This window comes from Phascolarctos cinereus, unplaced genomic scaffold, assembly GCF_003287225.1.
Source record: "Phascolarctos cinereus isolate Bilbo 61053 unplaced genomic scaffold, phaCin_HiC Scaffold_5;HRSCAF=322, whole genome shotgun sequence".
In the NCBI taxonomy this organism is placed as follows: Eukaryota; Metazoa; Chordata; class Mammalia; order Diprotodontia; family Phascolarctidae; genus Phascolarctos; species Phascolarctos cinereus.
In genome coordinates this window covers 124,195,116-124,709,066 of record NW_027555958.1, presented here as the reverse complement: position 1 = coordinate 124,709,066, position 513,951 = coordinate 124,195,116, and the positions used below count along the sequence as shown (strand labels likewise).

The window sequence follows — 513,951 nt, the reverse complement described above, 5'->3', positions numbered from 1 at the left end:
AATTTTGCAACATCATTCCTTTTTTGTTTTTTTTAATGGCTGTTCTTTCCATTTACATTGTTGTAGTCAATGTGTATATTTCCTAGCCTTCTTCCATTATTTTGCATCAGCTTATGTAATCTATTGACTCTTTAAAAAAAAAAAGGAGGTGGGAACATATATACTTCAGTAATGTTAGCTTTACATTTGGATTTAGTCCTGGAGAAAATTTGTTGTTGATGATGTTGCTTTTAAGGGTTGTTCCTTTAAAGAGTGAAACATAGGTCTCATCTATTAAAATCATATAACCAATTATCTCCCACATTAGAATTGTGAATATCCATGGCTTTGCTCTCTAGCACCAAGTTAAATTGTATTAAATTGATGAGGGGGTCTGGAAGGTATTTTGCAGAGGAATATGCTTATTCCACTTTCTCCAGTAAAAATGGTATTCTGCTTATTAGACCAGGTACCTTTTTGGTTAACTCCTATACCTACTTTGGTGACCCATCAATAATTTTTAAGTCATTTTATATATTTGTCTTACATAAATAATTTAATCAATAACTTATAGCCTTATGAAGTACAAAAGTTGGAAAGGGCTCTAGGATTCATCTAGTCCCAAGTCAAATGGATAAGCATTTATTAAGTACCTACTATGTGACAGGTATTGTGCTGTACATTGGGGATACAAAGAAAGTTAAAAAAATCCCTTTCCTCAATCTCTTTTCATGATTTAATGGAGGAGACAACACGCAAACAATAATGCACAAACAAGATATATGCAGGATGATCAACAGAGGAAAGGTGCTGACATTAAGGGAGACCAGGAAAGGTTCCTTGTAGAAGGTAAGATTTTAAACGGAGGCAATGATGAGAGAATTCCAGTCACTGGAGAAAGCAAATGAAAATATATAGTCAGGAGATGTAATGTTTTACATAACAAATGGTAAGGAAGATGATGTCATTGGATCACAGAGTAAGTCAAGGAGAGTAAGGCAAAGAACACTCTTACTTGTTACTCTTGAACCCAAGGTTTTTTGGCAATGAACTGTGAAGACAGCTGGTAAAATAAATCTTCAGTAAGAAGCAAAGTTCATTCTTGGTTCATTGAGCAAACAGCCCTTTCTGATCTGTGATCTCTGGCACACATTTTATGTGTACATTTTATTATACATTTAACCAGGCCACACCATTCCAACTGGCTTCACCTTACAAAATCATTTGTATATAGTCTCTCAGTGTCATGAATGCTTGCTTGCTTTACCTTTTGAACATGTAACAAGCAGGGAACATTAATCACAAAAAAAGAAACAAAATCAATATTTTCCAGGAAACCAAACTTCAAAATGAAATATTGATAAACAAGTCTCAGAAATTATATGATAAACAAGTCTCTGAAAAGTTATCAGAAATCTTAAAATCTCTATCACACACCTACAGTATATCCAAAAACAACTATATGAGCTCTAATCAACAACTATTAAATTTAACTTTTTCCCTCCAAAAGACTCAGTACTTAATTCTGGTGACATGCAGTTTTTAGTTCAAAACTAAAAATGCATGCTTTTTTGCCAGAGACCTAAGTTTTTAGTGTATTAGATAATAGACTGACAGAGCAAAAAGAAACTTTAATAATATAACTGGTCTATTCTGCTCCCAAGAGTAAGTCAACCAGGCCTATCCCCAAAAAAGTTAAAGGGAAGGTCCTATGTGTATAAAAATATTTACATTGGTTTTTAATTTTTTTTTATGGTGGCAAAGATATGAAGCTAAAGAGATGGCCATTAATTGAGGAATTGAATAGTCTGTGGTTTATGAATATAAGGGGAATGTTACCATGTAGCAAGAAATGAGGAACTAAATGATTTCAGAGATAATGTGAATAGACTTGTTTGCACTGATGTAGCATGAAATCAGCAGAGCCAGAACAATTTATACTGCAACATCAACATTATAAAAATGAAACATTTGAAAGATATTTATAAGTTGAAGAAGTGAGCAGAACCAGGAAAATAATTTGTGTAGTGACACCACTTCAAATACAACTCTGAAAGCTTAAGAACTGTGAGCAATACAATGATCATCCATGATTCCAGAGAGCCAGTGATGAAACATGTTATACAAGAGAGGTGATAAATTTATTTTGTACGTTGAGACATACATAATTTTGTATACAGTCAATGAAGGAATTTGTTTAGCTTGACCATTCAGATTTGTTACCAGGAATTGTTTTTCTTTTTTTCTCAATGGGGTCAGAGATAGGAGGGAAAGAAATCAGATTTTTGTTAATTAAAATGTTTTTTTTAAATAGAGAGGTGGGGACATACTAAAGATGTGAAATGTTGCATGCACTTTCAGATGAGATCACTTTATTGCTAGTTTTGCTTAACTGTTCCATTTTGTTACATGATACCTCTCAAGAGTGGGTGTAGTCTGTAAATGTTTATAATGTAAAAACGAATCATCAATAAAACTTAAAAAAATTGTCACACACTAAGGCAATAGAAAAAACAAGATGTTTATAAACAAAAAACATTCATACAGCTCTGTTTTTGTGGTGGCAAAAAAAATGGAAACTAAGAGGGTCCCCATCATTTGGGGAATGGTAGAACAAATTATGTTATTTGAAAATAATGGAATCCTGTTCTGTAAGAAATGACCTGTAAGAAACAAAAGAGATCATTTCAGAGAAACCTGGGAAGACTTAGACAAACTGGTAAGCAGAACTGGAAGAACAGTTTATACAATAACAACATTGTTAAGACAACTTTGAACAATTTAAGAGCTCTGATTAATCCAGAGGAACCACAATGAAATATACTACCCCCTTCCTGATAGAGAGCTGATACACTCAGGCTACAGAGTGAGGCATATATATTTTGAACATGGCCATGGACATGATTATGCAAATTTGTTACAAAGTTTTTACTTTTATTTTTTTCCTATGGGAGGGGGAAGTTGGCAGAAGAGAAAATAGATTTTTGTTCATTGAAAAAATTAAAAACAGTAAATTGTTTCATTCTTTTGAGCCTCTTTCCTCATCTGTAATGAGATTAATACTTGTCTTGTGGATCAAATGAGATAATGTATGTAAAAAACTTTGCAAACCTTAAAGTTCTATATAATTGTCACTTATTCATATTGAAAGTAATCTATTTTTAAAGATCTACAGCAAAGATTTCATAACATCCGTTGACAACAGATTGACACAGTAAAAGATAGTTTTCTTCATTACCAAATATTTAAAAAATTCACTTTTATCAGAGACACTCTATTAGTCATTGTATAAAAGGAAAAAAAAAACAACCTAGCCATAGTTCAGAACTACCAGGATATTTTTGCTAAAAACTTAGAGCTGGCTTTTAAAATATCTTAGAGGTTAATCTAGTCTTTCTGTCATTGTCTCAGCCCAATGGAAATACCTTGATTTGTAATAACTTTCCTTTTTCTTTTTCAGTTGGTACTTTTTGTCTTTGATCCTTTGCCCTTTTCTAAGCAATTATTTGTTAAAACTGATTTTGAGAGGAAATGCTCAAAGGTACATGCATCCCTTGCATGGATGGATATCTAAAAGAGGAAGCATATCAGGCCTCTTTGATGTAATTCTATGGTTTACTTTTTGGAGATATGGACACTGCAAACTTTTTTTAGATTACATTAATCTCCCTAAAATGCTGCTTTGATCACTCTCTAACTGAAAAGCTTTTATAGAGCTCCATTGCCAATAAGATGGAAATCATAACATTGACTTGGTTAGGCAAGATAAATAGCTTTTTAGGTGACAATATGCAGTTGGTGCAAATGAGAAAAATTCGATGTTTAAAGTATTTTTGCAAATCTATGCAAATGTCTGAAATTCTAGTTTCCAGAGCATTTAGGCATTGGTGACAAATCAAGTAATGTATGCAATAGTTAATTTTGATAATTGACATTCAGGAGGTAGTATGACTGAATGGATAGAGGACTGGCCTCAGCATCAGCAGGACTTGGGTTCATACTCTGCTTCTGATACATATTGGTTATGTCAAGCTGGGAAAGTCACTTATTTTCTCAGTGGCCAGGCAGCTTTCTTTAAGTTGGAGACAAGGTGATGATTTTCCTTGGGGATTAAAGTGCCTCACCAGGACCTCTCCACATTGATGAAGTCATAGAATTTTTGGGGAAAATGTGACATTTAAATAGTGCTTTAAAATTTGTAAAGCATTTCATGTATTTTCATTGAATTCTCAAGAAAACCAGGAAAACATATGGGATGTAATTTTCAACTCTTTCCTAGAATGCAGAAACGATTTGTTTTCATCTCCTTATGTGTCAATCCAGGTACTCCATAATTTGGCACTTCTGCTCTTCCTATAGGATAAAATCTCTCAATTCACCCCTCTACTCCTGAATACCCTTTTTATATTATTGCTGTTAATGATAATAATAGTAAAACATGCTACACTCATTACAAACCCTAGTCTGATACATATGCCCTTATCCTCCTGTCCAAAGGTCTAAATCTTATGAACAAGGCAGCTTCAATGACTAGAGCATCTGACTTGTAGTAAGAAAGACCTGAGTTTAAATCTCACCTCAGACACCTGTTAGCTGTTTGACTGTGGGTAAATAATTTAACTTTTGTCTGCCTTAGTTCCCTCATTTGTAAAATAGGGATAATAATGGCATCTACCTCCCAGGCTCATGAGGATAAAATGATAATTTTTATAAAGTGCTTTGCAAACCATAATATACTACATAAATGCTGGCTAGCTATTTTTACTTTCACACCTTGACAAGACTTATTATATGTCACTTTTAGGTTCATGCATGTAAAATTGGAAGGGATATTAGAATCATTGAATGCAATGGCCTCATTTGGGAGATAAGGAAACAGATGATCAGGGATCTTCCACCCAGGAAGAGGTTCAGAGACCTTCCACCAAAACTTCCAGTGTAGTTTGAAAAGCAGCTCCACTCTTGTGAGACATTCAGCATTAGCTTGCAGATCACTGGTAAAGAAATCCAGCTGCGGGGTAGGGATACTGGAATCCATTACTCATTACACCCTCCCTTATTCTTGAACAGTGTACGGTATTTTGGGTCTCCTAATATCTCCAATATATTCATGAGATAGGAGTTCATTCATAAATGTCTTGTTGCTCCATAGTCAAAGCTGGATCAAAACAAGAGAATGTCTTTTCAGGCTTGACACAATTGTTTCATTGACTCTATCCTGTGGAGAACTCAAAGCCTGCTGAGCTGACTTGGAAAGAATGAACTTTTCAGAATGTTGATATGTTAAATGGAGAACCTGATACAAAGCACCTACTGTTTCTCGTTATAGAAAGCTGACCTCCATTAGAATCATTTGCAAAGGTGAAAGTGGCCTGGGAATGGCCTTGGGTTCTCAACGCTGTTAGCTCAGACAGAACAGCCTTGGGGCATGGGTATGGGAATGGAGTATCTGGGAAGGATGCGAGCGATGAGACTGCAAGCAAACAGACAGCTGTCAGACACTTTATTCAGGAGAGGTAAAATTGCCCCTTAAACTCCTCTCTAACCCTAACAAACCAATACATTGAGAGACTGTGGCATATAGAGAAAAGGGATGGATTTGATGTTCGACGAAGTGGGTTTGAATCTAGTTCTGCCACTTGGTGCTTGTGTGATCATGGGCAAATCACTTGACTTCAATGGGCCTTGAATTCCAGGTCTGTAAAATGAAAGGGGCTAGACTAAACCATTCAACAACTGCCTGCTCTGATCTAGGTCCTGTGCTGGGCACTGGAGAAACAAAGACAGAAAAATGGTCCTTTCCTTTAAGGAATTTCTATCCCATGTCCTCCAAGATTCCTTGTATGTCTAAATTCACGATCCTATGAGAATCCCATCAATAATTCTATGACATGCTAAAATTAGGGCTAGTTTTGAAGTGACTTGATCCACATCAACACATTACTTAGAAGGCATATGATTTAAATGGTAAGAAATAGCCTAAATGTTAACAGTTCACATAGCCTTTCTCTTTAACTCTGGGTCCTCCATATTGGCAAGCAGCTAATACAGAGCATGATAATCTAAAGGACATTTAAACTTTTTTTCCCTTTTCTTTCCCTCCACAATATCGTCTTTGTGCACCACTCTCTTCTGAACTCCTATCTCAGAGAAAAAGATGTGCTTCCACCTTCTTAAGGTTAATTCCTCCACTTTCCCTTCAGAAGCTTAATTATTTTCTCTCTTGCCTGAATCTGTCCATCCTCTCCTGGTTTTTTGGTTTCCTATATCTTGAAACAAATGATCACTTGATCCTCACTCTCACTAATTCTTCTTCAGTCACTCCCCTTTCTTTCATTGCCAGATGTCTCTGAGTAGTCTACTAGCACTTCTGTTTACTAACCATCTATTCTCTTCTTTCTCTTTAGCCTTTTGAAATCCAGCCTCTTCTGTCACCACTTCATTGAAATTTCTCTCTCAAAGATGAAGAATAGTCTGCTAACTAGGTGAGTCAAAAGCTGTTAGTTTCTCATTCCTCATCCTCCCCAACCTCTCCAAAGCACTTGTAAATGTTGTTCAATCTTGTCCCACTCTTCGTGACCCCATTTGGGGTTTTCTTGGCAAAGATACTGGAGTGATTTGTCATTTCCTTCTCCAGCTCATTTTGCAGATGAGGAAACTGAGGCAAACAGAATGAAATGACTAGCCCAGGGTCACACAGCTAGTAAATGTCTGAGACTGGATTTAAACTCAGGAAGATGAGTCTTCCTGACTCCAGCCCTGGTACTCTATCCATTGTACCACCTAGCTGCTCTCAGTTTGCAAATGTTGCTGAGCCCTTTTCTTTTCTTCTTAATTAATTAATTAATTTTTAGTTTTCAACATTCACTTCCATAAGATTTTGAGTTCCAAATTTTCTCCCCCTCCTTTCTCTCACCTCAACACCAAGACAATGTGCAATCTGATATAGGCTGTACATATACATTCATATTAAACATATTTTCACATTAGTCATATTGTGAAGAAGAATTAGAACCAATGGGAGGAACCACAAGAAAGAAGAAGCAAAAAGAAAAAAGAGAGAGCAAATAGTAAGCTTCGATCTGCATTCAGATTCCACAGTTCTTTTTCTGGATGTGGATAGCATTTTCCATCTTTTTTCCAGTCTTTTGGAATTGTCTTAGATCCTTGCATTGCTAAGAAGAGGTAAGTCTATCAAAGTTAGTCATCGTACAACATTGCTGTTACTATATGTAACATTCTTCTGGTTCTGCTCACTTCACTCAGCATCAGTTCATGTAAGTCTTTTCGGGTTTATCTGAAGTCCACCTTGAGCGTCCATCTATTTCTGAAACTTGCCAGTCTCTTAGTTTCAGTAGCTCCACTAACCTGGTTATTCTCTTAGCTCTCTGACAACTCCTTCTCTCTCTCCTTTTCTGGCTCTTCTAATTATTCCAGCTCCCAAATATGAGATTTGGGCTCCAATATTCTCTTCTGTCACTTTTCTCTATTCCTTGAAAATGCCATCTCCCATAGTTTTAATTATTACCTCTACAGACTATATCATGGTGTATTAAATTAAATTTATTTAATGAAAGGAATATAACAGAACAAAAGGTTGATGAAAATGAGCTAAACAGAGCAGCAGGCACTCTCACCACCCATTTCCCAGAGCTAGTGCTTCTGCACATGTCTCCTAAGGAGAGTTCTAATGTTGGCTCCTAACTAACCACTCTGGGATTAATCTGCTACTCACTCAACAAATAGAAGCAACATAAATGTGGTCACATGGCAAAATATTGGGTGAGCAACAGTATCAGATACTCCAGGTTCTTGAGTTTCCTCATCTTTAAAATGGAAAGTTACCTCTAAGGTCCCTTCCATCTTTAAGTCTATGATCCCATTATCGTCTGGCAGAATCACTTAAAAAACTTAAGTGTAGGAGTTTACATTTATTTCTATTAAGTTTCATCAGTTCAACAGTTACTTATTACGTGATTTGGCTCACATATCTATTTATTACCTGTTTGACTCTGGGAAAATCAGTTAATGTCTCTGCACCTCATTTCTTCACCTATAAAGTTAGAGGATTGAACTCAATAGCCTCTGAGCTCCCTTCTGGTTTTAAAACTCTGAGTTTCTTATCCGATGACCTTTTAGGAGCCTTCCACATACTCAGAGATCCAACAATGCTGGTCTGTTTGCTGTTCCTTTTATAGGATGCCCCATCTCCTCACTCTGTGCCTTTTCACTGGATATCTCCTATACCTGGGATGCTTTTGCCTACTGTCTGCCTCTTGCTTCCTTTATGATTCGGTACAAGTCCCATTTTTTTTTCAGTAGGCCTTTCTTCTGTCTCCTTATGTTACCCATTACCAGTTTCTTCTCGCTGAGATTCCCTCTCATTTAACTGCGTATAATTTGTACATAGTTCTTCACAAGTTGTTTACCAAATTAGACTGAGTTCCCTGAGGGCAGGGACTGTTATTTCCTTACTTTTTATCTTTAGAACTTAGCACAGCACCTTAAGTAAGCACGCGCGCGCACGCGCACACACACACACACACACACACACACGTTAGTTGTCTAAAGAGCCAGCTGAATCACTGGATTCAGAGTCAGGAATACCTCGGTTCAAATCCTGAATCAAATCAGTCACTTCCTAGGTGTTCCCCTGGCAACTCTCTGCCTTCTGTAAAATGGGTGTGATAATAGCTATAGTATTTACCTCACAAGACTGCTAAAAGGTGCGAATTACATAAAGTATGTGAAGTGCTTTGTCAACCTTGAGATGCAATACACATATAAGCTATTACCATTAAAAAAGGTATTCCAATTTGGTATGAACGAAATAGACTTCCAAGCTGTGTTTTTACAGTGCACAGTGGAAATATAGATCAAGTCAGCATTTCAGCAAATGCAGGTGATTGTGTAAGGATTGGGTGTTTTGCATTAGCACTGCCATCTATCTCCTGACAATGGGGGGGGGAATAAACATTTATTTAGAGCCTACTATGTATCAGGAACTGTGTTAAACACTGCAAATATTTTGTCATTTGATTCTCATAGCACCCCTGGGAGGTAGATGCTATTATTACTCACATTTTAAAGTTGCAGAAACTGAAGCAGAAAGTTTAGGTGACTCTCATAGGACCACATTGCTGGTAAATGTTCCAGACTGAATTTGAACTCAAATCTTCCTGACTCCAGGCACTATCCCATTGTGCCATCTAGCTGCCAATAAGGGAAAAGGAAAGAAATAAGCATTTATTAAATGCTTAAATGCCAGGGGTGTATCGGGTGTCAAGGAGGACTAGTGCCTCTGGTGTGAGGGCTTGCCCAGTCTTTTTCAGGGCAGCTCATCCACATTTGGTGTCTACCTGGCACTCAGCTCTCACCTGTGGCTCCAACAAGCTGTAGCATGCACAGCAGCCGTACCCCAGTAAACCATTTTGGTAGATTTGCTAAACCAGGCTCAGGGGAACTGTCAGGCATCAAATCTGTTGGTGAGTTAGGGGGGTACCTTTCCCAAGTATGTGAACACTTTTTCCAATGGACTGGGTAGATGAGAACAATTTGTTCCAGTGGCCATGAAGGTAGCTGAAGCAGGCTCTGTGACATCTTAGAGCTTGTTCAGACGTCAAAGATGCTGAGGTCATCCACCGCATCCCAAACCATCACCAATCATCCTGACTTTTGTCTTGTCACTGGACTTTGATGACTCTGGAAGAGAGAGTGAGGTCAACAACTCTGTGCATTTCTGCCTCACAAATCCAATTCACTCATGAGTCAAGACATCATCTCATGATGTCTTTGGTCCTCTTTGAAAATGGAGGACAAACAAATATGTGCCAGGTAGTCTGCTAAGAGCTTTACAAATTCTATTCCATTTGATTGAATAAGAGAAAGTCATGAGGAAAAGGAGAGTTGGGTGTGAATTACTCTTACTTTCTCACTTCTTACCTTTGAACTTATGGATAATGGGAATACATAATGGCATAGTAACTCCTTTCTCCATATCAGATCTCCAATTTGTCTATATGTGTGAAGAGAGGAAAGGTAGCTGGGAAGCAGGGGTTATCCTAAAATATACAGCTATATTTTGGAATAATTAATAAAAATAATACATAATGTATCTGTTGCTTTATCACCTACAAATTTTTAGTTACTTGTTTCATCCTTATAATAATAAAGTGAGACAGGCATGGTAGCATTATTATCCCCATTTCATAATGAGGAAACTGGAGCTTAGAGAGATTAAATGGGTTTATTCAAGGGCAGAAAGGAACAGTCCTGAGATTCAAGCCTGGGACATCTGATTATAAATACAGACTTGTTTCCGTTGCATTCTAAAATTTGTTCTGAAGAAGAGTTCTGGTTTTCATTGCCATTAAATTAATTTCATTCCACGATGAAAGGCCTGGAGATCATGCCACATTAGGATTGTTTGAAACAGTAATGGATATTTTTAATTTAGGAGAGGACACAATAGCTGCTGGAAGAGGGGTTTTTATGGGTTCTGCTTGATCCTAGGAAGGAGCACCAGGAACTGTGGGTAGAAGTTGCAAGAAAACAGATTTCAGCTTGATGTTAGGACTTCCACACAGCCAAACCTATTCAAAAGAGGAATAAGATGCCTGGTGGAGGTGGTGAGTTTCCTTTTACTGAATGGGTTGAATTAAAAGTTGGATTTAATTCAATTCAATAAGCATTTAGCGAGCAAAGACAGAAATGAAATAATCTCTGCTCTCAAGAAGCTTAGTTCCAGCGTGTACACATATAAGGTTAATACCAAATCAGTATTTGGTAACTTCATGAATAACCACTTGCCTGGGTTGATTTCAGTCGAACTGCACTTAGATGATACTCCTTCCATTTCCAAGGGTCTGTGATTTTTCTACTTCAGAAAGCATGAACATTATCAATTCTCTCAGGTCTTTATACCTTCTACTTTCCCCTCTCCTAAACTCAGAAGTGAGAGACAGCATTGCATCGTGAACAGAGAACCTGCCTGGAGTCCGGGAGAACTGAGTTCAAATATGATCTTGGACATTTGTTAACTGTGTGACCCCAAGCACTTAACCCCTGTCTACCTCAGTTTCCTCATATTATCCCCATAAAATGAGGATGATAATAGCACCTGCCTCCTAGGATTGTTGTGAGGATAAAATGAGATAATTGTAAAGCACTTTGCAAGCCTTAAAAGGCTGTCTAAATGCAATATGTTATTATCCAGAAGACTTGGGTTCAAGTTTTTCCTCAGATTCAGACTAGCTGTGTGACCTAGAGAAAACTACTTAATGCCCCAGCCAACTTTTTTATGACTGTAAATTGCAAAGCAGGTGCTGATCCGAACTGGTAGAGAGAATCCCTTCTTTGAAATTTCCTTGCAACAATGGTCTGGACAAAAAGGAAAAAGAAACAGGGGAAGAGGGTAGTGGGGAGGGGCGTGCTGTGTACCAGGAGTGGTGTTGAGGAGAAAAGGGGAATTGTTTGAGGATGGTGTGGAGAAGAAAGGAATGCCTTTCAGTTTGTGGAAACTTTCTTTAACGTAAATTATTACTGGAACATTATAGCAATGAGAGGGGCCATCTTGGCTCCGCCTCCCTGGGATTAGATAATTCTTGAAAGCGATGCTTCACGGAGATGGGCAACTTCAGATTTTTGCAAGCAAGCCAGACCTTTCTGGCTGTGTTTAGCCAGGCTAGCATCCATATGCGGCTCATGCTGCCATGTGTGCTATGTCCAAAAGAATACTACAGCTTTGTATCCGGTAAATGTTAGTGACTTCTCAAGAGGAAATAGAGACATGCCCAAGGATCTGTTCTGGAGAACTCATTAGTTGTTACGTATTTAATTAAGCCTTAAACATTTTGGAAACAACTTGAGCAATGCTGTCAGAGTATAGACAGGAATTAACTAAAGTCTCCAGTGAACCACCCTCATAACAGAAGCTCTGAAATAGTGGAGAAGGATGCCCTCTGCTGACACATTTTGGGAAAATTCAGGCACAGGATAAAGTCAAAAAACAAACCATGAGAAACAGCCTGAGACTTTCCTAGGACAGGAATGTCTTTCCTAAACAATAAAAATAATTAAAAAAATAAAAAAATAATAAATATTCTATGTACAGCACACTTTTAAGTTTAATCTGCATTATTAACATTTTATCTATCACTTTCTTAAGTCTAGACAATCAACAAGCTAGTAAATGAAACCCTGATTTGTAGTTTTTGCTGATTAGAGAACAATTGAAGAGTAATTGGATATTCTGCTTAATTGAGAGATAAATCAACTACGTATATGAGGATCCTTGATTGTTTTTTAAATAATAAATGAAATATGTTTAACACTAAAATGATAAGGCACATGACTCAGGAGTGGGGAACCTGCAACCTCGAGGCCGCCTGTGGCCTTCAGTGCAGCCCTTTGACTGAATCCAAACTTCACAGAACAAATCCCCTTTAATAAAAAGATTTGCTCTATGAAATTTGGACTCTGTCAAAAGGCTGCATGAAAGGATCTAGAAGGCCACATGTGGCCTCAAGGCCACAGATTCATCACCTTTGGGACTTCAAGCTTTATTTGGTAACGCAGAAAGCAACTTATGCTATGGGGCCTTAGGTTGTCTATTCTAAATTCAGTGATGACAGCAGTTCTTCAAATCTTCAGCAGAGGGCATAGGAGATGCAGCAGAATCTGCTTGCCTTGGAATTAGCCATGGAAGTTCCTTTTTCCAAATAAAACTCTTGATTTGAGCTTCTTTGGGTCTCTCACAATTGTGAAAAAAAATGCAGAAAAAATTCTGTTTATTCGGGCTTTCTGGTTGTTGTTTTCCAGATAAATAAGAATATCTCGTTGAAATACTTTAAGCATTCCATGTACATCAGCTGTGATAGTCCTGTTTTCATTTACTTTATTCACCTCTTCAAAGAGAAGAGTTTGTGAATTACTCTTTGATTCATTTTTTAAATAAGTTTTTACTCATATCTTCTATTTTTTACATCAACATAGTTATCTGAATTCTTCTTTCCACTGAAAAGTGGAAAGCTGGCTCCTCCCCCAGCCATCCCGTACAACAAATAGTATTTTTTTTTGAAAGAAAAAAGTCAGCACACTTGGTCAACACATAGAAAAAGTCCCAAAATATTTGCCACATGCAACAACTGAGGGCCTCCCACTTTTAAGACAGGGTGAGTTGGAAGTTCAATCTAATCCAATAAACATTTATTTATATTTATATCCACTATGTGTCAGGCACTATGCTAAGTGCTAGAGATACAAATAATAAAAAGAAAGACAGTCCCTGCCTTCAAGGAGCTTACTATCTAAAGAGGGAGATGACATACAAAAAGAAGGCAGAAAAAAAAGGGGGTGGGGTAGGGGAATTACCAGGCAACATCTTGTTCTGTGGAGCTGAAACTGGGCAGAGGAGCAGGCAGAGTGGAATGAATAGAAATTCCAGTTTCTATCTTCTATAAAGGAAGGCATTGGAAAGAATTTGCTTCTCTGCCCTTCAGTCCTCCAAACCAGGTGAGCTGATGAGGATTTAGACTAAAATGGTGGTAGAGTGATGGAGAGGAAGAGGTGGGTGTGAAAAATACTTTGGAGATAAAATAATGGAACTTGGTAATGGGTTGAATTTAGGGGATTAGTGAAAGGGGAGAGTCAAAGATGGCTAATATTTTGAGCCTGAGTGATTCAGGGGATGGGAGCACCATCAATAAAAATAAGGAAGTCAGGAGAGGAGTCAAGTGTGAGGGAGAGGGTGATAAATATACTTCCTTTGAACCATTTTCCAGCCCCGAAATCCTTCTTCCTAGAAGAGGAAACAAGCAAAATAAGAGCTGAAAATTTCATTCAGCCAATTGCCTGTGTCATATCCAAGGGACACAGAGGCTACAAATCAAAGGTCTTCGTGTACTTTACTCAACAATAGAATTCTGGGAAATTACTAATCTCTTTCTCATTCTCTGGCTCTCTTCTCAGCGCGATACCTTTGGGGGCAGTAATGATCTGAATTTCCTTAGTTGAAGGATTGGGCATAGATTTATACAATCAGATCTCAACTAAGTGCTCACATCACTTAAGTTTCCCTCCCTCATTCTAAACCAGCTATGTTTCAAGAGGTTATTTACAAGGGCATAAGCATATGCCCTTTTAATTACAATATTTGTAATCAATTTGTAAGCCCTTCTGGTAAAACTTGGACTAAAGTTGCTAAGGACACTGAGGGTTGTATTTCTTCCTGATCTCTCTAGAAAGATACTTAAAACTCTTGCTGTAGCAATCCACCCTTCAGCCCTGATCAATCTTCCTTTCTTTCCAAGCTGGGGAGAAATCAACTCCCAACATCTTTAGCATCTTAGGCTCCCTCACAAACTTCAAACTTTGCCAGAAGGAAAATTACAGTAGGAATTAATAAAATCAAGTGTATCAATGTGCCTGATGTGACCAACTTCTCCCAGACCACATTTCCCTATTCAAATTTATTCCCCTTTGGTAATAAATCCAAATACCCAGGAGGTGGCTCTATCTTTGCATTGCAAAACCTTCCTTAAGGTTCAACCAAAGAAGGTCACTAAAGAACTCAAGGTTTCTCTCTCTCTCTCTCTCTCTCTCTCTCTCTCTCTCTCTCTCTCTCTCTCTCTGTCTCTGTCTCTGTCTCTCTCTCTCTCTGTCTCTCTCTCTCTGTCTCTCTCTCTGTCTCCCTCTGTCTCTCTCTCTCTCTCTGTCTCTCTCTCTCTCTGTTTCTCTGTCTCTCTCTTTCTGTCTCTGTCTGTCTGTCTCTCTTTCTGCCTCTGTCTCTTTATCTCTGTCTGTCTCTCTGTGTCTCTCTCTGTCTCTGTCTCTCTTTGTCTCTGCTTCTCTGTATCTCTTTTTGTCTCTCTCCCACTCCCTCTCCCACTCCCCCTCCCTCTCTCCCACACACACCCCTGTACTAAATTGCAGGTGGCACAGAATCACTTTCTCCAGCTGTCTGGGTCAGGTTGATGATTCCCTCATTGGACCCATCCCTTCTGCTTGATTCCCAGATTCCTTTCTCAGGTACTCATTTAGCTGCATTTCTAGATCTTTTGACACTGGTAAGTGTGAGAAAAAAAGGATTTCTGGAGGAATAAGTGACCTAAGTCTTTTAATCCTGTCCGAGTGTCCAAAGAGAAAGCTCATATAGCTCCCCTTAGTTGGAATCCATTGTTTTAAGCCTCTTTCAACTGTTTATTTCAGCATATCTTTTAAAAAATTCCTATCTTCATTTTTATTTTTTGTTATCCTAGCTACAAACATTTCTATGAAGAACTGACAGGATTAGTCCTGTTTAGTCTGTTGGAGCATAACTTTATCAGATAATTAGTATGCTCAGGTAAGTGACATTCTTCTCAGTGAAACGTGTATAGTCCCCATAAATTATATAGGTGTGGTACACTTAAACATCAGTAAATATACTTCATGCATTACAAAAAACATGACATAGTCGCCAATAATCATCCTGGTTTTCTATTACAATGTATATTCAGGTGCCTAAAACATGGTATTTAAATTAGTATTGCATACAATGTTAACATATGCAAAAAATGCATATCATATAATCAATGACTTTCTTGACAACAATGCCTAAATTTGACTAAAGATACAATTCTCATGCAATAGGAAGCAAATTTCAACACAAAATTATTTGCAAATAGTGACCAAATAGTGATCACATGCAGAAATGACATGTAGAAACACTAATATGATACACACAACATTGCATACTAGCATATAGGGCACAGACGCATGATATGGCAAGAGAAGCAGAGTGCATGAACCTCATAGGCCATATGTAATATATAAACTTATTTTCTCGTTCCATAAAAAGTGCATATTACATGAACTCTAACAATGGGTGTCATTGGAACTCATAAGCATCTATTTCTCCTATTTTTCCTAATGCCTTATAAATTAGCTTGGTCTAATGGAGCCTAGACTATCTACTGTGACCTCCTGAGCTTGTGACCAGACTTCCAGCTAAGAAATCAGGATACAAAGAAAGGGTAGCCTGTCAGTCTCTACTTTCTACAGGTACCTTCTGTTTCCTAGTATCCTCTACAAGTAGAGTTTTGGTAAGGAAAAAAGCTGCCCCTGCATTCAACTCTTCTGCTTTGTCTGAAAAGAGATCCTCTTGAGCCTTAGATAGACTGTTGAGTTGCCTGACTCTCTGATGGGAACCAACAGCGTAAATTTCTTTCTCATCTGCATCATCATGTTCTGAGATATTATCTAGCTCTGAGGGTCCATCTACAACTCAGATGTGGGCTTCTCTTCCTAGAGTCCAATCAGCTGACTTTCCATTACTTCATTGTGTCTTTATTTCTATTTCTCCTTTCTGACTACAGTCAGTCTTTTGGTAAGCACCTAGTATATTCTGGGCACTGTGTGACGCACCAGGGACACAAAGAGATGAAAATACACAAGTCTCTGTTTTCAAGTAGCTTATGTTCTCATGGGGGAGACATGAAAATAACTATGGATTTAAAGAAACATACAGTGTAAATAAAATAGATCGATTCTCATTTCCCGATAAGATACTATGTGAACCATTTACTTAACAGAGAACTATAGAGCTTCCAACTGGCTTCTTCTAGCTAACCTAAAATTTCCCTTAGTTTTTCCTCACATTCCTCCAAATTCTTCCCCAAGACAATGATATTTCAGTCCACTAAAACCACCATATCTTTTCAAAACAATTGTAGTCTATCCACATATCTCTGCCACCCCCACAATCTTATATTTGTCTACTTTACTTTTTGTACATAGGTGCCAGGCTTACATGTATTCTTATTGAATTTCATCTTACTAGATTCAGCCCAATACTCTACCTATAAAGATCCATTTGTATTCTGTCATCTACTGTATGAATTGGGCAACTTGGTGGCATAGTGGATAGAGTGCCAGACCTGAAGTTAGGAACACTCATCTTCCTGAGTTCAAATCTGGCCTCAGACACTTGTTAGCTGTGTGACTCTGGGCAAGTCATTTAACCCTATTTGCCTCAGTTTCCTCATCTGTAAAATGAGCCGGAGAAGGAAATGGCAAATCATTCCAGTATCTTTGCTAAGAAAACCCCAAATGGGGCCATGAAGAGTTGGACACAAATGAAATGATTGAACAACAACAACAACTGTGTGAATTATCCTTTCCACCTTTGCATCATTTGGAAATTTGATGAATACACCATTTATACCTTTATCTATGTGATTGATATACATGTTAAACAGCATAAGCCCAAGTGGAGATCATAGGGACATTCTCTTGGAGATCTCCTGTCATGTTCTAACCATTAACAACTATTCTGAATCTATCTGATTGTACTATCATCTAATCTATGTCTCTCCATCTCTTCCTAGAATACTAAGAGATATTTTATCAAAAATTTGGCTAAAATCTAGGTAAACTATATCCATAGCCTTCCCCCTCATCAACTAACTTAGTAATCTTGTCCAAAAAAGGAAAAGAGGTTAGTCTGGCATGATTTTTTTTTGAGGCAAATCGAGTTAAGTGACTTAAGGATCACATACATAGCTAGTGAGTGTCTGAGGCCAGACCTGTACTCAAGTTCTCCTGACTCCAGGGCCAGTGCTCTATCCACGGTATCACCTAGCTGCTCTGGCATGATCTGTTCTTGATGAAGACATGCTACCTTTTTGCAATGATCATTTCTCTTTCTAGATATTCACCTCAACTATCTCTACTAATACTCTGCTATTGGGATCTGATGTTCACTACATAAATACAATACTGAAATCCATTGCGTGGCGTCTTGAACTCATGGCCTGGTTCATATGAACACAGAAATAGTCAGAGTTCAACAGATTTAGTATTGATGAGATTATTTCCAAGTCTGTTCCTATCTAATATTCTTGTTATATGCAGAGAGATTACCTCTTTTCTCTTTTTATTTTCATTATTCCAAGTTAGTACCCTCCTATATCCCCCCAAAAAACCACCCCTCAACAAACAACTTAGAATCACAGAATCATAATATCTCAGCATTGGAAAGGACTTCAGAGTTCATCTAATCTAAACTGCACATTACAGATTTTCCTCCAACACTCCTAACAAATGTTAATTCACCTTCTGCTAAAAGATTCCCACTAATGAGGGATTCAGTACCTCCTGGGACAGCAATCTGCATTTTTGGACAACTTTAATTAGTTAAGACATTTTCTTTATGTTGAGACAATATTTGCTTTTCTGAAGCTTCTACTTTGTTGATTATACTCTCTGGGGACAAGCAAAACAAACATTCTTCCATATAACAACCATTCAGGTCTTTGAAATGAACAATCCTGTTTCCACTAAGTCTTCTCCTCTCCAGACTAAACAGATCCATTTACTTCAGTTCATCGTCTTATAGTAGATTTCTAGTTCCCTTTCCTTTACTGGATGATCTCTAGGCTAATAACGGGACTTTTGAAAACATGGCAATCAGGGTTAAACACAGTATTTCAGATGGTTTTTGATCAAGGGAGAGAATAGCAGGAAGATCATTCTTCTCTTAATGTAATTAGTATGAGTCATTGGTGTGACTTGGTACCCTGGTGATTGGTATTGTTGTTACAGTTCACTAAAATCAATTGAACAAACATTTATTAAGGGTCTACCATGTGAAAAACATCATGCTTGGTTCTCAAGATATTTTAAAAAAATGAAAAAAAATCCCTGCCCTCAAGGAACTTACATTCAATTGGAGGAAAGTGTACACATAAATGTAATGAAAGACAATTTAGAGAAGGAGAAGGATTAATAACTGAAAGGATCAGGAAAAACCTTAATGGAAGGAGTGATGGTGAAGGGAGGATCCTTGAAGGAAGATTAAGATTCTGAAAGGCAAAAATGGGACAGCTTGCACAAATTAATGAGTTAGCAAATGCTATATTAAGTTTATGGAACAACTTGTTTCCACTTCTGCTGGAATGAACTTGGCATGGATAAAGGAAAGTAATATGAAATAAGGCTAGAAAAGTAGATAGAGACCAGATTATCAAAGGCCTTGAATGCCAGGATATAAAGTTTACATTTTGTCTCAGAGGCAATTGTGAATGACTGAACAGTTTTCGTAAGAGAGTGACATTAGTTTGAAATGTGTCTTAGTTGTTATGGCAGTTCTGTGAAAGGCGACTTGGAGAGGGCAGAGATGGAAGTCAGAGAAACCAATTAGGAGGCTATTACAGTATTCAGATAAGAGGTGATGAGGGCCTAAACTAGAGTGGTGGCTATGTGGATATAGCTATGGGCAGCTAGGTGAATCAGTGGATCAAATGCCAGGCCTGGAGTCAGGAAGACATGCCTGAGTTCAAATCTGGCCTCTGACACTTGCCAGTCATGTGGCTCTGGACAAGAGACCCTGGAGTCTCTCGACCTCTATTTATCTCTGTTTCCTCATCTGAAAAATGGGGTTAATAGCAACACCTACCTTGCAGGGTTGTTAGATGGATCAAATGAGGTAATGATTGTAAAGCGTTTAGCACAGTATGAGGCACTTAGTAAAAATGAGATAAATGTGGCTTGTTATTATTATTACATAGTGAAGGGGACAGACATGAAAGGTATGGAAATCATGGCACTTGGCAACTGATTAAATAAGGAGGATGAGGGAAAAAGAATAGTCAAGGTTGTGACTTGGTTGACAACCCCTACAAATTTGAGCCTGCATCAATGGTGATGCCCTTAACAGAAAAACTAAAGTTTTGGGAAAGGCTATGGGGGCATGGGATTAGTTTGTGATTGAACTTGTTGGATTTAATGTGAAAACATGATATATAGAGAGATATCCAGCCAGAAATTAGAGCTGTGGGAATGAGGAGGGGGGATGGCTCAGGAAACATACTAGGGCTGGATAAGTAGATTTAGGAGATTTATTAATCATGTAGATAGTAATAATTGAAGCCCTAGGAGCTGAAGAGATTACCAAGTAAGAGAAGGTAGAGAGAATTGGCAGTATATTCACATGCTTAAAGGAAAAGAGATAATGAAATGATAAAGAAAACTGGTGAGATATACAGAGAAAGAATAAGAGAGTAAATGCCATGGAAGTCAAAGGAGAGAGTATAGGGGTAGGTGTTGGTATAAAGAATCCAGAAATATCAAAGATGAGAATCAAGAAGAGCCCATTAGATTAAGAAGTGAAGAGATCATGAAAAACTTTAAGAAAAGAATTTCTTTACAGTGATGACTTCAGAAGCCAGGTTGTGAGGGGCTGAGAAGGGAGTGGGTAATGAAAAAGTTGGGGCAGTAATTATAGAAAATTATCTTGGAGACTTGGCAATGAAAAGCAAGAAGAGATATAGGACAATATGGCAGGTGAAGGCAGATTGAAGATTTTTTTTTAATAGAGAATATGTTTTGGGAAAGCTTGTAAGAGACAGGAAGCAACTGAGAATGAAAGAGGGACCGACTGGACAAGCTCCTGAAGAAGATTAGAGGGAAGGGAGATCAAGGCCACAGGTAAATAAGTCAGCCTTGATGAGTAGCAGAACTACCTTTTCCCCAGAGACTAAAGCAAAGAAGAAAAGTTCAAGTGAAAGTAGAAAGTATTCTAGCTCTGTGTACCCATCCTTCATTTGTACAGTTATTTTTTTTTTTATTGCAAGGGTAAGATTTGATATTTATGCCTATAAATTTAATCTTCGTAGATTTGGAACATTGTTTGGAACATAGGTCTTTCTTGATCCTGAGTTCTATTCTTCAATATGGCAGCTATTCCTAACACCTTAACATTTTCCACAAATTTGATACACATGTCATTTGTACTATCATCCAGCCCACATCTTTTGATCTTGCCCACAAAGATATCATGAAATACTTTGCAAAATTCCCTCTGAAATGTCATTTCTCTGATTTGTACCAGCCAATGCTCCAATGAATCTGTGATCCCATTGATATGGGTATTCTCTATAGTACTTCAGATCATAATTCACCATGTGTAACTCTTCTCCACCTAACCATGAGTTTGTCCCAGGAGATCCCTCCAACATACTGGGGGACTTTCACGAGGGTTCATGACATTGTAAGAATATCAGTGTGCCTGTCTACTAGTCCTTTTCTTGGTGAACCTATACTGGCTTATGGGTTAATTGTTAAAAAGTTAGTAATAAGGGACAGCTAGTGGATAGAGCACCAGCCCTGGAGTCAGGAGGACCTGAGCTCAAATCTGGCTTCAGACACATAACACTCAGTAGTTGTATGACTTGGGGCAAGTCACTTAACTCTGATAGCCTCACCAAAAAAAAAAATAATGACATGTAATTAATTTATGATCAGCAGTCATTTTACTTATCTTGTCCCTTTGGTGGAATAATTTTAAATTACTTTTCTAACTCACCTTATAGCCTAGCCTAGCTTTTTGATAATAGCATCATTTAACTGTGCTTCCTGCTCCCATTTCAGCCACTTTCTCCTTGTTCTTGTGATTCTGCCACTCTGGTTTGATCATTCATTGGTTTCATTCATTAAATTGGCCTGCCAAGGTCTAAAATACTGTTAAAAGGGGAAACAGAAGTCAACCCACTATGACTGACTAGACCATAAATAGGAACATGAGAGTTCAGGAAGGGCAAGCCAAATGTCTCGCCAAAATCACTCCCTTGCCCAGACTAAGCTGTTGCATGCCAATGATGAATAGAGTTTTCGGATGTGGAGTGTCTTGGAGGGGATGAAGGTAAGACTGGTAGAAGTTGTGTCTATTTAAAGTGGTGATGTGTTTGATGAACACTCCCTGCAGTTGAAGAGAGCTGTTTGTGCACTAATACATATCAAAGGCACCATTAATATCACTACAGTTAAGGGTCTGTTAGCCTTTCTCATATAAACTGTTTTGAAAGATATCCCCAGTGACCAAATTTTGGTTTAGGGCCTGTGGAAAGTAACCCTGAAGCTTAATTGGGATGGAAGTGATATGCCAGTGAAAAAGGCAACAGTTTTGAAGTGGAAAATATCAGTGGGGAGTAAAAATAGCATTTAGGTGCCAAATGAGGAGGCTAAATTAAAAAAAAATGCTTTCATTCATTGACTTTCATCTGACCTAGTGATAGTCCCTCTGGAGATTCATGACTACCTTTGATGATTCTGATTGATTGGTGGACTTCAATAGGAAACAGTGGTTTAATGTAGAATAAGTAATACTTTGTTTCTGTGAAGTTGATTAAGAATTTAATTATCAAATATTTACTGTGTAATTATTATGCAGCTATGCTAGGTGCTAGGGGGATGTATAAGAGTTAAAAATGCAGACAATTGTTAAGAGTTCTAAATTCAGTGAATTTTAAAAAATATAGAATATTGAATTTTTTGTTTAGGTAATAATGTAACACTCCTCCCATTCTGCCCCGACCCCTCCTCCATGTCCTGCCTGAAAGGACCAAGAAAGTACTTGTGGTTGCACAAGCATGTGGAGGATTGGGTAAGACTGAAAGGGTGGGGGATAGGAAGGAGTCAAGAACACAGGATGCTCACCTAGGAAGGTATAAACCTGGGGGAGGATTGTGAATAGAACAGTTAGATTCCTCAATCTTTTGTCAAGGTCAAAGGGGAAGGATTTAGAAGAAAGTCTCCATCTCTCTGAGTAGACTTTCTGTGGGAGGAGAAACATGGATAATAGTCACATACAATAAAGAGGTGAGGTTGCCATCTATATGCCATTGAGGAGAGTACTCCTATGAGATCTATCAAAGTACTAAAGGTGTTTGAAAAAAACCAAAAGAAGGAATAAAGCTACAAAATTAAATACTGAGGAGGGAAACAAAAGAGAATAAAGGAAAATAAAACGGGAAAATCTAGAAAGGAGGAGATATGGGGTATGTTTTTGTATTTGTAATAATGAAAATAGCTAGCGTTTAGATCACACTTTAAAGTTTGCAAAGCATTTTACATATGTTGTCTCATTTGGTAGTCCTAACAACCCTATGCTATAGGTACTATTGCTATATGAGGAAACTGAGGCTGAAATGACTTAATAAGTTAATAGCTGGCTGCCTCAGTTTCCTCATGTACACAAATGCACATAGCATAGTTGGGAAAAGTGGACAAAAACTTAGAATATGCTGGTAGTGAGACATACACATGGAGAACACAAGTGGCCAAGGCAACTCATGCCTCTGATATTTCAGGGCCCCTAAATTCTTTCATTTTTCATGGTTTTCTCATGATATTCTGTCTCTGCGCCCTCCCCCCCTCCCAGATCTCTATGCCGGCTTCTTCCTGTAACTTAACTCCTGACTACTAAGGATAATTCTCTTCTGTCATGGCTCTCTTTCCTGCTGCCAGGGATCATACTCATTTGCTTTGCCTCCACTACTCGCCTTTATTTTACTCGCTTCTGGGTGCAGTGTGTCTTACTGCATGAGTAGCTCTACTTCAGTAAGCTCTTAACCCATTAAGGAGAGGAGAAGGCGGTGAGAGAAAACTCCTCTTCCCCTGCTGCCCTCTGGCATAAATAACAAGGATCATACTGCACAAAGCTTTTCCTTGCCTTGACTATCTCAGAGCTGGAAAGCTTGCTTTTTAAGGGCTAAGAGGTATGAGGCCCATCTTTGGCCAGTCAGCCAATGGCAAGCTGCTCCTCTAATTCCATCAGGGAGAACTATGTTACAGGGTATTGACTTATGTTTGCATGTTATCCATTACTATTTCATCATCTGTGCTCCTTCTGTGATTTCATCAATAGAGGTGATGGGGGCCTCTCCTCCACTATAACAAACAAAGAAACAAATGGAAACCAACTACTTTTGCACTGATATAATTTTATAGACCACATGATATGAAATTTCCTGCTTCTCCCAGACCAATATCCTATGATGTCTTCTAGACTATTCATACCAACAGTGCAGCTACCTACCATTGCACTTTGGGTGAACTGCAACTTCAATACTTTGGAGACACTGAGACTTCTTTCAGAAAATAAATTGATTGCCTACTGCGTATATGTATGTGTGTGTGTATGTGTGTGTAAATAAACATATTTACATATGTATGGGTGTGTGTATACATGTGTGTGAGTATAAACATACTTTAGAATTTGATTGAATTCCTGAAAACAGCAACTTAATTCTTCACATTAGCATGTGCCAGAATGAGTGGCTGAAGATTTAAAAACCTTCCTAAAACTCCATTTTCTTTTACCAGGCATGCCCCTGGGTGACCACAAGGCGTCAATGATTTCTAATGAGAAAAGAGCATTGCAATATTGCTAAGGAATCTATCAATAATTTAAAGCAATAAATTGTAAGTGGAAAGGAGTAGGCTACCCATCTGGTTTGTGTCGGTCAAAAGTGGAAATAAAAGTGAAGAATGGGGACACATAAAGTAGGATAGTTAGTGAATCTTTTGGCTGGAAAAATGTGAACTTGTAAGAAATGTAATTATCCAATAGAGTCGACTTGAAGAATTCGGGGATCATCAATGAGACAATGTATTTGGAGCTAAAGTGACACAAAGCAAAAATATGATTTTCCCTCCTATTTTCTTCCAATTTTTGCTCTTTCTTATTCTCATTTTGAATAGGTTTGTAATTTCATTTGTCTAGGGAGCTCCTGGTTAGGAAATTCCTCTACTAATACTGATCATTACCTTCTCCTCAGCTTAAAATTTTAGAGAGAAAGTAGCTTGGAGTATGGAGAAGTTAAGTCATTTGCTAGGGTCACATAGCCAGTATAACAAATAACAACAACAATAATAATAAGTATGTGTGTATATGTGTGCAAACATGTAAGCATACATTCATACATACATATCTTCTGAAGTAGATCATCCCACTTTGGGACAATTGTAATTGTTAGAAAGGTTTTACTTACATTGAACCTAAGTTTACTTCTGAAAATTCTACCCATTTCTCCTTGTCTTGTTCCTCTAGCAGATAGATCCTCACGTAACTTATCCTCCTTTTCCTTTGCCTGATCATCTCTTTTTGGATATGCTCCAGTCTAGAGGATAATTGGATTTAGAAATGGAAGGAATCTTAAAGGTTGGTGAGTCTAACCTCTTTATGGTACAGATGAGGAAACTGAGACACAGAAAGGTGAAGTGGCTTGTCCAACTCAATAGAGGTAATACTAATAAGAAGAACATAATAATAGTAGCTAGAATTTTTATAGCATTTTAAGGTTTATGAAATGACTTACAAACATTATCTTGTTTTTATTCTCACAACATCCTGGGGAGGTAGGTGCAATTATCACCCCCTTTTCATGAATGGACAAACAGCAGAAGAATACAACAAGAATTCAAACCTAGTTGCCCAGACTGTAAATCCAATGCTCTTTCTACTTATATCATGTTTTTCAATATCCTTAAAATGCATTATCCAGAACTGAACACATGCTCCAGATGGTCTCTTGCCAGGGCAGATTACAGTGGGACCATCACCTTGCTATTCTGCATACAAGTGGTCTCTCTCAAGACAGCCCAAGAGCACATTAGCATTCTGAGATTGTCACCTTTGACTACCTTAAATCTTTTTCACAATTGATTTTGTGTAGTCAGTCCTCACTGTACTTGTGAAGCTGACTTTTGAACTTCAAGATGAGGCTTTATGTATCCTTCTCAAATCCACATCTTATTGATTTCAATTCTTTCTTCTAGCTTGTTAAGATATTTTGGCATCCTGCCTGCCATTTAACTTGGTACATGTTACCTCTTTCCCACCTCCCTTTTATGTCATCTCCCAACAGGATAAGATGTCTTTTATTATAGGCGTTATATTCAATGACCCCATTTTAGTATACATGGAGGTATACAGGGCATTTATTTTACTTTAGTTACTGAAATTTGTTAAATGCATTTGTAGGAAAGGAAAAATGTGTGTGTGTGTATGTGAGAGAGAGAGAGAGAGAGAGAGAGAGAGAGAGAGAGAGCAAGAGACAGAGAGACAGAGACAGAGAGAGAGGAAGAGAGGGAGAGGGAAAGAGGGAGAGAGAGACGGAGACAGAGACAGAGAGAGAAGGAAAGAGGGGGAGAGAGAGTCAGAGACAGAGAGAGAGACAGAGACAGAGACAGAGACACAGAGAGACAGAGAGCAAGAGACTGAGAGACTGAAAGAGAGGAAGAGAGGGAGAGGGAAAGAGGGAGAGAGAGAGACAAAGACAGAGAGACAGAGACAGAGACAGAGAGAGAGGAAGAGAGGGAGAGGGAAAGAGGGAGAGACAAAGACAGAGAGACAGAGACAGAGAGAGAGCAAGAGACAGAGAGACAGAGACAGAGGGAGAGGGAAAGAGGGAGAGAGAGACAAAGACAGAGAGACAGAGAGACAGACAGAGAGAGAAGGAGAGGGGGGAGAGAGAGTCAGAGACAGATAGAGAGACAGAGACAGAGAGACAGACAGAGAGAGAAAGAGAGAGGGGGAGAGAGAGTCAGAGACAGAGAGGGAGACAGAGAGACAGAGAGACAGAGACAGAGAGAGAAAGAGAGGGAGAGAGAGAGAGAGACAGAGACAGAGAGACAGAGACAGAGAGACAGAGACAGAGAGACAGAGAGAGAGATGGAGAAGGGGGGAAGGAAAGGAAGAGAAGATGAGGTGGAGAGACACAAAATAATTATTTCTTCCAATTTTTGCTCCTGGTTAGGAAATAATATTAAGAATAACAATATTTATAGCCCACTTAAAGTGGTAGAAATCCAGATTTAATATAATCAACTCTGAAATAAAAAATTAAGACATTGTGAGTAGAATTTCCACATAAGAATCTATTTTGAGCCTTTATAGATCTGTTCTTCTATGAGACTTTAGATAAAAAAAAAAGTTCCACCAGGTTGTTTTGCAGAGGTTGCTTGGTAACACTGTGTACTTACTGAATGACTTAGTCAACTGCATGTAGTCACCTCCTAAAAATACCATTAGTGCTGTATAATAAACCCTATTAAAACTCTATGGACAACCTCAATGGGAAAAACACATCTAATGTGATTGGCCACATTTTGTCTATAGGAAAAAAATCCAGCCTTGACCTTACGTATAACATTGTCATTAAGGAACTGAAGTGAAGTTTTGGGGACCTTTGAATGGTTCTAGTTGCTCATTTTTTCCCCTAAAGATATCAGGCCTTCTGCCAACACAGAGTTACATACACAGTAAATTTTACTTAGGTTGAAGCTCAATATCTTTTAAAGATGGGCAGTTGATGGATCCTAGGTAGTTGAGACTTGGGTTTGACATGAAAAGAAGTTGAAAAATGTGTGTGTCTGTGTGTGCAGCATTATATACATTCTTGAGAGGCAATGTGGTATAGTGGGGAGAAGGTTCTTCTTTGGAATTTGAAAGAACTGAATTCAAGTGCAACCTCTGTCACATACTGGTTTTGTGGTCATGGGCAAGTGACTTACACATTCAGTGCCACAGGCAACTCTAAGGAGTTCCCAGTCTACTGGGTCCTAATCCCCCATCTGTTCCAAAAAAAAGTTTGTTAAATATTATTGTTGTAGCTTTGCCCCTAAAGTCTTACTATGGAACTTAATAGTGGCATAGAAGTCACCCAGAATTCTCAGTCTTCGTCAGCAGAGCAGAGGCTCAGACTACAGATGGTGCCACTTGTCATCTAAAGATCAGTCTAAGAGGTCTGTCCACTAGATGAGAAATTTTTTTTTGACCATAAAAAACACTGAGTTTAGTATAAAATGGCAGCAATCTGGGTCAGCCAAAACAATCATCACACTTACAAAATCATTTTTATTTTGAAGTGTACAAGTATTGATTTTAACTGGGATTTTTCAGTTATAGATATGAACATTTTTGGATTATGATATTTCAAGCAGATGATTGTGGAGTTAGTGGGTTTTTTCCAATGTGCTTCTTGTATTTCATTGAGAAACATCATATATTCTCTGTCCAACATTCATGCATTTGAGAAGCATAACATTAATTGTTTATTATTTACTCTTAAGGGCAGCTAGATGGTGCAGTAGATAGAGCACTGGACACAGAATCAGGAAAACTCATCTTCCTGAGTTCAAAACTGACTTCAGATACTTATTAGCTATGTGACTCTGGCTAAGTCACTTAACCCTGTTTGCCTCAGTTTCATCATCTCTAAAATAAGCTGGAGAAGGAAAGGCAAAGCACCTTAGTATCTTTGCTATGAAAACTCAAAATGGGGTAACAAAGAGTTGGACATGACTGAAAAATGACTTAACAATATTTATGCTTAACTTCATTAGTCCATGGGGATGATGAAACATGATTACTGACCTTGAGGAGTTTATACTGTAGTATGGAATATAACAGTAAGCACAAAGTAACTGCAAAGAACAGTTGAAAAAGTGTCACAGAAAGACAAAAAGTCACAGAAAGAGATTCAGGGAAATGAGGGGGGATCCAAAGTTTCACATAATGGCTGGGATTTGAGATGTTTCTTGGAGGGTGGGCACAGCAACAAACATGTATGAAGTTGCCATTCTTGAGCAGTCTGCTAGGTATTGATGGAGAGATAAAGCTTAAATAACTTTAATTCCCTTATGCCTGAGACTTATGGTAAGTTGAAAAGATATTAACATAGGAAACCACTGCACATAATTCAAAAGATCATATCTGCTGTCTGTCATTCTTTCCATCTTGGAGAGACAGAGCATTCTAGATCTGGTGTCAGACAATCTGAATTTAAAATCTGCTTCTACTACAAATTAAATGATCACCATTTGTAAATTACTTGGCCCTTTTGAGCCTCATTTTCTCATGTAAAATGGAGATAATAATGCAAGCATTACTAGGATAAATCTTGCAAATTAAATGTCATCGTCAATTCCTCACTCCCTCTCCCTTCCCCATATCCAATGTGTTACCAAGTCCTGTTGATTTTGCCTCTGTAACGTCTCTCCTATATACCCCATTCTTTCTTTTGGCACAGCCACCACTCTAGTAAAGGCCCTTATCTTACCCCTAGACTATGGCAATGGCCTGCCAATTGGCTTCCTTGGCTCAAGTCTCTTTCCACTGTAATTCATCCTCCACTCAGCTATCAAATGAATCTTCTTAAACTGTAGATCTTACCATGTCATCCCCTCATTCAATAAATTCCTACGGCCACCTATCATCTCCAGGATCAATTATAAAATCTTCTCTTTGGCTTTCAAAGCCTTCATAACTGGACCCTTTCCTACCTTTCCAGTCTTCTTGCACTTTACTTCATATACTCCATGATCGAGTGACAAATGGTCTCCTTAAAGCTCCTCACCCATGACACTCTATCTTCTCACTGGGCATTTTCACCAGCTGTCCCCCATTCCCGGAACTCTCTCCTTCCTCCCCTTCACCTAGATTCCTATAACTTGCTCGTCTATCACCTCATCAGCTCCTCTAGGACAGACAAACAACCAAAGAACCAGTATTCACCATGGCACCAATTGAATTAGAAAGCACGAGGTCAAAGCACAGTCAGCAAGACCACATTTTCTAATGTTGAGTGTTACAACGATCACCTATGATCATCCAAGACTGTGAAACAATGGAGACAGCAGGTGCGGGATGTAGGTGGGAGAAATTGCCACCTTGACTTAGTGTTGTACACACTGCGATTGAAAGAAATGAGGCTTCCTTCTCTATCTTTCCACTAGCTGGCAGGTCCCATGTTCCTGGCTTTGAAAGTCACAGATTGAGACACTAATTCAAGACCAACAGAACTTTAGTCTTTATATTAGTGACGTAATAGACTCATTTTGCCAAAGATGCTCATTTTGATAGTTTAAAATTGTCTCGCTTAATCAATTTATGCATTTGAATTCTTTAGCTGTTCTGAATTAGCTGTTGCACACTTGGCTCACTAGAGGTCAGTCTATGCCTACCCTTTGGAGGGAAGGCAATTCTCAAGGATGGACACATTTTTTTTTCCATGACCTTCCAAAAAAAAAAAGGATCATGATATACAAAGATACACCAAATAAGGTAATAAAGTAATACATGTAAAATGTTAGATACGATCTAGTTCAAGTCATTCACTTTTAGAATATAAAATGGGGACCTAGAGAGCAAAATGACTTACATGAGTGGGAGAACTGAGATTCCAGGTTTATATCTGCATACGCTAATGGATCTGTAGCATCAGCTATTATGGCTAACATACATGTGTCACTTTAAGATCTGTAAAGTGCTGTACATATACAATATCATTTAATTTTCGCAACAACTTTGTGAGGTAGGTGCTATTATTATCAACCCCATTTTACAAATAAAGAAACATTGGCTGAGACAGGTTAAATGACTTGCTCAGGGTCACAAGTCAACAAGATAGGATTCGAACTCAGGTCTTCCTGACTATAAGTCCACCATTTTACCCACTATGGCACTTGATATAGTTCACAGTACATTTTCACCTTCTCATTTTGTCTCTTATGCTTCTGAAATCCTCTGTAGGGTGGAACTTTGTGCTGTATTAAGTAAAAAGAGTGTTTAAGGAGGTCTGACAGATCACCATCTTTCAAGACTCTTTCACCAGAGCAAAAAATGTCTGTAAACAAGTAGTTACAATCTCAAGCAAAAGATAGCTGCCTCTATAGCCCAAAGACTTTGGTTCAAATTCTGCTTATCACTTACTACTTCTGTGATCTTGGGTAATCACTTCATCTTTCTGGGTATCAGTTCACACATGTAAAATGAGGAGGTTTGACTCAATGGCCTTTTAAGATCCCTTTTAGCTTTACCTTTATCTTCCTATGAAAACATATGTAGAAGAACATGAACGTACAAATACTACCACAGGATATACCAAGAAACAATACTACAGCTAGAGCATTGGTTTTAAAATAACCATATAGATACTTCCAAATGTTAACATGTAATCTGTGCTAGAACATGGTATTTTTGTTTGGTGTCAATACCATTCAAGGCCCACCGAACCTTGTTTACCTCCAGTTTTGCAAATAATATAAATAGTTTAAGGAACTGTAATAACTGATATAATAATTTAGAGTTGGCCTGGTGCTTTACATACTTAATCTCATTTGAGCTTTACGCTAACCTTGTGAGGTTGCTACTACAGGTATTTTTATCCCCATTTTACAGATGAGGAAACTAAGGCCCAGAACAATTGAGTGATTGTCCCATGGTCATACAGATGGTAAATATCATAGTGGAGACTTGAACCCAAGTTTCCCTGAGCGCAAGTCTAGAACTCTAGGCACTATGTAATTTTTCATAATCAAAAAAACCAATGCTACATGTCCTTTCTCTGAAATTCTGCTTCTACAAACAGGACTTAAGAGTTATAAAGCAATAAAACTAAAATTGACATATGTGTATTTCTGTAATGGCAGTAAACCATTACAACTTAATCAATGAACTTTCTTGCTTAAGAGTTTTAAGGTGAGAGCAGCACACATGCAATATATATGCATATATATGTGTAGATACTGCATCCTAGGCCATCTCCAGTTGTCCTGATCTATATCTGGCTCCTGGACCCAGATGGCTCTGGAGGAGAAAGTAAGGCTGGTGACTCCCTCACTTAAATCCAAATGACTTGCAAGTCATGGCACCACCTTCCTGATGTCATGGTCCTCTTTGAGAAGGAAGGACAAACCACACGATATACATATACAGCACAGCTAGGAGGTCTAGTAGATAGAATGCTGGGCCTAGAGTCAAAAAACCTCATCTTCATGAGTTCAAATCCAGCCTCAGACATTTACTAGCTGTATAACCATGGGCAAGTCACTTAACCTTGTTTGCCTCAGTTGTCTCATCCGTAAGATAAGCTGGAGAAGGAAATGACAAACTACTCCAGTATCTTTGTCAAAGGAAACCTCAAACACACACACACACACACACACACACACACACACACACACACTCCCAGAAAACTATTAGGGAATCATACAAATCATATAAATTTCCATGATTTTTGTGTTTTAAATCAATTAGTCAAGCAATAAGCATTTATTGAGATTCCACTACGTTCCAGAAACTGCCAAGTTTTGGGAAAGAAGAGTATTCGATCTAATGCTGTTTCCTGCTGTAAAATAGTCAGGCCTGTTCGTGTGTTGGTTATTGGATATGACAGGCAGTATGGTGCAGTTAAAAAGAAAAAAATATATATATATGTATATATATGTATGTATGTATTGGGCCTGAATTTAAAGTCTCATCTCTGATTCCTACAAGTTGTGTGACTTTGGACAAGTCATTTCACCTAACAATTAGAACTGTAGTTCTATGGCTGTCTCTGGAAGTACTGAATGCCCATTCATTGCAGGTCTTTAAGTAAAAGTTGTTTAAGTTATTGAAGAAGAGCTAGGGGGGATTCTTTATTAGTAACAAGCTGGGAAGAATGATTTCTGAACTTCTGTGACTCCACCCAGGACTCACTCTTCACCTTTGTTAAACATGGAGTATTAAGGTCCCAATTTCCTACTTCTTGGGGAATTGAACCTAGATCCCTTGACTCCAAAAAAAGTGCTCTTTCCATTGTTCCACACCACATACAAGAGAGGGAGTCAATAACTAGTTAATTTAAGAATATTTTCAAAACATTGTATTTCAGAAAGTTGAGCAAAAAAAAGTTTCCAATTTTATATGAAGAAAATTTGAATTCTGTGCAAAAATAATAATACACTTGAAGGTTTGCAAAGCAATTTGCCTATGTCATCTCATTTGATTCTCACCATAATCCTAAGAGGTAGATGCTGTCGTTATCCCCATTTTACAGATGAGGAAATTGAGGTATGTAGAAATTAAGTGACTTGCTCAGAGTCATATAGCTAGTTAAGTATCTGATACCAAGGCTCAATCTCAGGTCTTCCTAACTCCAAATCCTATGTTTTATCTACCTAGCAGCCTGGCAGTACTAAGGTACACATGGGCAAGTCACTTAGTGCTAATATTTATAAAACCTATCTCACAGGGTTGTTGAAATTGCTTTGCAAAAATTAATATGGCAATTTTTTATTGTTATAATTATGAATAATTATAAATTATAAATAAACACATTAATTATAAATGATGATTATTTGTCTGGACCTGTGATTTCATTTGGTTTAGGGAAGCCTGGATGAGGAAACGCTCTACCAAAACAGAAAAGCAACTATTCATATATATATATTCGTATATACATGCATATGTACACATACATACATATATATGTGTGTGTACATATGACAAAAGTCATACAGCTAGTAGGTATCTGAGGCCCAATTTGAACTAAGGTCCTGAGTCTGGGGCCATTGCTTCATCCACTGCCCCACCTAACTGCCCCCAATTTCCCAATTCATAGTTTAAGAGTTGCTAGGTACAACTGAGAAGTCAAATGGACTATCCAAAACTATTCTGTTATGTGTCAGAACTTGAACCCAGGACTTGAATCTTCCAGATTCCAGTGACTACCCCTGTTTCTCCTATACCACATTGCTTCTCAGTTTATTATGTTTGTGAAAACTTATTAATAGTCTCATCTAGTCAAACCACCATTGTTTTAGAGCCATAGTTAATTTGTTCCTAAGGTGATGTCCACTTCTTTCCTTTTCATGTAAGTCATTTTGATTTAGCTTTTCCCACACCCTAGAGCCATTCTCATTTTTCCTCACAGTTTTACATAGTTCCCTAATAGCGCTACCTACTCTTTATTTGGAAAACAAACAGACAAACTAGCTTCTACTTAATCCTCTCAAATCTATTTGTTCCATACTGGTTGTATTTAGTTTCTATTTGGGTTTTCTGTTAAGCCTTGGTCTTCATTAAGCCTTTCAAGTGAGTGTTTTTTATCCTTCTTCATCAACTTGGATTCTTCTGACCCTTCCTTTTTTTGTTCCCTAGCACTCTAACTTGATGAGACTTGGCAGTTGCTTTGCCATTGAGATGTAAATAGTAATTTTAGAGCCTGGGGCAAACAGCAAGCCAGAGTGAAGCAGAGTCCTCAAATCAACTTTGTAACTCATGATGTGAAAATATTACAAAAAGTAATTAGGACAAAATTGCTTGAGAAAGAATACGAATTACTTGCCAGAGTGACTCATGGATAGATGTCAGTTCTAGCTGCCCTGGTAGTTTCCCATCTAATTGTTCTTATTTTAATTAATTATTGAGTTAATTTTTGTAACTTCTAAATCTTGTCCTGAAATAAAGCCTTGATTGCCCCACCCTGGTTACAGATCTAGTTAGGGCTAACTTTAGCTCTGTGGCTAAAAAAGTGTGAAAAGCCCCATTCTCATTCTTCTGGAATATATATCTTTATTCCTCTCAACTCTGTGTATTCCATGCTTGTTGTGTTATGGTTTCTATTGGTGTCTTGTATGAGGCCTTTGGTTCATTCAGTTCTCCAACAGAATTTTGGAGGGGAACCTAGCAATTTCTGTGTCAAGAACTTAAAATGATTTGTCCAAATGAAGCCTCAAACTCTTTGAAGAATTATGAGTTATATGGGGAAATTTTCCAGTTGGAACCATGAATTCAAAGAACAGGAAAAGTTTGGAAAGTGGCAAATTAGGTTAAATGAACAAATTGTTCAAGGACAAAATAAAAGGCTATCCTGCTTTGGTGGAAAACATTCCTAATCCCTAATTTTTCAGTGTCCCATTCTGTATTTGATGCTTTTCCCCCAGGGAAGTCACAGAAAGTAGAGAATAAAGGTGGAGCTGATAAATGATAACAAAGGCTTGTTGTCACTTGAAAAGAAAATCCTTTGGAAATGACCGAAGAGAGGTGCATATAAGTGGCAATCATTTTTCTCTTATATTTAAGCATTACTCTAGGGTTCAATTACAAGGGCCAACTGTGCCAATCTTAGAGAGCTCTTTGGACAAGCAGAGAGGTTGAACCACATATGACAAGTAGTTTTTTGTTGTTGTTTAATTGTTTCCAACTCTTTGGGTTTTCTTGGCAAAGATGCTAGAGTGGTTTGCAATTTTCCTTTTCCAGCTCATTTTACAGATAAGGAAACTGAGGCAAAAAGGGTTAAGTGACTTGCCCAAGGTCACACAGCTAATAAGTATCTGAGGCAAGATTTGAACTCAGAAAGATAAGTCTTCAGGAGTCTAGGTCCAGTACTCTTTCCACTGTGCCACCTAGCTGCCTATTATAGTAAGCAGTAAGACAATGCCAAGTAAAGGAAACTCCCCTACAAATAGGCGCAGCCCTCCTCAAAGTGTCTAAAACCCAGACTCTTATCTTAGTCTTGTCAGCACTCAGGGTTTGTAGGAGATTTCTTCTATTTCCTCGATCTCAACGCAAAAGGTCCAGCACACCAGCATGCACAGTGAAGGATTAAAATTTTAATTTTTAAACAGGGACAATGACAGACTAGAGCAAGGGAGGGGAACCTGCAGCCTCAAGGCCACCTGTGGCCCTCCAGATCCTCAAGTGTGTCCCTTTGACTGAATCCAAACAAGATTTGTTTCATTCTGTGAAGTTTGGATTCAGTCAAAGGGCCTCACTTGAGGACCTAGAGGGCCACAGGTGGCCTTGAGGCTGCAGGTTCCCTACCCCTGGAGCAGAGATTGTTTGAAAATGGACAAGATGAGAGTAGGCTGCTTTTCAACTGAGGAAGTATACAGAAGCAGCTATACAGTGAAATAGTGGATAGAGCATTGGACTTCTAATAGAAAGGATCTCAGTTCAAATCCTAGCTCAGACCCAAGGGGAGTTATTTAACTTCTCTCAGCCTCAATTTACTCATTTGTAAAATAGGGCAGCTAAGTAGCCAGTGGATAGAGTTCAAATCTGGCCTCAGACACCTACTAGTCAAGTGACCGTGGGCAAGTCCTTAACCCTGTTTGACTCAGTTTCCTCATCTGTAAAATGAGCTGGAGAAGGAAATGGAAAACCACTCCAGTATCTGTCAAAAAAATCTCCAAATCGGGTCATGAAGAGCTAGACGTAACTGAAAAACAACTTAGCAAAAAAAAAAAAAAGGGAAAAACAACCTACCTCCAAGGGTTGTTGTGAGGATCAGGTGAGAGAACAGATTTTAAACTCTTTGCAAACCTTCCGGTGCCATAAAAATGCTGGTTATTATTAAACTGACCTGATGAGTCTAGTCCATCTTCACAAATATGTCTATGGTTGTAAATGTGCCTGTTGCTTTAATTACTAAAGTGCTTCCTTATTACCCATGCTTTGGCAGGGAAAGAAAGCAAATGGCCTACCTAGAGTGCATTAGGCCTATTTCCCTTTTTGAAAATCAGTCTCTGGAGAAATTTCAGCCTTGACACATTCTGAGTTAAACCACTGTATTGGGTTAAATGTTTTTTTTTCTTCCTATGTGAGTCCAGGTCATTAAATGCAATTCCTTCCTTCTCTTCTTCCACCCCTCACCCCAGGTTCACTAACTAGTTTCTCTGAGTCTTTTGTTAGTTAAAGGAAATCTGGATAAATTCCATCTGGAGGGGAGTCGTTTCTACTTCATATAAAGTTCAAAGTGATGTTCTCCATTTCTTTGGGTAGCTCTCATGCACTGGAACACAGAGGTGCCAGTCATAAAGGTGCTGGTAACCCTCATTAATGAACAGGGGTTTTCTAACACACATTGGAACATTATATGAATATAGGCCTCTGGAGCACACCAAGAATTCTTGTTGTGCTGTGTAATTGAGAGGTGTTTACTAGGACCTATTAAATGTATGTCATGTGTAGTTGTTATCCATTAGGTTAGTCTGGAGATGGTTTTAAATGAATAAATGTGCTTGCAGAAAAAGATAAACTCTACTGCAAAATTCTCATTCAGCAGAACACAGGAGGAAGAAAATAAAAAAGGCCGGATTTAAAATGGTGACTCAATGAAGGGTCATGATATTTAATGGATTGCTGTCTTTACTGTGACAAGGAGTTAGGGTGGAGGAGCTGGTGGTGAGATGAAGTTAAGACCTTCCATTCTCTGAGTCTTCTAAGTTACCCTTATCTCAATCAGTCAATCAATAAAACACTTATTAAGAGCTAACCACCTGCCAGGTACTATGCTGAGCAACAGAGATACAAAGACTGAAATGTAACAGTCCCTGCTCTCAAGAAGTTTACATTTTTTGGGGAAAACAAAACATATTTAGAGCCAGGGATTGGACCTATGATTTCAGTGTAGATTAGTACCCAAATTTGGATTTTAGAGAGTTGCCTAGAATATCGAGAGACTGACTCTCCTGGGAGTCACAGAGCCACTACCTGTCAGCGGAGGTACTTGAACCCAGGTCTTCCTGGCTTTGACGACTCTAGGACCATGCTGCCTCTCATACAAAACATGTAAAAGTAAATATTTACAAATGTATAAAAAGGAAATACAAAATACTTTAAAAGGGGAAGCACTAGCAACTAAGGAGGATAGGAAAGTAGGAAAGACATCATGTAGGAGCTGGTGTTTGAGATGAGATTTGAAGGAAAACTAGAAATTCCCGAAAAGAGGAGATGAAGGTGTGCATGTCCAGATGTTGGGGCAACCTGTACAAAGGCATGGAATTGAGAGAAACTATTATTTCTCTCTTATAGTTAATAACTTAATATTTTATTAGGACCAAGGTTTTTTTTCCCCTTTTCTACTTCCTCATCCAGAAATCACCTAGCATGGGAAATCTTGGGCAAAGACTTACCCAGGCTAACATCTAATCAAAGACAGTAAAGAAACTCTAAGTTTAGATGAATGGGTAGATTCCTGCTCATTGCTTTTTACTCAGACAGATCTGAAAAATGTAGATTCTCCCTTTTGTTAGATATGTGATGTAGAAATGGATAAGTCTCTGACCAAGATTTGGGTGCTCAGTGTCACGTACATCAAGAATAAGCCCACCTCTCATTATAATATTCATTCTTTTATTAATTATTAGCCAATCAGAGTTGATTGACACCCTAGGAACACCCACTCTTCCCAGGGCAACTGTGAGCCCACTGCCATCATTCATCTTTGGCATTCGAGAGTGTTACTGACCCTTTTATTAATAAAATGCTAGCATTATTAACAAAATGATTAATTACCAGCAAGAGTGTCTCCCCAACTTTTTAAATGTCACAGAACAGATAAACAGAATGTTGTATATGAGAAGCAGCTAGAACAAAAGTACAAAAGTTTGGTAATTTTTCTAAATAATAACATTTTAATTATTTCATTATTTTATCTAATAATTTTTTTTCATCATCAAATACACTTATCAAGTCTCTGTCTAAATTTGGTGGGAAGAGCATCATAGAGAAAGAAGAAGCTGAAGCTCAGATGTAATGACTTTCCCAAGGTCACAGGGTTAGTGTTAGTGTTAGACTTGTGTTTAGAATTCAGATCTCCTTGACTCCTCTATACTACTCCTTCAACTTCAGTCTTTTGGTCTCAGTTCCAAACCAAACATGTGTAACTTGGGAGCCAAGAGCAAAATCTGGAATATAGTTTAAATCCAAAGTTACAAACCACAGAAATATTCCTAAATATCTGTTTTAGGTGATGGGTGATTTATATATTTTTATAAAACATATATTTATATAAACATTTTGTATGATCTGGAGATGAAATTTTAGTTATGGAAGGAAAGAAGAAACCACAGTGGATTAATCATTTGAAACCTCTTAATTTATACTTCTAATGCAGAGATTAAATTTCTTCATGCCCATTGGTTTCAATTCTGGGATTCAAATTGGTCCCTAGATTGTTATTTTCACAAATTTATTTTCTTTTGTTTATATTATATAGATTTTTTTTTTAAATCAACAATTCAATTGGTTTTTTGAGTCAAGGGCAGAAGAGAAGTTACTGTAAATTCATGAAGGGAAACTCTCCAGTTTTATTTAGGGAAAGGAACAAGGGAGGAGGAAGGTCCAGTACTAAAATTCCCTGTGGGTTGTGCTTGTTTCTAGGCATCCTCCTGATAAAGTGAGAGGCCTAAGGCCTATGTCATCTGTCTATATAGGATAAACTCTAATGTTTGCCTAACACCCAAGCAAACAGAAAGTTAAAATAACCAGAATTTTTCTGAGTACTCCGTGATCTATTTTTATAAGAAAGAGACAAATGATAAGTTAACAAGCTAATGTTACTCTATATCAAGGAATTTGTTAAGCAGATAACTTCTTGGGTATGTCAGTAGTCAGTCAGTCAGGAAATAAGCATTTATCAAGTGCCTACAATATATTAGGCACTATATTAAGCTCTGGGGAAACAAAGAAAGGCAAAACAAATAAAAAATAGCTCTTGCTCTCAAGAAGAATATAGTCCACTTTAGCCCGATATCCTATGTGAATGTAATATTGCTTGATAAACGTGTGTATAAAGAAGACTCTTCTTCACATCAAGATGAAATTATGCATGCTATATATAATTTAGATTTCTTTTTACAATGAAACATACATGATTTCTTTTACATATGAAACTCCATAAATGACAAAACTCTTATCATTGAATGGGTGGCACCTTCTTGATAACTTTGAATCTCAGAACAGCACCAAGAGGCTGACTGACTAGCTGATGATCACACAGCCAGTAAATGTTATGAGTGGACCTTGAACCTGGATCTTCCTTGTTCTGAGGTCAACTCTCTATCTATTAATATCACATGGCCTCTCAGGCATATTTTATATCCTAGTAAAATTCTTTGAAAGTTAGTAACCCATGACTAGCATATAGGGCAAAAGGGGAAACTAGAATATTTGGCTACAAGAGCACTTGATTCTAAACCAGTGCAGTTAGATGTGAAAAAGAAATATCTGTACTTTACAAAGAAGTGTCAGTGCCATACTCTTATATCTTAGGCACTTTTCATTGAGCCCTTTATGTATGGCAGGCTCCTGTGACCAGGACAGGAAAGGAGAAGAGTTTTGAAGGCTTTGGAAAAGAGGCTAGCTTCTGTTTTATCATTCCACTGGGGTACACTTTTTTCATGAGTAAAGCAGAGAGAAAGGGTCAGATTGATATAAATGCAAGATAGGCAGTGGTCTAGGCTGGAGTGTGGAGCTTGGGTTGGATCCAAATAAAAGGCTTTTCTGGTCTTTCTAAAGGTTTAAGAACTCTCAGGAGCAGCTAGGTGACCCAGTGGGTAGAGCACTGGCCCTGGCATCAGGAGGACCTGAGTTCAAATCCAGATTCAGACACTTAGTAATTGTATGACCCCAGACAAGTCACCCCCAATTGCCTCCACAAAAATAAAAAGCTCTCCATCCCTGCCTCCATCCTAGTTACATTGCCCTGATTACTTTAGACATGTACTTAGTTATTAGGGCATTTATAGGAAAAACCAGTATATCTTCATTTAGTTTCCATTGCTTGAAATTAAAAAAGCAAAACAAAACAAAACAAAAAGGCCTCAAACAGTAGACAGGAAACAAGCATTTATTAAGTACTGTGTGCTAGGCACAGTGCTAAGTATGAATTAGGGATCACGGGCAACCACGAGGACAACAACAACAGAAGACAGTCCCTGCCCTCAGAAAGCTTGCATACTAATGGGGAAAGAAAAAGAGATCTGAAAAGGGAGGAAGGAAAGAAATAAACATTACTACTAGGCACTGTGCTAAGCTTTTTACAGATATTATCTCATTTGATCTTCACAACAGCTCAGGGAGGTAAGTGCTACCACTACTACTACTACTATTATTATTATTACTATAATTATCCCCATTTTACAGTGGAGTAAACTGAGGCAGGCAGAGGTTAAGTGACTCGAACAGGGTCACTCGGCTAGTGAGTGAGCCTTGAACCGCTTCCTCAATCCCAGACCTAGTTCTCTATCCTCTGCCTCAGGGGATGGAAAGATGAATAGTTGAATGGGTAGGAAGAAGATACTCTGGTCAGGGCATGGTGACAAAGATCCACATAGTCAGATAGTTTGGAATGGTGGGTTACCAAGAACAGAGACTGAACTTGGGACCTGAGTTCAAATTCTGGTTCTGCCATATTACCTGTTGGATGATTTGGGGCAAGTCCTGTAAACCTCTAGGGCCATTAGTTATCTGTAAGATGAGAGTGTTGGACTCCATGACTCTAATGTCCTTTTTAGTTCTGTAGTTATGATCTCATATAATACAACTACTTTAAATGGATTTTTATCCGATAAACAGCAAAAAAAAATTTTTTTTTTAAAAAGATAACACTTTCCATTTAGGAGAGAACCTCTATCTGTCATTGCTCTACTTTATCATTGCTCTTACGATTTTGGGTTTTACAACATTAAAAATGCAAGTAGTCAGTAAAGCTACAAGGCAGAATCATGAGAGTCGTTCAGAAGAGCAATCAAGACCAAGGTAGTGGAGCACCGAATTTGAGCCATCAGTCCTTCTATGTTAGGAAATGACAAACCCAGAGCTAAGAGCTGACACATACAGAACAAAAACAGCAGTTTCTGTCCTTAAGGAGTTTAGAACTTGGTCGCTTCCTTTAGTCGTGCTGCCATCCACATGTGTGGGTGTGTCTAAAAAGTCCAATGTTTTGACCAACCAACCTTTCCACATTTTGAACATGTGTTGGCTTTCCTCTTTGGTTTGTGGCACAGACGCTATTTGCAGACTTAGTCTGTTTTCCTGTGTGACTTTGTCTCTCAAAATGAGTCACAGCATCTCTGCCCCATGCCCAGTCTGTCTGTCTGCTGTTGTTTCCTAGTATTCCATAGCTATATTGCATTGTGAGCTCTCACGTGTTTCTCTGGAATCCCTGTTGCCCTCTCCTACTAGTGGTTACAACAGTTCAACTCACATTTTAGTGGGGTATCTACTCTTTAAGTCCAATCTTCACTTAGCCTCATTAGCCTCATTAGCCTCACTTATGAACCATAGCTCAATGAAATGGCAAAATGGGATCACTGATCTCTAGAATACTAGCTAATTCAAGTCAAAATAGATTGAAGTGAAAGTTTCCTACATAACTAAAAATAGATTTCTATTTCTGAATCAGCATTCATGGATGAGTTGTTCTAAAATCCATTTTTACTTACAGTAATGTATTGATTTCTAATGTTTTAATGCTCATTAAAATTAGAACCTAATTATGGCCTCAAAAGGTACTTTTCATAGGATCATACATTTAGAACTGGAAGAAGCCTTAGAGGCCATCTAGTTCAACTGGTTCATTTTACAGATGAGGAAACTGAGGCTAAGAGACTTACCTAGGATTACACAGTAAGTGTCAAAAGCAGGATTTGAACCTGGGTCTTCCTGGCTTCTAATCCAGCCTTCTTTTCATTACACTGCACTGTTTTTTTATAACAGCAATTTCATAGTACATTCAGTCATTTTGATAAATTTTTTTGGCTATAAAATTAAGTTACTTGAAAACATTCTAATTTAGTGAATAGTTTAGATTTGAGTCAAAACTCTACTTCTGACTCATGTTGCAGTATAAAATCTATTTTCACTGTCTACAGTATAAGGTTCTTCCTGAAGGAAGCATTGGGAAATAACCTTAAATTAAACCTTGGAAAATCACTTCCACTGAAGGATGCTTCCTGGAGGGAAAACTATAAAGGAATAAATGAGTAACCAAACCATTTGTACAAAAAATATAATACTTTATTTCCAACTAGAAAGGTGCAAACATGTAACTTTTGGTCACACTTCTCAACAAATAACAAACTGTTCAAAAACAGTCTTGGTCAAAGTCAGAAACAAATGCTCTTGGGTGGAAAGAATGGTCAGCTATCAAAGAGCCACTCATTTTGCCGGAGGTCATCTGTTCATTAAAGGTGAGGCCACTGCTTTCCAATATACAAGTCATGCTTTACAACAACAACATCTTTGTCTCACCTTTAGTAAACAATCTGTCTTGACCACTGGTCACTCTAACTGAGCAGAATTTCCATTGAGTATCTATTTCATGCTTTGAATGCATTGTCAAACAAGCCTTGCATCCTACCTATGGTGTTCAGAAAATGGAGGCTAACATTGAACAAATCCAAGCATTAACAACAAAAAAAGGCACAAACAACTTTAAATTAATTTAGATAACTGTACAAATATATATATACACAGTATTTACAATATTAATTAAAAAAATCTGGCTTGTTACAGGCAAATTAACTTGCCACAAGCTGTCCAGTCTAATAGACATGATTCTGACTCTTTTTGAGCATGGTCATTTGAATCAAAATGTCATAGCTGAAATACTGCTTGTTCCAGTGGAACAGAACAGTTTGACAGCCCCCTGCCAGCCAAGAAGGCACATCTCAGCTGTCACGGGAGCTAAGGGCAGGTCAGTGAGAATGCTAAAGGTCTCCTTCTCAATTGCATTACCAGGTAGAACACAGCATTACCACTTTAAGGGAACAGCCACTTGGAAGTGCAAACCTTTCCACGAGTGCTCTCTATTGACCCCTAAGCACCAACCTAGTACAAGTTCTGAAGTTGTGCTGTGATATGGTCCCACTGTCAAATCTTACTTTCTTCTCCAAACCAATATCTGGGGCCAGCAGTAGCTCATTTCTGTCTGAATGCCACATGGAGCCATGGGTTGAATTTTGTGGGATTTTTTTTTCTTAAATAAAACAGGTTTAAATAACGTGTGCTACTGAAATCATGTTTACAAAAAAATGAGATGCAAACTTTTCAAGTTGACAGTCTAGTTAGTCTCTCTTTTTCTCTCTTTCTGTCTCTCTCCATCTCTGTCTCCGGCTTTACGCCATGTCTCCATACATTTTCCTGTAGTACAGGGACTCAAAGATGTCATTGTCTCCAGGGCAGTTGTAATGGCATGCACAGGTCTTGATGAACATCATCTTCTTCTTCATGACTTCACCATCAGGACACTTGAACTCAACAGGGAGGGTGGCGGTTCTGTGGGGAGTGCAGCATCTACCATCTGTGCAGACCCCACAGAACTTAGCCCGGTAGGTCTTCACACTGGTGCATCCAGAAAGCTCAAACTTGACAGGCTTAGAGATTCTGGGAGTTCGGATACACTTTTTGCCTTTCTAAAGAAAGACAAAAATTTAAAAAAAACCCATCAACAGGTTGGTACAGACAGTGGTTTTGAACAATGTCCTATGTCCTATTCTTTGGGTTTTTCAATGTTTGCTATAAGAAAAGGAAATTTATGTTCTGCCAGTCAATTTTTCCATATTCAATATTGCCTCTCTTAGGTTGCCTTGCTGTGAGTACTTAATAGCGAAAGATACTGGTCATAAAGTTGAGACCTATTACTAAACATTTGGTTTTAGCAACCTAGTCCACTTAGACCTAGATATTTTAGGAAGGGTTGGGGAAATGAGTAGGAGGACTCACCCTAATGGTGACCAGTACTAATGTTTATCAATGCAGGTTAATTTATGGGGGTGTGTGTGTGTGTGTGTGTGTGTGTGTGTGTGTGTGTGTGTGTTGGGGAGGAAGTTTTACCTTGATATTCTCTTCCAGGGCAACTTCACAGGGTCTGACCATACACAGACGACTTTGCTTTTCCAGTCTGCAGAAGGCATTGTCGTTGGTGACTCTGGTAGAGATGCCCATACCACATGTTTTTGAACAGGCACTCCATTCTGTGGTCTGGACCAGGCAGTTGGCACGAATCATAGTTGGGTCAGGGCCATAAGTGTCTTCCAGTCTGAAAGCTGTGAAAGCATACAAACAGAAGGTTAGGCTCTAGGGGATAAAGTACCAGCTTTCCCTTCCCCTTCCCCACCCCAAGTTTAGGACAAGTAGTCTTTAGATATTTATTTTTTCTTTTTATGAGTGTTATATACATAGGAAAGAGATCAAAAGAGGTCAGATCACTGACATGCATGCCTTGGAAAACAGCCAACTCACCGGCTAGGGCTGGTCCAACTGCAGTCCGGTCTTTGTCCTTGGGTTCCTCACACACCCACTCCTCGCAGCATTTACCAGGAAGTTTCACCCTTCGGGGGAAGGGGCAATCTGGACTGGGCAGGCGGACATCCATACTGCAGAGGGGCACGCAGCCCACTGCTCCATCCAGGCACGTGCACTGGTATTTGCAACTGCTCTGAAAGGACTCTCCACTCCTATACACCATGCCTCCAAAGACACATGGGGCGCCGTCTTTTGCTGCAAGGAAGGGAAGGAATAAAAAATAGATTTGAGTACCCTCGAGAAACATTCTAATTTTGTTTTTTGAAATAGAGAATTGGTTATCAATTCTGTATCAGTGGCTAGCCTTTAACCTTCTGTGAAAGAAAAACCACATATCTAATTAAGGGAAACCTGGAGAGTAGGGGGTGGAGATGAAGGTTCAGACTTTCTTTCTGATACCTGAGGCAAATCTAGGATCTTTTGCCCAAAAAAGCACATTTTGGACATGCCAGTTCTCAGTCCCAGGAAGAGAAGCAATACAGACCCTGGAACAGAAGAGATTGAGCAGCCGACGACAACTAGTCCTTACCGGTGCACACTCCAATTTTGCGGTTGGCTGGAGAGCCAAAGTCACAGAAGAGGCCCTTGTGAGGGTCGCAGGGGTCCCGGTCGGTGCACAGCTCGCCCAATTGCTTGGCGCACACTCTACAGCAGCCGCAGCCGTCTGGCACCAGGCTCACGCCGGCTGGGCACTCTGGTGGCGGTCCAGCTCCACACTGACACTGCCCGCTGCAGTCCTGGCCGGCTATCTCCTAAGGGGAGGAGGGAAACGAGGAGAAAGTCAGTAGGAGACCGGGACAGGGAGGAAGCCGCGCACAGCCTCCTCACTTCCCAGTTCCCTCCCCTTACGCCCCAGAGCCAAAGCTTTCCCAGAGTCTCCGCTCAGCCCTGCGCTCTCTCGTTTTCTCAGGTATGCTAGACCGATGCTCCCGAGACCAGCCACCTCCAGCCCTAGAGATGGGGACTGCTGGGGCGGCAAGAGTGCGAAGGGGCAAACGGTCTCTCCACTTACCCGGTTGCAGAAGGTGAGCAGGAACACGAAGGCGAAGCTCATGGGTCCCATTCTCCCTGCGGACATCTTCAAGAGCTGCTCTCCGAGAATAGTGAAAGTTAATGGGCGACTGGACCAGCGATGCTCCGGGATGGGGAGAAACGAGCGAGCAGACAGCGCCTCCGGCTTGTCTATGCTCAGGTCTGATGTGCGAGTCTGATCTCAAGGATCTCGTTGAAGGTGAGTGGCAGAGGAGGTGAGTCGCGGTAGATAGGTTTCTCCTTCTTCTTCCTTTGTTTCTTTCCTGTCTTGCCTGGGGAGGCTGCTGTCGGACTAGCTGTCTGGCGGTTGGACTGGCTCTTTGCTCTTGGAGGCGTTAGCCTGTTGTTGAAGTTGCCTCGCTTTGCTTCTTCTCAGCTGCTAGGCAGAGTTGTTTTGTGAGTCTCAGACTGCCTGCCTCGCTCCTTTTATACGCTCCAGGCAGCAGGCGCTCGCCAATGGGATGAATGGAGTCCTACACAAACAGGGACATTCCGCACATTCCTCCCCACCTTCCTGCCTCATCAACTCGCACCGGATTGAGCCTGACCCCTTGACACTCAGCATTCCTCCTGTCTGAAAAAGCTGGCACACTCCAGCCCACAAAAAAGGCGCAGTATTTCCACCACCAAGGAGGATTTTTTTTTCAAAGCCCCCTCCCCTTTCCTCTTCCCACTGCCCCTGATTTATAAAATTTTGAAATAGTCAGGCTATTCTTTAAACTTACTTATTTTTGATACTACTCACCTCTATTTCCAGTTGCTATGTCTACCCCCTTTCCCCTTCCTTGCCATCCCCCCTAATCCTTTTAGTAGGTAGGCTGTTGGAAGAACCTATCCACAGGGAGTCAGTTTAAGTCTAAAAAGACAATTTAAAGACTTTATTTTATTATTATTATTTGATGTTGATGATTTGAGGTTTAGAGACAGACAGGATGCATTTAAAACACTTCAGGGAGCAAAGGGAAGAGTTGTTTTTCAGAAGAAACCTGCCTGCATTCTTTTCTTTCTGGGCCCTGAAAAGTTCCTCCCTGGAAATCTCTGAGCTTGATAACTCAGTTATCAGGAGGGAAAAAAAATGGAACAGCTGATTGATGGACATGTGAAATGAACAAATCTAGAGGTCTTCGGGCAGCAGAACGTAGTCTGAATCCCATTTTGATAAGATACTTCTCAGTACTCTACCTTTATTTTCCATTAAAAAAGTGCTATCATTTAAACTTTTTTTTTGGTCCATTAATGTGGCAGAATAAATAGACCTTTGTCATTATTCACAGAAAATAATTATTATTAGGAAAGAAGTATCCCTTTGTTTCATCAGAGATTATTGATATGGAAGTAAGCAGGCCCTCTCCTTAGGATGGGGCAAAATGCACAGGTAGGAAGAAATGAGACTGAAAAAGGGGATGCCTATCTACCTTGTGGACAATTATTATATGCCTCAAAATCACTGAAATATCAATTTATAAAAGATTCCCTAAGAAATGAGTGACACTCATTTCACTCAATTCATACTTTCCTTTTTGGTCCTATGAAAGGAAAGCTATGCCTTAACCTGATGGGTAATAGACTAGTACATCCCAAACTAAATGTTTGTGCCATGAAGCATATAGCATGGTTATTTGAGGTCAAACCTTAGGAGGAATAATATTATATTTCCCCCACTTGTGTGTGCAGCAGGCAAGCAAATTTGACCAATAATTCCTAGAACATCACCACTTTCTGATCTCTTTCATTATCCTTTCTAAGGATAAAAAAGGAACTAAACTAATTATATCTGCTCTCTTGGAACTACTGTCTTTTCAGTAGCCTGTTTGTAAACACTTCCACAAAGAGTGTAGCAATTATTATTTTAAGAAAAAGAAATTGCTCCAACAATATATCACTTTATCTGTTTCAATGCCACATCATTTGATTCTGGGGTCAACCAGTAGCTGCATTTTGACTTTTGACCTGTTTAAATATAGATAAGCATCATCAGACAGGTCAAATGGGGATATATTTGAGACAGATAAACATACTGTTTTTGGTGGGAAGACCACTTAAAAATAAGCCATAATGATGTATTTTATTTTATTTTATTTTAATTGGTTATCTCTAGATATGCCTCTTTACCATCAAATGAGAACAAAGAAAAACAGTGAGACAAAACCAACTAACACAATCATTACATCTGACAGTGATTGCAACATTCCATATCTAGAGTCTCCCACATCTGGTCTAAGAGGAGGGAATATATTTCACTTTATCTTCTCTGGAGAAGATTCGTTATTATTATTACCCAGCATTTATCATTATTTGGTTGTTCTTTTCATTATAATAATCACTGAATATATTATTTTCCTGTGAGAAGACTTTAAAAAAATATTGGTCTAATCTTCTATCAGTAGACTACTATAACCTTTTTTTTTGAAGTCAGCCTTTTGAAAGTTCCTCTTCTTTCTTCTGAAATACAGCCAAGAACAAATACCCAGTCCAACTCCTTCTTAGACCACATCATCTGTGCACAATTACCTTGTTAAGCAATCTGCATCTGTGACCAGTGTTGTACAGTAGAATGGCATGTAAATAGTGAGTATGGGAAGCAAAGGAGGTCTCCAAAGCTCACCAAGAATCCCCATAATTGTTATTCAGAGTGTTCCAGGTCTCAGGTTTCCTATTTAAAGATGGAACATTCCAAGCCATGTTAATAATCACATGTGTATTATAGACAACTTGGTCCCCAACTTGTTCTTCCCTTGTGGGTGATTTTGAAAGTTCAAAATATGTGGGGAACCACAGTGAAATCTTTCAAGACCTAAACCCCCAATTATAGCCACCACTAATGGGTAGGAAGGTGTGGCCGATGGGGAAGGGAGTGGTGGTCGGCTCCCATCTCACCTAAGCTGGGATGTGGCCTCTGTGGTGAACTCCTGTGGCTTTGTAGGGGTAGGTGGGTGGGAAATGGACTGGGGAATTTTTGAATTCTCAAGAGAATCTTGGAGACATCAATAGTTTCATGAGCTGCATTGGAGACACTCATTCATGAAGTGGATAAAGCAATAAATTTGGGGTGGTGTGACCTGGGCTGCATTTTTGGCCCTAAAATTGGCAAGTCTTGGGAAAGTCATGCAACTTTTGCCTACTGCATCAATCTAGAGCCAGAAGGAAGCTCAGAGGACACCTAACACATAGCCTCATTTTATAGATGAGTAAATCAAGGCCCAGGTAGGTTAATTAACTAGACTAGGCTATGGTGTTAATAATTGATGTGTCAGTGTTTGTGTCAGAGGTTACTATTTCACAAAGATGCTATGAAAACATATTAGATTAAGTCCCTTGGAAGGATATTTTCTCTATTCCCCCCCCCCCTTTTTCTGTTCTCTCTTTTGTTTTTCACACAAACACCAAGTATACTATCAGCACAGTTGATAAGATTGTCTACTTCTATTACAGAAAATGGCTGTGGTTTAATTATGAAGTTTCCTAATATTTTTTTCTTCAAAGTTTCTAAAAGCCCATAGTTAGCCAAAAGATGGATGAATAGATTCAATCTTAGCTGAGCTGAAATATGCATACTAAAATATACACAGCCTATGAAATCTCTGAGTAACCAGAAAAATATGTTGGGCATTATATGTGTTATGTTGAGATTCTATCCCTCTTTTATGACTTAGGATTTTTTGGAGGAATAGGAAGATGAGAGTTTTATTTTTAAAAATCCAAGACATTCACAGACCCAAAAGTATGTGTGGATAATGTTTATGTTGTGATGCAGAACATTCAAAGCCAGGAAATTCAAAAGGAAAGGCTGACACTCTGTCCTTAACTCTTGCCATGGGATTTTGAATTCTTGCAGTATTATAAGTGACTCAGCAAATGTTTGTGTGATCCTGGGAGGTAAGGGGAAATAGTGGCCTCTTACAACGGTGTCCAACTCTGACTTACCCCTTCGCATTGACAGAAGGTCATAATTTTAAGAAATAGAGCTTTGAATCTGTGTTCAAGATGGTCAAAATGCACTAATTTTGACTTGTATGCAAGTGTTTATACAGCAAATACTTTTTAGAGAGCACATTTTTTTCTTTCCTGGTAAAATGAGGAATTCAGTAGGTTGGCAGCACAGTCCTGTTTACACAGCTATATACGGTATGTGTGTGTCTACTTGGGCATCAGTTGCTACCATTCGTTTGGTTTAAGTCTTGTAAAATGTACAGGTGTGGATATACTACATTCCTTCCCTTATGTTTTTTTTCAACCCTCCTCACCCCCATCTCCCCCCAAAAAAGTCACTTGATCAGGTATCAGACATACTGAAAACCTGGCAGCTCTACAGGAAAGTGGCTAGACTTGGAGTGTTTGTATACTTAAAGAAGGATTCTTGCCCATTTTCAACTCTGAGTCGCAGACATTTTCTTATAAGAGCAATTGGAGGTTTGTGCCAACCCTCAAAGCGGAAATCAAAAGCTCCCAGAGAAACATACTGAAAGAATGTGACTTTGAGCCAAGAGCCATACGCAATGCCCCATAGAACTGTCAGCCTTATAGGAAGGCTGGCCGTATATGGACATCTGTACAGTGAACTATTTATCACCATGATGAGCTTGTCATTGACTGTGGATATTTCTAGCTTGCCTTAGACTTAATGATGTAAATTAATTCTATCAAAAAGTTTGCCAGAATATTAAAAAAATTGTAATAAATATTATCTTAGAATCCAAAGGGACCTGGCTTGGCTGACATTACCTTATATTTGCTTAAAATGAAGGGTTGAAAAAGGAAGCTTACTTACTATGGTACTACAAAAGAGGAAGCAAAATATAAATGTTTACTGTTTAAATTACACTTATTTCCCTTAGGTTTTTTTTGCTTATAATTAAATCTGCAACAATCATACTATCCACCAATGTGGAGTATAGTTTTCATAAGGTAGTTAAGTTTTTTTTTTCAATCTGACCATTTTCATGCTGGTGAATAGGGTTGGGGGAAGGAAAGAAAGAAAGTGTACTTTTTCCTAAGACATAACCTTATATTTTCCATTTACTGTACTTTTTTATTTATTAAATTTGAATCTTGTGGTTCTCATTTAACCAGTTAGTTTGATTTTGCCAATGGATATTCTGAGTTTGAGAATAAAGAAAAGATAAACTTAGTATCTGAGACTTACTTTTAACACTTTTGCTGCCAGGTCAAAGTCCCAAATCACATCCAAATTGGTAATGAGGAAAAATTGTATTCTTAATTTCATCATTCTGGGGTATGTATGTATATATGTACGTATATATGTGTTTCTATCTTGAGACTGGGTCACCTTCTCTCACCCAGATTAGAAGTATATCGGACACTCACAGGCCCAATCCCACTACTGATCAATATGGGAACTTTGATTGCTTCATTTCTCACCAGTGCTGATTCTGTCCTCTTAGGAAAACTGGTATTCCTCTTCCCCCAAATCTAGTCTCACCCTAACAACGCCAGACAGTGCAGAAACGCTATCATCTTAGCCCACTGCATTTCAGAACTCTCCAGCTCAAGCAATCTGCCAACTCCTGCTTCCCCAGTAGCAGGGATTATAGGTATGTGCCAGTCTGGGGTCTTTAAAGGCAGTTTGGAAATGTCCATGAAATGTCATGGATTTAGCCCATGAAGTTAGTGAAAGTAAAAGATAGAGGTACCCAAACTTTAAAAAGAAGTCTGATATTAGGTCCAGGTAAGTGGGAGGAGGGAAATGAATAAGCATTTGAATAGCATTTACTACAACTGTCCTAAGAGGGCTTTATAAATATTATCTCATTTAATCCTTAAAATAACATTAGGAGGTAGCTGTTGTTACCATCCTCATTTTATAGATGACAGAACTGAGGCAGACAAGGTAAGTGACTTGCCCAAGGTTACACAAATAGTAAGTATTTGAGGCTGGATTGGAACTCAAGTTTTCCTGACTTCAGGCCAGTATTCTTTCCATTGAATCACTTACCTGTCTCATAGAGAAGAGCATATTTCAAAGAATGAGAGTATACAATAGAAAGGAAGTTTATGGTGTAATTACAAAGAAGAGTCTGGGAATAAGAAGCAAGATATGTTTGCAGCTTTGTAGAATGCAGAAGAAAAAAAAAAGGAAGCAAATACACATACTATTGGAGAACTGATTGAAAAAACAAAATCTTACCTGTCTCTTTTGTTTTATTATTACTTGTCCCTAGTTCAGGTTTTTATCAGCTTTCTCTGAAAACTTATTTACTATACTCCAGTTCTCTTCCAAATAATTTTGAGCTCAGCAGAGCCAGAGTAAAATTAAAATAACCCTTTCATTGTGTTATTTCCTCTATCTAATGGCTCCTCATTGGTTACAGGAACAAGTTGAAACAGTTTTTGCTTTTAAGGTCCCACACAATCTGTCTCTAAGTTTGTCTCCTCACTGTCCCCCAATACATTAGATGCATTCCTACCTTTCCATCTTTGCTTATGCTTTTACTTTGCCTGGGATGCCCTTCACCTGCCTACAAGTGTCCAGGTTGCACATGTTCCTTAAGGTCCAAATCAGGTCTCAGCTTCTCTATGACGCCCTTCCCCAACTATTCTGACTCATACTGAACTTTTCCTTCTCAAACTTCTTGAAGCATATATTATCTGTATCACTCATTTTGTCCTTAATCACATACTGTTTTATGGGTGTATGCTTTGCCTTTCTGATGACACTCTAAATTCTTTGATGGTGAAAATGTGTCATATTTTCAATTCAACCAACATATTAAGCTACTGTTCTAGACAAAGTACTGTTGTAGGCACTTGACATATTTCTCTCTGTGTATTTCCTCCTCACAGCAGATATAGTCCTGAGAAAATACAGTACTCTGTACTTCGTGCTTATTGAATCAGTCTAGAAGTGTGAAAAAACCTTATTTGCTTGATGAACAATTTTATTTATTAAGTTGCAGTATAATTTGAAGACTTTTTTCCTCTCTAGGAATGTACTGAAAGTGTAAAACAAAATCTTTATTATTTTAATAGTTCTTACATGCCATCTGAATACCAGAACATGTTTTCCTTTTTCTGTAGGTGCCAAGAAATGTCAGACCTACCGCAATGCTAAGTAGTAGCAATCACTTGTTGTGGGTACCTGGAAACATCTATGTATTCTGTTTTCTTTAGATGTCTTCTTTCTGGTTTTTATACCAAACTGGATTCTTTTGATTCATGTGTGTTTGATTCCCCTTGAATGCTTTTAGAAAGCAGGCATAACACCTAAAGAAATAAATGGATGTTTCATGTCCTAATGTTTCAAAAGAAAATGTGTATTTTTTCTTTTCTACCTTTTCTCTTTATTTCTTTGTGCTTTTCAACTGTGAAATGGCATGTCATTAAAATGAGTAGTAGATTAACAAGTGAAACTCAAACTCTCCACTTCCTGGAATGCCTCATTCAAACTACATTGTACAAGTAAGCCATGTCTTTTAAAGCCAAAGAGTAGATTAAATAGTCTCCTGTTTGTGACTGCTTTAAAGAAATACACCCATCATAATCATCTATTAAAATATGAGCACTCATTCAAAACCTTCTGGACAAACATCTTGCCTTCAGGTTCAGATCTTAGGCTTCTTGTGGAAAAAAAAAGTGTTGTCTTAATGAAACTTTTGACATCATTAGACTTGCAGTGAAAGTGAGCTTATTAATGCAGTGTTTATTTTGACAGCTGAATGTACAATGCCTTCTTTGTCTGATCAATTTAACAGGAATGTCTGCTCCAGAGAACTCTATCTATGTGTGTGAAATGGATATCCAACTGTGGTTCACAAAGATTTTGTGTGTGTGTGTGTGTGTGTGTGTGTGTGTTTGCATATAGGCATGTGTGTATATTTTCATGATCAGCAGCCTTTAAGCATCACCAGAAACTCCTTCAGATAGTTATCCAAGACTTTCTTTATGATCTTAAAAACATGTAGATGCTACAAGCTGCTTTGCAGAGTCAGCATTACACAGTGGACTGAGATAAGCTTAAGGCAGAAAGAGGTTGTGTCCCAGCCTGTGCTGGGAAAACTCTTTGCTTAGCTAAAGATTCTCATCAGTGATTGAGAAGTAAGCTGTTTCTGAATTCTCTTACCTAAGTAGATGTGCTTCAGCAGTGACTTGTACCCAGAAAGAGTTGATTGACCAAGAAATTGAAAACCTAGCCAAGAATGCCAACATGGAAGCTAGTTGTGAAGGCATGGCAGCACTGTGACATAAAACCAGACCGCAAAGAAGTTTTTCAATGTCTAATCTTCTTTATGGCCATGTGACTTGGACATATTGCATATCACAAGGTGACTTCTTATATAATTTGATAAGTTTCTTTGAGAAAGTCAAGTTTATTAGATGGATAGAGAGAACATTTATTAAGTACTTATTATGTGCTAGATACTGCTAAGCACTTGGGATGCAAATATAAGAAAACAAGGTGGATCCTACTGTCCAGGGACTTAAATTCTAGAAGGGGAAGGCAAAATATAAAGAAGAACTTGAAAAGGGTAAGGTTTGGGGATCAGGATATAGAGCATACCAGAAAGTGAGAATTGGGAATGAAGTAAGCGTGGCTGGGTCGCCTCATGAAATGGTAATACCCACCTTGGATTCACCAATCAAACCCATGGGTGTTCTGTAAAACTGACAGATGTTGGAACTCGGTGTACAAGCATTGCTACCTAGTGTAACCCAAATACCTGCTGAAACACAGCATCCTTTCTTGGATGCCTGATTGTGACATGGAAGTGACACTAGTTTTTTTTAATGCCATTCCTGCAGAGTACAAGCTCTGGCAGGTCTATTGAGCTTGAGAACTTTCAAGGATGGGACTGATTTTGTCTGTAATCTGAAGACCAACCTCGCCAAATTCAGGGTTGGCTGCAGGTTTTTTTTTGGCCACAGCAACTATTTCCTAAGTCATTGGTGGTTTGTTGTTTGCATCGGGAGAGGAAGTATCCCTGCTGATGAAATCATAGATCCATGAAGTACTGAAGCATCCCTTAGTACATTTCAGTAAGTTTTTGACAGAGTCAGCATAGAATCATCAATTGCATGCTAGCTTCAGGGATAGGAAGACCTACGTCTTTCTTCTGTCCTTTACTAGATGTATGACCTTGGAGAAGCCTCTTAACTTCTTTGAGCTTCAGGCACCCTTCTGAGACTATAAATCATACCAACTCTAAGTTGTTGACATGTCATATATAAAATTCATGAACCTAATCAGAAGTAAAAAAAATCAGCATTCCTCAATGTGATTGCAAATCATTGGTTTGGGCTGAGGGTGAGATTTTTTGGGTTGTTGTTTATTAGAGTTGTGGTTTATTTTTCCCCCCTAGGAATGTCTCAAATTGGCACATGATTCATTGCTTCTATAGCATGTATTCAGTGGTATGTGAACTGTGTAAATATATTACTACGAGTGACGCAGATGGGAGATGTTGTCTAGCAATAGCAAGTGTATGCTTAGGGAATTTCCTTATTGACCTATGCATGTATGCAGAATTTAACAACTATAGGACCAGGTGTTATATAACCAGAATCTTGCCAATGTCGGGGATCTTTCAGTGTTTCTGTTCAGCTGTTTCTCACATACAGGTGATGAAAAGACAGTCCTGGAGAAATGAATTCTTAGTGGTGTTTTTGTTTAATTTTATTTTAAATTAATTAAATTTTAAATGAATTTAATTTTATTTAAACTTATTTAAAAAGTTACATTCTTAGAGAACTGATAATTTTTCTTGCATTTCCCCCTGAATAGCCAACTCTTAATTATCCCTGTTATGTATGATGTGTTAGCTTCTTCCTTCTGGATTTCAGCGGATAAACAGACTTCCTCTGACCTCCCATCTTCCCAATAGGGCTGCTGCACTGCCAACTTTATTCCTCTGTTCACTTTTGCCACTTCCTAGGCAGGCCCCACCTTCCTCTGTCAAGCAGAATTCCTCAGGCCAGCTTTGTTTCTTCTTAGGCAGTTACCCATCCTAGTTCTTCTAGCTGAGTTCATTCATTGCAAATATGCATACCCATTGTCTCTCATTAGGGGTCCAATTTTTCTCCTTAACCTATCTAGGAAGTACACCATAGTGGGGGATCTCAGCAGAGAAGCTTTGAATGCTAAAAAAGTATTCTCTTTCTTAGTTGCTAAGACACAGCCCTCATAAATAGTCCCCATCATACTCTGAGAATTTTCAGTAATGGATTATTTAAATTTAGAGAAAAGGAAGTTTGCCTTGCATCTGGGAGTATCAGGAAGCAATAGTTTAAAGACCAGAAGGCCATCTGTGTGGAATAAGCCCTCACATAGACTGGTTGAATTTCTTAGAACCTGAGAAGAATGAAAGTCATGACTGAGAAGTAAGGGGATAGCAAAGTAAAGCAGTCACTGTCTTATCCTCTGCCTGACCTCAGCTATACAGGATGGGTTAGTAAAAGTGCTTACCTCCCAAGTTTATTGTGAGGATCAAATGAGACAATATGTATGAAGTGCTTAGCACAGTGCTTGGCACATAGAAGATGCTTAACAAATGCTTCTTCCCTTTCTCCCATTGGAAATAAAGGATAAAAGACATCATAGGGGTAAAAACCTTGAGGAAATTTCTCCTTAATGGGATGGTTATATCACTGATGAACCTACAATTTGTGAAACAGAAAGGAAGAAAAACTGCAGCTTCTAGAGGCTCCATGGTTTTAAAATGCTGTGAATTGCACTATCAGAAATGAATGATTTTAGATTACCCACCACTTTACATTAGACATTCCCCTATTTGCCTTTCATTTTTACCTTAACTTCAAAAAAATCCATTATTTAATTGGCATAGGTGCTCTATTCAGTGAAAAAGGGAGCAAACCACTAATACCTTATCTGATTTATAATCATAATAGTATAATAAAATCAACAATCATAAATATAATAATAATAAAATCAATTCATTACCTGGTACCCAATTTTCCAGTACTTTCTAAGGCTCATCTCCACATGACAGACATCATAAGTACATTGCCAGACCTGTCCTTAACCTTCTTCTATCTTGATAGTAACTCCTGGAACTGGTATTCTAGCTTTTGAAGACACAAAGTCACCTCTCCATTGTAGAGTGGGTATTGAAGGACTGTCTTTTTCATTGCAAGAATATAGAAAGGATCTATGATTCATCAGTCTGGGGAATCACTGATGATTTAATCACCAAATCTCCACTAAAACCATCTGTAATTTACAATAAAGGCCTAGGAACTTGCCTGAGGCATGTAGAGATTAAATGACTTGTCCAGGGTCTTGTAGCCAGTAGGAGGCAAGATTTAAATAAAGGGTTTCCAGACTCTAGGCCCAAGATTCTATCCACAGTAGCCCTATTTTCCCTACTTCATCAATATATGTTATTAATGTGACTGACTGTAATTTTTTTTTAGTGAGGCAATTGGGGCTAAGTGACTTGCCCAGAGTCACACAGCTAGTTGGGGTTAAGTGACTTGTCCAGAGTCACATAACTAGTGAGTGTTATATGTCTGAAAGTGGATTTGAACTCAGGTCCTCCTGATGCCAGGGCTGGTGCTCTATCCAACTAGCTGCCCCTAATGTGACCAATTGAAAGTTGTCATTTTACCACCTTCAAATAAAACAATATATTGGTGACTTTATTCATATAGAATTTAAATTAATTTTACTACTTGATGGACCATATAATGGCCATTTTCTATAAACTTTGGAGGCATCCATTTCTTCTGTTGCAGATCTGTATTGTATAGTCTGTTTCACAAATGGAATCTCAAGAAGGAATGGCAGTGAAGACATGGAAGAAACACCATTCCCATTTCTGTGTGATATGTTGGCCTTAGCAATCCAATAATAAACATTAGCTCTTTGTCTTATAGAATTTGGGATCATAAATCATTGTTTGCTTTTGACTAATGATTTTATAGAAAGGGTGTTGTAATATGTAATTCCTATCAATAACTTTTTTTCTCTTCTAGTGAGTTGTAAAGCATTGCATATTTTCCCTTGTGAGTAACGTGAATTTTATGCTGTTCTTGGAGTTGTGTTTTCTGTTTTCCTTTATTATTATTCTTTTTTTTTTGTCATCATCAAATTGCCACAGGGAAGAGCATAACTTTAAGAACAACTGAGGAAGTGATTACTTACAAATTAGAAACAATGGTATAGTCAATTTCTTAGGGCAACTAATTAATCTTTGAGACCAAGCAGATGAATGATGACCCCGAAACTTCAGAAGCAGTGTCTCATGAACCATTACAGATAAGAAAGGTATAAATTTGTACAGAATCAATTTAAGTCAAATCATTTAAGAAAAATTGAAATTGATTATAACAGATAGGAAACAGCATATTACTGATATTGGACTGCCAAAGCCAGTTGGATAATTTGAATTTCCAAATCAACTGGCTGTAGAATGAGACTTCTGACTTGTTAGAATAAAGATAACAATTAATATACAATTAGAAGAAAGAATAAAAATGCGGAATGAACATTATTTACAATTAGAACAATTTTAAACAGGATTTAAAGAACTATAAATGACAATAAATGGAAAATGAATGGGGGAATAACAAAAGTACCAATTATAACAATTTCCTTAAAAAAAAAGTTTACACAGTGCATGTCATTTTCCTTAATGAGCAGATCAAAAAAGTCTACTGCTCTTCTTAAGCAGCCAAAGTGGAAAAATATGGCAGCCAAAGGCAATCAAAATTTAGAATATATATTTGTTTGCAAAAATTTTACAGGAAATTCTGGTGCAATTCTAGGAGTGGTATTGTCTCATAAAATAGCAAGAAACAGTGGAAAGAAAAAAACAAGTTTAAAGACAGCTTGGCCAGAAACTACCCTAAACAAAACCATCCTCAGCATTGAAACATAAAAGTGGAAGGTGGACAAAACACAAGAAAAACAATTGTGAAAGATCTACAAAGATCTGTGTAGCAAACTTTTTGTCCCATCAAATACAACAAAACTGTTAACACATTTTGACTTTAACAGCACAATCCTAGATATTCTATATGAGGAAGTAGAAATGACAGTGAAGGAAGAAAAAGGCAAAGGTGTAGGAAAAAACAACCTCAGACTATATTACCTGTCCACGTGATCGAGAAATATCAGTATTTAAATCTCCACATTTCTATTTTCCCATCTATAAACAAATGAGTATAACCTTCACCCACTGAGAGCATACTTGAAAGTAAAAGAAAGCTTTTATAGACAATATTGTATGTTGTGTAGAATCTTTAGTCATACAATTGGATGAAAAAATGTAGAGAACACTAGATGTGTCAATGTGCTTATTGGTAGACTCAAAAGGCATTTGGTTTGGTAAAGCAAAATACTGCATTGAAGACTCTCCTGTGAGGTGTTTCTAATAAGATCTTTTGAAAGATATAATAACAGTAATAATTTTGTTTGATGACTCTCTGACTATCCATCAATTTATCAGTTAATCAAAAGGAATTTATTAAGCACTTATTCTTTCCTAGACACTTGGCTAAGCATAAGGCATAAAAAGCAAAACTAAAAGCTGTCCCTGAAGTCAGAGAAGGCAGTTAATATCACATAAGACATAAAATGGCAGATGGCTAGTCATCAAAGGTATTTAGTTTGGTCATGGAGGAAATCCAGGAGAGAATACAGATTGCCAAGAGTTTCCCCATGTGGTGAGTGAAAGATTAAATGACTGAGGAAACAAAGGTTTGATCTTCTGAACATTCCAATTTATTAAGGCATGCCACTTGCCTAATGATTTGGGACCAGGCCTTTCCCTAGCTTAGAGCTAGACCCCAAATACAGGGGGAGATAGATTTTTATACATTAAAAACAATTAATCAAGTAAGACCAATTAATTAAAAGAAAATTAGGTAATCTGATTTCTGATTGGACAAAATATTAAGAACTTTCTAATTTGGAAGGGGGAGGGTGAATAGGCGCAATTCCCTGAATTCAGAAAAGGAGATGTCATGCTACCCCAAAGTAACTATAAACAATCAAAGGAACATGGAAACAATAATTGATTGATCAATATAGGGCCAGTTTTAGGATAAGACATATGAGTCTTATGTATAATTTTGAGAAAACTCCTTGCATCAATCTTTGGGTCTGACTCAGTTTCTAGTCAGAGTAACCTAGGTCTTTGGTTAAGGGTCTCTAAGCAGCAGGGAGAGATGGTCCAGTTTCCCAGCCACACAGGGATAAGTTCAAACAGTTTAGGTTATCTGCTCCTGCTTATAGCTGATACTGGGTTGATTGAATCAAGTCTGAGTACATTTCAAGAGTCTCTCAAACTGACTTACTCAAAAGAGTTACCCTAATTATTTGCAAAGAAAAAACTCAACAAAATTGATTGACAAGAATGCCTATTTTTCAATGTCATGCAGCTGGATGGAAAACTGATAAGATTTTATACCTCAGTATATGTATCTTATGCATGCTACAAAAAATTAGTGAGCTGGGCCTAGAATTGAGCAGGAGAATAAGAGCTGGTCTTTGGGAAATTGTACAGTTTGTTTAATTATTCAGAACTTATCTGAAACTAATATGTGTGTGTGTGTGTGTGTGTGTGTGTGTGTGTGTGTGTGTATCTGTGTGCATGTTGACCATATAGGTTATGTATCTGCATGGGCTAGCTAAATTCAACTTGCTAGGAGGCATGAATGAATCTTGACTATTCCTGTACAAGGGACAATTTGAATTCTCCCCTAAATTTTGCTAGTCTGCAGAAAATGATTTTTAGGTTCAAATTGTTTCCTTGGTAACTCTCCCTTTAAAAGGAAGGAGTTGTAGTTTGTATCTGAAGGCTTAGTTCCCACCACATGACAGTATCTATCTTCTCCTCCAGGTGGTACGGTGGATTCAGTGCTGGCCTTAGAATCTTCCTGAGTTCAAATATAGCCTCAGATACTTACTTGTTGTGTGAACTTGGGTAAATCACTTAAATCTTTTTGCCTTGGTTTCCTCATCTGTAAAATGACTCATAGAAGGAAAAGGCTAACCACTCTATCTTTCCTAAGAAAACCCTAAGTGGGGTCATGAAGAGTCAGATACAACTGAAGTGATTCAACAACATAATGAAAGGAAATTCTTTTTGATTTAAATTGTTTCCCTGGTCTTCCTTTTCTGAATCCCTTGTTTTTTTGATAGGCAGTGTTTATAAAACCACCACTTTTGCTCCTATGGTCTTTGATTTTTTGCCCAAGGTTGCAATTTTTAGCAATGCTTTTTGCATTCCTTTTGACACTTATCATTTGTGTCTACATGAATCACCAAAAATAGGGTCATAGTCCTTGAGAATGATGTGTTTTTGTTTCACAAAAAGTGTCATTTAGAACATGAAATCAGAATAATATAATTAACACTAAAATGATTAATATATTATTTATGTAAAAATAACACATTTCCTGATATAATAATATAGTTTTCTGTCGTAATTGTCTCATCTGCATCAAATTTAGTAAGGAAGGAGTAAAGAGAGAATGGAGTTTGAAAAATATAGATCATGGAGCCATATTCGATTATACTAAAAGAAAAAAGAATCGAAGGCCACACCCATCGAGTTGTCACTAAGGGTTCAACTTTAACTTGGAAGATCTCCAGCAGAGTGAACAAAGGATGTATCTTTGGGCCTGTGTTATTTCACATTTTTATCAATGATTTGGATAAAGCCATAGATGGTATACTTATCATGTTTACTAATGACACAAAACTGAGAAGGTTAGGTAGCATACTCGATGACCATCAGGGTTTAAAGAAATATTGACAGTGTACTGAATTGGATTAAAATGAAAAATCCATGATGGTACATTTAAAATCTTATATTAAACAACAGATGTGGTAACATCATTTTATTAAGGGGATTTGTTCTGTGAAGATTGAATTCAGTCAAAGGGCCACACTTGAGGGCCAAGTAGTATACTATTACCCCTGTATAGTGTGTTCATCTATAACATACTAAGGAGTTTCAGTGGACTGCTAGCTCCAACAGGAGTCAACAGTGGAATATGATAGAAAAAAATGCAATCCTGGGCTTTGAAGCATACTAAGATTAGGACTAGGGAGATGATAGTTCTTCATTACTCTATCCTGGTCAGCCTACACCTGCAGTATTACGTTTAGTTCTGGGAGCCATATACTCAGAAGGACATTGATAAACTGGACAGCATCCAGAGGAGGACAGCTAGAATGAAGAAGAGTCTTAATTCCATGCCATATGAGAATCGATGGAAAGAACTTGGAGTGTCTAGCCTAGAGAAGAGATCATTCACAATAAGTCCTCCATGAGAATTCTAATCTGTAGCTTCCTGCAATGGCCTGCTAAAAAGCTGCCTCCTACATGATGTCTTTCTTGATCTTCCTCAGATACTACAGCCTCCTCCCCCAATGCATAGTAGATAAAGTCTTGGGATGGGAGTCAGGAAGACCTGAGTTCAAACCTAGTCTCAGTTACTTACTAGTTGTGACCCTGGTCAAGTCATTTAACCTCTACTTGCCTCAGTTTCCTTAACTGCAAAATGTGGATTATAGTAGCATTTACCTTTCTGGGTTGTTGTGAGGTTCAAATAAGATAATATTTATAAAAAGCTCTTAGTATAGTTCCTATTGTAAGTGGTGATTATAAGCATTAAATAAATACACATTCCCTTCCTTTTTCCATCTTTTATTCATTTTGTATGGGCATACTTTGTTTCTCCTATAAAATGTATGCTCTTTGAGAGCAGAAAGTTTTCATATTTATGCCTGTATTTCTAGTGCAATACCTATCGTATACTAAGTGAATATTAAGTGCTTCGTACATGCTGGTAGATTGATTAATTGACCTGACACTTGTCTTCATGTATTTCAAGGGCTACATTAGTCTGTTTGATTTCAAAGGTAAGAATTCAGAACAGGAGGTTCCATTTGTGAAGAGGTAAATTTAGACTTGAGGCATCAGTTGTTCAAGCCAAAGCTGAATGACCATTGGATAGGGATATTGTGGTGAGAAATCTGAGTCTGGTTCAGGAGAGAATGGATAGGCTCTAAGTTCCTTCCCAATTCAGAAATTCTGTGATTCTGTTATGACTATGCAATCTGGAGACATTGGTGTCAACAAATTGCCTGAGTGGGAATTGATTGAGGTGATTTACTCACCATCAGGCATATCTTTTCTTTCTGTTCCCTACCTGCCCTCCATTCTATCTGTTCTAGTCTCCTACTCTATTCTTTATCTTCTCTTTTCCCCTTTTCTCATTGCCTGTGGCTTAGCCCCACTCATAGCATTGGCAAAAAATAGAGGAAGTTAGAGACAAAAGAGTTTGCCATCCATGGGCTGGCTAAGTATGTAGGGAAGAGGGACCACTGAAAAATTCATCTTCTTTACACAAATTCCTCTCAGTAAAAACTGTCCAAAAGTACAAGAACGAAATACACAGAACCTTTTTTAGTTTTAAGATGTTTAGGTCACCATGGGGGAGATGACAAGCAAGTTAATGTTACTTTAACTCAATTTAGTATCTAGGATGTCTAAGATATTTCTTGGAATTTTATTTCTGAGTATTTATGAATAAAGCTCTCACTTAGAATTAAAAACAAACACATCATTCAAACGTGAATTCCTTTTTTAATGTTTGGAAAGCATCACAAGCATTAAAAATTCTATGAACATTCTACATTTAGCTAAAACATTGCACTTGCCACATATTTAGATGTTAGGATGATTGATAGTATATATGTGTGTGTTTGTATTCTTAACTCCTCAGACACTTCAATACTTTGATTGATTTATGACCTTAGTGATCAAGCTCTTAGAAAAAAACTGACACTAATTGCTTCCACTTCCTCTCCTTTCATTTACTTCTCAATGCTTTTCAATTTAGTTCCAAGTCTTATCACTCAGCTAAAACTGCTCTCTCCAAAGTCACCAATGGTCTCTTTTTTTGGTAGAAAAAACTACATTTTTCATTGATTCTTTTTTTACACACGTACATTTTCCAAAACATCTCTCCCACACATATTTATAAAAATTAATAAGAAATGGAAAAAGAAATGTTCAGTAAAGTTAGCCAACAAATATAAAAGTGTCTGATATTATCTTTACTGTTTCATGTCCATTGTCTCCAACCTCTTCAATGAAGGGCACCTTCTCATTTGTCTTTTACAAATGATCTCCTAGGAGAAATGTTCAATTCTCATCATTCTTGACTTCTGTGCAGTATTGGACACTGTTGGACATCCTCTTACCCTGAATATTTCTCTTCTCTGCTTTGACTCGTGCAGCCCTCTCTTGGATCTCCTCTGATTAATCAGACTATCCCTTTTCAGTCTCTTTTGCTGGTTCATCACACTTATCATACCCCTTAACTGTGATTGTACTTTAAGGCTCTGTCTTGAGCTCTCTTCCACATGCCTTATCATCTTTGCTTCCTGGCTTCCCATGGCTTTCTTCAAGTCCCAACTAAAACCCTATCTTCCATAAGAAGCCTTTGCTAACCCGTCTCCCCCTTATGCTACTGCCTTCCCTCTATTATCTTCAATTTATCTTGTTATGTCTCTTGCTCGTATATGATTGTTTTAGTGTTGCCTCTCCCATTAGACTGTGAACTCCTTGAAAACTGGGACTCTCTTTTGCTTCTCTTAGCCCAACACTTAGCACAGTGCCTGGCCCATAGTAGGCACTTGATAAATGCCTATCAACTGACTTCTTTCTCGAAACTTGTTTTGAGATCTCATAAACTCTCATGAGACTATCATCTCTATGCAAATGACTTCCTGTTTACAGAACTTGTTTTGCACCTCTGTTGCTTATTTGCACTCCTGTCACTTCACTGTTTCTTTTAATGACCTTGCCTGGGATGGCATTAGGGCCGTCACTGTGGAGGACCGGCCTCCCTGGAGTCAGTTTATCTGCTTCTGCAGCCATTGCTGAAATCTCCTCCATCTTATCTGTAGGCCTGCCCAGCACCCTAAATACAAGGAGGCTATAGAGATGTGCACTAGACTAGTCCTTTAATGGATGGGAAGCTGTTTGACTACTTAGCCATCAACTAAGTGGGTATAGGTGTCAGAGAATGCACTTGTGCTCCTGTGGCCAGCAGCTAACACTTTTCTGAGCTTTGACATGATGATTGTGGAGATAGGTGTTTTATATCCTTTTATCTTTGAAATTTATTATTTTACTCTCTTGTTTGTAAAGATGCTTTATTTTCACTACGTGATCCATGAGTGCCTTATTGCATTTTAACACTAGAAACTGAATTAGTGGACTGATCTCTGTCAGGCCTAGACTAGAATAATCTCAGATCTATATGTCCAGCCCCAGTCTCTTTCCTGAGCTCTAGTCTAGCATATTGCATGTTTCAAACTGGGTGTTTCAGAGACATTTGGAAATGGACAAACTCACTAACAGAACTCTTTACCTTTCCCTTCAAAGCTACTTTCCCCCCAAACTTCCCTGTTCCTATCAAGATTAACTTTTTATTGTTGTTTTTCATTTGTTCAGTCATGTCAGACTCTTTATGAACCTGTGGCCATACTGACCATGGGTTTTTCTTGGCAAAGATACTGGTGTGGTTTGCCATTTTCTTCTCCAGTGCATTAAGGCAAACAGAAGTTAAATTTCTAGCCTAGGGTCACAGAGCTAGTGAGTATCTGAGGTCCAATTTGAACTCAGGTCTTCCTGACTCCAGGACCAGTACTCTATCCACTGAACCACCTATCTGCTTTCTAGGCAAATAGAAGTTAAGTGACTAGTCCAGGGTCACACAGATTGTAAGTGTCTGAGGTCTCCCTGTCTCCATGCCTGGCACTGTATCCACTGAACTGTCGAACTAGCACTATACTCCTAAATTTCTTGACTTGTCACTCTCTTTTAAACATCTTTAGCATATGACCACTTCTCTTTTCACATGGCTGTCACCCCATTTGAAGGCTCTCACAACTTCTCACCAGGACTGTTGCAATTGTTCTCCCTGCACCAATGTTTCTTTTGTCCAATCCACCCTTTAAACAGTGGCCAAAGTAATTTTTCTTAGGATCTTGTCATTCCTCTCCTCAATAAAATCTGGTACTTCTCGGCACTTACTATGATCCTAGACATTTCAAGCCCTTTAGAAGCTGACCCTCCAGCCTTATTATATGTTAATCCCCTTCATGCACTATACAGCCCAGCTGAACTGGCCGCCTTCTTCTTTCTTTGCACTGGTCATTCCCCCCGTCTGTAATGTGCTCCCTGCTCACCTCTGCCTCTTAGAAGTACTTGTTCTCTTCAAGACTCAGTTAAAATATGACCTTCTCCATGAAGACTTTAACGATCTCAGAGTTCCTAGTTCCTTTCCTCCAAAAGGCCGTACTCATCTTGTATGTATTGTATGTACGTAGAGTACACTTTATCTTTTTCAATAGGTCATAAGCTCCCTAAGGGCAGGGACAATTTCACTGTTGTATTCATATCTTTAGGACATAGCACAGTGCTTGGGTACATAGTAGTATTTCATAAATACTTGTTGGCTAGTTGATTAAGGTGGCTACTTCCTCTTGCAGTGAATATCACAACCCATCCATGCTTTCTCAACCCATATGATTCTTGTTCTTAGCTTCTGGTAAATCCTCAACAGAGGTCCAACCAATATGGAAGAGGCCTTCTTCTAATTTCCTTCACAGTATGTGGCTTTCTCAATGTAGCAGCCAGCCTGTAGATCAGTCTTGCTCTTGCTACACAACAATCTTCCTTCGTTTTTGGACACATACTTTGATGCAAATATCGTCTCTGCCACTTTTCTTGCATAGTTTTTCATTAGTAATGCATCTTACTCATGCTCCTCTCTGATGAGTTTTGGGTAGCCATAAATTTAAATTCTTTAGACATTGTGGTATTCTATAACTTACAATCATACATTGTCAAACTAATTTTTTTTTTTGCAGGCAGGGATTGGAACTGTGATTTCGTTGAGACACTGTGGTAGGCACCGGGGATAAAGGAAAGAGGAATGAAATAACCCTTACACATAATGCACTTACATTGTACACTTGTTCTCCAATTTATGGCTTTAGAAAGTTACCTGGAGGAACTTAGAGGTTAAATGACTTGCCCAAGGTCACATACCAAGCATGTGTCATACACAGAACTAAAACCCAGAATTTCTGGACCCTGAGGAGATACAGCTTTATTCATTATTTCATGCTACTCCACAGCGCATTGAAGTTTAAAGGCCAGACCTCTGTTTTGAAGAGAAGGATGTAATCACCCAAAACACCACACAATTTCCCAAAGGCAAATTAGCTTGTTTTCCCCTTCTTTTTCAATCGTGGACCAGATCCCTTCTTTATCCACATTTTTTGTGGGTTGTACATTGAAATGCACAACATAATCTGAAAAAGAGGTGTTCTTTATCCACTTTACTTTCCTGTGTGTATCCATAAGCCAAACGCCTTTGAAAGCTATAGCAACAGAGGAAACTTTGTTTGACAGTCCTCTGATTATCAGCATCAAGTGGAGCATAAAAAAAGTGACACATACTTTCTAAAGGTATTTGTTTTTGTCATTCAGGTTGCTCATTACAAAATCTATATCTGAGGGATTCCTTGTAGATAGTGAAGTCTTACAGGTGCTCCTGTTATAAGATGACATTTTGTTGATGGAATAACCTACAGGGCATTGCCAGAGCCCTTAATGAGTTCTATAGTCACTCAAAATCTTAGGGATCTAAGTTACCCTGAATGCATTGTTAGTTCATTTCCACATTTACAGACAAGTCATAATTTAGGCACAGGAAAAACTTACCTCAGTAACAGATGCATGACTGAGGACATCCAAATGGAAGCGTTAGTGCAGTCACAGTCATCTGAAGTATTCTGAAGTCATCTGAAATATTCAACAAATATTTATTGATCACCAAATATGTGTGTAGCACTATTTTGAGCACTGTTATGTAGAGTGATATATAATCCATTCCCTCAAGTAGCTTTCAGCCTATTTGGGGTTACCTGACACACTCCCATGAAAAGTTGAATCAATAGTATTCACAGTCACAAGGGGATGGTGGAGTAATGGCAGGGACTTGCCTGAGCCGTCCTCAGTTGTCCTCCAAACAATTGTTAAAATAATGCCTCAAAATGAATTTTGAAGTGGCAAAATCAGAAAAAGGATGGGGTGAAACAAACTGTTAGTTGTATTCTATGCCATAGCATACATTTCATTGCTCTCTCTTTTTATGATTTTTAAGAATGAACTCCAAGAAAATGTCCAAAGATGCGGTTCTGAAGGACCATTAGGGATTTTGTAGTGGCTATTGGTATGGGTAAATAAAGTACTTCAAGGATCATTCAAAGATAGTGAAATAGAATCAATCACACTGGAGCACAAAAAAAAAATGTGATCAGTAATGAAAAAACACACCAAAAACCCAATAAACTAATGCTGCATAACAGCGTAATTAATTTTTATAAAGCAATCAAAGACCTTGAAAGGGACCTAACAGTTGGACAGGTATTATTGATTTTGTTACAGAGCAGCATAGATGAAGATCAGGTTTTTTAAAAAAAACAAACAGCTGATAATTGTTGCTTTAAAAAATATGCTTGTCCATTGTCAAGATAATGAAAGAACTGGGGTATGAAAGGCTGAGAAAATATGTTTTTCTGATGAAATTCGCTTTTTCATTCAAGGCTATTCAAAAACCTTTATCAGAAGTAGTCTAGGACAATCCTATAAAACCTGGATGCTTTCATTAGATTATAAAATATTCACCCTCAAATATACTCAAGAGATTTTTTTTAACTTCTAGTGTTCCTAGAAGTCTTGAGACCAGTGAGGGAATGATGAATGCTGATAAATATGTTATATTGAGAAAATAGAATTGTTCCACAATTACAGAAATTCCTAAATGAAAATAGAATACAGCAACATGACTTTGTGCCATGTTATATGTTTTGAAATGTTAAGAAATTTATCCAAAAGATGAAGATAAATATGCTTCAGTGGCTATGGAACTTGCCTTATTTAAATCTTATTGAAAATCTGTGGGCTATAATCAAGGTTAGACTAAAAAAAAACTTGTTCATTAAAAATTCACTTAACATTTAATGTAATCAATGTGTTTTCATGATGAAGAATTTTATAATATGTGTAAAATCTTGTGATTTTAATACCAATAATGTAAAACAAGTGATTATAGCAAAAGGACCTATTGTATATTCTATTTTTATAAGATGTAGAATTATAAGGTTCGTTATATGTCTGCTAATCTTTTCATAACTTGCGCCCTTAGCTCTCTCCCATCTCCTACTCTGTGATCCAGTGACATTGGGCTCCTTGCTATTCCTTGAACAAGAATCTCCTAACTCCAGGCATTTTTATTGGCTTTCCCCAAATCCCAGAACACTCCCCCTCCTCACCTCTGCCTCCTGGCTTCCCTGGCTTTTCAAGTCCCAAATAAAAGTCCAACCTTCTACAGAAAAACTTTCCCAATTCCTTTTAATTCTAGCACCTTCTCTCTGAGACTATCTCCAATTCATCATATATGTGTGTGTGTGTGTGTGTGTGTGTGTGTGTGTGTGTGTGTGTGTGTGTGTGTGTATATATTATATATATATAATATATATATATATGCACATATATATACACATATATCTTAGATTTGCATATTTGTTTGCATGTTATGCACGTAATAGGCATTTAGCACTTTGATGGGATGAAAATGCCTGTGTATTGATGAATCCTGAACTACTGCTAAAGTCAATATTAAGCCAATCAATATTTCTATCATTCATTCATTCAGAACCTATTAAATGTAGGTCACTGAACTAAATGTTAAATGGATTTACCCAAAAGTAGCTTTTACCATAGTTCAGTTTAGCTTTAATCCCTTTTCCTATTTATTCAGGAGAGAGCTGCAAATGAAAAGTGGGAAGTGATATTCTATTGGACACATTTCTGATCAGCTGGAGTTAGCACCATTTCCTGGGGCAAGAGTAAAAGTTGACATAATCCTGATCGGATTTCTCCGTAATCTACAAGTTCCAATTGTAGTGGTAGGGCAAAACTTTAAGGATGAATATTTGCCACATGATATATCAAGAAGAGTAAAGTATGATCCTGTTTATGAGAATTAAACTGACCTTTCATGGGCTATAAATGAACTCTTCAGTGAGCAGACTTTAAAAAGGTTTGACTTCCTTGGCACACTGTAGAGTCAGGACCATTAAAATAAGTCAGCACTTCATAAAATTGTGGGGCACAGAAAGGCTAGGGGCTTAGGAATTTGTTTTGGAGTCCAGTCTCATTATCATTTTGAAAATATTTTTTGTCCATTCCAATATATTTTCATTGCAACAGTAAACCATATATTTTTATGTTTGGTTGCTCAATAGGAAAACCAAGAAGGGTCTGATTTTCTTGCTGGAAGCCTGTCAGATGAAACTTGTCAGAGATATGTTTCGTTAGTACCAATACAAACTTCTACATGCTCACCACCTCATAATTTTTTAGATTAAAAATATTTTAACATGTACAAAGAAAAAGCCAAATTAAAAAAAAATATATTCAGTCATATAAAGAGAGGCGTGGTATTTTCTTAAGGAGCCAAGTTACAAAAGAGTTATCCATTTAAATAGCCAAACTAAACAAGACTAAGTAAAAGCTTGCTTGACACTCCCAGAATTAATGAAGAAAGTGTTGGTACTCATGAATTAGATCTGGAGTAGGGAAGTTAAGACCAATTAGTTGTCAAAAGTAATTAAAAAACACTTCATTTCTGCTATTTGTAGAAAATATGATCAACTCTAATAACAATTCCTCATTCTTAAGACGAAAAGGCTTCAATAACCACAGGGACTTTTCTTAGTATGAACACATTACATGTAAGACAAATATAGTTCCTTGTTGAACAAATCCCATTATGCAGTTGTAAGGGATGGTGACATACTTACTCATATGTCTAGGAATTAGTGAATTGAAATAATATCCTAATTCCACCACCACCCCTCTTTGGAAAAAGTTAAAACAAATACAAGACAAAGAAAATAATTATTAAAACTGTCTAGAGATGTAAGACTAGTCATAGCAAAAATAGTATTTTAGGTTTTAGATTGAACTTAGTCAAATATGGCTGTCTTCATCACTAAAGGATCTAAATACTTTGATTAACCCAGATCTTAGGGCATGAAAGAGCTAATATTTTCTTTTTCAAAGAAATATGTAGGATCAGTTGCCTACTTTTAGATTGCTAGAGGAAGTTTTCAAAACCTACCAACAGCTGTCAATTATTTCTATGAAGACTTGTTATATTATATCATACTTGTTAGCTTTATATTCTCTTACTGACTTATTGACTTATTCTTACTCATATTTACACTAAATTAAAATACTGAATTAAAATAAATATGGACATTGGATAATATTTCTTTAAACTTTGTAGTACTAGAGTAGAATGTCACCTGAATAAATGAATGAAAAAAAGAGTTCATCGAGCCTTAATGTGTGCCAAGAGCTGTGCTAAGCACTAGGCACACAAATACAAAAGTAAAAATAGTTCCTGCCCTCCAGGAGTTTATATTCTAATAGGAGAGAGACATGTTAAGGGAAGTGGTACCCTGAGAGATGTATTTTGCTTCAAAAAGTTTGGGGGATAGATAGCAGAGCCATAGGGAAAGATATCGTCACATCCTTTCTTGTATCAATGACAGTATTGATTGTTACAATTCTAGAATGAGAAAATGTATGTGTGTGTGTGTGTGTGTGTGTGTTTGTGAAAAGGTCAGTGGAGGCTTTATAAATGACAAGGTGCCTGGTAAGCTATAGGAGTAACATATTTCCAGAGTCTGACTTCTTATAGTAGACCATGTGAGACACTCACCAATTTTTCACTTACACAAGCAGTTTCCATGGTATGTGGAATGTTTATATTAGAGAGAACTGGTAGAATCCTTTTTCATGGAAAGTATTGAAAAATCAAGTATTTAGCTGTTTCAGATTGTTACAAAAGGACCACTTACAAATGGATTATTTTACAGTTAAAAAACCCCAGTGTTTTTCAGATATCCCACTACATAAATTATCCTCCATAACTTCTATGTTCATTATAGCATTTTTGCATATCTACCTTTGCTCTCATTTTTTTTTCCTTTACCTAGTATTCATCCCCCTTCCATCTCTGCCTTTTGAAATCATATTCATTTTTCTAGATCCAGGTCAGATACTGCCTCCTCCAGGAAGTTTTCCATGATCATTTGCAGACAGCAAGGTAGTATAATGGATAGAGAAGTGGACCTGGAGTTAAGAACACAAATTCAAATTTAGTCCCAGACACTTATTAACCATGTGTGCGACCTTGGGAAAATCACTTAATGTCTGTCTGCTTCAGTTTCCTCAACTATAAAATGGAGATAATAATAGCACCTACGTCCCGGGGTTGTTGTGAGGATTAAATGAAATAATATTTGTAAAGCACACAATACCTGGCACATAGTAGGTGCTTAATAAATATTTGCTCCTACTTCTCTCCCTCCTCCTGATAAGAATTAATCTTTTCTTTCCCCAACCTTATGGAGCATATTGGAGTTCTATATTAGATTATAAACTATACCTCGACTAATACTATATACTTGTGTAAGTTGTATTCCTCTTCTAGATTGTAAGGTCCAAGAGGAAGCAGAACACATCTTTCCAGCTCTATGGTCCCTTATATCAGAGGTGTCAAAGACTGGCCTTGGTAGCTGGCAATACTCCTGAATGTTGGCTGAACTACATTAAAATGTAATTGGGAAATTTAAAAAAATAAATAAAAAATGATGGAACATTGATAATATTAATATGTGGTTTTCTAGGTCAATATGTGATCCACAGGGATCTGTATATATGGGTTAGTGTCTTTTGTTTCTGAGTTTGACACAACTGCTTTATGATTCTATGGTTTGATTTCAGTTATTAGTTTGCTAGAAATTTTGGCTGAATCTTAGAGCCACAGCTAAAATACAAGTTCAGAAATTCAAATATACTTAGGGAAATTTGAACATGACAGGTCCTGATGGCTGGGAAAGTCTGGGAAGGTTAGTTCAAACAAATAAATGATTAGAATTTCTGAGCATAAGCCTAACTTCCTAACAATATGGGCAGAGATTAAAAATGTCTGCTTCTATTTTCAACTTCTCCTTCAGAGAAAATTTATCTTCCCAGTAAAAGACATATGTAACAGTATGTGCTTATTACTGATTCTCACACATATAGTTTTCTTATAAAATTGCTTCATCAAATATTTCCACAAGAGTTGTAGTAAAATGATAGAGAAGAGTAGTGGGTCAGATATTTAGAAATTTCACCCCTATCTAACAGTACAAGTATAAAGAAATGCTTTCTTAACTCTTAAATTAGTTGTCTTAGAGCATTCTAAAATTGAGAACATTTGCCTATATCATAGTTTATTTTTAAATATCTTTTTGTTGATGTCTCATTTCTTTACCACAAAACTTTCCCCAGTATCCTTTCCCTTCCCATATCCCAAAAAGTCATCCCATACAATAATTTTTTAGGAAATAAAAGGAAAAGAAAAGAGAAAAAAATCAGCAAAACTGATAAATAGATCGAAAAAGCCTGAAAATATAAGTAATTAACATATGTGTGAACCTCCCATATCTACAAAGGAGTGGAGTGGAGGCATCTTCTCATATCTCTTCTCTGGAGTCATGCTTGCTCTTACAGAATTCACTTTTGATTGTTTTGTGATTGTTCTTCTCATTTACATTGTTGTAGTCATTGTATTGATTATTTTCTTGCCTCTGCTTACTTCCCTCTGGATCAGTTCATTTAAATCTTTTCATGCTTCTCTGTGCTCATCATTTCTTACCACTAAGTAATATTACATTATATCATGTATCATATTTATTTAGTCATTCCCAAGTGACGGGCATTTACTTTTGTATTTTCAATACTTCATTATCACAAAAAGTGCTGCTGTAAACATCTGAGTGTAATATGAGAACTTTCTTTTTATCAATGGCCTCCTTGGGGATATAACCCTAGTAGTGGAATATTTGGGTCAAGGGATATGGACATTGAAGTTACTTTATCAGTATCACAGTTTAAAACTATCTACTACATTATTGCTAAAGTATTGTGTTACTCTTCTTATTTCCTTTATGATTATAGCAACGATAATAATTAGTAAATAGCTCCTTCATTCTTGTGAATTCATAGATAGACCCTTTTTCCTAATGAAGTTATTATTCTCATACTTGAAAATACCTAAAACAAGAGGAGTAACATCAATCAACTTTAAATAGAATTAATTAGTTCTTGTATACAGAAAAAGATTCAAAATGGGAAATTATTCTAATTTCTGTTCTTTGTACTACTATTGTTTCTTGGAGCTTTTACAATTTATTAACTTATTTTACATAGAAGATTTTATATATATATATATATACATATATATATATATATACACACACACATACATATATATGAATAGTGTATAAGTGTTTACATTAGCCTTTAACTCTGTGCAATCAATAAACAAACATTTATTAAGCACCTATGATATGCAAGCATTATGCTTAACACTAAAGCAGAAATTGTTTTTTCCCCCTCTTTCATGTACTTTAATAGTTAGAAATGTAACATATTTCTTAGTGATAATAGAGTTGTTAAGAAAAGACAACGTAGTCACATCTTACCGGGGAGTTAGGTTCTAATGTCAGTATGTAACGTGAAAATTCTATAGAGACAAAATTCTCTGTCTCTCTCTGTCTCTGTCTGTCTCTCCCCATGTGTTTCTCTCTCCCTCTCTCTGTCAAGCACATACAATAGTTAAGTGTTTATGTATGCTATATTGTCAGTGAATCCCCTTTTTAACTAGAGGAGAGTTTAAGTGTCTTTAAATGATGTAGAATCAATTCTATAGCAGTCAATGGTCAAATCATTCCAGATCAATGCAATCTAGTCTGATCTCAGGATCTTATCATAAAGAACATTAATTAGAGGGAGGAGAATATATTTTTATCAGGTACAAAACCTCAAAAACAAGCTATCAGTGGAAACAGAAGACTTAGGGTTTGAATTTGTTGATGTGGAAATGCAACCTTTAAGAAAGCTTGTTGAGATTGGAGTTGAGGAGGGACCAAGCATTTATTTAGCACCTGTTATGAACAAAAACAACAACAATTATGTGCCAGGCCCTGTGATAAGTGCTTTACAAATGTTATCTCATTTAATTCTCACAACAACTCTTTGAGGTAGGTACTGTTATCCCCATTTTACACCTGAGGAAACTGAGGGAGACAAAAGTTAAGTGACTTGCCCAGGTCACATAGTTGGTAAGCATCTGAGCCAGATTTGAACCCAGGTCCTTCTGATTCTTTCTTTCTTTCTTTCTTTCTTTCTTTCTTTCTTTCTTTCTTTCTTTCTTTCTTTCTTTCTTTCTTTCTTTCTTTCTTTCTTTCTTTCTTTCTTTCTTTCTTTCTTTCTTTCTTTTCTTTCTTCCTTCCTTCCTTCCTTCCTTCCTTCCTTCCTTCCTTCCTTCCTTCCTTCCTTCCTTCCTTTCTTTCTTTCTTTCTTTCTTTCTTTCTTCTTTCTTTCTTTCTTTCTTTCTTTCTTTCTTTCTTTCTTTCTTTCTCCCTCTCTCTCTCTCTCTCTGTCTCTCTCATCTCTGACTATATATGTACATATGTATAGTAAAAAATCTAGTAATTGTCATGTTTTATTTTCTGTATTAGGAGATTATATATTATTGTATGTTTACATCTTCATGTGCAATTAAAACCTTTATTATACAGAATGCTTAGGGAATTATATATTTTGTTTCATGTGAGCAGCAAGCCACAGCAGAGGCAGAAGAGAATACGTACAAGACACTGAAGAAAGCAGAGATGCAAATAGTAGTTTGAATACAAAGTTTTAAAACAAAAAAAAATTCTGGCTAATGATCTTTTCCTTTTATATAAATGTCTATATGTATATGTGTATATGTGTATATATATATATGTATATGTGTATATATGTATATGTGTATATATATATATGTATATGTGTATATATATGTATATGTATATATATATATATATGTATATATATATATATATATATATGTATATATATATATTATATATATTTAAATCCGGATGTTGGGGTAGTCATTCTCTCAATGGATGTAGATAGCATTCTACCTTACGCCTATAATATTATAGGTTGCTTAGGGTACTGGGAGGTTAAGAGACTTGTCCATAGTTACACAGCTGATACAAGTTATACTAAAAGTCTTAGTGCTTATTAGTGCAATTAATTTAAAACTGCACTAAGACTTTTGGAACACCCTGTATATGTCAGAGGTAGAATTTGAGTACAAGTCTTTCTGACTTCAAGGTCAGACCTATATCTACAATGCTACATTACCTTTCATGTATTTAAAGAGCAATACACACACACACACACACACACACACACACACACACACACACACACACACTATATCCAAGATAACAGAGTCAGTAACTAGTACCACTGGAATTTGAACCCAAGTGCTCTGATTTCAGATCCAGCACTAATCATACTACTTTACATGTTGGCTTGATTACTTCAGAAACCCCCTAGAGTACTATGGCATTTGTAGCATTTTGAAATATTATCTTGCTTTTTTGATCATACTTTATTATTTTAAAATAGGATTAATTATAATATTAATGATTAGGGGAATCTACGTTCTAAAGTGTAAAAAAGTTCAAAATTTTATTCTTATTTTACCCTCTTTTTCATTTTTAACCAGGATATTGGAAAAGAAAAAAGTTAATTGTACTGATGAAACTGAAACAGGCCTAAGATGTGAGTATAATCTACTTTGTCCTATAATATTAAGGCATGTTTATAACTCAAGAGGTGACTTGGAGTAAAAGATACAGAGTCAGCCTTGAAGCCAGTAAGGCCAGCCTCTGACACATCCTGACTGTGTAACTTTCAGTTTCTTTTCTTCTTAGTGCTCCAGACAATTCCTTAAGACTATAAATTGCGGTGCTAATTTGCATGAGTAAGCAAGTTTCCTCACCTGAGAGTTTCACGATGTACAATCCCTATCCTATTACTCAAATGGGTTTAATAGTTTCTTGTACATAGTAGGCACTTACTTTATTGAGTTTTTGTTTGTTTTTTTCTCTAGGCTATAGACTTCTATTATATGAAAGAGAATTTGTTCCCAGACTATACCCTTGCATTCCAAATATTATTTTGCATAAATTATTAGAAGTGATAGGGAAATTGAATATGTAATACATGGGTAATCTGTCTATGTGTATGATTCCTCATTAATGGGAACTCCCTTGGGCAAACATTATTTCCTTATTTGTATTGTTAGGGAATTGGGTTAAATGACTACTGAGCTCTCTTCCAGCTCTAAATCTATAATCTTTTTGCAAAATATCATTCTGCCTGTAAATTGAGCTGCTTCTGGTATTGGAATTTTGTCTCCATAGACATTATTTCATGTCATCTTTGGTTCATATCTTGTTTATTTCCTTTCATATTCCATCCAGGATATATCTTGCTGATTCTTTCTCCAAAGTTTCTCATGGATCCAAGACTTTAAACAGGATTCAGGAGCATTGATCCTACTTCCTTCTTGCCCCAGAGGAGGTGTCAAGGGAGGCAGTAAACACCAGGCTGAAGAATCTGTAACATCTTTAGTCGCATTCCCATAGCAGCCAAGTGCATACTGTGCAAGCTCAGACTATTGCCTGGGCCTTTCTTTGTTTGTTAAACTAGTGGAGGGTGAGGAAAGAGATACACAAATGCACTAAGATTCCTAGATCTTTTCTCTTTTTGACAGGTTGAGCTGTCATTCATCATCAGACCTATTAGAGATAGAATGTAAACTCTATGACTGCAGGGATTTTCACTTTATTGTTTCATTAGCAGTGTGTGCTCTGATGCTGATTGATAGCTCAGCAAGCCATTGATATTGGGATAGCACAATTGTCATCTTATTTCAAACCTTTTTAATTCCGTATCTTGACTATTGGTATAGCCTACAAATTTATGTTACATAATGTCAACAGGATCCTCACTGCTCCAAGCCAATCCAATTGTACCGCCCTCATCAACTCACTATCCCATTCTGCACAGTGGCTCTTCTAAACTTTTCATTCCTCCTCTAACTTCCCATGGCTCCTCCTACCCCAACTCTATCAGCTGAGAACCTTGACTCATATTTCATAGAAAAAAATGAGACCATTAGCTAGGAACTCTCTCTTCTCCCCTCTTCCTTATTTCCTGTCACTGAGATTCTGTCTGCCACTATCTCCTCCACCGTTGTCCCACAGGATGAAGTGGCCTTACTCCTTACCAAAGCAAACACCTCTACTTACACAAGTGATCCCATTTCACCGGATCTTCTACCCTATTGCCTACAAATATGCCCATGTCTCATTTATCCTCAAAATACCTTCACTTGATCTTTCCAGCCTGCTATCATCTTGTATTGCTTTTGTTCTTTGTAGCTAAACTTGAAAAGGCCACCTACTTCCTCTCTTCTCACTCTCTTCTTAATCCCTTGTAATCTAGCTTCTGACCTTATTTTACTGAAATTGCTTTCTCCAAAGTTACTAACAATCTCTTAGTTGACAAATCTAATGTTCTTTTTTCAATCCTTATTCTCCTTGACACCTTTCATCACTGTCTCCTCCTTAATACTCTTTTCTTTCTAGGTTTTTGGGACACCACTCTCTCCTGGTTCTCATCATACCTATTTAACCATTTCTCTCCTTTGCCAAATTATTTCCTGGGCCTCTTCTCTTCTCCCTCTATACTAATTTACTTGGTGATCTCTTCAGCTCCCATGGATTTAATTACTATTCTGATGATTCTCAAATCTCTCTATCCTACTCCAAACTTGCTCCTGACCTCCAATCTCACATCCCCAAGTGACTTTCAGACATCTTTAACTGGATGTCCAATAAACATTTTAAACCCAACATGTCCAAATCAGAACTCATTATCTTTCTTTCCCTGTTCAGGGAAGACTAGTACCTCTGGTATGAGGGCTTCTGTGTCCTTTTCAGGGCTGCTTTCTACCTTTGGTCTCCACCCGATCCACCCAACTCTTACCTGTGGCTCCAAGAATCTATAGCATGTGCAGCATGATGGGCTAAACCAGGCTGAGGGTAACCAAAGGGTCTTAAACCCATCAGTGAATTAGGGGGCTGTCTATCTCAAGCATATGAAGATACCCTTTTCCCTTATGGAATGGGTAGATGAGAACAATTTGTTCCAGTGGCCATGAAGGTGGTTGAAACAGGTGCTGTGGACTGCTTAAAGCTTGGATGCCAAGTTGCCACTACATCTTGAGCCATTACCATTCACCTTGACTTTTGTCTTGCCACTGGACTTTGATTACTTTGGAAGAGAGAATAAGGCTGATGACTGTGCAACTCTGCCTCACTTAAATACAATTGACACTCAAATCAATAGACATCACCATAACATTTTGGCGTTTTTGCCTACCTCAGAGTCCTATGGCAGGCAAGTGACAAAGCAGAAGACATGGATACATTGGAATCTGCAGTCACAAGCCTGCACACAGACAGTCCAGGCCATAGATTTGTCTTCTCATTGAAGTGAAGCAGCAATGGGATTCCATGGGTATCTGAGCAGCCTTTTTGAAGGACTGCACTGCTCATCTTCTGGTGTGAGGAAGGGGCTAGAAAAGATACCTTAAAAATTGTCTGTTTCACTCAACCCTGGCTTGCTTACTGCAGTATCACACCTTGATGTTGAAACACAAAAAAATTTACAAAGATGATTCCACTCACCACTGGAATATGGAATATGCACATGCTATGAACAACACAAAATCCAATAGCTCTTGTTGTGAGAGAACTCAGCATATATCTCATTCAAATAACAGTCCTGAATGAAACAAGGCTGGCAAATGAAGGCCAGTTTTCCAAAGGCAGAGCTGGAGACACATTTTTCTGGAGTGGTTTTAGTGAAAGGGAGCACCTTGAAGCTGGCAAAGGTTTTGCCAACAAAATTAATCTAGCCAACAAGCTTGCATGCATACCAAAATGAGTGAATGGCAGGCTCATCACAATGAAATTGCCACTTGTAGGAAAGTGCCATACCACCACCATCCATGTGTATGCTTTCCACCATGATAAACCCTGGTGAGGTCAAAGAGAAATTTTATAAAAACCAGGAGACTGTCATCATTAATGGGCCAAAAGAGAACAGGTTTATAATTCTGGGTGACTTTAATGCAAGAGTAGGCACAGAGTACCAGACATGGCAGGAGGTCCTTGGGACAAACGGAGTCAGAAAGAGAAGTAGCAATGATCACTTACTAATGAAGATCTGTGCAACTCATGACCTTCTCATCACCTACACTGTCTTTCATTTACCTAAACTCAATAAAACTTCATGGGTGCACTCTCACAGCAAACATTGGCATTTAATAGACTATGTCGTTGCAAGGAAAAGAGACAGGATGTGAATGATGAAGGTGATGTGTGGTGTTTATAGTGCTGGACTGATCATAGACTTATTCTCTTTAAGCTAAATATCCAGGTTCAACAAAAGCAGTGCCCCCCAAAGCAAGATGACTACCAGAAGATGTAATGACAACAGATTAGAGTGCTTCTCTGAGGGGAAAATTTGTTATTAGCTTGAAGGAAAAGCTGAGCCAACACATGGTTGGCAGCAGTGGAGTAGAAAAGGAGCGGGCAGCTCTCAGAGGTTTGATGTACAGCACTTCATTTGCTCATCTGGGCCAGGACACTCAAAAACATCAAGAGTGGTTTGACGAAAATGGTGGGGAAATTCAGAATATTAAATGGAAAATGAGAACTCCACAGGGTTTATCAGCAGGATAATTCACCCATGTTTAAAGAGGTAACATTTAACTCCATCAAAATTAAAGTGAAAACAAAGCTTAGAGAGATGTGCAATTCTTGACTCAGTAAGAAGGTGGATGAAATTCAGTTTTGTGTTGATAGTAACAATCCACATTTATTAATGATAAGGATATGTTCCTGAACAGACGGGCTAAACACTTCCATAGGGTTCACAACAGACTAATGCTGCAGTCGTTGACTGTATACTTCAGGTCAAAGTCAATCCCTCTCTAGCTGAACTTCCTATTGAAGATGAAGTTTTGAATGCCATTTGATTCCTCTCATGTGGCAAAGCACCTGGTGCTGATTCTATGCCAGTTAAGATTTATGAGGCAGGGAGTCCACTCATACAAAAGTTGACCAAAATTTTCTCGATTATATGGCAAGAGGAGGTTTTCCCCAGAAGTTCAAGGATGCCCTTTTGTCCATCTCTACAGAGGCAAAGGAAATAGATTGTCCTGTGACAAGCACAGGGCGGCGGGATGTCTTTCTCTCAGTCACTGCTGGCAAGATTCTTGCCAGAATCTTCCTGATCCTTCGCTTGGAAGATGGCCATCTACCTTAGAGCCAGTGCAGCTTTAGAAAGGGCTGAGGAATAGTTGACATGGTGTTTGCTTTGCTGCAACTCCACAGGAAATGCCAGGAGCAGAACGGAGGTTTGCACACATTTGTTGATCTGACCAAGTACTTTGATACTGTCATACACAAGGGCATGTGGAAAACTATAGAAAAATTTGGGTGCCCAGAGAAGTTCGTTAGTATTGTGTGTCAGTTTCATGATAGCGTAATTGCATGGGTTTTGAATAATGGATAATGCTGTTGTGCTTTCTCAGTCACTAATGTGAAGCAGGGCTGTGTGCTTGCTCCATGCTTTTTAACATGATGTTTTCAGCAGTGTTGTCAGATACCTTCAAGGAGGTGAAAATGACATCAAGGTCAGCTACCACACTGATAGCAAATTATTTAAGTTGGAAAGGCTACATACAAGCCAAGATTAAAGTCGAGGGAGAGTTGGTGTGTGATTTTTTTGTTCTCAGATGATTCTGCACTCAATGCAGCCTCTGAGGATGAGATGCAACAAAGTATGGATCCATTCTCTGCTGCTTGTGCCAATTTTGGCCTAACAAGCAACACCAAGAAAATATACGTTCTCCACCAGTCAGCAGCACATCATCTATATGTGAAACCATATGTTACAGCAAATGGAGAAATATTGGATTCTGCAGATAAGTTCACTTACCTTGGCAGTATATTTTCCAAGGATGTACACACAGATGTTGCTAGGGCTAGCTCAGTGTTTGGGATGCTCTGAAACAGAGTGTAGGAGAGAAGAGGTATTAGACTGCCTATCAAACTGAAGGTCTGCAGAGCTCTTGTGCTGACCTCATTGTTGTAGGCTTGTGAAACCTAGACAGTATAGCAGTGCTGTGTCAGGAGATTGAATCGCTTGTCTTAGGAAGATTCTGAAGAGCAGCTGGCAAGATAAGGTACCAGACACTGATGTCCTTTCTCAAGCTAAACTGTCAAGCATTCAAACTCTAATGGAGAAAGAACAACTCCTATGTGCTTGCCACATTGTCCAAATGCCAAATATACATTTGCCTAAAAGACTATTTTATGGAGAACTCACACAGGGCAAATGCTCATACAGAGATTAGAAGAAGTGATGCAAGTATACTTAGAAGGTCTCTCTGAAGAACACTGGAACTGATTGCATGACATGGGAGATGCTGTCAAAGAAGTGTCTAGTATGGTTTGCCTATATCAAAGAAGGTTCTGTGCTCTATGAGCAAAGCAGAATTGCAGTAGCTCAAACGAAACATGAGATGTGCAAATTTGTATATATCTCTACTCCAGATTTTCATATAAATTATTTGTGCCTGACCTGTGATAGGGCCTTCCGAGCTCATATTGGTCTGATCAGTCATAGTCAGACACACTGTACCTTGACCCCACCATATTGATGTCATTTTGGTTTCCTTCAAGAACAAGGGAAAACAATAATTATCTTTCCCCCTAAAACATTCCTCCTCTACCTTCTCTATTTTTGGAGAGAGAATACCATCCTCCAAGTCCCTTAGTCTCACAATCTAGGAATCATCCTAAACTCCTCATTATTTCTCACCTCCTCCCCACACCCCACCCTTAACCAACCTGTGACCAAGGTCTCCTGATTTCATCTTTACAAGATCTCTTGAATATTATCCCTTCTCTCCTCTGACACTGCCACCTATGTGATAAAGACCCTCTTCACTTATTACCTATTGTAATAGCCTGCTGTTTGATCGGCTCATCAAGTCTCTTTCCACTCCAATCCATCCTCCATCCAGCTGTGAAAGTGCAAGTCTGATCATGTCATCTCCCTCCAAACCCTATCACCCCTACTACTCAGTAAACTCTAGTGGTTCTCTATTGTCTCCAGGATCAAATACAAAATGCTCTATCTGGCTTTAAACCATTCATAACGTAGCCTTCTCCCTCCTTTCTCCCTGACATGTACTCTTTCATTCACTGACACTGGCCACTTGGCTCTTCCCCAAACAAGATATTTTATCTCTCCACTCCAGGCATTTTTTTCAGACTGACCCATACCTGGAATGCTCTCCCTCCTCAGCTGTACCTACTGATTTCCCTGGCTTCCTCTAAGTCCCAAATAAAACCCCATCTTTTAGTGGAAGCCTTCCTTCTTAATTTCAGTGCTTTCCATCTGTTAATTTTTTCCTATTTATCCTGTATATAGTTTGTTTTATATGTATTTGTTTACATGTTGTCTCCTCCCATTAGATTGTAAGCTCCTTGAGGAATTGTCTTTGGCCTCTTTTTGTATCCCCAGCACTTAGCACCCTACCTGGCTTATAATAGGCACTTAATAAATGTTTATTGATTGATCCTACCTTTCAACCAAATTGAAATCCTCCCCACAACCAAACTCAAATCCACTGCTGCTATGTCTTTAAATACTATTTTATCATGTCTTTTCCTTATTTAGCATTCTATATTAGCTCTGTTTCTTATTGTGTCAAATGCAAACTCCCCTATTTTACTGTTAAGGTCTTTTATAAAACCAAAACTGCATTGCACATCTACAGGCAGCTAGGTGGTACAATGGATAGAGTACTGGACCTGGAGTGAGGAAGACCTAAGTTCAAATCCAGCCTTAGATACTTACTAACTCTATGCAGGTCACTTAGTCTCTGTCTGTTTCCTTAACTGTATAATAGAGAAAATATTAGCGCCTACCTTGCATAGTTGTTATGAGGATCAAATGATCTGTGTAACACTTAGTGCAAGGCCTAGCACATAGTATATACTTAATAACTGCTTATTCCCTCTTCTCATTTTACCTCATTTCTCTAGCCTGGATGCTTTGTACAGGTTGACTGGTCCGTGTGGCTGCTTGTTATTTCTTGGCTCAGCATACAAATGAATGTTTAGTAATTCAATGTGTTATTAATGCACTATTATGGATAATGATTTCGTGGGAAATGAGATCCAGAAAAAAATGAATCCCCTTGCTTTTTCAAAAGCAAAATAATTTTCAGAAACTCATTTGATTCATCTATAAAATGGGGAAAGTAATATCTATCTCACAGGGTTATTAGTAGGCTCACATGAGACAGACTATATCAAGCATTTTGCAAACCTCAAATCAATATATAAAACTAGCTGTTGTTATTGTTATTATTATTATTATTATTATTATTATTGTTATTGCTTTTTAAGGGAAATATTTTCTTTTTGAATTAAACTTGTTCTAAATATTTTTCATTCATTCAGTAACAATTTCTTAACTTCTCACTATTGAAAGGCACTAAAGATAATTAAGTTACCATGGCTGCAGTCCCAGAATCTACTAGAGCATCTTTGACAGTGTGACACCAACAGAAACATAAAATTGTGTTAGGATTCTGGGGAGCAGGAACATTCTAGAGTTAGTTTTAAATAATGCAAAGCCATGGGCATGTGTTCATTTTTCCATGTTTTAGTTATTTTCATATCCTGGTTTTCATTTTAAAAACTATTTGGATTGGGAACAGTGCCTCCCCATCCCCTTTTTTCTCCCGCTGCCTTTTTACTCTACCTCCTTTTTTTGATCTGTTACTACTTATTCTCTTAACCTTTTACTATATTAAAAGTCTATACGGTTGGTTTTCCATCAGGATTTTAGATCCAAGTCCTTGGAACTTGCAGCATGTGAATTAGTCTCACCAGCTGCAATGAATCTTTTATGGTTTTAAAGCTATTTTTCTTGAGAATGTCATGCATTGCATGTAGACTAAGCTTGTCATGGTAGGGAAAAATAACAGACTAACTACAGTGCTTTGGTGCCTGAATTTTTTTAAACTATTCAAGCCATAAATATGGAAGATACACTTTTGTATATCCTAACAAAAAGTGGAAGCCACATTTTATCCCTTTCCTAATGACTAATATTTCAAGTTAGTGACAGTTAGAAGAAGACCTGTATTTTAGTCCTGATTCTGTCTTTCCCTATCTGTGTGCCTTGGGCAGACCAGTTTCTTTATCTGTAAAAAAGGGGGATTGGCCTAGAGGAATTCTAAAATCTCTTTCACTCTTAACATTCTATTCTAATGAAGCCTGGCTGTCTCAAGTCCAGCCTTCCAGAATTCTCAGGCCTTAAGTATATATCTCTTCACCTAGAAGTTTGCAAGATAAAAACTCCAAAACCTCTTTCTGAAGGGCAAGGACCTGATCTTGCAGTGATGAAAGAGCATAGGGCAAAAAACAAAGAGCATAGAGATGGGAAGCTCAAAGATGACAGGCAGTACCCAACATGCTGTGATTGGTTGGTTTGTTATATGAAAAAAAATGTATGATCTGATTGATCATTCATGCATAAAAGACCAACCTTTGTGTGTGAAAACAAACATGAAGGGGGGGGCAGCAGGAGATGAAAAAAAAAGCAAGAAATAGAAAAGAGAACGGAGAAAGGTTAACAGAGCTATGGAGTTGAATAAAAGTGGGGATAGGGACAATGTTTAGCAGACTTGGAGAGCAAATAAGAAATTCAGTGATCAAAAGACAAAAGAGAGACTGCTTTGTTATTGAAGAGTTCAAATATTCATATGCTTCTAAATAGCCCTTGAAGGCCCAGGATGATGAATTTGTGTTTGTGTCTGTGTGTGCATATGACAAACAGTGGCATGAGCTTCCATCTCCCTACAAACATCAGAGTACAATCCAGCACTTGGAGGATGGTGGGGCAGGGTATAAATTTTAATGGGACAGTTACAAGCTAAGCTATAATAAGTATATAACTACAGTATGCTGCATTGTGGTATATATACAAGCAACAGAAAAAAGCTGTCATTTTATAGTAGAAGCCATCTGATTAGTGAGCACTGGGCCTTTTTCTAGAGACAGGAAAGAGGGGAATCTTCAAGCTCAGTTGATAAAATTCAGATATTCCTGCTTAGCCTGGATCTGACCTCACAGATTCATAATTACCTTCTTCTTCATTCTGGTACATGCTTTATGAGTATACTGGAGCAACCAAGTCATAACTCTGGATCAAAACAAACCCTTGTGCACATTCTTTACACACCATACTGACAACACAAGAGAAGTTGACCCAAGGTCAAACACCATAGGTAGCTGCTGTGGCAAGGAAACCCCAGTACACCACAGATCTCTCCCCCTCAAGCCTTCCTAATATTTACCACAAAGTTCATTGCCTCTTACCAAATACTCTATCACTACTATTCTTTCATCACTGTTCATAAACAGTACATCTTCCCACTCTCTGCTACCCCTGAATGACCCTGCCAAAAATACTGACATGGTCTTGCACTTTGACTCATCCTCCACTCCTACAGTGGCTAGCAGAGTCAATATTCAAGACCTGTTCTTTTGATTTCAAATCCAATGTTCTTTCCATTACACAGCATTGACTCTTGAGTCCCACCTTGGACGTGTTTTCTGTGAAACCTTGGCCAAATCACTATAATGTTCTGAAGCTTGGTTTCTTCATCTCTAAGATGGGGATAATAATACGTACACTACTTACCTCACAGAGTTGTTTCAAGGAAAGTTTTGTAAATAAAATTTTATGTAAATAGGAGTTACAAATAAATCCATGTTAATTATCTTTCCACAGTATTTTAAATAAAAAAAATACATACTTCATTAGGTCTATGATTTTACTGATGTGGGTACTCCTTTCAATGGTAAAGATTCTGACCCATCCATCCATGCCTTCTTATCAAACACTATTGTTGATCATTAAAAAGGGAATTGAGGCTGGACTTGCAGCATTAGTGATGAAAAGTTATTCTATTCCTTTGTTTTTTTGGAATAAGATGAGCCTGAATATGTTTGTAGGTGTTAGAGAAACTGTCAGTGGGTCAGATGAGACTAAAGATGGGAGAAATGAGATGGAAAGATTGAGAGGAGAGGTTCCTTGAGAGGATGAGAAGGGATATGATTGAGAGCAGGACTGAAAGGGTTGACCTTAACAAGGAGAAAGGACACTTCTTAAACAGGAATCACAACAAAGGAGGAGACAAGGGAGAGTGATAAAGAGGGAGTTTTGATAGAGGGCAGAAGAGAAGAGAGACTCAAGAATTGCCTCTATTCCCCCAGTGAAGCAGGGTGGAAGGTCTCCTATTAGGAGATAAGTAGAGGAAGTGATATAAGAAGTTTGAGGAAATAGGAAACAGTTAGGAATAGCTACTATGAAGATTATGATAATTATTCAAGAAGGAGTAAAAGGATTTCCTTACAGCCATGGCAGACCAGTTGAGCTTAGATAATGCTATTTGTTAGAGAACCTATTGGTCATGCTTGGTTGACTTTTCTTAGGGACATTCTATAGTACTCAGGTGAATGGAGACTGTGGTAGATGAGTTATATAAAGAGTAAGGGATTCAGGTAGCTGATAGTGTATATGCATCACCAGTCTTTGTTATTTAAGGTGTTATTGAGAACATCATGAGCTCATACTAGTTCCAGAGCTTCTCCAAAGATCTCCTACAGTGATGACTTCCAAATCTTTCTATAGAAGATTCTTTTTGCATTTTTATGCACATTTTTATGCATAATTTTTGAGTGACAGTTGCCATTGAGTAGCATTCTCATCTCTGTTTATTCATTCCACAATAGTTTAAGTCTACTGTGTGTAAAGCAAGTTTCTGTGATTGACTTGTATATGCTATGTTACTTTTCTAAACCATTTCCACGTCACCATCATTCTTGTTGTTATACTAATTATCTGCTAATTTTAATTTTCTTTTTTTTTTACTTTTAAGCAATTGGGGTTAAGTGACTTGCCCAGAATCACACAGCTAGTAAGTATCAAGTGTTTTGTCTGAAGCCGGATTTGAACTCAGGTCTTCCTGACTTCAGGGCCAGTGCTCTATGCACTATGCCACCTAGCTGCCCTATCTGCTAATTTAAAAAAAAATGAATCTACTTAATATATTTTGAGAGCAAGTACGGACTGCTACGGTGCAATAATTTTTATTTCTGACTACTTGATTATGTTTATTTGTTACAAGTATCATGTTTTTCCCTTTTTATTTGGGAGGAAGAGGATTTGAGGGAGAGGAACCTAATAATAGTATTGGCAAAAAAAGGAGAAAACAAAGAAAAGTGAGTCATAGAAGCATCTTTAAAAATATACAGAAGAGAAGAGAAAGAAGTTCAGAGGGAAACACAAACAACTAAGACAGCTTTGAAAGTAATGTTGAATTTATATATTTTTTTAAAAATTCTTAATAGAATTTAATGGTTTCACATACAAAAAATTAAAAAGAAAATTAGAATACAGATATCTTTATGGCATGATGAATCAGTATTAACACTTATTTCACCATAATGTGATTTGTAAATTAACTGAAAAATTCTATATGTATTAGCTATAATTTGCCTTGATGAAGTGTTAGTACTAGCCTAGCCATATTTTGGCATAGTAAAGAATTCATAGACACATCCTGCTTTCAACAACAACAACAGCTAATAATAGCTAACATTTATAAAGTGCTTATTATATGTCAGGTCCTGTGCTAAGAGCTTTACAATTATTTCCTTATTTGATCATTTAAATTATCTCATTTGAATAAGAGTAACTCACCCTTATATGGCACTTCACCATCACAAAGCCCTATATATATGCATCATCTAATTCAATTCTAACAGCAGCTACTATTTGAAATACGGGTACTAGTATCTCCATTTTACAACTGGTGCAACTGTGAATAAAAAATATTTGATGAATTACTCAGGGTCTTGCTAGTAAATGGTGAATTCAAGGTTGAAACCCAAGCAATACTTCCTGGGTTTATCATAATTTTATGTCATATGAAGACTCTGAGATGAAAGAAATACATTTTATATACAATGTCTCATCATCAACTTCATTAAGCTGATGTATCACTTGTTCATAGATCTAGAGATCATACAATCTCAGATGGCATCTAGGTAATTTTACAGAGGGGGAAACTGAGTCCCAGGGAGGTTAAGTGATTTGTTCAGTCATATATCTTCCAACTCCAGAGTCATGCTTCTTTCAGATGTATTATATTGCCCTTGCTGATGGCACAGAATTTAATTTACTTGGGCCTCTGTTTCCTTACCTTGAAAATAGTATGTTTGAGGACATGGTAGTTGGACTAGGTAGATGTCCCTAAACTTCATTTTTAGTCATCATTACAAAGGGAGTGATAATAGCATCTACTTCATGGGATGGTTGTGAGGAACAGTTGAGATAATGTGTGTATTATGCCTTGCAGATCTCAAAGTGCTATATAAATGTGAGCTATTATTATTAATAAATGTTTGTTGAATTGAAACTTAAATATCCCATAAACTTTTTCTGAATCACGTACTTCGTTAGTCAAAAAATCCAGAAATACCATAATCTCGATTTATTTTTATCACTGATATTGTCTAGTGAAAAAGTCTATATAGCTCCACAATTATATTTATTTTATTGAGTAAGTACCATATGTTAATTTATCTTTATAACATTTTAATTAATTTAATTTATAACACTTTATATATGTAGTTTCCTCTAAGTAGACTGGTTAAATGTTGTAATATGATTGGCCAAAGAACAGCCTAGTTGAGAGCCAGTGCAGGGCAGGGGAAAGAACTGGGTCCAACCTTACCTCTGATGCTTTCTACCTGTGTAATCTTGGGAAAGTCATTTAACTTTCCTGGATTTCAGTTTCTTCATCTGGAAAAGGAGAAGGTTTGGCTAAGTAGTTTCTGAGCTTCCTATTAGCTCAAGGATCTTAGATATTAGATATTTTGGAATTTTTTAATAAATGATTTTAGGAGATTAGAAATTGAGTGTCTATACTTGCATTTGTCATGGCAAACAAAAAGTGATGTAATACAGATGAAGGAGCACTAGGGTTAGAGACAAAGGATCTAGGTTCACATTTTGCTTTTGCTGCTTATTTTGGCAAATTCTCTTGTTTCTTCCTTTGTTAAATGAAGGGGTTGGACTGGTTTAAGCCCCCGGTCTTTTCCTGCTCTCTATCCTATGGTCCATTAAAGGCCAATCTTTCTTTTCTTCTTTCTATGTCTGTATTCAGTATGTCCTCTATCTATGTGCATATAGTTTTCTTTGTATGGTCAGCTGCCATCTAGTCTGTTGGTAGGAACAGATTTTTTGAACCAAAATTTGACGTGATGTTTGTGCTATCCCTCATTACTTAAAAACAGCAACAATACAATACCACCACCAACAACACTAAAACTACTCTGAAAAATAAAATAAATGTGTGCCTTTGGACCCAAGGGAAAATTGTTCTTGTTTATAACTCAATGTAAGATACAGTTTTCTTTCTGGAAATATCATTAACAATGTACTATACTGATCATCTGGCTTGAGAAATTCATGTGTTATTTTGGAACCAGTTTCTGGTGAGTCAGAGCACATTGGACATTCAAACTGTGGTTAAGTGGTAATCAGGTTAGGAAATTCTGTTCCCATTAACTCTCCCTTTCTTAGCTCCAAACTCCTCCCCACTAAACTGTTTTTTTGGTTAGTCATGCTTATGGTCTCTTCTGGGTTTTAGTGGGACCAGAAGTGGAAGCAGCGAAATACCCTAAAGAAGGACTGTTCTTGCTTTATTTCCAGCTCAGCTCAAAACAGGAAGTACTGGAAATTTCATGGAAAAGCCCACTTTTGTGATATTTCCAATCCAGAGAGGTTTGGATCAACTTTGGATGGCATCTGAACTTTTGGCCACTCACCTACAGCAAACCACCAAACCTTTAGCATTCTAGCACCTATGACAAGTCCTTCCTTAGGGGTGAAGACTGCCCAATTTAGATAATTGTGGTACTTAACACTCAATTTCCTTTTTGTAAAATAATTTTACTAAGAACTTGCATTCCAAAGATGCATGGGAAAATATAATCAAATAGTTCAGATCAAATGATGAGTTATTAACCATAGCACTAAGCATAAATCTAGCCAGTTCCCCATCTTAATTATTTCATGCATACTTCATAATTAACTTATGACTATCAGCATAAGACTTCGTGGCGAGTGTTTCTTGGAGGAATTTATGATTTAAAATAAAAACAGAACCAGAAATTCCTGGTAAGGGAAAATAGTCAGATAACTGGTTTATGCTAGGAAATGCTAAGCCATAGAAGTATGAATTGCAATCATGTTTTGAAGATCAATCAACTGAAATTCCGTTATTCCAGGAGGTTGAAGATGTCATGAGAGGACTTCGCAGAATTTTTTTTTTTAAAAAGCTCTTTCTTAGTCCCTTGGAATTAAAATCTAATTAATATTAAGGTTTGTGATCCTGGGTAACTCACTTAACTTCTCTGGGCTTCAGTTTCTGAATCTATAAAATGAGGGGTTGTTCTAGATGTCTTCTGAGGCCCCTTCTGACTCTGTATTTGTTATGCTTTGAGTACAGCTTGAGTGGTAGGGATGACAATTGTGTGCTTTTGCCGTATGGAATAGCCTAGCAGATGCCGAAAGAAATCAGATGGATAAAACCTTTTGATCGCTCTTTATCTTGCTGCTATTATACTTTTCTTGCGTGCAAATTTCGAACATTAATATTTGCACCATACAGATGTTTTGAAGAAAGTATTTGTAAGTACACTACAGCAGTGTCAGTAGGGTGCAATGAATAGTTAGCTGATCAGTTGGGAAAACCTGGGTTCAAATTTTGCTTCTAATATATATTGGGGTATATGGTCTGTTTAGGAGGACTAGCACCTCTGGTATGAGGGCTTGCCAAGCCCTTCTCAGGGCTCCTCATCTATGTTTGGTGTCCACCTGATTCATCAAACTCTTACCTGTGGCTCCAAGAAACTGTAGCATGTGCAGTGGTCACACCCCAGTAAACCATCTTGGCAAGTTGAGGGTAACTGACAGGCCTCAGACCTGTTGGTGAACTAGGGAGATGCCCACCCAACCATGTTAAGACTTCTCCTGGCCGAATGAGTGGATCAGAATAATTTGTTCCAATAGCCATGAAGATGGCTGAAGCAGACATTGTGGCGTGTTTAGAGTTTGGTCAGACATGAAGATGCCAAAGTCATCCACTGCAATCCAGGCCATTGCCAGTTGTCCTGACTTTTGTCTTGCCACTGGATTCAAATACTCAGGAAGAGAGAGTAAGAATGATGACTTGGTGCAATTTTGCCTCACTTAAATCTAATTCACGTGTAAGTTATCCCCTGTGATATCATTGGTCCATATTCATGTTGTTCATCCTTTGTTCTCAAAGAGGTCTACCCTCAGCCCAGATCTCTCTTTCTGAGTCATCAAAGTACAATAACAAGACAAAAGTCAGGATGACTGGTGATGGCTTGGTATACAATGGATAACTTTGGCATTTTTGATGTCTGACCACTCTCTAAGCACTCCACAGTGCCTGTGTCAGCCACCATCACAGTCATTGAAACAAATTGTTCTTATCTACCTATTTCACTAGGGAAAGTCTTCATATTCCCCTTGGAGTAGACATTCCCCTAACTCATCGACAAGTTTGAGACCTGTCAGTTAGCCCATATACTGAGATGGTTTACTGAGGTGTGGCCACTGCCCATGCTACAGCATCTTTGAGCCACAGGTAATCCTCTTCAAAAATGAAGGACAAACAACCAATACATATTGGATAAGTGACTCTGAGTAACTCATTTCAACTGTAAGACTTGTAGGCTACTGCTTAAGACTACTATTTGCCAAAAGCTGACCTGCATTGTAGAAGGAATTTCTTTCCTGGGAGTTTCCTATGCCAATGAAATCACAGGTCTTGGACAAAATTCCCCAAACCACATTATGTAAACATGAATAATAATGAGGATGATAATATAGAACCAGTAGTCAATAATTGTTATACAAGCCCCCAACTACAGTGAAATCACTATATTTAGTTATTAAATGTCTTTTGTATACTTTACAAAGATAAGGCATGTTACATACCTTCATTTCTTCCTTTGTATTATATTAAGGAAATTCTCCAATTAATCCAGGGGAAGAAGTCTGTGGTTGGTTGTTGAAAGTAAAAATAAAGTGAATTTGTTCAGGAAAAATCAGAATCCCCAACACTGACCCATGTTGAGAATTAAATTTATGATAAGTCTTGTTGGAGTTCTGATGTATAGGTGATTTTTTAAAACCTCCTATCTCCCTGATTCCGTTTGGATGGAATGAATTAGAAGGGATAAGGACAGGCTATTCTTTCTTGTTAAAATTTATTTAGTATTTTGTTTTCCCCCAATTACATGTAAAAACAATTTTTAACATTCATTTTTAAAATTTTGAGTTCCCAAATTCTCTCTTTTCCCTCTCCATCCCCTTCATTGAGAAGGCAAGCAATTGGATATAAGTTATACATGTGTAGTCATGCGAAACATATTTCTGTATTAATCATGTTGTGAAAGAAAACATAGACCAAAAAGAAAACCTCAAGAAAAATAAAGAAAAAAAAGTATGATTCAATCTGTATTCAGACATTATCGGTTCTTTGTCTGGGGATGGATAGCATTTTTCATCATAAGTTCTTCAGAGTCGTCTTGAATCATTGTATTGCTGAGAACAGCTAAATCATTCACGGCTAATCATCTTACAATATTGTTGTTACTTTGTATGCAGTACATTTCATTTTGCATCAGCTCATATAAATCTTTCCAGGTTTTTCTGAGAGCATCCTACTCATCATTTCTTATAGCATAATGGTATTCCATCAAAATCACATAGCACAATTTGTTTAGTCATTCCCCAGTTGATGGGCATCTTCCTAATTTCCAACTCCCTGACACCACAAAAAAAGCTTCTAGAAATATTTCCATACATATAGGTCCTTTTCCATTCTTTTTCCAAAATCTCTTTCTGATTACATGCCTAGTAGTGTCACTGCTAGGTCAAAGGGTATGCACAGTTTTATAGCCCTTTGGGCATAGTTCCAAATTGCTCTAAAGAATGGTTGAATCATTTCACAACTCCACCAACAGTGCATTAATGTCTCAATTTCTCACAACCCCTCTGACATTACCTATGCTGTCCTATTAGCCAATCTAATAGGTATGAGGTAGTATCTCATAACTCTTTCAATTTGCCTAGTTACAATCAATAGTGATTTAGAGCAGCTTCTCATATGGCTTTGATTACTTCATTTAAAAACTGTTCATATCTTTTGATCATTTATCAGTTAAGGAATGGCTCCTGTTTTTATGAATTTGACTCAATTCTCTGAGAAATGAGGCCTTATCAGAGAAACTTGCTTCAAATTTTTTCAGTTATGATTGCTAAATGTATTTCCCTCCATCCTATTTGCCCCTCTGTTCTTTCTATTCTCTCTCTCTCTTTTGTTTTGCTTCTGATTACTGCCTCTAGAAAACTTCCCTCCCTTCTATCATGCCCCCCTTCTTTTATCCCTTCCTTTCCTTTAAGGTAAGATAGATTTCTATACCCAATTGTGTACATTATTCCCTCTTTGAGTCAGTAAGGTTCATTCACTCCCCTTCTCCTCCCCCTTTCTTCCCCTTCACTGTAAAAGCTTTTTCTTGCTTCTTTTATGTGAGATAATTTATCCCATTGTACCCCTCCCTTTCCATTTCTCCTAGTGCATTCCTCTCTCTCACCCCTTAATTTTATTTTTTAGATATTATCCATTCATATATAACTCACTCCTGTGCCATCTCTAACTGCCCTAATAATAAGAACGTTTTTATGAGTTACAACTATCATCTTCCTGTGTTGGAATGTAAAGAGTTTAACTTTATTAAGTCCCTTATGATTTCCCTTTCCTGTTTACCTTTTTATGCTTCTCTTGTGCCTTGTATTTGAAAGTTAATTTTCTATTCAGCTCTGGTCTTTTCAACAAGAATGCTTGAAAGTTCTCTATTTCATTGAATATCCATTTTTCCTCTGAAGAATTATATTCAGTTTTGCTGGGTAGGTGATTCTTGGTTGTAATCCTAACACCTTTGCCCTGTGGAATATTATGTTCCATGTCCTGTGGTCTCTTAATGTAGAAACTGCTAAATCTTGTGTTATCCTGACTGTGGCTCCATAATACCTGAATTTATTTTTCTTTCTAGGCAATGGGGTTAAGTGACTTGTCTAGGGTCACACAGCTAGTAAGTGTCAAATGTCTGAGGACATATTTGAACTCAGGTCCTCCTGACTCCAAGGCCAGAGTTCTATCCACTGTGCCACCTCGCTGCCCACTCTGAATTGTTTCTTTCAGGCTGCTTGCAATATTATCTCCTTGACCTGGGCTACTCTGGAATTTGGTAATATTCCTGGGAGTTTTCATTTTGGGATCTCTTTCAGGAGGGTATTGGTGAATTTTTTTCAATTTCTATTTTACCTTCTGGTTCTGGAATATCAGGGCAGTTTTCTTTGATAATTTCTTAAAGATGATGTCTAGGCTCTTTTTCTGACCATGGCTTTCAGGTAGTCTAATAATTTTAAAATTATGTCTTCTGGATCTATTTTCCAGGTCAGTTGTTTTTTCCAATGAGATCTTTTTTAGATTGTCTTCTATTTTTTTTAATTCTTTTGGCTTTGTTTTATTATTTCTTGATTTATCATGAAGTCATTAACTTCCATTTGCTAAATTCTAATTTTTTATTCTTCATTATTTATTTATTTATTTTTAAAATATAAATTTATTTATTTTTAGTTTTCAACATTTACTTTCACAAGATTTTGAATTCCAAATTTCCACCCCATCTTGTCCCTCCCCCACCCCAAGATAGCATGCATTCTGAATACCCCTTCCCCTAATCTGCCCTCCCTTCTATCTCTCCCCTCTCTCCTCTTATCCCCTTCCCCTTCTATTTTCCTGTAGGGCAGGATAGATTTCTGTACCTCATTTCCTGTATTTGTTATTTCCCAGTTGCATGTGGAAACATTTTTTTAAACATGTTTTTTTAAAACTTTGGGTTCCAAATTTTCTCCCTTCCTCCCACTCCACCTACCCTCAACTAAAAGGCAAGCAAGTCAATACAGGCCATACATGTGCAGTTATGCAAAAGACTTCCATAGTAGACATGTTGTGAAAAACTAACTCTATTTCCCTTAATCCTAGCCTGCTCCCCCCATTTATTCTATTCTTTCTTTTGACCCTGTCCCTCCTCAGAAGTACTTCCTTCTGATTACCCCTTTCCCAATCTCCCTTCTTCTATCATCCCCTGCTCTCTTGTCCCCTTCCTCCCCTATTTTCCTATAGGGTAAGACAGATTTCCATACCCAATTGAGTGTGTATGTTATTCCCTCCTTAAGCCAGATCCTATGAGAATAAGATTCCCTCATTTCCTCTCACCTTCCACTGTAAGAACCTTTTCTCATCTGTTTTGTGTGAGATAATGTACCCCATTCTACCTCTCCCTTTTTTCTTCTCCTAGTATAATCCTCTCTCCCCTTAATTTTATTCTCCAGATATCCCCTTCATCTTCAACTCACCCTGTGCCATCTATCTATCTATCTATCTATCTATCTATCTATCTATCTATCTGTCTATCTATCTATCTATCTACTATCTACATACATATAATTTTTCCCCTCCACTACCCTAAGACTGACAAAGGTCTCATGAGTTATAAATATCATCTTTCCATGCAGGAATGTAAACAGTTCAGCCTTAATAAGTCTCTTATGATTTCTCTTTCCTGTTTACCTCTTCATGTTCCACTTGATTTTATTTGAAAGTCAAATTTTCTATTCAGCTCTGGTCTTTTCATCAAGAATGCTTGAAAGTCCTCTATTTCACTGAATGACCATTTTTCCCCTGAAGGATTATACTCAGTTTTGCTGGGTAGATTCTTGGTTGTAATCCTATCTCCTTTGCCCTCTGGAATATTATATTCCATGCCCTGCAGTCCCTTAATATAGAAGCTGCTAAATCTTGTGTTATCCTGATTGTGTTTCCACATACTTGAATTGTTTCTTTCTGGCTGCTTTAATATTTTCTCCTTGACCTGGGAACTGAATTTGGCTACAATATTCCTAGATTTTTTTGGGATCTCTTTCAGGAGATGTGGATTCTTTCAATTTCTATTTGCCCTCGTTCTAAAATATCAGGGCATTTCCTTGATAATTTTTGAAAGATGATGTCTAGGCTCTTTTTTTGTCTTTTCAGATAGTCCAATAATTTTTAAATTCTCTCTCCTGGATCTATTTTCCAGTCATTTTTCCAATGAATATTTCACATTTTCTAATTTTTCATTCTTTTGGATTTGTTCTACTGTGTCTGATTTCTCATAAAGTCACATCTTCCAATTGCTCTATTCTAATTTTTAAGGAAGTATTTTCTTCAGTAAGCTTTTGGACTTCCTTTCCATTTGGCCAATTTTGCTTTTAGGGCATTCTTCTCCTCATTTTTGGACCTCTTTTGCCATTTGGGTTAGGCTATTTTTAAGGTGTTATTTTCTTCAGTATTTTTTGGGTCTCCTTTAGCAAGCTGTTGACTTGTTTTTCATGATTTTCTTGCATCATTTCATTTCTCTTCCCAGTTTTTCCTCTACTCTCTACTTGCTTCTCAAAATCCTTTTGGCTCTTCCAAGGCCTGGAACAGATTCATATTTTTCTTGGAGGCTTTGGATGTGGAGCTTTGACTTTGTTGTCTTCTTCTGCTTGTATGTTTTGATCTTCTTTGTCACCAAAGTAAGATACTATAGTCTGACTCTTTTTGCGAGGTTTGCTCATGATCCCAGTCAACTAGTTGAGTTTTAAACTCTTTGTTAAGGTAAGAGTCTGCTTCCAATGTGGAGAATGTACTGTCCCAAGCTTTGGGGGTTTGTACATCTGTTTTTAGAGATACATGTAGGGACTGTAAATTTTCAGTTCTTCCAAGGTGGTATGATAAGGGTCAAGGTATTTACTCTTTTCCTGGCCTGTGCTCTGGTCTTTGAGTGACTGGCCACAAGCAGTCTTTTCTCTCTTGGAACTGTGAGGAGGGTTTCCTCTTCGCCACCACTACAAGCTCTGCCGTGCCTGCTTTCCTAATCCCAGGACCACCACCCAGAACTGTGACCCAGATCCAAGCACAGACAAAGCAAGAGATTCCTGCCTCAGCACCAGCAAAGAGATCCCTGCAGTCCCCCTCTGTTTAGCCACTTGATTCCCCCTCAATCTGTGGGCTGGAAGCTCAGGACGCAGCCACCGCCCTGGTTCCCACGCTCTTCGCTCTGTGCTATGGAACTGGCTCTAACCTAGCTCCTCTCTCACCACAAAAACAGACTTTTCCCACTGACCTTTTAGGTTGTCTTTGGCATTCATGGATTGAGGATTCTGGAAACTGCCACAGCTGCCTGTGATTCAGTCCTCTGAGGCCTGCTTCAGGTTTGCTGAGGCCTGCGTGCCCACGCTGAACTGCGCTTATCCCCCCACCCAGTCCGATATGCTTTCTGATCAACCATCCAGGGTGTCTTGGGCTGGAAATTTGTTTTACTCTGTCTTTTTGTGGGTTCTGTTGCTTTAGAATTTGTTTCAAGCCATTTTTTTTATGGGTATTTGGAGGGCTTTGGGGGAGAGCTCAAGCAAGTCACTGCTTTCACACCGCCATTTTGGCTCCGCTCCTAAATTCTAATTTTTAAGGAACTGTTTTCTTCAGTTAGCTTTTCTAACTCCCTTTCCCTTTGGCCAATTCTACTTTTAAAGGAATTTTTTCTTCAATGAATTTTTGTACCTCTTTTTCCATTTGTCCAATTCTGCTTTTCAAGGCATTCTTCTCATTGGCTTTTTGTATCTCTTTTACTGTTTGGCCTCTTCTGTTTTTTAAGGTATTATTTCAGTATTTTTTTGTGTGTTTTACCAAGCTGTTGAATTTTTCATGATTTTCTTGCATCACTCTCATTTCTCTTCCCAACTTTTCTTCTATTTCTTATTTGATTTTAAAAATCTTTTTGAGCTCTTTCATGGTATGTCATCATAGTAACTTTCTATAGTCAGAGTTTTTTTCTGTTGTTTGTTCATTTTCCAGTTTATTTTTTGACTTTTGATTCTTTGTTAAAGTGGGGCTCAGCTTCCAGGGTGGAAGGCTCACTGTCTCAAATTTCAGGGGTTTTGTGCAGCAGTTTTCAGAGATACTTCTAGGGACCTGTAAGTTTTCAGTTCTTCCAAGGTAGTGTGATCTAAGGGGAGGTTTTTTACTACTCTCCTGTCCTGTTCTCTGGTCTGTGAGTAACTACAAGCACTCTTTTTTACCATGGAACTGTGATGAAGGTCCCTGCTCCACTGCAGCTACAAGCTCTGGTGTACTAGTGCTCCTCCTTGCCCTGGGATTGTCACCCAGGACTGTGACTCAGATTTGAGTAGGGGCAAAGCAACAGAGTTCTGCCCTCAGTCAGTAAAGACACCCTTGTGATCTCCTTCTGATCAGTTGTTCAACCCCCTTACCATCTGTGGGCTGAGAGCTCTGGAAACAGCCACTGCTACTGCTGATTTAGTGTCTCCTATGGCCTGCTCCTGGTTTTCTGGGGCCTGGTCTGCATTGCCTTGGCTTGTGTTGGACTGTGCTCCACTCTCACCAAGTGTGATAGATCTTTCCTGCAGACTTTCTAAGTTGTCTTTGGCTGGAAAATTATTTCACCCTGTCCTTTTGTGGGTTCTTCCATTTTAGGAATTGTTTTATGGCATTGGAAGGGTTTTGGGGAGAGCTCAAGTGAGTCTCCACCTTTTCTCTGCCATCTTGACTCTGCCTCAGGGAATATTCCTTCAATATATCTGGCTTAGACTAGAAGAAAAGATGTCAGTTTCTTAAAAGTTTCTGTGAGATCTCTAAGCTGTATTGTAGACTTGGCCAGTATAAAAAGACATGGAGACTTCTGGCTACTCGTTAGCATGTTGTATACCAATATCATGCTTTCTGTATTTGATTTACCACTAGCTAATGGTCCTGCAGGGGCCATCTCCAATCATCCTGATTTACATCTTGCCACTGGACTCAGATGACTCTGGAGGAGAAGGAGACTTGTGACTTGGCACAGCCCTCCCTCACTGAAATCCAATTTACTTCCAAGTCATGCTATCATCTTTCCTTTTTGAGAACAAAGGACAAACAAACAACAACAGCTAATGGTCCTGCATCTTTAAATGTCAATTATGCATCTCTACCCAGATGTCCTATAAGGAGTACTTAATATGTCCAAAGCAGTACTTATCTTCTGCCTAGATCTACTCCTGCTCCTAACTTACCTATTTCTCTCAAGGAATCATTATTTTCCTAGTCACCCAGATTCACAACTTAGGAGTCCTCTTTTACTTTCATTCTCCATCTTCCAACCCAAGCAACAATTGCCTAATATTATTGATTCTGCCTCCTCAGCATCGCTCAGATTTGTCCCCTTTTTTCCAGTAAAAGCAGAACCCACCTAATTTAGTCTCTCATCACCATTTATCTGGTCTATTGCAATAGCCTACTAATCAGTCTTCCTGCAGCCATTCAATTCCTTCTCTAATCCATTCTCCATACAGCTGTGGTGTTGATTTTCTTGAAGTACAAGTCTGACCATGGCACTCTACTTCTCAAGAAGCTCCAATGACTCCCCCTTGTCTCTATGATCAAGTGTAAACTCCTCTATTTGACATTTAAAGTCATTCACAATTTGTTTCCAGCTTACTTTTCCAGTATGATTCAATATTATTCTCCTTCATACACTTTGCAATCTAGCAAATTGGTCCACTCTTTGCCCATCACACATTACATTCTAGCTTCTGCCCCTGTGTCTTTGTATAGGTTGCCTCCTGAATATTTCCCTTCTTTATCTCCAATGCCTGAAATGATCAACTCTCTTAAAGGCTAAGTTCAAGTGCCACATCATCCCCCAGATAATGCCTCCCCCCAATCTCCTTGTATTTGGCATATATATTTACACACATATACACATATACACACATGTTCATATGTACTATAATATATGAATATATGTATATCAATGTATACATGGTATTATACACACATATACACATATATTATACATATATGTACAATGTATTTACCTTGAAATACAGATATGTATATATAAACACACACATACAACACGCACATATATCCAACATTTACTTTTCTGTAAACATGTTGTATTCAACCAATACAATATAACCTTTAGGGCAGTTATTGTTTCCATTTATGTCTGCATAGTGTTTGCATCTTGGAAGGAAAGCTATGACAAATCTGGATGGCACACTAAAAATCAGAGACATCACCTAGCCAACAAAGTTCCATATAGTCGAAGCAATGTTTTTTCTAGTAGCATTGTATGCCTGTGAGAATTGGCTATCATTAAAGCCCAGCACCTTTGAATCAACACTTTAGAACTGTGGTGCTGCAAAAGACTTTTGAGAGTCCTTTGGACAACAAGGAGATCAAATAAGTCAATATTTACAGAAATTAATTCAGACTCTTCACTGGAAGGTCCAATATTGGGGCTGAAGCTTAAATAGTTGGGCCATATCATGAGAAGACAGGAGTCATTGGAAAAGAACCTGATGTTGGGAAAGATTGAAGACAAAAGAAAAAGGGATTGGAGAGAATGTGATGGATAGATAGCAGCAAACATGAGCTTGGACTGACTTCAGGAGATAGTGGAGGATAGAAGGGCTTGGGGTGCTATGGTCCATGGGGTCATGAAGAGTCAGACATGATTGAATGACTGAACAATAGCAGGTGCCTAACACAGTGCCTGACACATACACAATAGGTGATTTGTAATGTTTTTGTGTTGATTGAACAGTGAAATAAATAAAAGAAAGGGAAAAGAGAGTAGTGGTTTAAAAAAAACTACATGAATCAAAAAAAATCTATTATATTTTTTAACCAGGTGATATCCAAAACTTTTTTCTCTAATTCCTGGAAAAGCAATCCCTTGTGAACTACAATCTTATGTTCCAAATTTTAGCTCCAGCTGAATAACACTGGATGAGTTAGAAAGTCCACAAAATGGATTTATAATAAAAATGTCGACAAAACCTAGATTCTTGAAGACTCATGGGTGCTGGGATTATAATAATGGTCTCCTTTAATACTGTTCCATTCAATGTTCCAAACAGTGGAATTTGCAGTTTTTTCCTTTGGTGCAAAGATCAAAAACCTGGGCAATTTGACATTTCTGAGATTGGACACAGTTTGAATTTCCACAATTTCTGTGGGAATGCAATCCCCCTTTCTCAATTTTATTAAAAAACACCTTCTTGGCCATGGCTTATACCATTATAATAGATACTTCCATTATGTCTCATATCTCATTATAGGAAATAGAAGTCTACCTCATGTTCCAAGAGTTATGGTGCAGGGAATCTGGAGGACACCACAAAATTGAAGGATAATATGACTTCCTTTAATGACATCCTCTCTGAATGTTGTATTTTTTGATTTTCAAACTTAAAATAACTTTAGGTAGAGATGATTATTTGATGGTGAAGGTGAAGATAATGATGATGGTAATTGGTAAAAATATGAAAGAAAAACATTGTTAAAATTATTTACCTTAAAACAAAATTGATTTTGAAGCCATTTTTTGGCTTGGGAATCATTAATGGTACCTGGAAAATTCAATGTAAAAGTCAATACTGAATGCTGGCTAAAATTCATTTCTAATTTATATCTTGGAAAGTGATTCTAAATTTGTATTGAAGTAGAGATACATCATCTATATTTCTGTTTAAAATTCTATAGGTATATATACACATTTATATGCATGTATGTCTGCATGGATTAAAAAAAACCTGTGAAAATAAGATATCATTATTTCTTCGTTAGCATGGTCTATGTAGTTTAACTTCATGTGAAAAAGACATGTATTCATTAATTCATTCAGCAAACAACAAGCATCTCCTACTCTGTGCCAGGCATTGTGTTAGATATAGAAAGACAAAAATCAAGAATCCTTGCCCTCAGGGAACTTACAGTTGAGTCAGGAGGGGAGAACCAACATAAACACAAATAAGTAAATATAAAAAATGTACAAAATAAACATAAAACATTTTCATGAAAGGGATGGAACTAGTAACTGAAGGAGTGAGAGTCTCAATGGATATAATATGTAAAACTAATTCCTCATATTAAAACAAAGAACTAGCTGCTAAATTCTATTGGAAGCAATTTTTGTTTGTAATATTCCCAACAGAAAATGAAAAACCTGAGGAGGAAATTTGGTTCTAAGAGACAAATTTAAATTCAGAGTTCTATTTTCCGAAGAGTAGGAAATGTTATTTTTCTAAATGACAGAGTTGTATAGATACTTTAACAATTTTCCTTTCAGTTTTATTTGGAGTGTTTTAATTGATAACATTTGATTCAACATTAAAGTACTGAGGTTAGCTGTCATTGTTCAGTTGTTCTGTCATCTCTGATTCTTCATAACCCCATGGACCATATCGTGTCAGGCCCTTCTATCCTCCGCTATCTCTCAAAGTCTCCCACATTTATGTTTGTTATTTCCATGATATTACCTATCTGTCACATCCTCTGCTATCCCCTTTTCCTTTTGCCTTCAATCTTTTCCAACACCAGGGTCTTTTCCAATGACTCCTGCCTTCTCATTATGTGGCCAAAGTATTTAAGCTTTAGCTTCAGTATTTGACTTTCTGGTGAATAGTCTGAATTGATTTCTTTAAGGATTAACTGATTCAATCTTCTTGCTGTCAAAGGAATTCTCAAAAGTCTTCTCCAGTACCACAATTTAAAAGCATTGATTCTGCAGCACTTAATATTTCTTATAATCCAACTGTCACAGCCATACATTGCTACTGGAAAAACTATAGCTTTGATTATGTGGCAAGGTGATGTCTCTGATTTTTACTATGCTCTCCAGATTTGCCATGGATTTGCTTCCAAAAAGCAAGCATCTTTTAATTTCATGGTTGTAGTTGCTGTCTGCAGTGATCTTTGAGCCCAAGCATATAAAATCTGACACAGTTTCCATTTCTTTTACTTCTATTTGCTAGGAAGTGATGAGACTGGTTGCTAAGAGCTTAGGGTTTTGTTTTATTTTGTTTTTTTGGTTTTCTTTGATGTTGTTTCAAGTCAGCTTTTAGACTCTCTTCTTTCACCCTCATCAAGAGGCTTCTTAATTCATTACTTCTTGACATTAGAGTGGTATTATCTGTATATCTGAGATTGTGGATATTTCTCCCAGCAACCTTAAATCTGGCTTTTTATTCATCCAGTCTGGCATTTTGCATGGTGTACTCTGCCTGTAAGTTAAACAAATAAGACAAAAATATATAGCCTTGTCATACTCCTTTTCCAATCTTAAACCAATCGGTTGTTCCACGATTGGTTCTAACTGTTTTTTCTTGGCCTACAGGAGACAAATAAGATATCTCTTATCTCTTCTTATCTCTCCTTGCTATTCTCTGTAATTCTATATTCAGTTGGGTATATCTTTCCCTTTCTGTTTTCCCTTTAACTTTCCTTTTTGCTTCAACTATTTGTATAGCCTCATCAGACAACCATTTTGCTTTCTTGAACTTCTTTTTCTTTGGAATGTTTTTTTTTTTGCCTATAATATTGTGAATCTCTTTCCATAGTTCTTCAAATACCCTATCTACCAGATCTAATCCCTTTAATTTATTTATATTTATTTATCACCTCCACTTCATGTTCATAACGGATGTTATTTAGGTCATATGGTCTGATGGTTTTCCCTATTTTCTTCAATTTAAGTTTGAGTTTTGCAATAAGAAGTTCATGATCTGAGCCACACTCCACTCCATGTTTTGTTTTAACTGATTGTATAGAGCTTCTCCACCTGGGCTGCAGAGTATATAATCAATCTGATTTCTTTATTGACTGGTGATGAACGTGTGTAGAGTAGCCTTTGGGGATGTTGAAAAAGAGTGTTTGCTTTGACCAGTGAGTTATCCTGACAAAACTTATTAGTTTTGGCCCTGCTTCATGTTGTACTTCAAGGCCAAACTTGCCTGTTATTCCAATTATCTTTTGATTTGCTACTTTAGCATTTCAATCTCCTATGATGAACGTGATATCTTTTTTTGTTGTTATTTCTAGCAGATGCTGTAGATCTTCATAAAAATTATCAACTTTGGTCTCTTTGGCATCAGCGATTGGGGCATAGGCTTGTATTTCTGTGATGTTGAATGGTTTGCCTTAAATTTGAGTAGATACATTCTGTCATTTTTTAGATTATATTCCAGTACTACTTTTCTCAGGTCAGCTGTATTCAGTGCTATTCACCCCTTGGACTTTCACTAAACATTCATCATTGAATGGCTTTAAATGCTTTATTTTACATTGCAAAGCATACTTTTGTGTCTTTTGTTTTATTTACTTAGATAAACTATTGTTTCATTTAATGAGAAAAATTGAGTTTTTTGAACAAATGTTATTTACATGGTTCTACCTTACATTCATCCAAACTAAGCCAACTTTTGAGAGATTTTACTCACATATTTAAATATTCTACTATGTACAGAAACTTATAGTCTCCCACACTTTCACTAGACTAGGGTGGTAGAGTAGAGAGTGAATGCTTCATTTATCAGCACTATGGTAATCATGCTGGCATCATGGAAAAGACAATGCTGGGCTACTTTGTTTACCTACTTGCCTCTATGAAGGTGTTGTAGCAATGGCCTAATGGTAGCTTAGCTCAATACTGGAATAAAATGAAGCACTTTTATTCCATATGACAGTTAAGAAAAGAAATTTTATGTAGTCAGCAGAAGAAGGATTCAGTGAGAATACCATATTGATTCAGCTGAACACAGCTTTCTAGTGTTGGTCTTTATTGATTTTCCATGATCAGAAACCTTAGAAGGTTGGAGCTCCTCATCATCTCTTGTACTCAGTTGACCATGTGAAGCCATATCAACAACCTGAACCAGTTTCCTTAGCTAATCAAGTTTCAAAGAGAGTTTGAGTAACTCTTAAAAAGTATAACTAGTAGGAACTTCTAGGATCAGGGTCGATATGGTGGAGTAGAGGAAGCAATCAACTGAGCTCTCTCAATATTCTCCTCCAAACAACTTTAAGATAATGCCTCAAATCAAATTATGGAGTGTCAGAGCCAATAAAAGTCAGAGTGAGACATTCTTCCATCCCAAGACAACTTATGAGGTTGGAAAGAGAGATCTGTTTCATGGGAGTAAAGGTTGACCCAAAAACTACATGTATGAAATACCAGTGGTGGGACCAGGTTGTGAAGAAAGAAGCAGCAGCAGCTTCCAGAGTTCTCAAGCCAGAGACAGTATAGCAACCTGGCAACTGGTAAGAAAGAGATTGCAGGAGACCCCTGTGCCAGCACTGGATGCCGGACAAGATATTGCTTGGCAACTTCATTGCCTATACCCACTTTTGGGTCATAGTTCATAGATGGAGAAGAGCATTTGCAGTCAAAAGGGAGCAGAAGTCCTGAGGGGATGTATCACTTTTGGTGCCATCTTCCATCTCGTGGGCAAGTTCATCACATTTACATTTGTTGAAATTATTTATAGGTTTGTTTTCCCTCTCTATTATAACAGTTGAAGACATAACAGTCAATAAGATAACCAAAGGATAAGCATAAAGAGAAAAGAACAGAAAAAAACACACAAAACTTTGTGGGCAAATCCAGAATTAGGATAGTGGAGGAGGAAGAGGAGATATCAAAGACAAAAATACTAATCAGAGAAATAAGAAGATAACGAAGGAAATTGAATGTCATTGAAATCAAGACAAAAATTCATTTCTTCAATTCTTCAATAGTCAATCATGTCAAATGCAGAATTTAAGGGTAAAGAAGTTAAGAAAGAGTCATTTGGTTTGATAATTAGAAAAAGCATATTTGGTAGGGTGGAATGAGAGTTGAAGCTATGTTATAAGGAACTAAGAGGCAAACTGGTGTAACTAAGAAGGGAAATCAGTGGTTGTAGTTCATATATTTACAATGTTTGACTATGAACATAAAAAATAGAGTAGAGATTATAAAGAGTAGTAAGATAAATGAAGTAAAGAGGTAACTTTGGGGTTGATGCTAAGCAAGTAGAAATGATAGAATTTGGTAGTGTTCAAATAAATTCAATGAATATTTATTAAACAATTACTATACACTCAGTACCATGCTATTGCTAGAGAGGTAGAAAACATGTAAGATGTAGCTCTCTTAAATATCTCCTGTGACCAAAACAGTGTGCCAGGTAGCTCAGTTTACATAGTCAGGGCATACAAAGAAAAAGCATTGCTATTAAGGAGTGGACATTATGTTGACAGTCTTATAGTTTTGTTGGAGATAAAAGACATACATAAAAACAATGTCAATGAAGGTAAGCATGTGAAGTACTGAGACAAGGCCTGGGATTCCATTTTTAACTGTGGGCTGGGCAGGAAGCAGCTATCTTTCTTTTTTTGTGTTGATCACATATAATATACCACTCCTCAAAAACTCTGTATTCCAGACAAACTGGCTTACTAACTGATCACATATGTAAGAGTCCATCTTCTAGCTCCGTGTCTCTGTATTACCAGGGGTGTGCTGGAGCCAATTCAAACTGGAGAGAACTAATTGTTAAATTTTCAGGTTGAGCATTTACACCCATTTACATCAGCAAATGATACAAGTCAAGGCTTTGACTTATTGTCTTGTTGATTGTTTAGACTTAAGATGGAGACAATGTTATTAATGTTAATAATGCAGATTAAACTTAAAAGTGTGCTATGCACATTTGTTTCTTTAGAGACCTGGTTGTTAAGAAATCACCAGCACAAGAGGCCCAATCTCTGTATTTGGAATGCTCTTCCATATCATTTTCTCCTCTTGCTCCTCACCCTTGTTCCTCTCAGGACTCAGTTTATGTCACCTCCTTCAAGATTCCTAATTCATCCAGTTCTTAGTTGCAACCACCGCCAGAAATCACTTTCTGTTTATTTGTATACCTCCTGTATTTATATCCCAACATCCTCCCCCCCCCGACCCAGTTGAAAGTACACTTCTTGGTGGCAGAGACTATATTATCTATATCATCTTTTGTATTTGTATTTCCAGGGTTTATCATAATGGCTGGCCTACAGGTGGTTAATAAATTCTTTTTGATTGAACAATATAACAGGGTGTATAATTACATACCAAAGGGAGAAGTGCAGACAGAGTGTGAGTTCAGAGTTCATGGGCTGGAAGCCTTACACAAAGCTTCATGGAGGAAGTAGGACTTTATGCATTTTGGAATGTGGGAGAAAGGTGGGAGAAAGGCTAACGACATGGGTTAGAGGTGGAATTCTAATTCTTTTCTTCATGGATTTGCTCCTAGCTCAATGTAATCTGAATATTTGATGAGCATGCTCTTTTATTATTCAGGTTGCATTATATAAAGGTTAAATAGCCCAGAAACAGCACTCACTCATGTAGAATGCTGCTTTCTCTACTAATACAGTTTGCTATTGAATCACCCTTTGTGGATAACCTTCTAAATGAACAGTAAATTCTAGATAAGAGATGGGCAAAAGGGAGGTAGACCAATTTAAGTCTAACAAACTTTTTATCTTTCCATGGTCCACTGACTCAACTAACTGACAAATAAGTACTAAGTCTGGTGTCAAACTTAGACTGATGGTAAGACCAAAAGAAAGTAGAAGGCTGGGCTGGCATAGTTTTTGACCTAATCTATCTCTAAGATACATAGATAAAACATTTATGAAGTTTTTAATATGTTTCAGATATAGATAGTTCTGAGGGGCAGAAGAGGAGTGGAGAAAGTAGAAGTATAGAGAGAGTCAAGGGATGACAAATTTTCTTATTTTATATTAGTAATTTTTATTAAATTTGTAGAACTAGAAACTTTAAAAATAATATATACATTCTTATGTCAAGAATAAAAGCTAGGTGAATTTCTTATATTGTCAAGAACTTTTTTTGTGCAAAGTTTTTTTTTTCCTTCTTGGATTCAAAGCAAATAGAAAGCTTTGAATACTCTTAGGTAACTAAAAGTAATACAAGTCAGCATAGTATAGTGAAAAGAATACTAGACATGGATTTGAGTCTTGACTCTGACACTTACTGTATGATATTAGACAATTCTCTGGATTCCAGTTTCCTCATCTATAAAATGAAAATTATATTGTGATACATATAATACCTACTTCATAGGGTGAGGAAAGCACTGCTTAACTTACAAAGTACTATATAAATGAGGTTTAAAATTTCTTCAAAACATTTTGGGAGAACTTAGAGCTGTTGAAAATACCAGGATAGCAGCTTTAGACACTAAAATCTGTTTATTCTCAGAGTGGGCACCAAATGGTAATAGCTGTCACGATCCAGCTGGATCTCCTTTAGACTAGGGTGTGGGACTGAGTTTCTTGAGTCCAAGTCACAGTTTAGCTGGGAAGTTGCCTTTCAAGGATGATGGGAAGGAAAACATAAGAGAGTTTTTACCATGGAAGGATCTGAGTTGGCAAGATCTTTTGCCAGGATTCAGCCCATTCAACACAAGGGGGAAGACTGTTGTGATGTAACAAGAGAATCAGACCAGTACCATTTGCCAGGCAATGGTAAGGAAGCCAGAGGAGAGAAAACAGTCAGAAGGGAGTTTCTGAAGTGGAAGCAGCAGAGGTGTTCATATGCCCATAGATTTCAGGCAGGTACCTCTTTTTCTATGCTGCCTCATCCGTGCAATTCAATTCAATAAACGTTTATTAAGCATGTACTAGGTGCTAGGCACTGTTGTATACTAGGGATACAAATAACAAGAAAATAGTTCCCAACTTCAGCTTACAGTCTAATGGCTGTAATTGCAATCTAATGCAGATGATATTTGACTGGCAGTTTTGCTTTATTTCCCTCTCTAATACGCTGAAGCCATAACTAGAAAGGGCTTCTTGAAGAGATAAAAGATTGTTTTTGTAAATGCTATAATTTGAGGATTTTATCATTTAAACACTATACCAATCTTTGATATGGGGAGATGCTATCTACACTCTAAAACCCTTCAGACAGCTGATAATGAAGAAGGTAAAATATTGGACTTGGAGTTGGGAAGGCCTCACTTCAACTCTTACCTCAGATGTGTACTGACTCTGTGAACATGGACAAATCACTAAAACTCTCTCGGTTTCCCCATTTTTAGAATTAGAGGGTTGCATTCAATGGCCTTTAAAATCTCTTTCAGCTCTAAATCTATAAAGCCTGGCCTTTTCCACTAGGTTCATTTATACTTGGATTCATTCTACTGTATCATTTTGATGTTAACAGGAATTCATGAGAAGGGGAAAAAAAACTTTCCAACTTTGTCATTTGTGCATCTTTTAAAATACATTATAGCATGAATGCCATGTTAACTCACTGCCTTCTTGTAACAGAGGGGCTTGCCTGGCTCAGTGAAACTATGAGCTATGCCATGTAGCATTACCCAAAGTGATCGGGTCATAGTGGAGAGTTCTGACCAAAGGTGATCCACTGGACAAGGAAATGGCGGACCACTCCAGTATCTTTGCCAAGAGAACACCATGGACAGTACTAAAATGATAAAAGAGATGATATTGGAAGATGAGCTATACAGATTGGAAGGTAGCCAAGATACTACTAGGGAAGAGTCAGATGCCAGAGGATGGGATGGATAGTGCCACAGAAACAATTAACATGAACTTGGACAGGCTTTGAGAGGTAGTGGTTCATAGAAGGGCCTGATGTGCTGTGAGTCCATGAGGTCATGAAGAGCCAGACATGACTAAACAACAACAACATGGCATGAATGAAATAAATCCAGACCATCTTTCCAAAGTGTCCTCTTAGCATTCCTCTCAGATACTCAAATAGATTTGTGATCCATCAATTTGGTTGTTCCCTCCCCTCTATGTGATGTTCATTTTTCATTTCTTTAGAGATTATTTTTTTCCTTGTCTTGAAGTTACACAGCACTCTTTTTTTCTCCTTAATAATTGATCAGGGGTCTATTTGTTCAGTTGATCTAATCCAATAAATATTTCTTAAGTGCCTATGATGTGCCAGGCACTGTGCTAAGTGCTGGGAATGCAATTAATAAAAAGAAAGTCAATCTTTGCCCTAGACAAGCTTACAATCCAAAGGGAAAACAACACACAAAAAGGCAGAAAAATGGGGTATGGGGAGGGAGGGAAGAAACCAGGGAGTCCAAAGGCCAGGAGCAGCTTGTTACATGGAGTTGAAACAAAGGCAGGGTGGAAAATGCAGAGTAGAGTGGGTTCCTGCCCTCTAGAAAGGAAGACATTGAGAAGAGTTTGGTATTACTTCCTCTAGCCCTCCAATCAGAGGGAGACAAGACTGAGGGAAGTGGAGTCGATGGAGGCGTGAGTGAGCAGTATAGTGATGAGTTTGGAAGGGAGGGACATCTTATTTCCTTGAGTTGAAACCAGGCCAGGCAGCAAATGCCTGGGGGAGAGTATGTACAGTCAGTCTGTAAATAGAACTATGAGAGTGAGCTCAAAGAGTTTTTAAGCTTTTCTGGCCTCACCTGCGCAAGAAAACCCCAGGAGGAAGGCTAGGCAGATAGGAGAGACAGACATTGCCTCTTGGCCTTGGTTTTGTTATGCATCTCTGCTGCTCCCTAACTGACTCAAGAACAAGGAAAAAGAATTGAAAGGCAGAAAATAAATTGGAAAACTGGGGAAACCATAAATTGCAGAACTAGTTAGAAGTGATTGGATTAATAATTTCCACATATTTAATTTAGTTTTAAGAGATTAAAATATAAAAGTATGCAAAATGCTCACCATAAGCTAGCTTTAGATCACCCATGGAGACACCCAACGACCCAGAAGTGCACTCTAAAGAAAAGATTAAGCCTGAGGGCATTAGCTCTCTGTGTAATGTTCCCAGAAGGAGGACCCTGTTGTGTATATTAATAAGATTGGCACTTGGAGGAAAGAATGTATTGCTGGGGATTGAAAGTCCCTATAGAAGGCCTCTGGAAAGCAGCAGACAGGATACTCCTTAAATGGGAGGGAGAAGAGAATGAGAAGGATTTTCTCTTGGGTAGGGCTACTGCAACTCCTATGGCTATTTTTTCTAAAAGTCTCACAACAAAATCTTTTTTTTTTTAAACTAAATGAGCTTGGCATATCTCACTCTTCCCTTGAGGAAGAGGCAAGGAGAGGAAAATGCCACAATCACATGCCCTCTGACACCATCCAATAGAGACTATATGTTCAGCAAAGCAGCATTGAAATGAATAGTATCTGGTGGAGACCAGAGGAAGGAAGCCATAGGTAGGAGCAGTATGTTCAGACCTGTGGAATAGCATCTCTAGAGCATGTCAGAGTTGCCACATTATACATTTATTCTTCCACATATATGCCTTGGCCACATGTGATCTCTAGGCATGTTTCCCTACACATGTGCCTTTTCTACTTGTTCTCTTCATATGTGATTCTCTTCATGTTTTCCACATCTACTCTTTCCCACTGATGGTATGTATATTTGTTTAGAGTCTCTTGTCCTAGTTTTACAAAAAATGTTTTATTGGTAATTTTCATATTGTACCATTTCATCATGTGTCTGCTTTGCATTAATTAGGCTTTTATCAAAGGTAAACATATCACTTCATGCTTGTGAGCTGTGACTTTTATGGCTGCAGATCTACAGGGTTCTTTGAACTTTGAACTTAAGATAGTCTCTTCAGTGAACTTCCTTATGATTGGAAAGGCTTTAATAGCATTTCTTTTCTTCTGTTGTATGATATGAAGAGACATGAAAACAATAGTTCCTGCACTCACAGAGCTTAGAACACTGAACCTGAGGAAATCTGAATCAAGTTTAACCTTCACTTATTTCAAATTTTAGTCCTTAATCCTAAACTTGGAAACTGAATGATAACAGAGAAGTCTTTGACCTTCAGTTGTCTCATGTATAAAATGAGAATAAAAGAACAAATGACCCCTACAGAGAACCCCAGTCCTCCCTTAACAGTGGTTATGGCACTCAAGGAGCTTCACAGGCAGATGAGAAAAACCCAAATACCTAAAACAACAGTGGCACCATGGACAGGGCCATTGTCAATGAGGAAAGGCAACAAGCAGATAAATTGCTGGACTTCAGAGGTCTTTCAGGCTATGACAAAAGAAATGAAGTTGGTCACCAACTGTCCTGTGAAGAGGCTCCCTTCAGACTTGGCATTCAGTTTCCTGAGGTCTCTGATGAAATGGATCAAGCACCAGACTTGGATTCAGGGGTTTGAATCCTTTAAGTAGCTTTGTAGCCTTGGGGAAGTAACTTCACTGTCCTCAGCCTATTTTACTATCTGTAAAATGGGATAATAATCTGCCTCACAGGTTGTTGTGAAGATTAAATGAGAAAGATATTTATTTTTGAACTTTAAAGTCCAATGTAAGTGTTAGTGATTATTAATCTGCTTCATGTGGGATGTCTGGCTTTCACTTTCCTGTATACCAGGGCAGCTCCCTGAAGCAACAGAAGGCAATATGTTTTGCAGAGATGGGGCAGGTCCTCACTCAGCCACATTTTATTAGTTTCTTATCTCTGATGCCACAGGCTGATGCTAGCACATACTTAAATAGCAAGTATGAGCATGAACCATGAAAGTTTCCAAGAAATGGAGCAGTAGAAGATCTGTGAAAGAAAAATGGGGTTTTCAGCATTTAGAGTCAATGCAATTTGCTTCAAACAAGGCTTACAGATATCAAAGAGACCCAGAGGCTCCATGTTTTTGAACTATATTGTAGAATTACTATAAGGATAAAATAAGATCATTCATATAAAATATTTTATGAACTTTAATATATTGTATGAGTAATGGCTATATCTAAAAATGCATATTAAGTGCCTTTTATGTGCCGGGCACTATGTGAAATGCTTGTGATAAAAAATGTAGAGGCAGCTAAGAGGCGCAGTGGATAGAGCACTGGCCCTGGATTCAGGAGGACCTGAATTCAAATCCAGCCTCAGACACATAACACTTACTAGCTGTGTGACCCTGGGCAAGTCACTTAACCCCATTGCCTAGCCAAAAAAACAAAAACAAAAACAAAATGCAGAAATAATCCTTACTGGGGGCAGCTAGGTGGCGCAGTGGATAGAGCACCGGCCCTGGAGTCAGGAGGACCTGAGTTCAAATCTGGTCTCAGAAACATAATACTTCTTAGCTGTGTGACTCTGGCAAGTCACTTAACCCCAGTTGCCTCACACACAAAAAAAAATCCGTACCCTTAAGGTGTTCATACTTTTAGCAGAGGTGACAATATGCAAATGCCTTTGTACATTCATGATATATATACACAGTATAAATGGAAGGTAAATAAATAAAGAGAAGGGGCAACTAGGAGTGCAGTGGATATAACACTGGGCTTAGAATTAGGAAGACTCATCTTCATTAGTTCAAATCTGGCCTCAGACACTTATTAGTTGTGTAACCTTGGACAAGTCATTTAACACTGTTTGACTCAGTTTCCTCATCTGTAAAATGAGTTGGAGAAATAAAAGTTGAACTACTTCAGTATCTTTGTCAAGAAAACCCCTAAAATGAGGTCATGAAGAGTAAGACATGACTGAAATGACTGAATAATATCAACAACAATCACAAAGAAAAGGCAAAAACCTGTAGAATTCAGCAAATGACTTGAGTTTTGAAAGAAGCCAGAGATTATGAGATGTCAAGAGGTGAAGATAAAGGGGCAAAGTGTTCCAGGCATGATGCATCCCTGTAATAAAGGCATGGAAACAGGATATAGAGTGTTATGTGTGAAGAATGGAAAGTAGGTCATTGTAACTGATTCACAGAGGGTGATGAGGGAAGGAAAGTGATAGAAGCCTAGAAAATAGAAAAGGACCAAGTTGTAAAGAGTTTGAAATGTTAAATATAGGGATTTGTATCAGATTGTAAAGATAACATGGAACCATTGGAGTTTAGTGCGTATGAGAGGGACTTGGCTAGGCCTACGCTTTAGGAAAATAACTTTGGCAGCAGAGTGGAGCATGGACTGGACTGGGGAAAATGAGTCAGGGAAATGGAATAGAATGCTATTGTAATAGACCAAGTGTAAGAGTAGGAGATCCTGAACCAGCTTGGTGGCTGTGTGAGTGGAGAGCAGAGGATCTGTACAAGAGGTATTGTGCGGGTAGAAATAAGATTTAGCTCCTGATTTGATATAGGGGGTAAATGAATGAGAAATTGAGGATGGTTCTAGGGTTAAGAACCTTAGCAACACTGAAGGTAGATGAAGATATCAACACAAGCACCAATAGAATATTTGAGTAATTAGAAAGATCAGAATGAAGTTGGATTAATGGGAAAGAAAACTTTGTCAAACATGACTCTTCTTTTGGTTTTGTAGATATGACATTTACCTTCATAAATATATATAAATGATAGAGATGAATTCTTTATCTGATACAAACATTGACTTGATATAAACTGTGGTGAACTGATCATGACTTTTAAAAAAAGTTCACATTTTCTAAGGAAGCTCAAGAAAAGTAATCACTGTGTTCATAAATTCATTTGTCCTTCCATTGCTCAAGAGCTTTGTATCATCACCTAACTCTTCCTTAATTGCTTATTAACTTCCCAGATTGGACTTATTATAGTGTTCCTTATGTAAGTTTCATTCACCTTGTACAATCTTGCTTATGTAGGCCTTTATCATGCATGATAGAGTCCAATTTTAAAGTGTGATAAATGTACTGTTGGCATCTCTGAAGTTTATATATTGTCTCTCATACAGTGGTTGTTATATCATGGGCCACTAAATGTTGATTGATGATTAAGATGATAAAGGTGAATATAATTTGATGTTCAGCATATTGTAAGGTAGTATAAAGATTTTTTTCCTCCTAAAGAGTAGATTAAGTATAAATTTAAATATTTTAAAGTTTTGTCTATAAAATTGAATATTTTACTTGAAAATATCTATTGCTATTTTATTATAAAAGATTTTAAGTAAGAAACTTACTTTTTCAAGTCTGTACTTTTGTAAATAAGTAATCTCATCAAAATCCTTTACCAATATGGATCACAACTCATAAAGACTTTTTTATCCTGTATTATTCCAATCCACATCTTTGCACAAACCATCCATGGAGTATCTACTTAACACCTGACTGACACTTCTTTAGATCCTTTAAGACTTTTGGAATACCATGTACTTTCCTGATAAAGGCCTCATTTTTAAAATATGTGGAGAACTAAGTTAAATTTGTAAGAATGTAAGTCACTCCCCAATTGATAAATGGTCAAAGGGTATGAACAGGCAGTTGTCAGATGAAGAAATTAAAGCTATCAATAGTCATATGAAAAATGTTTTAAATCACTATTGATTAGAGAAATGCAAATCAAGATAGCTCTGAGGTACCACATCATACCTATCAGATTGGCTAACATGACAAAACAGGGAGATGATAAATGTTGGAGAAGATGTGGGAAAATTGTAATACTGCTGTGTTGTTGGTGGAGTTGTGAATATATCCAACCATTTTATTGATTTTGGTTTTTTTGGGCTAGGCGATGGGGTTAAGTGACTTGCTCAAGGTCACACAGCTAGTAAGTGTTATGTGTCTGAGGCTGTATTTGAACTCAGGTCCTCCTAACTCTGGGGCTGGTACTCTATCCACTGTGCCACTTAACTTCCCCCTGTATCCAACCATTCTAGAGAGCAATTTAGAACTATGCCCAGAGGGCTATAAAAATGTGCATACCCTTTAACCCAGCAATCCTAGTTCTAGAGCTGTATCCCAAAGAGATCATAAAAAAGGGGAAAAGACCCACACGCACAAAAATATTTATAACAGATCATTTTGTGGTAACAAAGAATTGGAAATTGGGGAGATGTCCATCAAATGGGGAATGGCTGAACAAGTTGTGGTATAATGGAATATTGTGCTGTAAGAAATGATGAGCTGGCAGATTTCAGAAAAACCTAGAAAGACTTACATGAACTGATGCTGAGTAAAGTGAACGGAACCAGGAGAACATTGTACATAGTAACAGCAACATAGTGTGATGACTAACTTTGATAGACTTACCTCTTCTTAGCAATGCAAGGATCTAAGACAACTCCAAAAGACTCATGATTGAAAATGCTATCCACATCCAAAAAAAGAATTATAGAGTCTGAATACAGAGCAAAGCATACTATTTGCGCTCTCTCTCTCTCTCTCTCTCTCTCTCTCTCTCTCTCTCTCTCTCTCTCTCTCTCTCTCTCTTTCTCTCTTGTTTCTTCTTTCTTGTGGTTCTTCCCCCTTGGTTCTAATTCCTTTTTACAACATGAGTGATGTGAAAATATGTTTAATATGAATATATATGTAGAGCCTATGTCAGATTGCATGCCATCTTGGGGTGTGGGGAGCAGAGGGAGGTGGAGAAAATTTGGAACTCAAAATCTTATGGAAATGAATGTTGAAAATAATAAATAAATAAATAAATATTTGTTAAGAAAAGAATACCTTGTACTTTATGTAACATTCCAGCCATACATCTGTTATCTTTCACTTTTGTTACATGACTAGTCAACCTCTTTTCCTGTCTACTCATGTCCTTATCAATATCTTTACTCCTATTTACATAGGAAAGTCACTACTATTTGAGCTATAACTGATTTAACCCACCATGTGTCTCCCCATTGCCCATTGGATCTTATGCAATTTTAATTCCTATTGACCATAATTTTACATGATTTACATGCATATGATCATCCACATGGTTGTAGAACATGAAAAATTATGACTACTAAAGAAGATGGGCTTTTTTTTTGTAGTGGAATAGCTTATTATTAGTGAAAGTGCTGTACAGTTTCCCAAATGCTATCAAACTTCCTCTCTCTTTATTCAACTTTGGGCCCAGTTTGTTGTCCAAGATACATGTACTGATGGACTCAATGGGTTGTCCATAAAAAAACTAGCATTGGTAATATGTATTTTTAGTCATTTTATTTTTTCTCCCCAGCATAGACTTTAAATGTGATCTCCTTTGAATGGCCAGGGTTTCACTGGGGAGGCTCTTTAATGTTCTTGAGTTTAATGTCATCAGCACAATGCCATCTATAAGGAGAAGCATCTGGAGGAACTCACCATCTGTACAGAATTTTCTTCCATTTGGATTCTGTACAGAACATTGTCTATGAAAATGGTGAATAACCTTGTGTAGCATATGTCTTTATACTTCTTCCCTTGATGTTTATAATCAAAGGATCATTAAAAACAGGTACTTCCTGTGGTTGAAGTGCTGGAGGAATAGCAAAAGAAGGCAATGATTTGCACACTTATGGAACATTTTAAGTTTTTACCAATTTTTCTTCAACATAACTCTGTGAAGTAGATCCTGCAAGCATTATTCCTGTTTTATAGATGACCCCCCACCCCAATCTTATACCATATATCTATTTTACAGCTTATTTGGAGGAATAGTATATTCCTGTACGTATAGTGGAGTTCTACTCTACTGAGTCAATTATTTGTTTATATTAAGCAAACAACAAATATAATGGAATTACGTATTTTTTATCTTGTACAGTCAGTTGTATGGCTGTGAATATGTGATTGGCTGTGAAAAATCAACTTCAAAATCCTGAGCATTTTACCAAGGGCATTTCAAATATGATCATAGACCATTCCCATAAAGATTTTATGAGAAATTAGGTATATGAGTAAGTAAATACTGAAATCTTCTCAGTGGCTTTTTTGGGGAGGGTAAGGAGAATGTCTATTGATGTAATATTATTCATTTTTTTAAAAAAATCTCTCTTCTTTGAGGCATCTTAAAAAGAGAGTGTCATTGATATTGTATCACCTCTATGACAAATTTCTTCTCTATATGTTTGTTCTTGCAGTCCAGAAACTTTTCTTAACTTCATTTTTTGGGTATCATTTTGCTTAATTTTGTAATACATTAGAGCAGAGGTGTTAGAATTTAAACATTGTGGTGTCAATGTTATCAATGATGAGAAAAACTTGCTATAAAATACTAATTAATATGTTCCATTTTATACCTATTTGTTTCCCCCCTTTCAGTTTCATGTATAAATACTTTTTTTAATTACAATATGGTTAATATGAAAATGTTTTGCATAACTTCACATGTATAACTGATACCATAGAGCTGCAGGGAGGGAGGCTCAAAATTTTTAAAAACAAATTTCTAAAAAATAACTAAATTAAAAAAATATTTCTGACCCAACTTCCTAAATTCTTCCATTTTGGGGAAAAGGTAGGGCCAGTATCACATTAGCACCATGTACCACATACCATGCTTTGAGTCAGTATAACACCAATACTATGCTTTAAGTGGCAGGAATCTTTTGATGACTTGACTAATATATCCTTGAATGTTTGGTCATCTTAGTTTTAAAATTTGTATATACTTGTTTGGCCCTGATGACATTCCTGACACATTCTGATACAATAGATACTCCTAAAGCAATTGATAAAAATTTATTTAATTTGTTCAGCACTGAAATACCATAATTATTGATCTCAAACCAAGCTATCTGTAGGTGTTTTCCTATTTAATGCTTCTTGCAGTTCTATGAAATTATATTCTTAAGAATAGTTCTAATAGTTTCCACATATATAGCATTATAAGGCTTGCAAAGGTAGTTAATATTATCTGTATCTATGTATATTATATTTATTCTTCATAGTCTTTTGTAGTTTTCCTGTATAACATTTTGCATATGAACTTGTACTTTAAATTGGTATGAGCCCTTGGTTCATTCTGATTCTTGGGAAGTTGATAAGGTATTTGGGGACTATTGTTTTTGTTTGTTTTTGAAGGGTGATCATTTTGGTTATTGCTTTACATTTGCTAAGAAATTTCAGCACTAATTCAATTGTTTAATTTTTATTTATTCCCAATTTGTCAGAGTCAACAGCTTGTTTATATAGGTCATGTTGAGTTGTTATTAATGCAACCAATATTTTCTTCTCATCTTTATACTCTTTCTTAACTAACTGGTCAACATTCTAATTATACACAGACAGTTGATTGTAAAATGACACCCACATCTGCAACTAGTCACTTCCAGTGTTTTAAGACTAGTAAGTTAATTTTGTTTGATTTGGTGTTTCTTATGTCCAGAATCTTTCAAGTTCTTTTCTTGAATAAAATATTCATAATATTATACATAAGATTTCCACATAATCCACATGCTTTTTACTTCTTTAATTTCTTGATCCTGAAACATGTTTTTCAGCATATTTTCTGTTGTCTGCCAACCTTTGCATTAAAGTCATTTTCAAGGTATAAATCAACTTAGTTTAGAAGCTCTTTCTCTGCATTATTTTTTGAGCCCTAGCTAAAATTATGTTCATGATGGACTTTTATTATTTATTTTTCATATGCCTCTGATAACCACTATAGAATCAGAGGTGAATGAAATAGTTATCAAAATATTATTTAAAAAAATTCACAGACCTTAGGTTAAGAACCTAGAACAATAGAGGAGGGAGTATTGTATAGGAAAGGACATCTGAACAAGAGTCCAAAGGCTTGCGTTGGAGTCCCATCTCTGCCACATACTAGTTGGGTGATCTTGGGCAAGGCATATTATCTTTCCATTCCTCAGTTTCCTTATCTGTAAAATGAGGAAGTTGGAATAGATGGTCAATTTTAGCTATTACAGTCCTTGTGAATAGTCCAGTTGTGAAATGGTGATGGATTTGATTCCAAGTGTTATCTATTAAGACTAAATAAATTGGCCTCCTATTCTGTGAGTTATGTTTCTCATTTTGTCCTTCATTCCTCTTTTGTTATGTTTCCAGGAAAGAAGGAAAAGGACCCACTGTATTTTTAAAAATTGTTTATAGTAAATGCAGTACTTCTTTTGAAACACTTTTTGCCTGAGGAATCAAGAATTTCCTTTTATACCAGAGATAAGAATCCAGATCTTTCTGCTCGTTAAGTAATAATAACATTCCACTGTTGTTTTAAGTGTGCCCCATATTTGAAAAGCACCATGATTTGGCAATGGTAGCACAACTGGGAGCATGGTGGTCTGTGGGTGTCATGGATTTTCTGTGCCTTCTATCTTTGTTAAACATATCAGGATTTTAAAATTAGCCAGGAGCAGCCTATAGACCCTCATTGTGGACACTATGTCTCTCTTAATTAAGTCCAAAATCACAATGACTCTTTTCACTGCTATGTCACATTTTTGGCCCAGAATTGAAATAATACTTGCTGGAAGAACACTGGATTTAGAATTAGTTTTGACTTCTGCTAATTAGCCAAATGAGCTTAGGCAAATCACTTCCTTTGTGAGTGGCTTAATTTTCTTATTTGCAAAATAATGGTGTTGCACTAGGATATTTTGATCACTATATTTCAGTATAATTGGTTTTCTTGGTAGTTCTATTTATTTTATGCATTTAAAAATATTCTTCTGGGTAGGATGAGTGGAGAGGTGTACAATTTAAGTAACAACCTAGAATTCATATTCAGGGGTCATGGCACAAGTGGAGTGAAAGTTGGAGAAATAAATATAACTGGGTAGCATGTGGCCATGGACCTTGAATGTTAGGCTAAGCATTTTGCATTTTCCTCTCTACAATTGTTAAATTTAAGAAGCTATTAAAAATTTTTGATGAGACCATAGAATCATACATGTAGAGCTGGAAAGAATATCAGAGGTCGTCTAGTCTCCCTTCTTCATTTTACAGATGAAGATGAGGCCGAAAGAAATTGAATGAGTTACCTAAAATTATGTAAGTATTAGCATAAGAATTTGGATTTGAACCTAGGTCCTCTGACATCAGGGTCAGTTAGTATTATTTCCACTGCACAGATGAACATGATGAAAACAGACTTTCAGAAAGAGTAATCTTCAGAGAGACTAGTAAGAGATACTTGCACAGGTACGAGGTAAAGAGGACTGGGGCTAGAGTGATAGTGGTAGAAAGGATGGAATGTTTGAATGAATGCAAAAGACATTTTAAAGGAGGAACTGACAAGTTTGGTGATTAGATATGGGAACAAAGGAAAATGAAGTATGAAAGATAATTTTAAGATTTCTAATCTGGGTAGCTGGGGAAATAATGACAAAATTTGTAGAAACTAGACTAGGCATTGGGAAGTGTTACACCCTCTGTCCCCCACCTTCACCCCCATTCAATTAACTCCAGTAGCTCCTTTCCATCTTCAGGATGTTTAGCATTCAAAGCTCTTCCAAACATGGCCCCCTCCTACCTTCTCAGTCTTATACTTTATTCCCCTCCATATACTCTGATCCAGTAGCATTGTCCTCCTTATTCTTCCTCAAAGAGGACCCTCCATTTACAGACTCTGGGCATTTTATGTCTCTGTTCCCCATATTTGGAATATTCTCCCACCTCATCTTTACTTCTTGCCTTCCCTGGCTTCATTCAAGTCTCAGCTAAAATCCCATCTTACATAGATGCCTTTGCTCATCCCCCTAAATGTTAATGCCTCATCTCCATTGTATCCTCTATATATTTGCATGTGGTTGTTTGCATGTTGTTTCCCCCGCTAGACTGTGAACTCCTTGAGAGAAGAGATTATCTATTGCCTTTCTTTGTACCTCCAGCACTTAGCACTGTGCCTGGCACATAGTATGTGCTTAATAAATGCTTATATGCTGACTGACTGGCTCAGAGACTTAAGTCGCTTGCCTATGGGTACACAGCTAATATCAGAACCAGGATTCAAACCTAGGCGTATTGACTGCACCTCTATAGTCATCTTATTGACATCATGGGCTAGAATGGGGAAGGTAATATACAGAATGAATAGAGACACAATCATCCAGGAAAATTTTAGTCTTTGAACAACAATATGCAGATTATTTAAAGGAAGGCATGGGCAGAAGTGAGCAATAAGTAAAATGAGGGAGAAGGGCAATAAGGAAAATTAGAGGAACTAGGATATATTAAAATCTGACAATTGCTCACCTCTATGTCATTTCAAGGTTTGCAAAGTGCTTTACATATGTTATCTCGTTTCAAATAAAATCAGTAGAGCAATTGCTTCCTGAAGGGAAATATCAATTGACTGCTCTTTGGGTCAACATCATATCTGTGACTTCCCAGAACAAACTTCCTTTCCTTGTCACCACTCCCCTATATGTATTGTCTTTCCCTACTAGAATGTAATCTTCTTGAGGGCAGCAAATACCTCTTTTTTTGTATTTGTATCTCCAGCACTTACCACAATGTGTACCTTTTGACAAATAGTTAATAGATGTATGTGTTTTCATTCACATATATTCATTCATTCATTCATTCATTTATACTTAACAACAACCTTTGGAAGTAGGTGCTATTGTTTATCCTCCTTTGGCAGAGGAGGAAAGAGAAGTTCAGAGAGGTTGTGACTTCCCTGGGTTCACAGTAAGTGTGATGCTTAAGTGCTGAAGTGGGATGCTAACCCAGACCTTCCTAATGCCTAATCCACTGCTCTACACACTATTCCAACACTACCAATTAGATTTATGTATGAAATTGTGGTAGGTTTAAGATATGATTTGAAATACACTACTGTGACTTCTTTCTGGTTAACTTACAGATGGCTCTGTTTTGATTCCTGGACTGACATTTTTAGGCTTTCTGCCTTTGTTCCTATGATTTACTTAAATGGACTTTTTCAGTCATGTGGAAGTGGCTTTTTAAGATATTTGTTCATTTGTTTATCTCTTTCTCTCTCATTAAATCACTCATTTTTTTCTTCCTATGAAGACTTGGTAGGCTGGAAGTGCAGGGGCAACTCAGTAGCCAAGTTCCATTATTGACCTGCTCCATTTCTGGTCTGTGCTGGTTCACCCCTCCATAGGCAAGCTAGTCACTCCCCACTCCTGGGGGAATTACCACATTAATGGTGAACTTAGTAAAGATACCCCCATTGGTCCCTGCAGCTCAGAACCCATGAGTTCAAGAGATCCATCGGTCTCAGCCTCCATGGCAGAAATGACTTTTTAGAAAATGGGGTATGAATTTTTTTTTCTTGTGTCTACACAGTTTGTCCACAACTGTTATATCTGCAGTCATGACCACTGCAGTTTTGTCTAATATGAAAAGTCTGAGGAATGAAAGAATGCAAGTTTGAAGGTTAGAACTTCATAGAGCCTTGAAACTGGAAGGAATCAACCTCCTAATTTTATAAATGAGACCCAGATAATGAAAGTAATTTGCCCAAAGGCACACAGCTAGTTAGTGATAGATCCAAGAAAAAATCAAGGTATCCCTGACGCCTAGTTCAGTGTGGTTTATTTTTTTTTCTACTATAACATAGCTTTGGTAGGTTTCAATGAGTAAACCTAACCCAGTACTACACACGTAGTAAGCACTTGATGCATATTTGTAGAATGAGCAAATGAATCAGTGAATTTCTAAGACTCACTGAATGGCTAGGACCATTCTGTGTAAATAGTCTACAAAACCTGATTCAGAGAGGAAGCTTTATGGGCACTATATTGCCGTCCTGGGAATAATTAAAATCCACACTCAGGCTTCTAAACTCTCTGTAGTCTGTTAAGCTATAGCCACAGAATGTCTCATAGTAGAATCCATGGGGAAAAGAAAGTTGATAGTAACTGGAAGGCAAAGGAAATGTCCTTAGAGTGAGTACCATTGACGCTCAGAGCATTAAAGTGTTACCTGAATAAAGAGAGAGAAAAATGTTGAAGTAATTGTACTTTTTTTGCTTTTCTTTTTCTGCCCCCCCATTACCCAAATATTGAAATGAGATTTGTGATGTCACAGTTGTGGAAATATTTTCAATGGTGCCGACTGCAATCCATCTATGCTTGCTTGTCCTATGTGACTCTTGCTCATCTTTTCTCATGTTTGCCACAGGGGATTTTCCCAATGAACTAGAAACAGCTTTAAAAAATCCATCATTTGTTTTTGACTATGACTTTCAGAATTGGCATCTCAAAATCAGTTCATGTAGAATATTAAACTGATAAAGTAATCAACCCTTGTGGTATCTTGCATAGAACAGGTATTTGAATGTTTGTTGGATTGCTTGATGGATAAGATGATGGAGCAAGAAAAGAGCTGCACTTTGTGGTTCAGTGGGTTTGATAATTACAAGTCTTGTATAACAGAAGCACCTTCACACGTGTCTACTTTCTTATACATGAGTAGAAGATGAAGAAGAGGGAGAGTTTTGATTCTGTCAAGTAGATCAGCTGACACCATTACCATAGGCTAAGGAAGTCAAAATTAGAAGCTCTTGCCAAGTTTAAAGAATAACAGGTGTTATTCTTAAATGGAAAGGACCCTGTAGTGAGTGACCGTGAAGTTGTGGATGTTGTCACTTAATGAATATGAGTCACAATCAGCCCCTAGATTATTGCACTAGGGAATAAACTAGACTCTGCATTATTTCAGATTCAGACTTGACTTTTTTTCTGTTAACCCCCCCCCCAAATAATGACTACAGGCAAACAATGCTACAGCAAACAATAATATCAAGTGTAGGTGTTTATAAGCCTTTCCACATACTTGTTATATTCAAGACCTGAGACTTTTATAAAAGAAAGTTTGTAAAATCTGTAACAACTTGGGCCCATAGGAAGGTGTGTAAGCTATATATTGATTAAAGCTAGGCAGCTAGGTGTCACAGTGGGTGTAGTCCTGGGCCTGAAGTCAGAAAGTTCAATCTGGCCTTAGATGCTTACTAGCTATGTGACCCTGGGCATATTACTTAACTTCTGTCTGCCCCTGTTTCCTCAACTGTAAAACAGACATAATAACAAAAAGCACCTACCTCCCAGGGTTGTTGTAAGGATCAGATGATATATCTTTATCTATATCTATATCTATATATATATCTCTCACTTTGAACAATGCCTGGCACATCATAAGTGCTAATAAATGTGTATTAAAAATAAAACTTATGTAAGTTAAGGTTTAGACTTGACTCTGGATTTGACTCTGGATTTGCACAGAAAGGATTCATTCTTGGGAGCATCTCTCATCAATTCTCTCTTTGATGTGTGGGTTTTCCTGGGCAACATTAAACATCAACATCTGATTTGCTATCTAGGTTTCTTCCCTGGCCACATTAGAATTTGGCTTATGGCTAGCTCTCTACAGGAAAGATAAAGAGTTTCATAGCTCCCTTGATTAGATCCCACTCAGGCTAACTCTACATTGAAGTGAATAATAAGATCACAGACTTAGAACTGGAAGAATCTTCCAAGGCTATCTAGTGCAACCCTCTCATTTTACAGATAAGGAACTTGAAGTCAGAGAGATGAAGTGATACCTAAGCTTATAGAATGAGTATATAGTAGAGCTGGTCTTTGACTCCAGGTCCTCCAATTTCAAGTGATGGCTCAGTTTCACAAAATACAAAGGGGTGGTGGAGGGTGGTCACTGGTTCTTATTTCTATGAATACATAGCAGACACTTCTAATAGTCTGATGTTACTATATTGCTGTCAGTTTGGGTAGAAATCAGGAAAATAACTAGGGAAAATAACACTCAATATACATATACACATATAATATACATACATAAGTGTATCTACACACACATATATACATATAACATAAATATATGTGTATACACACATATAATATACACATGTACATATATGTATATTTTGAATAATAACATAGTAACTTGGTTAGTGGTTAGGAAAATTACTCACAATCTGGTCTTCAATCCCATCTCTGACACATCCTAGCTGTGTGATCTTAGGAAAATAATAACCTCTCTGTGCCACAAACAACTCTCTAAGACTTTAAGTTACAGAACAGGTGCCTAGCTGTGTTGTTAGAGGAAGTTTTCTTATGGGGAAAAATTGTATGAAGGAAAGAATAGATCTAGTCTAAAAATGGGGAAGAAAAAGCATTCATTAAGCACCTACTATGTGCTAGGTACTTTAAAAATATCTCATTTGATTCTCACAATGAGCCTGGGGGACAGGCATTATTGTTGTTGTTGTTATTATTATTATTCTCATTTTACAGTTGAGGAAACTGACATAGACAGAAGTTAAATGGTTTACCCAGGGTCACGTAACTAATATGCATCTGATGCTGGATTTGAACTCAGTTCTTCCAGACCACTGTGCTACTTAGCTTTCATGTCATAAGTTTAGAAGCAGGAATAATTTATCCTTTATAGAATCAATAAGGGTTCTTATACAAATAATCTACAGAACTCTGTATAACTGAAAAAAAATTGAAGTCAGATTTGAAAATGTTATTTAGACCTTCCATGTGCAAGGTAAAGCCATGATATTAAAACAGATTGATTATACCAAGCAACTCAAATGACCCTTTCTTTACCATTCTGATTTCAAATACAGAAGTATCAAGATTCATGAAACATATTGTATTGTAATATCTCCTTCCTAGTATTTACAAATTGTTCTTTTTAATTGTGACCCAATCATTAACAAATATGAACATTTCAATAGGCAAAGAACAAGGAAGAAAATTGTAAAAGAATCATGAACTTCTGTCACATAGTTTTTAAGACATATGTACATATGATACAAATATAATTGAATATGGTAGCAACAAAATTGCTTTTTTTGTGTCCAGCTTCTTCAGAGCTGAGCTTTTGAGTCAAGTGGTCACCTAATATGTTGTTTAAACTGATGCCCATGTATAGTACTTTCCCAAATTGAAGCTGTTGCTATGAAAGCAAACTTTGTAAGAAGTAGAAAATTTATAATTAAAATGTACTAGGGTATGCTAAAATCGGATTCAATATACATTATCTGCTATATAAACAAAGATATGTATACAGATATTTTTAATTGATACCCCCTTCACCAGTTAGAGCCAATAAAGTTATTCCAGGATCAAGTTGTTTAATTCTATGTAGGAACACACATACATATATACATATATAAGTACATGTATGTGAATGTATATGTAAACATTTAATATGAATTTATTTTAGATGAATGACAAATTTCTCATAACTTTAAAATATTTTATAAGTTTAATATTGAAATATGCACAGAATTAACTGAAACATTAGATGAAACAGTCACAGTTTGAGAATATGGTTCATAGAATATCAGAGCTGAAAAATGATCTTAAAGACCATATGTTTTCCAACCCCATCATTATACAAATGAGGGACCCAAGATTCAAAATAGTGAAGTGATTTGCCTTCTATCACACACTGAGTTGAAGAGCTAGAAATATATGTAGCTGGTTTCCTAATTCTCCCTCAGTCCATGTCATTATCAATTACACCACATGGCCAATTCTTAGATGCATAGACTATGGGCTGCACTTTACCAAACAATTATTTGCTGTGCTGGGTCTGGAAGTTGATAACCTAAATTAAATTAGATTAAGGACAAGACACAAATCTCAGATATGAATAAATCCATGTGAAAATCACTTCCTTATTTTCTCCTTCCATTTATCAGATGAGTTATGTGTTCTCAGATTAATTTATCTCATTTTCAGACATTTTTAGGAAAACTTGAAAACCTTATGAAACATATAGGAATGTAAAGTAAAGAAGGTTTATCCTAAGGGAAAATATTTTTTAAAATATCTTTAGTTCTAGAAGGCAGTAGTATATGAGTATATCTACTCATCTCAAGTAAGACAGAATAAATCATTCATTTTTAATGAATCTATTAAAGTCTAATAGAATATTTAAAAATGAGAAACATAGAGACATACCTGGAGAAAAATAGGCATACAATTATTTATTTCCCCTACTGTATTTTTTTAAGTCTCAGAGTTGTTGCTGTTGTTTTAAAAACTATTTCCATTGTGATAGCCTCTACCTTCCTGTATGATTCGTGATTATTGCATGGGAAAATGCAGAGAACAGGTGTTTCCCTTAGGTCAAGGGAAGTGCACAGTATCCTAAGGTTTAGTCCCAAGTTGGAATTCTATAGATGAGAAAGAACTTTTTTATTACTAGGTAAACAGCAACATAGGTTTCTATCACCTGTTGGCTTTTGGATTTGTGAATGTAGAAGGCTAGGTATGAAGGGTTGCAGAAAGAGCTTGTATATGATTACAAAATCATGGAAATGATATGAAATAGAAAAAAATTAGGGGAATTGAATTGTTTTTGCATAAAGTCAGAGACATTATGATAAAGGAGACATAATACAACATTGACATATGAGAATGAGCAGTACAAAAAACACATCACTTATGCAGTTATCCTATCTAGACATTCATAAAACCCTTGAGCTAGAAGGCGCTTTGCAGACCACACAGTCTGTTTCTCACTTTACAGATGAAAACATTGGCTCAGGGTGACGGAGCAGTACCAAAGCTACCACTGTGTTCCTCTTGGGGACTATGTCTAAATAAGATCCCATAGCTTGGTAAGATCTACCAGAACCCCACTGGTAAAGCTTTTGAGATTACTGGGTCATCTCCATGTCACAGTGAAGCATTGACTGGGATAGGGCATTAGTGGAGAATGTTCACACACGTATACATGCACTTGCATGTACACATATATGCATATGTGTCTTTATATTTGTATGTAAAAACAGTGTCAAAAGTATATAATATGTAAAGACATGAATGTTTATGCATATATAGGCTCACATATAGCCTACTTTTATAAATTCATGTTTGCATATATCCATATATGTATATGTATGATGTAGATATATATACACATATATGTTCTCTACTAAAGTTGTGTGTGTGTGTGTGTGTGTGTGTGTGTGTGTGTGTGTGTGTGTGTGTATCAGAGAGGAAGCTATGGTTTAGTGAATAAGGAACTGACCACAAATGCAGGAAGTCCTCCACTAATTTCCACTAACTAGTTCCAGTTCTGTCCTCTGGACCCACATGGAATTAATCCTATCCATTTTTTTATATGACTGCCCTTCAAATATTTGAAGACCATAATCACATTTCCTCCAAGGTCAAGTGTTCTTAACCCAGTCTTCATAAATCTATGTTTTTTAAAAAATATTTTAATAACTGCATTTTGACATAATTTGTTTTCTTTGTAATTCAATGCATTTTATTTTATTTATTTTAAAAACATTCTGTGAAGAGTCTCGTAGGCTATATCAAACTGCCAAAGAGATCCATAACCCCCCAAAAGTTAGGAACTCCTCCTCCAAGTATTCTCTTGTCTGTATTAATCATTCCTTCTTGTTGACTTTTTTTTTTCCTTTCACTCCTTCTCTGGGATACTTTGGACATGCTCCAAGACATTTTTTCCCCTTCTTGTGACATCCCCCCCCCGCAACATTTTTTTTTTTACATTTCCTATGGAGCTTATCTTTCTTTTTATTGTAGTTATTTTTGGATTTGTCATCCTCCATGCTATATAATGCTGTGTGGGCAATGTCCATGCTACATTCATATTTATGTCTACATCCCTGCTAGTCTCTTATTTGGTGATACAGTAATAAGAGCTCAATAAATATTGAATGCTGAATGAGTAAGCAAATGCTTGAGAAATAGTATATTCTGACTCAGTGTTTTTTGACTGTCATTTCCAGCTGTAATGATCACATCATGTTCTCTAAGGCAGCATTTAGATTCTGATGAACGCATCATGGGAAGGCTAATCCATCAGGATTAGCATAAAGTCAGTCAAGCATAAAGTCAGGGGTTCTTGATCTTGACCTTAAATAACAAGCATTTCTGTGAATGACAAAGTGACAGATCAAAAAGAAAGCTTCCAAATCATAATCCACATATCACTGTCGACATGTCATATAAAAATAAAATAACAAAAGCAAAAACAGGTATTGTGTTTTGATTCCTAAAGCATAACCTTCATACATATATGCACACATACGAGTATATATGTGCATACCTACATGTCTCTCTGTCTGTCTGTCTGTCTACACTCAGAGTCAGGAGATGAAGAATCCTATTCAAAGAACAGCAAGGAAGCCAATTTCACTGGATCACAGAATACGTGGGGTGAGAGACGTAGAAGATTGGAAAGGGACAAACGGGTGAGATTATGAAAGGCTTTGAAAGCCAAACCGTGGATTCTGTATTTGATCCCAGATGTAACAGAGAGTCCCTAGAGTTTATTGACCAGAGGAATGATGTGGTTAGACCTGCATTTTGGAAGATCAGTTTGACAGCTGAGTGGAGGATGGGCTGGAGTAGGAAAAGATTTGTGTCAGGGATACAGATAGATATAGGCATATAAGTATTAGGGCTTTGTAGGTATAAGCATACATATGTACATGAACACACATATGTGTGTATGCATACATACATATATACCTGTGCAATATCTTTGTGTATTTCTGTTTGTCTAAGTTTTCCATTGCTGACAGGAGACATTTGTAAAGGCTTTGTTAGCTGAAAAGAGACTTTAGAGTAATTATTGAAAGGTATGTGTTTAAATAAGGGTTGAAGCAACTAAATGCCCATGAAGTTAAAGGATATATATTTTTTTAATATTATTTCCCAGCGTGGCGTACCCAGTCACTAGTGACTGTAAGGAGCCAGGAATGGTTCACAAGAGGCCTCTAAATACTAGGCTGCCTTAGGTTCTTGGCACTAAATTCAGACAACTTTGAAAAGCAGTTCAGATCTTCTGTTTTTTTCTTTCTTACTTTATATTTCTTTCCGTAAGAAAGCAGAGTCTGACCTATTTTTAGGCTTTGGCCTGTGGAGTTGAACTTGGTGGTTTTAGGTTCCCGGTTGTTGTTCTTCCTCCCTTAAGTTTTTTTTTAAAAAAAAGACACAGAAGTTCTGGCTGTCACGATCAGAGAGGCAAGAAAACTTTTCTTCCTTTTAATTACATACTCAAAGGTATTCTAGGGTGGAAAAGTTCTTTATACTTCCTGTAAAAAAGAGGGTCCTTGATTTCTTTAAATCTTTATAACCTTTTCCTGTAAATAACTCACTGATTTCAAATGGCCCTTAAAAGTCTGAAGGCATCAGCAATACACCTTAAAGTTAATCTATGTTAACATTGGCATTAATTTTATTTGAAGGAGTACCTTCTCCAAGGTACCTTCTCTATTTTTTCTGGTTTTATTCCCTATTCCATTCCATTTGCCATATCTTGTAGCTTTTCTAACCTCTTGATAACTAAAGAGAGCTGATCCAAGCCTACCAGTTAGTCAGTCAACTAGCATTTATTAAGTACTTACTATATTCTAAGTGCTGGGAATACCAAGAATGGAAAAACAAAACAAAACAAAACAAAACCCTGCTCTCAAAGAGTTCATGATTTAATGAGGGAAATGACATGTATAAACAAGATATGTACAGAGTAAATTGGAGGTAATCTCAGAGGGAAAGTGCTAAGGTGAAGGAAGATCAGGAAAGGCTTCCTAAAGAAGGTGAAACTTTAGCTAAGACTTAGAGGAAGCTGGGAAAGTTAGGAGGTGAAAGTAAGTGGTGTGAGGGAGTCAGCCAGTGAAAACACATGGAGTCAAGAGATGGAGTATCTTGTTCAAAGAACAGCAAAGAAGCCAATGTCACTAGATCACACAATACTTGGATGAGTGAAGTGTAAGAAGACTGGAAAGGGAGGAAGGGTGTAAAGTTATGAAAGGTTTTGAAAATTAACTGAGGATTCTATATTTGATTCTAGATATGATGGTCACTAGAGTCTGTTGAATAGAAGGCTGATGTGGTCAGATTTGCATGTTTGGAAGATCAATTTGAGAGCTGAGTGGAGGATGAACTGAAAAGGGATGAGATCTGTGGCAGGGTATTCTAATAATATAGGCATGAGATGTGAGAGCCTACAGCATGGTGGTGGAAGCATCAGGAGAGAAGAAGGGGCATAAACAAGAAATATTGCTAACAAAGAAATAATAGGATTTGACTTGATTGGGTATGGGGTAAGGAATTGAGGATGACAACTAAGATGCAAACCTGTGTAAATATAGGAAGATAGTGGTACCTTTAATTGTAATAAGAAAGTTAGGAAGAAGTGAGGATTTGGGGGGAAAATGAGTTCATTTTTTTAACATGTTGAATTTAAGATACATATGAGATCCAACAAAAGTCCAATAGGCAGCTAGAGATGCAAGACTGGAGGTTAGGAGAGAGGTTAAGGCTGGCCAAATAAATCTGAGACTCATCTGCGTAGAGATGATAGTTTAATCCAATGGAACTGATGAAATCACTAAGGGACGTAATGTAGATGGAGAAAAGAAGAAAGCCCTGTATAGCCTTGGGGGACAAACATAGTTAATTGACATATCCTAGATGAAGATCAAACAAAAATGACTGAGAAATAACTGTCAGACAAATAGGAGGAGAACAAGGATATGAAAACTTAGAAAGAAGACAGCATCAAAGAAGTTATCAACATAGGCTGGAGAGAGATGATAAGATACTTTATTTCTCTATCAGAACTAGGCTGTGCTATTTTTCTTTTTCTTTCTATCCAGAAGCTTGTCTTTCCAGTTAAGTAGTGTTTTATAGTTAAGTATCATTCTAACTTTTACAACAATTTTGTGAGGTTGGTATTATTAATCTGTGTCTTGACCAAGGTCCCAAAATAACAAAAGAAGGAGGCAAAGACTAGATCTTAAGTTTTTTAAATCTGAATCTAGATCATTGGAATCTGAATCTAGGTCTTCTGACTCCAATTCTAAGGTTCTTTTCACTATGTCACATCCTTGCTCATCAATCTGATTTGAGCTTTTGTTAGAATATGAGCTTAGTAGATTGTCACAAGATTGGCTGTTGAAACTTTCTACTGGGTATCTTGGACCTGTGATTTCATTGTCATGGGGAACCCTCAAGTGAGGAAACTCCCTCTAACCAATGCAGATCAGCATCCCTTCTGCGACTTGAATCCTTCAAGAATTTTCCAGAGCACTGATAAATTGACTTGCTCAGGGTAACAGAGCCAATATCTGTTTAGAGATATAACTCAAACCAAACTCTTCCTGGCTTATGATGCCAGTCATTTATCTACTGTACTTCATTGTTCCTTGTCATTTATAAGACCTTTTCCATAATAGCTTTGTATTTGCAAAGTTATTAATGATCTGATCATTTTGGGCTGTCTCTTCTTTTCACATTAAATTTTCGTTATAGTCCCTTCTGACAGCTGTGAAACATGAGTTGCAAGTCATAGGAAGCAGGATTATAGATATGAATGAAGCCCAGAGGTACCACAAATAATGGTTATAACAGTTATCAGGAGCAATTGATTCAGCTCAGATAAATTCAGAAGAAACACTACGTCACTGCTGCTCTTCAAGGAGTATCTCCCATCTCGTGCCAAGAAGTCACCACCGTGTGACTCTCAGCCCACTTCTTTATTCCAAAACTCAAACTTCAATAGCATCTAATGAACTTTTCTCCTGACTATCTCAACACACCTCTCTGACTTTGCAGAGTCTGGCCAAGATGGGAAGCAGAGGTGTGAAAGAACTGTGAGAGTGGCTGTTTTTGTAACATTTGGGGCCAGAATGGAAATAATCAGGAAACACTAAAGGGTCATGAAAAAAAAAAGCTTGTCTTCAGAAGAATTTTTGCCTGATTTTCCAGACTGGGATTCAGAAACTTGGAATAATACACAAACACTGGAAATTGTTGTTAAGAAAAACAAAAAACAACAATACTGTGTGTTTATATAGTACTTTATCATTTTTCAGAGTACTCTCATATGAGAGGCAGCTTGGCATAGTGGATACAGAGACAACCCTGGAGGCAGGAAGACCTGTATTCAAGTGTCACCTCTGATACATTCTTGCTATGAGACTCTGGGTATGTTACTCAATGTCTCAGGGGTACAAGACAACTAGTTGCAATAATGATACCAACATGTATTGGTAACTAAATTTCCTCCTTGGGATCTTCCTAAGTTAATGATATCACAAGTCAATATCTTATCATGACTTTCATATAGTATCATCTGATCTCCTCTACTATGCTGTCACATAGGTAGGGCATATGTTTTTTTATTCTCATTTTGCAGATGAAGAAGTTGAGCTATAAGGTTACACAGCAGTTCGATGTCAAGAGTCAAGATCAGAACTCAATATCATTCTCATCTTAAATCAAAATTATGCTAGAGTTCAGGGATGCTGGACTCTATTCCCAGTATCATGTCAACATATGACTTTTGCGAATGTGCTGAGTCTTCACACACACTTTGAGAATAGTAGTTAGGTGGTGGGCAGTGAGGTGGCACAATGGATAGAGTGGGCTTGGAGTCAGGAAGACCTGAGTTCAAACACAGCTTCAGATGTTCAGACATTTACTAGTGATAGAGCACTGGTCCCAGAGTCAGAACGACCAGAGTTCAAATCCAGCCACAGGCACATAACACTCATCAGCTATGTGACTCTGGGCAAGTCACTTAACCCCAAATGCCTCACAAAACAAAGCAAAAAAAACCCAATAGCTTTAAAAAAATTTGCTTTCATGTAATATTTTACCTCTCCCTCTTAGCTCATATGTGCAAATAAACCAGGATATTCTACAAAAAACAAACAAACAAACAAACAAGCAAAACAAAACAAAACAAAAAACCCCAAATGAGGTCATGGAGAGTTGGACATGACTGAAACAATTGAAACAACACTGAAAGTTAGGTGGTACACTGGATAGAACACTGGCATGGAGTCAGGACCCTTGGGTTCAAAACTTGCCTGCTAGTCGTTACTCTTAGGCAAATCACTCTACTAGTCAGACTCATTTTCCTGATCTATAGCATGGGGATAATAAGATTAGCCCATCTCTCACAGGGTTGTTTCCCAGAATCTCCACATGGGGAAGTTGCATTAGCAAAGCAAGCTGATGGGGGCTTTCATGCACCGCGCCCCCCCCCCCAATTACATATATAAAGTACTTTGCAAACCTTAAAGTATTGTATAAGCAGGATGGGGCAGCACAGGCTTGTTAATCTCTGAATATGGCAAGCCTGAACTTAATGCATTGCTTGAGTTCAGTAGTTCTGAATGGCAGTAGGGTTAAAGCTGATGACTCCATAGCAAGTTTGACACCAATGTAGTGAGTTGCTGGGAGTGGGGAACCACCAGGTTGACTAAGGAGGAATCAACTAGTTTAGATCACAAACAGAATAGGTTAAAGCTTTTGTGTTGTACATCAGTGGGGTCAGGCTATAAATGACTCCTGCACATGCAGTTTCAGTGAGAATGGAAGATGCAAAACAAACAAATGAACAAACAAAAACCCTTCAAAAAGCCTCTTGAAAACAAAAACAAGCCCTACTATATAAATGCTACCTATTATTATTATTTCCATGTTTATACTTCAGATTCATAATTGCAAAAATTATTAATAATAACTCAAGATAGGGCAGCTAGGTAGCTCAGTGGATAGAGCACTGGCCTTTGAGTCAGGAAGACCTGAGTTCAAATGTGGCCTCAGATATTTACTGTGTTCTATGACTCTGAGCAAATTGCTTAACTCTGATTGCCTAAAAAAAAAAATAACTCAAGCTATATAGCTTTTCCCCAACATCCCTTTTGAGAGGTAGTATAAATATTATCCTCATTTTACAGATAAGGAAAGTGAGGCACAGGTAGGTAATTATGTTACTTGTGGTTGGGAGGCTAATAAGTGCAATCACTTGAGCTCAAGTCTTTTGATTCCAACCCCAATGCTAATTCTGCACTGTGGCACACTGCCTGCCATTAGATGCCTAATGTTGCATGATGTTATGTTAAGCATTGTGTTGTTACCTCACTGAACCATATCATCAAAGTGTTCAAAAAGATGGAATAGTGAAAACAAGTTTAAAGTTGGCCCATTGTTCCAAACATCATAGCATGTTCTAAGATTTATTTGAAAGCTGAGAATAAGGAGCATGATAGGATGTCTGATAGTAATTTGAGAGCTGGATGATGCCTCAGAGGCAACTTTTTCATTGTATAGATGAAGAAAATGAGTGCAAGGAAGCTTAAGTGACTGGTCCATAATCCGTCAGGCAGAGGGATTGCTCTCCAGAGCAAGTGTTTTTTCCACTTGTTGCATTCTGATGCCTGCCCCAAAGTATACAGATATGCATTCACTTAAGAGGAGGAGAAAAGAAAGAACATTGTCTGCATTACTCTGCGTCCAAAAAGGAGAGGTAACTTGCATGCTGGATCCAGCTCCCTTTTCTTTTTATCTCACACTACTCTCTTTTGCATACCATACTCCCCAGCTAAGCAGTTCTACTCAGCATTCCCTCAACGTACTGTGTATTTTACCTGACTCCATGAATTTGGCCACATTGCTCACTATACCTGTAATTCCATCCTCCTACCAAAATCCTGCTCATTTTTAAAGGTCGCTCAAAGACTACCTTTACCAGGTTTTTTGTACAGTTGTTTTTCAGTCATGTCTAAATCTTTGTGACCTAATTTGGGGTTTTCTTGGTAGAGATTCTAGAGTGGTTTTCTTTTTCCTTCTCTAGCTCGTTTTGCAGATGAGGAAATTGAGGTAAACAGGGTTGAGTGACTTACCCAGATCACACAGCTCAGTGTCTGAGACCAGATTTGAACTCAGTGAGTCTTCCTGACTCCAGGCCCAGTACTTTTTTCACTGCACCATTTGGCTGCCCCAACCATTACCAGATAGCTTTTCTTTATTCTTTCAACTAGAGGCCATGTGATTCTTATAGATATGCACAGCACTTCCTTTGTTCTTCTTATGTACCATCATATTGTATTTTTTTGGTCTGTATTGTTTCACTCCTCTCTTTCACTCCTACCCCTTAGAGTAGGATTTAAGCCTTATTTATTTGTAAATCTCTTAGCATAGTGCCATGTATACAGTAGACATTAAATAAGTGTTTTCTTTTTTCCTGTTTAATTAGATAGTGACTGAACGAAAGCAATTTCTGAGATATATAGGTTCATTTTTTAAAATGACATCATTTCTCTAGAAGGAACAATGGATCACTGAAGAAGCTATAAGGAAAAGGACTGATGATTTCATTAGTGTCAGAACTATACTAATTAGTACAGTGATTTCATTTGTATAGTGAACACTCATGTAGTGATTCTGTCTCTGTCAGTGTAGGTAGTTACTTTCTCTGAAATTTATAGTCTGAGAAAGTTGCTTAGGGCACTTAAAGATTAAGTAGATTATCTAGGGTCTGCTGAAGGTCCTGAAGGTGAAGGAACAGATGCCACTATAATCACTACAGTTGACATAGTAATAAGCCATCATCTTCAAGAAACTAGTTTCACAAAAGAATCCTACAAAAAGTACGTCAAAGACTACGTGAAATCAATCAAAGGCAGAGTTGAAGAACACAAGCCAGATACAGTAAAACCTTTTATGATGAGAGCTGCAGAACAAATCAAATACATCCTTGCTAATTTTTAAAAAAACTATCGGTTCTTCATAGGTGAAAACATGAATCCAGATGGCCTGGTGGCTCTCTTGGACTTCCGTGAGGATGGTGTGACTCCATATATGATTTTCTTTAAAGATGGTTTGGAAGTGGAGAAATCTTAACAAAGTCAGCTGATTACTTTGAACCACCTGTCATCACAACCAGCTGCTGCTTTTTGTCATCTACATAATACCAGGACTTGGACAAACTTGGACTGATGCCATCTTGAGCTTTATTAATTTATTTTTGACCTTGATTTATTTGGAGTGGAGGCATTGTTTTTAAAAAGATATCATTTAAGATGCATAAAATAAAACACATTTAACCCCAGTCCCCCCACCAAAACAAAAGTGTATAAGAAAATAGAGGACAGAACAGGGCACTTGACTTCCTCAGGGTTGTGTAATTAGTTTGCTACAATCAAGACTACAATCCAAGCCTCACAAGTCCTAGGACGGGGCTCTAGCTTACTCTGTAGCGCTTATTTTTGAATTTGAAATGTATTTCATGTTCTTTCGTTCCTCTTAGCCTTCCTAAAAAGACATATTCACGAATTGCCTTAGTAACAATTAACAACAAGCATTAAATTCTTTTTGTGTGCCAGGTACTATTAGATGCTGGGAATACAAATTCATAAATAATTAAAATTAGCTTGTATATCCTTAGAATCAACTTTGTGAACGGTGCTACAAGGCGATCCTGGAGCTTGCTGGTTGCTGGGGAAAATTAGGTATAATGCCGAAATTATGTATTAGTGGAAGTATAGAAATAGTTATAGGGCATATAAAAAGTTTATGAAAATGAAGTTGAGAGAGACACTGAATGAATGAAGTTAAGAGAGAGACACTTTTGGCTGTGACCTGGATATCTTTGAATGGGGCAGGGATCTCCATATGGCTCAATATGTTTATTCAGCATGGGAAAGTTACAAATGAGAGTGAAAATCTGCTATAGACAATACTTAAGTTAGATACTTTGTGCATGGGAGGAAGCCATTATATGGTGGGGAAAATGACGATCAGTGAGTAGATCTGGATTCTTCTATAACCATGGAATTTCAGAAGAAATTGTGACCTCAAAAGTCATCTAGTCCAACCTGTACTTGATTGGGAATCCCTTCCAAAACATCTCTGACAAGTGGTCATCTAGCCTTTTCAGAATAGTCCTAGTAATGAGAAACTCATTATCTGTAAGACAGCTCATTTCACTTCTGGTCCACTTTAATTTTTATGAAGTTATTTCTTTTGCTGAACTGAAAGCTGCCTCTGTACCTTCCAAACCTGTTGTTTCCAGTTCTAAGATCTGAAGACAAACAAAACAAATCTAATCCTGTTCTACAAGACTTTCAAGTATTCTTCAAATACTTAAAAATAGCTATCATGTACTATTAATGTCTTCTCTTGTCTAGGATAAATATCCTCAGTTCTTTCAACTTGGCATGGATCCTAGTCCTATTACCACGCTGGTTGCCATCTGAATATGTTGTAGTTTCTCAATGTCTTTCCTAATTTGTGGTGCCTAAAACTACGCATAGTATGTGTGATCTTATGAGGATATCAAAGATAGGGTACAGTGGTATTATGATCTTCTTTGCTCTGACCATCATTTCTCTATTAATCTAACCTGAGAATTAGTCTTTTTTTTTTTACCATAAGCAGACAGATAAACAGATAGATTTTTTGTTCAGTTCAAAGCCACATAGATAGAAACATCACATAGAAGATTTAAACTTGGCTCTTCCTTATTCCAGAGTCCAGCATTCTGATCTATTCAGCCACGTTGCTCAAGTAGTGCAAACATTATTATCTAGGTCAATAAGACAAAGCTTAATGTCAAATGGTTGGTAAGGGCCCAAGCCTATGCATATTTTAAAAATTAGAAAATCACATTAATGTATGATATATAATTACATTACAAAATATGTATGGAGATGTAAGCATGATGCTTTTTTTGTATATATTATATTTATGAACTTAAACATATTGAAAGACAGCGTGGCAAAGCATAGTGAATAGGATTATTTCTTTTGAGTCAGGGATGCCTGGTTCAAATCCTGCCTCTGACACACTAACTACATCACTCTGGGCCACTAGGCAACTTTCTAAGACAAAAAGTTACAGATGAGTTGATGTGCATTGATAGAGAGAATTTATACACTGGAAAATCTATCACATAGCCAGGTATCCATAGGTCACAAGGCAACAACAATAACATCAACAACAACAACAACAAAACTTTTTTGCCATTAATTACTTGGACAATAACACAAGTATGGAGTAAGGAAAAATTATATATTATGTATAATGTAATATACAACATGGAATATATAATACATTTACTTTATTATAGATGAATAGATTAAGTTGAGAGAAAGAGAGATCCTGATTAGTGTGAATAATGAATTCCTTGAAGTGCTCACATGTATTCAAATTCATACTATTTAAAGTTATATGAAAATTGGCAATTGGCTCCAACTCAATGGAAATATGCAGTGTGAATTTGAATAATTGAATAAATTGAATAATCCTACTTTAGGGAATTCATTAGTTATCCTAATTGGGTCCTAGCTGTTGGGAGGTAGGAAGGTAGGGAGATTGGTAAAGATATAGAGAGGTAGCTGGGGGAAGCATTCCGGTATAGAGGATAGAGAACTGATCTTGGCAGCCAAGAGATTTGGGTTCCAGTCCTGCCTCTAATACATATTGGCTGTGTGACCCTAGGAGATTCTCTTAACCTCTTAGTGCCCACAGACAATCCTTTAAGATTATAAGTTGCAGAGTACATACTGGGAAACATTGGTAAATGGGAAATTCTTTGCTAAGTATAAAACATTATGCTCTAGAATTTTTTTTTATGTTTTCTAAAATGTCCATTTCAGTGAAAAGAACCAGTGAAGTAGACTATCTACTTGTTGACTTGTTATAATCTACATGGTTTCTGTAAAACATACCCAAATCTAACTTCACACCAGTGCTTGGAAATCAGCATGATCACTAATGTGACCTCACTTCGTATGGTTTTGGGTATGAAATTTCCTTCAATGATCTTCAAATGGGAGACGTCTGACCTTATTGCAACAGAAGATGAGTAGACAGTGAGTCAGTGTTAAAATGATTTGTAGGTGATGGTGGTGAGAAAGGGCTTTGGTCCTGTTTTCCAGGTACACAATTAGAATCAGATTTTTTGAGAACATGCAGTGTTTTACACATTTCAGACAATGCATGGTTATCGAAGAAGGCTAGATTAACATTGACTTATACTTTCCTGCAATAGATGGCAAGTCCAAATCAGTCTTGGGCAATGGATTCTTGTCTTTAAATCTGAGCCAGTGAAGAGGTGAGGCTTAGGTTGGATAAAAGATGGCCCTTGGGGAAGGCTGGAACAAGAGACCTGTGCATTGTGCCTTCCAGAATTGAAAAGGGAAGTCAAATTTTAATATCTTTGGCTTACAAAATTAATAGCCTCCAAAGAAAATCCACCTGCTGCCAATTCTGGTGCCAGGTTCTGGATGCTTACAGTTCCTCCAACACTCCTGTTTGTTTTCTTTACTTCTCTTTCTTCTTCCTGTAGAAGATGCCAGAGTCCCCTGGCCTCTATGACATAAACACCAGAAGGCTTCATAATCTGTCTTGTTGATGAGATACTTAATCATAGGCCTACACTGAAAACAGGCAAATGTTTCTGAAATTTCCATTCTTAAAAAGAATCTTTTTCATTTCTATAGATTGTCCTCCCTGAGCTCCCCACCCACATGTAAGCACATGGTTTGTTTGTGATTTTAATCTGGCTTATTTGAGACTGAAATCCAACCTAACTAAACGTTAAACATTCTTTTTTTAGTTAGGTGATGCAGTAAAGTAAGGGTTTTGCTAAACAGAGATTCTCTTGGTCTAAGAGTCCAAGTACTTCTCATTTTTGTTCCCTGAACTTTCATTTTTAGACAGTAGACTTTCCATCCACATAGGCAGTGGACACTTTTCTCTGTTTCACCCTAGTACTCACCCTTCCCACACTCTGACAACTTAAGATTCACTCACTTACTCTGAACACAGAATCAGTTCTAGTGTTCAGTCCCCAGACATCCTTTCTTCCTGACATTCAACCCTAGCATTCTACTCTGTCTCTTCACACACACTCAATAATTGCTCCATTTTCTATTCTGTAGCTTTCTCTCTCTCAACATCCTTTCATATTTTACTCACTTCATTACTGCTTCATGCTTTTAACTATAGTCTCACAAACATCTAGGACATGAGTCTTGATGATTGATCTTCAAGAAAGCCTTTTTATAGCACAGGAAATAATGAAGAGTTGTAGATGTACAAGATATCTGGTATGCTGGCCAGAAAATAGCATATAACCAACTTTTATTTATTGATTCATTCATTTTCTTTTTTATTTATTTATTTACTCATTTGTTTGTGATTGGCAAAGATACATAATAAAGACAGGAAGCTGAGCCAGGAAAGTGGGAGGTAATGACCTTGTCTTCTTCACGTGGCTTTTGTTCTGGATCTGCCCTGAAATTTCATTTGCCTAGCAGTTGAAAAGGATTTTGGAAGTAAAGTGTGCTACCTAGTTATGCCTCCACAAAACTTTTTGTTGTTTTGTTGTTGTTGTTGTTTTGGGGAGAGTTCTAAAAAAAGAGTTGTGGGAATGCTCTGTAATAAATGAAATCAGTTACAAGAAATTTTTTGACCCTAATAAATGGAGAAGCATTTATTAAGCTTTTGATATATACAAAACATTCAAATAAGCACTGATGTACAAATAGAGTAATGAGACAATGTTTTCTCTTAAAGAGTTCATATTCTAATGAAGAGACGACATATAAAAGAGGGTTCAGAAAAAGGGAAGATGAAAAGGATCAAGGTCCTTGGGGTGTAGTGGCAATTCAGATGATAATGTATCTTCTTTCACGTTTTTTTCCATTGTTAAAACTATGTCCATTTCTTATGTCAGTCAGTCAATAAGCATTTATTAAGAGCCTACTATGTTCCAGGCACTTTGCTAAGTAAGTGCTGGGGATTCAAAGAAAGACAGTACCTGCCCTCAAGGAGCTCACAGTCTAATGGGGGAGGAACAAGCAAACAAGTATGTACAAACAAGTGACATACAGATGAAATAGGAAATAATTAGCAGAGGGAAGGCACTTGAATTGAAAGGCTATTGGGAAAGGCTTCCTGCGGAAGATGAGATTTTAGCTTGGACTTCGAGGAAGGTGATGAGAAGGAAGAGCATTTTAGGTATGGTCTGAGCCAAGAGATATATAGTTACCTGTTTGAGGAACAGTCAGGAGACCAGTGTCACTAGATCAAAGAGTACTGGGCAGGAATTAAGGTGTAAGAAGACTGGAAAGGTAGTGGGGTGGACTAGGTTATAAAGGGCTTTGAATGTCAAATGTATTTGATACTGGAGGTAAAAGGGAGCCATTGGAGTTTAATGAGTAAGGGGTATGTAGTCAGACCTGTGCATTTGGAAAGTCGCTTTGGCAACCAAATAGACGATAGACTGGAGCGGAGAAAGAGTTGTGGTAGGTGAACCAACCAGTAGGCTATTGCAATAGTTCAGACATGTGGAGGTAAAAGCCTGTGCTAGGATGATGACAGTATCAGAAGAGAGAAGGTGCATTAGAGAGAGATGCTACAAAAGTAAAATCAATAGGCCTTGGTAACAGATTGGAAATAGGAATGAGAGATAGTGAGGATTGATGGATGACCCTTAGATTGTAAGTATGGGGGACTGAGAGGATGGTGGTGCCCTCTGTTGTAATAGGGAAGTTTGAAAGGGGGGGAGTATTTGGGGACAAGATAATGAGCTTGGTTTTGGCTGTGTTGAGGTTAAGATGTCTACTGGACATCAGCTCAAGATGTCTGAAAGGCAGCTGGAAATATGAGTTTAGAGATCAGCAGAAGGGAAAGAAAATAGAACATGCATTTATATAGTACCTATTATGTGCAAGGCACTATGCTAAGTGATTCTTTTTTTCTTTCAAATATCTCATTTGATTCCCTATATTAACCCTGCAAAGTAATTGCTATTACTATCCCCATTTGTCAGTTGAGAAAACTGGAGGCAAACGGAAGTTAATGACTTGTGCAGGGTCACACAGCTAGTAAGTATCTGAGGCTAAATTTCATCTCAGATTTTCCTGACTGTAGGCCTACTATTCTATCCACTATCCACTATCTACTATGCTACAACTGCCTCAGTAAAACTTATTCTATGCACCTTATGTCCATCACCTTTCTGTTGGCATATGAGTAACACAACCTGGCATTCTCTCTGGAGACAAAGAAACAAGCATTTCCTATTCACCTACTGTGTCCCAGGCACTGTGGTGAGCACTTCACAAATTTTATCTGATTTGGTCTCGTTTACTCTTCATAACAACCCTGGGAGGTAGATGCAATTATTATCTTCATTTTACAGTTGAAGAAATTGAGGCAGGATTGTTAGGAGGCTTAGCAGAAGTCAGACAGCTAATGAATGTTGGAGGTTGGATTTGAACTCATTTTCCTGACTTCAGGCCAAGTATTCTCAAACCATTGCACCACATAGCAGAGAAATTAGGGCTAGATAAGTAGGTTTGAGAATCATCAGCACAAGAATGACAGTTAAATCCATGAGAGATGATGAAATCACTAATTAAAGCAGTCTAGAGAAAGAAAAGAAGAGGGATCAGGATAGAGGCCTACAGGATACCTGTAGTTAATGGGTATAACCAGGATCAAGATCCAGCAAAGGAGACTGAGAAGGAGAAGTCAGAAAAATAGGAGTACCAAAAGAGAGGAGAGTGTATAAAGGAGAAGGGAGTGATCGACAATGTCAAAAGCTGCAGAAAGGCCAAGAATGATGAGGATTTGAGAAAAAGTCATTGGATTTGACTGTTGGCTCAAGCATAAGGTCAGAGGCTAGATTACAGAGAGTTAAGAAGAGAATGAGAGGAGAGCAAGTGTTGGCACCTCCTGTAGATAACCTTCTTAAGGAGTTTAGCTACAATAGGAATGGGAACTATAGGACCATAGTGAGTATGGAAGGATTTTGCTCCACTTTGCGTTTGCTACCCTGCCTGGTTTCATGAAACCAGAAGAAATACCCAACAGAGATAATGGTACATTCAAAACAGAGATGGTTAGCCCAGAATAGAGACGTGATGCACCCAGAAAACACACCCCAAAGAGAACAGAGTACCAGAGGAATTTGGCATTTCAGCAGCGTTAGGAGTGTTGTTTTGTTTAAACTCAGGGGACAAAACAATGAGCAATTAGTAAGAGTTGGAAAGGCCAATTTTGCCTAAATATCAGGGAAAAAAACCTTTTCAACATAGTTATCTAAAAGTGGAATGACCTGCACTGCTGGGACCTTCAAATGGAGATTGCATTTATCTTGGCTATTGAAGGGAAGATTCCTGTACAGAGTTGGGTTGGAGGAGACCATATCTGGGGTCCCTTCTGATGCAAAGATTCTATGATTCTATTTGCAAGCAGGCTTTCTTTCATTTTTTCCCCTTCGGTCTGGATTTGGTCTGGTACAGCAATTTCATTGATGTAGGGAAATCTTGGTTCAGAGCTTCCCTCCACCAATGCAAACCAGCAACTCCTTTGGATTTCAGAGAGACCAATCCAGTAATTTTATCATCTTCTTCTTCCTTTCCCATCAGAGTACTGTGGAAATGGGGGAGGGGTAGTTAGTGGGAAGCAGAAGAAGGAAGCTGGATTAACTAAACTGAAGCAATGAGAGTCCTCAGAGCCTATGAAAGCTAGCTGCCTATTCCCTAAGGGCACTCAATGCTGGCAGCTTCATCATGCTGAGGGAGGTCCTGGCACATTAGTGTGGGTCCTGGCACACATAGCGCAGCCCCTACACAGGCCTACAATTATATGAAAATGCTTTAATTTGAAGAATTAGTCATCTATCATCAAATGAGTTTTATATTTTAATAATCATGTATTTCACATCAAATAAAATATCAGTCTTCCTTTGTAAAGAGGTTACATGGCAATTTACTGCTGTCTTAATGAGCAGAATTTAAACCAAAAAAAAAAAAAGAAATTAGCCCATTAAAAAGTACTGTTAAGATATCTTTTTCACAGGGTTATTGTGAAGAATCAAGTGAGATAATGTAAGTAGAGTACTTTGACAACTTTTTTTTTCGGGGGGCAATTGGGGTTAAGTGACTCGCCCAGGGTCACACAGCTAGTAAGCGTCAAGTGTTTGGTCTGAGATCACATTTGAACTCAGGTCCTCCTGACTTCAGGGCCGGTTCTCTATCCACTGTACCACCTAGCTGCCCCTTGACAACTCTTTTAATGCCATATCAATGTTAGCTATTAGATAAAAGGTTCCCAACCTGCCATCCATGAACTTTTTGTTTTGTTTTGTTTTTAATGATTTGGTAACTGTATTTCAATATAATTGGTTTCCTTTGCAATTCTATGTATTTTATGCATTAAAAACCATTATTTTAAGGAATGTACACAACCCCTTTATCTCATAAGTATAGTTGAGTAAAACAAAATCCCACGTTGATCACATCCAAGCCTGCATTTCTTTTATTTTATATTAGTCCGTCATCCTTCTGTGATGAAATGGGCAGCACTTTTCTTTTTAGGGGAATCTTGGTGGCACAGAGGGTAGAGCACTGGCCTTGGAGTCTGGAAGCCCTGAGGTCACTGGTGACCTCAGTCACCTACTAGCCATGTCATTTAACCTCTGCTTGCCTCAATTTCCTCAGTTGTAAAGTGGGAGAATAATAGCACCTCCCTCCCGGGGTTGTGGTGAGAATCAAATGACATGGCATTTGTAAAATACTTAGCAAAGCGGCTGGCACATAGTAGGTTCCATATAAATGTTAATTCTCATTATGAGTCCTTAAGAATCATGATTGATTATTTATTTGATCAGCATTCTTAAATTTTTGAGGATTATCTTTAGAATGTGGATGTCATGGTATAATGAGTTGTTTTCCCCATCCTCACTTCGCTTTAACTTCGTAGTCATTCCATGCTTTTTAAAAAAGTGCCTTTTCCTTCATTTCTTAAAGCAAAATAGCATTCCATTGCATTCGTATACCAACCCTCTTACAAATGAAGAAACTGAGGCAGAGGGATGTCAATAATTGGCCTAAGGTCACATTGGTCATAAGCTTTAGAGGCAGAATACGAATCCACTTTCTCTGACTCCAGAGGTAGTACTCTTTCTACTGTACACCCCTAGCCCCCAACTCTATCATCTTAAGCCAGTCTGTAAGCTTTGTGAGGGGAGTGACCATTGTTCTTTCTTTCTTTCTTTCTTTCTTTCTTTCTTTCTTTCTTTCTTTCTTTCTTTCTTTCTTTCTTTCTTTCTTTCTTTCTTTCTTTCTTTCTTTCTTTCTTTCTTTCTTTCCTTTCTTTCTTTCTTTCTCCTCCATAGGACTTAGGAAAGTCCTGGGATCTAGAACAGATACTCAAAAATTGTCTGTGACCAGTAAAAAGAATGAACAAAATTAAGTTGTTCTCAGGATTTTTTTTTTTTGGAGGCAATTGGGGTCAAGTGACTTGCCCAGGGTCACATAGCTAGTAAATGTCTAAGGCCGGATTTGAGTCCTCCTGACTCCAGAGCTGCTGCTGTCTCCACTGCACCATTTAGCTGTCCCATTTTCAGGATTTTTTGTCATCAACCAATTTCAATAAAAATTCATAAAGAATTTTAAAATTGTTTGGTGTATTTAAAATGTCACAATAGCCTCGGTAGTTCCTTAACTTTAATGTAAATATTGGCTATAAAAATAAAAGAAAATCTGAATTTCTAAATAGATTAGCATGTGCTTATTTGCTTCACAAAATAATTTACCATAAATTTCTTTTAACTAGTATTTTCCTTTAGTGCTACTATATTAACTCTATTTACAAAAATAAAATTTACAAACATACTTTTAGGAGCATCATTATTTTATTTATTATTTTATTGCTGGGATACAAAATGCTATACTGGAAGGAATGTTAGTTTTAAAGCTAGAGGTCCCGGGTTCCAAACTCAGCTCTGCCACTTTGATCCTGGGTGAATTGCAGTAGATAACTTCTCCTCTTCTAAAAAGTGAGTTAAGAACAAATGACCTCTAAGTTGAGTTTCAGCTCTAGATTTATGATCCAACATTAAGCAAAGCAAATTGCTAATAACTGGTTGGTTGTGTTTTCAAAATTTATTGGGGGAGGGGAGGAGGGAAGAACTATTTTGCCGTCATTACAAGGTTGATTCTCAGAGGTGGTATTCTATATTAATTTCTGAGAAGCCTTCTTGTTCTTATCTCTTGATAATGTGAATAAATACTTTTGTTCTTCGGTTGTACAATAAGCAAGGAACAAGGAATGAAAATTGACCTTGGACTACTGAGGTGATTCAGACATCCAAATTAGTAGATGGCACAGAGGCAAAGTACTCCAGGAAAGCTTCCAGTGTAACAGAGTTTGATGGGAATGAAGAGATAGGAAGGACAATCGCCAAGTTAGCTATATGACCACCAAGTTACCTATATGATAGGAGGGGGAGGCAGGGGGGAGGAGTGGAGAGAAAAAGGGGGTGGGGTACCATTTTCTAAAATGCTGTGTCAGGGCATTTAGAGTATTTCTTAATTTTTTAAATCTGAACTTAAGCACAAAATAGAACATTTTCACACATGTAGTAAAGCAAAATAAAGTTTTTATATGAATCTGTAGGTTTTTGTTTTATATTGCTTCTCTCTTTTTTTTTTAAAGTATATAATGTATTCTGCATGTTATTTTTGGCATCATGCTGCTTCTCTGGGTTCTTTCTGACCTATTTTCTGTGCATTAAAAATATTATAATTGACCTCTTTTTCTTTTGACATTACTCTTGCTTATCTACTCCCCTGCTCCCATGAACAAAGAAAAAGGGAGGAGAGAAAACCTGGGCTCTTGTAATAAACAGTCATAGTCAAGTAAAGCAAGTCTACACAGTGGCTGTGTCCGAAAAGTATATGCCTCTGCACTTTGTGTCTATCATCTTTCTGTCAGGAATGAATGTTTTTCATCAAGGTCCTTTGGAGATATGGTCAGCCATTGCTTTTAGCAGAGTCTTTCAAAATTATTTTTTTTTTCATGGTGTTGCTGACACTATATAAATTGTTCTGATTCTGCTAACTCTACTCTGTATCATTTTATAATGATAGAGCAGAGGTTCCCAAAGTGTGGTATGAGGACCCTTTGGGGTCCCTGAAACCCTTTCAGGGGGTTTTGAGAAAGAGATTTGTGAAAATATGTAGAAAATGCCATTCTTCTCACTAAAGTTTTGGAGAACATTTATTTTTCATAAAAATGCATTTTTTATGTTAGCATGTTATGGGTTTATTACTGTTATTTAAAATGAAAGAATAAGTATTTCTAAATTTTACCAATTTCTAACATGGTAAATATTGATAACTATAACCTAGATAAAAAAGGTTTTGAAATAATAAAGAACGTAAAGGAGTCTAAAGACCAAAAATTTGAGAAACACTGCTATATTGGAGTCTCTGAAATTGTCTTTTTCATCATTTCTTTAAATTCCATTACATTCATATTCCACAATTTGTTCATGCATTCCCCTGGTGTCTAAGAGGCAAGTTAAGGCATCCCTTAGATTCAAGCATTTTTCCTCCTATCCCCTCCTTCCTCTTAAATCTTTTCTTCAGGATTGGAGAATTTGTTTTGCTTGTGATGGTTCTGTGCTTGATAGTGTCTTCCCTCTTAACCACTTACTCCTCCCATTCCCCTTGTTTTCTTATTGTTGTTCTGTCCATTATTCATGTCTGACTCCTCATGACCCTATTTGGAGGTTTTGTTGGCAAAGATGCTGGAGTGGTTTTCCATTTCCATCTCTAGCTCATTTTATAGATGAGGAAATGAGGTAAACAGGGTTAAGTGACTTGCACAGGGTCACACAGCTAGTAAGTGTTTGAGGCCAGATTTCAACTTAAGGTCCTCCTGACTCTGGAGCAGTACTCTATCCGTTGTATCACCTAGCTGCTAAAAAAAATTCAGTTCAGTCATTTTCACTTGTGTCTGACTCTTTGTGACACCATTTGGGGGTTTTCTTGGCAAAGATACTTCAGTGATTTACTATTTCCTTCTCCAGTTCATTTCAAAGATGAGAAAACTAAGGCAAACCGAGTTCAGTGACTTGCCCAGGGTCATACAGCTACTAAGTGTCTGAGGGCCAGATTTGAATTCAGGAAGATAAGTCTTTCTGACTCCAGACCTACTTACTCTGGCGTCTAGCAGACAGATAAACCTAACCCTGTTTCTCATTGAGTTTGAAGTATTTGTACCCTAAGTTGTGTGTGTGTATGTTTGTGTATGTGTTAAACCCTCCCTTGTCCTTTTCAGATAAAAGTGATGTTCATTTGATCATTTGATACCACTCCCGCAGTCCCTTCCTCCATATTTACATATTGTTTGAATATTCCTCTTGTGCATCCCAATTTTGAGAAATTGCAAGTTCTACCCCCATTCTTACTTTTTACAGTAGTGTATTCTTCCTTTTGCCCTCCCTTACTTCCTCTTAAAACCCTAAAAACAGAACCAATCTACCCCAATACCCCTGTTATTTATTTATTTATTTCTCATTCTCACTTCAGTACCTCTTAAATGACATTAAGGTTCTTCAAGGATATTTGTTTCTTCTCTCTCTCTCTTAGAATGTTAACACTACATCATCATGCAGCTTCTTCCAAATGCTCAAATAAATCTAACTTTCTTGTTTTTTTCTGGATTCTTGTGTTTGTATCTGAAAGTTCCTACTTAGTTCTCTTCGTCAGGAATTCTTGAAAGTCATCTATTCCATTACAGATTCATCTACCACCCACCCTTCTTCAGCTTTTCAGGTTATGTTACTCTTGGTTTTAAGCTTATATATTTTTACTTTTGGAATATTGGTTTTTTAAGATCTCTTGTTTTTAGTACAAGTTGTTGGTTTTGTGTGATGTTGCCTATAGTTCCTTGGTACTTGAGCTTTCTTCCTGGATGGTTGCAGTGGTTTTTCTTTGACATGGGAGCTCTGGATTTTATTGTCACTGTTTGAGACTTTTCATTTCAGGGTTACTTTCAGGAGATGATCAGCTTATTTTTTTTACCTTTACTTTGCCCTTTAGGTTTAATAGATTTGGGCAGGTTTCATCTGTGATTTCTTGAAATATAACATCCATGCTTTTTTTTTTACATTGTAGTTTTTTGAGAGTCCAGTGAGTGTTAAATTTTCTCTCCCCAACCCAGTTATCTAAGCCAATTGTCTTCATATCTATATTATTTTTTCTATTAAAATCTTTTGATTTTGTTCTAATATTTCTTGCAGTCTCATAGAGTAATTGATCTCTGGCTAATCTGTTACAGTTTTCAGAGAATCCATTTCTTGAGTAAGGTTTACCACATTCTTTTCTAAGCTATTTATTTTCCTAATGTTTCTTGCAGAGCTCTTCCTTTTTTCTTTCCTTGTTTCTTTCTTTCTTGTCTCTCACTCCAATTCTTCTAGGTAGACAGGTAATTCTTTTGGAAAATACATTTTTCCTTTGATTATCTACTTGAAGCTGTTAAGGAGTTAGATCTGCATATTGATGCACATTTGCATTACATTTAACATTATTATTTTATAGTTTTGAGTGTTTTTCTTTATTTTATTCATCTTTCTAGTTTTACTTCTTGAATTGGAGCATCATGTCAGGCCAGGAATTATACTTTTGGTAGAATGGTTATCCTTGCTTGATCTTAACCTAAGTCTCTTGAGTTCTCTGAGTATTAAGGACCTCAGACCTGGGCTGTTCTGGTGCTACAGCACCATGTTGATTGGTGCCATTATGATTTCTACTCCCTGCTACTCCTGGGGCTTCCAATGTCCCCACTCTGGAGGCTTTCTTACCCTTCTAGGGCTTTCTCAAGGGACCCTTCCACTCTTGCTATCTCTGAACACAAAGTTTTGCTGGATAAATGTGTTCTACTTCTGTTCTAATGCTTTCTTTGTTTGAGCATTCCCCTTTCCTCTTGCCCCTATTTTTGTGGCCAAATTTTTGTGCAGTTCTGAGATGGAAATTTCTCATTTGATTTCTTGATTATTATTCAGTCTAATGTTCACTTTAAGGTTTTGCTGGAGTAGATTATATGGGAGCTGCAGGCCTCCAACCATTCAGATGGCCATCTTGGGTGGAAGTCTTCTAGTGTTCAGTGGTAGTAGTATGACTATTTGAAGGATATGTAGTTGATAGAGGGCTAGCCTTGCAGTCAGGAAAATCTAGGTTCAAAGCCTTGCCTCTTACAAATACTAGCAGTGTGACCAGGGGCAAATTTCTTTCTTTCTTTCTTTCTTTCTTTCTTTCTTTCTTTCTTTCTTTCTTTCTTTCTTTCTTTCTTTCTTTCTTTCTTTCTTTCTTTCTTTCTTTCTTTCTTTCTTTCTTTCTTTCTTTCTCAATTGAAGTTAAGTGACTTCCCCAGGATCACACAGCTAATAAGTGTCAAGTGTTTGGTCTGAGGCCAGATTTGAACTCAGGTCCTCCAGACTTCAGGGCCAGTGCTCTATCTACTGTGCCACCTAGCTGCCCCAGCTAATTACTTTAAATCTCTCAAGTAACTTTCAAAATACTATAAGTTATAGATGCAATCTCCATCAGTAGAAGGGGTTTCCATACAGGGGGTTCCATATATTAATGAAATCAGAGGTTTGGACCTTCCACTTACCCACAATTAAAAACTAATCAGGATGGTCAGGGACCACAATTATAGGGAAAATTTGTGTTCCCTTTTTCCAATTCCACTTAATTAAAAAATACTAAAAGCCTCCACTAAAGTGTTCACTGATACGTCATCATACCATGCAGAAGACTTTGACTGTTTCAGAAGAGTTGTAAGCTGGAGCAAGTCTTATCAAGCTGGAAAGACTTGTAGAACTGGCCTGGTAAGAGATTTTGCTTTCAGAAGACCATCCTAGCTAAATTTGGAGAAGCTTATTCTCAGGTGATGCGTTTTTCAGAAACAGACAGTACATCACAAAAAATTTCTACCAAGTCATATAGGAGCTATGATGTATGTCTGTGGACAAGAACCCACACCAAAGAAACCACAAGCCCTTGAAATGTTTCAGAATACATGTGTAGAGCACCATCACGGGTAATGGGTGATGGCATATTCCTGTAATCCCTTGCTTCTGTGGAAAGCTAAAGCTGGTGGATTGATTGAGTTTGGGGATTCTGAGCTACAGTGTGCTAAGCTCATCGGGTATACACATTAAGTCTGACACCAATATGGTAGGTCCCGAGAGCAAGAGGCCACAAGGTTGTCTAAGAAAGGGGGAACGGGTCCAGGTTGGAAATAGAGCAGGTCAAAGCTTCTGTGATGATCAGTTGTGGGATGGCACCTGTGAGTGGCTGCTGTACTTCCTGCCTGGGTGAAATGTGGAGGGACAGAAAAGGGAGGGAAAGAGTTGGGGGGGGAGGAAAGGGGACATAGAGAAGGGAAATAAGAGGAGAAGAATGGAGGAAGGCAGGAAGGAAGGAAAGAAAGAAGGAAGGAAGGAAGAGAGAGGGGGAGGGAGTTACTATTTGAGATAGAAGAAAAAATCAAAAAGGGAGAAGGAAGGAAAAAAGAAGGAAGGAAGGAAGTTGCTGTTTGAGACATTCTGAACTTTTAAAGTGAGAGAATCAAGAGAGAAGGAAGGAAGGTTAGTTTAGATTAGACAGGAAACTTGCCTTCGTGGGACTTATGGTCTGGTAGGGAGATAAAACATCACTACTAATAGCTAGAATACTCAGTATTACATGATAGGGGCATAAAAAAGGTGCAAAAAAAAAGTCCTATTTGTACATCTCAGAGTCCTGAACTGTTTATCAGTATTGCCTTTCCCTGTTGGAGAAAAAGGACTGATTGCATTATTATTGCAATCCCAGAAATGTCTCTTGATCACTCCTTGATTTCAAGTCAATTTGGGGAGTGTCCTTCATTCTGTGTGTCCTCAGACCCAAAGAAAGTCCAGTGGTGGAAGGTAGTATCATATGCCGAGCTGGCTAGCTTTTCCTCCTCCGATTGACTGCCTCCCTGGGCCTTTGCTTGGTGTGTGGCTGCTGGTTATACCTGCTGAAGTGCTCTCTGTGTTTGCATTGGCACTGCCAGGCTGACATGCTTCGAGCCCTGAGCTGTTCATGAGGTCTGTCTGAAGGCTTTGAAAACCTATGAGTCGGCGGCTCGGGCTAGAAAATGTCTCTCAGTTTTTTGGGTGAACTCCATGTTTTTTCCAAGAGGTTAGATCACTGTCCACAGTCCGAGGTTGCTAGACAGAATGTAACAGTTACTGTTTGAGACATTCTGAACTTTTAAGGCGAGAGGAAAAAAAAATCAAAAAGGGGAAAAAAGAGCCAGGGTCACCTCAACAGATTGAAAATGAGCATTTTTATATCTGGTCAACACAGTCTTGTTATTGAGTTGAAAAGGTTCATCACCAAGGGAGGAATTTTAAAAATATGAACAATCCTTTTATGGTTTTTCTAGCTTGCCAATAGGACATGCTGACATATCAGCTGTCCGTTTCATGTGTGAGGCCAGATGAATCCCAGTGGCTGTCTGGGCAGGGGAAAGAATTAGAAGAAATGTGCTCTCTTCCAGCTGCCTCTTCTCATTCCACTGGTCCATAGAGAGGTTTATAGAGGAGCTTTCATTATCATCTATGAATAGTGAAATTTTTGAAACCCTGAAAGCACACCTCCTCACCCCTGCTCCCACTGCTATTCATTTCTTATCACCAATGTGAATACCATTAGACTTCTTTGGCCTGGGACTTGACTGTCTCATCTGTATCCTTTTGGAGCATGGCCCAATAGTGAAACAAAAATCATTCTGCCACGTGAGCTTGTGGGTGGCCACTATAATGTCTTTACTTTGATACTCCAGCTTGGTCTTCACTACCTACAGGCCAAATATGTTACATTTCTGCTTTCCCTCCAGGGTTCTCTGGCACTTTTACGAGATGTGGGGGTGTGTATAGGCTCTCTGCAAATGGCTCCAATCCCTACCTGTGGTGTTTCCCAGTTCCATTAGCCACTAACAGATTAACTTTTACACTGAATGTTTACTTCAAAAGACATAATCAGAAATATATAAAGTTACTCCCCCAACATGTAGGAGGCTAAATCCTCTTCCCTTCCACCCCTACCCCACAACTTCAGCTTCTGGAGTGGGGAAGGGGATTAGGTTCATAGCTTAACTTGGTTCTCATAGAACATAGTCCATGTTCCAAGTCCAAAACCACCTTTGGGCTTAAGTCCCAGGCACACTGTCTTCTCAGGGCATCCATGCTGGGCGGGCTGGCTGCACTCTCCTGCTTATAATCCTGGCTCCAAGGTCATCATGTCTTGAAAACCTTGGCCTGTGGGGATCTTCTCCGGTACCTGAAACTGAGGACAAACAACACAGAAGAGAAGCAAACCCCTAGGCCCATTTCTTAAAGCTAGGGTAAAGGAGAAGGAGCAAAGGAAGAAGAGCCCTTCTACTCTTACCTGAACTGGGCATGCCCAGACCAACCCAGGTTATGACATTTGCCATCCTCGACAAATAGGCAGAGGTAACTTTTAAAAAAGATTAATTTTTGTTAATTATTTTTATTTATTTAAATTATTAATTAATATAATTAATAAAAAAATTTTAAATAATTTTTAGAACCGTAGTTCTTGTCCCAAATTCAGAAGTGTTCCCTATGATCACTGAGAAGGCATAAGTAGTATCCATTCACTTGCTTCCTCAGTGCCATCTAATGAAGTCCCAAATATCACATGCAATCTCACTATACAGATGAAAGTAAATTATTTACAAATATAAAGTTTTGCAGATTCATAGAACAAGGAACATTTTAAAGTTCCTAAAATGATCCAACAAAATAATAAGCATTTTTACAACGTTTAGCAAATTATCTCTGTGTGCTTAACCTTACAGGGCCTTTCCCAATCCACAAGCGAAAGAAAGCAAAGACAAAGAAAATTGACTTCTGTTTCAATCAGAAATCTTGTCCACAATGAGCTTGCCAAACTGCATGCTGACTCCCACAGGGATTCTGGGACTTGGGTCAAATTGGCATTGCTTCTTTCTCAAATGAGAAAATTATCCTGGGTAGAGACTCTTCCAATGATCCCAGCAGTAAGTAAGGCCATCCAACGGAGATCTACACAAAAACTGTTCGTTTCTAGACAAGGCATTCGAAAACAAAAAGTGTGCCTTTTCAACACAGGGCTCATTAACATTCTCTGTGAGGCTCTCTAACATACATGATCCCCAGGTCCAGATAATTTCTGCTGGTTCCCTTATCCCAAAGGGCACCCATTATGCCCCCATAGATCCTTGTAACTTGCCAGAGCAAATTAAATAAAATTTTAAATTTTCTCACCAGGATAAGAAGAAAATTAGGCTCAGTTACAGAAATAGCACCATATATCAACTCTTTATTGATTTAGGGTATAGGTATTTTCACCCTACATGGTTGTAGGGCATTTTACTTTTATAAAAGGCAAGAAGTCTGGGTCTGCTTAAATGCAAAAAAATGCAAAAACCCCCAACCAACCAATAAACAATATGAATATTTTGACTATCCTAGATAGTAGCAATTTAGTGATTCCAAATTTCCTACAATAAAATATATTCCCAATCCAGCCTCAGACCCAATACTTGACACTAGCTGTGTGACCCTGGGCAAGTCACTTAACTCCAATTGCCTAAATTAAAAAAATAAAATAAAATATATTCCCAGGACCTATATAGGCTTCAGTAAAACACAATGTGTCAGTGTATGAAATCTTATACAGAATTTAATAATATAAAAGTATTAGTGTTTAAATAATCAAGCAATCAAAAAATGAAAAGTTCTCAAAATTAAACCAACGGAAATGAAATGTGTGAATGACATATACATATGTAGATTTGTAAAAATATAAAAATCACATATTTAGAGTTGGAAAGGATGTCAAAGGTCACCTTACTCAGTTTTACAGAGGAGATAGCTGAGGCCCAGGAAGGTTAAAGTGACTTGCCTAAGGTAACATATGCAGTAAGAGTCAGAGGTAGGATTTAAACTCAAGTCCTCTGACTCCAAAGATAATATTCTTGCCACTATGCTATGCTCCCTCTTCAAAGGTATTACTGTAGTGAATTATTAAGCTGAAGTAAATATATAACTATACTAAAATGAAAGGATAAGGACTATGAAAAATAATAATCTCAGACCTGTGTATTGCTAAATTTCACGACTCACAGTATCTTCATTTACAGGAAAAGCATAAAATATTCTTTGTGTTTTTTTTTAATTCTCAAATACAAGGGCTGTGTACTTGTAAATATTTTGAGAATTTTGTCTGTAATGTTTGCCTGTGGAGACCATAAAGAATGCTTGTGAATGGGACAGGAGGCAGTGCCACTTGACCAAGCCAAGAAAGGATGCTCACTCTTTGGTCTCCACCTAGAGAAATTCCAGTAAGAAATTACTGGACTCAGCCTGTTCCTATGAAGCAGTACATTTATTCTGGGTTCAGAGGCAGTGGTCTTCCATCATTTCCAATTATGGCAACAGACTATCTGGTCAACATCTTTCTGGAGGGCCTATGGTTTAATGGACATCACTTTGGGTTTCAAGTTAAGGATACAAATCTCCTACTTACTAGTAGCATAACCTAGCACAAGTCACCTCACCTCTTAGGGTCTCAGTTTCCTCATCTGTAGAATGGGTAGATGTAGGTAAGGTTCTTTCCACCTTCAAACCCTATAACCTGACTTTCCTTTCCACATCCACTGTCTACATCCTCATCCATGCTCTTTACCTACTATGACCATAGGGCCTTTACCTGGCATAGGAAACTTGACCATATAAAAAAATCAACATCATTAAAGACTCATTTTGTTCAAGCTCTAATTTGATTTAACTGTTCCAATGCACAATATGGTTTTGTTTGCCATTCAGGAGTTTTATCGGCAACACAGCATACATTCCCCTGGTCCTTTTTATGAAAGAATGTTTATACCTGTGGGCAAGTGCTAATGGTAGTGAAAGACTTGCATTCATGGGAACAGCACTTGGCCATTCATGGTTGCCAAGGTAAGCAGCAAAGGCATGCCCTCTGCCACTCCATCGCCTGGAAAAGAAACAGTCTCTAAGGGAACAGGCTAGCATCCCTTAAGGCCAAAAATCCTTAGCTTTTTAGACTTATTTTTTAAGGAGAGAGAGAGAGAAAAAAAAAAGAAAACATGAAATAATACTAAGAAAAGCATATTCTTTTTGTCTAGGCATTAAAAAAAACAAACAAAGCAAAACAATAAAAGGGGGCTTGAATGTTCTATTTTTGGTTCTACACAGGAATTTAATTCAGGCCCAGCCCAATGCATTGTGAGCTAAATGCCCCTTTCATAGTTTAATTTCAGGGCCACATGGGACTAATGAGCCAAGGCATGACTGCAGTTGGAGTCTACGGGCTCCCAGGCCTGTGATTGTTATGTAGTGAATAGGCAGTTTCTCTGATGAATTTGGAATTTTCTGCATTCTTAGAACACTTGTTTGCCGCATTATATTTTCTCCCCTAATCCCATCCCATCAGAATGGGAAAATGTCACCTGAAAAGAAACGGTTCTCTAAAGGCATTGACTATCATGCCTAACAAATGAGGAGAGAATTTTTCTCCTCTGAGACAAATTGAAGACAAGTGACTTGGCCAAGTTCAGGGATAGTTCAGGTGACTTTTGTTGCATTCCACCCAAGGGGAGCTTAGATTGTGCTCTCAAAGGGGAATATTGAAAGATATTGTACTTTTTCATGGTGTATAGTGCAAGCTTGATGTTTCATGCACGAGATGTTAGGAGCTGGCTCAACAGCTTTGCCAGGAACAGAGAAATAATTTTTGCTTCAAAATTTTGGTATGCTTTCAAACTCAAAGAGTATAATGGCTTCTGAGACAGAATCTCAGAGTATGCATCTGATTGATGCTATTATGTGGGGAGCTAAAGAATGATTTATTTTTCCAAAATAAAGTTGATGTGCTTCAAAATTTTGGCATGCTCCCAAACTCAAAGAGTATAATGGTCTCTTAGAGAGAATCACAGTATCTCAGAGTAAGCATCTGATTGATGCTATTATATGGGGAAAGAATTATTTTTTTTTCCAAAATAAAGTTGAAGTGATTGATGTTCAGAATTTAACTTAATTTCTATGGAAGTGTCAGTAACTTGAAAATCATTCCATACCTGGTCTTATTCAAATCCTCTGAGGGAAGTGTGTTTCTAGTCTATTATATTAAATCAAATAATATCATAATAGGAAGAAGATTTAGGGCTTATCTACTCCTTGCTTTTGTGGAGCAATAATCCTTTCTATAGTATCCCTGGGAAGTGGTCGTATAACTTTTGTTTAAAGATTTCCAGGGACAGAAATCTGTAAGATAGCCCAACCACTTTTGCATAACACTTTTCTTAGACTGAGTCAGATTCCATCTTGTTTCAATTCCTCATGCCATCCCTCACCCCACCTTCCCTCCTACTTCTCACAAATCATTGTTCTGGCCCTGCCTTGTGAGGCCAAGAAGAATAAACATATAAATGTTCTGCATAATAGCCATAAGAGTATGTGATTTTCTCTTCTCCAGGTTAAATCCTTTAGGTGCTTTCAACTAACCATTGTATGGCATGGTTCTAGTTATCTCTATCCTTCATAGTTTATTAATTTCTTTCCTAAAATATGGTATTCAAAACTGGACACAGGACTCTAGATGGTCATCTGAAAAGAGCAAAATTCATTACAACTAGCAATTTACTCTTTTGGGACCCTTGTGATACCATGTGACAATGTTATTTCATATGAATTCAATTCTACAAATATAATTCAGCTAACAATTATTGAGTGCTAATGGGGTGCAACTTGGACAGCTAAAGAGCACCAGACCCGGAGTCAGGAGGACCTGAGTTCAAATGTGACCTCAGACACTTACTAGCTGTATGACCCAAAGCAAGTCTTTTAACCCTGTTTGCCTCAGTTTCCTCGTCTGTAAAATGAGCTGGAGAAGGAAATGGCGAAGTACTCAAGTATCTTTGCTAAGAAATCCCCCAATGGGGTCAGAGAGAGTCGAACATGACTGAAATGACTCAATAGCAACAAAATTGAGTGCAAAGAACTCTGCATCTTTGGATGCAGAGGTAAAAATAATACACTTTGTTCTTACATAATTCATATTCTATTCTTTGGAATTGGGCAGGGAGGATTCTACATTATGTACACAAATAAATACAAAGTAATCTGAGGAGAGAATGAACATAAACCATATAAAGAAGTCGACTCTAGATGAATCTTAAAGAAACATGTAAACAAGCATTTTCTAAATGACATCTATATTGCAGGTACTGTGCTAGGCCTTGGGGATACAAAGAAAGGCAAAAAGACAGTTATTACTGAAGAATAAACTGAGATTGAGTTGGGGTTGAGAGTAGAGGGAGGGGCCAATTTATTCCAGGAATGAAGACTAACATGAACAAAGGCACAGAAGTCAGACATGACAAAATGATTTCATGAAAATTAAGAGGATTATAATTGGTTTGAAATAATCATAATTGCTTGAAATCACATTGGTTTGAAATAAGCAGATTTTCCCATCCAAATTTAGAATTCACAACCTATGTGTGGGCTTATTATAATCAATGTTACTCTTCACTTTATACTTATATATAATTTTTCTATAAAATGTATCTCATTTGCATGATGTGACCTATATTCTAAGGTAGACAGAATTCAGACCAATTGTCAATCAAATCAATCAATAAATATTTATTTAGCACCTATTGTGTGCTTGGCACTTGGAATATAAAGAAAGACAAATCTTAGTCCTTCCTCTCAAGGAGATCACATTCTAATGGGGGAGGATATATATATATATATATATATATATACAGAATAAATTGGAAATAATCAACAGAGGGAAGGGAAGGAATTCAAATTAAGAGGGATCAGGAAAGGCTTCCTGTAGAAGGTGAGATTTGAGCAGGGACTTGAAGTGAGTCAGGGAATTCAGGAGGTGGAGATGAAGAAGAACAGAGGGCACAGCAAGTGAAAATGCCTACAGTATGAAGATGGAGTTTCTTGTTTGAGGAGGTCAGTGTCACTGGTTTTCAAATTATGGGGGTAGGGGTAAAAGAATGGAAAGATGGATCTTTGGAGGGAGAGAGGTTTTGATTGATAAATAGAGGATTGGAGATGTTAAGGGAGCCACTGGAGTTTACTGAGTAAGAAGAGGCATGATATGGTCTCTTAATGCTTACATTTTTGGTTTGTAAATAGTACTACTAAAGAGAAGGCTTTTACTTGCAATTTTAGCATTCTCAGAGTTAAACAGTTAATAAATAGATCTCTTATCACTAAACTGCACATTTGTCAGTATAGAAACAGAAGGAAAGCAACAACATAAGCACAGTCAGAATGTTCAATAGTGAAGATGGCAGGGGTTAATTCTACCTGAGCCATGTCAGCTATGTGATCCTGGGCAAGTTACTTAACTGACAGGCTCAGTTTTCTCATCTTTAAAATAATAATAGTTCAGGCTTTTCAAAGAACTTTACATATATTATTGCATTTAATCCTCACACAAACTTTGGGAGGTTCTATTATTGTTGCCATTTTAGATGAGGAAACCAAGGCTGAGGGAGATTAAATGACTTAAAATGGCTATTCAGCTATTAAGTGTGGAGATAATATACCCCAGAGTTGTGAGAAAAGTACTTTGCAAACTTTTAGGGCTAAAGAAATGTTAGATATTGTTATAATGACGAAGAATAGGGATAAATCATAGAAAGATTGGAAAATCTCTTAGGCCTAGCCTTTCAGGGACTTGCAATTCACATATTTTATATATGACATATATATTATATGTTATATATCTACATATATAGGTACATATGTATATGTATAGCTGTAGATATAATCCATCATACACACATACATATATGTATATATATGTATATACAGAGAAAGAGGAGATTCTTATATATTTTTAAATATATATGTATGTATATGTATATTGTATATATATACATATCTATATCTACCTATCTATCTACTATCTATCTATCCATGTATATGCTGATGCCACAACCGAGGGAGAGGACATAGAAAGGGAAGATTCTACTCTTCCCTTCTAATAGACTGATCTATGCATTAGATTAGAATCTTCATTCTCTAGGCCCTGGCATCAGCTTCTGTATTTTCAGTTATCATCTCTGTACAGAAGACTTTCAAATATAGCTATCCAAATGGATAATTTGCTAGATATTTCAACCCAGAAGTCCCATAGGTTTCTCAAACTTAACATATCCGAAATGGAGTTCATTGTCTTCCCATGCCTTTGTACAGACTGTCTCCTGTTCTTACTTCTATCTTGGAATACCTCATTTCTTTCAAGGATTAGTTCATATGTCAGATCCTTTGCAAGGTATTTCATGATCACTCTAGTTATTCCAGTTCTTTCATCCTAATGCCTTGGTCATTGATTTTTGTGGCTGTGAAGCATTCCTATTTCATGTTAGTAAGGCATCAAGTACTGTGAGAGATATATCATAATAATGATTATTTGTCTGCTTCTTCTTCCACTAGTAGGCATGGACCTTTTGTACTTGAGGTGCAATTCTTTTATGGTTTCTATTCTCATCTATATTATAATTCATTCAAAATAAATTTACCAGAGTTAGCAGGGTGTTGGAATAACTGTTCCTGATGAAACCTTCAAGTGAAAATTCCCAAGAATGTTACTGCTAAAATCTAAAACTTCCAGAAAAAGAAAAAAGATACTACAAGTAGTCAGAAGAACGAATCAAAATGTCAAAGAACTATAATCAGAATTGCACAAGATTTAGGACCTATCACCTTAATGGAGTGGAACACATGGAATGAGCTATTTCAAAAGGTAAAAGATAAAAGTCTATGATGAAAATAACTTACCCAGCAAAACTGAGTATAATCTTATGAGGAAAAAAAATTGATCCTGAGTGAAATAGATGATATTCACGTATTCCTAAGGAAAATATCAGAGCTGAAAATGAACTTTAAAATAAAACTATTAGTCAAAATAAAAAATAAAAAATGAACACAAGTGAACAATGAGGAAGGACTTTATAAGAATGAACTCTTTACTTTTCAGTGAGGGTGGGATGTTAAAATGATTCTTTCAGAATCTTCATGTCACAAAAGTTAATAGAGGAAGTCAATTGAGCCAGAAGACCTATTAATAGTTTTGTTTTGAAAATCTGATAAAAAATAAGACTGTGGGAAAATGGGAGGAAAAATGAGGGAACTTGTTAATACAAATAATTGGCTATAAAGAAAAGCTATATACAAACATAGAAAAAGGGAGGAAACCATACTTCTCTTGAACACAGATTGAAAGAGAATAGCACAAGTGCATACACACACGTAATTTGGCATAGAAATATATTGAACTCAGAAGGACTACAGATAGGAACAGAAAGAGGAGGAAAAGGGGTAGATTCACAAAGGGATCAGTCATAAGCACAAAACCCCCAAACTTAGGAGATAATGAAGAGAAAGTGAAAAGTAAAAAAAAAAAAGTAACAACTTAAAATAAACAGAGAATGAGGAGTATATGATCTCATCTGTACAAGATGGGGGTAAGGCATGGTTAAACTGCTTTTTATTTGAAGAAAATCCGAGTATTTTAGTGGATTGAAGGCTCAATATGAGTCAACAGTGGGATATGGTAATCAAACAAGCTACTCTTATCTTGGTTGCATTAAGAAAGGCTTCTAGGGATAACAAGAAGGTAATAATTTTGCTGTTAGACCACATCTAGAGTACTGTTTATTTCTGAACTACAAGGTTTAGGAAGCAATCTGCAAAGCATTCAGATGAGGGAATCAAGGACAGTAAAGGGGCTTTGAGTCCAGACTGTATAAAGAGATGTTAAAAAAGCTAGAGATGCTTAGCCTGGGGAGGATGGTTTAGAGTCAAGAATGATGGTGGGGGACATGATAGCAGCTTCAAGTCATTGAAAGGTTGTCATATGTAAGAGGGATTAGATTTTGTTGTTGTTGCATAGAAATTGAAAGGAGGAAAATAGCTAAAAAATAAACAGAACTCCCCAAGCAACTTTCTAGCAGTTAGGGCCACACAAAAGTAGATCAGGAAGTAGTTGGGTGATCAACACTGGAGATCTTTTAAGCAAAGCCTAGATGACCACTTGTTGAGTATGTTATAGTGGGGTTTCATCCTCGGGTATGAATTTGACTAGATGAACATTGTGGACCCTTTCTGCTCTGAAATTGTGTGATTCATTCAATAATTAAGCCTTTTAGGAAAGATACCTGACTTTTCTTAAATACTTACAGTGATGGAAGCTAAGAAACTTCCCCTAGGAAGCCTTTCCTTGACTCTTTTTACTCCATTATTCTAATGGTGCTAGGCTTTAACCAATCTCTCTCTCTCTCTCTCTCTCTCTCTCTCTCTCTCTCTCTCTCTCTCTCAATATATATATATATACATATATATATATATATATATATATATATATATGTATATATATATATATATATACATATATATGTATATATATATATGTATATATATATATATATATATACATATATATATATATTTACACACACACACACACACACACACATATATACCATCCATTGATGTAGGTAATCCTGTTTCCTTACTTTGTAAAAATAACCATTTTCCTTTCATCTAATCAATATAATAGTAGATAATAAGAGCTACCATTTACATAATGTTTATTATGTACCAGGCATTGTGCTAGGCATTCACAATTATTATTTTATTTGATCCTCACAACAACTTTGGGAGGTAGATGTTGTTACAATTTTCATTTTACAGATAGGGAAATTAAGGCAGATAGCAGTTAGTAGACTTGCCCAGGGTCACAAAGCTGGTAATTGTCTGAGGCCTGATTTAAACTCAGGTCTTCCTGACCCCAGACCCCATGTTCTAGCTACTGTACCACTTTTCTTCCTTATTTTAATTTGAGCCTATTTCTTCTTGTCCAGTCATCTACAAACAATGACATCTGGCTCCATTCCTCCTTTTAAAATCTTTTTATATGAACTTGAAATACTCTTGTGCTGCAGAAGGAAATTATGTGGCTGTATCAGTATGGCTGAGCTCATCTGTTTATCATACCTACTGGGCAGCCTCATCGCTGAAAATTACACTACACTTCACTAAATGGAGGTGGCATTTGGGAATGACAACCAAACTTTGCATGCCAGTGCTCAAGGAATTGCTTTGGCAGGGTTCACAAGATGTAGTGGTCTTTACTATTTCATAAATATTATTTTATACAGTAGTGTCCCCAAAGGATGTGGAGGATTTGGAGATGATCCAGAGGAGGGCAGCAAAAAAAGGCTGGAAAACAGGATCAAGGTAGAAAGGTTAAATAAATCAGAATTATTTAGCTTAGAGAAGAGGAGGCAGATGGGTGACTTGCCAGTCCTAACACACATCCAGGAAAATACCTGAGTAAACAGGTGAGGCTTTCAGCGACCTCCTCCCCCATTGGGAAGGCAAATTTCAGAGAGATCAGAGGGAATAGTTAGGTCTGATTTATCTCAACAGCCAGAGGTGATTTGTGAGGAAATTTGGCCAAAGCACTGGGGTGATTTATGAATTGCTTCTTCTGGCTGTGCCCTTGAACATCTGAACTTCGGTACTCTATGCCAATAGTTCCATTTGCTAGTCTTGAAGGATGTCTTTCCTCTCTGCTGTGCTGACCTAGCTGGCCTAGCTGTGGAACTCCTGGTAATGGGTGTGGCCAGGTTGTGCTGAGGGTAAAACCTGGCCATGACTTTTGCATGCATTTCTCTTGGGGAGTCCCCTGTAGCTTCCCCAACATGCCTTAAGGTGGAGGGAAAAAAAAGCCTGTGTTTACACCACAGGTTTCCTTGCTGCCACACTGAGGATTAGGAGTCACAACTGAAAAAAAGTGAGTAGAAAACCAGGAAGGACATAAGCAGAAAGGAAAACTATTCCTAAAACAATTTGAATAGAATGAATATAGAATGAACCTAGAATAGAATGAACAACGCATTTTTTTTAAAAAAAATTATTTTTTCCACAATTACATGTAAAAACAATTTTGAACATTCATTTTTTTTTTAAGTTTTGAATTCCAAATTCTATCCCTTCCTTCCTCTCTTCCCTCCCCCTTCCATGAAATGGTAAGCAATCTGATATAGGTTATACATGTGCACTCATGTAAAACATTTCCATAGCAGTCATTGAAGATTCAAACAAAAAAAGAAGAAAAGGAAGGAAGCAAAGAAGAAAAAAAAAGAAAGGAAAATGCTTCAGTCTGTATTTAGACAATATCAGTTCTTTCTTTGGAGGTGTATAGCATGTTTCATCATGAGTCCTTTGGCATTATCTTGGATCACTGCATTGCTGAGAATAGCTAAGTCATACACAATTCTTCATCATACAATATTGCTGTTACTGTGTAAAAGGTTCTCCTGGTTTTGCTTACTTCACTTTGCATCACTTCATATAAGTCTCTCCAAGTTTTTCTGAAATCATCCTGCTTGTCATTTCGTAAAGCACAAAAAAATTCCATCACAATCTGATGAACCACCACAACTTGATAAACACTGTATTTTGAGCCAAAGGACCACAGTTTGAATTCTGGCTCTTCGACGCAGCATTTTAAGACCCGAGGCAAATCATTCAATCTTTATTTCTTTAGCTGTTAAATGAAAGGATAAGACTAGATAATATGTAAGATCCCTTCTACCTCTAAATCTATTATCTGTTATCCTGTGATGATCCTCACTAAGCTGTAAGGCAGCCAAAATAATTAGATTGACAATGTAGTAGCTTCAGCATTTTGCATATAGAAATCCATCCTAATTACAGTGGTATTAAAATGCATTTATAATGTTTATGTATAATCAAATTCTAGGCTTACATTTGTGGATTCTGATAGTAGCTCAAATCTGAAATTTCTTCCCTCCTTCCGTATTTCTTTTGGTAGGTTAAAAAAGAAGTAAAAATAGTATAACTGACCTCAGAGTTAAGATGACCCTGGGTTCATGTCCCACATCTGATACTTACTGGTTGTGAAACTCTGGGCAATTTACTTAATTTATGTACCAGGGAATTCTTAAGACTGTATATTGTAGAAAGTAGCTATCTGCATTGGTACAGAAAGGTTCCTCAGCAGGAATTTCTTATTACTAATGACCTCATAGATCTGGTCAAATAAAAATTAGAAAAATATTCTGGAAATTGATGGGGAGACAGTTATTTTTCCCTACTAAGCCCCTGTTTGATTTGTCAAAATATTCTGAAACAACTTACTCTATTTTTACTTTTTAGAAGTGGTATGAGAGAAGCTTCTCAGATGATAAAACAAAATTTCATATAATAAATTGCAGTGATTTAAACTAGTGGGGACATATCTCCAATCTTCTTCTGGGACATGTTTTTACTCTATGAATGATACAAAGAATCACACCTTCTAGTTCATGATACTGTCAAAGAGCAACTCAAAACAACATTTGGGGTAGGTGGCCTCTTATGCGATATGATTGGAAAAGTACTAGGATGGACCACTGCACAGAAATATCTTCCTCATTTAACAGAATTGCTTGAAATTTTATCATTAGGAATTCATTCCTTTGGGGTTAAGGAACCTTTTCCAGAACCTCTTATAAGGTTAATACATTTAATTGTTATTCATCAATACTTTAGTTTGAGTTACTTTATCAGGGCAATGAAAGAAAAAAAATTATTTGAAGGTGGATGAGTAGGAAAAAATTCTGGATTATGGGGGCACTGACTGGGAAAGGAATGCCTTGTTAGAAGATTGCAATGAAGGATTCTGGGTCATCAGCAGTCAGTCACAGGTTACCTCTGTGGGAGAGGGAGTGGAAGATGGCTGATGAAAAAGGAGAGAGGAAGGCATTAAATTCAAACTTTACAATTTTGCCTTAGTCTAAACCTCACAGTGGCTGTCTATGTGAAGAATTGATTAAGAAAATAATAGTAATGTTAGGGGAAGTAGTTCACACAAAAACAAGAGCAAGGATTTCCCTGAATGGATTAAGATATAAAAATAAGTTTCTTGGACAAAGAATAGGAAAACACTGATTTCAAAGCTATTTTTAAAGGAGGTATTGAAAATGGGTCATTCTCAATTAGCTATGGGTGACAGACTTGAATACAATTATAAAAGATTAAAAATTGATAGAATTTGAGGGACCTATTCAAAAAATCTTGATTAATAGATTAAAGGTACTAGTACTTCATAAATGCCTACATGTGGTTTGTATTATATTCATTAAGCATAATAAGAGCAATCTTTAAACAACAGGAAAAAAATTCTAGATTCTATCCCAAATATGGAACAAATTTCTCTACTTGGTTTTGGGGAATCCATCGTTAGTGGAGTAATAGAATTCAGTGTAGTATGATGAATTTAATTTTGAGATTTCTCCAAATGTCTGGTCTATTTCCAAAATAGGCCACTGGAATGAAGCTATTTCTCTGGAATATTAGTATGGGATAGATGAGTGTAATGGAGACTATATTTGACTAAGAAATCCCTACCCCACTGGCACATAGATTACCCAGTCTCCGCTTTGGGGAATCTGGAATAGAAAGCCATGGCAGGCACTTCCCTGAGCACCCCTCTTCATATCTTCATTTGAAAGTAGAGAATTGCTTACTCAAAGCCACTGACTTACATGGCAGCCAATTCTGTAAGTGTTTCATTCAATTTTAAAATGACATTGAAACAGTATTGGAGTGAGAACTCAGGACTGTGAGAAAATCCTGTGAAGCTCACAAAGCAGTCAAAATCGAGGGCCACTTTCCCAATGAAGCTTAAATTGCCTATAAAACATAGTTAGACCATCTATAGGCAACATTAGTTCATTTGCAGACTAGAGGAAAACATGCTTCCTATGAATGGTTCTTCCCCGAGTTATAAACATACACTTATTGAACAATCATTTATTTATTCGATATATATTTATTAAGCATGCACAGTAGGTTGCATGATGTAGCAGGGGTGGGGAACCTGAAGCCTGGAGGCCAAGGGCATAGAGAGCTAATCTTGAAGTCAGAAGAGCTGGGTTTAAGTCACACATCCGACACCTAGTAGCTATGTGACTTTGGATAAGTCATTTAACTTATTGTTAATTAATATTATTACTAACTGATTTAACATCAGTCTAGATGTATAAAACTTACAACTGAGGGCCAGCCAGGTGGTGCAGTGAATAGAGCACCGGCCCTGGAGTCAGGAGGACCTGAGTTCAAATCCAGTCTCAAACCAGACACTTAACACTTACTAGCTGTGTGACCCTGGGCAAGTCACTTAACCCCAACTGCCTCACAGCAAAACAAAAACAAAAACAAAAACAAAAACAAAAACCCAGAAAACTTACAGCTGCATGTATCTGACAATACTCTCCAGATTAAAATGTAATAGGGAAATAAATATATAAAAATACATTAAAACATAAATGAGATTAACATATGGTTTTTCTAAGTCAATATTCAGCCTGTGGGGATACATATGTATGATTTGGTGGCCTCTGTTTCTATTTGAGTTTGATCCCACTGGTCTAGACAACAAAGGCTGTATGTTTTGTAGGCAATTTCCTCTCCTCAGAGTTCCCTATACTAATGAAATCATGGATTCAGTCCCTATCCCTAGTCCTTATGTAGTATAAACCATTGGGGAAGGAAGACAGATAATTAAGACACTATCCCTGCCCTCAGGAAGTTGAAAATCTATTAGAATGGGGAAGACATTCCTCTTTACTTTGATTGAAATAAGTTCCCTGGTGCACAAATAGGAGTATGTGGTCATTTGGCTGAAATTTTAAATCAATGACTCTATTAGATGGGAATTTAATTTATGAGGGCACTGGACTTAGAATGACATCTAAGTTGAAGCCTTTGGTGCTGCCAGTTATTAACTGGGTGACTTTGAGTAAGTTTCTTTGTGTCTTAGTTGCTTTACAAGTAAAATGGAGTTAATAATGCTTGCCTTTGCCTACCTCACAGGGTAATGTGAATATTATATAAACATATATATACATACACATATATGTATATAGACATATGTATATATAGATATATCTGTATATCTGTACATATATATGTATTTAAAGTACTTTGTAAATTATGAGCTGCAGAAATACCACTGGTTGTTTTTGTAACTCAAATGCACGTACTTAAATGGACCTGAGACCTCAAAAGTGCCATTGTTTTGTCTAGTGATACAGATCAGAGTCTATTCATATCTATTCACCTTGTCCATGGCCTCCCACAAATTCATCATAGGAAGTCCTGCAAACATGCTGAGGGTTTTCTTTGCCTTCCCTTGACATCATGGGGATAGCAGTACAGAATGTGATCTGTCACCATTTGAATAGCCTTTTCAATTTTTTACTCATACATTTCTTTGATGACAGATTTTCTGTATCTTCTTCACACTTCCTTGTTCGTAATGTGTTGTAGCTTCATGATGATACTGCCTAATATGACTCATCAATCAATTTATTAAGATCATTTATTAAGCTCTTACCCTGTGCTAGGCAATCTGCTGGGTGCTGGGGATACCAAGAAAAAGCAAAAAAATAACAAGTCTCTACCCTCAAGGAATTTACATTCCAATGGGGGAGACAATATGTATAGCTCCTGGCTCCTAGTATGGCTTGCATTCTAATGGAAGAGATAATATGTACATAAATACAAGGCACTCAGATGAGATAAGAGGTAGCCCTAGAGGGGAAGGCTTTGTGTACCTGTTGTGTATGGGTGTGGGGAACTGAGAAAAGCTTCTTTTACAAAGTGGTGGTGTTCAGTTTTTTCAGTCATGTCCTACTGTTTGTGATGCCATTTGGGTTTTCTTGGCAAAGATATTGGAGTACTTTGCCATGTCCTTCTCCAGCTCATTTTATAGATGAGGAACTAAGGTAGACAGGGTTAAGTGACTTGCTCAGGGTCACACAGCTAAGTCAGTGTCTTAGGCTAGATTTAGACTCAGGAAGATAAGTCTTCCTGCCTTCAGGTCCAGTACTCTATCCATTGTACCTCCTAGCTGCCCAGCTTCAGAAAGTACTACCAAGTTAAGCCCTTAAATAAGCCAGGGATTCAAAGAACTAGAAGTGAAGTAGGATAACATGCTAGCCATTTGAGACAGAGAGTGCAAAAGCATGGACTTCATATACTAGTCAATTTCCTTAGTGTAGTACAACGATAGAGAAGTCCTCTTTAACAAACTGGTCGCTTGAGAATACTAAGGAAATGGAGTAGAATATTTGATGATGAGATCTAGAGAGGTTAAACAGGGAAGCTACATGGCACTGTGGATACAGTGCTGGGCCTGGAGTCAGGAACGCTCACCTTCCTGAGTTCAAATCTGGCCTCAGACATTTACTAGCTGTGTGACCTTGGGCAAGTCACTTAAACCTTTTTGCTTCAGTTTCCTCATCTATATAATGAGCTAGCGAAGGAGATTGTAAACTGCTCCAGTATCGTTGCCAAGAAAACCCCAAATGGGGTCACAAAGAGTTGGACACTACTGAAAACAACTAACCCACAAGAAAAAAGAGGTTAAACAATTTGCTCAATTGTCATCCAGTTATCATCTTCACCCCCAGTGTGCTGGTAAATGCTTAAAATATACAAGTACTCTAGCATATTTAATCTGCATTATTAACATTTTCTCTGTCACTTTCTTAAGTCGAGACAATCAACACAAAAATAAAATCAAGCCCTGATTTGTAACAATTGCCAATTTCCAAGATGTAAATGCTCACACTGAAAATTTAACAATCAACTCTCATGAGCTACCAGTTGGCTGTGGCACACTGGTTGTGACCTACAATCCAGAAAAATTCCCACCAGTCCAGCTCTGGGCTCACATGGATTAGATTACTCCCTAGAGGGATCCTGACCCCCAAAAGGGGAAGAAGTAAGCTTTCTCTTGATCTCTGGCTTGTTACCTCCATCTAAAGTCACTCTGGGAAAATTTCTAAAACTAAGTTTAGGTATGGCTCACATTTAGGGTTTCCACAAAACATTCCTTGTGAAAAAGGTATTCCATGTATGCTATGGACATCAAATAAAGGATGGCTATTTTCTCTACCACACACAAAAAAAGCTTGATGCTAAATATTTATAAGCATATATTAAATGTAAAACATAACAAGCCTAAATATGTAACAAAATAAAACAATAATCTATCATACTCATTACATTTTCCTGGGAAGTAAGGACAACTTTGTGAGCTACTTCCACATAGATACTTCAGATATTTGCTCTTTCCTTGGACCTTCAGTGTCGGAGCAACTCACAGTATTTCTTGGCCAGCTAAGAAGACATAGATTGAGTTTTCTTTAGCCAACCTAAATCAACTCCTAGTGGACAACTAGTGCCTGACTCAGAAACTCAACCTCTCACACTAACACTAACAAGGTTAACACCAGGGCTGGAACTATACATTCCTCAGAGTTTCTGGTAATTGGCCTGTGTTCAGGGAAGAAAGTAAAACCAGATTAATGTGACCATGATTTACAATCATCTAGGTAAGCAGATATTTTATTGGGACGTACCTTTCTGTCACAACTCAAGATGTGGGGTGGGGGTGGGAAGGGCAGGTCAAGAAAATTCCCCTTTCCCCTTGTTGGATAGAGACAGCATGGGAAGCATCTCCAAACCAAAGCTCTCAAAAGAGATGGAGCTCATCCTTAGCTCCTCTAGGTAGGTTATTTTTCTTGACTATGTGAGAAATCATCTTTGATGCAAGCCCTATTAAACAGGAATCTAGAATAAGTTGTCTCTGTGCCATTTTTAGTAAGGTGAATGTCTTTCAGCAAGGGCTAATGAATGTCCCACAGGATGGACTCATGGTACATATCCAGTGTTATGGAAGGTAGCCCAGTACGAAAAATCAAGGGATTCCTCTGATTATACAGAAAACTTTAAAATCTATATATCCTTCTCTAATTTTTCTTCTTAACTCTAGTTAAATATTAACATAGTTCCACATTACTAGCTGCTTTCTGGATATGTCCACCTAGATGTCCCATTTGTCTATCAAACTCAAGACATACAAAGGGAAACTAATTACTTTTCCACTAAACTCATCCCTAGGGTACAGTCCCTGGCCTGGAGTTGGGAAGATCCATTTTCCTGAGTTCAAATCTGGCCTCAGACACTTACTAGTTGTGTGACCCTGGGCAAGTCATTTAACCTAGTTTGCCTCAGTTTCCCCATCTGTAAAATGTGCTGGAGAAGGACATGGCAAACCACTCCAGTATCTCTGCCAAGAAAACCCCAGATGGTATCATGAAGAGTCAGACATGACTGAAACAACTGAACAACAGCAAAACTTACCCTCCTTCAAATTTAGTTATTTTTGTTAAAATCATCACCACCCTTCTTACCTACCAGTTTGACAGCCTCTGATTATATTTGACTCCCACTCTCACTCCACATATCCAATGAGCTGCTAAGTCTCATGGTTTCTACCTTTACGTCTCTCACATCTGCTCCCTTATCTTCACCCACTCAGCCATCACTCTAATTTAGGTCCTCATTACCTTCTGCCTGGATGACTGTAATAACCTGCCAATTGATTTTCCTGTCCCAAATATTTCCTTCCTCTAATCGGTCCTTCACATAGCTGCCGGAGTGATTTCTTAAAATCTAGGTCTGACTCATTATTCCCTTAGTCAATAAACTCCGCTGGGTCTCTGCGCCTCTGCAACAGGCCTGCAACAACACGTGGCCGGCGGCTGGAAGCAGCCTGTGGACATGCCAAAGGATTTCAGATGGCCTTGGAAAAATGCAGAGGATGTTTTCCTCTACATTTTTCCGCAGGCTGCCCAAAATCCTTTGGCAGGCCACAGGTTGTACAGGCCTGCTCTAGAATAAAGTATGAATCTCTCTTTTGGGCATTTAAGATTCTTAACAACGTTTATCCAACATGCCAGAAGGAGTCTCCTTCGTATACTTTATATTCTAGCCAAACTGGTCTTGTTGCTCCTCATATAAGACAATCTATCTTTGGTCTCTAGGCCTTCTCCTTGCTCTTTTACCTCTGTCCTTTAGAATCCCTAGGTTCCTTCAAAACTCGGCTCAAATTCCAGTCTTTCCTAATCCTTTTAATTGCTAGCTCATCTCTCTGTAATTACCTAGTATTAACATTGCATTAAAAAATATGTATTATATATATATATATATATATATATAAAATGTATATGTATGTAAGTGTATGTATATGTGTGTCAAATACACACATACAAATATACACACAGACATACACACTTGGATACATATGACTCCCTCCCAACTCCCTCTTTTTTGTGTGTATGTGAGGCAATTGGTGTTAAGTGACTTGCCCAGGGTCACACAGCCAGTGTCAAGTGTCTGAGGTTGGATTTGAACTTAGGTCCTCCTGACTCCAGGGCGGTGCTCTATCTACTGCTCCATCTAGCTGCCCCCAACTCCCTCTAAATGTAGACTCCTTGGAGGCAAACTATTTCATTGCTGTCTTTGTATTCCTTCCTAATGCCTAGCACAGTACCTTGCACTATTAGATACTTGTGTTCTTTAAATTGATTTGGCCAAGCTAGTAAGTGGCAAACCAAAAGCTATATATATCAGGTCACTTTCAAATTTAGATCCTTTCCATTCCCTTGAGGAAATTATCTAATGTGAAAAGTTGTATCAGTTTTGTTTTGTTTCGTTGTTGGTAAAGCTATATGTGCTCTAAGGCCAATGTTATCCCATATAGAGGAAACACTCAGTATTTTCTGTTGTGCATGTTAGCACACCTCTTTTGCTATGTGATAGTAATGATCAATTTCCATTCTGAGAATAACAACTCAGTATATATTTTTTTGAAACTCATGGTCCAAAGAAATGCTCAAGACAAAAGAGGAAAAGAAACTACTTCTAAAGTGATTTGTTGTCAAAAAGGTGCAATAACTTAACCGGAGTCTTGAGGTCCTTTTTGTTGCTCCTGTAAAAGACATTTTAATATCCAACAAAGGATATAATCTCTGTTTGAAAATACATGTTACCAGACAATTCACAATTAAAGTGATATATTATGATAAAGATTTAGATCACCAAATAGTGAACCTGGTATTCTCATCTAAAATGTGCTGTAAGAGTCCATATGATGGGGGAAGCTAGGTGGCACAGTGGATAGAGCACTGGCCCTGAATTCAGGAGGACCTGAGTTCAAATCTAGCCTCAGACCAAACACTTGACACTTACTAGCTGTGTGACCCTGGGCAAGTCACTTGACCCCAATTGCCTAAAAACAAAAACAACAAAAAAAGATTCCATATGATGCTAAGAAGCTGAACGGACACTAGAAAAAAGAAAAATCAATCAATCAAAACGATGGTTCCAAACAGCTAGAATTTGATATCCTGTAGACAAAACATCTGGATGGCTGACCGTTGTTTTCAGTTTCTATCCTGAAATTTTCTGTCATGGTTAGTCTTATTTCATTGTCATTGATTAAAAGAAAAAGAAATGTGGATTCGCAATAGGAATAGGGCTCATTTTTGGACCAACTTTAACTATTGTCTTCTAAGTAAAATGTTACCTGTGTAGTTGGAATGAAGTTTATATGGCTTATTTACTTGTTGGGTAGCCCACATGTAGACAGATAGTTTTAGAAATTAACCATTCTGGCTCCCTTTCATGTCCTTTGACCTTTAACAAATCAAAGGAATTTTAGACCAAAAAAGCTACATTATTATGAGGGGGACCTTAGGTAACTTAACCTTAGTACAGGGACCTGACCACTGCTAATTCCATCACTCCATGCTACCAGGCTAGGGGTACCCATCACTGTGGCCAGGCCCATTCCATCCAAATAGTGAAGGTGGAAGAATTTCCTGCCACCAAGTGCTGCCTTCCTGCAGTAAAGCAATTTCATAATTCCAACATCAAGCTCCCTCTGTTCCACAGAGTCCTGTGTCACCAGCACAAATGACATTTTACTACCCGGAGACCCAATACATTCTTCTAAATACAGAGATGGGGTGAATGTTTTATTTCATCTGTTTAAGTAAATTTCTCAATGAAAAAAAAGCTCCTTATATTGAAAATGACAGGCACAGGATCTCTCTAAGCTGAGAAAGCAGTAGATAGTTCTAGCTCTATGTCCTCTGATGCTATTGTCTTTTGGAGAAGCATTGGAGAAGAATTATTACTAAGTCTCATAATGGTAAGAATGTGCTACTTCTCTCCCAGAGCCAAAGACAAATTCACAACATAAGTAGAAGCAGAGAGTAAAGACTAAATGACAATATTTGAGGGTTTCTTAAAAATCCTTTTCTTTCCAACATTCAGAAAAGCATATGCTAATTAAAATAATAGTGTTGCTTTGTGAAATGTGGATTTAATTATCATCTAGCTCATGCCCTTCTCATCTAGCTCATTCCAGGAGTCCTGTGGCAACACTACTTTCTCAGCTTCATGTTTCTTGGTAACAACTAACGCTGTGCAAGCTAGTTTAGTTGAAAGAACCAGTCTAAATTCAAAATTTAGAACACAATTTTTGATGATTGTTTTTATTAATTAGAATAGTTCTTCTTCTGGGTTTGCTCCACCTCTACCCACCTCCACCCTCCACTCCTCTCCTTTCCCTCACTCAACTCTTCTCTCCAGGATCAGGCAGAAAAGAGCTGACTTATCATTCAGGAGGCTGTTCTCATGATCACTCTGGCCAGCCCATAAGGAAATACCAGATGATATTTCATGAGAAGGCTTGAATCAGGATACTTCCAGACCAATACAGCCAACTCAAGAGGTTCAGATAAGCATCTGAATTCTGCATGCTTATCCAAACTTCTCCTGAAATCTGGATAACTTGAGATTTACTCATCTGTACAGTAATCCGCTGGTCTCTTAAGGACACCAAAAGACATTATATAAGACTTTATTTGTGCAATGTTTCACAACTTTCTTTTTCTTGTTTGTTTGTCTTTGCAATAGTAAAGCTTCATTAATTCTTGATAATTAAGACCAATGCCAGAGAATTCAACTTGCCCCTGTGTTCTTAAGGCTTTTACAGGAAAGTATAAGCTCTGACAGATTCTACCAAGCTGGAAATGATTGTGCCTGACAGTGGGTTTTAGGACCAGCCAGACTAAAAATAAAGAGCCTCATCACTAGAGAATTAAACGCATTTTTTCTTTTCTTTTCTTCTCTTTTCCTTCCTTCCTTCCTTCTTTTCTTCCTCCCTCCCTCCCTCCTTCTTTTCTTTCTATCTCTTTCCTTCCTTCCTTCCTTCCTTCCTTCCTTCCTTCCTTCCTTCCTTCCTTCCTTCCTTCCTTCCTTCCTTCCTTCCTTTCTTCCTTCCTTCCTTCCTTCTTCCCTACCTCCTTCCTTCCTCTTTCCTTCCTTTCTTTTTCTTTCTTTCTTTTGTCATAGTAACTTATTAAATCATTAGGCATGGGTGGATTACAGTCTTCATCAGTGAAGAGAGAATCCAAAAAAAGGTGAAATCCTAAACAATGGAAGGAAGAAGTGATTCTAAGTTCCATTTTCCTATTACTACTGAAGTGACCTTAGTCAAATCACTTTACATCTCTGTTACCTCTAAGGTTTATTTCAGCTGGAAATCTGTGACCTTAAATTTTATAACTTTCAAGCTGAAACTGTAAGGAGAAATGATCTTATATTTACTTTGTATATAAATATAGATGTGTTGATAGATAGATCATTCAACAGTTAAGAAAAGGAGATTTACTTAACCACATCAGGAGAAGGATAGTCAACAAAATGTGTGTTGAGTTGATTCCGCCAAGCTTTGCCTTAGTTTTCAAGTGGCCTGGAGAGGGCCCAGAGTTCTTTCTGTTTGTTTTGTACTCAGTGAACCAGGAAGCGGTGTCTCAGCCCAAGTTTCAAGAATGGTTTCCACAGCACTTAAGGAAAAAGTAGCCTAACTTGTGTGGAGCAAGGGATTTGGATATTGTTTCCAGACTATAAGATCCTTGAGGGCGGAGGCTGTTTTATTTTTGTCTTAGCCTCTAGTACAATGCCTCACACTGGTAAGTACTTAATAAATGCTTGTTCATCAATTTATTTGTAAGTTAGTTTATACTTTTGAAGTACCTGAAGGAGACTGAAAACTGGTTGCTTTCTTATCAGTTCAAATAGTCTCCTTATACTCTTATTTATGCTATTAATTCCTTGCTCCTGACTTTCCACCCCAGATAGCAGAGAGGTGAACCTCAACCCAGCCCCTGTCTGACTTCCATATAAGAACAGCAGTGTTTGGCAAAAGAGGGAACCGAGGTTCAAAGAGGGGGTGAATAGATTCCCCCTAGTTCCAGTCCATATACCCTAGTCAGTGGTAGACTAAGGATGGAAGCTTCCTAAGACCCGTTCTCTTTTTGGCCCACACTGAGCCACCTCTTTTATTTCATCTTACTGGTGTGTGGATTAGAAAAATCCTAATCCATGATCCAGAGGTTGGGGTGGGTTTTAGCTGGTAAAGCCTAGATGTGACAAGGACAAGAAAAGTCCCTAGAGAAAAATAAAGCACTCTGGACATGTTAAAAAAAAAACTCACTGGTGGGATGAGAGGATCATTCTCCCTTTGCCAGTGCCTTATTTCAGTGTTTTGTAGCCAGACCCCAAATAGCATTTGGCCTTACCATAATTCCTGCATTCCATTCCTGGTGCATTGCTCTTATTACCAGTGGTTAACTTTGAGCCCTATAAACTGTGGTGTGTGACTAGCTTAAATATTGCAGATTAAAAAAAACAAAACTAAACCATAATATAACTTTATTTTCAAATATTCCTAGGGGCAGTGTGGAGTAGTGGATAAAGAGCTGGCCTTGAAGCCAGGAAGACCTGGGTTCAAGTTCTGTTTCCGACAAATATTAGCTCTTGGACCCTGAGCAAGTGAGCTAATCTTTTAATGTTCTGTGCACTGGAATCAAAGTCTGTGAATTGCAAGGTGCTGACTCACATTGGTACAAGGTGTTTTCTCACCTGGGAGTTCCTGTACAAATGAAGTCGCAGGTCTTGAAATTTCTCTCCTATCTCCTTGAAATTTCCCAATGAGCCAATGACTTAACTTTCTCAAAGACATTCTTTCATAAAGATATTCTTTGAAGTTAAAATGGGATAATACATGGGAAAGTACTTTCACTTCCTAAAAATAAAAATTCATGTAGGACAGACAGCTTGGAATAGTCAGGAATCAAATCAGTCAATCAATAAACTTCTACTAAGCAGAGATCTACCTCTGTGCCTGCTGTAGGATACCTATAAAAGGCTGAGACAGTCCCTGCCCTCAAGAAGCTTACATTTTACAAAAGGAGCAATAATATGTTCATAAGTAAATCAATATAGGATATTACAAAGTGATAGGGGCCACTACAACTTCAGGAAACAAGAGAGACCTTTTGGGGATGGGATGGCACTTGACGTCAACAGCACATAGGCCAGTTTAGCTAGAGCAGAGTTCATCATTCAGTCAGTCAGTCAGTCAGTCAACAAAGTCCATCAACAGGGATTTATCATACACCTACTGTTCATTCATTCAATAAACATTATTAAGCACCTACTATGTATCAGGTACTGTGCTAAGTGCTGAGTATACATAGAAAGGCAAAAATTAACCTACCTCCCTGTCTTCTCCCCCCAAAACAATAGGAGTAATAGATAATTAAACTGAAAATGTAAGCTGGAATAATTAATAATAATAGCACTTACTATGTGTCAGGCACTATGCTAAGTACTTTAGAATTATTATCTCATTTGATTCTCACAACAACTTTGGGAGGTAAGTGCTATTATTATTCTTGTTTTACAGATGGGGAACTGAGACAGAGAGGTTAAGTGATTTGCCTGGGGTCACACAGTAAGTGTCTGAGGCCAGATTTGAACTCAGCTATTCCTGACTCCAGGTCCAGGACTCTGTCCACTATGCTACCTAGCTGCCCATTGTCTTAGGTAGAATCAGAATGGAAAGAGTTTTAAATGTTAAATAAAAGGGTTTGCATTTTGTCCTAAAACAATAGGCAGCCACTGAAGCTTCTTGAGCAGGGGAACAGCAGGTTAGAACTGTGCACTAGGAATATAATTTTGGCAAGTGAATGGGGGATGAATTAGAGAAGGGTGATAGATACGGATGCAGGGAACACAATTACCGTTGTCCTGGCAAGAGGTGATTGGAGATTGGATAAGGGTGGTTATGATCTAAGTGGAAGAAAGGGGACAGATACAAAGAATGTTAATAAGGTAAAACTGATAAGACTCACCAAGGATGTGGGGGTGAGGGATAGTAAAAAGCTGAGGGGTCATATCTGGAGAATAAAATTAAGGGGTGAGAGAGGATTATACTGGGAGAAGGAGAAAGGGAGAGGTAGAAGGGGGTAAATTATTTCGCAAAAAACAAAAGAAAAGGCTCTTACAGTGGACGGGAAACAAGGAGAGATAAGAGAGAATGAGTGAATCTTATTCTCATAGGACTTGGCTTCAGGAGGGAATAACATGCACACTCAATTGGGTATGGAAATCTATCTTACCCTACAGGAAAATAGGGGGAGAAGGGGACAAGAGAGCAAGGGAATAATAGAGAGGAGGGCAGATTGGGAAAGGGGGTAATCAGAAGCAAACACTTCTGAGGAGGTACAGGGTCAAAAGAAAGAACAGAATAAATGGGGGCGGTGGGATAGGAGAGTTAGTTTTTTACAACATGACTACTATGGAAGCATTTTGCATAACTGCACAAGTATAACCTATATTGAGCTGTTTGCCTTTTCAATGAGGAGGAGTGGGGAGGGAGGAAGGGAGAAAATTTGGAATCCAAAGTTTTAAAAACATGTGTTTTAAAAAAATATTTTCACATGCAACTGGGAAATAAGAAATACAGTAAATGAGGTACAGAAATCTATCCTGCCCTACAGGAAAATAGAAGGAGAGGGGGATAAGAGAAGGGAGGAAGAGATAGAAGGGAGGTCAGACTAGGGGAAGGGATATTCAGAATGCGTGCCATCTTGGGGGTGGGGGGAGGGATGAGATAGGGTGAAAATTTGGAACTCAAATTCTTGTGGGAGTAAATGTTGAAAACTAAAAATAAATAAATTTTAAAAAAAACCTGAAGATGAATCTTGTATTCTGAACCTAGGTGAGAGGAAGAATTTTGGTACTACCCTTGACAGAAATAGGCATGGTAGGAGGAGTGGAGATATCTAATGGACTATTGGAGATGCTAAACTGACACTGGGGTGGGGGAGAGACAGAGAGAGACAGAGAGACAGAAAGAGAGAGAGACAGAGAGACAAAGAGAGAGAGACAGAGAGACAGAGAGAGACTGTGAGACTGTGAGACACCCACCCAATGAAATATAGTTCCTTATGAAAATTCAGTCTGTCAATCCATCATATATGCATATATGTATGCACTTATACACACATATTAGCATGAATGTATAAACATGCAAGCATATGCAACACATGTAATATATGTAATTTTACATGCACCATAAGTATATGTATGTGTGTATAGAGTTTTTTGTCTTTCTTTATAATTTTAGGAGTAAGGAGAGAAATAGTTTCAGAATGAGTATGGTAAAAATAAGCCTTAGCCATGTCTGAATTCCATAAGGAAAACCGATGAAGCAAGGTTGCTTTTCTAACCTGGTGATAGGGTTGAAAGCAGGACCACAGCAGCTGGAGTCAGGAATGTTTTAATGTCCTGGCAAAAAATGAATACATTTTCTGTTCGTAAATCCTCTCTCTCTTTCTCCTTGTTTCTCTTGCTTAATGGAGATGGGAGTTCTAAGATTCTGGAACTCCTGTGGTTAGGTGTTCCAGCAATGGATGGATTGTACCCTTGAAGGATCTCTCTCCAGCCCCTTGCCCCCACCAGGGTTACTGCATGGAATGTGCTAAAAGCACCCCAGGAAGCAATGGTTTAGACACTCATGTAAAAAGGCTAGGAATTCCATAAATGTGGAAGCTTTTAAGACATAGCTATCTCTCGAAGACAGATGTACATAGTTTTCCATTAATGCCATTTCATATGTGCTAGCCAGGGCTAGGAAAACAATAGCAGCAGAAATGAAGGAGTTGTAAATCATTTTAGTTATGCAATGAGATCTTTAACTTAGATCTTGAAAAGCTACTGAAAGAAATTGAGATGAATCAAGGGTTGGACTGTGATGCCATTGCCTGATTCCTTAAAATTTGCCTAAGGAAGACCCTGTCAAAGGTTATCCTTCCTCCCAAGTCTGTGGGAAAGGGTAGGGGTAAGCATGTAGTTATGACAGCCCTATTGAAATATTGTCTTGGAACATAGGCTATGTTCCTTTTCTTTTTCTTTTTTCCTTTTTTTTTTCTCTCTCCCAGGGCAAACATATTGTGGCCACTTAAAACATGCTGAAATTCTCAGAATTCAGGAGCCCAGATCTCATTTTGTGACAGTTATTGAGCTCAGCACATACAATTAGGTACTTCATAACAATAATTGACAATAATAAAAAAATTAAGGTTTGCAAAGTGCTTTTCACACATTATCTCCTTGATTCTCCTAACAATTCTACAAGATGACTATTATAGGTATTATTATCCCTATTTTGCATATGAGGAAAGAAGTGTTCAAAGACTTAATTGAAAGTAACCAGAAGAGAACAGCTGGGATGGTAAAAGGGTCTTGAGATTATACCATATGAGGATTAGTTGAAAGAATTGGGGATATACATTTTGGAAAAGAGAACCCTTAAAAGACATGTAATTGCCTTCTACAAATACCTAAAGGTAGCCCTTCACATGGAAGAGGTATTAGACTAAGAATACTTAATCCTAGAAGGTGTTAGTAGGGGCAGGGGCAGGGTAGAGGAAGATTTGGCTTTGTGTAAGGAAAAAGGACTACATCAAAAGAAAAAATGCAAAATATCAACAACTATATAAAAATGCTTCAAAGCATTTATAAGAGAAAGGAAAGCTAAAACAACTCTGAGGTGCCACTTTATTCTAATTAAATTTACAATGATTGCAAAAAGATGGAAAAAGTTAATAATAGAGGAACTTTGGGGAGGCATGTATTTTAATACACCATTAGTAGAGCTGTTAATTGTGCTAACTTTTCTAAAACATAACTTGAAATTATTCAATTATTCATTACTAAACTATATTATTCCCTTTGATCAAGTGATCTTCCTACTGGGTTTTTACCCTAATATAGTCTGTGACAGAAAGAAAGCCCCACAAATACCCAAATATTCACTAAAATGCTATTTACAGTAACAAAAAGCTAGAAACATGTATGTGCCAAGTCACTGGAGAATGACTGAACACTTTGTAGTATGGCTACATATATGAATGCAGTACTTTAATATAACTAAATATTCTTACGAAAAGCACAAATAATAACATCATCAACAATGATATCATTTTTGTAGTGCTATTAAGGTTTGCAAAATGCTTTACAAATATTACTTCATTTTATTCTCACAACAATAGTGGGAAATAAATGCTTTTATTTACCCCGTTTTACAAATAATGAAACAGAAATATACTGAAATTAAGTGACTTGACTAGGGTCACACAGCTAATAAGTATCTGAGGCAGACTTCACTTTCAGGTCTTCCTAACTCACTCCTATGTTCTATCCCCTGTACTGATTTCAGACAAAAGGTATGGGAAGGTTTGTATGAACTGATGCAGAGTGAAGAAATCAGAACCAAAATAACAATGTTCATAAAGACTCAAAATCATGCAAATGAAGTCAACACAAGATAACAATATTGATTCTTATCAAATAGCTTATTAGATTCAGATGATTAAGGAAAGTTAAAAAACTCATTTTCTATTAAGAGATGGTAAGCCATAAGTGCTAAAAGTTATGCTGTGCTACTATTCACAAGCACTATATTAGACTATTTTGCTTAACTGTTTTGTGTTATTGAGGTCATCTGGGTAGAGTATTAATTAGGAGGTGATATCAAAACCATATCAGTAAAGATTTTATTTTCTTTTAAAAGGAGCAATGGGCTTGTAAACAGCAGACTTGATTCAATTCAATTCAGCAAACATTAATTAAATTCCTATAATGTATAATAGAGTTACAAAGAATTGTACGTGACTGAAAATGACTGAACAACAATAATGTATAAGGCTTTGGCTAGGCTCTGGATATAGAAAGAAAAACATGAAATGATCCTTTCCTTCATGGAGCTAACGTTTCTACTGGGGTATACAAAATTTATTTCATTGCAGCTGGGATGGTCAGGGGAAGCTCTGATTTGCCATACTGGAGCACCTCCCTTAGAGCTAGACATGCTATAATCCCTTTCTGAAGGACACGTGACTTCCTGGGATATCACAATAACTATTGAAAGCCCAGTTACCAGGGTGTAATTAGTAGTTGCTATGTTAGGAATTGCTTTGTCATGCTAGCAAAGCAATTCTCTTTCTGCAGAGGGTCAAAATATATGTCCAGCTCTGTGGGAGGTTCCAATCCAGCAAACTGAGGTTCCCTCTATCACATCATTAACACAGATGACTAAAAATGCTAATAGCAAGTGGAAAAGAAGTCTAACAACAAAGAAAATCAGGAAAGGCTTTTCTTAGAAAGTGGCACATGGCACACACATCTTGATGAAAGCTAAAATGTCAGACTAAGGAATTTATTGTTTATCCTAGAGTCAACAAAGAGCTCCTAAAGATTTTTAACTAAGAAAGTGATGGAGTTAGAGCTGTGTTTTAGAAATATTAATTTAGCAAGTATGTACAATATGTATAAGAGAGGGAAGTGACAGGTAGAAGGAAAACCAACACTTTCTAGCTGTGTGATATTGGAAAAAGAACTACCTCTCTGAGTTTCAGTTTTCTCATCTGCAAAGTGGGAATTAATAATATTTGCACTACTTAACTTATGGAGTTGTTAGAAGAAAAAGGCTTTGTAAACCATAAAGTTCTATAGAAATATAAGTAATGGTGGTAATGATATTTTTTGACTGTGAGACCATGAATCAACAAACATTCATTAAGCACATCCCAGGTACTAAGTACTGTGTTAGGTGCAGGGGTTACAGAAACAAACAGTGTCTTCCCTCTAGGGCACAGGAATGGGGAATCTGTGGCCTTGAGGCACATGTGGCCTTCTAGGTCCTTGGGTGGGGCTTTTTGACTGAGTCCAACTTTTACAGATAAAATCCTTTATTAAGGGGATTTGTTCTGTGAAGTTTGGATTCAGTCAAAGGGCTGCACTTGAGGACCCAGAGGGCCACATGTGGCCTTAAGCCCTCAGGGTCCAGGGAAATTGATTCAAAACCAAAAGTTCAAATGCACCTACCTACTGTCAACCTTGTGTTCATCAGTAAATGCTAATTTGGTGATCTTTACTTCCTTTTCAAATCCAAGGGAAGTAATTAATTTTATCCCTTTTACTGGCTTTATTCTTTGGAGACTAGTGAAGAACAAGAGTGAATTCACTGGATAATATAACAAACATCCCTTTTCCAAGTGCAAAAGTGATATGTTAAATTGTCTTTTTTTTTTCTTCCAAATTCAAGCTAACTTTTAAAACATACCCATTTGGACTGTATTTTGAAACTTTATAAAGCTCAAAAATGAAGAGATAGAGTTTTTCTTCTATGTCTTATTTACTCCGAATTTTAAGTTGATGTGAAACCCAAACTGAAGCATAAACTTAGGAAATACTCCTGAAACAATGGCATTTTTTCCAGGCCCCTTTTCCCTTCCCCTCTAATATTTCCAAATGAACAGTTTAAATAGGAAATCCCACCCAGTTAAGGGTTTTCCCCAGGGCAGATTTTTTTTTTGAGGGGGTTTAGTTGACCTTCAGGGAAAATTAGAATGAGCTTCGAGGATTTTGAAATTTGAACCTCAAACCAGGTGGAGTTCCACTTAGCTTTGGGTCTGGTTTCAAAAATTTTACCATAATGTTGACTCAGCATTCTCTGGAAATCAAAGTAGAACAATAAGGGGAACAGGTATCCTATGTAAAATCTGACCATCTGGAGTACGTTTCACTCTGTTAAGAGCTTACCTTCAACTTCAAATCAAACAGGAAGAACCTCAGCAAAGGGACCTCTAAAATTTGGGAAAATACTGCCTGCGCTTTAATTTTTCAATTACTTCTCCAAAACACCTTTAGTTCCTCTTGACAACCTGGAATGTTTCTGTTAACATGAAATTCAATAGGGTCCAGGTGGGCCATTGCCCATTTGACTGATCCTTAAAAAATGTTCTCTCCTTTCCTCTCCTTTTCCTTTCTCCCTTTGGAATGTATACTCTTGGATGTACAGGTTCTGAAAGATGAGAGGCCTTGCTTGGTGCCTACCTTCCCACCCTTGATATTGATATCACATCCACTTTGCCTACACCCAGATTCTTCCCTTGCCTCAGTTACCATGAAAGTGTAATATCCATCTTCACTCTCCCTCTTTGACTTTGGATTTCAGGCCAGGTACCAAGCTATACATTGAGGTGAAATTTACAGCTGGGTCAATAAAGCTGGTGGAGGGATAGGAAAGTGAAATGGGTTTCCTATCGTTTTTCACAAAGTTTGAAAAACAGAGTTGGCAGAAGGGGAAAAAAATAAAACAGGAAGGAGGGTTGTACATATAAATTAAACTTTTTCACCCCAACCCTTTTTAGATAGCCCAGAAGTAATAAGAATGTGTGTGTTTTGGAAAGGCTAAGCAAGCATTCCAACAGTAAATGGCTTCCTGTTCAGTGTGTTCGAAGGCTGGGCCTGTCTTTTGGGGTTGGTTAAAAATATGTGTGAAATATGTACTTTTATTTCAAGCCAAATCAAATGTTTTTAATCATTTGCATCCCCTCCCCCCTCTCCTAGAGTCTGCCCCCTAAAGACAGCAAAATGTAACCCAACTGTGTTTTCCTTCTCTAAGGAAGTTCCAGGATTAATCAGGAGTTATCTATAAACATTTATTATTCCCCTCAGTGCTACTTAGCAAGGGCCTGGCCAATGTCATCCCAAGTAGGCATTTTTTGCATTTTAGGCTGTGGGCAGTAGAGGGGAAGAGAAGCATGCAGGAGACCAGGTATTTGGCTCAAGTACAAAAGAGAACCAAAAGATATTTGAGGGTGAGAATTGGACTACAACATTTCATTCAACTGGTGATGAACCTATAATTCTCAAATTGTTCATACATTTTTTTTCTATTTCTACCACGTTGGTGTCAAATATTATTTTGTACTGCCTGTTCCCTGTGGATTTTTTTCTTCAGTAAAGTCCAATTACGGATGTCCCAAAAGGAAATAACATACCTGGGGTGATCTTGGGTAGCAAGAAGTGCCACAGATGTTCTAAGGGAAGGATACATAGTCTCTAGGTGAAAGCCACACACAGTCCTTTTTTGCAGAACATTTCATAAATATTCCTCAATTTTTATTTTGATTTTTTTGTTGTTATCGTTATTATGTTGGCTCTAATTAGAGGGATCTTTTAGTTATGTAAATATGACATAACTTTAGCTTCAGAGTCTATAAGCTCTGTTCTAGAAAGATCCAGTATTTTCCTTTGAATTAGTTTCTCATTTGCCATAGTGCATTGAAATTCAGGGTTGTTCCAGTAGGCTACTTTGCACAATGCTAAAATCAACTGCGATTGTCCCAGTATGTTAATGTCTAATATGTTAACATTAGGTGTCCTCTGGAGTTAACCCTTGCAGCTGTTTTGAAGTTATTGCTTCATGGAGGGAGGTGGACATCATTCCTTTCATGTGAAAACCTGACTTGTGGAGTTTCTAACGAAAGCCTTGTTGATGATTTAGTAACAGAAACATAGTTAGCTTGAAAAAAAGAGCCTGGAAAATACAACCTTGAATTTCCAATTTCTCAATCTCAGGTCTAATGTGTAGTTGCACAAAAATGTTATAAAAATTTCATAAGAAATAATAGTGGGGAAACACGAAGTGGAGATGCCACAGATGTTGAGTAGAAGTAGATAATGGGGTTATATAATAGTGTCTGCTATTATATTAAACATACTCAATTTTCTCTTTTTCCATAGATCTGGCAATGCTTTTTCAATATCAATAGGAAGCAGTGTGATGTAAAGAGTACTGGGTCAGTAGTCAGCAGACTTGGGGATCTAGCCCCAATTCTGCAAATGACCTTGTTGTGTGACCTTGGATAAGTGCTTTCATTTCTCTGGATCTTGATTTCTTTATCTGTAAAATTAGTAGGAGGAGGAATATACTCAGGAATCTCAAAACTGAGACCTACCAACAGCTAATGGCTCTCAAAGTCTTATAATGGAGATTTTTGTATTTTGTATCATGTAATATTACAACACTTTCTCATCTGGTCTCCCTGCTTCTATTCTCTCCCCTCTCTAATCCCAACCTTGTGCTGCCAAAGTAATCTTTTTAATGCATAAATCTGACCATGGCAGTACCCATCGAGGTCCCCCTCTTGCTCAAGAAATAAAATATAAATTCCTTAGCCTACCATTTAAGGGCCTGTGGAATTTGGTTTTAACCAACCTTTCCAACCTAATTATACACTACTCTTCTTTGTTCATAAACTTCATATTCCAGTATAGACAACTTGCCATTCCCCTATCCTTTGTAAATACCATCCTCCATACCCGTGAAAGATTCCTCCCATTCTCCTGCCTACTGAAATCCTTCTTTTTCTTCAAGCTCCTGCTCAGATGTCACCTATTCCAACAAACTCCCTGAACTCTCAGCTATAAAACATGCCTCTTTTTTCAAATCTCACCAAACCATCCATTTAAACTTCTCTTATGCACTGGTCTAGTTCTTGAAATATAGTCCTCTGTATCTTATCTACTCTATTGATTGTAAGTCTTTTGAAGGCAGGCACTATCTTTTATATATTAATATATAACACAAAATGTATTACAAATAAATAATATGTAAATGTTTCATACTTCAATACTCCAAAACATTCATGATCTCACAAGTATAGATTCATCCCTCATCAGTTGTAGATCCTAATTCTTATTATATTTCTTTGGTCAAAAAAAAATCATTATTTAATGATGAGCCTCTCAACTCAGGTAGGGTGAAGACATACTTGAATATTTTTTTTGAGCAAGTGAATGCTGTGGCCAAATATGTGCCATAAAAATATAATTTAATTAACTCTGTGAAGGGTAGATTAAATAGGAGAGAGAGAAGAAATAGGAAGATTACTTAGGAAGTTCTCACTGTAGTCTAGGCAAGTGTATTTAGGTTCTGAACTAGGGTTGTAGAAGAATCAGGGGAAAAATACAAGAGATACTGTGGAATTAGAATGAAATAGACTTCATAATTCTTTGGATGTAGAACCTAGAGAGAGAGAAAACAAATCAAAGATGAAAGGCATCATGGTACAGTGAATAGTGTTGGACTCTGATTCGGAAAGGCCCTCATAAAGGAGCATTATTCTATATGAGTAGGGCCAACATATGTTTTGTGGACAAAAGGAGATTTTATGGCCTAATGAGTTTTAATTTTTATTTGTTTTTAATGTTGGTTTCAAAAAATTTTATTTTCAGTTACAAATTCTTTTCCTCCCTGTACCCCCTTTGCCACCCATTGAGAAGGCAAGAAATACAATATTTATTATATATGAGGTCATGGAAAAATATTTCTATATTAGTCATGTTGTGAAAAAAGCAAGAAAAAAATTAAAAAAAAATTAAATAGGAATGGGTGCTGTTAGAAGCTTCTGCATCAGTTGATATAATCATATTATTTTTGTTGTTTTGCTATTGACATGGTCAATTATGCTGATAGTTTTTCTAATACTGAATGAATCCTGTATTGCTGGCATAAATTCCACCTGATCATAGTGTATATTCTTTGTGATATATTTCTGTAGTCTCCTGGTTTTGGATGACTCTGGAAGAGAGAGAATAAGGCTCAAGACTTTGTGCAGCTCTGCCTCACATACACAGTTCACCCACAAGTCAAGACATCATCCTCATGATGTCATTGGTTCTCTTCAAAAACAAAGGACAAACAATAACCACAACAGAGATTCTGCGGGAGGTCTCTACACAGAAAGAAGGACTTCCAGGGCAGGCGTTGTGAGTTCTTCTTCTTCTTTTTCTTCTTCTTCTTCTTCTTCTTCTTCTTCTTCTTCTTCTTCTTCTTCTTCTTCTTCTTCTTCTTCTTCTTCTTCTTCTTCTTCTTCTTCTTCTTCTTCTTCTTCTTCTTCTTCTTCCTCTTCTCCTCCTTCCCTTTCTTCTCCTTCTCCTTCTTCTCCTTCTTCTCCTCCTCCTCCTTTCCCTCCTCCTCCTCCTCTTCCTCCTCCTCCTCCTCCTTCTCCTTCCCCTTCCCCCTTTCTTCTTTCTTTTTGTTATTTTCCCCCCCCAAAGCTGGGCCAATTTACTTTTTGTCCTGTGCATTTTTCATTTTGATTTCTTGAAATATAACTTCTTTAAACCCAAATCAGTCTGGCTTTCATTGAAAGGCCAATAATAGCCCCACCTCAAGCCTCTGTAGCTCATTATCTAGGTTTTCATGGCTTAGAATGAGTGTCAATAGCAATTGTTTTCTGTTCTGGCCAGAAATTCTGAGGGTCTTCCCCTCCCAGATTGGGTAAATTGGACCGTCATATTTCTCAACTCTTACCTAGCCCTCAGACAAACTGAGCCCCGGAACAGACCTTAATTTAGGAAGGCAACCTCTTGACTTTTATCTTGCCCCTATACCCTGATGGCTCTGGAGGACAGAGTGAGACTAAGGACTTTTTGCAGCTCTGCCTCATTTCTATCTAATTCACCTGGAAGTCAAGATATTATCCACATGATGTCATTTTGGTCCTCTTCAAAAAATGAAGCATGAACAACAATAACACATATTCATCCATTTCATTTAGATAGTTAGAGTTATTGGCATATAATTGGGTAAACAGTTACTAATAATTGCTTTAATTTCATCTTCATTGGGTATGAATTCACTCTTAATTTTTTGTGCTGGTAATTTGGTTTTCTTTCTTTTACTCAAATTAACTGATAGTTTATCTATTTTATTAAGGTTTTTTCATAAAAAAAATTTCCTAATTTTATTAGTTCTTTTTTTAACTTTCAGTTTTATTAATCTCTCCCTTGATTTTTAGAATTTGTACTTTGGTGCTTAATTGGGAATTTCTAATTTGTCCTTTCTCTGGTTCCTTTTATAGTTGCATGTCCAATTTACTGATGTGTTCTTTCTTTCTTTTAATGATGTAAACTTTTAGAGGTATAAATGTTTCCATAAGTATTGCTTTGGCTGCCTCCCACAAATTTTGGTATGTTGTCTCATTGGTGTCATTTATCTTTAATGAAATTATTGATTTTTTTCCTGTGTTTTGTTCTTTAACCTGCTCATTCTTCAGGATTAGATCATTTAGTTTCTAATTAATTTTAAATCTATGCTTCCAAAATCCTTTACTGAATGTAATTTTTATTGCATTATGGTACAAAAAGAGTACATTTAATATTTATTCTTTTCTACATTTTTTTCAAGTTCTTATACCCTAACACATGGTCAAAATGCACCACATACAGCTGAGAAAAAAAGTATACTCTTTTCTATTCCCATTCAATTTTCTTTAGAGGTCTATCATATCTATTTTTTTTTCTAAATTCTATTTATCTCCTTAACTTCTTTCTTATTTATTTTATGGTTACCTTTATCTAGTTCTGAGAGGGAAAAGTTGAGGTATCACATTAGTATAGTTTTACTGTCTATTTCTTCTAGTAACTCATTGGATGCTATGCCATTTGGTACATATTTGTTTGGTATTGATATTACTTCATTGTCTATGGTACCTTTCAGCAAAATGTAGTTTCCTGCATTATCTTTTTTAATTAGATATATTTTTCCTTTTTCTTTTTCTGAGATCTTGATTAAAGGTCACAGAGCTAGTAAGAAGATAGATTTGAACTCAGCTCTTCCTGATTCCAGGCTCAATGCTCTCTATCCATTGAGCCAATATTAAAAAAAAATGGCCATTTCCTTCAGAGTCCCAAATAGAACCAAGTGAATTTGAAATATTTTCAAAGATCTAACTAAATATGGAATTACTAAGTGGGCAAACCCTATTCTTTATTATGTACTATATCATTTGTCCACTATAGACTGTTTACCTCTGCCTAAGTAACCCTGGAGGGTAGGGGCCAAATGCAATACATCTGGAATTGCTGCTGTATGTCTTGGATTTATAAAAGAACACCCTGACTGACTCATGAAATTAATAATGTATCTGACCTGCCAATATTGTGTTCAGTGTCTGGGAAGCCAATATGATATATTTTTGCCCATATTGGTCGTGGCTGTGATTCACTGAGACAGTTTGAACTATGCTGGGATCATGTAACAGGGTTTAGAGTTCTCTACCTGGCAGCAGAAAATGTAAGGTTTCCAAACTACTGTAAATTATCCATGAAATCATCCTTTGCCCTAGTTCTCCTTCCCATATTTAGTCAGATTTTGCTTTGTGGAATATAGTTCAATCAGAAGGACTATTGGCATAAAAACCCCAACATATTCATTTATTTTTCTCTGTCCTCTATTTTAAAAAAAAGGATTGAGAGGGGAAGTAAGGGAAACCTGAGTTTTACATGGAATGTATAGTTAAATGGATAAAGCACTTATTATATGCCAGGCACTGTGCTTAAAGCTAGTGATACAAATTCAAGTAAAAAAAGGTGGTATCAAACCTCAAGGAACTCACATTCAAATGGGGAAAAACACACACAAGGAACTAAAAAGGAGAGAACAAGGAGAGAGAAGGTGTGGAGCAAGGCTACCGATAAGTGGTTGGAGAAATCTGGAGAGTGAGAAGAGGAGACAGGACTGAAGTGAAGATAAATGGCCTGGGCTCCTCATGAAATGATGGTCCAGAACAGGAATTCACCAATCAGAAGAGAAGCATAGATAGAGACATCTCTAGGGTGAAAAAATCTATTGTCAGGGAGGTGGAAAAGCCAGGAGAATGAGCAGTAGAGGCATTTCTGTCTGGTTTCTAGAAACCAAGTTTGTCTTTTGTAAGAACATAATAGAAGATCTATTCATTAAAAAGCTTCACATATGATCCTTGATCTGTTGTCTATGATTGGTGATCTAAATCAATAAATAATTTGTTGCACGGTGACTTCAATGTAAAAATTGGAATAAGTAAGCATGGTAAGAAATATATAGGAAAATGTCTCTGAAGAATGAGAAATAAAAGATTTATAGAATAAAAAATTACCAAATCACTACTTTTTTTAAAGTCCTATTATTTCAAAGACAAGAACTGTCTTTGACATGAAGCCCCCCCTGATCTCCAGGCGCTAGTGCCTTCTCCCTAAATCACCTTGTGTTTATTTTGTACCTACCTATATATATTTAGGGGGCAGCGAGGTGATGCAGTAGAGTGGCCTGTACTGGTCCTGAAGTCAGAAGGACTCATCTTCATGAGTTTAAAAATGGTCTCAGACATTTACTAGCTGTGTGAACCTGGGCAAGTCACTTAACTCTGCCTCAGTTTCCTCATATGCCAAATGATCTGGAGAAGGAAATGGCAAACCACTCCAGTATATTTGATAAGAAAACTTCAGATGGAGTCATGGAGAGTCAGATACAACAACAGCATATTTAGATGTTTTCTTCCCCTGTTAGATTATAAGCTCCTTGAAGTCAAGGACAGTTTTACTTTGGTCTTTTTTTTTTATCTCCAGTGCTTTATTAGAGTACTGTTACATAGAAATCTCTTAATAAGTTATTAGTGATTAATACCACTTATCAGCTGTTGGCAAGCGGCCATGGAGAACAATAGATATTAAATCTGAAATTGCTGCTGTATCTTCCTCTTTTTCAAAGCCTAGTCTAGGAGATATCTCCTTTTATAAGTCATTTGGCTGGCCTGGGTAGAAATAGTATTTTCATTTTTGTTTTTGTTTTGCTTTTTGGTGAGGCAATTGCCCAGAGTCACACAGCTAGTAAGAGTCAAGTGTCTCAGGTTGGATTTGAACTCAGGTCTTTCTGACTCTAAAATAGTATTTTCTTCCATCATACGTAGTGTAGCGGGGATTATACCTGAATGAGCATATATGGAGAATGTAGCCCTTGTTACACTCTGTAACACTGACATTGCTGAATTATCTGGTCATAAAAACAACTAGTGATGTAGTGGATAGAGTGCTGGACCTGGTATCAGGAAGACCTATATTCAAATCTCACCTTAGATACTTATTAGTTATATGACTCTGGGCAATTCAGTTTACTTCTGTTTGTCTCATTTTCTTCAATTGTAAAATGGGGATAATAATAGCACCTATCCCCTAGAGTTGTTGTAAGCATCAAATGAGGTATTCATAAAACAACAGTAAAAATTTTAGCAAAGTGCTTGCCTGGCACATGGTAGGTGCTATATAAATGCTTATTCCCTTTTCTTCTCTTTCCCTTTACAATTTCTGCTGGTAATTACTTTAGATAAGGCTGAGCATCCTATGTTGACCTCTCTGCATCCTTTGGTGCCTTTCCTCTAGCACCCAACAGACCTTCCATAAAGCACTGACCTCTGTGGCATAGAAAGAACACTCCTTATTTTACCCCTCAGCCAGTGAGGTAGACAGTCTTTCAATGGATTTTTGTGAATGTCTACAATTTTATTCATGTATTCAGTACATAAGCATTTATTATGTAATTAAACTGTTCAGAATACTTGCCTAGATGCTGCCCTCATGGTCCAGGACAGGAAAAACAAACAAACAAGTAAATAATTATAATTATGCAATATTACATATATTTTAATTTAAAAAATCAAATATGAAATACTTGTTTATGTATGAAATACTATGGATACTAATAACATTACATATAAAATGCAGTCACTGAAATCAAGAAAAGTTTCATGGAGGTAGTAGCTTGAGCAGGATTGCAGTGGTAGTAATAACTGATACTTATATAGTGCTTTAGGTTTGCAAGGTGTTTTATAAATGATATCTCATTTGATCCTCACAGATACCCTGAAAGTCATGTGCAACAATTTTTTAATGCCCATTTTGTAGATGATGAAAGTAAGGTTTAGCAAGGTTAAAGGACTTGTCTAAAGTAGATTCTAGAGTTGGATTACAAGCTGTTTGTCATGAGACTCCAAATTCATTGTTCTTTCCTCTGGGCCATAATGTTAAAGTAAAGGGTCTTAATTTTTTTGTGTGTCAAGGACCCCTTGGAAGTCTGGTAAAGCCTATGGACCCATTTCCAGAATTTTAAATACATAAAATATAATACAGAGGATTAAAAAGTATACTAGTTATATTAAAATACAATCATGAAATAAAAAAAATAAATTCATAGACCTCAGGTTAAGAATTCATGCTGGCAAAAAAAAATGTAAGGAAGGCATTCTAGATGTGGAACTTGGAACAACATAGAAAAGGCAGGGGAATAGTGCAACATGAAATTCGGACTGAAGCAGAGAGTATCAGTATTTGGATGGAGTATGTCTTAAGGGGTAATATAAGGCTGGAAAGGCAAAGCTAATAGATTGTTCAGGTCCTTGAGTGCCAGATATGGGAATATGAATTTTATTTATGTAAAACTCAAGATTTTCAAGTAGAGGAGTAACATGGCTGATATTTATACATAGGAAAGATTGTTCTGAAAGATACATGTGAAGTGGTTTGAAAGGAAGAAAGACTGGAAACCAAAAAATCTGTTAAGAGGATGGTTTGATAGTTTAAGTGGTTGGCAACAAGAGCCCGTTCAAGGTGGCTGTTTGACAAGAGATGAATGTGAAAGACATTGCTCAGGTAGGATTCACAGTACTTGATAATTGACTGGATATTAGAGGAAAGAAAAAGGGAAAAATCAAGTATAATTTCAGGTTATGAACACAGAATGAAGTGCAATTAGTGTTGTCATTGGCAGAAAAAGTGAAGTCAGAAGGAACAAGTTTAAGGAAAGAAATAATTTAACATTGGAGACATATTCATTTGGAGGTGGCTGTGGAACATTCCTATAGAGATGTTCTATTGAGAGCTTGTATGTATGGGTCTTGTGATTTCAGTAGGGCTGAAGAAAGATAGTTCTTCTCTACTTGCCATAATGGCAGTAGGAATAATTATTCCGGGTGCTTTAAGGCAACAGAAATAATAGTAAAGGTGCAGTGTGGGCTTAGTTTGATTAGGAGAATAGCAGAGCTTTAAGGATAGAAGTTTATGACTAGGGAGTAGAATTTCAAATCTCCAGATTTGAGATGTGTTGGAATTCCGAGAAGCGGTCCAGTTTAACATGTTTATCTCGATGTCTAACCAAAATGGAGTAGAGAGAGATGGATGTCATTGGGATCCAAGAGGTTGAGCAATTGAGGGGTCAAGTTGGTGGAGAGGTCACCAACGTGACTGTAGAAATCTTTGAGGATGATGGATTGGAAGGGAAAATTGAATCAGGTACCAAAGTCATTAAGAATGGTGGGAAAGTGATCTGGAGGTCCATAGATGATAACAACAAGGATTGGGGAAGATTGGTATAGAAAGATTGTATGGGCCTCAAAAACAGAAAGGTTCATGGTGGAAGAATGGATGGGGAGCAGGAAGAATAGGTAAACACCCATCCACCTGACTTTGTGATTCTTAGAAAAATGAAGCAGTCCAAAGGAAATTTCACCCTTTAATTGTGTTATGGAATTTTACACATGTGTTTCTAAAGGAACAAATTGCTAAAGAAATTATCCGGTTCTATTATTAGCAATTCATTCCTTTCCATTAGGAATGTTCATCTTCCTAAGTTTCATTTTTTAAATGCAAGTAAATAGACAGATAAGCAACATGAGGACATTGGGTAATGGAGCAGAGAAGGACACTGAAAGGGAGGAAAAGAACATCGGTGGTGAATGCTGCAGAAATTTTACCAACTTCATAATTTTGCCTTCAGCCAGCCCTGCATCTCTAAACACACCAGATGTCCTGTAAGTACATGACAAATGTTAATACAGTGAATTTCAAGCAATGGGGATGAATTAGAAAAAAGTTGGGTATTCCATTTGAGGACCTGAATTGTGAAAAGTGCACAGCATATTTCCCCCCTCCATTTCTACAAGGGAATAGGAGAGTAAACCAACCAAGATCAAAATGGAATTTCTGAGATTCTTGTGCTAGATATAGAATAAATGATATTGAAGTTGCAAATTCAGACCTAATCTTTCTTTCCAAAATACAATCCACTTTCTTTCTTCAAAGATGAACCCAGAACTCAAATTTTTGCTTTGTGTTAAAATACACACACATAAGATATAGGGGCATAGATTATCAAAAACATCATGAAATACTGAGAGTCAATTTGTCATGGTGTTATGAGACCTCTACTTCTTTAAACAACTTCTAAACCTTACAAGTTGATCCCCTCTCTTTTCTTTTTAAATCACCTTTTGTACTAATATCTATTGTTTTTATTATCGCTTTTATTTCCCAGTATTTTTTTATACCTTCTTCTCCCCATGCAGTAATCCATTCCTTATAACAAAATAATTTATTTTAAAAAACCCATCAAGCTAAGTGACATATCAGTCATGCTCAGGTATCCCAAACATCACTCACACTGACCAGCTGAGTCCCCAGAGAATGTCTACTACATCTCTTTCAGGTTCTAAGGGTACCCTTGGAGGTTGGGGGGGTCATCTTTATAGTGCTATAGTAAGGTCCTATCAGTATGCTTCCACCATGATTATGGGTTGATTAGAATTTATTTTGCAAGACTCAATTTGCTTTGAGAAAGAGGTATCAAGTAAGGTGGTACAGTAAAGACAGTTTATAAAACATTCCTCCAAAGATTTATGATACATTCTCTTACAAGGACATACAGAGTCCAGGGAAAAGTGGGCTCAAGTTTAGAAAGCATGTGTGAAAAATGGGCAACTCACAGTTTCTGAAAAATCTCTTTTCTGGAGTTTTCAAACTGTTCCCTTTCAGAGCTAGGTGCTGCAGTAGAGCTTTGGGCCTGAAGTCAGGAAGACCTAAGTTCAAGTCTGGCCTTAGACACCTACTAGCTGTGTGACCCTAAGTAAGTCATTCAATCTCTAATTGCCTCATCATCCTCATTTGTGAAATGTTAGAGCTAGAAGGGTCCTTGAACACTATCTACTCCTCATTTCCCAGAGAAGGAAACTGAGATTCAGAAAGATAAAGTGACTTGCTTAGCTGGTTAATGGTAGAAGTGTAACTAAGAGCTTTGATCTCCTTGCTCCTGGCCTAGCGATCTGTTTAGGATTCTGTGCTTTATGCCTGCTTATTAACACTTCTCAAAAAGCACACAAAGCAAAGGAAATAATGAAACTCAAATATGTTTATTCCAAGTCTATTCTTGAATCTTACTGAATCAGTCACAGTCAGGAACAGACTATCTCTCCCAATGGGTTTTCAGGCATCCTTAGGGTAGTGACCTTTTGTGTACTTTTCCTGGAAACTCTGCTTAGTGCCCTGGTACACTGGGATTTAGTCTGTCTATTTTGTTAAAAATACCTCCCAACATTTACGTAGCAGTTGGGTAAGTGGGTAGAATAGTGGCTAGAGTGCCGAACTTAGAGTTGAAGACCTGATTTCAAATCCAACCTCAGACACTTACTAGCCATGTGACTCTGGGCAAGTCACCGAACCCTGTTTGCCTCAGTTTTGTTATCTGTAAAATGAGCTGAAGAATGAAATGGCAAACCATTCAGCATCTTTGCCAAGAAAACACCAAATGAGATCACAAAGAGTCGGACATAATTGAAATGACTGAATAACAACTATATAGCACTTACTATATGCCAGGCACAGTGCTAAGTGCTTTAAAATTTTGTAGTGCCCATACTTTCCTTTGTCTTCAGATATTTTTAACACTGTGGCCCAACATGTCAGAAAACAAGACAGTGATTTTTAAGGACACTGTTTCAAATATTTTAATAATAAATAAAATTGTCAAACATTCTTTGACTTTCACATGTTTTTAATAGAGAAAATGCTTTTAATGTTTAAAACAAATCAAGAGAAGAACTGAATAAGAGCTTTCTGAGGCTATCAAGGATTATGGGCCTTCTCATTTTACAGAGCAAGAAAGGTAACCAATGAAACGTGACCTGTCTGAAGTTAAACTAATCAGAGGCAGAAGTCAAATCCAGCTTAGCCTCCAAATCTAGTGCTTTATACCCTCTGCCACACTGCTTTTCAGATATTTGAAGAACTATTTGGGACTGGAACAGCAAGAGAATGGGAGGCACAGTGAGGAATCTAAAACAGACAATATCTCTGGGCCTAAGAGACAGAGGAAAAGTTTCAGGGAAGAACAAGATGATTTAAGTAGCAATCTGTTAGGTATATCAAGAATACTCAGTGGATTACATCACTGGGAAAGAAAAGAGTAAATATTTCAGCAGACAATTAATCTACCTTAGAGCCGACAAGAGAAAACAAAAGCATCATTGATATACTTCAGTTCCTTTTCCTGGCTACAGTGCTGGAAAGAGCTACACGAGCTTACAACCTTTTGTTGTTTTGCAAGGTTGTATGTTTCCAGATTACTCTGCAGCTGTTGTAAGGTTAGTTGCTGGAGCATCATTGGTTGGAATGAGCCTAGCATTAGCCTTTGGATTTTCATAACAACAGAGAAAATCTTGGCAGGGATTACCTGGGAACAGTTTGCAAATATGAATCTGTTTAGATCAATTCCCTGAAAACTGTTTAAAAAAAACTAATAAACTGAATAATTTATAAGTTTTAAACATTCTTTGGTACTTTGGTGAATCCATGGGCTTATTGGTGTGAGTATTCTTTTCACCAATGGAGGTTGTAACACATCTAAATTTTTTCATTCTGTGCAATTTTTGCCCAAGTTTTTCCAGGAGTCAGAGGACCACAGGACTAGAGATGAAACAGACTTTGGAGGTCATCTAATCCAAATGCCTCATTTTACAAATGAGGAAACTGAGGGACAGAAAGTGTAAGTGACTTGCCCAAGGTCAAAGATTTGCTCAAGATTCAAACTCAGATGTTTCAACTCCAAGTTTGCCATTCTTTCCACTTCCCCACACTGTTGCCTTCCATGGTAGATTTGCCTGGTAGAAATTACGAATAATATAAATTATTTCCAAGACCTAAGTTTTATAGAAACACTCAAATTGTTGACAGCAGCCTCTGGTAGTTCTGAATAGTCCAATAAAACTTCCAACAAATTTAATGTATGATTAAGAGTTGAACAGTCTCCACAAAGTAGACAGCCCAAATCCCAATGTACCAAGGCACTAATCAGAGTTTCCAGGAAAAGTACACAAAAGGTCATTACCCTAAAGATGCCTGAAAACCCATTGGGAGAGATAGTCTGTTCCTGACTGTGACTAATCCAGTAAGACTCAAGTATAGACTTGGAATAAACATATTTGAGTTTCATTATTTCCTTTGCCTTGTGTGCTTTTCGTAGAAGTGCTAATAAGCAGGCATAAAGCACAGAATCCTGAATATATCACTAGGCCAAGAGTAAGGAGATCAGAGTTCTTAGTTATCCTCTACCAGCTAAGCAACACTGAGCAAATCACTTTGTCTTTCTGGGGCACAGTTTCCTTCTTTGGGAAATGAGGAGGAAATGATGTTCAAGGCCCCTTCTAGCTCTAACATTTTATGAAAACCAAAGGCAGAAAAGGGGGCCCGAATATAACCCCTGGATAAATCAAGATACTTGAAATTCAATTTTGGTCCCTTAATGGTCCTAATAGACACAATTCTCTAAGTCTTCTTTCCTACTAGGAAGTAGGCTTATGTAAATCAACACTTAAAAAATAGGTGTTAAAAATGATCCTAACATGGTTCATCATTAAGAAGTAACCGGCTTCTCTAATAAATTATTGGTCATCAGTAAAATATTGGCTGATTGGCAACTCCTGTAGGGACTAGCTTATAGATGGGGAAGACCATAGTACATAATTTCATTATTAACCTTGAATGACCGAATTATAGAATGGGAGAGTAGAGAAGGATCCTAGAAATAATATAGTCCAAATCTCTTGTTTTAGGGATTAGGAATCTGAGAACTAAATTATATTAGGATTCTTACTTCAGTGGTCCAAAAAAAAAAATGGGATCTTGTCAATGTGGATACTAAATCCGCCAACACATTTTATAGTCTATCCATATCTTTTCATTCAGTGCAATTCTTGTTCATGCTTTTCCACAAATCCTGCATAGAAGACATACTTTTCCTCTTTGATTCTTCCTTTGATTTTTTTTTTGAACATTTTAGGAATTTCATTGTAGCCCCTGACTTGCAAGGAAGGCAGCATGGTAATAGTGGAAAGAAGACTGGATTTATAAGGAGAAGAAGAGAAATTCAGTCCTGATTCTTCTGCTTGCTACCTACTGAACGTTGGGCAAATCACCTAATCCTGCCTGAGTTTCAGTTTCCTTATCTATAAAATGAGGAGTTTACATTCCTAAACTCCCTTTCAGCTTTAAGTCTATAATCTACAATCCTATCTTTGTTGCACTTGCACTCTCCTTTGAAGCTGACCTATGGAACAGAAGTTTGAGTATAATTTGAGGTAAAACTCCATTAGGGTCTTGGTCTCATGATATACTATGGTATAAAGATGACTCTGGGCCATTAGACTATGAGCTCCTTGAGAGCAGGGCCTGGGTTTTTTTGTTTGTTTGTTTGTTTTTAGTTAACCTTTTTTGTTTGTTTTGCTTTGTTTTTAGTTAACCTTTTTTTGTTTGGCTTTGTTTTTAGTTAACCTTTTTTTTGGTTTGTTTGTTTCCCTAGCACTCAGAAAAGCAACTAGTATGTAGTAGGCACTTGTTCACTAGGTTATTTAATGACTAATGAAACATAAGCTCTCATTTGTTGTTGTTATTTAGTTGTATCTGACTATTTGTGACCCTATTGGGTTCTTCTTGGCAAAGATACTGGAGTGTTTGCCATTTCCTCCTCTAACTCTTTTTACATATGAGGAAACTAATGCACATAGGGTTAAATGACTTACCCAGGGTCACATAGCTAGGAAGTGTCTGAAGCTGGATTTGATTTTAGGTCCTCCTGATTCCAGGCCCAGCACTCTATCTACTGTGCAACAACAAGAAATGGACTGTATGTCTATTGTTTGAAGACAACTTTCCCAAGTTTGGAGACATTCAGCAGTACTCTTCATTTCCCACCCAATAACACTCTTCTGTACTCCTCCATCATAGCCTAGGAATCTCTTCATTTTGCAAGATCACTTCAGCCCTGGAAATCACTCCTGGTCAGTACCCTCTACTCCTGAGGCCCCTTTCCTTGAGTAGAAGGTGGAGAGCTCTCCCCAGAATCTCCCTTTAAAGAGAGAGCCCAGGAGAGCTTTCACTTCATTTCCCCCAATCTGAGCTGCTCTGGAATTCTCCATCATTTCCCTACCTCTCTTCTTTTCATTTTTTTTTTTGTATTTGTGCGTGTTGTCTTCCTTCAATAGAATGTAAGTTCTTTGAGGACAGGGACTGCCTTTTTCTTTTTTCTTTTTGTATTCTCAGTGATTAATAGTGCCTAGCACATAGTAGGTACTTAATAAATGTTCACTGACTGACTAACTGACCAAGTAGGTTTCAGGGTGATATATTTTGTAGTCACAGTAACTCTTGAAGACCATCAATTATATTTAAAGGGGTTGCAATTTGTCATCAGTGGAGACATTCTTATAATAATGGAAATCTCAGATCCTTGAAGTAAATTAAGACAAAAAAACCCCCTTTTTTTCAAACAACTGAAACCTTATGCAATAAAATTTTCCTGTTAAGTCTATATTACAGTATATTTTGAAAGAAAATAATTTAATTATTGTTAACTGTTACCATTAACTTCTCCATCATTCAATTGGAAGTAGTGGCCATTCAATCAATACCTATTCAATTGAGTTTAATGTAATTATACCAATGACTTTAATCAGAAAAGAAAAACACTTTCATGTAGAGGTCCTTGGGAATTTGCTTTAATGAATGCCAGAAATAGTTTGTAATTAGCATATTAATTATAAATGGCAATTCAGTGATTGAAATAGTTTGTTCAGTTAAACATCTTCTCTACAATCTCATTTATCTCATTTGTTCAGTAACTCTTTTGTTCATATATAGAACAAAAGGAAACTTCAGCCCAACCAGTACCTGGAAGGTCAGAAATTCTCACAGAATGAAGAATGCCATAGCTCCCAGATGACTCAGAAAGCCAGAAAGTAAAGTCACCTCATTTTCTTATTCAAATTAATTTACATTTGAATCTACCATCCCTATGGATCCACTAGAAGACCTGATTTGAGATTCCATTCTTTTCATTCTTTGTCCAATCAGAATCACATAATCACACAATTTTACATTTGGAAGCTATCTCAGCATCTCTCTAGTCCAAATCATTCCAGAAGAATTTTCTCTACAACATATCTGACAAGTAGTAGTCTAGTCTTTACTTGAAGGACTCCAATGGTAGAAGAAAGGTAAGGAATCATTACTTCCTAAGGCAGCCCATTCTACTTCAGAGTAGCTAGGTAGCACAGTGGATGAAGCATTGGACTTAGAGTTAAGAAGACCTAAATTCAAATCCAGCCACTAGCTTTGTGACTTGTGGTATGTCACTTAACCTGCCTGCCTCAGTTTCCTTATCTGTTGGCTTAATTGGCTTAATAACATCATTTACCTCCTAAGGTTGTTGTGAGAATAAATTGAGATAATGTTTTTTTTTTAGGCAATGAGGGTTAAGTTACTTGTCCAGGGTCACACAGCTAGTAAGTGTCAAGTATTTGGTCTGAGGCCGGATTTGAACTCAGGTCCTCCTGACTTCAGGGCCGGTGCTCTATCCGCTGTGCCACCTAGCTGCCCCGAGATAATGTTTGTAAAGTATTTTGCAAACCTTAAAGTACTATGTGAATATTAGCTGTTATTATTTTGGAAAGCTCTGATTTTTTGGGAGTTTTTTTTCCTGCTTTTTCCTTATGCTTCCTGTATCTAAATTATAATATTTGCAAAGACCACCTTCTGCTCCTAAGTCAATCTTCTGGGGTCAAATGGAACCATTCTAATTCGTCATCTCTATGGTAGCCCTTCAAAATTTTGAAGATAGCAATCAGGACTACTTCTTCCTCCTTTTCCTTTACACAAATACAGTAAATTTTTGACTTCTCATTTGGATATTCACAAGTTCCAGTCAGTTGGATTAATGAATAGTCTGCCCTTCATTTCGTAGGTAAGAAAACTGAGGCCTATAGAGGTGAAAAGTTTTGTGCAAGATCATGTATCAGGATTAGAATTCAGGTCTTGTTGCTCCTATGTCAGTGCTTTCTCTGTTATCTGCAATGATCATACTGCTCCTGAAATTGTGGAGTACAAGTTAAAAGGTCTTTATTGACTCTTTTTTCTTAAGAAATAAAATACACTTAAACCACATTGCCCAACCAAAAAAAAAAAAGAAAAGAAATAAAAAAGCACTTTTGCATAAAGTTGGGTTTTCTCCAACATATAAATCTACCTCCAAAGTTCACCTTGGGGGTTTCAAAAGACTCTACCCCTGGTAATGAGATAGAAAAGCTATTCATTATTGAGGGTTAATGTTCTTGATGGGAATAGAGTGCCAAGCAATTAGCACCTTGTAAACTTGATTAACTGCTGAAACACTCCTGGGTGCTAAAGAATACATTTAATATAGAGGCATTCAAGACCATAACAATCTATTTGATTACAAGGCCAAGAGACAAAACAATGTCTAAATTATACTTATTAAAAAATCACTATTGGACTGTTTCCTTCATCATCTTACCTTTGTGATTAAGGGACTTGGAGACATTTTGTACCTTCTTGTTTGAAGTCTCTGGAGGATGCCAGTTTCAAAATGAGCAATGGAAGGTGAGAAGAAATTATTTTCTCATGGCAATTAGGCAAATTATTGCTTAATTTTATTGCTGATGTGAAGAAATGGCTGTCTCAGAGACACCAGGGGGCATCCATCAGGCTAAGTGCCAATTAAGAAGGTAGAAGAATGATAGAGCCAGCAGTTCTCACAGAATTTAAATTTTAGATTAGAAGAAATAACTTGAGTTTTCCCCACAAATTCTTTAATTTTTCAGTGACTTTCCTGAGTGGACCTCTAGAGACTGCTCTTTAACCCCACTCTGGGGGTTGGGGGAGTTAATCTACCTAGTTTTGGGACTTGCTTTAGACAGAGTTGTCCTGAATTGGAGGGTGACACCCTCACCTCATTCCTCTATGTCTATGGAGACCCAGACAATGCTTCGGTCCCTTCAGCAAGACACCAGGACCTAGCCATCATAGGAAGAGTGCCATCTGTCCTGATACTGTGTGTATACTACCCTCCCCATCCTTTCCCTGCTCTTTCCCTACGTTCTACTTGGTTCTTAGGTGATAATAATCAAACCAATATTACCCTTATTACTGGAAAGGGAGTGAGAATCTATTATTTTGTGATTCCATTCACAATTATTGGTGTTGCAGAGACTGAAACTCCCTTCTTCAGACACCACTCCTCAAGGTGCTGTATCCCCTAGGGGAATGTCAACTTGATAAGGGCAGGGATTGTCTCCATTTTGTATTTTTACCCCTAGCACAGTGCCTGGCATGTAATGGGTACTTAACAATAAATGTTTGTTGATGGTTTTGGAACTACTTAATGGACAAAACCAAAGCATGGTACAGTGGAAAAATCATTGGATCTGGAGTCAAAGAACCTGGTTTCAAATTTTTGCCTCTGATACTACTTGGGTGACTTTGAGCAAATTTCTTAATCCCCTCTTATCCCACTTTTCCTATTTGTAAAATGAGATTTTATTAGATGGTTAGAATGACTAGAGTCTATATGGATTCTGAATTTCCTTCTGGCTCCACATTTATGATCCTATGATCTATGTTGATTAATAGAATGATGTCAAACTGGTTAGGGCAGCGGTCTCTAGCTGAGTATTGCAGAGCTATGACCTATAAAATATTTTGTCAGTGATTAGATGAGGGCATAGATTGGTAGTATGATATGATGGAAAATAGAATACTAGACTTGCATTGGGAAAGTCTGGGTTGAAATCTAGCATCCAACACTTACTAGGTGTTTGACTACAGACAAATCATTCAATCTCTCTGAGTCTCAGTTTCTTAACTTGTAAAATTGAGATAACCATAGCTGTGGTCTGTACTTCAAAGCTTTGTTGTGAGACTAAAATAAGATAATGTATAAAAGTGTTTATCAACCTCAAAATAGCATATACATTTCAGTTATAGAATACTTATCAAATTTGGACATAACACAAAGCTGAGAGGAATGGATAGCTAACATGTTGAATGGTAGCATCAAATTCCAAAGAGAATGTCACGTACTGACCAATCTTAACAAACTAAGACAGAGTGCTCAGGCTAACTGAATGAAGGGTCTTTTAAAAATTAATTTATTTTGAATTATCAACAATCACTTCCATAAGCTTTTGAGTTTTAATGAATGAAGGTTTTTAGGAACAAATGTGAAGTCTTATGTTGTTGTTCAGTCATTCAGTTGTGTCTGACTCTTTGTAGTACAGTCCATGCATGAGGTTTTCTTGGCAAAGATACTGGAGTGGTTTGACATTTTCTTCTCCAGAGGATTAAGGGAAACAGAGGTTAAGTGACTTGCCCAGGGTCACATAGCAGTAAGTGCCTGAGGATGGATTTGAACTCTGGTCTTCCTGATTCCAGGTTGCCAGATTAGGCATGACATGGAGAGATTTCAGTTTGAATGAAAACAGCCTAGCACTTTTGGTGGATTCTGAATAAAATATGAATCAATAATGTAATGTGACTGATTAAAAAGCTAATTCTATCTTGGGCTCATTAACAAAAGTGATAAAGTTCAGAATCAATGAAATATTTATTCCATGTTTATTATTTGCGACACACTGTGCTAAGCACTAGCAACACAATTAGAGAAGTAGAACAATCTCTGCTTTCAAGGAGTTCACATTTTAATGGGGGAGGCAACACATACTGAAGGCTTTAAGCTGCCAATCAGAACAAGGTAATTGATCATTTAGCTGTACTGGTCACACTGCTTCTGGCATATTTGGTCTAGTTCTGGGTGACATTTTAGAAGGGACATTGACAAGTTGAAGAGAATCCAGAAGAAGGAAACTAGGATAGTGGAGAGATTGAAAGTCACGCCTTGGGTACTCAAACTGGAGAAGACTTAGAGGAGGGTTGATGACAGTCTTTAAATACCAAAAGAGTGAAACTGGAATTATTTGTATTTTGTTCTCCAAGGAACAAAGAATCATATATTTGCTCAACATAAGGAGCATTTTTCTAAGAATTCGAGTAGTCCTGAAATATAATGGACAGTCTTCTAAGATGTTGAGTTCCACACCGGTTGGGATCTTCAAGTAGAGTCTAGTTAATGGGTTGTTACATTAATAGACTGGATTCGTACTTTAGGTAAGGATTGGGCAGAAGTATTTCTGACCTTTTTAAACTCTTATTTTGATGCTTAAGATCACAGAATTTAGAACTGGAAGGAATTTCAGAGACCATGTAGTTTATTGCCTTCATCTCAGGGAAGAAAATTGAGTTTCCCGTAGCTGAAGTGAGTTGTCTGAAGTTCCACAAGAACTGTAGTTGGTTGGTTATTGTTCTTCATTCTCCAAGAGGACCAAAATGACATCATTATGTTAGAGTTAAGTTGCAGTGTGTCTGACTGTGGCTGATCAGACCAATGTGAACTTGGAATACTCTACCATAGATTGGGCACCAATAGTCCATGGGAACATTTGGGGTGGATACTCTAAATTTGTACATCTTGCATTTATTTTGAGCTACCGCAATAGTGCGTTGCTCATAGAGCACAGCCCCTTCTTTGATGAGGGCACGCCATACTGGGTAGTCGTGTGCCAGTGTCTCCCATGTCATGCAATCAATTCCAAAGTTCTTCAGTGACATATTGAGAGTGTCTTTGCATCACTTTTTCTGATTAGCATGTAAGCACTTGTTTTGTGTGAGTTCTCCACAGAATAGTCTTTTAGGCAGGTGAATATTGGTATTCGAAAAATGTGGCCAGTCCATTGGAGTTGCACTTTCTGTTGTAGAGTTGGAATGCTTGGCAATTTAGTTCAAGAAAGGACCTCAGTGTCCGGTATCTTATCCTTCCAGGTGATCTTCAGAATCTTCCTAAGACAATTCAAACGGAAGTAATTCAGTTTCCTCGCATGGTTCTGGTATACTGTCCTATATCCTGTACTATAGTAGCAGAATAGTGTTCCATACTTTTAATTCTTGATGAAATGTTGAAGCTGGGGTTGTCCAAATAAGTTTGTAAAGATATGTTTCTTCTAAATTATGCCTAAAGATAGGTATGAAATCATGAACCCTCTCTGGGCTAAGTATCTATTAATACAGTTGGGGTGTAGCATGTTCTTAATGTCAGGGCCAAAGAGAAAGTTGTTACCAGAGCAATTTATGGAAACAATGTTAATCTCTTAAAGAAATGAAGAGCTCATGTCACAGTTTTGCTATCTGTTTTTATAGAGGATCGTATATCTGTATTCAAAAGTTTACTTTTCATTTTTATGTTTTTCCATTATTTCACTTTTCCACTGTTACATTTTTTATTTTGATTTAGGATATGTTTTTATGCAATACCCATTTCTAATATAAATTTAGTCAACAAATGTCTCAAAGCAAATTTTATTTTTGGTACTTAGGACTTGTCATGTATTTTAATATTTGGTGGGGTTTTTTTAAGTCTATTTTGAGTCTAATGGGGATATTTTCTTTTTTATTTTAAATTTTTTTTGTATTTAAATACATATTTGTATATGGTTGAGGAGCAAATGGCTTGAATTGCTCTATTCCCCTCCCCCCATTTGTTAGTAATTTTAAATATCCTTTAATTCAACTCAACAAACATTGAGTGCAGAACATTGTGTTTAGCGCTGAAAAGGATGCAAAGCTTATATTAGATTCTCTCTCTACTTTTATTTGGAATGGTTACTATGGCAAAGCTGGTCAGTGGCTAGGATTATATGTCAAGATGTAAAATTAGTTGAAGCTGGGCATGAGGCTGAGGCTGGTGAATTGCTTAAGCTCAGGAGTTATAAGATGCATGGGCTAACCCTACTGGTCGTTCACACTGTCTATCATCAATATAATGATCCCCTGAGAAGGGAGTTGAACACTAAGGAGGGGTGAATTAGCACAGGTAAGAAACAGAATAGGTCAAAGCTTCCATGATAGTAAGAAGTGAGACTGGGTCTGTCAGTGGCTATTGCATTTCTAGGCTGGGTGAGACAGGAAGACTCAGCCTCTGAATAGATTGAGGGGAGAGAGAGAGAGAGAGAGAGAGAGAGAGAGAGAGAGAGAGAGAGAGAGAGAGAGACAGAGACAGAGACAGAGAATGAACAAAATTTATCTTATTCTTCTGGAGCTATAGAATCAAGGTTTAGTAGAAAGAATACTAGATTCTGAGACAGTAACTGCACTCAAATCCTGACACATACTGTGGGACCTTGGCCTATTAACATTACCTCTCTTAGCCTTGGTTTCCCCATCTGTAAAACAATTGGATTTTGATAGATGATCAATAATGTCCATTCCAACTCAATCTCTGATCCTATGGAGACTGCTGCCTTGGCTGTTGACTTGGTACCTTTTATGAAGCATTAAAATGCCTTTCTACCAAGTTTTTTTTTTAATACTTTGAAACAAAAAAATCCTTGAATCCAAGAAACTAGTTATTTGTTATTTTTTAAATGGTCTAAGATAAAAATATTAGTGTGGGGTTTTTACTTCAGTTCTGTTTTCTGAAATGGTCCTTGACAGGAACTGGAAACAGTTCTTGTCAATGCATCCATTATCTCCTGTTACCAGAAAGGATGTCGGAGGCAGGCAAGGATCTCAGAGTCCTTTGTACATAGGAATTATTTGTCTGTCATTTGGTCAAAAGAAATGATTGATTTGTAAATCAAATTAAAACATTGACTCTTCACAAGCAACTCCTATGCCTGGAAGCTTGAATTTGCCTTTATTCTTAAGAAATGTTTTTCCCCATTTTATGACTAGCCAAATTTTTTTTTTAAAGTGACCAAGCAAAAACATGTTTTGGCATTCGTGAAACCCAGAAAAGCCTAGGCAATTATAGGTTAATCCCAAAAGGTTTGAAGTGCCTTTATTTACCAGGAAAATGAACCATCCACTTTCTTATCTTATGAAGTGGGCAAGTTGAAAACATTCTTTGAAACAATTAACAGTACTCAATTTCTTTTTCCTCTAGAGACCAGTGTACATACAAAGCTCAAATTTTATTTTCCACACCTCATTACTTTCAAGTTTCAACTGAGAGCAATTATTTGTGTCTATTAGCAGAAGCGCAGCATTTGGGATGGTCTCAAGAATAAGACAAAGTAATGGTTTAGAACCATTTAGTGGAGGAAGTGGGATAGCAGTAGTTTCTATGCAGCACCAAGGTTTTGGTTCACCCCTTGGAACAGGAGTTGAATAGGATTTTGGTTCTAAATTCTATTGCTTCAGGACTTGCAGAACTCTGTTGTCCTTCAAAAAGGCAGGAAAAACAGACCTATACTTTCTAGGATTTGGAAAGCCTTTTATAAAATGCCATTCAAAGTTTAGTTCAATGGTATTGACAATAAATGTATACAGGTGGTGTAGTGCACAGAGTACTAAGCTCGGAATCAGGAAGACTCATCTTATTGAGTTCAAATCTGGCCTCAAATACTTCTTAGCTAGCTGTGTGATCTTGGGCAAGTCACTTAATTCTGTTTGTCTCATTTTCCTTATCTGTAAAATGAGCTGGAGAAGGAAATGGCAAACTACTCCAGTATCTGTACCAAGAAAATCCCAAATGGGGTCACAAAGAGTCAGACACAACTGAAACAACTGAATAACAACAGCAATACTTCCCTGATTAAACCTTTTAGCATTTATTCTGAAGAGGCCTTTGGGAAGGGTGCATGGTGACAGGGATTAAAGGACAGCCTTGGAGTCAGGAAGATTTACCTTGAAGTCCTGCCACTAACATACACTGACTATAAACAAATTACTTAATCTCTCTCTGTCAAGATTATAAATAACAATGAAGCTACTCTGCGTTTATGGAGGGAAATTCCACACCATAAAGCTACATTGATGAAGTCATAGGCTCAGACAAGGCCAAGGCTCATTTACTAAGCATTCACTTTCCTCTAAGAGCTCCGTAGCATTTCATATCTTCTTTCTGAATGCTTGATTCTTTCCAATAGTTTGGAAAATGAATCAATAGTTTAGAATATGAATTTCTGAAGCGATCTGACCAAATTCCCTAGCAAAATGTGTAAATCTCCTAAGGTCATTCCAGACCATTTGCTCTCCTCTGTTATGTACTGAGGCAGGAAATGTTTTTCGCCCTTTTGATATGAGCAATTTAAGGAGCTTGGGGAGAATGCAAACAGCTCAATATGCCCTGCTATCAGTCCCCTCCAGTTGTTTACCATGGCCTTTGCAATCTTAACTGGGACATCAAGTTCTCTTGGATACTAGTTAGGCCTGCATGGTTTTATATATAAGACAAAATAAACACTTCCTGTATGGCTTCAGAGGATTACTTCCCTGAACCTTATCTTTCAATGTCATACGAGATAGGGAAGAAGAAAAGATTCCGTTTGACTGAGTATTCTCTTTCTTCCTTTAGAGGGTTATGGTAGTATGACTTCAGAACATTTGGCTTTGCTTCAGAGGAGACAAAAAGCACCACTCCTTCCCTCCCTGCACATAACCTTTCTCTCTGCCTTCCTCTCCCACCCCCCACACTTAATTTGTCTGTTTGTGAATGGATCTGGCTCATATTCAAGGTCATCTAAAAACAATAAAGCACCTCAAGCCCTCCCATTCTTAAGGTCCTGTTTGAAAAGAATTGTTTTGTGTTGCCAAAGTCTCATGAGCTGTCAGTACTGCATGCCAGAGATGCTAAGGAATTTGACTATTTCCAAAGGAAATTTTCTTATTGTAGTGGGCCCCCATGGCGAAAACACTCTGTTATTGCAAAGTAAATGTAGACTTTGGCTTGGAAAATGCTGTCTGCGCAGGGATGGCCTGAGACCTTTTCATCAAGATAGGCTTACTGTGAATTATTCTATAAAGTTAACTTCATGTGTGGGGAGGTTGCGAGAGACGCCACTGAGCTGACAGACATCTCTCCTTTTATACTGCTGTGAATTACATTGGCTAGTGTGTATCTATGTGCATAATTCTTTCCTCACGTAGAAAAAATAAGACCACTTTGATTGTTTATCAAATATGTTTCTCATCAAAACCATGCATTCTGTTCTTTGCTGTGTGCAATGGTGTGAGGTTTTGAGCAAATAATTAAATGCACGTAATGTCTGTTTTTTAGAAGTGAGGTACAGTGGGAAGATCTCTAAGCTGGGCATAATGTCACAAGTTTGAATCCATGCTTTGTCACTACCTATGCAGTCTTGGGCAAATCACTTAGCTTTTCTGGGCAATCAGTTTCCTCGTTTGTAAATGATGGACTAAGTCATCTCCATGGTCCCTTTTAGCTTTAGAGCTATGATCCTATAAGGTAACACTCGAGGGGTGTGCAAGTGAATTCTTAACAACCATCTTGCTTAAAAAAATACATATGACCCACTTTCAAGTTTAGTCTGCATTATTAAATGTTTCTCTATCACTTTCCCAATTTTAGATAATCAACAAAACAATAAATCAAGCCCTGATTTGTAGCATTTGCTGATTCTCAAAATAGAAATGCCCACACTGAAAATGTAACAACTTGTTCCCCAGGAGGAGCAAGCTCCAACATTCCTGTAGCACTTGTACGGACTCTTATGCCCACATATTCTACCAGTGCTTGGGCATACAAGTAATAGAATTAAAAAAGAAAAACATTAAGCAGTGTGTAAATGGATCATACATTTCCATCACCTTCAGGTCATGCATAAATGCATTTTAACAGTATGGAATAATAGCAATACATGACAGTTTCAATATTGGGAGGCAACTCATGGGCCAGCCAGTCGAACGCATACCTAAGCAAGAATTTGCTCTACAACATATCCATGATCATCCAACTTTTGCTGGAAGAACAAAAATGATTGTGCACTTTTATGCACATTTCTAATTGTTATAAAGGGTTTTTTTTGGTCATCTATATCTTTTTTTCTTCCACTTCTACCAATCCTCCCTAGTTCTGACCCCTGGGGCTCAGGAGAACAAGTTTAATCACTCATATGTGCCAGCCCTTCAAATACTTGAAGACAAAACTTGTGTCAACAGCTGACCTGACCTCAGCAAGGTAGCTGCTCTGCTAGAAAACAAATCTTGGCTGTGCTGAAAGAAATTCTAACCAGTACCTCTTTGGGATGGGGAGAGTCAGACCTTCTGGAAACAAATGTCTCCTTTACAATCCCTAAAGAAAGCCTGCAAGTTCTAATGCCTTAATGTTTGTTTGGTTTTTGACCAGACCTGTGATTTCGTTAGAGGGACCTTCCAATGAGGAAACTCTCTCTACCAATACAGATAAGAAACTGTTCTGTCCCTTGCAGTCTTAGAGGGTTGCCTTGGACACTAAGAGGTTCTGTGACTTGGTTGGGTCAAACAGCCAAGAACCTGACCTTCTTAGAGGAAAGGTTCTGACATTATTCCCTTGGCTAGAGTTCAAGTTCAGTCAATTTAGAACAGCCTAAGCATTCTTAGAGACTAGATACTTATTGTAGACATAACAAAGCAAATATCTCTCACTTTCTTATCAATGTTGTGACTTTCCTTTTATCTTTTCAACATTATTTTAAAAATTATTTAACTTTTTTCTGCATCTAATCTCCTTTTCCTTCCCTTCTAATCTTCCTAAAGAAAGAAATACAGAATTCTTTTATCAGAGTTGAACAAAACAATTTCTATTTTTGTCACATCTAAAATTGTCTTTTTCATTCTACACATTAGAGATATGATGATCTCTTGGTCATGACATTGACAACATTCTTCTTCATCAGTCCTCTGGAGTCATGGCTAATAATTTTGGTCATCAAAGTTGTCTTCTAGAATTGCTAATTTTTATAATTTTAATGTTATGGTATAGATTGTTCTCCTGATTCTTCTCACTTTTTTTCCACATCAGGCTATATAAGTCTCCCCAGGTACTCTGACACTTTCTCTTCCTTCATTTCCTGTGGCACAATAGTATCCTGTTACCTTCACATGTCAAAATTTATAAGATCACTGATACGGACATGGTCCTTCTTCTTGGAGTTAAGTGTATTTGAATTCCTGTCCTTTCCCTGAGAAAGTCCAGTATACAGGCAATCTCATAACACGATCAGTTTTTTTCTTTGCCTCACCTTTAAGAGTTAACCAAAACACACACACACACACACACACACACACACACATACACGCTGATTTGAAAGAAGTAAATGTAAGGGACATGGAAATCAAGCTTATAAAAGTATTTCCACATAACTTCTGTGTTACATCTTGAATTTATAGAGGGAATATGTCAAGGTGAATCCAGTAGCTTGGAAATTTTGACTGAATAAAGGAACATTTAAGACAATTCTTTTTCTGACATTGATTTATAGAAAGAAAAATTGAAGCTTTAAATGATCGATTCTAGAAAAGATTACAGTTTAGAGTATCTCTTCTAGGATAAGAATTAGAGTTGTGATGTCAAAGGAAGTTGAGTTTTTGAATACAGAAATTGAACTAGAGCAAGGAAGTCAAAGCATCATCCCATCGATAAGTATTGTTATCCTAGTGTGCATATCTGAGTCCTCCCTCCAAAGGTGAATTCTTGATGCCAAGCTTGACCACTGAAAAGTGAAGAGCTGGAGAATCTAATTAGAACAAGCATACAGTCCCTCCTCATGTTTTGCAAAGAAGCTCTCAAGTGAGCTGTTATATTTTGTTTTTAATTAATGATTTCTTTCATAAGGCGCTTCTAGCTCCAGGGTCTCATGACTCTGTTTCTGCATTTTTTATTTGAAATACCATTGCTCGATCTATCAAGAAAGAAGGAAGAAATCTGCAGAGTCCTGTGAATCCATGGTGAACTTGCTCTTCAGCCATTTTCAGTCATGTCCAACTCTTGGTGAGCCCATTTGAGGTTTTCTTGGCAAAGATACTGGAGTAGTTTGCCATTTCCTTCTCCAGATCTTTTTACAGACAAAGAAACTGAGGCAAAGAGGGTTAAGTACCTTGCCCAGGGTCACACAGTAAGTATCTGAGGCTGAATTTGAACTCAGGTCTTCCTGACTCCAGGCCCTATACTCTGTCCACTGTGTCACAAAGCTGCCCTCTGTCATGAACTAGCCATCTAGAAAACACAGTACTGAAGAATAGAATTCAATGGCCATATTTCAATTTTCATGCTTCCCAAATGTGCACCACTTACAGGAACGAGTGCAGTACACAGACATTCTTCCGGAAGTGTTAGGTTTTCTTTGTTTCCATTCCTAAATGCTATTGTGTACCACAGCCCCTTACTGTCACTTGACCTTAAAGAGTGATACAATAAAAGGAATGTTGGATACAGAGACAGAAGACTTAGGTTCAAATCTCAGCTTTGCCGCTTATAGATTGTGTTACTTGGGGCACACCTTTTCACTTTTCTTCATCTCAGTTTCCTCAACTGAAAAATTAAGAGAGTTGGACTAAGGGACAGAAACACTTTATATATAGTATTGTATTTGAGCCTCACAATACCCTTGTGAGGTAATTGATATTGTCCCCATTTTGTAGATGAGGAAACTGAGGCTCAGAGACATTAAGTGATTTGCCCAGGGTCACATAGCTAGCAAGTGCCTGAGGTTGGAAATAAACATGTCTTTCTGACTTCAGGCCTAGACCTATATCTATTATGTTTTCTTTTTTTGTTGTTATTGTTGTTTTGCCTCTTTAATACGTGATCATTAGACCTGAAATTCTAATGATCAAGTATAAAGTGGGAATGAAATGTTATTCAACCTTTTAACATGGTAGATGTTTTCCTTGCTTTATTTTCTTTTCTAAAGCTAGGAGATATGCTGTTTTATTTCTAGGACTCTATATGCAAATGTTTATAAGTCATCAACAATTAGGCATTCCAATTTTAAATTATTATTGCTTGCTCTAAAACATGTATTATAAGACTGGAAAAAGAATTGCAGCTTCCAAAACCCTTAGTGCATTAACTGAACATCAATTACATAATAATGTCCCACTAGGTTCCTAAAATATAAAAGTAAATAAGATATATAAGATATATAATAATACTTGTCTATGTTCTGTTAACTGGGAAATCACACAAATATCTCCTCAATCTCCATCTCTAGTCCTGAGTTTATTCCCTAGTTCCAGAACTACATCTCTCATCTTCAACTATCTCCATGAAACCTTCACTTGAATATCCCACTGGAACCTCAAATCAACATGTTGGAAAATGAGCTTATTTTATTTCTCCCTAAACCCACTTTTCCTCCTGATTTTTGTGTAAGCAGTACCAACAACAAAATTGTGTCAACAACAATTTAAAAATTTGGCATTACTTTGATTCTTCTAGTTCAAGAGACCTATGTGGGCCATTTTCCTCCTCCTAGCAAACTTACTTTTCTCTGCTTCTGGTTTGTTGGGTAAGCTTGTTCATTCTTAATTTATTGATTTAAATTCAAATCTCTTTGACTTATTATATAAACCTATATGTTGCCATAGGTTAGAGTCCTGACATTCAGAACTGGCTAACTATGTTTCAGCTATGTTTTGCTTCTATATAGTAGGTAAATGAGGTCTGAAATGAAGACAACATGTGAGGAACTAACAAACTTGTCTATGTGGCTAACAAGAGTAGGAGACGTAACTTTGCCAGAAGGGCTAGAAGGAAGGTGTTGGCATTTTTACTTTGGACTGGTTCTCACTGCCCAAGAGTAGGGAATCATTGACTTGGGTAATCCTGTATCACAACACAGGATCACTCCATAGTTTTTGATGATCTAATCTATAATGGCTTATCTCTCAGTTTGTTGCGTTCTTCAGTTTTGGGATCAATATTGCCTTCAGCTCTCCAGTCCCTTCTCCCTGCTTCTTCACTTCTTGATTTTCTTCTTCATGTAAGTCCTTCTTTTCAAAAGGAAGTTTGGAGCAAGCCTGGGAGTCAAGCTCAGCCACCATCTACCTCAACTAGGTTACATGTGACATACAACATATGACATGATATGTCATAATATAATGTAATATCCAAGAATTATGACGTGACAAATAGATTGCTGGATCTGGGGTCAAGAAGAATCAATTCAAATCCTGCCTTAGACACTTACTGGGTATGTCATCAAGGCAAGACACTTAACCTTAGTTTCCTCATCTATAGAAAGAGTAAAAAGAGAAGGTTAGATTCAATGACCTCTCAGGTCCTTTCCAGCCTAAAGCTAAGATCCTTGGAATATAACATGACCATAATAGGTTTAAGGGTCATCCAATAGAGGGTTGAACTATATCCTGGAAATAGCTTCCTGTACTCTACAGAATGATTGTATAGCTCTAACAATGGCACCAGGAATAATAACACACCTTGCTGGCCCTGGAAATTCATTTCTGAGGGTTGCCAGATGCCAACCTGATATGGGGCATATATGTGAGACAATATGGAGATCACTACTGAGACTTGTTAAAACGAATTATCAATTCCCACTGTTGGTGATAATGTGAGATTAAGGAAATTAAGGAAATTAAAAAGAAAATGAAGATCCTACAGACATTTCCATGGTCACATTTCCATGATTGTTTCTTATTAAAAGGCAAAGACTTTAGAAGATTAAGGAAGATATGAGAAGTAAAAAAGATAAATTAGGAATAATTTAATTGATTGATTCATTCAACACATCAAGTAAATGCCTGTTGCTTGCAAAGCGCTTTGCTAGGCCAGAGTAATACAAAGTTTAAGAGTCAATTGCTGTCCTCTTGAAACTGATAGTCTATTATAGGGATAAGTCACTAACATAAAACTTCAATGCAAGATATTAAATAATAAAATTGCATTAGGGAGTAGCAGGATAAAATGACATGGGGGTAGATAGTGGTGAAGAAACTCTGAGCCATATATGTGCTTAATCCAACAAAATAGAGGAATACACACACACACACACACACACACACACTTATCTGGAATATATATGTGTATATGCATATGTATACATGCACATAGATACACACACCAAAAGACTACTAGCATGAGAGTGCTCAGAAATGAGCAGAAGATAATAGTCAGGAATAGTGTTAGTAATACAATTTTTTTATCTCAGACATTTGTGTAAGAATATACCAACTATACTAATTAACCCAATAAACTAGCTTCTTTGACGCAGAAAGGTAAATATGATCTCATAAGTATCACTGAAATTTGGAAGGACATGAATCATGATTGGAACAGAATGATAGACCATGTCTCATTCAAAATGAAGAGGTCAGATAAAGGGGAGGGCGGAGTCACATTTTATATCATTAGGAAGAAAAAGAAATCAAATGGGAATCCAGTAACATGAAGAAGAAAATATGGTGTAGAGAAATTGAAAGATCAAAGGAAATAATGATGATGCTAATAATAATGCCACACATTTCTATACTATTTTAAAAGCATACTCATTTTGCATACAAAGAAACCGAGGAAGGTTAAGTGACTTGACCATGGTCACATAGCTAATAAAGATCAGAGCCAGGATAAAACCTAGTTCTCTCCTGACCCCAAATCCAATGCCCTTTCCAAAAGAAGGGAAAAGACAATGAGTTGTAGAAGGAAATCACAAAGCTGAAATGGGGGCAGGATATAGTTTTTATAGGCAACCAATTATCTGAACACATCCTGGAAATCTTGTTAAGAAAGGAAAGGATTTGGCATGCAACTGATTTCCCCCTTCCCAGCCAATATTTCTTGAGATCATTCAAAGCAAGTGAGATATAGAATGCTAGACTGCCAGAACCCCACTGAATAAACAAAGACAGGTTTGTTTGAGAAAGTAGGAGAAATACGGGTTGAGGTCTTACTTGAAAGCATATGGACTTTGACTATAGTACTATACAGACTTTCAAATCCATAAAAATAGTATTTATAAATTGTGTTTACTATTCTTTATCAAAGATACAAACTTTCCTGTAAATGGAATGGACTTTGATTACTTCTAGGCCTAGCTTGACATACTTTGACATAGGGCCATTTAAGACTCAACTCTAAAATAAGGGAAGATAAAGGTTCGGATAAGTAAAAAAAATAGGGGTCATCTAGTTTGACCCCTTCATTTTACAAATAAGGCAGCCGTAGTCCCAGAGACATGAACCAACTTATCCAAATGCAGGTAGTGATACAGGTAGTCACTTACATGGCTAGGATTTGAGGACGTGAGGGTGCTACCCTGTTTATAAGGGACCAGCCAATTCTGAATCAAGGAGATCCAGTCCTACCAAAACATAAACCTGTCTTCTTAATTTCCATATTACCTGTAGTTGCCCTCTTTTTATGAGGCTTAATTATTTAAGATGGTGCTTCCAAATAGCTAGAAGGGAGTTATAATGTTGCCAAGGAGAGTTTAGCAGGCATACTCTTAACAGCATATTTCTGCCAAAAGAAGAATGGCTTATCAGTCTTGACATGTTGATCATTTCAGGTTTTAAAAGGTAGAGGTAGCTATCATGGACCTGATTGTGACCAATATGGAGCAACAAATTGCTCAAAGAGAAATGAGTGGAACTTTGTGAAGAAATAATCAATCTCATATTAGAGCTCATGATTGATCTTTAATAACTTATTCATTAGGATCATATACTTTGTTATATAATGTTTCTACTTAGCTATTTTAATAGAAGTAGCCTTGCCTTGGCTCTAGGATGACCAGAGTTCATGTCCTGATACTAATGGGTACTAGATGCATGACTCTGGCCAAATTAACTTCTCAATGCTCTAGGCAACCCTCTAGTTTCTAACATGCATGGGCAGAGGGAATTTGTGCATGTAAAAATTCCTTACAACAGTGAAATCACAAGTCCAGCTCATATTTTTTCCTTGTTTTAATAGAATTACCTTTATAATTAGAAGGATGAGGAAGAAGAAAAAGACGAGAGAAAAAGAGGAAGAGGAGAGAAAAAGAACTGTTCGTGGTAGTAGTAATATCAAATGTAGTTGAAAGCATGTTAATTTCGCACTTTAAGGGGGTCTGGGTCATTTGACTCAAAAGTCCATGGGTAAGGACCATTTATCACATAATGTCCTGCTCCAGCTATGTTAGCTTTACTGGGACCATCACCTTTAACCCTTCTCTATTTAGATGTCATCACTGGAATCCTTGGCTCTGATTAGTCAATTTTTGCTTTATATTGATAGGGCCCAGGCCTCTATGTCTTGCTTGTTCAGTGCCATGCCTGTACATACTCTAACCCCTTCTGAGCTCTTCTTTATATATCACCTTCCCCTGTTAGAATGCAAGCTCCTGGAGGGCAGGGACTTTCTTGCTTTCTTGCATTTCTATCTCTAGCACCTAGCACAGTGCCTGAATATGTGGTAAATAACAGATTTTCTTTCTTTCTTTCTCTGTCTCTATCTCTCTGTCTCTGTGTCTCTCTGTCTTTCTATGTCCCTGTCTCTTTCTGTCTGTCTGTCTCTCTCTTTCTTCCTCTCCTCTTTCTTGCTCTCTCTATCTCTCTGTGTATATCTCTGTCTTTGTATCTCTGCCTGTCTCTTTTTTCTTTTTCTCATCCACTGCAGAGGTCAGCAAACTATGGTCCAAGGACCAAATTCAGCTGCTTATTTATAGAGCCTGTGATTTAGCTCATGGGCCATACAAAAACAGGCAGCACACTGGTGGCCCTCATCTGGTGATTAAAAAAAATTAAAGGTGATGTCATTAAGAAGAAATTGCCTTCAATGCTAAACCCATAAACTCAATTTTATGAATTGACAGTAGTCAACACAATAGTCAGCTCCGAAGTCCAGTGACTGAGAGCCATTAATTTATGCATGGCATTTGAAATTATTTTGAAACAATGTGCATTCTAATGATCAGAGAATTAAATATCTTTTCTTTCATAGGCCTCAGACTACATGTTTAAATTTTCCTTTCAGAGGAAGAAAGAAAGGAATTAATTTTATATAAGAGCTCTGTATTTAAAACTGTTAAATTTGTACAGATCTGTTTCAAAGGTCAGAGTTAAGAATGGAGCATTCAGAGGAAAAACAATCTCATTAAAAACAAATACACTGCTACATCAGTATTTTTTAAATACTCATGGGTGAATTTCAGAGAAAAAAATATGCAGCTATAAATTATAAATGCTATGATCACATTGTTAAACCTTAACCAATGTGATTTGACTAACAAGAAAAAACTAATGTTAGAGAAAGCCTCCAGGTCTGAAAAATGAGAGTATTTTTTTCCCCATTGCACCACAAAATTCTGTTCACTCATTCACTTTTACTTACTTTTTTAAAAGTCTAATTCACTTGCAAGTTCATGTAATATGGTCAAAATGTAACAGTTCTTCTTCCCAAAGATTAATTTTATTAAAATACAGCTTTACAGTTGCATTGTATACAAACGTACTGTCACTTGCTGGCAAAAGTACACAGTGAACCACGGATATGTTGTATTAATGGTATGCTGTTGCCACATAAAGAACAGGAAGATGCAAATTCTGAGATTTCAAGTGATAAACTGAAAACTTTGAAAAGTATTTCCAATTGGAAAGTACCAAGTAGTGACCTCAGCCTGAAGGAAGGAAGAGCACAGAGCATATGCTCAAGAAATCTCGATATTGTCCATGTCTTTGTGAAGTTTTGGACTGATATTCCCTCATTATCTCTGTCCCTTTATATTCAAACTCATATACATTCTTTATCCTTTGAATGAACTGCTATGGGCAGAGAAGATGTGGTATGATGGGCTCATTCAGTATGAAGGCATCCATGGACACGAATGAGAAATATCCAACATCAATATTGCAAAACAAACATGGAGAGAGATTTTCTTAACTATTTTTAAACTCATGAACAACCTAATTAGCATTGTAATACAGTCATATTTACACAGATGTTTTTGAGATAATAAGCCAGGAGCTAAAAACCCACCACATCAAAAATGTAACTTTGGAAAGCCTGTGATTATTACTAAAACTATTCATTAAGATATTAAAGTAGAGATATAAACAGGAATACCACTTATTTGTTAAAATGTGGAAAATGAAAAATCTACTAATTTTCTTTTTTATTAATCTTAGACTATTTTGAATTATAACCATAGCTGTTCATTAAGAGGGTATGCATAAGTACACATGTATGTTTCTGTAAGGGAGAACAATAGCAGTTTAGAGGACCATAGCTGTTCCTTTTACCAGGTCATGAGTGTATCACTGTTTGTAGTTTGCTGTCGTATTAGGAACTTTATTAAAATACAGCTTTACAGTTGCATTGTATACAAATGTACTGCCACAAATGTACTGAAACAAAAAATGTTTTCCCAATTTCTCTTCATTCTTGAGGATGTTGCGCATTTGGTTTGCATATAAATGAGTTTGCTGGTGCCAAAGAAGCAGAATGGGTTATTGGACAGCACCAAAAATTAATGAGGTATCATAATATTTAGGGCAAACCTTGGTAACATGATGAGGAATATGAAGATGAAGATGATAATGATAATGGTGGCATTAGGTGTTACAGAGTAGCCAATCTGAAGTGTTACAGAGTAGCCAACCTGAATTCATATGTGACCTCAGATACTTACTGGCTGTGTAATCCTGGGCAAGTCACATGACCTCTGTTTGCCTCAATTTCCTTATATGTTAAATGTGGATAATAATAGTACTAACCATAGCACAAGTTATTGTGAGGACTAAATGAGGTAATAATTATAAAGCACTTAGAATAGTATCTGGCACTTAGTGCTCTAGATGTTAACTATTATTTTTTTTAAAGTGTGTACTGCACATAAGGGCTATATATGTCCACATCGGTTGTCTGTATAGCTTGTGGGAAGGCATTGATAAATGCAAGAAGTTCAGGCAAGACTTTGTCTGGCCATCAAGACCCTGTGATTTGTAGTTCTTCCCAGCTTTGGAAGAAAGGAAAGTAATGGGAGATCATCCCTTCAGCAAGAGGATAGGAAGGCAGAGGTTTTCACCTGTACCAGGGGTTTTGAGGTTTGAGGAGAAGAGAAGAGAGAAGTGACCATCATCCCATAGCAGCAACACAACCATCATGTCTGGTGTTTGCCATACATGTAGTTCCCTTCATCAAGACCAGGAGAGGTCACTTCTAAATGACTAGGTAGAGCTCTGATATGGGAGGGCACTTGGTCTAGTAGCAACAGTACTGAGAGAAAAAAAAATAAACAGCAGAAAGGAATAGGTGGTCCTTACTTTTCCCTCGGTTTATTTCTCCGTAATTGATTTTTTCCTTTTTAACTCTGTAAAATAATGCCGTTGCCAGATTTGGTATTCTTTCTTATAAACACTGGTGGTTGATCATGTTCTTATGCTACCTGGTGTCCCTTTGTCTGAGGCATGAAGATTCAATGGTTGCCACATGAGTGTGATCTTTCCTATGCAGGGCTGGGAGCTCAACTCTTCTGCCCATTGTTAAGACAGTTTTGCTCTGTATCTGGGAGCATGAGCCCAAACCATTTCATAATTACACTTCTAATGCTGTGCAGAATTGTTATGGATAGCAACTAAATTGAATAAATCTGTCTCATAGATAAGAGTTTGAGTACAATATTAACTGGATATTGCAAAGGTATCTTACCCACCCCTCGGAGACTTCAATTCCTGCCTTGAGGAGAGCAGGAGTAGAGGCCATGAAGTTGGACTACTCTGTTTTCCTTTGAGAGAAGGATATAGGACTATAATTTTATCTGTCTGCTCTCCTAAATATTGTTTGTCTAGGGGCAGCACTTTTTCTGAATAAAGAGCCATTTTCTCTTTAGAGGTGGGGAAGCATGTCCTAACTTTGTACCCACCAGCTTGGCCTCTTCCTACAAAAGCTAGTTACACAAAAGACCATCACAAAAAGCAAATAATGAATAAATCCATTTATCTGAGCAAATAGAAAACAGAAATCAGAGGAATTGTATAGATTAGAATGTAACAGAAAACAAACAGAAGAGTGAATGAGTATTTAAGAGGGGTTGAGATCATGCTTAACCAAGATAGAAGCCCTGATCTCACTGAAGGGGAAGTCCCTGAAATTTTTCTTTTTCTCTTTCTCTTCTGTGGAGATATTCTTGGAGAGAATAGTTGGAATAGTAGGTGTCTCTTTCAAAGAAGAATTTAAGAATGCCTCTTCTTTAAGGCTATCACACCAACTCTGCCCCTCCCCCAGGCACATAGTGTCTCATCAGCATTCTTGCCACCAAATAGGAGAGTTTTACACAAAATGCTCCAAGTTTGGCCAGAAACAGTACTTGGATGTGGATTCTTCTGTTTGAGTAGACCAGAGTTGTCAAACACATAGCTCAGTGTGCCTGCAACACTTCTGAGTGCATTGGAACCAGATTAAAATGTATTTGTTTTTTTTTGGGGGGGTGTTTTTTTAGGTAATTGGGGTTGAGTGACTTGCCCAGGGTCACACATCTAGTAAGTGTCAAGTGTTTGGTCTGATGCCAGATTTGAACTCAGGTCCTCCTGACTTCAGGGCCGGTGCTCTATCCACAAAATGTATTTGGGATATATTTAACAAAACAAATAAAATATAGTAGAATATAAATAATGTTAATATGTGATTTACTAAGTCAATAGCAACCCATGAGGCTCCTTATGTATGGCTTAGGGGCACCTTTTTCTACATGGTATTGATACCACTCATGTAGACCATACCTAGCCACGAATTTTCATCCACGTCCATCTTTATTGATAAATCCAACACAAAGTATCTGCCCAAAGTAAAGGAGGCCTTCCTCTGATTCCTTCCATAACTACCAAGACAACTGTTGAACCGTTCATCACTTCTGCCATGACTGGCCCATCTTTTTATAGTCATACATGCTCTTAATGACAGGTTAAGTTGACAGGTAATATTTTATATTCTCCTTATATTTATCATGAATCTTTCCATTGTTCATTGGATCAGTGACAGTTTTGACTCCTTCAAGATAGCGGTATACCATGATTCTTAGCCATAACAACTGTACCAGTATTAAAAATGAGAATATTATTGCCTAGTGATGAGCTTTGGAAGCCAGAAACAAGGTGGGATCTTGGAAAGCACTCAGTTATAGGCCCAGCTCATTATGCACCTTCAGGGCCTGACCAAGCTATAAGTATTGATAAGCTAACTCTAAATATGCATGGCTGCCCATCTAACTCTGTGTCACAAACACAGAAAAGAAAACATTCTTTATCCCTTTAGCTATTTCCTGTATGAATTGTAAGGCTAATCTCTTAAGAGACTGAGACTTTCAATAAAGGAAAATTTATAGTGATCTAGAGCCCAATGAAGTGAGCATAATGTTAGGCACAAACAGGAAAAAAAATCCTACATTCTACCCCCTTATGGAGGATACCTTGGGTCTACAAAGGTTATTCTAGCATAGTCAAGCTCTAGAAGATTCTACTCTGCAGCCCAGCTTTTATGTCTGGCTCCAGTAACGCATATTATTCAAGGGAGTTAGTCTAGCTAAGTGCAGAGAGGCTCATTACTAGAAAGTCGGCCATTACGTGGCAAATTCTTTAACAGAGATGAACTAGGAACAATATAATTATGATAAAAAGTAAGGCAATTGCAAGTTGGTAATGTGTATTTTCCTATCTTCATTTAACCTATGTGTAAAATGAGATCAGAAAGGTCATGTATCCCCAACACATTTAGCAAAAGGTTTTGCAGGTAGTAGTCTCACAGCTAATAAGCATCATAGTTGCAACTCAAACCCAGGATTCCTGATGCCAAGTCCAACATTTTTCTACTCATCGATGTTCTCAGAAGATAATTTAGGTAACTTGTGTGCTCTATGATTTAAGCGATATTATTTGGAACCAATTCTTGTCAGGCAGCTTATCTGTCACTAGTCCTTCTTGTCCAATTAGAGCAAAACCCAAACTAAAAATTTTCTAATGCCGCCAAGGAATTATTGAAACCCTTATCAATAACAACAGCAACAACAAAATTATATCACTTTTGTGTTGTCATATAAGTTAAGTTTGAGAAGACACAAATGTCCTCTATAGCTACACTTTCTTTCAAAGAACCCTTATAGGTAAAATACTTCATGAAAACTTAGGGGTCTATAATAAAGAGTTTGAAAACTCCAACTTGAATTTGTGGTAAATTTTGTGTTCTGACTAGGCAAAATGATAACAATTTTGATTGGTGGCATGGATTAGCTGATGATGTCAGGGTAATGGTTATAAATCTACTAAACTTTACATTTAAAAAAAGTTTTTATTGATATCTTTTGTTTTTTAGATCATCATCATTTTCCTCAGTATTCCTTCTCTGTCCTTTCTAGGGAGCCATCTGACATAACAAATAATATTTTTTGAAGACAAAAAAAGAGGAAAAAATATCAGCATAACCAATCAATGCATCAAAAACGTCCAAATGATGTGCAAAGCACAACATTTGGGGACCCCTTACCTCTGCAAAGGGGTAGGATGAGAATGCCTTCTCATATCTCTTTTTTAAAGCCATCCTTGTTCTTTGTCAATTTTAAATACTCACTTTTGATTTTCTTTTTTGTTATGTGTGTATAATGGTTTTTTTCCCCATTTGAACTGTTATAGTCACAGTGTATATTGTTTTCTTGTCTCTGCTCATTTGTCTCTGCATCAGTTCATCTAGATCTTTCCATGCTACTCATTACATTTGTCATTTCTTATAATAAAGTAATATTCCATTACATTCAGGTACCACAGTTTGTTTTGCTATTTCCCAGTCAGTGGGTATCTAGTATTTCCAGTTCTTTACTTTCAAAAAAAGTGCTGCTATGGATATTTTGGCACATATGAGGACTTTATTCTTTATTCTTTTTTTAGATATCAATCTTTTTTTTTTTTTTGGCTAGGCAATGGGGTTAAGTGACTTGCCCAGGGTCACACAGGTAGTAAGTGTTATGTGTCTGAGGCCGGATTTGAACTCATGTCCTCCTGAATCCAGGGCTGGTGCTCTATCCACTGTGCCACCTAGCCGCCCCTGAGGACTTTATTCCTATTAATAGTATCTTTTGGGCATAAGCCTAGTAATGGAATCTCTATGTTAAGAGGTATGGACATTTTGTTCTCTTTATTTGTGTGATTCCAAATTATTTTCCAGAATGATTGTACTGATTCATGGATCCACCAACAATCTGCCAGATTTCTTCTCAGCCACCAAAATGATTTTCCTGAAGCACAGGTTTTGTCACACTTTCGCTCCCATCCTACTAAACTACAGTGGCTCCCTATTGCCTGCGGATTCAAACACCTCTGTTTGGCATTCAGAGACCTTCATAACCCAGCCACATCCTATTTTCAGTCTAATAACAACTTATGCCCCACCCTACATACTCTTCAGTCCAGTGACATTGGTCTTCTTGCTTTTACCCAGATAAAACACTCATCTTTCAGCTCTAGGCATTTTCTCTAGCTGTCCCTCAGATATGTATGGAATGTTGTTCCTCCTCATTTCCACTTCCTGGCTTCCCTGCCTTTCTTCAAGTCCCAGCTAAAATCCGATCTTCTACAGGAAGCCTTCCCCAACCCCTCTCAAGTCTAGTGCCTTCACTGTTAGTCATTTCCTATTAATCCTGTAGAGATTTTTTTTGAGGAAAAAGGATGCCTATATTTTAGGACAATTGCAAGTTCTAAAGGAAAGGAATAGGTAACAAGCTGCTTAGGGGATGCGGGAACTGAGGGTGCATATGGCAAAACAGCCAAAGACTGTGAAGCAGGGGGCTTAAAATTGTGTTAAAAAGGTGGAAGGCCAGGTTCTCCTAAGCTCCAGCAGGGATGTAAGGCACAGATGTCAGGGAAGAAACAATATAAGCAATATAAGTGACTCAGATTAATCAGCAGTGAAGACAAAATGGTTGTCACAGTGGGGAATGGATGCCCCTTCACTCATTCTTTTTCTTGCTGCATGTTCTTGGACTGGGAAACAATTTTGGAATTTTCCAAAGAAAAAAGGCACATGCATTGATTTGGACAGTATCCTTGCTGTGTAGGAAGAGATTCCAGATTTGGTTAACTGAGGAATGCAGAGCTAGGGAGTGTGGGATCTTCAAGGAGAGCTAACACTTTCAGTGTGAGGGCTTGCAGAGCTCCTTTTCAGGGCCGCTTATCCACCTTTGGAGTCTACCTGACGCTCAGCTCTCACTGTGGCTCCAAGAAACTATGGCATGTTCAGTGGCCACACTCCAGTAAACCCTCTTGACAGACAGAGCCTCAAACCCGTAGTTGAGTTAGGGGGATGTCTACCCTAAGCAAATAAAGAGTCCTTCCCTCCACCCTCCAGAATAGGCAGAGGAGAACAGTTTGCTCCACCAGCCATGAAGGTGGCTGAACAAGGCACTGAGTGCTTAGAGATTGCTCAGACATCAAAGACACCAAGGTCATCCTCTGCATCATGGGTGGTAGCCAGTTGTCCTGACTTTTGTCTTGCTACTGGACTTTGATGACTCTGGAAGAGAGAGTAAGGCTGATGACTTTGTGGAACTCTGCCTCAGTTAAATCCAATTCATACTGGAGTCAAGATATCACCTCATGATGTCATTGGTTGTTTTCCAAAATGAAGGACAAACAGTAACAACCACTGTGCCTAAATTCTTATAACCCCTCCAACACTGACCGTCCCTATCGTTGTAATTTTTACCAAATTGCAGGGTTGTGCTGATTTGTATTTCTCTTGTTATTAGTGCTTTGGAACATTCTTTCATATGATGTTAATAGTTCGTAATTCTTCTTTTGTAAACCATTTTGTTCATATTCTTTGACCATTTATCTATTGGTTATTGGCTTTTGGTTTCACATATGAAAACAAATATATATGTATATATATAAATTTATACAAATATAAAATATATATGTATATACATGCACTCATTTGATTTTATTTAAAAATATATAGAAACCAATTATGTATTTGTATATGCATGTATAGGGTACCTAGGTGGTACAGTGGATAGAGTGCTAGTTCTGGAGTCAGGAAGACCTGAATTCAAATTTGCCTTCAGATACTTACTAACTGTGTGACCCTGGGCACAGTTTTGCCTCAGTTTTCTCATCTGTAAAATGAGCTAGAGAAGGAAATGGCAAACCACTCCAGAATCTTTGCCAAGAAAACCTCAATGGGGTTAACAGAGAGTCAGACACAACTGATAACAATATGCATGTATACATAAAACAAATATATGCATATAAGTATATATGCATATATATGAATGTGTGTGTATATATATGTACATATATATATATATATATATACACATAAATAATTAAAGTTAATTGTTTATTTTGGATATCAAACCTTCATTAGAGAAATTTGATACAATTTTTTTTTTCTCCATTGGCCACTTCTCTTCTTATTCTAAATGGATTAGTTTTGTCTGTGCAGAAGCTTTTCAGTTCTATGCTATCAAAGTTATCTATTTTACATTTTATAATTCCCTCTTTGTCTTGTTTGGTTAACAATACACCTGCTATGCATAGCTGTGAGAGGTATATGATCTTCTTTCCTTATAATTTTTAAAATAGATTATAAAAATAGACTTTTAATATATACATGTCAATTTAAAATGCATCGTGAAACATGGCATGAAATGTTTGTCTATGCCTCATTTTTGCTAGACTTCAGTTTTCCCAAGAGTTTTTTTTTTCAAATAGGGAATCAGTTGCTAAATAATTGTTTTCCCATTTATCAAACATTGGGATATTGAGTTCGTGATTTCTGATTCTCCTTTGTCTAGTCTCTTCCTTTGATCTATTTCTCTATTTTAAAATCAATACCAAATGGTTTTAATGACCACATTTTATAACATAGTTTGAGGTATGGAAATGTTGTTCTATATCTTTTGGTTTTCCAAATTGGTTTTCTTATTGTTTTATCAAGTTCTATAAAGTATTCCTCTGGTCATTTGATTGATATAGTATTAAAAGTGTAAATTCACTTTGGTTATATTGTTACTATTTAAGTTGTTCTTTATTCTTTAAGTAGTACTTTAGGTGCATCCCCAAAATTCTGACATGTTTAATTTTTCTCATTTTCTTTCATGGTATCATTATTATCTCGATTCACTGATTATTTAAAATGTTCTTGTCTGTATTTCTGTCTATGTCTTTTGTTTGTGTTCCCTGAAATTATTAATATTTTTATTGTGTTATGGTCTATAAAGGATATATTTACTGTTTCTGCTTTAAAAAACTTTTTTCAGGTTTCTCTGTGTAAATTTGTGAAAGGTCCATATCATTCTTAAAAATGTATGTGTATTTGTAAGTGTATATATGTGTGTGTATATATATGTATATATATGTATGTATATATATATATATATATATACACACACACACAGATATACATCTATTGACACACATATATATCCTTTTGCAGTTTCATTTAGAAGATACCATAAATCTTTTAGCGCATTTCTCCAATTTTTTCAGTTCTATATTTTCTCTTTTGTTTATGCTTCTATTTGATTTATTTAAAACTGAGAGAGGGACATTGAAATCTGTTACTATTGCATCTGTCTGTGTCTTCTTGTAGTTCAGATAATCTTTCTTTTATTAATTTAAATGCCTAGGCATTTGGAACATATACGTTTAATGTTGATTTGTGGTGCATGGTTTCTTTCAGCATAATTTAATATCTTTATCCCTTTTCATATTTTGAACATTTGTTTTTCCTCTATCTGACAACATGATTTGTTCTTTTTTGTTCATTGGATGCATAGTAATTTTTTCTAGCCCTTCATTTATTTGTTTTTAAGTCTGTTTCTTGTAAGCAAGAGATGATGTAATTATGTTTCTTATCTAGCCTGTTACTCTTTTCCCTTTTATTGGATTTTTTTATCCATTCAAACGTAAAGTTATGAGAATTAGGCTTTTATTTTCTTCCCTTTGTCTCTAATTTGCCTTCCCTCAAATTATGATTTTCCCCTTTTCCTTTGTAAGCACAGTACAATGTCTCTTCATTTATTTTAGTTTAATCTGTTTTAAGGCAACCCTTTTTACGCTTTTAATTTCCTCATCTTATTCCCCTCCTTTTGTTTGCTGCCCCTTTCCCTACTTTTGGAGCTTTTCTTATTAGTCCTTTTTTTCCTTTTATCTAGTTACAAATTCTTACCTTCTTTCCCCCCTCTCAGTTAAATAATCAAATAGAATCCCTTTTCCTCGACTTCCTTTCAACTTCTTTTGTTCGTTAAATTTTTTAATTAAGTTTTTGTACCCTTTTCTTAAAAAAGCATTTCTCTCATCCTTTTCATTATTTATCTCCTCTTTCTGCTATTCTAGACTTTTATCCTTTGATTCATGGTTTTTGTGCTTATTTAACCTCTACATTTCTACATTCTTCTTTATTTGCTATATTTCTCATGAATTAAAATTGTTGAGTTACTGATTTTGGGTTCTCTCTTCTGAACAGTTACTGTTATTGCCTTGCAGATGTTGCCAACCATCCCCTTTTTTTCTTGTGTGCATCATTCCTAGAAATGTTAGTTCCTGCAGGCAATACAGATGATATTGTCCCATAATAGGAATTTATGTTTTTCCAATTATACAGTTCATTACTGACCTTTGCCCTCTTCCCACCATTGACCTGGAAATCTCTTCCCTGCTCTTCCATGATCTTCCAGTCTTCTGCGTGTCTATTGTCCTTATGAGTCCTGATTCCCTTCTCCTGAGGCAGTATGAATATTCTCTATAAGCACCAAAATTCCTGCAGATCATACACATTATAAGGTTCCCATCTCCCTTTGTAAAATATCTCCCCCTCCCATCACTGAATCAAGGTTTCCTCTTTCTTTCTCTTCCTTTTTTTTAATCCTTCCCTTTGCTTCCTTGCCCATTTCCCTATTTTCCCCTTGATGTTACTGTTTGATTTGATTAGGATACATCATATATTCCCTTCTATCTTCTTTCTTTTCCCTCTTTTATGTACCTCCCCATTCTGTAATTTATTCACATAGACGCACAGATACATAAAACCACATTGATTTAACCATAGGTGGGTGTTGTGAGATTTTTTCCATGATGTTTCACTTATTTCTCCATCATCACTTCTGTTTGACTTCTGCTTTCAACATTATCTTCTTATGCATACTTAGAAAAAAATCTCAATAATCTTTCTGTTATTTTGTTGTTATTATTGTCTTTGGTTGCTGTATTTATTTACCTTTCTTATATTTCTGTTGTCTGGGCTGTTTGAAAAGCAAATAATTTCTTCAAGTTTGGTTTTCCTTCTAGGAATATTTTGAATGCTTTCTTTTTATTGAACATGCATATTTTTCATTTGATCTTATGTTTCTTAAAGGCAAGGATCTTGTTTTATTTATCTTTGATCTTTCATAAAAAAAACAGAGCAAAAATGCCACAGACAAACAGTATTTACTTGTGGTCATAAGAGACCCAGGTTTCTAATAATAGCTCTGACACTTAATACCTATTAAATTCTGGGCAAGTCATTTAAACTCTCTCCACCTCGGTTTCCTTATCTGTAAAGTGGGGACAACAATATATGTGCCACCTACTTCACAAGGTTGTAAGGAAAGCAATTTTAAAATCTTAAAGTTCAATATTCATGTGAGCTATTATTATTTGTTGAATGAATGAGTAGTTTGATTTAGTATTCAATTATTAGTTTATGAGCATCTATTTCTGAAATGTTTATGGAATTTTGCTTTTAAAAATATTGCTTATTTCCTCTTAAACTAAGGAAATCTCTCTCTAACCTTATTAAAACTGAGTTCAGGTGCAAAGCAGTTACTAAAAAAATCTCCCATAATTAAAGCTTCTTTGTATCCTTTGAATATTATAAGTTGTCCCAGAGCCAAGTTGAGGAAATATAGAAGAGAAAATTCAAGGAATTGCTTCTTTCCAACATACTTTTTAATTTCTTCATACAAATTTCTGCTTTGGAAGTATTCTCAAACTATCCAATTTATTAAAACCAAGTTATCATTTGATGCGTTCATACAGAATTGTATTCAAGCATAGTATTTATTCTTTATTTCATAGTAATAGACTAGGAACTAAATTTTTGCATAGGCTTAGTGCTCTTGGGTCCTTGAGTTGTTCACCTTTAATTTCATTTTGCTCATAGAATAACCCACGTATATGCTCACTACAAGATTCATAAAGATGCCTAGAGATGTATTCCTTCTTTTTCCAAAGAAATGTCAACTTCATCTGTCTCGGAGATATAAAAACTGTGCTATTTTTCTTCTATAAGGAGTCTAGGGGATCATGGGCTCATTCAGACGTGGATGAAGACTTTGAAGTCATCTGGTCCAACCTCCTCATTTTACAAAGAAGGAAACTGAGGTCACAAAGATTAACTAACTTGCCCAAGATCACACAGGTAGGAAGGGACAGCACGAGGATTTAAATCCAGGTCCTCAATTCTTTCCCACTACCCCAGGACTGCCTACCCAAAGTTTATCATTTAATGAACTGGGAATCAATTCTGGGCTTCAAGAATACAGAGTGATACAGAACTTTGCTTCCTTTCTCATGTAGCTCCTGGAGACCATTTTCATTCATTCAGGACTACTATTTTTTTGGATCTCCTCTAAGTATCTCTTCCTACATATTCTCTTTTCTTTGTTTTTGGTATTCTAGAAGGTTGAGATTTTCTATTCATAACCATATCTGAAAGCAAAAGGATAGAATTTCTTAGCTCTGAAGGTATTGTCCAGCCCCATGACTTTGATTCTAGGATAGAAGCAACTAGAGGTAAGACTTGGCAAATCATGGGTCACATACATTTTGCTTCATTAAAAAGGACACCACTGATCTTGTTTGAGTACTTCTGGTAATTCTTCTAGTTCTCCACCCCCTTCCCACTTTTTGGACTTGGGTATATCACTCCCAGAGGTGGGAGAATATGTTTGGTTAATTTCAAACTGAATGAAAGTTTAAATATCTTTGTAAAGAACCAAATGTTGGCTTCTGGCCATAAAGAGTTTGGGGAGTTTCCATTTCTGGGGGAAGGAGTATTAGGGAAAAATCTTAAGATTTGTATTCCAATTTACCCCTCCTATACAAAAATGTAAAATAACTAACATATACAAACGCATCCCTGGGGGACTTCACAAATAATATCTTTCCCCTTCATCATCTATCCAGAATATATTAGTGGAATAATTCCTAGAAGCAGAGTGATAGAACCTCAAAAATTCCCTCTAGACCTACAATTCCAAAATCTGCAGTAAATAAGCAAACTCCTAATTACAATGGGCAAGAGATTTGCTAATGCCACCTGATCTCAAACCCTAAGAACCTCAAACCAGTCCTGCCTAGCTTAGCTTGGAAGAGGTTGGATTTAAAGACTGCCTCAAACTATTTTGCAAATGGCCTGGGTTTGGCAGAACTCAAAATGAATTTTGTTAGGCACCTTTTCCTTCTAATTTTCAGACTCTGGACTTTAAGGGAAATTCATCCCGTCTGCTTCTTATTCTATCCCACTAAACTCATAATGTTGCTTGGTATGTACCAGAAACCTTATGAGTAAGGATTAGAAAGCTTAAAAAATATTTTTTTTTCCTTATGAGGAAAAAAGAGGTTTTCTTTTCCCCAAGAGTAAACAAGCCTGAGTTCCAATCTAGACTCAGAGGTACAAAAGAAGTTCTCCCACTAAATTCTTCAGACCTTATGATGCATAAATCTGTCCTGTCAAAGAAAAAATATACAAACAATAAATTTAAGAGAAATAATGAAAAGTTCAGATTGTTTTATATTCTTGTAATAGGCACAAAGGGCAATTATAACAAATCTCTAATCATCAGTAAAGGAATGGCAGCTGGATGACCCAATGCTATAAAAAAGCCCATGATCCTGTTGCTAAGGGAACCTCATAGTTGTTTAGGACTTGCAAAAGTTCATGCTATCTTTGTATTACACAAATTTAGCTTTCCACATTGTAACTTGTATATCCATGGTAATTGATGCTGACCAGACCAACAGATGCTCATAGATTCCAACATCAAAGAAGCTTAACTTACAATATTTTCTCCCCTTTCTTTTCTTAGATTGTTGGACAAACCTAAAAAGAGCACAAGTCCTGTGGTCCATTAGTCTAAAAAACCCACTCATCTAAGTGGTCTAAAGTGACCCTTTGCTTGGAAGGCTTAGTAATAGAATTGAAAGAATCCTACATTTGGAATCATATGATCTCACTTCAAATCCCATTTCAAAGTAGAAGTGATAAGCTCTTTCACTTATTTGAGTGATTTGGAGTAAGTCACATAGCCTCTCTGAGACTCAGTTTCCTCATCTATAAAATGAAAGAGTGTCCTTTACAGTTGAAAATCTATGATATTGGTAGCTAGGTCCTATAATAATAATAATAATAATAATAAAGATTGTATGTTTATTAAATTTGAATAGTCTTTTTGGAATAGAATTATTTTCAGGTAATTATTTGCTTGGGGGCAGTTGGGTGGCACAGTGGATAGAGTGCTGAGCCTGGAGTCAAGAAGACTTACCTTCCTGAGTTCAAATCTTCCCTCCAGCGTGACCTTGGGCAAGTCACTTAACTCTGTTTGCCTTAGTTCTTCATCTGTAAAATGAGTTGGAGAAAGAAATGGCAAGCCATTCTAGTATCTTTGCCAAGAAAACTCCAAATCGGATCACGGAGTGTTGGACACAACTGAAATGACAGAACAATAACAATAATTATTTGCTTAGAAAGACGTCAAGGTGTGATGTCAGGAAAGACTTCCAAACAACTAGAATGATTTAAAAGTAGAATGGGGTGGTAGATTCCCTCTCATTGGTGGTCTTCAAGCAAAGACTGGAAGATCACTTTTCAGGTATGTTGTAGGAAGGCTTTTGGGGGCGTGTGTGGGTTATACTAAATGGTCACTTGGCTCCCTTTCTACTCCACTCCAAAATTCTGTTATCTATTTTAAGCTTCTAATTTGATGAATGAGGAAACTCAAGCCCAGAAAGACTTAGTGATTTACTGACAGTCATGCAGCTATTTAATGGCAGAACTTGGACTAAAATCTTCATCTCAACTCCCAGATTAGTATATTTAGCACAACCCACATTGCCTAAGAAAGTAAACACACTGTCATAAGAAACAAGGCAAAATCAATTCCCCTTCTCTTTGATGGCAGCATTATTCTCCAAATGTTTTCCTCATTCTTTTACATATTTTGTCTCCCACTGTGTCTTCCCAGTGCCATTAAGCTATTTAATGATACTGTGAGAGAACAAATTAGGTATCCCTATCAATTAACAGCTTCTAACTAAATCTGTTAAAGATTTGTTGATAATAATTTAAATTTGCTTCCCAGAATTACTCTGGGACTATCAATCCCTTCTGAGAAGATATCTGACTTGTAACAGATTCCATAGTATTCATGCATAAGTCCCACTATAAAATAATAACCCACTGAAGGATAAATATCTACTAAATAGATGGATTAGTCACATCTATATTAGAGAATTGCAGATTTCAGATATGTATGATTATTTTTCCCCTACTGGAAAACAAATGCATAAAGATTTTATCTTTATCTTTTTATCTCAGAGGCCTCTCTGAATCTCATTTTCTATGTCCATTTATGTCCATGTCCTTGGACCCAGATATCCTACTGACAGGAATATATTTAAAGAGAGTCAAAGCTAGTAGGAAAGTTCCTACATATGTTTACAACTATTTTTTTTGGTAGTAAAGAATGAAAACAAATGTACATCAATTTTGAAATGGCTAAGGAAATTGTGGTCCATGAATATAATAGAACATAGTTGAGTCATAAGAAATAATGATGATGAAGAATATAGAGGAGCATGGGAAAACACATGAACTGATGCAAAGTGAAGTAAATAGAACCAAAACTATACATATATATATATATATATATATGTGTGTGTGTGTGTGTGTGTGTGTGTGTGTGTGTGTGTGTATGTATATATATATATATATATATATATATATATATATATATGATATATAACATCTACAACAATATACTTGGAAAGAACAATGATGGCAACAAAATGAAGTGTAAGGCAGTATAATTATAATAATCATTATTAAGCCAGTAGAAGAGATGAGAAATCTTCTCTCCCTTCTTTGCAGAGGAGGGGAAAATACTGATGTTGAACATTTCACAAACTGTCAACCTCAGTTGATTTGTCAGTTTTTTTGAGCAGTTTTTTTCTCCTATCCCATTTTAAATTCTTTGTTATAGGATATGGCTGTCTGGGTAAGGAAAGGGTAAGAAATATATTCAGAAATGAAATGAATACAAAATTTAAAACTATTAAAATATTTTTTATAGATAGATGAGAATTTCGTATTCTGTTTCTACATTTCCTTCCAGTTCTGACCTCCTTTGGCTCTAATTGCAGTTATAAAGTGAGACCTAGGTTATCTAAATCACAAACTGATTGTCCCTTGGCACTAGTCAGAGGTATTTGTGTATTAATCTAGCTAGTCAAAAATATTTCTCCAAGTTTACAACTGATTTTTAATTGAAATACAAAAGTTATTCTTGATACAATTATACATAAGAATATTACAAACTTCATTTGGGTAGCTTGAGTGATAGCCTTTAAGTGTGTGATATGCCTAATTCATAGTTATATGATTGATTGACATTAGTATTTGATATGTGTGGTTGCATTTCCTAATAAATCACTGATTTTCCTCCTTACTCCTCTCCATTGTACCAAAATTTTAATGGAAGACACCAATTTTCCCACTCTTATCTTAAAAAAAAGTCTACTTAAAAACATTTGTTGAGGCCTATTGTATTCAAAACTCTATGATAATTGCTAGGGGGTAATTCAAGTTTAGATAAGACAAGTTCTTTCCCCTTATTGAATTTACAGTTTGGGGATATGACAGATATTCTCCAATAGTCTCTATTGGGTCTTTCATTTCATCTTTGCGTATACTCCTTCCAACATACAGATCAAAATCCATCCATACTTGACCATATCATTCTGTTCTTGTTCATTTTTTCTATAAATTGACCATGAAGAGGTTCTGCCCAGTTGCTGGAGGGCTTCCATGCAACAGTCCATTGATTTTCTCCTACAAGACTGACCCATCTTTTTTTTTGTCATATGATATATTTCTCTGAAGACATAGTTTATAAAACTTCTGCATACTTCTTTGTAATATGAGGTAACCTGATTATATCTACCATCTTTTCATGATACTTCAGGTAACCTCAATTTAAATTCTTTGGACACTATGGTGTTCCATGACTTTTTACCATATTATCACCAATTGCCACTTTATCCGATTTTTTTTCTCTTTAAAAATCAGCACACATTTTGCTCAGTTCTACTCTTTATCTCTTTTGATTCTGAAAGACTCTTCAAATGAGGCTTCATTGATCACATATGCAAATTCTGTTAGTACCTTAAGAAATAAGTGAACTGGGCCTTGAGCCTGAACTTTTATTCTTCCTCCAATCTCTTTCCATTCTAATTCATCCTTCACACACACACTTGAGAAATTGATATTCCAAAACATGACCTAACTATGTCAATTCCCAGAGGTTCTCTCTAGGATAAAATAAACTTCTCTTTCTTTTAAGGCCTTTCACAACAGGGCTCCAGCCTACCTTCCAAAGTTTATTGCTTATTATTTCCCATTCTGTATTCTATATTTTAATCAGATTTGCCTTCTTGAAAATAACCTTCCATCTCATATCCCTGTGCCTTTGCATAGGTTGGCCCCCGTTCTTGAAATGTATGCTTCTCAACCCTGCCCTGTAGAATTCTAAGCTTCCTTCAAAACACAGCTGAAGGATGACTTCTTAAAGGAAATCTATCTAGTACTGTCAAAAGGAAACAACATTTAATATTGATGCCTCCTACAAGGTCTTATTTACAAATATCTACTGAAAATTTAACTTCACTTTGCTCATTGCCTTTATATAGTACATTATTGTATAGCCATAAGAATCCAGAAGCATTGTTTATGACCAGAACAACTAAATCATGGCAAACAGGTCATTGAAATTGAGAGAGTTAAAAAATTTAGAACAGGGGGACACCTGAACCTGCCCTACTCCTCTCCATGAGGTGGTCTATCCAATACTAACCTTGTGGTATCCCTAAGTTTCCCCAGATAAGGATTAATGTCTCAGAATTTTTCTTACCACAAGATATTAAACATAATCTCTACCCCTATGAATTTAAGTCTTAGAATTTCCCTCATGGGGTCAATATCAGAGAGTTTCTCTTCTTCTAGTTATGGGTGATTTAAGGTTGTGTTTAGTACCATTTTCCCTCAATGTTGTTTCAAGTTGCTTACCTGAAGCATGACATTTGGTAGCTAAAGCTGTTTAGGACTCCAGTCTCAGTTATTTTATTTACAAATTATGGGGCACATCTTTATTATTACTTTACTAAAATATAATTAAAATACCCTCTATAGTATAGGGTTTTAGTTTTATTAGGGGCATTTTCTCCTTTCCTCTTAATTTTGACTATAAAGCTTTCTTAATCAGATCATCAAGTCTCCAGCTAATTTTGTTTTTCTACCTTTAGCCAGGAATTCATTCTGACATCTTAAGATCTGGTCCAGAAAACCAAATTCTTTTAGTATAGACATTCATAGCCTTATGAAATTTTTATTTTGTGGATGATGTGGCTTCTGGATTTTCAGAAACTTGACTTGAGCCTAGTAAGAGGACTGAAAATAAAAATAGATAACCCAAAACATTTTTCTTTCTGCCCATGCAACACATAGGACTCAATTAGAATCTGCTTGTGTATTTGGTCTCCATGGAACAGGATTATATTTTACTCTTAAGCCACTGCCAAGATGTTATTTGTGAATGAACGTTACTGTAATTAAACAAGCCCATTTGTGCATCTTGGAATGACTAGAGGCCATTTATCTGAGAGCAGTGATGTACCCAAAGAGATACCACATGCCCAGCATATTTCTTGTCTGAATGAAGAGAGGTCTAGAATATTCTTTCCTTAGAAGAGATCTGAAACACCTCATTGAGTGGACTACATTAGGCTTGTCAGAAAGCTGCACAAGTTATTATGATTGGTGTAGTTTGTTTATTGGCTATTTTTTTCCTGTTTGAACATGGCAAGGCCTAGATGTTGGCATTATATTATGGTCTTATTGGGTGGCCACTAAGTTTTTTTCTTTCTCATCCTAGAACTGACTAAATTTAGATAGGTTTCTTCACTTTTCTCTGCATTTTCATGATGGAGTGGCAGAAGAGACTACAAGATAAAATAAAAATATTAGCTGAGAATTTATTATGCTATATATTAAAATGATATATTTTGTATATTTTTATATATGTAGATATAAGTATATATTTTGCACAATATATTCCCACTTAGTTGGAATCTAAACAACCTAGAATTCAAATGACCAGAATGTCTTTTTCATGGCAGTTAGTTCAATCATAAGCTGTTGTTAGTAATGACCCCCAAGGCACCTAAAGAAACTAAAAGACCTTCTAAAAATGAAAGATTAAGTGAATGATGCTCTATAATTTCATTTAAATGTATCTTGCATTGTACTTTAAATCATTCCATTGACAAACATTTATTAAGTGCTTACTAGGTGCTAGGTGCTGTACTGGAGATACAAAGAAAGACAAAAAAACAATCCTTGACATCCTGCCCTCATTCTAATGGGGCAGATGCAGATGACACAAAGCCAGGAGAGATGACTAACATACTGGATGACAGAGTCAGGGTTGAAAAAGATTCCAACAGTCTAGAAAGAGGAGCCAAATAGAAGATGAAATTTCAAAAAAGAGAAATGGAAGGTCCTGCACTTAATGTAAAAAAATTCAACTTTGTGAGTTCACTACAGGTTTGAGGTGAGAAGATAGCAGTTTGAAAAAGGGGTTTTCATAGGATAATAGGCTTTAACCTAGAAGGGACCTTAGAGGCTTTATTTTACAGATGGGGAAACCAAGGCATAGAGAAGTTAAGTGACTTACCTAGGATCACATAGCTAGTAAGTGCCTGAAGCAAGATTTAAAACCGAGTCTTCTTGACTCTAAATTCCATGCCCTATCAAGTACACTATGCTGCTGATCTTAGTGGACTGCAACCTCAAACTAAGTAAAGAATGTGACATGGCAGCAAATAAAAAGTAATATGATTTTAGGCTTCTTTGTAGGAGACATAGTTTCCAAAATGAGGAAGGTGATAGTACTATATTCTTAGAAAACAGTTGGAGCATTATGCGCACTCCTGGGTGCCACATTCACTGTCCGGAATCTGCCACTGTAATCCAGCTGTCTCTTACCTTCTCATTGCCTTCTGTCATCTTTCAGCTCCCTTTTATGTTATATTCCTGAATTAGAAAGTAAACTCCTGGGGCAGCTAGGTGACGCATTGGAAAGAGCACTGGCCCTGGATTCAGGAGGACCTGAGTTCAAATCTGGTCTCACACACAAAACACTCACTAGCTGTGTGACCCTGGGCAAGTCACTTAACCCTATTGCCTAACCAAAAAGAAGAAGAAAAGAAAAAGGAAGTAAACTCCTTGAGGACAAAGAATGTATTTTTCTTTTTGTTTATATCACCTGTGCTTAGCACAGTGACTGGTACCTAGTAAACACTTAAATGCTTGTGCTCTTACCTGTGTCCACAATGTTGCTCTCCAGTAGAATGTTAGATATTTGAAGGGAGGAACTATTGCCTTTGTGTCTTTGAATTTCTAGCTTAGAGCAGAGAGACTGAAACACAATAGGTGCTCAATAAATGCTTGCTCATTGAACTGTGATTTGCATCACAGGAGGGAACACAACAGTGAAATCACTGATTGATTGAAGAATATGCTTGTATCCTAACTCCTTACCCCATGCAAATGTGAGAGACATTGTTTCTTGTATTGTTTCTACTTATAAAAAGTAGATTTCTAAAAATAATGTGTTAACAGTGGGAAACATCACCTTCATTAATAATATTATTATGTACTCCTGAATATTTATTATCTATCAATCTAGCTATCAATCTGTCATTCTATCATTGTATCTATCCTTATCCCTCTCTCTCTCTTTCTCTCTCTTTCTTTGTCTCTGTCCTTCTGTATGTGACTGTCTTTGTTTCTGTCTCTATCTCAGTCTCTCACCCTCTGTCTCTGTCTTTGCCTCTCCTTCAAACTAAGTATAGAGTGTTTAACAGATCTTTTTGAATCTTCAAAGATACCCCATAGCATTTATTGACATTATTTACAACAACTAGAATAATATAATAGACCTTTATGGAACCTTCTATAATATTTGAAAATAAGGAATAATGATTGGACCTGTGATTTCATTGACATCCCCAGCCCCCAGGGAGGAAACTCTGTCAATGAAGATCAGCATTTTATCTGCATTTTATAGTTTTAAAGATTGTCCAGAGAACTGTGAGGTCAATTGACTTGTCTGGAATCACACAACTGATATTTGTCTAGAACCCAGGTCCTCCTTGATTTAAGAACAGCTCTCTAATTATTATTCACATTGCCTTTCATTTATTGAATAAATAGTTATTTTTCTAACCACAAACAAATCTTTCCTCCCCTCCTCCAAACACACTTGGAGTATTTTTTCTTCACAGTGCCATCTAGATAATTCCTAACCATGTGTCAAAGATCAGTTCCAGTCCTATTTCTTTTATGAAGTATTCTAGGACTGTTTTTAGTCACCACTGATCCCTCTATTCTCTGAGCTCCTATTTTACTTATATCTCCTACCATAACATAAACAACAACAACAGCAACCACCCTTAACTAGTCTCCAATTGTTCAATATATGTTAACATTAGCTTACCAAATGGACAGTAATTATTTAAAAGTTGAGGCTTTGCAAAATGCTTCCATATTTGCTACAGGATCTACAATGATATGAAAACCCTAAAAAGAAAACAAAAACCACTAATGTTTTGCTGACAGATGGAAAATTCTTCTTTATCTTTAATCTCTTAAAGGCAGCCACTTGTTATTTGGGCCTAAGGAGTGGGCAAATAATGGTTAGTTTGCTTCTTCAAGCAGCTCAGATGTTGAAGATTGCTTATCCAAAATGATTTCCAAACTTCTCTGTAACAAAACTTATCCTTTGGCTTCTCTGTATATCTTTGTCATGAGCTTACTAGACAATGCTTCTTTTGGAAATACTGTTGCATAATTTCCTTTCTCAGCATGTAAAGAACACTGTAGCTTGGAGGAGTTTGCCACGTTACCATCTGTGGTTGACTTAGCTCAACAAAGTGTTGAAATTATGGTGAAATGGAGAATTGAGGAGCACAACAAAGTAATGTTCCCCTCCACTCATGCCCCCAATCAAGGTTATTTTTACTAAAGTTTTCCCTCAGAGCTAGAAAGTAAATCAATCAGACAACAGAGAGAAAAACCTGTATTTTTGTCAGGTTCCTCTGAGCCAGCACTTTTCACAGGTGCATGAGACTATGAGACTTGCTGACATTGATTTTGAGAAGCTTAGAATGTGAAGAAAAGGAGAAATTAGAGCCTCACCATGGTTTTAACTGAAATTGAGATCAAAGCTCATAGTAAGGGGTGTGGATGCATTTTGGGAATAACTCTAATTTTAATGTAAGATTTTTAAAAAATGTGTGCCCACTTTATCCTGGCTAAGGTTTCCTGTCTGTAGTTCTATTTATTTTAAATGCCTTCATTAAATTGAGGTGGGGGATTGGTATTTTGATATTTTTTTCCCTTTTAACTCGATAGGACAATTATTCAAAACAGATGAATATGAGTTAATATCCATGATATTAAAATAATAAAACTTAGAAAGACTTCATCACCTATATAGACATTCATTTGTTAATATGCTCTTAACTACCCCATACATGACAATGTCTCTAGTTGTTATCATACTTGTCATTTATACATTATACAAAGATTTAATAGAAAAAATTAATTTTTGGATTGTAATTCCAGAAAAACTACTGAGTTGAAGTTATTTCTATCTCCCTGGATTGTAAAAAAAAACCCAACCAAACTTGCTATTTTCTTTTTTAAAATAGATTTTTATTGATATCTTTTCTTTTTTTAATTAAAAAAATTTCAATTGCTAAAATGTGTTTTCTGTCTGTCACACCCCATTGGGGAAAAAAGAAAAAAAAGAAAATCCATGTAACAAATATACATAGGCAAGTGAAATAAATTCCCACATTGGCTATATGCAAAAATATGTTTATTCTGCACCCTGACTCCATCACTTTTGTATCATGAGGTGGAGTCCATCATGAGTCTTCTGGAATCATTATTGGTTGATTATTGATTGATCAATAAGGATCAATATTGTTTTTCAAAGTTGTTTGTCTTTACATGGCTCTTGCTATTGTATAAATTCTTTGCCTGATTCTACTCCCTTTATTCTGCATGAGTCTTTTCTTTGTTTCTCCAAAACCATTCTTTTCAACATTTCTTATAATACAATACTGTCGCATTATAATCAAATACCATAATTTGCTCATCCATTCTTCAACTGATCTTTTGTTTTTATAATGCCTGTCTTTCCATCTGTACTCCTCCAGAACCATACTCTGTAACAAAGATTTTTAAAAGAAAAAAATAAAGAGGAAGAAGAAAAAAGTTAGAAAATTGATCAATGTATCAAAGAAGTGATGTTATTGACAATGCTCCACACCTCTGAACACTCCACCTTTGCAAAGTAGTGGGAGGTGAGCCAGAGTGCTCCACTGGTACACTCCAGTGTCAGGAGAAAGTAAGGAAGACCTCCAGAAGTTTGAGTATATGCCCTGTGGTAACTTCATGGGAGTACATGGACAAGAGTCATACAGGATGCATAGGCATGGATGGATCACCATCTCATAACTCTTCCTTGGGGCCAAGATTGTTTTGTATTATTTTGTAACATTCATTTTTAAAGTGGTTGTTCTTTCATTTGCATTACCATAGTCATTGTATGTGTTATTTGCTTGGCTTTGTTTACTTAATTTTGCATCAGTTCATGTAAGTCTTTCCTTGCTTCTCTAAAATCATCTTATTCATCATTTCATGCAGCACCATATTCCATTGCATTCATGTGCTAAAATTTGTTTAGACACTCCCCAATTTATGAGCATCTATTTCCCCCTCCTCCCCTGCCCCAGTTCTTTGCTACTAAAAATGTGCTGCTACAAATATTTTCCTGTATCTAAATCTTTTCTTTTTGTCAATTATTTCCTTGGGGTATATATGCCTTTTCTATTTTCTTAATTCTGAAAATAGGTAGACCAAAAAAGAAGGTGGGCTTCTCAAATGAGCATGACCTGGGCCTCAGAAATGTTGCTGTCTTCTCCATAATTTCTTCAGTTCTTTTTGTTGGATTGGTGTAAGATTTTCAATATGAAAGTGAATTTAAGAAAGCAAAGAAATTTTCTCTTCTTTAAGTTTCATTTACAGCATGAATACTATTTGGATGACTGTGTGTGTGTGTGTGTGTGTGTGTGTGTGTGTTTTCCTTTGCCTCTGAGTCTTTCAGTGGTTGGATGGAAACAATTTTTAAATCGGCATCTAATATGCCAAGACAAAAGTGACCCCTCATGGCTGGGTTGAAAAAAGTATATAGAGACTTCCAAGATAGGGAATATTTGAAATGATTCTCATAAATGAAAAATTCTCCACTGAAGAATTTGAGCTTGGTGTGTTATAGAATTTTTAGAGGGTACCTTAGAAATCATTAGTCCATCAGTCCATCTCTCTGATTTGACTAATGAGGAAATGGGAAGAGAAAGGATACATACATACATATATAATACATTATATATACATATATGTATATGTGTGTAAGTATGTATGTATGCATATACACATAATCAAGGAGGGAGGAGATATATTCAAGGACATTGACATGACCTGCCAAAAGCAGCCTAGGAAATTCAGTTTTAAATAATTGTATTGGCACCATGAATTTTTTTACATATAAATATTAAATACTTAAAGACAAATACGGATCCTGCTCCTCTGCATCCAGAGGCCAATATTATTTAAGTCTTGCAGTGCTATCCAGTGGAGTTCAGATTTCTTGCTCAGCATTTGAGCTAAGGACAAAATATATATATATATATAGTAAGCCTGTCCTAAATTTTTTCATAACCCTCACCCTTTATTATAATAGCTATTTTGATTATTGATAAGTGAGCATACTGTACCCAAAATTCTACTTATGAAACTTATGATAATTATTTCAATCACCAGTTGTCATTTCTTATTCCAAGTCCGATGTTTCATGCTCATTAGAAGCACATCATAGTCATATGTAATTTTCTGGTTGAATTTTAACCACGATATGTCCTATGAGATTAGATGAAACCAAAACTCAAAACTTTTCATTGTACTGTTAACTCAAGTCTCAGGGGTTTAAATTTCCTTAGTGCATTGTATATCATCACATGTGGTACATGCAGATGTTCCTGATGTGACCAAAACCTCTTTCTTCTTCGAAGAACCTAGAGTTCTTACAATCCAATTTCCATGATGGCATCAGACTTTTTAACCACAGGATAAGTAAGAATCATTTTCTAAAATACGAATTTGCTCTACACTAAAAATATTTCATCGAAGATCACTGTAAAGTACAGATAGCTTTATATTCTAAAAGAATTAGGGGAACATAAAAAGCTCAAACCCAAGATAACCTCAAACCAAGGACCCTACGTTCTATTTGGTGCTATTTTACCTTGAAGTAGGATTGAGAAAAGGTTTTCTAAGGTACAGGAATCATCATTTCATAGTTCCTTTTTCAAGGTTACACAGCTTCCCCAAACTTTAATGGTGATATTTTAAATAGTCATAATTCCATTTAAAATTTACATTTAAATATACATTTTCCCTAGGTAGGGAATATAATAATCAGCAAAGGCACATGAAAGGGTGTAATCAGGTTGCAACATAGTACCTACAAGGAACTTCAAAGAAAATTCAGAGTGAAAAAGGACATCAAAGAAATGTACCATAGAAAGTGAAGATGTACTGGTCACATGGCAAGACAGAGATGACAGGTGAACAGTCAGAGTGCTCCACTGGTACACCATCAATGTCAGGAGAAAGTAAGGAAGACTTCTAACAGTATGTATCCCCTGTGGTGGTTTCATAGGAGTACATGGACAAGAGTCACATAAGATGAGTAGACATGGATGCATCACAATCTACATTGTTGGAGGGAGCAAGAAATTGATTAGATCACAGATCCATTTGAGTTTTGAGAGAAAAATGACAATATGCTTAAATACTCTCTTTGTGTCTAAGTAAAGATACACACATAGAATCATAGAATTCAGAGCAAGAAAGAGCCTCAATGATTACCTAGTCCAGCAGTTCCCCAAAATTTTTGGTCTCAAGACCCCTTTACACACTTAATTATTTTCTTCTTTTTTTTCTTTCTTTTAACTTATGGAATAAAACAAGCATTTCCATAGCATAGTATATAAAAAGATGATTGCACTTGAAACTGTAAATCTATTATGTACAACTTACTATTTCTTTTAAATAATAAAATTAGCATGTAAATTCCTTTCTTTTTTTCTTTTCTTTTCTTACCCTTTGCCCTAGAGATGGCTACCATTTGACAGAAATATGTATGTCTATGTGTGTATACATACATACATATATACATACATCTATGTGTAAAATCATTCTATACATACTTCTATTTATCAACTCTTTCTCTGAATGAGGATAGCATCTTCCTTCATGTGTCCTTTGTAGTTATTTTGGGCATTTATAATAGCCAAAATGACTTATTTGCTCAAAGTTGCCCTTAAAACAATATTGCTGCGGTGTGAAAGGTCAGTGGAAGCCTTCCTTTTGGCTCTAGGCAGGAGCTGCTTCTTGTCAAAATGGGCAAGTTCCTGTTCTTCTTGGCTCCAAGTCCTGTGCCTTATCCTCCAAAGTGTTCTAATAGGTGCAGCTAGGTGGCTCAGTGCATGGTGTTCCACCTTTGGAGTCAGGAGGACCTGAGTTTAAATCTGGCCTCAGACACTTGACGCTTACTAGCTGTGTGTTCCTGGGCAAGTCACTTAATACCAACTGCCTCACCAAAAAGCAAAACAAACAAACGAAAAAGACTGTGCATAAGTATTCTCATAATAATTGTTTGTTTCCAGTTCTCTATTTATGTGGGTATATATCTATGCCTCTGCCAAAGTCTTAGCAAAATTCCTCATCCTAAAATGAAAGTGACCAGGGATTCTTGAAGCTAGGACAATAGAAGATTGGTCCAAATATATTGGAATCATTTCAAGTATAAACTCAGTGATGTACTTGGTCTTATTTTATTTTTATCCATTTTTATTCATTTTAATTAAGATCTTAGAATAACAATATACAGAAGAAAGTTGCAAGCAATAACATTTTTAAAATAAAACCAACAGTTATTAGTAATTTCAAAGAGCACAGGAGTATTTTGTATCTATTATGCAAGAACCTCTGTCTGAAGAGACATCACCAGGTTCATCAGAAGGTGACACATGTTTTTGACCATGAAAAAATCTCAAACGCTGTGTATTTGTTTATAGAAAGTTTGTGATCTGAACAAGCAGAAGTAGCACCCATACCCACTAAATTTTTAAAAAATTTAAGTTTTTTGTTTGCAGTATTGAAACATGTATAGATATCTGTTTGTATAAATGCATGCATGTATGTGTACATACTTACTGTATGAACATGATTACATCTCTCTCTGCTCACAAATCTTCAGTGACTCTTTATTCCATATAAGCTAAAACATAAACTCTTTAGCCTAGCTCCTCCTACCCCCATCACTTCCTTGTATGAGAAAACACAAAGCAAATCCAGTTTCCTGAGGCTTTGTTACTGAGCTCATTTAATGACACTATGGCATTAACTCAGCATCTTTTGTAATATGTTTACTAGTTGCTTCATTTTATTGGCTCTCTAGATGTCCTTTTAGACCAGCCCTTACATGAACAGTTCTCATTCCCAGATCATGTAGCATGACTGTACGGTTTTGGTCAAGATAATAAGAGTGCCTTTAAAGGCCAACTTGAGAAGGAAGGGACTGCTTCAGCACATTTTTACTGCTGATGTAACTGCCTTCTTTTATTTATATCCGTAAAACATCACATCACTCCCAAGGTCGAGAAACTCATTGGCCAAAAATGTATGGCTCCCTGTCTAGAGGAAAGTTTGGGGAATTATTTTTTAAATCAATATTACAGTCCAGGCAGCCTTCCTGGGTGTTTCATTCCTTGGCTATTTTACATTCTTTCCCAGTGAGAGAGATTGATAAGCACCAGGTTCTATTTATACTGGATGACAAGTGCTATTTAGCTATGCTCTACTTGGTTAAAAGCAAAAATCTCAAGGAACTGGATAAATTTGCTTTACTCCTTTCTTTTCCAATAAGACATCCCAGTGTCCTTAAGGAAAATCAATCCCATGTAACTAAACACAAAACAACCTATGCTGTTTAAAATAGAGTGAGACAGGCAATTACCATACTTGGTGACTTTTTATTTTCATTTGTTGAATAACAAAACTCCATTTTTAGGTAAGACTCTAGGCAAGTCAATTAACCTCTTTGGGCCTTTCTTTTCTCAAACTATAAAATGATGGGATTGAACTAGACAATCTTAAAAGATCCTTCCATCTCTATATCCTTTGGACTTTAATCAATGATTTTATCATCCATTTAGGTATTTATCTAAATGTCAGGTTTCTTTCTGTAGCTTTAGAATAGAGAAAAATGTATGGCCTCTCTATATAGCACAATTAAAAACACTTAAAAGTGTTTGTATATTTTCATGGGCAGTTGTGTGGTGCAGTGGATAGAATGCATGGCCTAGAATCAGGAAGACTCATCTTAAGTTCAAATCTGGACTCAAACACCTACTTGCTGCGTGACCCTAAGCAACTCACTTAACCCTTTTTGCCTCAGTTTCCTCATTTGTAAAATGATCTGGAGAAAGAAATGGCAAGCCACTTCAATATTTTTGCCAAAAAAAACACCAAATGGGGTCACAAAGAGTTAGACATGACTGAAACAACTGAAAAACTACATAAAATAACTATCTGATTAAGTAGAGCTCTCCTCCAAAATGATGTTTCCCATTCGTATGCCAAAATTGTTCACTATCTCTTTCTTGGGGCCCACCTTGTTCGTTACAATTATATGGCAATTCAGTTTTTATTATGGTATTATTGTTATTTATTTCCTTTTACATTGTTTTAGTCATTTTGTATATTATTTCCCTTTTTCTAGTGACTTTGCTTTACATCGGTTCATGTAAGTTTTCTAATGTTTCTCAGATGTCATCTTCATTTCTTTTTTTAAAGATTTTATTTTTTCCAATTACATGTAAAAATAATTTGTATTATTCATTTTTAAAAAATCTGAGTTCCAAATTCTCTCCTTTTCTTCCTCTTCTCCCTGTCATTGAGAAGGTAAGAAATTTGATATGGGTTATACACATGTAGTTATGACAAATGTTTCCATATTAATCATCTTTTAAAAGAAAACAGAGACAAAACACCCCCCAAAACAATAAATTGTTTTTAAAAAGTATGCTTTGATCTGCATTCAAGTTCTATCAGTTCTTTCTCTGGAGATGATGGCATTTTTCATCATAAGTCCTTTGGAATTGTCTTAGATCACTGTATTGCTGAGAATAGCTAAGTTATCCAGTTGATCATTACACAATATTGCTGATACTGTGTACGATCTTCTCCTGGTTCTGCTAACTTCACTTTGCATCAATTCATGTAAGTATTTTCAAGTTTTTATGAAAGCATACTGCTTGTCATTTCTTATAGCACAATAGTATTCCATCACAATCATATACCACAACTTGTTCAGCCATTCCCCAATTTGATGGGCATCCCCTAGACTTCCAATTCTTGGCTACCATAAAAAGAGCTGCTATTAATATTTTTTATACAAAAGGTCCTTTTTCAAAAATCTCTTCAGGATACAGACCAAATGTTATTATGGGATGAAAGGAGTATGCAATTTTATAGCCCTCTGGGTATAGTTCCAAATTGCTTTCCAGAATTTTTGAATTAGTTCACAACTCCACCAACAGTGCCTTAATTAGTGTCCCAATTTTTCCCACATCCTTTCCAACATTTGTAATTTTCTTTTTCTGTCGTATTGCTAATCTAATAGGTGTGAGGTGGTTCCTCCAGAGTTTTAATCTGCAGTTCTCTAATTAGTAATGATTTAGAGAATTTTTTCGTGTGACTATTGATAGATTTGATTTCTTTATCTGAAATCCACTTGTTCATATCCTTTGACCATTTATTAATTGGGGACTGATTTGTATTCTTATAAATTTGACTCAGTTCTCTATAGAGAACTGGGAATTTTGATAATTATATTTTAGAAATGTGGCCTTCATCAGAGAAAATTGCTTTAAATACCCCTCCCCACAGTTTTCTGATTTCCTTCTAATCTTGCCTACATTGGTTTTGTTTGTGTAAAATCTTCTTAATTTAATGTAATCAGAGTTATCCATTTTACATCTTGTAAAACTCTATCTCTTGTTTAGTCGTAAATTCTTCCCTCATCTCTAGGTCTGACAGGTAAACTATTCTATGCTCTTCTAATTTGATTATGGTATCACCCTTTATGTCTAAATCATGTACCCATTTTAACCTTGCCTTGGTATATGGTATGATATCTTGGTCTACACCTAGTTTCTGCCAAACTGCCTTCCAGTTTTAGCCCCCAATATTTGTGAACTATTGAGTTCTTATCCCAAAAGCTTGCATCTTTGGGTTTATCAACACTAGATTAGTATGGTCATTTACTACTGCATATTGAGTACTTAAACTATTCCACTGATTCACCACTATATTTCTTAGCTAGTACCAGGTTATTTAGATAATTATTGCTTTGTAATACAGTTTGAGATCTGGTATGGCTAGGCCATCTTCCTTCATATATTTTTTCATTGATTGTCTTGATATTTGTGAACTTTCATTCTTTTAGATGAATTTTGTTATGATTTTTTTCTATCTGTATAAAATATTTTTGATAGTTTGGTATGGCACTGAATAAACAAACTAATTTGGGTAGAATTGTCATTTTTTATTATACTGACTCAGCCTATCCAGGAGCAATTAATATTTTTCCAGTTGTTTAGATCTGACTTTATTTGTTTGAAAAGTGTTTTGTAATGTGTTCATATGGTTCCTAGTTTTGTCTTGGCAGGTAGACTCCCAAGTATTTTATATTGTCTACAATTATTTTAAATAGAATTTCTCTTTCTATCTCTTGCTGCTAAACTTTGTTGGTAATATATAGAAATATTAATGATTTATGTAGGTTTATTTTATATCCTGCAACTTTGCTAAAGTTGTTAATTATTTCAACTAATTTTTTCAATCGATTCTCTAAGATTTTCCAATTTATTCTCAATGATATAATTCATATCATCTTCAAAGAGTGATAGTTTTGTTTCCTCATTGCCTATTCTAATTCCTTCAATTTCTTTTTCTTCTTTTATTGCTATAGCTAACATTTCTGGTACAATATTGAATAATAGTAGTGAGAATGACTATACTTGTTTCACTCCTTACCTTTGGGCAGATTTCTAGCTTACTCCCATAATCCTTTTAGAAAGATGCAACTTATCATTTTAAGGAAAGTTCCATTTATTCCTATGTCATATAATGTTTTTTAATAGGAATGGGTGCTGTATTTTGTCAAAAGATTTTCCTGCATCTATTGAGATAATCATGATTTCTGTTGGTTTAGTGGTTATTGATACGGTCAATTATACTGATAGTTTTCCTAATATTGAACTATCATTGAATTCCTATTATAATTCTCACCTGGTCATAATGTATGATCTTTGTGATATATTGGTATAATCTCTTTTCTAGTATGTTATTTAAAATTTTTACAGCAATATTCATTAAGGAAATTGGTCTATAGTTTTCTTTCTCTGCTTTTGCTCTTCCTGATTTAGGTATTAGCACCATATTTGTGTCAAAAGGAAGTTGGTACTTCTTCTTTGTCTATTTTTCCAAATACTTTACATAGTATTGGAATTAATTGTTCTTTAAATGTTTGACAGAATTCACTTATGAATCTGTCTGATCCTGCTGATTTTTTTCTTAGATTGTTCAATTTATTTTTCTAAAATAAGGTTAAGTATTCTATTTCTTTTTCTCTTAATCTGGGAAGCTTATATTTTTGTAAATATTCATCCATTTCACTTAGATTGTTAGTTTTTTTGGCATAATTGGCCAAAATAGCCCCTAATAAATACTTTAATTAATCATCATTGGTGGTGAATTCACCTTTTTTCATTTTTGATACTGGTAATTTGATTGTCTTCTTTCTTTTTAAAAATTAAATTAACCAATGGTTCACTAATTTTACTGATGTTTTCATAAAACCAGCTCGTGTTGTCTTACTTTCAATTTTATTAATCTGTTTCTTGATTTGCAATATTTCCAATTTGGTGTTTAATTGAGGATTTTAAATTTGTTCTTTTTCTACTTTTTTTTTAGTTTTATGCATAATTCATTGATCTGCTCTTTCTCTATTTTATTCATGTAGGTATTTAGAGGTATAAAATTTCACTTAAGTGTTGCTTTGGCTTCATTCCATAAATTTTGGTACATTGTCATCATTCTCTTTAATGAAATTGTTGACTATTTCTATGCTTTGTTCTTTGATACCCTCATTCTTTAGGATTAGATTATTTACTTTCCAATTTATTTTATATCTATGCTTCTATGGCCCTTTATTCAATGTAATTTTTATTATGTTATGGTCTGAAAAGGCTGCATTTAATATTTCTGCTTTTCTCCATTTGATTGTGAAATTTTTATGCCCTAATACATGGTCAATTTTTGTGTAGGTGCCATTTACAGCTGAGAAAAAGGTATATTCCTTTCTATTTCCATTCAGTTTTCTCCAGAGGTCTATCATATCTAACTTTTCTAAGATTTTTTTTCATCTCTGACTTCTTTCTTATTTATTTTATAGTTAGCTTTATCTAGCTTTGAGAGTTAAAATTTGAGGTTTCCCAATTGTATAGTTTTACTGTCTATTTCCTCCTATAATTCATTTAACTCTTCTTTTAAGAATTTGAATGCTCTGCCATTTGGTGCATATATATTTAGTATTTCTATTACTTCACTTTCTATGGGTCCTTTTAGCAAGAGATAGTTTCCCTGCTTATCCTTTTTAATTAGGTTTATTTTTGCTTTTGCTTTGTCTGAGATCATGATTGCCACCCTGCCCTTTTTTGCTTCAGCTGAACCATAATTGACTTTGCTCTACCCCCTTATTTAACTCAGTGTCTGTCTGTTTCAAGTGTGTTTCTTGTAAACAACATATTGTAGGATTGTGATTTTTAATTCACACTGGTATCTGCTTCCATTTTATGGGGAAGTTCATCCCATTCATATTCACAGTTATGATTACTGTCGATTTATCTCCACCCTGCTTTGCCACCCCTTCCTGTATATCCTTTTCTCTCTCTTCTTTCACCCTGTTCCGCATGAAAAGTGTTTTGCTTATGACCACCCCTCCACCGTCCCTTCTGTCAGCCCCCAATTCCTTTATCTCCCTCCTTTCCCACTTCCTTTTATGGTAGGATAGATTTCCATAACCACCTGAGTCTGTACATTAACCAATTCTGATGAGACCAAGGCATTGCACACATACCCCCTCCCATCTTCCTCTCCACTGTAAAGGCTCTTTTGTACCTTTTTTTTTTAAAGTGAGATAAATTACCCCATTCTATCTCTCCCTTCCTCCTTGTCCTGGTATATCTCTATTACATTTTAATTTTATTTTTTTGGATATCATCCCATCATAGTCAACACAGGCTCACGCCCTCTGTCTATGTATACTCCTTCTAGCTGCTCTAATAATGATAAAGTTCTTAGGAGTGATCTTCCCATGTAGGAATGTCAACAGTTTAACTTTATTGAATCCCTTATGATTTATCTTTCCTGTTTACCTTTCGATGCTTCTCTTGAATCTTTTGTTTAAAAGTCAAGTTTTCCATTCTGCTCCAGCCTCCATGCTTGAGAATGCTTGAAAATCCTCTATTTCATTAAATATGCATTCTCTCCCTCCACCCCCACCACCCCAAAGGATTATACTTAGTTTTGCTGGGTAGATAATTCTTGGTTGTAATCCTAGCTCCTTTGCCCTCTGGAATATCATCTTCCAAAGGCCTCTAATCCTTTAAGGTAGAAGCTGCTAAATTTTATGTTATATTGACTGTGGCACCATGATATTTGAATTATTTCTTTCTGGTTGCTTGCAACATTTTCTCCTTGACCTGGGAACTCTCAAAATTTGTTGTAATATTTCTGGATGCTTTCATTTCGGGATCTCATTCATGATATGATCAGTGGATTCCTTCAATTTCTATTTTACCTTCTGGTTCTGGAATATCAGGGCAATTTTCCTTGATAATATCTTAAAATATGATGTCTAGGATCTTTTTTTAATCATGGCTTTCAGGTAGTCCAATAATTCTTCAATTATTTCTCCTCCATTTATTTTCCAGATCAATTGTTTTCTTCCAATGAGATATTTCACATTTCCTATTATTTTTTTATTTTTTAAAATTTTGTTTTATTGTTTCTTGATGTCTCATTGAGTCATTAGCTCCCCTTGCCCAATTCTAATTTTTAAGGATTATTTTGTTCTATGAGCTTTTATACCTCTTTTTCCATTTGTCCAGTTCTACTTTTAAATGAGTTCTTTTCTTCAGTGAATTTTTGTGCATCTTTTTCTTTCAATTGGCCAATTTTTCTTTTTAAGGAGTTCCCTTCAATATGTTTTGTGCCTTCTTTACCAAGCTTTTTCATGATTTTCCTGCATTCCTCTCATTTCTTTTCCCAATTTTTCCTCTACCTCTCTTATTTGGTTTTTTGATTTTTAAAATCCTTTCTGAGCTCTTCCAGAAAATTTTTTGGGGGTTGGGGAGCTGAGACCAATTAACATTTTTCTTTGGGGCTTTGTATATAGATGTTTTGATTTAAATTTTTTTTCCCTCCTGAGTGTGTATTTTGATCTTCCCTGTCACTGTAGCAGCTTTCTATGGTCAGGTTCTTTTTTTCGTTGTGTTTTTTTTTCCCCAGTCTATTTCTTGACTTTTAACTTTATGTTAAAGTTGGGCTCTGCTTTCAGGGTAGAGGGGGCACTCTTTCTCTTCTCTTCTCAGTCTCTATTTCTCTGGGACACACACACGCACACACACACACACACACACACACACAGTTTCCAGTGTTTATTCAGACTATCTCAAAAATCAGAAACTTTTAATATTCATTCCAAACCACTTGGAATGTTTAGAAGTATCTTGCTAAAATTAAAACACTAGGACACAAGAAATCCCTGCTGTTCTGTGCTTGTTCCCAGAAGATATTTTTGAGAGAAGGGAGTCAATCTGATCTGGACAGCTATTCTTTGGGTATTCTGAGGCCAATAATTGCCTGGATATTGAGTAAACCTACTTTAAGAAGCTTCAAGAAGCCAAACAGGTCAACCAAAAATCCCAAGAAAATAATCACAACAGAAAAGTATGCCTCTGTCAGCTTCAGAATAGGAAATTGGCTCCCATTCAGACCCAAAGCCATAGACTAAATAGAGATTTTCCATCCTAAGAATGAAATGTATACAGAATTTTATGGTGAGAGATAGGAATTGACTACGATAATTATATCATATTCTCATTATTTGCTTCCCCAATTTTCCCTTGGGTGGAAGGTTCAGATTTTTTGTGCTGCTGTTTTCAGAGGCATTTCTTGGGGTCTGTGTGTTTTCAGTTCTTCCAAGGTGGTATAATCTAAGTAGGGGTGTGATTACTTCTCTTCTAGCCTGTGCTTTGGTCTGTGAGCCATCACAAGCTTTTATTTCTCCCTTGGAACTGGGTCCAGGGTCCCTGCTCCTGCTAGTATTCCTCATCACCTGGGGATTATGACCTGAAACTACATATAGGCAATGCAACAGAGTCTTGCTCCCAGCGCAAGCAAAGCATTCCCTGTAATCTCCTTCTGACCAATTTTTTGACCCCCTTATCATCTGTGTGCTGAGAGCTCCTGAAGCCACCACTGTGATGCTTCAGTCACCTCAAAGGCCTGCTGCTGGCTTGCCAGGGAATGGTGTGCACTGGATTACACACCACTCTCAGACCTTTCCTGATAACATTTTAAATCATTTTGGGTTAGAAAATTGTTTCACTCCATCTTTTTGTTGGTTCTACCATTCCAAAATTCATTTTGAGGCATTGTTTTAATGTTGTTTAGAGGGGAATTTGGGAGAGCTCAGGCAACTCCCTACCTTTACTCCACCATCTTGGCTCTGCCCCCTTCATCACTTCTTGTAACACAGTAATGTTACATTATATTAATCTCCCACAATTTCTTTAGCCATTCTCCAGCTGACGGGTGAGGTCCTTACTGTCTCAAAAATTACTGCTCAGAATGTTCTCACATATATGGGATCTTTCTCTCTGTCTATGGCCTCCTTGGGGAAAACTACTGTTTAATAAAAACTCAATCATATAGTGTTTTCAGGCTCGCAAACTACTTTTACACATATTATCTCATTTGAGACTGACATAAACTCTTGGAGATATAAAAGCAATTATTATCCTTATTTTATATTATTAGCTTGCCTAGGCCACTCAGCTACTAGGAGACTGAGGTAGAATTTGTACTCAGTACTTCTGACTTCAGGTCCATCACCTTATCACCCCATGCTATCTCTCAATATATTCAGATTCTCCTTCATTTGAATAGAATTAAAATTTGTAGCCAGATAGCTTAGTTATTTAGCATGTATGGCACTATTGAAACTTGGAGTCTCAATATAATCTCTCTATGACCACAGACAGCACGACAGTTGTTCTCAACTCCCATGCTGCCTGTTGTCATAGAGAGAATGGATAATGAGCTGAGAGAGAGCATGAATGGATCAATTTCACTTGAGCAATTACACAGACTAGTCTACTGAAAGCAGGTTGGTAGTACCATATATAGGGTTTCCAGTGTTTACTCAGACTATCTGGATAATCAGATACCATTAATACTCATTCAGAGCCACTTGGAGTATTTTGGGGTGTCTTGCTAATATTAAAACAGCAGGGCAAAAGAAATCCTTGCTGGTGTTTACAAGATGGAAATCCTGTGACTAGAGTCAAGAAGTAAACATTTATAGCATCAAATTGCTTCTGAGTGCCACATTGCAGCCCAAGTTTTTCCCTATTCAAAAATTGTAAGATTCCTGAACAGAGGCACATTTTTTTGAGGTGGGGGGGAAGACATCTCTGTATTAATATCTGTCTCTTTCATGTTTGAGAGACCCAAGGGAAAATTGGGGAAGCAAATAACGAGAATATGATGTAATTATCGTAGTCAATTCCTATCTCTCACCATTTCTGTATACATTTCATTCTTAGGATGGAAAATCTCTATTTAGTCTATGGCTTTGGGTCTGAATGGGAGCCAATTTCCTATTCTGGAGCTGACAGGGGCATACTTTTCTGTTGTGATTGTTTTCTTGGGATTTTTGGTTGACCTGCTTGGCTTCTTGAAGCTTCTTGAAGTAGGTTTAATCAATATCTAGGCAATTATTGGGCTGTAACCCAAAGAATGGCTGTCCAGATCAGATTGACTCTCTTCTCTCAAAAGTATCTTCTAGGAACAAGCACAAGAGCTCCAAAAAATTTGCAAGTTGTTTTACAGAAATTTATTTGGGCAAATTAATAACTTAATGTTTTTAATAACAGACATAGAAGATGAAGAACATGATAATTATTCACAAGTCAAGAAAGGCTGCCCTATTGAACAAGGAGTAGATTTATTCTCCACAGCTCTAGGGAGCGAAATGAAGATGAGTGCTGATAGTTACAGGGAAACAGATGGCAACATGGTATAGTGGATAGAGAGCCATCTTCATTGAAAAGCGAGAATAAAGAAGTCAGAATAAAATCCTATCTCTGGCACATGCTGGCTGGTTGACCTTGGCCAAGTCACTTAACTTCTTGGTGTTTTAGGCAACTCTCTAATTCTATCACTTGCAAAGAAAGTACCCACTTAACATTGATAGAAGGAATTTCCTCATCTGGGAGTTCTTTATATCAGTCTCTATAAATTAAAGAAATATGTGTATTTCTATATGTATATATGCCTGTAATCAATCTCTCTCTCTCTCTCTCTCTCTCTCTCTCTCTCTCTCTCTCTCTCTCTCTCTCTCTCACTAGAGCTATTCAAAAAGGAAAAGAGCTCTTTTGAGAGTCAGTGAGCTCACTGGCACCACTAGAGGTGTTCATAAAGAATAACCATCAGTAATGCTATAAAATGGATTCCTGGATTCCTGAAATTGGTGGGAAGTTGAAATAGATGACTTCTGAAGTTCTTTCCAACTTTAAAATCCTGAGCCCACAGGAGCTGCAAAACCTGTCTCTGAGAATTAGTAAGTCAAACATAAAATAATAATCTGACCAGACACCAGCTATGAAGCATGGCATAATGTAAAAAGTGCTTAGTTGGATTGAGAGGACCTGAATATAAATTTGGACGAACAACTTACTTGCTACGTGACGCTGAGAAAATCACTTAACTGTTCTGTGTATCTTTCTTCATTTCTAGCATGGTATAGTAATGGTAAGTCATCCTTAAGACTGTTTTCAGATCTGATATCCTACAATTCTATGATACTTTTCTTTATAGACTTCAAAACACTTTCACATATATTATGTCTTATGTAATCTCAATACACTGAGGTAGCTTGGGCAAGCTAGATCATATTATCCCAGTTGGACAGATTAGGTTCAGAAGAGTGGTTCAGCAATTTGCCCCAGGGCACAATATTTATAGTGGGCTTCAGCCTGTGATCTAATCAATGGTCTTACAATCTCATCAATGTAGCCACTCCTTTTCATTTAATAACAATTTCAAACTTAATGTTGGAACTGCCACTTCAGAATCTACTATAATCCCACCTAAGCTATGTCTTATTTTCATAATTGATCTATTACCCAACCAAAAAACCAAACAAAAATCCCTGTTTGCTATAGCAAAATAATGTCATTAAGTGACAAAAAAGAATAGGAATCCTGTTTCCCACATCCACAATCCATTCACTAAGTCATACTTCTTCCAATGTCCTCCAAGTACAGGGTGCACTAAATTTGGAAAATAAGTTAGTATTCTCTAGGGGAGAAAATACTGTTTCTTTTTCCATATAAAAATAAAATATTGTCTCATGGCATTATAATCTTTTTAAGCTCTCACCCCAAGGAATATACTCCCTATTTATTTCATCTACTAAAAATGCATAGATTTATATTTAGTTAGGACAACTAAAGTGAAGAAGACAATCTTTAGTGCTTTCTTTCATAGCCTTAATGATTCTCAGTATGAAATCACAATACTCAGTGATGAAAATCAAACACATTTTAGGCAGCTAAGTGGCACGTTGTATAGAGCATTGTACTTGGAATCAAGAAGACCTGAGTTCAAATCCAATCTCATACACTTACTAGCTGTGTGTCCTTGGACAATAACTTAAACTCTGATTGCTTCAGTTTCCTCATTTGTTAAATGAAGATAATAGCATTTAGGGGCAGCTAGGTGGCACAGTGGATAGAGTGCTCTGATGAAGTCAGGAAGATCTTAGTTCATTTGTTTGTTTGTTTGTTTTTAGGCAATTGGGGTTAAGTGACTTGCCCAGGGTCACACAGCTAGTAAGTGTCAAGTGTTTGTGATGGCCTATTGTATTTACATAAGCAGCATTCTTGCTAACATGGCTTTGGGATTCATGTAGCTGAGCAAGAGTCACACTTCAGGTATGTCACTGTGGTGGCTAAGAGCCAGAAAGAGTAGATTTCACAGTCTAGTGGTTACCAGATTATGCTGGGAAGTCTCCATGGTCTACTCCCAAAAATGGAGCCCTGAAAGGAACTGAGAGTGGCCAGTTTGGTGAAGGAATATCCCAGGTTGAGAAAGATGCAATGGAAATTCTTGACCTTCCTGCCTTCTTGAACAGAGTATACTGAACATAATTTGTTCTTTTTGGTAACATATTAGTACAAAAATATAGCGTAGTTATAACATAGAGATGACTTCATGGTTTATACTGAAGAGGACAATATTCCTACACTAAGAGGCCCTTAACTTCATGTTTTTCTCAGTTTTCAGACCTAGTTTTTTCAGCCTGTTTCTTTGTTGTCAAGTTTTCAAGTATCTCTTTTCACTATTGTTAGTGTTCTTGCTTATTGTGGGCCTTATGTTCTTTCTTTTTATTGTTTTTTCTGCTGTGGGTTTGGAAGCAGCATATGAATGAAAAGAATTTATGCGAGCTTGTAAAAACTATGTGAAAAATAAGAGTACATAGGCTCCGAGTATAAATTTGAAGATTTTCCTGTGAATAAAGTTCATGAGCTTTAGCATAAGAACTTTGTGATACTTTTGGTTACTCAGAGTTCTTTTTTCTTTTCTTTTTTCTTTTCCTTTTCTTTCTTTTTGCTATTTTTCAGCTATGTTCTATGTGTACAAGTTTGTCCATAGTTTCCAGATGTCTATGTTTTAGAGAACTTTAATTTCATAACTCAGAAGTAAACCTCATTAATTTATTTTCAGTAAACAATCAGGCCAGAATTCTTCGAGTAGAACTAGAAGTAAAGTTTGTCTGACAATTCTGGCCTCACTCCAGGTACTTTTTGTGAGTCTAAAACTGTATTAATAGTGACGGGTTTGCAAACATCTATTTCTAGTTCTTAAGAAAGCTATCATAATCTTTGTTCAAGTTTTTCATCAGGTTTTGTTTTGTTTTATTTTTTTTAACCACTTAGGGAGCTGTAGGAGAAGAATGTTAGAGGAGCAATGGAGGGTAAGCCTTTGAGTTGAGAAGACATGGGTTGAAGTCCCATCTCTGATATATACTGATTATGTGGTCCTGAGCAACTTACTTAACTCACTGCTCTCTAAACTCTCTTAACTTAACTTACTTACTGCTCTCTTGGACAATAAATTGCAGAGCAGATACCAGTTGGAATTAACAGAAAGAGATTCTTCTCAAGGAGTTCCAAGGACTAGCACCTCTGGTATGAGGGCTTGCCTAGTACTTTTCAAGGCTGCTCATCCACCTGCAGTGTCCATCTGTTTCCCAACTCTCACCCATGGTTCCAAGAAGCTGTAACATGCACAGCTGCCACATTCTAGTAAACTGTCTAGGCAGATAGGTTAAACCAGGTTGAGGATAACCAACAGTCTCAAACCCGTTGCTGAGTTAAGGAGGTTTCTACCCCAAGCATGCGAAGACTTCCATGGTGGAATAGGTGGATGAGAACAATGTATACCAATGGCTATGAAGGTGACTAAAGCAGGCCCTGAGGAGTGCTTAGAAATTGGTCAGACATCAAAGATGCCAGAGTCGTCCGCTACCTCTTGGGCCATCACCAGTTGTCCTGACTTTTGTCTTGCCAGTGGACTTTGATGACTCTGGAAGAGAGTGTGAGGCTGACAGCTTTGTGCAACTGTGTCTCACTTAAATTCACAAGCAAGCCGAGATGTCATCTCATGATGCCATTGGTTTTCTTTGAAAATGAAGGACAAACAGCAACAAAATCACATTGGGTATGCATCCTTAAAAGGGTAAAGGAAGAGCACAATGTCAATCAATCAATCAGTAAGCATTTATTAAATGCCTACCATGTGGTAGGATTGTACGACATGCTGAGAATATAAAGACAAAAAATAAAACAGTTCCTACTCTCGAGGAATTTATTTCTGTTGGGGGAGATAACATAAAGAGAATAAATGTAAACAAAATAAATCCAAGGGACTTAAATGTAAGGTAGTCAGAGAAGGAGGGCATGGAGAATTGAGGGAATCAGGGAAGGCACTGTGTAGAAAGTGGTGTTGGAACTACAAATCTAAGGAAGTAAAATAATTCCTGTGGCAGAAAGAAGGAAGTGCACAGGAGATGGCCAATGCAAAGGCAGGGAGATAAAAGATAATGATGCGTGTTACAGGCAGACAGAGAGGGGGTTTGGTCCGATTGAGAATGCAGGAGGAGGAGTATCTCCAAGGAGGTTTAAAAGACAAGTTGGGGCTAGATTGTGAAGAATGTTCAAAGTGAAACAAAAGTTTATGTTTTATCCTATAGGACTTTGGCAGTCACTGGAGTTTATTGAGTAGAGGAATGATATGATCAGACTCATACTTAGAGTTGAGACAGCAGTCCAATTAGGAAGCTATTGCAGTAATCCAGGGAAGGGCTGAGAGCCAGAATGAAAGTTGTGGCTGCGTGAGCTGGAGAGAAGGGGTAGAATGTGAGAAATGCTGTAGAGATAGAAATAACAAGATTTGGGAATTAATTGGATATCGAAGATAAGGGAGAGTGTGGAGTTAAGTATAAAATCAAAGTTATGAACCTAAAAATCTAGACAGATGCAAGTGTTTCATTAACCCTTAAATAAGAAGAGAATCAGGAGAGAGAAGTTTGAACAAAATCCAAAGAAGAGAGAATATCTCAAAGGAGAGGGTGATCAATGGTGTCAAATGAAACAGGGAGTTCAAAAAGAGTGAGGACTGGGAAAATATTATCAGATTTGGAAATTAAAAGATCACTAAGAGACATGCAGCTAGGTGGCTCAGTGAATAAAGCTCTGGGCCTAGAGTCAGGAAGACCTGAGTTCAGATCTAGCCTCAGATACTTACTGGCTGTGTGACCCTGGACAAGTCATTTAACCCTGTTTGCCTCAGTTTCCTTATCTGTCAAATAAATTGAATAAGGAAATGGCAAGCCACTCTAGTATCTTTGCCAAGAAATCCACAAATGGGTCCACAAAGAGTTGGGCATGACTAAACAACAACAACAACAAAGTTACTTCCAGCTGCCAGTTTCTTCATTGGTAAAGTAGGCATAATAGTGGCACCAAACTCTCAAGGGGGTTGTAAGAATAAAATGAGATATTTGTAAAAATGTTCTGAGCCTCAGCTTGCTCACATTTAACGTGGAGGGGAATGATTCTTTCACTAGTTATACATTTCATAGGGTTATTTGCCCAGAAGCACTTTTTAAAGCTAAAAAAGGTATATAAATATTGTTATTTTATTGCAATGATGAGCATTATTGTTTAATGGCCATTTTACAAATATGACAGAAATCTAGTATCAAAATTCAATCATCTGTGTATAGATTTTTTTAGCCACAAATACAACTCCTGACTGTATCTATCTTGAGTTGTTACTGGCTTTACTAACAGTTCTAAAGTTCCCTATTTGTTTTGTGTGCATCCTAGTAGGTAAGCCTTTTGAAAGCCAAACACTTAAATCAGCTACACTCTTGGGAAGATTTCAGAGTGTAGTTGTGTTTAAGCTTCTGCTTTGTTTTAGTCTCTAGAGATGAATTATCTATTACCCAAATGGAGTGGTTCCAAGAAAGAATTGAGCAAGATAACAGAGAAACTTCCTGTTGGAAGTGAATTCTAAGATACAAACAATTTAAATGATTTTTTGGGTTTAATTTCTATTTTGAATTACTCATAACTGTTTTATTTTTCCTCCCATTGTAATAAATTTCTATAGTCAATCAAAACAAATTCCTTCATTGGCCATGTCCAAAAATTATATATGTCTCAATCTGCACCCTGTCTCTGTCAAGTGGTGAGTAGCACATATCATCATCAGTCATCTGGAATCATGATTGCTCATTGTGTCAATTGGAATTCTTAAATCTTTCAAAGTTTGTCTTAACATTGTCATTATTGGAAATTTTGTTCTCCTGTTTGCTTACTTGATTCTATATTTACAAAAGTGCTCTGAGACTTCTCTGAAACTTTTCTCTTCATCATTTCTTGTAATGTGACAATATTCTATCATAATATGCCATAATTTCTTCAGCCATTACCTAATTGATGCATACCCTTACTTTCTAATTCTTTACCACTACAAAGCGAGCCACTATAAATATTTTATTAATTTTTTTGCACATTTAGGTTTTTTTCCTCTCTCTTCGATCTCTTTGGAATACATATTTAGAAATGATATCACTGGAGTTTAGTAAATAAGGTGGTGACATGATCAGATGTGTGCTTTAGGAAAATCACTTTAGTGGCTGAATAGAAGATGGGTTGGAGTGGGGAGAGATGTGAGGCATGCAGACCCACTAGCAGGTTATTGAAAAAAACCAGGTGTGAGTTGATGTGGACCTTCACTAGAGTGGTGGCAGTGTCAGAGTTGATAAGGGGGTATATTTGAATGATGTTGCAAAGGTGAAATCAATAGGTGATGGCAACAGATTAGCTATGGAGAGTGAGAAATAATGAAGAATCCAGGAGGACTCAAACATTTTGAGCCTGAAGGACTGGGAGGATGGTGTTGCCCTCTACACTAATAGTAAAAGGTGGGAGAGTTTAGGGGAAAAGATAATGAGTTCTATTTCAGAAATATTGAGTTTCAGATGTCTATTGGACATACAGTTTGAGATGTCTAAAGGGCAGTTGGAGATGTGAATTTGGAAGTCAACAGAAATATACCTTACACTGTTGTTTTAAGGAGTAAATGTAAAGTTGCCTTACATAACTAAGTATCATGTATACTCTTTTCTATTCTCATTCAACAACTGACAGACATCTACCACGTCTAAATTTTTTAAAATTTTAGTCAAATCTTTAACTTTTTTTATTGTTTATTTATTTTTTTTAGACATAAATGGTGATATCACAAACATATTAATGGAGAAAGAAGAAATTGCCTGTCAGATCTATGGATGGGGAAGAGTCCATAACTAAACAAGGAAAAGACAGGATCATAGATGGTAAAGTAAACAATTTCAATACATAAAACCAAAAAGATAATATACAAACAAAATCAATATAGTTAAAATCAAAAGGGAATTGGGAAATCTCTGCAGCAAGTTTCTTAATGATCTCATTTCAAAGATGTATAAGAAATTTGTTCAAATTTATAAGAGTAAGTGCTATTCTTTAATTGACAAATGGCCAAAGGATATGAACAGCATCTTCCAGAGGAAGAAATACAAGCTATCAGTAGCCACACACACAAAAAAATCTAAATAATTAATAATTAGAGAAATGCAAATTAAAGTACTTCTCATTTTCCATGTCATACCCATCAAGTTGGCAAAATTGATAAAAAGGTAAATGGCAAATTCTGGGAGCAGGAAGGTGTGTGTAAGCTATCTTCCTTGGATGAAGCTTACTATTTGCCTCTTGACAGAGAGTTGATGGGTACAGAGTGAAGAATGAGACACTTATTTTCCAATAGAGCCAATAGGGAATTTGTTTTGCTTGACCTTGCATATTTATTGTAAGGTATTTGTTTTTCTTTTTAATGAGGTAGGAGATGGGAGGGAGAGAAAAAAAGTTTTTGTTTATCAAAAAACTAAATTATGAAAAGAAAATTCTAGGACAAGTAGTTATCCTACTATTGTCCTTTTTTTTGCATTTGACAACTATTAAGCAAGTAGATAAAATAACTGATCTTTTATAATTGATTGAAGTTGTTGGGATTCAAGTTTATCCTCTATAGACTCAAAGAATCTTTTGCATAATGCCAGTAACTGACAAAACTATGGAGATGATAGATTATTCCTCTTTTTACATGATTTTGATTTCTCTTACCAAGTCTTTATATTGTGAATGTATAGTTTGTCCACATAGCTTGATAATTCATTATAATTCGTCTGATATCTAAAAATGATATATATGAGAAACTATTTTCTTTACTATTTTTAGGGTCAATGATATGTCCAGGCAATTATGGATGACAGTTTTATCTGTGATTACATTCCAGTTCCAGTACAGTTTATTTATTAAATTTTCAAGGCCATTTGGGGCTTTGCATTTGTAGTATGGGAATTCATTGTCTGTTGGTTTTGAAATAAGAGCAAGCTTCTTATAATTCTGGCTACTTGATCATGTCTTCCTAGGTATTAAGTAGGTGCTAAGTTTTTGGAAATTGAAGTTAGATGCTATGGATTTTCACTGTTTCCTTGTAAAATCTGCATCAATCTATATGTCTAAGTTTCTTAAGAATTAATGTTCTATAGGCTTTGCTAGCAGTAACCTGATTTTGTATCAGTATCGTGAACTTGTCTTTGCTAATGACAACATGCTTAGCTCAGCCATTTGTCTGATTTTTTTTCTGTTTTTACTATCAGGACTAGAATTAGTCCTGGGCTTCAGTATCTAGGGAATAAACAAGTAAAAAAGTATACTTACTGGCTCTAATTTGCTACTAGGCAGTCTAGGCAGAAATGATCATTTTGCTGACAATGCCTTTTTGTTTCTGTGAGACACTCTGCCTAGGTAATTTCCACCTGAATTAGCTCTCTGTCATCTACTAAGAGTTCTCAAGATACTAGGTGGACTGAGAAGTCCCCTAGTAAAGTGTCTGTGTATTCCTTTGGTGAGACTTTGATTACATAGTGGTTAATTTGCATAGAGTAGTCTAGATGAATCACAGGATATCAGAAGCAGAAGGGCCATCAAAAGTCATCTAGCACAACCCATACCCTAATAGGAATTCCCTGCATATCACCCTTGACTTATAGCCTCTCAGACTATATATTACAACTCATTGCTTTTCAAAGAATCCCATTATATTTTAGACTGTTAGAAAATTATTTCCTTACATTGAGGAGACATCAGTTCTTAACCTATCATCTGTAAACCATATCTATCTATCTATCTATCTGCCTGTCAATATAATTGTTTCTTTTGTGATCCATGTATTTTGCTCTGTGCATTTAACATTATTCTGAGAAAGGAGTTACATAGGTTTTAACCAGACTGACAATGACTCAAAGCAAGGTGAAGAAGCATTGTTCTAGGAATAACAACAAAAATCAATCAATCTATCAATAAACATTTATTAAGTGCCCTCTATGTGCCAACTAAGCACTCTGCTAAGCCCTGGGGATACAAAAGAGACAAAAGACAGTCCCTGCCCCCAAGAGCTTACAATATAAGGAGGAGTTTACAATCTAAAATAAATCGAATTCACTTTTCATTTGATAGCACTTCAATAATGGAAGACAGATATGGTGGCCTTTTTAGCTATCTCTTCTCCTGGATAAACATTAAAAAAATTATTTAACCAATCTTGTATAGCATGGATTCTTGTTCCCTGAGTCTAGTTACTCTTCTCTGAACATATTACTTGTCAAAATCCTTTTTTAAAATGGGAAACATGGAAAGAATGCAGAATTTCAGTTGTTATCTGACCAGATCAGAGTATAGTTAAGTCTACAATCTATACTATTCCGGATATTGTATAGTCTAAGATATCATTAGAATTGGGTTGCTGCAGGAATATCATCTGTAAAAGATTGCCTGGGATCTTCTCATACTTTCATCAACAATGTGTGCATAACATATCCTTATAAAGATGGAAAAAAAATATAGATTAGTAGTTTCTTATGTCTTTTTATAAAAGTATCATCTGTGTTCTTACTCACTTTTGTAATCTTCCTAGTCTTGAAATCAATAACTTGTAACATTAAAATTTGATAAACCTATAGTAATTACTTTTGTACATTAGATTCAATTGTCAGATTCAGTTACTCTTCTGATATTGCTATTTTTAAGTGCCATGGCTACCCTTTCACAAAGTATATCAGGTAGAGAGATGATAAGAATAGATTACTACAGAAATGCAGCCAGATCTGTTCCATTTCATATTTGTTTGTTGTCTTCTCTCCCAATTCATCAACAAATGTTCTCAGAATGAATTCTCTTAGCTAAGCCTCAAACCATGCTGTCTGCAGGCTTTGCCCACTACTATTTTTTGCTGTTTTGTGAGATGATACTGCATGTAATCTCCAATTATTCTCTTCTGCAATGTTTTGAAAATAGGTGTGTGTTTTCTAATCAGTCATTTCTCTCTTCTTTGCAAAATCAACATTCCTTGTTTCACAGAAAAATTGACACAAGGAAGTTCTAAGTTCTCTCACAGTAATGCTCCTCTAATAAAAGAAGAATTTTTTTTTCCAATGAAAAAAAGGAAGAAAAAAATGGATTTATGTCAAAGTAGACCCATCAGGGCTCAGGAAATAGAACTTAACGATTTTTATCTGCAGAGATGTTTATCTGTCTGTGTCTTTAGGGTTACTGTCAAGAATTATATTCTCAATTTTAGAGAGGTTGTTTTTGTTGGATTTTCATGTCTGTACTGAACTTAGAAATTTCCCTGAAAGTTAATGTGCTTCCAAACCCTCATTACATATCCCTATATTTTTTGAGGAAAAAATATCTAGGCCTATTCAGTGGGATATAGCTAGCCTAGTGTTCCCTTGTCCCTTGCTTAAATATCTTGAGAGTTATTGGCCAGAAAGTGGTAGAGTCAATTTTGTTCCCCCCATCCCATCCTGGTGTCCCAAGAGTAATAGCACAGAATTAAAAGGCATTTTATATTTTATTCATTTCTTGGAAAACAAAGTGATCACCTAGTAACCAACCTTCTGACAATGAGCTTCTTTATACTGACTTAATCCTTTCTTGGCAGATATGACAATATGACCTGTGACTGAGTCCATTCTCAAAGCTTTTTTTATTCACCTTGGTAGATCACACCAGAATATGTTTGATATTAGGCTAATCTTTGTGAACCCAAGGTCACCTCTATGCCATAATGACATGTTAGATAGAACTTTTGTGCATGATATAGAAAGGTAAAAATTAAGGGGTAAGTGCTGATGTTTTGGGGACAAAGACTTTGGGGGTATTTGAAGAACTCAAACCTTAGCCTGTAAAATTATATGGTTGCTCTATAGAACACAGAACACACTTGCTTAATGAACCATAGCGATCCTGGTTGGGCTCTAGCTTTGCAGTCCAGTAATACTATTAGTACTGAATCATAGGAAGTTAAATACAGAATGGGCTAGAAGGAACTAGAAGATGGGTGAGGTAGATGGGCAGAACCACTGGACTGCTACACAAGGATAAACATTAGAGCTGAGGGATATATGATCATAGTAAGCAATGAGAGTAAAGTTAAGCTTCACTATTAGATAATTAGACCAAACTAGAGAGCAGAGAGAAGATAATGAAGTAAACTGAATGGACCAGGGTCACCATGCAAAGGTACAATCTGGGCAGGAGATCACAGGCAGTGGCAAAGTATGACTAGGCAAGCATAGTATTAAGGCTGAGCAAGAGAAAACAGGTCAAAAAAGGATGTGGGACTGGGCATCTGGGAGTGAATAGGCTCAAAAAACAATCAGAGAACGACTATTGATTCTAAGATAGGCGTGTTCTCTGCCCTGAATATGAGCTGCTTTCTGGTAGTTGACACTGAGCAAAACAGTGTTCTGAGTGACTTGGAACAGGGGCTTTTAGCCTATTTTGTTCAGACATGTGTCATGGACCCCCTTGACAATCTGGTGAAATCTGTGGACCTATTCTCAGAATAATTTTTTTTTTTAAATGAAAGGAAATGCTAAATTTCAGTTAGAGATTAGTGAAATTAAAGATATATTTTTTTTCTCATTCAAGTTCATGGATTCCCTGAAATACATCCATGAATCCCATTATCTCAAAGTCTTACAAACAAAGAGCTTGAACTAGTTTTCCTGAGGATCTCCTGAAAGGCTTTAAGGAGGGATTTTATAGTCTCAAGTTGTCATGTTAATATTATTTTTCCTGTAGCATTTAAGGTGAAGAAGACAAAAAAGCATGGGACCTCATGAGGAAGAGTAGCTTGGGCATCAAGAACCTAGTGAAACAGGGGAATGATCAAGGAAGGTTTCTGGGAGCAACAGTTGGGGTGGGGCACAGCTCGATGTCAACCCAAGTTAGGAGGCTGGGGAGCCTGCTTTTGGAAAAGCACGAGGATGTGGGAGTTAAGACAAGAACTAGAGTCTATTTAGACTATGGTATTTACACTAATATATAGAACATAACTTTGGGATGGAGGGGGTGGATACCAAGATACCAGTGGTCATTCTAAGATTAGGAAATGGGTTCAGATGGAAAGGGTAGAGAAATTGCTAAGGGTGATAGGAAACAAGGGTAAGATGAGATTTTTGTTATTCTTGGACCAAAATTCTACCAAAAGGGCACTAGAAATCAAATGATAAAATGTAGAACAGTTTTGGGAAGGGCTAGCCAAAAGTAGTTATGATAATGACTTTGTTTAAAAAAAAAAAAGAGCTCCCATTAGGAGCACAAAAATGTAAAAAAAAATTTTTTTTTCTAAAAATACAGGCCCTGTTAGATAAAGCTGGGTTAACTCCAAGTGTTTAATTTAAAAATACTTGCAGACTAGTGCTGAATGTTTATTGAATGCTTTTGCAAAAGAAGGGTTTTAATTAGAGTGGCAGCTGGGAACCACATTGGGGAACAACAGATGACTGTTACTTTGCAGCAAGACCTGTCGGAGCATCTATAATGTGTGCTGCTCATCACCATTCTACCATCTTTCCAGCTAAACGCTACCATTTATTATGCATTCCTGTTTTTAACTAGCCTCTCCTTACTTGGTTTAAAAAAAATGCTTTCTTAGCCACAAACTTAAGCTCGTTAAGGCTTGTCAGTCAGTTTAGCATCTGAATGAAACTCTGAGCTAGAAAGGGATTATGAGGCAACAGAAAACAAAAGCAGGAGAATAATCTGAGGAATGTCAAGGGCTACTTAGGAACATCTGATAAGAAAAATTCACTAAGAAATAAACTCACTTAAAGAATCAGCTAGAGTTCACTAGGTTTAGCTCACAGAAAGAAATCCATTTAAGCCTGAAGCTTTTGGGTCCCTGTGGTTTTTACCAGAGCATCAAATTGATTTTGTTTTAGCATCATCAAGGTCAAGTGTCCCTACAATAAATGCCTCAATTCATTTGGCTGTTGGGGAATTTTGTTGTAGCAAATATTGCTTGGAGCAAATGAAGCTATTGGTTGGGTCCTAGAAGTATTTACATACACAAATGATTTCTTGGAATGGTATTTATAGTAAGTGGACTTTGAGAGGGGCCAGGAAGCATAGGGAAATAGAGAAAAAGCTAAAATTGGAGTCTGTGCATATGGATTCAAATCCTGACTCTGCTTGGGTGACCTGGGGTGAGACACTTCCCTCTCTGAAAACTCCCAGTTTCCTCATATGTAAACTTATTGGACCAGAGAAATTATAAGAATTCTTTTAGGTTTAACTCTGTCATCCCAAGACTCCAATAAAGTTCCTTATATACAAAATATCTTACTCTCAAAAAAAAAAACAGCTATGTGATTTTTTTCCCACTTATAGTAGTGTGTAGGACAGAGACCACTTACTCAAAAATAAAAACAAAGACTTAGATACCTTGAAAGTAGAAAGGAGTTTATCGCTTTCTCATGAGAAAGGGTACACTTCTAGTCGCCATTGCGGGCCTGGAGAGTATGAGTTCCTTACAGAAATAAAGGCTTATTTATACCCTAACTCAAGCTTCTCCTCCCTAATCCTCTTCCCCTTATCCCATTGGCTGGGCTTTCAGGGGGTACAATCTATTCACGGAGACACAAGTTTGCCCAGAGACGAGAAAAGGTGGGAAGCTTTTCAAGGGCAAGCAGTTCAGGTTGGGGGCAGGTCTGTTCTTTCTGCTAAGTACTTAAAAAACTGAGTCTGGGGAGGGAGGGTTTTGAAAGCAACAATCAAGAACTATTAACAAGAACCATTGAGTCCCTGAGGAGGCTTCACTTCTGAAAGATCATCTCTCACAGTATTCATATTACACCTTGTTATACTTCTTTCATACACTGAATATTCAGATGTTCAAAGTGGAAAAAAAATAGACATACGCATCAGTTTTTTATCTTTGTTTTTGTAAATCTCATCTGTGTTCTTTCTCTTCTGTAATCTTACCTCTGTATAGGAGAAAGAGGTAATGATTCTCTTATCCTCATCCCTTCCCTCTTGCAATAAATGAGAACTTGGCTTGCATTGAGATAGCAGACAATATTTTTTTTTAAAAAAAAAAGGGCAGCCAGGTGGCACAGTGGATATGATGAGGATGGGATCTAAATCCCAAAAAAGAAAAACCCTGGACTTTCCCACATGGCCAAGTCTCTGGCATTCATTTAAGGCTATAATCCCATCAGCTGGCCTTTCAATGTGGCTACACCCAATCTCCCAAATCTATTACCCTTAACCTAGCCTAGCCCTTGCTATGGCCCCTGGCCATTTCCCACACTGAATCCTAGCTAGGCTCCATTGTCCAGGTCCCAGGAGTTCTGTTCACCCCAGCTTACTGGCCACTCCCTTCCATATCTCCTTAGGCCCCTCCTGCCATCACCCCAAACTACTTGGCCACTTCTAGATCCCTCCCACAGTCTTTCTGTATATAAGGTGCATCTTGTCTCCATTAAGATGCTGGGATTCTTATAATCTAGCCAATGCTTAGATTCTTGTAATCTAGCCAATAAGCCAATAGTTTACTAATGTCCAGACTCTTTAAGAATGCCCCATATGACAGATGTTCTACTAAACCTTTTCTTTGGCTGAAAGAAGGCTTTGGTCGAATTCTTTCAGACAGGACCATGTATTGTGATTTTGGGGTCCCAGGACCCCGAACCCCTAAACCACATCAGATAGAGTGCTGGGCCTGGTGTCAGGAAGATTCATCTCCTTGAGTTCAAATATAGTCTTAGATATTTACTAGATGTTTGACCCTGGACAAGTCTCTTAACCCTGTTTGCCTTAGTTTCCTCATCTATAAAATAAACTGGAGAAGGAAATGGTAGACGACTCCAGTATTTTGTCAAGAAAAGCCCAAATAGGGTCACAAGCAATCAGAAATGACTCAGCGACAACAATTTAAAACAAAACAAAACAAAAGGCAAAATATGATTTGGAGAATGTATGGAAATATATAAAGCACAAGGAATTTTTATTTTCTGATTTGACCTATTAATTGTACCGTTTCTTCATATCTATGGCTAACTAATGCATATCATAATTTTCTTTTATATTACAAAATATAATATGATTTAGAGCTGAAAGGAACCTTAGTTTCTTAGTTCCAGTTGCTCTCATTGTGCAGGTAAGAAAATTGAGTACCAGAGATGTCAATAATAATAATGATGATAATAATTAATATTAATAAGACTAATAATAAAGCACATTAGTGTTATAAAATACTTTATAGACATTATCTCATTTTATCCTCATAACCACCCTGGGAGGTGAGTGCTAGCTATTATTATCCTCATTTGACAGTTCAGAAAACTGAGGTACAGAGTTGTTAAGTGATTTGCCTAGGGTTACACAACTAGTAAGTGTCTGAGGAAAGTCTTTCTGACTCCAGCTCTGGTACCTGGTGCATTGTTTCACCTAGCTAAGAGCACACAAGAAATAAGCAGGAGAGCTGGGATCTTAACCCAAGACCTCTGATTCCCAATCTGGTACTCTCTCTCCTCTTTACTACACTGCTTCTCCTAACAGCCTTGGTTCCTTGGAAATATATTTTGCAAGAGACTATCCCAACAAGCCAGAACACATTAAAAGTGAATGCTATATCAAAGAGTTTGAAATGAGTTGGAGGGGAGGAGAAATAGTCTCAATAGTAGAGATCCTAACGATTGCAGAGGGATCACAATTCTGCTCTGTCAGACAAGCTTAAGCCATCAGGCCAGGAAGCTCCCAGGTTACCAGCAAGGAATCTAGTACATCTTCATATGATTTCTCATCTGAATAATGAGTACCTTGAGAATTTTCAAGCATAAGAGATTCATTTTTATTTCTTTAACCACCTGAAAAATCGAACCATTTTCAAAAAATACACTGCTTGGAGTTTTGGTACTTAAATCAAGTGGAGATCATGTGAATGGGTTAAAAACAGAAATAGCCTGAGGAAGTACTACAGCATCTGGCATCACCAGTGGTCAAGCCAGAGTCCATGTTCCAAGGTTATAAAGTCATTTGGTAATGCTCTTTAAATGTAAACACACTAAAATGCAATCATTTTTGGAGAAAATAATTTTAAATTGCCTTCTTAATCAAAATTCAAATTGTATATTCCCTACTCAGTTCCTAAAAAAAAAAAAATCAGAGATTACTACTGAGAGATAGTTTAGTTAAAGCAGTGTCACTTAAATTTTTTTTAGTACTTCTTCCACAATTTACAGAGTGGGTCCCCCAGAGAAGCATATTTCATATTCAAAGTACTTTGTCAGTCTGAATCTACTAAAATCATAACCTACAAGCCCATACCTCTTTGCTTATGTTTAATAGTCAGGCAGATGAGAAAAAACAAAACAAAACAACAAAACAGTTTAAAGTAAAAACATTTAATGAAATGGTTTAGTAAGACAAGTAGCAATGATCTATTTCCTCCATAAATCTGAGACGTGCTTTCCTATAAATATACATACTATCAGAGGAAAGAATAGACACACATAGGAAATGGGGAGAGAAACAAACAGGGTGAATATGTATGACTATGGTACACTTGTGGTAGGCCACATTTAAGTTGAAGGAACAGCTCATGCCTCTGTTCCTACAGGGCAATTTGTCTTCTAATGATGTCATCATGATGCTTGTGATGGGCCACACCCTACTGGTCACTCCTGAATGTATAGTATCCACTGAATGCTGCCCTGATGGATGCGTCTGATGGAAACTGCTCTGCTGAACACGTAGCTTCCATAAGAAGCTGCTCACCTAGGCAATGGTCTCTATCAGCCACTGTCAGCCCCAGAGGGTAGATGGTAGGAAGCTTCCCTCTCCTTTCAGCTTTTGGACTTTGCTGAAGTCTTTGACTATAGTGCTATTTCTTCCTCATGGGAAGAGGGGGTTCTGTCGTGCTCTTTTAGTTCAAAGTCAGTGTCTTTTTGTAGCTGTTTTAGAAAAGTAGCCACTCTTGCTTCAGTCATAAGAGAGGCAATAGCCTTCTCTGGTGGTGGGGAGGGAAGAAGGAGATTTTATATAGTTTTTTTTTCTTTATGATGAAGCCTGTCAATTTTTTCCCAGAATTTTGGCTAGACCTTTCTCTTCCAAGGGAGAGGTTTTTTTTGCCCCAGGAAACAAGCTCATTAAGACGTAGAGCAAAGTCCTTTGAGCTAGCAAATACTCTCAGGCTTAATCTTTCACTTGGACTGAACTTCCTGCCCTCTAGCTTATGAAGAACATCCTGCATACCTCCTGATTTTTAATCTCAGAAGGGTAGTCATCATCTATGCAAAGGCTATTCGACCAACAGTGCTAAGAATTCTGAGATTCTTAAATCCCACGGTTTTAGAGTTTTGAAACCCTTTCCATTATCCCTTGTAGATGACTAGTTTGGGAAGAACATTGAGATAAAGCTGTATCCAAGGCACAAGGTTAATAACTTTCACGCCAGCTAGTTATATTCCTGACCTTTCATATACATTTGTGACCAGCCAAAATATGAAGTCTTTTCAGACTTTTGGCTCACAGTTCCATCATGTTGAATTAAGTAGGATTGCTTTCCCCCAGTTTCTTCTATTGTTGGCATGGGTAGGTACACGAAGAAGTTCAATGGTCACAAAAAAGATGCTCTTTCTAAGCCCAGTTAGAGAAAGATATAAGAAAATCATGTGTTGATTCCTGAGCACACGGCACACATTGGTTATTTCATACTTTCTCTATCTTCCCCAATTCTCATTTTCAGAAGATGATCTAGTCTTCATTCTTCTCCAGGTTCTCTCTTCTTTGCTCTCCAAGGCTATTTCTACCATGCCCCAGATATGTCTTCATCCTGGAAGTTTATTCCAGCCCTGTAATTCCCACTTTAGAAGTAACCCCTGGGACTTTTCCTTTTGATTTGGAGGTACCTACCAAAAACTCCATGTAAGGGAGGGACCCAGACCAGTCATGTCTTTATTCTTTTCTAGGCTTTGCTCAATAAATTCTCTTCCATAGTTGGATCAAATAAAAACCTCCTTTCTTCTTTTGTTCTGATTTAGCTGAGATAAATTATCCATAAGTCACAGAGTTACAACAAATAATTATAACTGTATACAAATCTGAACGATGCAAACTTAATAAATACATCCCTCTACGGAAAAAAAAAAATTCTCTTTCATGTCCAGCACTGGGAAGCTTCCATTCCATTCTCCCCTCTTTTCAGTTTCCCTTTATGTAAGTATTTAGCATAGTGTACTGAACATAGTAAGAGTGTAATAAATCCTTGTTTGTTGACTGACTAAGAAAAATCAAGGCCATTTCCCCTTTTCTTTATCTTACTATATTCCTAGCTCTTCACACATATTCTCTTTCCTCTTTCTTAGAGGAAGAAATGTCTCTCTTATTCCAATAAACCTTCTAATTATACCTTTGACTCCATCCTTATCCCCTTTCCACAAAACAAAGCTCTTACTTCTTACTTCTCTGTTTTGATTAATGGTACCACAATTCTGCCAGTTGTCCAGACTCAAAACCTGAGAGTTATCTTTGTTTATTCCCCCTCTCATTCTTTTCATTTAATCATCAATTCATGTTAATTCTCTTATCTTTTTTGTCTCTTCCTTTGTGTTCTCATAGTCACCACCCTAGATCAGGCCCTTATTACTTCCTGCTTAGATTATTGAAATATCCTCCTAAATCATCACCCTTCCTTGAGTTTCTCTTGCCCCCAATACTTCCTGCACATTACCTGATTAATATTCTTAAAATAATGCTTTCATAATGGCATAGCCTCTGCCCCTAGACATTTGATTACTATACTTTACCTAGAGGATGAATTCCATTCAAACAACTGTTTACTCTGCATAAGGAGCACATTTTATTAGTCAATGGAAATATGTATGTGTATATATTATATAAATTTTACTAAACATATATAAATATAAAATATATTATATACATGTACACACACATAATATATTATAAAATATGTACATATACATAATATATTGCATGTAGACACATGATATAAAATATATTATGTATATGTACATATACATAATGTATTATAAAATATATTATGTGTACGTACATGTACATAATATATGAATGTATGTATATGTAGCTATATATACACACATATATAATGTCACATATTATATATAATGTATATGTGTGTATATCCACATATACATAAATACATTCATATATTATGTATATATACACATACACCCATATATCATGTGCATGTATTATATATATACATATATATGTATATATAAAATGGGGGAGGGCAAATGATAACAAATTTACACAAATAACTATAATTCTAGTTAGAGCATGGTTAGGTGAATAGTAAAGAGAAAAGTGGTATGACTGGAGGGAGGAATTATTTCAAGCTGGGGGGTCTGAGTGATGGGTTCATGGAGAAGGTGATGATACCTAAGCTGAACCTTGAAGGAGGGAAAGGATTTTAATGTGCAGAGACGGCAGTGGAGTTGGGGGAGAGAAGCACATCCCAGATATGGGGGAGGGAGAAAGCAGAATGAAATGAGGAAGAAAGCTAATGCAATTTCACTAGTGGTGGCACAAAGTTGGTAAAGGAGAAGTTAATCTAAAGCAATGATTGGACCTAGATTGTAGACTACTTTGAAAGATAGTTGGAGGAGATTTTATTTGACAGTCAATGAAACCCAGATAATATTTTGGAGCAGAGGAATGATATGATCAGCTTCCACAATGTAGTACTACTTTAATATCTATGTGAAGGATGAATTGAAAAGGGAATAGATTGGAGACAGATAGGCAAGTTATGAGGCAGTTATAATAATACAGATAAGTGGTGATGAACAGGCTGAGGACATATTGGTAGAAGCATGAATGGAAAAAAGAAGACAGAAATTGAGGAGGAAAAATGGCATCATTTGCCACTGTAGGTGAAAGAGAGGGAAGAGTCAAGACTGACTTTGAAGTTTCAGGGCTGGGTGACTTACGGATTTGAAAGGTGAGGAGGGCTGGGTTTGAATTGATGATTTCATCACTCTGAGTAACTCCTAATGTGAGGACTTCCTGCATTAATGTGGATGGGGGCTGCAGATACAAAACCAAAAAGAAGACAGTACCTGCCTCCCACCACCCCCTCCTCCCAAAGCTTGTATTCTTCCAAAGGGTGTGACATCATATAAGTAAGTAAATACAAAGTATGTGCAAAGTTATCCAAAGTCATTTCAAGAGGGAGTGAGGGCTAACAACTGGAGATCAAGAAAGAACTCTAGGAGATGGGAAATACATTGTGCTTTGAAGGAAGCTAGGGATTCTCTAAATTGAAGTTGAGAAAGATTGGTTTCCAGATGTCAGCCACCACTGGTGCAAAAGCATGGGACTGAGAGATGGCATATCCCACTAGGATCATTTAGCAGTTCAGTTTGACTGGAATGAAAAGCATGGGAAATGAAATAATATGAAATAATAATGGAAAAGTAGGTGGGAACTAGATTGTAGAGGGTTTTGAAATGCTGGGCTGTGGATTTTGTACTTTATCCTAGAGCCAAGAAGCAGTTGATGGTTTTGGAATAGGGGATATAACATAGTTAGTTCTGTGTATTAGGAATATCATTTTGACAGATCTATGGTGAATAGATTGGAGAGGAGAGAAAATGTAGGCAAAGGACCATAGAGATGCATGAATTGGGAGAAGAGAATGGATGCCATAAAGCTCAGATTTATATAACTTGGCAAATGATGGGATATGAGGGGTTAGGGAGAAGGAAGAGACAAAGAAAATTCCCAGTTTGTTATCCAGGATGACTGGTAAGACAGTGGTAACCTCAAGAGACATGGGCAGGTAGGTGGCAGAGAGGACAGAGTAATGAGCCTAGAGACAAGAAGACCTGAGTTCAAATCTAGCTTTAAGCATTTAATAGGTGTGTGTCCCTGGACAAATCACTTGAACTGTTTGCTTCCGTTTCTTCATTTTTAAAATGAGAATAACAGTAGCAGCTACCTCCCAGGGTTATTGTGAAGATCAAATGATGTAATTGTAAAGTGCTTAGCACAGTGCTTGGTACATAGCAGATGCTATATAAATTCTAGTCATTATTATGAATGGGTCAGCTAGGTGGCACAGTGAATAGAGCACCAGTCCATGACTCAGGAAGATCTGAGTTCAAATACGACCTCAGACACTTACTATCTGTGTGATCCTGGGCAAGTTACTTAACCTCATTTGTCTCAGTTTCCTCATCTGTAAAATGAGCTGGAGAAAGAAATGGTAAACCACTTCAGTATCTTTGCCAAGAAAACCCCAAATGGGGACATGAAGAGTCAGACACTATTGAGATGAGTGAAAAACAACAGCATTATTATTTTTCCCCTTTAATAGTCTTTTATTTTTTCCAATTACATGTAAAAATAGTTTTCAACATTAATTTTTATAAGATTTTGAGTTCCAAATTTTTCTCCCTCCCTCTCTTCCGTCCCCAAGACAGCAAGCAATCTGATATAGATTATAAACATACAACCATGTTAAACACATTTTCACATTAATCATGTTGTGAAAGAAGAATCAGAACAAAAGGGAAAAACCACAAAAAAGAAAAAGCAAAAAACAACAAAAAAAGTGAAAATAGTATGCTTCTATCTGCATTCAGACTCCATAGTTCTTATTGTGGATGTGGATAGCATTTTCTATCATGAGTCTTTCGGAATTGTCTTGGATCATTGTATTGCTGAGAAGAGCTAAGTCTATCATAGTTGATCATCACACAATGTTAACAGCATTAATATTATTATGAAAGTTTAACGGAAGATTTGGTTTTGAGAAAAATGTAATGAGTTGAATAATGAACACTATAAATTTGTTATATGATCTGAACTAGGCCTTCACTACAGCAAGAAAATCCTTTTACAACTCTCTGATTCATATTCTACTCCCCACTGCAGCTTTTCCATTTTTTTTCAATACTCTTCAAACCTCTCATGTTCTCCCCATTTCCTGCAACCTCTGAACTGAAAACCTTGTCTCATATTTCACATTAAAAAAAAGGTCATTTGGGGCAGCTAGGTGGCACAGAGCTCTGGCCTTGGAGTTAGGAGGACCTGAGTTCAAATTTGGCCTCAGACACATGATACTTACTAGCTGTGTGACCCTGGGCAAGTCACTTAACCCCGATTGCCTCATCAAAAAGAAAAAGAAAACGGTCATTCACTGAGAGCAGCCTCTTCTCCCTTGTTCCTCATTTCAAGTCACTAAGATACTAAGATAACTTCTTTTTATCTCCTACTATCTACCTACCTTCACTCTAGCCTCACATGAAGAGGTAGCCTCTCTCCATACTAATACAAACCCTTCTTCATGGGTTACTTCAGTAGTTGTTTGGTCTCTCTGCCTCCAGGCTCTTCCCATTCTAATCTATCTTCTCTCTGGCTGTCAAAATAGATCTTCCTAATTTTCCTAACATGCCATATCACTGCCTTTCCCTTCCCCCACTCCATTTTATAAATTCCAGTGGCTCCCTGTTATTTCCATAATAAAACACAAATTATGTTTGGTTGTTAAAGCCCTTCATGACCTGGCTCCTTGCTACCTTTCTAGTCTTCTTATACCTTAGTCTGTGATCTAGTAACCCTAGCCTCCTTTCCTTTCCTCATAGGTGACAATTCATCTTCCAGTTCTGAGTATTTTCCCTGGATGTCCCCTATACCTAGAACTTTCTCGCTGTCTTCTAGCTTCTTTGGCTTCCTTTAAGATTCAGCTAAGGTCTCATTTTCCCCCATTAGATTATAAGCTACTTGAGAGGAGGGACTCTTTTTGTCTTTCTTTGTATCTCTAGTACTTAAGAGTGCTTGGCTCATAGGAGGTGCTTAAGAAATGCTTAAATTGATTGACTGACTGATGTGTTGAGACATTAAGGTGGAGATATCTAGCAGGCTATTGGTAATGTGGAACTGGAGCTCAGGAAAGAGATTAGAGCTAGATATATATATATATATCTGAGAGTCTTTGCATAGTGATGATAACAGAATCCATGGCAGCTGATGAGATCACCAAGTGAATAAGTATAGAGAATAGAGGAGAAGTCCCAATACAAACTTCAGTGGGCAAGAGAAGAGTGATAAAATGACAGAGAATGCTGGAAAGGGTCAGTTAGAAAGGTACCAAGGGAAGTTAGAAAGTCCAAGGGATAACAGTAGTGAACAGTGGTAAAGGCTGCAGATAGTTTCAGTAGGATGAGGACTGAGAAAATGGTATTAGCTTTAGCAGTTAAGAGATGACAAGTAATTCTGGAAAGAGAAGTTTCAGTACAATGATAGGCTCAGAAATCAGATTACAAGGGATTGAGAAGGTAATGTGCATGTGAAAACACTTGGAAAATCATGATGTGATTTCATATGTGCAAGTACAAATTGCTAATAGCATGGAATTCATTATTATAATTTTATCTGATATGTAAATCTCTCATTTACATATTTTGTGGAATATGGCATTTTGCCACTTGGAAAAAAGCCATTGCAAAGCATTTTTAGTACCAGACCATCAACAGTAGTGCCAACACAGTTGGAAAAATGAAAATACAGAGTGATCTGTCTATTCTGACTTTAAGCAGAATAAAGCTATGGAGGGAAATATAATTTCCCCCCACAAATGTCACAAAACTATATAGCAGAAAGTGTTAGCATCCCTGAGAAATGAAATGTATTTCAAAAATAAAGTTAGAAACATAAAATGTTAGAAATGGTTCCTAAAAATACTGGCAAAATTAAAAAAGAAGTTGTCCATTATCTAACCTAAAAGAGCAATGATAAAAATCAATTGCATTTGCCTCTAGCTAATTGAATAAAACTTTATGGTTTGATGACTCAAATTCCTTTCTCCCTTTAAAATGTCCTGGCTTGAAAGGGCCCAGGTAACAATCAGAGGGAAAATCAGTTTAGTAAATCACAATAGGTCAAAGGTTTTGAAGTCTTGTAACTCTCTCCCATTGCTAAGCCTTTTCCCTGTGGTTTATCACTCCCTCATCCCATAAGCCTGTGCTGGGTTAGATTCCGTATTTTTCTTCCCTAACCAAAATTACGTCTGTATGCATTGAGATGTTCTTTCTAACTTTCTAGTCCACAAATAACACAGGTGGAATATATTTATTCATTTTAACCCATGCAACTTAGATAACAAATATTTTACTTTATTTGCTATAAACCGGATTAGCTCCAGGATAGTGCCTTTATCTTCTTCATGAACTTCAATGAATGTGATTAGGATCATAGAATAGATTGGCGGATTTAGAGCTAATTAAGTTACCCAATCCTCTTAATTTGCAGATTCAGAAACTGATGCCAAAAACTTTTAAGTGACTTTCCCAAGGTCATACATGGAATAAATATTAAAGCTAGGATTTGAACTCAGGTCCTCTGACTCTACATCCAGCACCCTTTCCACTTTACCATACTGCCTTCCTAATTAATGTGTAATTTCTTTTGATGTGATTCTTAATTATTTTTTTTCTTTTGAGTACACATCTTTGGTTCTCAACTCATTTCCAGATCTTTCTATATTGTTGATTGCATGAGGTTTCCGGTTTAATTGGTGTCAGGTAACTTGGGCTTGCCAAATTTGGTAAGTGCTAGAGGGACAGAAGGAGATTTTGTAAGTCTTTCTCTACCATGTGTGAAAAGGTAATGAATTTTAAAGGCCAAAGCCAATTCTAGAATAAATTATGGAATTAGTGAGATTTAAATTATAACTAATGTAAAAAGAGAAATTGTTAAAGGGAAAAAATGTTTTTGCATTAAATATTTCTGATATCCAAGTTATAAAGGGAATTGACACAAACATATAATAACAAGGGATTTCCCAATAGATAAATGATAATTATTAACAACCACAGCAGGGGAAAATGTTTCATATCACAAATAAGAGAAACACAAATTAAAATAACTTTAAAGTTTGGCTTCATACTCATCAAAGTGGTAAAGATAGAAAAGATGGAAATAGTCAATATTAAAGGGTCTGTGAAAAGATAGGCCCACTAATACACTGTTGGTGAACTTATGAATTGGTCTAAATACTCTGGGTAATAATTTGGAATTAAGTAAGAAAAGTCACTACAAATGGTTGTATCCTTTGACTAAGCAATCTCACTCCCAAGTATAAATTGCAAGAAGATAAAAAGACAGGAGTCAGTGGTTAATAAAATATGTTCATAATGGCAATTATAGAGAAAATAAACAAAATCCTAGAAACAGAGAGCCTATTGATGATTGAACAATTATGCCATATGAATATAAACTATTGCATCTTAAGGAATATAAAATAAGAATTCATAGAAACATGAAAAGAGGGTGAAATAAACAGAACCAGGAGAATAATATATTCAAAGACTACTATAATGTAATTCAAAGCAATGCTAAAAATTAGCCAAAGTCAAGATTAGTTGACGTACCAAGCTTTATGTTGAAACACTTCTGCTTTCTGAAAAGGGAATCGAGGGACTAGTGGGGAATGTTGCATATTCTAGTCTATTTTGTTCTTTTCTCTCTAGGTTTGGCTTAAGTGCTTTTCTTTGTTATGAAAGGAAGGCCTCAATTTTTTTTGAGTGGGAGAAATGAAAGGAGTTAAACCAGGTATGATGATGATGGTATAAAAAACCCAACACTTTTTTTTTAAGTTTGCTTGTCCCACGTTATTTATATTCTAGACTGTGGAGCTATCATTCAGACCTTTCTACTGCCATATCTGAGCCAGGACTAACATCCCTTAAACATATTCTGTCCTCTTCCTCCCCATCAAACCTTAATTGTCCTATGTATCTTATTCCCTCAAGAGATTGAAAGATATTGGTTTCCTAATCTTAGTCTAGTCAGACAAAAAAGTGTTAATGGTTTATGTTGTCTTTCCAAGGAATGTTTGTCTTTTAAAAGAAAATTTCTGTGGAAACAGCAAATTTTAAACCTTCCCCCCCCAAAAAAAGTTAAACTCCAATAGTTAATTTCTAATGAGCCAATTTAAGGAATCAATTTCTTTTTAATGGGAGAATCATCCCTTAAATCACTGCCTAATGATCTACTTACTACTCTACTTTTTTTTTTTAAGTGACACACTTGGGATTAAGTGACTTGCCCAGAGCGATACAGGTAGGAAGTATTACATGTCTGAGGTCAGATTTGAACTCAGGTCCTTATGACTCCAGGGCCAGCGCTCTATCCACTGTGCCACCTAGCTGCCCCCCCTTCTACCTTTTTTTAGAGGATCAAGTCTTATTAAGCCTTTTTAAAATAATGAATGATATTATAGTGAAATGGGTTTATTTCAAAATTGCATTGAAAGGAAGACAAGTTGATAAGCACATGATTATTTGTCTTTTTAAATTCAGAATTCCTTTTACACAACAAAATATTTTCCCTTGGTAACAACTTCACTTTGGTCTGATCAAGTTGGCCAAGGATTAAGTATTTTCCTTCCTTACAAAGTGTTACAGTAGATGATCTCTGAGGTCCTTTCTAGTTTTAAAACTATGATTTTTTTCTTTATATTTTAGTAGAGAAAATTGAAAGTTATAATTCCTGCCATTCAAAAAAGTTTCTGCAATTTCCTAGCCACCAGCTTGGATCCGGGCTGATTCTCTATAGTATGGTGTCGCCAATAAGTGGCTTCCTTTCCAGACCTGGTGTTTGGGGCTTTGGATTATACCTGGAGATCTTTGCTCACTCCAACCCTTTGACAAAGCAGCAGCAGCAGCAGCAGCAGCAGCAGCAGTTAATACACGTTAATCACCCTAGGTAACACATTTACATTAAAACCCAGGCTCTACTCCTTATTAACATCCAAATTACACAGTGCGCAATGCTGCCATACTTTGGAAAGATGAATGAACGTAAATGTGTGAAACTCTGAAAGGACATAGAGAAATAGGATACAGACAAATGATTCCAAAAGCTTCAGCACAGCCAGCACACATAGCTAAGAATTTCTAATATCATTCAGAGTGGCGTTTCAGCCTGGTCTATATATGGCCATTTGGTCAGAGAAGAAGCATTCAGGACAATCAGATCCTTGGAATGCTCTAATTTCTCATAAACCTCCAATCTTCAATTCACAGAAGTCAAAAAGGGAAAGGCATTTTCCTTTTTCCTAACTGCTTTGTAGTTTGCTGATGATTCTTTCCCAAAATTCTGAGATATGTGTAATATGGGGTGATCAGTGTAGTCCTCCTATCCTCTGCAACTGCTAGAATGAGGCATCTCCCATGGAGCTGGGCACGTGTGCTCTGGCTCTGTGGGAAAATGCATGTGTTCTGGCTCAGCCCTGAAGAACTTGGCCCATGGGATAATGCAGCAACCCCTGATGTACTCTACTTGTGTATTCTTACCCCTGCGTATTCTATTTTGAGGTGGTGAAACAATCTTCTATTTGTCTTCATAGTCCCTGTAACTGAGGACTGTGTCAAAAATTATTTGTGATTGCATAAGAAGAACCTCTCACTCAGAAGGCTTAAAAGGAGAAACAACATTCACTCTCATTCCTTCTTTCCCTCTTTCATGGATCAGGACTAGTTAAAGTTCAAGTCCAGGTAGATGACCAATCATTTTGGAAAGGACAAATCCCTTTTGGAATAGCCTCTGGTTCACTTTGTTGGGGTCAGAAACAATTGTTTTGCTGGGCCCAAACTCTTTACTGAGGTGCTCTTTGTGACAGTGAAGACTAAATTCCATTTACTTTATGAGTAGCACCTTTGTAGGACCCTTGCCACAAATATTTCAGCAATAGAGGACTCAATGTACAACAGAGGTAAAAATGTGGCTTTAAGGTCGATTGCCTTGTTTTGGATTATTGCTTCTGGGGAACTACAGTGAAAAAGAGACAGAAAGGAATTTAGTCTATGAACTCTCATAATAATTATAAAGACAACAACTAGCCTTTATATAGTTCTGTAAAGTTTGCAAAACACTTTACAAATATTTTAACTTCATAACAGCCCTAAGATGTAGGTTGCTATTAGTATCTCCATTTTATAGATGAGGAAACTATGGCAATTAGAGGTTAAATGACTTGCTGAGGGCTATACAGCTAGTAAGTTGATTCAATGCTCTACCCACTGAAACTGGTGACCAAGTGCAGAAATGGGCGACTATTAGCTGTTGTTCATCCTTTGTTTTTGAAGAGGACCGATGATGTCACAGGATGGTGTCTTAACTTATGTATGTATTGGATTCAATGAGTTGCGCAAAATCATCAGCCTCACTCTATTCTAAGTTCACCAAAGTCCAGTGGCAGGACAAAAGTCAGGAGCATTGGTGATGGCCCAGGATACAGTGGATGATGTTGGCTTCTTCTATGTCTAACCAAGCTCTACAAACTCCACAGCACCTACTTCAGACACCTTCATGACTGTTGGAACAAATTGTTCTCATCTCCTTTCCACTGGAAGAAGTCTTCACATGCTTTGGTAGACACCCCATTAACTCACCAAAAGGTCTGAGGCCTGTTGATGTCCTCAACCTGGTTTAGCTTGTCTGTCCAGATAGTTTTATTGTGGCCCCTGAACACGTTACAGCTTTGTGGAGTCACAAGTGAGAATGGGATGGCAGGTGGACACCAAAGGTGAATAAGCAGCCCTGAAAAGGGCTCAATAACCCCTCTAGAGGTGCTAGTCCTCCCTGAACACCCCACATACCCTGCAACTACTAGTATATGTACTACAAAGGGTGTGTGGGTGGGTGTGGGAGACAGACAAACAGAGAGAGAGAGACAGAGAGAGACAGAGAGACAGAGAGAGACAGAGAGAGAGAGAGGAGAAAGAGAGAAAGAGAGAGAGAGACAGAGAGAGAGAGAGAGAGAGAGAGAGAGAGAGAAGAGAGAGGGAGAGAGAGAGAGAGGGGGAGAGAGAGAGAGAGAGAGAGAGAGAGAGAGAGAGAGAGAGAGAGAGAGAGAGAGAGAGACTGTTTCTACCAATAATTTACCTTCATCTACATCTTCCTTTCAGTGGTAGGAATAATCTATGCAGCATTGCCCATCTCAAGTGAGACATTACCAACCTCTCCTCCATTTATTGTTGTTGTTGTTGTTCCCAGCAGGTTGTCAAATACAGATTTTGTGACAACTTGTCAGAGATATAGTAAAGGTTATAATAGATGCATTTAAGGTGCTTTCCACCCTTGAGATTCTATAAGTAGGGTATGTTGTGTGTGTGTGTGTGTGTGTGTGTGTGTGTATGTTTTCAATGTTTATTTCCTTTAGCCTATGACTTTTGGCTAACAAAATGAGTGGGCTTGTTAATTTTCTTTAATTACTTACAAACTGATGGAATGGTAGCAAGGGGTAGTGGATGGGGAATTGGCAATGGAGTCATGGAGGCCTGGGTTCAAACTTTGCCTGAGAAACATAGCTGTGTGACCACAGTGAAAGTCAAATCATTTAACATCTCAGTGATCTTCAGACAACTCTTTAGGCTTTTAAATAAAGGTTAAGTGGCCTGTCTGCATTAGTAGAATTTCCATTCTGTATATCAAGGGGAAAAAAAAAGCCAGAACCCCCCCCAATACAAAATAAAAACAAATACAAGATGAACCTAAAGTACATGAAGATGCACCTAAAGATTATTTTGCTTTTTAAATATGTTTCTTGGGTCTTTGAAATACAAACATTAGTTGCATTATTAAGACCGCCAATTTTTGTCTTCTTCCTAAAGCCTTCTATTCACAGAATGTAAGAATCACAAAATTTTAAAGCTTGAAGGTGCCTTAGAGAGCTAGTCCACCCCTCTCATGAACACTTCAAGTTTTGTGTCTTACACAGACTAAGATTTCTCTTCTTTAGAAAACCTGGCTCTTGAGTTGTTCTGCCAAGCTCTGGTCATGGCAGGACTATTTGCTCTTCATTTCCAGAGGATGGCATGGAGTTCACAACAGCAAAGAATATTTTGGAATCCTGGCAAAGGAACCGAAACAGTGTGTCCTTCCCACACATTTAGCAAAGCCGAGGGACTGGAGAACATGGCGTACTTCTTATTAAAGGTTTTGAAAAACACCACACCTCAGTAAACATTCCTAAAGAGCTGGAGGAAACAGTCCGGTCAAGGGCTTTACCTCAGTTCCTTTGGTTCTGGTTTGTGTGTAACAACAGACAATGCAAAGGATAATACAATGATGCTAAATTGCAAGGAGGGTGACACCAATGTCCGTGTTTGCCCCTTTTCTAGGTTTAGTGTTTCTCTTCAGGCTTTGTGTTATCACCAGAAACAAGTCATCACGAGTCATTTCAAAACCTGGGTTAGGTAACCAGGTACCTATGTTTTCTTCTAATGTGGAATTAAACCCTTAGTGACTTCCTCTGTCTTTGCTGCCTGGTTTCTTAACAATAGTTCCAATTGTAGTGCTGCAGAGGCAAGGTAAGCCAGGCTATTCACAGAAAGTCTACTCTCTCTGGGTTAAATGAACAAGTCAACAAATGGAACCATGCATCTAGTGCTGTGGTGGAAGAATAATAGATTATCATTCCACATTTCCTCCCTTTCTATTTGCCCAAAGTTGCCAATGAGAGTTGCTGATCTCATAAAAAGAGGTCATGTTACTACTTCAATGGAAAGTAGCCATTGGAGTAGTTCCTGCTTTCCATTACTCAGTCCCTCCTGGTGGATGTTTACACTTGTCTGGCTTCAGTGCCATGCTCTCCTTCATCACCTAGTACAGGATGAATGATGATACAACAGGGCAAAATTAGTGACCTGATTGTAGCCCTGGGGATGTCCACCAAAAGAGAGGAGGGAAAATTGGACCATGATCTCAGAAATGGCAGGGCCCCTTTGCGGGGCAGTGGCACTTTGGAAAGGGCATTGCTAAGGTCATTGCAAAGCAATATAGTCTAAGGACCTGCTAGAGCACAACAACACTGAAGGACTGATTTCTGATCCTGGTTCTTGGCTGTATTCCCAGTATAACTTTGGAGTGAGTGCTTGATTTCCATCTGGAAAATGAATATCTGACTGTTTGTCCTCCACCTGTCTGTTGGGGGAAGCTTTGCTAGCAAATGATTGAAAAGCTATTCTAAAAGCTTCATGATGGTGATTTGGCATTGTTTGGCTTATGGAAAAATACTCCTTGAGTCTAACTAGCAGTTACTTCTAAGCCTCCCACCCCTCTCTATTTTGGTGGAAATCCAGAGTGGGCACTAAAAATAGCTAAATACATAAAGTAGATAACTATCGAAGGCTAACATCATAGGGGAGGGCACAATATGGTATATTTTTTAACATTACTTTTTATAAAAGTACATTTTATTTTTGGAGATAAATTATGTATTTATTTTGACAAACATTCATTGTATTCCTTCCACTGCTACCACCCTAAATCAAGCATTAAAAAACAACAAAATCAATATAAAATGCTCATATTTATGAATAATCCTACAAAATAAATTCCATATTGACCATGTCCAAAAATGTACATTTCATTCTGCATTTTGAGTCCATCGCCCCTCTTTGGCAGGAAATGGGTGGCCTATTTCATCTTGACTCTTCTGGACTGGTAGTTGATTATTGAAATGCACATATCTTTAATACAATTCAATTCAATAAACGTTTATTAAATGCCTGCTATGTGCCAGGCACTGTGCTAGGCATTGGGATAATACCAAAGAATTCCTCTCTCTGGATAATCTAGGGCTTTATTTTGTCATGCCAAAAGGCATGATTTATAGTAAAAAGAACAATGCCACAAGGAGTACATTTTTAATCCTTGTGTGAAGTATCCAAATACCTTATATCAATTCTGTGGAAACTCGTCATTATGTACAAACTGAACATGGCGTATGTACAAATAAGAATTTTGAAATTAAATAGTTGAATGTCGTTGTGATATGACAAAAATCCCACTGGCTCTGAAGTCAGGGCAGCACACACTTTTTTTTTCTTTTTGGTGAGGCAATCAGGTTAAATGATCTGCCCAGGGTCACACAGCACGAAGTGTCAAGTGTCTGAGGCTGGATTTGAACGCAGGTCTTCCTGACTCCAAGGCCAGAGCTTTATCCGTTGTGCCACTTAGCTGCCTCATGTAGCACATACTTTTAAGTTTAATTTTTATTCTTAACAGTTTTTTTCCATTTTCACAAATATAAATAATCTCTTATAATTTTATTATTTATTGTATGCAATATATATTTATTTTATTATGTTATTATTCAATTATACTTTATTATATTAATTACAAATTACATATAATTATAAAATAATTAAACATTAATGATTAATAAAAGCATAAACCAGGTCCTCATCTGTAACATTTGCTTATATCCAAGGTGAGAATGCTCACATTGAAAATTTAATAATTGGCTGTCATGGGCCAGTACAAGCTAGATCCAGTGTACTCCTGCTTCTAACACTTATTTCTATGATCCCAATAAAATCACATCTAAGATCAGGTAATTTTTGACAGGGTCTTGGAGTCAGGGCTATAGGGGAGCAGAGGCAGATTTGAGGTTAATCTTCTCATTTATTTCCTTTAAAAGTGAGGTTAGATTGTAGCTTGTCACTTGTATATAAGCCTCAGGCATTTTTGACAATTTTGAAGTAACCTATTCTCCCACTATCTAATTATCAGCATCAATTGCAGAGGTCCCTGAAAAGTTGAGGTCAGCACAATTGTCTCAAATGGCTGCCCCCTAAAGGAAGTCTTTATTCCTCTCCTGGATGTGCTTTTAACTGTCCAGACTTTGTCAACGTGGTGCAGCTGTGAGTGTTCCCTGAAGGAACGCTTTAGATGGGACTTTCTCTGCAGAGATTTCCATTGATTGCTGCATGGCCTAATCTCTATCCTCAGAGAAGAGGAACCAGGCCATGCTCTTACTCTGGGCCTTCCATTTCTTCTTGTGCCCAGAGGCAAAGTGGTGAGAGACCAGGCAGATTTCCACCTGCCTTAATGACTTCCCCCTGGGTGTCCACCTGTGACACCTGTGTATCTTAAGTGAGAAGAGGAGTCAAACGTTCTTCTGACCTTTCTGGAGATGTGGAAAGCCTGTGGCACAGAAGAGGAGAAACCTATTCTTTGATCTCAATCCTTCTGTCTCCTATTACAGCTGCCCCTTGAGGGAAAAGGAAGAGGAAAGTACATGGAGATTAGGACTTGCATCTTCTGCTGTGCCATCTCTGGCCTAATCTCTAGCTTTCAGAGGGAAGAGGAATAGTGAAAGGGGGTTTCCTATATGACCATCTGCCTTCCATCTCATGCTGCACTTGTCTTCTGCCTGATCTCTAGCCACTTCTGTGAGGAGTTGTGCCTTCTGCTCAATGATGAACATTCTTACCCTTGGATGTACCTTACACATCCCTGTGATTCTGAAACCCTGTAGATTATCATCCAATCTCACTTTCCATCTCCTGCTTCCAATTCCTTATTTCCATCCCCCTTAAGCCACAACGAAATGCCACTCACCCCTTCCACTGTGTGCTCTGGATGCCTATATGATAGGCAAAAAAAAACTTCCCTTCAACCTAAATCTTTTCCTCTCCCATTCCTTCCATCTTCTCGTGATCAATGAAACCTGGCTCTCCTCCCTACCCCATGACATAGCTGAGTGTAGGAGGAGAAAATCATATAACCAATCCATTACAAACTTATGTCACCCAACCTCAACTTGGTTTTCATTACTGCTAAGCAATCCTTATATACCTCCATTGGTCCCATTATCCAATTCTCAAAACCAGTTCTTCTACACCTTTTCATCCTTCCTCATATCTCTCATGGCTCCTCCTTCCCCAACCTTTTCAGCCCTGCCTCATATTTTATAGAAAAAATTGAGACCATTTACCATAAGCTCCCTCTTTCTCCCTCTTTGTCATATCGTGTCACTCGGATGTTTTCTGCCACCTTCTCTCTCACCTCTCTTTTCCTTTACCTTATCTCACATGAAGAGGTGGCATTATCTTTACCAAGGTTAACCATTCTATCTACACAAGTGGCCCTGTTCCATCTCATTTTCTCCAACAAATTTCTCCATCTATCATCCTTACTCTGTCACTTATCTTCAGTCTCTCCCGATCTACTGCATCCTGCCTTACTATCTACAAAGATACACATGTCTCCCCCAACCTCAAAAAAATCCTTGATTCTTCTACATCTCCTAATTATCATGCCAAATTTTTCTACTTTTTGTGATCATATTTCTTGAAAAGGCTGTCCACAATAAGCACTGCCATTTTTCCCCTCTCCTCTCATTCATTTCTTAACCCGTACAATCCAAATTCCAACCTCATAATTCCACCGAAGCTGCTCTTTCCAAAATTACTAGTGATCTCTTAATTGCCAAGTCCAACTGCCTTTTCTCAATTCTCATTCTTCTTAGCCTCTCTGCAGCCTTTGACACTGTTGATTGCTCTATTTTCTTTTATAATCTCTTCTCTCTAGGGTTTTGGAGCTCCACTGTCTCCTGGTTCTCCTCCAACCTATCAGACCCCTACTTCTCAGTCTGCTTTGATAGATCCTCATATAGTTTACATACTCTAGCCATTATCCATTCAGCTGTTTTCCTGTAGAAGAAGAGATTTCAGTTGTGACTTAAAGGAAGCCAGTATGTAGAGATGAGATGAGGGAGAGCATTCCAGACATGGGGGACAGCCAAAGAAAATGCCCAGAGTTGAAATATGGAATGTCTTGTTCCAGTGTCACTGAACCAAAGCATGTGTGTTGAGGCCTAAGGTGTAAGAAGACTGGAAAAATCTTGGGGTGGGTGGGAGACTTAGGTTATAAAGAACTTGGAACACCAAGCAGGGGATTTTGTATTTGTTCCTAGAGGTTAGAGGGAACCATTGGAGTTTACCAAATGGTGTGTGTGTGTGTGTGTGTGTGTGTGTGTGTGTGTGTGTGTGAGATATGTCAGACCCGATTCAGGAAAATCATTTTGTCAGCTGTTGCTTACTTCCCAGTAGAAGTTCTTCATAAGAAGCATTGGTCAAAAAAAAACATTAGCCAGCCTTCTGGAAATGAAACTCTCTGAACTTTGCTAGGCTGGCCCTTGGACAAACAAACACATTATCTATCATTGGACCTTAACTTGAAGCTTTTCCAACTTGGTAAACCTGTTGTAACTCAAACTCTGCTGATCTGACCTTTAGGGTCACATCTGAGCCATATAAATCATCAAAGAAAGATCCTCTGAAGTCCTACTCTGATGCCCCATTTTGTCGTTTGGGAAAAACAAAAACAAAACCTCTGGGGTTTTTTTCTTGTTGCTGTTGTTGTTTTTCCCTAGCCTGGTTCTTCTCTATCCAAGAAACTATCAAAGGATCACATATCTGGAGATGGATGAGACATCAAAGGTCATCTAGTCCAATTCCTTCATTTTATAGATAAGGAAACTGAGGCCTAGGGAGATTAAGTGGCTTGTCTATGGTCATACTAGTAGTCACCATCAGAAACAGCATTTGAATCTAGTTCCTCAGACTCTAGAATCAGTATTCTTTCTTTCTTTGGTACAAGTCAAGTGAATAAGTATTTATTGAGTGCTTACTACATTCCAGGCACTGTGCTAAATGTTCCTGATACAAAGAAAGGGGAAATAAACAAATAAACAAACAAAAATAGTCCCCACTGTTAAGGAGCTTACAGTCTAATGGGGGAGACAACATACAAACAACCGTTTACCTGCCTTGAAATTGTAGCTACACCATTGACAGTAATATAACCAGACCCAGAGTCCAGAGATGGAGTGCCCTGTGGGACGAACAGCAAGGAGGTCAGTGTCAGTTGGTCATGGAGTACATGGAGGGGTGTAAGGTATAAAAAGACAGAAAGGGTAGGAAGGAACCGGGTTCTGAAAAGCTTTAAAATCTAAACCGAAGATTTTATATTTGATACTACTAGACTCAAATGGCTGTGGAGGAGAGTGAGGTTGGTAACTTTGCGCAGCCTTGCCTCACTTAAATTCAATTCACTTGCAAGTCATGACATCACCTTCCTGATGTCCTTGGTCCTTTTTGAGAAGGAAGGACAAACAACAATAACAACAACAACAGCTGTAGGTAACAGGAAACCACTGGAGTTTATTGAATGGGGGGGGTGTGTGTGACATAGTTTAGGAAGATTAATTTGATAGCTGAGTGGAAGATAGACTGGAAGAGGTTATATATGAAAAATCTTATGAAGGTAGAAAGAGCAAAACTTGGCAAGTGATTGTCTTGACACAACTTGTTTTGACATATGCCTGTGGTGCACTGGTGAACACATAATTATATCCATTTCTTTCTGTTTTCAATGCATACTTTGGAAAGATCAGTCCCAGTCCCAGTATAAGGAATGTTTTATAGTATATAAAGTATAGCATAAAATAAATAGTATAAAATAAAATAGTATGTAGTATATAAAACCATATGCTATAGTATGGTATAAGGGCTGTATGACCGTATTTGTCTTATTTCTGCCTGCTGCCCTAGTGGGTGTCTCCACTTAAGCCACGTGGTCTTCCTTTTTATTCCTTCCCTTAAAAACACCCCCCTAAATTCTTGTGTGCTAGAAGCCTATGACTGTCAGCATTAACTGACTTATCTAATTCTTCTGTAAAATCCCTTTAGTCCCAGCAATAGACCTTGACACTAATCATGGCTTAGAAGTGATGCTAAATTCTGTTAGGAACTTGTCTGCTCAGTTATCCTTGGTAATATTTAAAGTTATCCACTGACATATGGTTATCTTCCACAAAAAGTGGAAAAGCCATAATTTAAACCCAGGTTTTCTGATTGCAGATGTAGCTTGTTCATCTTGATGACAGATCTAAATCTCACTTCCCTAATGAAGACTGGACAGAACTACCTCTTGCTGAGGTAGATCAAGGGCAGCTAGGTGGCACAGTGGCTAGAGCACTGACCTTGTAATCAGAGAGACTCATCTTCGTGAGTTCAAATCCAGCCTCAGACACTTACTAGTTATGTGATCCTGGGCAAGCCATTTAACCCTGTTTGCCTCAGTTTCTCACCTGTAAAATGGGCTGAGAAGCAAATGGCAAACCATTTCAGTACCCTTGCTAAGAAAACCCAAATGGGATCATGAAGAGTTGGACATGACTAAAACACACAAGAACAACAAGGTGGGTCAAAGCAGTCAGAGTATCAATCACGTCAGGTGAATGAGGAGACAATAATCTTATCTAGAGTTAAGTTTGGTTTTCACCATTATTCCATTTCCCTAAAAAGGCCTTGGCTTTGGTTCTACCCATTTTCCTAAAGGGAATAGTCTGGAAAGGGTTTTAAGCTGGAGAAATTATTATTTCTTAATGTTTTCAGTTGAACCAAAAGAGAAGTTTTTTTTTTAAATATTCTACTATCCCACTATCAATGCATAATTTTTGTCTTTGAAACAATGAATTGACATAATATTAGTTACTGTCACTATTAAAATATAATTTAGGTTTAATATTTAGTCATTCATCAAACTTGCATACAGTATGTTCTGTGTACATCTCTAGAGTGAGGTTCTCAAAGCCATACGCATGTAGGAGGCCTTAGATATTGGTCCCTGAAGGGACACTAAAGATAAACAGAAGAATTGGTGGGTATCTGAGCAGCACTATTTAGGATTTCAAAGGAATACAAAAAGCACGATTAACATATTTCGCCTAGGACATACGTGAACAAATGTAAAGAGAAAAATAAAATATATAAGGAATCCAAAGAGAAGAATGTCATGAAACATTAAGTTGCTATAAATAATGGGAACAAGTCCTTCAGAAAACAAAACAAAACAAAACAAAACAAAACAAAACAAAACACTATGCTATTAATTGAATGCAAAAGGCCCAGACACACAGCCAGCATCTGTGAAGAAACATATATACAACTCAATTAGAAAGCTATTCTATTCTGTTCAATGTTTAGAGGAGGAAAAAAGGCAAAGTCCCTTTGAGATATTTGATGGGTCGTGGTAGTGGCTAAGCTAGTTAATAAGTAATCTTCAGTATTTATGAACAGTTACTTTTATAGCGCCTTGAGCTTCAAAGATCATTTGGGAAGGGGAATTATGAAAAGGGCTACTAACCTCTTATTTCTTTAAACTTTGCTCTAAGTTGCAAAATCACTTATAATTAGTGCTTCAATTAAAATAGATGAAGGGATATTGGTTAGTTGTGTTTTTGTAGACAATGTACAAGTAAATTGTTCATGTGCTAATTTGTGTTATTTTAGTTCTACATGGAGGGCTGGCCCAAGAGTCACTAAGACCTGAGTTCAAATCCCATCTGTGATGCATATTGACCATGTGACTTTATGTCAATTATTTGATCTTTCAGTGGTCTAGCCAATTTTTAAGACTATAAGTTGTGGAGTAGGTTCCAGTCCACATAGGTAGAGGAAATTCCTCACAGAAAGGTCCATGAACCAATGAAATTATAAATCTAGTTGTTATCCCTATCTTATCAATTATCCATGGCCAGAGTAAGCCAGACTCACTTGTCTAACTGTTCAGATATATCTCCTCCCTTGTGGCTACCGCTCAAACTTTAGGCATAGTAACTATGAGGAAATAATCCATCTTTCTAGGGCTATATGACCCAGACTTATGATGTTGGTCTCTGGACATCTTCATGCCAAGTCTCCCTGCCACTTCTTGCTTTGTATATTTCTGTCTTCAGCACTTAGCACTCTGCCTGGCCCAGAGTAAACATGTAATAAATGTCTTTTCATTCATTCACTTATTCATTCATTCATTGAAGTCGAAACCTATAAAGTAATGATTAAAACAAGTTACATTCAACCAAAATAAACATACCAATGAACAAATGTCAAAAAAATGTTAGTTTGGACTCTCACAAATAGGATACATCTGCAGATACAGATAAGTTGAAGGACATAAATTGTGGCATCAAATGTCCTTCACCCATCTACTCATAGTTTTCCTTTGCTAATTTTTTTCTTCTTCTCCATGCACTTGAAGACTTATTTACCTAAAAGCATTGTCTTCCTTTATGCAAATGTAAAATGTTAATAAATTACTGCTATCAGGAGTATCTATTCACCCTCCCCCAAACCAGTGGGTGAGCTGGGAGGATGTCTACCCCAAGCATGTGAAGATTTCTCCAGGTAGAATGAGGGCAATTTGTTCTAACAGAACTGAAGCAGGTGCAGTGGAGCACTTAGAGCTTGGTCAGACATTAAAAATGCCAAGGTCATTCACTGCATCCTGGACCATTACCAGTTGTCCTTACTTTTGTCTTTTCACTGGCCTTTGATGACTCTGGAAGGGAGAGCGAGGCTGATGGCTTTGTGTAACTCTGCCTCACTTAAATCTAATTCACTCACGGGTCAAGACATCACTCTGTGATGTCATTGGTTCCAGAAAATGAAGGACAAACAACAATTCACCCTCCTCCTAAATCAGATGGAGCCACTGTCCCCTAACTTGGGAGCCTCTCCCTGTGCTGCTTACAGGAACCAGGAGTCTCCACTACTGGGCAAGGGGCATATGCTCTTGGCTTCCTGGCTTGGAACACGTGATGCTTTTCCTCCCAGAAACAGTGTCATGAATGGCAGATGAGATGTACAGATGAAAAAAGCACCACTACCATACTTTGGCTACATTTTGGGTTATATAGGCTTTTGTGGACTGGTCTGGATAGCTAATGAACACTGACAGAATTTTCTCTATGAGAAAATGTATCCTGAGTTTCAAATGACTGTTTGAAAGAAGGATTTTGGGCATACAACCTATTTATCATTTGGGGACTGACTGTACTTCTGGTTGGTAATAGCTATAACCATATGCGTTCCTTTTACATGTGAAAGTGTTATCCGTTTGGTTTCAGAATTGTAGTCTGTGGCTACAGGTTGGATTTTCTCAGTGTAAAGTTAGTGATTCCAGGTAATGATGAAATCTGTGACATTTTATTAACACTGGGCTCTAACCATATAAGTTTAATGACTCAAGAAAGGAAGTTCTGAAGAAAAATTCAAAGGGCAAGAACATATTTTTGGAAGCCAAATAAGAGAGTATGAAATTGACTTGATGTCAAGCTCTAGGACTAATGTGAAGGCCTACAGAGTAGTGGTTGTGTCCAGCCTTCATTATTGTAGGGAGATTTGGATCTATCATCAAGTCGCATGGAAAAACTAGAACTGAAGACAGAAGACTTGAGTTCAAGTTGTGGTTCTCTGTCACCTTCAGAGAGTCATTTTTCTTTTCTAGGCTTTGGTTTCTACATCTGTAAAATAAGGGGTTTGGACAAGGTGACATCTTCAGGACCTTCTGGTTCTAAATCTACAAATATTTAGCTACCTTTCAAATATCTTTTCCCACAATCACATTCAATCTATGTCTTACTTAATGTCCAATGACAAAATGGCATTGTAGATATGTTCCATTTACTCAGTTAAACTATGCTAACCACAATCTGTTTCCTCTGGCCTTCTTGCATGCTTATATCTAATGGATGCTATTTCAGAAGAGGAAAAACTGTCACCATTGCTGCCTATGAATGGTTATTCTGCAACCTATAAAGTGTCCATTGATAATCTGGGTTTCTGGCTTTGAAGAAGCATAATCCAAATAGTTTTCTGGTATTTTTGGACCCATTCATCTTCAGAGTTCTTAACTTTATGTATACATATATAATGGACCCCTTTGGTCTGGTGAAGTTTATGGAGCCCTTCTCAGAATAATGGTTTTAAATAAATGAAGGAAATATTAATTTCAGGTTAGTTAAAAAAAAAGATGAAACATTTCTTGCATCCAAGTTCATCCCCCCCCCATATCTATGGTATCAGACACGATGAAATGGATCCTGGTGCTCCATTTCAGAGCAAATATAGTTATTCTCTGACTTTTTGATTAGCTCCATGGACACCCAAGTCTGTGGATGCCGCATTAAGCATACCTAATCTAGATGATTGATCAAATACATAAGGAAGGCAGAAGGAGATGCAGGAGATTGTATGTTGGTAAAGTCCCCTTTGATACAAAGGTGAGAAATGAGTTGACTCCTTGATCACAGGAATTGAAATCAGCATATCGACCTAATTTATCTTTAATGACATATAAATTAATTTCTTCTTATTTTCTCCACATTTCCAGAGAATTCATCACTAAGTGGCTAGTCTACTAAAGATAAAACCTCTCTGTACTTTTAAGAGGCTAGTCCTTGGAAAACAGACATAGCCTGATACCAAACCTGTACTCTAAGTCTTTTCAACATCATAGAACTGCCAAAGCTTATGCTCCATTGACATAATTTTTCAGAACCCAGAATAGTCTCTATGCCGCAATAAGGCATCAGAGTAGAATTTAAAAACAATATTGCATACCATATGGCCATGGGAAAAAAGTAGGTAATTTTCTACATGTCAATGTGACTTTTTTTTTTTTTGTAAAGGAGAGCTTTGAGAATATCAATACTCCCCTGCATTTCTTCCTCAGAAGATCAGGACACTGGAGGAGCCAATTGCTTTTGAAAATATTCATTCCTCAACAGTAAGGAATGTCTTTTATCTCTTGCTGACACTGTTAGGGAAATCTGAGGAGCTGCAGTAGAAGCACATAGAGTGTAAACATTGAGTCATGTCCAAGAGTGAGAAAATAAAGGGGATGGCATTTGGCAACTAACAGATGTCAGTCAGCATATGAAATGGAAGCAAAGGTTGGGGATCCAAGGAAGAAATGGGGTGATTAAGAGTACATTGTGGGTTCTATCTGTCTAGAACTCCTTTCATAGGAGCATAGTATTGATAATGAAGAATGAAGCGTGTCACCTGGTGTGGAATTGTAAAAGCTTGTAAACTAACATTAGTTTGCATAATTTAAAATTCTACCACTGACACTTACTGTGTGACCTTAGGCAAATTACTTGCTCATCTTGGACCTCAGGATCTTCTTCAGTAGAAAGTAGGGAGTTGTTCTAGATGACCTCTAATATCGCCTCTAGCTTTAGATTGATGATTTTATGACCTTGAGATTTAAACCCCCAATTGTTTAACCAAATAGTTACCTTCATCAGTAAAGAGACCTCTGAGAATATAGTTACTTACCTGCAGCTTTGCTTTAGCATCAGGGATGCAGGGAATCATAAACCTGAATGGAATTTTAGAGATAATCTAGTCCAACTTCTTATTACTAAGGATGAAATTGAGTCTCAAAGAGGTTGTGTGATATTCTTATAAGTCACATAGAGAGTTAATGGCATAGCAGGGATTAAAACTTATTTATTTTTACTTCCAGTCCAGGATTATTTCCAACTTGGAGATTTCTTTCTTTCTTTCTTTCTTTCTTTCTTTCTTTCTTTCTTTCTTTCTTTCTTTCTTTCTTTCTTTCTTTCTTTCTTTCTTTCTTTCTTTCTTTCTTTCTTTCTTTCTTTCTTCCTTCCTTCCTTCCTTCCTTCCTTCCTTCCTTCCTTCCTTCCTTCCTTCCTTCCTTCCTTCCTTTCTTTCTTTCTTCTTTCTTCTTTCTTTCTTTCTTTCTTCTTCCTTTCTTTCTTCTCCTTCCTTCCTTCCTTCCTTCCTTCCTTCCTTCCTTCCTTCCTTCTCTCTCTCTCTCTCTCTCTTCTCTCTCTCTCTCTCTCTCTTATTTGTATATGTCAGGCTTAGGCAGGCTTAGTATGGCCCAGTGTAAAAAATCCTGGGTTAAAATCCTAAATCCTATTCCCAATACTTACGAGTAGTATAACTTTTTTTTTTGACTAGGCAGTGGGGTTAAGTGACTTGCTCAAGATCACACAGCTAATAAGTGTTATATGTCTGAGGCCGGATTTGAACCCAGGTCCTCCTGAATCCAGGGCCAGTACTGTATTCACTGTGCCACCTAGCTGCCCCCAAGTAGTATAACTTTTGACAAGTCACCTGATTGACCTTTCTGAGACTCAGTTTTCTCTTCCATGAAATGGGATAATAACATCTATTATATCTACCTTGCAGGCTTGTTTCTAATGAGATAACATATATTAAGTGACTCCTGAATGTTATCAGCTACCATTATGTTCAGTCATTTCAGTCATGTTTGACTCTTCATTACCCCATTTGTAGTTTTCTTGGCAAAGATATTGGAGTGGTTTGCCATTCACTTCTCCAGCTCATTTTACAGTTGAGGAAACAGAGGCAAACAAAGTTAGGTGATTTGCTGTCATACAGCTGGTAAATATCTGAGGCTGGATTTGAACTCAGGAAGATGATTCTTCCTCACTCCAGGCCCAGCACTCTATCCACTGCACTACCTAGTAGCTACTTTATAATTATTACTAATAATTATTATTATAATAAATTGCTATTATTAAAATAATAAATATTTGTCATCATCATCATTTGATGGGGGACTGGCCAATGAGGGCTCAGTCCTGGGGGTATGTGCATTTGATGAGAGCGCTTCTGGAAATGCCTGATGACACTGAATGGAAGACCCTAGTGCTCTACTTCAGAGTAAGTATAGTCATTCTATGACTTTTTATTAGCTCCTTACACTGGATCCTTTAAATCTCTTTTGGGGGCTGTGCTAGTAGCAGACTCTGGAATGAATTCACTTCCCTGGACCTTCTGACCTTCCCAAGTTCACTAAGCTGCAGAATTTTCTGTTCGATCTCCAACACTCCTTCATCCAAGACAGGAAAGAATAGACAGAAAAGCAGTAGCAGGACCATGTACCTGTGGCTTCAAGTCACTGAATTCATTGGTACTTTCCCTACCCAGAGGTTTATTAGATCCTTTCCTTCCTCGTTGAAATGAAGTCAGGCAAAAAAAAAAAAAGAATTAAGCTGCTTCTGTTGTAATCTTTTTTTTTTTTAATATACTTTCAGTTGTGATTCAGCAGCCAGGCAAAAAGTCCACTTCATTGTGGTTAGTGGACAGGAAACAGAAGAGACTGGGAAAGAGAATGACTGTACCTACTAGTCGTGCACTAAAGAAGCAGGGTTGCCAAATCTATATGTTCCCAGGACTGAGTCATTTTTTCAGTTTCCTCCATGGCATAATTAATATTAGACATGATATGGAAAATATTTGATCAGAAAAGGTAGGATGAATGCATAATGAGATTGCAGGATAACAGATGGACAGCTCCTGATTTACTGTTCAGGATGTATAAAAAGACCAAAAGGAAAGAAGACTTCAGAATATTAGTTCGGTGCTTTGTGGTAGAATTATGGGAGTTCAGGGACCAGAATTGCCATCTCCACCCAGTTCTTTGGCATAGTGCCTGGCATATAGCAGGCTGTTGTAGTTCTGTCGTTTCAGTTGTTTCTGACTCTTCATGACCCCATATGGAGTTGTCTTAGAAAAGATACTAGGATCGCTTGCTATTTCCTTCTACAACTCATTTTACAGATGAGGAACTGAGGCAACAGGCTTCAGTGACTTATCTAGGGTCACACAGTTAGCATCTAAAACCAGATTTGAACTTTGAAAGATGAGTCTTCCTAATTCCAAGCTCATTGCTCTATCCACTATATAGCCGGTACTTGATAAATATTTGTTATTTTGGAGGGAGTATCCTCATAAGGGAACACCAATATTGATGAGCTCACAACATTAAAACATTATATCTCAATCAATCATCTGCTCTCTTGATTTTCTTGTTCAGAAAGGCTATATTGTTTGTAAGAAGTCTAAGTGTGATACTAACCAGTTTTTCAGCTTAGCCTGTCCTTCACAGATTTCGATTATTACTTTCAGTTCAAACCTGGTTGATCAAATAGCTCTTTGAAAGGAAAACTTGAGCAGTGATATACAGCCTTAGAATATGTCTATTAGCAGCCAATGAACTCAACCCTGGTCTTAATGAACTAGTCAAATTTACTCTTTCCTAGTTGATACTGCTCCCTGCACATGAAATACCTGTGAGATGGGGTTGCTGAATGATCATTGGATAGTAGGTGAGGCTTAGAGTCAGAAAACCAGGTTTTGAGACCCAGCTTATAGCACCATAAAAGCTGAGTGCTAGGAGGGACCTTCACTCCAATCCATACCTGACAGAGGATAGTTTCTATAGCATTTCCCATAGGCAATTGCTTTTAACCTTCATGACCTCTAATGAGGGAGAACCCAGCTATATCTGGAAGTAGCCAATTCACCTTTTAGGTAGTTCTAATTATTAGTAATAAGTAAACTCTGTCCCTACTAACTTAGTATTGCCTTGGAAAAATCAGAAGATAATAATGCTTCTGCTAACCTGGGCTGCCCAGGAACATTTTTTTGACTGCTTCCTAGGTATAATTTTGGATTGATGGAAAGAATTATTCCTCCTACCTCTATGAAGGGTGGCTTTGGCATGAGGACTTAGGAGAGGAGAGATATTCCTCTTCTTTCCAGTTTCAAGAGAGGATATAAGAGGTTTCAGACTCTCTTCAGGGAGAGGTTCCAGGAGAAAGAGAAAATACTTTGAAAGGCTGACATGCGGAAGAAAGCCAAATCCTAAACGAGTCCGTGATTGCCATTTTTTCCTCTCTAGAAACTTCAGGGAATTTTTTTTTCTCACTTTCTTGGTTGAATTATCTCATTATAAGTGGGAGTAAGGAATTTACAGGGAGCTTGTTCACTCTGCATTGTCTGTCATATTTTAATCTGTGTAACTTTTCTGATTTCTATTTACTATCTGCTTAGATAAGTGAGTTTACTCACTATTAACTATTTGTGATGATCTTATGTATAACTAGCATTTGTATGGTAGGAGTGGGGATGAGTCAAGCTTGTGGGTAGAAGCCTGGTCTACTCTCTCCCTTTTAAGTGTTGGCATTTGGGAAAACATCTTGAACCTAAAAAATTATTCCCTTTTAAGGAACAGTGACCAGGAAAGCCACTTAAACTTAAATAAAATCATTCCTGGAACGTAGCAATATTCATTGGGAGCAGACAAATATATTCTTGAGAACTCAGTCTCAGAGGAGAACATCATGACCAGTCTCAGGTGCTCTTTTCCTATGCCCTGAAGGCAGAAATCAAAGCCTACCTTGGAGAAGAATAGACAATATTCACAGATATTCATTCCTCCTGTCGTCCAATTGAGAAAATACATGTGAAAATATATGCAAACTACATGAGCAACACCCCTACACTTTACTACCTACTTCAGCTGATTACTACTAGGCTCTAATGAGATAATGTATGTAAAGTGTTGTATAAGCTATTGTCTTTAGTATGTGCTCGGAAGCTAACCACTACTTTTAACATTCTGTGTATAGGAAAACATAGTCAGAATTCTAGAAACAATTGACTTAACAAAGAAACTTTCAGTCTCTTGATTTTGCAAAGAAGCCTGGCAGAGAGAAACTTCACCTTTCATTCAATGATAGCACCACAATGCTGGACCATTATAATTCTTTTAGAGAGTGCCAGTGAGAAAATGCGTCAGCTAACAGGTATTTGCTAATGGTAATAGGATTAAGTGATTTTAGCACACGCATTCACTAGACCCAAACATGTCCAGTTTGCTTAAGTGCCCGCATGCTAATGGCTCCTTTACATATTGTTTGTAGAATCTTTCAGCAGCCCCTGTGAAATCCTCTGAAATATTAGAGAGGTAAGTAATGAGTTAGACTTCATTTCTGAAGTGTTTCTGATCACTTTGGCATCTGTGAGCATGTAACATCATCCTTCCTCTGTGATTCACATTCCTTTACGTAAGTGATATTTAGCTATTTAGTCCTTGTCTACGCAATGGCAAACAAACATTTTGGCAAAGCATAAAGAAAATAGTGCATACGGTCCCTGGAGGCAGGAGTCTCTTTGAAGTAGGACTGGCTCCCCGCAAGAAGTGTTGCACAGAGCTGTTCTGTTGTAGGGGAGGCTTTCAATCAGAATATGAATTAGCTCCTCCATTTAGGCAGTTAAAATGATCAATCAGCCTGTGTCTTGGCGCCAACTACATTCTTTGAAATGGTAAGCTAGCCTTGCTTAGATGATGTTGTCGGCTCTTTGGTAGGTCATATATAATAATGAAGTCATTTTCATTGGATCACAGGTTTAGATCTGAAAAGGACCTCGGATGCCATTGAGTCTAACTTTCTCATTTTCAGATGCCTTGCCTTCTTTTTCCTTCTGCTTTCCTTTCCCTTTTCTTTCCTTCTGCCTTCTCTTCCCTGGCCTTGCCTTTCTTTCCCTTCTTTCCCTTCCCTTCCCTTCTTTGTGTTATCAATGTGCTTTCTAGGGGTGGCAGAAACTAAGATGTTTGATGGGAAGCAGTGATGTTGGATCACGTTTGGTGGCAGTGCAGTGGTGCCCTAGGTACTCAGTAAATATGTTTGATTGCATATTTCATCCCAGTCAAACTAGCCTGTCTCCGTGAAGAATAGTATATGTTATACCTCTGTGCCTTTGCACAACCTATCCTCCAAGTTTGGAATGCATTCTTCTCTATCTCCATTCATGGAGTCCCTAGCTTCCTTCATAACACAGTTCAAGTGCCTCCTTCAGCATGAGGTCTGTCTTGATACAAGCAGTTATTAATAATCTCTCCTTATTAAAATTACTCTATTATTCTGCGTACATTTTATATTTGCCTGTCTATTTGTTATTGTTGTTTGTTCTTCATTCTTGAAGAGAACCATGACATCAGGGAGTTGATGCCATGACATTCAAGTGAATTAGATTTAAGTGAGGGAGGGCTGTGCAAAGTCACCAGCCTCACTTTCTCCTCCGGAGACATCTGGGTCCAGTGATGAGATATAGATCAGGACAACCGGAGATGGCCCAGGATGCAGTGGGAGACCTTGGCTTTTTTTAACTAAGGTCTTTAATAGGTCTCAGTCTGACTGAGGCAACACCCATTCAGTGATCTCTCCAAGTAAGCACCTTGATGGCTGCAGCTGTTTATTTGTGTTTTTATATCCAAAGTGCCCATCCACATTGGAGGAAATCCCTGCACTGGGGTTCCTTACATGGATGAAATTTAGGCCTAGGAAAATACCATTGCTTCCCTATGAATTACAGTGCAAATCCAGACTATCTCCTGATGAGGGGGCATGAAGGGAATGTACCTTGCGAAGGTAGATACTTTTTTATTTCCCTATGTTCTAACATCCTACCCATCCATTCCTATTATTCCCCAATACCTGCATACATACCATCCAGCGTTGGGTTTGGTCTTTAAAAGGTCTCATTTCAGATCAGATTATCTAGGACCTGATCGCAACAGATTCTTTGGTGTGGATGGGGGGAGTTGAGGGGTGGCGGGGGGTGGATACAAATTGACCTTTTGGGAAGATCCATGGATTCCCAGGGTTAGAGCAGATTTCTTCCCACTCCTTACTACCACTGCTCATTGCTACCAGTCTATAATCCTCAGAGGTCATCTCAGGGTAAAGAGGTGAAGCCCGGGGCACCTAGAAACATTATTTTAGTTGCTAAATTTCTGTGATCTACCCTTTGCTTATGATGCAGCTTGTGAACAGAGATCATTTGGACAAAAGGCCCTTCACTGCGTTTGTAACAAATTTTATAGCTCTCATCTTCTGAGGAATTATTCTTGTCCTACAAGATAAAGCCTCTTTCCTGAGCTCCAGTCCTGGTTCACTAACTGCCTAGTTGACATTTCTAAGTGGCTCTCTAAGTCATCTCAAACTCAACGTATCCAGAACAGGAAGTCATTATCTTTCTAGTGCCTAGCACATTGGCTGAAACATGGTAGGCATTTAATAAATGTGTGTGGATTAATTCCCTTCCAACTCCCTTTCCCTCCCTAACTTTCCTATTACTGCAGAGAATCTGGCCATCTGTTCAGTAGACCAGGCTCATACTCTCAATATCCTCCTCGCCTCTTCACTCTCACTTCACACATCCAATCACTTGCCAAACTTTGTTTTTTCTACCTCCACATCATCTCCTGCATTCTTCCTCTTCTCTCCACCTACATAGCCACAAACCTAGTTCAGGCATTCATCATATCCCACTTGGACTATTGTAGTACCTTCCAAATTGTTTTCCCTGCTTTATATCTTGCCCCACAACCATATATACACTACATGTCTGATAATACGACTTTCTTCAAACATGGGTATGACTATGTCGTTATCCTACTCAATAAACTTTGTTTCTCCCTGTTAACTCTGTGAACAAATATAGACTTCTCTCTTTGGCATTTAAAAGCCTTTACAACCTGGCCTTAGACTTCCTTACTACCCTTCATACGTTCTGTGGTCAATGAAATTACTTTTCCTTTTATTTTCATAATTTTATTTCCTTCTCCATCTCTGTGATTTTTACCCTGGCTCTCTCCCATGCCTGCAATGCAATTAAAAATGGTATTTTGTCTCTTTTGTATGTATGAATAGACCCTGATTAGTGAGAATACCTAATCTTGTGAAGTGCTTGGGTGTGCATATATTTTATGTAATTCACATTATTAGAAGTTATAATTGTGTAAAATATGTTTGCCCACTGAAAATATGCAGTGTGAATTCAAATAATTTGAACAAGTCATGGGATTCCTTCCTCACACTAATCAGGAACTAGCTATACATTTATGTACATGTTATCTATCTCCAGTAGAATGTAAACTTCTTGAGAAAAAGGACTGTTTCACTTTTGTCTTTGTCTTCCAATGCCTAACAAGGGTAGGCATTTAATAAATGTTTGTTAATTGATTGATCTATGCATAAATCTTATTTGAAAGAACTTGGGACTGTGGAGAAGGATCTTATGGAAAGGATTTGTGAGGAGACATTTGCTAGTGCCAATGATTATTGGAAAGGGGCCCAAGTGTGTCTACCAGAGGGGAAGGCCCCTCCAAATCTAGCCATTTGGTTCTTAAAATTGTCCTACCTATTGAAATCCTCGGGTTGCTTTCTCAATGCCATTGCTTGCTATCAAAAGTAGTGAAACAGAGCTGGAGGAGGAAAAACATTTTGGACTAAATACCATTTACTTGGCTATGTTTGCTGCATGAACAGAGTCTATTCTCATAAAATCAGCTTTGTGAGCTTTGGGGTTGGCAGCAAATACTGGGGTTGAGTACAAAAGATAACATTCTTGGGAGGCTTTTTGAGATACTTTAGTCTCTGTTTCAGAAATGAATATGAATTTAGAAATGAGAAGGGTTTATCTGTGAGAATCTCCTCTCTTTGAAATTTTATGCATTTTCAAGAGTCTTAAACTTTGTATGTTTTTAAAAAAAATCATTCTCCAGAATACTGGGAATTTTGCTCCTTGTCTTTCTAAGCACCTGAAATTGAATAAGTCAGCAGTCTATAAGAGGACTTTTGAACTCTTTCACCATATTATAAATCCAAGTGTGCTGATGGGATGTCACCCAGAAATCTAATAAAAGAATCCTGGGATACTGTTGAAACCCCACTGTTATTAATTTTTGTGTGTCTATACACAGACACACACACACATACATTTTTATATACAGTCCAATATATACATATATGTAGGTTGTATATAATACTCTGTATGTAATATATGCATGGACTCACAGACATATATGTGTATATGTGTATGTATGTATGTATGTATGTATGCATGTATGTATGTATGTGTGTATGTGTGTGTCTGTGTGTATGTATAGTTCCCCTGGGAAAACCAATGACAAAAAGAGAATGAAATGTAGAGATCATCCTTTCGGTGCTGTGGGTGTAGAATGGGGGATGACCCAATAAATTACCTCATTGTTTTCTGACATCTCAAGTTGCTGGGATGTTTTGGTGATCCATCACTGTCATGGGTAAACAGTCCAAATTTTCACTTACTTGCAGAAGAAATAGAGTTATTCATAAGCTCAGAAATATCATTGTTAAAATTTGAAACCTACAATGAGATGGAAAGGAGATATAACAACTTCCCAGGACTATTTGCTATGCTGTGAGGGGTGAAAAAGAAAGGAAGGAAGGAAGGAAGGAAGGAAGGAAGGAAGGAAGGAAGGAAGGAAGGAAGGAAGGAAGGAAGGAAGGAAGGAAGGAAGAAAACCTACCAGTTTCAGCCAGTGCAAGTTTTGGCCAACCTGTTGGTTCACATTGTTACAACACAATTCCTAAGTTTTGACTTGTGCCTCAGCAAACTCACAGCCAAACCATGTGTGTTAACATGTCTGCGGTATTATGGTAGCTTATGGTTGGCATTAACCTCCCCACCTCCAAGAAAATTCTCATTACAGTTCAGTTTCCCTTTCTCTCCGTTCTGTCATCTTTGAATTCTCCTAGAACTTAGCTCTCCTCTTTTCCCTCAGTGATCACTGCCACCACCCTTTCTTTCTCCCTAGATTCTTCTCATCCAGCTCTCTTCCAGAAGGGAAAACAGGGACCAAATGTCCCTACTTTTGACCCAGAGATCCCAATGGAAGACACATACCTTAATGAGTTCAAAGACAGAAAGAAAAGTATCATAGACACCAATGTTATGTATAATAGCACCTTTTATAATACCAAATAACTGGAAGCAAAGCAGATCTCCTAGAATTGGGGAGTTGCTAAGCAAATTGCAGCACGTTAACGTAATGGCAAATTACTGGACTATAAGAAATTATCAATATGAAGAATTCAGAGATGAACAAGAAGATTTATATGAATTGATGCAAATTAAAGTGAGAACATAACCAATGTTATTTGTGCACGAGTTGAATGTTGTATCCTCCCCATACAATGTATACTCCTTGAGGGCAGACTCTGCTTCTTTTGGAAATGCAGATGATGTTGAAGACAAAATATATCGACAAAACTTTTTTTTTAAAATGTTTTGTTGATGTCTGAATGATCAAAGCAAAATTTAAATAGTAAGAATAGGACGCAGACTTCTAACTTCCCTCCTCAATGAGGTATAAATGAGTTCACTAATACTCAGACCAAGATTACTCTCTGCCTATCAGGAGATACACTCAGTCATCTCACCACAATATCATTTAGATTATCCATAATTTCTATAAAGAGATATCTTCAAAGGCAGAACAAAAGCTTCAGCACAGTAGTACAGACTGTCAGAATTATAAGGTACTTCAATAGCCATTCAATTCAACCCATTCACAAAAAAGAATGCGCATTATAACATAACCAACAAAGTGCCATTTGTCTTTTCTTGAAGATCTCTATTGAGAGAGAGGGGAGACATTACCTTCCAAGACAATCTATTTCTACTTTGGGGTAGTTCTAAATGTGATCTAAAGATCAAAAAAGAAATGGAATGGTCCCTAGAGATTATCTTCTCCAATGTTCTCATCTTACACATAGGAAAATGGAGATCAATAGTGGTTAAGTGACTTGCCCAAGGTCATATGGATAGTAAATGGCAGGGATAGCAGTTTCTCTAATGCTAAATCTATTGTTCTTTCTACTTTATTGCTTTTCCTCCTGGGGCCAAACAAAATAAATCTAATTCACCTACCTTCTGACAGCCCTTCAAATAATTAGAAAAAGATGTTACTCTTTCTTTCCCCAATATTTTCTCCTCTAGGCTAAAGATCCTTAGTTTCTTCAAGTGATCCTCACATAGCATGGATTCAAGGTCTTTCACCATCCCAACTGCTATCCTCCTTATCAATGTCCAACTTCCTTATTCCTCAAATATCATTTAGAACTAAAAGATTCTTCTGACAGAGAAACTATTTCTTCTAGCTTCATCAACTTGATGAGGCTCTCCTGGATCATACCTTCTACATCTTCTATCCTATCTCTGATTTCAGCAGACAAACCTCCTTTAGTTTTTTAATGTTTAATTTTCTTTAATTAGCTTAGATGTTATCCTAGAGCAAGAAGTGAAGAATGAAAGCTTTATCTAATAGGTAGAATCAGTCAATTAACTTCTGTAGGCATTACTACTTCCTTTGTCGGTACACTGCTCTCCTGCCTCCTGGAACGAATGGGGACAGGAAGAGAGCTAGGCAGGGGTTAACCTAAGGAGGTTGAGTATATTTCCTTTGAAAATTTCAATGAATTTACTTTCCAGAGGCACAAATTAGAAATCACAAATGACTAATCATCACGTATGAGTCTTGTTCATGTCTTTCTGGAAATCTTTTTTGTAGGATAGTAAAGTGAATAATGATTATTGTCATTTACAAAATGCTTTAAAATTTACAAGACAGTTTACACACATTATATTATATGAGCCTCATGATCATCCTGTGAGGTAGGTACTACAAGACCTATCTTCCCCATTTTACTGATGAAGTGACTGAGGCTCAGAGAGTCTAAAAGGCTAGTCCAAGGTTGCACAACCAGTAAGTTCCAAAGTGGGGAGGTGAACTCAGATCTTCTGGATTCCAGCTCTAGCTCTTTTATCTATTCCATATATTTAAGGACTTCTTATGTGTCTTTTCATATTTCATGGATACTGATGCAGCATTTGGGCTGACCATCCCTCACTTTCAACATGTTCAGCCCATTTCTTTCTCCAGTTGGACATTTCTTTGAGCATGCATTATACTTAAACAGGTTATTATTGACAATATGCTCCAGCCTACCTTAATTTAATTCAATAAGCACTTCTTCTTACCATGTACAAGGTATTGTACTAGGGACTTGAGAATGCATAGAATCTCTGCCTTTAAGGAACTGACTTTTTTTTTTTGATGAGGGAATTGGGTTTAAGTGACTTATCCAGAGTTACACAACTAGTGAGTGTTATGTGTCTGAGGCTGGATTTGGACTCAGGTCCTCCTGACTCTAGGGCCGGTGCTTTATCGACTGCTCCACCTAGCTGCCCCCAAGGAGCTGACATTCTACAGCCACTCACCCTATGTCTTGTGATGGCCCTGTGGATCACTTGCAATTCTGATTCTTCTGAGACCCTGTTGTCCCATAAGTTGTAGTCATTCAACCAAGATCTGGTGATTCCTATTGCTTTAAAAATCCAATTAAAGTAGATAAAGATAGGCTGCTTTGGCAAGGAACAGGTTAGGATTCCTGGAGAGGTGGAAAAATTCTTAAATGTGATCTAGGCTGCTCTCCTTCTCTATTCAGTTCTGGCCCCAGTTCATTGCCTACTATCAGTGCCAGTCCAAGAAATACGTGTTGATGAACAAATACAATGAGTCTGCCTGTCCAAAAACATGTCACAATATGGATACTGTACATTTCTCTGTCCACTTGGTTTTCCTAATGTGCTAAAGGTTCCTTTTGTGTTTCAGACAATGGAATGGAAGGATAAGATTTATTTAATTTTGTTTAAGTTAGAAGGAATCTGATTTTTCCATGAATATTTTTTTTCTTTTTAGTCAATTTTCTCATCAGTTGTATCAATGGCTTACTTTGCATTTGTGAAGACTATGTTAGCACAGTCACAGAGGAAAGTACTGGATATCGAGTCAGGGAACACTTGAGTTCAGAAACTTATTAGTGTACTACTGTGGGCAAGTCATCAATCTTTCTCAGATTCAGTTTCTCATCTGTAAAATGAGAGGATTAGATTTAATAGTCTCCAAGATCTCTTCCAATTCTAAACCCATGACCTTAGAGGCAGCTAGGTAGCACAGTAAGTAAAACATTGAACTTGGAATCGAGAAGGTCCAAGTTCAAATCTGGTCTCATGCACATATTACCTGTGTAACCCTGGGTAACATTCAGTCTAATGTTTGCCCTATTTTCCTCATATGTAAAACTGGGATAATAAAAGAGCTAGTTACCTAACTCTGAGAGTTGAAGATAACGAGATAATATTTGTAAAGCACTTTGCAAAACTCAAAAGTACAAAAAAAAGTTAGCTATTAAATAAAGTGAAAATTGCCCAACTAACATATTTTCTATCTGACATTGAGGACACTTTCATGCCCTTGGAGAGCTCTAATTTTAAATTATTGATTTTAAACGTATCCCTTCACATCAAAACTGGTATGGCAATTAATATGTGGAACCACTAAAATATATTGTCAATGTTAATCATTAAGTTGTAAGGGTCAGCATGGGAGAAGGAAAAACCCCCCAACAACATTAAATTTGGTGAATGAAGACCTTGGTTCCAGTCACTTTACTGGCTACATGACTTTGGGCAAATCATTTCACATTTGCCAAGTTCTATTTTCCTTAAAATGGAAGTAATAATTGTACTATGAACTTCAGATTGCGTGGTTGTTGTGAGAACCAAATGACACCTTGTATGTAAAGCATTTTGAAATCATAAAGCTAATAAAATTATGAGCTAAGCTATACTCTCAGTTAAGCAGATCATGTAAGAAGTACTTTGAAAATATCAGCTATTAAATTCTCAACTATGCATCATATCCTGGGGAAGAATAAGACCAAGTTTCTCCTACTACATAGCTAACTATTCCCTGTGTAAAGATGGGAGAATGTACCAATTTCAAGGATATAGCAAGTGGTATGCTGCAAAGTGCAAATTCTGCAAAATTTTCCTTCCCACTAAAAATTATTTATTTTTTCATTGTATTACAAATGCCATCTTTCCAGATAACAGAATAGTGCTACAGGCCATAGTAATTGTTGAAACAGATTTGGGTTACGTTAGACAAAGTTAAAATACTTTATCTGAAAAAAGAGCAAGAAAAAAATGAGTTTTGATAGTCACTCTTTTGGCTCTGAAACATCTTATAAAATTGTAATTATATGCAGCATTTTCCTTTGCAAAAATAAGCATTCCTATTTCCACACACCCTTCTTTCTATTGTTTTAACTATTTTGTGAATAGTGGTAAAGCCTAAAGGTGAGCACTGATGTCCCTCTTAAAAAAATTAAGATCTTAACTTGGGTTTGACAACCATGGTGGGGGAGGGAAGAGAGGGAACCTTTACTAAACTCCATCAGAAGAATAACCTACTAGTAAGCTTACTTGAATTCATGATGTTATTTTATTAAGTGGTTTGGTGTTATGTAATTAAGGTTACAAGGTACCTGAAACTGGCTGTTGGGAAGGAACGTGATTCCATCAAGGAAGAAAGATCTTTAAGGAGCTGCCAAAATGATATCCTTATAGTGTCAATTTCAGATACTGTCCCTTTGATGTTGAACAGTTATGGTGCTACTAGATAAAGGATTATTCTCTGTTTAAAAAAATGAAGATTATACGTTTTTCTGAGATTTATTGCACAGCACTTATCAAAAAGCATAACCGTTTAGTGTAAGTGATAAGTTACAAATATTTCTTTTTTAACGCATTCTTCGTAGTAACAAAGTATGGTAATCTTTTTCTTTTTAAAGTTTTTTACATTTTTTGCTATTCTGAACTCTGCAAACATCAACCAAACATCTCCATGTACAAAGAACAGAAAGATTACTTAATATGAAATTGTGAATCTTACTACATGTAGTTTGTTTTATTTTTTTAAGTATGTACTAAATTCAGCATGTTAGTTCTAAAAGCTGTGCCACTTTTTGTCTGTTATTCTCCAAACCTTTTCTTCTCTGTGTTTTTTTTTAAAAGAATACAATAATCTTCAAGACTTAACATAATATTCCTTTATTTGGGACCCTAGAAAATGAAAGAAAAATATAAACTGCATGCCAAGTTGCTTAGGGCTGGGTATTACCTGGGCGTGTGAAAATCCTTACCCAAAGCATGAATACCTTCCCTGTAACTTCTACTAAGGTCAAACAGAGAAAGTCTAATCACTTTATGGTACAAAAAAAGATATGGGGAAATGGTTTCTCTTTTGACCCCTTCCCACATTCAACATCTCTTCCATTTGGAGTTAGTTTTATGTAAGCTATCCCATTTTTGTCCCTACTTTTAACCTTTAGCCTGGCCCTTATCCTCTGCCTGCATTCCTACTCCAGCCCTAGGCTTCCATTTGGTTCCAGCCTTGCCCAGATACAGTGGACCAACTAAATTCATACAGATAGGATTTAACTAAGATGGGATTGTTCTCATCCTCGACATAAAATTTCTAACTAGTCGTGTGATTGTGGGCAAGTTGTGGATTCTCCTGGATTCTGATTTTTCTCATCTATGAAATGGGAACCCATTACCTATGTCATAGAACTGTTGTAAGAAAAGTGCTTTGTAAAGCATTATATGAATGTGAACTATTATTTAAAATAATTTCACTTAAAACTATAATAGGTTCATGTTTCAAGGACTTGAGAGCAAATAGCAGAGACTATAAGTTAGATACAGTAGGTATGAGAAAAGTAAGAATATGAGAAAATCTGTCAGGTAACATTAACTGGGTCTTATTCTTTTTACTAACAGTCCTTCCAGGACTGAGACTTTCTTGCTGGACAAGCTCTATATGTGTTTTGTCACCTACAGGGATCAGATGTTATCCTTGATTAGCTGGTGCTTATCATCTGGAAATATCTTGTCTTCCTATGCCCCCATCCTCCTTCCCTAGATATCTCCAGTTTAACAATATGCATTCATTTCTTTAAAAAATAATTTATAATGCAAATTAAGACAATGAATTTAGCATCACTGGCCAGTTTGCCTCTTCTCTTAGAATTGTGAAAAGGTTACTTTGAACAGGTCTTTGCTAAAGGGAGAGGAATCTAGAGGGTCTACAAAGCGCCTCCCTGGGATTGATTCCACCTCTGCTTGTCCTCCTCCTCCAGGGGCTTAATCTATCCAACACCCTCACCACAGCAAAAGCAGAGGTGGAAGGAGGATTATCCCGGAGGTATTTCCTCCCCTTTCTGTAGTTTTCAGAATCTCTCCCAGGAAACTTTTCCTTCCCCAGTAGTCACACCTGAAGTGAGACTTCTTTCCCTTTTATTTAGAAATGTCTAGTTATGTCCCTATCTTCTGGGAAAATCTCTCTGTAACCCAGAGCAGAGGCAATTGGTTGGGACAGAATGATTCCAGGCTATGCCACAGATTTCAATTAGGTTTGGTGGCCTCATGGTGACTCTGGGACATGGGACTTTGGAACTTTATTCTTCCCCCTTTATTCAAAGGTCTTTGTGAATTCACATTGATCCAGGCATGGAAAAAATGCTCTAGGTTGGCTTCAAAAGAAAAAGAAGAATTCTTAATTATATCAGAAGTAGGTTAAAGAGGGAAATAGTCTGGATCAGTATACAGAAAAATTTCCCAACAAGTTGAGTTACCGGTAGATGAAAATAAAATGAGTTGCCTCATGAGGTAATGAGTCTCCCCATTACTATTACTACATTTAAGCAAAACCCCACTCATCAGCAATATTGTAGAGGGAATTTATCCCTTGTAGGGATTTAGGCTAGATGGCGTCTAAAAGCTCTTCCATCTTTGTGATTCTATGTGATACTGAATCAGACTAGGATACCAAAGCATTTAGGTCATAGTCCATATTCTCTTTTTTTTTAATAGTGACAACCAAGAAACCTTTTATGGAAAAGCTTCACCAGCCTTGTTAGCTTCCTTAAAGTTTACAGAGGTACCTTCAAAACCTGCTTAAACCCTGACCCATGGCCCATTTTCAACCTATTGCCTTTGGCTTTATTAAACCATAATTATCCTCCTTGATAGCAGGCGCTATCTCTAAATAATCTTTGTGCCTCTTCCAATGTCTAGTTGATGGAATCTATTAAAAATTTTACTTTGGTGCTTGCTTTGGCAGCACATATATAAAAATTGGAATGATAGATGGAAGTTTTAGCTTGGCTTCATGCAAGGATGACACACAAATGTTCCAAATTTTTAATAAAAACATCTAGCAACCCATCAAGGCATTTTCAGGACTTACATAAATATGACTATGAAACATTTTTATAGAAATAAAGGAAAATTTAAATAATTGGAGAATTAGTCATTGTAAATGGTTAAGCCTTGCCAATGTAATGAAAATGATAATTTTACATGAATTAATTTGTGGATTTAGTGCAATGCTGATTAAATTGCCAAGGTATTACTTGATAAAAGTGAATAAAATTGCAACAGAATTCATTTGGAGGGAAAAAAGATCAAGTGAAAATAACTTTTTTAAAAATAGGAAAGAAGTGGGTCTTATATTACCAAATCTCAAAATAGAAAGTGCTTTAAAAAACTCAGAAAAAAAATGAATCGATGGAATAAGTAAAACACACAAGACCCATAAGGAATAATAATACAGTAATGAAAATAAACAATAAAATAAAACAATAAGAGTTACTTTAATACAATAATAAAAGTACTTTACATTTATATAGATCTTTAAGGCTAGCCTGGAACTTTACATGTCCTTTGGTCTTCACAACAACTTGTGAGGTAGATGTAGAAACTAAGGCAGAGACAGGTCAAGAGACAAGGTCACACAGCTAATAGGAAGTTGAGAGAGAACCCCTATATTATTGACCTAGAACAACATGAAACTCACTTGTGAACTCAATTTTGTTTGCAAATAAACAAGATACGTAATTAATTCTTTCAGTCTCTTTTTGTTTCTTTTAATATGTTTTGTTATTGAATTTGTCTTTGCATCAAAGTCATTTCTGGGAAGAAAAAAATAAAAGCCCTCTCTTAGGCGCATGTGGAACATACCCTTATGATGAAGGCTAACAGTTAAGCAAAAACATTTAGTGATCATATCAGATAATTTATAAAAACACTTTGCCTCTTTCATGTTTAGGGAGGTATGTTAAATTGTCTGCTCTCTGGGATCTTCATTTTATTTTTTTTCAGTTACTCAGTTTGACTTCCCTTTAGTTATCTTTTCTCTACATTGGTACAGATATTGTGTATATTGTTTTTTTTTGGTTCTTATTTCACTGCTAGTACAAAGATTCCCACCTTTTTTTGGAATTTCTCATATTCCCCATTTTTTTCCCCACTGTGCAATAGTATACTGTTACTACATTCAAATACCACAGCTTTTGCCCAGGCTTTGACAGACTTCCTCTCTGTTGCAAATGCTTTACTACCAAAGAAAGAGCGCTGTGATGAGTATGTGGGACCTTTGTTTTGGTTTTCCACTTCCTTTATATAAAAACCCAGCCACGAGACTTCTGGGTCAAAAGTCTTGCAGTTTTTTTTTTTTAGTCACTCAGGGTTAAGTGACTTGCCCAGGGTCATACAGCTAGTAAGCATCAAGTGTCTGGGCTTGCACTTTTCTTGTACGATTCAAATGAATATCCAGAATGGTCGAACCAATTCACAGCTTGCCCTTTTCACAGGTCCTTGACTCTTAATTATTCCCATGTTTTGTGTCATATGAAGTGAAACCTTGGGGTTATTTTAACTTTATTTTCTCTTATCATGAATTTGGACATATTTTCATATGACCATTTATATTTTTCAGTGCTTAAAACTGTTACTGTCCTCTGGTCATTTCAAAGGCTACTTTGGTGGCAGTTAGGTAAAGCAGACAATAGAACAGTGGCCTGGAGTCAGAAAGAATTGAGTTGAAATCTGGCTTCAGACTTACTAGCTGTGTGACCCTGGCAATTCATTTAACCTCGGTTTTCCTCAGTTTTCTGAACTGTAAAATGATAATAATAATAGTACTTACCTCACAGGGTTGTTGTGAAGATAAAAAGAGATATTTATGAAGTGTTTTTGACCATGCCTAGCACATTGCAGATTCTAAATAATTACTTATTGCATTCCCCATTTCTCTATTGACAACTAGGTAGTATAATAGATGGAACACTGAACTTGGAATCAGGAAGACCTGAATTTAAATCCTGACCAGCACTTACTGGCTGTGTAACCCTGGGCAAATCATTCAATTTCACTCAAAATGAGTTTCTTCATCTGTAATTGTAATTGTAATTATAATATCCAACACACAGGGTTGTTATGAGTAAAGAAAAAAAATGAGATAATATGTGTAAAGTGCTTTGCAAACCACAAAGCAATATATAAAGTTTAGTTGTTATTATTATTAGTGAATAACTCTTGATATTATTTACTTGTATTAGTTTCCTATATACCTTAGATATTAGACTATCAGTGCTATTTGGTAGAAAATTATGTTCACCTCCTTTATTTTCTCTTATCCTTTCTCTGTTGATTTTATGGTGCAAAAACTTGTTTAATTTTATGGAGTCAAAATTGTTCATTTATTTTCTGTTTTGATCTCTTCTATGCCTCGTTTTGTTCAGAATTCTCTCTCTAGGCAGAGTTATGAAAAGTGTATGACCTCATGCTCTTCTAATTTCATTCATTCAGAGGTGATTCAGAAAAAAGGAAAAGAACCTATAGGTTCTAAAATATTTATAGCAGCTCTCTTTGTGGTGGCAACAAAATGGAAATTGTGAACATGGCTATCAGTCAGGGAATGCCTGAACAAGTTGTGGTATATGATTGTGATGGAATACTGCTGTGTTATAAGGAATGATGAGCTGGATGATCTTAGAAAAGCATGGAGAGATTTGAATGAAAGAATGAAGAAGGAAATAAGCAGAACCAAGAGAACGTTGTACAGTAACAGCAATATTGTTTGAAGAACAACTTTGAGCAAATAAGTCATTTTGACTGTTGTAAATACCCAAATTTACTGCAAAGCACATATGAAGGAAGACTCTTTCTGCATCCAGAGAAAGAACTGATACATAGAAATATGCATAGAATGAACTTACATACACACACACACATACACACACACACACACACAAATTTATGCCTAATGGTAGCCATCTCTAGGGTGGGGGAGGGAAAAAAGAAAAACAAAGAAATTTACTTGATAATTTTACTCTCTATATAAAAAGAATAGCAAGTTGTACATATTAACTTTGTAGTTTCATGTGTAATCATCTTTTTAAGAATTATATTATGTTGTGGAAATGTTTGTTTTATTCCATAAATTAAAAATAAAATAAATAAAAATTTTAAAATAATTTAATTAATGATGTCATTAATCCATTTAGGGCATATTATGACATACGATAGAAGATATTGGTCTAAACCTAAATCGTGCCCAACTACTTCCAATTTTCCTGTAAGTTATTTTAAAAGATGTAATCCTTCCTCCAGTAATTCATGTTTTTGAGTTTAGCATACAGTAGGCTACTATTTTCAAATGCTCTGTTTCTTGTGTATGTATTCTGTTCCACTGAAATACGTTTTTCTTTGTCAATCACCATCAAGAGAAAACATAATATGATGGACAGAAAACTAGACTCAGAGTCAGTGAATCTGGGATCAAGTCCTACTTCAGAAAAATACTGCTTGTCTGACTCTGGACAAATAATTTAAACTCCATATAGTCTCTAAAATTATAGCTTCTATTAGTGCCGATGGACCATATCACAGGAAGAATTACAATCACAGGTCCAAGAATTATATTATCTAGTAACAAATAGTCTGGATGATTAGAAGTTAATAAAAATCATAATAGTAATACTATGCCTGTTTCATTTGTACCTTTTTCATTATTTTCTTTGAGACTATTAGAATTTTTGTTCTTCCAAATGAATTTTTGTGATTCCTTTGTTTAGTTCTATAAAGTAACTCAGTATATTCAATAATTATAACATTAAAATTTTAAATTAAGTAGATTTTTTCTCAACATATAATGTACGTGTTTTTATGTATGTGTGTGAGAGAAAAGAAGAAGAAGAAGAAGAAGAAGGAGAAGAAGAAGAAGAAGAAGAAGAAGAAGGAGAAGAAGAAGAAGAAGAAGAAGGAGAAGAAGAAGAAGAAGAAGAAGAAGAAGAAGAAGAAGAAGAAGGAGAAGAAGAAGAAGAAGAAGAAGAAGAAGAAGGAGAAGAAGAAGAAGAAGAAGAAGAACTTGTAGAGGAAACATATCCCTGATACCTATCTAGCTTACCTCCCTAGAGATTTACCCATGGGTAAATCAACTCTTGGTTGAACTGAGACATCTCATACCCAGTATAAGAGCTCACTCTGTGTATTATCTGGCATATTCTAATCTGTATAACTTCTCTGATATCTGTTTACTATTTGCTCAGGTAATTGAATATATAGTTTTCCCTTCCACATGGAGGGATTAGGGGCCCTGTGCCCCTGCGATCTGGAAAATCTGTATAAAAATTTTGGCCCTCGCTTTCTACCAGAGAAGTCTGAATTACGGTGGTATTAAAAGAGAAAATATATTGATATTATGCAATACCACACATGTATTTTGTGCATATCTGAGTTTCTAAACTTTTCCTGTGTCATCTGCTAGCCTTTGTGTGTCATCTGTGGTTTCCTCAAAACTACCCCAAAATTCTCATTTAACTGTAGTCTTCACTATTTGTCATAGTCTTGGGTGCAATTAGCATTTCTGTGGGAAAGATGCGGGCCTTCTTTTATAGGTTGTAATGCCTACCCTCTAAGGAACAGCTTGAAACTAAAAAATCATTTCCTCTAGACTAGCAATACCTAAAGGGGCAGATAGATGTAATTCTAGGCCAGAACCCCCTGGGGTAGTCAGGTAGTACAGTGGATAGAGGGCTGGGCCTGTAGTTAGGAAAACTCATCTTCCTGAGTTCAGTTCTGGCCTCAGACACGTACTAGCTATGTGACCGTAGGCAAGTCACTTAACTCTATTTGCCTCGGTTTCCTCCTCTGTAAAATGATCTGGAGAAGAAAATGTCAAAACACTCGAGCATGCTTGCCAAGAAAACCCTGAATGGGATCACAAAGAGTCAGACATGACTGAAAAAATCTGAACAACAACAGTAGCTTCTCCCCTAGGAGAGCAGACTGGCCAGCCTCACAGCTTATTCTTTGGCTCCCTGTCAGGCAGGAATTGGAGAGAGATGGGCATAACTCCAGAAATACCTATCAACGCCTCCTCTGGAGGTTTTTAGACAAACCCATGTGAAATGCACACAACTTATAGAAGCAACACACATCTTTTTTTTTTCCTCTCAATAGAATATAAGCTCCCTGAAGGAATGGGTGATTTCATTTTTTTTTTTTGTATTTGTATCACTTGTGCCTGGAATAGTGCCTGGTGCATAGTAGGCTTTAAGTAAATCCTTGTTGATTGATTAATTAGCTGATTAACCAAGATCACTTAGCTGATTAATGTTACAGTGAGGATAAGAAATCAGGTTTCCTAACTCCTAGTTGAGAACCATGTGATTATTTGTTATTTGTAATTTGTAATTTTATCAGTCTCTTCTCCCTTTGCTTTAGCATGGATGATTGGGTGATTTAAGTGAGGTAAAGAAAACCATCTCTGAAGCTTCAAACAATAGCTAAGTAAAATGTTTCATATTTAAAATAAAATTTCTCTGAATATAATAGAGGCTGATCACAGGAGTTCCTTGATCAACTTGATGAGTTCATAGCCTGAGTCTCTGTGTGGAACATTGATTGCATCTTACAGGTGGGTGGATAGAGGTGTACGTCCCTCAGCATTTCCTGAAGGATGAGTATTAGTGACTGAAACTTCCCTACAGATGAATTGGTTGGTTGGAACTCTTGTGGGAAGATGGTTTGGTAGCTAGCAGCCACTCCTTTGTACTATCAAAGTGATTTTTGTCTCCTTTTGATCTCCCCCCCGTTCCCATCCCTTTCAGCAGGGCTATGATAAAACTGAGATCATGGTGTATGAGGACACAGAAACCATTAATAGCTGTTTTGGAACAAGGAACATGGTAGCCACATGCTCTTGACCACATGTCAGTCATTGAGTCTGAAACATCTTTGGGGCTGCTAGATATTTAGCTAGCACACTGACATGCCAATGAGATCCACTTTCACCCCACTGAAACTCATATAGATGGTCAACTTTATGATAATACTCTGAACTTTGGACTATACCAGAAAGGAAATGCACCTGGACCTGGTAGATAGATAATATTCCTTCCATTGTGCTCAATATATCCAAGTCATTCCCTCTAATAATATAGAGCAATGGCAATACCCACTGTTCTTCTATTCAGAGGTGGGGAACAGGTGACCTCGAGGCCACATGTAGCTCTCTAGGCCCTCAAGTGCAGCCCTTTGACCGAATCCAAACTTCACAGAATAAATCCCTTTAATAAATCTCCTGACTCCTGACTCTGGATTCAGACACTTACTTAATAAAAGGATATTTTCTATAAAACTTGGACTCAGTAAATAGGCTGCATCCAAGTACCTAGAAGGCCACATGTGGCCTCAAGGCCACAGGTTCCCCGCCTGTGCTCTGTATTATGGCTATAGTCCTCTGTTACTCCTCCAACAACATGTGCAAACTCCCTCATAAGCTGATGTTACTCAAGAACTCAGGTACTTTTTCTTTAATAGAAACCTAGATTCTGGTGGTGTTTAGGAATTTGCCCCACTCAGACCTCTACTAGTGGCCCCAAACCACTAGGATGTAATCGAGGTTGCATGAGCCTCTGTTATTGCCTCTCCAAGTGCTCTCAATACTCCACCATTGCCCTAGTTGCTTCCCTCCCTTGGGCACTGAAAAGCAGCCATAATTTCTGCCATGTAGTTAAAAGAATGAATGTCATTGCCTCTAGGTGCTGCACCCTCAACTATTCTCACTCCCAATTTTTGTTGTGTATTGGACTGAGAAGCTGCTGTGTCTCAGATTTATGATTATGTGGTTCCCTAGACTGACAACTGCTGTGTCATTGAGAATATATGGCTCCCATGTTCCTTTCCCTGAGGCATCCATTAATGGTTATTAGTCAGTAGTAGGGTTATTTTTTTCATTCTTCCCTGCCCTCCCCAAGTCTAATCTGTGCTCTATTAAAAGACAAAAGGGTCAAAAAGTAGTCTCCCCATTACATATTTCAGGCCAACACACAACGTTTGTTCTCACACATTCCTTCAGGTGACAGGACTCAGTCGCTATAATTCATCCTCTGTCTAGACCGAGAGTTACTTAAGCTTTTATTTGTGGCAAGGACTATTTTGGCAATCTGGTGAAACCTCTAGACCCCTTCTCACAATGATGTTTTTAAATGCATACAATAAAATACACAGAATTACAAAAGGAAACAGTTTTATTGAAATGCTATTATCAATTTTTTAAAAATTCCCCCCAGGCTAAGAATTAATCGAGGACGTACCCAGACGTGTCAATACCCGTTATGGCAAGATACAATCAAATTTTAAGCAAAGACTCATCAGTCTATAAGTTCATCAAATTGATCAAGGAACTCCTATTCTCCATGCCTTATAGGGGCAGCTAGGTGACTAGAGCACCGGCCCTGGAGTCAGGAGAATCTGAGTTCAAATCTGGCCTCAAACACTTACTAGCTATGTGACCCTGGGCAAGTCACTTAACCCCCGTTGCCTCAAAAACAAACAAACAAAAATGAAATGCTTCTTTATGCCTTATGGTAGCATAGGAAATAGAAGTCACATAACTTTAGAGCTGGAAGGAACCTTAAGGGACCACCTATTCTAATTCCTTTTGTCCATTGGAGAACTCAGGCCCAGAGAGGTTATAAATGACATGTCTATTATCACATCCAGTTCATGGAAGACGTGACACTAGGATCCAGGATTCCTTGTCCTGGTGCAGGGTTCTCTTCACTGTTGTTAGTGTTCGGTCGTTTCAGTCATGTCTGACCTTTGGGGACCCCATTTGGAGTTTTCTTGGAGAAAGAAGATACTGGAGGGGTTGCCATTTCCTTCTCCAGCTCATTTTACAGATGAGGAAACTGAGGCAAATAGTGTTAAGTGACTTGCCCAGGGTCACACAGCTAGCAAGTGGCAGAGGCCAGATCTGAACTCACTTCTCCATGACTCCATACCTAAAGCTCTTTCTGCTGCACCACCAAGCTTCCCTGTCCTCTTCACTGTACTATTTAATCATTGTGCTATTTAATTGGTCAAACAGTAGGCAATTTCAGAACATCTTTTTTTTTGGGGGGGTTGCTTTTTGCTAGGCAATGGGGTTAAGTGACTTGCCTAGGATCACACAGCTAGTAAGTGTCAAGTGTCTGAGGCCGCATTTGAACTCAGGTCCTGCTGACTCGAGGGCTGGTGCTTTATCCACTGCAGAACACCTTTTGCATTCAGAGCAGTTGCTTTAGGTCCTGAATGCAGAAATCTTGAAAACCAGCCAACCAACCTCTCTGAGTGGTTTTGCTTCATGCTTTGTGGTTGCCTAATCCTATGTTGGTTCCTCAAGAATAGGGACTATCTTGTCTTTTCTGTATTTATATCCCCAGTGCTTTACATAGTGCCTGGCACATGTAAAGTTCTAAATAATGCTCTATCTGTCCATCTACCTATCCATCTATCTGTCTCTCTATGTGTACCTATCTAATGGCCTCCCTGTTTCTCTATCTTCCCCCAAAGCTCAATACAAGGCATAATAGTATAGCTTGAGATAGTAGCCAAAACTCAGTTTCATGGTTAGTTCTGAATTTCCTTAAGGGTTCCTAGGCAGAACCTAACTAGATGCAATTTTGTTTGTACTTGAATCCATGTAAAATGACGCACCTTTCCACAGATTCTCTGATCTGTTGCCCACACCGAGAACCCCAGCCCAGGGCCATGTAGTCCAGGAGAATAAACAAACCATTCAGGGCCTTTGGCTTTGTGTATATGTGTGAGTCATGGAGGGGCTGCTTGAGGGAGTATGAAGAAAGATAAACACACGGCAGAGCTCTAAAGCCTGTTTCTGGAAATCTCATAGGAGGGAACAGATAGCCATTGTTCTGATCCTGTAGAAGCTTATGTGGCTGGAGTGGGCAATGGCTGCTGACTGGGAACTGGAAATGGATGTTAATGATCAAGCGAGAAGAGAAGCCTTTTTGGAAGGAGGCCTTAGAATGGAATGGGAGAACAGGCAAAGAAACAGAAGTCAGTGAAAACCTTAGCCAGGTCTTCACTGTATCAGGATTCTCAAAAGGAAACAAAATACAGCTTTCCAAAGGTAAACCTCACTCATTTTCTCCTGGAAAGAAGACTTAATGTATCCCTAAGCATATGGATCTATCAATCCATATTGTGCTAAAGGCGTCTATCATTCTATTATCACATTTACATGTCCACAAGAGAACTTTCACACTGAATTCATTTCAACAGCTGTTAAGGCCCACTATGTACAAAAAAGCATTGTTTTAGGGCAGCAGTCACATGGTAGTGCAAACCATATTGGACTTGGAGTCAGGAGACTCAGGCTTGAATCCCAGTCTGCTACTCAAATCCATAACAGGAATAATTTTCCATGGGGAACATTCAGTTGGGGGAGGTGAGGTGTGGTATAGAGGACTGTCCAACTGGTAGATGTGGTTAGTGTGGGTGAGGGGGTGGCCAGTCCCCCAGAGATTTTGGTTTATACTCCTGATGAGGTTGGGGGAAAGGCAAGTCCTTTGTATATGGGAACCATGGAGATCAAGCACTGGCTGCTGTGGGGAGGAAACCTGTTTCCTGGGAGCTGGTTTTCTCTGGCCTAGATGTCAGTGCCCTAGGGCTTTGTCCTAATTGCCATATGCTAGTTTGGGCATTGCTGCTACTTATGACTGGTATTACTTTAGACAAATTATTTCCTCTCTCTAGGCCTCAGTTTCCACATTTGTGAAATGTACCAGATGATCCTTAAACTCCTTTGCTAGTCTATCTTCTTTCATACCAGCAGTAGTACCTTTTATAGGATCTCTTAAACTAAGTTTCCCAACCCATAAAATGTGGATAATGACATTTGCAGTACCTAACCTCCCACCCCGAGTTATGGGAAAAGTGCTTTGTAAGTTTTAATATGCTCTATCAATATGAGTTACTGTGGTTGTGGTTAAATAGGCACTGTGAAATAGCAGATAGAATATGAAGCTTGGTGTCAAGAAGAAGTGGGTTCAAATCTCAGCTCTAACAGTTGCTGTGTAAACATGCCACTCTGAGCCTTCGGCAACCTCTGAGACTAGAAGTTGTAAATGGCTTATCATTTCCGTGGATGCAGAGAGTTTCCATATTGAGTAGTTTGTAGGTTCTTAATGTATTACAGGCTGCCCATGGGGGCTATAAAGACACATAGGACTCAAGCAATTTACAATCTAATCAGAGATATATGACAGGCACTATAACAATGAGACCATAAAGTATTGGAAGTGCATGAAAGAGATGTATCATTTTGTAAATGGTGGGTCTTAATCATAGATGTATCTTGTACAACAAGTGCTATGGAATTTGAGAAATATTTATCCACTCATTGCCATTTTCTTTAGAGAGACAGAACAGATAAGTTATTTTGCAGATGAGGTAACTGAGGCAAACAGGGTTAAGTCACTTGTCCAGGATCACACAGCTTATAAGTGTCTGAGGCTGGATCTGAACTCATGAAGATGAGTCTTCCTGATTCCAAGATGAGTGCTCTATCCATGCACCTCCCTCAACTACTTAAGATGGCAATATTTCCCCCTTCCTCTCCCTTGGAATTTTCTCTTTTATGAAAAGACATGACCTTGTCACATTCTTTCCTTCTTTTCAAAGAACATAAGGTGATTGTTATTTGTATTCCAAAAGAAGGAGTTCATAAGCCCAATTACCTAGAAAGAACCTCAGAAGACTTCTAGTCAACCCACTTATTTTACAGATGAGGAAACTGAAGGCTAAGGAGGTTGTGAGTTGGCCCCAGGTTACTCAGATACTTTGTCAGAAGTAGGGTCTGACCATAGTCTGCTCACTCCAGAGCCAGTACTTTTCCCACTCTACCACATTGATTTTACTGAAACCCTTCAGACTTGGGTTCAGATCTTCTCTTTTCTTTGTGTCTTTCCTACCTCTCCTGCCTTCCTGTGGACATCTCTCTCATTCTTATGACTTTCTGAAGATCTCAAGTATATTTTTGCTTCCCATGCTTTTATTCCTCATTTCACAATCCTATAGGCATTTTTACATCTCCAATTCATATATGATTCAAAATCAACATAAATGAAAATGTACTGATGTGTCATGTCCCTGCCCAAGAACCTCTAGAATTCTTATCATCCCTGAGGATGACATCTGATACTTGGCATTTAAATATGATACTAGCTTATTTATCTAACTCCCCATGCATACTCTATCTAGCTATATTGAAGTTCTTACCATTCCTCCTATATGACATTTTATCTCCTTTGTCTATGCCTTGGCACAATGTGTTCTCTAAGCCTGGAATGTTTTTCTCCTCATCTCTGCTTCCAGTAGTCCTTAGTCCCTTTCAATTTTCAGTTCAGGTGCCTTTTGATTCAGTCAGTCAATAAGTATTTATTAAGTATGTACTATATGCAAGGTACTATGTTAAGTGCTAGGGATACAAAAAAAAAAGCAAAAGAAAGTCCCTGCCCTCAAGGAGCTTACAATCTAATGAGACAATAAGCAAACAAACATATCCAAACCAGCTGTATACAGGACAAATATGGAAAAATTGAAAGAGAGAAGGCATTAGAATTAAAAATGGTTGGGGAAGTCTTCTTGTAGAAGATGGGATTTTTGTGTTGACTTAAGGGAAGCCAGGGAAGCCAGTAAATAGAAATGAGAGGAGAGAGAACATTCCAGGCATTGGGGGGGGAGGGGGACATCCAGAGGGAATGCCCAGAGCCAAAAGATTGTCTTGTTCATGGGACAGCATGAATTATCAGGGCCACTGGATCAAAGAGTATGTGTCAGGGAGTAAGGTGTAAGAAGACTGGGAAGTTGAAGGGTTAGGTTATGAAAGGCTTTGAACACCAACAGAAGATTTTGTATTTGATCCTTGAAGTGATGGGAGCAACTGGAGTTTGTGGAGTCAGGTAGGTGAAATGGTCGGGCCTATGCTTAGGAAAATCACTTTGGTGGCTGAATGAAGGATGGATTGGAGTGGAGAAAGACTTGAGACAGGCAGACTCACCAGCTATTACTATGGTTCAGGTCTGAGGTAATGAGAAGCCTGCACCAGAATGGCAGACAGAAGGGGTCATATCCAGGAGATGTTTCAAAGGTGAAATTGACAAGCCTTGGCAACAAAGTGGATATGAGGGGTGAGAGATAGTGAGGAGTCAAAGATGACTGGAGCTCAGCACAGATGTTAGGGCAGGATAGGTAGATTTGAGAATCATCCATATAGAGACAGTAATTAAATCCATGACGGCTGATGAAGTTCACCAGGTGAAGTAGCGTAGAGAAAGAAGAGAAGAGCTCCCAGGACAGGGACATTTATGGTTAGATGATGTGATCTGGATAAGGATGTAGCAAAGCATATTGAGAAGCAGTGTTCTGAGATGTAGGAGGAAAATCAGGAGAGCAGAGTTCTGAAAACCTAGGGAGAACAGAGCATCAAGAATAGAATGATCAACAGCGGCAAAGGCTACAGAGACATCAAGAAGAGTGAGGATTGAGGAAAGGCCATTGGATTCTCCTAGTCAGTATTTATTACCTGAAATTACTGGATTTTTGCTTGTCTGTGCACATAGTTTATCCCCACAGTATAATATTATATGTAAAATTGAGTATTATACATTGTACAATAGTATATATAATACTATAATTATATAACATAATAGTATATTATATACACAATTGTACAATGTATAATTTTTTTTAGGGCAGAGACTGTTTCACTCTTGTCTTAGAATTTATCTCTAGTGCCTTGCACTTAGTTGGTACAAATTTTTTTAGTGTCTTCCATAAGAATTAGTGTTTTACTTGTGATGTGGTAAGTGCTTAGTAAATATTTGCTCTTGTTTAAAGAAGGGCAGCATGTCTGGAGATGGTGGTTGTTACCTGTCACCTCAGCTACAAAGAAGGCTGAAGCTAGCACATCTCTTGAGCTCCACAGTTCTGAACTGCAATTGGTTACAGTGATGGTGTTTGTCACTGTTAGAAATCAGTACAGTGAGACCTTGGAGGGAAAGGGGAACCATATTCCCTAAGGAAAGGCAAACCTTCCAAGATCAGAAACAGAGTGGATCAGAGCTGATCCTATGCTGTCCATTAGTGGGATTGGAACTGTGAATAGTCCCTGACTTTCCATCCTGAACAAGACAGGGAGACACAGTTTTTCTTTTCTTTTTTTTTTAAATTCAATGTTTGGAATACAGTAAGCATTAATAAATGCTTGTTGCCTGACCATTGTATATTCTTCACACGCTTGTTGTGAGGATCCACTGAAATAAGACAATTAAGATAAGTGAAATAAGCCCTTTGGAGACATGAAAGAATGATATAAATGTCAACTTTGGGTCTGATCAATCTGTTACTTTTTTGAATTTGACAACTGACGGCTCATGTAACAGTCACGCCTGAGGGATTTCCCACCTACAAAGCTTTGGCTGCCAAGGCAAAGGTGAAATTGGAAAGAGCTGAAGAACAGGCAGACTAAGGACTGGCCCCATGTTTGGGAAGTAGTGTTGGACATGGGCCAGTGCACCGGAATTAACAAAGAGAAGAAATAAAATGAAATAAATTTGGGCAGTGGTGTCTGGTTGGGGATATTGATGTGTTCATCTGTCTATCCCTATTTCATTGAGCTCTTGTATGAGGCTGAGGGGACTGTGCCAGCCATGATCTTCAGAGATGATTCACACCATCAATACCATCACCCTTTACATTTGGTGGTGGAACTTGAGTTGTTCTGGACAAGATCGCAACTAATTAAGGTAGCAGGAGCTGGCCAGTGTTAATTCTAGCCATGAGTGACTGTCTCTCTCTCTGTCTCTCTCTGTCTCTCTGTCTTTCTCTGTGTCTCTGTCTCTGTCTGTCTCTGTCTCTCTCTCTCTGTCTCTCTCTCTCTGTCTCTCTCTCTCTCTCTCTCTCTCTCTCTCTCTCTCTCTCTCTCTCTCTCTCTCTCTCTCTCTCTCCCCCCCCCCATAGCAGGAGAATGAGGTTTGAATTGGAGCACTGGGATTATGTGCTCTCAGGTCAGGACAAAATGCTAGATTTTTCTTTTGGGTGGTTGAACTGTGAACCAAGAGGCTAAATCCACATGCCCTCAACTTCAAACAACGGCTAGTACCAAAGAGAAAGGGGACAGGGAGAGGAACCGAAACTCTCCGAGATGTTTAAGAACTTGACATTGTTTTATTCTTTGTAATTTTATTCTCAGAACTTGGCAGCGATTAGCACATAATAGGCACTCATTGGTTGATTTGACTGGCTGCATGTGGGCCCATTACTGCATCAGGCAACTCACTAGCAGCTCCCCCTTGTGGTTAAGCACAGTTTTGTTAAACCTTTCCATAGTCTACTGTGGAAAGCTTGTGATGTAAGTGGCAGAATAAAGAAAACCAAGAAACCGCCACAAAAATATTTTTTTCAGAAAGATTTGTGTTGTTTTTTTCTATTAATTTTATGGGAGCTGAAACCCACATGAGCAATATTTATACCCTTTATTTGATCTGCAAAATATTTGATTTAATGGGGGAATGTAACAAATACTGCATGATAATAAGAATAATATTGACATCAAATAACATTAAAAGGATATTTTTTCTTTTAATATTTCCATTTTCAAGAAAAACAAATCCCTAAAGACATTCCTTCTGTATTGGAATGTTCTTTTCATCCACCCCATCCCCATTTCTAATATCCTGCTAGCCTTCATAACTTAGCTGAAATACACATCTTCCATGAGACCTTCCCTGTATCCTCAGCCGGAGACAAACTCTTCCACTAAACAAGCCCCAATACTAGCTTGTTTGTCCTTTTCTTGTTTTTTTTTTTCATTACAATGGAAGATTCTAAAGAGGAGGAACTATTCTTTTATTTTTGTATCTCTAGCATCTAGCACAGTTCCTGACATCAATTCCTTAATGAGGAACTCCCCCAGCCAGTGGATAGCACCACTTACCAATCTTAGTATATAATTCTTAGAATTCTTAGAGAGTTGCCTGAGGCTCAGAGAGGTGGTTAAGCCATCTTCCTCACGGTCACAAGCTGGTATCAGAGTAATGGTTAAATCCAGATCCACCATGCTAGACTATCTCTGATGCCTTGTTATATAGGAAAAGGTTACTAAATGGCTGTTGAATTTCTTGATCATATCCTTTTGTGTGTTATAGTTTTCTGGGTATATGCTTTATCTACCATACCAGATTATAAACTCTTTGAGGGTAGAAACTGTGCTATATTTATCTTTGTATCTCCTTCAGGGTCTCTCATGATCTATTGAATAATGGGTGGTATTAAGAAGATAATTAATATAATACATGAGTCTAGAACAATGTTGTCCTCGCTATCATAAAACAAGATGCTATGTTTGTTAAATAATAAGAAAAATGGTCTTCAAAATAAGGGCCTGGATATTTCACATTTTTTTTCACAGATGCACACATACATAATCACTCTCCACATTGTCTCTTACACAGAGTACTTAAATGATAACACAGAATCACAGGACTAAGGGAACAAATCTTTTCTTAAGGTAGGCAGATATGGGGGCAAATAGAAAAGCAGTGGTGATACCCAGTTCTCCTGAATTAGCCTGAGTATTGTGGACATTTCTCAGACTTCTTGCTACCTAGAATAGCTTCCTCTTTTTAAAATAGGGTATTTGATGGAGTTCCCCTGTCTTGTCTGCTGAGGCAGCCTGCTGTTGCTGGGCCCTCACTGGTACGCTGTCCATTGCCAGCGTCTGTCTTCTTTTCCTGTGGAAATAAAAGATATGGGCAAGAGAAAAGACATATTTGGTAATGCTTCACTCTCAAGCTTCCTGCTCTGGGGGCTGCCTCAGCTGCAAAATGTTAAAAGAGCTTAAAAAAAATAGTAACCCTCCAACTTGGAATGAATTCCAGACAGACCCTAATGCCTGAAAATTTGTCAGAGGAAGCCAAATCCAGAAAAGCAGAACATGAAGAAGGTTCATTATTCGACTTCAAGAGACACTCAAATAATCCAACATTCTGGTATTTATGATTTTTCTCCATTTCAGTTGGTTTGTAGTTCACAACATTCCCCTCCCCTTACCGCTGATTCCGACCTTCCTTTTAAATTAAACATCGACAGTTATAAAAAGACCTTCACATTACTTGTAAGCCACAAGCGCTGCTGGGAAACAGTCTGTTGATACAGGGTTGCCTATGTCAGGGAAGTGTGCAATTCCTTGGAATATTAGCCTGGGGAGGCAGTTGGTGATGAGAATGCTTTTCCTGACCAGCCAGCCCTGTACTCTTGCTCTTCTCACCCCGTCTTAATGTCATTGATCAGGAATCCTTAACCTAGGGTCTGTGGCTCCTTTTTTGTTTTGATAACTGTATTTCAATTGGTTTCCTTTGGGACCTTATTCGTTTCATTTCAAGCATTTCAAAATATTCTTCTGAGAAGGAGTCCATAGGTTTCACCATTTGGCTAATCCTAATTCCAAGGCAGTTGGGTAGGATGGTGATTAGAACACTGGGCCTGGAGTGAGGAAGAACTAAGTTCAAATCTGAAATCAGATACTCACCACACACATATGACCATGAACAAGTTATTTAACCTCTGTCTACCTCAATTTTCTCAACTGTAAAATGGGGATAATAATGGCACCTACCTCCCAATGTTGTTTTGAGCATCAAATAAGTTAATGTTTTGTAATGTACTTAGTGTTGTGCCTGGCATATGGAAGGCATTTAATGAATACTCATTCCCTCTTTCTCTTCCACCAAACTGCCCAAGGATGCATAATGGAAAAAAGGGTTAAGAAACTCTGAGAGTGATACAGTTACCTTACATATACAGACAAACACTCACACAGATAGAGCAAAAAGATTCCATTTTTCTTGTATTCTACATTGGTTTAACAAGAAAGATGGAATATCAGGTAGGTTTATCCTGACCCTTGAAGCTCAAATAAGATTATAGACCACCAAATCTGTCAATAAACTCCTTAGTACTTGAGTATTCATGCTGACACTTTCTCATTTATTAGAGCCACTGCCACATGCTGGAAGAAGGCAAAGAAATGGAATGTATTCCCCAAACCAACTTGAATGGCTACATATGTTTTTCCCCTTCCCTTTCTTCCTTGTCTCAGTTGATTGCCAAGATATGTATTTATATTTGGTTACCTTACATCCATACTTGGGTGCTCCAATAAACCCTGAGGTATCCATGTGTCCATTTTAGTCAGTGGTGGAAGTGCCCACATGAGAACTTAGGAGTCCAGATTTGAAATGTGGCCTCTCTGTGTGTCAAAATCAGGGCTTTTTTTTTTTTTAAACTGTCCAGCTCATCTCCCTTGGTGCTCCTCAACAGTCTAGGGTTTGTGTGAGTTCCATGGTGACTGACTGTGTTAGGTCACAAACATTAGACTGTGGCATCACTCAGTGAGTCAGACTAGAGGAAGGCTGGGTTGGAAATAAAAATGAAGGTTTCTGTTTGCACTCAGATAGCTTCCCACCCCAACCTTAATCATAGTATGTGTGGGTGCAGGGAAAGCCCTCCCTGCCCCACCTCTAGGCATAGATTCAGAAACCTGGACTGTACTAGTAAGGGTTAGGAAAATCCATCCCTGTGGCACACCACCTTTTCCTCCCCCACATGACCTAGCCATGACTCTGACAGGATACCTACACATCTGAGAGGAGCAAAAAAAAAAGTTTCCAATGAGAGAATTACAAAATCTTACCACTAGAAGTGATCTTTGAGTTTAAACAGCCCAGCTCCCTCATTTTAGAGATGAGGTAACCTAGAGGCAGAGAAGTATAATGACTTGCTCAAGGCCATATTTAAGTAACACAGGCAGGAGTAGAAGTAGTGTTCCAACATTCTCCAGTCTAGTCTGAGTATTACTACTAGCAATGCAGTTTTCATTATTCTTTGGGAGAATAACTCTCCCAGGTGATGTCCATGGTCTCAAATTTTAAACCTTAGTGCATTCTGCAGTCTAATCTAGGTCTTACATTGGTCTACACATTCCTTACCAAGGTCACATATTCATGTATCTTTTTTGTCCTCAAACTTTTTCTGCTTCAATGATAAAGCAATAATTGATAATATCCTGCCTGTGTGAAGACATGGGAATAGATCAGATGATCCTTGAGGGATATTCTGGCTCTATAATGAATAATTCATTGATGTTATTGACATGGTTATCAACTCAGTCTTTAACATTACCTATAAGTGATCTATAGTCACTTGTAACTGACCAGAAATGCCACAATTCACCTAAATGATTTCTCTTTTGGGAAATGGGTAGTGTTCTCTTCCATCTATGATGCTTTATGAACGTTCATTCTTTCCACAGAGAATATATCTGTATGTGTATGTATGTACGTATTTGGGAGAGAGAACTCCACATTAATTGAAGACATGTTCTGTTGCTATTTTTATTACTTGAATACATTTATGTTGAAGTAAGTGTGTCTTTTGATTGGCTAGTAAAAGCAGAAACATTGGTGGGGGTTCATGAGAGATGATTATGACTCAGAAAGTACTTAGAAATTGAGGTAGTTTCCTGGGTTGGAGAAAGACACTGGGTGAGGGAGATTCTATGTGCTACCCTTGTAAAGAAAGAATGATTGGAAACCTCATTACTCTCTATGTTTTTGCCTCTTTTTTAGAGATTCTCAGGAATGAAAAACAGAACTTTAAAGAGAAATAATTCAGTAAGTCATAAACTTAGATAACTAGAGCTGGAATGGACCTCAGAGACCATTTGATCCAAACCAGGGATGGGGAACCTACAGCCTTAAGGTTACATGTGGCCCTCTAGGTCCTCAAGAGTAGCCCTTTGACTGAATCCAAAACAGAACAAAAGGGATTTATTCTATGAAGTCTAGATTCAGTCAAAGGGCTGCACTTGAGTACCTAGAGGGCCACATGCGACCTTAAGGCTACAGGTTCCACACGCCTGCTCCAACCTCCTTCTTTGCTGATGAGGAAACTGTGGTCCAGGGACATTGGTGACTTTCCCAAGGATCTGCTAATAGCAAATCAGATCTCTGGCTCTAATTTCATCATGCCTTCCATTGTCCTACACTGCCTCTGGAGATGATATCCAGCACATTTGCTAAAATGAAACCTCTTTCCTCCCATTTCTAAATTTTGCATCCAAGAGCTTATCCTATATGTCATTTCTGATGGAATTCATTAGCTATCCCCAAATTTGGGCTTTTTGAGAGTACTGGCAACCAGTCAGGAATCGGTGTACACTAGCCTACTGTCTTTATTGGAAGGGTAAAATGGTCAGCTAATGAAAACAATGCTTGTCACTACTTTTAGAATTATGAAATATTCTCCCCTTCTGCCAACCTGTCCATCTCTTATCTTCGAAGTTATGTTGGACCCAAAAGAAAACATTCCACCATGACCATTTGGTTATAGAGTTTCAGAGGAATGCCAGGTAAAACCACAGGGACACTGGTGAAAGAAATTTAACACAGTTTCTATTAACAATAGCTAACATTTAAATGGTAAAGTCTAGTTGTTTTTCATCTCTGCTCAGAACAGGATTAGAGAAAATAGATTTTAAAATATTGCAAGTGAGGTTTAGGCCAGACATAGGGGGAAAAATTCTGGCAAAAAGGCTATTAAAGGAAATCATGGAGTTGCTATTTCTAAGTCTTTAAGAATAGGATTGACTAGGGTCTATCTTGAATAGTTTAGGTTTTGTTCTGCCTAGAGAGGAGGTAGCATGTGGTGAGGGGGAAAGGGAAGAGGGGTGGGGGAAGAGGAAACACTGGTTAAGCTGACCTCCTAAGGTTGTTCAAAGATCTGGACTTCTAATGATCTTTGAAAAATAGTGTGCTGTTTTGGGGTGGGTGGGGTAGGTGGGTGAGATGGTCACTCAATTTCCATTAAAGGAGCTGTTTGTAATCAGTCTGCTACGAAAAGTCAGGCAGCTACTTTTGGCACAAAACACAAAGATATGCAAAAATGCAGCTTCTCTCCTACCTCCTTTGAGTTGGCTGCTATAGCTCATGCATTCTAGAAATGCTTTTATAAGGATTCTGTTTATTGCAGGAGCAGAATCGAGACAGAAACATGAGACACTCTGGGGAAAAGGCTGGCTGAATATCTCATTTTTTGGAAGGATACTCCTAAGTTTGAAGGGAAGTACTGGAGAGGAAATGCTATTTAAGTGAGATAATTTCTGCTCACTCACAACAACAACAAAAGAATCTTATGACCCAGCAACATGTTCCAGGACCAGTCTAAAGTCAAATACTTCCAGGGAACCTCCCCACAGTCCCTATTACAAAGGACAGCATTAATTTGATATGTAAGTTTCATTCCACCACATATACCTTACTCCTCAAGGCCAGAAATTTCTCTGGAATCTAACTATGAGTTTATTAACTTCTCCCTAGAAGAATATTTCATCTATAAACAAAAACAAATACCTTTTATTTTGTATTTGTTTGTGTCTCTCCCCACCCCCCCAGTCACACAGTCACTAGAAATACATTATTGTGCTGTGTCCAGTGGTATAGGCTCCATCAAGCAGACAAATAAATGTTCATTGTCTGCTCTGTGGCAGATACTGTCTTTGGTGCTAGAGATATAAGGACAAAAGTGAAACAATCAGCCAATAAACATTTATTAAGCACCAGTTGTATGCCGGGCATGGTGCTAAGTGCTAGGGATGCAAAGAAAGGCAAAAGACAATCCCTGCTGTTAAGGAGCTCAGTCTAAACATGTTCTGCCTTCAAGGAGTTTACATTTTAACCAACGAAATTACATGTATCCATAGTCTGCATAATACATATAAATCATATCTAAATGCAAAGTAACTTTTGTTGTTATTGAGCCATTTTCTAGTCCTGTCTGACTTTCATGACCCCCTTTGGGGTTTTCTTGGCAAAGATGCTGAAGTGGTTTGCCATTTCCTTCTCCAGCTCATTTTACAGATGAGGAAACTGAGGCAAACAGGATTAAGTGAGTTGCTCAAGGTCACACAACTAGTAAGTGTCTGAGGTTGGATTTGAGCTCAAGTCTTCCTGATTCCAGGCCTGGCATCTGTACCCACTGCACCATCTCGTTGCCCCAAGGTAACTTTAGAGGGGAAAAAAAAAAGACATCGACAGCTAAAAAGGTCAGGTAACAGCAACAACAATAGCAGTAGTATTTATACTAGTATTTATATAGTGCTTTAAGGTTTGCAAAGTACTTTACAGTATTATCTCATTTGATCCTCACAACTCATACACATAAATGAATAAATTCACAAACACATCAATCATGAATTGATAACTTCTCATGGCTAGAATGGGCACTCTCAGTATTAGCACTGGGTTCAGAAGAATCCACCTCATCATCTTGACATATTACTGATGCATAGCTATATCAGGGACTAGAATACAGGAATATAATCAAGCTTTCCTAAGGAGAAGCCTTTGAAAAGGGAACGCTGTTCATCCCAAAGGGCTTCCTTGTTACACTAAATCAACTTTTAATTCTACATGTTCCCTAAGTCCTATTTTCTTTAATTACTCACCTGAAAATAGTTAAGACCAGCATAGGAAGGTTAGGCTGAAAGGGTTGCCATAGTAGAGAAAGCTAGATGACACAGTACAAAGTTCGCTGCATTTGAAGTCAGGAAAAGGTGAATTCAAATCCAGCCTCACACTGGCTGTGTGACACAGGAAGTCATATAACCTTTCTTTGCCTCTACTACTTCACCTGTAAAAAGGGAACAATAACTGTACTTACCTCACAGGATTGTTTTAAGGATCCAATGGTAGGACATATGTAAAGTGCTTTGAAAACCTTAAAGTGCTATTTAATTGATAGTTATTCTATACCTCAAGCCTGAAAATGATCTCTCCCTCAGTTTTGCCCTTTTCAAAAAGGAGGGCGTTTGGACTAAATTATCTTTTCCAACTTGAACATTTTATTGAAAGATGGCATAGTTAATAATGTATGGGGAAAATCTGTTATTTTCTATACTACAAGCCAGTTTAGAGTTGATAGCATAATAGGACAAAGGGTTGGGCTCTGAGGGCCATAAAAGAGCATAGTGCCAGAGGTAGTATAGTGTAGTAAACAGCAAATCAGCCTTGAAGCCGAGAAGACCTGGGTTCAAATCTGGCCTCAGACCAAATATTTGACACTTACTAGCTGTGTGACCATGGGCAAGTCTCTTAACCCCAATTGCCTAAAACCCAAAACCAAAACAAACAAAAAAAGAGTTACAAGGGGAGGAAATTCCAACTAGAAGCAGAGTTTAGCAACTCTTTTAAGGTACAACTCTTTTAAGAGAAGTGAAACTTAGAGTTTCAGAGAAGGTGCTAAACTCTGCTTCTAGTTGGAATTTCCTCCCCTTGTAACTCTTTTTTTGTTTGTTTTGGTTTTGGGTTTTAGGCAATTGGGGTTAAGAGACTTGCCCATGGTCACACAGCTAGTAAATGTCAAATATTTGGTCTGAGGCCAGATTTGAACCCAGGTCCTCCTGACTTCAGGGCTGGCACTCTATCCACTGTGCCACCTAGCTGTCCCCCCCTCCCCATAACACCAGTGAAATCACAAGTCCAGTCTCTTATCTCTAAAATAACATCATTTTTTAATTTACATAATGCTTTTCCTCCAAAGACCACAACTTCATATGAGCTCAAATCCTTTTGGCAGGCATTATCTCATTAGTGTTTAACATTTGTTCATGAATCTTTATCTCTAATGTCTAATGTCTTCGCTATAGTAAAATCTCCATGTAGATGGAGGTAAATTAGATCAGTGGGGCAAGTATAGTAAATAAGTCTCGCCAACAGCAGGATTCTAATTAACAGGAAATCAAAATTATAAACCTATCAAAAAAGTTTTGCAATAAAGAAGACTCCCCAGGACTGGGGATAAATTTAAGTGCCACCTGGCTTGTTTAATCCAAATCTCATAGGGAAATTAGGGTAAATGATATGCAAAGTTTGTTTAATTTGGTTGATATTTTTCTGTTTGTTTTCTCCAAAATATCCTTTATCACTAGTGGGCTACAGAAATCTTATCTAGTGTGATGATCAACTACGAATGACTCAGATCTTCTCAGTGATACCATGATCTAAGACAAGTACAAAGGACTCACAAAGGAAAATGCTATCTACACCCAGATAGAGGACTGCTGGACGCTCAACCTAGATAGAAGCATGTGTTTTTTTCTTTTTTTTATTAATTTATTTTAATTTATCAACAATCACTTTCATAAGCTTTTGAGTTTAAAATTTTTCTCCTTCTCCCTCCCTCTCTACCTCCCCAAAATGATGTGCAATCTGATATAGGTTATACATATACATTCCTATTAAACATTTTCACATTAGTGATGTTGTGAGTAAGAATTAGAACCAATAGGAGGAACCATGAGAAAGAGGAAACAAAACACAGCAGAAGAAAAAAAAAGCAAATAGTGTGCTTCGATCTGCATTCAAACTCCATAGTTCTTTCTTTGAATGTGGATAGCATTTTCTATCATGAGGCCCTTGGAGATGTCTTAGATCCTTGCATTACTGAGAAGGGCTAAGTGTATCAAGAAGTTTGTTTTTTCTTCACTTACTTTATTCTTTTTCATGTTTTTTTTTTCCTTTTGATCTGTTTCTTCTTTCACAACTGTGACTAATATGGAAATATGTTTTACATGATAGCGTATATATAACCCATATCAAATTTCCAACCATTTTTGGAAGAGAGGAAGGGAGGGAGAAAAATTTGGAATTCAAAAGCTTGTAAAAATTAATGTTAAAATTGTCTTGATATATAATTGGGAAAAATAAAATACTGTTAAAATTTTAAAAATAAAAAACTGAATTTAGAGACAATAGGAGCCACTGAAGGTAATTGAGGACACAGTCAGACTTGCTTTAGGAAAATGATCTTGGCAACAATTTGAGGACTGAGTGGAGAGAAAAGAAACTGGATGCAAGGAGACCAATGTGGAAACTATTGCTATAGTCTAGGCAAGAGGTATGAGCCCTTGAACTAGGGGAGTGGCTATGTTAGTGGAGAGAAGTGGACAAATAGGAGATGTCAGGCCATCAATAAGCTTAAGCATCTGTTATGTGACAGGCACTGTGCTAAGTGCTGGACAGACAAAAAGAGACAAAAGACAGTCCCTGCCCTTGAGGAGCTCATAATCTAATTGGGGAGATAGCAAACAAATATGTACAAAAGAGCTACATACAGGATAAATAGGAATTAAAAAAGGGAAAGATCTAAAATTAAGAGGCATTGGGAAAGTCTTCCTGTAGAAGGTAGGATTTTACTTGTGACTTAAAGGAAGCCAGGGACATCAGTAGTCAGAGTGGAGGGGGGAGAGAACTCTCAGCATGGGAGACAGCCTGAAAAAATGCCTGGAGGGGAGATATGGACGCAGCATTATTACTGTTGTATTATTGAATGGCAAATAATGTAATCTTAGAGTTAGCAGGGCAGCTAGGTGTTGCAATAGATAGAATGCCAGGCCTGAAATCAGGAAGATTCATCTTCCTGAGTTCAAATCCAGCCTCAGACACTTTCTACTTGTGTGATCCTGGGACCCTGTTTGCCTCAGTTTCCTCATCTGTCAAATTAACTGGAGAAGGAAATGGCAAACCGCTCCAATATCTTTGCCAAGAAAAGCCCAAATGGGGTCACAAAGAGTGAGGCATGAGTAAAATACTACTGAACAAGGAGTTAGAGGGGATCTTGGAGCTTGTCCTAATCTAACCTTTAAGGAATTCAGACTAATTTTATAACATTTCATTCTTTCATTCATTCAGTAATATTTCACATAGCCCCCATCAGAAACTGCTGTTCATGCCATTCCCTGCGAAAGAAATTATGATGACTTCCTGTGCTTCTAGGACCAAATACACATTCCTCTGCTTGACATTCAAATTCTTTCACAATCTAGCGCTGGCTCACCTTTCAAGGGTGATTGCATGTTACTTTCCAGATTCTACATTCCATCCAAGCCTGTCTATTTTCTCCTCTTATGTTACCTCCTTTCCTACTTCCATGACTTTGCACTTCTGTACCCCATCCCTGGAATGCATTCCTTCTACTTGTCTACCTTCAAAAAATCCCTAGAATTCTTGAAAGTTCAGCTTATGCTTCTCCTCTTTCATGAGGCTTGTTCTTTTTCTTCCCATTACCAGTAACCTCCCTACTGGATATCAGGTTATATTTACTTTCTATAGATTTGCATTTACCTCTCTGTTCATACTCACCCCTGAACAGAATATAAGCTTCTCCAGACTAGAGAATGATTATATATATTTTTGACATCCTTACCTCTCAGCACATTGGTACGTAATAGGAGATTAATAAATGCTTATTGAATGAATGAAAAAAAAAGAAATATTATATAACGCTTAAAATCACTACAAAAGTCTTCTCACATGCAGGACTGTGGAGTGAACTTAGAATCAACTTTTAGAGATTCCTGGTGCTGACAGCAATAAAATGACCATTTGTCAAACAGTCTGGCTGGGCTAGCAATCTACAACTGGAATGAAATCACCATTTTTTCTTCCTCCTATCTCTTCTCCACCACTGCTGCCTCATCTCCATTCCAACCCTACAATCAATCAATTAACAAGAGCTTACCATGTGCCAGGCACTATGCTGACCTCTCTGAAGATACAAAGACAAAGTCTGATTGTTCATCTACCCTCAGGGACTTTACACTGTAACTGGGGCAGGGGTGTTAGCTCATGTATGTTAAAGTATATATATAATACAAGCAAAATTAATATAGGCTAATTTGGAGTAAGAGTGTTCTAGTAGCTAAGAGTTGTCAGGAAAGGTTTCATGTAGAAGGTAGCTTTTGGATTTAATCTGGAGGGAAATCAAGGATTCTGAGAGGCAGAAGTGAGAAGGGAGGAGGACATTCTAGGAATGGAAGACAGCCAGTGAAAAAACACGGAAATGGGAGACGGAGAATTTTGTGTGTGGAGCAGCAAGATGGCTGGATGATACATTGTGCGGAGGGCAATTATGTGTAAGAAGATTAAAGCAGTAGGAAGGGGCCAGGTTATGAAGAACATTAAGTACCAAATATAAGAGCTTATATTTGATTCTAGAGGAAATAGGAAATGCCTAGAATTTATTAAGTAGAGGGGTGACATGGTCCCACTTCCACTTTAGGAAAGTCACTTTGGCAATGGTGCAAAGGATGGATTGAAGTTAGGGGAAGCCTGAGATAGTCCTGAGTTAGAGTGGTAGCTGTGTGGGTGGAGGAGAGGACTATGGGAGAGGGGCTTTGGAAATAACAACTATAAAATTTGGCAAGTGATTGGATAAACCGATTGAGAGTGAGGATAACATGTAGGTTGTGAATGTAGGTGAATAGTAAAGTAAAGGTGTTCTCAACAGAAATAAGAAAGTTCAGAAGAAGAGTGGGCTTTTGGGAAAAAAATTAATGAGTTTTGTTTGGAATACTTTGAGTTTGTGATGACTCTAGGACATCAAGTTTCAAACATCTAATAGGAAGTTAATGACTCAAGATTGGAGCTCTAGAGAGAATAGAGCTGGATATATAAGTCTGAGGGTCAACTGCACAGAGGTGATGAATGAACCTATGGGGGGTTGCTGAGGTCAAAAAGTGAGAGATTATAGAAAGCAGAGAGGAACTAGGATAGAGCTTTGTGTAACAACCACTATTATTGAGCATGAGGTAGATGAATGAGCAAAGAAGGCTGTCCTTGACATCAGGAGTTGAACAGATTTTGAAAGCAGTGGTGCCATGTCTTTTGCCAATAGCACATAAAATCATAAGAATCCATTGGTATAGTTATCCCTTCCACATTGCTGGGGTTAGGGACACAGTACCCGCATGATCTGGAAAATCCATGTAAAAAATTTTGGCCCTCCCTTCATACTAGAGAAGAAGTCTGAATTCTTTCTTTTTCTTTCATGGTGTATTTACAGTACCTTATTGTAAAATTTGGGTTAAGTATTTGTTCACAGGCTCCATGTCATCTGGTGGCCTTTGAGTGTTGTCTGCAGCTTCTACAAAACTCCCCCAAAATTCCCTTTTAATTTTTTATGCCGACCCAAGACATATCAAAACCTCAATGGGGAAAGTAAAAATGTGAAAGAGATAACTGTAGTACTTTGAAGATCATATAGTACTCTCTTCCCATCTCTGTTTAAAGATGAGGAAACTGAGGCTCCCAGCATTAGGCTACTTGTGTAAGGTCCTACAGGTAGTAAATATCAGAGCTGGGATTTAAACCAAGGTCCTCTGACTCCAAATTTCAGTTCTGCTAAGTTGCTTCACCAAGAAATGTCTTCTACCAATAGAAATTTGCAACTCTTCTGCAGTTTATTGTCTTATACAGTCACCTGGGTCTGGCATGAAGCAGGCAATTAATAAATGTTTGCTGAATCAAATTCAAAATATTTGTGATTTTTAGCTGTGTGGAACTTCCCTGCATTTCTATTATACAATCAGTTAATCCATAAGCATATTTAAAACTTATTATCTGCAAATCACTGTTAGATGAGGATGCAAAGAGAAAATTGCAAAGATCCCCACTTTCAAGAAGCTTACATTAAAGGGGAAGAAAGATTATACATATAAGGGGAGATACAAACTAATTGAGTGCAAAACAAATATAAGGTACTTGTCTGAGTGGAGAGGGGAGGAGAGAATCAGATCAGGAAATATATTAAGCGAGAGGTGCTATTTGAGCTGAACTTTGAAGGAAAATTGAGATTTTAAGAGATGAAAGTGATGAGAGAGTGCGTTACTAGTATGGAGGAGAGCCTGTACAAAGGTGTGGAGGCAAAAAAGGGAGTGCCATATATGAGGTTACGGAGTTTTGTAGGAATCTGGGGTAAAACTACAGTTACATTGGTAAAAGCAATTTAACCACAGTTGATTCTAATAATAAGAGTGAGCTTTGAAAGAGCATAGCCTGTCCAACCCTCCACCCCCTCTTCTCTGCCAAAGATAGATTTAGGGAAAAGAGGTTAACAATTTAGCAAGTGAGATATAGGCCAAACGTGAGGAAAACTTTCTTGGCGGCAAGAGTACTAAAGGAAATAATATAGTTTCTGTCCCTGAAAATCTTTAAGAAAATGTTTGACCAGGGTGTGCCTTCAATGGTTTAGCTTTCGTCCTTCTTAAAGGAGATGAGAATGGGGCAATCTGAGACTATGTGGGATCTTTCCTTCAGCCCTGGAATTCCCTAGAATAAGATGGATCTGTTTCCTCATCTCTAAAATAATAAAATACATCTATACATCACTTTAAGGTTTACAACATCCCCCTCCCCAATATTGACCCTGTCAAACAGGTATGCTAAATATTTTCATCATGGTAGTTTTATACATAAATCAATCAACCAACCAATAGACAACCCTTTATTAAGTGCCTACTATGTGCTGGACACCATACTTAGCACTGGAAGAAACTGAGGCTTAGTCTTTGTTAAGTAGTTTGCTCAGTTACATAGCTAACAAGCTAATGCCTGAGGTAGGTTGCAACCTCACAACCTCTGACTCTTTCCACATTACCACAGTTGGATCCAGGAATCTCTAAGGTTCCTTCTTAGTCCTAAAATTCTTTGGCTTTCCTTGACTCTGAATGAGGTAGTGGGAGGTAGAAGATAGTTGGGGAAGCTGATTTTGTGGGATGGGGTCATTATTAGTTATAAACCTCTCCTATGCCGTAGTTGTGCCTGAGGGGAATCCTGAACCTAATCTTTTGAGTGTACTCCTTAATCACTCACCTCTAGAAGCACTTACTACCATTAGTTTCTTTGAATCTTCACCCTGGCAGGGGACTAGTAAAGTCTGCAGATTATTGTGGGCTGAGCATAATTCAATCAGGGATCAAAAGAATGAGAACATGCCTGCAGAGTATGTGTGGGAGAGACGAATAGTAAGGGTGGAAATCTCAAGGGAAAGTAGAAAGGGGTAAGTAGGCATTCTTTGTGGTAAAGAAAAAGAGAACTAAAGAGCCAGAGACCTTAGCACGCACACTGTTTAAATTAAACAAAATTGTGTGTGTAGGAAATGAGGAGACTGGGGGAAAAAGTTGTTTGTTTGTTTTTTTGACATTCCAGAGAGAATGCTTTTAAAGTAAATTTGGGAACCTACTCCTGGCCAGGATCGTCTTTTTATGAGATGTTTGCCTCCTTTTTTTTTTCTTTCTTTCTTCCCAGACACAATAATGAAATATACTTTAGTTGAGAGGTTAAAAAAATTCTTGGGTATAAATTAAACTGAAATGCTAGCCTTATTCTGGTCTTAAGTTTGGTAGATTACAAAGGGCCATTTGCAGCCAGGATTGGGGTACTACTGTCCTACATCATGGTATTGACCTAGGACAGTGGGTTTTAGTGGAAAAAATGTTGTACCTTAGAGCAGAGGACATGGGGCTGGATCATAGTTCTCTTAGATGTATGACCTTAGGTAAATCATTTAACTTCTCTGACCCTTAATATCTTCTTGTGTAGAACAAGAGTGTTAGAATAAATGATTGTTAAAGTTACTTCAGCTCTATGATGCCAAATTAGGGAAGAATCAGTGTTGCTAGGTCACTGGTTTTCCAGAAGAAGGAATTTTCTGGAAATGGAATTGCCTAAATTTAGGCTGAAGAGATTGGTTAGAGACATGGTAATGTCACTAGGGCCTTTATTTACATACTCGGGTGCTACAATGGAGAGAATACAAGACCTAGAATCAGGAAGACTCATGTTCCTGAGTTCAAATCTGGCCTCAGACACTTATGAGCTGTGTGACCCTGGGCAAGTCACTTAACCCTGTTTGCCTCAGTTCCTTATCTGTAAAATGAGAGGGAAATGGCAAACCACTGCAGTATCTTTGCCAAGAAAATCACAAATGGGGTCATGAAGAAACAGACATGACTGAACAACAGTGTCACTAGTGCAGGGGTTCTTAACCCAGGATCTGTGAACTTTTTTTTTTCTTTTCCAAATTGATATCTATATTTTGTTTTTCCTTTGTGATGCTGCATAGTTTATTCTGTACATTTAGGAGTATTATTCTGAGAAGGGTTCCATAGGCTTCACTAGAATGCTAAAGAGGTCTTTGATATAAAAATAGTTAATGCTATGGGGTTAACAGGAAGGTAGAGTTGGATCTTCGTGGCTAAGTAATGACCACCCAAACATCTCAATCCCTTTCAACCCAAGGGAAAATCACATCTACCATCAGGCAGATTTGTCTGTGTACCTGTTATTTTCAACTCCTTCATCAACACAGAAGAAACAGTAAGCCATATAGAATCATTGCCAAAAAAGAGATATGAGTTTTTGTTAAAGAAGGATTATCCTGTTTATCTTAAGTTCAGAATATGGACACAGTCATCCCTTTCAAGCACATTTACACTGTCCACTGATTGCTAACTCTTCAGAAACTTCTAAGTTCTTATAGATGTATTTGTTAACATGTCTTATCTTTCCTATTAGAATGCCAACTCTTTGAAGGCAAATGTCATGGCTTATCCTCTTTGTATCATCCTCAGTGGTCTAACGTGGCACCTTGCCTGTAGGCATTGAATAAATATTTATTGAATAATGATTGAAAAGATACCCAAAAGAAAAACAGATCAGCAGGATTCTCACTCTTATTCTAGAATAATTTCCCAGGTAACTTCTAAATGTAAAAGAAAAGTTCCAGCTTTAATTATCTACTGGCAACCTAATAACCCAATTCCCAACTGGGAAATTAAAATGACTTCAAGAAAATAAAAATGGTCAACATTAATCTTCAACATGACAATTCTAAACTTTTTCATTTTAAATTGGGTGCCTCCATAGAGTAAGGGTCTGATGGAAAGAATTCCAAAGCTGTAAGAATTGGCTAAGATGGGGGAAAAAACCCCAAAAACCTTGAGTTTCCTACTATAGGTCTCCTAGGTATAGGATCAAAGACCTAGAGTTGGAACAAACTTTCATAGTTATTTAGTCCAAATCCCTCACTTTATAGATGAGGAAATTAAACCAGAAAAAGGTTAAGGGAATTGCCCAAAGTCACACAGGAAATAAATTGGCAGAGCTGGGATTTGAACTCAGCTCTTGACATTTGAACAACTGTCCTATGATACTAAGTTTGGCACTATCTCCACTTTATAATTGTTGCTTGATATTCATCACGTAAGACATTCTATCTCCTGACTCTGTACATTTTATTTTCCGTACTTCATGGCTTAAACGCTTTCCCTGCTCATTTCTTACCTCCTGGCTTCCTTCAAATCTCAGCTAAAATCCCACCTTCTGCAAGAAGCCTTTACCAGGTTTCCTTAATGTTAGTTCCTTCCCTTTGAGTTTACTTCAGATTTATTCTGTAAATATTTTATTTATACATAATTGTTTATATGTTGTCCCCTTCATTAGAATGTAAGCTCCTTGAGAGCAAGGGCTATTTTTGTCTCTTTGTATACCCAGTGCTTAGTAAAATTCCTGGCACACAGTAGGCACTTAATAAATGCTTGTTGATTCTCTGGTGATGACACAGTGTCGAGTACTTGTTACCTGGAGGAAAGTAGTCTGAGTGAACTGAGTTGTCCTGTAATACTCTCTCTCTTCAGGGTGTAAATCTGGTTCCCTTGCTTACTGAGACAACACTACAGAAATGTAACTATGAACTATAAAATAGAACTATGTAACTGTGAAATATGCTTCTAAATCCGGATACACCACTGTACTCCTCACAGGTCTCTGCCTAGGAATTCCTAATTTCCAGATTTTGAGTATTACATAGGCAAAATAGTTTCCCTCAAACTAGCAACTATAAAATGAGTTAGATTGTTAAGGGTTGGTTGTGCTGAGACTATGGAATCATTCCCAAGTTGCAAACATCTTTTCCTTTGAACTACTTGGATCAAATCAGTAGGAACTCAAATTGGGTTGTACTGTTACTGGCACCATTTAGACACTGATGCTAGGCATCTCCCTGAAGACAATCAGAGTGACTTCAAATCATGATGTTCACAATGAAATGGAAAACTTACTTCCATATCAAAGAAAGAGAAGAGATTTTAATACCTGTCGTTTGTTAACATGCAAGCTCTTGAAGTCTTAAGTATTTATTACCCATAGTTTGGCTGCATTTTGGGGAAAAACTTAGATGACATCAACATTTCTAACTTTTATCAAACAAGGGATGCCTCTGTCCCCTTTCCACACCCCTTGGAGAAACACAGCATTTTTTTCCATTTATTTTCTACTTCATTTTTGCCTACAGTTTGTTTTCTTCACACCATTACACCTGTTTTCAAAGGCAAAAGAGAATCATGCCTTATCCTTGGGAGAAAATGACAGATTCAAGAAATGCTGTTCATGGAATCTTCCCCTGGATATAGAGACAAAAATAACTCCCTCAAAATAAATGGTGGTCACACACAGCAAGTTTCTTCATGAGGGGACAGCATGACCTCACAAGATAGCCCATAGCACAGCCACAGAGGATGAGCCAATCTCAGGCTTCAAGTTCTCCTGCTGTGGCCTAAAATTACAGTGATGAAGGTATTCGTGTGAAAGCAAACTCTTTTCAGGCATTGGCCCCAAGGAAAAAGTTTAAGTTTCCAAATCACCTCAACTGGCAATCTTTCATCTAGGTATATTAAAAGAAAATAGGTAACTCCTGTTAACTGGCAATGTTTGGATTTAATTCCTCTGCTCACTGACTTGTACCTAATTCTTACAGATTAAATTTACACTGGAAACTCTCTTCCTTTCCCTTTCCTCTTCAGTTCATTTACTTCCTTTCCTTTCCCAGACCACCACAGTGGAAAGAGTACTGGATTTTTGATTGTTTGAGTTCAAATCCAATCTTCTACTTGTAACTTGTATGACCTTGGGGAAAAAAATCTCTTGGCCTCTAAATGACTTATAAGATTCCTTCCAGTACATAGCATAGTGACTAGAACATAGTAGGTACTTAATAAATATTTGTTGATGGATAACCACATGCTTTAACAAATAACAAAGCTCTAAGATTGACACATAATAATATAATAATAGTTTGCATTTATGTAACACTTTAAAGTTCACAAAATGCAGGGTATCCCAAGAGTCTGACAGCAGTTTTAAGATTCATATTGCATTAAGACTGCTGGTGCTCACTATATTTTATATTCATTACCACATTTGGACATCTATACTCATTAGTACCCATAGGTGTCTGTTCACCTAAAACTTAATCAAATATTCTTATCTCTAAGTTGAAGGAGGAACAAATAGTAGGGGAATGACCTGATTTAATGTCGCCTCTCTTTTGTTATTGATTCTCCAGCTAAGAAAACACAGAGTAGTTTCTGGGAAAAGATTTCAAATGACTAGTTTTGGGCACTAGAGGAATAATAAAAAGGTACATTGAAACAACTCATAACTGCTCAGAAGATGGGTACATGAAAGACCTCACATTTCACTAGCTTAGGAGATTTCATTCACCAAGGCAATCAATCAGCAGACTTATTAAGAAACTACAATATGTCAAATATTTTGCTATGCAATGAGGATTACAAAATGAAAATGGAACATTCCTTGACCTCAAGGAGCTTCCATTCATTCCTTCAGGACAGAGAATACTTACATTTATAAGAGTAAATAGGCTACATACAAAATAAATACATGGTTGTTGTTTTTTTTTTTGGCGAGGCAGTCAGGGTTACGTGACTTGCCCAAGGTCACACGGCTAGTAAGCATTAAATGTCTGAGGCTGGATTTAAACTTAGGTCCTCCTGACTCCAAGGCCAGAGCTCTATTCACTGCACCACCTAGCAGCCCTACATGGTAGTTTTGAGAGGCGGGGCACTAGTAGTTTGGGGGCAGATTGAAATCAGTCTCTTACTTTGGAGGGAAAAAATAGAGTGCATCTAAACACATAAAGGTTAAGTGACTTATTTTGTGTCACACAACTAATCTGTGAGGTAGGATTTGAATGTAGGTTTTCATAGCTCCAAGCCCTTCACTCCATCCCCTACACCACACTCCTCATTTCCAGGAAATGGAACATAGGACATGAACCTGGTCCAGGAACTCGTTTTTGGATTTCCTTACAAGTAGAGAGTTGACTGTTATCAACCTTTTTAGCAAAATTGTTACTGTATCAGAAAGATGCTGATAATTTAGAAGAAGAATAAATGGTTTCAAGAACTTAACATTCCTTTTAAGGCTTTATAAAGATGATATGATAGCTTACATTTTGAATAATTATTCAAATTATATTTGAATATACATATATATATATATATGCTTCATTTTAAACTGATATGTGAGAGAGAGGGGTTTGTTGCTGCTATTACTGCTTCTATATAAGGAAGAAGTTTAACCATCATTTACGTAATTCTTTCTGAATAGTGTTGAAATGTTGTCATGTGTCTCAGTTAGATCAAACCCTGGATAAGGATGAGAACAAAAATCATGATGTGAAATAAGATGCAATGAATCAACAAACATTTATTAGGCACCTACCATATACCAGTCATTGGGGTTGCAAAGACAAAGAATTAATCTCTATTCTCAAGTAGATTACATTCTAATGGAGGAGATAAGTACATATATAAATGAGTATATACATCATTGGTATAAAGAGAATCAATTATGCTATGTTTCATATTTTCAAACTTGAACCTTAAAATAGGCAAAAAACCCCCACAAAGGTACTATAGTTTTAAAATATATCTAGTAATCCTGAAAGACTTGCTGACCACTCTTATCTGATTTAATTAAATTAGAAGAATGTCAAATCTGCAAGGAACCTTGGAAACTACCCAGTCTAACCTCCTCACTTTATAGATGAGGAAAATGAGACCTAGATAGGCTGAGTGATTCATCAAGGTCACATCATTAAATATTGGCAAAGGCAGGACTGGAAGCAAGATCTTTTGCCTCCCATTCCAATATTCTTTCCATTACGTAATCTGATTGTTAGTCTTTTGCAAGTAAGAAAAGTAAGGATAACATGATAGCTGAAGTAAACAAAGAAAGGAAGTACCAGATCTTAGCACCGCAGAAACAGACAAATGAAAAGGATGCAAGAACTGATTCCAAGAAATGGTGGGTACTGGTCTCATGCTAAGGGGATGGTAATTATCTGTGCAGCAAGCATATCCTTGGCAGTGAGCACATACGTAGCTTCTGCCCATAGTGCTTTAGAGACAAGACAATGACAGGAAAATTTGAATGGTGAGTGTTTTTTTAAGTTGGAGCTACATAGCTAAGAAAGGAACAATTCTTCTTAAAGTGACTAATGGAGGAAGAGGACTGAGAGTCCTTCCCTGTAGAAATTTCTTCTGTTGATACTTACTGATGATGTAAAAGGGGGATGGAGGTATATTTGATGTGAAAAGTATAAATGATGTGGAAGGGGGATGGAACATGTGTGGAGCAGGATCATTTGAATGAGAGATCAGCTCTGATCCAGTCTGCCTGGTGTGGCCCTGCCTGCTCTAAACCTACCTACCTTTGAGGAACCATCCAGAGTAACATGAATCACCTCCACTAGCTGACCCTCCAGAAAGTTTGTCTAGTAGAAGAACCCTAGGGCAGAGGCTTGTTGGCTCCCTGTCAGAGTGACTAACTGAAGTTAGGTACTGAGCTTTGCCTTTTTTTTTTTTTTTTTTACTTAACTGCAGACAAAGTATGTGTGTGTATGGAAGAGGAGGAGTAGAGTTGAATATGAGTATCTGAACTATTCTTTTTGAACTTCTGAGTTTCAGCTTACCTTGGCTGCTAAGAATTCAAATTCCCACATATTTGATATGATTTATTATTATTATCTTTATTATTGATTTTTGAAACTATGTGTAGTTATTCTATGCTTTTGTTTGTAAATACCATTGAAATTTATCAGAGATGAGATTCAGGCAGAGTTAACTAAAGCCTTAGTTAACCTGGTTAACTTAGTTTATTAACTTAGTTATTCTTGTTAATACAAGATAAGCATTGCCCTCCACAAAAGTTATGGAGCAAAGAGGAGAGAGATAATTGGCTCAATGAGAATTTACCATTACACTAGAGCCACTTCTGGTTTTGGCTGTCATGCCTAACTACTGAGGGTTGGACATTAGCTGGCTTCTTTTTAATGCATAGGATGAACAGCACCCCTTGCTGGGTAGTAAAGTTTGTAATTCATGCAATCATGGACTTCAGGGTAATAAGACACTGACAGTATTTAGACTGGCCAATATTACTCAATAAAGGCCATCTAAAGGATAGTGAGAGATTATTGGAAGGAGTCTCTTATGCAAGTGATCTGACTTAGTCACACAGTTAACTAAACATCAAGTGGTTAGTTCTTTATTTTTGTATAAATTCATAGTGTGTTAGTTTTAGAGCTAGAAGGGACTCAAAAGCCATTCAGTCTAACCCCTTCACCTTGAAGATGAGGAAGCTGAAGTGACCCTTTACAAGGTCATAACAGGTGGCAAGTCTCAGAGCTGGGATTTGAACCTAGGTCCTCTGACTCTAAATTAAGCAATTTCTTTCTATGGCACCATATGTTTACTACCACTTAAAACTTGACAAGTCTACCACAAAACTCAATACCTTTCCTCCATATTCCTGTTAATGGCACCTGGCCTCCAGACCTCAAACTCTCACCACCACCATATCCAGCTGGTCGTTAGCCAGTCAATTCTATTTCCACATCTACACTTCCTTTCCACTTCCATTGCTATCCAACTCATGCTGCCAGCCTCCCTCATTTTACAGATGAGGAAACAGAGGCCTGAAGAAGGAAATAGACTTATCCTGCAACACACAGGTAAGTGAAAGAGACTTGGATTTAGGTTTTAAGTATTTTCTTCTGTAGTTCTGGAGAAGTTTATTAATACTTCTCTTTGGTCTTCTTGATTATTATTATCTCTTGTATCTGTTAGAGCAGGTCTCCTTTAAGGCTTTTCATATTACCATTTAAACTAGAAGTCAACAAACTTTTTTTTTAATAGGCCCTAAAGAGGGGCAGCTGATGCTCAATTGGCTAATCATTAGGTGTTCTTGCATTCTACCAGTAAGGTACCAGAGGGTATGCTGACATTCCTGTGGGATGATGTCCTTAAGTTGCTTCCAAACAATGGCCTATATGCTATAGTCTCAGCAGTTTGGTTGGGAAACTTTGATCTATCATACAAAGATATTTTACCAGGGGTGGGGAACCTATAACTCTGAGGCCACATGTAGCCTTCTAGGCCCTTGGGTACAGCCTTTTGATTGAATCCAAGTTTTACAGAACAAATCCTTTTATTAAGAGGATTTGTTCTGTGAAGTTTGGATTCAGTCAAAGGGCCACACTTGAGGACCTAGAGGACCACATGTGGCCTGGAGGCCACAGGTTCCCTAGTCCTATAATTTAGACTATTTCAACTAGACAGAATTTTCATCACATGATGTTTTTGTAATTATAGATATAATAGTTACAAATAATTTGGCATTGGTCGGGGAATGGTACTAGTCCTGACCTGTTATTTCATCACTGTAGAAAACTTTTTGTGTGGAAATTCCTTCCATCACAAAATGGATAAAGTGACCAGATACACGTAGGTCTTGTCAGGGAAAACTTCACAGCTTCATAAATGATTTGTGTTTTAAGCAAAGTTTTGGAGGACACATAGAATGCAATTTGTCAGAGAGCTTAGGTAGTAGGGTAAGGGAGGAGAGCATGTGGCCAATTTAATGACTCAATTTTCTCAAGTTTAATGGAACCTACTTTAGTAATTGGAATCATGGGTTACTATGTTTACCAATTTTACCTAGTTATTTTTTAGCTGTAAAGCTCTTCCCCAAATATTCTTTCAAGTATTACTATGTTATCAGTGGATGAGAATGACTGGATAAAGAAGCCTCATGTGGCTCTTTATCTCATATACCTTAAGTATAAATCCATAAAGTATTAAAGATCCAACTTTGTTGCTTTCTAAAATTTATCCTTCTGAGGAAAAGAAAACCTGGATTTCATTAGAATAACTTTTCAATGTATTCATTTTATCTAACTCCTCTATAACTCTCCCCCCAACCAAAAGGCACACACACACACACACACACACACACACACACACACACACACAAACATTTTGCTAACTTTGGATCAGAAGAGAATAATTTGTTGTGGTTTGATTGTCATTTCAGAATTTTTTTTTCTGTATATTAGTTTTTAATTCAGGGTCAGTGACAATCCTTAGTTTAATCTTGAGAGAAAAGAATAGATAACACTGAAAATAACTTTGAATGCTTAGGATTGATCCTGTGTATGTCTCTCTGTGTATGTTTTTCATTCAAGGCAACACAAAAAGAAGCAAAATAATTACATTTTGCCAAGGAAAACATTTTTGACCATTTCAATTACTGTTTTAATTGGCTGGGTCTGGCTGCCAGATTATCCTCTAATCTGCGTAAGAATGTTGTTTGGAAAAGCTGAAATATGCCCTATGTGGGGACCACATTCATTCCTTCAGCACATTTGGATTGGAATAACTTTCCCTCAACACACTGAAATCAGACTGAAGTGCAACTGGTAATTCCTGGAAGAACTCAATCCATAGATCATATAAAAGGCTAATTCACCACCAATTTCTTACTCTAATGTCTGAAAAAAAAATGTAGGTGTACCTGGGTCCAAGGTAAAGAAAGGTCATGAAATTTAGATGTTTGCACACAAGTACCACCCCTCAAAGTGTGTGTGTGTGTGTGTGTGTGTGTGTGTGTGTGTGTGTGTGTGTGTGTGTGTGTTGGTAGTAGAAAAAGTTAGACAGAGGGAGACGGGAAGTGGTTGAAAATGCTTTGATACTATCACCAAAGCTCTGTGGTACGTGGGATGTGTTTAATTAAGTTTACAAGAGAAATGTAGCCAGCTACTCATCATAGTTCTGAGCTAAGGGAGAGGGGGAGAAAGGCCTTTTCATTTTTGTTTGTTATTTTTTGTGTTTTAATTATATGTCTTTAAAGATTGCCATTGGGGCCAGAGAATTCCAAGTCCAGACAGCCATTTCTTAGCATGAGTGTGGCATGGTGAAAAAAAGAATTTATCGCATGTATATGGTGCTTTAAGATTTGCAAAGTGTTTAATGTATATTATCTCATTTTTGCCTCACAACAACTATGATTATCCTCATTTTATAGATGGGGAAACTGAGTCTCAAAGAAAGTATTTGAGGCAGGATTTAAACTCAGATTCTCCTGAGGCTGTATCTATCCACTGCACCATCTAGATATCTAGAATGGGAGGACCTAGAATCAAATTCTGACCCATTCACTTACCACCTATGAGAACCCACGCAAGTGACTTCAATGCTCTGGGCCTCAGATCACCATCTCTAAAATAAGGAAGTGGTATTTAAGGAGCTCTAAGTTCTCTCCCAGTTCTAAACCTATGACCCTATGAAAAGTGATCTGGTCTTCTACTTCTAGACAAATTCAGAGAACTGAATATGGATTCAATCAGAGGGCATGAATTTGAATCATGGTTTTGCTACCTACTACCTATGTGACCCTGGACAAGTCACTTCACAGAAATGCAGAATCTCAGGGTTGGAAGAGACTTCAGAGGTAGACTGGTCCAACCCATTCTTAGTTTCACCAAGATCAGGACATGCTAGACTAACCTTATTTCCTTTTTGGACAGCAATAGCAAACTACTATGTCAATGGGAATACCATAGATGTAATTTATCCAGATTTTGGTAAAGTAAAGATTTGATTAAGGTATCTCATACTGCTCTTGTGGGGAAAATGAAACAGCGTGGACTTGAAAATAATACATTTTGATAGATTTGGGACTGGTTAAATGGCTCAATTAAAAAAGTCATCATTTATGTTTCAATGTCAAGATGGCAGGAAGTCTCCAGTGGAGAACAGAGGGATCTGTTCTTTGTGCTGTTTAACATTTCTATCAATGACTTAGCTAAAGGAATAGATTGCAGGCTCAGTCAATTTGAAGACAACACAAAACTGGAAGGAATAGTTAATGGACTAGGTCGCAGGGAAGAAGGGCTATTTTCTATGAGTTTTCACTTTTAAAATGAAAAAGAGTTTTGATTAGTTTCTCTGACCCATTTCAATTCCTACAATTGGCAGCAAAGGAATTTCTAAAAGAATACATATGTGCTCTATCCTGGGGAGAGGAAAAGGAGAAAACTGATGCACAATACTTCTATGTCCAAGTGGGATTTATTAAATTATATTCTTTACTGTCAGCTAGAGACAGGAGGGATGCTGCAATCCTCTAATCCAGATTGTCATGGTGATATAGTGACTCTAAAGATGGCTTCCTGAATTTCCACTTTTGTACAGAAAATAACTCTTCTCTGATTTATGTGAGGGATGCTCCCTCACTGTTAGTGGGCTCCGGGGTGGTGTGGGAGGAAGCAAGGTGTGGTGAATTGCATCTTCAGATCAATTGGGATTTTTGAGCATTATAATTGGCTAAAGAAGCAAAGGAAGTAGAAATAGATGAGAAAAGAGTCTGACTCATGCCATGGCAGACCTTGGACATTTTTGTAGAATGATAGGGCTTTACTTTTCAAGGTCTTGGACGAGCTTCTGAGAAACTCTCCCTGTGCAGGTGATCATGAGCTCATACAAAAAACAAAGGTATCAAACTGTTTTCATGGTCTGACTTCATGATTTAACTGTTTATTTTCCAGTACCAGTCAATAAACACAAAAGTATGCCCTGGGTGTAGTAAATAGGCTGACGTTTGCACTAGAGTGTCTTCCATTTATGAGAGGCAATTGCCTAGGAATAGAATAGTCTCTAACAAAATATTCAGTTTCCAAAAAGATCTAAATAGTTTAGAGCATTGGGTTAGAGCATTGAACTGAATTTAATAAGTTGAAATTCAACAGTGATACATGTGAAGCCTTCTATCAGGTTTAAAAAATCAACTTTAGAGGTACAGGATTAGGAAGGCATGGTTAAATTGCAATTTATCTGATAAAAATGTTGGGTACTTTAGTGGTATGCAAACTCAACAGGAACCAGAAGTTTGATGTAGGAGCCCCAAAAGCTAATGGAGCTGCATTTAGAGACATGCGGATTCCAAGAGTGAAGAAGTGTTATTCTCCTTGTACTACTCTGTGTGAGTCAGACAACATCTGAAATGTTATGTTTACTTCTGGGTGACACATTTGCAGGAGGACATAGGTAGACTGTAGTGTGTCTAATGTGGGGTAACCAGAAGAGTCAAGGGTCTTGAGTTCATGTCATATGAGGATCTGTTAAAGGAACTGGTGATGTTTAGTCAAGAGATTAACCAAAGACTTGATGCTTATCTTCAAGTATCCAAATGGCATTAATGTCAGAGAAGAATTAGATCTCTTCTTTACGGAACCAAAGGGCAAAATCAAGAATAGGTGGAAGTTACTGAGATCCAGATTTAGGCTTGATAACAGGAAAAATAATTAGAGCTCTTCAAAAGTACGATGGGCTACTTCTGGATGTGATAGGATCTTCTTTCTTTGGAGATATTCAGATCTTAGAAATAACCAGATGGCCATTGTCAGCTTTCTTCTACCAGGGATTCTTTTCTAGCATAGTTTGGACCAGATAGCAAATCAGGTCCCCTCCAGTTCTAAAAATCTGTGATTCAGTAATGCCTGAGCACGAGTTTCCTTCTCCAACATTTTTGATAAGTGGTTACCTAAACTTCATTTGAAAGTCTCCTATGAGTGGGAATCCACTTCCTCTAAAAGAAATCAGCCACTGCTTTTTAAATAGCCCTATTTATTAGGCCAGTTTCTCTTTCACTGAACCTGTTTCCCTCACTTCAGTTTCTACCCATTGCTTCTAGTTCTTCTTTCTGGCACCAATAAGAAAATGCCTATTTTTTTTTCCATGATAGATCTTCTTATGGTTGAAGATAACTTTTTTATATATCCCTGTCTTACCTTCTCTAGGATGATTATTCCTAGTTCCTTTGACCTTACTTCCCTCTGTCATATCAAATAGTTAAATATTGAGCTGTCCTCCTTCCTGCTACCCCACCCTAATCTTTTTTTTTTGGGGGGGGCTAGGCAATGGGGTTAAGTGACTTGCCCAGGGTCACACAGCTAGTAAGTGTTATGTGCCTGAGGCTGGATTTGAACTTCGGTCCTCCTGAATCCAAGGCCATTGCTCAATCCACTGTGCCACCTCACTGCCCCTATCACAGTCTTTTTTCAAACTGCTACATAAGCCAGAACTCTCCATTTTGTCCATGTGAAGTTGATTTTTTGGAACCCACATATAAGATTTCACAAGAATGACTATTAAATTCCACCTTTTTAGATTTGACCTATTGTCTTAGTCTATTTAGATTTTAGAGGGGAGGGGAAGATCTTGACTTGGTCATTTAATGTACTTAGCTACTACCCCTTTGACTTTTGGATCAAAATTTGACAGAAAACTTGACAAACATGTAATTTATGCTTTTTTCCATGTCACTGATAAAAATGTTAAGCAATCCAAGGCCAGAGATAGATTGTCTAGGACACTCTACCAGAGCCCTCACTTCAAGTCTCCGAAATCGACTTTGATTCCAATTGTTTTTAATTTCCTAACATATAAAATTAAGGGGGTTGGACTCAATTATCTCCAAAATCTCCTTTACCTCTATTGTTAGTGTATATAGGGAGTCCCAAAAGTCTAAGTGCAGTTTTAAGCTTTAATAGCTCAAGATACATATTCTATATACGTGACATTTACAAAACTTTTAGATTTTGCAAGTGCTTTCCTGTCTAGTTCCTATTCAAATAAGTAAGAATGGAAAGCTGGTTACAATCAGTAAGAATGAAGTTAATGTAGCTTCCTATGCAGTAAGAGCATTCCTTCAGTAGGGAATAATCGGAGTCAGCAGCATGGCAGCTGAGTCATCCCAAGTAGAGTTGACTGCCATGGGATGAGCTTACTTACATCAGGCTAAGTGATTCCGTTCAAAATAATTTAGGGGAATATACACAAGCATCAGACTGGGCTCTGATTTCTTCCGTCTTTATGGCCAGAAGTCTACATGGCTTCATTAGTGTATTCATGATGATATCATACTTCCAACAAACAATCTGTGGATCCAGATGATCCCAAGATTCCCTGGGGTGGATGGAAATATTTCAGACAGCCTTGTCCTTGAGGCCCCAGATCACTTAAAAATGGCTTTTAAAGCAGTTACACAGGCCAGAGAAGTAGTTGGCTACAAATCATGGATATACTCCCTCAGACTGAGCATCCTTAGGGAATGCGTGGGTACAGCCCTAGGACACATAACAGTCCCAGATGTTTCTGCTGTTTACAAGACAGCAAAAAAACATTTCTGTAGGAAATCTCCCTTCATTTTGGCAGACGATGTCATGCTGAATAAAATGTTCCCATGAAAGGATTTGTTGAGAGGAGGCTGATGGAGTGTTGCAGCACTGAGGCCCACTCTCAAAGATACCAATTCATTCTTTGCCAAAATATTTGCAGTCATCAAGGCATGACATCAGTTTTGTGCTGTGGAATTAAGGCATTCTTATTCTTTATGATTTTTGTAACCTTCTCCATGATCATGGCACCTGATTCTATGGAAAATCTCTCCTGACATTCTCAATTTCTGTTGCTGTCAATCAATCAGTAAATCAATAAACATGTATTAAGTACCTACTATGTGCCAGATACTGTGCCAAGCAGTGGGGGTACAAAGAAAGGTAAAAATGGTCCCCGATATCTAAGAGCTAACACTTTGATTGAGGAGACAATATATGTATGTAAACAAGTAGGTACAAGATCCTTACAGAATAGATGGAAAGTTACTTTGGAAGGGAAGGTCTGTGGGACCAGGAAAGTCCTCCTGCAGAAGAGGAGGGAATATATTCCATGCATGGGGAACAGCTTATTACAAAGACACAGCGACAGAAAATGGGATATTATATTTGAGGAAAAGCAAGTATGCCAGTCTGGTTGGACCATAAGATGCAAGGAGGGAAATAATGTGTGAGAAGCCTGGAAAGATAAGATAAGCCTAAGTTATGAAGAGCTTTAAATATTTGATCCTAGAGGCCACAGGGAGCTATTGGAATTTATTGGGGGGGAGGCAAGGGTATTGGTTGGAGAGTGGAGTATGACATGGGTAGATCTACATTTTTTTTTTGTTTGTTTGTTTTAGGCAATGGGGTTAAGTGACTTGCCTGGGGTCACACAGCTAGGTAGATCTGCATTTTTGGAAAATCACTTTGGCAGCAATGCAGAGAAAGGATTAGAGGGGAGTAATATTTGAGTCAAAGAGCCAAATTAAAAGACTATTGTGATTAGCTATGTGTGAGATGACAAGGGCCTGAAACAGTGCAGTGCTATATGAATAAAAAGAAGGTAGTTTATACAAGAGATCTTGTGATGAAAGAAAGGACAGGTTTGGCAACTGGTAGAGTAAGAGTGAGGAGTTCGGGGTTACACACACTGAGATTGTGAACCTGGGTGACTGGGAGTATGGTAGGGCTGTCAGCAGTGATAGGGGATTTTGGAAGGAAAGATAAGTTCCATTTTGGTCATGCTGAACTTAGGATGTCTATGGTTCATTCAGTCCAAAATGTCTTGGTGATTCAGGACTGGGGCTCAGAAACGAGACTAAGGTTGATTGTATAGATCTAGGAATTATCTGTAAAAAGATGGTAATTGACTCCACAGGAGTCAATGTGATAGCTAAGTGAAAGGGGTATGGAGTAAAAAAGAGAAGAGGGCCCAGGATAGAATCTTGGAGAGGGGTAACCATAAGGTCAATTTTGTTAATAGAGGAGAGATCATAAAATTAGAGATTTAGAGCTGGAAGGGACCTCAGAAGTCATGTATTCCAAACCTTCACACCCTTAATTTTCAGAGGAGGAAATGAAGGCCAAAGGAGATTGAGTAACCTGTCCAAGGTGGCAAGATGGCTAGCCTCGAAGTCAAGATTTAAACCTAGGTCCTCTGTTTCCAGATACAGTACTTTGTTGTTGGGTTTTTTTTTTTCCACACTATGATACTGCCTTCAACAGGCCTTAAAGGAAAAGATAGATTTTAATAGGTAATTCCAAACCAAGCAATGTCTTTGTTTCAGGAATTTGCCTTTTTTCTTATGGATAATTTATTTATATCTAGAAGCAGCCATGCAGTCCAATTCTCTCATGTTACTGATGAGAAGACTGAGTAGCAAAAAGGTTACATGACTTGCCCAAAGCTACTCAGGTAGTAAGTGGGTGAGCCAGAATTTGAACCCAAGACCTCTGAATCAATTTTTTCCTAATACACCAACAGACTGAATTTAACTCATGAAGTAGGAATATGTTGATTTGTGTCAATACATCGAGGATCTGTCATTTTGTCAGTATGGGAACCCTTTCCTTGGCCAGAGAGCAGATCTTAGTAGAAAGGTTTTAGTGCATTGCATGTATCTCCAAGAGGATAAGGGGCTTGCCTGTTGCCACAAAACCAGTAAAGTATCAGAAGTTGAATTCTAACACAGATCTTCCTGACTTCAAATTGAGCCCTTTAGACATTGCATCCTGATGCTTCTCTGAAAATGCTGACTAAGGCTCTGGGGTGTGTGTGTGTGTGTGTGTGTGTGTGTGTGTGTGTGTGTGTGTGTGTGTGTGTGAGGGGAGTAGGGAGCAGGAAACAAATAAAAAAAACAAAGAAAAAAACCTAGTTACAACTAACTGTTAGCCTATCGGTATAGTCAAAGGGCTGCTTCCCAGCAACAAGGTCACTCAACCTCAAAGAAAAGGCAGAAAACTGTGTTAAGTAAGGGCCCTAAGGGTAATGCCCCTAGGTGATACCCACGTGATCGGTTGACAAGTATATGATTTCAGTCAAGTAAGCTGCTGTTTTGTCTATACAATGAAAAATGGACTTTATTTTTCTGGCCCAAGGTACTAAACTGCCTTGTGATTCCAATGACATACAGCCAAGGCCTTGTTCCTTTGGGGCCGTTTGAATCCCAGACTTAAAGCTGAGCACGAGGTTGAATTGGCAACAGTAAATTGGCATTGGCACCTGTTTCACAAGACTTGGGTGACTCCCTCATGCCTCTGTCCTTTATGAGTAAGAAGAACATTCCTACCTCCTAATAAAAAGTCCACTTGAACCCCCCACATTGTCTCAAGTATTATCTCACTCTCCCAGGGTATATGTGAATAAATCTGCAGTGACGGTAGGTGAGAGAGGTCTATATTAAAAAGACAGAAGCCAAGAAATGCAGAGTTCAGCTTTTCCAAGGAAAGTTCATGTTCTCACAGGGTATTGAGCAATTCCCGTCGCTAATTACTGCATGATTTAACATCTACCATAAGGATGGGTATTATAGCCAAGCTAATACCCTTTAAACTTTTAGATGGATTAAGTTTGGTGCTTCCTGTTCTATTACCTCACTGTAGGCATTAATTTAAAAAGCAAATACAGTCCTTCTGAAAACATTGATTAAGTATACAGTCTATGCCACTCATTGTGCCAGGCCCTGGGGGAGATAAAAGGTCATGATTTCTACCCTCCGGGAGTTTGCATCTAGTAGGGAAATAAAACATGAATAAAAATATATTTAATAGAAACTAGAATATGCTATGTAATAATAAAAAATAATAATAGCTAATATTTATATAACACTTATTATGTGCCAAGGTCTGTGCTAAGAGCTTTACAAGTATTATGTCATTTGATCTTCATAACAACCCCACAAGGTAGGTGCTATTATATTATTCCCATTTTACAGATGATGAAATTAAGGCAAATAAAGGTTACATGACTTAATCAGAGTCTCATAGCTAGTATGTACCTGAGGCTAGATTTGAACTCCAGTCTTCCTGACTTCAGGCCCGATGCTCTATCCACTGTACCACCTAGCTGTACATAAGAGATAGTTTTATGGATTCAGGTGATCCAAGAGAGAAGGTGCGTGGTAAGTACGTGATGCTTTTAGGGAATGACACATCATTTAGGTAGGTTGAAGAATAGACTATATGAAATAAGAGATAAGGCTGGAAAGATACGTTGGAGCTAGATAGTGAAGGGCCTTAAATGCCAGCTTAAGGACTTTGGACCTTATTTGGTGGGCTAGAAGGAGACAGAGAGTTTTTTTTGAGAGTGACAGGAAAGTGACAAGATTGGTAGCATGATATAAGGGAAAAAATAGTTATGGGCTTGAAGTCATAAGATCTGGGTCCAAATCCTCTCTCAGCTATTTCCTACCTATGTAACATTGGGGAAGTTATATTTAACCTCTCTGAGCTTTGTTTCATTATCTATAATATAAGAGAGTTGGATTCAGTAATCCCTAAGATCTCCTTAAGCTCTAAAGCTATGATCGTATAATCAGAACTGCACATTAGGAAAGTTAATCTAGTAGTGTGTTACATGTTGTTCATTCTTCATTTTTAAAGATATCATGGGTGATGTGAGTGATATCTTGACTTGAGTGTGAATTGGATGTAAGTGAGGCAGAGTTGTACAAAGTCGTTAGCTTCCCTCTCTCTTCAAGAGTCATCAAAGTCCAGTGGCAAGACAAAAGTTAGGATGACTGGTGATGGCCCAGGATGCAGTGGATGACCTTGGCGTCTTCAGTTGTATGTCACATACCCATGACCCCAGTGGAGCAGGTCTTTAAAGAATGGTAGAAGGGACTCAACCAGCACAGTCAGATATACAGCAGTAAGCTGAATTAAGGACATCCACTGGGGAATGATTGCAAAGTCATTTAGCTCTCTTCATGTTAGTATTTGGATGTGGACTCTGGACCTATACAAGTTAGTTACAGACACAGAGGGGCAGAGACACAACTCATGCACGCAATTAATCATCTAAGAATATTGGCAACCAATGCTGTATACACATGGACACACACACACACACACACACACACACACACACACACACACACGAGTTACATAGGAGCACCAGACCACAATAACCATTACTCTGTATTATTACTTTTAGTCTTACCTAGTGCCTGCTCCCAGAACATAGTCTGTAATGATAGCAATACATTAGCCTTAGCCATTGGGGTCACATGAATACCATTACTAGCATTTTTCTCCACTTTAGAAATCTATTCCCTTCAGTCCTTGAGTAGGCAATAAGCACCCATGGCATTCTCTGGCTTGCAATCCCATTTGGGCTCCTTCTGCTATAGTTACAAATTGTGCTATACTAACATGATATTATATAGAAATATTGGAGTGGTAATGCAGGGCGTGGGTTAAACTTGTCTCCTACTTGCTCCTGGAAACCAAGAAAGTGATGGAGAAAATGTTAATAATCAGATTAAACTTAAAAGTCTGTCATGTTCATTTGGAGAGCCGATTGTTAAACATTCACCAGCAGGCCCCTGGGTAAGATATTGAATTGGGAAAACCAGTTACAAGGCTATTGCAACAGTCTAGGTCATGAGGACAAAGAACAAAAAAAGAAGTTGAAAACAATTAAATAGTAATCTTGTTAGATATGGTGATAGCATGGTGTTTGACTCTGGCCTTCTATTAACACATTTGCATATAATGGAACATACATCACTCATTACTATTTCCTAATCACTTAGTAAATGGACTTATTACAATGATACTTGGAATGCTATAATTATCATTACAAGTCTATTTCTGGTCTTGGCTCTCCCTCTATATAAAATAACAACCACAACAAAACAACGAAAGTATTTTGGATTGTATGGAGTCAATTTCAGGGAGTAAAATGGGTATAATTGGGGTGGGGCACACCTAGTACATTTTCTGGTGTATGTCTTCATAACAGTCTGTCACAAAGCTTTCAGTAGGTAAAACCAACTTCATGCATCACATTTAATTTGAAGCCTTCCTGAGTAATTTGATATAAAAAATTAGCAAATGCTTGAGGTTGGAAAGCATATTTTTCTCCCACTGCTGTCATAACTGCACTTAAATGTACTTTTTCCAAAATCTCTTATTTATGTTATCCTATGGACTGAAATGTGGATTGTGACTGTATATGTATGTCTATATGTATGTATGTATGTATGTATGTATGTATGTATGTATGTATGTATGTATTATTCACATACATAAAATATAATTGTATAACACATATACATATACACACACGCTTCTATAGAATCTTTGGTTCATTGGTGCAGGCAGTTCCCAGTGAGGAACTGTCTCTGTCAATTCAAACGGACAGTTCTATGCAATTTATAGAAAATTATCTAGGGACATTAAGAGGTGTAGTGACTTGCCCAGAGTAACAAGGTCAGAAGGTTCAGAAACAGGCCTTGAACTCATTCTTCCTGATTCCTAATCCAACATGCCAAACAGTTTTATACGTGTGCACATATTTGCACAATGCAGTACATGTATACATATGTACATTCACGTGTACACATATGCATATATCTACATACAAAATTTTTATGTGTGTGCATTTTCCATTATTGTGCCACCTTTTGTTTGATACAGTTTAGTCAATTATATTTATCCACATGTGTGGGAGAGGATGCATATATACATATGGCACTGAAATATATATATGTAAGTGTATTTTTATATGCTTATAGATGATATAAATATATTGGTGCCAAACTGCATATGGTATTACAATGGAAAATATGGTATGAGCTTAATTCCATTCTAATATCATGAATATTAGAGTTTTCTCATATCATATACATGTACTGAGTCATTCAGTCAGCAAATATTTATTGAGCGCCTATGTGCCCAGCATTGTGTTAGTAACTGTAGGAAGTCCAAAGAAAGCAAAAACCAAATTTCCTTCCCTTTGCCCTACTCCATTTATCACCTCTCCCCTTCTCATGTGTTTTCAATCTCTTCTGCTTTCTTGCCTCATTATCTTCTTTCTACAAAGATATTCAAGTTTCCCTCACACTATTTGAAAAGCAAATACCTTTGGACCTTATCACTTCACCAAGTTAGCATTTTCTCTTTCTCTCTTCCTCTTCATGTCCAAACTTCTAGAAAGTGTTGTGTATAATTATTATCCCCAATTCCCTTGCCATCCACTCAATTCTTAACCCATAGTAATATGGCATACCTCCTCACCATCTTACCGAGACTTGTATGTCCAAGGATGCTAAAGACAAAATGACTTTTTAAAAAATCAGTTCAGCAGATTTTTTTTTCTTGTCATCTTTCTTTTCCTCACCATCTTTGACCTTTCTGTAACATTTGATACTATTAACTCCAAACCCTCCCCTTCCATTCTATCTCCTCCTAAGCCTTGATTTTCTCATTTGTTAAATTAAGGGAATGGAGCTGATGAGATGATTGCTAAAGTTCTTGAAGTGACACATCTCTGGTCCTAGGATCTTTGGCTTCTATGGTACAGCATTCTCATGGTTAACCTCCCATCTCTGAAAGTTTCTTCACTGACTCCTCTCTCATCTTCTTCCAGCCTTTGAAAACACAGGTATCTACCAATATTCTGTCTTTGCCACTCTTCTCTTTTCTTTCTTTACTCTCTCCCTTGGTGTCTTCATCTAGACCAGTCCTAAGAATATGCTGATTTCCAGATCTTCTCCATTCCTGTTCTATATTTCCAATTGTTTCCTAGATATCTCCAGTTATATATTCATAGGATTAGAGATTTTAGAGTTGGAGGTGACCTCACAGATCATCTAGTCTTCTCTTACTAATATGGAAACTGAGCCTCTCAGAGTTTATGTAACTTGCTCAAGGTCAAGCAAATATTAACCAGCAGAGCTGAGGTTTAAACTCAGGTCTTCTGATTCTGCATTCATTGGTCATTTTTTTCCCCTTTTCCCAAATAACCTGCTCTCCCCTGAGGTCAGGAGGACCTGAGTTCAAATCTGGTTCCAGACCAAACACTTGACACTTACTAGCTGTGTGACCCTGGGCAAGTCACTTAACCCAAATAACCTGCTTTGTTCCCTAACTTCTCTTTTTCTGGTGAGAACACTTAGTTCAGCCAGTTAGAATTTAAAATTTATATTCACGTTTGACTCTTCTTCCTCTTCCCCCATTTTCATGTCTAGGCAGTCATCAAGTTTCATCAGTTCTTCCTTTGTAATTTTCTTTTCAATTGGTTCCACTTTGCCACTGCTGTTATAATCACCCTTGTCCAGGTCCTTATTACCTCTGGCCAGTATCACTAGCCACTTAACAACTAGTCCAGCCACCAGTCTCAAGTCTCATGAACTGTTAGAGCTACAGCTGACAATAAAGGCTACTTAATAACATTTCTTAATGCTACAGAAGAGAAAATGGAGGCTCAGAGACCTTAAGTCACCTGGATACCAAGTAGCAAAGTCAAGGTGATCTCAGATATTTTGAGTCCAAATTCAATGATCTTCCATGTACAACACACTTCCTGCTCTCTCCAATCCATCATTTACAACCCTGCTCAAACAAGTTAGTTAATTAATTTTTAATTATTTGGAAGGTGGTGCAGTACAAGGGAAAGACCACTGCCTTTGGAGTTAGGGGACCGGTGTTCAAGTCCCACCTTTGAGGCTTTCTGGGTGGTTGCATCATTTAATTCCCTGGATGTTAACATCCTGACTTCTAAAATGAGGGGGATGGCAAGATGGACTCCGAGAACCCTTCTAACTCTATATTTATGAGAAAATTACCGTATGTATATAGTCTAGACTAGAATAGGTTTTTCTAACAGCTATAGTGCTGCTATCCACCCTTTCATCTTTGTATGAGAATAGCACTTGTTTTCAATCAATCAATAAACATTTATTAGGCACCATGTGTCAGGCATTGTGCCAAGTGATGGGGATATAAAAAGAGGCAAAATACAGTCTCTGCCTTCAAAGTACTTGCTATCTAGTGGAGGAGACAACGTGTATACACACACACACACACACACACACACACACACACACACACACACAAAGCAAGCTATATACAGAAAAAAATAGGAAATAATAGAGGGAAGTGACTGGAATTAAGAGGGGTTGGGGAAGGCTTCCTGTAGAAGGTGGGATTTGAGTCAGAACTTAAAGGAAGCCAGAGAGGTTGGAACAGAGGAGGGAGAGCATTTCAGGTATTGGGGAAAGTGGGCAGCCAGAAAGAATGCCAAAAGCCAAGAGATTATTTTGTTCCTAGAACAGCCAGGAGGCCAGTGTTACTGGATCAAAGAGTACGTATTGGGAAGTAAGGTATAAGAAAACTGGAAAGGCAGGAGGGGGCTAGATTAATCAGTAATCAAAAAAATCAATCAATAAGCCTTTATTAGCTGCTTTCTACATGCCAGGCACTATGCTAAGCACTGGGGACAGATACAAAATCATCTGAGTTGCTATTTATGACATCATCCCTAAGTTTCTTTCCACCTCCAAAATATGTTAATATAGCTTGAACTCTGCTTCATAATGACCTCTGCCAACCTTGACCTTGACTTTCTTCAGACCTCCTATTTAACTTTGGGTTTTTCCCTCTCTAATGCAATTATAATGTAACATTACATATTACACATATTTGTATTAGTGTCCTATCTCCTAGACTTCAGACTCACTCAGGGCATGAAAAATGACTTTCTTAAATTTTGTGGATTTCTGTGCACTGTAAGCACAGAAGCATAGATTTAGAGCTAGAAGGGACCTTAAAGGTCATCTAGTCCAACCCTCTGGTTTTACAGGTGAGGAAGTTGAAATCCAGAGGGTTAATAGACTCTTCCAGAAGTACACAGGTAGTAAGGTAAAGAACTTAGGTTTGAACCCAGTCCAACTTTCTTGAAATAAATCCTGATTCTTGTGTGACACATTAACCCAATTTCTGCTATTATTTTTTTACTATATTGCAGCCAGATCCTGCATCCTTCAGATATGCATCAGCAGTGTAGTACAACTGTTACCTGTTTAGTTTGTGGATACTTTGATTGAACAACCTGTAAAGAAGTCACCAGTTATTTTTCTGACATCTGTCTACTACAGAAGCTTCTGTAGAACTGGGATACAGTAAACACCGTTTGCCTGCTGACTACGTACTATAACATTTCTTACTATTGAATATTACCTTCGGTTTCTATGATGTAGGTGAAATTGCAAGAAGCTGGATGCACCATCTGTAACAGCTCCAAGTCTCATAGCTATAAAGAACGTTGGATACCACATAGACCTTTGTTTGACTTTTATACTTACTGACACTGTATTTAATTTGCCAGGATCTTTTAGTATTCTTTGACTCTTTATCCGCCCCCCCCCCCAGCATAAAGCTCTTGGATTACTGAATTTTTGAGCTGAGACAAGATGCTAGAGATCATCTCATTCAATGCCCCCATGAACAAACTGAGGCACAGGGAGCCCAAGTGATTTGGCCAAGGACAATGTTACCTCCATTTCTTTGTTAATCAGCTCATTGTTGTTCAGTTTTATAGTTTTAGTTGTCAAGTTCAGTGACAGATATATTTTGAAATTGCGAAGTAAACCTTTAACCGTCCTCCACTAAAGGCTTTTTCTGGTATGGTTTGGTATATCACTTCAGTTGTTATCCAACTTATGGCTCTAAGCTGCATTTGCATAATGTCCTACAGTCTTCTTTAGAATGCCTTCCAGGTTCACTTAGACTTAGTAAATATTGGACTTCAAGTTTGATACCTCAGAAGTGCTGAACATTCGGCCAGTAGGCCCATGGTGCCCCACGATATTCTAAAATGGAAGAACCATATTAAAATGTACTTGACAAATAATTTAAAAAATAAATAAAAACTAATAAAACATAGATATTATTAATATGTGGTTTTCTAAGCAAGATGTGGCACATGGGAATCCTTATGTATGGTTTAGTGATCCTCATTTCTATTTGAGTTTGACACCACTAATCAAAGCTCCCCTGGCCTCTTTCACTTCCAGATTATCTCTACTTTAGTCATTCCGTTCATTTCTCTAAACTTTTTGAAATCATTGTTAAAAGTTAATTTTAATCTTCCTTATCTTTCTAGCCTTTTTCCTTCTTTTTCTTGGGATATTTTGTTTATACTACGATTTTAGCACATTTAAGGCTGCTAATCAAGTTTCTTCATCATACCTGGATCGAAAAGGAAGAGTATCTGTTGAACTGGAGTCATTTCTTTTCTTTTCCCTTTTCCTTTCCCTTCCCTCTTTCCCTCTTTTGAAATTAGATCTCCCTCTCTCAGACTAGAAGTGTAGCAGCCAGTCATTAGCCCAATACTACCATTGATTGGCATGGGAGCTTTGCAATGCTCATTTTTCTCTCCTGGGCCAGTTTGTCCCTCCTGAGGCAGTTTGGCGGCCTCCCATCCTAAGGCATCACCATTTTGGTGTGTGATACCTTCTTTTACTTATAAAGTAAGGATTATTGTATTATGTGTGAGTATTATGCTTGTGGTACAATGGAAAGAATACTTGCTCTAGAGTCAGAAGACTTGGCCTCAATTCTATTTCTGATGCCTACTGCCTATGTGACTTCAGGCAAATTATTTACTTACTATTCTGGGCCTCAGTTTCTTCTTACGTACAATGAGAGGGTTGGACCAGTCGGTCACTAATGTCGCTTCTAGCTTTAGAACTGTGATCCCACAAATAAAAATAATGCCCTTCATCACTGAGTAATCAATGAATGCCCACCTTTAAAAACAAATGGATAAAATTCCCTTTGTATACACTCTAATGAAAAATATGCTGCCTTTTTGTGTCTCCAGTGTATTCAGATTTGGAATGGTGTTCACGATAGTTCGGAGTCTGTCTTCAAGAAATATGCTAACATTTATCAAATGTAAAGGTTCCTGGAAATACAACAATTTGTTCGGATTGGTAATTGACTCAATTACTCTCCAAACTGAAAACAAGAAAAAAACACTTAAGCACTTTTCTCATAAAGAATACTGTTAGGCAGCGGCAGAAATATAAAATTTACAGGTAAAGCATAATCTTGTCCTCATGGAGCTTATAGTCTCTCAGCAAAGAATTTTCCTCACAAAAATCTTGTGAAGTAAGTATTATTGCTCTCAGTTTACAGATGAGAAAACAGGTTCAGACAGAGGAAATTATTCGTCTGTGGTGAGGAGCTTTAAGAGGGCTAGTTGTATACAGGAAGGAAAGGAAGAATCTCCTGCCTTTCTGGATGCATGGACACAACCGGGCTTCTCAGACAGTTTATAGGCAGCACCCACTCTAGGGACAGCTGGATGGTGCAGGGGACAGAGTGTTGGGCCTGGAATTAGGAAGACTTACCCTTATGAGTTCAAATCCAGCCTCAGATATTTACTAGCTCTGTGACCCTGGGCAAGTCATTTAACCCTGTCTGCCTCAGTTCCTCATCTGTAAAATGATCTGAAGAAGGGAATGGCAAACCATTCCAGTATCTTTGCCAAGAGAACCCCAAATTTGGTCCAGAAGAGTCAGACATGACTGAAATGACTCAACAATAACAACACCCACTTTGGTTGCCCAAATTGTTCTTAGACTCAAATATCGGGTCGCTAGACGGAAGCTGGTACTTCAAGGGTCAAGGCAGGCATCCTGTGTGTACCCACGCCTGAAACTCTAACTCATGTGCCTTCGCCAATGTGCTTCCCTTGAACGATCAGTCAATAAACACAATTAGCTCTTAGCAAAAACATTACATAGTAAGAACAATAGCTACAAAACATCTTTTTAACCTTCCCTCCACAAACAATAAAAACCTTTCCCCTTTCATGACCTTTTGTACAGCACTGTTTTTAAAGTCAATCTGAGAATTGTCTCCTCACAAAGAGGTGCTCTGAAGTCAACCAAACTCTTCCCACATCTAGACTGAGAATCACTGGCCTCAGATCTGTATGAGCTGGATAACAACTAATGAAACTTAATTTCTTCCAGCAGTATTGCACACATAGATACACACAGACATGCAGACATAACCGTCCCAGAGCACAGAAACACCCATCTTAGAATAGCCACTCATCATATCTCCAGGAAACCAGAGATACGACGTCTCTAAAGCCCTATGTATGTAACATGGTGATGTCTGATGTGGGCTGTTTGTGGAGGGAAGAGTGAAAAATCATGCTCACTATTTATTTTTACTCTGAGTATATCTCACTGGGAAAGAGTTGGCTAGTAAAGATGTGTGTGTGTGTGTGTGTGTGTGTGTGTGTGTGTGTGTGTGTGTGTGTGCTGGCAGAATGAAAGATTCCAAATACTTATAAGGAACTAGAGGTCTAGATCTCTACAGGCAAATTAGTGTGATTCAAAACTGAAAAAAATGTAGCTGGGAAGAAAACTTCAAATACCCCTGCTTTCTAGTTGCCTTTGGCTTAGGAAGAGAAATGAATAGCTCCATAGCAAGAAATTGAACCTGGACCTTTACCCTTGGTTTGATGGCACACGTCTCTCAGCCCTGCTGTTTGACAGAGCCAACAAGGCCCCAGAGATCATAGGAGAAGTAACTTCCTTCTCAGAGGCTAACTGTCTCTCTAGGGGCAGCAATCTTTCAACTGGATTCTTGGAGGGAGGCAGGAAGGCATGGGGATTTATTTTCATCTCTGCCTAGTATGCGTTGGCTAGACACAGGAAACTTTGCCCGTTGATGTTTGTTGTATTTGTAGCTTTGAGAAAGTCCACAGAGTTGGTAAATCTAAGCATGTAAAGGAGCCTGAACTTTCCATATGGTTTTACTGGATTATAGATTCTCAGACAGCCAACTTTTTGTGGTCAACTTTTTTTTTTTAACAGCAGTAAAACAAAATTCCTTGGAAAAGTCCAGGCAGGTGTGTGTGTGTGTGTGTGTATGTGTAGTTTACATACATTTGTGGTTCCCATACTTTGTGGCTAAAAATACCCCAAGCCCATATCCCACCTTCCAATGCATACTCAGGTTTCGGCTACATTGCCATGTACAGTCCTTATGTGTGGTTTGCCTTTGCTTGGGTCTGAAAATAATTTGGAAGAAACGGAAACATAAAATTTGATTTGGCCCAAAATTTCTTTTCTCCATTTCATTTAAAAAATATAACTAGTCCAGTCATTTCTATATAAGGCTGAATAGACCAAGTTTGGTTAATGCAGGAAAAAAAAACCCTGGTCTTGTAGACAGCTTCAAATCTGGTATTTGTACAAACTAAGATTAAAAAAAAAATCAGTGATATAAGTCTTGGCTTCGAAGATTGCAGCATTACAGGAGGAGGTTTTCTTTTCCCCTGTGGTACCTACCACCCCACCATCTCCATATCCCCCTGCCCCATCCATTGGCAAACATCATGCTAGTTCATAACTTTGCCATTTTGGGTTTCTTACTTTACAAAGGCCTTTTTGACATTGGGTTGAGCTAGAGTGAACACTAAACTCCCAAAGGCACAAAGGTGCATATCAATGTGTGCTTCTTTTCAGAAGTCAACAAAAAAAAAATAAAAATCAGGAAATCAAACACATAATGTGGTTACCCATCAAAAGGTAGTGTGAGATGGTGGAAAGTGCATAGATCTTAGTGTCAGGATGCCTGACTTTAGAATTGACATGCCATGCTATAGAGCCTGGGAGAGCTATTTAACAAAGTGGATAGAGTGCTGAACCTTGAGTCAGGAGTGTCTCATCTTCCTGAGTTTAAATCTGGCCTCAGACACTTTCGAGCTGTGACCTTGGGAAAGTCACTTAAGCCTCTTTACTTCAGTTTCCTCAACTTAAAATGAGCTAGAGGATTAAATGGCAAGCCACTCCAGCATCTTTGCCAAGAAAACCCCAAATGGGGTCACAAAGAGTTGGACACAACTGAGACAACTTAACAACAACAACAACAAGAGCCTGGGACAAGTCAATTAAACATTCTGTGTCTTAGTTTCTTCATTTCTAAATGGAATGATAAGACTAGCTTATCTCTGATGTCTTTTCCAGTTCTAAAATTCTATGATTCTAAATCTTTTTTATCATATTCGTAGCCTTAATTGAATAAGTTCTCCTTTTATTAAGTTATTGTAGATTAATCCCTGGCATATTACTCATTGTATACATATCTAGATTTACTATGTTGATAGTAGACAGTAGAGAGGTAGTATAGCATTATGGACGAAGATCACAGGATTATAGATCATAGATTGAGAACTGGAAGGGACCTCAGGACCACATTGTCCAATACTCTCATTTTAGAGATGAATAAACTTCGATCTAGGTTGGTATTCCCTTCAGATGCTACCTGTGTGACCAAGAAAGTCACTTAGCCTCTATGGACCTTAGTTTTTTCTCATCTTTGAAATGGAAATAATAATAGCACCTACCTCATGGAGTTGTCATAGGATCATACAACTAGATCTAGAAAGGACCTCAAAAGTCATCTAGATCAAGCTCCTCATTTTACAGATGAGGAAATCAAGGCCAAAAGAAATTAAATGACTTGCCCAAAATCATATATGTAATAAGTGGCTCCCATAAGTCTGAATTTAGCAGGAATAATAAAATGTATGCAAAGTATTTTGCAAACCTTAAAGTGCTGGATGAATGAGTTATCAGTATTGGCTTCAGCAGCACTGTCAATGTAAATATTTCTTTCAAGTAAACATTCTTTCCAGTTCGTATTTTTTAAAAGGCTCCACTGGTGATTAATACATACATGGGTCTAGGAGTCTTTGAGCAGTCTTTCTGTCAAAGAAATTAACCCTATTCCATGAGATTGTTTTCATATGAGAAGATATATTCGTGCTAAATATTATACTAGAACTGTGGAAGTAAAAATCAATTTGTAGCAATCTTTTTTTTACGTGTTTCTATGTGTGGTATAGTTTTCATAGACAAAGAAGTAAATCTCCGTACTTATTAGATATCTGCCTAAATTGGTATATGCCGACTTAGCATAGTCAATGCTTTATGTGGAAACAATTGGTAAAGAATTAATTTTCTTTCCTCCGGACCCTATTCTTTATATGACTTGCCTCCTTTCTCCATGCCTCCAGTGGAAGTGGTCTGCATTACATTTATCTCTTCATTGCCCTTATAGGCAAGTACTTTTTTCCCAAGTGAATTAAGTTTTTAACTTGAATTTTAGAAATCTCCCAGTCCATCTTCAGTCATGTCTAACCTTCTTGCCATTCCCTGGCAGGGACAGTTTTCCATGTAGGCCCCCTGATAGCTTCCTAGAAGTGAAAGAGCTTTTGAGATGTGCGTTTTGCCAATATAATAGCTACGCAGTTACTGAGTTTCTTTTTTCCCTTTCATTTTTATAAAGTAGACATTTCCCTTACTAAACAGTTCAATTTCTGTTCCATCCTGAAAGTTTTTTTTTTAATCGACCAAAGTTGGACATTTATAATGGTCTACATCCTAAAGCCCTAGCTGTGGAATTTAAGGCAGACCTACAACAGCTACAGCTTAAAGTGAACATTTGTCTTTTAATAGCCTGACTGAATTTTCAACAGTATGGGATAATTTTTCAAGCATTGATCCCATTTAGGATTATGTAACTGTAGTGGATTCTGCTTCTCCTTCCTCCTCACTTACACTCTTCTAGATTGGGGAAAGGATGGGGGCCACAAGGCTCATAGCTTCATAGACTTAAAACCGGAAAGAGCCTCAGAGGTCACCTGGTCCAACCTTCTCATTTTACAAGTGAAAAACACCGAAGACCAAAGAAGTTAAATGACTTACTTGAAGGTCAAGAGGTAGAGCCGAACTTCCAACCAAGATCCTCTGACTACATGTCTGCTAGTTTACTCAAAGCTCAGTGCTGTTTCTCAAAGCTCAGTGTACCATTACAATGCCTCTTTTCTCCTACCAATTCACTCTGCCCTAGTTTTGTCTAGTGACAGGCTATGGTAATGGTAATTTGAATAAACTTAAACAGTTTCCCAGTGAGATTTGTTAGGACTTGAGATACAACTGGAAAGAAATTGAGTTGTCCCTTCCCAGCAATACAAGGATCTAAGACATCTCCAAAGGCCTCATGATGGAAAATGCTATCCACATTCAAAGAAAGACCTATGGAATTTGAATGCAGATTGAAGCATACTATTTGCTATTTTTTTCTCTTCTGTTGAGTTTTGTTTCCTCTTTCTGTCATTCCTCCTATTGGTTCTAATTCTTATTTACAACATCACTAATGTGAAAATATGTTTAACAGGAATGTATATGTATAGCCTATATGAGATTGTGTGCCATCTTGGGAAGTTGGTGGGAAGGACGGGGGAGAAAAATTTTAAACTCAAAAACATATGGAAATGATTGTTGATAAATCAAAATAAATTAATAAAAAAAAGAAACTGAGTTGCTTCTTAAAGTTCTTAGACTAGTAGAAATTGTTCATTTCAGAGGAAGACACTATTTAGGTCTGAACCCAGGGCCAATGACTTGTACCGGCTTATAGACAGGGAGGACAAACATGTTCTTGGATTCTGATCAAAATTCAGTGAACCATAGGGAGGGCACCCCTTGATTAAAGCACCTCACTTAGCACCTTTAGAGCTATGACTATTAGAGCTCATGAAGTATCTCCCTCTCACCTCCCACCCTTTCCGTAGCCACAGTGGCCCAGTATCCATGACAAAGGTTACTGGGGTCTAAAGAGCTATAGTGCATAATCCATGAATGAGAAAGATGCCATCTGCCTGGAGTTGTGCAAGACTAGAGAGGGAATTCCAATACTGAGTGTTGAGGAGGAGCTGCCTAGCACCATCTCCTAGGAGCCAAAAGAGGTAGTAATGTTGATGGCATCCTACTCTTTACCGGAGACCTCTGCTGAGAGCTGATCATATAACTACAGAATATTCTACCTACTTAAAAAAATACTACATGGAGAAATGCTTAGTGAGAGTGTTGCTGCATTGGGCATTTATATAAGCCACTGAGATTCTAAATGGGACTCTGGGGAGAAGGTTGCTCATTAGAGGGTTTTATTTTTCATGAGCTCTGTTGTAAGCTCTATTTTGTTTTCTTCAAATTGCTAATAATATATATTTTTAAATTCTTCTGACTTTTGTGGACTATGTTTTTTTTTTAAAGAAACCAATGTTTATTTTCCGTCAGCATTTTTCCAACACTATTAGAACACATGGGGTAAAACTTAAGACCACTTTGTGGTAGTTCCTACCCACTCAGTGGCCTGAGCAGTAGGAGCCGCCGACCACACCTCCGTAGCCGGCTGAGCACTCCAGTCTTTGGTAGGGAACTGCTGAATAGGCACGGATGGCACCTGTATTCCCTCAGACCAATCAGCCACCTCTGGTTGAGTAGCAGTGAATTCTGGGACAGGTGCAGTCCATTCACCTTGGAACTCCTCCTTTGTCACTGCCTTCTCAGCTGTGGCCTGCTCTTCTTTTTCAACCTCTTCTGGATCCCTGTAGAAGTAAAGATCAGGCATGACCTCCCATGGGTGATCACGGGAGATGGTACCAAACATACGCAGAACTTCATGGGCCAGCATCCACCACATCAGACCCACTGAGTGAGCTCCCTTGTTGTTAAACGGAATGGCAATATCCACATGTCGAAATGGGGAGTCTGTATTGCACAATGCAATGGTTGGAAGGTTAACATATAACATTTCAGTAAGAGGCTAGTGATCAGCTCGAGGATCAGTGACCAGTGAGAAGTGAGGCTCCCTGAAAGCTGCCTGGATCTGGTTAGTGAAAGTGCCTGGTGTGAAACGTCCAGCAGTAGGTGTGGCGCCAGTGGCAATAGCAAATTTCAGAACAGCTCGCTGGTCAGTGTTCCTGGATGAGATGACACTGACATCAGCTGGATTTTCAATGGCAACAATGTCACAAGCTGCCAGCAGAAGCTTTTCCCAAGTTCTCTTCAAAATGATTATGTAGATACCATCACTCTTTCTTTTGTAGATATACTGTTCCATCTGTAAGTCCGAATTGGTGCCACCCACATGGGTTCCTGCAGCAAGGAATTTGAGGGCATCCTCCTCCTTCATCTGCAAGACATTTAGGGCTCTGGACATTGGGAAAGTTTCCCTTTGAAGTTACAACGGAAACCAAGAGCAAAGCTTTATGGAACCCTGTATGGGGCAGCACAGAAAAGCGGACCATGTTCTTGCAAGGAGAGTTGATGTCAGCATCCAGAGTATAGTCATACAGTGGTTTTTCTTGGGTAGGAGAAAATAGTTAATGAGGTAGGAAATGACTTCCCAAATGCATTTGTGCCTTATCACTATTTCGTAACAATTTTTAATAAAAAAGGTCACATAGTCCTCATATCCTGTGTGTGAAAACCTGCAAATATGCAGAAAAACACTTATCTTTGAAGGGCCATTTGGGTTATCCAATGTAATTGAAACTTTTGGAGCCATTTAAAATTATTAAGACTATTAGCTCTGGCTTGGGTGAGGAGGAAAATATGAACTATTTTTTTGCTCAAGTAGAAACTAGTTTTGCCGTTTGCCCAGACTTTAAAGTCATAAAAGTAATGGGGTTGTTTTTTTGGTGCTTAATATCTCAAAGGTGGCTTCCATTGGCTACATTGCTTTATTGCTTGTTGCAAGTCAGAAATAATTCATGTCTGTACATATTTTGACATCTCTTACATGTTGTCATTACCTCATGGGGTCATTGTGAGTCTCAAATGAGATAATATATTTAAAGCCTTTACTAAACTTTAAGATATCATATAAATGTCAGTTATTGTTGCCATAATCTTGTTCTCATCTTTCTAATAGAATTCAGAAAAAAAATTAATATCCATATAGTCTTGTATATTTAATGTTCTGTGGACTGTTTCACAGGTGGATAAAATAACTGCTTTTTGTACTTATATAAAACTATTCTGATGCAAGCTTTTCTTCTGGAGGCTCACTGATACAGCGTCAGTCTTGGCACAATTTCAGTAGTAGTCAAGATAACAGCATTGATATGTACTTCAGCCTGTTCCCACAGGACATCGATCTCCTATGTTGGGTATCTATAGTTTGAAAGCTTTTCATTCTTTGTAGTTTAGAATTTATAAATACTTTATGGTAGCATCTATTAAAACTATTGTTTTTAAATTTTTAATAGATTAATGTTATATCTTGGTCACTGTGGATGACAGTTGTTTGTGATAATGGTTCCATTCCAATAGGTTATTGTTTGTGTTCTCTAGCATATGTTGAGGTCTTTATTAGTAATATGCTTAATTAGTAATGCTTAATTAGTAAAATTTGTTCTCTGTTATTTCATAAAACATAGCTAGTTTGTTATATAGAATTCTAGCCACCAGGTTATATTTTGCCAGGTATTCAGTAGGTGCTAATTTTTTTCAGCTGATAATGTATAGTTTCTATTATTTCCTTGAATAATGTGCAGTGGTAAACAAGCTTAGACTTCTTAAGGATAATCCTTCTGTAATTTGTAATTGCAATGCTTTTATCCTAAATTGCAAGCATAAACCCTCCTTTTCCCAAAATAATTGACAATAATATTCCTGATATCTAACATTTAAATGCCTTTTTAAAGTTTGAAAGGTAATTTACATATGTTATCTTACTTGATTTAAAAAATAATTTCACTCAGCCATTTTTCTGATACATCTTTGCTGATATATATTGTCAGCTAAGATCATGCAGATGTGACCCATGTAGGACCTTTGTATTCTGTTATTGAATTTTAGCCAATTCCTAGGCTCCAACTAGAGGCAAACCACTTTTGTTTACGTTTGACCCATCTAATGCTGTGTAACTGTTTTAGTTTTTACTCTTGCTTGTTGAAGTCACACATACTTGTTGCAAAAATATCTCATTAGTTTTTTAATTATTTATTTAGCATATGTTGTGAGAAAGTCTATCAATCTTCCTTCTGTTTACAGGGAAGTATTAATTTTGCTATACCTGCTTTTAGGTTGATAGGGCCTATTTTTCATTAATATCATATGGGTCTTGTCTGAACACTTTTGAAATCTCTTATGTCCATTTTCTAGCACCAAAAGGTATATTAAATCTGGAATCACACAAGTAATAACTGCTTCAAATGTATTCCTCTAATTACATTTTGATTTTAGGGTGGCAGTAAGTCTCTGAATATACGCAGTCAAAGTTTTCTCATAGCTTTTTGCTCAATGTCTTATCTGGTGAAAACAAAGGTATATGTATATAAATATTGCCCTTGTCCTTATTTCAATTTGACCTTTGGATTCAATCTTGAAGCCTTTGGTCTCTGTCTTTTCCTTGGCATACATTGAAAGTGTTATTTTTATTTACTTTTAAATGTCAACTTTGACATTATTAGAAGAATATTCCAAGTGATGAAGGAGCAGTGTAATGTGTTTTAGGTAGAAAAATATAGTGTACTTTTATTCATGTGTAACAGTGACTACTTTGGCTCCCACTGCCTGAGGACCAGGTATGTTGCATTTCTTCCCCTCCCCCAAGGCTTTTCTATTATATGTTTTTTTGGGGGGTGGTCATCTCATCTCTTCTATTGGCTTAACCCCCAGTCCATTTTACCACTTAACAGTCATTAGAATTTACAAAGGGATGTTTACTTTAAAGTTACAGGAAGAATCAAATAAATATTTCTACTCCCAACACCTGAGGGGCCATAATCCTTCTTACTCCACCTTGGTCTCTTAGGAAGGAGAGAGATTAGGTTCAGATATTTACTCAGTTCCTATATAGCATTAGGCCTGTCAAGTTGCAAGTCCAAAACCCCCATGGACCTGTTTCCTGAGTCCCTAGCTTCTCGTGGCTTCCTTACTGGGTTGCCTGCGATATCCAACCTGTGCTCTTGGGCTCCAAGTTCCCCTTGGCCTAAACTCCCAACTCTGAGACTCCATTACTTGAATCTAGAACTGAAAAAGACAAACAAAACAGGACCAAAACACCAAGCTTTTTCTCAGTGCTACAGAGTGTGAGAGGGAAGGAGAAAGTGGCCCTTCCTTGTCCATCCTACTGCCTGGTACTCTTGCTGTGAGTGAATGAGTCCTTCACCTCTAGATACCACTTAGAAAGAAAGAGTGCCTGTGCCTCAGTCAGGTAGATTAAAGACACAGTCAGTTCTGGCTATGAAGCCAATGAAAAATTGCTATACCAAGCATGTGGTAGGAGAACTTAAAATGTGCATCTTCCCACAGAAGTAAGTTCTTGGTGTCTCCCATGTGGGTGGCTTCATCTTAGGTGATTTGGGCACATGCCAAAGTCTATTTGTATATGTACATCAATTGTAATAAAATATTTTGGCTTGACTCCCTCTTCACCTTAGAAGCAACATTTGGCAATTCTTAGGCACATCCTTGTTTCTCTCAGCATTATTTTCTTATGCTTATAGATTTGGAGGGGTCAGTAGTATCATCATTTTTGAGTGTCTGCTGTTAAGAAAGGTGAGATGAAGCTTATGTCTGAGAGAATACTGGTTAAGTACCTTACCAGTAATTTATATGCTACTGTGCAGCATTTGAACCAATAATTAAAATCTTTAGATAACTATGCCACTTTACAGATTTAAAGAAAAACTAGAATTTCAGTGACCTCCCTTTACATAACTGCCCTATCATTCATTATATCAATGATATGAAAGCCTTCTGTTTCTAATTTGTTCCAACATGCATTTTTGCTAAATAGGACTGCTTGTGGTGGCATAAATAACCAGAAAGTTTCCATGCCATTCTTAGTGTAAAATTCTATGATTTCTCCTCAAACCACTAAAATGAAATTTTTTTAATTGATATTGAATAATTTAATTTTTACACTGCTTTGACTCTTTATATTACCTTAATCTTTTTATCTTTTTTTGCTTTCAATTACTTATTAGGGAAATTGAGATTTCCTGTTATACTCATATTTCCTAGATTCCATCCTATATGTTTTTCTTGTGTATATTTTAATTGGGTGATATGCTGTTCATATTTCCTGCTCTGTATACCACCTATATATTGATATAGCCTTCCAATGCCTTACTGTAGCTCTTTAATAGCTCTCTCAATTTTCTTCTGCCATGGTAGAGTTCAATGACTGTCCTTTTATATATTCCTTGATGGTTCCATCTAACTTTGTTTGGTTCTTGCTTTGGCAAAACTCACTTTATATACTAGTATGTGTAGGTCCCGAAATTTATTTGCAACTCTGTCAAATGCTGTGGGAGCATTCATTAATTTATAATGGTCATAATAGGTGCTAGTTTCTAAAAATTACTCTATTTGCAAGTATAAGTGGCTGTTCATTCATGCCATAAAATTCAAAAAAATTTTTTTTTATAAAATTCCAATCTGAGTGTGGCCATATCCCTCTTAAAACCATTTTGTATAACAGCATAGTTTATTTCAGGCAGCTAGGTAGCACAGTGACTGGGCCTGAAGTCAGGAAGACTCATTTTCCTGAGTTCATATTTGACCTCAGACACTTGCTAGCTGTGTGACCTTGGGAAAGTCATTTAAACTTGTTTGTCTCAGTTCCTCATTTGCAAAATGAGCTGGAGAAGGAAATGGCAAACTACTACAGTATCTTTGCCAAGAAAACCCCAAATAGGGTCATGAAGAGTTGGCATGACTCAACAACAACAACAACAACAACAATAACATTTATTTCATCTATTTAATTTTTAAGTAGAATTTTCAGAGTCTGAGATAAGTGAAGATTTTAAGTTATTACCAATTTCAACTTTTCCTTCTACGGAGTTTAATACATCTTGATTTCATTTCTTATTTTATCTAGCCTAGGCTTAAGGATAATTTTTTTTTAAAATTATTGTCAGGAATGTATAAAGAAAATGCGTTCTGGGGTAGAGCCAAGATGGCGGAGTGAAAGCAGTGACTTGCTTGAGCTCTCCCCCAGACCCCTCCAAATACCTGTAAAAAATGGCTCTATCAAATTCTAAAGCAACAGAACCCACAAAAAGACTGAGTGAAGCAAATTTCCAGCCCAAGACAACCTGGATGGTTGATCAGAAAGGTATATCGCATCGGATTGTCAGAGGAGCACAGTGTGGCGTAGGCGCGCAGGCCACAGTGAACCTGGAGAAGGCCTCAGAGGACTAATCACGAGCAGCTGTGGTGATTTCCAGATGTCTGAACCCATGAATGCCAAAGACAACTGAGAAGGTCAGTGGGAAAAGTCTGTTTCTGTGGTGCTGAGAGAGGAGTGCAGGTCTCAGCTCCAGTTCCCTGAGAGCTTGGCCCTGGGACAGTGGCTGCCTCCTGAGCTTCCGGCTCACAGACTAAGGGGGAATCGAGTGGCTGATCAGAAGGGGATTGCAGGAATCTCTTTGCTTTGCCAATGCTTGGATCTGGGTCACAGTTCTGGGCGGTGGTCTTGGGGCAAGGAGGAGCACTGGTATGGTAGAGCTTGTAGTGGTTGTGGAGAGAAAACCCTGTTCACAGTTCCAGGACAGAAAGGAGTGCTTATGGTCGCCAATAGAACCACAGCACAGGCTGGCAAAGGAGTAAAAACCTCACCCCTTATCATACCACCTTGGAAGAACTGAAAATTTACAGGTCCCTACAAGTATCTCTGAAAACAGCTGTACAAATCCCCAAAGCTTGGGACAGTACATTCTTCACATTGGAAACAGACTTTTACCTTAACAAAGAGTTTAAACTCAAGTAATTGGCCGGGATCACGAGCAAGCAGCGCAAAAAGAGTCAGAATATATTATCTTATTTTGTTGATAAAGAAGATCAAAAACATACAACCAGAAGACAACAAAGTCAAAGTTCCTACATCCAAAACCTCCAAGAAAAATATGAATCAGTCCCAGGCCTTGGAAGAGCTCAAAAGGGATTTTGAGAAGCAAATAAGGGAAGTAGAGGAAAAACTGGGAAGAGAAATGAGAGTGATGCAAGAAAATCATGAAAAACAAGTCAACAGCTTGCTAAAGGAGACCCAAAAAAATACTGAAGAAAATAACACCTTACAAAATAGAATAACCCAAATGGCAAAAGAGGTCCAAAAAGACAATGAGGGGAATGCCCTAAAAAGCAAAATTGGCCAAATGGAAAAGGAAGTCCAAAAGATTACTGAAGAAAATACTGCCTTAAAAATTGGAGTAGAGCAATTGGAAGCTAATGACTTTATGAGAAATCAAGACACTATAAAACAAATCCAAAAGAATGAAAAAATAGAAGATAATGTGAAGCATCTAATTGGAAAAACAACTGACCTGTAAAATAGATCCAGGAGAGAGAATTTAAAAATTATTGGACTATCTGAAAGTCATGATCAAAAAAAGAGCCTACACATCATCTTTCAAGAAATTATCAAGGAAAACTGCCCTGATATTTTAGAAACAGAGGGCAAAATAGAAATTGAAAGAATCCACCGATCTCCTCCTAAAAGAGATCCCCAAAGGAAAACTCCCAGGAATATTTTAGCCAAATTCCAGAGTTCCCAAATCAAGGAGAAAATATTACAAGCTGCCAGAAGGAAACAATTCAAGTATTTGTGGAAACACAATCAGGATAACACAAGATTTAGCAGCTTCTACATTAAAGGGCCACAGGGCATGGAATATAATATTCTGGAGGGCAAAGGAGATAGGATTACCCAGCAAAACTGAGTATAATCCTTCAGGGGAAAAAATGGTCATTCAGTGAAATAGAGGACTTTCAAGCATTCTTGATGAAAAGACCAGAGCTGAATAGAAAATTTGATTTTCAAACACAAGACTCAAGTGGAACATGAAGAGGTAAACAGGAAATCATGAGACTTATTAAGGTTGAATTGTTTACATTCCTACATGGAAAGATGATATTTATAACTCATGAGACCTTTGTCAGTCTTAGGGTAGTTGGAGGGAAAAAATTATATGTATGTATGTATGGACAGTTAGATAGATAGATAGATAGATGGCACAAGGTGAGTTGAAGTTTAAGGGGTCATATCTGGAGAATAAAATTAAGGGATGAGAGAGGATTATATTAGGAGAAGAAGAAAGGGAGAGGTAGAATGGGGTAAATTATTTCACAAAAAAAACAGAAAAGAAAAGGCTCTTGCAGTGGAGGGGAAATAGTGGAAGGTGAGAGGGAATGAGTGAATCTTATTATCATAGGATTTGGCTTCAGGAGGGAATAACATACACATTCAGTTGGGTATGGAAATCTGTCTTACCCTACAGGAAAATAGGGGGAGAAGGGGACAAGAGAGCAGGGGGATGATAGAGAGGAGGGCAGATTGGGAAAGGGGATAATCAGAAGCAAATACTTCTGAGGAGGGACAGGGTCAAAAGAAAGAATAGAATAAATGCGGGGCAGGATAGGATTAAGGGAAACAGAGGTAGTTTTTCACAACATGTCTACTGTGGAAATGTTTTACATAACTGCACTTGTATAACCTATATTGAGTTGCTTGCCTTTTCAATGAGGGTGGGTGGGAGGGAGGAGGGGAGAAAATTTGGAACCCAAAGTTTTAAAAACACATGCTTAAAAAAAATGTTTTCACATGCAACTGGGAAATAAGAAATGCAAGAAATGAGGTATAGAACTCTATCCTGCCCTACAGGAAAATAGAAGAAAGGGATAAGAGAAGGGGTAGAGAGATAGAAGAGAGGGCAGACAAGGAGAAGGGATATTCAGAATGCATGCCATATTGGGGTGGGGGGAGGGACAAGATGGGAAGAAAATTTGGAACTCAAAGTGTTGTGGAAGTAAATGTTGAAAACTAAAAATAAATAAATTTATATTAAAAAAAAAGAAAATGCATTCCCTTATAGTATGAGTAGCCATTTTTAGAAGTAGTAAGGTCAGATTTAGACAATGCATATAGAAAGGGAAGTTATAATGACATTTAATCAGAATAAAAATAGCAATTGGTTACCTGTATCCTTTCTCAAGAAATTATGTAAAAAAAGTTGTAGATATGTCTCTTATGTTTCCATAATCTTGGGTTGTCATAAACCTTAAACAAAAAAATAAGCTTTGTACCAACCAACAGTAAGAAGCATTGCATTAAATAAGGAAGGTCATCTTTTTTTTTTTTTTAGGCAATTGGGGTTATGTGACTTGCCCAGGGTCACACAGCTAGTAAGTGTCAAGTGTTTGGTCTGAGGCTGGATTTGAACTCAGGTCCTCCTGACTTCAGGGCCGGTGCTTTATCCACTGGGTCACCTAGCTGCCCTAGTGGAAGGTCATCTTGCAAAAGATTTGTAAAGCTCATGGTTTGTCACAAGGTTTTAATATATGGCATTGATAGCTTTCTAAAAGCTATCAAAAATTTTCCCCCTCCATCATTCCCTAGTGATAACTACCCATTGAAATTTATCCTCCACTGATAAAACTAAGACAACAAAAGCCATATTTCTCTGGAATTTCTAGAGGCCATATTTCTCTGGAATTTCTGGAACAGACTGGAATTTCACATGTCACCATTTGCATCCAAAGGGTGATGTGTTTCCAATGAATAAATTTTTTTTCCAGTAGCTACTGTTCACTGGCACAGTGGAATCCTTGGAAGTACAATGGCTCAGAGTTTATGGCGTCTTGTTTCTCCTTCTAGAACAGATAGTTTGAAAGAGGTCATTTGCATCTTCCGTAATACATGAAATTGGTCCCAGATCACTCTTTATATGAGGAAATTTTCTATAGGAGAAGATAGAGTTTCCAAAGCTTTATTCTTCAAAATTCAACAAAAAAGGCCTTGTTGAAGCAGTCTACTATAACAACAGCAAGAACAGTAACAAATTCCCAACATATTCAAATGCAACAAGTATGTGCTTTCTAATATTTTGGGGGAGATAAATGCATTGGGGTTTACCATGAGGTAGAATGAATTGGAGGTATTTAATCTGAAGAAGACAAGACTTAGGGAAGACATGATAGTTGTCATTAAGTATTTGAGGCACCTAGGAGACAGGCATCAAACACACTATCTCAGGACATGTTGCCCACAGCATTCTTGAGTTTAGCCCTAATAAGATTAAAATGTAATTGGAAATTAGTTAACAAAATAAATAAAAAATGAACAAAATCTGTTATGTTGCTCATAGCAATCCGTATATAGGGGACCCCATTTTTATTTGAATTTGGATATTACTGATGTAGATGATGGATAAAACTTTCTCTGCTTGGCCCAAAGCACACCCAGAAATAATGGGTAGAAGTATGGTGTATTTAAGCTTTGTGTAAGGAAAAGCTTCCTAAGAAGTAGAAGTACCCAAATGTGTAATGGGTTAAAACTGGCAATAATGGGTTGCCCCTTATAGAGGGTCTTCAGCCTCATCCTGCATGCTCACTTGTCAGTTATGTCATGGAGGAGAATCTTACAAAAGTTTGAAGTGGAATAGTGACCTCAGAGGTCCCTTTCTACTCTGAAATTCCATGGCCAGTAACTGCATAAACTATATAATTTTGTGTCATATGATACAAAAGACCTAGATACAGTTTGTGAAATTTAGTACCTTTTTGGACTATTGACCTCACTTGGAAAATCTGGGATTTGAAATGCTGCTCTCTTTTGATTAAAAATAAAAGCTCTTTCTTAATATTACACATCAGTGATGTCCTGTGTTTCCCTTAAGCAAATAGTAAAAGCAAAAGTGTAAACTGAGGCATGCCTTTTATGTTACTATTGGTAGTAGCATTTCTAACTCAACTTGTCTTAATTCTAATACCTTCTCTCTATTAATTACTTCAAATTTATCCTGTATTTAACTTGCTTTGTATGTATTTGTATGCATGTTGCTCTCCCATTGGGTTATAAGCTCCTTGAGGTCAAAGACTGTCTTTTGCCTCTTTTTTTTTTTTTAATAACCTCAGTGCTTATAATAGTGCCTGACATGTAGTATGTGCTTAAAAATATTTATTGATTGAGCTACTAGTTGTCTTTTCTATGGATCTAGGAATCTATATGTCATACTGAGATATTTTGATAACCCTATGACTTCAATTAGAGTAAAGTGAAAATGCAGATTGAAATGCCTTACCTCCATTCTACTACATGGTTTCTTATTCTGTGTGATTCAGCTGACTATAGAGAACTCAAGTTTATGGATTTGAGGTGATGCCAAGGCAATGAGATCCATAATATAGAAGGAAAAATACCTTTATCAAAGAAATGGAAAAGTTAAATAAGGGGGAGCTAATGCTTCTAAAAGCATGGGGGTGTGATAGGTGCTGATAAAATCTCTGGGAACTAGGGGGGCTGTATGGTCAGCTCATGGGTTTGGGTTAGGCAGAAGCTTCACTGAGCTAGGCTAAGGTAGAACTTTTATATGAAATTGAATTCTTTGTGTATCAACTCAGCAATTGCCTCTTATACAACAGACATTAACCAGTGGTTCCCAGCACTCAGATATGTGAGGGCAAATAATGGGGTCCTACAAGCTGGGTTCAGGTAGAGGTCACTATGTGTCTGAAAAATGGAAAAAAGGTCTTATGTTGAACTTGTCTGTAGGTAAATAATCTCTTCCAAAATTTGCTTGCCTGCTACAGATACTGATCTTTGTGTTCCCACAAATCCTTAATAGAAGATCATCCTAATTCAATATTCTGGAGTTCTTCCCTTAGTTCTTTTAAAACTTTGAGGGTACCACTTTAACTTGTTCATCAGTTGTATCCTTTTCTGATTACAAGGTTGTCCCACATCTCTTTTATACATGTTTTTATGATGTCTTCAGGGCTATTTCTCTCTTGATAACACATTAAAGTCTATTTATATTTCCCACCAGTACTTAAGCCTCTCCATCATATTTTAGCAAAAATATAGAAGTAGTTGTAGATATTTGCAGAATATTAGTATATCTCTATGTTTGTTATTTGAATGTTCTTGGTTAGCAAGCCAATACTAATAGATGATTTTTTAAATGGTCAAACAACAGGATGTTTCATAGAGTGTTTATACTTTGGAGGGTCATTATATATAAAGCTCTGTATAATCCTCAGCTTTGAGGCTTAAATCAATTTTTTTTTCATTTCATCAATTGTGATTAGGCACTGTGAAATTATTTCATGCTTTCTAAAATACCAAGAGAGTAATTAATCAGTATTAATATATAATGAAAAGCATAAATCAAGTAAAAATCCTCTAGGGTATTGAATAGATGATCTGTGAAGGATCTATGGGAAAATATGGGAAAGATTAGACAAAATAGGTTCTTTATAAGTAGAGAGAATTGTTATATTAAGGAAAATAAAGGACCATAAAAAGACCAAGAGTGTATATCTCTACTGTTTTCTTCTATTTCTTTGCATTAGTTATTTAAGAAAACTTTCTTAAGTGAGAATCAGGACAGCATTTTACATAGTAACAATATTATGCAATGATTGACTATGAATGCCTTAGCTATTCTCAGCAATACAATGACCTAAGACAGCTCCGAAGGACACTTGATGAAAAATACTATCTGCATCCTGAGAAAGAACTGATGGAGTCTGAATGAAGATTGAAGCATACTATTTTCACTTTTTTTGTGTCTTTTTTCTTTGTTCTGTGTTTTCTTTCACAACATGACTACTGTGGAAATAAGTTTTGCATGATTGCCCATGTATAACCTATATAGATTACTTACTGTTTCAGGGTGGGGAAAGTGGAGGAGGGAGAGAATTTTGAACTCAAAATTTAAAAAAAGTGAATGTTAAAAATTGTTTTTACATGTAATTGGGGAAAAGGAAATATTATTAAAAATTAAAATAAAAACCCTTATCTCTTTTTGCTTATTTTCTTGAATTCTGCATTCAGTTGGGTATATCTTTCCCTTTCTCCTTTACCTTTTGCTTTCTTTCTTTACTCAGCTACTTGTAAAACCTCATTAGATAGCCATTTTGCTTTCTTGCTCTTCTTTGTCTTTGGAATTCTTTTTTTGTTGCTTCCTCTTGTATAATGTTGCAAATTTCTGTCCTTAATTCTTCAGGTACTATAATGACCAGATCTAGTCCGTTAAATCTATTCATCACATCCACTTCCTAAGGGATGTTATTTAATTCATACCTATGTGATCTGATGGTTTTCCCTACTTTCTTCAATTTAAATCTGAATTTTGCAATAGAAAGTTCCTTATCTGAGCCACACTCAGTTCTAGGTCTTGTTTTCAGTGACTGTATAGTGCTTCTTTCCCTTTGGCTGCAAAATATATAATCTGAAAGTGAAAATAGTATGCTTCAATCTTCATTCAGACTCCATCAGTTCTTTCTCAGGATGCAGATAGTATTTTTCATCAAGTGTCCTTCGGAGCTGTCTTAGGTCATTGTATTGCTGAGAATAGCTAAGGCATTCATAGTCAATCATTGCATAATATTGTTACTATGTAAAATGCTGTCCTGATTCTCACTTAAGAAAGTTTTCTTAAATAACTAATGCAATCTGATTTCCACATTGACTATCTGGTGATGTCCATGTGTAGAGTTGCCTTTTGGGTTGTTGAAAAACAGTGTTTGTTATGACCAGTGAGTTATCTTGACAGAATTCTATTGTTCTTTGCCCTGCTTCATTTTGTCCTTCAAGGCCAAACTTGCCTGTTATTCCACTTATCTTGATTTTCTTCTTTAGAATCCCCTTTGATGAAGGTGACTTTTTTTGGTGTTATTTCTAGATGATATTGTAGATCTTCATAGAACCGATTAACTGTGGCCTCTGGCATCCGTGCTTTGAGCATGAGTAACTTGTGTTACTGTGATGAATGGTTTGCCTTTGATTTGAACAGATACCATTCTGTCATTTTTGAGCTTATATTCCAGTACTTCTTTTCGCACTCTTTTCCTAAGAGGACTATTCCATTTCTTCCAAGGGCTTTTTGCCCATAATAGTATATATGGTGATCACCTAAATTAAATTCACCCATTTTCGTCCATTTAAGTTCATTGACATCCAAGATGGAGATGTTTAATCTTTCCATCTCCTGTTAGACCATATCCAACTTACCATGGTTCATTGATCTTTTGCTCTAGGCTTCCATGCAATATTGATTTTTACAGCATCAGACTTTCTTTTTGTCGCCAGACACATCCACTTCTGAGCTTCCTTTCAGCTTTGGCCCAGCTGCTTCATTAGCACTGGAGCTACTTGTAGTTGTTCTCTGCCCTTCCTCAGTAGCATATTAGACACCTTTCAACCTGAGAGGCTCATCTTCCAATGCCATTTCTTTTATTATTTTGATACTGTCCATGGGTTTTTCTTGACAAAGATACTGGAGTGGTTTGCCATTTCCTTCTCCAGTGGTACACTTTCTGTCATTATATGACCTGATAGAGACAAAGCTTTTGACAAAGTGCAGCACTTTTAAGCTAAAAATCTTAGGAACTTTTCTAAAATAAAAATGTATTAAAATAATTTGTTTTTATTTCATCTACATTCTTAATATATTCCTCTCTCTCACTTCTGGAGATCAATCCCTTACAATGGAAAAAAGGGGGAGCAGAAGAAAAATGTTACATAAAACTAACAAATATAGTAAGTATTTGTCATTATATACAGTGCCCCGTATCCATAGTCCCTCAACTCTGCAAAGAAGCAGAAGAGGTGTCTTATCATATTTCTTCTTCAGGGCTAAGTCTGGTTGTATTAATTTTAGAGCACTTTCCATTTTGATTATTTTTTGTTGTTGTTATTTCCATTTTCATTTAGTCATCTTTTATACTGTTTTCTTAATTCTTCTTTAGTTAATGTAAATCTCTTCATGTTTCTCTATATTCATTATATTAATCATTTCTCATATTGTAGTACTATTCCATTACATTCATTCACTACAGTTTGTTTAACAACTCTCCTTTCAGTGGGCATCTACTTCATATCTGATTGCTTGCTACTGCAAAAAGAGCTGCTGTAAATATTTTGATGAATATGAAGCCTTTCTTTTTGTTATCAACTCTTTGGTGTACACATTTTCACACACACACACACACACACACACACACACACACACACACACACACACACACACACCCCTAGCAGTAGAGTCTCTAGGTCAAAGAGTATGAATGCTTTCCATCACTTTATTCAAATAATTCCAAATTGTTTTCCAGGATGTTTTGGCCAATTCATATTTCTGTGAACAATTAACACATCCATCTTTGTACAACCCCTTCAGAACTGACTATTCCTACATTTTGTCATCTTTCCAAATTTTCTGGGTGTGATGTGAAACTGAAGTATTATTTTAGTTGCATTCCTCTTATTGTTAGTGATTTGAACAATCTTTTACATGGTTATTAATAGTTTATAATTGTTTTCAGAACTACTTGTTCATAGGACCTTTCAAAAATAGGATAAAATGTTTATGTCTAAAACCAAAAACTAGCATTATAAGCAGCAGGGAGATATCAAAAGTTTTCCCTAATAAATGCAAAATAAAGCAAGGCTTCCTTTTCCCCTTCTGTTGCTTAACAATTCTGAAAATGCTAGCAGTAAAAATAAGATAAGAGAAAGAAATCAAAGACATAATGATAGGCAAAAAGAAAACCATATGCTGATGACATTTTAATTTTCTTGGAAATTCCTAGAGAAAGGACAATGAAACTAATTTAAATAATTAAGAGCTTCAGTAAAGTAGCAGAACATAAAATTGATACCTAAAATCAATAATATTTCTGGTTAGCAAAAAAAAAAAGAAAGAATGAAAGAAAAGAAAATTCATGAGATAATAATGGAAAGGGAAGTCCCATTCAAAATTATTTAAAAATGAATAAATTATCAGGGAATAAGGCTACCAAAGCATATTCAAGATTTTCAGAGCTTCATAGAAATTATAAAATACTTCTTAAAGAACTAAGAAATTACTTAAATAACTATAGAGATATTCAGTACTCAAGGCTGGGCTATGACAATGCAATAAAAATTATGACATTATGTAAATTTATTTAGAAATTTAACGTTATACCAAACTGCCAAGAGGAAATTTCATGGAGCTAAACAGAATATAACATTTATTTGAAGAAACAAAAAATCTATAATCTCTTAGGAAATAATGGGAAAAAGAGGAATGAGGGGACATCACATTTCCAGCCCTCAAATTATATTGTAAAGTGGTTAAAGGGAATTGGACAGAAGTAATTTAATTCCTTGTACAACAATCAGCAACATTAGTACAAATCAGTGCATACAGTACAGTGATTGCACTTCTTTTTTCTTGATGATCAAGGGCCCCACGTTGTGTCCAATTTTTTTGTTGTGTTTTGTGTAGGCACCATCACAGAATGGAAATTCTTGGGCCTCCAACAGCAGCAGTACAGGGCTTTCTCTCCCAAAACTTCCATGTCACATGCATGGACAACCTTGGGGTTATCCTTCTGGATGGTGAGATTGACCATGGACCTGTAGCATTTTTCTTTAACCACAAACCTTTTTTTTTTAAGCTAAGTACCCCACCACAGCAGTCCCAGCAGGCAGTGCTACTTGATACTGGTAAAAAAAAATAAATAAATATAGCAAATCAATAGAACAGAGTATATAAGGTAGACTCAGAAGTCATTAAACTCAATAATCCACAGTTCAATAAATCCAAGAATTGTCAAATAACACAAGGGAAAAGGGAAATCCTTGTTTTATTCCAGTATTTATTGGGAAAGTTTCTAGTATCTTGACACTGCCTATAATGCAAACAAGAAGAAAATGTATTAGAATGGGGAAAAATAAGGCAGTAAGACTAACCAGAAGGCTACTGTAATAGTTCAGGAGTGAGAGCCTGTGTCAATATGATAGCTGTTTTTTGTTTATTTGTTTGTTTTTTGTAGAGAGAAGGGAAAATATGTGAGAGATGCTGTGAATGACAAGACAGATTGGATATATTCAGTTAATGCAAGTGAGGACTCAAGAGGATAACATTGAGGTTGAGAGCCTGACTGACTGGAAAAATAGTCATATCTTTTGCACTAACAGGGAAGTGTGGAGGAAGATTTGAGGAGACAGATAATTAATTCTGTTTTGGATACATTGAGCTTGAAATGCTTACAGGACATGGAGTTGGAAATGTCCAAGAGACAGTTGATAATGTGAGACTAGAGCTCAGGAGAACCATTAGGGCAGGATATGGATCTGGAAATCACCTACATAGACATGATCATTAAACCCTGGGAGCTGAGAAGATTGCCAAGTGAGATGACATAGAAGATAGTTCTTAATCTTTTATGTGTCATCGACCACTTTGGAAATCTGATGAAGTTTATGAATCCCTTCTTAGAATAATGTTTTAAACTAAGTGAAGGAAATGTTAAATTAAAGTTAATGGAAACAAATATTTATTTTTTCCTCATTATATGTGGCATCATCCAAATGTAATGTTGGTCTTCAATGAAAATGGATGTAACATCCCAAGATCTTATGATAAGGAGAATACAAAGGTTATAAAAAATTAAAATTGGCAGCACAAACTTTGCCTAATTGAGTTGGTTTCTCCAAATCAAAAATTTTGCAATGAGATAGAGCCTTTTCTTTTTGGTCTTCTGCACAATGTACAATTATGATTCAAATATATTTGTCCATATCTCAGTTCTTTTCATCAAATCAAAATTGAAGTATAAGAGCCAGAACTAATAAAGAATGTACTAGACTTTGATGTACAAAAGTAGCCTGTTTGTTGCTTGTTGGTTGTCTTCCTTTATTTAAAATCTTTAAAAGACACTTAGTGCATTGCAGTTTACCTCCATGTTACAGGGCATCATCAGTTCAGAGGGATAAAGGTTGATTGTAAACCAAAAAGATGACAGAAATGTAAAATAATTTGATTGACCATCACATTAGAAAAAGTTGTTCCGCACATTTCTTATTCAACTCTTGGATTTGTCACCTTCTGTATATTTTCAATAAAAATATATTGTGAACTGTATAATTGCAGCTCAAAATGATTATTTATTTGAGTAAAATTTATAACGCAGGATTCTACTTTTAGCCAGGAAATGCAAACAAAGCCTAGAGACAGCCTGTTCCCTAACCCCAAATTCATTCCATGTTGCTATAGCATCACCCCTGAGAAAATGGGACAATCTTCATTTGTCTCCATAGAACCACTCAATGGGCTTTTGTCAGCTGTTGAATTATAGCATTAAAATTAAACACTAGGGATTTAATGGAGGATTATTATGACACTCTGGTGCATTCTTCCTGTTGCCATGGGCAACAAACCCAAGGCATTAGGGAAAAAAAATTAAAGAGGAGCAATTCTTTAGAACATGAAAGATCTATCATACCATCTAGTGTAGTTTGATTTATTTGAATTATTTTAAACTGTGGTAGCCTAGAGCTCAGATTTTCTAGTCCAAACACGAAAAACTTTAGCAACAGCTAAATGCAAACTCAGCTCACCTTCAAAAGCACAAGATATTTCCACAGGTTTCTAAAAGATGAACTTCTGTCTATGGTTTCCAAACAACTTGGTAACTATCTGGACTGTGTGCAAAAAGGCCAACATTCTGCAACTCTAATACACTGAAGTTCTCTGGGAATGAAAGGCTCCTTACTACGACTCCTAGGGAAGCCTCTTCTTGTGTCTGGTATGGTAATCACTGAGCAAGATCCTGATAGAAGTTGAGAGGGCTCCCTGTCTTTGAGACCTGATTAGCATGAGCTGATGAATGGAAGTCAGAAGTGCTCCTGACAATGGCATGTCTTGGATTGGTCAGGTCCACGTGGCTAAGAAATGGAGCCAAACAAATGAGAGTAATGAATGAAAAAAAAAAAAGCTTTGTTGGGCTCTTGTTAAATGACCATTGGATTGTAAAAATTGGTGGATGTGTGAGAGCAAATGAGATTTCTTTGTCATTCTTTGTCAAAATTTACTTTTAAATGAGCTTTTTTTAAAAAAATTTTTAAACATATTTTCTCTTCTGATTGTCAGACTGATAAATAGCTGTGTGCTATTTTAAATACCTTTGTCTTTCTTCCCTGGCATCCAGAATTGTGTCCAATACTGTATCTGTTCTCTTGATACAGTCCCATGTCCATCTTTGTTGGCTAAAACAAAACTAAAAACTAAAAACTAAAAATCTGGAGCATTAGTTAAAGCTTTCTTCATCTTCTGTCGTCTTTTCTTTCTCCAGATTTCCTTTTTTTTTTTCTGGAAATAATCTCTCTTTTGTCATTTAAAAATTCTGTGTCCAAGATATATTTTTCCTAAGCCTTGTCTTTATTTTTAGGGCTCTAATATTTGTCTCCACTTACATCTCTGTTCCCCTTTCTTACTAGCTTTGCTCTCTGTTGCCCCTCCATAATTAATGTATTTTTTCTTTCTGTCTTCTTCCCTCACAACTCAGGCCCTTTTGAAATAGCCACAGTCTTTCAAGTACCATTCAGAACTTTCTTTGCTATTCTTTCTTTTCTTTGATACTATTATATCTGAGTAAACTTATTCTCCATTTTTGATCTTATTTGTAGAGTATTTGTCTGAGTCAAATGATAGTCTCTTTCAGGGAGGGATTTTGTTTTTGCTTGTTTCTTTGTATTTTTATTTATCTAGTGTACAACTGTTCTGTGAACAAAAGCACTGTGACAGTTTTCTCTAGAGGTCTACCATATCTAATTTTTCTCAAATTCTATTCATCTCAACTTCTTTCTTGTTTATTTTGTGGTTAGATTTTTCTAGCTCTGAGAAGGGGAGGTTGAGGTCCGCTACCAATATAGTTTTGTTGTCTGTTTCTTCCTGTAACTCCCTGAACTCCTCCTCTAAGAATCTGGATGCCTACAACATCACTAATGTGAAAATATGTTTAATAGGAAAATATATGTATAGCCTATATCAGATTGCATGCCCTCTTGGGGACAGAGGTGAGGAGGGAAGGGATAAGAAAAATTTAAAACTCAAAAGCTTATGGAAGTGATTGTTGGTAATTCAAAATAAATTAATTAAAAATTAAAAAAAGAATTTAGATGGTAAAAAAAAAAAGCACAGTGATATTTGTAAATATTTCAGCCAAATCCTGAAGGGGCTGATGGAATGTGAGTCTCTTTTTAAAGAGAAGCCCTCCCAGTCCCCACCCTAGAACATCTTTATGCCCTCCTTCTCCTCTTTTTTCCAGTTGTCTGATGGAAGTCTAACGGTGGCTAGCCATGCACCCATAGGTTGAGGCCAAAGGGTCTGGTAACTTTTGCCAACCCCTGTCCTTTACCTGCCCTTGAGGTCTGCCCTGAGTTAATTTATCTTGAACAGGGAAACTAGGTTCCTGAGTGCTCCAATTCTAACCCAGTTCTAGCTCTAGAATTGATCCTGAGAATCAATTCAAATTTTGTTTCTAGCCTAAGCTGTTCTCCTCAGCAAGTTGAAAACAAGGAAAAAGATGCCAAGAATATGAACATGAATCATATATGAAACAAGCAGTTTTATTCCCATCCCAGAAAGAATAATGTTTTAATCAAAAAAAGAATCATGGAGTGCTTAGTGTTTAAGTCTCATTGGACCATTCATGACAGTATTTCTCATTAGTCACTTTCCTTTTAATCTTCTCTGAGTATGGCCAAATCAATACCAAATGGATTCTTTTTGGTGTTTTTTTTCTCTCTGTGGGCAATTTTTTGCTTTTCAGCCAGTCTTCTACTGACTTTTCTGCTGTAGTTGCTCTGGGAACCACTATCCTCCTGATATTTAGATATCAAGGAATGAGAGGAAAGATACCAGCTGTCTTTTGAGGTGTCACGAGGCCTTTTACCAAAGGAAAGAAGACACAGTTGGGAGGTGACCCCATACTAAAATAAGTTTGCATAGGAGGCTGTGTGCTTATGCTAGCAGGCTCTGTGGGGAAAAAAGAATCTTCCTATCAATGTTCTGGTGCTTGGAAAGTCTTCCTTATATCTTAAGGCTAGAAGAAAGCAGAAATATGAGGAGTGTAGATTCTCCCTGTGGCATTTAAAAAGGTCCAAGAGACATAATTTATAGTTAATTTAATAATTTTGTTAATAATGCCAACATTTTAATAAAAGGATGGTCATTCTGTCTAGACCAAAGGCAACCATGGTGGTGGGCTCACAGGTTATATACCCTTCAAAGAGTAGGTATTCCCCAGGGTGGAAATCAACTCTAATTGGTTAACAATTAATGAGAGAATGAATATTACAGTAAGAGGTTGAACTTGACCTTTGATTAAGTCATTTACTTCATAAGTTAACCCCAGCCTTGGGCAATCTATTGAAATAATTTATGTCCCACCCAAGCCTGAGCAGAATACAATAGTTACACTACCTAGGTGGGGTCTGACTAACAGGGTTAGTCCAATCTCATTAGCAATTCCCTTTAAGAGACAACTTTTAAAATCAGGACTTTAGAAGAAAAGGGCGGGAGGACGGACTCTGGGTCTCCCCAAAGCATTGGTTAATAATAATCATTTCTCTCATTTCTTTAGTATATCTGCTGAGTTTCAATTCGGCAGTCAATTCAATGTCTCCTCATAGTAGAAATGAAGCAATCAGAGGGCATTTGTTCCTATCCTGAAGTCTGGGGAAGGGCCCCTAAATCACACAACTCTGAAGGAATAAGCATTTTTATGGTATAAATATGTTACCATGAATCATAAGGTGATAGGATCATAGATTTAGAGGAAGAAGGTTATTTGTCAAATCTTGAAGGTGAGGTAACAGACCATGAGACTTGTCCAAAGGCAAATAGGTAGTAAGTGTCAAAGCCAGCTTTTCAACTCGTTCTTTGATGCCAAATCCAGCATTTTCCCACTGCAGCAGGTATATTCTGCCACCTTCTAAGGTGAGCTCCTGAAGAGTGGGAGTCACAAAAACAGGGAGTTTCCCATGTTGATTTTCAGCAATCTTTCTTAATAGAGATCAAAATGAGTCATGGAATTGAAGAGAAAAATGTGTTTTTATCAACGTTAAGATAGACAAAAGCAGTTACCAAGGGAAGAAACATTAGTTTAAATAGTTTGACTAGTCAGTTCCTTCTGACGACAGGACCAGCTGATAGAAAAGCAAATATATTAATAGCAAGAAGTGTCCTATAATTACAAGAGTTAATGTTTTAAATGATGTGTTATTGAGTGTCTTGAGATCAAATCTAGGATTTGCTTCTGTTTTTGGTCCTATTTTGGGACTGTGGAAGTTCTAGGAAGTGAAGGGTTGGTACCTTTGGTAAAGCATGTATCTTTAAGAAAATCTGTGGTTGGGCACCCAAATGTATCACAATATATTCAAAGAATGTTACCATGGGAGGGAATCTTGGGGATCATCTTGTACAAGCCAATCATTTTATACATGAATAAAATAAGTCACAGAAAGATAAAGTAATTTAATCCAAGTGACAAAGGAAGTTAATGTCATGTCCAGGACTAGATCTATGGTCCTTGAGTCCTGGTCTAATATGCTACCATTTCTCACTACATCATGTAACTACCTTTATTAAATGTGTGTATATATGTGTATATATATACACATATATGTATATATATGTTCTATATAAAATATGTATATATATACATATATGTGTATATATATATGTTCTATATAAAATATATCTATATATTAGATAAATAAAAATTAGCAAAATCTGGCATCCTTGTACCTCAATTCCAGCCCTAATTAAGAATATACAAAGCCTATTAAAAATGTGTATAGTTAATCCAAACAAATTTCCATATTGGCCGCATCCAAAAAAGCATTTGCTTCATTCTCCATTCTGAGTCTTTCACCTCTCTATCTCTCTCTATCATTAAGTGGGCAGCACTTTTTATCATTAATCCTTTGGAATTCTGGTTGGTTATTACACTGATAAGAATTCAGTCCAATAGTATTCCATCACATTTATTTACCATATTTATATACCCCAATTTATGGACATTCCTTCAGATTTCTATTCTTTTTCACCTCAAAAAGAACTATAGATATTTTTGTACATCCTTAGAGTTTTTTTTTTGCTTAGGACTGGTCCCTCCCTTAATCTGCTCCCCTTCTAATTTCCTTCCCATTTTCCCCCTTTCCCTCCAATTTCCTTTTATGAAATGTATTTTTGTAGTCAACTCTGTGTGTATAAGTGTACATGTATGTAGTCTTCCTTCTTTTTACCCATTCAGATGAAACTGAATTTCAAGTGTCATCTGTTCTTTCCCATCCTATCCTCCTTGTTGGTGTAGATGTCTCCTTGCATATGCCCTGATTAGGTGAGACAACTTTCTTTAATGTTCCTTTCTGTCCTTCCCTCTCCCCTGCTTCCCTTCTCTCTCCATCCTTTGCTTAAGATGATCAAAGACAAGAGAACCACTTCCAGGCCTTGTTGAATTAGATTCCCTCTGTGATTCCTGATGATTATAGAGTTCAAAGATTACACATATATCATCTACCATGTTTGAATGTAAGTAGTTTATGTTTGTTTAGTCCTCTATCATTAGTCATTCCTGTTTATCTTTTTATGTTTCTCTTCACTCCTATGTTTGAATTTCAAAGTTTCTACACAGCTCTGATCTTTTCATCAGGAATGTTTGGAAGTTCTCTATTTTATCAAAGATCCATTTTCTTTCTGTAGAGTTGTACTCAGTGCTGCTGGGTAAGTTATTCTTGGCTGTAAGCTTTATCCTTTGCCTTCTGGAATATTATATTACATGTTCTCTTCTTCTTTATAGTGGTGGTTGCTAAATCATATGTGATCCTGACTATGACTCCTTTGTACTTGAATATTTTACTTTCTGGCTGCTTGCAATATTTTTTCTTTGACCTGGAAAATCAAGATTTTTGGCTATATTTCTGGGAGTTTTCATTTGGGGTTTCTTTTAGGAGGTAGCCACTATATTCCTTTTATTTCCATTTTTTACTCTGGTTCTAAGAGATCTGGACAGTTTTCATTTAAGATTTCATGAAGAGAACATTGTGTAAAATAATAGCAATATTGTTTTAACGTCCACTTCTCAATTAGCTCTAGAACTGAGTAGTGAGTAACACAGATGCCAATTTGCACCTGTGCCTGTCACAGTAGCCTAGTCTACGTGGCGGTGCCTTAGTATGGGGCCGGAACCTCCTCTCGCTTTCATCCATAGACTTTCCCTGGGCACTAGAGTGCTCACATGGCATGCTCCTACTCCAGCTCTTTAATCAGTGTCTGAAGACCTCCCTCTCTGCCTCTTTGTGGAGCTAGGCTGCACAAATGACTCACTGTAACTTTTTCTGAATTTCCTCATCAAGTCAATTTGGTACATTTTCTAGATCTGTTTGTGGCTGGGAGGAGGTTGTGGAGGGAACTCAGGTTTACTACTTCCTACCACTCCATTATCATGGCTCCACTTCTGTAATAATCTTTAAAAGTACTCTTTCAACTTCCTAAGAGGTAACTTAGGGGAACACACTAAGTGGTAAAAGATGACCAAAAATTTAAAATGGAATTTCAAGAAGAATATAAAAACATAATACTTAGATTCAATAAGTTAGACAGATATAAAATTAGTATATAGTTTAATTCTTCTTTGCTGATTCATCTGGGGCCTCTTTATGATTATCAGCAGTAATTCTTACACTTTGAGGTTCACAATTCCTTACAAGCTGGTGATAGAAATCACCAGACAGTATTTTACATGTCATAAATGGTTCCTCACTGTGCACACGCATTGCTAGGTTCATAATGAAAGGAGAACTATAGAGATACATAAAAGACCTTATAAAAATAGTTGTGAGGGTGAGAAGTACTTTTTTTTTCCAATTTCATAAATGTTTGGTTTGAGTTCAAGTTTAGAACAAAGAATCGGACCAACTTTATATTTTTTCCTCCAAAACTTGTTTTCTTTTCCTTTTTAAATGACTTTGAAACCAACCACTGTTAGAAAGCTTCAATATAAAGCATTGTTCTCATTTCAAGTACCTAGCAATGCAGTTAAATGTGCGTGATTATGTAACTTGGGTGCCTGCGCATGGATTTTCTTAAAGATACATGCTTCATCAAATGTACCATCTTCACTTCCTAGTACCACATTCCCAAAATAGGACCTAAAACACCACCAAGGCCTGAATTTGGTCCCAAGGCATCCAGTAATACCTGTACTTTTAAACCACATGGACTTAATAATAAGTTAACAAGCTTCTTCAGCTCTGTCTCATTCTTAGCAATAAGAAATTAGACTCAGCACACTCTGTTACAGACAGAGTCGGTGTAACTCTACCACTGACTCAATTGTCAACTCTTGAGTTGAGGATTAGGTTATGGAGAAAATAAAAATATTAAATGAAGTGTCCCTGATAAATATTGACTCTCTGGCAGATTTGGATCCCTTCATGTTAAATAAAAATATGAGGTTTTTTAGTGACACTTGACCTATGAAGTCATCCCCAATAATGTTATAATGCATTGGACAAGAAATGCAAAACAAATGAATCCTTCTCACAGAGCCAAATGATTACAACAACCTTTGACTAATTCCCTCCAGATTATGCTTTCCTTTTGCCAATTACCACCCACTTCCGCAACATGATTTTCCTGCTTTATAGGAATTTCATGCTATCAGTGTCATTAACTTACTGAATGATGATATACTTTGTAAGAACTTAATAAATGCTTGCTGACTGACTGACTGACACCAGAGATTAACAAGTTTGATTAGTATGCAAGATTTTAAATTCAAAAATGAAGGAGGAAAAATATCTTAGTATTAGGCCTCTGAAATAATTAATGAAATATATAAATGATTGGTAAGATTCAGTAATTAAACATACAAATTCTCTATCTGTGTCTATTTCTTATTTATTATATGATACAGATTCAAAATTGAAGGCACTTGTGTCTGACTCACTTTATCCAATTACACTTTCATACTTTTATGAGTACTCCATTCATAAGAATAGATCATACTACCTCCAGACCCATTTATCTTGTGTGATTCTGGCCCAAATCTTTCTTTAAATATTCTACAGAAGATGGGGACAGCTAGATGGCACAGTGGATAAAGCTCTAGCCTTGGAGTCAGGAGGACCTGAGTTCATAACTGGCCTCAGACACTTGACACTTACTAGCTGTGTGACCCTGGGCAAGTCGCTTAACCCCAATTGCCTCACAAAAAAAAATGTTCTACAAAAGAATCACACAACAAAATGGAACTTCCCTCTGATTCTTTTATTATTTTGGAGGTTCCAGTGCCACAGCTGGGTTGCCTTTATATTTATATCTTGCCAACACTTTGCTATTGGCCCACCTCCTTTTCAATTGATACATAACCTTGATGATTTCCTTTGTGACACTTCTTTTTTTGTACACATTGTTAGAGTCTAATTCTACACTTTCATGCATCACTATTTTAGCCATCTGCCATTTTAATTCTTCTTAGTTCATTTTGTTTCATGATTTATAGCCATCTTGGATCCCCAAGAAACCATTGGCAAGGCAAGCCAAGGCAACAATTATTTATTAATTACTTCCTATGTGCTGGGTTCTGTGCCAAGTGCTGGGGATGAAAATTCAGGCAAAAAGAAACAAAATGCCTGTCCTTGAGGAACTTATATTATGATAGGGAAATACAAGACACAAAAAGGAATTGGGGGGGGTGAGAGAGGAGGGAGTGAAGATACCCACACAGTGGAGGAGGTGGGGGATGATGTTGAAGTCCAGAAAGTCAGAAGCTCAGGCAGGAAGAAAATTAAATTTGGCTGGTCAAGGCCACTCCTCAAAATGGAGGTACCAGGAGGAACTCACCAGTAGTAAAACAGGGCTGAAAACAACTGAACAACAACAATGGTATTAAAAAAAAAAGTTTGCACAAACACCAAGTTTTATTGCTCTGCCTTCTGCAACCTCTTTATACTGAAAAATAAATGACATAAAACAAATTCTATAAAAGCAACATAGCGTAGTGAGAAAAGTACTGGACTGATAGGCATAACATCTGGATTCTGGTTCTAATGCTAGCTAGCCATGTGTGACTGACCTCACACTAGTCCTTGAGAGAGTTTCTTCATCAGTGAAAAAAAGGAGTTAGATGAGAAGATTCTTAAGAATCCTTCCCCTATCCCCAACTTAGATGTGAATGAAGACTTTACAATCTCCCTGCGAGTTTTATGAGATTGGTGCCAGTACTTGGGGGAGGGGAGGAGCTTTACCTGTTCACTGACTTAAGACCAGTTCAAATAAAAGTGCACACGTTAAAGAAAAAAAAAAGAATCCTTCCCCTCAAAATGCTATGATTTTTTTAAGTGCCTCTAGGCTTCTAATTTGTATGCCAGGTTTCAGCCCGATGCAAATTAAACTGTCTGGGTTGTAAACCAACTGCAAAATAGGGTTTATAATGGAAACAGCAAGTGACCCTTGGCCATAGCAATCCCAGTTGTTCCTGCTCTAATATTAAGTTACTCCTCTGCTCCCTGGGCACAGAACCCACAAGTTATGTAACACTGATGAAGGCAGGCTTACTCAATCCTTTCACCTAACCCTAATTGCCCAGTCTACTCGTGGCTCCTGTAATACCCAGTGCTAGTCAATGGTAAGCTCAAAGGAAGATGTTCCAGCTCTTGTTGGCTTTAAATAACCCCATTATGTGCAGCTTGCTAGTGCCACCCACTTCTGAGCACATTATTTTGCTTTTCCTTCCCTTTCTTTGGCTTGCTGGCAATAGCTTTCTGCCCCAAATGACCTAGCACTGGAAAAAATTCCAACCAATAATAAGACACTTAACAACAGGTACAGTACATACTGTACTCAGAGTTATGGAGCAGACTGGGTAGAGGAATTTAGCTGGAAAGCTAGAGAGACAGAGGGGAGAGAGAATAAGATGGCTCCTGAAAGCATGTGTTTTGTCTCTTTTTTTCCCCTTTGCTTATAGTTTTTTTTTCCTTTGAGAAAATAAGATTATTAGCGAAAGCAATGATGAGGGTGCTAGTTTCCATGACAAAAGATTTAAATTGGCATCACCTACAAGCTGTGTGAGCCTGTGCGAAGCATTTAACCTCTCAAAGCTGTAGGCAAGCCTCTAAGATTATGTGTTGAAGAGAAGGTGCCAATCTTTATTGGTAGGTGGAGTTTCCTCACTCAGGATTTCCTTATGCCTATAATATTAATGATCTAGCTTGGTATAGTGGGGAATGCCTGTAATCTCAGCTACCAGGGGTATTGAGAATGTTGGATTGCTTGAGTTTAGATATTCTGAGCTGCGGTTAATCTGGTTTCTGCACCGGTTCTACCTTAATATGGTGCAGCCCTGGATCATGAGCCCATCAGGCTGCCTAAGGAAGGACAAACTAGCTCGGGTTAGAAAAGGAACAGGTCAAAGCTCTGGTCTAGTCAGTAGTGGAATCAGGATTATGCATAACCCCTGAATTTCTGTCTTGGGAGAGTTAGGGAGGCCTACTCTTTAAAACAAATTTTTTAAAGGAAAAGGAAAAAAAATGGCAAAAATAGTGAGGAGGAATGCAATTAAAAGGCTCAAGATTTAAATTGGCATTATCCACTGACTGTGTGATTCTGTGCATTTCACTTAAGTGGCAGTATTCTAGACCAGCAGTATCTAACAGCCTGCCCCAGCTGTATGCCAGTGTAGCCTGAACCGGATTAAAATGTAATTGGGAAATATTTAGCAAAATATATTAAAATTCAATAGGACATGGATAATGTTAACATGTGGTTTTCTAAGTCAACATGAGGGCAGCTACATGGCCAAGTGGTTAGATCATCAGCACTGGGGTCAGGAAGAATCATCTCTCTGAGTTCAAATCTGGTCTTAGATATTAGCTGCATGACTCTGGGCAAGTCACTTAATCCTGTTTGCCTCAGTTTCCTCACCTGTAAAATGAGCCAGAGAAGGACATAGCAAACCACTCTAGTACCTTTGCCAAGAAAATCCCACATGGGGTCGTGAAGAATTGGACAGGACTGAAACAACTGAACAAGAAGTCAACTTATGGCCCACAGAGATTCTTATGTACAGTTTAGAGACCCCTGTTTTTCTTTGAGTTTGACACCACTGCTCTAGGCAATCCTATAAGATTATATATTGTAGAGAAAGTGCCAAATTTTATTAGTAAATGGATTTTCTTCATGTAGGAGTTCTTTCTAATAATGAAATCAAAGGTCCTATTTTAATCCCTATGTAAAGTAGGTCTGACCCATCCAGAGAAAAGAAATCTACTGATTTAACAGCACATATACAACTTTATAGGAGAGTTCAGACCCACCTATGGTATTTTAAAGACTATAATTATTAAATTCTTGTCCAATTAAAGGGAAAACAGAACCCCATCCCTAGTGATCAAAACAAATGATCATGTTCAATAAGCTGCATAAATGGTGTGAACAGAGGTTATAGCTAGGCACCTAGTAGATATAAAGACCTGAATTCAAATGTGTCTCAAAAACTTACTAGTTTTGTGATTCTGGGCAAGGTACTTCACCTCTCTGTGACCCTCTGTGATAATATCACTTAACTCACAGAGTTACTCTGAGGAACAAATGAAATAATATATGTGAAAGTGCTATTTTAGTTTTGAAAAAAAAAATTCTTTCCAGTGCTTCCAGAATACATGGTTTTGCTAGTAGAGACAATATATAATTTAACTCTTTCATGCCTTTGGAGACAATTTTTGTGAGTTTCTATAGCTATAATAAATTCAAGACCAAGTAGCCAAAATGTTGCTGATGGTCCTTTTTTGGAAGATAAATACATCTGAAGCCTTTTGAACTAAGGGGGATCTCCCACTGCTCACATTCCATTTCATAGCTTTCAAAAATCCAGGACCAGGGTAGAACTTTAATGGCAGAAAAATAATTGTGATACAAAAATAAATTTAATTAATCTTCTCACTGCTGGGGCCCTTAAAGAGTTGGAATTTAACTCTATATTTCAAATAATATCTTGTACATAGCTAATGCTTCCTAATTATGGAAAAACAATAACTCTTGTTCCCAAATATGACTTATAACTCTTATAGACCCTGAACAAGTACATATTATCTTCAAACTCTTCCATCTTGTTTTGTTTGCTTAGATATAAAAGTTTGTTTTTTTCTCATGATACATGAGGACAATTAGACAAGTCATAACCTTGACATAACTCTGCAGTTGAGTTTTTGCGTTTATTTGGTTGACCGGAAAATTTTTATATAACATGCCATTCTTTGAGGAGGAAAAGTATATGTAATTTCATCAATGTGGGGGAATCACAGAATGGAAACTCCCTCAACAATTCAGAGCACAACTTCTTATCATTTATAGACTTACACAATTGTCCCATGCACTAATGCTTGGGGTCATATGGCTACTATGTGTCAGAGGTAGGATTTAGACCCAGGTTTTCTGACTCCAAGGCTAGATCTCTCTATATAATAAGCCATACTGTCTCTCTTATGTCCATGAATTCAACACATTTGGTTAATCATTAGAAAAATCTAAGTCGCTTTCTTTCATATAACTATAAACTTTTCCAGTTACTAGGGCAGCTAGGTGGTACAGTGGATGGAGTTTGAGGCCTGGAGTCAGAAATAATAATAATCAATCTCAAAGAAAACTTAGAGACCAGTTAATCCAATGTTTTTTCCTTGTATGGATTAGGAAAATTAATCTCAAAATGGTTAAGTGAGTCATTCAAAGTCACACAACAGTTGAATGAGACAATTGGCATTCAAACTCCAGCCCACTGACTCCAAATTCAGTATTCTTGAGCAGAATAGTAGTTGAAACAGTAATGAATTTAGAATGAGAAACAATTAGTGGGAATCCAAGTTCTTCAACTATAACCAAAAGCAAGTCATTTCCCGTCTTTCGAGCCTCATTATATTCACCTGTAAAATGGGAGCAGTATACTTGCAACACTAAGTGATTGGTTGATTGTAAGGAAAGCACTTTGTAAACCTTAATTAACCTCCTACTTGAAATGCTGCAGCCTACATTCATGGATAGAGTCCTGGATTTTGGCCTTTGTTAAAATCTCAGTTTTGTTCCATACCGCTTAACCTCACTGGGAGTCAGTTTCCTCATCTGTGAAATGAGGTAGACTTGTCTTGATAACCTCAAAGGGTCTTTGATAATTCTGTAGTTTGTAGAACTCTATGGCTCACGGAATATTGTCCTCAGACATCTCATTTTCCCACACAGTTCATTTTGGACTTCTTTCCCTTCTCTGTCACAACTCCATTAAACTCATCATTGGGAAATCTCACCATGCAAGATCCAAGCAGCCTTGCTCCTCATATCTCATCAGTACCCTCTGTCCCTCTGATTGAAGAGTAGAGCCATATATCCTCTGTTTCAGTAGGGGAAACAGGACTGACATCTCATTTTCCATGGGCCTGCACTAATTTTTTACTTTTTTGTTTTCTCCATCATTCCCCCTCCAAGATACCTCCCCTTTTCTTCCTAATTCTCCCCTAACCCTGCTGTGGTTTTTGACTTTCATTTATGTGTTGTCTTCTCCCATTAAATTGCAATTCTTTGAAGGCAGGGAATGTCTTTTTTTGTATTTCTATCTCCATAGCTGAGCACGTGCCCGGCACATAGTAGGCACTCAATGAATGTTTTTTGATTATTAACTATTGACTGTCCTAACAATAAACCTGTAAGGTTGACAGTGCAAGTCCCAATGCCTATTTTACAGGTGAAGAAACTGGCCCATGGGTAATTAACAAGATAGCACAGTATTTGTGCAATGCATAATGTGACCACCTGTTAGAACAGTGCCTTAGGCAGGAACAGCTCACACCTTACTTTTCCTAAAACCGTAACTGACCAGAAAACTCCACATTTTAATGCTTCCAGTGACACTTAATGAAACTTAAACTTAATGTGATATCATACCTTCAAACTACTGAAGGTACCTTTATCAGGAGCCTCACTAAGCAGGGTGAAAGGTCAGACTTCCCAGCTTATCTCTGACAAGCATGGGATTTGGCCTGGTGACTGGAGTGTGATACTCATAGGCGCAGGATCTCACACTGTGCTTGTCATTGCTTTATGCTGCTGGCTGGCACTAGAGAGGAAATGTTCAGACCTGATGTGGCTCTTGACCCACGCTGGCCAACAGTTAAAAAAGATGGATGGTGCATAAACCTGGAGAAGGTGCCATTCTCAGTTTGTTATGTACCTTGTTAGAGTTAGAAGGGCTTAAGTTTCCACAGGTAGAATAATGCAGAGATTTAAAGAACAAAGGTCCCAGGAGGTGGTATACTGTAGGTGGGCTGGGCTTGACCAATAGGAAGTAAGTGGATGGTTCCAAGAAGACCCCAAAATCAAGATAGGGGTCGAGCCAGCTCAGACCAATTAGGGTCAACCTGAGGACAACTGAAAAATGTTAGTGCGCCTGCTTAATGAACTTCGTTACTATTATCTGACACACCCCGCATAAAATTAGAGCCTCATAAACGAGTCATGGGACGTATGACCAAGGGAAGAGGAACACGTAAGGAAAGGTATAACCTGGGAAGGGTTGGACCAATCCCAGCCTGGGAGGTTTCGAGCCCGAATTCAACTGCATAAAAGCACACTTTCCCTTGCACTTAGGGCCCACCCCTCCTAAAGAGGGGTGGAGCCTGCTTCTGGCCAGAAATGTCTAAATACTCTGGACTTTCTTTATAATAAATTTTCTTGATAACTAAATTTTTGGTGTCAAGCCTATTTCTAACATACCTTATTCCCTGCCATGTACTGTTTGATCTATCTAGTGACACTGGCCTCTTTGCTGTTCCATCTCTGTGCTCCAGGCATTTTCTCTGGCTATCCCATACCCAGAATTCTTTCCTTCTTCATCTCTACCTCCTGGCTTCCTTTAAGTTCCAACTAAAAGCCTGCCTTCTACAGCAGAGGTGTCAGACTAGCATACCAGACTCTGAAGTGTGGCCTGAACCAAATTAAAATTTAATTGGAAATGTTGAACAAAATAAATAAAAATATAAGATAGATAGTATTGATTTGTGGTTTTCTAAGTCAACATGTGGCTCAGAGGGATCCATTTCTCTTGGAGTTGGACATCGTAGTACAGGAAGCCTTTTCCAACCCCTCAGTTCTAATGCCTGCCTTCTCTTAATTTTTCTTCCAATTTGTCCTATATAAAGTTTGTTTGCACGCATTGTTTCTTGTTGTCTTCTCCATTAAACTATGAACTTATAGAGGACAGAGGTTATCTTGTGCCTCTTTTTGTAGCATAAGTGCTTAGCGTGGTGCCTAGCACATAGTAGGTGCTTAATAAATGTTTGTTGATTGTCTGATAGACTGTCTGTTGGTGGTAGTAAAGGTGGTAGCAGTAGTAACCACATTTATATGGTTCTTTGTGATTTGCAAAGAATTTCAGCATGGCAACCCTGTGTGGTAGGCTGTACAAATGTCATTGTTGTTTAGTGGTTTCAGTCATACCTGACTCTTCGTGGGGTGTTCTTGGCTTTGTCAATGGAGGGGTTTGCCATTTCCTTCTCTAGCTCATTTTATCAAGGAAGAAACAGAGGCAAACAGGGTTAAATGACTTGCCCAGTGTCACATAGCTAGTGTCTGAGGCCGGATTTGAACTCAGGTTTTCCTGACCGCAGGCCTTTTTATCTGGGGCACCATCTAGCTGCCCCAGTAAAAATATTATTGCATTTATTTTTATATATGAAGACAAAGCATTTAATTTTTATTCAAAGATTTCATAAATTTCAGGCATATATAATTTTTCTCAAAACTTTCTTTTGGGAAAGTAATGGATTTTAGAACAGAAAAAAAAGACTAGGGAAAATTTTCAAAATTCTCTTTTAGAAAGGCCTACATTATGTAATGCCAGTATCTGGCTTGTGGCTGCATTGGCATTCTCCCCTTTTCAGCATATTTGGACTATGATTTCTTATAACTCTACAGTAGAAACCTGACTTGAAGAAACTTTGGTGTTGCTGAGGGTGATTATCCATTTCTTATTTAAGCAAAAGGGCACAATTTGAAGGCTTAAAGGTCTGAAATGTCATAACATGCAGTACAAACTGTACACTCGTAAAAGTTTGTGTTGTGTGAGGGGTGGAGCTGTGAATTCCCCCAGCCAGACCACATTACAATCACGAGAAGCAAGGCACAAATTCTTTCCTCTTTCCAGTCCTTTTCGGTGGCTCAAGAATAACCTCTTGATGTGGAAGCTTAGCTTTGGACATGCAAATCTTAGAGGAGAAAGGGGAAATGGTAGTAATAATGTAATAAAAAAATCCACAAATCTGAATAAGGTTTTGGCAGACTACATGGCTATTTCCCTAATGGCCCCGCAGAAGCTCATCTTAAATGGGAATATATTTCAATACTAAGTAGAAGCCAAAAACCTTGCAGCCAATCATTGCTAATGAATACCCTGTGCTATTGAGTTAGAACAGTGGTTGGGGGCATTGAATTCACTGTATCTATGTACCCAACCAAACTATCTGGGAACATGAACTGGTCACACCAGTGCTTCTGGCACCATTAAAAGGTTCTGGCCATACTATGTGACATCTAGTACAGTACTGTGCCCACAGGAATATCCCAATAGTTGATGATCCAGGATGGTTCCTCTGAATATGAAGCTGATATTGAATACGGTTTTGAAATATGAGATACAGAATTAACAACATCCCATGGATATTGAATTCTTTGAGGTAATTTTCTCTAGACAACTACTTCATTGATACTTGAAGAATGGGGATAAATTGATTCATGATGATTTTGAAAAAACTTGGAGGAGCTATTGGAAGGATCATAAGATAGATTTAGAGCTAGAAAGTATCTTGCAGGTCATTGAGTTTAAACCTCTAATTATATAGTTGAGGAAACTGAGGCTAGTGAGATTGAGTGACTTATCTAGGGTCTTACAACCAGTAATGTGTCCAGTTTTTTCTGATTAAAATCTCAAACACGTTACCTGCTATGTCATGCTACTTAGTAAGGACAGAATACCTGGGGAAAATATATGCCTTGTCCCACACAACCATGTCAAAGACATAGCTGTGACATAAAAAAGAAGTTAGACATTGGCTAAATATAATTTTTGGGTTTTTTGAAGCTAAATTTTTAAAAAAATAGTAATCTATATGGAACTCAACAACAACCATGTAGTAAACTATAAAAAAAAAAAACCCATACAGAGGATTCAATTCATCAAGCAATAAGAGCCTTCTACAGTACTAGTCATTAAAAATACCTATGACCACGTAATTTTGCTTCCTCTTCAGATTCAAGAACTAATTATCAATATACCACTAAATATATTCTTTTAAACCATGCTTCCCAGTTCTTACATGTAAAATCCTGACACCAACAAAGATGTATATGATCAACTTGTCAGTGTAAAGTGGGACAGGCTATTTCTGAAAGAATAAGAATTAGTTTAGTGATTTCAACCAAGGATGTCTGTCACAAACCCATAAAGCTTTAAAATTTGCTTCTATTGCCAGTTTCCAAAAATGTGTGCTTTCATTGAGAATAACACACTGTTTGTTGAAAAATACTATTAGTCAGCCTTGGAGTTAAGGATATACCACCATTTACCTATTTTACTCTATGTAAATATAACAGGAATTTCACGTAGAGGAAGAACTACATTATCCTGGATGCTTGGTCCCAGAGCATAAGCATCTGTGATAATAATACAAGGATGGAGTCTTCCCATGAGATTATAAACCCAAGATGGAGCTATTGATTAGAAATAGAAACTTCTAGGAGGCAAAAGGGGAGTCACAAGAGCCATCAGGAAGAACAATTGTGATATCCATACATTCAGGACGGGCAGTTAGGTGGCCTAGATATAGTGCTGGGCCTAGAGTCAGAGACTCATCTTTCTGAGTTTTACAGCTGTGTGACCCTGGGTAAGTCACTTAACCCTGTTTGCCTCAGTTTCCTCATCTGTAAAATGAGCCAGAGAAGGAAATGGCAAAACACTTGAGAATCTTTGCCAAGAAAACCCCAAATGGGATCTTGAAGAATCAAACACAGCTGAAATGACTGAAGATCCACCAATGTTCTATAATGTGCAGTCAAACCATGAGTCTTTCCAATTATTTAAATCTTCCTTTATTTCTATAAATAATGATTTGTTGTTATATTTATATTTTTTAGTGTCTTAGTAGGTTAGTCCTCAAATATTTTATTCAGTTTGCAGTTATTTCGAATATTTTACCTTCTACTTTATGTTACTGGTTTGGGTTGGCATCACATAGAAATACTGATGATTTTGTTGATTTATTTTGTATCTTGCTTCTTTTATAAAAGTTCAATCATCCTATCCTTTCACTGGTTTTTGATAGGAAAGAAATAGTTTCATAATATAGCAATTAGGGATGATTTTCTCTCTATTTTTGTGCCAATGTCTATATATTTAATTTCTCTTTCTTGACTTATTGTTAAAGCTAGCAACTCTAGATCTATTTCAAATAATGAATCAAAGTGCATATCTAATGTTTTCACTCGGTTGTTTGGGCATATTATGAACCTGGTTTCATTCTAGAATTTGTAAACTTAAAACAATTAGTGAAATTTTCATATTTTCAATTATAAATTTGCAGAAACAATCACCAATCAGTAAGTATTTAAGGAGTGCCCAGCACGTGCCAGATACCTGCCATTTAAGTTAACGAATTTCCATTGGTTCTTTACTGAAATGATACATAGTGATTGAAAAGTACTTGAAAGTTTTGTATTTTCCTGCAAAGTGGAGAAATGTCAGCACAAAATAATATGCATGAATAGGTTTAAAGTATTGCACACTGAAAATCATTATGCCTGAAAAGTCTGGTCTGTCTCATTTATTATGTGCATTTATTTCAGTTTACTATGAGTATGCAAATGAGCAAAATTTCCTGCAGGTCAGTCCAAGTAGTTCATAGTTCAGATACCTACTATCAGAGAAACATACAGGTCAGTCCACCAAACAGTCACACTGGCCAGTCAACATTGACCGCAGACATCTGTCTTGGGCAGAGATAGTATTCAGAGTTGTTTGTTTTAAAAACTCTTGTGGGTAGGCTGCAGGACTAACACATTTAGAATGTGTGACCATAATAGCCCTTCAAGGTAGTGACGCACAACTGTGAAGAGGAAATGGGTTTTCTAATTTAACTGTGCCCAAGAAAGAAAACAAATCAAAACAAAAGGACCAGAGTGAGCCTGTAAAGGTGTCTTGGAAAAACATTTTCCCTAAATAGAAAAGGAACAAAACAAATTTCTTTAAAGAGCCTGGAGTTTTAAAATATGGCTAACTTTCAGGGAGAGAGGAAAGGTTTCATTGTTCACCTAGTTTTTTCATCTACACCCCACAAACTCATTCCTCCACCTGTCTGAGAAGTCTTATTTCCTGTCACTCATTGAGTTTCCCAAAGGGTTCTCCCCATTTCAACACTGTCCTTGCTTTTTAAAAAAGGGATAGTTGTTGAGTTTTTAGTGCATTCCCATTGGGTCTTATTTAGAAGGGCTCTGGAGAAAGCAGGATAAAACTGTAATACATATTTAGATTTAGGCTGAATAGAAGGAAGACTTCCTTGAAAGTAAGAGATATTAAATAATGGAATAGGTCAATGATGATCGTTAAGAAATCACTGTCCCTGGATGTCTTTGTCCTCCAAGACCTTACCGGCAATGGCAAGAGACCTAAAAGAAAGACCCTAGCATATTAGGTGGAGATCTTATAGTAGGAATAGATACAAGTTTCATGGCATAATGGGGCATAGGTGGGTTACAATTTGCACCATTGGATGGAGTATCCATATTGATAATATCCTTAGAAATATTGTAAAAGATTTTTTTCTTTTGTAATGATTATATTTAGTGTAATATTACACTAAAGGAAAAATTCATTTTTTATGGTGAAGGCAAAACCTGGAAATAAAAATTATAGCTCTAATTTCATACTGTTTCAATTACACTTTGTGTATCAGGTAGGGGAATTCTGCCAGAGCATGATGAAGCTCTACTAATGTTGGTTAATTCTTTGGGGTTCTGTGGTTAGGTTAGTTACCATGATAGTGAAAAGATACGGGGGTTATTTACTTTGGAGAATACATTCATTGCAGTAAAGTTGTTTAAAACAAATAAAAAATTAAAAAAGCAAACAAATGTCCACTATGTGAATTTTTGTATTCCTTTAAATGAACCCCAGCTGATTGCCATTATATGATTGCCTTCCCTTGGGGGGAAAATTCACACTTTCCTTAACATCTGAGAGGCAGATAGCGACAAGAGAGTCAGGCTCAAAGGCAAGGACTCTGGGTTTGAATCCTGCCTTTGATTTAAAAGCAGCTTAACATCTCAGCGCTTTAGACAACTCTCAATTATGCCTATATTAGATAATATGCCTATTCTTAATCTAGGGGTTTCTAAACTTTAAAAAAATATTTTGGTAAATATTTCAATATAATTGGTTTCCTTTTGTAATCCTACGTATTTCATTTTATGCATTTCAAACATTATTCAGAGAAGGGGAGCATATTCTTCAGCAGACTGACAAAGGGGCAAATAACACACAAAAAATTAAGAGCCCATATTCTGTATAAATGCTCCAGAAAAAGAAGCCAACCAATACCGACAGAGAGAATTCCCTCCCTGTGAGTTCCCTAAGCCAGAGGCGCCAAAGTTGTCTGCAACCTGCAAAAGCAAGCTGCAAAAAGCCCAAGTGCTTTACAGAAATTATGGCTATCACCCCTGTCTCGAAACCTTTTGAAGATACTCCAAACATCAGACTATGTCAGTTTTTGAGGACCAGACTGCCTGGGGACACTGAGGCTAATCACTAGTAAGCCAGTCACTTGGTAATGAATTCTTTGTCCGTGGTAACTCATGAAGCATATACTCACAAAAATACCTAAAGGCCCGCTGTCCTTCCATTCCTCTACTTTGGAGAGTCATGCACAGTGGTGGCAAAGGAGTCAAAAAGTTGCTAAGCGTCATGGTCTTTAAACTTTCTATTAAACATGAATTTAATAGCTAGCATTTATATAATGCTTTAAGGTTTGCAAAGCACTTTACATATGTAATCTTATTTGATTATCTCCAACAATCCTGTGGAGGATTATTGGAGGCTATTATTATCCCCATTTTATAGATGAGGAAAGTGAAGTACACAGATGCTCAATGACTTGTTCAGTGTCATACAGCTAGTAAATGTTTGAGGTCAGATTTGAATTCAGGTTTTCCTGATTCTAAATCTCTTACTCCATCCAATGTATCACCTAGCTGCCCAGGTCAGTCACGGAGTCAATCAACAAACATTTATTAAATGCCTACTAAGTCAGGTAGGTGGTGCAGTGAATAGAGTACTGAGCCTAGAGTCAGAAAATTCAAAATCCAGCCTCAGACACTTAAATTTGCTTCAGTTTCCTCATCTGTAAAATGGAATGGAGAAGGAAATGGCAAACCACTCCAGTGTCTTTGCCAAGACAACCTCATAAAGAGCCACAATGCGTTGAACATGACTGAAAACAAACAAACAAATTAAACATACAAGTGCCTACTATGTGACAGGCACTGAGCTAAGCACCAGTGATACCAATGAAAAAGGACAGTCTCACTTTCAAGGAACTCACAGTCTAACAAGAGGAGACAACATGCAAACAACTATGGGCAAACAAGCTTATATACAGCATAAATTTGAGGTAACAGAGGAAAGGCACTAGAACTAAGGAGTCTGAGAAAAGGCTTCCAGTAGGAGGTACAATTTTAGCTGGGATGTGAAGGAAGCCAGGGAAGACAAGAAGTGGAAATGAGGAGGGAGAGGCATCCCATGCATGAGGGATAGTCAGAGAAAATGACCATAGTGGGGAGACAAAATATCTTCTTTGAGGAACAGAAAAGAGACCAGTGCCACTGGATCTCAGAGTACGTGGTAGGAGGCTGGGCAAGGTGTAAGAAGGCTAAAAAAGGTGGGGAGGGCAGGTTTCCTATGTTTGATTCCGAGAGTGATATTCTTCTCGTAAATTAAGCAAGAATACAGAAGGAAGCCAGGAAACTAAATGGAAAGATGGCTACAGGTTCTTCTTGGTCATCTCCTAGTTTAGTGCTTAAATTAAGCATTTGATAAAAAAGACCACTATGAGTATGTTTGAAATTTGTGTGCCAATATCTATTACAAAGAATAGTGAGGTAGAGAAATTCTGTGAACTCAATAAATTAAATCAACATGTACTTTAATATTTCAAAGGTAGGCACATGAGAGGACAGTAAAAGATATATTGGAAAACGTGATTCAGAAGTAATAAACAAGGGAGCTAAACACAGTCCAAGGGAAAGTCATATCATGTCATAAATGGCTGGGGTGGGAGCAGGGGGTGCTGTTTAAGAGTCTTGGGAAGCACTGGGCACAATGACAACAAAATAGCATCATAAAAACAAAGCTGATTATATTTTAACTGATTGAAAAAAAAGAAATAGTTACCAATGGGAAAGTAATTTCCAAATTAACAGTCTGTATAAAATTATACTACTGACTTGGATGTAGTAAGATCATGACATAATGAACTAAAAACAAATAAGAAGACATGGTATACAAGGTATTAGTAGTAGCAGAGCCAAGACAGCAGAGAGAAGCCAGGAAGTTGCCTGAGCTCTTTCCAGTTTCCCTCATAAACAAAGTTAAATCAATCCTCTAAGCAAATTCTGGAGTGACAGGACCTACTAAAAGATAGTGAAACAGTTTTCCAGCTTATGATAACTTAGAAGGACTTCAGTAAAGGTCTGTCTCACTGGGGTAAAAGCGGAGTGCAATCAGTGCTGATGATAGGTTGAATATAAATGATGGATTGTAAGTGGATGTATTTTTTTTGCTGTTCTCACTGTGGTGACCAGCTATAGAAAATGCCCCAGCAAAGACTTATATGAACTGATGCTGAGTAAAATGAGCAGAACCAGGAGAACATTGTACACAGTAACAGCAACGCTGTGCAATGATCAACTTTGATAGACTTAGCTCTTCTCAGCAATGTAAGGATGTAAAACAATTCCAAAAGACTCATAATGGAAAATGCTATCCACATCCAGAAAAAGAACTATGGAATCTGACTGCAGATTGAAGGATACTATTTACTCTCTTTTTTGTTTTGTTTTGTTTCTTCTTTCTTGTGGTTCCTTCCATTGGTTCCAATTCTTCTTCACAACATGACTAATGTGAAAATATGTTTAATATGATATGTTTATTTTTAATATGTAGAGCCTCTGTCAGATTGCATGCGGTCTTGGGGAGGAGGGAAGAGAGAAGGGGGAGAAAATTTAGAACTCGAAATCTTATAGAAGTAAATGTTGAAAACTAAAAATAAATAAAATTTAATAATAAATAAACAACAAAGAAGATAAGGTGGTAAACAGAACTTTAGAAGAGTTAGATGTGATTGATCTCTGGAGAAAACTGAATGGGGATGGAAAGGACTATACCTTTTTCTCAGCAGTACACCCATACAAAAATTGACCACGTATTAGGTCATAAAAACATCGCAATCCAGTGCAGAAAAGCAGAAATATTAAATGTATCCTTTTTGGATTATGAGGCAATAAAATTTAAATGCAATAAAGGGCTATGGAAAGATAGATTAAAGATTAATTGTAAACTAAGCAATCTAATCCTAAAGAATGAGTGGGACAAACAACAAATCATAGAAGCAATCAATAATTCCATCAAAGAGAATGACAATAATGAGACAATAATGGCCAATGAGTAGTAAATGGCTATAGTAATCTACTGTTTGATAAACCCAAAGACTCCAGCTTTTGGGATAAGAACCCACTATTTGACAAAAACTGCCAGGAAAATTGGGAAATAGTATGAAGAAACTAGGCATAGACCAACATCTCATACTGTGTACCAAATCAAGGTCAAAATGGGTATATGATTTAGACATAAAAGGTGATACCATAAGCAAATTAGAAGAGCAAGGCCTAATTTATCTGTTAGATTTATGGAGAAGGGAAGAATTTATGACCAAACAAATGATAGAGAACATTATGAAATGCAAAATGAATAATTTTGATTACATGAAACTAGAAACTCTTTGCACAAACAACCAATGCAACCAAGATTATTAGAAGGAAAGATTAGATTAATTAGAAGGAAAGAAGAAAACTGGGAAAATTTTTTTACAGCCAGCATCTCTGATAAAGGCCTCATTTGCAAAATATGTAGATGACTGAGTCAAATTTCTAAGAATATAGGTCATTCTCCAATTGATAAATGGTCAAAGGATATGAACAGGTAGTTTTCAGATGAAGAAATTAAAGCTATCTAGAGTCATATGAAAAAACGCTCTAAATCACTATTGATTAGAGAAATGCAAATTAAAACAACTCTAAGGTACTACCTCATATACTTACTAGATTGGCTAATATGACAAAAAAGGAAAATGATAAATGTTGAAGAAGATATGGCACTAATACATTGTTGGTGGAGTTGTAAACTGATCCAACCAATCTGGAGAGCAATTTGGAACTATGCACAAAGAATTATAAAACTGTGCATACCCTTCGATCTAGCAATACCACTTCTAGGTCTATATCCCAAAGACATCATAAGAAATGTACCCACATGTAAAAAAATATTTATAGCAGCTCTTTTTATGGTGGCCAAGAATTGGAAATTGAGAGAATCAATTGGAAAATGTCTGAACGAGTTGTAGTGTGTAAGTGCAATGGAATACTATTGATGAGCAGGTGGACTTCAGAAAAACCTGGAAAGACTTACATACATGAACTGATTCTGAGTGAAGTGAGCAGAACCAGGAGAACATTGTACATAGTAATAGCAACATTGTGCAATGATCAACTTTGATAGATTTAGTTCTTCTCAGCAATACAATGATCTTAGGCAATTCCAAAAGACTCATGATGAAAAATGCTATCCACATCCAGAGAAGGAACAATGGAGTCTAAATGCAGATCAAAGCACACTATTTTCACTTTTTTTGTTTTTTTCTTTCTTGTGTGTGTTTTTTCTTTTATTCTGATTCTTCTTCCACACATGACTAATGTGGAAATATGTTTAATATGATTGTACATGTATAACCTACATCATATTGGGGAGGGAGGAGAAGAGGGAAGGAAAGAGAAAAAATTTGGAGCTCAAAATCTTATAAAAATGAATGTTGAAAATTATCTTTATATGTAATTGGAAAAAATAAAATACCATTAAAGTGGAAGAACATAGTATTAGTAAAAGAAAAAAGAAGAAGATATAGTATGCAAAGGCAGCAATTCCAACATGACCTATCTAAATAAGACATTGGAAACAGAAAATGGGAAATGGATAAGAGAAGAGACATTGAAACAAACTATTCCCATTTCCTAAGGAAGTTTATACTCCAATAGTTTTGTGATAGTATCAATGTAGGTATTCCCTCTAGCAAGGTAGATTATAATCCCTCTATTCCTGGTTATCTGGTACAAGTGTTATGTATATTCTCCTATATATCCATTACAGGAGTTCACCCAATATATAAAGGACCTATCTTATATTATGATGATACTAATGGAGCTCACAGGCAACTAATCAGTTATTTCCTGCTCTCTTTATGTAACTGGGCCATTGTTTGGCATTTTCCCACCATGCATTTTGGCCATGCATATCTCTGCCGGCATACTTTAGACAACATTTCTCATACAATTCCTGGTTCATAATGTGTTGCAGCTTGCTCAGGCCCACCAGGTACCTCTTCTTAGATGATCCTTAAATTTAATGCTTTTAGCTTTAGTATTCCTCAACTTGCAGTCATACAACAATATCTGGAAGAATACTAGTGTTAAAAAAGATGACCTGTTTCAAGAAAAAGCTCTGGGTCATTAAAAGAACTTTCTAGTTTCTCAAAGGCAATCACTCTAACCTAATCTCAATATGTTCAATCCTGAACCTATATGTGTGTGTGTATAACACACACAGACATACATATATATATGTATATATATATATGTGTGTGTGTGTGTGTGTGTGTGTGTATATGTATATAATACATATGATATAAAGTAAAGGTAACTGAAGTAAATTAACCACCATAATAAGGAAAACAAAAGAGCTTAGAAACCACCTCAGCCAGTAAACACTTGATCTTGCCAACAAGAGAGATATGAGAGCCAAGAGTAACAGCAGTTGAGAATATAAACTCATTTGTAAGATTTTATGGTGGAGGTTGGTGGAAACAGAATCATGCCGTAAAAGTGAGAAGTAGTGGAGGGAAAAACAGGTTTATGGAATGCTTGGAAAAAGATCCAACAAAGCAAAATTATTACAGGAGCATTTAAGGTTGCAACTGGAAGGAGGAAAATATACAGACAAAAACCGGAAATGATCTGTAAACATTTTTTTAAATAAACCCTTTTCCTGATTCGTGGCAATGGAGCCATGACATTGAGATACTTAACCTAATAGTCCCTGATATGTATGCAGCATGAGGGAAGTGCCATGATACTGAAGAAAAAAAATGCTTTTTTTTTTTTTTATAGTAGCATCCAAGGAGAAAGGTCTCATTCATCTGTATTAGGGACACCATGCAATAAGCTGAGGAGGGTGAAGTCCAAGAGGGCCACCTTGTCCTCCCTTTGGTCACGGAAGCCCCTCCCCCCATGGACTTGGGGTCTTGATCTGTTTTGTTTGTTCTTTTACCTTCCAGGCTCAGGGTCCAGAATCCCTAATCTGTGACCTTGATTTATCAAGACCTTGGAGATCAGGATTCCAGAGATTCTTCTAGAGAGAAGAAAATATGAAGGAGAAAAGGCCATTATATTTAAAAATTAAGAGGTCATTGGTAACTTTGGAGAGATCAATTTCATGATGAAGTTGGAAGCCAGACAGTAGAAGGGTAAGAAGAAAGTGAGAGGAAAGGAAGTGGAGGCACTTACTGTAAGCAGCCTTCTCAAGGAGTTAGTCATAAAACAGAGGAAAGATATAGGAAGCTAACTAGCAGGGATAGATGAATCAAGACAGAGTATTTTTGAGGATAGAGGAGATATAGGTAGGTTTGTAGGCAGTGGAGAAGCAGCCAGTAGACAAAGAGAAATTGAAGATAAGTGAGAAAATGGTAATGACAGAAGTGGACAATATCCTGGAGAAGACAGAAAAGACAGAATGGAATGGGACCACTTGATCAGTTAATGAGGTTTGTGTTGACAAGGAGAAGAACCTTTTTTCAAAATAAGTAAATAATAGTAGCAGATGGCTTGGTGAACGTTTTCTATTTTTCAGTAAAATGAGGCAAAGTTCCCCTCTAAGAGGGTGAGGGGATAGAGAAAGAGAGAGAGAGAGAGAGAGAGAGAGAGAGAGAGAGAGAGAGAGAGAGAGAGAGAGAGAGAGAGAGAGATGTGAGAGATTTGAGAAGGGATAAAGAAATTTGCAATGCTTTGGTGAGTGGGATAGTGAATCAGTGAGAGAGATTTAAAAGGATTGTCTTACAGCAAGGAAGGCCTAATTGAGATTATTTAGCATAAATTTGTACTGGACCCAGGTAGCATAATCCCATTATTTTCTCTAGCTTCACTCATCAACATTCAAGGTGAAGGCAGTGAATAGCTGGAGTAGTCTAAGATTTAGGTTTCTCAGGGCAAGATCTTTGATAGGATAAGTGTCATTGAGTATCTGAGTATTTGTTGTTGTTCAGGCATTTTGTCTGATTCTTTGTGACCCCATTTGAGGTTTTCTTGGCAAAGATGCTGAAGTGGTTTGCCATTTCCTTCTCCAGCTTATTTGACAGATGAGGAAAATGAGGCAAACAAGGGTAAGCGACTTTCCCAGTAAATATCTGAGGCCAAATTTGAACTCATGAAGATGAATCTTCCTGACTCCAAGCCTGGCTTTCTGTCCTGCTCCATCTACCTGTCCCAGTTTCACAGGTTGCAATAGAAATAATTGATTGCCAAGTGGTAATTAACTTCTCCTTACTTAGCTAGGTCAGTTCTCTGATTGTTAATATAAATGGAGGCCATTATTGTAGAAGTTATCCAAGCACCAATACAGAATAAAAATAATAAGATCTTCCAGATGGTACTGTTTGTGGGGCTACCACTTGTGGGTGTCAATTTCTTGGTTTCATCAAGCAGTGAACATTGTAAGCCTCCTAAATGAGATCCATATTCGCTAAAAAAGACTTTAGTATAATTATCCACATAGGAAAACCCAAGCAGATAGAGAATACCTATTATTTTCTTGGCTATGATATGTATTTCCATAGATGTCTCATAGATTTGGCCCATTTATACATATAACTTGGACAGAACATACACATAAACAATAAACTAGGCTAGAATTTAATAGGAGGAAGAGAGAGCTAGATTAACTTTGGTTAATGTTGCTCCATTTGTTTATCCTTAATCACCGAATCTGATGGTCTTTTTCTCAGGCTTTATCTTTCTCTACTTTCTTGTAGCATTTGGAAAAGTTGACTGCCCTCTCTTCCAGGATAGTCAATATGTTTTCATGACGCTGCCCTCTCCTGGTTCTCTGTCTACCTGTCTGGCCACTCTTCTTGAGATCTTTTTCTATGTCCAACCTCCTAGGTGAGGCTATGCCCAAAGGCTCTATCTCAGGGCCTCTTCTCTCCAGTCTCTGTACTTGCTCTCTTGTTGATGTCATCAGCATACTTATGGTGTTCAATTACTACTTTTAGGCAGAAGACAAATTATTTTCTGTATACTCGACCCTTGTTTCTTTTCTGAACTCTAGTCCCCTCCCATAAACAGTTGTCTGTAGGACATTTCTAATCAGAAATAATAAGATTCGTACAGCATTTACTGTGCGCCAGGCACTGTGCTAACTTGCTTCAGAATTATCTTCTCATTTGATCCTCACAATAACTCTGGGAGGTAGGCTGTACTATTATCCCCACTTTAAAAATGAGGAAACTGAAGTGAATAGGGGCAATGTGACTTGCCCAGGGTCTCACAGCTAGTATCTGAATACAATGTGTCCAAAACAGAATTCATTCCCCAGCCCTTCCTCCCCGATCAAAACCCTGCCTTCTTCCTAACTCCTTTGACAACGCGACCAACCATTCAGTTACCCTGGTATGGAACGTCAGAGTCTTTCTCAATTCTTCCTGCTCCCTCACCCTCTATTCCAGTTATTAGTCATCAAAGAAATCTCATCAGTCCATCCTCCACAACACATCTTGCGTCCGCCCTATTTCCTCCATTCATATGTACTCCAATCTAGTTCCGGCCTCCATAAATGACCTCTCACCTGGATTCTTGAAATAGCCTCGCAATTCAATTCCTTGACTGAAGTCTCTCCTCCTTCAATCAATTCTACACACAGAAGCCAAACTGATATTCCTAAAAGATAATTCTGACCCTGTCAGTTCCATCTCTTGCTTCTCTTTGGAGTTTAAAGCCTTTCACAATCTGGATTCAGCCTGACATTTCAATCATTCTGCATACTAAGCAAACAAGCAGGGCATGTTGGCAAATATTTAACAACCAGCTCTACAAGGAGAAAATAAAAGTACCCACTATGCACTTTTAAGTTTAATCTGCACTATTAACATTTTCCCCATGACTTTATTAAGTTTAAAGAATCAATGAACAGCAAATCAACTTGGTTTCAAGCTGTAGTGTTTGCCCATTTCCCAAGTGTAAATGTTCACGATGAGAATTTAACATTTAGCTGAGCCATAGAAGATGGTTCCAGCATACTCTTGAAGCATTCCAACCTGCAGTTTCTCTTCTCAGGTCTCCCTGACTTTACACAGGCAGTTTTTTTTTTCTTGAAATGTATTCCTTCCTCACATCAGTCCCCCATGCCCTATAGAATTCCTGTCTCTCTCTAAGACCTAGCCTGATCTTCCCCTTCTCCTACTGCTACTGATCCTTCCCTTGGAATTACTTTATGCATATATATGCATAATGTAAGCATGTATGCATGCATATATGTAAATTATAAATGAAACTACTTTGTGTATGTATGTGTATATAGTATATATGTACTTGCTTATATATGCATTTGAAATGTATATAGGAAATCACTTTATTGTGTATACAAAGTAGTTTTGCATATATATCACATACAAATACATATATTTGTGAGTTGTTATATACATAGCATACATGTATTTACACTATATGCTACATAAAGAAGTATTTTATACACACATTTGCATATGCATATTACATATATGTGGTAGTACCTTAAATATATGTATAATTTAATTATAGAATATAGCAATGATGTATTTTCATGTAATTATAAGGTAGTTGCTGACAATGCACATACATAAATACAATACACACATGCATGCATACGTACATGTAACACGTCTATAGCTACACTCATGTAATCAACCATATATACATTGCCATATAGTGCACCTATGTGTGAAGATACATAGCTACATGAGTGTAATCACATGAATATATTACACACATGTACTCTACATATATGTAAATAAATGTATGTATACATGCCTGCATATTGCATATATACATATCACTAACTACTTTAAATGTTATTTATAAATGCATGTGCATATGTGTATATACACAAATACATACATATATGTAACACATTAATATATGATATGTGTATACATGCATCTCTCTCTATATATACCTGCACATCTGTATATTTTCATATATAAATGCATAACACACATGCACATGCATATATGCGTATACATGTAGATATATACACATCTTTAATATACATATGTATATGCATATACACACATTCCTGCATTTACATGTGTACCGTGCACTTGTCTGTATATACATATATATATGTGAGCATTTGTGTATATACTATATGTGTATATATTTCTTTTTTGTTTGTTTGTTTTTGTTTTTGTTTAGGCAATTGAGCTAAGTGACGTGCCCAGGGTCACACAGCTAGTAAGTGTCAAGTGTTTGGTCTGAGGCTGGATTTGAACACTGGTCCTCCTGACTTCAGGGCCAGTGCTCTATCCACTGCACCACCTAGCTGCCTCTGTGTGTATATATTCAAGGGGATGGTGGTGGCAATTGAGTCAAGAGGGAGATCAGGTCAGATTTAGTGTAGGAGATGGCACTTGAGATTAGCATTGAAGACTCTATATGCATATTGTTTATACTATATAATATTCTATTCCATACCTATTATATTAATATATTATATGTGTACATATGTATGGACACATTTAGTGTTTAGTTAAGTGGGTATGTGTCATTTTCCACCAATAGAACACACATTGCTTGGTCCATATACTTGGCACATTTCAGATAGTTAGGAGCTCTTTGTCGAATGAATATTGAATGAGTGGTAGAGTGAACATAAAGAATGCCAGTCTGGGAAAGAAAAGACTTTTCTTTAAGACTTGGTCCTGTCATTTCCCAGCAGTGTGACCTTTGGGAAGTCATGTCCTCTCCTTAAGCTTTAGTTTCTTTATTTCTGAAATAGGGTACAGATGTGCTTGTACCTTAAATGGTCTTGAGAATGAAATGAGAAAATATATGTAAAATGTTGTGTAACTTCTAAGTACTTTGAGACTTTGAAATACACTTTGGGTTTGCTCTAGGGCAGAAGTGGAGAACCTGCTACCTCAAGGCCTTCTAGGTCCTCAAGTATGGCCCTTTGACTGAATCCAAACTTCACAGAACAAATCCCCTTAATAAAAGGATTTGTTGTGTAAAACTTGGACTCAGTCAAAAGGGCTCACCCAAGGACCTAGAAGGCCTCATGTTCCCCACCGCTGCTAGGCCTTCCAAACTCAATCATATAGTTAATGACAAATAAGTCTTGCTATTTCCATACACCATCAAATAGTTAATGATCTCTAAGCTTTGATACTTCAGTAAACTTTGATACTGACAAGTCTCAAAGCTTAGGGATCATTAACTACTTGACTGAGATTAGGAGACAGAATAAAGCTATAACAGTTAAAAGTCACTGCCATCTGCAGATCAATAGGAAATGAAGATAAAGTATCTTTGAAATTACAGTGTAGGTCAATAGTGAAATGTTGTCAAACATTAAAAAAAAAGAAAGCTGGACTTGAAATCATGATGCTTTGGTATAGCTTATCTCTGGTCAAAACACTTCAGTGGCTCGGTCTTGCTCCCTGAATAAAGTTTGAACTCCTTTGCCTGGCATTTACAGTACTCCTTAATTTAGCACCAGGCTGCTTTCCTAGCCTTATTTCATGTCATCCCCTTTCATCAATAAACATCATGCTCCAGTCAAAATGAATTATTTTCTGACCTCTACCCCCTATTTTACATTTTACTACTTGTGTATCATTGTTCATGCCTCTCCCCCACTCTCCCCATGCCTTACTGGAATGAAATTTCAACCCTTTTCTAACTGAATTATTTCTAATGCTTTGAAGTTCACTTCAAATTTCACCTTTCCTATAGATCCTTTCCATTATTCCCCCTCAAATAACCCGTCTTTTTTTGACCTTCCTGTGACACTTTGCTTGCATATCTATATTTAACAACAGAACAAAATAGCATAAATTTTTTAAAAAATAAATCTTGAGAAATAAGTAAATTTTGCAAATATATTTGTATATTTTATAACAAAAGGCCAGAAATCTAGATGCACAACATACCTCAGAAGTCACCTAGTCTGACAGGTGCTTAGTAAATGTTGGTCAAGTAAACCCTCCAATGTTACAGCCAAGAATTTTTTTTCCATTTGTCTCATCTCTTAAATTTACTTGTCCTTTTCAGAAATCTCTGCGCAGTAATATTTGTGCAATTTCTTACAGCATTCTTGTGTAGATGATCATTGTTGTTCAGTCGTATCTATCTGAGTCTTGTGACCCCATATCCTCCATTAGATCTCAAAGTCTATCCATGTTCATGTTCATTGTTTCCATGATACTGTCTATCCACCCTCTGCCATGCCTTTTCTTTTTACTAACATAATAGTTGTTCAGCCATGAAGATTTATTCCAATGCTTTTTGGGATGCTCAGCTAACCTCAGTCCAGTATCACACAGTGAACAACACCTGGATATATGGTATTTTAACTAGTCATATAGACCTCACCCTGTTTAATTTATGTCCAGTTTCATTAATTCTGTCATTAGTCTATCAAAATTGTGTCAGATATTTGGTGCATTGCTGCAATATAAGCATATCATATACATTAGAAAAAATCCACAGGTTGGACCACAAATATGAGATATGCTTTCCCAGAGTCAATAAAGGAACTTTTTTTTTCTTGCTAGACAGAGAAGAGATAAATAGAGAGATATTAATAGTTACACTTTTCCTAGAAGAAAAGAACTAGAAACAAAATAGAAAAATTGAATTAATTTAATTAAGGAAAGACTAAAGAAATCTAGAAGCATGAATATAATTGAATATTACTGTGCTTTAACTAACAGCAAAATATAATGAACACAGAAAAACGTGGAAAGTCTTATATTAACTGATGCAACATGAAGTAGAGCCAGGAAAACAATATGTGCAATGACTATAATAATGAAAACAGAAAGAACAATGACAAAACAACCAAAACTGAATATTGCAAATTATAGTGGCCAAGGTTGGCTCCAAAGAAGAGATATAAAAAGACACCCCTCATACCTTTTCAGAGATAGGTAGAAAGCACATGGAGCCCATATGTAAGATATTACACATAACATTAGATTTCTTTCTTTGTGTTGGTTGATTTTTCTGTTTTTTTTAATTTTCCTCTTCCTCTTCTTAAAAAAATGTTCTTGTTATAAGAGGTCACTCTTAGAATGTTCTTATTATGAGGAAAAGGGTCAGGGAGGCACATTAGGCAATGTAAAAACACAAAAAAATTGAATAAAATCTATTTTCCAAAAAAAGAATGATAAAGCTGTTCATTTGGACACTTTAGAACATAACAATGAATTCATTACAATTTTAAAACCATAGAACTCTACAAATCTATGAGGGAAATCTGCTTTTCTTGCATTAGTCTGGCTACAATGTGATTTATGTGGGCTTCCAAGTGTCCCAAGACAGTAATATAAAAGCTGTAATACAGACACACAACATACCCCCAGATTAAGCATTGAAAAAAGTTGTCAGGACTTGTGATGACGTAGATAAATAAAATCTCCTAATACTTAAATCTCTTACTATTCAGAATATCAGAATGATTCAGAATGATTTAACCTAAACTGTTAGCTTGTGTTAAGTCACAATAAGAAAACTAGGCTGTTTGATGCTAGGAGGACCTGTCTCCATCTAGTGTTCAATGTCCTACAATAACAATCATTCTGTGTTAAAACTGTTCCATATTTTCTTGATGGTAGGGGAAAATGACAGCGCTGTCCATCCATCTCTCTCTAATCTAATGAATAAAAAACAAAAGATATTCATTCTTTATTAGCCAAAAATACAAACAACATCATATTTCTTGTAATTATTGAGCCAGAGTAAAGCTTCACTTAGTGAAACTTAGTGAAAACTTAGCAAAGCCATCCCCTAGTTCCCATTATATATAAAAGTTCTCAGACTGATAGGAATCTATCTTATTTTCAAAGCTTATCTAGGGAAAGAGATTTCATAGCATCCCCCAGCAACTGTTTCATATTTTAAATGGAAAAGATTTTTAAAATTTTTTTTACATTCTTTTTTTTTTTTTAATTTGGTTTCTTGGAGTATTTTACCTGGATTGCTAAATGAAAAAGGATGTTCCTTCTCAACCTCTCTTTTTTGGTTTATTTCATTTATCTAGTAATGCCTGAATACAAAATCTGTGTATTCTGAATTTTTCTTTAAAACATAGGAGACTTATTGTTCAATCAGTGTTAGGTTTATTTTTCATATATGATATATTTTTCTTTGATAGTCACAGCATGTATGCATTTAACGTAGGAAAATTCAACTATAGGCATATTTGGATGGATAAAGAGACAGAGATAGGGGCAGCTAGGTGGCACAGTGGATAGAGCACTGGCCCTAGGGTCAGGAGGACCTGAATTCAAATCTGACCTCAGACACATAACATTTACTAGCTGTGTGACCCTGGGCAAGTCACTTAATCCCAGTTGCCTCACCCCTACCCCACCCCCCAAAATAAAAGACAAAGACAGACAGAAACAGAGACAAGAGACAGAAAAAGGCAGAGACAAAGATATAGACATGCATAATTTAAATAAATAGTATGGCCAATCCTCAGCTCTGTGCCCCCTTCTATCTCCCACATTATGGGCATCTCCTTAGTCCATATGCCCTGGAATAAATTTAAAATGAGGGATATGAATCTGTCATGAACTTCCCAAGGTAACATACTCCCGCTACTCCCTAAGAGGACTTCCTTGCCTCTCCCTCACTATGTCTACCCTTTATGTGTCAGGGAGAGGATAGGGCAAAAGAAGAGTAGAGTTGGGGAGCTGAGGCGCCTGGACCAGCCTGGGCTGGTATCCAGTTTAGTTTCTCATCCCTTTCAGATACCCATCATCCCAAGCCTTTAGAATTTATCCTTGTCCTGAAATTGCAACTCTTGCTAAAAGATTTCCAATATCTATCTTGTTTCAATAGCCAGACACGGGTAATCTTGGATATGTGCTGGGGAAAGAGGATACTTTGGACTATGAGATTTTCATCTCACCTACTAACTTCATTGTAGAATCTAGACCCTGAGTAAGATGTAACTCCATTCTCAATGACTTGATAATAGTTTCTGTTGAGAGCACATATGATCAAGGAAATTGAAATGCTAATCAAGGTTTTGTGGAAATTCTAGGTACTTCACAAACCAGTGAAGACACTGACCCTGCCCTTAAATAGTTTAAATTCTGACTCCACTGGTAGAAAATACTGGACATGTCAGATAAAAATCCATTTTAATATGAAATATCAAATATAAAATCAGTAGAGGGCTACCAAGTACAAGAAGAATTGTGCCCATAGAAGTAAGCTTTTATAATACAATCAGAACTTTTAATCTTAAAATTTACCATGTAGCTAATGTGGGCATGAAAACCAACATCTATCCAAAATGCAGAAAACTTAAGTGATGAGAGGGCCATTTATTTCAGAATGACAAAATTCAGAATACTAAGAATGAAGGCAACATCTAGCCTTAGCTTTCATTAGCTTTGGTAAATAGGTGATTTCATCTGCATTACTCTAAACAGGGTTTTCCTTTGACACAAATAAATAATCATAGTGCTTGGAATTTTTCTTCCCTATGACCTCTCATCCAGTTTAGGTCCTCTGCCAATTTTCCTTTTGCTCTTCTTCCTAATGGGAATAGCTTGGAGAGTAGTTAGTTTAGGTAAATGGAGTAGGTAAGATATGCTCTCTCAGAGCCAATAAAGGAACTTTATACTTAGACAGAGAGGAATTACAGAGAGTGATGTGGTCAAGTATTTTGGCATAGATGTTACATGAGTCCCATACAAAACTTTTTCATAAAGTAGATGCTTTACATAGATTCACTTGATCTGCCTCAGCACCACTGCCAAGTCAACAACCACGTAAATTTCCATGAGTACAGGCCACCATATTGCATTTAAAAGATTATCAGACAAAGCACTAGTTGTTCATTCCCTGCCTTTTTTCCCCCCTACTTTTGGAAAAGTACAATTATAGGCTGCCTTAGAGGGTATGTGCCTGATTGTCTTCTGGGAAGTTTCATAGGAATAGAAAGTTTCATAAATAGACTTGCATTATGGGCAAGAATGATTTATACTGGATAAGGAGTAAAAGATTCAAATATTATATAGTTTACTACACACACAAAAAGGATGACTTGAATGAATAATTAGAGCTTTTTTTTTTACTTGTTTATGATACAGGTTTATTAGAATAAGCACTTTCCTATTTTGTCACTTTTCTCCTACATACTATTCCTTTCCGTCTATGTTTCTAGTTCTTGATCAAAGCCTTTATACAGTGAGAGAGGTATACTCTGCAGACTTCCTTTTTCTGATCTAACTTAACTTCTATTTGAGAAAAACTGTTGCTGTGAGGTAGTGACTAGGAAGATCAAAGACCCAAGAAGAAGAGATTGGCCACATTTATATGACTTCTGGAACCTGTTCTTCCTAAGGTAAACCTAAAGTAGGGGAGGAAATATCCAACCCTGGATCACATAGCAAATAACATTTCTTTAAAGATGGATGCATTAAAATATATGCCCAGGAAAGAATTAAAGAGTTGCGGCCCAAGGCAAGCTTAATCGCTCGTGCTAAGGGATTTCTGATTCACTTGGCTGATTATGCTTGGGCACAGCTGCTGGGAACATCGCCCATTTTGAAGTCAGCCCCAGAGCCAAATGGAAAACTGGCATCAACAACTTCAGATCATGCTTATGGTAGGAGTTGATAATGCCAAATTCCCAGTTCTCTAATTCAAGACAGTCAAGAGATGATTTTCATTTTCTCGGTGCCAACCAAATGTATACTTGAAGAAATTCACTACTTGACACTTATTTGGTGACATACCAATCAAACTACCAAAAATTTATTCTATAGAGCTAGAAAAAATAATAACAAAATTCATCTGGAAGAGCAAAAGGTCCAGAATATCAAGGAAATTAATGAAAAGAAATGCAAGGGAAGATGGCCTAGCTGTACCAGATCTAAAACTGTATTATAAAGCAGCAATCTTTAAAACTACATGGTACTGGCTAAGAAATAGATTCACAGATCAGTGGAATAGGTTAGATACATACGACACAGTAGTCAAAGACTATAGTAATCTGCTGTTTGACAAACCCAAAAATTCCAGGTTCTCAAATAAGAACTCACTGTTTGACAAAAACTGCTGGGAAAACTGGAAAACAGTATGGCAGAAACTAGATATAGACCAACATCATACAGTATATACCAAGATAAGGTCAAGATGGGGACACAATGTAGACGTAAAGGGTGAAACTGTAAGCAAATTAAGAGAGAAAGAAATAGTTTACCTGTTGGATCTATGGAGAATGGAAGAATTTATGACCAAGCAAATGATAGAGAACATTATGAAATACAAAATGGAAAATTTTGATTACATTAAATTAAAAAGGTTTAGTACAAACAAGGCCAAATACAACCATGATTAGAAGGAAAGCAGAAAGCTAGGAAACAATTTTACAGCCAGTGTCTCTGATAAAGGCCTCATTTCTAAAATATGTGGAGAACTGAGTCAATTCTATAAGCATGCAAGTTATTCCCCAATTGACAAATGCTCAAAAGATACGAACAGTTTTCAGATGAAGAAATTAAAGCTATCTATAGTCACATGAAAAAATGCTGTAAATCACTATTGATTAGAGAAATGCAAATTAAAACAACTCTAAGGTACCACTTCACACTTATCAGATTGGCTAATATGGCAAAACAGGAAAATGATAAATGTTGAAGAAGATGTGGGAAAATTGGAACACTAATGCATTGTTGGTGGAGTTGTGAACTGATCCAGCCATTCTGGAGAACAATTTGGAACCATGCCTAAAGGGCTATAAAATTGTGCATACCCTTTAATCTAGCAATACCACTACTAGGTGTGCATCCCAAAGACATCATAAAAAAATGGAAAAGGACCCACATGTACAAAAATATTTATAGCAGCTCTTTTTGTGGTGGCCAAGAATTGGAAATTGAGGGGATGCCTATCAATTGGGGAATGGCTAAACAAGTGGTACATGAATGCAATGGAATACTGTTGTGTTGTAAGAAATGGTGAGCAGGCGGACTTTAGAAAAATCTGGAAAGACTTGCATGAACTGATGCTAAGTGAAGTGAGCAGAACTAGGAGAACACTGTACATGTTAACAGCAACATTGTGCGATGACCAGCTTTGTTAGACTTAGCTCTTCTCAGTAATGCAAGGATCTAAGACATCTCCAAGGGCCTCATGATAGAAAATGCTATCCGCATCCAGAGAAAGAACTATGTAGTCTAAATGCAGATTGAAGCATACTATTTTCTTTTCTTTTGTTGTTTTTTTTTTTCTCATGGTGTTTTTTCCTTTTGTTCTGATTCTTCTTTCACAACATGACTAATGTGGAAATATGCTTAATATGATCATACATGTGTAGCCTATATCAGATTGCATGCCATCTTGGGGAGGGAAGAGAGAAGGGAGAGGGGAAAATTTAGAACTCAAAATCTTATAGAAACAAGTGTTGAAAACTAAAAATAATAAATTAATTTTAAAAAAGAAATTAATTATTTGACATCACTGATTGTGCTACAATTATGCTAAGAGCTCAAGGTATCACTAAAATGGCATCTTCTGTTTAGGATCTAAGTGAACTTTAAAAACCATTAACCAATATGGGGAAAAACTTAGAAAAAATGTCATTTCAGCTGTCCTCCAAACAGACTGGAGTGTCATACTCACTTATAAGGGACCTCATAGTGTCATCTGGCCTAACTCCATTTTACAGATAAGGATATTGGAGCACAAAGAGACTGTGACTCGCTCAAGGTCCCACCAGCAGGAGGTGGCTGAGCCAATATTTGAACCCAGGTCTTCTGTCTTCAATTCACCACTTTTCTGACTGTATTACATGGAGTACGGAGAGAAAGAAGATATGGGCGAATAGTCCCAAGTTGATTTTCTTATTGCCAGCAGCCTGAATTTTGACTAGTGATACTCTTTCTTAGCCTAGAATAACATCTTTGGCTTAGATCAAGGACTGAACTTTGCAAGGCCTGGATCAGTGTTATTCTCAATGACCTTCTTTGACTAATAATACATACAACTTGAGTCTGTGAAGGCTCAAGATCAGTAGTACCCACCAGTCTATTTATATTCTCATTCCTATAAATAGGACTTCTGTCAATGGCCCAATCCTAACAAAAACAACTTCATTCTGTGACAGTAAAACTGTCAGAAATATGTTTAAACTGAAATATACAACTAGGAAAATTTTACAAGATGCAGATGTCATGGAGGGCAATGACTTCAGCCAAGCAGCCAGAAGGATTTTTACATGGTAGCTGGCAAAAATACAATTAGAAGTTGAAAAGATCCATAGAAATGAAGACAAACATGGTGACCTGCTCTACTATGTCAGGTTGGGGGAGGGAGATCTTCTCTCCCTCTAAGACTGGACATGATTCCTCTCCGTGGCATCAGAGCCTATTTGAAGGCTGTGACAAAACCTTCAAGGTATTACTGTGCCATTATGGGTAATGTAAGCTTTGTTTCTGCTGTTCCAGATCGGAGCACATAACCACAGTCACCTCCAAGACCTACCTCAGTGCTGCTCCATCAGAGAGGCACCCAGAGATAAATGATCCTTACTGTTTCCTCTCGAGCAGCCTCCACACATCACTTCCTTTGTGTCAATCTTTGGGGAATGAGATTCCAATTTGCTGTCAACACATTCAGCACTCAATTCTTCCTACTATATATTGCATTTAGCAAGAATTTCCTTTCTGAGAGAGATGCAAGATGAAACACAAGATCATTGTGACTTAATACACTTCTTGTCAGTCATATTGCAAGATACAATATAGTGTGCTATGTTTTTATGTCACAAATGATTTTCCTATTTACATTTAAACAGATATCTCAACGAACACTATGTTTAGGCATCAAGGTTATTATAGAACAAGTTGAGTTTCTCATCTCAGTTTTCCCCAGGGAAAGTAACAGTTGGGAAGTAACTTGGAGATTTTTTGTGTGTGTGTGTGAAAGTCCAGGTGTGAATCCAGGAGGACCTATCTGACTTTGGTACTCCCTTCTATGGCAAGTCCCTTTCCTCTTGTAAACACACTTATTTTTCTAGAAAAAAGAATCATAAAATGTTAGAGAATAATTTTAAAGAGCCTTTAGTCCTACCCTAACCCATTTTTACAGATGAGGAAACTGAGACTTATAGTGCTTAGGTGACTTTCTCAAGTTCACACAGACAGTATATAGCAGGATTCAAAACCAGGTTCCTTAATGAGTACTTGATGCTCATTCTGCTGCTTCATGTTATCAGCCACCACCACCTTCCCTCCCTCCTGTTGCTGCTGCTGCTGTTCAGTTGTTTTTCAGTGATGTCAGACTCTTTGTGACCCCATTTGGGGTTTTCTTAGCAAAGATACTGGAGTGGTTTGCCAATTCCTTCTCCAGTTCATTTACCACATGAGGAACTACTGTTCTCATTGGTTGATGATTCTTGTTGCCCATTCTATCTCAGCAGACTTCAGTCATATTTGACTTCATTTCCATGAAAATTAAACTAATTTTCTGTTGTGATAGTATTAAAAGAAAAGCAAAGTGTATCTAGATTTGTTGTTCAGTGTTGTTCATGACAACATTTGGGGTTTTGTTGGCAAAGATACTGGAGTTGTTTGCCATTTTCTTCTCTTGCTCATTTTACAGATGAGGAAACTGAGGCACACAGACAAGTGACTTGCTCAGGCTTACATTTATTATTTTGACATAGGTTATACATCTGCAATCATGCAAAATATATTTCGATATTGGTCATGTTGCTAAAGAAAACACAGAATTTTTAAAAATAAAAAAAAGTGAAAAAAAGCATGTTTCTGTCTGTATTCAGACTTCATCAGTTCTTTTTCTGGAGGTTGATAGCATTTTTTACTGTAAATCCTATAAAATTGTCTTGAATCATTATATTGCTAAGAATAGCTAAGTTATTCACAGTTGATCATCATACAATATTGATGTTACTGTGAACAATGTTCTCCTGGTTCTGCTCACTTCACTCTACATCAATTCATTTACATAGCTAGTAAGTGTCTGAAGATGGATTTAAACTTAGGTCTTCCTAACTCCAACCCTGGAACTCTATCCACTGTGCCACCTGGCTGCCCCTACCTGGATTTCCACAAGTTTTTGGAGTCTCTTGATGTTCTCATAAACAAAATGGAGAAATATAAATTGGATGATCATGGTTGGGTGGGTTGTTAGCTACTTGAAAAAAACATACCCAAAGTCAATTGAAGTACTCAATTCAGCAGTACATATACTGAGAACAGTTGAATTATGTTTGCTGTTAATATGGAGGACAGTCTCTAACGATGCTTCAGAACTTTACTTTGACCCTATTTTTTTTTACATGTTTTTATTTATTTCAATAACTATTTCCCAATTACATGTAAAATTTCTTGAATGATCATTTCAACATTTTTTAAGTTCAAAATTCTCTCTTTCTCCCTCCTGAGATTACTCCCTCTTTGAGAAGGCAAGCAATTTGATGTTGATTATACATGTGAAATAATGTAAAATACAATTTATATATTAGCCAAGAAATCACACACAAACAAGACCACTGATATCTCATAGGCCAGTGATAATCTCATAGATGTTTTAATTGACATTTCTGTAATCAGTAGTAATTTAGAGCATTTTTTCATGTAACTATTGATAGCTTGCAAATATGCTTTGCCTGTTCATATCCTTTGACCATTTCTCAAATGGGTAGGTAATATCTCTTATTTTTTTTTATAAATTTAGTTCAGTTCTTTATATATTTGAGAGATGAGGCCTTTATTGAGAAACTTGCTGTAAAACAGTATCCTGTTTTCCTTCTAATTTTGATGGTATTTTGTTTATGTAAAAGCTTTTTAATTACATGTAACAAAAATTATCTATTTTTCTTCCTATGATCTCTATCTCTTATTTGGTCAAAAACTCTTCTCTCACCCATAGATCGAACAGGTATATTTTCTCATGCTTTCCTAATTCACTTATGATATCATCCTTTATGTCTAAATCATTGATCTATTTTGACCTTCTCTTAAGGCATTGGGTGTGTGCTATTGGTCAGTGACTAGTTTCTGCCAAGCTACTTTCCAGCTTTCCTAGCAATTTTGGTCAAATATTGAGGTCTTATCTCAAAAGCTTGAGTCCTTTGGTTTATCAAACATGGATTATGATGGTCATTAGCTACTAAATATTGTGTATCCAATCTATTCCACTGATCCAGCATTATTTTTTAGCCAGGGTTTTTGTTTTAATAATTACTGCCTTGTAATATAGTTTGTAATCTGGAATTGCAAGGCAACCTTCCTTCACATTTTTTTTCATTAACTGTCTTGCTATTTTTGGCCTTTTGTTCTTCCAGATGAATTTTGTCATTTTTCCTAGCTCCATGAAATAATTCTTTCATAGTTTGATTGGTATGGGACTGAATAAATAAAATAATTTACATAGAATTATCATTTTTATTATATTGGCTTGACACATCCATGAGAAATTAACATTTCTCTAGTTATTTAGATCTGTCTTTATGGAAAAAGTGTTTTTTAACTATGTTCAAATAATCCTTGGCATTATCTTGCCAGGCAGGCTCCCAAGTATTTTATATGTTCAAATAATCCTTGGTATTATCTTGCCAGGCAGGCTCCCAAGTATTTTATATTGTCTGAAGTTATTTTAAGTGGAATTTCTCTTTCTATCTCTTGCTGCTGAGTTTTGTTGGTAGTACATATAAATGCTGCTGATTTATATGGGTTTATTTTATATTCTGCAACTTTGTTGAAGTTGTTTTAACTAGTTTTTTAAAAATTGCTTCTCTAGGTTTCTCTATGTATGCTATCACAACATCTGTAAAGAGTGATAGTTTTTTCATTATTGCCTATTCTAATTCCTTCAATTTCTTTTTCTTGTCACATTGCTACAGCTAGCATTTCTAGTACAATATTGGATAACAGTGGTGATAATGAACATCTTTACTTCACACTTGATCTTATTCAGAAGGTTTTCCCCAGCACAGATAATGCTTGCTGATGGTTTTAGGTAAATACTACTTATCATTTATTTTTATTATTACCATTTATTCTGATGTTTTCTAGTGTTTTTAATAGGAATTGGTGCTGTATTTTGTCAAAAGCTTTTTCATCTATTGATATGATCATATGATTTTTGCTATTTTTGTTATTGATCTGATCAATGATACTGATAGTTTTCCTAATATTGAACTAGCCCTGCATTCCTGGTATAAATCACACCTCATCATAATGTGTGATCTTTGTGATATAGTGCTGTAATTTCCTTGCTAGGATTTTATTTAAAATTTGTGCATCAATATACATTAAAGAAAGTGGTCTAAAATTTTCTTTGTTTTTGCTCTCCTTGGTTTAGGTGTCAAAAACATATTCAAGTCATAAAAAGGAATTTGGTAGGACTCCTTTTTCACTATTAAAAAAAAAAGCCAGTTCACATATCATTGGGATTGATAGCTCCTTAAATGTTTTGTGGAACTCACTTGTAAATCAATCTGGTCCTGGGGATTTTTTGTTTAGGGAGCTCATTGATGGATTGTTCAAAATCTTTTTCTAAAATAGGGCTATTTAAGTACTCTATTTCCTCCTCTCTTAATCTGGAAAGCTTTTATTTTTGTTAATACTCCCATTTCACTTAGATTGTCAGTTTTACTGGAATATAATTAATTGCCAAAATAGCTCCTAATAATTGCATTAATTTCATCTTTATTGCTAATGCATTTGACCTTTTCATTTTTGATACGGATAATTTGGTTTTCTTCTTTCTTTTTTAAAATCAAATTAACCAATGGTTTATCTATTTTATTGTTTTTTTCCCATAAAACTAGCTCTTAGTTTTATTAATTAATTCAATGTTTTGTTGTTGTTGTTGTTGTTTTACTTTCAGTTTTATTAATGTCTCCTTTGATTTTCAGAATTTCCATTTTGGTGTTTACATGGGGATTTTTAATTTGTTCTTTTTCTAATTTTTTAGTTGTATATCCAATTCATTAATCTGATCTTTCTCTCTTACACATTTTTAGATACAAATTTCTCCCTAAGCACTGCTTTGGCTTCATTTCACAAATTTTGGAATGTTTTCTCATTGTTCTCAAACTGCTTCTGTCATCATATCTGGTCCCACCACTGGTGTTTCATCCATGAGGGCTCTGGGTTAGCCTTCATCCCCATGTTACAGATCTCTCTTTCTGATCTTCTAAGTTGTCTTGGGCTGGAAGAATATCTCACTCTGACCTTTTGTTGGCACTGCCACTACAGAATTTGATTAGACTTATTAAAGTTGTTTGGAGGGGAATGTTGAGAGAGCTGAGCTGAGCTGAGTGCTTTCTCTACTCCATCATACTGGCTGCACCCCTGCAAGTAGAAGCACCTTGACCTTATTTTAAAAGGTTTTTTTTTTTATCAATAACTTGAATGTGGACATGGTCATTAAGTATGGAGAAGATAAAAAAAATAGGCAGGGTAGAAATAATCCATTGGGTTATCCAATGGGAAAAAAAATCAGTATTTGAATACATTTGGAGACATCAGGAGGATAGGCCAGAATAGATAAGAATATTTGTACAGACATAAATTGTAGAAAATAAGTAGGATTGAAAATCAACTGCACAAGCACAAAATTGAGGAAACTTGGCTTACCAGCTGACCATTGAGAACAGACTTAAAAAAAGTTCTAGTTGAGTCAATGAAATAAAATGGCTGCCAAAAATGTTAATGATAACCTAGGTCATACTAATAGAAGCAAAGTGTCTAAAACAAGGGAGATAATAGTCTCTCTTGTTTCCTCCACTGGTCAGATAATATCTCGGTGACACATTTGCAGAGAGATATTGATCTAGAGGAGATTGATGAAGATAGTAAAGGGTTTGGAAACCATGTTGTATAAAGACCTAGTAAAGAAAAGGCTTAATGGATATCTAATCACTGTCCTTAAATACCAAAGAGCTGATACCTGGAACAGAAAGCAAACCTATTCTGTATAGCTGCAGAAGGCAGAACAAGGACTAATAGGTAGTTTTAATAGGGAGTCGAATTTGGCTTGATATAAAAAGAACTTCCTAATTATTAAAGAAGACCAAGAATTAAATGAGCTGCCTTGTGATGGAATGTATAAGCAAAAGCTAGATAACCATCCACCAGAAAAATTGGAATAAGGATACTGGTTACATTAGACAACAATGTTGGCATTTAGTAGTTTCATATTTGCAAAGCACTTTACATAGATATGTCTCATGTAATCTTCGTTGCAACACAGTGAGGAAGGTATTACCAGAACAATTATCTACTTTTTACAGGTGAGAAAAGTTGAGGCTCAGAAAGGTGAGATGCTGACCAAGCCTCATACAGGTATTAAATGTCAATGGCAGGATTCAAACCCAAGAACCTTCTGATCCTAAATCCAGTATTCTTTTCATTGTACTATGTGGCCTCTGTAAATGACCCCTAATGTCCCATAATGAACTATACTGTAAATAGAATAAATATTTTTTGAGTGCTTATTTTTCTGATCATGGTGGGGAGATAGAGAAGAAGAGGGAGAAGAGAAAGGGAAGGGCAACAGAAGAGAGAGAAAAAGGAGAGATTAGGATAGGAGAGGCTCAGAGAGGAGAGATATGCTTACATAATTGTTTGGGTGTAATTATTCTGAAAAAATATTCTGATATCATTTCACTCAATATCTCTCCTTTCTCCAAACCCCGACTTATTTAGCTATTAAGAAATACTCTCATAATGCCAATGGTTTATTTGTGGGAAGCTTTAAAAATAAAATTCAACCTAATTGATGTTTCTTTTAGAAGCTTTAATCAGTTTCCCATGTCAAAGATTAGCAGTCATTCTGTCATGTGCATCACAATCAAATCCTACCAAGTGTAGAAACTCAAATGCAGTTAATTATTCTTCCCTCAATTAGCCTAAACTAGTTTTCTCCACTAACTGCTAACATTCTGGCTAAAATTCTATTGGCTTTCTGAACACAAATAAAAAAAAGAGAGTCAGCAGTTAGTTTTGCAAGGTAGTTTGGATACATTAATTGGAAAGCCAAATAGAGGAAATGGACTTCATGTTCCAGGTATTCAGGTGGAACACTTACTTCCCCTCTACCTACTTGTCAGAGTGCAAATTAAGGGGTCATTAATGACAACCAAAGAAACTGATTTATAAAGAAAAATCTTAGCTCAAGAAAAATAATAATTTCATTAAGGAACATGTTCTTTTTACTAGAAATAGCATAAGAAAATTGGGAAAAGTCCAGTGGCACAGACATCCTTGAGGCACTGTGCCTTCATTAAAACATGCCAGGATATGGCAGGCAACCATCTGCAAAATATGATGCTGCTGCATTATGAACCAGGGCTATAGCATAAAAAGAGCACCAGTATAAGGGAACTACTGCTGAATCAGTTTCAGCTAGATTTTAAGACTCATTCGTCTAAAATGTTATGACTGAGATGCTGAGCACAGCATAACTGGGTGTACGATGTACAATTTGAATATGCAAATATAGCACAATTTTTATATTGCCTCACTTTAGGGATTAATTAGTGCAAGCTTGGCATAGAGTTTGAAAGCCAAACATTACTGCTTTGATAATATAGTGTTGTTGACTCTAGCAATAGGACAGCTAACACAACTTTCAGATGTTATTTCTAGAACTCTCTTGCCCTTCAAAAATACCCAGTAACCTCTGGGAATAATCATGCTTTTTCAGACTTCTAGGATTCATCTGGTATTACTTCCCATAATTTGGTAATTTGTTATACACACACACACACACACACACACACACACAGAGCTTTTTGAGGGCAGCAACTCTATTTTTACCCCTGTGTTGCCAGTACTAAGCAGCATTAATAAATGCTTATTGACTTGACTATATGTTTCCACTTTTTATGGAAGTTGCTAATACCAGAAATGCATGGATACACAGAGTTCCTTCTAGCCCTAATAGCCAAATGATCTGTTAAGTGCGGGTAAACATATATTAATAATTGTATGAAATTGTATGCATGTTTATATGTGTGTGCATGTATGTATATGTATATTTATATGTTCATTGGTATCTTCAAATGTTTTTTTTAATTGGATAAAGTCTTGATTCTTCAAAAGCAGGAGCAACAACAAAATCTATTTGAATACTAGTTGAATTATCATAGCAAGCCAATTAGTTAATTAATAATAATATTAAAAACCCAGACTCGATGACAACAACCATAAGGGAAACTGTAATCTTAAGATTTGACTAGCCAACTCTTCTTCCTATTACAAGTTTCATTCTGCCAAAAGGAGCAAAGAAAGCTTCCTCGGGTACCATCTTTAAGATTTTTTAACAAACAAAACAAAACAAACAAACAAACCAAAAAACCTCCCAGAGAGTATTTCTATAGGAAATAGATATGCTACATTGTGGGTTGTGATAACAATGCTTTTTAAAATTTGTCTGTTTTGACATTTTCCCTGCCCCATCTCAAAGTCCCAATTGGGTGACTCACAAATATATCTAGGTTTTTTGGACTTGTCATTGATACCATTCAGTTCTGCACTCCCTTATTCCTTCTTATTGTCATTCCCCTATATTCAGTAAGTTGTGGTGCTGTGAGGAAAGCATAAAATTTGGAATACTGAAATTAAAGTCATGGGAACTGAATTTGAATGCCTTCCCTTCCACTGTTATTTGTATGAATTTGAGCAAATAACTCATGTCTCCTGGTGTTCAGTTACCTCATCTGTGAAATGGGAAAAGATCAATGAGATGATTTCTTAAATAGTGATTAAACTTAAGTGCTATATATGTCTACCACTGTCAGATTGAGATAGATACTTATAAGAAGTAGAGGCATAATATTTTGGTTCCAGCAAATTCTCACTCTCCCTGTAGAGGCAAGATGGATAAACACTACAAGATGGCGGAGATTAAGTGGCAAAAAAAGCATCATGTGGAATAAACAGTAGAAGCTATCAAAGAAACTAATACTGATACCACCAGACTCAAAGATATCAATCACATTGCTTGTCCTAAAGTGATAATTTCTGTTCCTTCACCCTCAACCCTTGATCCAAAATAGTATTCAGGCTACACACACACACACACACACACACACACACACACACACACACACACACACACACACACACATTTTAGTATATGTAGGCTGTAGAATTAACTCTCCCAAACTACACTCGGAATAGCCAGTTAGCTCCCAAGAGCACAGCTATTACCTGCCCCACCACCACCAAAAAAAAGTTCTACAAAGTAAATTTAATGGGTTTGAAGTTTTTTATCTAACATTGTTGTTCCTGAACTCTTTTTTGATGTATTTCCTCAGTATCAATTGATCAGTGGCTCATATTTCACATCATTTTGCTATTTGTCATTACTTCAATGTCATTTATGACACTTTAAAAATACCAAATTAACGGAACAAGAAATAGAGATTTTAAGCAACTCAAGATGACAGGGAGAAATTGAGCAAACAATGAATTTAAAAGAGAAAAACAAGTTACACTACCAAATGGATTTACAAATGAATTGTAACAAACATTAAAAGAACAATTAATTCCCAAATTTCATAAACTGTTTGCAGAAATAGCAAAAGAAGGGATTCTGTTAAATTATTTATATGATATAGATATGGTCTTGATACATAAACCATGAAAGAGAGTAATAATAGAAAAAAAACCGCTATAGACCTTATTCTCTAATTAACATAAATACAAAAAAAAATTAGCAAAGATTTTATAAGAACATATCACCAACTTATATTTATACCAGGACTGTAAGTTTGGTTTAGTATTAGGAAAACTATAAATTTAAGTAAACATACTAATAACAAATCAATAAAAATCATGCAATTATGTCAATAGATGCAAGAAAAAAAACTTTTGACAAAAGTATAGCATCCAATTTTGATTAAAAAATAAAAAATAGGAATAAATGGACCTTTACTTAAAATGACAAATTGTGTGTGTGTGTGTACACAGACACATTAGAGCAGAGTATGCTATAGTTCCACAAGGATGCTTTTAGCAACCACTTTGAGTCTATTTTTAGCAGTCAATGAACATTTATTAAGTACCTATTATATGCCAGACATGATGTATGTGTATCACACACACACACACACACACACACACACACACACAAACACACACACATTTAAGAGCTTCATATATATATGATAAAGTATAATGCTTTCCCATAAAACCAAAGGTCAGAGATTTTCCATTGTCATTACCTCTATTTGATATAGTACAAGTCATACTAACTATAGCAATACAGCATATCACTTTTTGCAGCTATACTTAAAGAATCTTAGAGTCACCTAAAATATAAGTTGAAATAATTAATAATGTCAGCAGTTTCAGGATAGATAATAATTCCCCTCCCCAACTCATTAGCATTTCTATATAATACCAATAAAACCCAGAAGGAAGAGAAAGAAAAATAAATTTCATTTAAAATTACTGTAGAATACATAAAATACTTGGCTATCTATCTACCTTCCAAGATAAACTAAAGAGCTATGTAAATACAACTAAACATACAACCTAAAAGAAATAAAGAGCCCTAATAATTGGAAAAAATATTAACTGCATATATATAGGACTAGTCAATAAAACAAAAATGACAATATTACCTAAACTCATCTACATATTCAATGCCATAAAAATGAAACTAATAAAGATTACTTTATAAAACAATTTCTTAACCAGTACCAAATCATTTAGATAATTATTGTTTGTAATACAGTTTGATATAGTACATCTAGGTCTTTTCCTTTTCTACTGTTTAAAAGATTATTTCCCCTGAGATTCTTAACTTTTTTCCTATAGATGAATTTCACCATCATTTTTTATATCTCTATAAAAATCTTTTAGTAGTTTGGTATTATAACTGAATAAGTAAGTTAATTTAGGAATATTGTCATTTTATTACATTGACTAGACCTACCCTTGAGAAATTAATACTTTCCAAGTTATTTAGATCTATGTCTTTAAATTCCATAAAGACTGTTCTATAATTGTATTCATATCATTCCTATGTGTCTTCATAAATAGAATCCCAAATATTTTATATATTTGGTAGTTATTTTAAATAGACTCTTCTTTATCTTCCTACAGGTTTTGTTGGTAATATACAGTGGTTGTTACTCAATTAACCTAGATTAACTTTTATAAAGGGATATTTACTGAAAGGATATAGCAAGAACTGCAGTAAAAACAAACAAACAAATAAAAACCATCCTGGACATTCTCTCCTCTATGTTTTGGTCCCTGTAGAAAGTGGCTTCCTTCAAGTCCCAACTAAAATTCCATCTTCTACAGGAAGCCTTTCCCACCCCCTCTTAATTCTGGTGCCTTCCTTCTGTTAATTACTTCCTATTTAATATACAGCTTATCTGTACATATTTGTTTGCTTGTTATCTTCCCCATTACGTTATGAGCTCCTTGAGGACAGGGACTGTCTTTTACCTCTTTTTGTAGCCTCAGTGCTTAGCACAATGCTTGGCATCTAGTAGGCACTTAATAAACGTTTATTGACTGACAAAAGTGTACTCAAACTTAATGGTTGCTAAAAAAAAAATCCTGCCAAACTGGGAAATATTCTCCTCTACTGCATTAATCCCTGCCTTAAATGCCTTAAAGTGATACATACAAAGAATAGTCCCACAAAGTTAGACAATTGTCTCCTAAACTTACAGGACACAGTGGCTGATGATTGCCAAGTCCATCCATTTCTGAGCTGGGTCAAGCATATCACTTGGTAACACAACTAGATTGGCTTCTTTCCAAACTCAGCACTATGGCAACTCACATCTGGGTTGAGTTACACAAGTAGCTTTTCTGGGCTGTGCTCTTGTGACTATGGCAAACTCTGCTATGGACTCCTATTGCTGTACTTCTTGCATCTCTTGTTTTATTTTTTTATTTTTATATAAATTTATTTTTATATAAATTTATTTATTTATTTACTTCCACAAGATTTTGAATTCCAAATTTTCACCCCATCTTGCCCCTCTCCCACCCCAAGATGGCATGCATTCTGAATACCCCTTCCCCTAGTCTGCCCTCCCTTCTATCTCTCTCCCCACCCTTCTTTTATCCCCTTCCCTTTCTATTTTCCTGTAGAGCAGGATAGATTTCTGTACCTCATTTACTGTATTTCTTATTTCCCAGCTGCACACTGAAACATTTTTTTTAAACATGTGTTTTTAAAACTTTGGGCTCCAAATTTTCTCCCTTCTTCCCACCCCACCCTCCCTCATTGAAAAGGCAAGAAACTCAATACAGGCCATACATGTGCAGTTATGCAAAACACTTCCATAGTAGACATGTTGTAAAAAACTAACTCTATTTCCCTTAATCCTATCCTGCCCCCCCCATTTATTCTATTCTTTCTTTTGACCCTGTCCCTCCTCAGAAGTACTTTCTTCTGATTACCCCTTTCCCAATCTGCCCTTCTCTCTATCATCCCCTTGCTCTCTTGTCCCCTTCCTCCCCTATTTTCCTGTAGGGTAAGACAGATTTCCATACCCAATTGAGTGTGTAAATTATTCCCTCCTTAAGCCAAATCCTATGAGAATAAGATTCCCTTATTTCCTCTCACCTTCCCCTGTTTCCCCTCCACTGTAAGAACCTTTTCTTGTCTGTTTTGTGCGAGATAATGTACCCCATTCTACCTCTCCCTTTCTCCTTCTCCTAGTATAATCCTCTCTCACCCTTAATTTTATTCTCCAGATATCCCCCTTCATCTTCAACTCACCCTGTGCCTTCTATCTATCTATCTATCTATCTATCTATCTATCTATCTATCTATCTATCTATCTATCTATCTATCTTCTTGTATCTCTTCAGACCTTTTAAAGCTCAAGGTCATTCTGTCAGTAAAATCCATTCGCCTAAGAAAGAAGAAAAAACAAAATGAAAAGAGAAGAAACAGAAGCACCATGGGTTCAAGGACACCAGACAATCTGGTTGGGAGATAAAGCAACCAGCAGCAGCATCTACTACTTCTCTCCCCACCTGAGGCTTAGGGCAATTCTTGTCTTGAGTGTGTGTGTGTGTGTGTGTGTGTGTGTGTGTGTGTGTGTGTGTGTGAGAGAGAGAGAGAGAGAGAGAGAGAGAGAGACAGAGACAGACAGAGAGACAGAGACAGACAGACAGACAGAGACAAAGAGACAGAGAGGCAGAGAGTTTTCATCCACACCTTTTGCATGAACACTCAATTCTCATTCATCAGTCAATTAAAATTATTTTTTTTGGTCACTATTCAGTAAGCCAAGAGGAAGCAGTATCAGAATTCCTGCTCATACTTTGAAGTTTGAATGGGAAAGCAGGTCTGCTCCCATTATATGTTATCACAGATTTCCAAAAGCAATATGCACTTGGTTATGCAGCAGGTACAGGATACTGTATGTGCTTTAAAGACTGGTGTCCTCATTGGCCAGGCCCTCCATTACATTTTAAAAAGCAAAATGAATATTTTATTTAGTTTTAAGCTTCTGAACACACATTACTCTTAAATTAATGCCTATTTTTCTTTACTCCTTCAAGTGACAAGCTCCATAAAGTCAAAACAAATGGAAGAAAAGTGAACATATCCAGTCAACCCAATTATTATTTTGTCTCCATGACAGAAAGCCTCCAATCTGAAAACTTTTAAAAATGAAATGATGAAGTGCTTTACTGAATTTACCAGTCATAACTGGTCTAGTGGGGAGGCCCAAGTCTCAAACTCACAGTCGTCACTTTTCATTCTGTCAACCTCCAAACCCCAAACTTTCTCTCTCTCTTCCACAATTCTGACCTCTAAATATTTAGCTCCGTTAGACTTCTAACCAACCAAGAACCCTATCGGCATTCAACAAATAACAAATAAGAATCATGAGAATTGTATGCTGTGTGGTGAAAACAAAAATTCCTCACAGGTTCCTCCCTGAATGAAAATAAATGGAATAACTCCCATAAAATTCATGTGGGCCACATCAGTTATACCTGGACCACAAGAAGACCTCAAGAATGTCCAGTAAGAAACACAGGAACCACATTAGGATAAACTTCCGCCTGATGAGATTCCTCAGACCATGGAATCTCCACCAAGGGAAGTGGTGAGAAGCCCATCACCAAAGACCATTGAAAATCAAACTTGACAAAGCACTAACATAATAGCAGCCATACATTGTAAAGGGACAAGGGAGGTCTTTTACACCTAAAAATAAGAGTAGATATGATTTCTTGGATAATCCAGCTTTTTGTTTGGCTCCCTATGGTGGTTTACCTCAATGCCGAGGCATCTAGAAAGTCCTTAATCCTATATGGGGGCCTAGTTGTGTGACTGGGTTCAAGTCCCATTGCTTATTCAGCCTTTATTCACCTCATCCATAAAATCAGTGAATTTCTTAGCACAATGACATTCTATTGTTCTCTACTCATGATGTGTTGTTATTCTATGCTCATGGCCTATCACATTCTTGTTTTTTAAATTAAGACTATAGGGCAAGCAAGAGAGACAAGTAATTTTTCAAGTAGTAATCCTGGATTTGCTCAAATCTATACAAAGCTGTTAGTCCAATTTTCCTTATGACAAGTTGCCAGGCATTGATGAGATAACTGGTTTGGGATCAATGTGTGTGTCAATGAAACAAGCAATGGGTCAACAAGCATCTACTCTAAGCATTGTATGATGATACTAGGTACTGGGGGAACAAAGAAAACATGACTGTTACTATGTACGACTCCTGGTTCTGCTCACTTCACTCAGCATCAGTCCATACAAGTCATTCCAGGTTTTTCTGAAGTCCGCTTACTCATCATTTCTTACAACACAATAGTATTCCATTACATTCATATATGATGACTTGCTCAGCCATGCCCCAGTTGATGGGCATCCTCTCAATTTCCAATTCTTGGCCACCACAAAAAGAGCTGCTATAAATATTTTTGTGCATGTGAGTCCTTTTCTCATTTGTATGATCTCTCTGGTATATAGCCCTAGAAGTGCTATTGCTGGGTCAAAGGGTATGCACATTTTTATAGCCCTTTGGGCATAGTTCCAAATTGCTCTCAAAAATGGTTGGATCATTTCACATCTCCACCAACAATGTACTAATGTTCCAATTTTCCCACATCTTCTCCAACATTTGTCATTTTTCTGTTTTGTCATGTTAGCCAATCTGATAGGTATGAGGTGGTACCTTAAAGTTATTTTGATTTGCATTTCTCTAATCAATAGTGATTTAGAGCATTTTTCCATATGACTACAGATGGCTTTAATTTCTTCATCTGAGAACTGCCTGTTCGTATCCTTTGACCATTTCTCAATTGGGGAATGACTTGTATTCTCATGAATTTGACTTAGTTCTCTATATATTTTAGAAATGAGGCCCTTATCAGAGACATGGATTGTAAAAATTCTTTCCTAGTTTTCTGCTTCCCTCCTAATCTTGGTTGCATTGGCTTTGTTTGTGCAAAAACTTTTCAATTTAATGTAATCAAAGTTATCCATTTTGCATTTCATAATGTTCTGTATCTCTTGTTTGGTCATAAATTCTTCTGTTCTCCATAAATCTGACAGGTAAACTATTCCTTGTTGTCCTAGTTTACTTATAGCATCAGCCTTTATATCTAAATTGTGCAATCATTTTGACTTTATTTTGGTATATGGTGTGAGATTTTGATCTATGCCTAGTTTCTGCCATACTTTTTTCCAGTTTTTTCCCAGCAGTTTTTGTCAAATAGTGAGTTCTTATCCCTGAAGCTGGGATCTTTGGGTTTATCAAACAGTAGATTACTATAGTCATTAACTATTGTGTCTTGTGTACCTAACCTAACCCACTGATCCATCACTCTATTTCTTAGCCAGTACCAAGTAGTTTTGATGATTGCTGCTTTATAATACAATTTAAGATCTGGCATGGCTATGCCATCTTCCCTAGCATTTCTTTTCATTAGTTCCCTTGATATTCTGGACCTTTTGTTTTTCCAGATGAATCTTATTATTTTTTCTAGCTCTATAAAATAATGTTTTGGCAGTTTGGTTGGTATGGCACTGAATAAATAAATTAATTTAGGTAGAATTGTCATTTTTATTATATTAGCTTGGCCTACTCATGAACGACTGATGTTTTTCCAGTTATTTAGATCTGACTTTATTTCTGTGAAAATTGTTTCATAATTGTGTTCATATAGTTCCTGGGTTTGTTTCAGCAGGTAGACTCCTAAATATGTTATAATGTCTACAGTAACTTTAAATGAGATTTTTCTTTCTATCTCTTGCTGTTGGGCTTAGTTGATAATATGTAGAAATGCTGATGATTTATGCGGGTTTATTTTAAATATCCTGCAATTTTGCTAAAGTTGTTTATTATTTCAAGTAGCCTTTTCACTTGATTCTCTAGGACTCTCTAAGTATATCATCATATCATCTGCAATGAGTAAAAGCTTTGCTTCTTCTTTGCCTATTCTAATACCTTCAATTTCTTTCCCCCACATAAAATCTTAAGAGTAATTCAAGAAAACCAAAAAAATTATGAAAAGAAAAAAAGAGATTCCAAAACTTAAGAGAAGACAATAACTCTTTAAAAATTAGAAATGGGCAAGGGAAATATACAACTAATCCTTATAACTTTGAATGTGAATGTGCTAAACTCACCCATAAAATGAAAGTGGATAGCAGAATGGAACAATTTAGTATTTACAAGAAACATAATTGAAAATGAGAGACAGATATAGAGTAAAAATGAAAGCCAGGAGTAAAATGTATTATGCTTCACCTAATCAAAAAAAAACAAACAAACAAACAGGGGTAGCAGTCATGATCTCAGATAAAGTTAAAACTTTGAAATGTAGCTATAATGTTCCTGTGAGTTTTCATTTGGATTTCTTTCAGTTGATCAGTGGATTTTTTCAATTTCTATTTTGCCCTGTAGTTATAAAACTTCAGAGCAATTTTCCTTAATAATTTCTTGAAGTATGGTGCCTGGGCTTTTTTTTTTATCATAACTTTTATGTAGTCCAACAAGTCTTATCTTATATGTCCGCAATGTTTTCTGGGTCAGTTGTTTTTTCTGAGATATTTCATTTTTTCCTCTACATATTTTTTCCTTTTTTTGTTTTTTTATTATTTCTTGGTGTCTTATGAAGTCATTAGCTTTCTCTTGTCATTGCTTAATATGATTTAAAGAAAAGAGGAAGAAAACTAAATCACTAATATTAGAAATGAAAAAGGTGAATTATGAAGATGAAATTTAAGCAATTATTAAGAGTTATTTTGTCTAAATTTGCCAATAAACTTAACAATTTGTTACTAAGAAATAGAAGAATACTTACAAATATTTACAAAAATATAAACTGCCCGTATGAACAGAAGATGAAATAGAATATCTAAATAAACCTATTTTATAAAAAGTAATTGAACAGGCCACAAATGAACTTCCTAAGGAAAAAAAAAGCATCAGAACTAAATGGGTTTACAGTAAATTCTACCAAAAATTTAAAGACCAATTAATTCCAATATTAAACAAGTTATTTAAAATAATAGACAAAGAAGTCCTGCCAAACTTCTTTTATGAAATAAATATGGTGCTGATACCAAAAGCAGGAAGAGTAAAAACAGAAAAAGAAAATCACAGGCCAATTTCACTAATGAATATTGATGTGAAAATCCTAAATACTAGCTACAAAACTACATCCATATATCACAAAGATTATATAGTGTGACAAAATGGGATGTATACTAGGAATGAAGGGCTGATTCAATATAAGGAAAACTATTAACATGATTGATTGTATCCGTAACAAAAATCATGTAATTATGTCAATGGATGCAGAAAAGGCTTTTGATAAAATACAACACTCATTCCTATTAAAAACACTTAAAAGCGTTTCCTTAAAATGATAAGAAGCATCTACCTAAAACCATCAGCAAGCATTATATATAATGGTGATAATCTAGAAGCCTTCCCAATAAGATCAGAAGGAAACAAGGATGCCCATTATCACCAGTATTATTCAATACTATACTAGAAATGTTAGCAATAGCAATGAGAAAAGAAAAAGAAATTAGAGGAATCAGAAAGAGCAAGGAGGTAATAAAGCCATCTCTTGCAGATGATATGATAATATACCTGGAAACTCTTAAAAATTCAATTAAAAGTTAATTAAAACAATAATTTCAGCAAAATAGTAGGATACAAAATAAGCCCACATATATCATCAGCATATATAATGTATATATGTATATATATGTGTATATGTATATATGTGCATATATATATATATATATATATATATATATAAACAAAGCCCTGCAAGAAGAGATAATAGGAGATATTTCATTTACAATAACCATAGACAATATAAAATACTTGGGAGTACACCTGTCATGATGAACCCAGGAACTATATGAACATAATTATTAAGTACCATTTAGACATATAAAGTCAGATTTAAGTAATCAGAGAAATATTAATTGTTCATCGGTGCACCAAGCCAATTTAATAACAATGACAGTTCTATCTATGTGAATTTACTTATTCAGTGCCGTATCAATCAAACTACCAAACAACTAGAAAGAGCTACTTTCACAGAGCTAGAAAAAAATAATAAAAATTATTTGGAAGAACAAAATGTCAAGAATTCCAAAAGAATCAATGAAAAAATATAAAGGAAGGACAACTAGCAGTATCAGATCTTAAACTGTATTATAAAGTGGTAATTACCAAAACTATTTGATACCAACTAAGAAATAGAATGTTGGATCAACGGAATAGGGTGGATTATAATACATGGTAGTGAATGATTATAGTAACCTTGTCTTTGATAAATTTAAAGATTTAAGCTTTTAGAATTTACTATTTGGTAAAAATTGTTGGGAAAACAGGAAGTAGTCTGGCAGAAACTAGGTATAGAGCAATATCTTATACAATTTACCATGATGAGATCAAAATGAATACATTACTTAGACATGAATATATTACTTAGACATAAAATCATAAGTAAATTAGAAGAACATGGAATATTACCTAACAAATTTATGGATAGGAGAAGAATTTGTGGATAAACAAAAGATAGAGAACACTCTGAGATATAAGTTGGATATTTTGATTACATTAAATTAAAAAGGTTTTGTACAAACAAAAACAATGGAGCCAAGATTAAAAGAAAAGCAAAAAATTGTGGAGAATTTTATAGACAGTTTCTCAGATAAAGGATTCACATTTCAAATATAGAGAAAACTGTCAAATTCATAAGAATATGAATCATTCCCCAATTAATAAATAGTCAAAGGATATGAACAGGTAGTTTTCAGGTGAAGAAATCAAAAACTATCTATGGTTATATAGAAATGCAAATAAAACAGCTTGAAATATCATCTCATAGCTATCAGATTGGCTAAAATGATAGCAAGAGAAAATGACAAATGTTGGAGGGGATATGGAAGAATTGGGCAGTAGTTCACTGTTGGTGATACTGTGAACTGATCCAACCATTTTGGAGAACAAGGAATTTTTCTTGACCATGTGTATTTGTTAGAAATGTTTTATTATTTTTTTTTCTAATGTGTGTAGTGGGGGAAATAGGAGAGAAAGAATAAATATCAACTGCAAAAATTTAGGAAAAAATCTTAAGAAAAAAAAACATTAACTGAAGAGTTGATTGTATCAAATCGCCATAATATTTTGAAGCCTACTGGAAGAAACGTAATCACTGAGAAGATGAAGAATGTCTATTACCTAGATTTCAATGGGCATTTGAAAGGATATGCTATAAACCTTGACCAATAATATGTACATGTTGGACAAATAGTACAGAAAGACAATGGCCTGGACTTAGAATTGAACAGGAAGAGGCTGAATTGTTTTTGGAAATTGAAAATATCTTTTACTTACACATTTTGTCAATACTAACATTTCACAAGTGTTGCATTGTAGCAAGATATAAAACACTATTGACTCCAAAGAGCTAAAGATATGAATCACATTAAGTGCAATATTTAGATACAGGACTGACACAAGCAGGCTAAAACATGTAAACAATGAGGAACTCTAAGGAAGAATGGCATTGTGATCAAGGAATTGTATGATAAAAAGAAAAAGATTGGCTGGTCATGACTGCAGGTGGACAGCCAGAGTGTTCCACTGATATCCTTGCAATGTTTACAGAGGTGAGGAAGGCCTTCATTAGACAGAAGCCTGTGACAAGGCTTTGGGAGACCACATGGAAGAATTAGATTATTATTCAATCTACAAGATCCCCAAATGTTTTCAGTATTTGAGAAGTGTAAGGCATTACATTTATCCATATTCAATTTCATCTCATTAATTTTGGCTCAATATTTTAGATTGTCAAAATGTTTTTGGATGCACATTCTGTCATCTAGTTTTGTTTAATAGGGCCAGACATTCATTTTTGTTGTTGTTGAGTCGTTTCAGTCTTGTCTGACTCTTCTGGAAAGCATTTGGGGTTTTCTTGGCAAAGATACTGGAGTGGTTTGCCATTTTCTTCTTGAACTCATTTTACAGATGAGGAACGGAGACAAACAGGGTTAAGTGACTTACCCAGGTTCACACAGCTAGTATGTGTCTGAGGCCAGGTTCGAACTCAGGAAGATGAGTCTTCCTGACTCCAGGCCCAGCACTCTATGCATTGTGCTGTGTAGTTGCCCCTAGACATTAACTAGTTCTGAATTTACATACTTGTACTGTCTATCAGTCAATATAGCTACTTATAATAACAGATCTTAATACACCTTATCCCTAAGGATAGTACTTTTTTGCTGAAATCTAGGTAGGCTATAGCTACAGCATTACCTGATCTTCTGGTCTAGTAACTCTGTCATAAGAGGAAATGCAATTTCCTTAATCATCTCAACCAAGGGCTCCCATTCCTAGCTCCAAATATCTCTCACCTGCCAAAATTCACTTATGCAGGCATGAGTCTCTTTCTTTCCTATAGCTTTTGCACTGAAGCCACAGAATTCCATGCCTTATGTGAACTTCAGTTTCTTGAACTACAAAATGAGGGAGTTGAACCAGCAGATCTCTAGAATATCTCCCAATTCTATTCCAAATGATAAGCATATTGTTTCATGAATATGCTAATAAACTATGCTTCTAACTTTAATTCAGTTTAACCTGAGGTCTTTGAACTTTAAAAAATGTTTTTTTGATAATTCTATTTCAAAATATTTGGTTTTCTTTTTTATCATATGTATTTTATAATACGCATTTTAAAACGTTATTCTGAGAATGATTGCAAGGCTTCTGTTAAAGACTATCAAAGAGATCCATTACAAAAAAAATGTTAAGAGCTCCTACTCTAGATTTTTGTCAGTCCACCAATGGCCCATAGACCATGGTTAAGCTAGGGTAACCCTTCATATACAAATTTCATAAAATCTGCCTGAAAAAAAAAGATGTTACCTTTTCCTATCCCATTGACAAATATCGGTCATAATTCAGTCATTTTTGTCTTCCTTTCGAAGTGGGGATTAGCATGGTAGGTGTGGGAATAGTTGAACCCCTTATCATTTATTTGCACAATTCAATTTAGCATGTGTGGTTCCCAAGTGTTTTGTGTGTTCTTCATGTGGTCAGCAGGCTGAACAAGACTTATATGTGGTTCTTTTGCAGCCTCACCCAGCATGGTGAATAGTTTACTGAGGTGCTTCTCATGTTGTACACAAGATGTTTATGGAGTTTTGATGTGGCTTAAGTATCACTGATGTGGTCTACACAGGCCTTTAAGGAATTTCACATTTGTTTTTCTTCAAGGAGGGACTCACTTGGAGTTCCTTACACCACAGAGCTGGAGGATTTCTGCAGTTTTGCAACATTTAAGAGCATGACCCAGGCACATTTGGAAAACAAATAACAACCCAACATCCTGTATGATATATTGACAATGGGACTTTGTCCCCAGTTGCTTTATTATGTGGCCACTGAATACTGCCTATGAGACTAAGACCACCCACCTACACATTGAAATACACATCAACTAGTTGTCAGAATCAGGTGCGGGTGTGTTGTACTCCATAACCCGACTACGTGCCTTGTAATATCCTCTCTCCCTTCTAAAAGAAGTTATCTTTGCCTAGTCCAAATGCATGCAGACACTTCATATTTTTGTGGGAAAGATGAGCTGAAACCAACATTAATATATTTGAAACATCTGGTCAAAACAGACTAAATTTAAAAGGACCATTCTTTTCCTCATTGGTGAACTACTTGAAGGAGACTTACAAAGGAAACTACTGTTGGAATGGAAAACACTGAGCAAAACCCATGTTATGTGATACTCCAATATCCTGAAGCAGAGGAAGGTAAGAGAATCAAGTCCCTATACTCTTAGAGTGTTTTTATTAGTTATGCTAGAATGTTTATTCAATCGGTTTAACCAGTTTATTAGGACTCCCCTTCATCTACTTGATATAGTGAACACAGAATAGTTCAAATGGGTTTGAAAGAAGCAATACTGTTGGATAATGTGCATCTCACCAAACTTCCGGGGAAAGTGAAACAAAGACAGAGACATGGAGACAGAGATGATGATGATGAGAGAGGAAGATATATTGGGATCATCCACAATTTCCTGAATATCCAGCATGTGCTTTTTGTGGTGGCAAAGAATTGGAAATTGAGGGAATGTCCATCAGTTGGGGAATGGCTGAACAAGTTGTAGTATATGAATCTGATGGAATACTATTGTGCTATAAGAAATGATGACCAAGTGGATTTCAGAAACATCTGGAAAGACTTACGTGAATTGATGCTGAGCGAAGTGACCAGAACCAGGAGAACATTGTGCTACAGCACAGCACATTATGTAAGAATCAATTATGACAGACTTAGCAATTCTTAGCAATACAAGGATTGAAGACAATTCCAAAAGACTCATGATGGAAAATGTTACTTACATCCAGATAAAGAACTATGGAGTCTACATACAGATCAAAGCATACTATTTTCACTTTTTTAGTGGTTTTTCCCTTTTGTTCAGTTTCTTCTTTCACAATTATTTGACTAATAAATGTGGAAATATGTTTTATATGATTGTCCATGTATAACCTGTATTAAATTTTTTGCTGTCTTGAGGAGGGGGGAGAGGAGGGAAACAGGGAGAAAAATTTGGAACTCAAAATCTTATTAAAAATGAATGTTAAAAACTATCTTTACATGTAATTAGAAAAAATACTGTTTTCAAAAATCAATAAATAAATATCCAGCATGTACTAATAATAGGGATGAAAGAGCATCTCAGTGATGCATCTTGGCCATGGCGTAATTGCTCAAAGATATTTAATTATAGTACAACCTTAATAAATTATAGTTTCCTTCCTGGAAAGGATTGCTTGGCAAAAAAATTGTAATTTCTTACATAATGGACACATAGATCATGTGCCAAACGTGAAAAAGTTGGCACAGGCAAGTCCAACTCAATATAACTCAAATGTATACTATCTTCCACTTATCTTCGATAAATGGCTTGGTAAGATTAAATCTTTACATTACCAAAATAAAACCTGCCAAGCCATTTGAGATACCCTAAAGTTGAGCCCCTCTCTCTTCCAGAGCATAGATCATTTCCTTTTGAGTCTACCAGCGCCAAGCTAATAAACTAACCTCATCTAAACTCACTCCAGAAATTGGCTGCTTAACAGTATCAGGATTATGATCATCCACACTGAATCTAGCACTTTAACAAAGACCTTTCCTCATAGAGGGGTAGTGGCATAGTGGCGACAGAAATCATGAAGATTTTAGTTTAATTTCTCCCTCTGACATTTAACAAATGATACAAGTCATTCATAACCTCTAAGTTCTCTAGGAAACTCTCTTAGACTGACAGTGGCAGAGAAGGTGCCAACTTGCATTGCTAGAATTTCTTCATCTTGTAGTTCCATATCTCTATCAAATCACAGGTCTGGTCTCTATCCCTTCCTCACAAGCACTCTGTAAGTGTGAAGATTATTATGCCCATTTACAAATCAGGAAAGCTAGATATTGAAAGATTAAGTGAAAGTCTAAAATACCAAAGCTGTTAAAAAAGCAGATCTGGGGCTTGCACCTAGGTCTCCTGACATCAAATGAAAGCCGCTTTTCACAAACATACTACACCAGAAATGTTTAAACATACAAAATTATCTGGGTGTTTTGCTTTTGAGCACAAGAAGCCTCAATTAGACCTAGGCTTTCTCTGTTTTGGAAGAAATTTGGAGAGCCTTGGATGGTTCCTAGAAAATCATTTTATCTCCAGGATGTTTTTCTCATCTCCAGGCATGCCCCAGATTATTATCCATAAACAGAACATATAGTCAGACTGGTCCAGACAAGTCCACATCCCTAGGCTCACCTTAGCCTCAACATTCGTAAGTGGGCTAGTAAAAAGACTTTATACTATAGGTGAAGGATAAGGTTGTTGGGATTTTCCTGGCCATCAGTCAGCAACAAAATAATGGTTAAAAGATAACCAGCCATGGTACCATAATGGGAATAGAGAGTTGTTGTAGTTTTTGGGTGAGGCAATTGGGGTTAAGTGACTTGTCCAGGGTCACACAGCTAGTAAGTGTCAAGTGTTACAAGGTCAGATTTGAACTTAGGTCCTCCTGACTCCAAGGCCAGAGCTTTATTCACTGCGCCACTTAGCTGCCCTAATAGACAGTATATGAAATAGAGAAAAAAACCATTGAGAAGGACTGGGTTTGAATTCCTTTTCTGAAACTATTTAGTTGTGTTACTGACAGGTCTAAGAAGTTACTAATAGGTAGTAGGCCTGGTGTTAAATTTTTTCCATCTGTAAAAGGAAGAGTTTGGAGTAAATGATCTCTGAAGTCCTAGACAATTCGGCATCTATGTTCCCCATACAATACCAAAACTTGCTTATCTTGTGTTTCTTGGCACCTTGTACCTTTAAAAACAACACCCATAACTACAACAGCAATAGACTTGTGAATTCATCAGTGCTGGAATAACTTCCTCTTTAAAAAAAAACCCAACAACCTACTATTAATAGAGAACACATTTAAAATCCTGAAAAACATACTTTCCATTCACTTTTCTCACTTAATAGTAATTGGTTTCAATAAAATTATTATGAAATATACTTATTTCTAACACTTTACTTTATAAGGCATGAGTCTAAACTTCATAGGATGCTTTGACTAATAATACCTATGTACCTGCAATTGAGTGGTTAGAATATGTTTCCCCAGCTTCTCCTTTTGCATCTTCTTGGGCACTTATAGTCTTGGAGAATTGACTTGTCCATAATAGGCACTCAGTAAATGCTCATTAAATCAGAGATTATTTTATCTCTGTAGACTATTAATGATTGAAGAATTAATGATTGAGTTTGTAAAATCATTGTCTCTTTTTCTTAAAGAAAGATCCTTTTGGGGCAGGTAGGTGGTGCAGTGAATAGAGCTCTGGCCTTGGGGTCAGGAAGACCTGAGTTCAAATCCAGCCTCAGACACCTGAAACTTATTAGCTGTGTGACCATGGGCAAGTCACTTAACCCCAATTGCCTCACAGAAAAGAAAAGGAAAAAAAGAAAAAAAAAGGAAGGCCCATTTCCCTAAGGAGTAGTTAATAATAAAAGAGCATGAAAATGTTTTTGTGCAAAGAAATATATTTGTAATTTGCTAAAGAATGTAAGATATTGCCACTGTTTTGGATGAAAATTGTGATAAGTGATCCATGGAGAAAAAGAATTTTGTTTCAATATTCACCCCTCAAATATATATGTGCGAAGAAACATAGCTTTTAGATGGAATTTTGGAAAGAAAGAGATCTGTGGTAGAGATTTGAGGAATTGGATCTCTTTTTCTGTTTGTTTTGGGTGAGGCAATGGGAGTTAAGTGACTTGCCCAGGGTCACATGGCCTGTAAGTGTCAGTGTCCTAGGCTAAATCTGAACTCAGGTCCTCTTGACTCCAAAGCCAGAGTACTATCCACTGCGCCACCTAGCTGCCCCTTGTATCTTTTTCAACTAAGTGGAAGTGATGCTTCACATGTATAAGAATACTTTAATGTTATAAATGGCAGAGAAAGCTTTTTTATTTATTAAAAACTGGAGAAATGTTACTGTAAAGAAATGTAGTTCAAAGGTCATCTAAGAAATAGAAAAGCTCTTAGCTGAAAATCATGATGTTACATCACCTAATTTGTATGCACAACTTTTTTTGAATAAAGAGGATAAAACTAAGAAAATGAAAAAAAATCATTTAAACTTTTGGACACGAGGAATGATTTAAAAAGGAATATTGATAGGAAAGATGGGGAATTGTGACTTTGTAAGCAAAAGGTGAATCACTGAGACTCAGACTCTCATTTAAACTTTTTAAGAGACTTTGTTGTTTATCTTCCCGCAGAAGAGGACCAAAACAACATCATAATGTCAGGGTCAATGTACAGTGTGTTGCACTATGGCTGACCATACTAATATAAGCTCAGAAGGCTCTATGATAGGTAGGGCACAAATAGTCCATATGACCATTTGCATGCCTCACATTTCTTTTGAGCTACTGAAATTCTGCTTTGCTTTCTTTTGGTATAGGTGTGCCGTATTAGACATTCCTGTGCCACTGTCTCCCATGTCTCACAATCAATACCAAAGTTCTTCAGAGAGACCTTGAGAGTGTCCACACATCACTTCTTCTGATCACCACATGAGCACCTGTCTGGTGTGAATTCTCTGTCAACTAGTTTTTAGGCAAACATAAGTTTGGCATTAGAACACAGTGGCCTGTCCATTGGAGTTGTGCTCTCCTCAGTAGAGTTTGAATGCTTGGCAGTTCAGCTGGAGAAAGGACCCCAGTGTTCTGTACCTTATCTTGCTAGGTGATCTTCAGAATCTTCCTAAGACTTCAGGAGGAAAGGAAAAGGAACCTGAGAGCAGGGGGTTGGGAGGGTGTTAAAAAGTGCCCATGGAGCTGAGCTATTGCAACTAGAGGCAGTCAGCCGAAAGAAGGCTTCAGGTGAGTGATTTTGAATTTGTAGGAGAAAGAATTGACTTCACTGGCAAGTTTTTGTTTTTGTCCTTTGAAGAGAACCATGACATCAGGGAGGTGACACCATGACATGCAAGTGAATTAGATTTAAGGGAGGGAGGGCTGTGCAAAGTCACCTGCCTCACTTTCTCCTCCGGAGTCATCTGGGTCCAGTGGCGAGATATAGACCAGGATGACTGGAGATGGCCCGGGATGCAATGGAAGCACGTTGGCCTTTTTACCAGTAGGAAAAAAGGTGAAGCCTTTTATAAGGACTTGCTCTCTGCTGCCCCTTCTGGCATGATTAGGAAAAGCAGAGGGGGCTTGGCCCCTGCTTTGGCAACTTGGTTGCTGAAAGTATTTTGCTGGTTTTGACATCCTGTTATCTTGGAGTCGGGGTTCTTTGAGCTCCAGTATCATTTGACAATGCAGCATTTGGGTGAGTCTGTATAGCCTTGACATAGCTCATTTGATGAGATTCACAATTCTTTGACTTAAACTGAACTACTATTCATTTTAAAAGCTAGTGCTTTCTAAACTCCTTTTTAAAAGTGACAGTTAATTTAAAAAGCTTCTAAAGGTTATGTCTGAATAGCAAGAATACTTAACTAATTAAATTAAAGAATGGGGAGGACCAATAGTGAAGCAGTCAGCAGAGAAGCAGTTTCATAGGGTACAATCTTGAAAGTACAAATAGTATTTAAGCCAACAGTCCAGAGTTGTGAGTTACTCTAACAACACGTTTTCTTCCTTCACACATTTCCTTTCCAGATTCCTACAAGTGTTTGCCCACTCTCTACCATACCTATTTAGTTCATTGGTTGAAGAATACGATCTGAGCATAGATAAAAAACACATTGGATAGATATTTACAAACCGCAGTGATGAGCAACAGAAGTGTATTTCCCCTCAACAGGATTACTGCAAGGATATTCAGAGAGTTTAATGAAACCACGTGGTGGTGGTCTATCTCTGGAAATTTTTAACCTGCATAGGTGGTGGTACTGGTTGTTTGCCCCTCAATTTTTTTGCAAGGCAATCGGGGTTAAGTGGCTTGACCAGGGTCACACAGCTAGTGAGTATTATGTGTCTGAGGTCATATTTGAACTCAGATCCTCCTGACTCGAGGGCTGGTGCTCTATGCACTGCACCACCTAGCTGTTCCTTGCCCCTCATTTTCAAAGAGGACCAATGACATAAAGTAGGTTGGTAGACCTAGCCAAACCATAATAAAAGTATAGGTTTTTGACACATTGAGGTAATAGCTCTGAAGTCCCACGTGTGGCAATGTGGAGGCTATTTATAACCCATCTTATCTGTTTTGGCCCCATTTAAGTATGCCACTTATTTGCATTATAGGTTGCTTTATTGTCAATAAAATTAGGCCATCAAAATGACCAAAACCACCAGGATTTTGCATCCAGCAAGCACTCCAACAAGCTGGTAAATTTCTTGAAAATTTGCTATTATTATGAAAGAAAGAAAATAGAACTGAGTTCCGTTCTTATTGCTTCTGTTTACCTCCTGTGGGACTCTGGCTAAATCACATCTCCTTTCTGGGCCTGAGTGTCTTCATTTTCAGAAGGAAAGCTTTGAACTAAGTGTTCTCTAAGTTCTAAATTCAGCTCTAAATACATAGACTTCATGAACCAAAACATGTTTAATTTAGTTATGTCCTAAGACATTACAAAAGACAAAAGGGCAGGTCTTTGAGGCATTAGAGCAGAGACTGTTATTATGCTTGACTGATTATTCACCAAAACAAAAACGGTCTTCTCATGAGAGGTCTTTGATTATTCTGATTTCTCCTGTTGAAAAGTCTGCCAGTTAATAATTTTTGGTGTTAATATCATAGTATCATCTGATCTCTCCTAAGTGCATGAACCCTTCTTGGAGATTCGACAAGAATTGTACAAAATGTAATTTGAGGTTAAAGTAGGTACCTTTTAAAGTTGTATCTGCTGCCCACTCATTTTTCCTTAAGAAGAAAATTTGTCTCAACTGTTTAATTTCAGGCACAGAGGTTCTAGTATTCAACTATACTTATATGTAACTTACAAGTATGCCTCATAAAGTAGAATTTTAGAAGTAGCTATATTTAACCATCATTTTAATTGAAACTAATCACTATTAAGTGACATAAAGGAAATGAAAAATACTCAATATTTTCAGTATTTAAAATGTATTTTATCAATAGTAGACTTTCTGAAAAAGCACTTTCTAACAGGGTCCAAAAATTCATTTTCTGTTTACTAGAACTTTTGAATAATCAGCGTAATGCTTTCCCTAAAAAATTCTCTTAATTGCTATTCTTCTGAGATATTAGACTTTTTAGAAGCCCCTCGTTTGCTTGCTATAAGAGAAAGTAAAACATTTTTAGAGTCTAGAAATTTTAAAAAGTTCATTTCAAAGTATTTAAGGAAAAAAACAACATTCTCTTTAAGGCAATACATTAATACAATAATTGATTCACCAACTATATCCTGTCTGCCACTCTGTGGGCCTTCTATGTGCCCTATATAGATAGCACTATTCCAAATATTCACTTGACTTTCACAAAATTTATCCTGATAAAACTTACATTTAAAATCTCACAGGAGTCTGTTTTGTGTAATAGGATCTCATGAAGAAATTCTATGAGTTTTGGCCAGAGACAAAAACAGTGATTCATGCACTGGTCAGAAATTACCTTTTTTTTTCAGCCTAGGATGTGCTCTATTAAATGCTACCTACCTAAGTTAAGTGAGTAGCTGCCTCTTATCTATAAAAAAAAAGTTTATTTAGTACTTAATGCTTTTATTTAATAATTATAATACCTATTAATTAGGTCCTACTAATAATGACTGTCATATAGAGCTTCAAGGTTTATAAAGCATTTTACATACATTATTTTGTTTGAATCATACAACACCATGGTGAGGCAAGTACTACATGTATTATTATATCCATTTTGCAGATGCATAAATTGAACTCAGAGAGGTAAAAGAACTAGTTTCTGTTCATACAGTGTCAGAGGCAGTATTCAAACCCAGGTCTTCTAAATACAAGTCTAGCATGTTATTCACCGCACCAGACTACCTCTACTGAGTTTGATCCCAGCATGAACACATCCTAAAGAAAGGGTCAGCTAAAGGTAATATTAAAGAGAATGAGAGTGATGAACCCAAAGATGGAAAACAAATCATTTTTATATTATGCTATTATAAAACATCCAACTAATAATTATATTTGTGTACCATATATTAATGTATTATACTCATATAGTATAATAATATTAACAAATAACTAGCATTTATATAGTACTTTAAGATGTATAAGCACTTTACTACATATGTTATCCCACTTGAGCCTGACAACAATCCCAAGAGGTAGATGCTATTATGATGATCCCCATTTTATAGATGGAGAAATTGAGACTGAAAGTGGCTAAGTGAATTGCCCAGGATCCCACAGCTAGGAAATATCTGAGGCAAGATTTTTCCTGACTTTGAGTCCAGAACTCTACCCACCGTTCTACCTACCTGAATCAAAATGACACCACACCTCTCAGCAGTGTCCAAGTATACATCACCATGTTGAACATATAAAGCTATTGCAGAGATCAGTACATAGGCTAGCAGCTAGATGGCGCAATGGATAGAGAGCTGGGCCTGGAGTGAGGAAGACCTGAGTATAAATCCAGCCTCAAACACTTATTAAGGGGCAGCTAGGTGGCGCAGTGGATAGAGCAGCAGCCCTGAAGTCAGGAGGACCTGAGTTCAAATGTGGCCTCAAACCACGCACTTGACACTTACCAGCTGTGTGACCCTGGGCAAGTCATTTAACCCCAATTGCCTAAAAACAAAACAAAAAAAGCCACTTATTAGTATGTAACCTTAAACCTCAATTTGACTCATTTTCCTCATCTGTAAAATGAGCTGGAGAAGGAAAGGGAAAACCACTCCAGTATCTTTGCCAAGAAAACTCCAAACAGAATCACAAAAAGTTGGACACATCTGAAATGTCTAAACATCAACACAAATAGAGGACAGTAATAACACCTACCTCCCAGAGCTGTTGTGAAGATCAGATGACATTATATTTGTAAAGTGCCTGGCATAGTAGACATAGTAGACACTACATAAATGTTGTTATCATTTATTATTATCTAATCTTGAATGATAACTATTACCATAAAAACCCTGCACACTGATGCAGATCCTATCTTTTGCTTAGTTAACCTGACACACATTTATAGACCTGATTTACAAAGGCATATGGCATAGGTGATATAAGTTATGACCAGCAGAAATATGCAAAGACTTTGGGCTCTCTCTGTTCAACCTCTACCTAATCTCTCCTGACATTTAAAGAATACATCTTCTGAATCCCGAGACCACAGCCAGATTATGAAAACATGTTTAGCAAATCCAAAATAATATTGCCTTGTATTTGATTGAGCATTTCACAGGAAATAGACCTTTTCATGTGTTGACATAAGCAAACATTTATAGTGCAGAGTAAAAGCACCTAAATATACATACGTGCATACATGCACACACACACACACACACACACACACATATATATTTACATCTTCTACTAAAACCCTGCTCTGATGCCTCATTGTGGTCTGGTGGTGATCCTTGACTGTCCAAGCCCAAGGCAGGAAACACAGGTTCTGGAAAAGGCTAGAGAGACTTCACAGATGGGTGCAGTGATGAACTCTATGCATGTGTCATATGTGGGCCATCTGATCTTAATTAGAACCATTTCATTTCTAGAAATTGGCCACCAGATGATGATTAGGGAAGATAGCTCATGAAGCTGTCTAGTAAGACTCAGAGGGATTGTGACCTGCATTTGTGGAAGGATTTCCAATACTGATAAAATCCAAGATCTTTTGAAGCATTTAAGAAACTCTACAATGATTATATTCTTAAGAAAAAGAATGGCCTCAGCAAATCAAATTTCTTTATATTAAAAAAAACCTTACATCATATACTATATAAAGAGATACATGACCCAATGAATATACATATAAATATGCTACATAAATAATATATATGTATATGTGTATAAGTTTATACATATATATATATATATACACATATATTGACATATGTGTTTGTGTATATTTATACTTTTATATGAGGTTTCTTGCTGTAAAGAAGCCTGTGATGTTCCATTTTATTCTGCTAAGTCAAATACTTTTCCATAACCAATAAACAGTAAGGAAAATGTGACCTTATATTCTCTATATCTTATTTAATTGTGATTTACTGAAGACATGGTTCATTGTTGATAAAATTTCTCTATCTATATTCATACTGATCTATCTATATCTATAACTATTCTATATCCCTATGTATATCTAGATCATTTGTTTATCTACTCTATGTCATTAAGCAGAGTACTTATAGGATAAGCATGAGGCAAGCCTGAACAACTCTTGAAGAAGTCTTGCAAAACATCCTACCTCTCTGCATATGTGTATATTTAGGCCTATTTCAGAACAGCTAAATAAATAGATAGATAGATAAATGAATGAATGAATGAATGAATAAATAGATAAATAGACAAATAAATAAATAAATATATTCAATCCCAATTGGCTAGGATTATAGAATCAATGTTTTTGTCACTACAACTTGCATTTTCACACACGTATTGTAACATAACTGTTGGAAAACCTCAAGCCAAGAAACCAAATTCTCTGCACTGGGCTATGCCACTGTTGTTGCAACACCTTTTGTGAGTTGTTTGATGTCTGTGGTTCTTCATTTTCTTAACTATAAAACATAGAAAGAGAGAGAGTCACAATTAATTCACAGTGAAGACTGATATTATAACATCTAAGAAGTGGATGCTTCTTTAACTTCTTAGGGGTCTGGAGACAGACCGATATAAAAATAATATAGTCTACTAATTGGGCAACTAGGTTGCACAGTGAATAGAGGGTCGGGCCTGAAGTCAGGAAGACTCATCTTCTTGAGTTCAAATCCTGCCTCAGATACATACTAGCTGTGTGATCCTGAGCAAATTATTTAAACCCTATTTGTCTCAGTTTCCTCACTGTAAAATGAGCTGGAGAAGAAAATGGCAAACCACTCCAGTATCTTTGCCAAGAAAACCTAAATGGGATCACAAAGAGTCAGACATGACTAAACAACAAATGATCTAGGAATGAGTATACAACTTTTACTTCTTAGTTATGTCAGTCATCCCAAGGTTGTATCTAGGCTGAAAATGGAAAGAAAAATGTGAACAAAAGAAAAAAGTGGAAAAATGGGGGAAAATTCAATAAACTCTTTTTTACATCACTAGCTGGACTGGATCAAGTATGTCTAAAGGAGATCCATGCTGAAAATATTGTAAGAGACCAATACACTTGGGATCTGAAAAAAGGGAGATACTAAAGGTATAAAAAAATTTCAGACTTTTAAAAAACCAAAATACATGTCCAAGGCAACATCAATACCTGAATACCTGTGTTCCTACCTTTCCATTTATACAAAATCTTTATGAGAGACAACAGAAATACTTAGGGCATTATCTATGAGAAAATTACTAAAGAGCTAACAGCTTTTTCAAGTGATATTTAACAATGGACTACCTTGTCACCATCTCAGGTGAAACACAAGTTAATTAAGTATAAGATCCTATTATGGTTATTATTGTTATGTAAAAATTTTTAATTGGGCAGAAAGAAATGCCAGCTTACAGTCTCTTTAACAGCATTTTTCCATCAAGATGACTCAGTATTCTTTGGAAGATGTAACCACAGGAATAACCCTGTTCAGTGATCCTCCAATAATAAACATTAGGTGAGACATATGCTCACCAATGATATTTGCCTTAGTGATACAGGCAATCCAATTTAAAGTCTGGGCTGAGGAGGGAGTCCCTTACCACGGTGAAGTTCCCTGTATCAAGGGTTCTTAATCTGGGGCATTTGAACTTGGGTTTTGGTTTTTGGGTTTGTTCATTTTTAGAATTTTGGTAACTATTTCAGTAATATTGGTCCCTCTGTACCTTATGTATTTTATTTTATGGATTTAAAATAATTATTCTGAGAAGGAACTCTAAGGCTTTACCGAGCTACCAAAGAAATGTATGACATTAAAAAAACGTTGAAAATGCTTGCTCTTTTGTTCCTTTTTGTGGATGACATTGTGCTGACGGTGTCAGTCTCCAGAACATTGCAAAGCTTGAAAGAGATCTGTAATCATTCAAAGGATCTTGGCCTGTCCATCCACATGAAAAAGACCAAGTAAACAAAGAATGCCTGTTGCCCAGACATGCATTTTCAACAAGCATTTGAATGGACACTCTTGAAAGATTTTCCAACTACACACACATACACACATATCATACATGCACACTCACCTGCATGCATGCTCATCCAGAAATGTGCATATGCTCATGCACCTGGTTCAGATAGTGTAGATGGACAATGAGCTGGACTCATTTGAAAAGAAGAACAGGTTTGATTTTATTTGGAAATTTGCAAATCTTTTTTTTTTAACTGAACCCAAGCTTACCATAAAATCGAAGTTCTATCTTTGCAGTCCCAACATATCAGTATTGCTGTATGATACCACTGACTCATTTAAAGATGAGTATCATACAGAGAACAATAGAGAGGCACATTATTAACGTGTGAAGGCTGCAACATGTAACCAGTAAGGACTTCCAAGGAAGAAAAGGGTAATAAATACCAAACAATGGTTATGATAGAAAGAGAGGATGGGCTGGTCATATGGCAAGAGCGAGGGATGACAGGTGAATAGCCATAGTGCTCCACTGGTACTCTTAACAATGTTAGAAGAAATGAAGCAGTCTTCCAAAACATTGGGGGAATTCTCTGATGAACTTTTGGGTCTCAAAACATGGACAAGAAGGGGGGGAGGAGTAAGGCACTGAGGCATAAAGAACTGCGTCATTGGAAGGAATTATCAAATTGATGAGCTTACATATCCATTTGAGAATTTGATTATAGAGTTATATCAATAGCCTTTATGAAAATTATATTGCCTAACCCCAGGTTCTGTTATCAACCTTTTAGAAAAGACAGAAGGGACATTTGAAACAATAGAATAAACTTTTCATACAGCTGGAAAGAAAATTAAAGGATTGACAAGGAACATGACTGGCTCTTTGTGACAAAGAGTGAGTGAGCTTAGATTCAAAGAAGCCCAATTAACCCCATATTAACAACAGGCCTCGTAAAAAGGAGCAATAGCCAGGTGATGCTATTTCATGCGCACAATACTGTTCCCACTATCTCTAAATATTGATTATATCTATCACTTGAGACCACTTTACATTTAATCAGCATCTCAAACTCAACATGTCCAAAACCAGCATCTTTCCTAATAAACCTACTGTTTATCTGAGCTCATCTCTGTTGAGAGTAATGCCATTCCTAACTTTGGAGTCATTTTTGACCTTTCTTTCCTCCTTTCCTCCATATCTAATCACTTGCTAATTATTGATCATTCTATTTCCATCAATCCCCTATAGACATTCTTTTGTTCTTTCACAGCTATCACATAAATTCAGCCTCTCATCTCCTTTTATCTATACTATAATAATTTTAGCTGATATTTATATGATGTGCTATGTTTGCAAAACACATTATACACATTAATTCTTTTGATTCTGACAACAATCCTGGAAGGTGAGTGCTAGAGGTATAATTATCTATTTTGCATGGGAGGAAAGCAAAGCTCAAAGCTGTTAAGTGACTTGTCAATGTTCACACACCTGCTAAGGGTAGGGCCTTAGATTCAAACCCAGGCTTTGTGGATTCCAAGTCCATCACTCTTCCCCCCGTTCCACTCTGATCCCCAATTTGGCCTCCTTACTTACATTGCCTCCCCTCTCCATTCTATCCTCCATACCCTTGTCGAGAAATAATCATCCTGAGGCCCGTTTCTGATCATGACACCCCCTTGCTCAAAATCTTCAAAAGTTCCCTCTTGCCTCTAGGAAAAATGCAAGCTCTTCATTAAGGTCCTCTAGAGTCTGGCTTTTTCTTTGACATCTAGTGTTTAATCCTCCACTTCCCACACCCTGTGATCCAGTCAAATTAGCTATTCCTCCAGCTCAACATTCCATCTTTACCTCTGTGCATTCCTCAAACTACCCTATTGAGGCTGGTGACTTTGCACAACCCTCATTTGATTAAGTCCAATTCACTTGCAAGTCATGGCATCACTTTCCTGATGGTGCTCTTTGAGAATGAGGGACAAACAGCAGGTATGCGTGGAATATACTCCCTCCTCCACTGGGCTTATTCCTGAAATATACTTCTTCCTGTTGTCCCTCCCTCTTCCACTCTGCCTATCTCTAAATCTTTACCTTTCACGAAGGTGCATCTCAGTTCAAGTTTTGCCTCTTTTTTTTTTTTTTAGGCAATTGGGGTTAAGTGACTTGCCCATGGTCACACAGCTAGTAAGTGTCAAGTGTTTGGTCTGAGGCCAGATTTGAACTCAGGTACTCCTGACTTCAGGGCCAGTGCTCTATCCACCATGCCACCTAACTGCCCCAAGCTTTACCTCTTTTCTAAAGCATTCTTTGGCTCCCCTACCACATCACCACTACCAAGTTGTTAGCGTGGACTCCCCTCCTCAAATTGCTTTCTGTTAACTTACGTTTGTACACGCCACATCACCCCAGAAGAATGTAGGCTCCTTGGAACTGCAAATTGTTTCATTTTTGTCTTTGTATTCCCAGCAACCAGGTAAATTACTCACAATGATTAATAGTAAATAATTAATGTTTGTTGAAGGGAATCCTTTTTTTTTAAAGATACATATTACATGATATGTATTCATACATATCATACATATATGTATCCATATATACACATATACTTTACTAGCCTTTTACTTTGCAAATCCACTAATAATTGAAGCAGAAGCTGAAGTAATGCTTAAGTTCATATTAAGTCAAACCAATTAAATAGGTTTGTCTCATAGATGACTAATAATAAACTTTTAAATTTAAGGACTCCAGAGGCCATCCTGGACTCTCCTCTGATTGGCTTTGTCAATGACTAATGTGTGACCATTGGATTCTTTGTTCCAGAGAAATCGTGTAAATTAATATTTTTTCAATAGATAATTCTCTATGTCTATGTGTACTTCACGTAGTAGGCATTTGAATTTAATCGTTAAATTGAAGTGAATAGATTTTTTTTTGAAAAATACTCCAGCAACTCATTTTCTCCTACTTTCAGCATAGCTAATACTAATTTATCAAGTGATTGAACACCATTTTATCACAAATATTGGTAACTCTATGTCTTCCAGAAAAGTCCATCTTCAGGTACATGTATAGGTATGTCTAAAAATCAGCTTAAAGATTACCATGGAACTTTAAATGCAAGCTTCCCTGAGCTGAGGCAGCCTCTAACAGCAGAAGGGGAAGTAGGGTCCGGTATGTCCTCATTTTCCACAGATGAAGGACTGTCTGGAAAATACTGTTTATGAAAACATTCCTCTGCTGATTGTCTGCATCCCCTGCAGGGTCAAGGGGAAGTAAGGGAGGGAGGTGGTAAAGGCACCCTCCTCTGAAGACCCGGGGGGTCAGTGTTGGGTAGGGTGTTGGGGGAGAGGAAAGGTGAATGAATCCCTTCTAGGCATCCCAGAGCTCAATCCTCAATAAGGCAACTATAACGTGGGAGGTAGAAAGGAATTTCATGGCGCCTGTTCTCTTTGGCAGTCCTGGCTCTGAAGATGCACAAATCCAGGGAGTGACAGAGAACCATTTTTCCAAGCCAAGGCTAACTTGCGTTGCCATAGCAGTGTGGGAGGCTGGAAATGCAAGCCACACTGTCTTGTACCCAACCAGTGGATAAACAGCCTCCTGCTTCCAGAGATAGCCGTCCTGAGCTCACCTTTCGGTCATCTAAAATGCATCTTGGAGTTTTCAGTTGAAACTAAGGGAAGAAAAGAATGGGGGGATAAAAAGCCCAGTCCTCAAGACAGTGCCTGTGGTTAACAGTCAAAGATGTATCTCCATCCCCAACAGCTGAAGCATCAAATATTTGGGAGTTCTAGGCCTTTGCCCATGCTGTTCTCCAGACTTGGAAGTCATTCCCTCTTCATTCCTGCCTCTTAGCATTCCAGGTTTCCGTTAAAGATAAGCAAGGGTAGGGATTGCTTTATTTTTTTTTAATCTTTATTTTTAATCTACTGTGTCTAATGCAGTACCTGGCACACAGTAGGTATATTGTAAATGTTTGTTGATTGATTCAAGAACAATGTCCTATTTGAGTTCTTTCCTAGTTCCCCCAGCTACTCAACTACCATTTTAAATTTTATATAAATTTTTGTGTATTCATATTTTCTCTTCTAACAGAATGTAACTCCTCAAGGACATGAAATCTTTCACTTTTGTCTTTACATCCCTAGCCCCTATTAAAACTATCTGTGACTTAAGGGTCCTAGTGGACTTTGAAAGGTTTCTTCACTCTCTTGGATAATAGCTCCAACCTAGAATAATTGGGAAAAAAAATGTATGCATGGGTAGGAAGGAAGGGGGAAAAATTTAAAACTCGAAAGCATATGGAAGTGATTGTTGATAAATCAAAATAAGTTAATAAAAAATTTTTAAAAGTATGCATGGCACTTGATTACTCTGCAAAGAGCTTCATTCACACTTGTATTTATTCAGTACACAATGATAAAGATAGAAATGAATGAGGTCAATTTTCAATGAAAACAAATAGGGAGGTATAGCCTCTTCATTGACCCATTCTTAGATTTTATCTGGACATTATCAACCTGGAACTTCTCAGGGTAGTGTACTAGGTCAGGTCTCTAGCCAAGGAGAGTTGGGTTTTCAGGCTTTCAAAGAACCTGCCTACTGGGGAATCCTATTTATGGTATAGGGCTCCTGACTGAGGAAAATAATATGGTCTATAAATATTCTACCTTTGGTCATCATGCCTTTTTGCAGTTTGCTTTTTTTTTTTTACCCTTAATGGCAGTTTCCACAGCTACATTCCTTTGGAATTCCTATTCTCAACTTTGAACCATTACTCTCTGCCCCAATCCATTTGCCTAAGGTAAATGACTAGCCATCAATTAAGGCTGGTTCTACCTTTTAATGAAGTTGACTTTCTTGAGAGTCCTCTTCTGGGGTAACACCTGATTAATTCCCCTTAGAGATGATGTCCCTCAATCATGGCATGGCCTAGAAGGCAGACATAATCTTCCCTTGGACTTTGTCTTTATTGTGATCTACAAAAGCCAGCAATAGACTGACTTCTCTTCCATTTCCATGCTCATGTCCCCAACTAAACACCTTTGTGGCGAGCTCCCCATCACTTGTGGTCTTAAACGTGAGAATTGGATGGCTGTTTATTAAGATCATAGGACTTAGAGCCGGAAGGGAATCTAGACGTCATCTAAGGCCAATCTCCTTATTTTACCTAGAAGAAAACCGAGAATCGGAAAAGGGAAGGGATTAAACCAAGGTTTCATAGAGAATAAGTTGCAAAACCAAGATGTACATCCACATAAAGTTCACATTTTTTCCTACTACAAATCACTGTCTCTCTTCTTGAAAATGTTGTAAAGGGGATTACTGTCAGTAATAGATTAGGGAATGGGTCTGTCTACTTCCCAGGTTCTTTCTGATGATTAAGATTGTGGAGATTCCCAGCTCACTAAGGAAGAGACTTTTCTAGGATCCCACCATTATGAGTTTATAAATAGAAAAGCCCTTTTACACACACACACACACACACACACACACACACACACACACACACAGAGTATTAATAATATTCAACTCCTCCCCATAGGAGGAAAGGGTCATTTGGGGACAGTTACACTTGGACATGCTCTGTCAGGAATAGCAAAGGAATGTTAAAACATTGACTAATTCAAAGACTGCTCCAAAGGTGGGGGTAAAAAAAAAATTTTAAAAACCCACAACATTATCTAGTTAGGAGAATCTAGGCCTGTTTCCAACGCATTAAAAAGTAGGTTTTTGTGTTGGGGCAATATTGTTTTTAAGAGTAAAAAGTCTCTCTATACAAAGTTGGGAATTGGAGGAGGTGAACTAAGAACTTCTAAAGTCTGGTTTTGGTTAACCTAAATTCTAGACCTTTTGTGTCTGCACACTTCATTTGGGTATTTTGTTTAAACCAGGCTCTTCCTCTTGCTTTTTGGCATTTTCTCTGTTCTTCCTTGAGAGAAATCCCATAAAAACAACCTCTCTCACTATGCTCACAGTTCAGGTCCCCACTGGGAACCGACAAGAAAAATCCCATATGCATCCTGAAAGTCACTTAAAGGAGCTGCAGATACTAGTACCTATACAGAATGTGTTTTTAAAACTAGTGCTTTGACTCCCTCATGTGACATCTAGGTGGTGCACTGGATGAGTCTAGATTTCAGGAAACCTGAGTTCAAAGTTGTCCCCAGATAATAGCCATGTGACCCTGGACAAGTCACTTAACCTATGTCTGTGTCAGTTTCCTGTACCATAAAATAAGAATAATTGCACCCACCTCCCAAGGTTGTTGTGTGGAATGAATGAGATATTTGTAAAGTCCTCTGCAAACTTTAAAGAGCTATATAAATGCTCTAAATGTTATTATTTATTTTTAAAGTCCAATTTTCTCAAAGTGATAAAAAATAGCACTTCAAAAAAGAATACTTTTTCCCATTGTAAATATAGCTTTTATTCTAACCTGAAATAAAATACTCACTTCATCCTTTTTCATTTTACTGCTCTAGCAAAAGCCCCTGGCCCAGCTGTGAAAAAATGCCCTGATGCTTTCCCGTTTTCATGAGCTAATCAATGTTTAGAATATGCGGTGCAAATATTTGTAGGATACACACAATATCCATGCGTCATTTACACCACTATGTGAAATGTTTTAAATACTTCTCACTCACACGTGATCTTCCGATTGACATCTGATGTTGCTGATAAGCCCTAAGGTTATGCAAAGCTATAAGCTACATATGGAAGAAAAGCAATGTGCAGGGTCCTATACAACATCTGTATTGGTCATTCAGCTAGAATGGGAGGAGGGACAGCTGGAGAAAGGTGAAAGAAGGGAAGGAAGCACTGTTATTACTAGTTCCATTTTACAGTTGAAGAAACTCAGATAGACCGAAGTTAAATGACTTAACCTCCCAGTTATATAGGCCATAAGTGTCTTAGGGAAAATATACACATATGTGTGTTTATATGTGTGTATATACACATGTGTATACATACCTATATATACATGTGTGTATACCTACCTATATATACATATGTGTATACATACCTATCTCTATCTCTATCTATGTCTGTCTCTCTATATATTTATCTATATGTAGAGATAGAGATAGAGATACAGATAGAGATCTCTCTCTCTCTCTCTCTCTCTCTCTCTCCCTCTCTATCTATCTATCTATCTATCTATCTATCTATCTATCTATCTATGTATTTTTTCCTGACATTTATATAGTGCTTACTATGTGCCAGGCATTATGCTAAGGGTTTTATGATTATTAGGTTTTTTTGGTTAGGCAATGGGGTTAAGTGACTTGCCCAAGGTCACACAGGTCTGAGGCTGGATTTGGACTCAGGTCCTCCTGACTCCAGCACTGGTGCTCTATCCACTGAACCACCTAACTGCCCCTATGATTATTATTTCAATTTATCCCCACAACAACCCTGGAAGGTAGATGTTATTCCCATTTTACAGATGAGAAAACTGGGGCAAACAGAGGCTAAATGACTTGCACAGGGTCACATAGTCTGTAAGTGTTTGAGGTCAAATTTGAACTCAGGTCTTCCTGACTCTAGGACCCATTGCTTTATCCACCATGCCATCCAGCTGCCTCAGGAAAAAAAAAAAATTAAAGAAAAACATGTAATCTCAGGATTCTAGGCTACTCTCTAAAACTATAAGTTGCTTGCTATTTTGAATTAGTAGAGGAAGCTTGCTCACCTAGGAGTTCCTTATATGAATGAATGAAATGAAATCACAGTTTTAGTCTCTATCCATATATATGGATATATACATGTGTGAGTGTGTGTGTGTATGTGAGTGTGTGTGTGTGTGTGTGTGTGTGTATGAAAGAGAGAGACTTGATTTCATAAGAGGGAAGGCATTGTACTTGGATCAGGTTTCAGAGCTAACCCAGATGAAAGTCCATTTAATTGGATATCTCCACTTCTTTCAGGATGATAGCTGGATCTTAGGTTTAGTGCTAGAGGGAACCTTAGAGGTCCTCTATTCCAAACCTATCATTTTACAAATGAGGAAACTAAGGCCCAGTAGAATTTACTTGACAATATTCACAAAGATTAGAGCAGAGCTGGTTGATAAACCTGAGTATTCTAACACCCCTTTTCAAAAGCTGTTTCAAACACCATCATGCTTCAAATTTGCAGAAAGTGTACCCTTTTATGGTATCAAAACACTTAGATACCTAAATACTCTGCCAAAGTTCAACTGTAAATCAGGGAGGCCAACTTCTTTGTTTTACACATGGGATATATAAACTGAGACCAAGAGTGTTTAAGTTCATGGCTATATGATGAGTTGATGGCAGAATTGGATCTAGAACCCATGCTTTCTGACTCTCAGTCTCAACTTAATTCTAGGATACATTAGTCTTAATGTTTTAGAGAGGGTAAAAAAATTCTGCCAGAACAATCAAGATATTGAGCCCTTTTCCTGATTTAGATGTGCCGCAGTTAAGCAAAAGAATATCCTTTCTTATGGCATTTGAAAAGGCATGGGGGTTCAGATAGGTACAATTTTCTAATGTAAAAAAGAAAAAAATTGAATGTTGAGAAAAGGAAGTAAATCCAGACCTCTTAACCCAGAACTATCAGAGTATGAAAAATTATGTGAAGCTCATTGCCAATATCATTTTTAAAAATCCAATTATGTGCTATATAATACAGTATAATCTCATATATTTTTATTGCTCAGGACCAGATACTATCTGTATCTACGAAAATCTTAATAATAAGGAATTCTTTTCTCTACTTCTTTCATATGGTGGAATAGAGAAATAAATGAAAGGACTACCATTAGGTAAGGGGCAGCTAGGTGGCACAGTGGATAGGGTGCCAGGCCTGAAGTCAGGAAGATTCATCTTCCTAAGTTCAAATCTGGCCTCAGACACTTACTATCTGGGTGACCCCTGTCAAGTCACTTAACCCTGTTTGCCTCAGTTTCCTCATCTATAAAATGATGTGGAGAAGGAAGTGGCAAATCACTCCAGTATCTTTGCCAAGAAAGCCCCAAATGGGGTCACAAAGAGGTAGACACAATTGAAAAACAGCTCAAGAACAACACCATCGTTAGATAGGCTGACACAATGAGAGTACCCAGTTTGTACTCAGTCAGCCAATTAAATTCCTCTTTATTAAGCATGGGTCATGGGCAGGCACCAATCAATTCCAAGGCAAAAGGCTGACACTCTTTCCCGGTGGAAGAGAGAACCTAAAACATCAAGTGTTCCATACTCTCTATAGGTGGAGGAAAGCTTATCAAATATCAATGTAGGATTCCTTGTATCTAAATAGAGGGATTGGAGGAATTAAGAAACTGTATAGGAAGATAGCAAAGTAAAGCAATAAATTCAGAAAGAGGTAAAACCAAGAGACCTCCTAGCCCCAGAACAAGAGCTTGTCAGAAAGGTGTAGCTGAAGGTAAGGCAAGTGTTTGGCCAGCCACTTCCATTACATACACTGGCTTAATCTTTACACTCATTCCAAATTCCAAAGCGGCCCATGCTGAGAGTGAAGGGCCAGCAGCCTGGATTGTTTCCAGGAAGGTAGGGAGAAGGAAACCAGGAGATCAAGGAAGCCACAGAAACACCCACAGCCGTGTCTGTGGATAGAGGCATTCCTACTGAACTAATGAGTTAATCCATTGTTACAGCTCCCTCTGGTGTTCCATCGATGTGTTTGCATTGTGGGAGCGGAGATGAGGATGGAGTGAGCTCCATCGGAATGTCTCTTGCATCTAAGGTGGGTTACCCAGTTGCAGGACCACCATTTGAGAAGCAAAAGAATAGCAAATCACCCTCAAGTGTTAATGCTTTGAACATATAGAACACATTCCTGGTTCTTAAAGTCTTGGGTGTGACATGAATCACTAACATCCAGCTGCAGGCAAAAGAAAAATCTGTGTGCCATTGAAAATTGGCAAGAACCTATGAATGCTGAGCACCTGGAGAATACAGATCTTGTCCTTAACTTTTTCATCAGTTTTTTTTAATAGCTCAAAATGATTGTTTCTACATCTAGCCACACCTTTTCCAAATGAGAGGAAACAATATGCAGCAAAGCTGGTGTGTGTGGGAACAAGCCTATGTAGGATCATAGAACCACAGAGCTGGAAAGGACCTTAGAGGTTCTCTGCTCCATCCTTCCCATTTTACAGATGAGGTTCAGATGAACTGAGGTTCAGGAATGTTAAATAACCTGACCAAAATCACACAGACAGTAAATGGCACAGCCGGGATTATAGGGTTGATCAAAAGCCTAAAGCCAGGAGCGAATTTAGAGGCCATCTAATCTGATCATTTAATAGATGAGAAAACTGGGGCCTAGAGAGGTTAAGTGATTTTCCCAATGTCATGCAGGGAATAACTGTCAGAGCAGGGATTCAAATCCAGGTTCTCTGATTCCAGATCTAGAGGTTTGTTTTTTTTTTCTACTGCTCCATAAAATATGCTCTCTCTTATAGTCTTCAATGGTACTTCTGTGAAAATAAGTGTTCTACATTAAATTTGGGTGGTGCTCAAGACATTTTCCCTCTGGTGAAATAACAGAAGAACTGAGAATTGAAATTTACTTATAAATCACTAGATGATGTGGTTTTCCTCTCTGATATAAATAGAACTCATAGAAATCTTACCTAAATTAAATATTCAAAACATTGAACCTCTGGACATTATTTTGCCAAGGAGTCCCTAAACGTTTTTGGGGAATACAACCCTTTCATATGTTTTTCCGGAGAGTTTTGAAGAAATCATAAAAGTTGTTCAACAGCACTCCATAATTAAAATCAACTTTTGACTCCAACTCTTGTCTCAAGGACCATTCCCTTCAACAGAAGTTGTATACCAAACCTATTGATAGAAAAGGAGATCTGAATGAGGGGGAAAAAAATCCCTGGTTTCCTTCAGTGGCTACTAAATACTATCAAAATATCCTCCTCTGATGTTTTTTTAAACATTGGGAAATCACCTCATAACAAGAACATATTTTTGAAGCATTTCCTTGAATGCTATATTAGTGTTAGGGATAAGAAATATTATCACATATGTAGATTCCAAAAATATCACATTATCAGCGGAATAATATTTCACCAATAGTTTAAGAAAGCTTCATTACAGTACTGAGTAGTCATAGACAGCTATCAAGGAAAGATAGATTTGATATTATTAAGAGAAACATTTTGTCTACAGTTAGGCCAACTGCTGAAGTATGAGACTGTGAGATGGAAATTTCTTTCTATTAAATACTGGGGCGTTTTTGCTTCCAAGGAGAATAACTCTCCCCTGGGCACATGTGGTAGAAGCAATAGTCTAACCATTTCCTCCATGCAAGTTAAGCCAGGTTTTTCCTTAAATGGTATTAAGACCATACTCAGGACTTAGTTAACTCAGGGAACTAAAGACCCAGTCTATTGAAATTACTTTCTGGTCTCCTGAGTACAAAGCATCCATAAGTAGCTCCAGTAGCTGCTTGGCCAGTAAAAAATGAGGGCAGTTTAAGCAACAGGAGTTTTACTCAACTGAATCCACTTGAAGCATCTTCAGTGCCCTTGTTGAATATGGCTAAGTAAATCTCTTTTTGTTAACTATCGGATGAACTGCAAGAGTTTCATTTTTGTTCTGATGTTGAACATAAATGGGACTGAATTGTTGGGAACTTGGCCTAGAGCTTCAGGATGTTAATTAAGTCTTAAGCAGCCTCTTCATTTTCATCATTACCACAATCACCAACATCAAGGCAATGTACTAGACACCCTAAAAAATAAATGGATAGATTCTCTGCCCTCCAGACAGGAGTATTCTGGAACCATCTTGAACTAGCACTTAAGAGGCAACTGATAAATTTTCAATGCGAGCATTTACACCTCTGAAATTGGCAAATATTACAAATTATTACTTGATTTATTGTTTTGTTGATTGCCTAGTTTTAAGAAAATAATTTAGAAAATGTCAATAATGCAGATTACACTTAGAAGTGTGCTGTGTGTAAAGTTGTGGTGGTTTTTTTTTCACCCAGAGACTTAATTGTTAAACATTTACCAGCATACCACTGTCTCTAGAGGTAATCTGAAACCAACAAAATGGGGGAAAGTTCATATGTGAAAGTATCCTATCTATGCAAAAGCCCATGATCAAGAAACTATATGCAACTATGAGGAAGGGGAATAGGAGTAACAATGACTGCCTACCACATGCTAGGAGGCATTAGTCTTACCTTCTAGATCATTATCAGGAAAGGAACAGACTTCACTGTTTTAACTTTACATTAGATTACAAGCTCTTTGAGGGCAAGGACTATCTTTTGCTTATTTTTCTAATCTGAGTGCTTCACACAGTGCCTGGAAAACAGTAGGCACTTAATAAGTATTTGTTGATTGATTGACTGAAGGTATCTGTTTTCTCTCTGAGTGTCTCTTACACACACACACACACACACACATATATGGATATCTCATATATATACAAATACATTCACATTATATATATATATATATATATATATACATATATATATATTGTGTATATGTATATTGTATACTTTTTCCTTTCCTTTCCTTGATATTCAGTAATAGGTTTGTGAATCCTGATTTAATATTCTGTATCTTTCCACTTAAAGAGAATAAGCACTAAACATGAGAAGGATAAGTGGCCATCTACCTAATATAATTAAGAAGCATGGTATAATGGAAAGAACACTAGACTTGGATTTTGAAGATATGGGTTTAGGTCAGAGCCCTGTCACTTACTAATTATGAGATCTTGAGTAAATTACTCATGTTCTGAGCCTTGGTTGAGAATCAGCTGAAATGATTGAGTATATGAATGTGCTTTGTCACACCAAAAGAACATATAAAAATCTACTAAACTATTTGAGTGGTGCTAAGAGGCCCACTGGCATAAACCTATATCCTGCAATTCTAACCACTGGATCTTGGCTTTGCTCGTCTGCAGTATCTCTTACTTCTGTTCCTTCTTATCTATTGTCATGGCTTCTGCTGTGATTCAAGTGCTCAATACTGCTCAGACAGTTAATTTCAGTATACCCCATTTGGAAATCTGTTGCTCCCCCCCACCCTGCTTTTACCATATTGTTGGCAAATTTAGTGCAAACACCCAATTGGCTTAGCTCATTTCAGCTCAGAGCTCACAAGCTCAAGAGATCCATCATTTTCAGCTTCCTCACTAGCTGGTGAATTATAGGAATTTACCACCACATCCCAGATATCATAGTTACTTTATATACCACTTTTTTCTCTCTCTCCTGCTAGACTGCAAGGTCCCTAAGGTCAGCGATTCAATCAACCATTCAATAAACATTTATTAAGTGTCTACTCTGTACCGGGCAGTATGCTAAGCTCTGGGAATACAAGAAAGAGACAAAAGACAGTGCCTGTCCTCAAGGAGCATATTCTTTTTTTGTCTTTCTTAGTGACTAGTATACTGCCTTGCACATAGTAGATAACCCAGTAGATATTTTGAATTAATTCCTCTAGGAATCCCCTATTATGATGGAAACATGTTTAAAAGAGGCAAGAAAAAGCTTTTGCAGTGGAGGGGAAAAGGGGGAAAGTGAAGGGGAGTGAGTGAACCTTACTCTCATCAGAATTGGCTCAAAGGGGAAATGACATGTACACTCAGTTGGGTATAGAAATCTATCTTACTTATCCTACAGGAAAGTAGGAGGGGAAGGGGATAAGAGAAGGGGTGTGTGTGTGTGTGTGTGTGTGTGTGTGTGTGTGTGTGCGCGCGCGCGGGGCTGATAGAAGGGAGGGAGATTGGGGGAGGGAATATTCAGAAGCAAAATGCTTTTGAGGAGAATAGAATAAACCAGTGGTGGCAGGAGGTGGGGGGTTGGGGGAAGAGAGGAGATGGGATGGAGGGAAATACAAGTTAGCAATGGTAACTGTGAAAAAAATATTTGAAGCAAGGTTCTCTGATAAAGGCCTCATTTTTCAAACATACAGAGAAATGAGTCAAATTTATAAGAATAAGAGCCATTCCCCAATTGATAAATGATCAAAAGATATTATCAGTTTTCAGATGAAGTAATCAAACCTATCTATAGCCGTATGGAAAAAAAATAATCTAACTCAGTATTGATTGGAGAAATGAAAATTAAAACAATTTTGAGGTACTACCTCATACCTATTAGATTGGCTAATAGGAGAGAAAGGGTAAATGACAAATGTTGCAGGGAATGTGGGGAAAATGAGACTTTGATGCACTATTGGTGGAGTTGTGAACTGATTCAGCCATTCTGTAGAACAATTTGGAACAATGGCCAAAGGGCTGGAAAACCTTGCATACCCTTTGACTTAGAAATATTACTACTAGGTCTGTATCCCCAAAAAGATTTAAAAAAACACAAAAAGGAAAAGGACCTATATGTACCAAAATATTTATAGTAGCTCTTTTCTGGGGGTAAAGAATTAGAAATTGACAGGATGCCCATCAATTGGGGAATGCCTGAACAAGTTGTGGTATGTGATTATGAAGGAATACTGTTGTACTATAAGAAATAATGAGCAGGATGTTCTCAGAAAAACCTGGAAAGACTTGCATGAACTGATGCAAAGTGAAATGCACTGTGTACAAAGTAACAGCAATATTGTAAGATGATCGGCTGTTAATGATTTAGCTATTCTCAGGAATACAACGGTCCAAGACAATTTTGAAGACTTAAGATGAAAAATACTATCTGTATCAGAGAAAGAACTGCTGGTGTCTGAAGCATACTTTTTACTTTACTTTTCTTGAGTTTTTTTTTCTTGTCTATGTTTTTTTTTTTTCCACAACATGACTATATGGATATGTTTTGCATGACTACACATGTATAAACTATATGGAATTGTTTGCCTTCTCAATGGGGGGTGGTAGGGAGGAAGGAAGGGAGAGAATTTGGAACTCAAAGTTTTAAAAACGATTGTTAAAAAATTGTTTTTATGTGTAACTGGGGAAAAATAAAATGCTAAACAAAAGCTTTAAAAAAAAGATGGAAATGTGTTACCTGGAATGGGTAAGACATTAATCCAAAAAATGGATTACCTGTATCCCCTAGAAAGCTGCAGGTTTTCAAGAACATGGGAGATTGGACCAGGGACTGTTCTCTCAGCAATGGGAGATAGAAACATCTGAAATGTGGTTCTCTCCAGAGACAGTGCACTGGCCAATTAGGAGCAGTAAAAACAGATTGGGTGCTGGTGGAAGGAAGAGGGAGGCTTGCCAAAATAGGGAGGGTATGACTAAAATAGTGTGAAAGCAAAGGCAAATTTCACCTACTTCATAATTTTGCTTAGGGATGGCCTGTCTACAACAATGAAATCATTGGCTGGATTTTCAGTTTTCATCTGCACTTTTGGCATCACACAGCAATAGAGAGTGATCTAATTGCAGGAAAAGATGGAAGCAGGGTATGTACAAGCCAGAAGAATCTTTCTGAGGCTAAGGGGTAAACAAATACTGATGGGACTAAATTAAACATCTATCCTCAGAGCCACAAAACCTTTTCCTGTACCTATTCAAATGTTCCAGGCCATGTTCTTTTAAAATACTGAATGAATACTGGGGCAATGAAGGATGTAAAACATTTCAGCAAAAACTTTACCATGTACCCTGGAGACTCTAGTCCTTCCTTCACTGCATCATGTGCTGTTCTCATCTTTACAAAGGAAAGCAAATGGTCTAGAAAGGAAAACTGATAACCCCTCACTCAGAAGTACTTCAAATGGTAAATGAAATACACACCCACATAAAACCTATGTTTATTTTCTTTTAAACATGTTTTTTAAAAACATTATGTGATTTAAAATATGTTTTTGATTTTATTTGCTCTTCCCTGGACCATGAGTGATATATTTTATCCATATTTATAACTGTATACAAACTTTCTATTCATAGCTCACCCTGCTGTATAAATTCTAGTGGGCATAGTGGAATTTCCTTGTGTGGCAGGCATATGGTAATCCTTCACCAAAGGGCTAGCTCCAAATCAAAGTTTGCATTCCTTCATCGGCTCCCTTTAGATGTAAAGGAATGAGGTATTTGGGTCTTCCTTCAAACAACTAACTGCATTTACAAGTTCTGGGAGGAAAGGACATGGTGTTCATAGGCCATGCTGGCTACAGGAATGTCCAGGCCAATTTCCTGTCATAAATATTTCATAAAATAAAAGGCTTTAGAAATATGCCAGGCCAAACTTTGCCCTGACCTTTCTGACATTTGCTTGTTGGACCACTGTAAAGCCAACACCATCAGTCAACACTGGATAGTAGTAAGGGCTCATCTACTTCTTTCTCCTTAGTATTAGAGAAAGTCGTTCCACTTGGGGTTTCCCTTAGGACAAGAGGGAAGTGGAATGATGTCAGATGGGTGTGTAAAAGAGAATTTTGAGGTGTGGGAAGTTTATTAAGGAAAGATATCAAGGGAAACAGAGAGGGAAGGTACTTACACTCCACCACCAATGATGACCTAGCCATATACCCCAGGGAAGTTACTTAATGTTTCTCTGCCTCAATTTCTTCATCTGTAACATGGAGCGATTGGACTCAGTGGTCTCCATGGTCATTTCCAGCATTAAATCTGTGACCTAGGTTCACATGACCTCATATCCAAGTGAAGACTTAGGTTTTGAGTTCAGTGTCTTGTTTAAATTTTCACTTTCTTGGAGCCTGCCTTTGGCCAGAAACATCTAAATCCTCTGAACTTTCTCTGTAATAAACTTTCTTGATACTAAAAAAAAAAATCACCTTCTTTCAACTCTCATGAAATGACTTTAGGTTTAATTACAGGTTGCCCTGGGTGAACCACACTCAAATCTATCACTTATATTATAGTATCTATTGTTTCTGTGGGCTGCCATGTATAATGAGAGGACTGTACTCTACACACACAGTTGCTCTTTAACTGATATGTTGAATCAAGGGCAATCCACTTTTCCAAATTATTCACCTAGTCGTAGATTTCTACTCGGCACACATCCCTGCTCCTGCCAGAGAATTGAAGCTGAGTACTTATGAAAACATCCTCTAGAAAACAGTGAAGGGAAAGGAGAAGGCATCTCTCTCCTGGTCCTCTTGCCCTCTATTGGTTGACAACTCCACCCCTGAATAAGATGCTTTTCCTTTAATTTACCTTTGGTGGGTGTGGGAAGATAAGGAGTGGGAACAATAAAATGGAAGAGGTAGAAAGGGCCATATGTTTAAATCCAGCAGGAAATAGCAATAAAGGACTCCTTCTTTTAGACTGGTAACATTCCTGAGAAATGAAACAGGACCAGACTGGGAAAGGGAGGGGGTTACATTTATCCTAAGCTTCCCAGATACAGGACTCAGGTTTCCCGCAAGTGGAAATCAGGAAGATCCTGTTTTTCACCACTGAACTTGGATTTATTCAAGTAAAATTGCTGCAATCTTCTCTAAATGGTTGTTCTGAGTGTTTTCAAGCCGGATGGGCATAAAATTAATAACTTAGACATAAGCCAGCTGTGTCAACAAAAGCCAAAACATTATTGAAAGGCTAATTCATTGATGATGTTTTATGGATGTCAGGTAGCCAATGCACCAGTAGTTTTTTATGTTAACAGGAGCCATTCCACGGAGCATGCATAGGGATGGGCCTGTGGGGGCCATCTCATGAAACATGCGCTGAGTCCCCTCCTGGCCACATACAAGAATTTATGTGCTCGGAGCTGAAAGACTTGAAATTTTGGATGATGTTGGTCCCTTGGTGCCCATATGTCACCCCTCTTCCTCTAAATGGGTGATGTTTTGGACAGAATTGGGTAGTAGAGCCAAGAAGAATATCCCTCTCAATAAATCTTAAAATGAGTGATTCATCCTTCTGACACCCTCTCTCCTTCCATATATCATCTGGCTAATCTACCACTCATGGTGGGGTGCTCCTCTCCCCTCTGGTACCTTTAGTAACCATTTGCACATGGTATCATGTGCACGTGTTTTACAGGCAAAACGGAGTCTTTATCTTAAGGTTGTACCTATTTTGTTTGATAGCTCTTTCTCTGAGCGTAGGTGATGGGCAGTGATCCTGTGATGAGCATTTCCAACTTTCAAGGCAATGGCATGAATTCAAAGGGTCAGGAGCTCCTGGCTTTCTTAGTCAGTACTGACAGCAATATACAGCAGGTGTTCTCTGAAGCTACCACCAACCACAGGATGAGTTTGTCATGCCAAGGCCTGCCAGAAGATAAGGAACTGAAGGGAGAGGTCCATACAGTAAAGATTCTAGACAGATGTGAAATGGCTGTTCTAGCAATCACTAATTAGTTCATGCTTTAATATTTTTTGGCATCAACCTCCTGTTGTTGTTCATTTCAGTTGTGTCCAACTTTTCGTGAGCCCATTTGGCATTTTCTCAGCAAAGATGCCGTAGTGGTTTGCTGTTTCCTTCTCCAGCTCCTTTTATTGGTGAGGAAACTGAGGCAAACAGGGTTAAGTGACTTGCTCAGGGTCAGACAGCTAGTAAGTGTCTCGGGCTGGTTTTGAGCTCAGGAAGATGAGTCTTCCTGACTTCGGGGATTCTATGCACTGTCGCACCTGGGAGAGGACAATAGAAGTTACATTTTTGACTGTTTTTATCCATGCACATCAATATGTCATTTGTATGTTAATCATTTCTTTTGTATGGGGGAAATAAATAATTGCCCTATCCCAGATCTGCAATGAATGTTTGTACTTTTCTTATGCCTTCTAGGAACACCCTAGATTTGAACCTAACCTAAACTTTGAGTGATTTCCCTATGGGCTTCAGAATTGGGGTATAAAGAATCAGAGACAAGGAGAAAATGAGCCTGACTTGTCTTTTTAGAAATCAGGCTTCCCCAGGCCTAAGTCCATTCTGAACATAAGCTAAATATTGGACCTCCTCAGTGAGAGAGGGCAATCTCAGCCCCCTGCCTCACTGCCAGTTTGTTGTTATATTTAGAACCTGTGAGAATGAAAAATCTTGATGTGGATTCTGCTTATGCAAGGCACTGTTAATAAGATCTATATATCTATAAACTTTTCTATTTCATTCTTAAGCAATCTAACTGCTACCCTAAGCCTAAGTCATAAAGGAAACTACAAAGGATATAGAGTTAAAACAACATTAGAGCTGGAAGAAGCTTTAATGTTCTTTAGTCAACAGGAATCTCTCCCATACCATCCTACTATTGGTTTTCCAACCTCTATTATAGTTCTCCAGTAAGAATGTACTACCTCCCTTTCAACACATCCCATTTGATTGTTGGAAAGCTTGAACTGTTGGGCTTTTTCCCCACCTTAAATATGCAACTTGGAGCCACGCATTCTTGATCTGCCCTCCAAGATCAAGTAGAACAATTCTAATCCTGCTTCAACTGTTGGCCTTTCAAATACTTGAAAACCACAATAATTAAGAAGGAGAAAAATTGGAACCATAAATATCTATGAATTTATCTCTATTTCATCAAGACTTCTAGGCTCTTTTTGCTGCCTTACTGACAATTTCTCTTGCCAAAGATAGCCCACTTCCTTGGGGGGGAGGGGATTTGGCTTTAGGAAAAGCACTAGATATGCATATTCTGATTTTGTTGAAATCTAATTTTTTTAAAATCTTCTCCTGGGTAGAAATAGAGTGGCTGAAGTTTATCCCTAGAGCAAAAAGATATGATCCTTTTTCAAGAGTTTATAATTTCTCCACCACTAGAAGTATCTGAGTGGAAGCTTTGTGATTACTTGCCAGATATATCATAGAGGAGATTTTTCTATAGGTTGAAACAGATGACTCCTGCTATCCCATCCAATTTTGAGATTTTGACGTTCTGAACCAGAACTGAAGAGTCTACATGACCACATTAGGCAAGCTAAAGCTTCTCTCTCTCTCTCTCTATCTGTCTCTCTCTCTCTTCTCTCTCTCTCTCTCTCTCTCTCTCTCTCTCTCTTTCTTCTTTCTTCTTCTTCTTCTTCTTCTTCTTCTTCTTCTTCTTCTTCTTCTTCTCTCTCTCTCTGTATGTGTGTGCCTCTCTGTCTCAAAAAAATAAAAGAAGTATTGCAATCTGAAGATAGCAATGGCTTTTTGATAGCCACTTTGTTATTTAATGTGAGAAGATATACCCCAAAGATTGAGAGAGTTATTGATGTGTATATAAGTCCTTATTCCCACTTATTTACACACCAGTACTCCAACAGATCCATGTTCTCCTCAATATAAGTATTCCATCCAATGATGCAGATGATAACTCATGTGATTGTCTATCCAATGTGCATCTTGTTCATGTCCTCTCATTAGTTCATCACAGGAGGACCACCCAACTGGTTCTTTTGACATTATAAGAATATGAATGGAACACATAGGACAAAAATTCCCTCTACAATATTCCTGACTATCAACTTTCCCATCAGTTATCTCACAATACCAGCTCATTTTTCCTAATTATACAGTTGTCTGATGATACCTTTTATACTATTTACACTGAATAAACCTTTTTTTAAAAAAATGTATTGCAACTTGATTATATTGACCAAGCATTTTTCCATTATCCTTTAGGTGAGCCTCCATTTTAGTTCTTAAAAAACTACTGTGTTCCATGATTTGTATCTAAACAATTTTGATATTTAAAAGATGGGCCTTTGTTTCAGGGAGAAGCTTAATTGAATTGGAAAAACTTTCCATTTTTCCAAAGGCAATCAAGCCTGTTGTCATCCTGCTTTATGCTAGTTGTTTCTCATTATTCATTTGTAGTGTCCATCCAAGATAAATATGCTGATGTATGAGCTCTATGTATTTATGATCCAACTATTTCAAAACAGTCTGGACAGCAAACATTCTTGATCTGCTTGTTTTCTTGTAGGAGGTTAGACAAAACTCTTTTGAGTGAGCATGGACCTCACTCAGGTCTTTTTGCAGTGTTCTGAAGTTTGATATAATCAGCACAATGTCATCTGCGAACAGGAGCCAATGGAAGATTTTAACTCTATAGAGAATCTCTTTCAACTTGAACTATATGCTAGAACTCTTCCATGACAGTAACCAACAGTAAGTTTTTTATATTATTTTGCATATTCAAAGGAAAGTCCTCATTTTAAAACTCTTACAGAGAACTATGAAGATTCATAAAATAGCAAGACATAGAACGTATTTAAGCAAAAAATTTTAAGACCGAAGTAAGTAATGACCCAGAGTGATAAATGATAAAACTGGAAGGAATATAACAAATAGATGAAAGGTGGAAAAGATATACAAAGATTTTGCAACAAACTCTTCTACAATCAAGGAAAGTTGAACCATCACATTTGAAATTTAAAATCACAATTTCCCGTGGGCTTATCAAGAAAGTCAAAATGGGGGGCAGCTAGGTGGTGCAGTGGATGGAGCACCGACCCTGGATTCAGGAGGACCTGAATTCAAATTGGGACTCAGACACATAACACTTACTAGCTGTGTGACCCTGGGCAAGTCACTTAACCCCATTGCCTAGCCAAAAAAAAAAGAAAGAAAGAAAGAAAGTGGAAATGATACTGAAGCAAAGTATGTATGTAGGTATATATACACATGATGGAATCCAGTTCCTTTTCATATATATAATATGAATATATTTACATATGTGAATATATATTTATATACATATCTCTTCAGGGTCATTTCCCACATATTCATTCAGTTCCCTTTCATATGCACACATACACACATAATACATACATGTACACATATATACTATATATGTATACATGAGAAAGGGAACTGGATTACAGTGTTGATCTCCCTAGTTGATAGATAGCCAGCCAGCCAGATAGATAGATAGAGGAAACCAGAGGGAAGTCCATGCTGGATTTGATAAAATTTAAAGGGCATTGATGGATTAATCTTTAAGGCATGTGAAGGGAAGTGAAGATATTAAGGACAAAAATAATTTGGACCTCAAATTCTACCCAAAATGAATATCAATAACTACCAAGTCATAGTTCACTTTCCAGCTATATAAAACTTTTATGAGATTACTAGATACACATCAAGGTCATTTTTGATAAGGTTATCAGAAAGAAACAGGCTTTCATAAGCAATATTTCATACTGTAATGCATTTTTACCATCATATAGTGGACATAGAGAATACAATACTTTGCTATATTTAGTGTTTGTTGATTGTAATAAAGCATTTGATTCAGTGGAGCAAAACCTCTGGTACATAATAGATACTTAATATATGTTATTGAATCACTGAATTATTGAACTTCATTACAATAAGATAATTTACTGATAACATCATACTCTTTTCCTTCTTCCACTACCTCTGAAATCACTTTTATTGGAGCTCTTTTTGCTATAACAGTCTCTAGGACAGAACATGAATGAGATAAAGTCATGTTTATCCAAAGAAAGGACTGGAAATAATGAAATAAACAGTTCCAGAATAGCAAGAAAGAGGAAGAGCTTTGTGGGGAAACACAAATTCTTCTGCTGCCTCCAACATACACATTTCCAATAGGACATAAAGGCACACTTAACAGAAGATATGCCAGCAGTTTTTTAAAAAAAATAATTATATATTAGGAAAATTGGTTTTACCATGGATACCAACGTGAACATTCCAATTTGCAAATTTTTCTTTACATATGATGTTAGGAAAAATATATTTTGAGTAAAATATTTTTGAATATTTTAACAAATATATGTGTGTATATGTATGTGTGTGTTCGTGTGTTTGTGTGTTTCTAAAACTATGGGTCAAAATTTCCAATCACAGAGGAATAGTAAATTGGGTGAGTCTGTAGATATGGTCTAGAATAGCAATCAATAAAGTATTTCTTACTCTTCTAGTTAATAAGATGGGGAGATAAGATAGAGCAATCAGATGAATTTGGATACAGTTGAATAGCAAGACTCCAAGAGTAGCCTTTAATAGTTTTATGCCAATTTGGCAGGAGATTTTGAATGGATTGCCTCAGGCATCTGTGCTTGGTCCAAGGCTATTTAACATTTTTATTAGTGACTTGTGTAAAGGCATAGATGATAATGACAGCTAACATTTATATAGTGTTTACTATGTTCCAAGCACTGTGTTAAGTGCTTTACAATTATTATCTCGTTTGATCCTCACAGCAACATTAGGAGGTAGGTGCTATTATTATTCCCATTTTATAGAAAAGGAAACTAAGACCTGCCCAAGGCCAAACAGCTAGTAAGTGTCTCAGGTCAGATTTGAGCTCAAGTCCTCCTGATTCTAGGGCCAGAACTCTATCTACTGTGCCATCTACCTGCCACCATAGATGACATGTTACTATTTTAAACACACACACACACACACACACACACACACACACACACACACACACACATTGGTGGGAGGGATAGCTAGCACACCGGATGACAGAGTAATAACCCAAAAATTGAGGTAGAGGTTATCACTTAACTTGTGATTTCATCAATACGAGGAGCTGTGATGAGGACCTTCCTCTATTGGCATATTGGCACCTTCTGCACAATCTATATTCTTAGAGAGTTACTGCCCAGAACACTGAGAGGTGAAGTGATTTGCACAGGCTCCCACAGGGTGTGAGTCAGAGGAGTGACTTGAACCTAGGCCAGCACCCTATCTCCTATGCCACAATGCTCCCTTAAGATCAGTTAATGAACAGAGTCTAGCTCTGACTACAGACCTCTTTGGCTTCCTTTAAGTCCCAACTACAATCCTACCTTCCAAAGGGAGCCTTTTCTGACCCTTCTTAATTTTAGTGTCTTCCTTCTGTTAATTATTTCCCATTTATCTTCTACATTGCTTGTTTTACGTATATTTGTTTGCATGTTGTCACCCCAATTTGATTATAAGCTCCTTGAGGGCAGGGACTGTACCTCTTTTTGAATCCCTAATGTTTAGCACAATAACTGAGTGCACGTCACAGGTTCTAATAAATGTTTACTGATTAATTGTATTGCTTTGAACCATCAATAAGCTGTTTTGTGAAAAGGGTGGGATGTTGTTCAGTTGTGTCCTACTCTTTGTGACCCCATTTGGAATTTTCTCGGTAAAGATACTGGAGTACTTTGCCATTTCCTCATCCAGTTCCTTTTATGGATAAGGAAACTGAGACAAATAAGGTTAAGTGCCTCGTGCAGGGTCACATAGCTAGTAAGTGTCTGAGGCCAGATTTGAACTCTGGAAAACGAGTCCTCCTGACTTTAGGTTAGGCATTCTATCCACTGCCACAGTTGGTAACTCCAGAGTAATTCCAGTGAAGTTGGTAAACCATAATCATTGGAGTTAATCTGAATATTTACAGTATTTGTGGCATTTGTTCTACAGTAGTCCTTCTTAGTTATAAAGGGTCAATCTATTAATATATGTTAATGTTCTGCTATTGCTATGATCTGTATAGCCCCTGAGGCTTAGTGCACAAAGCCTGTAATATCTAATGATTGCTCCATCAGACTAAGAATAATTCTGTTTTTCTATATATTAAACTCTCCATCTTAAGGAGGGTCTATAAAGGTTAGGGGCTAGGTATGGCAGTGCTCATAAAAGTCCAGAGATAGTGAAATAACATAGAGTTTTAACATAGTCAAGGTTCTCATCTCAGAGTATCGGACTGAACCTTGGTTCATTTAATAACGAAACTTGGAGCATTTAATAAACATTTTCCTTGTGCTAAGCACTATGTTAAGCACTAGAGATACTTCTTGTTGTTCAGTCATGTCCAACTCTTCAAGCCCCCATTTGGGATTTTCTTGGCAAAGATAATGGAGTGGTTTGCCATTTCCTTCTCTGGCTCATTTTACAGATGAGGAAACTGAGGCAAACAGGATCAAGTGATTTGCCCAGGGTCACATAGCTACTAAGTGTCCAAGGCCAGATGCAAACTCATGAAGATGAGTCTTCTTGACTCTAGGCCTGGCTCTCTCCCACTAAGCCACCTGCACTGGAGATACAAAGAAATGCAGAAATAGCCCTTGCCCTACAGGTGCTTATGTTCTAATGGAAGAGAAAATTTATCAACGATTAGGCACTTTCAAGATTTGTATAGAGTAGATGAAGCTAATCTGAAAAGGGGAAAGACATTAATATTGGGACAGGGAAAAAAGACCTCCTACTGAATGAAGGCTGAAGATTAGGGCTGAGATTTGAAGGAAGTCTAGCTTAGGTGAGAGGGCAGAGCTTTCCAAACATGGGGGACAATCAGCGCTAGGCACAGAAATAGGATATGATGTATTTTATGTTCAGGGAACTACAGATAGGCCATCTGGCTCTTAGAATTTAGAGAAGAAAATAAGGTTGTGAGAAGGCTAGAAAATTAGGAAGAAGACAGTTTATAGTGCCAAACAGAAAAATTCAATCAAATTCAACAAACATTTCAAAGGCAATTTGCAAAGGAAGCCAAGGCTGCAAAGGCAGATATGACACAGACCTTGACCTCAAGGAGTTTATAATTTCCAAAGACTATGCACTTAATTGGGGTGATAGATACTACTGTTGCCAAGGACAGGTTGTTTTGAAGGCCCTTTGGGAATTTCCTGAAGACTGAAGGTGAGACAAAGAAAAAGTTCCATCACTCTATAACTATCCCTTTGTCCTTGAGCCCTATTTGGCATTGCTTGGCTCTGTCACCCACCGCATTCATCAGACTTGCCTGAACGTGACTTTATTACCAACAATCAAACCCTTCATCTGAGAATGTTCAAAAGAATGGGTGACAGGTTATGGGGAGGAAATTCCTAAAGACAAAGTCCACAATGTTTGAGCAAATCTGTCATCAATGGAGTAAGTGGATTGCTTCTTAACATTCTTCCCTACATCCAATCTCTTCCATCTCCAATTCATCCACCACAAAGCCACCAAACTGATGTGGCCATGCCACTTTGGTTCCCTATTCGTTCTGGTGTAACCTCCCGAATCCTCAGCTTGGCAATGAAAGCCCTTCACAATCTGACTCCAACCCACCTTTTCAGTCTTGTTTCATATTACTCCCTTTAATGCACTCTTTGTTCACAGTCAAAATGGCCTGCCAGCTGTTCTTTCCTAGCATTCCATCTTGTGCTTTAGTGTGTTTGCACAGGTGGTCGCCTACATCTGGAACACATTCTCTCTACCACTTGGAATTCCTAGCTTCCTTTAAAGCACAGCTCAGGTGCCATAGCCTACAGAAGGCCTTTCCCAATCCTTCCAGTTTCTCAATGATCCTTCTTTCTAGAAATTCTTTTGTATAACTTTGTATATAATATAATATAACATAACATAAGTAATATAATAACTTAACACAAAATAAAATAATATAATAGAGTATAGTATAACATAATATAGTAGAGTATACTATACATACACACACACACACACACACACACACATACACACACACATATATAGTATTTTCTTGTCTGTGTACATGGTTATACCCACCCTCTGCTTGTATTTAAGTAGACTTTTAAGTTCCTTAAGATCAGAATGATTTCATTTTTAGTCTTGCATACTCAGCACCATAGACTATAACTTATTATCAACAATATCAACATGTTCATTAATAAGTCTATTACCAAGGCTAAGAAAATTGGGTCTACAGCCCAGGGGTAGGGAACATGTGGCCTTGAGGCCACATATGGCCTTCTAGGTCCTTGAGTGTGGCCTTTTGACTAAGTCCAAGTTTTACAGAACAAATCCTTTTATGAAGGGATTTGTTCTGTGAAGTTTGGATTCAGTGAAAAGGCTATAATTGAGGACCTGGAGGGCCACGTGTGATCTCAAGGCCACAGGTTCCTTACCCTTAGTTTAGGCCCTAGAAGACACAGCTTTTTACCCTAAAACACATGTATTCTTGGATACAAATGGGTAAATTACTATCAGTGTGTTTTTATATTTTATATAATAAAGAAGGATACATTGATATACTGAGAGTCCTGCGTTGTGGCCTAACTTTGTGAGATTTCTCCCTCCCCTTCCTCCTCTGGAAGTTCTTCAACACATGGGTGAGCATTACTGTCTGAGGAGATAATCTGACCCTTCTTTCTTAAAACTATTTCTCTTGGGCCCTTGCTTTCATAAAAACACCCAGGGCCATTTGCAGGAATTATGTATTAATGGAAACCAAAAGAATAATTATGGGGGACATTAAGGTCATTTGCTAGTTGAACTGATAATTAGCACCAGGCCAGCCAGAGGACATCTTAATTGGCTGTAGATAGCCTGATTCTATTGACTGACATTCAGCCAGCCAATGGCCCAGAGCCCACAGGAATGCTGGAGGATGATTCATCTACCTGTTCTACTTCTGCCCTTCACTGATTCAACACCAAAAGAATGTCCTAGTGAGATGTAAAAGAATAGATGACTACCTTAGTGTGACAACATATGACAATTGTTGCTGGCAAAGTAGCCCAAACACACTAAGCCATTCCAAGCTGAACTTTGCTATCACACCAACCTGACAAGCTTGCTCTACACCTGGACTACTTCTTACTTTGGAAGTAACTTTCCATTTCTGAGAGCTCACCTCACCTTCTTACTGATTACTCTCAGAACCTCCAGTACTGGGCAGCTAGGTGGCACAGTGGATAGAGTGCTGAGCCTGGGGTCAGGAAGACTTGTCTTCCTGAGTTCAAATCCAGCCTCATGCACTTACTAGCTGTATGACCCTGGGCAAGTCACTTAACCCTCTTTGCCTCAGTTTCCTTATCTGCAAAATGAGCTGGAGAAGGAAATAGCAAACCACTTCAGTGTCTTTGCTCATAAAACCCCAGATGTGATTACAAAGAGTAAGACACAGCTGAAACAACAAGAACCTCCAATTTAGGGAGGAGGCCAAAGGGTTCTCCTTAAGGAGAGGCCCAGACCAGAAACATCTTTGTCTTTTCTTTAGGCTGCATTATAGACTTATCTCCAGAAGACTTTCTCTACAATGCCCTTCCTACCCTCTCCAGGTTTGTTTGTTTGTTTTTTCTCTTTTTTATATGTTGTCTTCTCTCATTAGAAGGTAAGCTCCTTAAGGGTAAAGACTTTTTCTGAGTCTATTTGTGTTCCCATCACTTAGTATTGAGACCACTACATAGTAAACTCTTCATAAATGCTTATTAACTGTTGACAGATTGTTGTGTGACTTTAGCCTGGCCTTTCATAAGACTGAAAGATGACGGAATTCTTTGTACTTAAATCTCCAGCACTCAGTGCAGTCCCTGGCACAAAATATACAGATGCTTTAACATTTTTATTGGTTGATCATTATTAGAATCAATTATCAAATTATGCTATTATATGGTAATGGCCTCAGGATGTAATGAGGCCTGAGGAATGTTTCCTCCTACACTACATGGACCAAGGGTGGTGGGCATTTTCATTTATTTTGCCCTCTTTTGATTGCTTTTCTGACTTACCATATACTTAGGTTGTTAACCATCCTACTAACTGATGTCAGTGTGCTGACCTGTAAGTTTCTCTACCACCTTCTAGTCTGTTGTAGTTTTGGAAGATAAGTGATGGAGTTTATTAGAACCAGGTATAAAACAAGACTTAGAAACACTAAGAAGTTTTGTTCTCAGTAAAGTGAGTTAGTTCGAATGTATGTTACCTATTCTAATACTTAGAGACCTTTTTAAAAAAAAGTCTTAATTTCTGATTCTTGATGTGCTGTTTAGATGCATGACAAATGGGGTTTTCCTGATTGCGTCAGTTTCTCTCTTATCCATTGTACGCATTAGTCTTCTTATATCTATGGCAAACCCACAGTAGTGAACTACTGTTTATTCGTTGAGCAAATGAGAAGAACAGATAAACGAGTAGTTTATCTTAAATCTATGTAGTCAAATATTATGAATAAATTACTTTCTAAGGGAAATCTCTGCAAACCTGTCACTGGAGAAAATAAGTCTTAAGTTGGATGGTCCTTGAGATAAAGGTTCGTTTGTTTGTTTATATACTTTTTTGGACTGATGAATAAATGTTCTACAAAGCAAGAGAAAAAAATGACCAAACAACAGAACTTGACCTGGGTCTGGCTCTGGACTCTTCTTTCATGCACAGACCTCCCACTGGGATTAGAAAAATCAATATCCTTCAGGGCATTTTCTGGGTTTATTTTTTTCCCATGTTGCCATGCTCTAGCAGCACACCCAAATGTTGACAGTTCCAAGTGGAAAATGTTGAAACATTTCATCAAGCTGAATCTTGTGGAATACCCTTTTGCTGTAACTACCGGTTTCCCAAACTGTTCCAATCCTTTCAAGCCAGGAGAGAGGAATGTGGATTAAATATATAACATGGATCAGTGAAAAGAAGTCTGTTTGAGTCTTTCTACTTGTAACTGGTAGTGCTTCTGGGGCCAAATACATGATTTCAGATCATGCTTCTCCAAATGATTCTTGGAAGTACTCTTATACTTCTGTTTACCTATAGCTTCTGCTCTTTGCTAAAGAATGAAAGCTGTATGCTAATAAAGGAAGGATTTTGGACCGCTTAATCTAAGGATAGAAATGTTATCTATGAATATACATAGATAACATAATATATACATATATATGCATTTATGTGTATATATAATACCATATATCCTGAGGTATTTGTGGGTAGTTCTTTCTTTAGAGGGGCAAGGTAAGTTTTATCAAGTAGTTTAGGAGGGAGAGTTAGGAAAAGGAGGGATATTTGGAGTAGAGGAATTTAATCCCTGAAGAAAGAAATGCAGACTGATATACAAACTGCTTATACAAACACTTAATTCACACACAACCTGTAATATGTGGATAAGTACAATATGCCTCTTCCTCCTATCCATTGTAGGTTTGCCCTCACTTCATATGGCCATAAATATGTCCTGGGCCAATGGTACCACCTGGGATAACTCTAATTCAAAGTTTCTTCCCCACAATGTCCATTCTTCTCCCTCAGGTGGATCACGCATATACAGTGGTCCCCTCTTTTTGTCTGCATTTTACTATTCATAGTTCAGTTATTTATACTTCAGGAAAATTCATTCTCATAATCTGCATGCTCTTTAATGCCTTTCCTTCTTTCCTTTTAATTTTTGTGGGATGGAAATTTTATCTTCTTTCTTCTCATTTTTATGACTCAAAATATATCTTCAAAAAGCATTAAAATGTTATGATTATATTGCCTGTATAAGTCAAAAGAATTCTCTATTTTTAGTTAAAATTAGGCATAATAAAGAATCAAAGATAAATAGAGTACAGTCTTCAGCTGTCTACAACTCCCAATCATCTCTTGACTGTTAAGGTATAGTCTGCCATGGAAAAATTGTCTTCAGAAATCTGTATCTTACCTTCTCATGGTTTCAACAATGACTCTGTTATATAGAGAGATCATTCATAAAGGAATTCTGGAGATGAGAAAGTATGCATATGTGTCAGTAGTAGCCAATATACTCTCAATTGTCTCTTTGGGGCACTAATGATATGTCCATAATCCTTTCCATTCTTTTGGAATCTTCTGAATATTGAGATGTCTTAAAAAAAAAAGTCAGTCCCTCATTTCAGTAGCATTTTGTTATCTTCAACATCAATTTCTTCTGTATGTTTTATTCAGGAACAACTATTCTTCCTGACTTAAAAGTGCCATGTTTACTTACACGTCATAGACTAAGGTGTTAGTATGTGATTATCCACTCTGCCATCTGTCTACCCATACTTCCCTATAGCACCACTTATACCCCCCATAACTTTCTGGATTAAAGTGCCCCTCCCTGGCCACCATTCTCCTATGTGTATTGTTTCCTCTATTAGAATGTAAACACCTTGATGACAATGACTGTTTTTGCCTTTGTATTTGTGTGCCCAGTGCCTAGCACAATATATAGCACATAGTTAAGAAATTAATAAATGCTTTTTGCATTTATTTGCATATCAGCTAAATTTTTAAAAATGATGATAATCTGAACCAATTTTTACTTCCCCCCCATTTTCAAATGTAATAATCAATAGCTTATTTAAATATGCCAGTTTAGATCTGTTGCAATTGCATGCTATTTTTTCTTTTCCAATGGAGCAAAATTCAGCCTTGGAGGTTCTTCTCAAAGCATGATACATGTGTACTATAGTTAAGATAATAAAGATGCAAGTATAGGGGTAACTTTGTTCAACAATCTTCTGATTACCAACAGCAAGTGAGGCACAAAACAGGCAAAACATGATCACCCAATATGCCAGTACCAAAGAGGATGTCCTAGGCAAACCCAAATAGAAAAGGAATTCCCAGTCAATAGTGATGTTTCTTTTAATGCCATAGAGCTGATAAAATATAGTCCCAGAACATTACAGATTTCCTCAATAAGATGCATGGTCCCTAAAAATAAGTGAGCCTAATAATCTACATGATAAAAGGTAATTAGAGGATTATTAATATTGCCTGGATTATGAGATGCAGAGGCAGTTGGAGATAGGAGGACTGGATTTATAGAAAGAAAGTCCTGGTTCCCAATCTTGCAATTGAAAATGAAAGTTATGGGAATTTAGGCAAATCACCTAATCACATAGAGCCCCAGGAACTACCTTAAAACTGTCCTATAAGTTAGAGGAAGATTGCTGGCAGAGAATCACATTGACTAAATCCCAGAGCTTTCAAATATTTGCATTCTTGTATATGGACTTTGCGTAAGTAGTCTTTTGAGTTATTCCATCAATGCTTGTATGTTAGATAGGCACTGCTTGTGGACAATGAGCTGGGCTTAGGGTTGAATACTAGGAGAACCATCTGAACTATATTTGGAAACTCTCACAGCATTTTTAATGATCCCAAGCTTCATCCTGCTACTAAAACATATCTTTTTTAAAACACTAACATTCTTCCAATGATGTCATATGGCTGTGATCATGGAACTAAATAATCTCATAAAAATAAAAATTTAGGGTTACTTAAAGAGTTATGTAAAGATGTATAAGTGGTATAAGTAGGCTGCAGCATATTGTCAACAATGGCTATTACCTGAAAAATGGCATAATAGGAATCACTAAGGACATGTGTGACCAGAAAAGGTAATATACCACTTAAGTGGTGTAATAGAAAGAGGACTAGATTTGGAGTTAGAGTACCTGGTTTCAAAACTCACCTCTGATGTTTATTATCTTTGTGACCTTGGAAAATCACTTACCTTCCCTGGGCTAAAACTTTCTTATCTAGAAATTGAGGAGTTTGAACTAAATGGCCTCTAAAACCCCTTTGGATTCTAAGTCTTCATTTATGATCTTGGGAAATTGTTTAAACTCTCTAAGTTTGTTTCCTTATCTGTAAAATGAAGGATGAAAACTAAATGTTCTATAAGGTTCCTTATGGCTTTTAAATCTATGATTAACTAGAACTTAGCTTCTTGATCTATAAAATGAGGAAGTTAGACTCTAAAACTCTAAAAGGTGCCTTGCAGTTCTAAGTCTATAATGTATGTGGAGGGAGAGCGAGAGGGAGAGAGAGAGAGAAGAGAGAGAGAGAGAGAGAGAGAGAGAGAGAGAGAGAGAGAGAGAGAGAAGAGAGAGAGACAGAGAGAGAGAGAGAGAGAGAGAGACAGAGAGAGAGAGAAGAGAGAGAGAGAGAGACAGAGAGAGAGAGACAGAGACAGAGAGAGAGAGAGAGAGACAGAGAGAGAGAGAGACAGAGAGAGACAGAGAGAGAAGAGAGGGAGAGAGAGACAGAGAGAGAGAGAGAGAGAGAGAGGAGAGAGAGAGAGAGAGAAGTAAACCAAAGACTTTCATGGTATCCACAAAATATTAAACGAAGTAGGAGATATCTCATGTGTTGGATAAATATTCCCTGGAGAATTCATGGAAACATATGGCAAGAATCATACAATTCAAGAAGGCATTGGTAGTTTGTGATTTTTGCTGATGGAAGGAATATCAACATAAATGAAATCATTGATCTACCAAAACATCAAAGTACATTGAAAAAATTCAGGGCTACCAAGGAGAAATCCCTTTTTAATTTGCACAAACCCATCACATATATCTTCATTCTTTATTATTTTTTTGTTCTCTCTCCAACTCATATTTAAAAAACAAAATACTTTTTATTCAAGACTATGCTTTTCCATTTTATTTCATTACTAGTATTGAGACTGTTAAATCACATATGTCCCTCCCACCAATCAGTTTACTTTCTCTTCCTTTGGCTTCTGGGAACTGTTTTCTCATGGCTTTTGTCCTTCTTGCTTCACCAATCCTTATTGCTCCTCTTTCCTGGATCATTTTCCTTCTTGGACCTTCTAAGCACAAATTATTCCCTGAGGCTTTATCCTCAACCCCTTTCTCTCTTTTAAAATATTTTTTCCCTTGGCGATATCTTCCACTCCTATCATGGCTTAAATTGTCACCTTTTGAAAATTACTCCAAAATTTCTATCTGTAATCACAACCAGTCCCTGGGCTCCATCCAGATATCACCAACTGCTTGGCAGATAATTCCACCTGGGTGTCACACTGCAGCCTTAAATTTAATCCCCAAGTCTTCCCCCTTCTCTAAACTTTCCTGTTTCTGTTTACAGTATCCTCATTCATTCAATGAGGGTCAAGATCTTTTCATCTTTAATTCCTCCTTTGCCTTTGTTCCTATTCTCATCCAATCAGTTATCATGGTCTGTTAATTGTTCCTTATAATATGTCTCCCATCTGGGCTCTTCTCTTCACTCACAATTCTACCACCTTAATTCAAGCTCTCATTATCTCCTTCTTGCCTGTCATAGAAGTCTGTTAATTGGCCTCACTGAGTTCAATCTCTTTTTTTCTAATATATCCTTCAGACAGCTATCAAAGTAATCTTCTTATTGCATGACTCTTCAGATATTCTGTGATCAGAGTACTATTGTTTCCCTGTCTCTTGACAAAAACAAAACAAAACATGCAAACAGGTGACACCCCTGGGACTTTCTTCTAATGATCTGGCAACTTTAGAGCATAAGACGTGCCAAATGTATGAACAATGAAATATATGTGTGATAGAGGAAAGGGTTGAATGAAATTCATCATTAGGATAGGCTTCTGTTTCCCACAAAAGGAATCATGAGTATTGAAAGCATGTGTGCAAGAAACCTAAAGAAGGAAAGGTCCAGGAAAGAATGGATGGAAGGTATAGCACATATGCAAACATGACTAACGAGGCAAAATGCCTCAGTAAGGATAAAATCTGGGATCAAGAGTTCTATCCATCTAAGTGATCTTAAATATACAAGAATTAACATAGTTCATCTAGCCTTAGGGTAGCAGTATTCTTCTAATGAACTTTATGTCAAAAGTCAACACAATTTTCTAGAGAGCCTAGGAAGAGAGCAATAGGTACTGCTAATTGTCCTGCCCATACTACTGACAGTATAGTTGATCAGTTTGTCTGAAAGTAGTTGCTAGGTTGGTGATGTGCTTATTATATTACATTTGTTCTGAAGTTCACACACGAACAACTAGAACAGCTCTATAACAAGAGAAGTTGTTTAAGAGTAAGCCTTTCCATTTTTGTTTTGTTTTCATCTAGGTGTGTGATTTCACTGGTGGGGGTCCTACTTGCATGAAACCTCCTTCTCTCAGTGTAGATCAACAGAGGCTCTGCAATTTGTAATTTTAAAGAGCTGCCTGAGCATGCTATGAAGTTAAATGACTTGCCCACATTCATACAATTAGTATGTGTCAGAAATAAGATGTGAGCTCAAGCCTTCTTGACTGCAGAAAGGTTCCTCCAGTCACTAATCCATGTGCTTCTCAGACCTCTTCACATCTCAATTCTAACAAGCCTGACTTCTTTGACCAAACTTCTATGTCTAGTATATATCTAGTCTAATATTCTTTCCTTAGGAATGACAATAAAAATTCATATTTTTATAAGCAACTTTATAAGCAACATAGATCAAATCTCATATTTATCATGTAGACATGAGAGAATGATCCCCTTATGATAATGTTAAAGAAAAGACATATTTTCATTTAACTAATCATCTCTCTTTTTAAACATATGAAATATTTGAGCTTGTATGGACCAGATGACTGAGGTGATACATTCTTTACTTTTACCCTAAGTCCATCATTTTTCTGAATTTAAAGTTCACCCATAATCCTCTACATGTCAGAATCTGAAATGTTTGGGATTTTGGTAGTTTATATCAAATGATTTTCTACAAGCTTTAACTTGACACAGCTTGAAACTTTTCCCAACCTTCCTATGGCATTATTATTATTGTATTATATTTTCCACTTATAACTGATGACATTTCTCTTGCTGCCAAAATGTGGTCTATGAAAAAGACAGCATGGAAAATTGCCTACAGGATGCTAGTTTCTGTTTTATTTTCTTTAGTGATCTATGCAAGCAAGTTGTTACTTGAGTCACCATTAGATGATGAATTATCTCTAATCATTGAATGACTGCATTTTGAATTGGTGCTTAAGTGTTGCCATTTCTAGGCATGAAAGCACCTAAGCCCATGCCCATCTGATGCCAAAACATCTGGACACTGAAAATTCTAGTCAATCTTCCAAATGTCTTGGCTAAAGAAATCTGGATAGGTAGATCTTTAGAAACATCTGGGTAGCTGACCAAATTTCTTTTAATTTCCATACAGTTGTCTTGTTCTAGTGTTGACATGACCTTAGAATCAATGAAGTTGCACTCTGAAAATATTTCATTACTTGATGTAGCACCTACAGCCATTGCACAAGCTAGGCACACAATTAGATATTTGATGACTGAATAAATGGGCTTCCATCAACACCATCCTACCAGTCACCCTGGTTTGCAACCTTGGTGTTATCCTCAATTCCTCTCTCTCACTCACCCGATATAGTCAATCAGTTGCCAAATCCTTTTATTTTCATCTCTATGAAATCTGCATCTTTCCCCTTTTTTGCATTAACACAGCCACTAACCTAGTTCAGGCCCTCTTTACCTTTCTCATGGACTATTGCAATAGCTTCCTAATCAGTCTCCCTGCCTCAACTCTCTCCCTATTCCAATTCATCTTCTGCACAGCTGTCAAAGTGATTTTCCCATAGCACAGATCTGAAAGTGTCATCCCCCTACTCAAAAAATGCCAGTGGTTTCTATTAGCTTTAGAATCAAGTATAAACCCTCTGCGTGGCATTTAAAGCCCTTCACAATCTGGCCCCTTCTTACCTTTCTAGTTTTCATACACGTTGTTTTCCTCCACACATTCTGCAGCCCAACCATACTGGCTAACTTATTGTTTCTCACACACAATACTTTCCTCTACTATTGTTTCTGCCTTTACACAGGCTGTTCCTCGTGCCTTTTCATCAGTCTTAGAATCTCTGGCTTCCTTCAAGATTCTGCTAAAACACTACCACCTGCAAAAGGCCTTTCCAAGTCATCTTAGCTGCTAGTGCCTTCTCTTCTAAGGTTACTTCCACCTACTATTGTGTATATGTATCTTATATATAACAAATTATGTACATGTTTTCTCACTCATGAGAATGTAAGCTTCTTGACAGCGAGTTGTTTTCATTTTAGTCTCTGTATCTACAGTGCCTAGCAGAGTACTTAGCACATAATAAGTGCCTAGTAAATGTTTATTGGTCATGCTTTTTTTTCTAAAATTTCCATCACACTTTTTGAGAATCCCAAAGAAATGTGTATTTGGCTCCCATTTCCCTGACTCCAGATAACAGGTAGTACCTACTTCACTAGTATCAGTGACATCTTTCAATATTCCTTTTCCTTCAATGAGTATCTGCATTAATGGAGACTTTCCTAGCAAAGCAATGATATCTAAAAGTCATACATAAATATGCAGATATACGTATTTGCATGTATATAGGTATATACACATTATACACATACATATATGTCTTATATGTATATTTCTATATGACTGTAGGGAATTTATCTTCTTTTGTTCTTTGTACAAAATGTAGACACATCTATATTTGCACATGACTTTGAGTCTTTAGTATTTATACAGTGACTTTTCCAAAGTATTACCTTTTTATTATTGTTTTCAGATGGAGACAGTCTTCATTAATTTTGGGCTCATTTTATCAACTTGACAGTTTTTATTACTCTATACCATATAATGCCAGCTGCTTATGTTGATGTCTATCCACAAGTTGACTTCCCCTGATATTTTGACTTGAACATTTTTACATATTGTTTCAAGTCATCTGAGTTGGATTTGAGAAACTTCACAATTTCCTCTTGTGCAACTAAGGAAATTGCCTTAGATAAAAAGAATCTGAAGGTCTTGGTACCAAATGCTTTGAGGTAAGTTGGCTAAGGGCCACAGCTGGCTCATTAGTATCATGGGCCATACTTCCAACATCTTTATTCCTTTGAAGATTCCCATTAGGCTGAGCTGTCCTTGAGCCACCAACCTTAGGATGACAGCAAAATGGCATGTCCTATTTCCAGCATGTATTACTATGGTGGTGGTCAGTGGACTTGCCAAGAAAAAATTATTCTTTGGGAAAAGTTGCTGATTTGAACAGATCAAGAGTTGTGCCACAGTGAGATGAGATACATAGAAAATGATAACATGGAAGCCAGAGGAAAGTTGTGGTCTTGAAATGTTCCTGGATTTTAGGCTAGATTTCAACAGTTCCAATAAAATTGCAAGAACAAACACTAACAATAAGATCAAAATCTCCAACAGCGCATCAGAATCACAACTTGATTTGGACCAATCCCTTTTGGCACATACCATATGCAAACTGCTAGTCTAACACATATCCTAGTTTGGAGCCAACTGTTTGTTCTGTATTCCAGACATAGTTGCCACCTGCATTGAATGGAATCCAGCTTGGCAACTCAGTAAAAGATAGTATTCTATGAAGCCAGGATTGTTCACATTAAACACACACACACACACACACACACACACACACACACACACACACACACACACACATACACATACACACACACACAAACACAAACTCATACAAGCTAGACAGCCCTTTTTAAAATAAAATAAAAGGAAAAGTAATTTTGGAATGAGAGGTTGAATGAAGAAATTTCCAATACTACATTAATGGTAAAAGAAAGATTGGCCATTAAAATGGACACACTTGGAACGTATGGTCATTTTAAAAAAAGGTAAATAATAAAATAATTTATAGAATCACAAAATCTCAAGAGTTCGATATGACCATAAGGTCCCACCCATAGCTGGCAGAATTTCCTCTAAAACTTACACTACAACTAACCAGCCATCCAACTTTTGATTGAAGATATTTAGATAGGATGAACTCACTATCTCCCAAAGTAGCTATTTCAGTTTTTGGACAGCTCTAACAATTTTAAAGTTAATACTGACATCAATCCTAAATACACCTCTCTGTAACTTCAATCTATTGATTTTAGTTCTGTCCTCTGGGGCCAAGCAAAACCAGTCTATTAACTCTTTCATATGACAGTGATGCAAATACTTGAAGACAGCTATGTGTCTTCTGTAGTTGCTCTTTCTGCTTCACTCTTTTTAGTAACTCTTATCCATGTCTAGACAGTGGAGATCCCAGTTCACCCAGAGTGAAGATGTCATGAATTCAATTCTTCTCCTGATCCTTCTCTTTTGCCCTTCTGTGAGAAATGGTCTTGGGAGTGTTTATTTCTGCCCTGTGTTACTTGTCTTCTTCAGTTTCAAGTGCTGAGGCCAATCCCTACAGACCTTGGAGACCTTGGAGCTGAGATTGCAGGATGGATGGTGTGGCTAGCCTAGAGAAGCCAGGGTATTTAGGACTTGAACGCAGACAGGGTTTGGACTTGAAAGTAGGACTGTATTCTGTAGGAACTAAGCTAAGCTATGACCTTAGTCTCCTTCCCCTCCTCAGGGACTGAGGCATGAGGAGGAGGAGGAGGATTATGTCTTCTATTCTTTGGGGGGAATACATTTGGATATTTGTGATTATACTTTCTAAAGTAAATATTTCTATGTAAAAACTAATCTGGCTGTTAACTGCTAGTGGAACTGGGCTTCAGGGGATTGCCCTTTACAACTGGGGGAATAACATCAGTGGAGACTGGAGTCATTTGCAGAGAGCCTAGAAATTCCTAACTCCCTTATGGGTTCCAGAGAACTCTGGAGGAGGGCAGCTAGGTGCACTTAGATAGAGTGCCAGGCCTATAGTCAGAAAGACTCATCTTCATGAGTTTGCATCTGGCCTTGGACACTTAGTAGCGATGTGACCCTGAGCAAGTTACTTAACCCTATTTGCCTCAGTTTTCTCATCTGTAAAATAGGCTGGAGAAAGAAATGATAAACCACTCCAGTATCTCTTCCAAGAAAACCCCAAAAGGGGTCATGAAACAACAACAACGACTGAGGAGAAGTAAAATCTAGCACAACTAAATTTAAAGGCGTTGGGGGCCACAGTTGTATGTTTTACACAAGCAAGAGTATAGTTACCTCTCTCCCAGCCACTGGAGAATTTTCTCCCTGCCACAGCCCAAGAGGGGATTTATGGATGAAAATATTATCCATGTAATAGTCTCCTGGTTAGGAATCAAGGCTCAGTACAAACTACACACAACAGATACACAAATGGCAAAAATGATGATGAGAGCTTTGGTCAGATCCAGCCCAGTGGTACCTGTCTGAATCACACCAGCTTATCTTACTCTCACTTCCTCATCTACAGAAAAAAAGGTGCTTGATCATGGCAGCTTTGGGCATACATAATAGCAAGACTCGAATGTAGGTAGTTCCCTGTCAAAAACATTAGATAGCCACACTACCTTTTTTTTTTTAATCTTACCCTTACTACACACCTCTCGGTGAGAAATCTTTCCTTTAGAATATTGCTCTAATATTAGTTTGGAGTTTAATTTAAAAAAAAATAGAGTGGCCCAAAGTAGGAAAGTCGCTTAGACTTTCTTTTCAACTAGAGACTAATCATAAAGTTTTCTTCTTCCTTTTAAGTACAGGCTTGCCTCAATGTAAACTCATCAAATTGAATGTGCCTGACCTTCCCTCATGAAGAGATATTGATCTGATAGATCCCTTTCTCCACCTGGTTGAAAGAAGGTCAATGAATAAGAATGAGACTCTCATCTAAAAAAGAATGTCCAGTGACTCTTAGAGTTGCAAGGGATCCCAGAGACCATCTTGCCCAACTTGAACCTGAACAAGAGCCTTCTATGATGTGACTCAATTGACAAGTGGTTGTCCAGTCTTTGTTTGAAGACATTCAGAGAGGGAAAATCCCCTATCTCTAGAGACAACCCATTCCACTTTTACATTGCTCTAATTATTAGAAATTTTTTCCTTGCATCAACCCTAAATTTATTTCTTTGCAACTCCTACCCATTTCTTCTAGTTTTGCCCTCCAGGATCAAGCAGAATTAATATAATCTCTCTTCCAAGTGATAATTTTTTTCTTAAACAACTGAAAGGAAATTATCCCTCTTCATCTGATAGTGCTGAGGCTTCTGAGCTAGGGTGGCATATCTCACCTCCTCTGTCCATCAATTCTTCTCTGTCCCTACTTATTCCACAAGAAAGAGGATTCTTTTAGAGCCAAGAAATATCAACCAAGAAAACTAGGTGAATTTCCTAGGGGAATAACTCTGGAAAGGTGACTTGGCATCTAGTCGTCTAGTTTTGGAATCAGATTTGGGAATTTAAAATTAGATTTCTATCAGGATTTCACTTATGTTGGGATCAGGAGTAAAAAGTTAGGATTGAAGGCTAAAAGAAAAAAAAATGAGCCTACATTCAAAACTTTCCCATCCCCAGCTTCCAATTAGGGCATATTTTTGTACAGATGGTGTTTAATAGCAGATAGGCAAAAGTTTTATATTTTTCTCTTAATAGCCACATATTAGAGTCCAACAGAGACAAGACACTGGATTAGTTGGACCATTAGTCATTTCCAGATGGCAATTTGCATTTCCTCATATGCAATCTTGAATGATGAATGATGAAATGAGAGCTGAATTTCTTTCAAAAAATGAATAGGGAAATCAGTGTGACTGTATGAAATCCATACATTCCTTCTGAGTATGAAAATTGCACATTCTATCATGAGACCAATCAATTTCCTCTTTGTTAAATTCATCTAGCTTATCAGAAGCAACGCTCATTTCAGAGTCTGCATTTGGAAATATCTAAATGCATGTCTTCCCAATATTTCTTTGCTGGAAAAAAAGGATAAAAGAGTGATCAAATAATGTTCCCATAATTAATGGGTTTCTAGACATTGAGGGGATGGACTGATATCTAAATTATTATTCTGTAATATCAAGTTTTGATTTTATTATGTGATTATGAAAAAAAATCTACTTAGTTAATCCAACCAATAATGAGAGGAAGTGAGGCAAAGAGTCAGAAATGTAGGCGAGAAAGAAGTAAAGTACTGCCTTTGAAACTGCTGGCTGTGTTACTCTGAACTAGTCACTTAACCTCTATGTGCCCCTGGGCAACTCTATAAAACTTCAAATAGCATTGAAGATGCATTGGCAGAGGGAATTTCTTACCAGGAGATCCCTGCATCATTGGTGAAATCCATAGGTCCTCCTCAAAAGGTCAGATACTCTGAGCCAAACAAAACAGTGAAACCACCTTCTCATTAGAATGAAGATGGCTTCTTATTTTTCTTTTCTCTCTTTCTCTTTTTCTTCTTCTGCTTTTTTTTTTACAATTTTTATATCTTCTAGCATAAACACATCTGCTTTTCCAGTATTTACATTTGGATCTTCAGCAGCATTTTTTATTTCTTTTCTTTTCTTTTTTACTTCTATCTGATGCAATTTTCAGTGTCTCAGCATGGTAAGCAGAGTGTATTCTATGGGTTGGCCCCCTTACCTCCAGGCATTTTTAGTATTAATTCTGGCTATTTTTAACTATAGACAGTTGTTCCAAGGACATACCTTTGCTCAGAAGGCAATAATTCCACCACCTCCAAAGAGAAAAAAATTAGGAAAAGGTCAGAAAAACCCAGACTCCCTAAAAATGTGCTTGGCCTGACACTCTTTGGCACTAAAAAATTATTAGATTTCTATGGTCCAGCCAGAACTGAAAGCAATACAGTCAAGAGCAAATTGAGTTATTTTTACTATCTCATCTTTCCATATATCAAATTCTCTAAATCTCTGTGTTTCAAGGGGTGAGGGGCGCTTTCTAATCCGTAGGCTGTATTAAGTGGGCAGCTATCCCAGATCCTAATCCAAAGTAAATTTTAGTTCACCCGATTGATATGCTTACCTTTGATAAGCAGTTAGAAGACACAATAACTTCAAAGTAAGGGCATTTAATGAAATTGTATAATCAAGACAATAAGTGAATAAGCATTTATTAAGCACCTATTAACCATGTGCTAGGCACAGTGCTAAGAGCTGGAGACACAAAGAAAGTCTTTTTAAAAAGTCCCTGCTTGCAAGGGACTCATAGTTTTATGGGTGAGACATCATGTTTAAATGACTCTCATATACACACACACACACACACACACACACACGTATATGTACATATGTACCTATGTACATATATGTATTTATGTATGTATATACAAATATGATAAATAGAGATAGTCAACAGATGAAAGTTATGAGCATTAAAGAGGATTAGGAAGGGCTTCTTGTAAAAGTTAGGATTTTAGCTGGGATTTGAAGGAAGACAAGATGACAGGAGATGAAGATGAGGAAGGAGTGTTTCAGGCATAGGGGACAGCCAGTGAAGGTGGGGTCCATGTTTGAGGTTCTGCAAGGAGGCCAGTGACATTGGATGACAAAGTATGTGGAGGGCATAAGGTGTCAGAAGATTAGAAAGGTACCCAGGGGCCAGGATAAGAAGAGTTTTAAACACCAGAATATTTTATATTTGATTCTGGAGGTAATAAAGAACCATTGGGGTTTATTGAATCAGAAGATGATATGGAAAATAGAGACAAAATATTCCCCCCATAAGCCTGGAGGGCATTCTCCCACAAATACACATGCCATCAGTCAGATGAGTGAATGCACAGAGAATATATGTAGAAAGGCACACAAATAGGAAACACAATTGGCCAGGGCTGACCAGAAAAGGGGTATAGGCATGGGGGAATACATGTAGCTAATTGTGTACGTATAGTAGAAACTCATGCCTCCAAAAGGTAAAGTCATTGATGCCTTCTAGAGATATAAACACACTGACACTGGTCTCATAGGGTCTACTGGACAGGCCTATCCTCTCTACTCCATACCCCTATAGTATTGAGAGATGCTGCTCTGTTGTTCTCCATGTGATAATGTTCTCCAGGAAACTTCTCTGCTGGACTACTGCCAAATGCTATGGTGCTGTCTTCATACTCTCTGCCACTTCTAGTTTCTGACTTAAGGCCCTTGGTTAGGTGCTAGATAATTCGTAGATATTTTTATCTCTTTTACAAAAATTAAAAGAAATGGGTAAGTGGAAAATATCTCTCTTCTGCCTTATCTGAATGCCACCTGTCTCCCTATCAGGAAATGATCAGTCACAGATACTTGAGAATTAAAAAAACAAGTTGTCTCAGCTAGTGAATAAATAGCCTTAGGCTTAGTCTTTTCTTTGGACTCTTCTTCCATAGGTCATTAATTTCAGTGGAACTAGTGGTGATTATTCAAAATACTTCCCAAATTTTCACCTCTGACTGCCAGGCCATGAACCAAGTAATGTTTATAAATACCTCTGGGGGCAGTTTTTTTATCTCTAAGTTTTTTCCATTCTCCAATGTAGTTCAGGGTTGGACTACATGGTGGCTATTATTATTTGGCCTTGGTTTTCAAAGAGGACCAATGGATTTAAGTGAGGCAGAGTGGCACAAAGTCATCAGCCTCACTCTCTCTTCCAGAGTCATCAAAGTCCAGTAGCAAGACAGAAGTCAGGATGGATGGCCTAGGATGCAGTGGATGACCTTGTCATCTTCCATGTCTGACCAATCTTCAATCTTTGTGAATAGAGAATGAGCTGCGCACTGGAGACCAAACTTCCAGTTGGGCAACAAGGCTCTCTTTCTCTCTCTCTCTCTCTTCTCTCTCTCTCTCTCTCTCTCTCTCTCTCTCTCTCTCTCTCTCTCTCTCTCTCTCTCCCTCTCTCTCCCTCCATCTCTCTGCCTCGCCTCGCCTCTCCTTGCCTCGCTTCACCTCACCTCACCTCACTTTTCTCTCCACATAGGGTATCATACTCTGCTGAAAGGGAATAGAGATTTTAATCTCTGAAACTTTCTTTTGGTTTTGATTTTGTTTTCTCTTAAAGACCAGCCTTAAGCCCAAATCACTCTGGCTCTCATTGATTGGCCAACAGTAAGTCCCAAGCCAGGAACTACTAAGCGGCCAGCCAAAGAATTTTGGCCAGCCAGCAAAAAATGTAGAGTTGACGCTGCACTCTCCTGTTTCTCACATGACCCACAGCAACCAACCATCATCAGTCTGTCTCTAGTCTAACCTATCTGCTGCCTGAAGTTTA

General features: G+C 37.2%; 1 protein-coding gene, 1 long non-coding RNA gene and 1 pseudogene across 2 annotated transcripts; 1 reads left to right on the top strand and 2 right to left on the bottom strand.

The window, feature by feature from the left end:
* Nucleotides 1-42,348: 42,348 nt before the first annotated feature.
* Nucleotides 42,349-46,104, bottom strand: CCN2 (cellular communication network factor 2). The gene is made up of 5 exons (XM_020987074.2): nucleotides 45,672-46,104; nucleotides 45,189-45,411; nucleotides 44,597-44,854; nucleotides 44,189-44,400; nucleotides 42,349-43,767 (listed from the first exon to the last, which is right to left on the bottom strand). The coding sequence occupies exons 1-5, from the start codon at nucleotides 45,735-45,737 to the stop codon at nucleotides 43,471-43,473; spliced, it is 1,056 nt and encodes a 351-aa protein (XP_020842733.1). The 5' UTR covers nucleotides 45,738-46,104; the 3' UTR covers nucleotides 42,349-43,470.
* A 30,287-nt stretch (nucleotides 46,105-76,391) lies between these two features.
* LOC144457550 (uncharacterized) lies at nucleotides 76,392-459,262 on the top strand. The gene is made up of 4 exons (XR_013486944.1): nucleotides 76,392-76,449; nucleotides 265,825-265,936; nucleotides 439,318-439,433; nucleotides 457,192-459,262. It is a non-coding gene; the product is annotated as an uncharacterized LOC144457550 (long non-coding RNA).
* On the bottom strand, nucleotides 378,248-379,135 carry LOC110208881 (small ribosomal subunit protein uS2 pseudogene; annotated as a pseudogene).
* Nucleotides 459,263-513,951: the final 54,689 nt, after the last annotated feature.

What these genes read in the sequence shown, in the direction of transcription:
- CCN2 (XM_020987074.2), bottom strand. Translation starts at nt 45,737, where the DNA reads ATGTCCGCAGGGAGAATGGGACCCATGAGCTTCGCCTTCGTGTTCCTG. An exon ending in TGCTCACCTTCTGCAACCGG is followed by an intron (nt 45,412 to 45,671) that starts GTAAGTGGAGAG and finishes TCCTCCCCTTAG; the next exon opens with GAGATAGCCGGCCAGGACTG. An exon ending in CAAAATTGGAGTGTGCACCG is followed by an intron (nt 44,855 to 45,188) that starts GTAAGGACTAGT and finishes CCTTCCTTGCAG; the next exon opens with CAAAAGACGGCGCCCCATGT.